At 41.5% G+C, this 576,716-nt stretch overlaps 2 protein-coding genes and 1 pseudogene across 2 annotated transcripts; 2 read left to right on the top strand and 1 right to left on the bottom strand.

Annotated features, from left to right (window-relative positions):
* Positions 1-26,971: 26,971 nt before the first annotated feature.
* On the bottom strand, positions 26,972-27,520 carry LOC102940973 (annotated as a pseudogene).
* A 213,752-nt stretch (positions 27,521-241,272) lies between these two features.
* Positions 241,273-243,764, top strand: LOC122461923 (SCAN domain-containing protein 3-like). Its single transcript, XM_043523600.1, is given in 3 exon segments — positions 241,273-241,331; positions 241,607-242,069; positions 242,072-243,764. Coding segments are annotated over 2 exon segments (1,872 nt in total). The 5' UTR covers positions 241,273-241,331; the 3' UTR covers positions 243,481-243,764.
* Positions 243,765-259,108: 15,344 nt separating this feature from the next.
* Positions 259,109-569,258, top strand: XYLT1 (xylosyltransferase 1). Its single transcript, XM_007064382.4, has 12 exons — positions 259,109-259,563; positions 339,817-339,855; positions 422,740-423,262; positions 468,084-468,256; positions 468,917-469,119; positions 510,047-510,127; positions 526,696-526,912; positions 529,240-529,416; positions 535,642-535,904; positions 541,664-541,859; positions 551,670-552,003; positions 564,670-569,258. Exons 1-12 carry the CDS (start codon positions 259,321-259,323, stop codon positions 564,990-564,992), a joined length of 2,772 nt encoding a protein of 923 aa, XP_007064444.2. The 5' UTR covers positions 259,109-259,320; the 3' UTR covers positions 564,993-569,258.
* The last annotated feature ends 7,458 nt before the right edge of the window (positions 569,259-576,716 follow it).

The following is a 576,716-nucleotide window of genomic DNA, read 5'->3' as shown; positions in this document are numbered from 1 at the left end:
GCCAATCATTTTTTAAAAATATGAATGGAGAGAGATTTTTTTAACCTCAGTGAATCTGGACTGTGGTTCCTTTCATGTGTTTTAGGTATTCAGTACTAATCTAGCAGTAAATTCCTTTCTTTCTTGACATTATTACTAGCTGATTTTGCTGGCTTGGAAAATGAAAAGTGGTGGAAGTAATAACTTTATGAGCACTTTTTGGCTCTGTCAGGGTTCCCTCCCCACTCTGAACTGTAGGGTACAGACGTGGGGACCCGCATGAAAGACCCCCTAAGCTTATTTCTATCAGCTTAGGTTTACAAACTCCCCGAGGCACAAATTCTCCCTTGTGCCTTGGATTAGGAAACGTTGCCACCACCAAGTGATTTAGACAAACTCAGGGAAAGAACCATTTGGAGTTCCTACTCCCCCCCCCACCCTTTAATATCCCCCAAAGCCCCCACACACCCTTTCCTGGGGTGGCTTGAGAATAAACAAGATGAGCACAGATCAAGCTTGGGGTTTTTTTTAGTACACTTAAAAAAAAACAACCCAATCAGATTCTAAAAGAACCAGAACTTTATTATAAAGGAAAAAAGGTAAAAGAAGCACCTCTGTAACATTAGAATGGAAGATAATCTTACAGGGCAATCAGATTCAAAAACACAGAGGATTTCCCTCTGGGCCAAACTTTAAAGTTACAAAAAGAAAACAAGGAATACACCTTCCTCTCAGCACAAAGAAAACCACAAGCCAAAAGAAAAATAAACTAATGCATTCCCTTGCTAGTACTTACTGATTCTAATGGAGTTGGATTGCTTGCTTCCTTGATCTGTGTCCGGCAAGCACAGAGAACAGACAGACCAAAACCTTCCCCCTCCCTCCAGATCTGAAACTATCTTGTCCCCTTATTGGTCTTTTTGGTCAGGTGCCAGCCAGGTTACCTGAGCTTCTTAACCCATTACAGGTAAAAGGATTTTGTGCCTCTGGCCAGGAGGGATTTTATAGTACTGTATACAGGAAGGTTGTTACCCTTCCCTTTATATTTATGACAGGCTCAGTTACAGTGAAATTCATCCCCGGACAGAGGACCAACACAAGGTCTATGCAGTGCATAGGGGTGAATTTCACCTTTTAAGAGGCAGTGGACACTGTTGAAACTGATCCTCCTTCTTTGTGGTCACCATAGCCCATAATAGAAGATACGAGACCAGATCATGCAAACCTTTCAAGAGTAAAGTAGCTGTATTAAGCAGTGGACCTACTTACATGAGTAATGATTACTCATGTAGCTAAAGCTTTGTGCAGCTGGACCCCACACATTCCTACATTGTACTTTACTAGTAGGAGAAAATTAAATTTTGCAAATAGTTAAGTTACACTGGTGACAACTAAACTCCAAATAAAAGTTGAAACAGGATTTTCTTTTACTGTTCATGGAACCAGTCACTGTGAATCCTTCTAGTACCTCAGCACAGGGACTATTGATATTTTGCCATATTTCATTATGATCAATGAACTCATTTGCCAACCTAGAATCCTAAATTCCTTCCAGCATAAAGGCAATATGTGCTGTGCCTTAGGAAAAGGAAGGATGCCAAATAACAGATGGACAAATATGATTTCTAGACGACTGCATCATGACACAAACAAATTACCCTCATATAGTGCCGTTCCCAGGTTTTTGTGCAGTTGAAGAATGAGACAGTCTGCAGGCTGGCCAACATTGTTTTCCTATTGGGTCAGCACACATTTGGAACGGGTATTCGTAAAACCATAAGTGATCATACTGTCTGTCCTATATCCTCATGTGTGCTGCTATAATGAAACACAACTGAAGGATTATAGAAATGTGGCTTTAATTCTGAAGCTCAGTTCCTTTGCCGGATCCAGCTATATTGCCTATTTATTTTAGAGAGATTTTTCTATTTATAGTTTCACCCTCCACCTCCCAGTTCCTTTTGAATAGTGTGACAGGTTCCATTACAAACTCAACCTTTGGCATTCTGCAGCAATTGTGGTGCAGCAGTATCAACCCCTGTCAATACAGGAAGATGTAAAGTATACTCATGTTTTAATGGTGCCCACTTCAGAATTACTTAGCGTGTGCATGTTTGTATTATGCTGGCTTCCGCAGAGACCCAAACCATGTTCGGGACCCTGTTGTCCTAGGCCGGGGTAGTCAATAGGCATTCTATGGATCAAATCCAGATGCTCTTGAATGGACCACAAAATCTTTTTGTTGTTGTTTGTTTTCTCTGGAGTCTGAATCTTGACTATATCTTGACCAAGAAATTTGGATCCTGGCCAAAAAAAAAATAAAAATTGATGACCCCTGTACAAAAACATAGTAAGAGAGAGCCCCCCCCCCCCCCGAGAAACTTCCAGTATAGGTAGATGAGATGGACAACTGTTAGGAGAAATGAAGTATTATCCCCATTTTAAAATGGGGAACTGAGGCCTGGGAATCAGACACAGATCTCCTGCATCCCGTTTTAGTGCCTCCAGCAAAGCAACATCTGTCCACGCTCTGCGTACTACGTACAGAAATGGAACGTTCCTTAGAAACCAGATTCTGCTTTCGTTTCTCTTTGTCCTTGACCACCTTACCAAAAAAAGTGAGTGGCCCAAGTAGAAGTGTTGGAACAGTGTTACAAAGGAGGCTGTTATCAAATTGCCTGGACAGACATATGACTTTCCATTCATATTCTTTTTCTTTTCATCTTGTTTTGCAGATATAATGTCTGGAGTTGATATTAAACATCATGGCTCAAGTTCTAGAAGGCTGCTGGGCATACTTAACAGGGCACCCTCATACAGATGGGGGAGCATACTGTCCTATATAGCTGATCTTCTCCAGTCTCTCCCCTTTGTAGATTATCCTACTATGGTCAGGAAAAAATGTGCCTTAAAGGTCGGGTGACCATATTTCCCGACCGTGAAAATGGTACACTGGGTCAGCACTGATGCCCAGTGGCTCAGGCCAGCCCCACCTGACATCACCGCTCGCCCAAGCCTCACTATGTGGGGCCACCCGCCAAAGCTGACATCACAACTATTTTGGCAAAACTGGGCATTTGTCCCATTTGCTCTTGCCCGAACGTTTCTCTGCAGCCCCTAAGGCAAGAGAAAATGTGATAAAAGCCCAAAAAGAATTGTGACGTTCGGGACAGAGCTTAAAAAGGGGACTGTCTGATGAAAACAGGACGTGTGGTCACCCTACTTAGAAGTAACTTCTCTTGAACTGCTATGAGCTGGACAGTCTTGAGACATAGCCCTCTTCTAGGTCCCCAATCTATGCTGAATGGCTGGGATTGGGGGGAAAAAAACAGCCCACCAATCTCTTGAAGCTGGTCACTTCAAGCTGGTGTTAGAGGGGCCATTCATTGTCTCTTGCTCTTCTTCGCTGCTGACTACAAGCCAGTGCACAGTGTCAGCGGATCTAGCTCTGTTCCTTGAGTGAGTGTAGCAAGGAGGCACTGGGTAAGTGAGTTTCAAAAAAATACCACAGGAGAGGGATAAGACCTCCACAGTGGGCACAGAAGAGGTGGTAGGCCTATGGGCTGCCCTCATTCACAGTAGGAGGCTACAACATTTTACTTCTAAGAAATAAGAGGTAGTGGGAGCCAGCTTGTGTTGAGAAGCAGAGCTGTTCCAGATGCAGGATCCCTGAGCCTGTCAGGAACTGGTGTAGAAATAAGCAAACCTCTAGATTTCAGCTTGTCTCTGAACGCCAAACCTCCAGTATTCTCTGCTTCCCCCCACACACATTGTATATTTGCTATTGGTTTTGCTGGGTCTTTCTGGCATTGCCTTATTGTGATGAAACATCACGTGGTGATGCTACCTAAGGGGCAAAGAAAGTACTGAGTGGACCTCTGGGCTGGTAAGAGGGCAGAACAGCCTGAAGATATCATAATTTTGAGTCTCTAATAAGAGATTCAAAAAATTCACTATCATGTGTGCACAACTTCCTTGTCATCTACAGAGTCTTAGCTTCTGTGGTCCCCTGAGAAAACTTCAAATATTGGCAACTGTGCCAGAAAGCCACATAAATCCCACTTCAGTTCCACTAACATGCACCTGTTTTGTGGCCAAATTACGGTAGTGTACCAAATTAAAGAAGTAACCCAACTGGTTTGACATAATGTTTCCTATAATAACCATGAGACACTCCCTGCTGACACAGAGAAAGTTGGACTATTTGGAACTTGCTGGAGTATTTCTACTGAAGTCAGTAAACCTACATTGATTTATACCAGCTGGACATCTGATCCCTTATGTGTCCACTTAAATGCATTAAATACATTTAAAGCACTTAGAAAAACCCAGATAGAGGAAAATATGCCCCACTATTCAATTTTAACTGTAAATATATATATATATATATATATGGGAGTGTATGATGATTACATTCTTTGTCATCATCACAAAGAAATACATTCTCACTAGCGTGTAACTGACATGGTCCCAGTGTATGAGAGCGGAAACAGGAAACTGAAATGAAATGAAAAATAAAAAGAGAGAAAGATGAAGGCTCAGGTCTGGCCTTTTCTTGCCCTGTTTTCAAGTTGATGATATCGTGGAATTGAATCAAATGATGACATTGGGCTCAGTTTCTTCAGGATCATCTTGCAAACTGTAGCTGGTGTCACTGAGTAAATGGACCGTTATTTTGCCAGAATCCCTCCCTGAGCATAAAATCAGACCGCCCATCTCCATTGCTCTGGCAGCGTAAAGGGGTCTTAATATAGGTGTGAATGTAATGGTCCTTAATGCTGCCAGATGGTGTCAATGTAAATCAGACTCTACACAAGGAAAAGGGTAAATCAGTATAAGCTTAAACAAACAAACTCAGATTTAGCCCAAAGTCAGGATGCTCTATTTAACATTCATTACTGATTTCTTCAGGATGTTGCTATTTTTATCTCACCTTGGCCTAGTAGTCAATGTCCTCCACTGCATGAATTTTGTTAATCTGTTCACACGAACGCTCATTTCATCATTGCTGCCTATGCTGGTTTGTGGTGCTTAGTACATACTTCTCTAGATCCTAAACCCAAATCCAGCAATTTCAGCCTGAGTTGTGTCTGAACGGCTGCATGATTTGGCCTGTTTGAAATTACTCAGCTGATGTTACTAGGCTGAGTGTAGTGCACACTCTCTTTAACCATGACTTAAATGCTTTCCACTTTTACACTCCCAAGTGTTGTAGACAATAATTGAGTACAATCAGTTTTTCTTCAATTCACACTCCTTTAAACCCTGTGGTGTTTTTTTTTTAAACTGTTCAAATTGCTTTCTTTGAAATAACACCCTCAGGAAAATATTACAGCTCACGTTATCTTGATCACTAAACCTTGGAAGTTTTCCATCTATCTTATTTATCATACCTGGCTTATTTCTGGTCACTAGGTCTACGCTGTGTGTGTTAAACTGGGTATGTCATTCCTTAATATAGACACAGCTTCCTCCTCCCTCTAAGTATCTAATCTTTATTCCCTAAAGTCCACTTTGTACCTACATGTTCCATCATAACTGCCTCTTTTCCTGTACAGCTCTGATTCCCTTCCCCCCCGCCCCCCAAGCATTTTAGAAGTAAATAGCTCTTTTATACATCCAGGCACCTTTCCTGAGTTGTTCATTTAGAGTAACTGGAATTGTCCTCTTCTGTCCACAGACCATTCATGATCTCTAATCTCAGTTTGATCATATCATCATGGACAGTTTCCTTTGCTATATTTGACCTTCTCTTATTTCAGTTCACTAAGTCACTTCTGTGACTGTAACTGTTTATAGGCCACAGCTTGTACTCCCAATGCATGTCAAACTCCTATTGGCTTCCCCAAAATTCCTTTTGCCTTCATGAGGAGGCCTCAAGTTCTTCCACATATTAAAAGGGTTTGATTTAAATAAATCCAACAAAACCAGATTTTTTTTCTCTTCATGGCTTTTTGTTTTACAGTCCTCTTTCAGTATGGGAGCTGGTCAAATGCTGTGAAAAATTTCCAGAAAGCACTTCAGAGTCAAACTTTTTAATGAATTTTGCTTCAGCTTTGTTCTCCCCTCTTTTATGTTCATTTGCTGCAAAGCTCCATTTATTAAATCATTGCAATAAGGTTATCCAAAGGTATCAAAGGGCATAATCTGAAGAAAATGAGGCTTGCACAGGCATCATAATAAGGTGAGTTGTCCCTTTCGAGTCAGGCATGGATCCAGGCAGTCTCTGCTCTAAATTCTGGCCCTTTACCCGAGACAATCTGAGACTTGTAATTCCCCCGAATGGGACCACAGCCTACAACAAGACCTCCTGGGAAAAGAGGCTGGACTATACAAGAAGTGCCTGCTCATTTCAAGGAGAGACCAGACTCATGGTGACCTGGGGAAATGAGCTGAAGATGGACTGGGTAAGGGCCAGGGAATGATCTAGGGAGAAGGATACTGAGATGGGTTGTCTGGAAAGAAGAAAACTGGCAAGCAAAGCTTTGGAGGAGGTGTCCCTGTGAAGCACAGAAGCAGGGCATCCTGGAGTTTGACAGCAGCCAGCTGTGCACAGAATAGAGTCCCCTGGCTAGAACCTTGAGTAGAGGCATGGCCTGAGCTCTCTAATGCTAACACTTAATGGTAGTGGAAAAACTCCTCCATCCGAGGGGAAGGCCTCAGACAGGAAATTGTCGTGGCCTGGAAAGGAGAGAATGACAGGCCTTCAAGAGAGTGCTGTGACCCAACAAAGAGGTGGGTGGAAGACTTGGGCTCTTTGCTGGACTTTGTTGTGCCCCTGGAGGGGAGGATTCATTGGTTTGACTAAAGGACTAAATCCCAAATCAACTACCCAGCCAAAGGGAGGCTGCTGACCTCTGAGGAGAAAGTGAGGCACTGATGGAGGGGAAACTGAGACTTGAACAACATGATGCTAGACCAGGTAAGCCACTCCATCACTGGAGGTATAATTTGGCTTGCTGAAGTCCTAATATTTGTCCCAATACATGAGAAGGAAAGAATCCAGTTTTCCTTCCCAGTCGGAAGGCTGCTGGAAATTGAGCACCTCTGATGGAGAAATTGCTGATGCAACAAACATGGAGTCCCACAATGCTATTTTTACAGAAATACTTCAGAGCAAAACAGCCCCTTAAGGGAATGGTTAAAAGATAGGAAACAAAGAATAGCAATACATGGTCAGTTTTCAGAATGGAGAGAGGTGTATATAGTAGTGTCTCCCAGGGGTCTGTACTGGAACCTGTCCTATCCAACATATTCATAAATGATCTTGGAAAAAAGGGGCAAACAGTGAGGTGGCAAAATTTGCAGATGATACAAAACTACTCAAGATTGTTATGTCCAAAGCAGACTGCAAGGAGTTACAAAGGAATCTCACAAAACTGGGTGACTGGGCAACAAAATGGCAGATGAAATTCAGTGTTGATAACGGCAAAGTAATACACATTGGAAAACATCATCCCTACTATACATATAACATTATGGTATCTAGATTAGCTGCTACCACTCAAAAAAATCTTGGAGTCTTATGGATAGTTCTCTGAAAACATCCACTCAATGTCCAGCGACAGTCGAAAAGCTAGCAATGTTAGGAACCATTAGGAAAGGGATAGACAGGCAGTAAATATCAAAATGCCGCTATATAAATCCATGGTATACCAACATCTTGAATACTGCATGCAGATATGGTCACCCCATCTCAAAAAAGATATATTGGAATTGGAAAAGGTACAGAAAAGGGTGACAAATGATTTAGGGGTATGGAAGAGCTTCCATCCGAGGAGAGATTAATAAGACTGGGATTTTTCAGCTTGGAAAAGAGACGACTAAGGGGGGGATATGATTAAGGTCTATAAAATCATGACTGGTGTGGAGAAAGTAAATAAGGAAGTGTTATTTACTCTTCATAGCACAAGAACTAGGGGGTCACCAAATGAAACTATTAAGCAGCCGGTTTAAAACAAACAAAAGGAAGTATTTCTTTACATATCCCACAGTCAACCTGTGGAACTCCTTGCCAGAAAATGTTGTGAAGCCCAAGACTATAACAGGGTTCAAAAAAGAACTTGATAAATTCATAGAGGATAGCTCCATCCATGGCTATTAGTCAGGATGGTCAATGGCTATTAGCCAGGATGTTTGCCAGAAGATTGGGAATGGCTCACTTGATGATTACCTGTTTGTTCCCTCTGAAGCACCTGGCATTGGCCACTGTCAGAAGACAGGACACTGGGCTAGATGGGCCTTTGGTCTGACCCAGTATGGCTGTTCTTATATTCCTAATCCATCACAGCTGTGTCCTGAGACTGAGTTGGGGGAACATCAAAAGTACTTTGACTAACCAGCCTATTCTCAGATCAGTGTCACCATCCCACTTCCAACTGAGTATCTTCAAGGATCCCCACATAATCTTTAGAAAATTAAATAAAAAGTGAAGGTGTGACATACTTCCTTTCATAATTACAAGCAATCACTTGATATTGCCTCATGTCTCTTGGAAACTTTATTTATTATTGGGTGTACCAGTGACACACTCTCTCTCTGTCTGCCTCTCTCTCTCTGTTGTTGCGGGCAATGAGATTCCTCTACAGATGTTCACCATACTAGCAAATTTGGAAATAGATCAGCAAGCTTCTAATGGAATGCTGAGGGCTATGACAGATGATTGTGGCTTCTGTAACCCCCAAGGGGCTGCAAATCAACATGACCTTGTAACTCCACACTGTTGTCAATATACCAGCAAGGAGGGGAGGTGACAGACTCTCCATTGTTTGGGAATAGAAATCAACCTGTCAATATCTCCCTGTTCCAGTTGCAGGCTGATTGTTTGGGGAATTGGGAGAAACGTAAATAAAGGTCAGAGATTAAATTTCTCCTGTTGCGACAAATGTTTTGTTTTAGAAACACCATGAGGTTGTGAATAGTTATACTGTTGTGTAAAAGGTCTGACTACTTCTAGATCAAAGCAGCATTAGGTTCAATGAATTTAGAGTTTGTTTGCAGGCCTTGAGGTAGGATGCTACAAGTTATTTCCCTACACACCCTCCTCCTGAGACAGTAGGTCCACCACACTAGCTGTTCATTAGTGGATGTTGGACTCCTGCTGGACTCTTCATCCCCTTTATGAATAAGTGCTACTTAACAGGAGTTAAGATGGTAGAATGAAGCTCTCTGAAAGTGGGTTTTCTTGTAATAATACATGATAGTTGGCACTGTTCTTCGGATATAGAGCTTTGAGGATGGTTTTATGAAAGCACTATGACCACCTGTCCTTCTAACCAGTTCAAAGTGCCCATCTGGTTAGTTTGGCTCATGCTGAATAATTATCTGCTCTGTCCAGTTGGCTATATTTGCTCATCTCTCTCCAAACCAGTCAGATGGCTAAATTAGATATTTACTGTATATCCTGTCTAAATACTTTTCATACTTTCTTGGGAGAATAACTATTTTGGGTGAGGAGAGATTTGTATTTTTCTAATGATGCTTTGTTTTTGGAAAACACTAACTCTAACAATGAAGAGAAATCCAATGTTATGTGGAAAAGCTGGTCTAGCATGCAATAAGTGATGCTCTCTGCCTCCTCTGGTTTCCTCTTAGCAATTTTACCAACTACACAAACTACATTGTGAATTTTAAGTTGGGTATAGATGAAACCAGAAGTTTTGTATCCAAGTTTGCTGAATTTTTAATAAGATTATTTTAATATATACTGATAACATTTTTCATTAATTTATGGAAATGTAGTTAAATGACTTTTTCCTTGACTTCTTACTGAACTTTATTCATTTGTTTAATTAGTGTCAGGACACTCATTGCCTAAGTACTTGAGCACGTGTACGATATGCTTTAAAACTTTGTATGTTACCTTTTGGGTGATTCACTAAAACTGCTCTGTCTTTGCTACACTAAGATTCACCTTGACATGACAACTTGTCGAGTGCCAGAAGTTACTCTGGATTGACATTGCAGCAGTTGAGGGCAGGATTTTGCTATCAGAAGTTAATAGATTTTTCTGAGGCCACTCACATTCTAGATAGAGCTGGAATCAGAACTCGGTAGTTTCTTGCTCCTCGTCCATTGCTCAAATCAAAGACAAAGCTGTCTTTCGTGAATTCACCACCTTAGCTTAACAGAGGGAGGCAACAACTAAAGAAGTAGAAAGGCAGGACTCATATGTCAAGAAGCCCGTACCAAACGAGAAGGGTTCTCTCATGTGGAACAACACTGAAGAAGGAAACACTAGAAATTTCATTCAGGACAGCAATATGTGTAGCCTGGTCATACTTTGCCACAATAGCAAGTATAAGCATCTGGGGAGACTAAACACTAGTCTTGTAAAACATAAGGAGATATCGGATATGTATCCGAGGGTTCAAACCAGGCTATAGAGTTATCTGTTACAAGAGACTAGAAACTAACTGTGGTAGAAAGTTGCTTTCCTGTGGGTTTTGCGAATCCTTCACTGCAAGAGACTACACTTTAATGGAGGTGCCATTGATTTTCTGTAGGATCCTTCAGCCCCTCTCGTACAGAGGAGCATTTTTCAGCTGGCTCCACTAGACAGCAAACCTCTAGTGACCTAGGAAGTGGCCTTGACCACTTTGACACCCACTGTTGTCTTATAGTCAAAATCTAGGAGATATGTTCTTCCATTTCCTAGTAGAAAGGCTTGGAGATGACAGCTATGGGGGTTAAAAAATCAAATTACAGAGGACTTATAGTTGAATTGAGTAGATGGTTATGAAAAGAAAATTCAACATTGCCAACCGCAAATATGCCTTCGATATTTTTATTTGCCCAATGGGTTTTGGGGTCTTTAAAGTATATGTTTTCAAGATCTGCTCCACACCCATGAGGGCTAGTGATTTCTTTTTTGAAAATGAAAGGTGAGATTCTCATGTGATTCCAGGGCCTGTGGCTTTAGGAAAAAAAACTGTAGTTTTGAAATTGAAATCATAGGTTGGCAAAATGGAAGTAGCTGGGTTCAGCTAATATAAATTAATCTGTGGAGAACTAACCTGCAGCCATGCAGCATAGGCCTCACTGTAACCTGTGCAAAATGACTAGCAGGCTCTGGGTCTTTCTACGCTTTCATTACTGTACATTATTCCCATTTAAAAAGTCCCTAATTCCACACCCGTCTTACTGGAATTACTGAGGATGCTGTTTATTATTATTAGCTGACTAGCCCACATAAATAAGAATGGATTGCACTTGTATAACCTGTCCTATCCAAGGATCTCAAGTTTTACAAATGAACTCTGCCTCCCAGCTCCCTTGAGAGAAATGTGTACTGTTACCCGCGCTTTACTAATGGAAAATCTTAGGTTAAGTGACTTGCCCAGGCCACATGGGAAGTCTGAGATAGAGTTGGAAGTAAGGATCCAGATCTCTAGGCTCCTTCCCCTCCCTGAAATTTGTGATTTATAATTGAGATCTCTTTCATGCAAAACTGGAGATTATATGAACATGACTCACTCTCTGAAAACTGTATATTCTGAGCCTCAAAGGGCATATTTAATACTTTATTCAGTTGACACTTGGACGTGGGGTTTTTAAGGTTTCATCCAAGACACACCTACAAAACAAATTCAGTTTATTTACATTGAACCAGTACCTTAACCAAGATACTTTTAATTAAAACAGTAACTGAATGCCTACTCCTTCTTCGCAAGTAAGAAACAGGCTATGTCTGATTACTGATCATCAGTGAGATCATTTGGAAGCTTATGTTTTGTTTAACTAACGCTCCACTGGTTGTACCATAGCTGCTTGTATTCAGTTTAATTGGGCAAAGAGTAATCGTTCTTTTCCTAAATATAGTATGTAACACAGATTAGTAAGTGAACCGTTCTGGCAAAATGTGAGTCATTGAGGAAAGAGGAGGGAGCTAAGTGCATTGGTAACCAAACTGTAGAACTTTCAGACTGAATGAGTTTCACCTGTTTGCAACTCATGTTGGTAGCACGACTGTGCAAAAGGGGTTGTATTTCCAGGAGTGACATTGAGATACTACCAGATGCTGATTATCTGTCACTCGATTATGTCTTCCCAAATAAGCTGTTATCTGGAGGTGGTATTTCCAAGAATATCAGCCTGGAGTGCCTTTAGGAGGTCAGGCACTTGGCAGATAATGGAGACACAAAGAACCCTTGGCTTTCTGGGCTCGCCCATCTTGGAGGTCTAGTTACTACACCTTTTTCTTGTTAGTTCATTTGGTTCCATAATAAAAACAAACCCTGACTCATGGCTATTTCAATAAATAATAGAAGTGAATTAAGTTTGCTATGGGTAACCATATTTGAAGAGTCCAGTGGGGATTCTGTGGAGTATATTAACATTAGTGTTATGTTGTTGTTACTGAACAATTATATTGTGGGAACTCCCAATGGCCTCGGTATTATGGGGGCTTCATTATACTGAGCACTGTACAAACAGAGACAATCCCCATCCCAAAGAGCGTATATGAAGGTCTGTTTTGTTTGTTAGTGTATTTGTAACAGATTGCCCAAGGCTCCCAAATGTTGGATATACATTCTTTTAATGTAGACTTTCTAGATTTTTTTTTTTCTCCCTTTCTCAAAAGACTTGGTTGTCAAATGCATCGTCAATGGTTTAGGAGCATAATACTTTTTTTAAATCTAATCTTCACCTACATTTTTTTTAACTAACTACACTAAAGGAACAAACATCCAACTTTATGGGATCCATTCACAAAAGTAATGTGAACTTGCGTACCACTCATAATCTAAAAATCCAAAGTATTTGGTCAATATTTACGAATAACGAATATGTCTGAAGAAAATGAGGATCAGTTTACAAACTCCTCACTGTTGGGTGGGGGAGGAAGAGAACGATCTGCAGTCATATGGGCAAATTGCGAATCCTTTACTCATTTACAGTCCCATTGAGTGAGTAACTAACTGCTCACGTGAGTAAGGTGCCACAGCCCATAAGGAATAGTTTGACCAGCTCTATTACTGTCACACTATCACTTGTGCTCCTTAATCCCTTAGGTGCTTTTGAAAATCTCCCTGTATCTTTTAAAAAAAAATGCAAGAGACCCTTTATGTTAACTTTCTGTAGTTGTTCCGGTGCCTGGTGGCATCTTGGACAGCAGTGTGCACTTTCCCACTTTTCCAGCCCAGTCTCCAATGGGATTAAAAAGGTGATTTTAAAAGAGTTTATGAAACAGTATGATCTTGGCCCTGATCAGATTTGCCCATCAGCTCATTCACTTCCTTGCTGCAATGTGCATCTTCATTATAGATGAGAAGCATCATTTACCATCCTGGGAAACAAAGAACAAATCGTTTCTTCTGCTTTGCAGCTGAAATGCCTGGCTTTCCCTTCCACAGACTGTCTAAATTGAAAACATCCTTAGCTGTTAGCTGGTAATTAGAACTGACTGAAGCAGGCTAAAGTCTGCAAACTCACTGTCCTTTACAGAGAATACAGAAGCATGAGTGGATGCAAAGAAGGGTGTGCCAGATATTGAAAGTGAGTAACGCACAGAATTTGAATTTCTTCACTTAAAAATGAGATATATATGACTCCCTTGTCTTTGAAAGTAAATGTAAGCCCATATGTAGTCAGTTCACTAGTTGCACAATGTTTTTTGGATTACAGGATAAGTCACCCAATGTCTCAGAAGTGCCCAAGGAGGGCAGAGTGGTAGACTGTGTTGAAATATGGTTTGTTCACACACTGGAGTCCCTTTGTGAAATTGCTATGGGATATCATATTAAAATTCCATCTGTTTAAAAATGCTCCCATATTGGTCTCTCCTCCTGTTGTTAGTATTGCTCATTCAGAATTCAAAAGCCACTGGTGTGGAACAATACACATTATAAATGGGCTGCGATATATATTTTTTCTAGTCTAAACATATCGCTAGGTACTGTAAATGAGATTTTAACCATTGGCAAACAATTCAATAGTTAATTGATTAGGGCAAAGATGGTTTTTTGGCTTTGACAAAGTATATAGAAATAATGGGAATACAAACTCTGTATATACAAAGAAGGTACAACTCAGGAAATACCCCACCTATAGGGATGCTAAATACCACTATTTATTTTCATCCTTATATTAGGCATCCTGGAAACATTGATGGCTAATAATGGATTTAATTCCCAGATTAGCTCCATATCCCCAAACTGTAATTTCACTTCCGTAAAGTCAGCTGCTTAAGAGAATGAAGGTGGAAAGTCCTGATGGGCTGGTGATATAATTTCAAGAATGAAATTACAGGAATGAGGAGAAGGCTCCTGAGAAAACCCCCAAAAACAAATAATTTCTCCTCCTCCTGACTCATAGGTGCCTCTGGGGCAGGTACGAGAACAGGCAGGAAACTATCCATCATACTTATGTATTTATTATGAAAGCATTCTCATGTACTAGGTCCTCATCACCATAGTAACCAAGCACCTATGTGCCTGGGTATGCACTTTTGATGCCTGAAGTTTGGTGCATTGGTTTAGCTTCTAACCAGTTATTGTAATCAAATCTTATCAATTATGACTGAACACAAATTTAATTGTTGTTCCTTAATGTAATATTTTGTTGTTTGTTCAAAGCGAATTAGCACAGTAGTCTTCGAATAGTTTGCACAACAATCCTGTCCCTTTAGAATTTCTCTCAGTCTGCAAAGTAAGTGCTGTTAAGTAACACACTGAGTTCCCTAAAAGAGGAATTTACAGTATACGAGAAATTATGAAGAACTAGGACTTTATTTCATTCCAAATCTATAAAAGACCATATTAATGGCCCCCCTGCTAGAGTATCCACTTTTCCACTACACCAATCTATGTCCCAGATCCTGCAAAGACAAAGATGTGCTTAACTTTGAGCATGCGAGTAGTCTCATTGTCTTCAAGCGGAGTAGCTCACAGTATGGAGATCAAGCATATGGCTTAAGTATTGGTAAAATAGGGATTTAAGGGGAGAGATTTTTCAGAGGTACAAATAGGAGTTAGGCACCCAATTTCCATTAAAAGTCCTGAAGAGCTTTCTGTAAGCTCCAAAGCTTGTCTCTCTCACCAACAGACACTGGTCCAATGAAAGATATTACCTCACCCACCTTGTCCCATTAAAAGTCTATGGCAGTTGAACACCTCTGTGCCTTTGAGGAAAGCTACATGACAAGACTTAAAAAAAAAAAAAAAAAAAAAAGTGTCTCCCCTCCCCCCTTATGTATTATGCAGATAGTTTGTACCTATAATCGAAATCAAAAGTGCAAGTTCCTAGATTTGCCTCTGCAATTCATAGGTTAGCTGGGCCTCAGACCTTCTGAAAGTTTATCCTGTAATCCAAAAAAACATTGTACAACTCGTGAACTACATATGGGTTTACATTTACTTTCAAAGACAAGGGAGTCATCTCTTTAGGGGTGTGTGTTTATGTATTAATATATACATAAACACACTCTCTCACTCACACACACACGCACACACATACTTATTTTTAAGTGAAGAAACAGGAAACTGAAATGAAGGGGAGACAGGTGTTCCCACATATAAACATACTAGTCACTTGGAAGGGAGGCATCTGGTCCAGGGCAGAGTAGGACTGAGGCCATGGCCTCCGAAAGACAAGAGTGGATGGAGGCATGGGTAGCTCTAACAGAAACCCCTCCCTGAAAACTAGCAGGGGAGGGACAAATACCAACCCCCCCAAGCGAACCTTTCACATAACCTCCATTCACATAACCCGCCTGAAACACACTGCAAGACTTGTGTTTTGGCTACTTCTGAGCCATCGCTTATTCTTTCTCGCTTCGTCAGTCTATTATGGAGTTAACTATAATTAACTCATTGAAGAAACCAATTGGATTTTTCTATTATTCAACTTATACCCTTGGGGCATCTCTTATAAACTGAATATCTGGTATTAAATGGAAAAAAATGGATGTTTCTCTGTTTATATCAAAGTGACTTTTATGGTCATTATCCTTCCTATTTAGAGGCACTGATGTATTTACCATAACAGTTTTGGATACTGAGGTGACCCCATGGCACTGCTAGGGAGGTAGGCTGGGGATGAATTATCCTACCTCTCTAATTCAGGAATGAGGGGAACAGAGCTGAGCTGGTATTAAGACAATAAGATAAGAAAAGCAGCTTAAAACTAACAGAGACTGACTGACAACCAGTGCAGCTGAGTCAAGCAAACTACATGCTTATTCCAGCTGACACTAGGCACTCAAGATCCTAGCAGCACTTTCTACCAAGCTGTAATCTCTTAATTGCACATTCAGGGATCTTATTAGGAAAAAAAAAAAGGTTCAGTAATCGAAAGAGTGGATGAAACAAAAGCATGAAGGAGGACCTGAACATCAGCAAGAATGAGACAAGGACATACATCTAGGAGATAGAAAGCCGATTTCAACACATCAGAGAGGAATGAGATTAAAATAACAGGAGAGAATGTGTCTAGGCCCCTAAGGTTTGTTGATCTGTTTAAATGGATTTAATGTTTGTCAATGGTACTGGATTGATGGCCCTAGGAACCAAATTTGTCTAATTTTATCCATTTATTTCTATGACAAAGATGCATCTATTCAGAGATGTCAGTTGTCTGCTATCACATACAATGTTACGATGGGGTCTTGCAGCTCCTCTGGGGAGGCCCTAGCAGCATGGTGGCACTTCTTCTTCATATCATATGCACAATGTTCCTCAGGTGGCACGTGACCAAGATGCATTTGGTTCGCTGGTTGAATCATTAGCTTCCCCAGTTTGGGCCAGGTACTGACGGGGAGTGCAATGTGAACGGTGATCCGTGTTCCTCCCATTGCTGGCACTAGTGCTCCTTGAATGCAAGGGTGAAGCGTCCCAGCCAGTAGGCCTGCAGCACTCTAAGAACAAGATGGTGCATACAGAAGGATTCGTCATCTAGACTACGCATCACCGACAAGGTCACTGGGAGCTCATGCTACATTCTTTCACCAATAGTGCTTAGAAGCACTGTATAATATGTTCCCTTCATGGCTTCCTGAGGCATTCTGCCTGCATCTGCCCTGGCAGAAAGAGTGTCCTAAACCCCCTTACTCAACCAGTACAACACTGAATCCAGGCTAGTGCTACTCAGATAGCTATTACAGCAATAATTTTAATCAGCGCTCCAGTGAAAGAGTTAATGAGAGAGACAACCATGAGCTACAAAGCTTGCAGGAAATATCTGGCATAGTCCCATACATATGCGGTAGAAGAAACGTTAAGACGAATTACTGGTTCTTCAGTGTATGAAGGAAATTTAAACCTGTGTGAATGAATCTATGAGGAAACCTTCACAGATTATGGAATCATGTTGTAAATACAGAGGCCTTTGTAACATTGGAGATAACAGATTTGCTGGAGTGAATCTGAAGCCATTTTACAAAGACATAACTTTACTGCTGTTGAGCCTCCAACCACTCTTGTCTTTAGGAGGCCATGGCCTCAGTCCTATTCTGTCCTGGGCCAGATGCTTCCCTTCCAAGGGACTAGTATGTTTATATGTGGGAACGTCTGTCTCTACTTCTCTCCTATCCAACTCTTCAGGGAGTTGTCAAGTATGGATATGACAAAGAAAAAACCATGTAATGTATTAAATTAGCAACCGGGGGGGGACACACCATATAATTTAAACCAGTGGTTCTCAACTAAGGGTACTCAGAGGTCTTCCCAGGGGTACATCAATTCATCTAGATATTTACCTAGTTTTACAACCAGCTACATAAATTTACCTAGTTTTACTATTTACCTAGTTTTACAACCAGCTACATACTAGTGAAGTCAGTTTGAATAAAAAATTTATACAGACAATAACTTGTTTATACTGCTCTGTAGTATAGTGTATATATACTGTACACTGATATGTAAGTACAATATTTATATTCCAATTGCTTTATTTTATAATTATATGGTAAAAATGAAAAAGCAAGGAGTTTGTCAGTAATAATGTGCTGAGGCACTTTTGTATTTGTATGTCTGAGTTTGTAAGCAAGTAGTTTTTAAGTGAGGTTAAACTTGGGGTACACAAGACACATCAGATTCCTGAAAGGGGTACAGGAGTCTGGAAAGGTTGAGCGCCACTGATTTAAACAAAGTATATTACATTAGTGATACCTTTTATACAAATCGGGGTAATTGCGTATTGCACTTGATCAACAAAAGTAAGGGAATGACAAAAGAGCAAACAGTGAAAATGTTTCTACTTGTAAGCTTGTACACAGTTCTGTTGCTGGTAGAGATGGGCAAAAAAATGCAGATTTGGTGACACCAACATGTTTTTTGTGAATTCATGTCAGTTTTGCTGAATAGTTTTAGTAAAAAAAAAAAAAAAAACAACTTTCAGAAAGTCAATATTTTATCTCAACATTTTAAAAAAGAAATGTTTTGATTCAAACAACTTTTTGTTTAGAAATCTCCAATCTTCTCTAAATTTAAAATGCTCAAAATCTGAACAAAACATTTTGTATCTAACAAAATGAAACTTTTTTAGAATTGCCAGCAAACCAAAAAACCAGATATTTGCACACCTGTACCTGCTAGGTCACCTATGAATTACTTTCCCATCGGAAAGGTTTGTAGAAAAGCAACATAAACATAAAGTCTGAAACTGGCATGACAATACTCCTCTAACCTGATCCTCTATAAACATTAATTCTCTCTCTCTCTCTTGCTCTCTCATATGTTACTAGTTACATGCTCTGACCTTTTAGGATGTGACAAAATCATATTAGAGACACAGAAGGAATGATTTATTCTTGCATATTTTTGAGGGAAGAGCATAAACTGAAAAAGAGAAATGTGTAATGTATGTTAAAAAACCAAAACAAGTGAAGTAGGAAAAATGTTGTCCCAATGAAATTCAGTAGTAAAGAAGCTGCTGTGCATGTTTATTGTGTAGAAATGCAGAGCTGGATATTTGTCAGTTGAATATGGGCCAGCTGTAGAGTGACTCTAGACTTATTTTGATTGAATACTGAGTTCATGCTCTACCCGATAGCCGATGACATTGGTTAATGTCAAACCAGCGCTTTCCTATCCACCTGGAGACTACCTACCATATTTATTTTCTAAATAAGTCTGGTCTAAGGATACTGAAGACGTTTGTATCTTTTGGAGAAGGCATTGGACAGAGGCGATGTCAGCATGTGGTCCTCATGCTCTGATGTAAATTAAGAGTGAAAGAGATCTGGCTCCCCATTGATTTCTTCTGGTGCAAGAGCTTTCTCCCAAAAACCCTAACCTCCCAAAGTAGTGACGTGAGTTTAGTGCTGATGAAAGATGACATGTTTACAGCCCTATACGACATGGTCTACTGGACAGGGAGTTGGGAGACCAAGTTTCTATTCCAGCTTATGTTGACATAATTATGTCAGTGTCTATACTATAGCTTTGCTCCCACCAGTGTAAGTGCCCTACTACAGCAACATAATAAGTCCACCTCCACAAGAGGCATAGGGCTTATATCAGTGTAGTTAGGGCAATACACTTACGTGGGCTGTGGACTGTCCTTTTTGTCAATTTTACAGCTCCCTGCTGCAGCCGTGAAATTGACAAGGAAGGCTGGTAGACTCCCTGCTGTGAACCATGTGCCAGGCTCACAGCACAGGTGGTCATCCTGGGCCAGGTGGGGGGGCTCCAGCTAGAGCCCTCATGGCTCCCAGCCGGGCTGCCATCCTGACTCCCTGGTTGCTGCCCGGGCTCCTCAGCTTCCAGCCAGGCTGCTGCCTGGGCTCCCAGTGGGGAGCAGGGAGCCAAGAGCCCAGGGAGCAGCTCCCCACATTGCCAATCTTAAGTCAGTAGAAACGCTTCTTCACAACACCGACAAAAGGAGGGTAGTGTGGATGTGAAAAAAACGCAGTAATTACTGCGGTGGCTGTAAATCAACCTAACATAGGTCGACTTAAATATATAGTGTGGACGTGCCCTTTTTCTAATCCAGTGTCTTTAAATTGAAGTGTTTTTGGGGAAACTCCATTTGTGGTGGCAAGTTGTGTGCATGTTATTTCTATTCAAGAATAATGGACTTGTCTTGTCCAGGAGAGGGCTGGGCAGTACAGGACCTACATTTCTGGGGGGAATCTAAGACTGGGAGTGTGTTGGGGTACCCTGCAGTATAATCAAGGCTGGTGAGAGCTAGAGTGTAACCGAGGTGTGGCTGGCAGGCTGCAGTTTCACACAAACATTCAGAGTGTGGCTTGCAAGCTAGAACCCTCTTGTGAGCGGCCCAGCTGGAAACTTTCAGCAAGATATCATAAGTCACCCAAGGTTGCAGGGCAAGAATGGCACAGCTGCTCATTAATCTAGATTGTATATAACAATATGGACAGTGCCTAATCAAGTGGGGCTCTGTTCTCCATTGGGGCCTCCAGGTGCTATTGCAATACACACAATAATAATAATAATAAAACCCCTGTTAATCTATAGAGTACATACAACATGGGCAGCAGAAGTACAAGTCTCCATATACCACCTTGCCGTATGTCTCAACTTCTGCCTAGAAAGGCAACCCCTATGAGTGAGAAAATGAATTAGTTCAGCCTTCGTTATCTCTGTGGAGGCTGCCCAAGTGCCAGCTGAGGCTGTTAAAATTCAACCAAGGGATGTATGGTGGTTAAGTCAATGGGAGTTTAGGCTGAGTAAGGCATGAAAAAGGATTGAGCCCATGGTCCAAGTGTGATTAGAAAGGCTAGCAGTGACGTCTTTGTCTTTCTGCCCATAGAGTTTTATTAGAAGGCCCAGGGTTTCAAACAATCACTTTAAAAGTATTTTAACTCTCTGAAAGATGTAGAAAAATGAGCCTAAAATGACTTTGCACTTTGCATTTTTATCAAATCAGTGCCAGTTTGAAGAGCTGCATGCATAGAGTTTCATTGCCATTACTTCCCAAACCCAGTTACCACCCCGCCTTTCCAGTTCTTGCCTGATGAAATTATTGTACTCTTTATTGGATAGAGTTATCAAAAACCTTAGGGGTAAAATTTGAAGAGGCTGTTACTGTGATAGGATTTGTATGGATTATTTCAAACTGCAAGAAATGTTTCTTTGTTATGTATACATATAAATTTATGACATTTTATATAAACTTACAAATATGAAGAGCAAAGTACAGCAATCTTATTAGGAGAATTCAATATCCACTTTACTCCAGGCTCCATGTCCCAAAATAGTCCATCTGCATCATGTTAGTGAGTTGACTAATATGACGCTAAAGGTGCTATTCTTCTCTTTCAGAATCATGCAAGTGTCTCTCCCTAATTTACGACACACTGGGGATTTTCCATAGGTATTGGTGCATAAACTGCACTTGTTCAGGGTATATAGCTTCCTCTGATGTCAGTAACAGTTCTGCATGCCAGATGACTACAAATTCTTATATAACAGGGTATTGAGCAGACATAAACATTTAGCTCTAAATGCTGATCAGATTCCATTTGGAACAATAACATATGCCCTGCTTAGAGAGAGTTCCAGTGGAAGGAGTTTAATGTAGGGTAGAGTTTATTGCCATAACCAAACGTGGGTACAAGTAACACCTAATTTTCCTCTCATATAATCAGGGAGAAGGGTATTTGGAGAGGGCTGAGATGGATGTGGGCAGTGGAGATTTTTTTTGCTGGGACCTGTTCCTGTAGGCTTAGTGTTTTACTTTACATTCTGTTGTTTGTCCCATTGAATCAACGGGGGTTACTTGCCGTGTGTGAAGTTAAGCATGTACTTATGTCTTCACAAGATTTGGATCTTGATTTGTTATATTGAGCTAGAAAAATGCACTGCTGTTTTCTAGGTAGGCTTTTAAATGACAAATGCCCATAACACCCATTTATCCTGTGCTCTGTAGCTTAAATCCAAATAAATAAGTTAGAATTACCTGGTGTATCTTGGATATTTGTTTGGTATCCATGAATAATTGTTTGTTTGTTTGTTTGTTTGTTTTCAATTGAAAGGCAACTAAGGTAGAACCTCACTACTAATAAATGGGAGCTGTAATGTAACATTAGTTTTTAAGCAGAACTCCCCTGATGGCACAATGCAGTGCTGGTGACCCAAGTTTGAGTTAAGGAGTTTTATGAATGATCAAAGAAGTGAAGAAGCACCGTCCTAAAAAGGGGAAATGATGCCTCACGTAAATGTACTCTGTTGATGTTTTTATAGTTTGTAGTTTAGTTTGTATAATTTATAATGTATGATGGACTAGGCTAGGTGTATTGTGCTGAGTGTGCATTGTAATAATGAGTTCTCAGTAATTGCATTAAATCGTAGCTGAGAGATGGGGGAAAATATCACCAGGTTGTTAGTGATGATTAGAACTCCGCAGATTAGCAAGGTTCTGCTACATCCCAGAAGGAAAAAGCCTGAATAAATGGCAGGATTTTCAAATGGAAAATGTTAAGCCCTAATCCTGCAAGTTGCTCTAGGTGGGCAGACACCTGCAGAGAGCTCCACTGAAGTCCTTGGGGGCCCAGGCTTGCATATGCATCAGTTTATGCAAAGCAGCTAGCAAGATTGGCAGCTAGGCTTTGTCTATAGCCAGAGTTGCAGCCGTTTAATTAAAGGTGTGTCTCTTTTTTTAAAAAAAAAGAACAGTTTAGTTACACCAGTGCACATTCCAGTATGGACACTCTTAATTGGGTATAAAGCTGTCTTATAAACACAGTTGATCAATGTAAAGCAGATTTGCACAGATTTAAGAGTGTCCACACTCAGGATTTTTCACAAGCTTAAATAAATGGGTTTAAAAATCACAGCTTTGATTATATTGATGCAACTTGGAACATAGACAGGGCTGTAGTCATTTATTTTTGTGCATGACAACAGAAGCAAAAGATGATTTAATCTATTGTCTGCCTCCTAAATAATTCTAATTTCCTAAGACCCGGGATTCATGTCTGCTGAAAAATGGAGACCTACTATAAATGTATTAGACTCTTTGCTTATATGACATGTACTGTGTCTGCTTTTCAACTAGCTATAGTTTGGAAATAAAACTGATACTGAAAAGTCTCCCAGAAAGCAGAGGTACAAAATTATACCTCCCCTGTCCCCACCCATTTGAAAAATGCACCTTTTTTCAGTACTGAAATAACCTTAAATCCTTCAGATTACATCATATGGAATAAACCATACAATACCTATATTTATCTAGCAGGACTAAAGTAGCATGGCTAAATAGCATTTACTGAGTCAATTAATTCTTTTAGCCAGATACATAAGCACCATATATTGCACTCTACCTTCCTTTTATTGATCCATCTTGGAGGGTTGTATGAAACACGCCAAAATGCCAACTACAGCACCTGGACTGGCTCCTGCAGAAAGATCAATCTATAGGTTACATTTAATTGACATGGCAGATTATTCTGAACGAGCCAACTTGACTCTGTGTTGCTGGAGTAGGGACACTCCATCTTTGTTCTCCTTGGACTGTTGCTATAAAAACTCAAGGCTACATCCCTAACTCAAATTTACTGTACACTTCTGATACTACAGTACTCTAAAATCATGCTGTATGTCACTGTCATCTCAGCTACCAGGCTCTAATGCTGGAATTCATCTTGGTTATGATGTTCTTATTTCCTTTGTACAAGGAAAAAAATATTTACCAGTGTAGAGATAGAAAGAGCAGTCGGTGGCCAATGTACATGAAAAATGATCTATAAATACAGACCCTGATTGACTGGGGATGAAAATACTGTGATAAAAATCCCATTTTGAATTGTGTGATTGTGCCAGGTAGTCCAATGCCAGGTCAGCTCCAGCATTTTACAGAGGTTGCACAGTTTAGGTTTTGTTTTATTTCTTATACTCCCTGGAACATTAGGAGAATGTACTAATGTGTTTTGGAAAACCAGTAAGCATGACAGTGCTGCCATGTAACACAGCTGGACTTGACTGTGCATGCTCCAGTGTTGAGTTTATTACACCACCCCAGACTACAGACCTACTTTCTTCCAAGGGGCGGAAAAATGACACACTGGAGATTGGAGGAAGTAAAAAAAAATAGCTGTCTGGATTTTGTCACTTCAAATTCACACTGTTTTACAGTGAAAGTTTTACTGCAGGTTTCTATCGGGGTCTACTCTTGCATATTTAGTCCTTCTTGCCATACATGGTCTTTATTCTGGGTTGGCAATGAAACCAGGTAGGTTTTGCCCACTTTGAATGGCTAGTTCAGTTTTTGGATATTAATATTGTTCCGCTGGAGGTTAGATGGCTCTCATCAAGCATTTCTTTGATCTATGGGCAGTCAGATCTTGTTGAAGCTGATGGGGCATACTAGCCGCCTTCCATTCAGACTAAGTGAGAGAACAATTAAATGTTCTTTCGTATAGCGATAGCTGAAGCAAGGGAAGCCACTGCCCAAAGACTAGTCTGAATATACAGCAGGAGTTGGGGATTGATTTAGTTGCAGCTGTTTATATATCAGACAGCTGCAGAAAGCAGGCAGAAGCAGACAGAAAGCAGTGTAGGAAAACCGAGAGAGCAGCCTGAAAGCAGGAGACCGCAAGAGAAGTGTTCGTAGTGTAGCCGTGAGAGAGAGCCAGGCAAGAGACTTTTCTGAGCAGAGAGCTGGCTGGAAAGGTAGGCTTAGAACTGTGAGCAAGGAAACTGCTTTGGGTTTTCTGTTCCTACTGTGTTCACGCAAATAGGACTCTTTGTACATTCTTTGTGCAAGAATAGGATTGCACCAACTAAATATCTTTCTCTCTGTTAGAAGAAGAAATTGATTATGAAACAACCCACCATTCCATGAATATTTGCCAACCACTTGAGCCAAAAGGGGTAACAATTTGTATAAGATGGGAGCATTTTTGTGGGTTTGGGTTACCCCAGCACGTCTTGCACTGTTCCACATGGTATCACAGATGGCCTCAAGTTCTGAAATAAGATGTTCATTGCCAAGATCCCAATGCCTGGAGTCTTCTACTTGATTTTTTGTCGCCAGGGCTCCCTGCCTTTCCTGCTTATACTTTTCCTTCACAGAGTAAGGAATAAGAAAAGGAGGACTTATGGCACCTTAGAGACTAACCAATTTATTTGAGCATTAGCATAAGGAATGTGAAGCCTGATTCACAGAACTACTGTGCACCTGAAGGAGCAGGACAGATTGGGCTTGATCCTGCTCCAACTGAAGTTAGTGGCAAAGCTTGCAATGACCTTAGTGGGTGGGACAGGATTTTGTTTTAGCTCAAACTCAGGCACTCATGCTTTCTCTTAGCTGAGAAAGCTTCAAAGTTGTATGGAGTCTGCTGAGTCAAACCACTGGGAATAATTTTTGAGTCTGAGTTTTGTGGTAAACTTTAGACACTTTACATTTGTAAACTCCACTTGTAAAGTGTTTGCAAAAGTGTAAGCATCACTGCAGGCAAAAAAGGGGGCCCTTATCTTTAGTCAACAAAAGGTGTCTGTGATGCAGGAATGCTTTGTGGGATTTCACCAGACCAGGGTGACTACCTCATTGTAGGACGACTGTGTGAGTGAGTTTGAGGGAGAGAGTAAGATAGAGCAGATTGAAAAGATGTGCACTTCAGATACATCAGCATGCCTTTTATTCCACACACAACTTAGAGAGAGCAGCAGGCCTTCAAGTTCCCGGCTTTTATCAGTTCTTGACATAACTTTAGTGCTACCGAAATACAGTAAAATTGTATGAACAAAGGCTCTGTATATAAGACCTTCTCATATAAATCATTGTCGTCCTGCTCCTTCAGTTCCAAGCCCCAACGTAATAGCCCAATCCAGTCAGGGAGAGCGTCACTGGAAAACAACCATACTTACTTCTGAGAAATAGTAGATACATTGAGAATGACCTTTCAGACCTGCAGCTATTTCATAAATGTGTTCTCCTAGGGTGCTCTTATTCAAGTACAGGCATCAAGACTTGTTCTGCAGTGTATTGTTCTTTGACAGGTTAGTGCAATTGACGCAGTTCCTAGTGGGCCACTACTTTATAAAGGCCATGAAAGCACTGAGAGAGCCTGTCACTTGGCTTTTAAGAACAGTAGGAATCAAATCTTATCAGTAACTAAAGCTACGTGAGATGTTTTACAGTTTAATATTCTATTACAGATTAGAGCTACTGGGGAAACTTGGAAGATTAAAAAATAAGAAAAAACCCAAACACCTTATTTAAGCACAAAATAAAAGTATTTAGCAGTCTGTTTTCTCAATAATAGGGTTGCCAACCCTCCAGGATTGTCCTAGAGTCTCCAGGAATAAAAATTAATCTTTAATTTAGATTGTCATGTGATGAAACCTCCAGGAATATGTCCAACCAAAACTGGCAACCCTATATTAGACTCTTATGGATCATGTCATGTTCTGCCAAAATACACTTTCTGAAATAAGTACTGGGAAACAATCAGGATTTCCCAAAAATCTATTTACAAAAAACAAAAAATTTACAGTAATCCCATAATAGTTTTCTTTTCAAAATTTATAGATCGCTTACAAAACAAAATTTCCTTGTGTGCTTACTGTAAATGTGGGTTTGCACCAAACCTCAGGATTCTAAATTCTCTGTTTACCATTTAAGCACTGTGCTGGAAACACAGTGTTGTATTTAGAAGCATTGGTTGGTAACACGTAAGTGATAGGAACATGAGCACTTATCCAGCGGTAAAGAGTTGTGTGGGATGGGGGAGAGGGGCAATAAAGAGGATGGGATGGGTCAAGGGAGGTGTCCTGTTGAGATCATTCATGTGCCATGGTTGGTAGTTTCTAAGGTAAATTTGAAGAGGAGCATAATTCTCTTTGGTAAGAACTTTGTAATTGTACATTTTAATTCAGTATGTTCGATTATTTGAAATCCCACAATACTGTACAATCCAAATGGGGGGAAAAAATGAAAAGTTTACCAGCAGTCCTTTTATCCCCAACTGTTGTTCTCTATGGGACACTTCTGTTCTTCACGGGCTTCCCAGGGTACAGCATTCATGATCAGAAAGTCCTCTTTCATTATGGTAATATATGTTTGTTTTGTTTTTGTATGTTTTTTTTTCTTTGAGAGATTTAATGATGAAACAAAAGCCAGCCATGGTTTACAGACGACGACCCCGGCGACCACCCTTTCTGTGAGTGCTGTCAGAGGGGATGGGGGTGACATCCTCAATGCGCCCAATCTTCATTCCAGAATGAGTGAGAGCTCTGAGGGCTGACTGGGCACCAGGTCCAGGAGTCTTGGTCCTATTTCCACCTGTAGCTCACAGCTTGAGGTGAAGGGCAGAGAGGCCCAGCTCCTTGCACCGCTGGGCAACATCCTGGGCTGCCAACATAGCAGCCATGGATGAAGACTTGTCTCTGTCGGCCTTCACCTTCATACCACCAATCACTCGGCAGATGGGTTCCTTGCCAGAGAGATTGGCTACAGGGACACAAGTGTCATTGAAGGAAGTGAAGATATGGTAGATGCCAAACACGTTTTCCCCTTCGGCAACCTGCGGTCCCAAGCTGATGACCTGCTCTTCCTTCTTCTCCTTACCCTTATGCGGTGCCATTTTTGTGCGTTTTCTCGGGCACCCAACACCGGAAATATTAATAGGCATTTATTACAAGCTTCTGTGGAATGAGAAAAATGCCAGGGACTAATTGTATGCCATATACATACTGTAAACCACAGGCATTTCATCCATAGATGGAAGTTTAGAAAACCAAAGATATAGCAAGAGGTATATACTAATTTAAAACCAGTGACAATTAGGCATATGTTTAAACGCACAAGTTATTTTGCTGGACCAAAACAACAACAACAAAAAATGCTAGAAACACATGAAGGTAAACTATGTGAAATTAGCATTTTGAATTTTCATTGGGATCACATGAGAGTAATTATGAATAAATGTTAGATGAATTAGACACATGCTTTAGCAATTGTTAGGTTGATTTGATTTGCTCAATTTAGGGCTTAAAAGTAAGAGTGCAGCTGGTATCGCAGAGAAAAATAATACTCTGCTCGTGGAGGTAGAGAAAAAGGCTTATGGAGGGTATTACTGTAACAAGATTAGTAATTAAGGGCTCTTCCTTTTTAGATTCAAAGACCAACCCCCAAAATAACTGAACTATTACTTCTGGTCTTTTATGAGGAGTCTAAAGGGGATTTAGAGCTGAGATGGAAGAGTACTACTTGATTCTTCATCAAGGAAAGCACATCCTTGCATCCATGTACAGAATCTATGAGGCATAATCCAGAACCATTGGTATCCTAGCAGAATTATGATCATGTTGCTCTGCCTACATTAAGGAATGGCAGCAGACCTATGCACTTGTGTTTGCTGGGCCAGTCCACTTTGTGGACGCAAATGCACAACCATATTTGGTAGATTCAAACAACAATATGCGCCTACTCTTTGCAATAAAATCTTGCTGTCAGACACAGATCTATAAACTATATATTGACTTGTGGCTAGATAAAAATCTAGTTCTAGGACTTCTGCAAAGGAGCAAAAAGTAGAATCCCATGGAAATTAAAAAGGAGAAAGTGGTGGGGGGAAAGCCCAATAATGAGTCCAGCGGGGTCAATAATTGTTAATGCAGAGTGCCCTCTTCAAATATCAGCGTGTAGAAGTTGATGGTTCTTGAGAACATTCAGAGGAGTTATGCATTATGAATTAGCTTACATGGCCACTGGATGATACTGTGGTTCCATTTGAAATACAGTTGTGAGAATGGTTTTCAGGCTGATAATGGGGCAGCGAGATTGTAGAAAGGAAGAAGTCTGGAACAGGAAGTCACAAGGTGAACAGATCTCCAAGAGACATATTTCAGAGAAGCATTGTTAGAGATAACAATATTTCACATACTGTTATGGTGAACTGGATAAGGCGTGTGCATCTGTGTCCGGGGTGGGAGTGGGGGTATGGCATTGCATTTCATTTGAAAGACTAATCCGTTAGTATGGTTCCCAGCAAGGTATCATCAAACCATTCTGGGGTAAATCCTGCAGACCTCAAGTAAATAGAGGGTTTTTTAAATGTGTAGAGATTGGGCGAGACAGGATTTGATTTTATGACCCAAAACTGCAGCCAAAAAACAAAAACAAAAAAACCCCTCAGGCTGGTATTTGCTGTGTTTCTTAAATCTCAAGGTCCTGAAGTCATAAGATTAATGTGAGACTCTCATTTTTAATGAAAAAAATTAGGTCTGGTCTATACAAAATATAGCTCTATGAGGGGTATGACTTATTATTATTTTTTACTGACGTAGTTATCCTGGTACAGACCCTTGTGTGGATGCAGTTCTACCAGGATAAAGATATTGTGTACCCCTTTCTGTACTGGTATGTCCCCAACCAGTATAAAGCACCTTTGGATACAATTATATAGGTATATTCTGGGGAAAGGAGTGGGGGGTGGTTGTGTGTGTAGACAAGCCTTAAGTTTCTAGCCCTCATGATAGCAGAGGAAACCTTGGAAATGTACATAAGTATATCTGAAAGGCTGAAACACAAAGAATCCAACATTTTATTTTTAAAAACTCATGATTCTGGGGCACGTGGCTCATGGTTTTTAAACACGTCGGTTGGTAATGCTGAAACTGAGTATCAAATCCCTGAACACTGGCCGTCCTATTTAGACACTTCAATAAGTAGACACTTTTTTCAAAGGTGCTGACTGGTGGCACATGTTGGGGCTCAGCATTTAGAAAATCACACTTAAAGTATGTTGGATTCAGAACCCCAAAACTGAAACTTTCAGAATTAGAGACTTTCCTCATTGTAAAATAAGGATAAAAATTACCCACCTCACAGGGTGAAATTGAGAGGAACTGGTGGGTGTTGGGGTGTGTACACCCCTCCCCACAAATATAGGGATTTGAGATCCTCTGTTAAAAGCTGCTACGTAAATGAAGATATTACAGTTAAAGTATTAAAATGGAGAGTGAGGATAAATCAGATTTATCCTCTCTCTCCATCTGCTTTTAATTTTGACCTGACTTGTGTTTTTTATGACCCAATGTACCTCTCTGCTTCTTTGGATCAGAGTTTGAAACACTACGATGGAGTGGTCTCTAGGTCACTATCTTTTAAACTTTTTAGTCTAGGGCAATAAAAAGGGTTGATAGCAATAATGAAGATTACCTACCTCTAAGGTCTACAAAGCTTTCTTGCATTACATATTCATTGTTTGCATTCTGTTAATCCACATTAGTTGTTAATTTTGCAGAGTAATGGCTATTATAATAATCAGCGTTTAAAACTGTGCAGAAAAATGAATGTGGCAATATAATATATATAATTATATATTATATAAATATAATATATCTAAAGTGGCTAAAACTGCATTCTTGAGAGGTATCATTCTGGGCTCTGTAACCGAACACCAGCAAAACCACTATAGGCTGTCTTTGTCACCATAGCAACACCAAACCAGGAGTAGCCGCTGTAAACTTAAAAATATGACTTCAGCCATTCGAGCTTCTCTCACAATACTGAAATCTTTTCCTGAATTTCAAGTGAGTGGGAGACTCTTCTCCCCCCACCCCACGCACCACGCCCCAGGCATAAGTCTGACTCTAAGTGCGATAGCAACCAAAATTAGGCTATAAATCATCTTAATGGTACTTTTCAAAGAATTCTTTACTGGACCCATTCGGATCATACAAGGTGGTACATTTTTGAGCCTAGTCACTAATAATCGTGTCATGGATGTATTTCAAGGATGAAAGGGATTTCTGTGGAAAAACACCAGGAAAAATATTCGGAGAAATAGTTCCCCTCAAAATTTCAGCTTTCAGTTTATATGATAGGCTTGGCTTCAAGTATCCAAGGACCTTCCTTCAGGCCTTGTTTCAGAATGGTATTCACTTTTTCCTTAATTGTCTCTTGCTACAGACAAATATTAGTATCTGAATATCTGTGACAAGAGTAACAACCTTTTGCAAACTTTATCCTACATTAAGGGGATAAGTGAGTGCCAGGTAAGAACACAGGAAGAATTTTATTGACTGTAGATGTAATGCCAAATTCTGATATCACTCACACAAGTATGTATTGCCACTATCATTTATGTTATGAAAATACTTCCTCTTTGATCACGGTTCAATCCCCTCAGTATTTGTATGGTTCTGCCATGGAAGATGAGTAGGAAAAAAATGGCCCCTTTTTACTCAACAGACCTGCTCTGTGGATGTATTATATCTGCTGACTTCAATGACAAAATAAGGGCCAGATTCGCCAGCATTGCAAAGCAGCCAGAGCATGCAAGTCAGTCTGGGTCTTCCCTTGTTACTACTGTTGAGCCAGTGCAGGTATAAAAGAGGTTGCTGGATTCTATTCAATCATGTGCGTCATCAACAGAATTATCTAATCTGTTTCAGTTACTCCTGTGCAAATTCACTGATAGTACAATAGTGCATTGGTCTCAGTGAGGAGCCAATTTAGCCTCCAGGGCTCTTGTTCCTAGTGTTGAAGTATGAAAAGGGAGGAATGCAGCTTGACTTGCACATCCTAGGTTGAGTTTGTGGGGCCGGTAGTTAAAGAGATGGAGAATCCACCACTTCCTTGGGTAGCTTGTTCCAAAAGTAATCACTCTTTGTTCTGAAAACCTGTCCCTTATTTCTAAAAACTTGACTTTGTCTGGCTGTAACTTCCTGCCACTGATGATGCTGCTGATTATTATCACTAGTAGTATGCTAGTGATGAGGAGCGCTCGTCATTGTTATGCTAGACGCTGTACAAACACAGAACAAAAAAATGTTCCCTGCCTCAAAGAGCCTATGGTTCTTGTTACGCCTTGCCTGCTTGATTAAGCAGCTCTTCGGGAGTTGGTAATTTCTCCCACAATCAAGTCACCACCTGATTTTCCTTTGCAGTAAGCCAAACAGATTGAGCTCCTTAAGTCTCTCACTGTAAGCTATTTTCATGTGAAAAGCTAGTAGGCAAAATTATTAGGAAACCTTACTTTGAGAAATGTTTACAATATAGAGTGGGAAGGGTTTTAATAAATCTGTCAGATTTATATGAACCGCACATCATGTTGCACATTCATTTAGATCTCATGCATTGTAAATCATCTTCTAAAGAGTAGGATACACTAGACCACTCATTTAACTGGCATATTTAATAGCAAACAAAACTGGAAACACTTATCAACAGAAACAAAATATTAGTTCAATGTGTGTTATGAGTAAATGAGCACTTACTTTGTTTATTCATGCATATGTATGACATGACTTTTCCCTCTATTGGCATGACAACTAGAATGACAAAGTCTTAATGAGGAGAGAGAGTTCAGTTCAAAAAGAATTATGGACTAGTAATGGATAAACACAGAAATATGCTGCTCTGAGTACATTTTAAAAAGGATATTCAAAATGATAAAACAGTGATTTAGGTCTCTGTGTACAGGACTATACTTTACTAGCCTTTTGCTATGGTCCTTTAAAACTGAAAGCACAAAGGTTACAGGAAACTCATTTTACTTGTTCAAACATAATTATAAAAGGCTAATCATATATTGTAGATAGATATGTTTAGTTTCCTTGAAATAAAATCACATTTACAGCATTTGATAAATACATATTTTTAGTGTTAGCACAGAGCACCTCATCGCTTCGAGTTTCTGAGGCTGAGCATGAGTGCTATGGTACCCCATATTTAGGTGAATTATTCACAGCACGTTAAAGGTAGTAAGCAGGTAAGAGTGTGAATAAACATATTTTCATTTTTCCTGCAAAAAGAAGTGGCCACTGAGTACTATGTTTTAAAATAGACCCATATATCTCTTTGTCTTCCAGTTTCCTTGAGAATTACTGCTAGGAAGACAAAGGGTAGGGATTTCTTTTTTAGTTCCTCTTTATTTGTGAAATCATTCTTGTCAAGAAGTGACTTACTGATTGTCCTTTATTTTAAGGGTCTGACTATTGTATAGATATTGGTGCTTATGAACAGGTATGCAAAAACCTCTTAAAAATTAAAACAAAAAAAAAAACAAAAAATGTGCTCTTGGGAAAAATGAAAGCAACATCCAGAGAGCCTCCTCCCCGTCTACTTTCTCTTTAGGATTCATTCAGGAGGTTTGGTCCATACACAAACCACAAAAAATGTCAACACCCAGTATTGAGAGGAATTACTTTAGTGTGGGTCATTGGACTAGAAATAGGAGCAATGAGATCAAATTAAGGACAAGAAAAACTTTGGCAGTGCTATTCTTATTTTAAGCTCAGAAGGGACAACTGTGATCATGTAATTTGACCTTAGAACCCCAGGGATATAGTTTTCACCCAATAATTCCAGTAGTAGAAGGAATTATTCTTGTCTATTACGTCAATAACTTGTTCCTAAACTAAAGCATATCTCTTAGAAAGGCATCCAGTCTTTGAAGACTTCAAGAGGAGAGGCTCTATTAGGCTGTCCATTTTTCTGTGTAGGAAAAGTCCCATATCTTTGGACTTTTAAAACCAGACTACATTTTCTAAACACTAGAAATTATCCCGTAGGGAACAATCCTACATTTGGCAGGGAATAGATTGGATGATCCAATAGCTCTTTAGAGAGACAAGTGAGTGAGGAAATATCTTTTGTTGGACCAACTTCTGTTTGTGAAAGAAAGAAAAGCTCTCGAGTTTACACATCTCTCGCACCAACAGAAGTTGGTGCAATAAAAGGTGTTACCTCACCCATCTTGTTTCTTTAATATCCTGGGACCGACAGGGCTGCAACAACACTGCACAGAGCAATAGCTCTTTTTTTCATTGATAACATCTGTAATTCATTGCTATCCCTAAATGACATTACTTTGTATTTAAACATCCAAACTGCATTAAAACAGAGCAGGTGTTTGGCTTGATGAAAAGGAGAATTTTACAGAATATAATATAATTTTTTCTCTTTTAAGTCAGACAAGCCACTTTGGGGGTGATCCTTCCATAAACTGCAAATTATCTTATTTCAAAATCAAGCCATCAGTAGTAGCAGAGGAAATTGACTTTCTGTCTCTTTCAATACTGAGCCAATCTTATTTTCTATGTTTTTTTATATCTTGTCTTTTGTATGTTCCTATCTATTATATTTCCTAATATACAAAGGAGTTCTTATGTGCTGGAATTGTGTGTACCTTAACAGTAGGAACCAAATTATCTTGTCTTTACTGAGACACCGCAGTCTCCACTTTAGCCCTGTCACAGTAACTCTAAATTGTTGTGGTTTTTGGTGAGTGCACTGGATCTGAGTGTACTCACCGGTGCATATGGAAAAATGACTGGTCTAAAAGCCTCTGGAGCAGAAGTTGTGACGCATAATATCTACAATTACAAGTCATTCAGTGCAGAGATTATTCTTTATCAGAACACATTCTGCATTTGTGGTACATGATTAAGGATCTGCGGGCCTTCATTTGCACCATTATATAAGTCTAGTATCCTTTTTTCACAGGAAGAAAAGCTTTTATGATTTGTGGTGAGCCTAAGCTGTTGAGGTAGATTGGGTGGAATTGGACATGGATTTGTAAGCGGGGAGCAGATGAGCCCATGAAATGCGAATCTGTGTGGAAGCTGTAAAAAGTCAGGGCCCTAAGCATATCTGTGCTTAAGGCTAACCCTGCGGACAGCTTATAGACAGTATATAAAAGCTGATGCAAGGCCTTTTTATTATCAAAGGGTGACTAAACTTTACACATGGGGCTCTTTCAGCTATGGTGAATGTGCCTAAACAGAAACAGATCTTCTGATGAATACCAAAGCTTATTTACATTTAAAATCTGTTGATGAAATGACACACACCAATTTGAAACAACCTTTTACTTTGTTTCCCACGGAGGCCTCTTCAGTTACTCTGTGCTACGTAACTACGTTGGGCTCCGATTCAGCAGCTTTAAGAATGCGTGTAATCTCACTGAAATCAACTGGACTAAGCATGAGCTTCAATTTAATGTGCTTGAAAGCTTTGCTGAATCAGGACTGAAGTCAAGACTCTGTACTCAGTTTGTTTCATTCTGCTATACAACAGTATTGGCAAGAAGAAAGCATAGTGTAACCCAAGCCAAAGAGCACCAACATTCATGCACTTCCCAGTATGAGACCACACTGAGGTGGGGGAGGGCAGAGAGCACCTCTATCTCTTTTGGTCCTATCCTGAGGCTACTATTTAATTGGAAGTTGTCTGTGACCTTGACTTGACTTTTTTCTCCAAATACAAGTAACCGTAAACATCAACAATTTCAATACTAAAATATCTAAAGCATCTGAAATCTAAACAAAGATATAGATAGATAGATAGACATAGAAGCGTAAGGATGAACAATCTTCATAATGCCATTGGAATTTGAACCATCACTATAGAATACTGGAGAGGTTTTTAATCAGGATAAGGAACAAGTATGTGAAATTGTCTTTATTTTATTTAACTGTTTCAGATCTTCACAAACCCTATAAGCAAGAACACAACTGAATGGAAATTGCTTATTCAAATGTGAGGTATTTGCTTCAAAATTCTGTGATGTGCCTCACCCCTGTAAGTGAATTGAAAGCATGTCCTTCTGGCTTGTCTGAGCATGTCCTTCTGTTAGGTTTTTGGCATGTCTTGGCTGTGACAATACACACTCTATTGATAAAGCTAAACAAATTGCTGACCTCTATATAAAATTGGTAGCTGCAAATACTGCAAATAGGATATAAGAAATATATATTTTGCCTTTGTTTATCTGTCTTGACCATTTAGATTGTATTATATTCAGGGTGGGTTGTCTTTCATTATATATTTGTACAGTGTCTAGCACAAGAAGGCCCTGATCCCAATTGGCGCCTCTAGGCAGTACTGTAATACAAATAGTAAAAGAGATGTTGGGAAATGTGTATATATTGTACGTCCTTCTGATGTATGTTGGCTAAGTTGTCTGTAGTCTGCAGTGCAGCCAAAGATTTGCATTGGCCATGTAATGTTGATTAAATGTGCAAAAACTTAATGTAGACTTAAGGTTTCCCAGAGCTGCCTTGTACCCTTTCGGAACATGGAATTCGGCTAAACTCAAACCTCTGAAAGCCAGGAAACACAAAGTTAAGGCATATGCCACCCCTACAATGCAACCATAATATTGCCTTTTTTGCAGGTGCCCCAATGTGCTGATAACATGCCTACTAGCGCTGTACCTATACAGATGCTACAAAATGCTTTGGGAACAGAACATGGGACCATTGTGGAACACAGTCTAACAACTTCTCTTTCCAAGGTAAAATGTGGGTTTAGATCAAGCATAGCAAACAAGAGCCATCTACACATGGCCTACACTCAAACTGAGTCTACTCCACCTCGTGCCCTGATGAGTCCCTCAGAGACATTTGCACTTCAGTTAGCCCAAGAAACCACTGTCATGTATGACACCAGACTGCTGACAATCCTCATGACTAGTCCCTGTGCACTGCTAGTCCTTCCTCACGTCCACTCCTTATGGCACCATCTTTACAGAACCATTCCCAGTGGCTTTTGCCAGCTCCAGATGCCTGAGTTAAGGTTGTGGTATAGGAATGTCATATTCATCAAAATTGTATTTCCTGGCTCTCAGTCTTTGAGTGTAGCAGAACTCTGTTCTGCAAGGTCACAAGACAACACTGAGAAACCTTAACTGTGCATTAATGAAGTTCTGGGGCATTTAATTTCCTTGGTTTTAAACATCACTTCTCAGCATCTCCATGTACAACAGTCCATTGTTTCTAGCAGTTGTTCCTTAGCCACAGAATGTACCGACTGCATATTGGTCCTTCACTGCCTCGCATCTTTTCCTGTTTCCCTACCTGTCCAGCACTGCCAATTTCTACCTCCTTCATCCTGCTCCCCATGGAGAAGTGGACATTGGCACGGGACCCACAGATTAAGGAGCTAGGGAGGGGATATAGGTGGTGTGGAGGAATGAAAGGCATGGGTATGGATTTTTTGGGGGATGGGACAGAGCTGAAATCCCCCCCACAAGACCCCCACTGCACAGATCTGACCCCTTCCTTTCCACCCTGCTCATCCCTGCTGCTTTGCTCTAATCTTGATCTCTATGAGAGTGTGGTATTTCTGCAAAAGCAATGGAGAAGAAAATTGTGCTTGATTGAACAGGAAAAATAAGGCATACGATAGGAATAATAAACCTGTGCACGAATGGCCTAGTCTCATACTTCTTACTCAGTAAAAGCTCACAGTTCTAATAATATTGATAAGTAATATGTATTTTTATGTAACTTCTAAAGGATGCTAGGTCTTTTCTAAACAAAAAGGAAAAAGTCTTTGCTTCTTTGACTTTATATGATCTCTGTAAACAGCAGCTAGATGGGGGGAGAGCTGTAAGTCTCTTGTACTCCCTTATGGGTTTGTTGAGGGCTTTTTAAAAATAGAATTTTTTTTTTAAGAGAGGATAGGAGTCGGGGGGGGGGGTTAGTAGGCTTGGTGGAAGAAGGGAATTTTGAGGAGCTGTTTGAAAAGAGAGTGAAGAAGAGCTATGGCAGACCAGGCTAGGGAGTGGGTTCCATAGATGGAGATGTGAAGATGAGTGGGAGAAGAAGACGAAGGGGGCGGGAGGGAGGTCATGAACTGAGGGGCGGTGCAGGGTGGAGGATCTGCACCAGGGAGGCAAAGAAGAGCTTGGTTGTGCATGTCTTTTAGGACAAGGACAAAGTGCTTATATTAACATATAGGGGAGTTTTGCCCTAGACGTGTGCACGCAATCCAATACCAAAAAAGAAATCCCTGTAGTCCTGATTCTGCAAGGTGCTTAGCACCACAGTTCCCTCTGACTTGGATGGCAGTAGGGAGTCAATGTGTTCAGCACCTGTAGAAGTGCACGTAGGTACAGAGTAAACACAGGCTGTGTTTGGGAAGATCCCATAAGTAGAAACTAGTGATGGATGAACCTCAGACAGTTTGGCTATGCACCCACGCTGTCTTGCTCTGCAAAACTGGGCTGGTAACCTCCATTAGAGCAAGTTTTCTTGAGAGATTTCTGGAACTTTGTCTTCAATTGCGCTGGAAATTCCACAAGAGCAATGCTTTTACAGTACAGCATTTCTCCTACAAGTCCCTGCCTGAAGTGGCAGAAAGGTTGAGGTCCATGAATATGAAGAATAAGAGGAAAACATATTATCCAAGTATTTCTGTACCTCCTATATGTTTGGTTCCCGAGCAGGTTGGGTCATTATTTTGTCTAAACCGTTTTGTCCACCTGTTATAGAAAAATAGCTCACAAACTGTGCTGCAGAAGAGGAACAGGCCAGTATATTGTCATATATATGTGTGGCTAATTTCCCCACTTACGGTTTTCAGATAAGTGCTGCTTTTTCCCTACTTAAGGCCTCCCTTGATGCCCAGTGAAGTCAATGGAAAGAACCCCTGCCTTGCTTTCTAAATGTGTTGGATTGGGCCTCAATTTCTTTTTTCTAAGGAAATCCAGAACCAATCTCATAATGTGGTTCTAATATATAAAACAAATTAACCTGCATTAATTATACTTAAGCAAACTGAGATAAGTCTTGCTGCCTTTGTCTCTAGCTTCCTGTTTCTTTAGACCTTAGGGGGAGGAACATGAGTATGAATAATGTATTACAATTTTGCTCTGATTGAACTTTCTATGATATTTACTCATGTACATTAACAGATCGCTTTAGGAGCTACTCTTTAGTAGCTACTTTAGCTACTTTTAGGAGCCACTATCTGTTGCAGTGAAGGCTTGAATAGAATAAACTGTTATTTCCTTATAGTCTTACCTGTATCCTGTGTAAATAATGAGAGGTAGACAGAGACTCCCAAAGCTATGTGCTAATGTATGTCTACTAATTTGCGATTGCCAATATCGGTGATACTCTTGTAGCTTTGTTTGCAGGCAAGAATTTTTTCGGAAGGGTTTTTTTCCCCCATAGAGATCTTTTTTGAATGTGCTAAAATCGGTAAAGTGTTTGTGTGTTTTTGTTTTGTTAATAATCTACCTCCTGTATTCTTGGATGCTCTCTTGTTAAGGATACCCCCCATGTTAGCTGACCAAAACATCTGTCTCTTTCAAGGTAAATAGTACACTAATGACAGTAATGAAATTCCCATGTGTGTCTCCCTTTTAATCGGGTTCAAGATTTCACAGAAAATCTGTCTCCCATGGCAACCAACCTTGATGTGGGTCAGGGGTGTATAGACGACTTGCATCATGCTGCTTTTTCTGTACAGCATGTCCATTTCTACTTTGTTTTTGTAATGTATCGCCCTCGATGTGATTAGGGGGGAAACTTCTTTGGATTGCAATAGTGTGAGCTTAAAGAAAAGGAAGAAAAGGTAGAGGAATAGCACTGTCTAGTTAAAATATTTCCAACACCAGTGATCTGTAATTTGACAAGAAAGAACTTGATGATAAAATTCCATAGGCAAGGAAAGATGCAGGCAGTGGAAAAACAAAAGATAAGGACTGTGGGCATTTGCTACAAATCAGTGGGACAAGAAGAGGGCAAGATAGAGAATCCTGACAATTTATCAAATAATTCTTCAAAACAGCAAGACACAGTTTTAATTGAGGAAACAAGTAACTACTCCAATTTCCCTTGAATGTCAAAAGATTGCTAAATATGCATTAAAGAGGTTACGGAGTTACAAGATCCAAAGCAGGAGCTCCAGCCAGAATCACCCTAGATCTACAGCAGGGAATCGAATGAGAACATGAAAGTTATAAGGAAGCCTGGAGCCAGTGACCATGTGAATAGTAAGAAATGGTCTTGTAGAACGTAGCAGTACAAAGGTATTAGATTTCAGGAAAGCAAATTTTAGGAAAATAAGAATCTAGTGAGTGAGGTGCAATCAGGTGAAGTATTAAAATCCAACCATGTGGAAGAAGGCTGAGGAATGCTTATAAAAAACAAAAAACAAACAAAAAAACCCCACCACAATGTGCAGCACAATGTGCAGCTGTCTCTGAAAAATGAAGAATGTAAGGGACAAAATGTTTTCAGTGTGAATTTAAAGGAAACTAGTTAAAGATCAGAGGGGTTTATGCATGGCTCTGCTGGCCCTCTGCCAGTGGTGAATTTCACCCCTCTGATTCTAAATTGGAAAGAGTTTGTAAATTGTTTAGGGACCTAGGGAGAGGGACAGAGAAACAGGGGCAGAAAGTAACTAAATGAGATTCAGGTTGGAAAATGTTAGAGAAGAGTAGTTCTCAATGAAATATAATTAATTCAATTGATTTAGCCCTTCTGCTCACCCATTATACACAAGTGGATTGTGTTTTCCTTGGCTTTGTTGTTTCAGTGCATCTTTCCAAATTTGCCAGTGCAAGATGCTGACCTGAGTGTTCCAGAGTTTGAGCTGTGTTCGTTTGCTGTAATTGGAGAGATCAGTTGTATGGAATAGTTTGTTTGTGACCTGGATGAGGGAATGAGCACCTCCAGGGCCAGATCATCGTGCTTTCTGTTGCACGTGAACTTGTCTTACTGGCCCCCATCGCAGTTGTGTCCACTCAGCCAGCAGTAGGATTGGACTTCCAGAGCAAACGTTGTGCGTGCACATTTTACATTCATTGTCTGCAAATAACCTTCCAGGAGGCTTTTAAATTTTGCTTTCTAGGAGCTTTACCAATAAAGCTCAACCATTCAGACATCAGAGGAAAATAAATATATAGGCACATAAATATTTAGTATTCCAAGACAGATCCACTGCCATGATTAATTTGGTCTTAACTTTGCATCTCACTCAGTCTTGCCTACCAGCTATTCGCTTAAAGGACCATTTCCAGAAAAACCTTATCAAATGCATTTAGAAGTCCTCCCTACAATGACAGCTCTTGGTGGGATATTTCTTCCCCACAGTGATAAACTCCAGTCATATCAGTTAACAAGATCCTGGAGTTTTTAAAGCCTGGCTGGTTTGCAGCCGTCTGATAACAGCTTTTTAAGCGATACTTTAAGATCTCTTCCTATCCTGTTCGATTCGCTTTAGAATAAATATGTACCAGCCTTTCAGGGAACTGGCTTAATTGAAAGCATTGATGAATCTGTCTTTCTTCCACCATATCAGCCCCATGCTGAATTAGGAGTTGAATTGCCATTGGCTCTCCCCACACACCTGCACAAACTCCTCTTCCCACCTTCAAGAGAGGTACAAACACAGAGTCCTTGACTCCTTTGTGGCTATCCACTGGACTTAGAGAAGCTTTGAAGACTAGCTTCTCCTCTTCCCCTCCCTATCCCAACTCCAAAACAGATTTTTGGCAGAGGAGATTGATAGCTAAAGGGGGAGGAGCCTTCTCTCCTCTACCACATTCTACAATCCACTTGTGAAACCCCAGTGCTGCCAGACCTCCCTTCCCGCACCCCCTCTCCATTCATACTAGTGGAAGGGACCATGTAAAAGACAGCTAATAGTTTTCAACATTTTCTGTCCAGGATCTCCTTTTCCATCTACCCATGAGCCAGAGACAAAGCATGTCTGCTGATAGTAGAGTGGGGGCAGCTTCCTTCTGTGTGAGCATGTTCAGTCCAAACAGAGCAACAAATCGGGGGAGGGAGACATGACCCTACTTGACCCCTTCCCCACGTGTCTCCTCTGCCATGAGCTAACCACAATACCCCTCCAATTTAGCAGTATTGGAAGGGCAGGGTGACTCACCTATTTTGACCCCCATGTTGAGAGCCCCGATACATGCCACAGAGAATAAGATTTAGCCACTTAGTAAATTAAACAACAATTGTTGTTGCTTTCTAAATGCTCCCACCCTTTGATTATTCATGATTTAGGTCATTTTCCCCCATGGGTGAATAATGCAAAATAACATTCATACAAATATTTGTTCAGGTGTTTAAATTAAGGAGGATATGCTCCTTTAAATGAATAGCTGGTAGGCAAGACTATGTGAGATACACAAATTAATTATGCCAGTAGACTTAGCTTAGAATACTAAATATTTATGGTCATCTTTAGCATGTGTAACTCATTCTGTGCCATTCACCAGAATATAAATATCAGAGTCTGACATAGCATTACTCACCATGTATAAATTGTCATAGCTCTTTACTGCTAATCACTCAGACCATTCCAACCTCATTAATTAATGAGTGAGTGAAATGAATTTTATTCCATTGTAAAGAGCAAATCTCTGTGTATTACTTAAAGAGTAACAGGTACAGCAAGGAAGCAACAGAGATGATTGGTCAGCTTTAAGGAGTGTATGTATACACAGTGATTGCTGTGGAAAGATTTATAATGGCTTAAGGAAGACTTTCAAAAACACCTTTGTAATGTTGCAGCACAAATCTCATTGTCAGTCAATGGAACTTGTGCTCCAAACACCTTAGGCACTTTAGAAAATCCCCTCATCAGTCAACAAATAACATTACTGCATTATTTGTCGTGTTGTTTAAGTATAGCTAATTACAAGTAGGGGCAATATAGGGAAATACTCTGGCAATGTTATTTCATTACCTACTCAAAATTGGAAAAGGTTTGACTGTGGGGTATGTGTGTGTGTGTGTGTGATATTTGAGGGTTATCGCCTCAGTTGGTGTAAATCATAATTCCACTGAAGTCTATGTACACCAGCTCACGATTTAGATATATACACACAAAAATCCATGATAGGTGCCATGGAAGTCTTATTATAGAATAATGTAGAGTAGCTGCAATTTTGGAATGCTTGTTGAAGGACTGATATGAAAGGAGAATGAGTAAAATAAAGATTATGTAGAGAGGAACAGCATAACCAGGCTTCCCCCATGGATCAGCCCTCAATTGTGGTTCTCTAATTCTTCTCCTTTTTCATCCTGTAACATCGTATCAAGTTAGTATGCATGGTCCTTCTCAGATGTCCTCTAGAGTCCTGTGTCCGACTCAATGGCAGTCCAAAGGAGGAGCCTTGAACTGTCCAATGCTTTATGATGTGTTTCCATTTTTTGAAGAGAACCAGATAGAAAACAATAAGCAAACCTGCTTCAGCAAAAGAGTGAAGAAAGGGAATGGGAGCTAACCATTGAATGGGGTTGGGGGGATAGAGAGCACAATTTGCAAGCTAAGAATCGAATCAAAAGCATTATGCACAGAACCGCTTAGCACTTTCAGCATTAACTTCCCTCTTCATCACAATACACAGAGACCCAACTGTGTGTGTCCTGTTCCCCTCCTTCAGGGGGATTAGGGGGCTTTGTATCCCTCGACTCCCTCTCCTCCAGCATGTACTCGCCCCCCTTCCCTTTGCTTCTTTGTTCTCTTCTGCATCATGTGGCTGGTGGGACCTAAGGAGCTTCAAAACTCCACGTTTGGTATCTCTGTGTGGTGCAGCCTCATATGGCTCAGGCTACAGCACTGAGAAATGTAGGTTCTTGTGCTATTAACTTATACCAGCTTTAAGGGAAATGTATAACTTTCCTGCTAAATACTCGACCGTGGTTCTCCAGGTTAAAGTAACTACTTTAAAATGTAAGCAGGTTATTTTCTACAGCACAGGTAACACGAGATTTCTCGAGAGGAATGTGCATGTTCTAGAACAGAAGCCCAGGAGAGGCATGATGTGCCTGATATTTAAGTGCCTGATATATACTCCTTCACTATCCCCCCCAAGTATTTTTCTGTGCATGAAACTGAAGTGCTGGTATAAAAGATTGTCAAACACTAGGATATCCTATCTAGTAATTCTACTATTGGAAGCGGGATCTTGCAGAACCAGTGACTGTTCTGGAGAAGCCAATTATTGGTGAACTATTGGCTATGGGAACGTCTGCCAGAAAAAAATGGCTTGAACTTCGACCACGTTATAATAGTAAGAGAAAAAGATTCTAAACCTCAGCCAAAGAAATACTCCTTGTTTGCTAAGGTACGTGATCTTTGCTTAAATCTGATTTTTTTTTTTTTTTTTGGCCAGGTTAAATTAGCTGCAAGAGTGTGTCCGTAGAATGCCATGATTATGTTGCAGTGGGATTTTTTTTAATGAAAAGGACAAGTAAGTGAGAGAGAGAGAGAGAGAGAGAGAGAGAGTGTGTGTGTTTTAGCAGAAAAGCTAAAAGACCTGATTCCCCCTCTCCACTAGTGTAAATCAGGAGTAGTCCATTGAACCCAGAAGAATTACCCCAGTAATTGAGAGTAAATTAGAGAAGAACCAGGCCCACAGAGGTCAAATGCAGGCTCTTCCTTTGTGAATACCAAGCTTTTCCTGTCTGTAAAATGTCAACTAAACTAACTCTGGGTTAGTGCCAGTGGTTAAAATGCTCTTGGGCAAATAAAATTCTACATTTTGAGTGCAGTTGCTAAGAGATGCACATTTCAGCCCGGCCTTGGGGAAAACCCCTTTGGCTGCTTTTCCTACTTCCCCATCTCCTGGGGTATAAGCAGCCAATCAGAGCTGCTGCAAGACGTAAGCAGAGCTCTTTCCCTCTGGATATGATGCTGATGGTGTTCTCAGAGGTGGGGAGGACGGAGCAGAAAGAAGGGAGCCCAGCAGCTCAGACCACCTCTCCTCTTGTAAGCAAGTGGATGGTTCCTCCCTGCAACACTTAGCCTAGGAAGGAGGAGAGGGGACTCTGCTGCTGCCACCCTCAGGCCTGGGAAGGGCAAAGAACCCCAGGAGCAGAGGTGAGGCAGGAGGGGGCAGAACAAAAGATGTGAGGACAGAACTGATGGAGGGGCAGAGGGAAAGGCAGACTGGATCTTGGTGTCATTTCTGGAGAAAATGGTAGTGCCCCTCCCCACCAACCCCCCCCCCCCCTTTTCAGACCACTTTCAGCACAGCTTAGTGCTTCTTTCTACAAGTTACTGAATACTCTGGTCTTGATCCAGCAAAACACTTATGCATGTGCTTAAATGGAAATACTTAAAACTAAGCACGTGCTTAAGTGCTTTGTTGGATCGGGGCCAGAATGCGTAGCATACTGCAGGATTGAGCCCCTTTCCAAAACTTTGGCTGCGTGGACAAGAATAGGATAAAAAAGGCAAAGGTTTCCCCCCACTTCTTGGTGAATTGTTTCTCCACAGCTACCACATATATCTTACATGGACCTAAGGCAGCTAGAGGCCACGTAAGTTCCTACATAGAGCCAGATTCCTGTTTTGTGAACAGTACTGAACTGCTAGAGTGTTTGTTTGAAATCCAAACTTGGATCCATAGGCACATTTTATAACTGGAACCTCTTTTTACAGTGAGTTGAAACCAAACCAAAACCCAAACAGCCTCAAGCATTTTAATGCAGCTGACGTCTGAATCCAGATTTGTATTTCACCACTTGTGCCCATCTGCATTATGCTGGAGGCACTGGAACCTGTACGTAGTAACCCAGCATGAATGAGACTCCACGCAAAATCTATTTGTCCATCTCGGACATCACCAAAAATGAGTGGAGGACAGGGCAGGAGCATGAAAAATCTGAGGGAGACCCATACAGTTATTTATAAAATGTGGCTGGCCAGGGTGGTGCAAATCCATCTGATTGTGAGAGCTGGGACCATGCTGGGAAGTTTAGATCTGCATTTGGAAGGGAAAGAAGAGGGACTTGTACATTCACAGATTCCAAGGCCAGGAGGGACCTCTGCGATCTAGTCTGGCCTCCTGTATAACAGAAGCCATAGAACTTCCCCCAAATAATTCCTAGAGTCTCTTACTGCAGGGCAGACATACCCTAAAGCCCTATGTGGGAATGCAGGGCTCTTGCATTGTCACTAAAATCTCAAGTGTGGTTAAGTTTCAGAGCAATTACAGGTGAGCCATTCTTGCAGGTGTGTCCCCTTAATACCAACTAGGATAGAAGGGTGGAAGTGAGGGGCACCTCTCTGGGGCAGAAGGAATTAGGGAGCTAAACCAGAGGAGGATTAGAACACTATCAACAGCCTAGCTCAGGGAAAGACATTTAGGATGAGGTTTTCCCTGTGTTTATTTTGAGTAACAAGTAAAGCTGAACCCAAAGAAGAGTTTGGACACGCAGGATCAGATTGTGACTTTAGCTATGGATCCACATAGGAGAGTAAGGGGATATCAGGTTCCCCCTTACTGCTTTGTGCTTTGTGATACTACATATCGTGGGTCACAGCGTGAGGAGAAAAATAGAATCCGTGGGGCTGCTACTTCCCCTTCTTTGCTGGTGGGGAAGCAGGGTCAAGAAGTGGGCAGAGCCAATGCGCGTGCCAGCACAGTTGAGCCGGTGTGCCAAGGGAAATAGAGGGATGGTCCAGATAATGTTCTTCCCCTCTTTTGTCCACCCCCTTCTCTGAGCAAGAGGAGAACCAGAAACCAGATTATGACCCATCACAGTTTGTCCCTGGTCTGGTCCTGGGGCTGTGTCTCTATGTACTGCCCCTTCTCAGGGGCAACACGGTCCTAAATTAGGATCTGTGTAGACTGTTGAAGATGGGGTAAGGAATCAGCCCATTCATATAGGTCAAAGTTGTTCACACTTTAAGCATAATCAGGTGCACTGCCTACTGACACTATAACCTGTGTGGAAATCCCTGGGAGCAAGCCGAACGTTACTTTGTAATGCTTTAAGGAGTCTGAAACTGATCGTTTTGCTTTGTTTCATTAGCTCTGATGTAATGTAGCAGAGCTAATGCAGTCATATCCCAGTTAAGGTATCAAGCAGCTTTAGCTGCTTATCTGCCATAGAAGGAACACTTTCACTTTTGTGATGAAAATTAAATGTGGAAATAATTCCCTGTTCCTTTTCTGGAATATTACTGTGCTATTAAATAGGCTTAAGACCATTAAAAAGTAATGACCTGAAGTTGCATGCATCATTATTTTAAAGAGATTGAATGAAATATACTGTCTATCTGTTCCACTCCTAGACTAATCCCAAGTTTATTAGAGATTTGTAGGGCCATGATGCACATATATTTTAATAACAAAGTTGTATCTTCAGTCTCTAAAAAAGGAATTTTAGTATCTACACTATAAACAAAGCAAGCATGAAAGACCATGAAGATTCTGTTTTCCACAACCATTAAATTAAGTTTCTTCTGTTAGATAGTGTACTTAAACCTACAGAAATTAAATACAAAATTGGGGGAAACCAACTTCTTGTTCCAATTACAGCTACTGTAGAAGGCCACCCACAAACAGCCTTGCCCTACAATTTTCTCTCTAGCTGTCATAGATACTTATGTAGCTCCCCACTGCCATGGCTGTGAGGCAGAGAAATAGCATTGTGTTATTCCCCTATAACAGATGGGGGAACTGAGGCACAGTGACTTGCCCACCGTTGCACAGCAAGTCTGGGGCAGAGTGAGTAACTGAATCCAGGTCTCCCAAGTCCCAGGCTTAACCCCAGGGCCATCCTTCTTCTCTGAAATAGTCACTCTGCTGCACCTGGGGGCTCACGCTGGGCCACTGCTCTTGTTCTGAAAATTAGTTGTTGCTCAAAATGTTGATGGCAAAATGTATATTTAGTGCGCGGTAACTGACAACATTAAAATGTGAACCTCCACCTTTGTATTGATCTATACTGTACTCATCACTGCGGTATTTCACCTTAATGAGGGAGTGTTATAAGTTGAGGTAAAAAAATAGAGTAAATTTCATATTCCATATGGTGTAAGCGCAAAGTGAATTGGACTCAGGTTCTTTAGTGAGCACATTAAGACCTTGGGGTGGCAACTCATCCCCTAGATGACTAATTTGTGATGCCATTCTGTAAGTGTACAGTGAAAAATCATAGAAGGGGTTACTTTCTTCTAGTACAGAACAAGGAACTTGGTTAGAGTAAAGAAAACCATGTAATATCTAAATTTACACACACTCTGTCTCTTTCTGCATTACTGTAGAACTTCTGCCTTAACCTTCCTCATTCTCCCCTGCATCTCACCTGGCTGCCTGCTAGAGTTTTAAAGAGAGAGAGTGTGCAGTGGACATGGTCTCTCAGTAAAATATACACGGTGGGGTGCCAGGTCTATTGACCACTCGTAATGGAAAAATGTCTTATGCTTCTCAAATATGGATGCCTCTGTTTTTGTGTTCTCTTCTTGAAACACCCTAAAGAGGCCTGTTTTTCATAAAGTACTCAGCTCCCAACCTCTGAAAATCAGGCCCTTTACAGTGCCTCAGGTTGGTCACTAGTCACAGTGAAGATCAAGGCCTTTATCTTTTTTTTTTAAATGGCCAACTGCTTAGTGGTGGGGATTTTTTCATGTGACAAGTACCTAGTGAATCCACTGATGCAGAGAAATACTCATGTGATAAACCGTTCAAACTACTGTGCACAAGAATGCCATGTAAGAATTCTCCAAAATAGATATCAGCTGGACTGGTGGTAGTTTTACAAGACATTAAAAGGCTATCCAGGCGCCGTGATTTACAATTAGGAGTGTATCCCTCAGGAAAATGCTATCAAGTGAGATATGAAGTTATACCCAATTTGCACAGGTAGTTTGAGTCTTTTAATTGTTTGAGATGTTTTGATTTATATTGGGTTCCTAAGTGTAAGATGAGGGTTGTAGCTTATCAGTGGGAAGTCCTCTTACTCGCCTTCTCTCTTAATACTGCGTGGATGGAAGGGAACAAAAATGAAGCTTGTGGGGAAAGTGCTAAATAAGAAGTCGAAATACATAGTCAGAATAAAATATTCATGCAGGGAGGAAATAGGCTCCATGTTTTATTCAAAGGAGATTGTACAGGATGATGATGGTTATATATCTTCACATTTTACATCAGCCTTCAAATCTTGGGTAGGAATCCTGAAATTAATGTTCATATCAATAATAGATTTCTAATTTTCAGCTACAAAAATATGGCTTTGGTTGTTTCTATAGGATAGTCATTTTAAGACACAAATCTTCTGTTTGTCACCAAGGTCTTATCACAAGAGGCAATAATTGGTTGAAATGGGTCATAAATTGACTGGATAACTTCTGTTGTGGGACTGTTCAAAGTATTTCATCTTTTTATAATCCCAATTTTGCTTTTTAAAAATTAATGTCCAAAAAGTTCAAGATGGCTGGTTGGCTCAGGGGCCCAGGGATGGGATGTAATTTTTTGGTTTTGGGTCACTGGTTCAAATCAGGGCAATAACAAAGCCATTCTTGTTTGATGGCTTGGATGGAATAAATTGGTGGGTTCAGGCTCATTTACAATAGACAGATGTCCATGTTATGAAAACTGTCCTCAGAGCTGACTAAACTGTTGCCTCTGTTAGCTGTCCCAGGTAGGCAAAGCATCAAATGTGTAAGGAGAGAGAATTCCTCTTTCACTCCTAAGGAATTATTCCAACTGCCCATTCGTTTCCTGATTTACACCGGTGCAATGAGAAGCAGATCCCAGGTCCTTTTTGAAGCACTGAGGAATCTTGCCCTGATGCCCTTGAAGATATCGATCAGACTCCATTGCCCAGGGAACATGCATGTGCCCACACATGCCATCATCACATTAGTTTTACTCTGGCATGCCTCCTTAGGATTCCATAGAATTACTCCTGATTTGTAGAAGTTTAAATGGGCAGAATATTGGGACCAATCCAGTTTATAACATAGAAGCCAAAAAAAGGAATTCTGGACTCTGGTACAAAGTAATCAAGGCACCAGTACAATCTCAGGTGGCTCTACTTTAGTTTTAAAATGTTTATATTATATCTTTACAAGCAGCTTTTGCATTAGGGTTGTATTACCATAACCTATCTGCTTTGAGAATTGAGACTGGATAGGATGGGAGTCCTGGCATGGGTCAATAAATTTTTCAGTTAAGAGGAGCATCCAAGTTGCTAAGAAAAGAGAGATTCACCTTTCCATCTTCCTTTCCTTTTCCTCCTTACCACTTTATATGACTATAAATTTGTAACACTGTTCTCCAAGGACTCTGCCACATTCCTACCACTGCAGGTTGTATGCCTGCTTGTCCCTTACATTGATCAATTGACACTTGTGGCAGTACCTCAGCCTGATAGTCAGTCACATGTGCTTATGCCTCAGAGCTCCCAAATGTGTGATTGTTGCCTGATGTTTCTGGAAACTCATCTTCACCATACTTAACACATCGGTTGCAGCCCTTATTCCACCTTGTAAAATGTCCTCACCTAGTCTCACTTCTCAGCCTATATATTTCTCATTGAATGGTTGGTTGGATTTTTCTTTTAAAAGGTTCACAATATCACCATTTCTGTGGAGGAGCGTGCAGTGAATCCAAGGGATCATCATGTATTTTTCATAGCCTTGCTGAACTGATATCCTCTTTAAAAAAAAAACAAAAAAAAAACAAACCAGTGGACACCTAATAATATTGCTGGTTGTTGTGACTTTGTTTGGATGCGCGTTATCCAGCAGTATATGCAGAACCAGAACCTGAAAAAGCAGGTGAGGAGGCGACGGCAGTGCGGTGACAAGAGTGATGAGGACATGGACACAGACTTCTCTCAAAGTACGTTCCCCGGCAGTTTGGACATCATGGTGATAATGGGGCAGGTTCATGCCATGGAATGCTGATTCTGGGCTCGGGAAACAAGCACAGACTGGTGGGACTGGATAGTGTTGAAGGTCTGGACCGATTCCCAGTGGCTGCGAAACTTTCACATGCGTAAGGGCACTTTCATGGAACTTTGTGACTTGCTTTCCCCTGCCCTGAAGCGCATGAATACCAAGATGAGAGCAGCCCTCACTGTTCACAAGCGAGTGGCGATAGCCCTTTGGAAGCTTGCAACGCCAGACAGCTACCGGTCAGTCGGGAATCAATTTGGAGTGGGCAAATCTACTGTGGGGGCTGCTGTGATCCAAGTAGCCAACGCAATCACTGAGCTGCTGCTATCAAGTGTAGTGACTCTGGGAAATGTGCAGGTCATAGTGGATGGCTTTGCAGCAATGGGATTCCCTAACTGTGTTGGGGCCATAGACGGAACGCATATCCCTATTTTGGCACCGGACCACCAAGGCAGCGAGTACATAAACCGCAAGGGGTACTTTTCAATGGTGCTGCAAGCACTGGTGAATCACAAGGGACATTTTACCAACATCAGCATGGGATGGCCGGGAAAGGTACATGATACTTGCATCTTCAGGAACTCTGGTCTGTTTCAACAGCTGCAGCAAGGGACTTTCTTCCCAGACCAGAAAATAACCGTTGGGGATGTTGAAATGCCTATAGTTATCCTTGGGAACACAGCCTACCCCTTGCTCCCATGGCTCATAAAGCCATACACAGGCAGCCTGAACAGTAGTCAGGAGCTGTTCAACTATAGGCTGAGCAAGTGCAGAATGGTGGTAGAATGTGCATTTGGACCTTTTAAAAGCACGCTGGTGCAGTTTACTGACTTGGTTAGACCTCAGCGAAAACAGTATTCCCATTGTTATAACTGCTTGCTGTGTGCTCCACAATATCTGAGAGTAAGAGGGAGAGTTTATGGCGGGGTGGGAGGTTGAGGCAAATTGCCTGGCCACTGGTTACGTGCAGCCTGACACCAGGGTGGTTAGAAGAGTACAGGAGGGTGCGATGCACATCAGAGAAGCTTTGAAAACCAGTTTCATGGCTGACCAGGCTACGGTGTGACAGTTCTGTTTGTTTCTCCTTGATGAAAACCCGCCCCCTTGGTTCACTCTACTTCCCTGTAAGCCAACTGCCCTCCCCTCTCCCCCTTCGATCACCGCTTGCAGAGGCAATAAAGTCATTGTCGTTTCAAATTCATGCATTCTTTATTAATTCATCACACAAATAGGGGGATAACTGCCAAGGTAGCCCGGGAGGGGTGGGTGAGGAGGGAAGCACCTGGTGGGGTGGGGGATGAGGGAAGGATAGGCCATACTGCACTTTAAAACTTACTGAATGCCAGCTTTCTGTTGCTTGGGCAGTCCTCTGGCGTGGAGTGCTTGGGTGCCCGGAGACCCACCCACCGCATTCTTGGGCATCTGGGTGAGGAGGCTATGGAACTTGGGGAGAGGGGTGGTTGGTTACACAGGGGCTGTAGCAGCAGTCTGTGCTCCTACCTTTCCTGCAGCTCAACCATATGCTGGAGCATATCATTTTGATCCTCCTGTAGCCTCAGCATTGCCTCCTGCCTTCTGTCAGAAAGCTGACGCCACCTATCCTCTTCAATTCACCACCCGTCCTCGCTTTCATATTGTGCTTTCCTGGACTCTGACATTGCTTGCCTCCATGCATTCTGCTGGGATCTTTCAGTGTGGGAGGACTGCATGAGCTCAGAGAACATTTCATCACGAGTGTGTTTTTTTCACCTTCTAATCTTCGCTAGCCTCTGGGACGGAGATGATAGTGTGAGCGTTGAAACATTTGCAGCTGCGGGAGGGGAAAAAAGGGAGAGTAGTAGTTAAAAAGACACATTTTAGAGAGCAACGGGTAGACTCTTTCACGGTGAACCTTGCTGTTAACATTACATAGCACATATGCTTTTGGTACAAGGTTGCATTTTGCCTCTTATATTGAGGGTCTGCCGGTTTGGTGTGAGAGATCACACACTCAGGGCCAGGCAACAGAATTCAGCTTGCAGGCAGCCATGTTAAGCCACGGTCTTTTGGTTTCTTTAACCTTCATAACATGTGGGAATGGTTTCAAACAGCAGCACCCTCCTTTCCCATACCAAGCACCCATTGGGTTGGCAATTTAAAAGGAGGGGCTGTGGTTTTTGGGTTAACGTGCAGCACAAACCCAACTAACCCTCCCACACACACACCCAATTCTCTGGGATGATCACTTCACCCCTCCCCCCACTGCATGGCTAACAGCGGGGAATATTTCTTTTCAGCCACAGTCACACAGCCCAGCAGGAACGGCCACCTCTGAATGTCCCCTTAATAAAATTACCCTATTTCAACCAGGTGACCATGAGGAGTGACCATCCAGGAGATCTTTATGGAGATGTCCCTGGAGGATTTCTGCTCCATCCCCAGACATGTTAACAGACTTTTTCAGTAGCTGTACTGGCCACGGATGCATCCCAAGTCTTCAGGGCAAATTAATCATTAAACACGCTTGCTTTTAAACCATGTATTATATTTACAAAGGTACGCTCACCAGAGGTCCCTTCTCCACCTGGCAGGTCCGGGAGCCCGCCTTGGGTGGGTTCGGGGGGTACTGGCTCCAGGTCCAGGATGAGAAACAGTTCCTTGCTGTCGGGGAAAACGGTTTCTCCGCTTGCTTGCTGTGCGCTATCTTCAATCTCCTCCTCCTCCTCCTCCTCCTCATCCCCAAAATGCACATCCCTGTTGCATGATAATCCATTGACGGAGTCAAAGCACAGGGGTGGGGTAGTGGTGGCTGCACCCCCTAGAATGGCATGTAGCTCATCATAGAAGCAGCATGTTTGGGGCTCTGACCCCGAGCGGCCGTTTGCCTCTCTGTTTTTTTTGGTAGGCTTGCTTGAGCTCCTTAAGTTTCACGCTCAGTTGCACTGCTGCTGGTCTCTGTTATAGCCTCTGTCCTTCATGTCCTTGGAGATTTTTTCAAATGTTTGGGCATTTCGTCTTTTGGAACGGAGTTCTGATAGCACGGATTCATCTCCCCATCCAGCAATCAGATCCCGTACCTCCCATTTGGTCCATGCTGGAGCTCTTTTGCAATTCTGGGACTCCATCATGGTCACCTCTCCTGATGAGATCTGCACTCACCTGCAGCTTGCCATGCTGGCCAAACAAGAAATGAGATTCAAAAGTTCACGGGCCTTTTCCTGTCTACCTGGCCAGTGCATCTGAGTTGAGAGCGTTGTCCAGAGCGGTCACAATGGAGCACTCTAGGAAGCTCCTGGAGGCCAATACCATCGAATTGCGACCACGCTACCCCAAATTTGACCTGGCAAGGTTGATTTCAGCACTAATCCTATTGTTGTGGGAGGAGTACAGAAATCGATTTTAAAAGCCCTTTAAGTTAAAAAATGGCTTCGTTGTGTGGACAGGTGCAGGGTTAAATCCATCTAATGCTGCTAAATTCGACCTAAACTCGTAGTTTAGACCAGGGCTGAGAGCATTTTGCCTAGTGGGCATTGCCCTGGAATAGATACATAGTCAATATTCCTAACTTCAGATACAAAAATGATACATGCCTACAAATAGGATAGTCCTATTCAGCAAATCCACCTTCCCTATGACATCTCACATGCCTTATCTTGCATAAAATACATCATAATTATGCCATACTGAATCTTAATATCACTGTGAAGAGTATGGGGTGCAGTGTCACGCCATCATTGGGATGGGAGGTAAAATCCAGGACCTGACTGGTTGTGGTTTCTGTTGTAGTTTTAATGAGAGACGGGTATGTGGATGATATAACAGTGAGTTAATATTCATTTGAATGTAAATAAGAATGATTTGAGATTACATCTGTATCCCTTTTGTATTCACTTTCCCCAACCATTCCTGCATTTGCTTTTACTCACGGAAGGTGAATTTCATGCTATCACGTTCAAACACTGTGTGAGCATTCACTCCGAAAACTGGACTGTAGGAGTTATTATCCTTCAGTGAAGAAGAGAGACAATACCGTTTTATGACTAAGCAACACAGCTTGAATGTTTAATTGCAGGCATCAAATTAGAAGTAATAGAGTAAACAAAACCTGTGAAAAATGCTTAACAGTCATTTCAAATAATGAATAAATTAAGAATCTCACTCTGGTCATGTGCATTGTATGAATAGGGAGAAAAGTGGCAAAACTCACTGAATAAATTCAGGAGGAATTACATGATCGGTTCTAATATAAACCCTGCTGCTCTGAACAAATTCTAAACCGGGCAATTAATTTGAACCAGCTAAATTGCCCTTGTCATTTAATGTTACATCTGAAATCTATTGTGTAGTTCTAGTGGACTCTATTAAATAGTTGCGATGCTTGATCCCAGGGTGGCTGCATGTCCATGGTGGTTGAAGTAATCTTTGCATATAATTTGTAAATCAGTTTGTTTGGTAAAGTGTTTTGCAATCATTCAGGAAAGCTTTCATCCAAATGTAAAATAAGTGTGATTCTAGCCAAAGCTAATTTCCTCCCTGGAACAGGAATTGGTCCCAACAACACCATTTATTGCTGCTTCCTGCTTTGGTGGTTTTTATGGTACAGCTCTGTGAAAGGAAAGTGACCATTCTATACAGTGTCAGCTTTATGAAGTGAGAGGGTGGTGAAGATGGGCTGAAAGACAGACAGATTAGAGAGTTGCACTGGCAGAATTAGCAGATTCTCTCACAGTTCAAATGCCCTTGTTGAAAAGAACTGGCTCTGTTCCTCCTAAAAGGAGGCAGGGTATGTGCCATTGGAGTTTTGCTTTGGATGTGTTTACTGACTGACCCCTGCAGCTACGTCTGGAAATACAGTTCTGCCACTCTAAATGAGTCTTGTCTAACCATGGCAGCTTCCATTGAAGCTGAATTCCCATTGATAACATAAGCCAGATGGTTTAGGAATGCTACATCTCCCAGCCCCTGCTGAAGTGGATTATCCCTAGTTTTCTGTGTTTCTTTTCTAGTATTTAAACAACTGCTCAGTACTGAAAATAATGCTTTGCATATGTGTTATATACACAGCCCCTGTCATTTAAGGGTCTCAGAGGACTTTCATAATAATAAACATCATAACATTCCTGTGAAATAGGTAAATATTTCCGTTTTGAAGAAGAGTAAATAAGGGAGATAGAGGTTAGGTGAGAGTATAGCAGAGCTGTTGTGGGTGCTTGGAGAAACCTATCAGGGTAAACAAAAACAGCTCTCCAAAGTGAAGAGTCTAAGCAGAGAGGAAGTTTCCTGTCTCATCACATAGTTTAGCTGTAATATGGCACCTACTGCCGTCTCCGCCTCTGGTGCGTCTGGGGCACCCACTTTTCTTGAGCCATTTATTTGGAAATTGAGGGAACCAACTGAGAGAGATGTAAATGCTGCAGAGTCAGGCTCAGCCCTCAAAATAGCAACTTCATTTCAAAACAGTCAAGGCTTTGTTTAGATATGGGCCTACGGGAGCAGAAATGGCTCTAAAGGCATGTTCAAAAGTGTCCCTGTGTTCATCAAACCATCGTTTATGAGGATTCAGCTCATCACTAACCAATTTTTCAAAATATATTTGAACAAGTGTCTCTCTGGAAAAATGAGAACTTCCCCATTGCTTTTTGTGTGTGTGTAAGTAAAAGCAAGCTAGAAAGAAACCGAAGGGTAAACCCAGTGAGGTTTTGTTCTCATGTTAACCTGCAAGAAACTTGTTTTCTGAGCTGAATAGCTAACAGTGGCTCCAATCAAAACTGTTCTGTCCACTAGGAAGATACAGAATACATAAAACCTACTCACTGTGTGGTGTTAATAAAAGGGAAGTGGAACTATTATTGGTATTATGGAGGCTCCAGCTGAGATCACAGTCCCATTGTGCTAGGCACTGTATGAACACTTAAGCTATGTCTGCACTTGGAGCTGGGGGTGTGATTCCCAGGGCGCACAGATATACTCACAGTAGCTCTCATCGAGCTGGTACGCTAAAAATAGTAGCATAGCCTGATAGCATAGGCCGCAACAGTTGCAACATGGGCTAGATACCCTGAGTACATACTCATGGGATCCAGGCCGGTTTATTTTCACGGCAGCTAGTGCCACTGCCCATGGTAGCACGGCTACACCACTGGTTTTAGCCGCTAGCTCAATGAGAGTTAGCAAAAGTATGCCTGCCCAAGCTGGGAATCTCACCCTTAGATGCAAGTGTAGACATAGCCTCAGTGAGAGACTGCTCATGCCCTGAAGAGCTTACAAATCAAATAGAGTAGATGGGAACCAAGCTGCTGAAAATATGTTCGAAGGAGTTAGCCATCTAAAAGCCAGTATACATACCAGATAGTCAAATACCCCCTATGTCACTCATTGATGATTAGTCATTCACAGTGGGCTCATGATGCCAAGCAAACACTTTAACACACTCCTTCATTTGAATTCATAGCCATGAGAATAGCTCGTGTACCAGCGAGATGTATGTGGGAGGAAGTATTGTGCGGCTGGAGGTTCCACTCTATCATTTCTAGTCAAGTGATTTCTAATGCTATATTATCATTACTATTTATTTCTATTATGGTAGCACCTACATGATCTCTTTAAGATCTGGGCCCCACTATGTTCAGGAAGACAGTCCAGTGTTTTAACCATGAGACCTTTCTTCCTCTTTGCAGTTCATTCCCTTGTTCAGAAAGTCCTACAGAACTTAATAGAGAGGAAACTGATCAGAAATATGAGTTCTATGCACCTTTGTATATCCCCTTTCCCATCCCTGAACTGTGTGGTGTGTAGTCCTGGGTAGACTCCAGCAGTTACATAAATGTAAAGTCAGTGTAAGTGAACGCAGGTTCAGGCTCAGAGAAGCTATATGCTGAATAGATGAAGAGAGGATATGGTATACAGACTCCACTCCACCTAGTGAAGGGGGAAAACAAGAAGGCTCGCATAGAATGATAACCATTGCCTTCCAAGGACAGATTTTTTGAGGCATGGTTGTTTCACCAGGCAAAGAATAATCTGACCATAGCTACTGTCTCTGATGAAAAGAGGAGGAAAAGTTGGAAGAAAACGAAAATGTTTGAAATAAATGAACATAGCTGCAGCACTCAAACTAAGAAGAGATGTAATATCTTCCTGAATCCCTCCCAACAGGACGTATGGAATTTTTTTGGGCGGGAGGGATATTTTATTTTTCATTTTGAATGTTCTACCTTTCTTTCAGAAATAATCTTTGCGATGAACTCAGTGCTACAAGATCAACAGGCAAAGGACTGAAACATGAAAAAGGATGAGAGATTTTAGGATAAGGTTGATGGTAGGGGAAGTGCAGCATTTGCTTATACACAGTGAGCCAGGTTCTTATTTACACTGCTTGGGCAGTGTAAAAGGACCTTAAGGTGGTCATAAATTTATACTCACTGTAGGGCCTCCACTGTTAAGGGGCCTTGATATAACTTTCATTTCACTGCTTCATCTCCTCCCGCAGTATCTCCTACAGATCAGTTAAGCTCCTCTCACTCCTTCAATTTTAAATAAATATGACAAACACTGTAAACTCCACTCGTTATAGCCGCCTCTGGGCGCATGTAATTCATTAAAAAAAAAACACCCCTGAGATAGGGTGAATAAATGTCACTCAAGCTGTAAACTAGCATGTAGCTTTCCTTCAAAACACTTAACAAATATAGACTTTTCAGCATTCCCTGAATTTTAACAGATTCAGGATCTACCTGATTATTAGAGGAATTCCTGTGATGAGAATATGCTGCCAGGAACTCCCAGATATTCAAATATAGGCAATGTCAATGGGAGCACATCAACCAGTCTGTGCTGTTGTGGTGGTTTAGCTGAAGAGAGGTGGCTTCTCCAGGGAGCAATCCAAATAGAGCTCAACATCATGAATTGCACCTCGACACTACTAGGATGTGCAGGCACTAGGACACTGAAGTACTTTGTCCTGTGGTCATCTAATTGGACCATTCAGCATTCTGCATCAGTTTTGGCTTCTAGGTCCTCTTCAAGGATGACTACATTTAGAGGGTTTTGCAGTCCAATACAGAAACTGTGGAAAGGTCCACATCAGAGGAAAAATGGGTGCAATTGTCATGCTCTGTTATGGAGATATTAGTCATGGCTGCCATGAAAATGGTGCAGTCGTGGTTCCAGCCTTACCCCTAAATTGTAGATCTCACTGACTAGGGCTGGGCAAGTACCATCAATCACAGGAGCAGACATTCTCCCCAGGAGAGGCTATAAATACTTCCTTGAACTAACCAGCATCACATCTGTCTTGCCCGTTTTGAGTGTCAGTTGTGTTGCAGTCGTTGGGATCCCTGAATCTAGAAGGCACTGGGAAAGCAAAGCAACCATACTGGCTTTCCTGTTCTTGCTTTGGATGTATGAGTTTCCCTTTGTTTACTGGTCTTCTGTTCATAATAGAGGCCCGATCATACAGTCCTTTCTTGGACAAAACTCCCACTGAAGTCAATAAGAATTTTGCCTGAATAGGGCCTGCAAGATGGGATCCTAAGGGGTCCTCATATTTCACATCTCAGAAATCCATGACATACCCTGGCGTTTCTGTTGTTGGTGTTATTTTTTACTGATTTCCTTAGTATAGTGGAGATTTTACAAGAGGCAGGTGGGAGGAAAGGATGAGAGGTATAAAAGGAGGCTCCAGTAAAGACAAACTATTTTGCAGAATGATACTAAATCTCTCATACTTTAGATAGGTCTATGAAGTCTGGTAGAATACTCTATATCTTGCACTTTGCATCTAACTCCGCTAACCCTTGGAAATGTGATGTAGCTGCAGAAACTTTTTCTATTGCTTAGTTAAAGTGACTTTATTCAAGAGGGTTAAGAACTGACCATGAATGACTGTGATTTTCAGTGTACTGAAATTGTAGTTAACCCCAGAGGTTCTGGTAACTGTTGCCAAGGCCCAGCCAAATTCTGGTACCAAAATAGCAAAACAGGGAAGATATTTCTTCAAAAAGGATGACTTCGGATATATTCTCAACCTGCCCTTCCTACAGCATCATCTTCTCAAGTTTTATGATCTGTTGAAAAAGGAGGCTCTCCCAGTAAGTTGATATTTGCCATATGGCCTAGCAGTCTTGTAATGAATTCCACCATCTTTGCCTAATGTGCACATCTGATTGTTTTAAAACAAGGGTCTAGGCTGCACTAAAGATGGACATATTCTGTCTATCTCCATGATGTTTTCAGCCTTTGTGCTTAGAGGAAAAAGGGTGAGCAGACATTAAGAGCTTAAGGACACCTAAATCTGTATGTGTAAGTGCTGGGTTACGAAGTACCCATTGTGCATGGGAGGTTTTAGCTGAATGGTGCCCATAGTTATAGCTGCTTTATATTGATCATGTATTGAACAAGCTCTGTGGATATTGAAACCTCCCTCTTTCATGATATCCTTCTTGCATACCGCTTAACACTTAGTACCTATAGAAGTTTGTTTGTCTGTTCACAATAAAACAATCTAAATCCATGACTTGAAAATATTCCTCTGTGGCAATCTTTAGCTTTCATTAACATTTCAAAATGAAAAGGAGTACTTGTGGCACCTTAGAGACTAACAAATTTATTTGAGCATAAGCTTTTGTGAGCTACAGCTCACTTCATCGGATGCATCTGATGAAGTGAGCTGTAGCTCACGAAAGCTTATGCTCAAATAAATTTGTTAGTCTCTAAGGTGCCACAAGTACTCCTTTTCTTTTTGCGAATACAGACTAACACGGCTGCTACTCTGAAACTTGTCATTAACATTTCATTAACACTTTCTCTAACTCTTCCAGAGCAGTAATCCAAGACCACCGCCCTCGTTACAAATGAATACGACCAATGTATGGTGAGGGCACATTCTGTCTAATAGGAGTATCTTGAACACCTGTGCAAGAACTGTGTGTGAGAGAGAGGGGAATGAGTAGAGGAAGGGGATAAAGAAAAGCACAGGGAAAGGGTGTTGTAATGAGAGTAGAGCGCAAAGAAGGGAGAGGTAGGAAAAGGCAAATCAAAGAAGCCCTCCGATGAAAGTACAGTTTGAGAGAAATAGAAAAGGAAAGAGAGAAGTAAAGGGACAAGGGGGAAGGAGGGGGCAGAGTAGAGAAGAGATGGGAATGGGAGGAGAGTAGAAAATAGATAAATGAAAGGGGAAAGGAGTTTAGTTGTGACGGAGATTTCATTGCCCCTTTCCCTCATGTTCAGGAACCTCAGTCTGTGTCCTCAAAAAGCTCACAAACATTGGCTGGGAACCCAAGACAGCCTTTTTCTTCTTCTGTAAAACCCCACCTACCAAGGCAGAGAATCGGCCTGGCCCTTATGTGTATGTAGAGTGTGGGGAGTGAGTATAAGGAGCCATAAGGTCCAGGTGATGGGGCTGTGGCTCCACCGCTCCCTCCCACATTTCTTCCTCTCCCCTCCCCCATATACCAGCCATTGGAAGTTGCTGGCCAACCTGGGCAAGTAAAGTGCACCCCACAAAAGGGTGTAGTAGCAGGTGTGCTGGCTTTGAGCACCCAGAAACTCTGGGAGGAGGAAAGCCATGCAGTGCTCGCATGTACAATGAGATTCTGCACCAGCCTTTACTAGGGGCTGTGTCAAAATGGGACAGTGCAGCCTCAAGTGAACGAGCAGGGATTGGTTCTCGCTAGCTCCTGTGAACTGAATCCGTGTTAGTTCACGAGTCTACCACAGACTGATACCTGCAGTTGCTGTACTCCTGCCTCTAAAAAAAGCTGTCTGTCTTCATAAATACTTCAGGCACTTGAAAGAAGCAAAACTTCTACTGTCAGTTATGAACTGCAACAGAGGACTTGTTAACCCCCTCCTTGGCTTTGTGGTGGTCTCTCGTCAGAGCTATATATTCACTGTGTGACTCTTTGCTACTTTCACTGGGAGGTCGGGTAATGCGACGTTCAGCGGCCAGTCAACGACATTGGTATGTTAGTGAATTTGCACCAAGTACGAAAAACACCAACACTTAACAGGAGCACCGACAAAGACAAGATTAAAATCCTGCAGCCCTCCATGGAACCGCATCAAGACCCTTAAGCTCCGCTTCAATGCTGAAGCTCAGTGCGGAGCCACATGGAGCATTTCAACCGCTCAAAACAAACCGCTTGTCGTTGACCCTGCTGAGGAGCCACCAGGTTTTGATTAATGTCAGAAAGACTGGTGCAGATTGAATGGCATCAGGACATATCATGGGAGATGTGGACACACCATCTTTAAATGAAGAATGAAGCAAACACCTGTATGCGACTGTGGTCCCTGGGCATAAACGATGGAACACATCATACCTGAGTGTCCCCTTAATTCTTTTGCCGGGGGCCTGAAAGACATTCACCAGCTCACTGCTGCAGCAATGTGCTGGCTATCAAATCTAGATATAAATTTGTAGTCGTTGCTACCTACCCACACCATACAAAAGAAGAAGAAGGCTGTGTGACTCAGCTGCCTTCTGAGTTAGTGTAACTGTTTGCCTTTAGAAACAAACTTAGTGATGCCATTCGTGTGTCATTTTTTTCTTTAGAATATTCATCCCTTCTGATATTCAGTGATGGAAGCTATATAAGCACCTACATAGATAATGCTGGAAAAAGAATACAGAACAGATGACTTTATTAATCACATCATTGTTTGAAGTTGTCATGGGTGGTTGTTTGGTTGGGGGGTTTTGTTTGTTTGGTTTGTGATTTTTTCACGCTTGTTTTATTCCCCATTCTAGTGACAAAAGGCCCTTTACAGCAGAAGAGTTAAAAGATAGTCTGGGAGTCTGTCACAGTCATGGGAGTCTTTCCCTGCCAGGCCTGATTGTCATCTTACTTCTGTAGAATTTATATGGTAACTCCATGGAATCACTCTTTGAGCTGCCACTTTCTTACAGTCTGTTATGAAACTCGCTTCTTTTTGTGTAAGGGGCAAGTACTGTATAATGAAATGCTTGTAGGCCTTTTGTTGTGACTATTTGATATGGAGGGTAGGTTTTTAGCTTTGAATAATAACTTTTGTTGTTCTTATCCGGACTTGGATCTATAAGCCTTTGTACTATGTTGTTTGATTTCAGGGTCTGTTTGGTTGTGCTTACACTTTCTTCCTTTTTAATGTGGGGTCCTTTTGCTGGTGGGTTTTGATTTGTATGCAATAATCTTTTTCCCAGAAGAGTATTCCTCTTCATATCCTGTGGTCTTCTTTATTCTGGGACATTCATTGGTTTGCATTTCCTCAAGGCACTGAGCCATTCCAGTGGTAATAGATAATCAGTTCTGTATAGCAAGTTGTATGCATGAAAAGGTGGGTGATGGTGGTGTTTTTGTTTTTTTGAATGTTCATTCATTTTGGTTTCTACTTTATTAATCTTTTGTTTGCAGGAACTTTTAAAGTTATTTTTACTGCATTCTGTGCAGTATCTTTGTAATATTTGTTTTGCTTTTGCTGGGAGATAGTTTTAGCCTTGCTGATGCTAGCTGTTTGTGTTTACTCTGAAATTAAGGTTTTTCTATACAATCAAAATCATCTTTATTCATATTGTGCTGGTTTTTTATTTAAAAACGCACAACCTTCAAAGTGTTTTGCAACCAAACTCCAGTCAGATAAAAGACTTGGTGTACTTTAAATTTATTACATTGATGCTAATATGTGCTCTGAAGGGGGTGGGGCACCAGTGCTACTCAGCCAGGTGGGGAGGGCTGGAGCGCTGCTGCTGCTCCGAGACCACTGCTCTGGGGATGCACCGGCCGCTGTAGCTGCAGAAGTCACAGAGGTCCTGAAAAGTCACGGAATCCATGACTTCCATGACGTCCGTGACAGACTCGGAGCCTTAATCATGATTATCTAGTCTGACCTCCTGCACATTGCAGAGCACAGAACCTCGCCTACCCATTCCTATAATAGACCCCTAACCGCTGGCTGAGTTACTGAAGACCTCAAATCATGATTTAAAAACTTCAAGTTACAGAGAATCCACCATTTACACTAGTTTAAACCGGTAAGTGACTTGTACCCCATGCTGGAGAGGAAGGTGAAAACCCCCCAGGGTCTCTGCCAATCTTACCGGGGGAAAATTCCTTCCCAACCCCAAATATGGCAATCCGTTACACTCTGAGCATGTGGGCGAGACCCACCTGCCATACATCTGGGAAAGAATTCTCTATAGTAACTCAGAGCCCTCCCCATCAAGTGTCCCATCACCAGCTGTTGGAGATATTTGCTCTTAGCAGTTGCCAATCAGCCAAATGCCATTGTAGGCCTTCTCCTCATACCATCCCTTCCATGAACTTATCAAGCTCAGGCTTGAAGCCAGTTAGATTTTTTTGCCCCCACTGCTCCCTTTTGAAGGTTGTTCCAGAACTTCACACCTCTGATGGTTGGAAACCTTTGCCTAATTTCAAGCCTAAACTTGTTGATGGCCAGTTTATATCCATTTGGTCTTGCGTCCACATTGGTGCTTAATTTAACTCCCCTCCCTCCTTGGTATTTATCCCTCTCGTGTTTATAGAGAGCAATCCTATTTCCCCTCAGCCTTCACTTGGTTGGGCTAAACAAGCCAAGCTCTTTGAGTCTCGTCTCATAAGATAGGTTTTCCATTCCTTGGATCATCCTAGTATCCCTTCTTTGCACCCGTTCCAGTTTGAATTCATCTTTCTTAAATATGGGAGACCAGAATTGCACACTGTATTCCAGATGAGGTCACACCAGTGCCTTGTATAATGATACTAATACTTCCCTGCTTCTACTGGAAATATCTCGCCTGAAGTATCCTAGGTTGTGCATTAGCCTTGTTTATGGCCGCATAACACTGGTGACTCATAATCATCAATCAGTACAACCAGGTCTTTTTTCTCCTCTGACATTTCTACCTGAAAAGGCCCCAGCTTATAGCAAAAACAAAAAAATTGTTGTTAATCACTAAGTGCATGACCTTGCACTTTGCACTATTAAACTTCACCGCATTTCTATTATTCCAGTTTACAAGGTCGTTCAGATCTTCTTGTATGATATTCCAGTCCTCCTCCATATTGGCAATACCTCCCCACTTTGTATCATCTACAGATTTTATTAGCACACTCCCATTTTTGTGCCATGGTCATTAATAAAAATGTTAGATAAGGTTGGTCCCAAGACTGATCCTGAGGAACTCCACTAGTAACCTCCCTCCAGCCTAACAGTTCACCTTTCAGTATGACCATTACAGGCAGATTAGATCATTTGCATTTCATTTGTCTAAAAAATCTGTTGTCTTATCAAAGAAGGAGATCAGGTTGGTCTGTCATGATCTACCTTTTGTAAAACCATGTTGTATTTTATCCCAGTTACCATTCACCCCTGTGTCCTTAACTACTTTCTATTTCAAAATTTTGTTCCAAGATCTCGCATACAGTTGAGGTCAAACTAACAGGCTTATAGTTTCCTGGATCACTTTGTTTTCCCTTTCTTAAAAATAGGAAGTATATTAGCAATTCTCCTGTCATAGGGTACAACTCCTGAGTTTACAGATTCATTAAAAATCCTTTCTATTGGGCTTGCAGCTTAATGTGTTAGTTCCTGTAATATTTTTGGATGGAGATTATCCAGGCCCCCAGATTTAGTCTCACTAAGATGTATGAATTTGACTTCCCCCTTGTTCCCATTAGCCATCCTGCCACTACCCGCATTAGCCTTATTAAAAACTGAGGAAAAGTATTTGTTTAGATGTTGGGCCATGCCTAGATTATCTTTAATCTCTACCCCATCCTCAGTGTTTAGCAATCTCACTTCTTCTTTCCTTGTTTTTGTTTTATTTGTATGGCTATAGAACCTAACCTTTCACTATAGTTTTAATTTCCTTTGCAAGGTCCAGCTCTGCTTGGCTTTTGGCAGTTCTCACTTTATCCCGACGCTTTCTGACCTCCAAGAGGTAGCTTTCCTTACTGATCCTCCCCATCTTCCATTACTTGTAGGCTTTCTGCTTTCTCTTAACCTGTTTGAGTTGCTTGCTCATCCAGTTTAGTCTGCAATCCTTCCCTAGGAGATCTTTCCCCCCTTGCATGGGATACAGGTTTCAGATAGTTTCTGCAACTTTGATTTTAAAGTAATTCCAAGCTTCTTCCACATTCAGATCCTTGAGTTCTTCAGTCCAGTCCACTTCCCTAACTAATTCCCTTGATTTTAAAAGGGCAAACTTAAAAAAATTAAGTACCCTCATTGCAGATCTATTTTTATTTATCCTTCCATTTAGTCTAAATTGAGTTAGTTGATCACTTGAACCAAGGTTGTCCCCTACAACTAGTTCTTCTATGAGGTCCTCATTACTCACTAGTACCAAATCTAAAATGGTTCATTGTTGGTTCAGCAACTATTTGGTGAAGAAATCTGTCAGCAGTCACAGCCAGCAAAATCTGGGCCGTATTATTTTTAGTAGCACTTTTCCTCCAATCTATATCTGGGAAGTTAAACTCTCCCATAATTACACAATTCTCAGTCATATTTATTTCATTAAAAACATTAAAGAGGTCTCTGTAGCATATCCCAAGCACTATTCCAGGGGAACCTCTGGTAGCTTTTCAAAGTGCCAATATCACCTACCTGACTGTTAGCTTCACTGGTATTGGCATTATCTTTTGTCTCAATATCCATTCTCCTACCCACTGCTGTATCCTCTCTTACTTGATTATCCTCCTATTCAATGTTAGAACCAGGTGTAGAGATTACACGAGCATCTCCAACCATCTCCCCCAAGTTCCTAGTTTAAACTTTAAAGCTCTTTTAATCAGTTGCACCAGACTCCACCCCAGAAGTCTATTTCCTTCTCTCAGAAGGTGGAGGCCATCCCATGAGAACAATCCTCTGTCTGTGAATGCCTCCCAGTGGTCAAACATCCCCAAACCCTCTTCATAGCACCACTGCATGAGCCATCTGTTGATCATTGTAATCTTGTCTCGCTTTTGTTCTCCTCCTCTAGGGACAGGTAGAATCCAGCTACCTGAGCTGCCATTTCTTTAAGCATCTTCTCCAGCCTGGCATAGTCTCCCTTGATGCGTTCCAGCAAGAATCTAACTGTATGATTTGTTCCCATGTGAAGGACAATAACAGTAGAGTTTGAGGAAAGATGTCACATTTTGGGGTTCAACCCAGACCAGTGAGGGATTGTCACTGCTTGTCCTGTATCCCTGAATACTTTAAAATGCACTGTTGCTGTAGCTCCCTGTATGGTTGCTCTCACCCAGCATACAAGCATGCACTGAGTGTCCGTGTGTTAAGTAGCTCTGGTTACAACACACCTGCATTCTGGTCTCCACCCAGTTTTTACATCCCTAGTCCCAAATTCCCCCAAAACCTTCTGCTCTGAAATGTCCAGCCCGCTCCTAGAATATTCAGAGAAGTAATAAGGTCCGTTGCTCCTTTAAAGAGACAAAAGCACAGTAGCTTGTTGCTTTAACTGGAGTGAATAATCACTTCAAGTCAAACACAGTACTGGGTTGATTTAGAATAAAAGAAAAACAAGTTTATTAACAGGAGAGAGGGTTTTTTTAGTTCAAGTATAAGGGATAAAATCAGAAATGGTTACAAACAAATAAAAGTAAAAAATGCTTTTAAAAGTCTAAAACTTAATCTAGCAACGCTAAGCTGTCATTATCTTAAACATGTTCTAGTAGTGTTCTGCAGTGGGACTTCATAACTTCGCATGTAAGGTTAGCACATGCATTTTACAATGATATTAATAGCCAGTGTGGTGTTAGCTTTCATATCTCATAAAGCATATTTTGTACAAGTATTAATGCAGTAATGTGTAGGATATTAACACAGGAGTGCAAATGGATATAGAAATGATGATGATGATGATGTGTTGGGATGGGGTAGGCAGGAGGGATACTGGGATAGCTACTTTTACCTTTGAATTAGATAACTTCACCAGTGCATGGAGAGTGTTTCTCTATACGCCATGGAAAGTCTTGAGAAATTGACATCTCTCTTCTTATTCCTCTTCACTTTAAGTTCCACATAACTACATCATGTGTTGCTGAGGAGGGCAGGAGAGAGACTTTTTTCAGAATGGTGGTAATGCTTCTAAATCAGGGATTGGGGTTCATGAGACAGAGTAGTGCAAAATTCACTATGCTGCTTCCTTGGTGCTTCTAACCTTCACCAACGTGGAGGAGGAGGAAGCACTGGGTCTAGTCTTCACCCCCATTGCTGTGTGCAGATGATCTAAAGCATGGACCAAATTAAACATTTTAACCTGGATGAACTTAAAAAGAGTAAGTTGGTCCAATTCTAAGGTTCTGACAGGTGGAAACCCACAAAACGTGTCAAGTCTAGAGCTCTGTGTGATTCAGTTACATGGGCACTAATGTCAAATAAGCAATTATACAGAAGTCAAACAACCCCTGTAAATTTGTCACGCAGCAGAAGAACATTATGTATAATTGTTACATCACTTTAAAGATGAGGCTCATATTCCAGACTCCATTAGCTTTCAGTGCCATTGTAATATATCCCTTACATGCATCTTAAAAAGTTTAGAGACAAGATTATTATTGATTTTTATTCACAGAAAGACAGATTTAGCTGACAGTTTTGATGCTGACATTTCAGACCTGCTTCTTTAAATACACATTGGCTTATACCTAGCTACCTGCATTTGTAAGATACTTGTACGATAGCTGCTCAGTTTCTGCATACATTTCTTTGACCTAGTTAGAATTGTTACAAGGAGACTGTTGCTAGTGAATAGGCTTTCAAATTCCACCCTATTTCCCCTTTTCTTTCTTCCACTTAAAGCCAAACCCTGAACTCCTAAATGTCCTTACATTGACTAAATTCCCATTGATTTCATTTTGGGTTTTGTATGAATGACTGACTGACCTTCAGGAATTTGCCCCAGAAGTGCAATCATTCCACAAGACCATTTTGAAGGGGTTGATTTTAATGGAGAGCCATTAAATACACATTTTTGTACAGTTTTAGTTGTGTTTAAACTTAAAAAGAAAACTTATATAAACTCAGATAATTAAAGTTTGTTGACCAAAACCTACATCTTACATAAGGAAATATACTTTTGACAGCAATATCGCCACAGGCTCAGTGAACGGCTCTATAACAAATACACCTGTACCTTAGTCCCGCTACAGCAGCTTTGGGCTGCTCTGAAACATAGGCCATGTCTACACTACAGACTTTGGCTGATGCTATTTACGTCGGCATTCAGCCACTGAAATTAACATAACTTTTGTGTGCATGCATACATGGCTGTTTGCATCAGCTTATATCAGTGCTGCACGTACTCATCAGGAGTGCTTGTGTGGATGCAAAGTGCTGTAGACCATAGGTAGGTACTGCAGTGTGCTATGCACCACTGCCTAGCACAATGACTTTTGGGAAATTTTTGCAATGTGTTGGGGGTAAAATGAGTCATGCAGGGCTCTCTGGGCGCTAAGGTTCAGGTTTTCAGTATGCAGTTTTCTCCATCCCATAAAGCCATCCATATCCCATAAACTTTGCACCTTTAAATTTTTTTAAATCCCACAAACCCATGCAGCACTTTTCAGTCTCTGCCATCTCTGACAGAAGAATGGAACCCGCAGAGCTCTGCACTTTCTTCACGAACATTGCAACTAAAGGATGCACAATCCTCTGGTATTTGCAGAGCTGAAGGAAGAACCGAATCAATGGGAAGATTTCTTCAAGGACAGGTTGCTGAAGGACATAGCGAAAACAAATTCAATTTTGTTGGTGGCGTTCACAGAGCAGCTGCAGAGAGTGGAGCTCCACTTCTGGGCCTGAGAAATGAGCACTTACTGGTGGCATGACATCATAATGGAGGTCGGAGATGATGAGCAGAAGCTGCAGAACTTTTGGATGCCAAAGTCCACATGCCTGAATCTGTGTGCCGAGCTTATCCCAGCCCTCCAGCTCAGGATCACCAGAATGAGAGCTGCACTGACAGTTGAGACGATAGCGCTCTGGAAGCTTTCAGTGCCAAATTGATACAGGTCAGCGGAAAATCATTTTGGAGTGGAAAATGCAAGTTTACAGGGCCATTAATCATCTCCTGCTATGCAGGACTGTGATGCTCAGCAATGTGCAGGACATAGTGGATGGATTTTCAGCAATGGGGTTTCCAAAGTGAATGGGGGCAGTAGACGGTGCACACATCCCTATTTTGGCTTCAGCCCACCTTGCCACAGAGTACCTCAATAGAAAACTGTTTTTCTATTGTTATGTAGGCCTTGGTAGATCACTGCGGATGCTTCACTAATACAAACATGGGCTTGGTAGGGAAGGTGAATGAGGTTCCCATCTTTAAGAACACAGGGCTGTTCAGAAAGCTGCAAGTAGAGACGTTCTTTCCTGCCCAGTGGATTACCATTGGCAATATTAAAATGCCAACAGTGATCCCGGAGACACCCAGCTTCCCTCTTGCTCTCCCTGGCTCATGAAGCCAAACACTGGCCATCTCAACAGCACCAAGAAAAGTTTCGACTACTAGCTCAGCAGGTGCAGAATAACAGTTGAATGTGCTTTCAGGAGATTGAAGGGGTGCTGGGATTGTTTACTCACAAGATTGGATCTCAATGAGAAAAATATCTCAACGCTTACAGCTTCCTGTTGTGTCCTGCATAACATCTGTGAGGCAAAGGGGGAAAAGTTGCCGCAAGGCGGGAGGGCAGAGGTGGAGTGGCTGTCTGCTGAGTTGGCGCAACCAGACACAAGGGCCTTACACGAGTTCAGTGTGAAGCTATGCAGCTTAGGGAGGCTTTGAAAGAGCACTTTAACAGTCAGTCACATTAATGTGCTGTGTAGGGCTGTGCTCTTGCCCGAAGGTCTGAGGCTGTTAGTAACTGTGTAGTGCATGATGTACATTTATAAATATTACCCTGTGTTTTTAACTGAATCTATGCAGTGCTTGCTGTACACTTACACAAATGACTTGGTGGTGTTTTTGAATCTCTGAGTTCTGTGGTGCTGTACACTTACAATTACGGGTGCTCTGAGTACTGCTATGTATTCTGCAATATGTGCTCTGAACCAACAAAGATGCAAGAGTCTCCATTGACTTCAGTGGGCCTAGACTCAGACTTGTCACTTCAGTTGTGTCCTTAAGACACTAGGTTAATAGTACAGGATTTTTACAAAGTGCTTAGCATTGGTCACCATTGTGGTCAGTGGGTTTGACCATGTACTTCAACAGAAACAAAATTAGGCCAATACTGAGCACTTTTGAAAATCTACACTATATTATGTGTCTAAATAGTCCAGTAATAGACAGAACAATCTTGTTTTGTCCTTGACGCAGAGATCTTGTGTCCTTATGTTTGTGATGAGCTCCTTCTCCATCTCAGTAAATCATCATAATAGCAGCTCTTCCTTCCAAGCAATGTTGGCCAAGAATATAGTCTTATCTGACCCCCACATCCAAAATATTCTCCTATTCCAAAGAAGAAAATAATTACGATCTATCTTGAGATTGTGTACACATTATTCAGCAGCTCATAAATCTTATTCATGCATTGATTTATTTTTTTTATCCTTGTGAATCAGTTCTTTAGGTTCCCATATATTATAAACTAGAATATTTCATCAGTGCATTTGTCAGGTTGTGCTGCATTTGATTTGATGCTATTGATCTCAGAAGCTACCAACGAAAGGAGCCTGATAGAATTTTAGTAACTCTTTAATTCCAAATGAAGAACATCAGTTACTGTTGGGTAACAAAATTCCTATATTTTGTTCAGTCTTCATACAATACCTCCCTGATTCCTGCTTTTAGGATGCTTGATGAAAGATCAGATATCTGTGCAATCTTACCAGTCTGAGACGCATCTGTATTATTTATGTATAAATTGTCTATTCCATAGTAATAAAGCACATGCATATGAAAGAGGATAAGTGGAACCAACTAGTGAGAGTCATCAACTATTCTCCTATAAATCAAGCTTTTGTGCTCTATAAGGATGTGTCATATAATAAGTTCAAATCTTTATTTATACCACTGGGTAGCTGATCTCAATAGATAGGTATTTACAGCATGGGGAGTCTCCAGGCCTTTGAGATGGTGACCAAAGTTCCATGTGTCCCAGCATGCACTATTCCTTAAAGAACAGTATCTCAATTAGCTGTGGCAGATCCTATACCAAGGAGCAGGGTTATTTCTGAACTAATAATAAATATATATACTGCTGGTTTGGATAAACAGAATTAATCAAATCACTTGCCAAATGTTTCCATCAGCACTTTAATTTTCAAAAGCTAAAGTTAATTGACATTGTTCCCCTTCTAGGCCTGTCCCTTGATCATGAGTAATGCAAAATTAGTTATCTTCCATCAGATTGGAAACTGGCCTAGAACAGTTAGAACAAATGAGTCATTTAGAACAAATAAGCCGACGGAAACATTCATAGAATCAGAGAAATAGATGTTCAAATTTCAGTGGAAAGCTGGCATTTTATTATTAATGGACACCACAGCAGTGTTATATAATGTTGTGACCTTAGACACTGCTGTATTCACACCCAAACACTGCTGCAATAATATTTGTACAAAATATGCCTTGTGAGGTATTGTATGACCGCTAATAACATGCCGGTTAGACATATTGTTAAACGCATGTATTAACGTTATATGTGAATATATGAATTCCCTCTGTACGATGTTACTAGAACTTGACAAGACAGCCTAGCCTAGGTAAAGGTGATAAATAGATCTACCCTAGGCAAAGGAATGTGGGTTTATCTTAGCAGTAAACAAAGCCATCTAGCTAAGCCAGTGGGGGTTATCCTGATCCTGAACTTGAGAGACCCAGAATTAACATGGCTCCTGCACCCCAGAGAGACACAGGAGACTGAATCCCCAGGAGGCCTTCCTGACTTGTAAGACAAAGACATCTCTTTGGGGATATAAGGAACAGAATGCGACTCCATCTTTACCTTTCACCTGAGAAGACAAAGAAACCCAGCGCTTTGATCCCTGTGATGGTCCTGCCCAGGCTGGCCAATAAAAAGCTGGAAAGAAGACTGTGGATGAGAGAAGCCATCTTGGACAAAGACTGTATCTTGCTAGATTAAGTTTTAGACTTTTAGATGCATGTGTTCACTTTTATTTGCTTGTAACCCACTCTATCTTTAACTTTTACATGGTATCACTTAATCCAGGCTCTCTTGTTGATAAATATATTTTGCTTTCATTATAATTCACCAGTGCTGTGGAAGTTCAGTAAAGTGTGTGCTTGTCAAAAGCTGACAGGCTGGAGTTTGACTGTCTCTGGAGAGGCAGTGAATCTATCACTCTCTCTGTGAGGGTCTAGTGAGAGGCACTGGTCTCTGCAGTAGGACGATTTGGGGGCTGGAATGGTACCATGGTCAGCCTACAAAGAATAACCGGGTTAGGCAAAGCCAGGGTGAGGCCTGTGGGCTGCTGGCAGGCTGTTGGGATCAGAGCTCTAGACCAAAGATTCACAGCCATATGATACCCAGGGTTACAAGGCAGACAGTGACCAAACCCCTTTCTGGCCTGGGGAATCCCAAAACATCAAGCAAATTGTTCATATGAAGAAATACTAGGATCCCTTTTACCATAATAGCGATATGTACACCTATTGTCACCCAAGAAAGCTATGTTAGTACACAGAGAGGCATGACATAGCTGGAATAATAGAATGCAAATTGTGTCATCTCCATGCTTGATCTTTTCAGTAATCTGACATGAAAAGATATTGACCTCTCTGTAATTATTATGATATAATTCAGCAGGTGGTAATGAGATATGAAAAAGAGTAACATGATAGCCTAGTTACATTTCATATTAATAACTTGTGTCATTGTAAGAGTGATTTTGTTGGACCATGCTGTGAGTACTGACTTGATTTTTCTTTCTCTCTGTTTCTCTCCCCCGTGTCTCATCCATAACATAAATGGTGAAATCACAGTAATTTGCAGGAATGGATATGATTCAGAAGCAGCAAAAGTACATTCTCAGTTTACTATGTGCTGAAAAAACTGTAACCTCTAGAGAAGGCTATGTACTGACCCTTATGAAACATCTTTACACCAATAAACTCATTATCAGCCACTGTCAAAGAAACTAACACTTTCTGACTTCTCCTAGGTAAAATACCCTGCATGGCAAACACAAGGGAAATGATACAGTGCTGAGCGGAAGTGCGAAAGGGAAAGCAGCAAAGAAAGGATAGGGTACCAACAGAGAATTTTTAGATCTCAGATTAATAGAGATGCTCTTCATTGTCCTCCTGCACTATAATTTTTTTAATGGGACTATAAAGTGTCCATTTATTGTATATCTGGCTTGCTGTTAAAATCAACATTTACCACTGCAATTTATCCACAACACTTTCATTTATTTCAAGTATTGGGAAATTCTATGGTATCTCAACAGTGAGTGTTGGTGAATGTTGTCTTTGAAATGGCACCCGCTTCATCTTACAGGTTAATACATGCTTTCCCTTTGCTTGCATTGTTTTTTGCAAAGGTATTCTATGTATTCTCTAATAGATTGGCTTGTCGTGCTATTTGCCTTTATGATTCTCCCATGAATATTTGGATGTACCCCAACATACTATATAGTGCTGTTAGCTGTGTCTTTGGAAAACTATCATGATTTTTACACCATTCTGAACACATGTTCTTTGGAAATTAATACTCATGGAATGATGGTCCTAGCCCTTAAGTCCTAGGAATCTGCTGCCCTCACCCCGTTGTTACGGAAAGTTCGGAAGAACTGTGTGCATTGCTCATAAAATCCTGGAACTTTGGAAGCAAGGATAGTTAGGCATGGTCCTGAGTGGGAATTACCCATCTTTTCCTAATCTCCTGGCCAGGCCTTTAGATTTATGGGAAAAGATGAGGAGCAGAGCTGAGCAAGTAACTGGTTTTTCAGTTCAGTAGCCAAACCAAAAAATCAGGGGGTGGGGGTGTGGGAAATCAGTTTATTTCAAACTAAAACTGTTTTTGTTCTTTACAAGAAAATGTAAAGCCAAAAAAATATTGTTTGGCTCAATTGAAACATTCTGAATCAACGTTTCATTGAAAAATGTCGAATGAACGAACCATTTCAGCATTTTCTGCAGCTTTTGTTTACAGGCTTAGTTTGGATTTTTTTTGCTGAAATATTTACCAAATTGGACCGAAATTTGTGAAATGCTCCAAAACTATATTTTTGGTGAACTTACTATTTTCAGGGGGTGTCCAGCTCTGTTGAGAAGGATTGAAGCCCCCAGTGCTCAACTTCTGCATTCACAGGATTAGGTGAATCTTGCACAAACAATTTTCTAACAAATGATGCCTGCTAAATCCTTCACAAGAGGGCAGCCACTTTCCCATCTGGGTCCTCAAACCCTCTTCTGCTCAAGATCCTGCCAATGTGGCCAGGGGGAAAAAAATTCTTTGCAACCACAAAATTCTGATTACATAAGAGCCTAGTGTGTCCTTCCTGAAATTGTGAAGACTTAATAGAAATGGACTCACCAGTTTCAGAAGGGTTCGGATTCATTAATGTTTGTGAAGCAATTAGATATTACAGCAATGAGCAACCTAGCTCTGACCATAAGGAAATGTCTGATTCTGTATTATTGCAAGCTTTAGAGGGCATGCAACAAATAAGGCAGAGTCCACTAAATGAATGATGAAGAGAAAAATATTGAAAAGTTCCCTCATTCCTTAAGTACATCCATCCTGTGCACTGAATGAGGTGGGGTCCTCTGGGAAGAATAGTATCTGATAATATAATTAACAACGGTGTCGTCGTGACACAGAGATCAAATTAAGTTTTTACAGACAACTCAATTTCTGGCATTTCCTAGCTTTCAAGAGCTTGAATTTGCAATCGAGTATTCTTTTGTAACTCTTCTGCCAGGCGGAGCCAGCAGCAACCAGGGCTGGGTTCAATATCTAGGGGGTCCTTTTCAACAATACAACACAGAACCAGCTCGAGTAACCTGGGAAAATTACATACCATCGCGGGGCGCCTCTGAGAGGCAATATTTCCCCTCTCACAAGCACAGAGTCTGAGTGTAGAAAATAAACTTTTAATGAAAAGAGGGAAGTCATCCGACGTTAATTAGGGAAAATGCCACAAGCAGGATTCATCATAATAAAACTGAGCAGGACACCCACCCCAGAGTGTGTGGGGCTGTGTCTTCTGCCTCATGTTCATGAGTTCTACAACCAAAAGTTCTTTTTCTGTGCCCACCCTCCCCGCTCCCTCACCATCCCCCATGCACAGTGGTTGTCCTTGGTCAGTGAGGAGCCAGGGTTCAGAGGTGCATCTGTGAGTTCACCTCCCACCTAGGGAAGAAGGTGCCTTGCTTGCTTCACCATCTGAGCACTTGTGCTGGCTGGCCACCCCACCAACCGCTCATTCGCCAGCCAACTGTCAGTCACCTTCTGCTGCCACCTGCTTCTCTGCTGTGACCTCTGCAGGTCAGCCTCTTAGTCGTTGTCAGCTCTTAGTGATTTTTAGCTCTTAGCAGGCTGGGCAGAAACATGATCCTACCACAAGTGATTTCAGCTCTGAGCACTTAAAATAACAAAAAGGCTTCTACTGAAGCCTATTTAGCTCTACCTTTGAACAGTGGGGAGGAACAGGTTAAACCAGACCGGGGACCCTTATGGAGAGTCCACACCTCCTGCCTGGGACACCTGTCCCCACCCCTCTTACTTTCGCAGGGATCTGGCATTCGAGCCCCAGCTTTACGAGGTCCTTTCAGCTGAGGGTGATCCTCTCATTTGGGATAAGCTAAGCACAGTTCTGCTCCCCCTTATTCATACAATAAAGACGACAACATTGCTGATAATATTTCACTACCCCTGCATTCAGTACTAAAGTGATTTGTAACCCAACACCAGCCAAAGTAGATCACTTTGAGCAACACAGCTCTATCTGCTGGATATCTTGGCAGGATAAGTGTGTTCATGTAAATACAGTTTGATCCTGAAGTCTCTCCCCCCTCCTAGCTAGCTGTCAGAGGAGAACTCATTCAGACTCTGCTTATACTTTGAACATAGCTTTTTCATACGTAATACACTATTTATATAATATTTACCCACCGTAAAAGGCTAAAACTAACAACTGGCAGATTCTTAAGCAGATGTGATTTTACATTTCTCAAAGTCTTTTTGATTATTGTATTCCACACTGAGGAGCAGTGAACAAATGGTACGGAAAGGAATTTCAGATAGCTTTGCTAATTGAGTTCCTAAAACTGTCCCCAGTGAAAATGAAAGATCAAAGACACAGTCAGGTTGAATTTGTGTTACTTCCTAGGACAAAGAATCAAGCAGGAAAACGTAAAGTTCTTTTTTTCTACTAAGTATTGTAGTGTGAATCTTCATATTGCTTCCCAGGACCTAGTCTAATTTTTAAAATATTAATGCCATAAACTACAGCAAAAATGAGTTTACATTGAACCTGTGAACTGTTGAGCCTATTTCTTATTGTGATTAGTAATTAATCTTATAGAAGACATAAGTCATTTGTCAACATATACTCTGTAAATCAGGTGTTGTCTGGGTGCCAAGGCATTTATTGGTCAGATGAAGGAGACTCCTGACAATCTTTCAGATGAATGGAAAAACTGGAGACATAACTCATATATTCTAGAAAATTTTAAACCATTGGATGCCTTTTGGTTTTCTTGAAGATGATGGATCTAGATAGCAAAGAGATCCTCTATCAGAATTGAAAATGAAAGTGGATAAGCATGAAAAGTGGGCTAGATCCTGAGTTGGTGTAAATTGGGGTTGCTGCATTGTGAAGCAATGTCAGTTTATAGCAGATGAGGCTCTGGTTCTTACAGCTCTAGTGTGTAGAGGATGGTTCAACATATGCAAAGTGATACACAGAAAACACTTTCCAAGGTGATCTGTTAGTTTGACACTAATGAGGCCAAAAAGAGTAAAAAAGTGAAGATTGGGGAAGCAAAGTATAAAAAGCAGGCATATGATTTAACAGCTGTAGCTTTAAATCCTCCACAGATTTCTTTCTGGTGGACCCTGACAAATCACAGGACATACCCATCAGAGAAATTCCTCTCTGGAGGAATTTGATGGAGACTAAATTCTAGACCTGCATTGTACAGAATTAATTTCAGACTTTTCACAAGGAGGAGACTGGGAGTTACCTCTGAGTCAAACTGAAAGAGATGTAATTTCTAACCTGGGAGCCCCTGCTATTTAAAAATGGGCAGACAGGTTACTACTCTACTAGGCCTGTTGTTTCTAATTAGCACTGTGGGAAACCTGCCAGCTTCAGCGTGCACAGGTAGTCCAGGTTTGTCCCTCCACTTGTAGCTTTTGGTTCTAATGTAAATGTAAGCAAATATTTCTCTCTATTTTTAAGGCTAGGATTTTCAAAGGAGCGTAAGGGAGTTAGGCATCCAACTCAGTTGAATTTCGGTGGTATTTAGGTACATAACTCATTAAGGCTCCTTTGAGAATCCCAGTTTTAGAGGCAGATTCTTCTTTGCCTTGCACTTATGCAAAGTGAATGTAAAAGGCTACTAAATCAGAATAGCAGTGTTTTACGTCCACTTTGTACTCCTGTTTATATAGGTGCAACTAGCGACACAGGATGCCAGGCAATGAAGAATCAGACCCATCATGTCCACACTTCCCAGACTTCTCATTTCATCTGCGATGGAGGGTACACCAGCCTACACTGGGCCAAAGGGGGTTAATGAGAGCCTGTGGGTTCAATCAGTCTTGCCCCACTACCCCTGCAGTGGATGTCAAGCCTACAGGGGGTAGTTAAAAGGGCTGAACCTGGCTCAGTTGGGGGCTGACTGGGAAGGAGGGCACATCTCTGGCTCCCCCTCAGTAGGAGAAGCCTGGCTGGAGTCAGGGAGCTGAGTGCGATCTCTGGCAGATAGCATCCCTGAAGGAAGGTAGGCCTGCAACAGGGAGCCCAAGGCTGATGGGAATGACTGGCAGGAAGTGAGGCCGCCCAGGATTCTGCATGCAGGTGCGGGGGAGCTTGCAGGAAGACTCCTGCTGAGTAAGGGATGCCCTACCAGGGAAACATAAAACTCACCTGCAGCAGAACCAGCTGGGTGGCAGATAGTGTTAAAAAGCTCTGCAGGGAGTCTGTAGAAGAAGCTTAGAGAGGTGGGAGAGCTGATACACTGGGAAGAAGCTGGGAAAGGTAGGAAGTGGTCCAGGAAGGCAGCAAGGGGTCTGTGTAGCTTGACTGCTTATTGAAAGGTCCCTGGACCAGAAATCATGGCGAGGGGAGGAGCTGGGTTCCTCTATGGTTCCATTGAGAAAGGTAGAATGGAAACTCCATGATAAGAGGTAATGACTATTGAAAACCCAATACCATGGTAGGGACTAGTGAGCCTGGAGTCCAACCAAAGGCCCAACATGAGGGCAATGGACTGTTTGTTGGAGTGTTGGTTTGCTCTGGAAGGGACAAGAAGACACCCCTTCATCCTGCACCGAGGAATTAAATGGGTAGTGCGTTTACATTCTTGAAAACGGGATATCAGCCAACCTGGGTTCAAAACGCTAAAAAAGACTTTGAGAAAACTTCTTTAGACAGGAATTACATGATAATTTAGTTTAGCCTCTAGATATCCTGTTATGATTTTGTTTTATATGTAACCAATTATTTCTACTATCCTTACTCACTATCTCCTGACTCTCTAGACTTCGATATTTATGCTGAAAATAAGAATAAGTTTATGATCTCAGTGCTGTCTTGTTAAGTAAAGTGCTGGTCCTGAGCTGACGCTTACAAGCTGGTGTGCGTACTGTTCCTTTGGGGACAACAGACCTGGCATTTCTGTGTGTAGCCAGTATCAGGAGCTGCATATCACAGAGGGACAATTCAAAGGGGATCAGGGACTGGGGTGCACTATTGTTAAGTGGCAAGACAAAGAAAGGGCTGTGTAGCGGGGTGGCTACCTGCTCCGGCCTTGACAGGGCTGAGGCCAGCCTGGGGAGAGGTCTGGGGCTGTGGGGAAAAGCGCTGGCTGATGAAGGGAGCAGCCGCAGCTGTGGCCAGCTCAATCAGGCCCAGCTGGCCCCTATAAGAGGCTGTGAGCCAGGAGCCCAGACTCTTCCTCTGCCTGTAGAGGGAGAAGGGCCTGGCTGCAGGGTGCCGAGTAGGACACCTAGATTGGAGCAGGGCTAGGGAAGGGCCAGAGGAGCTGGGAGCTCCGGCCTGGAAAGCCTCAGGCTGCAGGCCTGACTACAGGCCTAATAGGTGCAGGGTTGCAGAGGGGCAGCCCACGGGTAGGCGGAGGCAGCAGGTCTAAAAACCCCTTACCGGCGATGAGTGGTGTATACACTGCAGTCTGTCCCCGATATAAGGGGCTAAGTGGGGACTGGCAGTAGCCCAGATTGAGGCAAGGTGGGGTTAGAGGGTGGGGGTTCCCCTGGGTGAGGAGACCCAGAACCTGAGAGGGTAGGGGTTACTGCCAGGGGGGCAGCACCCCAGAGAAAGGGGCCGGTGGTAAGGCAGATCACCGGCCTGCAGAGGGCGCTCCGGTGGCTGAACGAGCTAATTCTCAATGACTACCTGCAGGGGTGAGTTCGAACCTTTACAGGCTGGTATTGCCCAGAGGAGAGTACTTGAGTGGCTGACAGGCAAGTGGTAATCGGGGGCTGACACCTAACTAAGCATGAGCGAGATTCCCTCTCACTAGAGGCAGAGCTGGGGAACAGTGCAGGAAGGTAACAAGGTGATTCGGGGTAACCCAAGAACCATCACAGTCACCAACTCGCCTCAGAATTTTGCGTAGAAGCACTTGCACTGTCAGAAGCACCAGAACTTAATAAATGTTGTAGTGAGTTATAGTATTTCCCCAGACCATCAGTTATGCTGCACGAGTTCCTAGTGATGCACCAAAGAGCTACTACAGATGTAATAAGGCAAAAATGGAAAAAGGACTGGCAATAAATATCTCACCCCCACAGTGGAATAGAACAATATAAGAGATCAAGGAAGCAAGCCTGGGCCTTCAATATCATCTCTTTCAACAAAGAAACCATCTTTAAGGTGTGCTGGTCACCCCAGAGGCTTAAAAAATTAAAGCTCCTCCAAAGATCAATGCTGGAGTGAGCAGTGAAGGAGCCCCACTTGCACATATGTGCTGGTTATGCCCTGTTGTTTCAAGCTCCTGAGATGGAATAAAATCAGAATTAACATGATCCTCCTTGCCTTCCCCTCTCAAGACACAAAGGATGATACAATGGACTGGCAGTGCTGCCTGAGAAGGAAAGGATCATATACAGTGATGAGCTGCCAAAATCTTAACAGCCGGTTCCCTCCTCACCCCACGAGGGGGTTGTGGCCTGCCCCCACCCCCGGGACTCCTGCCCCATCCAACCCCCTCCGTTCCTTGATGCCCCCCCCCCGGGACCTCTGCCCCATCCACCCTCCTCCTCTGTCCCCTGACTGCCACCAGAACCAGGCAGGAGGGTCTTGTGGGCCACCGTAGTGGGAGCCCACCGTGCCCCGCCCCTAAGAGCCAGAGGGACCTGCCGGGGGGCAAGGTGGGGAGTCCCGGTGGTGCTTACCTGGGGCGGCTCCCAGGAAGCATCCGGCAGGTCCCTCTTGCTCCTAGAGGTGGGGTAGCATAGCTAGTGGGGGAGCAGGGGGAGCGGTCGCTCCCCCCACCGATCACATCAAAAGTGGTGCCTTAGGCGCCGACTCTGTGGGTGCTCAGGGGCTGGAGCACCCCGAGGAAAATTTGGTGGGTGCAGAGCACCCACCAGCAGCTCTCCTCCATGTTCCACGCCTGGCCCCAGCTCACCTCCGCTCTGCCGCCTCCTCCCCTGAATGCACTGCCCCGCTCTGCTTCTCTACAGCCCCCCCCTCCCGCGGCTTCCCGCAAATCAGCTGTTTGCGCTGGAAGCCGGGGGAGGGGGGCTGAGAAGCAGGCAGCGGCTTTGCGCTCAGGCCCCCGGAGGCGAGCTGGGGCAGGGAGCAGTTCCCCTGCGCACCCCCCAAGTTACCTGCTGCGGAACGGGCAGCCCTCCTCGCACCCCCCCCCATCCCAGCTCACCTCCGCTCCGCCTCCCTGGGGCTGAGCGCAAAGCCACTACTTGCTTCTCAGCGCTCCCAGGCTTCCCACGCGAACAGCTGATTTGCAGGAAGCTGATGGGGCGGAGAAGCAGAGCAGGGCGGTGCGTTCAGGGGAGGGGAGGAGGCGGAGGCAGAGGTGAGGTGAGCTGGGGCCGGGTGGGAAGTTGCCAGTGGGTGCTCTGCACCCACCAAATTTTCCCTCTGGGTGCTCCAGCCCCGGAGCACCTATGGAGGCGGTGCCTAAGGTGCCACTTTTGGCCGGTTGTTAAATTTAGAAGCCCTTCTCGGGATAACCAGTTCTAAAAGGGCTTCTAAATTTATCAACCGGTTCCAGCGAACTGGCTCCAGCTCACCACTGATCGTATACAGTAGGTGGCACACTCCAGGAAAAATTCATTTGGGACAGTTTCCTAGAACTGGTCAACTAGTCCCCATGCTCCTTGCCACCACTTCCCTCTTGACTTTGATTTCCTTTTTATTTTCTCTTTTTTAACTTAGTATGTGCCATTAAATCTGTGTGCTGGAAATATTGTGGTTAATATGCAGGAATTCAAGCATTGTGTAAATATCTTGATTTTTTATCATTTCCCTGGATAGTATTTTGTGTGTGCGTTCTATAAGTTATCACCTAGAATTTGTTTGGTTTGTTATAAGAAAAAAGAATGGAAAGGTTTTTAACACATATATTTTTAAAATGTTTTTGGCATTATAATGAAACCAGAAACCATGCAGGTTTTACGTTGTTTTGGATTTCATCATGACACTAGTTATGACAGTAGAAGTCTGTGGATGGCGTGACGGGGATGGGACACCTATTTCCAGCTTGCTTCCTTAAAGAATAATCTAAGACAGGTTGGATTTCAATCTGAGAGATGGAATTTGATACATGAAATGGAACACTAGTTGATGACCAGGCAATAATGTTCTTTAGAGGCTGGTAGAATAGAAATAAAAATAGCACGATAACAAGAGGATTTGATCTCAGAAAATATTGGGAAATATTTTTATAATGCCAGAAGCTCTAAAGGAAAGTGAAAAGAAAAATTTACTAGGAGCCTAGCCATGTTATGATTTTCCTGGAAACTGATTGTAAATAAGAATTATGTTCTCCTCCTTAACTAAAGAACTTCAGCAAACTCTTGGGGACAGTATTCATTTGTAGCCTTGGTTACTCAACCAAGCTGAAGACACTGAGGCATATATTGATTGGAGATGCCATAATAGAAAGCAAGTTAATTGAGACCAAGGGACAATAGTCTTCCCTCCACACTAAAAATCTAGTCTTTCCCCACTATATATAATTTATAGCACACTTTCAAACAGTAATAGGAGAATAACAACTCCTTTTCCTCCATCCATCCCTGTTTCAGACAGAGATGTGCTAGTCAATAGTTCCTTCATTTATTGACAAGTTCTTCAGTTGTATGAAAATATTTTAGGCTGCTGTATCCCATTTCAATAACTGGAATGTGTCTGTTGGTTGAAGAATCTATATATGTCTGTGGGTAAAAGAGTGGCTACTTCAATTTAGGTTCAAATTATCTCCCACTGTATACAGATAGGTTTCAGAGTAGCAGCCATGTTAGTCTGTATCCGCAAAAAGAAAAGGAGTACTTGTGGCACCTTAGAGACTAACAAATTTATTTGAGCATAAGCTTTCGTGAGCTACAGCTCACTTCATCGGAGGCATGCATCAGATGAAGTGAGCTGTAGCTCACAAAAGCTTATGCTCAAATAAATTTGTGGCATGCATCCGATGAAGTGAGCTGTAGCTCACGAAAGCTTATGCTCAAATAAATGTGTTCGTCTCTAAGGTGCCACAAGTACTCCTGTTCTTTTTGTGTATACAGGTAGGTATTTTACATTCTTTTCCTAATATAGGCTACTTTGATTTCATTTGATTGACACTTTGGACTTCGATTGACACTTCTAGACTACTTGTGGCTACACTGCTCTTGCCCACAATAGTAAGCAGAACTCGCTGTTTTATTGTTTGTTGTATGTTTTATCCTAAGCATGGCAAGGGTCTGAATTAGCTTGATTCATTGAAATGAACCCCTGAATAACATAACAATTCAGAGAGCATGGCTGTGAACAAAAGACTGTTGTGAAGGGTCCGAGGCCATTCTGTAATAAAAACTGTCTTTGAAAAAATATATTTGTAATTTGATCTTGAATCCAGAAAACAACAAACTGCATACAAGAAATGAACATTTGGCACCTCTAAAACAATCCATTGCATGAATTACTGACTGTCCTTGTAATGCAGAACTGGATGATAATGAAATGTGATAAATCCAGAAGTAATGTAAATGGAGCAGTCAGTAAAGGATAGGTAATCTGCCATAAAGTAAGGGAGGGTAAGCGGGGTTTTATTATTACATGACTTTCTTCCTTGATAAGTCAGAAATAGTGTCTTTGGCATGTTGAAAGCTTCTGAAATGGCACTGGTCTCTTCCCTCCCCCCCCCCCCGCCCCCGGCATGTAAAACTGGCAGAAAGACAAAACTGGCCAATTTTGGATTTGCAGGAGAAGCTTTTCATACACATCTCAATATAATGTAAATCAGTGGTACCGATGAACAGGAATGAAGTAGTGGGATGTCCTTGGAAGACCTTGAGTCCCAGAGAGACTTGTCTTTTTCTGAAAGGTTTTCTCAAGAAATAATTTGTAAAAATTGGAGAATATCCTGATCTAGCTCTCTATTTCTGGATTTCTGTCCCAGTTCAATATCTGCAATCCAAATGTTAGAGAGGAATCAGGAAGCATCTGTTTATTTTAACCATCATTAAATAATATAGGTGAAGCAATGTAGGCATCTTTCCATACAGAAATATTGAGGTGGTGGATAGAATAATAAGATTTTGCAATTTTTTAAAGTTGTTTGACCTGAGCTTAGTGTTTGTGAAAGTTTCTGGATTGATAGCCCTGGATATTGAAGTCCTCTCTCTACTCTCAGAACAGGTGCAGGATTGAAAGGTAGTTCAAGCTCTGTGCCTCTTTCTATGCTTGGTTTATCAGCTAAGACTGACAGCAATTATGCCAATTAGTGCCAATTACGATGATGACTTTTTTGATGTGGACACCTGTCCACTGGGAGCTGGAATGTGATGACACTCATTTAGCATAGGCCATTGAACAGCCATTTCAGGCCAACAACTTTTAGTCACAGACCCTTCTATGTTTTTCAACCTGGTTGACTAACGGCACTTTCTCAATCTCAAGGCCAGGTTCGATTCAGAAGTTGTTTTGGTGTCTGTACTGGCTTTCAACTAGAGCTCAGTGTCCCATTTCTCCCTAGTTGATGAGAACTGTTCTTTCATAAACTTTATTCCATGCCTGTAATATCACCTTGATGAATCGATCCATCAGCCCTCACAGAGAGAGTGCCGATCACAACATGTCATTCATGTTGTTCTAGCCAGTCATTCAGCCATCCGCAGGCCAGGCTGTCAGTGACACAGGACACCCGACTGACATTGTGCACCGCAGCCCAGAACCCCTGAACGATCCACCAGCCTCAGCCTCCCAAGTAGCTGGGGTAACAGGTGAATGCCACAGCGCCTGGTGCCTGTAATAAATACAACCATATTGCAGCAGTACATGAGAATTTAAAAAAAATCTCTACTTATGATGTATTATGTGTAGTCCTATTCTTCAGTGTCTGGGTAGTATCACATTTTGATAGAGATTTTTTTGATTGTGTAAAAAATTAATTATTAAGGGCCAGATTTTTAAATTTTCTATTTCAGTGGGAGTTAGGTGCCTAAATACCTGTAAACATCTGCCCAAAGGCTTTTGCTGATAAAACTGATTAAAAAAAAAACAATAGGTGGGAAAAAAACTTTAAGCCATTTTTTATCAGCACCATGTAGGCATTGCAATGGACTCTATAGAATGTGCATGATCATACTGAAATATTTACAGTAGAATTGTTTCTGTATATATTAAGAAACAATGAAATGGCCCAGAGCATTCCCTACATTCAAACACCTGCTGGAGAGAGGAGATCCATATGGAATTTTCCTCATAGCATTGCTAGGGAGTGGGGTGTCAGGTGGGGAAAGGGTGTCAGGGTGAGGGAGAAGGGGCAGGGGGCTAGCACCCTCCCATAATGGAAATGTTGTAGGAGTCTCTGCTTCCACTTAAATTTGTGCATGCACAGGGGGGCAGTGGTGAGAGTGTCCACAGTGTCCAGGCTCAGGCTGGGGAGCAAGTAGGAACCTCTGGACTCCCCTTCCCAATCTGAGCGAGCTTGTCTCCCATCCCCCACATACACAATTCTCAGTAGCTCCCCTTACTCGCCTTCCTATCCCTCTTCCTCCCACCCCCCTCCCCTTCCCTTCCCTCTCCACCGCACCCTCAGGTGGGGTTTGTTCAGAATGGATCTTCCAAGGGTAAGAGACATCTAGGCTAAGGCCTTGAGCCACCACATTGGCTGCACATTCCTCCCTGGGTTGGAAGGGAACTTCAGCTGTTTTTTTCTTTTCTGTCCCTGTAGAACTCCTCAGCACCCAGCCTGTCCCAAACTAGGTTGGAACGAGGATTTGGCCCTAATGAAACTGAGAATTAATTCCTCCTGAACATAGGCACAGCTCAAGCTTGCCCTCTGCCCTCTCATATTTTTGTTTTCGCTGTAGACTCACTGTTTATTGCTCTTTGAAATATAAAGAGGGTTTGACATCAAAATAACTTAGAATCACAGGTTTTATCAGTCTCTACAAGAAGTTGAGATATTGGTTTATTTGGTGAACCCAGAATCCTTGGTGTCATATTGCTTGTCAGCAATTGATCCTTTCAAATTTCTTTGTCGATGAAATAAAATGGCAAAAATTGGGAATCCTGAAAGCTCTGCTTCCATAACTGTCTTCCTTCATTCAATTTTAAGAAAGACCAAAAGACACTGACTACTTGGGAGTGACATAAATGACAGATTCTAAATTTCTACTTAATCCTTATTGTGTCACTGTGCGAGTCAAGTGCTGTAGCTTTAATATTAGAAGGGAAAAAAGCAGACAGAAGACAGCAGAATCCTGTATCTCTGACATCGGTGCAGGTGGATAAATGAACTTTCTCTACAGAATGGCCATATGAGCTGTATTCATAGATAGAAGTATGTATGCAGTCTGAAAAGTGGGTGACACTGATACAGAGTTAGTAGTTATACAACCTAGTCCACAGTTTTGGAGAACTTGTATGGTATTGCCAGCACTGCGCTAAGCAAATGCATAGTAAACATGAACATCAGCATTACATATAGAATGCAGTGTCAGAAATGACTACAAACAAGTCATTCTTATAAATTAAAAAAAGTAGCAACCCAAAAATAGAGCTCTGCAGGAAATTCCACTCCACGCTTCCAAAGAATGAAATTATTGTCAGTGCCTTCACCAGCCTGCAAATGATTTGATAAATATTGTAAGAGCCAGTGTATTGTATCTCTCAGGAAGTTTGTTGGTTCAGAGGAAATGGAGTACTTCAGAAGGAGGTTTAATAGACACCATCTTCAGTCATGTAATGGCAGATTACATTTGTATATATTTTGCTGAAATCTGAATGTGGAGACTTTATCTTTTAATAATGCATCTCATTACTTGTCTGCCATTATTAGGGCTCCCCTTCAAATGAGGTATCTTTATTTCATTGATCGCCTCTCTGTCCAGCAATTTTGAATGCAGTTCAAAACGTGTATGTATATTGTTAAAGATCACAAACAAGGTGTCTGAGATAGGTATTGGGCTGAGAGAAAATATATAGTACTGGACTTTAAAGAATCTTCCAGTCCACACTTGGCCCTTTCTTGCCTGTGCTAATTAAGGGCTTAATTTTTATTTCTTTGCATCACTTTATAGGCAAAAAGTCCATTAACTTCAGCTGCCGTAAGCTCAGCCTGTTTTTCACCAGCACAATCAAAGAACCTACAAGTCTTCCAAGTTTATACTGAAGATGCTTCCTTAGCTTATATTTTCAAATTCATTTTAAAACTCCACAATAATAATAAAAACTAAAAAATCAGCTTCACAAAATAAACAATACTTTACACCATTTCAGCACTTTCTCATGCGAATATTTCCAACTTAAGGTACCTTACAGAAATGCATCAATTCTGTTCGTGAGACTCCAAATGGGGTAACTATTATTATCCCCCTTTTATAAGTGGGGAAATATGAAACACAAATTGGCAAATGCATTGCCTGAAGCCACAGAACTAGTCAGTGGCAGTAACAAGAATAGAGCCCAGGAGTCCTTACTCTCTGTTCTGACTGCTGGATTGAATTGTTTCTGTGTAGTTAAAGGTAGAGTGTGGCAAACCCAGAAATACAAAGAAATTGAAAATTAAGACCAAATTCTTCCATTGCCTGGCAATTGCCAGTGCTAAATTAAGCTAGCAACTTTTTGATAAAATCATAGCAGAGAGAGCAGAACAAGCAAATTAACTTTTCTTTTCCTTTAGTTCCCGTAGTGTCTCTACTTTTGGCTGCTGTTGCTATACCAGTTTAAGGTGCAGACTCTTGTTTGAATGTTATCCACACAAAGATTTTCTTTCCTTATATAAACCTACTTTTGGCAATACTGTTGCCCACATTATATTATTACACATACACCCTTTTCTATTTAAGTTATAAATATCATGTGACGGTGACATTTATTAGTTAAAGGCCTTGCCTACACTACAGAGCCTTGGCCAGTATAGCTATGCTAACACAGCCTCCTAGTCAAGAGCCCTTGTAAGTCGGCAGAAAGGGTTCTTAAGTCAGCTTACCTATACCAGCCCTCTGGATGACGTTAGAGAAGCACCCTTCTGTTGGCATAGTTGTGTCTACACTGGGGTGGGGGGGGTTTGCTGGCATAACTAGAGTGTGTGTGATATTTTTTTTCCTTTGGTCACACTCCTAGCCAACATAGCTATCCCAGCAAAATGTTCTAGGGTGGACCAATGCCAATGCATTGTATTTATTACACACTTTTGATCAGGTCACCTGCATTCTGCCCACTAATTCTTCTCTCCCAAGACTTCTAACATACTAGAGCTCTGAGGATCTGAAAATGGCTTGCAGTTTGCCAGATAAATGTTTTCTTTTCCTCCTAAAAATGTGGGATATCTCCCATCTGAGCTGAAATGCAGAATAGGCTGCCAGGTTCGGGCTCTGTGCATACCTAGAAATTAACAGGCAGGTGCGTAGACCAAAGTGGGACTTTACTTGAGTAACACTCTCATTGAAGTCAATGGGAGATCTGGCATCTATTCTTGTTCTCATAACACATGACTGTTGAAGTCAAAAGAAGTTATGTAAACATAAGAGCTGTAGGATTGGTCCCCATGAAAATACCTTCCAGGGATCATCGGGGAATAGAAAGTAGCCAAGAAGATGAAAAGGGTTTTTTCTTTGCCTTAATTTATGCAGGGTCCAATAGTAACTGCACCGGTTGTAAAAGAAGATTTTTATTGTGAAAGTGTTTGTTTGCAAAAACAAATTGAATCTAATCCCCAGTAGTGAACCTAGAATCACTACTTTCACCAGTAATAGGGATAAAAGATTTACAGTTCAGCACTGGAAATTCCCTAGGAAAATGTCCACACCACATGGTCAAACAGCAGCATGACTATAAAATATGATAGCAGTTTGGCAAACCTTTTAAACTTCCTAAATCTTGTAAGAATCCGCTGGTAAACTAGTCTAGCTCTACAAATATTTTCAGGAACTACTTTCACAACATTTACCAAACTATTGAAATAGAGTCCAAGGCCAATCCAAATATATTTTACAATATTGTACAAGGAAGATCACTGACGGGGTCAGTTGAGGACAACCCCAGGAGCCAAGAAGGATGGTTCCAGATTAAGTTACAGTGAACTAAACCTACTTTGCTTCTGAAGGAGAGCATCCATATGGAGATTAATGCAGTTTAATGTATGCTCATTAACTTCTCCACTTTAGTTGTTTCATTTTAACTTTCCTGAGTGTGCTGATGTAGACAAGTTCGGAAGCTCCCTTTGTTGTTCAGGGCCGCATTTTCAAGTGTGGCCTTTAATTTTGTTTACCTTAATTTTGAGGTGCCAAATTTTAGAAACATCAAACTAAAGGCAGCTAAAACTACAGGCTGCTTTTGCAATTACATTTTCAGACCTGTTATAAAAGGGCAATTGACGCTTCTGTATCTTACAGAAATGAGGTAAGGGTTAATGAGTTACAATTCGTAAAGCTCTTTGTAGATAAGGATCTCTGTATTGGTGTGATTATTACAAAGACTTTGTAATAATTTAGCATTATTACTATTGAATTCTTTGTTAGGTCTGCAAAAAGAAAAGGAGTACTTGTGGCACCTTAGAGACTAACAAATTTATTTGAGCATAAGCTTTCGTGAGCTACAGCTCACTTCATCGGATGCATTCAGTGGAAAATACAGTGGGGAGATTTATAAACACAGAGAACATGAAACAATGGGTGTTACCACACACACTGTAAGGAGAGTGATCACTTAAGGTGAGCTATTACCAGCAGGAGAGAAAAAAAACCTTTTGTAGTGGTAATCAAGGTGGGCCATTTCCAGCAGTTGACAAGAACGTCTGAGGAACAGTGTGTGTGGGCGGGATAAACATGGGGAAATAGTTTTACTTTGTGTAATGACCCATCCACTCCCAGTCTTTATTCAAGCCTAAGTTAATTGTATCCAGTTTGCAAATTAATTCCAATTCAGCAGTCTCTCGTTGGAGTTTGTTTTTGAAGTTTTTTTGTTGAAGAATTGCCACTTTTAGGTCTGTAATTGAGTGACCAAAGAGATTGAAGTTTTCTCCAACTGGTTTTTGAATGTTATAATTTTTGACGTCTGATTTGTGTCCATTTATTCTTTGGCCAAACTGAACAGTCTCTACGTAAAGTGAGCCGATGAAGTGAGCTGTAGCTCACAAAAGCTTATGCTCAAATAAATTTGTTAGTCTCTAAGGTGCCACAAGTACTCCATTCCTTTTTGCGGATACAGACTAACACGGCTGCTACTCTGAAACCTTTGTTAGGTCTATTATCTTTTTTAAAACTATCCTTCCTAGCCCTCAGTCTGCAATTTACAATCCCACTGGGTTCTCCCAATCGTTATGGAAATGAAAGATGTGTATTTCTTTCTGTTTATTTCAGATATAACCCTTTAAAACTACTGCACTCGAAAGCATGAGCATCTTTCATATGTAACCATTTAGAACTCCTATACTTTAAAATAAACCGGTTTTCTAATGAAGAGGTGCATTATATGATTATGATGATTTATAGACTTCTTTTAAGAGTGTTGTAAAAGATGTCGCTGTTTGTGATTTTTTATGCCTCCAGATCAGGCTGTGGGATATCATGTGGAAAATAGTAAAGTACATTTTAGAAAGATATTCAGGATATCAATTCCCAACATGCCTTGCTTGACTTGGGCTACTTGGTTATTTTATGGTGCACAGAATAATACTTTCTCCTTCTTTCAGATGTATTAGCATACCCCACAGTGAGGCACACAATGTGCGATGCAGAGCTCTTCATCCGCGGCCCACTAATGCTCCCATTGAAGGTAATGGAAGCTTTAGTGGTGGGAGCAGGATTGGACCCTTCTGTAAGTGCTTGTCCCTATATATGCCGCAGTTGGTGCAGATGTATTGAATGCACTCAAGTCTGGATTCTTTTGTCCAATAATTTCCACTGGGAGCTGCATCTGCACCCAAAGTGCCCCCTACCAAGAGCATAAAGAGTGGGGTGACCCCAACCATCCCTCAGTTCCTTCTCACCACCTGTGGCTATAAGTCAGAACTTGCAGCATCCCAGATTCTTCACTCACAGTGCAGTCTGTTCTTTCATGATTTGTTGTAGATAGTGCTTTAACTGCAAGATTGTAAGATGAAAGAAGGGAATCACCACCACCACCTCCTCTTACTCCTTTCTGAATGGCACCTAACCCCCCCTTGTGGATATAGCTCAAAACATTTTTTTTTTTTTTTTTTTTTGCCTGTAACTATTTGGCAAATTTGTGTTGAGTTTGTGAATAGTATTAGTAGATCCAAAACTGCATTTTTCTGCGAAGTACCTATTTGTTTGAAAATGTTCACCCATGTACGCCCTCTGTTTGGGAAGCCTTTATTTCATTTCTTTGTGGGGGCTGGCGCTCCATCACTACAGACCATTGGTTGTGGAAATCATAGAGATGGGCTGTTCCATCCAGTTTCAGACCCTCCCCAGCTTCCCTGTCTCTTTTCAGCCACCCCGTCACAAGAGCATGGTACATCAAAAGGTGTAGTTACTTCTAAGTCTCAGTACATTGGAGGAGGCACTTCAAAACCAAAGGGGAAAGGGGTTTACTCATTGTATTCTGATTCCCAAAAAGAAAAGGGCTTGATGCCCTATTCTGGACCTGAGACAAGTGAACATCTTTATCCACAAGCTTAAGTTCAGGATGTTGACTCTGGCATTAATAATTCCAACTTAAATCCACACGGTGGCATGCAGCTCTTGACTTCCAAGATGCTTATTTTTATATAGCCATTCACTCTACCCACAGAAGGTATCTGAGGTTTTAAGTTGGCAGTTACCGCTACCAGTGCAGTGTTACCATTCAGTTTACTAACAGACTCAAGAGTATTGACAAAATGCGTAGTGGTAGGGGTAGCTTACTTTGCAACCCAAGAAGTCCAAGTGTTCCTGTATTTAAACAACTGATTCACTCGTGGAAAGTCACACCAACACGTAACATACTTCTTTCAGTGGAATCTGCAGCTTTTTGCTTCCTTAAGTCTGAAGGTAAACAAAGTCAATACTGACTCCAGCTTAAGGGTTAGAATTTGTAGGACTCCAGGACAGCAATGACTTATCTACACTGGAAAGATTTCAAGCCAAACTAGACCTATCCCTCCACCTACATACTCACCTGAAGATACCAGTGAGAACTTTTCTCAGGCTGCAAGGTCAGGCGGCCTCCTGCACCTATGTAACTCAGCATGCCAGACTTCGCCTTTATTGCATGTCTGAGTGGTTGACGTCTGTATTTCAGCCAAGCATACATCACCTGGATATGTCAGTACAAGTTCACCAGAAAAACTGTCATTAAGTTGATGAAAAGACCTTCTGAAAGCCTGCAAGCGAGTGCTTCTCTTCTGTTCTCTGTCACCAAATGTTTGATGATATCTACATAATGGGTTGGGGAGCCTATTGACACAACCATCAAACACAAGGCACATGGATACCTCCAGGAACAAGCTTCACAAAAATGTCTTGGAGTTAAGAGACAGATGGTGGATGTGCATAACTTTTTCCTCCAGCTTTTAAAAGGACTGACCTTTCAAATCATGATGGACGATGTTTGATATAAACAAGCAAGGGGGAACAATATCCACTCCTCTATGTCATGAGGCTGTATGTCTGGAATTTTTGTATCCATCATGAAATTATTCTGAGAGCAATACACCTGCCACCAGCAGTACATAGAAGATGCTGGCAGATCACCTCAGCAGACACTTTTCAAGTGACCATAAATGGCTGATAAAGGACAACATAATCCAAGACAGATTTCTCAGCTGGAGAAAACAAGAAGTGTCAAAAGTTCGGTTCCGGAGGGGAGCAGAGTCAGGGATCCTATTTGATGCATTCCTGATTCCGTGGCCTGAGTCCCCAGGCCTGATATATGCTTACCCTCCAGTTGCATTAATCCCAAGTTTCTCAGGAAGCTCAGGCAGGACTCAGCCATAATGATCGTGGTAGCTTCAGCCTGGCTGAGACAATTCCAATATACAAATCTAAAGAATTTCTTCATTCAAGCTCTGATCCAGTTACCTCTCTAGCCAGATTTAGGATTGCAGAGATTGTCAGTTTCCCCCAACCAGATCCACATTCCGTGCACCTCACATCTTGAATACTGGCTAGCTGACTTCAGTGGAACGAATCTATTTCAATCGAAGTACGAAACGTCTTAATCCACAGTAGAAATCCCTCTCCAAGGTATACTTATGCTCTTAACTGAAATAGATTTACTACCTGGGCACAACACCACCATTTATGCCCATAACTGTCACAGTTCCCCGACTTACTGGACTACCTTCTGTCATTAAAGAACTCTAGCCTCTCAGTGAGCTCCCTCAGGGGTCACCCAGCAGCCATATCAGATTTCCATCCTCCCGTTCAGGGGTATTCTACATGTTCTCACCCTATGTTGACCAGATTTCTAAAGGGCCTTAAGAGGTTATATTTCCCAGTTAGGAAACCTACGTCTCATAGGGAGCTAACTGTTGTTTTCACAGAGTTAATAAGCCCGCCTGTTCGTTAGCTGCATGTTCCTGTTTCATCTTTCCATTAAAACAGCCTTTCTGGTAGCAACCACTTCGGCCAGAAGAATGGCAGGAGAGATACAAGCAGTGGTGGCAGGTCCCCCATATACAAGTTTTCATAAAGATAAGGTGTGTCCTTGAGACCTCACCCTAAGTTTTACCAAAAGTATTCTCTCTGGCTTTCATTTAGATCACATTATACATCTACCTGTATTTTTTTTGCCAAAACCCCAGTCAAATAAAGGTGACTTCATACGCTAGATGCTCTGAGGGCGCTCTCTATCTACATAGAACTAAGTTATTGAGGGTATCCCCCAGACCATTCATAGCCTGGAAGGACATGGTGAAAGGACAGGCCACTTAAACAGAAAAGCTTTCTGACTGGGTCTCTGCTTGCATAAAGCTATGTTATGAACTGGCAAACACAGACCCACCTATGAGATTGACTGCTCACTCTATTAGATCACAAGCAACCTCTGTTTCTTCTTTGAGAAATGTTTCCATACTGGAGATACGTAGGGCAGCTACTTGGGGTTCAGTGCATATGCTTACCCAGTATTACCACATAGTGGAAGCATCCAGATCTGATACTAATTTTGGAAGGGCAGCCCTACAATCACTGTTTAGGTAGACTCCTACCACCCTCTGCTGTTATCTAGGTCACCGCTTGTGAGTCACCAACGCTGGAAATATAGATGGACAAGCACTCAAAGAAGAAGACATTGTTACTTACTTTACACTACCTGTGGTGTTTTGAGATGTGTTGTTCATATAAATTTCACAATCCATCCCACTTTCCTACTACTATGAACTCTGAAAACACCTAGATTCAGTATTGCCCAAGAAACTGAGGGGCACTGGGGTTGCCCCACCACTTTAGCATTGGTTGGTGGCATGAGGATACTCAGGGCACAGGAATGGCCTCCAGTGGACATTGAAAGCCCAAAGAATCTGGACTCATTGGACACATACACATCAACAATGGAAATATATATGAACAATACAGGTTGAAGAACCACAGTTACTGTAAGGTAAGTAACCATTTTTGTTGGTGGTGCAACATTCAGAAAAGTGAAGGAGGCTCTTCAAGCCTAAGATTTGTAGTGAGGTTATGCAATGACTCCTGTTCTCCCTTTGTGATGTATATTACTTACATTCTTCTATGGATAGCTCAGACTTCTCCTTAAAGAGAACTCTGGGGCCAGAATCAAAGCATGTTGAAATTGAATACGTGGCCATGAGTTCCACAGGTTAATTATAAACTGTGTCAAAAAGCATTTCCTTTTAGGTTTTTTTGCAGGTCCTCCACTTGTAATATGAAGGTAAATAGGCATATCCTTTCTGTACTATCCAGCATTTTGTATATCTCTGAGGCCTTCTCATATTTGTCTCCTCTCTAAACTAAACAATCCCAGACTCTTCAATCTCTCCTTCTGTGGAAATCTCTCCACGCCTCTAATAGTTTCCATTGCCTGGCTTTGTACCCCTTCTGTTTCTACTATATCCTTTTTGAAGACATGTGAACAAAACTGAACACCATATCCCCAGTGACCATGTATCCTTGAGCTCCATAATAATTTAGTGCTGAAATATGGGGTGTATAAAGAATGGGATAGAATTTGTTTACTTTTTGACAGCTTCTGCACAATAAGCACAACTTTTCATTTAAGCCATCCCCAGTGATGACCTTGTCTCTTCCCGAGTAGTTACATTTCATGTAGAAGCCAACAACATATGTGAGTGCTTTAAATTATTAGTACCTATGTTGATTATCTTGCATTCATCAATGCTGAAATTCCTCTGCTACTATGCTGCCCATTCACCTAGCTTTGCTTGGTCCCTCTCAAGTTCTTTAGTGTTTTCTGGTCTTGATTACGGTGAATAATTTTGTGCCATCTACAAATTTGCCACCTTGCTCTGACCATTAATTAATGTATCAAATATTGGTTTTAGGAACAATAGGACAGCCCGAACAATTTTCCATGTTGAAAATTGGCATTTTATTCCTACTCTGTTTTTTATCTTACTTTAGTTTGCAGTTCTTGATTGAACCTTATGTATCTTCCCATAATTACCTTAGTTTCCTTAATAACATCCACTGAAGTTGAATGTCATCAAAAAGGTGGATAAAGGAGAACCAATTCATATAATTTATTGGAACTGTCAAAAGCCTTTTATGAAGAATTCTAGTATATCAGAGAGACATGACTTTCTTTGACAGAAGTCATCATGGATTGTTCCTATCATATCATGTTCACCCACATGTTTATGTTATGAAGCAAGGCTATCTGGTCTCTAACTCCCAGGACCACTTCTACTGCCTTTTAAAAATTGACAAGGATTAAATCAAGAGCAGAAGTTTCAGAATCAAGCCTGAAGCATGTTAATTCTGTTGATAATTTTGATTGCTTTGATCCAATGAAATTTTTCTAGGATTTGAAATTCTGATATCATGTTATCAATAGTTTGAGGCTCTATTCTGTGAGGTACTGAGCATCTTTTGAGTATGTCTACTCTGCACACTAAGCCTAGGCTCTCAGTCAGGTGTGAGCCCAAGCCCCCCTTGTATTCACACACAGATCAGTCTGACTCAGGACCCAGGTCCTAAGACCCTGCTAGGGGGTTGGAACAGAGCCCAAGTCCCTCTGACCTGAGTCCAAGCCCTGTCATTTTGCAGTGTGGTCGCAGCTTCAGATCCAAGTCAGAAATTCTACATAGTGCAGTATGAACGCATTAACATGGCTGTACAACACAGGTCCAACAACTCAGTTCGATGTACCCAGAGTGTTACCTGTGGTATATTGAACTTCAGGAATTTGAGTGACTCTGGATGAGTCCCCTAGAACATTCAGTTTAGCACCATTTAAAAAAACTTGTCATTTGGAAGCAGTTCCCGATGGGGACTGTTTGGAGACTAAACTAGGAATGGAGGAAGCCAGCTGCATTTGCTAACAATGACCCACTTGCTGGCTAGCTCTTAATCCATTTTTTGTTTTTGTTTTGTGGTTTGCTGTTCTTCTCATCCAATTAATGTTAGTACTGATCATTAAAAGGACATGACTGGCTTAACTGAATCTGGAGACCTAACATGTTCAACTTCTAATGAAGTCAGTTAGGTTGTTTGCACTAGACTTTTATTGGCAAAAATTCCCACTGTTGTTGCCACTGATTCAGCTCTGCCAGTAACAGCAACAGCACTAATATATACAGGGATCTATATGGCTGCTGACATTTTAAACACCGTATTGTCAATTCCTGCTTGGAGCAGGCCTAAATGACAAACTGATAAATACACAGGTGGCCATCAACGCTTGCACTATGTCTGGGCTAATAATGGTGAGAAATTTGGGACAAAGAAGTCAAGTGTAGACATCCCCACAGGGATTTGAGGGCACTTGGCATCTCACAGGAATTGCTTAAATCTTGCAGGATCAGATCGCATACTGTAATTAGCCTTCGATTTTCAAAGGTCTAGAGAGACATTCTACTCTGACAATAGTTGACCGACACCAGCACAGTGTTTAGGAAGAGCAACGTCTTTTTTGACAATTTTATTATTTCTCTCTGTGTCTGTGTCTCTTTTTGCTAATCCTACCTGTAGGCAATATTTTAAACGATCAAGGCTACTTCAGTCCCATGAGAAATTCACCACAAATTTCTGAATATCAGCCTTTGTGCTTACAAAGTTCTAACATGGCTGTGACCATGTTAGGATTAGAAATTAATCAAGGACATTTTAGCAGAGCACAATGATCCAGTATCAAGAGTCATGAAATATATTACAAATAAAACTAAATGGGACAAGACCAGAGGATTAAGGCTAGTTGTAGTTAAGATGTTTTATAGCCCTCAATGCAAACTCAACATAATACATCCAGTAACGCTGCAGAGTTGAGTGAGGGGCACCTCCAGTACATTTGGTCCTGGAGCCCCATCTCCGCCCCTTTCTAGGAGGAACTCTCTGAACCAGCAGGAGCAAGAGGCGAGCAATGGAGTAGTGGGTGAGTCAGAGCTTACAATGCTTTCTCCCTGCTCAGGGCTCATCTTCACTAAAGAGTTAGGTTGTTTAAGGAGTTATAATAACTAGGGGTATGTCTATAGGGCTATAAAAAAACCCGCAGTGCTGTGTCTTGGAACCCGGTCAGCTGACTAGGGTTCATGGGGCTTGGGCTGTGGGGCTAAAAATAGCAGTGTAGATGTCCGGGCTTGAGCTGGAGTCCAAGCTCCGAAACCCACCAATCTTGCGGTGTCTAAGCCCAAGCCCAAAAGTCTACACTGCAATTTTATAGCCCCCCAGCCCAAGCCCTGTGAACCCAATTCAAATGACCTGATCTAGCCGTTCCTTGCCATAAGTCTTTTACTGCAGGGTAGCTGTACCCTAAAGGCATGTCTACACTGCATTCTGGAGGTACAACTGTAGCATGTGTAGAATACCTGAGCTATCTCAATGCATAATGGCAGTGAAGCTGCCGCAGTAGAGACAATGGCACAGGCTTATCCAGGATCTGGGGTACATATTCAAGTGGCTGCAGCCCATGCTGCTGCAGCTTAGATCAAAAGCTAGGTCAAAGGTAGGTCAGGTATGTCTACTTATGCGACAATCCAGATTGCAGTGTATGCATACGCTACCCTGATCTTAAGCATGACTTTGCTTTCAATATAGGGAGGATCAAGTCATGGTGCTGATAGAGAGCAGTGGGGACAGATGCTGGAAAGAAGTCAGTTTCCTGCCTAGAATAGTGAGGAGTTCAGGGAGAACAGGAAAAATAGAAAGCTAACTATATATTTATTTTAATGTTTAATAAGATAATGCTAAAACAGTGAATAAATGGGTAAAGCTTAAGGAATCATAGAAGCATTGGAATTAGAAGGGACCGCAAGGGTGTCTACGGAAGAAAACAAAATTTTATATATATGTAAAACACAGACATACATTCCTGCCCAACCCTTAATATTCTTAGGCTTTTAACAGGGACCAATTGCTATACAAGTTACACGATACCCATAATAAAGGTATGCTCTCGATGCCCAGTGTATGATACTGTTGCCATTTTTCCTGTTCTATGGATCGTGGAAGAATTTACATTTCTGAGGGCCTGAGACACTTCACAGTGGAACTTTTTTGGTATAAAAGTTTTCTGGAGCTTTATAGTGACTGATTAAGAAAGGCAATGACTGTCTTTGCCATTGATTAGTAACTGACATTTTCGCACATTACAGTTATGCCTTAAAGCCATCAGATTAATATTCTGTATTGTGATGTGGCTGGTGACACTCCAGATTGGAGTTCTACACATGTATGCAGAGAATAATGTCAATGTCAGAGCAATCAAGAATATCGGAATAACAAAATATTGGAGTCTGGGGCCACCATGCAAATCTAAGAGCAGAAGTCTGGGGCCACCATGCAAATCTAAGAGCAGCGGTCTCTGGTTTAAAACCGTACTTAGGGCATTTTCTGCTTTGTATATTCATATCTGCACAAAATTATCATACAGAGTAGGAAACCAAACAATCTTCTAACAATGTTGTAAGGTTCAAGGTAAGAACATGAGGGTGGAATTCTCAAAGCCACTCATCATTGGCCTAATTCTGCTTTCAGTAAAATCAATGGTAAAATTCCCAATAACTTGAATGGTAAAGTTCCCAATAGAAGATTTAAGGCAATGCTGAATGTTTTTGACAACTCCACCATAGCAGGAAGAGGCTAGGAGTGTGAAATTTAGAGTTGGTAAGCACCCACAACTCCCATACACTTGAGAAGAAGAACCAGGTGCTCAGTACCTCTGAGGTGATGCACTCCTCTTTAAAACACATTGCTCTGTGCACATTTCTTGATGAGCAAGCACTTTTTCTCTGTAGGGTTTAGGAGTGGTTCCAATTGGTAACATACTTCATATAAAACTTATTCCGGAAACAAACATCATGTTAAAGGATGAAAACTTGCCTCACAAAGGCATGTTTAAAAGGAGACCAATCTGTTGATGTTTTGCTGGTAGCTTGAATTAATTTATCCTGACTTAATTTTGCTGCTGCATTCATTAACATGAAGCAAATATTTTGCTCCAAAGACCTCTTAAGCTCTGTAGTTTCCAAGTCAATGGAAAGTGGTTGATTAAGTGTTGGTGTTAAGATACTATTTTACCCAATAATTTTTTACCTAATTACCTAATTTTACCCAATAATTTTTATATGCAGACTGAAACGTAAACTAATTGACTGGTTCAAGTGAGATTTGTAAAACACATCTGGATGAGTTCCAAACATTAGAATAACTCTAAGGAAAGCTACCAACTTTGCAAATGAACTGATCTACTGAATATCATGAATATGTAGGGAGCATGCGAGGTCATGCTGTGCAGAGGATGGCATTTTGTTCGACAGGGCGTATTTGGGGCTGGATAGAATCATCCCGCAGGACAGCACTTGGACCACATTTTTTATTAATTCTGGGGGCATTGAATGCATGCCTTACATACATAGGCAGAATGCTACTGGTTCATATTGGGGTAGGGGGAGCAAAAAAAGTTTCAGATAAGTGTTGAAACAAAATGTTTACATTTTCAAAAAGAAACATTTTGATTTTTCAGTGCTAAATGATTTTTCATTTTGAAATTTTCTTCAGTTTTATTTTTAAAAGGTTAAATGTCTACATTTAAGAAAACATTTCATTTAATTTTGGATTGAATGAAACATTTGGTTGGACTCAAAATGACTTTTTTCCACTTTTCGGTTCACCACCATTTTTGGAATTTTTTTGTTTCAGGTTAATCTATTTTTTTCAAAACGGCTGTCAAACTGAATAATCTGTTTTCATTGCTCTGTTATGAATAATACGTTATACAGCAATTTGAAATTATAACTCACCTGCATAAACAGTAGCATTAACTAATTAACCTTCACAACAATAAGAAACTGACCAAGAGAGATTAAGGACAACACTTTCTAACTTTGGTACTTAAAGTTAGACACCTAGATCCATGTTTAAATACCTAAATAAGAGACCTGACTGTTAGAGGTCAGAACAATATTTATTCAGTTTCCTAAATTTAGGCACCAAGATTTGAAAATTGGCCTTAAATCCTGATTTTCATAGGTGCTAAATATCCATAAATTAATCTGAAATCAGTGGGTGACAAGAGCACACACCAAATCAAGATTAGACCCAGGATTAGAATCCAAGGAATCTAAACTCCCAGTACCATGTACAGCATGATCCAGAATGTCCTGGTGGATATGGCACCTGAGTTTTATACTTGGCTGCACCACTGACCTTCTGGGAGAGCACTTCTCCCTGCCTCTATTTCCCCAATAATCTAAATAAACAAGACTACAGTTGTTAAACTCTTCAGGGAAGAGTTTATCATTTCAAGACAGTTTCCAAAACAAAATTTGACATCAACACCTTTTATGCAAAATGTTTTGATTGTTTGAGTTGGTATTTTTCTGATAGAAAAACGTTCTGCCAGAAAATTACCAACCAGTGCTAGGTGCACAGGACAGGCCATGATCTGGACCATCGTGTTTACATTTTTATTTCATTTGCTCAGAATTCATAGAATCATAGAAATGGACCTTTATAGGTCAACTAGTCCAGTCCCCTGCACTGAGTCAGGACTAAAGTATTATCGAGACCATCCCTGTCTAGCCTGTTAACTTTCAGTGATGGAGATTCCACAACTTCCCTAAGTAATTTGTTCCAGTGCTTAACTACCCTGACAGTCAGGGGTGCTAATGTCTAATCTAATCTCCCTTGCTGTACTTTAAACCCAATACTTCCTTTCCTGTCCTCAGTGGATAAGGAGAGCAATTTATCACCCTCCTCTTTATAACAATCTTTTATGTATTGAAGACCATTATCCTGTTGCTGACTTAGCCTTCTCGTCTCCAGACTAAATAAACTAATTTTTTAAATCTTTCCTCATACGTCATGTTTTCTAGACCTTTTATTGTTTTTGTTGCTCTCCTCCTGACTTTCTCCAGTTTGTCCCACTGCGCATGCCCTTCCAGCTTGACTGTGAACCACTGACAACTACTCTGAGTACAGTTTTCCAGCCAGTTGGGGAAGAAAACTTTTTTTTAATCCTTCTCAGTTTCTAAGTAACCAGAATTTAATGATAACAGTGTATGAAGTGTATTATGGTGGAATGTTTGGCACCGTTTGGCATGCATGTGGGTTCCCCTGTTTGTACAGCCTGCGTGGCCATAAGTGCTCCAGTGGAGCTACTGTATCAGATTTAGGATTAAGAGTAGCTACTGCAATAGCGATTGCTATTAAGTGACTGCAGTCTTGGGGGTTATTGAGAGACTCCCATTTATTTTATTTTATTTTTTTGTCTGACTCAGCTCAATTTTTTAGTTGACTGTCTCTGTGTCGTGCAATGGGGAAGGATCACTTTTTGCACTTTTGTAAGTAGAATGTAATGAGTCACGAAGAATGCAATTTGTTAAGGAAAGGGATGTCTCAAAGTATGAAAGAGCTCTCAAAAACAGGCCGGTGATCGTTTGTGGGTAGAGACCCTAAAAGATAGAGAAATCATTCTGTACAGTAGAATATATCACTTAAACTAGGTTGGGAAGGAAGGTTTGGTTTAACTGGCTAATAAAGAGATGCAGATGTGATTAGATCAATAAAACTGCAAAGATTGGGTCTCATTATCCTATTCACTACTGCATACTGAGTAACGAAGTGTGTTAATTGAAAACCTTCCGGTATACGAAATGTGATTATAGAATGTTAAAGCCAACATAATACCAAGATTTATTTTAATGCTGACAACTGTACTAGAAATAAACATGAATTACTTTAGCTATATAGGGCAGTGGAGTACACTTATTAAATATATGATAAATAGGAGAAGCCAACAGTATAAAGCAGGTACAAAAACAGTTTTTAAAAGCTTTTACTGGAACTGTCTGGATGCTCCAAATCCACTGGGTTTTCTGATATTGGGAAGGAGTTTTAGGATATGGCATTTACAGATGGGCCCAAAGCACATAATTCACATATAGGCTTTGATCTGGATTTCAAACACCTCAAAACTTTGGGGGTGTTCAGAATTGGGATTCATGACCGGTAATAATAATCCTTTGTACTAAAATAGCAGCTTTAATCTGAGGATCACAAAGTGCTTTAGCAAGGATTATATAAATTCATTTTGTGATGAGTCTGAGAATCTGATATGTACTCCATCCTGACTGCTGAAACTATGTTTGGAGGTAATGGTCAGGGAAATTGGGATGGCAGGACCAGGGAACAGAATCTTAAAAAGGAAAGTCTGGTGTAATATGTGTCTAAGACTTCATGTTTGACTGTAGTTGTGATATTTGCTGTGTAGTAGGGGAAATTAACTAGTTTTTGGCAGTAAACCTTGCACTTTGAACAGGCACAAGCAGAATACCCATAATCAAAACAGCTTTTTCAGAGCAATGCCTTCATTAACTCTTTCATTTTCTTAAGAGATATTCCAGGTTCCCTTATGCTTAAAGGATCTACATTATTGCAACCTTACTTCCAAAGAGGAGGACCGGCACATTTCTCTATGGACACCATCAAAGCAATTCTTTGATGCTAAGCACAAGCTGTCTTCCTCTGATACTGGCTATGTTGGAGACAAGATAACAGAGAAGGTCAGCCATTGGTATGACCCAATTTAGCAAGATGTGTTTTGGAAGAAACCCACTTTCTGAAACTCATGTAAGAGACCAACACAACATCTACTTAAATTCTACTTCAGCTCACCGGACACCTCCAAATAGGGCTCCTGAGGTGTACATGTCTTGTGCTGACCCTTGTGCATAGGGGTGAATTTCACTCTGGTACTGAAAACCATTAGAAACCATTTCAGGTGGTTATTGGTATATTAGAAGAGAAGTTAACCATCTACATCATTTTAAAAATGACAACGTTATTCCACTGTGGTTTTGAAACAATATTTTTCCTCAGATAACTTTTCAGATTTTGACACATCACATGAGCCTGTACCACTCACTGTCACATTACACAGCATGATGAATTGCAATGTGATACATCACAGCACAGCTAATGAGGCATAAAAACCAACATCAGAACAAAGTCTGCCTCAGAACGTGCAGGCAGAGATTGCTTAGTGTGGCTCTGACAATTTATTTTTATTTTGTTTTTTTTAAACTACAAACAAATGGTCTATGTGCTTGTACTCACGGCCTGGAAATAATACTATAACAATAAAGAATGGTTATTTACCCTACAGTGACTGTGGTTCTTCGAGATGTTGTAGTCAGTGTGGATCCCGCTGAAGATGTGCATGTGCCTCATGTTCGAGAGATCAAAATCTTTTGAATAACAGCGTCCATTGGGGTCACGCATGCGCCCTGTGCCTCCTTTTGTTCCCATGCAAGAGCCTAAAGGGCCGAGTGGCCATGACCCTCCCTTAGTTTCCTCATCATTCAAAGCCTGTGATAGCTCAGGACTCGAAAGACTGGGGATGGAGGACGTTGTGACATCCACACTGACTACAACATCTTAAAGAACCTCAGTTACTGTAGGGGAGGTAACCGTTCGTTCTTCTTAGAGTATATGTGGCTCCCGCTGCAGGTGACTGGCAAGCAATATCCCTCAGGATGAAGAGTATCAATATATCAGTTAAACAGGTCGCTGAGGGACCCCACGCCATATGCCCTTCCAGCTTGACTGTGAATCATTGACAACTACTCTGAGTACAGTTTTCCAGCCAGTTGTGCACCCACCTTTATAGTAGATTCATCTCGATTATATTTCCTAGTTTACTTATGAGATGTTCATGTGAGAGAGTATCAAAAGCCTTACTAAAGTTGAGATATATCACAGCTACTGCTTCCCCACATCCACAAGGCTTGTTACCCTGTCAAAGAAGATATTAGTTGGTTTGACATGCTTTGTTCTTGACAAATGCATGTTGAGTGTTACTTATCACCTTATTATCTTCTAGGTGCTTACAAATTGAGTGATTGATTATGAAGTTAAGCTGACTGGTCTATAATTCCCTGGTTTGTCCTTATTCTCCTTTTTATAGATAGGTACTATATATGTCCTTTTCCAGTCCTCTGGGATCTCTCCTGTCCTCCAGGAGTTCTCAAACATAGTCGCTAATGGCTCAGAGAGCTCTTCAGCCAGTTCTAAAGTATGCTAGCATGTAGTTCATCAGATCCTGCTGATTTGAAGATGTCTAACTTGTCTAAGTAATTCTTAACTTGTTCTTTTTCTATTTTAGCTTAAGATCCTACCGCCTTTACATTGATGTTCACTATGTTAATCATCCAATTGCTGCTAACTGTTTTGGTGAAAACTGAAACAAAAAAGGCTTTTTACATTTTGGCCATTGCTGTGTTTTCTGTTGTCTTTCCCTCCTCATTGAGTAATGGGCCCACTCCGTGCTTGGCCTTCCTCTTGCTTCTAATGTATTGTAAAATGTTTTCTTATTATCCTTTGTGTCCCTAGCTAGTTTGATCTTGTTTTATGCCTTGGCCTTTCTAACTTTGTCCCTGCATGTTTGTGGGGTTTTTTTAATATTCATTCTTCATAACTTGACCTAGTTTCCACTTTTTGTAGACTCTTTTTTTGAGTTAGAGGTCATGAAGATCGCCTGGTAAAGCCAGGAGGGCCTCTTACAATAATTTCCTCTTTTCTACACATTAGGACAGTTTGCTCTTGTGCCCTTAATTATGTCTCTTTAAAAAAAAAACTGCCAACTCTCCTGAACATTTTTCCCCCTTAAACTTCCCTTTAACTTAAAATGGAATCTTACCTACCAATTCTCTGAGTCTGCTTAAGGCTGCCTTCTTAAAGTCTATTGTCTTTATTCTACTGTTTTCCCTCCTACTATTCCGTAGAATCATGAACTCTGTCATTTCATGACCACTTTCTCTCAAGCTGCCTTCCACCTCAACCAGTTCCTTGCTGTTTGTCAAAATCAAATCTACAACAGCCTTATGGTTTTCTCCATCATCTAAAATAAAAAGTTGTCTCAAATTCATTTCCAAGAACTTTTTGGATAATCCGTGCCGTGCTGTATTATTTTCCCACCAAATAGCTGAAGTCCCTATCACCACCAAGTCCTATGCTTTGGATGATTCTCTCTTTATATTTATTGTTAATTTGTATACTATTACGTCTTGTCTTGTCATTTTAACTCTTCACCAAGGTGAATATTTTATCTCATTCCGCTTTACCAACTTCTTCCATAATGTTGAATGTTTCTGTTGTGTCACCTTGACGTCACCTCTGAGAGTTTGCCTCTTCAACCTCTCCTCTTAACAATAGTTTATTAAAACTTGTCATTACAATGATTTGCCTTGGGTAGCATCCTCTCGAGGCCAGTTTTATGGCTATTCTCAAACTAAATATCCTATTCTATATCGTCTCTGCAGTGACACGATTGCATCTTTCCATTTATATTCTAGCCCTTCTGCTTGAAGTAAACAGTTCCTGTTAGTCTGTTTTACTACAGCAATATACAGAGTTGATGACTTCAAGGATTTTTTTTATGGTAACCCCTAAATGTCTTATATGGTCAGCATGGTTGTATTTCTGCATGGTTTTTCTTTTTAATATGTACTCTCTATTTTGGTTCGTTGGCTCTAACTTTCTTAGTTTACACATCTACAGTACACTGAATTTATCATTTTAGTGAACAAATCCAATATCCAAATGTTTCTGAATCCAGTTTCATTTCCCTCCTTTATTTGTTGTGTACTCCAATTTTGATACCGTGAGCAAACTTTTGTTATCTAACTTTGATGTCGTAATCAAAATAATTTTCCTACAATCTACTCCAGTGCCCTGAATCAAGAAAGTATTAAAATGCGTTCTTAACTTTAATGACATCAGGAGTCCCATTAAAGTCAGTGGGTGTATCTACACTCCAATTAAACACTCATGGCTGGCCCATGTCAGCTGATTCAGTCTCGCGGGGCTTGGGCTCTGGGGTTGTAAAATTGCAATATAGATGGGCTCCAGAACCCCTGAGCCCAAGCATCTATCCCGCAATTGTACAGCCCTGCAGCTGTGAGCCCTGTGAGCCTAAGTCAGCTGACATGGGCGAGCCGCAGGTATTTAATTGCAGTGTAGACATACCCAGTGGTACTACTCATGTAGTTTTCACTTGAGCATGTACTTAAAGTTATGCTGCATAGGGATGGACTCTTAGTCACAGGCTTGAAGTTTAGCATATGCTTCAGTGCTTTGCAGAATCAGGGCCTAGAGAAAGGCCAAAAAACAACACTCTTTTGTGGTTCCTCTTAGACATTATAAGGCACTGTGTCTCTCAGTTTTCTATCAGATCACTTGTGTTGCACTATGAACTGTGCTTGTCAAAGCTATGTATTTGTATAAGGTAGAGGGGGTGGGTAGCAGAATTTTGTTTTAGATGAAGTTTCAGGAAATTTAAAAATAATCTGACTCTTTTTTCATTTATTGAAATTGCTTGGATTTCTGATCTATGCAAGCTGCATGGACCTTATTCTGATCTTACTTACTGTGAGATCCTACCAGTTCCTACTGGTTTGAGAAATATTGCAGGTTCTGCCAGTATTCCCCATCTTAAGTACAGAGACTCTCTCAAACAGGAGACTTTCATACTCTAGAAGAAATGTTTTAATTGTGATGTCTGTACAGTGAGAATTGTACCTAACTTCAGTGGAGAAAGTAGGGTCACAATCAAGCCCCATGTTTTTAATGAATACACGGACATGAGTTAGACAACTAAGGTTTTCTTCCCACATTAATGAATGGTCATCAAATCCCCAAACGCCACAATTGAAACCTGTTCTTTGAAAGTCAGCTGAGAACTTAACACAGAGATGGCATGGAAAGAACAGGATTACAAGAGGAAGATCTGCCACAAAACTACCAAAGGTGTGTGTTCCATTTACAAGTGATGTGACAAGGTACTGACCAGGCTTTCCTTCACTGATATGGCTGCCCCATGCTGCTTGCAGAAATAAATCAGGTAAGAATTTGGCCAGGACATCAGAAAGTTACACAGTGGAGTCTTGTGCAAAGCATTTATCTTGTAAAAGTGGAACCGCGGGGTGTGTATGATCACACTACATGTGATCTTGCATTGGCTGGTATTAGCATAGGCAAATTAGTCCTGTGGATACTTTGGTAAAGCAATGTTCATGCAGTATAGGGTGTAATGGTGTCATCAAACTTTATTATTGCTGTCAAACCTCTTTGTTGTAATATGAACTTATGACAAATTGGCACCATATGCCCTTTTGGAACTGTGTGATCCAGGGCTGGATAACCCAATAGGCAGACTAAGCACGTGCTTAGGGCACCAGCAAAGCAGGGGGCACCAAAAAAAATTTTTTGAAAAAATTTGATATTTCAAAAAAAAGCATCGAAGTAGTCAACATGGGAAAAATCAGAACTTTCTTGACTTCCTTACACTCCACTACACACTCTTCCCCCATTTTTCTGTTCTCTTTTTATTAATTATCCCCGCCTAAACCAGGGAGGCGTCCTACTAACGTAGATCGAAATAATGCGAGGAAATCCAATCCTGTCATGTATTGCAATAAATGTTTTATTATTGTTATATTCTTCTGAGTTATACGTACTTGATTTGTTTTCTTTCTTATATGTGTGTATGTATAGATGTGTATGTGTGTATATACATAAAAATAGTGTATGTTGTGTAATTTCATGTATCTACTTACTACACTATAATTGATACACCTGAAGCTCATATGAAGAGGAGAGGTGAAGTGTACAAAAAAGCATCAAGTAGATTTTGTTTTCTAAATGATATGGACTTATCTGATGAACAGTATTCACAAGGTTCCCAAAAGCTAGTTGACTCAATCCCTGTTGACTTGAACATGAATCTTCTGTGGAGAAATACGGCAGTTCCATTGTTATATGCGCACAAAGTTTAATGAAACAGGAAAAATATGTCAGTCACATTGATCTTCATGACACAATATTGAAAGGCAGAATACAATGTGTATTTCCAAATGTAGAGATCACACTACCTATTTTTCTAACACTGATGATTACTAACTGCTCCGCAGAACGCTCTTTTTCTCAGCTGAAAAGAATAAAAAAGCCCTTAGAGAACACCCTCAGTGTCAGGACAGACTTGATTCACTTTCCCTATTGTGTATGGAAGAGGACATGCCTCGTCGAGTCAGCTTTGATTAACTTACCCTGAATTTTGCAATCAGAAAATCTAGAAAGAAGCTATTTTAATTTCAGCATACATATAAGTTTTGTGTCATTTCAAAAAATTTTATTTTACGGTATAGTATTGTAATTCAAAATAAAAACATATGGGGGGGCACCATAATCTTTTCAGTGCTTAGGGCCTCTAAAGGTCTTAATCCGGCCCGGGTGTGATCCCTGAGAGCTGATATGTCTTCAAACCACTCCTAAAACTCCTATTGATATTAATGGGAGTGGCACAAAAGGATTGCAAATACAGCTGTGTTCTGAACTCTATACTGTACCTCCCATTATGCTGCCAGTAATTTAAATGAATGCAAACACTTCCAAGCATGAATGGATGGGGTATTCTTGGCAGCAGGCCCTCATCTCTTGAATCTGCTACTTCCAGCCATGTGTCTAAACCTGAACCTGGAAGCATTAAAAAAGCACTGGAAGATGTACCTCTTCATTCAGGCTCTCTGCTAACCACTGGCTCCATTATCTCAAGCACTTAGTGTAGGGCCAGTTTTTGCCATCTCTGCCTGTTGAAGTTGTGGCACAGTAGGTGGCCATGGAGTATCTGCTTACTACCCAGGAGAATTGTTTTTCTCTTTAAATTAAGTCATGAACATTGCACTGGGCTGGGGGGATGAAGGTCATATACATTATTTTGCACTACATTCTCAGCTGACATTTATCAGCATAGCTCCACTTCCTTCAGAGGAACTACGCCAATTTACGGCAGCTGAGGACCTGACACAGGAGAATATAACTTATACAGTATTAAGAACATAACACAATTAACAGTCATGTGGTGGTAATGGGATAAATCTAACAAAAACGTATCCTTTTCATCTTTATTCCTTAGGTGGGAATAAATCTTTATAGAAAGATTAAATATGGAACATGGAAAAGCAAATCCCCAATGAAAAACCAATTGACATGAACAGCTGGCAAGTAAAAATATTACAGATGCTATTATCGCTAATAGAAATGCCCCTTTAAAATAAAACAGGTGGATCAGATCCTTACCTGCTCTGAATAGACATTACATCAGTGAAGTTATGATGATTTATACCTGCTGAAGATGTGGTCCATTACTTATACTGGCTTCTTTTGTGTTGCAAATTTGGATCCAAGTCCCATGAAGGGGGTTGTACCGTTTGGCTCACCATAACTCGGGAAATCAGGTGACCATTAAAGTGTCGGGCTCTGGTTTCAAATACTAGGCTTGCCCTTTGAGCAAATCTTTAAGAAGGGACACATAAGACATGCACTCTACTACCAGGAAAAATGAATTTGTCCAAGGAGTAGTTGTGAAAGAATCCTTTTTCTGTAACTGAGTATTCAAGCCAGAATTTTGTTGCTTTGGGTGGTTAAAATCTATTCAAGGCCATTCTGCGGGAATTGTCTATTTTGTAAATAAAAGTAGACTAGGATAATATATTAATCCTGAGTCTGCTGGCCATTCATTTTCTGTCCTAAAAAAATAGTCCACTTCTCAGGTGCCAATGTGCTAACCATGAAACATCATGACAGTATTCTACAGACTATTTTCCCTTCTGACAACACGGTACTGTAAAATGTGTGCTGTTTTACGCCTAGATAGAATAGAAATGGAAAATGCTGAGGTCTGACCCTTGAGGTCTCTTTACCCCATGCTATTCTCTGTGTAATGTGCAGGCACTGTTATCAGTGTCTCATGTGGCTTCTTCATTACAATGACAATTTTTAAGCTTTGTGGAGTGCTCATCTGCAGTATAAGCGCTTTAAGCAACTGAAGCCTCTAATTGATCATCTTTCAAACCCATTTGTCAAGGCATTTCTGGCTGATCAAAAACATTTTTGTGGACAAGTTGATCATGCTTTACAAGGAGCAAAGCAGACCTCAGCAATTCTAAAGCCAAATACACAGTGCAGTTAGCAGTGTTTCAGATGAGATACGGTAGCTGTGGGTGCTTTATAAATAAATCTTAGAATATTATAGTAGTAATACTGTGTTTGTTTAAATTCAGTGTTGATGCTGCTAGTTAAAATATGCATAATGAAAATGTTCTAGACAAGCAGTTATATCTTTACCTTTTACCTAAATTCCATAGAGGCACATGTTTTAAGCCACTCCCATAAAATTGAAGCATGACTTTTATATCTTTTTAGGACTATAGGTAGGTAAGATCTGATTCTGCTCTTACCTGCACTAACATTAGTGAGGGCAGAATCCAGCCCTTTTAGTGTATACTCTTTATTTGTCTCAGACCTCTTAAATATCAGACTTTTCCACACCACATACTTTACATTGAGTTTTATATTTCTGTCTTTTGACACTCTGATTATAGATTGATCTTTGAGGTAGTTTAAATGCAGCCATATCATCTTATGCTGTCATCACCTTCACTTGTGTGAGATCAGAGTGGATTTGGATGCAGTAAAAACCTTGATGGGAGACCTCCAAGGAACATGTAGGCACTGCAGCAAGTGTTGCAGAAGTGAATAAAGTGTTGTCCATTTGTTCCTTACCTGCCTCATAGGGTATAATCAGACTTAATTACTGGTAGCAAGGATTTTTATGAGAGGTGCTATAGAGGTACAAAGCTTTTTTAAAATCCTACCAAACCTTAGCAAAAGCATCAGGTACATATACAGTGTTTCTCAAGTTTTGGCCCATTGTGTGAAACAGCCACATAAAAATTCATCTAGAAGTACATGGGGCACGAGGAGGAGCCCCTCCCCTCTCCCATCATTCCCTCAGATGCGCTTATGATACATCAAGCATGAACAGCAGCTACAAGATTCTCTTTATATTGGGTCCAAATAGTTCTCCTTCAGAACTTCAGATGGGCCCCACCACAACATTTGAATCCAAGTCCAAATGAGCCTAGGTCCAGAGAGAGCAGAAGAGGATCAGAGCTAGTGTTCAACTTTGGACCCATTCTCATGCAAAACACTTCATTAATTTAAACCCAGCACGTAGAAGCACCAGGGTAAGAAGCACCAGAAAGGGATATCCGGTAATGGGGTGTTCATTCCACACTAGCTTAGAAGGAGTTAATAAGACTGAGAAGGGGCCAATTAACTGGATAGGGGAATTAGGTGGCCTAAGTAACCCCTGAATGATAATGGAGCCCAGATGAGAAGGAACAGGCAGAGCTAGTAAGCTGGCAGCAGAAGAGGGCTGCAGTGAGGGAGCCTGCAGCTACTCTCTGGATGTTAGAAAAGGAAGGAAACTTAAGGGAAGAGAGTGTAGGAAAAGACTCAGGGAAATAGCAGCAAGGTTTAAGGTTGAGCTGGAACCTGGAGTAAAAGGTGGGCCTGGGTTCCCCTGTTTGCCACTAGGTGGTGAATGGGGAGACTGTCTGAGACAGTTTGTATGGAGAGACTTTGATACCCCCAGAAGGGGAAAATGCACAGTGCTCTGGCCAGAGGGCTAAGCTACAAGGAGAGAGAGGCAGCAGAGCATATGAACAGGCAGCATGAGGAGGAGCCCTAATGGTGAGTGGATGCTGTTTCATATCTAATTAAAGAAACTTAACTTGTAGAGACTTTGGGTACAGTAACTCCTCACTTAACGTTGTAGTTTAGTTCCTGAAAAATGCTACTTTAAGCAAAACGATGTTAAGTGAATCCAATTTTCCCATAAGAATTAATGTAAATGGGGGGGGGCTAGGTTCCAGGGAAATTTTTGTTGCCAGACAAAAGACATTATATACCTACACAGTGTAAGTTTTAAATAATTTTAAACAAACTATTTAATATTGTACACCCCAATGATGATTGTGAAGCTTGGTTGAGGCAGCGGTGTATAGTGGGATTGGGGAGAGGGGGCTTGCCCCACTCCTCCCGCCTGGCATTCCTACCTGGGAGCGGAGTCAGGTCGCAGGGACTTGCCCTGCTCCACCTGTCCGGCGTTCCAGCCGGGGAGCGGGGTCGGGGCGTGGGAGCTTGCACCGTTCCACCCACCTGGTGCTCCTCATGGGGAGCGGGGTTGGGGGCTTGCCCACTCCCTGGCTGGAATGCCAGGTGGGTGGAGTGGGGTAAGCCCCCACGGCCTGACCCCGCTCCCCGGCAGAAGTGCCTGGCGGGCGGAATGGGCCAAGCCAAACAACCATATAACAGAACATTGCGCTACTCTAATCGAGTATGTTCTCTAAGAGATCAGCAACCCAATAACGAAACAATGTTAACCGGGACGACTTTAAGTGAGGAGTTACTGTATATATTCATATCATCCTTAGCGTCAATTTAGTTGCCAGGGTAGGAAGAAATAGGACTGCTAGGAACAGGAATAAAGAATCCTGTTTTGAAAATCCCAGACAAATGAAATTCAAACCAACTATGCTTTAGAAGGATCTAGAATTCTAGCATAGTACTACGCTTTTTGTTGTTGTTTGTGTGTTGGGGGATGTTTTTGTTTCATTCCTTTGAAAGACATGGACCATACTTACTGTATGATTCCATAACAACCCTGTGGAAGGCCACACACAGAAACATTCCAATGTTTGCTTGCCTGCTTGTCTCTAATGGAAATACAAATGAAGATTATGAACCATTAACCTTAAGTTCAGTTTGTCAAAGTATTGAACAGCATTTAAAAACAATTAATTACTTTGCTTCACTAGCATCACTCTTTAGACTGGAGCAATTTAGCAGCTACTGCAGACCAGATTTCATGCACAACTATGTTTGTTTCCTTGAGGAACTCAATGTGCATTACAAATATGAATTAAAAGGGCATTGTCAACTTGACTTTTTAAAATTAATTTAACAAAGAACCATTTCTGATTTTAATTTAAATAATATGCCCTGGATTTTTTAAAAAAAATCTTTATTCCTAATTGCATAAGGCGTTTGGTTTGTGTTTTTTTTCCTGCTCATCCATTGCTGTTTCTAAGGGTCTTTCCAGCAGGTTAGAAAGTAACCAATCAAAGCACAAAGGCCCTTATCCAATACACATTTAAGTCCACTGAAAGACTCCCATTTCCTTTGATAGGTTTTGAGTCAGGAAAATATCCACCCACCTTCTTTCATTTATAATCAGCTTAGAGTACTTTTAACTGTGGAATGGTCCAGATTTTCAGACAGAGTTGATTTCCAACTTGTCTGTGTCCCTCCAAAGCTCACATGACCCCATGAAGTAGGTAATTTAAACCCATTGTACAGATGAGCAATCTGAGGCAGAAAAGTGTTAGGTGTCTTGCTCAAGGGTGCACAGAGAGTCAGTGGGAGAGTCGGACAGAATGCTTGAGCCTTGATTTGCTTGTCACTGGTTTACAGACCACCTTTTCACAGCTGTCTGTCACTAAATTCCACCAACTTTTGGGTGGTATGGTGGCAGAGTTGGTTTGAATTCTGTTTGGATAAGACAGAAGTGGTGCTGATTTAAGAAGGGGAAGTCTTTTAAAGAGCGGACAAAGTCTATGACTGCTTCTGCAATTAAGCCTCATGAGACTATGATGCTGGGCCCCATCCGAAGGCATGAAACACTCAGGGCAGGTCTACACTACTGCTTAAGTCGATCCACTACTGCTTAAGTCGCTCAGGGTGTGAAAAAGACACCCCCATGAGCAACGCAAATTACAGCGACCTAAGCTTGTCCATACAAGGGCTATGTTCCACAAGCACTGTAGCTTCCGCTTCTCACAGAGGTGGAGTAATTATGCCAACATGAGAGCTCTCGCCCATTGGCATAGAGCATCTTCACCAGATATGCTACAGCGGCGCTTCTAGTGTAGACCTGCCTTTAAAGCTGTTCCAGAAAAAAACTGCAATACATCATTTATGGAACCACCAAAGTCTTGTCTTGTTTCCTTTGAGCCAGACAGTACTGACCTGACACTGAGTAATACCCTGCTCCGTGAATAGTCTCATTGAGGTCAGTGAAACTATTAGTGGAGTAAGGCACAACTCAGCGTGAGTAATGGTGACAGAATATGGCCCTTTGTGAAGACTAAGCTAGTAATTTGCAGAAAAGTTCCATGTCTGTGACGCAAACTTTCCAGAAAACACATTGCAATTCCTGACAGTCATGAGTTTGGCCAATTGATAAGTGTAAAGAAGGGGCTGAATGTTTTTTTGATATTCTTAATAAGGAGGTTCATATTTGTCTTTGAGCCTCAGCTGCCTCAGTTCACCAACAATGCACCCCCCACAAAAAAAGATGTGAAACTGAATAATAAATAGGACCTGACTAATTTATTCATGCAATAAAGTAGCAATAGCCTAAAGTTAACTGAGCAAAAACAAACTCAACTAAAATGCTAAATTATACTTCCCTTCTGCACAAAAGTCTGTTGCCTCGATGCATTTTCCAAAAGTTTAAACAGAAAACATTAAGTGTAAATGAGCTTTTAAAGATGATTGGAAGGTGCGCTTCTTATGGGTAATTCTGTTTTCTATTATTTTTAACATAAAATCTGAATATTTTAGAATAAATTGTATCGTATACTCATCCATTCCACTGCACTAACACAGCTTATTGTACACATTAAAAACCTGCCCAGCCCATATGCCTTTTTTTGTAGCTAGCCAACCGTGGAAAATTCTTCTTGATCATGTATTTATTACGCCCTCTCTTCTACCGTACTGTTCATAGTATTTTTATCCCCACCCTACAGCAATTCTCCTTGACACCACTGCAATAATTCCTGCTGGGAATTATAACAGGCGCAGGTCTTAAATTCCATTCTATTCCCCATCCCTTTGATGTAACTGTGCTTTGCAGTGCTAGGAAATGGAGAACTGTCTGCTCTTCTAATGCAGTATTTCCCCGATCTACAAAGTACCAGAATGGGTATCCCCTAGCCAACGCAATACATTGCTACAGTACAAGCTGCACAGAGCAAATTTATTGGGCAAATGGGTTTTTGTCCCTTTTTTGTATTTAAAAAGATTCATTTTCCCCGACAATAGTACTGTATCTTGTGAGTGAATGGTTTTCCTCTCCAAGGGCTAGATTCTGCCATGCTTATTTACAGTGAACACTCTTTATTCTGCAAGTTGCCCCCATTGAAATAAATGGAGCTGCCTGTAGAGTGTAGTGATACTCACTGAGGTTAGGGGCAGTAAAATCTGGCCCCGAGTGGGGGGTTTTCAGAAGAATGATCAAAGTAATCTTCAAGTTACAAAGCCCAGCGTTTCACTGTTGTACATTCACTGAGTTATCTCCTCCGGCATAGGAACATGGCCAAACAACACCCACTTCCCTTAGTCTAGCAACCAGTGAGAAAACTGCTTTTAAGATTTTTTTTTTTTTACATGTTGATTTGAGCACTTGCAAATGTAAATGTAAAGTATTCCACACGAATTCATTTGTGAGTTAATGAGGTGGAATAAAAGTCCTATTTCTCTTGAGGTGTGTGTGTGAGAGAGTATGAGTTGTATGTCAGAATGTGGAACCCTAGAGGCAAGATATGATTAATCAACATGTAATCAATAGCTGTCTGACTTTAAGTAAGTTAAAGCACCAGTGTAACTGGGTGGGTCCTAGGAGTACAGAAAGTGGAACCACAATTTCAGTTGAAGACACTGAGGCTATGTCTACACTACAGACCTTACAGAGGCACAGCTGTACCGCTGCACCTGCGCCACTGTAAGGTCTCCTGTGTAACTGCTCTGTGCCGACGGGAGAGAGCTCTCCCATCGGCATAACTAAACCACTCCCAATGAGCAGTGGTAGCTCTCCCGCCAACATAGCGTTGTCCACACTGGGACTTTTGTTGGTGAAACTTATGTTGGTCACGGTTTTGTTTTTTTCCACACCTCTGACTGACAAAAGTGCAAGTGTAGACATAGTCTGGGGAACAAACTCACCGACATCCGAGGGGCAGGATTTCGCACCAGGTTTCCACAGTTCACCAACTAACATAAGGATGGCCATAGTGGGTTAAATCAAAGATCCATCTAGCCCACTATCCTGTCTTCTAACAGTGGCCAATGCCAGATGCTTTAAAGCAGTGGTGGGCAACCTGCAGCCCATCAGGGTAATCTGCTGGCGGGCCGCGAGACAGTTTGTTTACATTGACTGTCCACAGGCATGGCCGCCCGCAGCTCCCAGTGGCTGCGGTTCGCCTGGCCACCATTTCCTGCAGCTCCCATTGGCCAGGAATGATGAACCGTGGCCCTGGGAGCTTCGGGTGGCCTTGCCTGTGGATGGTCAATGTAAACAAACTGTCTCGCGGCCCGCCAGCGGATTACCCTGAAGGGCCACAGGTTGCCCACCACTGCTTTAGAGGGAATGAACAGAACCAAGCAATCTTCAAGTGATCCATCTCCTGTCATCCAGTCCCAGCTTCTGGCAGTTAGAGGCTTAGGGATACCCAGAGCATGGGGTTACATCCCTGGCCACCGTGGGTAATAGCCATTGATGGACCTATCCTCCATGAACTTATCTAATTCTTTTTTGAACCTAGTTATATTTTTGGTCTTCACAACATCCCTTGGCAATGAGTTCCACAGGTTGACTGTACATTGTGTGAAGTACTTTTTTTTCTTTGTTTTTAAATCTTCTGCCTATTAGTTGCATTGGATGATCCCTGGTTCTTGTGCTATGGAAAAGGGATGCATGAGAACTGTGCAAAGAGGAAGGGATTCTCATTTCTATCCTCTAATCATAACATGTAACTAAATAGAGAAAAGTAAGAAGAGGTCTAATTGCCTGAGACCAGCAATAGAAGCTAGAAACTCTTGAGTACAGTCACAGGAATTCATCTCTCACAGGCCTTCTGAAAGCTTCTCACTCCCTTGCAAAATGGGAATACCTCAAATAGTCTAACAAAATATATAACCAAATAAATGAGAAGAAAACGGAAAGCAGGTAACTGCAATACCAGGAAAGTAAGTTACAGTTTATTGAACAATATACTTTATATCAGAGAAGAATACGGCCAATCCTTTCAATTGCATCAGGTTGATGGTAGGTGGAAGTGCACTTCTGCTGCTCTGAGCTTTCAGTTTGTATGGCCTCTCCAAAATGAAACAATTCTTTGTAGCCTTTTAAAACTTCTATGGCTTGCAACATTTGTTTTAGCAACAACAGCTAAGCATCCCTTTAAAAGTAAAATACTGACCCGTTATTGAGGGAAAACTACAATCCATAACGTTGTTTAGATGAAAAAGGATTACTTTGTTTTCCAGCTTCCCCCTCTCTAATGTGTTTTAGTGATGGATGATGTGGCAAAAGAATCCTACCCAATTCATAATGCTATATAATCTACAAACAGTCTGGCTGGAGTGTGATTGCATTCACCTTCAGCAGGACTGCTGTTTCTGCTGCTTCTCTGTGGCTTCCCCCTCCCACTTTCCTCAGTCAGGCTGCGGGTTTGTTCAACACAGAAACTCCGCTAGTAGAAGTAAGGAAAGGGCTCTGGTGTCCATTACAGGACATCTTTGTTAGAGATGAGCCTGAGCTATGAAGGTTGGTTTTGGATCCAGTATTCTAGTTTGGGCTCCTGCTCTAATCCTCATTGGAAAATCATTACATGTCCCTTTATTTATAAATTTTTGTGCCTTGTATCAGGTCATTGAAAAATTCCCCAGGAAATTAAGGTACTAGTTCAGTCTCCTTCAAATGCGTTCATACTTTCTCCTCTGCCACCTACTGTGCATAGCAGAAGCTCTCCTTAAGAAAGCCACTACATTGTCCTCCTTCAGATTGCTCCTCATAGCTCATCTCTGCCATGATGACTATAATACATTCAACAATGGCCATGCAGCTGGTGTGCAGTTATCCCCACTTACTACACTAAGCACAATCACCTCACTGTTACCCCGTGCTCCCTCTCCTGATTGTTGTAGCCGCCAGTTGTCTCTTCAGATCTGAAGGCCCCTAATCTTAACTAGAATAGTCAATAGTAGCCAATGAAACTACTCCCATGTGAAGTTAGTGTTTGGAGGATCAGGGATTTAAATTGTAAGCTCTTTGGAGCAGGGACTGTTTTTCACTATAATCCATGTAATGCACGAGGAGGCTTTAACCCAGGCATTGCCACAATACAAATATTAATAAAATACATACCGATTTTAAATAAATATCAGTAAATAAGTTGAGGGTGGGGTGGGTGTTTAACAAGTAATTATTGCTAAGTAAGTGCCAATTAAATAGTGACTAGTAAAGAACAAGTCATTTGTTTGGTAGCAGGAATGTTAAAAAATTACACAGTGTTTGGGTTTTTTTAAAATTATTATTATTAGCTTGGAGAGTCTCTCCCCTTTTGATCATGTGGGGATCTACAGGAAACACCCCAGTCTGCTGGTTTTTCACATACAGTAAGGTTTAAGCTTCCTGGAGATAGGCATGGAGGCAACTTTCCCCTGCCTCTGCTTGATTAAATTATTATCCAGTCTGGAGCTATGTGAGTCTAAGATTAATAATATTCAATTCTATATACTCACCAGTATGTGGCAATACCCTGCAACTACATACTGAAGTCTCTGTCCCTGGAATCACAAGGAATTTTAAGGGCTTTGCTTGTAGGGTGCCCTTCTTTCACCCTATCTTATCTTTCTACAGTATTTTTACTGCTGATTTTTCTCCAGTGCATTTTTTCTTAGTCCCCTTCCCCTACCTGGACCAGCCATGCTTCCATTCCTCTTGTCAGGCAGTGGTTGTCAAGTCATGCTGGAAATAGCACATGCTTAGCAGGTAAGGCTGTGTTGAACACACTCCTCTGGCGATCAAGTGCTGTGTGATACAAGTGAAGATAAATCAGTGTTGCATACTTACACCTCAGTCAACGCCTTAGATTTCCATGGAAAACAGTTTGGTCCAGTCGATAGGAGACTATACTGGAAATCTGGATTTTATACCCAGTTCTTCCACCGACCTGCTTTGTGACCTTGGGCAAGTCATTTCATCTCTCTGTAGTTTGTCTTCCCCATCTGTAAAATGGGTATTGTGTATTGATACATTTTTGAGACCTAGGGATGAACAAAGTGTATATAATACAATGTTATAGTTTACTAGTATTATTAGAGGACATGTGGTAGTGCAGAATTTTGTCCATCATCCCAAGGAAGGAGTTGTACCATGGTGAATCCCAGTTCTTCATGCACCGCAAAAAGATAGATTTATACACAGCCAGGACGGCAGATCAAACTATCATTTCTAAGGGTGTGCCTACACCAATACTTCCTGTCTGGCAAGCTGGTATAAATGTATGGTGCTCCAGCATTCTGCTCACTAACTGTCTGGGTGGACCCTGTTGTCGCACACTGAGTTCCCCAGTGTGCATTCCTGTGATTTGAAAAAGCAAGAGACTGAAATCCAGGATATCTGAATTCCATTCCAGAATCCTGCTACTAACTCAGTCTCTTTGCCTCAATTTCTCCATGTGTAAACTGGAAAGATTATAAACGTTCATCAATAAAATGCTTTCAGAGCTGCAGATGAAAGACACTGCTATGTAAAGTGCAAATACTTAATACTATGGGGCCTGCTCAAAATCCCATAGTCAATGAAAAGACTCCCCGTGACTTCCATGGACTTTGGACCGGGATCAGGCCTCAGACTTACAAAGTATTAGAAACAGTGAGTGTACCATTGAAGTTGTATCCTCCATTGAGCATCCTGTATCCAAAAAGAAAAAAAAAAAAAGAGAGAGTTCCCTTAGTATTGTGTATGTGAAGCACTTAACGGATCAATTTCAAAAGCTTGACAATGGCTCTACTGTACCTCTCAATATTTTTGCTTATAATTAAGTACATTCCCTGTAGTTGAAATGTAGACACTTTCTTTCCAATAGTGACTTACTGGATGGGGGAAAAAATGAAATAGAAACTTTTGGATTGCAGCCCAAAGGGTGGAAGTGAAAGATCACAATTCCAAAGACATTGTTCACTGTGCTGTCATCTTCTGTTGGAAAATTTGAGGCTTTAGGCAGCAGCTGTCCAGTGTGACAAATCATTTAAAAATGTATGTCTTACAGGTTCCCAGAAACTGACCCAGTAAATCTAATCAATTATAAAATCAATGTAATATATGAATTTGGGCTAATAATCTGAATTTATCCCACTTCAAAACAGACTAGCCATTGTCAAATCTGGGCATGTTCCAGATCTCTTCCTATCTTCATTTAAAAAACAAAGTTATTTCACTTATGAAAAGGAGTTAGAAGTATACTTATTCTAATTCACAATGCTGCAGTACCTAACTGTTCTACTAGAGCACCTCATGGGACTAAGATCCTGCCTCAGTGGCAGGAGAGCAGAAGACAGTTTTCTGGGAACAATTGCAATGGTTGTGAAATTCCAGTTAAACTAAATATTTCTCTCTTGCTCGCTTCTCTCTCTCTCTCTCTCATACACACAATGGGGGGCGGGGTGCAAAAACTAATGAAATCGGGGGAATTGTCTGAAAAGATTTGGAACTTCATTAGGTTTCACAAATTCACCATCATTTCAGGAATGGGAAACTGGTAAATACTATTCCAGTATTCCAATGGGACAGAATACCAACCAAATCTAGACGTGATCTTGTAAATGGTCTGAGGAGCTGTGGTGGTCCAAACTCATCCTGAGTGTACTGTTTAATTTTGTAGAATGGGTCACATCAAATAACCCACAGAGGATGCAACTGTACCAAAGAGAGAGTTAAACCAGTGAGCTTGTTTGAAGAGGTTGAGGAAGAGGTTCTGAGGTGACTTCACAGCAGTATTCAAAGTTATGGGGAAAAGGAACAATTGTAAAATTTTCCTACCAGTGAAGGATTTAATAATCAAGAGTATAAAAAAGTCAAGGCCGTTGAGGAGAACTGTTTCACTCAAAGCTTAGTAAATGCAAAGTTCACAGTATAAAATAAATCTTAGAAACTATAGATAGAGGGAAGTGGAGGATACAATAACAAAGCAGAGGAGTGGAGGTAAGATCAGCTTTAAAAGACAAGTGCCTTGAACAAAATGCCCTTTTCCTGCACGCTTCCTCCATCCTTTGTGAATTCTGCTGTCCGTTTAGCTAGAGATCAGGTGAACATGATGGCAACATTACTGTGAGGATCCTTGAGATACCATGAGCAGCTGTGTAGGAAAGCTATAGCTCAGAACCGAGAGTGAGAGACCTATGGCCAGATTCTGGTCTCCCCTGCACTGGTGTTTGTCCGAGATAACATCTGTACATCTACTCTGGATTTATAGTGGTATGAACAAGACCAAATCTAACCCCTAAATTGTATTCCTGGCTCTGCCACAACCCTCCTTTGTAAACCAAGTCACCTAAACACTCTGTACCTCAGAGTCCTTGTCTGTTAAATGTGGACAACATGTACCTATTCTGTAGGGGTGCTGTGAGGGTAAAGTGACTGTTAGTAAACTAATTTGAAATCTTCTCATGGAAGACACCTTATAAGTATGAAGTATCATCTCCAAGGACTTAGAGTGGCTAATGCACTCCACCTCCTTACCCCAAGGCAAGGTGTCCCAATGGCAAATAGGTGGGCATGGAGTTGCTCCCCCCAAAAGTGAAAGGGTGGACTCAGAAAAATGAAAGCAGGAACTGCTGAAGGTGAACCCAGGAAAAGATTTGAGTGTCACAATGTAATAAAAATGCCTTTTTAAAATAAATAATCAACTATTGAAAAATGACTCCAAACCTACATGACTGCTCTTGGGAAGTGAATATTAAGCTTGCTGGTATGAGTCTTCACACTAGAAACCTGATTAAAAGACCAATCCAAGGAATAGAAACAGTACAATGGGGCTTGTGTTACAAATCACAGCTGACCAATACCGTGGGAATTTTCAAAACCCATAGCAAATTGTTACCGATTGATCTACAGATTGAAGAAATGTCCATGTGTGCACGCGTGCACACAAAACATGGCTACATGTCAAATAAGTGACTGTTAATGATAAAGTGCTTTGCTCCAACTCTATTCCAGTAGTCATATAGTATTTATATATATTTTCAGCAAGCTAGTACTGAAAATCCAAATACTTGCTCCAAAATTGTCATTCCCTATTTCCAAGCACTACTGTAGACTTGGAAAAAAAAAAGTACTTAATATGTGAATCATCTTTGTTCAAAAGTCCCAAAATAAAAAAAGGTGGGTGGGTGATGGAGATGTTACGACATTGTGAGAGTACCTGATGCGGAAATACTGTAATATTCCTGACGCAGGAGGGGAATAATGTTATGTTTGGGTAATTACTGGGTCTCACTGCCAATGCCAAGATGTCAGTAACTAAGGGGGAACAATTGATTGAGTGGGTGGATGAGTAGTAAATGTGTCAGTGTGCAGGAGTGACATCTGGAACTCCAGCAGATCTGTCACTACAGGCTACAGTTGGCATATTAATGTTTATAATAAGACATGTAGCAAACTACCTGTAACTTGAGTCTCAAACTTAATTTCTTAACATGAACTGTTGAGACCACATAAATCAGCTTTCAGCGGGAGTGGTATAAATTAGCATGATTAATAAGTGGTGTATATCACTAATGAACATTCCCCGTACAGCTTTGGGAAAGGATTAGAAGAGACAATAAAGCAATGTTTTCAAGTGCAAATGCATATTTATGCATCTACTGGTGGTGTGGTGGTTTACAACAAACAGAAGTAGCCCTCTTTTGCCGTTGTCTAGTGTTCCTTTCTCGTGCAGGTGTGCATCATTCTCCCTTTTAGCTTGTAAGTGCTGCTAACGCCTGCTGTTTTTGCCTCAGGAGAAATATTCTCATGTGGGCCAATTTTCTATTTGTCTAATTATCTCTCTGTCAATGAATATAATGGTATTTTCTTGGATTATTGGTATTGTTAACTCCAAGCATTCAAAAATCAGAAGATTATCTTAAAATCAGGAGATTTTAAAACATATTTCTTTTAATTCCCTACTAGTTTTGAGCTTTTAAGGTCTGTTTTTTCAAACTTTTCTCCACAACTGTGAAACTTACTTTCATTGTCACATAATCACATGATTCCAGGACCTGGAGTAATAAGAAAAACACCAAATATCATGAGATTTTGGATAAAATTGCAGGAGTTGACAACGCTGAGTTAGTCATGACTAAGTATTACAATCTGGTACTCAAGGGAAGGATGTTTGTAGTTAAAGCACAGAATTGGGATTGTGGAGATCTAGGTTCAATTCCTACCTCTGCCACAGGCGTCCTATGTGAATTTTGGCAAGTCACTTATTTTTTCTGTGCCTCAGTTTCCCATCACAGAATTTGAGGATAAGGGGGCTACTAATATACTTCCTTATCTCCCAGGAGTATTCTGAAGATAAATCCAATCATGTTTGCAAGATCTTTTGATATTTTATAAGAATAGAAAAGTATGATGCCAATGCTATACAAAGACAGCATTTGGCTTGCCCCTACTCACAGGACCCAAACATAATGCATGGATTCCCCACAACTCAAGCAATCACTAGATTATCAGAGTGGTATTTCCTTCCCAAAGGCAGAAATTAATATATCTCGTTACCCCAATGGAGTCATTGGGTTCAGTTCTCTAATTAGCAAAGATTGGAGCTGTTTATGTACCCATTTGTCCTAAAAACATTCTCTCCATATGTAGTCTCCATTCAGGACCATATTTAACAAATATAATTTCTTTTTTAAACTAATATATATGTTATCAAGTGGTATGAGAACCTGCTTCTGTTTGAAATAAGATGAATATATTAAATGAAAGCAGCTGTGCGTATGAGCTTTTTTGTTTTAACTAGGAATCTATCCATTTCAATGGCATTGCTTTTGAGCAGAAGAAAATTAATCTTCAGTAAGGAGTCATTAAGACAAAATGCACACCAATATATCAAAACATTATTGCCTCACTGACTTCCATAGATAACTTTAGGAGCTCTTATTTCTTTAGTGCAGAAATCATGACCAGATATATGTGTTGAAAATGAGTTTTTGCAGCCTGTAATACATCTGCGGAAAAATAAATGTGTGCACTCTGTTCTGATATGAGATCATGTTTAATATTTCTTGGAGTAGATCAGTACTGTAGAGCTATTTGATTCATAACAATAACGCCACCCCCCAAAAAAAAAACTTTTTCTGAGGCCACTTCATCATCTCCTTTGTGTATTCATTGTACAGAAAGGCAATAAGAATGGTAAGAAACTGTGTAGGATAAAGTCTACTTCCTTTTTGTTTACTTTTTCTAAGAACATCCAATCTAGTTAGGTGTGTCACAAGTTAGGGCAACTGCACCTGTTTTCCCCTCTATGGTCCACCAAGAGCACCCACTCTAAGTTCCAGGTTCCTCAGCTATTGCCTCTATTGGGTGGAGACATGCATCTCTCTCCCCACTGACTGGGTTATTTCCAGGCGGCTTGGTTTCCTCACTATGCTGTGATATCACCAGCAAAAGACAGACTGCCTAAGCAGGCCCTTTTTGCCTTCCCTACAGTGATGCTACACCATGTAATTGTCACAGTTATACGTTAACGCATGGCCCTTTATAAGCAGCCACATTTATTCTTAAGGTGGAAGTATTACAAAGAAGGTATAAGAAAACAATAAAAGAACCTACACACATGCTCATAGCCTTACCAGAGATCACCCCTTTACTCCAGCAAGAGACCTGTTTGGCGATTAGTCCTTCAAAACCCAAGGGTTTTTCATGTGGTCACAAATTCATCACAGCCTCAGTTGAGAACCAGCATGCTCGTGAATATGAGACCCCTCCTTTATCCTCTTTGGGTCTTTGATGCAACCGTGACTAGCTAATTAGCCAGACAGTGGGTTTCTGTTCAAGGCACAGCTTCAGCTGGATCTGGAGGTGGGTTATTTGTATTCCCCTCCTCCCAAGTATTTTCTAGGAATCCCTGTAGGATTCATACAAGGTTCATGCGCTTGGCAACATTCAGGGCACACCCGGAGTGTTGTGCTGGACCTGTGCACACACAGCTCCTCTCAAGGGCATCAACCTTGGAATCTCGCCCAGATGACATGAACCATGGGAAGCCTCTCAGGACTGGGCTCAAGGCCCGAGAGCAAGGAATGCGGTAGATAGAAATTGGTAAATAAGAATGTTAAACAAAGCCAGTGTATTCCTTTTATCTGTTGGAGAATGTAATGCGCGGGGGGAGAGAGAGAATAAAGGGGAAGGTGGAAAGCTGACAGGCAGAAGCCTGTTAGCAGACCAGCCGCTTGCTTGCTAAAAGCTGTGTTCTGTCTTGTCATTGAACCGCCACAAATCCCCTACTTTGTCCAGCATATGGTTTCAAACAATCCTTTGAAGTGCATAACACATCCTAAGGTTTTATTAGCCATGGCTTCTCCTTAAAGAAGTTACATGCAATTCCACAATAGCACACAAACCTTTGCATTTTGAATACAGTGAACTCCTAAAACACTTAAACTTAATACAGTAAGATTTAACTAGGATATTGTCATATTTGGCACAAGGTGCACAAACTAAGCCTCAGATCTGGTGCTGCAAAAACACGTACTTGGAGAGAAATGCGGAATGACTGAAGTATACTGAGCAGTCATTGGTAAAATGGGTTTGAGTGATGGGTTTAGGATATGGATTAGAATCAGAGCTTCCCCATATTTGGAGTGGATGTTTAGAGCTGATCTTTCTCTTCAGGCCCATCTCTAGTACCATGCTTAGTCATTGGTTCAGTACTGTTGGAAAAGAAAGAATGTGCCACTTACTCTAACCCCACTTTCTGTAGAACTTTGATGTTCCTTCATTTCAAGACTCCTATCCAACTACTAATACTGACCTAGTGCAACCCTGATTAGGACCACAGCCTGACTGGCCTTTACATGGAAACTCAGGAGTATGAAGAGATTCCCCTCACCTTGCATTCAGCTGCATATGATCCAGTCACAGTTGCAGTACCTATTCCCAAGGGTTGCAGGGGGTGCTGCACTTTTGGGGCTTGCAATCTTGGGATGAGTGAGGAGGCAGAGCTCCAACCCTTGCTTCTGCTCATGGAGCAGGCCCAACATGCTGGAGTGGTGTAGCAGTGGATGGTCCAGCAGAAGAATTCTGAGGCAGAATTTGAAACAGAGTTCTTCCCAGGATGAAGATGCAGGTTGGGGGCCTGATGGGAGTCAAAGCATAAAATAGCATGGCTGTGGGCATACAATAATTTACGGTAACAGATCATGACCTCTAATTTACATTAGACATTGAATGCTCAGAGTACCTCTCTTTATAAACTAGGGAGCACATTTTTATAGAACTTTATAGCTGTTATACCCCTTTTTTAAAATAATGTGTAATACTCTGTTTCCATTGCTGTCAGGAAACACTGGAGCAACCCTCCTGTAGCTGATATATAATACCTCTGTAAATTCCATAGCTTATACAATGCATTAAACATACTGGGCATTGTAAAAGAAAATATTAATAAAAAGAGTATAAAAGCAATAAAGTTCAAACAAACTGTATTTCCTTGTTCATAACAAGCTTTATGTTCATATCCTTTTGGGGTGGTTTTTATTAAAACTTCTATTACTTCCCTCCATCATTCCAATTACATGTTCCTTAACCCTAAACACCATTCCAAATCCAAAATAATAAGAAAAAAATAACTTCAGATCCAAAATACCATATATCACTTCCCCAAAAAGACAGGAGAGAAAAACAAGAATTCAGCCTTAGGAAGATGTACAATTGGTTCATTTAAAGTTAATTCAAGACCTAGAGATATTCCTGAGTCTAACGGTTTTTGCCATTTTAAGTATAGGGAGTATCACAGTGGGTGCATTGATATTTCTTTCTGGTTGCAGGCCCTGATCCTGCAAGCACGTACTCATGTAGCTAACATTACTCACAAGGGTGGTCCCATTTGAAGTCAATGGACTTACTCTCATGAGTAAAGTTAAGCATGTGCATAAGTGTTTTCAGGGTTGGGGGGCCCACAGAGAGAACTTTTAATGCACCCACTGTACCAGCTCTCACAAGTTTTGTATGTCACAATCTGTAGTGTTACCTGATAACCAAGCAGCTATGGTGTAATTACCATTAAGTATCTCCTTACCACTCCCTTGCTTTTGTGCTTCTTGACTATTGCTTCTGTATACTGTAAAACAGACTTTGGGACAAACATAGTAAAAAGAATTAAGAATTAAGGGGCTCTCCCTACCTTCTCTCCTGTTTTCAGTTGTTTTGTTTGAGGGAAATCTAGTAGTAGGCCTTCTCCTATTAGACATTTTAATAGTCTATAAACTGAGTTTTAATATAACTGTTGGTGACATAATCATGTGACAGGCCATGTTCCCAATGTACCATGAGTCAATAGCACAATCAAGAGAACTCTGGTTTACTAACATTAACCACAGCTGAATGCACAGCGCTCCGACTCTGATTCAGCAAAGCACGTAAGCATGTGATTAAGTCCTTTTGAAATCGATGGAAATTAGGGCATACTGACAGAACGTGCTTACGTGTTTGCTGATTTGGGACCATAATAAATAAGTGTCTGCTTTGTTAAAATAAATATTTTTGAATGCTTTGTACTGTAATGGACCTCTGTGCTCTGAAAAATTAAGGTTATTTAGGGGTGAATATTAGATTCTTTTGAAACCCCCTGATTTATTTCTTCAAATGATGGAGCCTCAGGTGATCAAAGTTAGAAACCATAAGAAGCCTAAATCTGATCTCACTCTGTTCTAAATCAAGAATAATGCCTAATCCTGTGAGCTGGTAATGTGGAAGGGTAGGTACCATCGAAAGGACATCTCTACTGGTTTGATTAAGCTTCCCCACGGCTCCTTTTGGCAATGGAAAGATGCATAAATAGGAGGATGGGGGATATTGTAACGGAAGGAGCAGTTTGAAAGTGACTAGTTAACATATTTCAGATAGATTTGGAACTCTCCTCATTTCAGCAATGAAAATTTCTTGTTAATAGAAATGTTTATAACGTGGCCAGTGGTACTGTGTGTGTCTGTCCGTCCGTCCCTCAACCTACCTGGAATGCGCTACTGGTACTGGACTGTTATAGTCAAAATTTGATAGGTCAGATTTAGCAAAGCTAGTGCAAAATTACACCTCTGTGTGCCAGCGAAGTGTCTTAGAGCCATAGTCATAAAGTTTACAGCCAGAAGGGATCACCAGTGCCCAAGACTCTATTTTCCTCTGAGGAGAGCAGGGAATGTTTCTGCTGTTACCCTCCATGGGTTTCAGGCAAGTAAGGTGGCTTTAATTCCTGCTTGGGCTTTATATGTTCATTGAATCATAATCAAATGATGTATATCTTTGAATCCTTGACTGGTATTCTGAATGCCTGATATCCCTTATTTTAAATTACCTCAGACACCATTCTTTCCAACTACGTACACAGCAGTTATGATTCAAGGTGAAACATGTTAGTCACCAGAATTAGATATTTATTACTAGGGAAAAATACCTTTTCTCTCCCATGCATATCAGCAGTGTATGCTAGCATATATTTTGCAATATCCGTTTTACTAGGACAGTTTCTCACTTTTACGCATTTGAGAATTGAATTAGCTTTTGGTGCTGCTTCACTGGGTTCACAGAACATTTCTCTGCAATCATTTAACACGCTATTAAATTCTGGAGTATGTTGTCTGTACATCTGATATTTGATACTGAGTGATGTTTATGTCATTACTAAGCATTTTAGTCAGCAGCAATAATGTTAGTAATGTGTAACAAGGTTCTGTTAACAATGAACTCAAAAAGAGTTAGAGAAAACTCAATGTGAAGCTGGCAATGAAAAGAATATATTACTTTCACAGTCATCATATTCCAGGATAGATACTGGATTCAGTTCAGTTGAATCTGCTCCTTCTGTGCCCTCAATAGCTTTTTTAGTTTCTTCCATTTATTCAAAACTATGGAAAATTTGATCCATTAAAACAATTTTTGAACAGTTTGTTTCCAAGACTACAAGGCAGAAAGTTCTTTGGGGATTGTGATCACCTCCTTTTTATACATTATGTGAAGTCTACACCTGGATTATAAAAACTAAAAAAGGACACCTAGGGTAATATGATATTACCAAATCATTACCTAATCATCTTAATATGCAGGGCCTCATTCTCCTCGCCCACTAGAGCAAAGGTGGAGTTAATTTCCCTACAAACTGACAACTTTAGAGTTACACCAGTCTGAAACCCCTGCAAGTGCGCGAAGAATCAGAGCCAGAGCATCGTGAGTAAACTCAGCAGAGAAATGACATTTTCATTAGCAATTTATGGGGTGTGAAATTTCCACAATGATGAAAACTATTCATGGACAATGCAGGATGGTCTCTCTCCATAAATATCAACATGGCAAATTAATGGTGAAGTTTGTGTTAGACTAAGAGTGCTGTACTTAGTACAGGACTTGGGTAGAGCGGTAAGGAGTTAAGGCAACTTTACATGACATTTGCAGCTCCCCATTTCTGGGGCTGGAGAGGAACTGATTCCCTGCCAGCACAAGTAAAAGCAGCCTCGGGTCTGCTCTAATTTATTCACAATTTCTGATTGTCCCAAGGGCTTCTTATCTGCTAGAAATAGCTGGAGCATAAAGACATTTCATCTAACACCACCTGTTCGGAGGGCTTCGCAGGTTCTGACACTTGGAGATTCCACCTATGCATGGGAATTCCCAGCCTGTCAGATCTTCTCCAGGTTTCCCCCCCTTTCTGCTGGAATAGTGCAAATTTCATCCAATCACAACCCAGAAATCTGAATAGTTATTCCATACTTCTCACAGAAATTGTCTGCACTAGCATATTTCTTCCAGTTTCCCACCTCTGCACAACTAACCACTGCAGCTCCTCCAGTGATACCACAATGGCGGGGACGCTGGTGTAGAGTGGCCATCAGTGTCCATTGGCATTTTAACGGTCATGTTGTATAGATCTGCTGTGAGTCTTCCGTCAACTTCAATAGTCTTTGGATCTTTCCCCTACATGGCTCAGTGGTTTAAACTCCAACAGCCAGTCTAAATAGCACTCTAACTGCAGGTAAGGAATGGGAAGAAAAGGCTAGTCTGTACACAGCCTAAATAAGAACAGAATCTCCCCCACCCTTCCAAAAAATTTTTATCTACATCAGCTAGAAATAAAGGTGGAACATATGCAGCAGCATAAATAGACATTTATGTCTAAATGTGTTTCTTTAGTTAGACACAGGCATGAAGTGGAAGCCAGGTCTGGAAATGGAGAGATGAGAGAGACAAAATGCATACTGCTATAAACCATGTATGCCACAACATTTTTTTCTTTAGATTCCCCACTGTTGCACTTCCTGTGACTCAGCCCCAACCATGCAACAACAATGGGGGTATTACTCTACCAATGACTGTGGTATTTCAGTCTCCTTGTAGCTCAGGCCTGTTCTGAACAGGATTACATGACACACTGGGCTAAAAGGCTAGCAGTCGGTCTATGTTTATGCCAGGAGCTTACACTGGTGTGAGCACCAGTGGATGAATTTAAACTGGTGGCAGTGTGAGAATGGGAAACTCAAAGGAAACAGGTAGTATAGATGATATCCTATTGTCAGTAAAGACCATGCTGTTAATGTTTTTTTTTCCTGAGCAGTAATTGACTGAAATCCTCTTACTAAATTGTTTATTGGTTTTTGTTGTTTAATTTCTTTCTGAAAGATGCATCCCAGATAATTCTACCATGAATGCTCAAGTAACTTGGATTCTGGACATTAAATGCAACATGGGCTTCACCATTAATTAGCAACGTGGATGTTTATGGGGAGAGGTTAAACTGCATTGTTGATGAATAGTTCACCATGGTGGAAATTTCACACCCAGTAAATCACTAATGAAAATGTCATTTCCCTGCTGAACTTACCTGAGATGCTATTAATCTTGCCATTCCCATTGGAGACAGAATTACTGTCAGTTTTGCAACAAAGACGGAATGGATTTTTAATTAGCATCCCCACTACTGCAGATTAAAGATTATTAAAAAATGGTGGTTCATAGGTCCACTTCACAGACCTTGATCAGATTCATTGCCCATCAGCCAAGCTCTGGTATCTAGCATTATAAACAAGATTCACTTTTCATTAACCCTTACACCATTGCCTTTTTGTGGACTACCAACCAAACGGATGCTTTGAGGGGCTGTAATGAGTCCTGGTATCCAAGGAGAGAAAAGCAGCGATATGGGTAGAAGTAAACTTGAAAGCATGAGGTATCAGAGTCAGAGAGTGAAACTGGTTGTTTTCTAGTTGTATTAATAAGGGTCACTACTCACAGGTGCCAAGCTCCTTGCGTTTGGTCTCCCCAAAATGTCCCTGAATCAGATCAGCTAACCCCTTTATGACGTTGCTATAAAGGCAATTACTGGAAGATAGATTATGGTGTCCTGAAAGATCATACATTTATTTTACCTGATTGATGGTCTGTATCCTCACTTTTTTCATAATATAATTTATAATGTTGCCAACATACATGCAACCGGCCACCTCTAGCTTACATGATGATAGGATGATGTTGAGAAAAATAGTATCCCACCTCACTGGGTATATCAGTGCACAATTAACTCATTGCTGGAGGAAGAATGCATATTATAAATACCACAAAACATTAGAATATGATTTGTGACAGGGTCGGGCCAGATAGCTATAGGAGAGTAATAGAAGGCAGATATATTAGCCCCAGGCTAAGAAGGTCCCTTTTCCCTGGGTAAGGTAACAGGGAAGGTTCCAGAACAATCAGGAACCTTCTGGAGACAATTAAGACAGGCTGATTAGAACACCTGCAGCCAATCAAGAAGCTGCTAGAATCAATTAAGGAAGGCTAATCAGGGCACCTGGGTTATAAAAAGGAGCTCACTTCAGTTTATGGTGTGTGTGTGAGGAGCTGGGAGCAAGAGGCACTAGGAGCTGAGAGTGAGAACGCGGACTTGGAGGACTGAGGTGTACAAGCATTATCAGACACCAGGAGGAAGGTTCTATGGTGAGGATAAAGAAGGTGTTGGGAGGAGGCCATGGGGAAATAGCCCAGGGAGATGTAGCTGTTACACAGCTGTTCCAGGAGGCACTCTAGACAGCTGCATTCCACAGGGCCCTCCCTGGGCTGGAACCCGGAGTAGAGGGCGAGCCCGGGTTCCCCCCAAATCCTCCCAACTCCTGGTCAGACACAGGAGGAGTTGACCTGGACTGTGGGTTCAGAAAAATGGCCAAGCTGAGGGCTGCCGTGAAGCTCCAAGGCGAGCAAATCCGCCAATAAGCGCAAGACCCATCAAGGTAGAGCAGGAACTTTGTCACAGATTGTTATAAAAGATAACAGATCCACAGCAGTAGCTATAATGTATAGCGCACAAAATGGGGTAAAATACACCCTCCATAAAGTCATATTCTGTAGTTGATGGTTCTGAGTTTATCTGTTTGAAATCGTATGTAAATACAGAGGCTTACAGTTAATCAATTATATGGGACTTGACAAACTCTGTAAAGTCTTTGAATTTACATAGCTCAGGCTCCAATTCTCAACCTGTAGGGATGCACTCACAAGTAAATGCTTCTCAACCAGTTAGTAACTGCCTGAAACATAGCAGCAACTCTATTGTAAACTGTGCTGATTTGGACTATTATGAACGAGTAATGTAGGCTGTATTTCCCCCCAATTGCAAGCCTTTCAATAGGCTGAAATGTCAGAATTTGGATCTGAATTTCAAACACTACAAAGTTCAGGGATGTCCCGATTTGTTTTGATTAGGCCCATTATAGAGATCAGGGCCTTTTGCAAAATTTAAGTTTTGGTTGGGGTTTATCTTTTATACTCAGCTTTCATACATCATCGCATTGTCAGTGCAGGGAAAGTAACCTAGACAACCTTAGGCTAAATCTTGAGGCCCTTTATTCAGTTTTCACTCAGTACTTGGGCAAAACTCCCATTAACTCCAGTAGGAGATACAAGTGGTCAACACCTCTAAAAATGAAAGACCACTGTAGCAGGGGGTGGACTAGATGACCTCCTGAGGTCTCTTCCAACCTAAAGCCTTACTCCAAATCCCTCAGACAAATTCCTGCTGATTTCAATTGACTTCAGTGGGCTTTGGATTGCCCCCAAATTTCTAACTTTAAGCACCCATGTTTGAAAATGTTGTCCTTGGTGACTAGCTGCAGCCTACAATTTTGTGACTTGTCAAACAACCAGTTTTCCACCCAGACAGGGTGGGAAGAGGTTACATTGCCAACTGTGATGTTACTCGCTGCCTCAAGGTCACTTCTCCCTCAGGGAAACCTTCTCTGCAGCAACCAACTGTCATTCACATCAGGTTTACTGGCCTCCAGCAGAAAGACAGGGGTAATGTTATCTTTGAAAGGGGGAAGCTGGCACCTTTTCATAAAACAAATTGACCACAAATGGTCACTTTGGGCTTTCTTTTAACAAACTCGATTTTTAAAAGTGTATTAGCCTCAGAGGAAATACACTGAAAAGCAAAAGCAGATGAATCGCTGATGCCTGATGAAAAGAGTGGGTGATCTAGGACGCTAACCCTACAGTTCAATACACCGTACCTCTCCAGAGCACATATGAATTCTGCCTTCTCTCAGCCCACATGCTAGTTGTGTGTCACTCTCCTGGGAGGAACCCATCTCTCGTTCAGTGTCTGGGGAAGCCATGACCAAAATGTTTTGGCAGATTTTGAGACCACACAAAGGGTCAACCATAGATACATATGAGAGAGAGAGAGAGAATTTATTTAAACTGCATTCCTATCTAATTACACCATTTCTTAGGAATAGGCACCTAGTATATTTTTTGGATGCTAGAGAAATAAGATACAGGTTCCAGTCCTAATTTATACCTGTTTTGGTCATTAACAAAGTTCCAATCTGATCTCTCTTCGTAGGCTTGTATTTCTATTAGTTCCTAGGAACAGTTCTTTTTTAATAACTGTCCTCTCCCATGGTGACTGCCATCTGCATTTTAAAGATATGACACTCAGACTTTAAGGGGTTTTCTGAACTCGGCTTTTTTGCCAGAAACCTCCCTCCACTGCTACTAGCAGTCCAGCTCTACCAGTGTTAGCAGTTGGGAGCACTAATGTGAGAACTGCTCCAGGTGACTATCTTTCTTTTAAGAACTGTTGTTTACCTCTACTCAGATCGGTTTATACAACAGTGCTAACAATCTCATAGACCACTGGTCTGTACCCGTGTTTCCACCAGTGCAAACACTGGTGGAGTTGAACAGCTGGCAAGAACGGTTGGATATTTTTGGCAAAAGAACCTGCTTGTAAGTCAGGCCGGAGTAGAACTGGTTTAGCTAAATGTGGAAATATAGGCCTTCTTAACATACAGATAGGGCATTTAATTTTATTGTTGTATGTGATACATGTGGTACTCCTGGGGGAATTCTCCATCACTGTGCCTGTGCAGAATTCATGTTCCCCACAGATTTCTTTGCTTCCCTGCAGAAAAATGACTTCTGATGGGGAAGCTGCACGAGCAGTCATGCACCCCTCCCTTGCAGGATAGGCAGGTTGGTTCGGGCAACCAGTAGAGATGTAAATCATGGGGTAGGCTGGGCAGTTGTGCATGTGAGAGAGAGAGACACTCTGTCACGCTCGCTCGCTACTGCGACACACTTGGCATGGAGAGGCAGAGCTTTGGGGTGTTTCTGAGGAGGTAGGTGTGGGGCAGGATCTGTCCCCTGAGGCAGAGCAGAATATAGCAGCCTGCCTGCTTGGTGAATTGTTCCCATTGTCTTTGTGAATTCCCCCAGGGGTATAAAATAGGTGTAAAAGTTTTAAGGGTCCTTTACACTGCTAGAGTGGTTTAAAGGACCGTATGGCCTTATAAATGCTTATGGTGATTAGAATTGCTCTAAATTTTTGGACTGAAAAAGTTTCCTATCAAAATATGCTCCATGAACTGTTTGCTACTAACCTTTCTAGAGATGATCAGTAGCCAATACAAACTGTGAATTTGATTCACCAGCCTTCGTTGCCTCTGATATAACACTGACCATATTGGTGCATATATTTGTTGACTAATAACTAGAAATAAAGTGTCAAACCTAGCTACATTACTATTAGACATGGGGGTTCGGGTATTTCCTCCATTGCTTCCCACTCCCATTTTCCATCCATTCTATTGTAGTTTTAATAAATTACCTAAATAATTGAAACTGCATGATTATATTGCATTATTTTGACAAATATGCAGAATTTTGCAGAATTTTAAAATATTGTGCACAGAACTTTTAATTTTTTGGTGCCGAATTTTTGATTTTTTGCTGCAGAATTCCCCCAGGAGTAATGTGGGGTGGTATTGAAACTGTTAAAAATTGCAAGCTGTCATTTTAATTTGTAAGTGGTTTCCTCATCCTTGCAGGCTAATGAGTTCTATAGGGAGGCATGCAGTCAGAGGGGCCCTCTGTCCCCCCTGCTGGCAGGCAGCACGGGAGCTCTGGGGGAAGGGGCCCTCTGTCCCCCCTGCTGGCAGGCAGCACGGGAGCTCTGGGACCGAGGGAGAGGCCCATGGCAGCCCTGCAAGCCCCAGCTTGCTCCCCGCCCCCCCCCCACCTCTCTCCTCTCCAGGTCCCTGCTGCGTGGCCTTTTGGAGCTGCTGCGCGGCTATTTATAGCCTGCTGTGTGGCAGTGCAGCTTAGAGGGAGCTTAGGGAGATGCACTTAGGGTCGATAGGAGCCGCCACTGGCTTGCAGGCCTTGCAATGAAGAACACTGTGCTATATGTGGGCCTGGCAGACCAGTTCTTCAATGGGAAGGAAGGACTCTGTTTTGAAAAGTTATTTATATTCTAAGAAATCACTCTGGTTACTGAACAGGATATTTCCAATATAAACCAGATCTTGAAATAAACCCCATAGCCAGAATCAATGAAGAGCTACAGGTAAAAAGTTATTAACTTGTAAACTATACTCTACCCTGGAGATTCCTGCATGATTGTCTCGTCTAGCGGAATCTCCCAATCTCTTCTTGGGAGTTAGGAGTTTGATGTATTGTTAAATAAGGGAGTCAATCTTAACACTGAGTGTACGCAGCCTGCTCCATGAAGGGGCATCTTTGACAAGGCAGGACAAGAATGAGCCTGCTGAACAAAGTGGTAATAGAAGCATACAGGCCCATAAGACATTTTGAGGAGAATCTTTCCCTGGGAAGAACTAGCTTATTCTAGGTGTACCTTTAAAAATACTGTGGGCCAGGCAACGTGGTCACTGAGGGAGAAGAACGGGTCTCAGGGAAGCTGTCTGGGATTCATAGAGAAGACTGTGCTGCTGGTACCAGTTTTAGGGCCTGAGGCTGGAGTTCTATCAGTAGGATGGGCTGGAACTCCTTTCCTCTCCTCTCAGAGGTCAGACTGGCTCCCCCCCCCGCCCCATAACTTCAGCCAATGTCTTGCACTCTGTCTTGCTCTCTTGATATTGAGGGAGCAAGATACTGGCTGAAATTATGGGGAGCCAGTGTGACCACTGAGTGGCTAAGACTAGTTATGTGGCTTCTCTGAAGTCTTTTAAAGAAACCCCATTACTTGTCTTAGCTTGGGGCAAGTCATGCTGGGAAATATGGGGAATGTATAAGCCCCACCCTCTCCTCAGATGGAGAGACACCTGGCGGGAGACAGGTTGTGCTGATGGTCTCGCCTGGAAGATTCGGGGCAGGTGCAAATACTTTATTTGTGTTTTGTAAGCCTTTGTTGTGTAATGAATATTGCCTGATGTCTGAACAGGGCCAAGTCTGTTTGGGCAGGCTTAAATAAATACCCCAGGCAGGGGAAAGTATCCAAGAACATCCTTTTTTGTTGTTGTTTGGTCTGGCCTGCCATGTGGGGAAATGTCACGCTTCATATCCCACGTGTGCCACTTACTTCCTCATAATCCTACTGCTGCTAGGAGAAGAAAAAAAACAATATGATTTATTAGGAGGTGATGAAAAATGGTGAAGAGGTTTAATTATTATAAATCTTCACTGTTGTTTACACTGATGGCCTAAATGGAGCTCTGAGGTTGGGGTGGATTGGTGTGCATTTCAGGGGGTTGTAGTCTCTAAAAAGTTCTGGCATAAATTCATTAAGACTCATGTCCCTTTGTGACTATTGATGTTTTTTTATGTAAAGAAGAAAAGAAGCAAACCCACGTGCACAGAGCTGTAGGAAGTTTTTCGTTATCAGAGCTGACACATATAGTGTCATATTCCCAAAACTTTGAGGTTATTTGAATCCAGGATTTTAGCAGGGCCCATTGGATCAGCCTTAAAATTAAAGGTGTAGTTTACCTCTCAAGTTTTAGATAGCCTAATAAAATCAGCCGTAAGGAACAGGAGCAAAGAAGGAGACTGAAATCACTAAGCAGTGTTCAAATGAGGTCTCTGTATTAGGGTCTTGGTCAGAATTATGCAGGAGAAAAGGGGAAAGATGGTGAGTCAGCACTTGATCTTTGGAGGCATTGAGAGACAGGGAAAGGGTAACCATGGACCAAACCCTTTCCAGTCTCTTTTCTAGCTTATTGAAGAGTTTGAGGGGGGAGAGAAGGGCAGCATAGATTGGAGGAAAAAAATGCTCTCTTAGAATGCAGTGTTTTTCTTCATGAATATCAAAGATACTAAAAGAAAAAGGGCAGAGAAGCAAAGACTGGACTGACCCTCTCCACCCCCAATAAAAAATAAGCAAATAATTTTTTAAAAAATCATTCTTTTATCTCAGAGACTGAGGAAGAAATAAATGTGAGAGGGGAGGATGGAGAGACAAAAGCAGCTTTCTGTAAGTAAGGGCTGATCAAGGTTTTACAAAGTTTAGGGGGTCTCTGAACATGGAAATACTTTTCTAATTGCAGGTAATATGGGTATTTTAATATTACTCCTTCAGAGTCTGATCCAATTCCAATTGAAATCAATGCGAAGGTTCCCTATGACCTCAGTGAGAGTTGTATCAGACCCTTGAGGAGGAATGAGAGGATCTAAGAGGTCAATGAGATAGCATGTGTGCAAATGTAGCCCATTATTAAATAATGGAGTAAGGCTGTTACTAGTAGGGCTGTCAAGCGATTAAAAAAATTAATCATGATTAATTGTGTGATTAATTGCACTGTTAATAATAAAATACCGTCTATTTAAAATTTTTTTGATGTTTTCTACATTTTCACATACATTGATTTCAATGACAGCACAGAATACAAAGTGTACAGTCCTCACTTTATATTTATTTTTTATTAAAAATATTTGCACTGTAAAAAAACAAAAGAAATAGTATTTTTCAGTTCACCTAATACAAGTACTGTGGTGCAATCTCTTTATCATGAAAGTTGAACTTACAAATGTAGAATTATGAACAAAAAATAACTGAATTCAAAAATAAAACAATGTAAAACTTTAGAGCCTACAAATCCACTCAGTCCTATTTCTTGTTCAGCCAATCACTCAGACAAACAAGTTTATTTACATTTGCAGGAGATAATGCTGCTGCTTCTTGTTCACAATGTCACCTGAAAGTGAGAATAGGCGTTCGCATGGCACTGTTATAGGTGGCGTGGCAAGATATTTACATGCCAGATGCACTAAAGAGTCATATGTCCCTTCATGCTTCAACCACCATTCCAGAGGAGATATGTCCATGCTGATGATGTGTTCAGCTCGATAACCATCCAAAGCAGTGTGGACTGACATATGTTCATTTTCATCATCTGAGTCAGATGCCACAAGCAGAAGGTTGATTTTCTTTTTTGGTGGCTTGTGTTCTGTAGTTTCCGCATCGGAGTGTTGCTCTTTTAAGATTTCTGAAAGCATGCTCCACACCTCGTCCCTCTCAGATTTTGGAAGGCACTTCAGATTCGTAAACTTTGGGTCGAGTGCTGTAACTATCTTTGGAAATCTCACATTGGTACCTTCTTTGCGTTTTGTCAAATCTGCAGCGAAAGTGTTCTTAAAACAAGCATGTGCTGAGTCATCATCCAGGACTACTATAACATGAAATATATGGCAGAATGCAAATAAAACAGAGCTGGAGACATACAATTCTCCCTGTTCAGTCACAAATTTAATTAACACATTATTTTTTAACGAACGTCATCAGCATGGAAGTATGTCCTCTAGAATGGTGGCTGAAGCATGAAGGGACATATAATGTTTTGCATATCTGGCACGTAAATACCTTGCAATGCGAGCTACAAAAGTCCCATGCGAACCCCTGTTCTCACTTTATGGTGACATTGTAAATAAAAGAAGTGGGCAACATTATCTCCAGTAAATGTAAACAAACTTGTTTATCTTAGTGATTGGCTGAACAAGCAGTAGGACTGAGTGGACTTGTGGGCTCTAAAGTTTTACACTGTTTTGTTTTTGAGTGCAGTTATGTAACAAAGTCTATATTTGTAAATTGCACTTCCACGACAAAGAGATTGCACTACATTACTTGTACGAGGTGAATGGAAAAATACTATTTATCTTGTTTATCATTTTTACAGTGCAAATATTTATAATCAAAAATAATATAAAGTGAGCACTGTACACTTTGTATTCTGTGTTGTAATTGAAATCAATATATTTGAAAATGTAAAAAACATCCAAAATATTTAATAAATTTTCAGTTGGTATTCTATTGTGTAACAGTGCGATTAAAAGTGTGCTTAATCGCAATTAATTATTTTAATCGCGATTAATTTTTTTGAGTTATTAGTACATATAGTGACATTGAGACCCATAATGACTATCTTCTAATGGCAACCACTAAATTCTTCTCCCACTGACATGGGAAACAAAAATTAAGGAAGAAAGAATTAAAAATAAACGACCCATTTGCCATGTCTGATAGAAAAGAGAAGAAGGAGACATAGGTCCAGTTTTACAAAAATATATAGGTGTCTAGAGTTGCAGGTAGACAGCTAGGGGATTTCCAGAAGCACTGAACTCCCAATGAAAGTCGATGTGAGCTAGGCACCTAACTCAGGTGCTTTTGAAAACCCCAGTAGGCACCTGTCTGCATCTTTAGGTACCTAAATATCTTTGTGTATCTGGCCCTTGCAGATTGAGAGAGAGCATCATTTCAGAAGTGTTCTTCGTTAGAAGGGGATTTGGCAAAAAAACAAAGAAAAACCAAGGGGCAAATCAACCTGCACAGTTGTTCCAAAAATGCCCAGAAAGGATCAATCTGATTTTTTTCCCCAGTTCAGCAGCCCTGCCATTCAGTTCTGCAAAATGCTGCAATGCCAAAGGCTGTAGGAAACCTCCCTTATTTGTCTCCAGTTGTGCAAAGAAATGTTGTGAATCCAAGAGAGATCAAGGTTTGCTCTGGCTCTAACATTGAGCGTATGGTAAGGGAGTTAGTGATTGTGTGTGTGTGTACACTGTTAATGAATGAACCCTATAAAAACATGTCTGCTGCTGGCTAGCAAAATCAAACTCCTGTAAACTTAGATACCTCTAGCTACATACAGTGATCTGTGTGGAGAACAATCACAATTCAGGTGCTGTGCATAGGCTGATTGGATCCATTAGAGAAAAATCCCAAGTGTGTGTGGGTTTTTTTTCTCACTGCCATCTTTATTTTGTTCCTGCTGTTTTTCCTTATTCCTATTTGCCCCCAATTTTACTTCCATCTCTGCTTATTATTACTGTGGTTATGTTCCCTACAGGCAGAAGAGTCTGGTGCAGTCCTTAAAACAATCTCTCTCAAAGTGAGTTTCCAGTTTCCATAAGCTCCCCTGAGATAAGGCACACAGGCCCCCCTGAGAAAATCAAGATCATAGTAAATCTCTTTTCAGTGGCTCTTCTAGACTTCTTCTGGTGCAATTTAATGTTACACATCCAATTATAGGGTGATTATATGCTGTAGCTAAAGTGCACATTAGAAAATACAGCAGTCTTGTCCAATTCAATCTGATCTTGTCTTAAAAGAGAAAGCATTAATTATGAAACAAGGCATTTATATATTAGTAATTGACCAGGCAAGAGTTTACATTTATTCCCTCATAAGAAAATTGAAACTATAAATTCAGACAGCTGTTTCAAAAAACATATATTTTATTCATCATCATTAAACATGACTGTTCAGAAATCCCTATTTGACAGGCAAGGTGGTTTTATTACCCAAATATTGTATCTTACATACTTCATTTGCAGTTAAATGAGGGCCTGATCCACTGCCCATTGAAGTCAGTGGGAGCATTTCCATTGACTTTGCTAGGCATTAGCTCAGGCCCTTACTGAGCAGCTGACAAAGCAAACCATTTTCTTGATGCTAATACATTAAACTGCTTTTAATGGTATTTTTAACTTTCCTCTACTTGAGGAACAAATTTAGTTTATGGTGATAAAATCTCATTTGGGGCATGATTGTGAGCCTGCCTGTGCACCTGCACAGATGCCTAAGTCACTCCATACATCTCTGCATGAGCTATCCATAGTATGGATCTCAGTGCAGCTGACAGAGCAGCCTCTGCAGTGCTGCTATTGTCCCTTCTTCATAGGTCTGCGGCAAAGACTGGGCAGACCTTGACTCCACACCCCCACCCAAAATGTGCCACCAGCTAGGGCAGCTAAGCTGCTGCGGAGGCAGAAGTCATGTGCACCAGGTATAGGGCTGCTTCCCACCTGGAGCAAGAGAGAGAACCCAGGACTGCATTGACACACTCTGGCTTGTGGCACAAAGCCCTTTTTAAGTAGGTCTGAACAAAAATGGGGTGGTCCTTGGAAAAATGAAAGCTGATATTCAGCCACCTCTCACAGAACCAGGGAGTGGGGAGGAAGTAGTCAATGTTAGCAGAAAACTTCTCATTCTCACAAAGAAAGGTGGGGATACAGAATAAAATTGTTCTCTGTGAGCTCATATAGACCTCTTGAAGAGGGAGGGAGAGAGAGAAGGAGACAAGAGTGTATGGTGATCCCACAGACTGAGAGGAACTTCAACGAAGGAAGCTGACCTCTGCCAAACTCTCCTGATTTGTCTCTGCAATAATGAGAAATCATTTCAGTTCAAGTGACTCATCCCAACCCTTTACTCATCAAGGGGATAGACTCATTTCTCTTCTCCCATTGTGAATTGAAGGCTTGCAAAAATCAAGATCCCAGAGGGCAATAACGGAGAACCTGTCCTTCTACACTGATTGCTGTACATCTTTGGGGTTAGCAATGTCTTCTTACCTCATAATACATTCACTATCATTCAGTTCAAAGGACTCAGTTCTGATTTTGGTTACACAACAATGATTTACTTACTGTATCAGGGCTCTCAGCTCCTGGACTCCTCAATGTGGCAAAAGAAGAAGATGTTCGCGATCTGAGATCTTCAACCAGGGCAGAACTACAGGCTATTTAATGCTCAATACCTTCCTGAGCGGGGTGTACCTACCCCACACCAGCCCGGAGAGGGTTAACTCTGCTTTGCAGGCTGAGGAAGCACCGCCCCTCTGACCCTGCTGGGCATTCTCAGCCAGGAGGCAGCATATAAAAGGTAGCAGCCCAGCTCAGCCTGGGCAGGCTGCTGGAGGGGAAGTACACAGGCTGTGAGCTCTCTCCAGGGAGTTGCTGCAGGTCCCAACTGTGGGACCATGGCTCACAGAGTTCCAGACAGACTCCAGGCTGCCCGATGAGCCCCGAGAAGGGATCACATCAGTGGGAGCCTGGCCATTTGAGGACCCCAGAGGAACAGGGGAGCTTTGATGAGAGAGAAAGGGCAAGGAGCAGTCCAGGGGACTTAAGCTTTTTGCTGGTGAGTGAACCAGGGAACCAGTCAGTGGGTTCAGGGAGGATCCCTGCTAACTTGGTGATGAGTACCCCCAGTACCACCTGGGCTGGGACTTGGAGGAGCAGGGAGGACCCGAGTCCCCTTACCTGGGGTGCCACACACCCCTTAGTGGTGTCCCACTCCCCCAACAGGCCAGGCAATCCCACAGAGGTGGGCTACTTTATTTACTCTGGCCATTAGGCCATACTGCCCCATGTAGGAGAGTCATTGGGCCATGCTGCCCTGAGTGGAAAGGCTGCTTTATGGACTTTTATTGATGCAACCACTAGGCCCTACTACCACATTTATAGTAAAGTTCACCAACATAAGAACTAACTGGCTGCAGTACTGCTTTTTCCCTTCTTGTGGATCTTACATGACCCAACACCCCGTGGCGGAGTGTACCTATCCCGTGACACTTCCAAAATAAACTTTACTCCATTCTCTGGTAGCTCTTAAAACTTTCCAGTTTTACAAAGGAGAAGCTTATGAGATTACCTCAGTGCGTACAGTATTTTTCTCTTGCATTTCCCTAGGCTCACTATAAGGAATGCTCGCAAATGCTGAGGGAGTCTAACTGCGTATACTTGTTCAGGGTTTGATTGGCAAGGGCACAAAGGGCTGCAAGTCCATGGGAGTTGGATGCCTAACTCTATTTGTGCCTTTGAGAGTCTTACTGAAGGCCAGGTCTACACTAGATGTGTTCGCTGGTATAGTAGTGTCAGGTAGAGATGGGTTTTTTTAGTGGCAGTTCTATATCAGCAAAAGTTCTAGCGTAGATGCAGTTGTACCAGCATAGAAGTGCTTTTGCTTATTGCACTCCCTGAACTGGTGAAAGCACTTCTTTGCACGAGGAGGGTGCTGGTGGTACAGCTCTACCGGCAAATTTGTAAGTGTAGACAAGGCCTAAGGGAACTGGCAGTTTTGAAGAGTCACTCTGTAAGCAGTGCATACCCAATGTTTGGTTTTCATTTTCTCACTGATATTAACATAGTACATAGATGATTGAAGTAAACTGAGATTTTTTTTTTTCCAAAGCCAGCTACGGGATATACCCTCAGAAATCCCATTGAAATTAATGGGAATTGCCTAGGGAATTTAGCCAGACAGCTTAAAAGCTATCTCATCCATATGATCGATGCTCATTTTCAAGTCTTTTTTTTCCTGATCTATAGTCTGTGGTTTTGCTTTCTCATAAGCTGTGGCCTTTATAACTTTTTGTCCCTAATCTCATTAGCTCATTACATTGAGCAGCATGAGTCATGTTTGTTCCCCCTATTTTCTACTCTCTTATTTCAGATCCAAACTATGCTTTTAGAGGTCATTTCAAAAACACAAGATGGGGGTCAGATCCCAACTCCCACTGAACGTCAATAAGAGTTATAAGCTTAGCTCCCCTTTGGGCATTTGACAACCTCCCCCTTAGCACTCTAATATAATTTCATAACACACAGAAAACCAAACCTACTCTGATACTGACCTTTCTGTTGTTTCTTGTTACATTTTCTGTCTTCTAGAACATTTGCTTTTGCTAATATGCTGAGTCCCCTGTCCCTGTGCTAAATGTTAATCCCTCCCCATAATTCTTTCTTTACTGTGCTTTTACAATGTGAAAATTGATTTCTATCAATTTGGCAGACATGATCACTCTTCTGAGAATCCTCGTGGCTGACCCCTACTAAAATGTTTCCCTCTAACTGATTTGTAATCTTGTCCTTTGCTGATGGGTTTGCAAAATCCATATTGGTCTGTCTCCCCCCTTTTTCTTTCCTTAAACACAGTATAAGAGCTACTGCATTGTACAACTCTAATGAACAAATACTGATGGAGAACACAGGTAGACATTACTTGGGTCTTCTGCAGTTCTGAATCACCTAGCAGATAAGATAAAATCTAATTCTTCTGCCATAGATTCAATAAGAGATTGGATGCATGTGCAGCCCTCTAGTGAGATCACATCTCCTGAACACATTTTTGATTCAATATTATAGGCTGTACTGAAAAAAAATGTAAGCATTGTAGGTGTCGGTATAACTTGGGCAATGATGATGTGGCAACTCTTGCATGTTTTCCCATGCTGTATAATTAATTAGCCTGGCTCATCATAAAGTCCCCTGCAATGGAAAATGGAGCCAAAGCATGCCTAGGAATTATTAATACTGTAAATCATTGGGTAGAAAAATTAAAATTGTGGTTTGCACACAGGTTAAAGTGTGTTCCTCACACACTCTCTTTCAAACTTATTTTACTTTTGGGAGAAAGATAAACACCCCAAAGAGAAGACAGTGGACAGCTGGTGGTGGGAATAGTGCAGATGAGGAGACGGTTGCAAGGATTGTTTGGGGAAGTGGGTTTGAAAGAGGAATTTGACACAGGTGGGAGAAGGCACTTGGCAGATGGGTATGTTGTGCCTAGACACTGAAGTGATGGGCACATGAGAAATGCCTGAGACAAGAGAGCTGTGGGACACAGCATAATAGAAGGTGGGAGGAGAAAAAGGTCTGGGGAACACACTAGGGAAAAAAGGTGGCTTTTGCTATGTGTTAACATCCTAATGTGTAGGATTAACAGTTGTAGCAGTTACATAGTTTTAACATGTGCTGGTAGGTCAAGGTAAACACCAGGGAAAAGCCTAGTGCAATTGGGAATCCGCAGCATAGACTCACAGTTGAAACCGGGGGAGTAGGTGAGGTTGCCAAGAAAAGAGGAGGATCAAAAGGAGTTTCTGGGTTGCCCCATCCATCTTCCTGCATGAGTGAAGAATTGGCTAGAGGCATGCCACATCATCCACTGTGAAAGCACTGGGGTTTTAAAAGCACTGTGTCTTCCCATTAAAGCTGTGGAGAGCTTTCCAATTGGCATCAATAGAAGCAGAGTTAGGCCAATGTTGAGCACTCTTGAGAATCTCCCCCTGCTTGCCTAATCCCAGTTGCTGGTTTCAAAGTGCTTCTGCCAAATGTGCGTCCAGCCTCTTGCCAAAAAATGACACATGGATACAGCCCCAGCCCATTCATACTGACAGACTTGGCTGTCAGTCATACGCTGACTTCCTGTTCCTCTGGGTAAGCACAATTGTATCTAAGGGTGGTTTACATAGTGCCCAGGCACTACTCCAGTCAGCAGAGATTTGCCAATAAGTCTGTTCTTTTTTCCTGGAAGAGTGACAGTAATGACACAAGTTAACTTTTTGGTTTGTCTGTTATTTATTATTAATTTATATTACGATAGCATCCAAAGGCCCCCTTCTGCTGGGCTCTGGACAACCAATGATGAAGAGACAATCTTAGCCAGAACTGTTAGTGGCATGCTGTAATCAGACATCTTGACTCCATAATCATGTGGCAGTGTGAATGATTGGGCCTGCATCCTATTTTGAACACTGGGTTGTGCCCTAGTTCATGCACTGAGTGTCAAGATTTCAGCCAACGTCCCATGAGATCTGGTGCGTGATATACAATTCACAAAAGTCATCACTCTCTCAGGAGATCTTGCAAGAGGCAACCTGGAAGATAAAATGCATCTCCCCTCTGTCTGTGTCTCTGTCTAATGAAATCCATGAGATTACTGGTCGGTATAAATCTCTTGATTATTATATGCAGCAATTCACAGTGGTTTGTAGTCTGATACAGAAGCTGTGAATTTAGACTCTATTAGAATAGGGTATATTTAAAAGATTTTTTGGGGGACGGGAAGGGTTGGAGTCACCTGTCGTCTAACCCCCATGTGCAAGTACACAGATCTAAAGTCAGACTCCCCACACACACACTCACAGATGTGTGCTAGAGGTGGCGCACTCTCTGCTACTCACTAATAATCTCTGAAGTACGCAATGTCTTGTTCCTTCACGGGCCTGAACCCAATCCCTGTGGCTGATTGCTGCCTGTGAGCAGAGGGGAGGGCAAGGGAAAGCCATGGATCTGCATCCCAGGCCAGGTGCCAAAGAGAATGCACACCGCCCTATGCATGGATGGTAGCACTATTGTTATGATCTGGTTTCCCTGAGAGACCCTGAAGGAATTGTGGATTCTGACTTTAGTGAGATCCCTCTGGAATACCATTGCTGGCAAAACACAGAATCTAGCCTTTGCTTTCTTGTAAATTTGAGAATGAATTAAGTGCTCATTAAAGCATGGGACTAGAAGCCTTGGCTTGAGCCAGCCATAATACAAGTGTGGTGGCTGCCATCTTGACAAACTCCAGAGACTGAACAGGGGACTTCCATGGCTGAAAGCATGAGATTCTACAGCTCTCACTGAGAGCTGTAACCCATATCATCTCTCCAACGGGCACAGAGGGTGGCCACATGCTGACCAGTGGGTTACATAAGCTGATGTTACACCTGGGTCCTCAAGAAGCTCTGCCAGTACATGCAAATCCTGCCACCAACTGCTATCTTACCATTGCAGCCAGGGGCTTTTCCTGGCCCACGACAGAATAATGTGAGCTGTAAAAATATAGGCCAAACCGTTTGTGCCCGTAGCATGCGCTGTGAGTTGAAAAGCTGTAACCTATGACTGTATGCCCACATGTCTGGAGGATTATGAGAATGACATGGCTGTATTTAAAGCCCTGGCATCCCATGGAGTAATTCAGAAAGATGTCCCAGTATCCAGAGAGAAACACTTTGTTTTATGACAACTACATCTAATCCTGGTATGGAAAAATTCTATTTTATTCATTCCATGAAGCTTCACTGGAAAAGCTGCTACAGAAACTAATGCTACAGTTGAGCTAGTTATGTGGTAGCTCTTCCTCTGTCACTTACTAATTTCAGGTGAATTTTGAACTTTAGTGATGTGCAGATTGCTTTTTACCCAGCTGCCACATCTTCTGAGTGATCAGAAAAGAATAAAATTCCAGCTGCTGTTTTTCTTCAATGCAGAGAGATACTATTCATAGTCTACTGGCACAGCACTTGACCACCTCCCTGGCGTGTTTGTTCAGTAGGTGACCTGCCATGGTGTTTAGCTCTCCTGTAAAGAGGAAAACGCATCTGAAATACGATCTGTTTCTTTCAAAGTTCTTATTATTTTCATACCTCCTTTGCTACCAGGTCTTAACTACACAATTCTTTAAAAGTTTAAAGCTACAGGCTAAAACTTTGAGCCTTGCCAACATCTGAAAGGAAAAAACTGGTTGCAGCCACTTTATTATTATTATTTGATCAAGGTGATTCTAACTGAGGTTAATATGTCAGAGATAAAATAAGGGGAAATATAGTGTCTGATCAACATGAATGGAGCAAGAGAAAATACACATTGTTCTAACTGAAATCAGGATTGATCTCCCTAATGGGAAGCAGAGGGCCAAAATAAATGACAGAAATGGAGTTAATCAAGATAGAATAGCTAAAAGAGTAACTTTGTGCTAGTGAAACTGGTGTTGCTAATATTATGTAAGATAGCTAGTAGAATAATATACCTTTTGTAACAAAAGACACTAGACCATTTTATTCCTTTTATTTTATTCATCTTAGAGAGTTTGGGCCTTCCTGGATAAATAGGTTATTTCTAAGGTCATATGTTTAAAAATCATTGTTCCATTTTATCTTACACCAAAGGTTGAACAACTACCCAAAGCCTAAGGCTACCAAAATGTTTGTTGTATGTCTGATAGTCCACCTTTCCTTTTATTTAAGGAGTTTCTCCAGCTTGCAAGTTTAAATAACCTTTATTGACTGCAAGCTCCACAGGCTTGATACCAGTTCCCCAAGCTTTCAGAATGGTAGGGTAACAATACATGTGGGAAACAAGCGGGGAGGAGGGGGAAGCAATTTAAAGCCTTCTGACAGTTATCAGGTAGAGCAAGCAACATTTTAAATGCCTTTACTCCAAAAACTCTATAAGATGAATGTTTGCTTCCAAAGTCAGCAAACTTTGTTTAACCTGTAGTCCCAGCTGCTCTCACTCATCAGCTCAGAAATAAGTGCTGTAGTATCCTTAACTCAAGAGGAGAAAGCAAAAATAGCTACAGAAGGAAAACAATCTAGCAACAATGGCATGGCTGCCAGCAGTGGGTTTTCGAGCAGATTTTTCAAAATATATATTTTGGTAGCATCTCCTTCTAAATATGTATACAAGAGGCAACGCCGTCTTCGAACTAGAAGCGGCAAAGCTGACATCAGTAGTTCTTCACTCCCTGTTGAAAGCAACCTGAAATGAAAAGATTTTGCCTTACCCTTCCTTCATGTGGGGTAGTGGCAGGTCTTCTTTTTCTCATTTCCTCTACCTCTGCTCTGTTAGCCAGACCCTAGGGGGAGCTGGGGGCTGATCACCTCCTCTAATTACTAGGTGATAGGTGCCTCATGATTTATGACTGTGTCTACACAACCATTTTTCTTTGCATTTCCTACTGGCACAGCTCTTCTCGTGGAGGGAATGAGAGCATTGGTGCCGACTGGCCCACAAGCATTTTAATTGCCATCTATTTAAAACTGCTAATCTACACAGTGGTTAAAGTGCAGGTCACCTGTTTACACCAGTGTGTTCACTATTGCTACCCTAGGGTAATTGTGCAATGGTAATTGTGAAAGCTGTTTGCGTAGGAAATGATTCGAAATGAAGCTTCTCTTGTGGAGTTTGCTGGAGACTTTCAAGGCAGTCTAGGGAATTTTGACATATATTTCATTAATTTTAATTCAATTAAATTTTAATTGGAAGGTTTGTACGTAAATGCCCTAGACTCCACTGGAAATCTTTGCCACTGCTCTATTATTGTTTGTCATGAAATGTATTGCGGACTATGCAATAAGACTGAGCTGGCTGTTCTTGGAAACTTAAATTTAGCATTTTCCTGATTGTTTCTGATTTTAATCATACAAACTTAATGGTACATTAATACATGCTTGGATATTTAATATGCATTACAAAGTGACACAAATCTCTGCAGCATCAGGTTGTAAACGTCTCCAAATAAAACTTGAGAGAAAAGAAAAATTTATTTCACATGATTACAGGTGGATTCCATACAAAGTCTCCTGAAGGTTCAAGTGCGATATTTCCTGATGTGGTGCACAATTAAAAATATGTCATTCAAGAAAACTTGTGACAGTGAAGTTTTTAAAACCATCTTCATTCATGCGCCTTTGTAATAGGTGAAAACTTCACCCCAAATCAGGCAAAAAAATGTTTCTTGCTCATTAGACAAATCACTTTCTAAAGGAAAGACAAAGAAAAAATATACAGTACAGGTGTCTTAAAACACTAGCCCTGGAGACAGTTGTGTAAATTCAGAAGTAGACTATGCAAAAAAGGTATTTGTCAAGAGTCCGATGTCAGCAACAATTGAAGAGCATGTGTAAAGATTTGCTTACATCCCTTTGTTGCTTAAAAAGACAAATAGAATACACGAAAGTAGATTCCTCCAGTATTTTCAATACCTGCAAAATTGTTTTCTCCCCATCTGAAATCAGTGGGGAAGTTCCACAAAATATGCAATGGTAATATTGGCCTAAAGGTTTCGCAGATGAAAGTCTACCTTATCCATCTCTAGGATGGTTTCTGCCCTATCCTAGGGGTTAAAGTAATTAGTGCTTTCTTCAGTGCAGAAGTGGAGTGGGTTGGTTGCGGTTTAAAATAATCTTTAAAACAAGAGTGAATCTCTCTCAAATGTCAGAGGTTACACTTCCCAGACAGTTTTTTACTACAGCGGTAACACTTTGGATGGCTTGGTTACTTTGGATGAAATGTTACTTTATGAAGCTCTGATGGATTCGAATTCCCTCATTTTAACTGTGGCCCTTTCTTGATATGCAAAGATGAGGATTCAAAGAAACGGATATTTTAAATAAAGCTATTCCCTGCTGGTTAATACATGAGATGTCAACTCTTGATTGACCTGCGTTTTGCTGGAGGACTGGAAGACTAACGAGATGGGTTTCAGCCTATGTGCTGCCGCTAAATTGCACCTTTTCCAGCCTTCCGTTGAGGAGAAGAGGGTATGGTGAGCCCTTCTCAGCTTTTATCTCAGCTGTTCGTCAGCAGGAGTTTGAGTTAGAGGCTCTATAGAAAAAGTGGAATACACAGAATCTGATTTAATCTGACCCTCCCCTTTTGCTTGTGAGCATGGAAGGCTGAAGCTCAGGTTTCACCTAACAACAGGCTGTTGCTCTCCAGTAGATCTTCCATAGAGTTCTGCAGCAGAAACGAGGCAGTCAAGAGTTGATCATTCTCTCACATAAAACAAAGCAATGAACAAACAAAACTCAAAGCAAAGACCATAAGCAGAATAAAAAAATCATTTTAGGAAGCATGGAGGGAGTGGGCAATTGAGCACAATAAAAGACCAGTAAATGAGTGCTTTTCCCCCTCCTTTGTAGCTATAGCCAAACCATTCCTGATAACACATTTTTGGCTACGTTCCTTTTAAATGAGAGATTTATGCTACTCCACAGTGAAGAGAGGATTTCTTGTGCTTTAGGATGTGCTGGTATATGCTAGGGTGACACATTTAGACTTGAATGGCCAGGGAAAATAGGCCTGTCATTTGCCCCACCACAAAATGAGCGCAATATGCACTGGCCTTTAACACCCACTTTGTAAATGACTGCACAAGGGCCAAGGTGCTAGGGACTCAGGGCCAGCAAGTGTACACACAATTCTTACTGATATGGTCTCTATCACGGCAGTATCTGATTACCTCGAAAACGTGAATGAGTTTATCATCGCACCTCTGTGAGGTAGGGGAGGATTCTCATCCCCATTGCAGAGTCACTCAGTCTTGCCCATGGTCTCATAGCAAGTCTGTGGCAGAACCAGGAATAGAACTCAGATCTCCTGAATTCCAGGAAAGTGCTTTCCACAAGGCCAGGCTTTCTTTCCTAAGCATCCTGATTTGTGACAGCAAAAATAAGGTCAATGGGAGCACAGCACATTCATAGGGGGAATATTGAACACATTAATATCACAATATTGAACACACACAAAAACAGTTTCCAGGACTGGAAACTTAACTGAAACTTGTCTGCATGACTTGCACAATATGGTGTCCTGTAATTACTATTCATGTTAGAGCACAGAACAATGATCTGGAATAACACAGATCCAGATTTCTTTTGGCAACCATGTTTTATGCTGACTAGATTCCAAGGACAAGTTTCCTAATCTAGGAAATACAGCATGCAGGATTTATACGCATCACCTAACAATCTAACAAGAACCACATTGGGGTGGGGGAAATTCCTAAAAAACAGGTAAAACTCCTCTCTTCCATCCCCCAGCACATGCTGAAAAAGCCATTTAACCTAAAATCAACATGACAAGTATTTAAAACAGTTACATCAAATGATTTGATATCATGAATACTTTGAAAAGTTGGAGTTGTATTGCCAACAAGCTACACAGGATGTGATAGAAGTAGCTCCTCTAGCCTCAAATTTCCACAGATGTGCACTAGAATGTACTGAATTTCCATCAAAAGTAACTGGGTGGAGGGCGGTGAAATATGCTACCAAAGGGAAACAAATATTCAAAGTAAAGATGTACAAAAGGCATCAAAATTTCTCCTTATCCTGCAAACAGAAAAAGATTGATTTCCAGAGTGCTCCAAGTGATGAGGATTGAAATGTGTCTTTAGTTTCAGTGGCAGCGCCCTTGTTTTTGGAATAATATTTCCTGAGAAGCAGCAAACTTGTACAGGTAAAGATTAGATTTGCCTTTTGGCTGCTTTTAATTTCTATCCCTGTATTGTTTACTCAGATAATTTGCTGGTATGCATCAGTGTTTTGTTTGTGAGGCTGCCCTGGGAATACTGTGCAGTAGATGTTAATTAACATTCTAAAGGTCACTTTCTTCCTGGTTCACATCACTCACTATATTTGTACACCTCTAATATGGAGACGCATGTATTCCAGGCTGCAGCAAAGGCAGGACTCTTGCAGGCCAATATCTTCAGGTGTCTGCTAATTTCAGGTGGCTATTTTTGGGGTTTCCAACTTGAGACTCCTTGGTCCTGGTTTTCAGAGATGCAGTGCAGCCACAGCTCCCACTGACTTCTGTTGGAGTTATGGAAAGTGGTGTAGGCTAAGGAAAACCCCAATCTTGACTCACCATACAGTGGGCTGTGTGGGAGAAATGTTCCAAGCAGCCATGAACGTGCCTTAGAATGGAAAAACTGCATCCTGCCACTTTATCTGCTCCCCTCATTTTTCTTTAACTTACATCAGAAGCCCAGGTCACATCATCAGGCCATGGTCACAGAACAGCTTTCATCTGTACTTAGAGCTGTTTAAGTTTAATTTTTAAATATTTATAAGTATAAACAGACCAGCTACTAACCCAATGGCATGGTGCTGCAGCATCTGGGCTGAGCCAGATATGTGGGGGGAGCATGGCCTAGAAAGTGGGAGGCTGCCAGAGGACCAGAATGGAAGTGGCCAGTATGAAAGGGCAGAAATCTGAGAGAAGGTCTGAGGGGGAGGGGAACCAGAAAGAACTCAGGCTGGGGCACACCTAGAGCCAGGAGATAGAGGGTGGAGGTGGAAAGAACTGGAGAGCATAGATTAAGAATTTTAGAAGGGGCGGTAGTGGCCAGGGGTCAATGCCAGGATGGTGTTTGGAAGGGGAGACATGGATGGATCTACAGAGGCCTTGAAGAGGTCTGGAGTAAGGGTGGTGAGGATTAAGGTAAGCAAAGTGAAGGACAAGAAAAAAATCTTTCAGGATTGGGCCTGAGTTGAACAGCTCTAGTAATAAATACTATAAAAAAGTTTATAGTAAACTCTGAACGACTTGTATTTAAAACTGGGTTATAAATATAAATATCCTAGCAAAACTATATTCTCCTGGGGCCAATAAACTTTTCATTATCATCCTTGTATTGGTTGAAGGAAAGTATATTTTGGTAAATTTTCCTGAGTTTTTCGGGGCTGAAATGTAGTCACTCAGTAATTTGTACTAGAGCCATTCTTTACGTTCAGAATCAGTTAACAGGAATGGTGTTAACTCACTAAACTTCAGGAAACTAAAGAGCAAACACAAAAGAGATCAGCTTGCTGTCCCTTTAATGAAGCTCCTCTCTTTTACAGCAGAAAGCAGACAGGAAAGTGCAACACCTGGGATCTACATTATTGAAATAGGAAGTAAGTCTTACAACCTTAATTAAAGAAAATCAACAACCTGAACTCACGATTGATGGCCAGGGAAACAAAGCCAGAATCATGAACTTCAGAATTACCTAAGTTCCAAAAAGTCTGACTCAGGGAAGTGATGTGAGGTTTGTTTCTAACTGGTTAGCTGAATCACTTAGGTTTTTGGTACCTCCATTTTGGTATCTGGTTTCAACTAAAAAGCTCCCCTGGAAAAAATCACTTGCTCCTTGTTTTATGGGCCAGATTCCAGCATTCTGGTTTTCCTCTTAATCAGGAGTATAATAACGCTGCAAAAGCAGCATTAATTTTGCCCTCCTGTTCAGGCCACCATAGCTTCATGCAGATTATTGTTGCTGGGATGGAAGTGCATGAGGCTAAGGCCAAGTCAAGGTATATGGATGCGTTAAAAGGCATGGATCCTATTTGTAACCCTATGTCTTAGAACATTCCTCCAGGTCTCCATGTCAATCTTGGAAAATCTCATCCAGTGGTTACAGTACAGAAATTCAGCAAAATAAATTCTGTATTGACCATTCCTATATTGCTTTCCATAAAGTGCTCCTCAAAGCCACTGCTGGCAAAAGGAAAGATGACCTACTAGCTAAGCTGCAAGCCAGAGATTTGGAAGACCCAGGTTTAATTCCCTGTTCTGTCACAGACTTATTGTGTGATGTTGGGTAAGTCACTTGCTGTTCCTCTTCTATAAAATGGGTGTGATAACACACCTTTTTCTTGCAGGAGGGTTATGAGGGTCAGTACATTAAAAATTGAGAACCTCTGGACTAGATTCACAAAAGAGGCTTGAGTTAGGCACTGCAACAGCTGGGTGACCTGCTGTCCAGTGGAAATCACAGCCCCATATGAGACACCAAGACTCCCCATGTATTTTGTGAGAGAGTTAGGCACCTGAGGCCAGCAGAAGCCAGCAACCTGAGTGTGGAGATGTCTAAGCTAGGCAGTAGGAAATGCAGAGGAAAAGAGGTGTGGCTTTCAGCTCAGATTCACAAAGGGCTTTACGTACTTAACTGACAGGCCCTGGACACCTCCTGAGTTAAGGGTGCTGAGCAGCTTGGCAGCATCAGGATTTAGGTGTTTTGCACATGCCCACTATTGGAACCTTAGACACCGATCTAGGGACTTCAGGTGCCTACAGAGTTAAAGGTGTCAGCAGCACCGGGGGTTTGTGAATGGCAGTAGCCTCTAAATATTGGACTTGGACTTCTTCTAAGAGACAGCTAAACAATTAGTGGCCTACCTCCCTTTGTGAATCTAGCTCTCAGATGCTATGATGATGTGCGCCGTACAATTCCCTAAGGTTGATAGATAATTATGCCTCACAGCAGCCATGTGAGATACTTTAGGTAAGTGTAATACATGGGAAAACTGGAGCACAGAAGGAAGTTAAGGTTTCACTCCTATTACTCAGTGTAAAATTAAGCATGCGGGGAAGTGTTTGCAGGAAGATTATACATCAGCCTTGTATAAGGAGGAAGGACAACTTTTGCAAAAGTTATTGCAAAAAGTTAATTTTAAATCAAAATTGGCCTTTTACTCACGCCCTGTTGCAAGCTCATTTAAAAGAGCAGCAAGAGTAGATCATATTATTAATATATGTACATGCCCACACTTACTACAGTAGATAGATTACATTAGATACCATGTCTGAGTGTGAATCTATATGTATCTATGTCTATTTACATAACTATAATAAGAAGCCAAGGATTTTGCTTACATAAAAATGATAAAGTTGTAGTCTTATGTATGTACTGCTGCCCTCTGCTGATAACACTTACTATATAGCACTTATATAGCAATTTTCATCACAGGGTATGTCTACAGTATAAAATTATTTCTAAATTATTCTATTCGAATTTTCGGAAGCTATCGTATACATTTGGTCTTCTGTGTCCCCACTAAAGCGCATGAATTCAGCGGAGTGCGTCCACAGTATCAAGGCTAGCATCGAATGTTGGAGCGGTGCACTGTGGGTAGCTAACCCATAGTTCCTGCAGTCCCTGCTGCCCATTGGAATTCTGGGTTAAGCTCCAAGTGCATGATGGGGCAAAAACATTCTCGCAGGTGTTTCTGGGTGTGTCGTCAGTCACTCTTCCCTTCATGAAAGCTACAGCAGACAATCGTTTCGCACCTTTTTGGCATGCAGACGCCATACTGCTTTGTAATCATGTAACACTTTACACTACTCTGCAATTAGAAAAGGAGTACTTGTGGCACCTTAGAGACTAACCAATTTATTTGAGCATAAGCTTTCGTGAGCTAAAGCTCACTTCATCGGATGCATACTGTGGAAAGTGTAGAAGATCTTTTTATATAAACACAAAGCATAAAAAAATACCTCCCCCCACCCCACTCTCTCCTGCTGGTAATAGCTTATCTAAAGTGATCACTCTCCTTACAATGTGTATGATAATCAAGGTGGGCCATTTCCAGCACAAATCCAGGGGTTAACAAGAACGTTGGGGGGGGGTTGTAGGAAAAAACAAGGGGGAAATAGGTTACCTTGCATAATGACTTAGCCACTCCCAGTCTCTATTTGAAACTGAAACCTGTACTCTGCAATTGTTTGCCTCCATGCATTCAGCTGGGCTCTATCAGTGTGGGAGGACTGCATGAGCTCAGCAAACCTGTCGTCCGGAGTTTGTTTTTTTTCCGCCTTCTAAGCTGGACCAGCCTCTGGGACGGAGTAGATAGGGGCCGCGTTGAAACATTTGTACCTGCTGCCGGAGGAGAAAAACACATTTTAGAGAACAAAGGGGACACTCTTTCTCAGTGAAACAGGCAATTCATAGTACACAGAACATGTTCTTTCTGTACAAGGTCACATTTTGCCTCTTATACTGAAGTGCCTGCCACTTTGATGTGAGTAAGCCATCATGTGTGGCCGGGCAACAGAATTCAGCTTGCAGGCAGCCATGGTAAGCCCTAGGGGCATGCGGGGTTCTGCTTCTTCCGCATTCGTTTCAATGCTTTCAAACTGTTGGGCCCCCTTTCCCATAGCAAGCAATGCCTGGTGGGTTTGCCATATAAAAGGAGGGCCTGCAGGCTCTCTGGGATAATCCGTTCACACAACACCCTCCCCCCCCCCATACATACACCCACTGTGTGGCTCCGATGAGGTTCTGAGCAGGGATGAGCCCTTTAAACTAAATGAGAACAGCCCACCACGGCTGGGTTCCCCCCACCGCATGGCTCCGATCAAGCTCTGATTCACCAGAAGTGCCTTCTCCAGGGTCATGGTCCGGGAGCATGGCTTGGGAGTTGGGGGAGGCTATTGGCTCCAGTGTTAAGAATAGTTCCTGGCTAGGGGGGGAAACAGATTCCCCACTTGCTGCCTGTGCACTGTCCTCCTCCTCCTCCTCTTTGTCCTCCAAAAACTCATCCTCCTCGTTCCGTGCTACTCCCCCCTTGGAGGTGTCCATGGACAGTGGTGGGGTACTGGTGGTATCACCCCCATAATTGCATGCAGCTCACGGTAGAAGCGGCACGTATGGGGCTGTGACCCAGAGCACCTGTTTGCCTCTCTGGCTTTTTGGTACGCTTGCCTGAGCTCCTTGATTTTTTTGTACGACACTGCTCTGTGTCCCTGGAGTAGCTTCTTTCCGTCATGGCACTGGAGGCTTTAGCGTACCTATTTGCGTTTCTTTTTTTGGAACGTAGTTCTGCCATAACAGATTAGTCTCCCCAACATGCAATGAGATCCAGTACCTCCCATTCAGACAATGCTGGAGCTAGTCTGCAAATCTGGGACTGCGTGGTTGCCTCTGATGGTGGATTGTGATGATGGTCACCTGTGCTGATGGTGACCAAACAGGAAATTCAAAAGTTTCCCGGGGCTTTTACTGCCTACCTGGCTAGTGCATTGGAGTTCAGAGCGGTCACAAGGGAGCATTCTGGTATAGCTCCTGGAGGCCAATATCGTCAAATTGCATCCACAGTACCTGTAACCCAGGACTGCGATCGCGATTTTAGCGCTACTCCATTTGCCGGGGTGGAGTACAGAAATCTGATTAAAGAACCCTTTAAATCGAAAAAACTGGCTTGGTCACGTGGACGAAATCAGTTTTTATTTAGAAGTAACTCGGCTAATTCCGAAATAACCGCATACTGTAGACCAGGCAACAGAGTACTTACAGACATTATCCTCTCTGCACCCCTATCCAATAGGTAATTTCTATTGTTTCCATCTGACAATAGGGGAAACTGAGGTAGTCTGGTTGGACCATATAAAAGTCAGTGTTAGAATTAGAACTCAGGAGTTCCAGGCTTCCAGTCATCCATTAAGCTACTCGACCTACCCTTCTCATAATGGTTTAAATATGCCAGACTTAATCGTGCCCATAGATTCCTTCTGTTGACTGAGCAGGCAGGACTACTCCTTAAGGGTTTAACCAGAGGCATGTTTTTGGATCCAAATGTCACCTTTATGATGATGAAAACAGAATCCATAAGCAAGAATCAGACAGCTGAAATCTGTAAGTTGTGCCCTCTTTCACAAATGGCTGAATTTGGCCTTACTGTATGTACCTGACTGACTAGAATTCCTATAAGCCTCTGCCTCAACTGGAGGGACTGCACATGCATTAATGCCCAAGAGGTGTTGTCCTCCTTTTGGGGAGAAAATAAGCAATACTATATTTTCCAGTGTATGTGTATTGTAAATCCTGTTTAAACATAGGTCGAGCAAAATGGCTAAACTGTGAACAACAAGCTGAAACTCTAACATCCCATTTTGGAGTAGGATGCTGTTCTGTCAGAAAGTCACTTCCTTACAAAACATAGTGGCCATAAGTCTCATTCTAAAAAGGCAAGGGGAACACCGATGTACTGTGCCAGTAGGCTCATGCCATGTTAGTATTCCTAGCCCTTGCATGCAAACCGCAAACTCGGTGATGTGATGTAACCAAGAAAATGGTAGAGAGGTTTATATATAAAAAGCAACAGTGTCCTGATATTCTTCTCCAGTTCCTTTCCTGGCAGTAATTTATGAATGGAAAAGTGCATTTCCAGATCACCATCTATGTATCTATGGAAGAATAGCATTAACTATAAAAATAGTTGTTCTCTCAGGCTTTCCCACCCCCATCTCAGAATGAACGAATGTGGGCCTACTTCGTAGGCATTTGTCAAGGTTCCTTCCCCACTCTGAACTCTAGGGTACAGATGTGGGGACCTGCATGAAAACCTTCTAAGCTTACTTTTACCAGCTTAGGTTAAAACTTCCCCAAGGTACAAACTATTTTACCCTTGGACTTCCACTGCCACCACCAAACATTTATCTGGGTTTATTTTTATTAGGAAAGCATCGTTTGGAAACGTCTTTCCTCCCAAAATCCTCCCAACCCTTGCACCCTACTTCCTGGGGAAGATTTTGGTAAAAATCTTCACCAGTTTGCATAGGTGACCACAGACCCAAACCCTTGGATCTTAAGAACAATGAAAAAGCAATCAGTTTCCTTACAAGAAGACTTTTAATAGAAGTAAAAAAGAATCACCTCTGTAAAATCAGGATGGTAAATACCTTACAGGGTAATTAGATTCAAAACATGGAGAATCCCTCTAGCAAAACCTTTAAGTTACAAAAAGAGATACAGACAGGAATATTCATTCTATTCAGCACAGCTGTTTTCTCAGCCATTTAAAGAAATCATAGTCTAACGCATACCTAGCTAGATTACTTACTAAGTTCTAAGACTCCATTCCTGTTCTGTCCCCGGCAAAAGCATCACCCAGACAGACACAGACCCTTTGTTTTTCTCCCTCCTCTCAGCTTTTGAAAGTATCTTGTCTCCTCATTGGTCATTTTGGTCAGGTGCCAGCGAGGTTACCTTTAGCTTCTTAACCCTTTACAGGTGAAAGGATTTTTCCTCTGGCCAGGAGGGATTTTAAAGGTGAATACCCTTCCCTTTATATTTACGACAGCATTGTCACTAAATAGAACATTTATAGGGAAACTCCCAAGTGATAGAAATGCATGGCTCAGTCATGTTCTCAAGGAGCACATCACACAATATTTGTTAGAACTGTTCACAATTTTTCAGATTTTCAAAATTTCTCAAATTTTCTTGATTTTTTTTTTTCATAGGGGACTTTTATTTGTAATACAATTGTTCACAAATCCCACAGCCTGTATGGGGGCCGCTTTGGGCTAGGTACTGTACTGAAAAGTTTAAAATCAGCTGCTTCGCTTGCTTGCATTTGCTAAGCAAGACAAGCCTTATGGTACTGCAGTTTTGATTCTTGTGAAAATGAAGCGCTTTTCTCCTAACTGGAGATATAGTATAAAGTTCTTCCAAAACCATCCAGGCTTTGTATTAACCTGTACAATGCCCCATACTGACGGCACATCCTCCCATTTAACGGAATAGAATAACAAAGCCATTGTGCTGTTCTGCGTTGCTTCCCAAGGAGAGAGATGAGAAGGAAGCGCCAGGGTGCTGTTGGCCCCTCCCTCATTTTATCATCTAGCAATTTTATCAGAAGATGGTTCCATTTTCTCTTCTGCCTGGAGGCCACTCTGTCTTTCATCCCTCACTGGGTTTGATCTCGTTTGGGTACCCTCTCAACAACTGGCAGCATTCAGGCTTTCTGTTGCTAACTCCCCTGACTTCTCCTTTCCTACAACAATGATCAGCACAGCAGCTGCCTCATTATGGAAGCCAGCCTTCCTGCCTCTAGCAGCCACTGGCTGAAGACGAGTGAAAGGCAGTGACAATTTCAGGACTATAATGAGAATATTGTACCACTTCCTGGTTTTCTGATCTCCAAATGCTATGTGAAAAGTAATTTTTTATGCCGTTCTGCAGGCTCATTACAGAGCAATAATCCTGAGTTGGAGACCAAAGTAGTAATGTTTCCTCATGCCCTGTATGCCACTTAGCCAGTCCTGATGTGTATAATCAGTTGATCCTTCTCCCACACACAAACATCAAGACAAATAAGTGAATCAAATGTAAAAGCAGCTGCAAATGATATGCAGCTACAAAATTCCCATTGAATTCACCAGTCATTGCATGTAGCAAGAGGAGAATGTGGTAAATCTTAATAAACAGCATTTCTCTCTTTCCTATGCAGTAAAATATAATGAACCTACATGGGCAGAAAGAAAGGGCTCTTCTATTTCCTTGTGCTTTAGCAATGCTGTAACCCTCAGCAGAAGGATGGTGTTGTAGTTCAGACACCAACCTGAGATTCAAGATCTGGGTTATATTCCAGGCTATGTCAGACCAACTGGACATGACCTTGGTTGGGTCATTTAATCCTTCATGTGTAGAGGCCCATCTGTAAAATGGGGATATTACTTTCTTACCTTGTCAGAGGTGTGTTTAAGATACATGCCTCAACATTTGTGTGGTGCTCTGATACTACCACAATGAGTACCATGGAAAAACCTATAAACAAACACACTATTGAAAACCAGTCCTACCCTATGCCAAAAATCAATTAAGCTAAAAACAAAGAAGATTTATTTTAAAAACTTAAGCAGCTCCAAGTCATCTTCATCTTCCAATTAAAAATACATAGAATTATAGAATTGTAGGACTGGAAGGTACCTCGAGAGGTCATCTAGTCCAGTCCCCTGCACTCCAGGACTAAGTATTATCTAGACTATCCCTGACAGGCGTTTATCTAACCTGCTCTTAAAAACCTCCAATGATGGAAATTCTACAGCCTCCCTAGGCAATTTAATCCAATGCTTAACCACCCTGACAGGAAGTTTTTCCTAATGTCCAACCTAAACAGCTCCTACTGCAATTTAAGCCCATTGCTTCTTGTCCTGTCCTCAGAGATTAATGAGAATAATTTTTCTCCCATCTTGTAACAACCTTTTATGTACTTGAAAACTGTTATGTCCCCTCTGTCTTCTCTTCTTCAAACCAAACAAACCCAGTTTTTCCAATCTTTCCTCATAGGTCATGTTTTAATCATTTTTTGTTTCTCCAACTTGTCCACATCTGTCCTGAAATGTCGCGCCTGGAACTGGACACCGTACTTCAGTTGAGGCCTAATCAGTGTGGAGTAGAGCGGAAGAATTATTACTTGTCTTGCTTACAACACTCCTGCTAATACATCCCAAATGATGTTTGCTTCTTTTGCAACAGTGTTACACTGTTGACTGATCACATATTTAGTTTGTGATCCACTATGGCCCCCAGATCCCTTTCTGCAGTACTTCATCCTAGACAGTCATTTCCCATTTTGTATGTGTGCAACTGATTGTTCCTTCCTAAATGGAGTACTTTGCATTTGTCCTTATTGAATTTCATCCTATTTACTTCAGACCATTTCTCCAGACATGCCACCCTGGAACAAAATAATTTAAAAAAAAACCTCCCTAAAATCTACCTCAGTGCTCTCCCATGTTAGAGCAATTGTGAATTTGTTTCCTTGAAAAAGAAAACTTACTTTATTAAGTCAACTAACATGTAATGGGGATTCACTCAGCAAGTGCAATTTCACTGGCTTCAGTTGCACTAAAACAATTTTGGACTAGCTTTTGCCAGAGATGAAGTCGGCCTGATACTTTTTTAAAACATGTCTATTTAAAGGATACTCAAGAAAATTGAATAGAAAATCTCTCTAAATAGACACTGAACATTTAAATTAATTATATATATATATATATATAATTATGTGTGTGTACATATGCACATATGAATAAATGTGCTATTTATTGCCTTAAAGGCTGAATTTGATGAAAATAGTATTTTGTGCCAAGGTGGATATAATTATCATGTAATTCACAAAATATATGATCCATTAAAGCTCCTTCCCATGCTATGGATTGTAAGAGGGATTAATGTTACCAATAAATCCATTCCCTTAGGGAAAACTATAACAAAAATGGGAAATGGTACAAAATACAGCCCACCTGGTAGTTTTACAGCCCTGTTTGAATTCTGTAATCATTTTAAGGACCTGTTGATTAGTACCAGCAACAGGAGTTGAATTGGCAGCATCAGTAGCATCCATTTTGACAACAGCACAGGAGGTCCTTAAGCCTCCATTTTGTGACTCAGATGAAAATGATTCTACCAGTCAACAGGTGCTATTCACTCTGTATTATACACTATTGGTATGACAGAAAGAGGAAGGCAGAATTTGCACTTGCAGAAATAGCCAAGTGCCAGAACAATCACACAAATACCATCATTTGAGCAGAGCACTTTATTGTGGAAAGAGTGAATTAAAAATAGTCAGATTTTCGCTAGTGGAATGAGTATAGCTTCACTGAAGTCAATGGAGCTAGGCCAATTTATACCAGTTAAGGATCTAGCCCAGAGAGTACTTGTTCCGTCAGCTAGATCCTGGGTTGCTGCAGTTTTCTATGGCTGGACCTATTGGCTTCAGTCAAATCAGTACACGTCTTGGGGTGCCAGAAAGGAGGAGAGGATATATTGTAATGCATTCATTTCAATAGGGAAAATATGCCCCTCCATGGCCACTGATTGTGTTGGTTTTAACAATTTAGTAAACTATTTCAGCTACATTAATGAAATCATATCCCAGAACCTTACTAAGAGTCAGTGGTGACAGCTGGAATTATGCCATCATCACCAACTACTGATGGTTATTTATGGATTGCAACGACTCATGACTTTCTAGTCAGTGCCTTTCAGTGGGGATTGCAAGTGCTCAGCACCTTTCTGGATTTGGTCTTTGGCATTTAGATTTCTTTTCATACTCACTAAGTGGTAAAATGTCCTGAGAGTTGCTTATTCAATCAGGTAGTTAGAGGCATAAATATTCCAATCTGTTCAACTGCAGGTGAAAATCTGTATCCTTTTGAAAAATTGGCTCTAAATCTATATATAAAAGTTAACAAAAATATTAATACGAAATACACTTTGAGGCTGTCAGCCCCTGGGGGTCAGTACCATTACAAAAGAAAGAGGGGTTTTCTGCAGATCAGAGTTCCCAATTAGTGTTTATATTTTCACAGGCTTTCCTGGTACCTGGACCTAGCAAAGGTTTGACATCCTTATATACATGATGGCAAGGCATGAGCTTACACACACCATAGACAATCACTTGTTGGTGCCGATGGCACAATTCCCAGCTATCACCACTGACCTCTTAAGATTTGGCCCCAAAGATGAGAAATAAAAACATATCAAAGTGAAAAGCATCGTTATTTTCCCAATAAAACAAGGATTTGTGTTGTCACTTTCCCATCAGCAATAAATCACTGTGGGAGTCCACAAACAGGTATTCCATTAACATTCGGTTCATGTGCAGTATGTGCGACATCTAAGCTATCCATGAAGATTTCAGAATGTTTATCAGTTATAAAAAAAACATTTCTGAGAACTGAGTAGGACCATCCCTAAGACAAGACTCTGCACTTGTAGGCCTCGGTAATACTCTTGGCAACTTACAGCACAGTGCAGTCAACTACTAAGGGGCCAAAGCAACTCTCTGTCATATTTCTCCCTTTAGCTCCTCCCAGCAGCATGACTGAAAGAAGAGGTATCTCATCATAATAGGAAGTAAGGCCGATCTTCCAGTTAATGTATTAGATTGGGCCTCAGGAGATCTGGGTCCATTTCCTGGCTCTGCCCAAGACTTCCTGCATGATGTCAGGCAAGTCTCCCTGTGCCTCATTTTTGCATCTGTAAAATGGGTTTAATAACACTTCTCACCCTTCTTCTGTCTTGTCTGTTTATACTGTAAGCTCTTTGAGACAGGTACTGTCTGCTACACTGTTTTTGTGCCGTGCCTAGCACAATGCGGTCAGGCCTCTAGTTATGCTTATAGTAGCAACTTTTCTCCCCTCTGTCAGCTTGATAGCCCAGTCTAGCTTAATGGTCGAACATGACCCTTACTGTGTCTACTTCTCTGACCCTTCTTCCCCTTCTCCCCCCCCCCCCCCCCCCCGGCATGGAATCACTTACAGGAGAAGTTAATAATAATTTAGAAGAACACCATCAAAACCACGAGAGCTGCAGCCATTGATCTGGCAGGTAGCACATACACATTGGCTCCATAATTTATGGTAGTTCCATTTCGTTCTCTTTTTAAAATTCATTTCTATGTCCTTACCAAATAGAGGCCTGGGGGCAGGGGAATAAATCCCTAGTGTTGCTCATTACCCTTTTTTCTATATTTCTGCTAATTTCCTGATATTTTAATTTTTTCTTATTTTGATTCATTTTCCTTTAAGGCATTGTAATTAATGGACTGTCCTAATTTCCTTTGAGACAACATTCTTAATTGCTGTAATTCTCACTTATGTCTTTTAGGCATCCCTGCTGGCATTGATTCATTTCAGTTGGCATTCCTGCATACTTCAGTTATGAATACTCAGTCAATACATATAGACAGCTAGTAACCTGCCCTTAAAAAGGCTGCACATTGTTTTGGTGTATTTTGGTAAATGCTGACATGATGAGGTCCTATTTAAAATTGAACAGTGCCTTAAAAACTGGAGTATGTTTTGCCTTTGATATTTTGGATAGCTTTAAAAAATGACAAGGGTGTTTAAATGAAAACTGTATTTCACAGCAAAGAAGAGCATTGGCTTTAACTGACCCAGTGGATAATACTAATTAATATTAATGTTCATTTTAACCATCTATAGCAATTTAATGAAATGTTGAACCATATCATTGTTAGTCTGTTCTCTACCACTTCATACAGAGGTGGGGAAAAAAGAAGATAACCAGTTCAGATATTTTAAGTTCCTAAGTTTTCCTTCTCTCAGGGTAAAAGTCACAGAGTACGTCTACACTGAAGGAAGAAAAAAAACCTGCGGAAGTCAGTCTCAGAGCCCAGGTCAACTGACTCGAGCCCATGGGGGTTGTGTGAGGGGGCTAAAAATAGCAGTAGATTTCAGAGACCAGGCTCCAGCGTGAGTGTGTGTCTACATTGCTATTTTTAGCCCCCGAGCCCAAGCCCCCAGTCAGTTGACCTGGCTCTGAGACTTGCTGCCATGGCGTTTGTTTTGCAGTGTAGGTTTATCCTGACTGTTTTCACTCCACACAGCCTGAATAGTTGGGTCTTGTGAGGAGAACTCCATGGAGTTGTGAGGGAGGGAATCCACTATGCCATAAAGCATTTAGCTTCTGAAGGACATTTATATTTGCCCCACATCCTGCAGGGCCCTATGTGATGCCATGCTTCCTGTTCACTCCCACAGACTGAGGCAGGAACCAATTGCAGGGACTGGGATAGTCCGTACAGCCAGGCTAGAGGGCAGTAGCATCAGGCCTGTGTTTATTTTATAAATAATTTCTTGCTGTTAGTTAAGTTATCTTGCAGCTTGCCTTAAGCATTATTGAAATGCTATATCTGTTATGCCCCCACTCCCTCCACAAGGCTACAAAGCAGCTTCTCCACCTCTGATCCATGGAAATGTGGATCCTGGCCTCTTTCCTCCATCACCCCCATCTCATTACTAATATCCCCTTCACCTAACCTCTACAGGCTCAGTGCAGATGGATCCTAGTGTGACACCCAGTATATGGAGAGACTCTGCCCTGGATGGATTATCTGTCTGCCTTTCCCTGCACAGCCCCACTTGAGTGCAATTTAGTCTAAGGCCTTGTCCAAACTAGAAAAATGACAGTAGTAGCTGTATTGCCACATTGCTGTTGCAGTGGGAGGTAGCAAGGGCGTAAACACAAGCATAGAGGGGGCTCAGAGAGAGTTTGTATGACGTAGTGTTGGTAGAAATGCATGAGCGCACTCAAAACTGGTAGCCTGGACATCGCTGGAATGTGAGTGCTAATCTTTCTAGTATAAGTGTGTAACATGCTGCGGGGGTTACCCAGAGTTGTGAGCCACTGTGTTACTACTTTGCCTCAGCAAGAGTGAGCTTTGCTGGAGATTAGATTGTCAGCTCCCTCTCACACCACTCTGTTTTCCTCACCAGCAAAATCCTCCAGACTCTACCAGTCTTAATCTTGCCTAGCAGGTAACAATCAGAAAACTCCTGCCCCTGAACTCCTCAGAGATGTCTTTCTGCAGCACAGAAGATATCAAAGTTTGCTGATCTAGTAAAGTGCGAGTACATTACAGCTTATTAACTTAGCTGGGGTAAACACACCCTTCCCTTCAAATACAGCACTGAGTTGGTTTATAGTAAAAATAAAACAAGTTTATTTACAAAAGCCATGGGTTAAGTGATACCAAGTAGAAGTAAAGATAGAAATGGTTACAAACAAAAATAAATAATATGCTTTCCAATGGCTAAGACCTAACTTGACTTGTTAAATGTTTCCTCACCAATTTTCCTTTGTCAGCAATAGCTGGCTAAATGTTAGCCAGGATCCCTACTGAGGCACTGGTTTTCCTTGTCTCCTCAGCTGAAGGATGACTGAAAATGTTTGTGTCTGTTATGAGGCGAACGAGGCCTAGGGGGCCCCTGCTGGAGCAGTAGAGGAGTCCTCCGGATGCCTAGAGTGGCTGTAAGGGATGCAGCCAATCAGGGCCCAGCAGGGCCAAGTCAAAGGAGCTGCAGTAGCTGAACACAGTCAGTTGATACCTGGAGCTGGAGCTGTGACACCAGTGTTCCTGGCTGACTGAAGGAGCAGCAGGATCATGGACAGATCAGTTGCTGGCAGGGACTGGGGGGGCAAGAGAGAGAGCTCTGGGCTGGCTGCTGGGACTTAGTAAAAGATATCAGCCCTACGGTAAGGGTGAAGCATTTGTGAAGGTGCTAGGGCCTTGGTGAAGTGGCCCAGAGAACTGTAGCAGCATAGTGACTAGTTAAAGACGATGAAGCAGCATGTGGCAGCTATTCATAAGATCCCTGGGCTGGGACCTTGAGTTGTGGGCAGGCCTGGATCTCCCCACCACTGCCAGCCACTAGGGTAGTGGCTTAAACCTTAAGGAAGGGAGTTGAGAAGGGGCTGAATATTGACTTTGATACTCCTGGAAGGGGATTAGACTTTAGTGGCCCAGCTGGAGAGCTGGGGCCAGAAAGGCCCAGAGCAGGTGAAGACAGTGTCTCCAGGGAGGAAACCCTGTGAGTAGAACCTCATACCACGTCTGGGATTATGTAAAGCCTGAGCCCAGGGAGGGCTACATAGATACCAACGGAGGGGTACTGGAATAGGCCCCTGGTGGACTACAGACCCCAGAAGTGATCTGTTTTGTTTTACTGTGCATGTGTGTGTGAGACAGACTCGCCAGAGAGCTGAGTCATTGGAAACCCACCTGAGAAACCACCAACAGGTCACTGCAGGCTGAGTGGAGGCACCTGGCCAGGGGGTTCTCGCAAGAGGTGGGTGCCACCCTTTTACAGTGTCCTTGTATCTCAGTCTGCCTTTGTTTTCCGGGTCAAATTGATCCTCTGGGAATTCAGTCTCCTCCTCTCCGGGCGGAAGCTGACTCCATCTTCATTAAGGTGTTCTCAGGTGTGTTCTGATATGATGCTGTTTTACACTGTAAATGTTCTTTTCCTGCAACCTCTAATACAAATGAATAGCTCATTGAATCTGGCCACACCTGTCTGAGATGTTGGCCTCTTCCCTGTATTGTACTTCAGAGGAAAATAATAGAATATTCAAGATGTCTACAGTTAGGCTACCCAGAGACCCCACAGAAATCCTAATAGGTTACAATCCAAAAAAGTGTTGTTTACTCAGTGACCTTTGATAATATAAATACTACTAGCAGCTAGATGTGTGCTAGCTCATTTCTGGAAAAGGGCAGATCCCTCAGGATTAGTAACCTGCAGAAATAAGTGTGGGAAATCCTTCCAATGGAGGAGGGGGGAAATGACAGACTGGCCTTGTTTTAGGGTCAAATATATTTTATAATATAGGCTTATCATTTTTGGAATGGAACAGAATAAATACACAGATCTTGATAAGAGGTTGGCCAAATGGAGATGGGCCTTTTAAAGGTCACAAATACAAGTTATGATTAAAATTTGTTGATACTTGTATGGAAAGTTCACGTAGGTCATAATGTTTTTTAAAACACATAAAAGTGAGAGTGCCATTATTTGAAACTAACGTCTTCTATTTAAGCACATAAGAACGTTATGGGCAGCAGAGCTAGTTACCCCATCCTATCATTTTGTCTAATTCCCCTTTGGAAGGAACTACTTTGACACGTTGCTATTATTTATATTGCAGAAATACCTAGACGCCCTAGCCACATTGCGCTTACCACTGTATAAACACACAGCAAAAAGTTTCTGTATGAAAGAACTTACAATCTAAATATGTGGGGGAGAGCATAGTTGAAATTCTATGTCCATTCACTCACTGGCCTCTTCTGATGCTAACCCTCACAGTGTCCATTATATTGTAGACATTTGTACACTAGAAAGCAATCTGAGACCACCAAATCATTTCCAGTAGGCCATCTAAAAGCCATTGAGACAACCCCTTTCAGTCACTACTGTGACGTTGCACTCCATATGATTTTTATGAAAATATACTAATGAGTGTGAATATAAAGTAACTGGAATATGCGTCATGCAAAAGGTTTCTTGTAAGGTATCATTACAAAGCTTATAATCTACTGAGTGTGTCATCCTATTTGAATAAATGTATCACTCTTGTATCTGAAACTAAAAATATAACTGATGTCCTATTGTAGTTACGCGAAGTGTGGGCCATTAATGCTGGTTTGGAATCTTAATGGCTCCCATTAACCAGGACAATTACCTGTAGATGGCTCTGTTTTACTTGTAAGTCTTCCTGTATACCTGTGGCCTGGCCAGTGGGTAATGAAGTCTTACAGTGATGTAATCACGTCACCTGAACTGGAATCCATCTTTAACATGGTGCTTTTCCATTGAGAAGAGGGGTGGGAACCCAGAGGGACAAAGGATTCCTGCCTTATGCAAAAGATATATAAGTGTGTGGAACAGAACAAAGGGGGTGGCCATCATGAGAAATCCCCTAGCTGCCACCTGAGCTAGAACAAGGGCTGTACCAGGGGACAGGATTGTGCCCAGACTCGGAAGGCTTCCAGTCTGTGAAAGAAACTTATTGAAACATCTCTGAGATTGAGATTTTATCTGTATTCAGTTTCATTACTGTACTAGACTTAGACTTGCATGTTTTGTTTTATTTTGCTTGGTAATTCATTTTGTTCTGTCTGTTACTACTTGGAACCACTTAAATGCTACTTTCTGTATTTAATAATATCACTTTTTACTTATTAATTAACCGAGAGTATTATTAATACCTGGGGAGAGGGGCAAACAGCTGTGCATATCTCGCTATCAGTGTTATAGAGGGTGAACAATTTGCGTTTAACCTGTATAAACTTTATACAGGGTAAAACGGATTTATTTGTGGTTTGGACCCCTTTGGGAGTTGGGCATCTGAGTGTTAAAGACAGGAACACTTCTTAAATGGCTTTCAATTTAGCCTACAGCTGTTAGGGCACGTGGTTCAGACTTGGGTCTGGGTTTGCAGCAGGCTAGTGGGTCTGGCTCAAACCAGGCAGGGCACTGAAGTCCTAAGCTGCCAGGGCAGGAAAGCAGGAGCAGAAGCAGTCTTGGCACATCAGGTGGCAGCCCCCAGGGGGTTTCTGTGATCCAGCCCGTCACAACTACCATTGTAGATAAAGTGAGGTAGAGCCAAAGAGCTCCGTGTCCCATTACCAAGCTCCTGAGTTACCCAGTCCCCATGGTTACTTGTTTCTCTCTTTGCTTTTCATTCTCTTATCAACAGTTACTCCAGATGATTGCAAAGTTTTAAAATAAGATGAAAAACAATGCAATTATACCATAGGGTAAGTATATTGAAAATTGTTTGAAAGCCAAAAAACAAAACCACCCACCCCTACAAAGGAATTATCTTCAGAGAGCACACAGAAACACAACAAATATTGTCATGCTAAAGAAGTAATGTGCTACTTTTTTTTCTCTAGTAACCAACAGAAATGAAAAATCTCAAACCTTGTTTTGAGATTAGTAGTTACACAGTCACCTTTCCTGTACTGGTCAGGTGGAGCTGTAATGGGAGAAGAATACTGGGTTGCAGCAAGGTGGAAAAGGATTAACCAATTAAGATGATTAAACAACTAATTAGGAGAAGGCTTAAGGGCCCAATATGTTTTGAAATATTTACATTGGCAGCATAAACTGCTTTCACAGATTTCCTCTCTTCAAACCTGTGGTTATTGCATATGCAGTTTACAAATAAAAAGCAATGTCCAGCCTGTGCTAGAACAAACAGTGAACAGAATGGAGGAAAGTGCATGCTATAATGTGAAATTTTAATGTAGGGATCAAACACCCTCCTTTTCACACTATACTACTAAAATTCACCCCCTCAGTGTTTTTTATTCCCACAAGTTTACCCTGAAGATAGAATTGGGCTCTGTGTGTTAAATTCTCCAATAGTTCATATTAACATGTGGGCAAATGTAAAAGTTATCTGGGCTGCGGGTGAAATGTAGTACAGGTGTCATTATTAAGAGCGTTACTATTACTTTTCACAGACAATTAATGTTAGCGTGATATTCATGGTATATAGCAAAGGTTTCTGTGCATCCGACTGTCACATAAATTACAACTCTATAGTTAAAGGCAAAATCCATTGGTATAAAAGCTTCCCTGTTGAACATCATTACAGAGTCCAAATAATAAATATAAGAAGCTCTCTAGCTGAAGTAGTACAGTTGCTCCTTGAGCAATGCATTGAGAGCAGACCAAGCTGCCATTGCACCTTTCAGTGTTACATTCACTCTTATTCAATGTCCTTTTGTACTGATTGACTCCGATGCACACTGCCAGCACACTATACACGTACGTAAGGCAATGCCCTTGACTGCAGTGTGGAGACCCCATAGTTCACAGCTTAAACCTCCGGGGAGGGCAGGGACTGTCTCCTTGGTGTGCCCTCTGCAGTGCCCAAAGGCATAATTGGGGGCAGGTAGTATAGTGGCCCTTGGATGCATGTGTGCATGTCTCCTACTGAGTGTATGCATGTATCTGTGTGCAGAATGTGTCCGTTTTCTTTGAATGTTTCTTTGGCCTTTTTAGTACACTCTGCATGTTTTACTGGAGGCTTAGTGGGTTCTGGCAAGCATGGCTCTGATCTACAGGCAATCACAGACCTCGCTGAAGCTGATGGGTGTGCTGGACACCTTTCATTCAGGCTAAATGAGGAAATGATGAAATGCCCTTTTTGTTTAGATAGCTGAACTAATAGAAGCCACCATCCAAGGCATGGCTCAGCATGGCAAAGCCTGAGGTAGAAGCGGAGCCCCATGGCCTGAGGGGTTTCCTTGGGAATTGTTGAAAATGCAGTGGCTCGAGCATTGATTAGTGGAGCTGTATATGTTTTGGTGGGGGGGGATGTGGGGGAGGGGCGGGGGGTTGTTCTTTGTTTTGTTCCTTTCACGTCTGGAAGAAAATAAAGAGTGAGCAGATGGTGAGAGAAATGTTGGTAGAGTTGCCCTGGGTGGAAGCTGAGAGAGAGCGCTTCTTTCTAGCAGCCTACTGGTTAGAAAGATAGGCTTGGAAATTGTGAGCAAGGAAATTGCTCCTGTTTGTTCCTACTGCGTTAAGGCAAACAGGACTTTGTGTGTGTTCTTTGTAAATAAACAGGATTGCACCAAAAGAAATAGCTGATTCTATCATCCATTTCTCCTAATGGAAACAACCCAGAAAGGCCCTGAATATTGGCTAGCTGCTCAGGCCAAAGGGGAAATAATATTGTCACTGGGAATACCTGCTTTCATAAAAATAGCCATACTGGGACAGACCAATGGTCCATCTAGCGAAGAATTCTGTCTGCCAACAGTGGCCAATGCCAGGTGCTTCAGAGGGAGTAAACAGAACAGGGCAATCACTGAGTGATATGTCCCCTGTCATCAACTCCCAGCTTCTGGCAGTCAGAAGCTAGGAACGCCCAGAGCATGGTGTTACATCTCTGACCACCCTGGCTACTAGCCATTGATGGACCTATCCTCTATGAACTTACCTAGGTTTTGTTTTGTTTTTTAATCCAGTAACAGTTTTGGCTTTCTCAACATCCCCTGGCAATGATTTCCACAAGTTGACTGTGCATTGTGTGGAAAAAGTATTTCCTTTTGTTTTAAACCTGCTGCCTATTAATTTAATTGGGCAAGCCCTGGTTCTTGTGTTAGATGAAGGAGTAAATAACATTTCCTTATTCACTTTCTCCACACCATTCATGATTTTATAGCTCTCTACCACATTCTCTCTCCCTTTCCCCACCCCCTGTCGTCTTTTTTCCAAAATGAAAAGTCCAAGGCTTTTTAATCTCTTCTCATATGGAAGCTTTAATAATTTTTGTTGCCCTTTTCTGTAACTTTTCCAATTCTAATACATATGTTTTGTGGCGGGGCAACCAGAACTGCATGCAATATTTAAGGTGTGGGTATGCGTGGGTTTATATAGTGGCACTATGATATTTACTTTCTGTCTATTGCTTTCCTAATGGTTCCTAACATTGTTCGCTTTTTTGACTGTCACTGCACATTTAGCAGATGTTTTCAGAGAACTATCCACAATGACTCCAAGATCTTTTTTGAGTGTTAGCAACTAACTTAGATACCATTTTGTATATATAGTTAGGATTGTTTTGCATTTTTCAACAGTGAATTTCATCTGCCATGTTGTCCAGTCACCCAGTTTTGTGAGATTCCTTTGTAGCTTTTCGCAGTTTGCTTTGGACTTAACTACCTTGAGTAATTTAGTATCATCTGCAAATTTTGCCACATCACTGTTTACCCCTTTTTCCAGATCATTTATGAGTATGTTGAACAGCATTGGTCCCAGTACAGATCCCTGGGTGACACTGCAATTTACTTCTCTCCATTCTGAAAACTGACCATTTATTCCAACCCTTTGTTTTCTGTTTTATAAGCAGTTACTGATCTATGAGAGGACGTTCCCTTTTATCCCATCACTGTTTGCTTTGCTTTAGAGCCTTTGGTGAGGGATTTTGTCAAAGGCTTTCTGAAAGTCCAGGTACACTAGATCCACTGGATCACCCTTGTCCCCATGTTTGATGACCCTCCCCTCAGAGAATTCTAATGGATTAGTGAGGCATGATTTCCCTTCACACAAACCATGTTGACTCTTCCCCAACAAATCATGTTCATCTGTGTGTCTGATAATTCTATTCTTTACTATCATTTCAACCAATTTGCCTGGTACTGAAGTTAGGCTTACGGGCCTGTAATTGCCAGGATTGCCTCTGCAGCCTTTTGAAAAAATTGGTGTCCCATCATTTGGTACAGAAGCTAATTTAAATGATAGGTTACATACTACACTTAGCCCTGGTCTCCACTATGAGGTTTAGGTTGAATATAGCAGCGTTAAATTGATTTAACCCTGCACCTGTCCACACGACGAAGCCATTTTTGTCGACTTAAAGGGCTCTTAAAATCAATTTCGGTACTTCTCCCCGATGAGGGGATTAGCGCGGAAATCAACATCGCCGGGTCAAATTTGGGGTAGTGTGGATGCAGTTCGACAGTATTGGCCTCCGGGAGCTGTCCCAGAGTGCTCCATTGTGACTGCTCTGGACAGCACTTTCAACTCAGATGCACTAGCCATGTACAAAGGAAAAGCACTGGGAACTTTTGAATTTCATTTCCTGTTTGGCCAGCGTGGCGTGACCATGCAGAGCTCATCAGCAGAGGTAACCATGCAGTCCCAGAATCTCAAAAGAGCTCCAGCATGGACCGAATGGGAGGTACTGGATCAGATCACTGCATGGGGAGACGAATCCGTGCTATCAGAACTCCGTTCCAAAAGACAAAATGCCAAAATATTTGAAAAAATCTCCAAGGGCATGAAGGACAGAGGCTATAACAGGGACCCGCAACAGTGCCACATGAAAATTAAGGAGCTCAGGGAAGGCTACCAGAAAACCAAACAGGCAAACAGCCGCTCTGGGTCAGAACCTCAGACATGCTGCTTCTATGTTTAGGTGCATGCAATTCTAGGTGGTGCCCCTACCACTGCCCCACCTGGTATGTGGACTCCTGCAACGGGGGAGTCTCACGTAATGAGGAGGAGGAGGAAACCATTCTCCCTGACAGCCAGGAACTGTTTATCACCCTGGAGCCAACACCCTCCCAAGGCAGGCTCCTGGACCTTGAAGGCGGAGAAGGCACCTCTGGTGAGTGTACCTTTGTAAATGTAATACATGGTTTAAAAGGAAGTGTGTTTAATGATTAATTTTGTATGTATAGTTGGGATTGTAGACTTGGGATGCATTCACGGCCAGTACAGCTACTGGAAAAGTCTGTTAACGTGTCTGGGGATGGAGTGGAAATCTTCCAGGGACATCTCAGTGAAGCTCTCCCAGATGTACTCCCAAAGCCTTTGCAGAAGGCTTCTGGGAAGGGCAGCCTCATTTCATCCTCCATGGTAGGACACTTTACCATGCCAGGCCAGTAGCACGTAGTCTGGAATCATTGCATAACAAAGCATGGCAGCGTATGGTCCCAGTGTTTGCTGGCATTCAAGCAACATCCATTCTTTATCTCTCTGTGTTATTCTCAGGAGAGTGATATCATTCATGGTCACCTGGTTGAAATAGGGGAATTTTATTAAGGGGACATTCAGAGGTGGCTGTTCCTGCTGGGCTGTTTGCCTGTGGCTGAACAGAAATCATCCCCGCTGTTAGCCACGTGTGCAGGGGAGTGTTCACGCTGAGCTGTTAGCATTTGGTTGGCAGGGATCTTCCCTGATATTAGTCACGTGGTGGGAGGAGGGGTGAAGCGATCATCCCAGAGAATTGGGTGGTGGGGGGGGGGTTAGTTGGGTTTGTGCTGCACATTAACCGGAAAACTGCAGGGCCTCCTTTTAAATGGTCAACCCAATGGGTGCTTGATATGGGAAAGGAGGTCGCTACTGTTTGAAACCATTCACCGTTAAAGAGTCTACCCATTGTTCTCTAAAATGTCTTTTTAAATACTACTCTCCCTTTTTTTCCTCCTGCAGCTGCAAATGTTTCAACGCTCCCCGTTTCATCTCTGTCCCAGAGGCTAGGACAGATAAGAAGGTGAAAAAAACACACTCGCGATGAAATGTTCTCTGAGCTCATACAGTCCTCCTGCACTGAAAGAGCTCAGCAAAATGCATGGAGGCAGACAACTGCAGAGTCCAGGAAAGCAGAAAATGAACGCGAGGAGAGGTGGCGGGAGCAAGATGATAGGTGGCGGCAGCATGATGAGAGGAGGCAGGAGACAATGCTGAGGCTACTGGAGGATCAAACTGATATGCTACAGCATATGGTTGAGCTGCAGGAAAGGTAGCATGAGCACAGACCACTGCTACAGCTGCTGTGCAACCGCCCGCCCTCCTCCCCAAGTTCCATAGCCTCCTCACCCAGACGCCCAAGAACACAGGGGGGGCCCTCTGGACACCCAACCACTCCACCCCAGAGGACTGCCCAAACAACAGAAGGCTGGCATTCAATAAGTTTTGAAGTGCAATGTGGCCTTGTCCTTCCCTCACCTCCTCCTCCCCCACCCCTCCCAGGCTACCTTGGCGGTTATCACCCTATTTGTGTGACAAATTAATAAAGAATGCATGAATTTAAAACAACAATGACTTTATTGCCTCTGCAAGCAGTGATCAAAGTGGGGCGAGTGGTTTGTTTACAGGGAAGTAGAGTAAACCAAGGGGGCGGGTTTTCACCAAGGAGAAACAAAGAGAACTGTCACACCGTAGCCTGGCCAGTCATGAAACTGGTTTTCAAAGCTTCTCTGATGCGCAGCGTGCCCTGCTGTGCTCTAACTGCCCTGGTGTCTGGCTGTGTGTAAATCAGCAGCCAGGCGATTTGCATCAACCTCCCACCCTGCCATAAACTTCTCCCCCTTACTCTCACAGATATTGTGGAGCACACAGCAAGCAGTAATAACAATGGGAATATTGGTTTCGCTGAGGTCTAACCAATTCAGTAAACTGCGTCAGCGCACTTTTAAACATCCAAATGCACATTCTACCACCATTCTGCACTTGCTCAGCCTGTAGTTGAACAGCTCCTGACTAATGTCCAGGGTGCCTGTATATGGCTTCATGAGCCATGGGAGCAAGGGGTAGGCTGTGTTCCCAAGGATAACTATAGGCATTTCAACATCCCCAACGGTTATTTTCTGGTCTGGAAAGTAAGTCCCTTGCTGCAGCCTTTCCCACAGACCAGAGTTGCTGAAGATGCGAGCATCATGTACCTTTCCTGGCCATCCCACGTTGAAGTCAGTGAAACATCTCTTGTGATCTACCAGTGCTTGCAGCACCATTGAAAAGTACCCTTTCGGTTTATGTACTGGCTGCCAAGGTGGTCCAGTCCCAAGATAGGGATATGGGTTCCATCTATCGCCCCACCACAGTTAGGGAACCCCATTGCAGCAAAGTCATCCACTATGACCTGCACATTTCCCAGAGTCACTACCCTTGATAGCGGCAGGTCAGTGATCGCATTGGCTACTTGGATCACAGCAGCCCCCAGAGTAGATCTGCCTACTCCAAATTGATTCCCGACTGACTGGTAGCTGTCTGGCGTTGCAAGCTTCCAGAGGGCTATTGCCACTTGCTTGTGAATTGTGAGGGCTGCTCTCATCTTGGTATTCTTGCGCTTCAGGGCAGGGGAAAGCAAGTCACAAAGTTCCATGAAAGTGCCCTTACGCATGCAAAAGTTTTGCAGCCACTGGGAATCATCCCAGACCTGCAACACTATGCAGGTCCCACCAGTCTGTGCTTGTTTCCCAGGCCCAGAATCTGTGTTCCACTACATGAGCCTGCCCCATTGCCACCAGGATGCCCAAATTGCTTGGGCCCATACTTTGAGAGAAGTCTGTGTCCATGTCCTCATCAATCTCGTCACCACGCTGCTGTCGCCTCCTCACCTGGGTTTGCAGGTTGTGGTTCTGAACATACTGCAGGATAATGCACGAGGTGTTTACAATGCTCATAACTGCCACGGTGATCTGAGCGGGCTCCATGCTTGCAGTGGTCTGGTGTGTGTAGGAGAGCAGGAAAGCAGAGTTGCAGCGGAAGCGGTGGCTAACGACCTGTGAGGTGGATTCAGGAGAGCAGAGTTGAAGCGGGAAACCATGACAGCCAACATAGAGAAATTCGCTATCAAGACAAGAGCAGGAGAGCAGAGATGCAGCAGAAGCGGTGTTTCGATGACAACAGTTAACAGTCCTATTGCATGGTCTGCTGAAAGCAGTATGGCATCCACACAGGGGAAAAAAGGCGTGAAACGACTGTCTGCCGTTGCTTTCACGGAGGGAGGGGCAACTGACGACATGTACTCAAAACCACCTGCAACAATGTTTTTGCCCCATCAGGCATTGAGAGCTTAACCTAGAATTCCAATGGGCGCAAAGACTGCGGGAACTGTGGGATAGCTACCCACAGTGCAACGCTCCGAAAGTCGACGCTAGCCACAGTACCGTGGACACACTCTGCCAACTTAATGCCCTTAGTGGAGACCCACATAATTGACTGTATAACATCACTTCCTAAAAAATCGACTTCTATAAATTTGACCTAATTTCATAGTGTAGACATACCCTTAGTAGTTTTTGCAATTTCACATTTGAATTCCATCAGAACCCTAGAGCGAATATTGTCTGGGCCTGGTGACTTATTACTGCTTAGTTTATCAATTTGTTCCAAAACATCCTCTAATGACGCCTCAGTCAGGGACAGTTCCTCAGATTTGTCACCTAAAAAGAATGTGTCCGGTGTGGGAGTCTCCCACCTCTGCAGTGAAGACTGTTGCAAATAATTCATTTAGATTCTCTGTAGTGCTTGTGTCTTCCTTGAGTGCTCCTTTTGCACCTTGATCATCTAGTACAGGCTTCCTGCTTCTGGTGTACTTAAAAATTTTTTTTTGCTGTTAGGTTTTCAGGCTTTAACTAGCTGTTCTTCAAATTCTTTTTCGGCCTACCTAACTATACTTTAACACAGATATAATTTTCTCCAAATTACTGGGCTGAAGAGACTTGGTGAAGGAGGGAGAGGGGAAGACCAGAGGAGATGTAGGGAGAAAATGATCAAAGTAAATTCCAGGAAATATAGAAAGAAAAGGAGTACTTGTGGCACCTTAGAGACTAACCAATTTATTTGAGCATAAGCATCCGATGAAGTGAGCTTTAGCTCACGAAAGCTTATGCTCAAATAAATTGGTTAGTCTCTAAGGTGCCACAAGTACTCCTTTTCTTTTTGCGAATACAGACTAACATGGCTGCTACAGGGAAATATACAGTTTCTTTTATTGTTTTAAAGACTGCAGGGAAACGCTTTACCATGTACAGGGTAGTGGTACAGCTATTTTGTAGTGATGAGCTACTCCGGTGTGCTGAAGCCAAGGCCCTTGCATCCCTATGAGCCTCTACGCATCAATCAAATCGAAATGTCTCATCTGCTCTGTCTGTGACTCCATCCCATATTGCAAGGCACATTCTGATTCTCTGCCCACTCTGCACGGTCTAAAGGCGCAAGGCAGCGGAGAACCAGACTGGCTGCCCACAGTATGAGCAGACCGGCAGGTACCTGTGCTGGCAAGGTGCTGAGCACTCTCAACTCCTGCATCTCAGTGGGATTGGAGGGGGCTCAGCACCTTGCTGGATCAAGCCCTAATTACCATGCTATGCATTGAAGGTGGTTTAGATACTTTTGTTTTCTGTGCTGAAGTCTTATCTCAGGAATTTGTGGTGTCTGAGTGTGAGGAGAACAAAGGAAAAACCTGTCACATGCTTTTATGCTCAGTCACTTTCACACATTTCTCATTCTTATCAACTTGGCAGCTCTGCAGCGGGGGTGGGGAGGGGGGAGCAGGAAGTCCAACACAATCGTATTGAACAATAAAACACAACACTACCAAGTGCACAGGCTGTGAAGAAAGACATGGGAGAAGATGGATGAAGGGATAAAATTTACTTAGTCGTTGTTGATCCAAAGTAAATGCAGCCCAGAATTTTCTAGTATTCATTGGAAGTCGGAGTTCACTAGGACACATTGGGCTGGATCAGAGAAGCTTGTTTCCTGGAACTGATGCAATTAGGATGCCATTCACCATTAAAAACATAATTGACGGCCTGATTTTCCCTCTCCCCGCCCCACTTATACCAGTGTAAATGGAAAAACACCACTGAAGTCAATGAGTAGCACTAGTGTAAAGCTCGTGCACTTAAGAGAATTGGGCATGTTAAGGGTCACGCTGTGAAGAAGAGGATGGACCAGATGGCTGGAACAATATTAAATGTTGTGGGATTGGTAATGGGCCTTTCAAAACTTGAATCCAGCCCAGGGCAGTTGCAAGGGTTACATGTTCTATGACAAAATAATTGGTGGGTACCAGTTCACTTCCTATGACACTGCTGTCTTTTTTAGTGACTCCCATCAGAGAAGCTGAATAGCAAACAGGTTTACTAAAAGCAAATGACGCTCGCTGTGTGGTGAGGGGCAACTAAGCTTCATGGGCCAATACTCTAGACTGGTTGAAATAGTCTGTTCCTTTTTCAGCTGGGTGTGCATGTAAAGTGCTGCAATCTGCAAGACTGCTGTCTTGTATGCTAATGGTGGGAGGCTTGATTGCTGTGTAGTATACCGTTTTCTTTTTATTTTAACATCATCTTAATAAAATTCTTAAATCTGTTCTTACAAGTTTAACTGACAAGCAGTCCAAATCAGTGTCTGACCAGGTGATCACCTCTCTGACAACCAGGTTTATTTGGTATTTGCAGCATATATCAAAAGTGCATTATCAAGGCAACTACTACACAGTGAGTTTTCTGCCCTCCAGTTCACCAGCTGCATCCTTTAAAAGCAGAGTTTCACTGGGTGATTTCGCAAGCTACTGTATATGATGTGATGTGCAATCAGAGGACAAGACCAAGCCTGAATTGTAGATTAGTTTTGGTCTATATAAATACTCAATTGCCTCATTCTCCTTGTGACTTCGTTTTTAAAAAAAGAGAGAACTTAAAATTAGAGTGAATTAACATTCAAGATGTGTTTTGAGCTTAAAGTTGGCTGGCTTCCAGAATGTTTCACAAAGAGACAATGCCAGCAGGGGAGATAGCAAAAGCGGTGTGAGGGCCTCCCTCCCCCCCCAAAAAAGGGGGGGAAACTAACGAGTTGGAAGGGAAGCAGTGATTTCTGTCCTATGAAATGTTATTTAACTGACAGGGAAGGGTATGGGAAATAAAGAGTGGGTTCCTCTGCATGTGTTCGGGTTTAGGTGATTTTTTTTTTAAGTTAGGTGGTTGAAAAGCAGGGGGATTTATGAGGGGGAAATGCCATTTTTTCCCCTTGGTATTTTTTCTGAATTTGAAATTTCAACCTTTGAAATTTTTTCAAAATTTTGAAGTTTGAAAGAATTTGAATCGGCTCTGTAGTTGGTTGGAAAATGGAAAACTTCACAAAAAGTTGATCGCATTTTTCCTGATTTCAAACTCTGAATTTTGTAATTCCTTTGAAGTTTTGCCCAGATCCAGAAAACCACAAAAAAGAACAACGATAAAGGCTCTGTGTGAGCAAGCTTAGTGATTTGTTCGTATTCTGAAACCCAAGCATGGCAGCTGCCTGTAGAGTAGAGCTAGGCCAGGCAAATAATGGAATTTTTGGTTTGCTGGCAGTTCTGAAAAATCAGCAAGTTTTTTGTTTCAGGTCAAACCAAAAAGAAAATTCAATTTTTTATTTAATTTTGGTAAATTGAAAAGTCCACACACACAAAATTGAGTCAGGTTGAAACTGAACACTTCATTTTGACCCAACTCAAAATTTTTGTTTTGCTTTCAGGAAGTTTGACAAAAGCCAAAGATTAGTTTCACAAAATGGCCAAAGGAGGAGCTGATGGCAGCACCATTATAAGCTTTAGCCCAATGATTAGGGCACTTTCTTGGGATGGGAGAGTCTTAGGTTCAATTCCCTTCTGCCTGATGTGGAGAAGACTTGAACTTGGGTCTCCTACATTGCAACAGTGTGTACTACCCAGTGGGCAATGGGATACTCAGTATGGAGTTTTCTCAGTCTCTCTCATTAAAGCTGTTCTATTTTATTTAAATAAGTAGTTATTGGAGTAGAGACTTGAACTCAGGTCTCATACCTTCAAGATGAGTGGCCTAACTACCAGGCAATAGAGTCACTCTAACACACTTTCCCATGTCCAATAACTATTCATTATCATAAATTACTGTGAATTGCCACTATGTTTGAAGTCCCTGCTCTAACTTGTGAAATGTTAGTTGACCTTATCTGGACTTTTTGGCAAAAAATTCTATTCAAAATTTTTTTGCCCAGCTCTACTCTTTCCATCCATTGAGTTGGCTGTAATCTCACCACAGTTCGGGGGATGGGTATGATAACTTCTAGTGGCAGTGTACCCTGTTGTCTGGGGAGAGACTCTACATATTTTCCTGCCTCCTTGCTCCAGGAGGCAATACTGCCAACTCATGTGATTTGATTGGGAGTCTCATGGTATTTAGTGTTTTTCTTTGAAGACCCAGCTGCTGGAGACAAGTGACCTAATGGAATCTCAGCTTTCATTTAAATAAAAAGTAAGGTCCTAACCCTCCTGGCTGTGGCGAAAAGCTTGAAAATTTGCCCTACAGGTTCAAAATCCAGACGGTAAATAAAAGGACCCAAATGTGGGGTGGTTTTCTTAAATCTCATGATTTTAAATCCAGTTTCATTATTTTGGGGGACTGATTCCTGGGTTTGGTATGGTTGAGGTTGGCATTACTGAAACAGTGTCATGGGCCTCACTTGGGGCTGCAGCATAGTTAAAACCAGAGTCAATGAGAGGACTGGCTCTCTGGCAGGAACATGGGACTTCTGGAGTTGAGCCCAACATTGGAGATGAGGGCTCACCCCTGCGCATTGCTGTCTGGTAGAAGATACTGTAACAAGGATTTAGGGGTTTGGTCGACCCTCTCTGCTGATAGATATTGGAACCCTTTAGAGAGATGCTGATTGATTCCTGCTGATTCATTCTGCCCAGTCTGACTGGGTAACTCTGTAATGGATTTAAGAAAGATGGGAGTGGCAATTTGGGCAGAGGGAACAGGGTGATCTCTGTAGGGGAACCTAAAAATATCTCCGTTTAGGATGGACGCTTAGGCTTACATGTTTGTTGTTACCATTCACGCCACACCCGAGCAAGGGGTAAGTTTGGACTCTGTTCAGTGGCGGGGGAGATGGAGGGGCAGGCTGTCCAGACGGGCTGGGAGCACCACTTGCTTCCAAGGTGTAATGAAGATGAATTCATATTTGAGAAGCAGTTTGAAAATGGAAAGAGCTACGTGTTATTAAGAGAAACAAAATCTGACAAAAATAGCAGCACTCTGGTCTTTTCTTTGAAAGCTGACAAAGCATCGGCTGTCATGGTCAACTGACAATGACATAGAACTGCATCATATTACAGGTATTTGATCGGGTACATTTTGTAGCTGTAAATTCATTAAGATTGCTTTACTTTTCTTTTTACCCTGTCACTTCTAGTTAAAGCTCCTCTGTTTTCAGTGCAGAATTTTTAGGCATATTATGCTGGGGCTGTATCAAGAATCTCTGCCATCTGTCGGTTAAGTTGTGATTCATCAGCCCACGTAACCAATGAGGCTCTGTTTTCAGTGATAGGCTAATATTCTGTAATGCAGCAGTAACTGATTAATTGGACCCTATAGGAAATTTCATGCTTCATTCAAGTATTTTTCTGATAGAAAAATTAGCATTTGACAGTTTTCTTTTTTTTTTCCCTTGTCCTATGTTTTTAATTGGTTTTCATTCATCAAGTATTTCCTTGCAAAGAAAATGATGATTGGACAATAAGTCAACACAGCACTGTTTGCAAATGAACTTAACGGAGAACAGAATTACCCAGGGGCTGAATGTGCAGCCTTACTGTGTACTCAAATGTGTTGGGTTTTTTCCCCCTAATTACTAGCCAAAGGAATTTGTCCAATTTAGTTTTCAGGTAGATCCATAAATTAATAAGCATTCTGACTAAAAAGCATAATTAAACAAAGAGAAAATGCAGATAAGATGATGCAAGGTAGTATGACTGGAATACCATTTTGTAACTGAATGGCATACACAGGCAACACGAATTATTAAGGCATGGCTTTATTCTCTGGACTATCAAAGGAAATATGAAAACTTTGCTTTTATGATGCAGTAAGTGTCTGCTAGGAAAGTATGTGCAAATAACAGCAAGCTGCGCATCATAAGAATTGCTCCTTCCAGCACTTTTTTCTTGTGTGTAAAGTCAAAGAAACAATTCTACTACACTGTGCTGTTTAGAGTTAGAGGATATAGTTAAACCTTCCTTCTCTATACTGGACTTATTGGCTTGAGCCCAAACCAGTTTTCTAGTTTGTTATACAGAATAATCGACAGGAAGTAGTCTTAGCCAAATGTTACTAGTGGCTGGGAGTGATTACCCTGCAGCAGAGATTCAAAGAAGATAACCAAATAATAGTGGCTGGGGCTGTATAGCTATAGAAAGGAGTATCACAGCTCCTCTTCCATCCCTGTATTGAGCATATTCTTCTGAAGTTCTCCTTCCTGGAACTGTCGGAACCAACATATTTGAGGTAGGAGCCAGATTTCTTAATGGCTTTCCTAATCATGACTGCCATTCCTGGTGAGCATGTGCCTTAAAAATAATGACTAGCCCTTCTTGCATGATGGCGTTTGTGTATCAATGTTATCTACTACAAAAACACAAAATAAATCTAATTGTTCCATGTACAGTATTTTTAATGGTGGTGAAGCTGACGAATGAGTAGTTAATATGTATATTTTTTAACATCCTGGCCTCTGTTGAAATGTTACTGAAAGCTATTTAAAAATGTAATCTTTTTGTCAGTTGTATTTCAACAAACTCTAACTTGCTTTCCTATATATAGTACAATGGCTCTATATCTGAATTACAATAATAGTACATGGTAATATGGTGCAGTAGCAGTCTGACTTGCTCGCACTAAAGTCAATGGGAGATTTGCCACTGAGTTCAAGGGAAGCAGGACTGCGTCTTATATGGTAGTATTGTGCCCTAGGAAATAAAAATGAAAGCCACAAAGACCATCTTCAGAAGCACTTGTGATTACCACAGAGCAACATGAGGTGCAAAAAGTTGTAGGGACTTCTTTATGGTGGGGGGGTGGGGGAAAGGACATGGATGTGCTAGGAAGAAGGTTTGGCTTTTGGCAGGCCAAACAATGATAGAGCCCCCTAAATAAATGGAAGACCTTAAATGTTCTTAAGACTTAGAAACCAGACTAGGGTCTGGACAACACCTGCTTTTCCCAGTGATACATTATACCGTTCTCCAGACCAGCTCTTTGCCCTGGCAGTGGCACCATTAGTTCAGAGACAGTGTTCCCGTTTAAAGTTAGTAAGTCACTTGAATATTCTTCATAGTGCAGTGGCTTTATAGAAATTGTGATTTTTAAATTTGCACTGTGTGCTAGCTGCTCTGCCAATGGGCACTCTACAAATCTTTAAATAGTTGATCCATGTTTAAAGTGTTGCATCAGTATTACTATGATGTGCCATGCTTTGGATCAGATATTTATAATTTAAAGGCCGAGGTTCATCCCTTCTACCTTCCTATTCCTTTTCATTGATAGTACTCATTCCTCTGCACACATGTAAGGAGTCCTGAGAATCTGGGCTACAGAATACTTAATTCTTGTACTTTAAACAAGAGATGCACCTTGTGCAGCCTGTTTACAACTTATTCCTGCCAGGAGTTAAGCATCTGGAACTTCGGTGGTGCTCAGCTCATAAGAGGCACTCGGCACCTTGCAGGAATCATACTCTTTAATGCAGGGGAAGTTGTTTATTCCCACAAACAAAGAGCAGAAAAGAGGCTCAGATTCCAAGGTCAGTTCTCTCACTGATACACAAGGGGATTTGCATGCTGAACTCACGTTCTCATTAACAAAAGCTACCCACATATAGAGAAACGGACCTCTGTAAACCATGCATATTAAAACTCCCTAATGGCATTATTCTTTCCTTTAAAAAAAAAAAAAAAAAAAAAGGAAATTCACATACCAAACCCCCTATATTACACTGTCTTATTCACGTACCAAAAACTCCATTAAAAGAACATTAAGGTTCTAAGATGACCAGAGAAGAGGAAGAAAGAAAAATCACTGTGATAAAGGATGAAACAAATCATACCGTACTGTGTTCTCCATTACCTGGGCACTGAGGGGTGCCATTTTGACAGCTTTTTCTTGCACCCCATTGTGCGAGGGCATTCAATGAAATGTGGTTTGTTCCACCCCAACTGTGAATTTCTTTGGCTTTGTAGTTTCTCGTTACAACCTTAATGTTCTCTTACTGTAGTTTTTAGAGTGTGAATAAAAATAGTTGTAGGAAACATTACTCTTAAGGAAATGTTCTGTTTCTCCAGAGCTCCTGCTCGGGTAACTTTTTTGTTGTCTTCAGCTGTCTAATGCATAGCTATGGGAAACTTTTTAATCCGGTGCACATGTTGTGTATAATAAAGTAGGGGCAGTCTACAGTTTTCCAGGGATACTAGCAGACAAGACCTGATTTAATTCTACAGCGCTTCATACGGGGTGTGACTGGTGAAATAAGATATGATAACATCTGAAATGCATTAAAATTATTTTTGGCTATGAATCACTTGATATTGTGCCAGTAGAGAACCACTGACCCTGACAGTGGGCCTGATCGTGCACCAATTCAAGACCCCAGTCCTGTAATCTGATCCTTTTGAGCAGATCTATGCAGAACCCGAGTGTCTTCCAGGGATCAGATCTAAGAAAGTGGCAACATTTCCATTATCTTCACCAGCAGGGAGATTGGACGCAATAGCTGTCATATTTTTGTTTTAATTAAATCTTTATTGAAATGTTGAACAAACATTTATTCTTTAGCACTGACAATGTGCTAGTACAAGGTACACAGAACATGAAACAACCATAGAAGTGTAGGACTGGAAGGGACCTCAATAGATCATCTACTAGAGTCCCCTGCACTCAAGGCAGGATTAAGTAATGATTAGACCATCCTTGATAGTTGTTTGTGTAACGTGTTCTTAAAAACCTCTAATGAGGGAGATTCCACAACCTCCTTAGGCAATTTGTTCCAGTGCTTAACCACTCTGACAGTTAGGAAGTTTTTCCGAATGTCCCACCTAAACCTCCCTTGCTGCAATTTAAGCTCATTGCTTCTTGTCCTGTCCTCTTTAACAAGAATAATTTTTCACCCTCCTCCTTATAACAACCTTTTATGTACTTGAAAACTGTTTTCATGTACCCTCTGTTTTCTCTTCTCCAGACTAAACAAACCCTAGTTTTTAAATCTTTCCTCATAGATCATGTTTTCTAGACCTTTAATAATTTTTGTTGCTCTCCTCTGAACTGTCTCCAGTTTGTTCACATCTGAAATGTGGTGACCAGAACTGGACACCATACTCCAGTTGAGGCCTTATCAGCGTGGAGTAGAAAGAAAGAATTACTTCTTGTCTTGTTTACAACATTCCTCCTAATACATTGCAGAATGATGTTTGTTTGTTTTGCAACAGTGATACACTGTTGACTCATATTTAGCATGTCATTCCCTATAACCTCCAGATCCCTTTCCACAGTATTCCTTCCTAGGCAGTCATTTCCCATTTTGTATGTGTGCAACTGATTGTTCCTTCCTACATGAAGTATTTTGCATTTGTCCTTATTGAATTGCATCCTATTTACTTCAGACCATTTCTCCAGTTTGTCCAGATCATTTTGAATTTTAATTCTACCCTCCAAAGCACATCCAAATCCTCCCAGATTGATATCGCCACAAACTTTATACGTGTACTCTGTATGACATTATGTGAATCATTGATGAAGGTATTGAACAGAACCAAACCCAGAACTCATCCTCGCAGGTCCCCACTTCTTCCAGATTGACTGTGAACCACTGATAACTACTCTCTCTGAGAACGGTTTTCCAACTAGTTTTGCACCCATCTTATAGTAGCTTCACCTAGGTTGTATTGCCCTAGTTTGTTTTTGAAAAGGTCATGCAAGACTGTATCAAAAGTCTTACTAACATTCAGATATATTCCACTTCCCCTCCCCAACCATAAGGCTTGTTACCCTGTTACTGTTACTTATCTTCTAGGTGTTTGCAAATTGATTGATTATTTGCTCCGTTCTCTTTCTGGGTATTGAAGTGAAGCTGATTGGTCTGTAATTCCTTGGGTTGCCCTCATTCCCCTAGGATCAGCTGAGTCTGAGGGGACTTCATCTCATTGTTGAGTACATTGTTAAAAGAACCAAACACCTGGGACAGGGTGATGAGATTATACTTAGCAAAGTGTGAGCTGTGTTATGGTGTGGCACCTACCCTCCCTCCCCCCAATTGCCATTGTTGTGCACATTCTAAAGCCACCTTAAGTTGACCGTGAACAGCAAACATGTTTTTAAAGGCCTTAAACCCTGGTTAGTGTTTAAAAGCATATTGGTTAAAATGCGTTGGCTAATACTTCTTCAAATAAGAGCATAAGAATGGCCATACTGGGTCAGACCAAAGGTCCATCCAGCCCAGTATCCTGTCTACCGACAGTGGCCAATGCCAGGTGCCCCAGAGGGAGTGAACCTAACAGGTAATGATCAAGTGATCTCTCCTGCCATCCATCTCCACCCTCTGACAAACAGAGGCTAGGGACATCCTGGCTAATTAGCCATTAATGGACTTAAATGTGGTCTCCCTTCCTAGTCTGGCCAAGGAGATTACAGGACATAGGAAGGAACTCAAGTTTCCTGAGTCCCAGTCCAACCTCTTACCCACAAGTCCATCATTTCTTTCCGGTAAAACTTAGACCTAATTTACGCACAGTTCTTGTACTGCTATAACTTTCAGTCAAATCCTACAGTGGACACAGTTATGTCAGTATAAAGGTGCCTTATAATGGGGCTTCGTCTGGATGTATATGGGCACAGCTACATCAGTCAGGGGTGTGAGGAAGCCCACACCCCGATCAGCATAGCTATGCCAACAAAACGCCCAGGGTAGACCGCAAAGGCGACAGAAGAAGCCTTCTGCTGACATAGCTAACGTTGTTCAGGGACGTAGTGGCCCCACCTTCTGTCAGTATAGGCTGCATCTGTAGTAGGGAGTTCTGCTGGCATAGACTCCATAATTTAGATTTACCCTGGGATAGTTTATTCCCCTTCCATATGGGAATATCTATGCTGGTATAAAGCACCTTTTATACTGCCCACCTTACGGGGGAGGGGTTACTGCTTTAACTAAACCGACCCCAGTATAGTTAAAATGATACAATTTTTGTGTGTAGACAAGCCCTCAGCCTCAGCCTAAACTCCAGCAAAAACTCCTTCCATGGTTTGAGAGTCTTCCACTGGCAAAACTCTGCCCCAGCCGCTGTTGAGGGCTGCTGTGGTGCCAGGCACAGGAAATGAGAGCCTGAAGAGTGTCTCTCCTGTGCTCTCTGCTCCCACAGTTGGGCTCAGGCAGACTGGAGGAGGAAGCTGCATGACCTAACTGCCGAGGGGACAAGAGCCAGACCTGGTGGGGGCTCAGTGGGAGAAGATTGGAACAAGGAAGCTGGAAGGGGCAAGGAGATATAGGCGCATGGAGAGTGTAAGTGTGGAGGAGTCCTGGTTGGGTGGGAACACAGGAAGAGACTGAGATTGTCTGAGGAGCTAAGTTGTGGAAGACTGGCCTGGGAGCATGGGCGGGGGGAAGGAAAGAGAGTGAATAAGATGGTAGAGTGGGAAACTGGGTCTGACTGGGCAAGGAGACTGGGATAGAAGGTGAGTGGGTGACTGGGACTGGAAGCAGGCAGCGGTCAGATTGAGATTGACTAAGGAGTCCAGGAGTAGGGTTAACTAGGCCAAGGAGCTAGGATCGGGAGGGACAAGATTGGGAGAGGAATAGGCTGGAGGGGATGGGGCAGAAGGGGCCAGGCTTAAGGGGAATAGACAGGAGGGTTCCCCCCACAGCCTGGAATGGACCTTAGGATTGCTGGGTCTCAGCAGGAGTTCTGTGGCAACAATAGCGTGTTATCATGTAATTAAAGCCTGTATCCTTATGCGTGACATTCTCTTCTGTGTTATCCAGACTGGTGATCTGTTAGGTCACTCCAGTCCTTGACTCTGGGAGCCAGCCTTACCTTGCTCTTCTGTGAGAACCCCCACTCCTGGGCTATTCATGCACAGCCTCTGGCAAGTAAGCTGCTCCTTGGATTGTGCAACCGAATGACACTAGCCAATATCTCCAGTCCCAGACACAAACCTAGGAAGCTCCATCTTGCAGTGTCCAGTTATGCCCGCAGGACACTGCAAGCTTATATGAGTTTATCAGTTTAACAAAGAAATTTATATGCACCAGGCTTGTTATCCCAAGGGCAGACTCTGACATGCTTCAAACACGCTGCTTCAGGTAGAATAAACAAACAGATTTATTAACTATAAAGATAGATTTTAAGTGATTATAAGTCAAAGCATAACAAGTCAGGGTGGTTACCAAAATAAAATATAAGCACAAAGTCTAAACTCTCAACCCTATAAGACTGGGCAGCAACTAGATTAAGCAGTTTTTTCTCACTCCACTGGATATTGTAGTCCTTAATATATAGGTTTGTTCCTTAAACCTGGGCCAATCTCCTGTGTTGGAGTCTTGTCGTCTTCTCAGTGTTTTGGTTGCTTGCAGCATAGGTGGGGGCAGGAGAAGGGCCCAGTATGTGTCCACTCTGTCTGTTTTATACCCTCAGTCCATGTGCTTGGGGAGCACAAGTCCAGGCATGTATGGGGGGCATTGCTGAGTCTCTCCAAGCAAGGTTGAGCAATTCCCCTGATGTGGCCTCATGCAGGTGAGTCATTGCATTGTAGCTTCCTTGCTGGACAATGGCTGTCGATGCGTTGTTTGACACCTCGCCTGGGTGTTGGTTACTTTCCTTGCTGTTGCCTCTGGGGAGCTAATATCTGGCTGATTCCCCAATTTACAGCATGTTTTAGTGACTACCATACAGCACAATTCTCATAACTTCATATGTGTTAATGATACACATATATGGGTAGAGAAATGACTTTCAGAAGATCATAACCTTTCCCCAATACCTTACAAGGAATGCTTTAATGTAAAATCACAATTATATGAAAATGAGGAATATGGGGATTACAGTACGCTCCCCCGAGGTATAGAATGTCGCAGTATGCACCAGCGGGTTGAATTAGGGTTGCATAGGCAATCTTAACTCTGCCATTTCCTAAACTTTTGACTGCTTGACTTCGCTACCGTTACAAAGTAGGTTCTTTTAAGGTAGTGTGTGAGATCCATATAAAGGGTACATAATCTGCAGAGCTATACAATAAGCAGATGACTCTTAATTACTCATCCAGGCTCCTACCCTTCTGGGAGAAGAAACGGTGGCAGTAATAGTGGAATTTGGGAAATCATCAGGGTGTAAGGTCAATTGGACTAAATCAGAATTCTTGTAATTCTGCAGATTCTCTGTCACACTTTTAATATTATTATTTATTTAGTGTTATTTTTCTGTGTTTTTGCCTCAGCTGGCATAACTTCCATGGAATTATGCCCATTTGAATCAGCTGAGGGTCTAGCTCTCAGATATGAATGGAGCTATGTGGATTTATATCAGCTGAGGATCTGGCCCAGATGCCTAAAAGAAGAGTGGCTGCACAGAAAATTCTTTTCAGGTTACTGTAATATTTTTAATCAATTTTGAGGTCAGATTTATATTTTAGTTTTTCATTTTCTGCTTTTGTAGTTTGTCCCTTTCAGTCAACTGTGAAGTGTCTTGACATTTCAGGTTGTGTTTCCATGTTATAAAGATTAATATCACCTTTGTATGAATATACCATTATAATTACTTGTGAGCCATTATAAATGAATTGTGAGTATAATTTCTTCTGCTTTGGTGCTGCAAATTGACATTAATAGCTATTGTTTGGAAAATGTTATTTACGCTAAAGAAATTAGCATAACTATTCCATTATTTAGAGCTTTCTCTATTTTCCGTATGTCCTTTGTACTTAGCTCTTTGTCCCACATTTGGGGCATGGATGGTTGGGTGAGGCATTGCAGAACAGTGTGACATTGACAGTCGTTGGAAGCTTTATCTTGAAGTACTTACTCAAACAGCTTCCCAATGAACCCAAAGGGAGTTTTCTTTGAGCTAGTAACACAGGATCAGGGCCCTATTCTGTCAAATGAGTTGAAAAAATGCACAGAGAAGATCTAAGTGTCAGATCAGAGGCTATCATTGAGCTGGGCTTCTCTGGGTAAATATATTACAAACAGACAAATCTTAACCTTCTTTTATATCTAAGTGCTGTATTGGTCATCCCAGAGAGAGAGGAAGCATACACATGCTGAGGTTTTATACTGCTGGAGGGGTGCCCTCCTTAAAGATTTTTGCCTAAGGAGAGAGTTTGTTGTAAGAGCAGTCATTTTGAAGTTCACGGTCTCCTCCCTGTGAAGACAGTGTTCCCTTCAAAGAACATCGCACAACTGCTGTGGCAGCCATTTGACGCTTGTACCATCATTTGCCATTTTACAAACCTTTTTATGGTCAGGTATCCCACTGGTTTTCAAGGGAGATGTCATGCAGTAAAACTCATTAGTTTTTCTTTTTAGCATTTTTATCAGAACTTCTGATAAAAATGTTCCCAATTCAACAGAGACACACCAGAGATGAAGTCAGTGGCGGCATCCCAGTGACAGGCATGGCCCTCAAAATAGAAGAGATTTCTAAGCTTATAGATTGTTGTTCACCACAGTCCTGTTGCCCTGTTATAGCCTGCACTGCTTCAGATTACCATAATAGCAGAAAATCTGTTTTTTCCGCCTAGGGGGCCTCTCACATTTTTGTCCTGCTGGGATGGTAAATCTCCAGTGCTGTACAATATTTTAGCATTGTTGTTGTGTACAGTTCCTTCTTGTGCACTGGCTCACCTTAGCAAACAAAGAAATGCACATCCTTGATGTTCAAAAGCTTTGCAGCGATCCCTAGAGTCCTTTCTATGGAATAGTCTTCTTGCATACCCCAAGATGTTGGTATCATAGAATATCAGGGTTGGAAGGGACCTCAGGAGGTCATCTAGTCCAACCCCCTGCTCAAAGCAGGACCAATCCCCAATTTTTGCCCCAGATCCCAAAATGGCCCCCTCAAGGATTGAGCTCACAACCCTGGGTTTAGCAGGCCAATGCTCAAACCACTGCCCTAGCCCTCCTCCTGTTGTGTGACAATCCAAAATCTGAGCTGAGCCAGCACATGTCTGTCTGCCCGCGTTGGGAAGCACTCTCCCAGCCACAGGGTACATCTACCCTGCATGTAGTGTCCCTGAAGCAATGATCATGTGAAAGAAGTTCACATCCAGGAGGGTGATAATTCATTGATCATTGGTTTGGTTTTCAATTCTACCAATCACAGTCAGGCCTGAAACATTCAAACACATCGCTGTGCTGTATTTTGGCTGAGTTTCGAGTCAGTTACTGGAGTAACTTTTCCCTCGAGGTTCTAGAAGGGCTGTATGTTACACAGCATCATACAGAGTGCGCCACGACTTTGATGTGCTTAAGTGTGAAAACATTTTCCTTATTGCTGTTTGTTCCCACAAGTCCACTCAATTGTGAGGCTACAGGGTCTAATGGAGTGAGCAGAGGACTTGGAATCAAAGACCCCAGTCCTCTGCTGGGTTGGGGCTCTCTTGAGCAGGAAGACAACCTAGCATGGGGGATCTTTTAATGACATACAGCCAGCAGAGCAGCTCCAACCTCACTGCCTTGCCCTGTAGCCAGCGCAGAGGGTGTAGCTATGGCTCTGCTGTGCTCTGATGAGCCCTGGCTGCTGTGACTGCCACTTAGGGCCATAGGCAGTTGGCACAAGTTAGGGTAGCCCCAGGATTGGAGGAGTCTAAAGATAATTTAGAGCCATGTTCCCTAGAGCTGCACGATGCACGTTTGGGCTACAGCCAGAGACTGGGGCCAGAAACTCCTCAGTGCTAATCCCTGCTATACCAACAGCAAGATATGCAGTCTTGGGAAAATCACTTAAACTTGCTGCCGAAGTATCCCCATTTGTGAATCAGGGATAACCAGGGTCAGATGGTTAATGTTTATATAAAATGTACAGTGTTATATAAATGACAAGGATTAAACCCCAGGGACATCTGTGATGGTGTGTAAACAGTAAATAAAAATAAAATATTATTAAATTGGGCCGAAGTTCTTCTTAAATAGTCAGTTTTTGCAAGCTGCCTGTGGCACCTTCGTTAACTTACTGTCCTTCAGCAGCAGATTAGCCTGTACCAGGAGTGGATTTACCATGAAACAAACTGTGCGGTGGCACAGGGCCCCCAACGACAGGCAGGCCCCCAAAATGCAGGACAAATCTCAGCTGACAACCTGCCCCCAAGTCCCGGCCGGCAGCAAAACAGGGCTCAGGTAGGCTGCCTGCATGCCGTGGCCGGTGGCCCCACGCTGCCCCCGGAAGCGGCTGGCTGCTGGCACGTCTCTGTGCAATCCTGGCAGGGGGGAGGCGGCTCCGCATGCTGCTTCTGCCCCGGGCAGTGCACAGAGACCCGCTGTCCCCCTCTCCCCTCCCCCAAGGGTGCGCAGAGACATGCCAGCAGCAGAGCTAAGGTGGCTCCCTGCCTGCTCTGCCTCCCTCCCTCCACCCTGCTCCCGGAAGTGGCCAGCATGTCCCTGCAGCCCTTGAGGGGAGAGTGTCTCCGTGCACTGCCCCTACCTTGAGCGCCAACTCCGCAGTTCACATTGGCCAGGAACTGCGGCCAATAGGAGCTGCAGGGGTGGCACCTGTGGGCAGCAGCGCGTGGAGACTCCCTGGCCTCCCCCGCCTAGGAGCCGCCGCCAGAGAGGGCGGTGTGCCAGTCACTTTGGGAGCCACGCCGCCCAAGGTAAGCGCTGCTCCCCTGCCCCCCTCCCACAGCCCAGAGCCCACACCCCGCATCCAAACTTCCTCACAGAGCCTGACCCCTTACCCTTCCTGCACCCAACCCCCCTTCCCCAGCTCAGAGCCACACCCAGGATCCAAACTCCCTCCCAGTGCTCGACCCCTGCATCGCCTCCTGCACCCCAATCCCCTGCCCCAATCAAGGTACCTCACTTTATTTTCATTTACTTCCCTTACTTTAAAGCCGCCACTGGCCTGCACGTATCTTCACCTCTGTTAGCAGAGATTTTGCCATCTTGGTTTAAAAGTTAAACGATGCAAGACTGGACGTTAGAATGATTACTTCATCAGTGGAAATGAAAAATCAATTTAAAAAAATCCAAGGGATGTAGACTGCTTCTCATTTCCAAGCAAAACTACTTCAAGGACATCTAAAAAGAAAATCCCATCTAAGATCCTGGGCAAACTCTGAGGAATAGATTATTGAACACGGAAAGGATTCAGTTACAGGCCCTCTGGGAAACTGCATATCTTGTAACTTTTATTCCACATTATCTGACTTTGGTGTCTTACAAGGTCATGTGTGTTTTGTGTACAAGGACATGTAAAGTAATGAAATACTGGAGTAGGACATAACTGACAGTCCAGTTTTCAGGGAGACTGTTGAATTTCAAACAGGTCTTAAGTGGGAATTACTCCAGAGTAACTCCAGTAAAGCAAATAGGCTTAGCCTGGTGCAAGCAAGAGCAGAATCCGATCCACTGACTGGAGTTACAGAAGGTATTAATAGGTGTTCGAGGGAAGCAGTGTCGGTCCATGTACCATCCTCATCAGGGTGGTGTCTGGATATCTGTAATGTCCTTTTAGCGCAGCATTCACTCATTTCATTTGTTTGCCCTTCTCTTTAACTTCCTAGCCATACCTGCCTCTGAGCTGGGGATTACAGAGAAAAGCTAATGGAAAGGAGGGTAAAGGAGTGATTCATGGACAGATCACAGGAAGGTAGGTGTAGAAAGAGATGAGGGTGGAGTATTAGGCAAGAAATTTAACTATGTGGAGACACCTTCACTGAGTTGCTATATTATCTAAGCAAATGTACTTATAGGTCCACTCTGCCAGTGTGTTTGGGGAGCTATAGATACTCTGCAGCTTTCTTTTTAAAACTGTCATATTAATGTTACTAAACCCATCCTGCACTCCACACATGGTTCACACGTTGTTCACCATCTTCTCCTCCCATTGGTCTGTACATTACACTTTGCTCAGCTGGAAAACTTTTGTATAGACAGGAAAACAAATCTTTGAGGTTATGTCCTCCCATGTGCTTTGACTTCCCTCAAATCCCAAAAGAAGCCAGGCTTAAAGTTCAGAATGTGGGGTTGGAGTTTCCTCAGCTGTCGCTACAGCCAGCCTTGATACACCATTGGCTCAGACGCTGGATACTTACGAGTTGAGAATGCTAAATCCATGGAATAGAAAAATACGTGTCTGACGCTTATCCCTATGGGCGGAAAAAGTGTGTCCTGTGAGCCAAATCCTTACTCAGCCAATACTTCCACAACCTGATGGTGAAAGCTTTACTCACAGTGAGGAGCACTTACTCAAGTAGCTCTACCATATTATACGTGCTCGCCACTCTGAACAAGAGTGCCGCAGCTGGGTCATGGGAGTGGCTGTGTATATGCACGTTTGTTTGTGTGTTTTCATACAGACAACAACAGACTCAGGGCTTAATTCAAAGCTCACTGGAGTCAGATTTCAAAGGGATTTGAAAATCCCGTAGTGTAACCATGTCTGTACGCAGAAAACATCTTAGCTTGCTGCTTTCAGTTCTATTGCAATGAACCAGCTGAGCAGTCAGCTCAGACATATTCAAATTCACATGCAGACAGAGTTCAGATTCTGTATGTGATCTACCTACAGTCCTAAAAATTAGTGCATTATTAGACACATTAGCATATGTCTGATAATTACTGAAATGATGCTGTTGAATTCTTAATAGCAGAGTCACTGGGCAGTGTTATCATTCAAAGAGCAAAACAGCATCTTTAGCAGTCAAACGGGGGTTGTTTCATTGTTTGGCTGTGTCGGGTGTACAGCCATACAAATGTCATAAGTTTTAGCACTGGGAAAAGGCTGTCTAGCCCACCATGGAGTGAATTTGAGATTGAGATTGGTTTTTAACCCCACCCTCTCCTTCTCCAAAAACAAATCGGATTAAGTTAGCCTCCCTTAGCACTTACTTATAACTGTAGTCCTATGCTGTATCCTCTCCAATGATGTGGCTGTACCCACACTCACACCTTCCATTGGCTGAGAGCCGTGTTTGCGTGGCACCTGTTTAATATCCATGTATTTAAGTACTTAAATAGGGATTTAGGTGCCTGACTTTAGGTACCCAAGTGCCAAAATGTAGGTCTAGCAAGTGCTATATACAACAAACAGTGTTGCATTATGTATTCAAACCTTTTGCTAATGAAACTTAGCCCTCTTCTTTGCTTTCCATACAGATTTGCAGTGGGAGGATCAGTGTGTTTTCCCTTTTCCTGATCTGTTTGCTGAGGTGCATAGATACCATAGTGATGTTCACTATACAGTATAAAACCCTAAAATAGACTTATTTTCATATGTAGGTTTTATTGTTTGGTTCATGGTACCCAGATTGAGTAGCCGTTTTACTTTGTCTAAGTCAAAGTGAGGTTTCAACCTGCTGGCTCAATCATTCTAACAATCCAAGTTCTTTTCACTCTGGTGACATTCGTTCTCATTATTTTACTTCATCTGTGCTTTTGGAGTTATTTTCAATGTATGTTGGAAATAGTCGTGGTCCCAAAGCTGGCAATTGGAGAGATTTCATTCATAACTATTTCCCCACTTCAAATTCCCTTTGCAGTTTTTTCATGCCTGTTCCATACCTGGGACTCTTGGAGTCATGGGATCTTTGCCATTGACTTCAATGGAACGAAGATTTGTCCTTACTGTAAGTGCACTAAAAATAAGTATGTGAAAATACTCAGGAAGTTTGTCTCATCCTGCTTCTCTCTTTGTTACTTTCAGCATCAAGTGTTGGAAAACTCAGTGTGGGATCTGAAAGCCAAGCTGTCTTTTCTCACTCATGCATGAGTAGCCATAACCCTTGTCCCTGCTGCATGTTTGATGTTGATATGATACCACTAAGGTTTAACCCTTGGTACAGTGTCAGGTAAAGATTCTGTAATTAGAAATTAGTTAACAAGTCTGATGATGGGACTGTACATTATCTCACTTCTCTTCGAGTTCTGCTTTGCTAACAAGAATCAAAAGCAACACAAACTTACGTTTGCTACTACAGTATCTTAGTATCTACCAAGGAAGTATTTATATATATACTTACTTGGTAGATACTAAGATATTGTAGTGGCACATGTAAGTTTGTGTTGCTTTTGATTCTTGTTAGCAAAGCAGAACTCGAAGAGAAGTGAGATAATGTACAGTCCCATCATCAGACTTGTTAATATATATACACACACTGTGGAGTAATATATATACACACACACACTCACACACACTGTGGAGTAATAAGGTACCAATTTTATGTGGTCTCTTTTCAGATCACACTCCAAGCCTTTTGTTCTTCTGTGTATTCCCCTATATTTTGATGCTTTGCCTTAGCTATTAATCTATAGTGCAAAATTTTGTCAAATAGTTTTGGAAAATCTAAGGGCCTTGGGAATTACAGGGATTCAGCAAGGGATCAGCACATCACCGGACTTTTCATTTAGTATCAAGCATTCACTACTGTCCTTTGCCCTGTCAGTACTATACATTTGAAGATGAATGGTGCAGAGGAGATCTGCTCAGGCTTACACAAACCCCACAGAGATATTGATGATGGGCAGAAATTAAGAGCCATATTCTGCAACACTCAGTTATGCTGAAATCCTATTTGTGGAGTAGGATAGAACTTGTGAGTAAGTGTGGCAGAATCTAGCCCTAAATGAAGTTCATAATAAATGTAGCACCTATGTTCACTACATGCGTATGAATGCATTAACTACAGAATTCTTACTCCTTAGCACTCAGAATAAATCAGATTTCTGTTCCTCACTAAGGAGGGCCTCTATAGATTTGTTGTGCTTTGTAGACAATTTAACAAATTACTGGCTCATGTGGAAATGACTGTGAATTTAACCTGTAGCTGTGACATTAATGTATCTGAAACGTAAGCATCAGGATTGTCGAACTAGTTTAATTCATCCTTTGGTTCTGAGGCTAAATCGCTGCTTATTTACATGGAGAGAGACCATGCAGATTGCCAGTTCTCTGTGTGTGTTTGATGTATGTATAGGAAGAGAAATGTTATGAATAATACTGTATCCTTTGTGCCAGAAACTGTCTCTAGCATTTTAATGTTTTGGTTCACCAGCAATCATATGCTGCCTGCATGAGTGCTACTCTGAATTTGTGTAGGTGATGCAGCTAGAATGAAAAAAGATGAAATTGTATATCCAGCTATTCCGATGTGCTGGCTGATGCCTTAAAACCAAATAAAATAACAAAACAGGAACGTTTAGAAAACTTCTTGACTCTGGTTTTTAAATTATGGTGATCTAAAACAAACAAACAAACAAACTCTTGAATAGATCCAATTATACTGGCTTTATTCTTAATCAATGCTGTATTGAAATCTAGTGTAATATCCAAACAAAATTTGACATACAGCTAACACATCAGTCCCTGCTTTCAAACTATAGATCTATCATTTCCAGTGCTGAAAGGTATTTTAGTTTTTCATTGAGGTTGGGGAGGAGCTGCTTTCTTCTAGTCCTTTGTGTCTAGGGGAAACACAATTATCACTGGTGTGACCCTATTGAAGACAATGGACCTACATCAGGGATGACTTTGGCTCCTTATTTCTAATATCCTTGTTTTTTACTTAATTATATACATATTAATACAATATAGTAAATATAGTGCCTCCAGCTAACCCTGCCGGTGCAAAGAACATTTTTATTGTTTGTATTACTGTGTTGTCGAGGAGCCCTAGTCATGGCCCAGGACCCCATTGTGGTAGGCACTGTGCAAGCACGGAACAAAAAGATGGTCCAAGTACAGACAAGAGACAACAGATGGTTACAGGATGCGGGGGGCAGGGGAGGGGGGCAACAAGGAAACAATGAGATAGTATTGGTCAGCATGGTAGGCAGTGGTCTCAGCACACCAGCAGCTTCACCGTTCAAGTTTTTGCAGGCATTGTGGCAAAGAAGAGTATTAAGGAGGATCTGAAGGTGGAGAATGAGGTAGCTTTGCAGATGATTATGAGGAGCATCTCCCAAGTGTGAGGGCAACATGGGAGAAAGTACAAAGGTGCTTGTTGGGAAAATTTAACATGTGGTTGATGGAGGCTGGTGTCACGAGCTGACTGGAGGAGGAAGTTGACATTTCAATAGTGAATGAAAGACGATGTTTGGTAAGGTAGGCATAGACTGCAAAGGGCCTTGACGGGGGAGAGAAATAGATTGTTTGGTGCAATAAAGAAGGAGCCAGTGGAGGGGTGCATGGAGGAATGACGTGGCCAAAGCGATGGGCTTGGAGAATGATCTCAGATGCAGCATTCTGAATAGATAGGAGCGGGTCTCGATCACATTTGTCAAGGCCAGGATGCTGCAGTACATGTCACACAAGATGAGAGCCCAGACAAAAGGTTTAGTGGGATGGCTAGAAAAGGCTGTATCTTGGAGATGTTATGCAGAAAGAGTCAGCAATATTTCTATATAGCCTGGATGTGAGGACGTAGGACTTAATGCGCATCTTCCCTGCCCTGCCAACATAATTCTGACTATTAGAACCCATTAAAAGCTTTATAGCTGTATCTCTGTACACAGAGCCAAAGGGAATGGTTGTCAGGTTCTTTGGAGTTCTGCAGGAAGCAGTGGGCTCTGTGGAAGGACAGTGCCACAAATTCCATTTGTTTCTTTGATTCTTGGCATAGTTTACACAGACCCAAAGATTCATCATTCACACTCCTCACTGTAAATATTAGCAAAAAGAAAAGGAGTACTAGTGGCACCTTAGAGACTAACCAATTTATTGAGCTGTAGCTCACGAAAGCTTATGCTCAAATAAATTGGTTAGTCTCTAAGGTGCCACTAGTACTCCTTTTCTTTTTGTGGATACAGACTAACACGGCTGCTACTCTGAAACCTGTAAATATTAGGTTGCAGTTCCCTGCTTAGTCACGAGGTGGCATGTGGCTGTGGTGAGCTATAGTGAAGCAAAACTGGAGTAGTTGCCCTAGAGAAGTCTGCTATGGTGGGAACCAGTTTTATTCTGCCAACTCACTTAATCAGCTCCACAACGTTTCTAACCTTCCTTTTGCTCTCTTGTATATTAAAGTCAAGAATGTGATCCAAAAGTGTGAGCTTTCCTGTGTTAGCAATTAGAAACTGCTTACAGCTTTGAGATCTGTGTCTAGTCAGGCTGGGCAAACACACAGACATTCAAACCTGGGCTCAGGAGTGGGGGCCAGCACTACATTTAAGAGCCTGAATCCAAATCAGTCCTTCAACATTATCGCTTTGTGACATCAGCCCAGTAGAACTGACACGGTCCTTGGGAGGAAGCTGCAAGTCTCAAAAAAAAAAAAAAGGGGGGGGGGGGGAAGGGGGGGAAGCTCCATGGAACTGTGGACATCCTCCGTCTCCTCCTTTTTCTGGGCCTGGGCCCCTAGATTTCAGGAGTTCCTAAAGATTGGGCACCTGGAGTGTAGGTTCTTCTCAGCTGATAACTTCCAGCTGAGGATCTCAGAGTGCCCATGTGAGGTAGTGGTGTCACCCCGATTTTACAGATGGAAAAGCTGAAGCATAGCGAGCTTAATGTAACCTATCTAGACCCATGAAGGGAGTCTGCAGCTGAGCCAGGAATACAGGCCAAATCTCCTGACTCTCATGCCTTTGTCTTAGCAAGACCATCACTCTGCCATGAAAATAGCATGATGCAAATGTTACCACTCTGATAAACTCAAATGCACATTGTTTGTGTTCAGTTCAACTGACTCAAACAGACTTGTTTGAAAAGCTAGTCTGTCTTTTTGTTTTGCTTTTTTTAAAACCATGTGGCTAGCCCTAAATTAGATTTGCTTTTACCTCTGTATCCTGTTCTACTGTAATTATTCTTCCAGCGTAATAGACACGGTCTATTTCCTGCTGATGCTGGTTCATTTCCTAAGGAAGGGCTTCACAAGTGCCACATTGCTTAACACTCAGTAGCACTTCTGAATTTTTTTGTTTGCCCTGCTATTAAACAAATAATCTCTTGTTTCCTCCATTTTGTTTTTAAAACAAGCAGGGTAAGAGGCAGAGATAATTGGGAGACAGGATTTAGCCCTTGACTTTTTATCAAATAGATGTATATTTGCAACATAAATATGGAGTCGCCTGCTTAGAAACACCTTGATGTCCCCTCACGAATTAAAGGAAAAACATCACCCGAAACTTCCATTGACACTACCCTAAGTATCATCTTTGTCCTAACCACTAGTCAAATTAAAAAAAAAAAAAGTATTCATTTGGATTTTGTCAGCACATTTAATTTGCATACAAATCTCCATAAAGTTTCCTAAGATTTAATGGATGTATTAGCATTGTTCTAATAATTACAGATGACTCAATTTACTGAAGAAAAATTTGACTTTTCTTGTAACGAAATAAGATACATTTAGTGTTTGGTACTCTGTATACAAGATATGCACTTTCTGCAAGTGGCATGATGGGAAGGGATGAATTAATCTTTTCCATTTGAAACCTCTTTGATGCTAGTAATTTGAATGGGATTTGATGCATTTTTAATTAATAACTCTCCATATAGAAGCATGGTTTGGATGGTCCGTGGATGAGGTAGAATACTGTTTCTGGGCTTAGCATAAATCATTCTGCTCGTATTTCTTTTTGTCAGAGTTGAAACTTGAATATTTTCCTTCAAATTCTTCATGTCATTTCTTCCATAGCTACAGGGATGAAATAAAATAATTTCATGCATGGTAAGAAATCACTGAGTTCTGTTCTGTGAGAGACCTTTGTACTCATCTCACTCCTAAGCTTCCCTACAATGAAGTCATGTACTTCTCACTACTTATTTCAAAGACTTATTCTTCTACTTGATCTTCAAAAAGTCTTCCCTTGTCACAGCTGTGGTGATGACTTAGTTACAATCAGCAAATTCACCTACATTATGGTGTGTAGTGGTATCTGAATTCATCTGTAGGGATAACTACATAGATATTCCAAAGACTCTGCTATGTTTTCCCCTACCCCCTTATACAGGGTCCAATTCTGGACAGACAAAATCAATGGGAACTTTGGCATTAAATTCAATGGCATCAGGATTGCTGAACAATGGGGAATTTACTTACAAGGATCAGTTTGGAAGTTAATTTCTTTTACTTTATTTGGCATTTTCAAAGGCAGAAAGGAATTTCACATCTTTGAGTGCTACTTGTATGCCAGTGAAGAATGTGGGTTCTGTTTGATATTCCAATAGCTAGCCATGCACTTATTAGACCTGAAAGTGATTTTCTTCTGAGCCACCTTATGGTATGGTATTAACAAAAAACTGTTTTCCTCTTTCCATCAGGCCAGCCATTTGAGGTTTTCCTATATCTCTGAATCCCACACACACAGTAGTTCCTACACCAACCCCTTCCTGGGTTTTTGTGTACTGCTCATCTGATCCCTGGCTGCCTAAATGTCCCCTTGGAGCTCTGAGCAAGTAGCTATTGCAAAATAGCCTTTAGCTCTAGCTTTTGTGTAAGGGAGTGGACAGATGCCAAGTTGGGCCTAAAATCAGGGGATACGAAGGTGGGTAAAAGCCACCTTTCTTTGATCTTGCACTGAGCATACGTTGGCCATGCTGCAGAATCTAATGTGAAGTCAGACTCAGGCCCACAGTGTCTGAAACTAGGCAAAACACATTAACCCACACCCATGGATGAATGTAGATATGCTTTAATCAAACCATTTTTAAAAAAAGAGTAGAAATCTCACACACACACACATAAGCAAGCACACATACACACACACACGAGATGCAGGGTTGAAAAAGTGAATCTGTTCTGTCTGTCACTCAGTGTAACATCAGATCATCTCACTCTCTTCTTGTGAGAAGCAGAGAGGCTGCAATTCCTCATCAGAGAGACTGAGGAAAGCAAAAACCCACTGATAAAACCAATAGGACATTAATGTAGAAAAACATTACTTAGCACATGGGCAGCTCTCTTCTAGATCAGTGGCTGCACTGAAGGACTAAGTGCCTTTCATACAAAATGCTCCATAAAGTACCCCCATCCTTCAATTAATCTGCTTGTCTCCAAATCAACACCTTGCAAGGTCTTTACTCTGCAGTATGTGCTGCTTCAATCAATATTCAGCAACAAAGAATTGACAGTTGGTTCACACTTGATTCCAAAGCAGGGGCACTAGTCAACTCTTCCCTAGTCGTCTTCAGTTATTTGAAATCAAAGATTTCCCACCCTCGCTCCCAGCGCCCCCAAGGCTATGTGTGAAACGTGTCAGACATGAGCAGCATCCTACATTGTTGGAGTGACAGCAGTATAGAGAGTTTTAGCCCTCATTTGTTTGTGTGTATATAATTCTAGGTTAGGTATAAACCCTAGGGGGGGCTCTATATATCTTACTACTTATTTAAATATCTATTTAATACAAACCAAGTGTAAAAATACTTGCAAATGAGACTCTTCAAACAACACTACATTAACCTGTTTTGTGTGACCTCAGAACCGCCTTAATATGCACAAGGAACTGTGCATTTGCCGGGGGTTGGCGGTGGGCAGGGTTTTCAATAGCCTTTATCACTGGCCAAAATCTGCTCCCCCTTAACAATGGGAAGAGAATTAGGCCAATTGTGAGTGCTTTTGAAAATCCCACCCTTACTTTAAAATTATACCAGATTCAGAAAATTAGGCAATAATGTTACTTATCCAGTACTTACCCGAATCCCCTGGGGGTGGGGGTCTGAAACACATTATACCTAGATTATTAAAAGAAAACAATAGAATAGAGAAAAAGAGGCTCTCTAAGGGGCCAGCCACTCCAAGAGATACCAAATGCGCTCACTTCCCATCAGCTCCATTATAGAAGCTAATGGCTTGATTCTGATCTCACACCAGTCTTAGTTGTGATATATGCCATCATGTGCCAGCAATGCCCCTCTGCCATGTACATTGGCCAAACCAGACAGTCTCTATGTAAAAGAATACATGGACACAAATCAGACGTCAAGAATTATAACATTCACTTTTGTTCTTAATGAACCCAGAATAAGTGTTTAATATCTGGGGGAGCAAACAGCTGTGCATCTCTCTCTCTATCAGTGTTATGGAGGGCGGACAATTTATGAGTTTACCCTGTATAAGCTTTATACAGAGTAAAACAAATTTATTTGGGGTTTGGATCCCATTAGGAACTGGGTGTTGGGGTGCTGGAGGCAGGAAACCTGCAAAGCTGTTTTCACTTAAAGCCTGAAGCTTTGGGGTGTGGACCAGACCTGGGTCTGTGTTACAGCTGGCTAGCGTGTCTGGCTCAACAAGGCAGGGTTCTGGAAGTCCCAAGCTGGCAGGGAAAATGGGCTCAGAGGTAATTGCAACACCTCAGGTAACAGTCCCAAGGGGGTCTCGGTGACTGAACCCATCACATGGGCATTCTTTAAAAGTGAAGAGAGAGGGGAATTGGGTGGTTGAGGAATTCAATACCTTAGGGGCCATCACAGTGAAGGCGTGGCTGCTGGGAAATCAGGGGCTAATGATTTAATAGCATTCGTATGCCTGCAGCATCAGGCCCAAATAGCTACAGCCATATTGATATCAGCAAGCTTTGTGTGTGCCATGATATAGTTAGCTTAGATACCTTTTTGTCCACCTACTAGTGTCTTTTGTTCTAGTCCAAGAGCTTCATCCTCTTTGGTTGTCAACTTTGTTGTTCCATTGGTGGACAATGGCATTAGCACCAGAGTGTTGTCCTCTTTATTCTCCTACTACTCATGACTAAAACATGGAGTTTGAAATTATATGCTGTGGGTGAAATTTGCCAATTAAATCCATAGTTAATATGTAGGCTTGTGACAGTCTTTTGCATAAGAGCGTGTTTCTCCCGCCTTAGTGTTCTATTCTGATTGTTATCTTCCGCTGTACTCATCCTCTGGCAGTACAGAGAGAAGCTCAGTATGTTTTAAATGCCATTGTCTTTTGAACATATTGACAAGTTTCCACGTAGCTGAAATGAGGGAATGGCACAACTTGTAATTCATCCTGTCAATAAGTGGGTGGGTTAATCAAGGGGAAAATCTGTGCAATTGACTGATCTTGATTCCAATTAATTTCCCATTAACAGATTTACTAAATCATTAACAGAATGCCTAGTTACAGATGATGCCAATAATTCTTTGGCATGTATTCTCTTCCACCAATAGTGGAGGCGGGGTGTATCTGCACAGTCTGACAGGAGTTGTCTGAGCCGTGTGTGTCCCCCTGTTAGAGTAAGGTGGACATTCTATATAGGATTTTTCTCATGTGTCCTTTATCAAGGAAAACGTATGCTAGCAGACTCGGAGCCTCCATATTAAGACTTTTCTCATGGGTGTTTTTATGTATCAGAATTATGAAGTTGATTGCTCAAACATGTATTTAACAGGAAGCACACACCACAGGAACATATGTTGTAAATCATCACTCCTGTTTGAAGTGACTGCAGCCCTGAGTAAATAAGGAGATAACATGTTCTTTTTCTTTCTCCTTTCTTCGATGAAGGTTTTCCACCTCCCTACATTCCACCCTGAGCATACAATCCAACCAACCTCCTCTGTCCATTTCCAAACATTATGAACATGCTACAAGACCACTACTAAGGCCACATATAACCACTTCAGGGCAGTCAGAAATGGGCAGCACGGATTAGCTAGTGAGGAACACAAGATTTATAGGGACCTAGATTTTGGCAAGCATCTCACAGGACCAATGGCTGATCCAAATTCTGTATCTGATCTCTAACAATAAGCAATATCAGATGATTTCCCAAGAACAAGAAAATATCTTAATGCACCTAGCTATTTGCTCAAAGCTGTAGAGAGCACCTCAGATTCTCTTCTGTAACGGGGCTGCTTTGGGCTGTTCAAATGGTGCAAAGCAGCTCTTAAAAACAGATTAGCCAGCTGTGATGGGACTCCTTCAGTGTAGGGAGATCATCAGGTGGCATGGAGTGCCATACCAGCTCCTATGCCATCCCCTCTCCTGGCTTTCAGTGCAATGGCATAGAAAGGAAGGGAAATCAAATTGCACCCTACCTTCAAACAAGTTCCCTGTAAATACAGTAAGTATCATGTATAGAAAGAGCATAATTTATCCAATGGTTCTACTGAAGCCATTGGGAGTTTTGCCATTGATTTCAGTGGGGCTAAGATTTCACTCCAGGTGTTTGATTTACAGTGAACAAGGGCACTTATTAGAATTATCTGATTGTACTAAAGGGCCTAACTGAGAGCACTGTTGGCCTTGGACTGGTCCTGGAAAATTGAATAATGGCACTGGAACTGAAAAAATGAGTGGTCTCAGGATTATCCCAGCAGAGGAAGGATCTATCTGTATCTTTTATCATGGTTATTCATTGAAAATGTCGGTACCAAATACACCTCACCCTGACCTTGCTCACATCACTGATTTGTACTGGTTTTAAACTGATTCTGATTCAGCATATATCACATTTGGTAACAATACTTACAAATAGAGCTTTGCATGCAGCAAAACTCTGTGCACCCTGCTTAAAACAATAGGACCAGAAGATGTAGTTAAAGTAGGACCTCTGTATGTATTGCATAATTATGGAATTTCAAACAGTATCTTAGTGCAGAAAAAACCTGTGATGCAAATATTCTCCTTGAGGGAGAGGGAAACAAAATTCTAATTCTATAATTAAACCATCCAGCAGATGACAGACTTTGTAAACTGAGTCCTATTTCCCTTGGCAAGTCAATTTAATGTACGTTGGTTGGAATGATATGTGTTTAACCAGCAGCACAGAAAGCAATTCATTTCAAGTTAAGAAAATCGCATTTAAAGGCTTTCAACATGCGCAGTCAACTAGAGACAAAAAACAAATATATCTTAACAAGCTTTTAAAATTCATTTGAAGTAGTGAGGGCAAAATATTGGAATGCTTATAAACACACATGGAAGTCATTTCAGCAGTTATGGATTGTATAACATAGTGAAAAGATTTTAGTTACTAACAAGCAGTAAAGCTTGTTGACTATTTAATTTGCAGTTTTATATTATGGTGGTTTTAAAATTGCCCTTTAGCAGTGAGACAGAATAAGTTGTGACTTAGATCCCAGAAGACACAACTCATGTTAATATTAAGGTTGGAATGATCATGGACGTGTACCATTCTCTGAGTTCTTGGTATGCCAGCCACTAATGTGGGTAAACAAATGGTCATTCAGATATCCACAGTTAATGTAGTTTTCCTTCACGAACAGTCCTATTGTAGGTTTCAGAGTAGCAGCCATGTTAGTCTGTATTCACAAAAAGAAAAGGAGTACTTGTGGCACCTTAGAGACTAACCAATTTATTTGAGCATAAGCTTTGGTGAGCTACAGCTCACTTCATCGGATGCATTCAGTCCTATTGTAGACATCCAGTAAGGGCCTGATCCAATTCCAGCGGAAGTCATTGGAAAGACTCCTATCAATGAGCTTGGGATTGGACCCTTAGCAAGAAGATTTCTTTTGTCCAGATGGCTAGTAAGTAAATATAGCATTTATCAAAGCTCCATGGGGCAGAGACCATGTCTTGCCATGTATGTGTGCAGCTGCTAGTATGAGGAAGCCCTGAGGTTCTGGGAACTATTATCAAGTCAGTGTCTTGAGATGAATCTCAGTTCACATAATGCACCTAGATGGAGAGTATATTAATTCCATCCAGAGAGCAGCATGCACTAATCAGAAACTGCACCCTTGCGCACCCGGAGAGATCAGGAATTTGGGGGTCCAGCTCAAGCCCTGGGAGAGGTTAGTGCTGTCTAGTGTAGTAAGAAGAGTGGTTAGAGAAGATAACACATTTAGTCTGAAAGACTGTGTGGCTAAGATCTATGTCCGCCATTACTTTATTTGTAAAGTGGCAGAGGGAAGGGAATCTTGACTGCCTTTAGGATTGTGGGGTGAGGACTTGGTTAGTTGTAAGGGCATAGAAATATAAGTGGCAGTTAGAGGGGAGACCACAACTCACGAGCTAATAGTTCTGAGCTCAGCATACCTTCTCCTTGGCTGCAGAGTACTAGGATGGCAAATCTCTTCCCCACCCCGCTCCCAAACTCAATGGTGCAGTGGAATAGATAGCCTGACTCAGGTCTAAGACCTAATTTTCTGCAAAATCCAGAAACTTGGGAGCTCTGGGTGCTGTGTGAAAGCAACCTACTATTTTCAAAGATTAAGATTATTTTTTTTAAAGAGCCTATTTAAAGTAAGGGAATATTTATTCCTTCAGACTTCATACAATATGAAATGGAACCAATCATATTTATAATGGCACTGGCATCCAAGCCAGTCTGAGTCTCTGCTGCCATTTACAGGGCATCTTCATGTTGCACACAAACCATGCTGTGCTGCAGATTAATAAAAACCCACAACATTTCAGCTAGCAGCTCAAAGTTTCGCTCCTCCCTTGGTGGTTTCGTGCAGCAGCCTGTGAATTAGTGGTGCTTTTGGCTATTTCCATCCATTTTTGGTTTGCCAAGTCAAACGTGGAAGATGAGGAGCCTCACCCTCTTTGGGGAATATGGCCCACCAGCAGATCCTTCCTTGCTTGTGGAGTTGGCTGACTGCCCTTGCCTAAAGACATAAATAAAGCCAGTTTCCAGAGATCCACAATTCAGATGTCTAAAGTGTAAGATTAAAAAAACACATTTCCCATGTTCTGAGACCTGCCATTTCATACCAAAAGCAAAACAATGTTGGCTGGTATCCATCTAGCATTCCACATACCTCTTTTGATACAGTGGCAAAGCTTCAGCTGCACTTCCAAAGTTGCCACTCATCCTGCAACACCCACTCTGTAGTGTTAGTTGTGGCTGGAATCATTGGTTAGCTGGAATCACTGTTCGGGACACAGACCACGAGAGGGTCTTGTGGGAGAAGTAGCTATCAGGGAACAAAGTTCATTTGGTAGCTCACCCTCACCCTGGATGCTGCGCATTCAGTGCATCCTGGAGTTCCAGGCTTTCTGTCGTCTCTCACAAAAAGACAGGAACCAGCTTCAGAGACCGAGAGAGAGATTTCAGCCAGGCTAGATTACAGCAGCATTATTACTCTTTTTAGTTTGTATGTCACTTCTCCTTTGTTATTTGAGTTGTCGCCTTATTCTCTTTTTAGGTCCTGATCCAGCAAAGCACTTAAGTATGTGCTTAATTTTAAGCATGCGAGAAGTCACACTGAAGTTCATTATGGGAGTTTTTTCTATAGATAGGGTGTGGTGTGTGTAAAACCATCACAGTTTTGCTCACTAGAGGCACTCTGAGCCCCCTCTGTGGTTAAGCACATGCTTAAGTGTTTTCCAGGCTAAAGTCCATTCGTCGTCAACAAAGTACTTAAGCATGTGTTTAAATTCCATTGGTTTCACATTTGAATTTGAATGGACCTTATCATATGCTTAAAGGATTGCCGGCAAGAAGGCAGTCATAAATGGCTTGTTTATGGACTCATGTACAGTCAGACCCTTAATATAAACTGAAATAAAGAAAACAGATAGTGCTTCTATACAAGTTTGCATGATGGGTTCTCTTACTTCCAATGTGTTGCACTTATGTCTAAATTAAAACTCCTCATGCAAATTATCGCTGACTATATAACTCTGCTTAACTAATTGCCATGCAGATGTGCGAGATTAGTGATCTGCTATATTAACATTATTGACCTATAGTTTGGCTCTTAGCACTATCTGTTTTTCCCAGGTAATTGCAATTAGAGCATAATTAATTATCAAACAGCGATGTTCCTTTCATTCTGAACACCATAACAGTTACACACTTAGATCTGCACAAAATCCCGAATGTATAATTCAGTGCGTTCTGTGCTTTTCCCACATAATCCATGGAAGCTGGTCTAGAAAACAGATACAAGTAGTTGATGCATAATGTATTTTTTAAGATTTATAAAAGTTTAATTCCCCCAGAATCCAGCGGGACTAGGATAGCTTGAATTAACTTTTAAAATGTAGAGCTGCGAGATGAAAAATAGATAAAGGGATGAATACTGGCTCTGGCATTGTATCAAAATAAATGTACAAATACTGGCTCCAACCCTCCAAACCCTCAAACATATGAATGACTTTACTCAAATTAATAGTCGGCCACTGAATCCAATTGAGCTACCCAGGAGCATAAAGTGATTCAGGCAGATGAGTATTTGCAAGATCAGGCCCATTGCATGAACTGTTGTCGTCGTTAAATAGGGACCCATTCACCACAACCATAAGCAGGGCAACTCCCTTGACTTCAACGGTATTATCACTGCTTGCACAAGCAGAGAGTTAAGCTCCTTGTGCTCTAGTCTCTTCTGTATATACGCTCGCCAATTCCATTTGTGTTAGCAGCAGTTGTATGTGCATGTGTGGAGGAGAGGAAGTATTTGATGCCAGTGAGAGCTTTCCTCCTTTTCTGTAAACAGCAGTGCTTGGCTAATAACGGTGACTTCATGATATGCCAGACAGGGTTGTGATGGGGCCAAACAAAAAAAAAAGTCTACATCCCCACATGTTGAACAAGGTCTTTTGTAATAAAATTGCAACTTCAGAAGACGTGAGTCCTGCCTCTTTAAGGGCCAAATGTAAAGGCAAATTGGCTTCTTCAGCCAAAAAAAAAAAAAAAAAAGAGAGACGTGGTGGCTTGCTCCAGATAAGTCTCAAAAATATGTATTAAGTAAAGAGTGTGGTTCACCTCACCGAGGGAGGGAGCAAGCTCCCACACTCCCCAGCAGCTCCAGATGTCTGTGACTCCTGTGGCCAGACATCAGCCAGCCTTCTAGCTTCCCACACTTCCTCTCTCTTTTAGAGTGACCCGTTTATGGCCCACATCTGACCCAGCTCTGATACTCTGTAGACAGATCCCAGACTGAGGACGGGAAGCTGCAGTCCTCTTCAGAGACCATTAAACCCTTCCCTCCCAGCTCCTGGCACATCCCATCTCAGGTCATTACAGTGGTAGAGATTAGTGCAGCACTTTGGATAAAATGGATGGTAGGGATGGGTATGACTAATTTCAACCCCCCTTGGAAATAAAGGGATTGAAAATCGGACTCAAACCTCAAAGGTTACTGGGTTCATGCTCTTAGAGACTTTGAAAAGGAGCAGAGATGGGACATACAGATAAATCACAGTTTTTTAAAAACCACAGATTTTCAAAGGCACAAAGGGGGGTTAGGTGCCTAACATTCACGCAGAGAATGAACTAGGCTCCTAAATCACTTGGGCACCATTGACAATTTTATCTTAGAGGCCTTTCTTCACTGATCAAAATAAATGAGAACTGGGTACCTAATTACCCATCTGTGCATATGAAAATATCCCCCGCAGAATATATAGCTTCATTTATAGAGAGGCATGTGGCCTAGTGGTTAGAATACTAGACTGGGACTCAGGAGACCTGTGTTCTACTGGCTGTGCTACTGGGTAACCTTGATCAAGTCCCTTCCCCTTTTTGTGCCTCAGTTGTCCCATCTGTAAAACGTGGATAATGTTACTGGCCTCCTAAAGTGCTTTGAGATCTATTGATGAAAAGTGCTATACAAGATCTAAATATTTTATTATTATGACAGCTTGGAATTTACATGCAGGCATCCTCTACACTGTACATAACACAGACTTCCTGAAATTAAAATAATCTTTCCAAAAACTTGGTTTTAATTTACAGAAGGGAAAATGGGTTATGATTTTTAATTAGCTTTGCAAACCCCCAAATTAGAGAGGTTTATAAAACCTCAAACTCCAGAATACTTACACAGTACATTCTAACCCCCAAAGCAGATGAGACTGAACACAAATGTTTTTGGAGGTTCAAAAATATTGGGATAATTTTTCTTCCATTTTCTTTCATTTCTGCTAGCTCTGCCCTTTTTTGGTTCTGACTGGGACTGGAAGCAGAAATGGCAACTATCCCAGTAAAGGGTATTTTCATGATATATCTTTTAATTAGAAAGTACCAGAACTCATCTGAGAGCCTGATGACTTGTAGTTCTACAGAATCTAGCTTTAGATCTTTGCTGGGAAATAGAGGGATACCAAACTGTTAATTCTGATTGGCTGCTGAGCAGTTCTTTTTCAGGTTCTCTTTCTCAGTTCATGCTGTTTCTTTCACCCTGAGGCTAGAGAGGAAATTGTCTTTAATATAATTGTTTAAGCTTTACCAACTTTTAAACAAAAATAAAGATAAAATGACTAAAACCCAAAGCACTTTAACATAACTCTATCAAAAGGTTATGTTGTAAATATAAAAACTTCATCATTCCAAATAATGTCATGCCATCCAGTAAAGAGTAGAATTTATTCTGTTTGTTTAGGTTCTTATACGTCACCCATAATCATGGCATCCAAACCCCTAAGATTCCAGTGCTTTCATAGTAATTCTATTACATGATTATACATTGTCAAAGTTCAGAGTTAGAAGATACACATCTTATCTAGCAGGACCTCTGGCAAGACCCCTCCCTACTGGAAACATGCTCCTTGATGGGGGTCCCAGAAAGAAAACCCTGTCCAAACCATTCCAATGGAGCTATGCTAGTGAGGGTCCGAAGAGGGCAAAGGAGGTCTGTGGATTGCAGAATTGCTGTCTGTTCTTCAGAGGGAACCTCCACTCCTTCTGCAATACATGGGACCATCTATGGGAAAACTTCTCACAGAGAGAGAGAGAGAGAACGAGAGAGATCCTCATGGAATTTTCCATTCAGGTAAATTTTAAGTTATGGATGATGTTAGTCAAGGATGTGACGTTCAAAAAGCTATTTCAGTTTGATATGTACAAGAAGTTTCCATATCAGGGTCAGCTGTTTCTTTAGCACATTTAGAGATATCCTGTATAACCGATAAAGCAATATTTGTGTGCTGCTTTTTCTCATTCTCATTAAATGTCTGTCTCTGCCTACATTTGTTAGGCATTCTTTAGCGCCTCATGAATTTATAACCTTGCTACATGTATGAAATTAAGGACTCCACATACAAAAAGAAAATGTCTTTTTTCGCTATTTTAAGTGTTTTCCAGGAGGCTTTCCAAGTGTGCTGCTATAGCACAGCTGAGCTCAGCTTTCCATATCCGGTTTTACTGGTATGTTGTGGAATATAATTCTATTTAAAATGCCAGTGTGGAAAGAAGCAAAAAAAAAAACTCCAGCAGTGACGGGGTTAGAGTGGGTTTAGCAGAATTCTACCCATCTGGAAACCTTTTTCTGTAAAACTTCAGACATATCAGAAATATTGGGGGGGGAGGGATTAGAGGAGACTTCAGGAGATCTGAAAAATGTATCCCATTATGCATGTGCTTTACTTGGTGTTCATGAGTAAGCAGAGCTCCTTTTTAGCAATAAAACACATTGGTGAATTCTTCATATAATTCTATTCTCTCACTTTCTGGAAGGGTCTCTTTCTTTCTTTTTTTTTTTTTATTTTATTTTCCAGCATAAACATTCTTTTAATATGTGCTTCGCAGAACTAAAATATCTCCATATATTTGTGATGGATGTCTGACACAAATTAGGTCAGGGCAAATGGGATTTCAAGATGTTTCATTAAGTCACTGCTGCTGTTGCCAGTTTATACTGCAGAGCAAATGTGAACCATAAAATACAACTTTCTGATACCCATAAATGTGTTCCAGGATACAGAAAGTGATTGTTTCCAAATCTATAACCTGCATGTGCTTCCTCCATGATTCTACTGGCAATTTCCTCTTTGTCAGATACTGCATCAGGTTGAATAACTATCCAGTGTGTCTTCAGATTTCTCATTCTCATTATCAGAACTTTCAATGCACAAAGATAAATATCCTTCAGGTAAATCAAGAAGATCCACTTCCTGGCTCGGCTGTCATGGAAAAGTAATTCATGAAGGATCCTTCAAATATTAGAATTTCAGTTGATTCATCTAGAAACTGATCAATGGCTTAATCAGGATTATTTAGGACTGGATCCAAAGCCCACTGAAGTTAGTGGGAATCTTTCCACTGCTTTCAGGGGGGTTGGATTAGAAATTTAGAACAGATGACTGTCTCTACTATTATCTTATTTCACTTACCACCACACTACTCAGAATTTTTGTTTGCTTTTTGCAAGTCTGTTCAATGTAACGTGTTTTTTATTGGCTGAGGTTAGGCCATTTCCTTTGATCACTGCCTATGCCTAAATAGGCATTATAGCCCATACTAGGTAACAACAATAAATAACTTTGAGCTGCTGCACCTCTCCAAATGGGTTAGGTAGCTAGCAGAAGTATTAACAGAACGATTAATTATCAACCATAATTATTTAATATAATATAATTACAAACAGTAATTCAGAATTTGTACTCAGCAGTATAATGAAGTTATGCTGAACAGTTCTGCCGTATGTGAAATTTTTCAAAGTTTTCCAAAAGGCAACAGGGGCTATTTAAACAAGATGGGAACATATTCTGCTCTATTACACCAATGTAAATCTGGAGCCACTCCACTGGAGTCCACTCCATAAGGATTTAGTCCACTAACTCAATGGGGAATATGGGCCAAAATTCTGTTTTTCTTCCTTAAACTATTTTTTTTATTGCTAGCAAGAGTTTCATAACAAAATCCTGCATTTGCAGGGGAGCTCTTTTTTCTAGGCCCATGCATTGTCCAGTAGGCTAGGAATGCTCTCCTCTTGTATGAAGAGGAAACAAGATCTAGGAGTATAAACTACCCTGGACCCAGGCACAAAATTCCTATTGATATCAGTGTTGTTTCACTGTGGCTCAAAAAAATTGAAGGTCAGAGGTAATGAAGGTATTGGTGGGAACAGAGGAAAAGTTCAAACAGTCAATGGACTGCACAGGGTGTGAACCAGGGTAGAATTTGGCTCTGTGGTTAAATCATAAATTACAGCCCCATTAGGCAAGGTTAACTGTATGTCTGGAGGGGAAAGAACAAAGGACTAATTTCTTCTAGTCTTATGTATAGATGGGGTGAACTGGTTTCTATAATATAAGAATTGCTCCATCTTTCACCCAAAATTCAACCCATTCAAACCTTTTACTTTGGGGGGAGCGGGCATGGGAGAAAGGGGAACAGATCTGAAAAACTATCCCTCCCTCCCATTTTCATACACAATTGCACTTCCTGGCTTCAGCCTGCACTGGAAGCTGGCACAAGCTACCAGAGATATGTTGTCCTATTCTTGGCTGAGTGGAACAGGAAAATCCCATGAGAAAGTCTGCTTTCAGTTCAGTTTCTCGACTAGAGGTTGGGATAAGCTTTGGATAAGCATAAAACGTTTGTCACTTAACTAAACTGACCTCAGCTTCTGAATTTCTCTAATCTCTCAATCACTCGGCTACCAATACTAATCCCTCTTCCACTAATCTCTCCACCATTCCGTGTTTTCCTCTACTGCGCCTGTCTCCTCTCATTCCTAAAACTCTTTGTAATGGTCTCACTGAACCTTTTTATGTATACAGGAAACCTGATGGCAAAAAGTAGTGGACTGGATTTTAAGCAAGTAAACTGACTTAAGTCCACTGACTAGTGGTTAGACTAATGGTAGTCAGATCCTCAATTGGTGTAAATTGGTGTAGCTACATTGACTTCAGTTCAGCCATGTCTGTCTGTTTACACTAGCTGAGGATCTTGTCCATAACATTTGTTGCAATTATCATACAAAGAAGTTTTTGCTATTATTCAAAATTAAAATAAACATTTTTAGAATAACTGTTCGTTGGGATCTGGTCAGTCTTCAACTCCCAGGTGTAAATCCCATTAAAATGATCATTGAGAGAACTAGATGAATAGTTTTTTTAAAAAAATCTTTAAATAAGGCCACTAATTTGCTTTGAAGGAGATCTTGCCTTCTTATTTATTTTCTGCTTACATTTGTATGAGCAAATCCATATTCATAATCAAGTGTCATGATGCAAATATGTATACAGATTTGTATGTACACTGCAAGTGTTCACACAGCCATCTTGAAAGATCTTGTGGGTTTCAGGTTTTTGGGTAACCAACTGCAGAGCAGAAATAGCAAATGACAAAGAACAAATACTTTGAGCAAGAGTGGCAGTGAATGGCTTGCAAGCAACCCATAAATAAAGTCACATAATTGATTAATTCAATTTAAAATAATAAATCCATAACAATTGTAAACTGCTCCAAGAACTCATAAATGGAGAAAATGACGGGGGGGGGGGGGGGAGGACGGACAGCTCAGTGGTTTGAGCATTGGTCTGCTAAATCCAGGGTTGTAAGTTCAATCCTTGAGGGGGCCATTTAGGGATCTGGGGCAAAAATTGGCGATTGGTCCTGCTTTGAGCAGGGGGTTGGACTAGATGACCTCCTGAGGTCATCCCTGATATTCCAACCCTGATATTCTATGACTACATTTTTTGATTGAAGTGTTCGAAAATGTTAAGGTCTGTCTATAAAGAGGACGGTGATCAGTTGTTCTCCGTGTCCACTGAAAGTAGGACAAGAAGTATTGGGCTTAGTCCGCAGCATGGCAGATTCAGGTTAGATATTAGGAAAAACTTTCAAACTATAAGGGTAGTTAAGCTCTGGACTAGGCTTTCAAGGGAGATAGTGGAATACCTGTCGTTGGAAGTTCCCCAAAACAGGTTGGACAAACTTCTGCCTGGGATGGTTTAAACAGCCCTTAACTTATTTGCCGGCTGTTCTCAGGCCCTCCCTCTGTCTCCTTTTCTCAACACTAAACATGCCTCTTTGTTCGTTTGTGTTTAACCTTTTCTCATATTTGCTTCTCTCCAATTTTACACATCTTTCATCGAGTGTGGAGCCCAGAATTACACACAGTACACCACTGCTGAGTACAGCGGGGCAGTTACCTCCTGTGTCATACATACAACACTTCTGCGAAGGCACCCCAGAATATTAGCCTTTTTTGCAGCTGCATCACACTGTTTGCTCATATTCAGTTTGTAATCTGCTGTAACCCCTAGATCCTTTTCAGCAGTACTACCGCCTAGTTAGTTATTCCCCATTTTGTGTTGTGCATTTGATCTTTTCCTTCCTAAGTGACATACTTTGCACTGGTCTGTATTGAATTTCATTTTGTATATTTCAGACCAATTCTCCAATTTATCAAGGTCATTTTGAATCCTAATCCTGTCCCCCAAAGTGTTTGCAACTCTTCCCATCTTGGTGTCATCTGCAAATGTTATAAGCATACTTTCCACTCTGTTAGCCAAGGCATTAATGAAAATATTGACTAGTACTGGACCCAGGATTGACCCCTGTGGGACTTCACTAGATATATCTTACAGTGAACCATTGATAACTACTCTTTGAGTACTGTCTTTCAGCCAGTTGTGCACCCACTTTATAAGTAATTTCATCTAGACCACATTTTCTGTTTGTTTATGGGAATGTCATGTGTGTCAAAAGCCTTACTAAACTCAAGATATCAAGTCCACTGCTTCTCTTCTATGCATTAGACCAGTAACCCTGGCAAAGAAGGAAATCAGATTGGTTTGAAATGATTTGTTCTTGACAAATCTATTCTGGCTATTCCTTATAACTCCACTGTCCTCTACGTGTTTACAAATTGATAGTTTAATGATTTGTTCCAATATCTTTCCAGGTATCAAAGTTAGGTTGACTGGTCGATAATTCCCCGGATCCTCTTTGTTCCCTTTTTTAAAGATGGGTGCTATGTTTTCCCTTTTCCAGTTCTCTGGGACCTCATTCATCCTCCAGGAGTTTTTGAAGTAATTTTTAATGATGCCAAAATTTTCAGCTAGTTCCTGAAGTACCCTAGGATAAATTTCATCAGGCCCTGCTGACTTGAATACATCTAATTTCCCTAACTAGTCTTAAACTTTCTCTCTCCTATTTTGGCTTGCATTCCTGATTGCTGCTGTTAATATTAATTGTGTTGAGTATCTGGTCACTATTAACCTTTTTGTGAAAACTGAAGCAAAATAGTCATTAAACTTCTCAGGCTTCTTGATGTGATCATTTATTAGTTGTTCTTCCTCACTAAGTAGAGGACCTACACTTTCCTTCATCTTTCTCTTGCTCCTAATCTACATAAAGAATCTCTCCTTATTGCCTTTTATGTTCCTTGCTAGGTGCAATTCGTTTTGTGTCTTAGCCTTTCTGATTTTGTCCCTACATGCTTGTGCTATTCTTTTGTACTCATTCTTAACAATTTATCCATGTTCCTGCTTTTTGTAGGATTCCTTTTTGATTTTTCAGGTCATTAAACAGCTCCTGATGGAGTCAGATTGGCCTCTTACTGTTCTTCTTAACTTTCCTTTACATCAGAATAGTTTGCAGTGTTCCTTTAATACTGTCTCTTTGAGAAACTGCCGGCTCTCCTGAATTCCATTTTCCCTTAGATCAGTGGTTCTCAAACTTTTGTATTGGTGACCCCTTTCACACAGCAAGCCTCTGATTGTGACCCCTCCTTATAAATTAAACATACTTTTAATATTTAATACTATTATAAATGCTGGAGGCAAAGCAAGGTTTGGGGGGTAGAGGCTGACAGCTCATGACCCCCATGTAATAACCTCATGACCCTCGGAGGGGTCATGACCCCTAGTTTGCTTAGATTTTCTTCCCATGGGACTTTTCCTACTAGTTCTGAGTTTGTCAGCTTTTTTTAAATCCATTGTCTCTATTCTGTTTTGAAGTCCATTGTCCTTATTCTGCTGCCCTCCTTCCTTTCTCTCCTTTTCCTTCCAACTTCAGATTCACAACCAATTCCTCCCTCTTGGTCAGAATCAAGTCTAAAATGTGATATCTTTATTCTTTTTAAAATGAAGGCACAAATTTCTGATTCAACAAGGCTCTATGGATAAATGCCACTTTACTGACTATTAGTCCCCTAATTTCCAATCTATGTGGCAGTCTCTCCATTATGACACTCAAAAGCCTGGAGGATATTCTTCTGTTGCAAGAAATGTCCCACAGGAAAATAAATACTCTACACCCATGACATGTCTAAACTGCCTTAGTACCAGTACTCAAGTGTCATGCATGTTAGCCAGTCAAGGTATGCTGTAAGACTGATCCCTAGAGAGAGGCATTCTTTCAAGGACTTTTTCTGATAACTGCACAGCAGCAAGATTCTATAACTTGTTGGGTGATAAGAGTTCAGTGTCCTACATTAACTGGAGCAAGTATGGTATGTTCTCGTGGAGTCTGCTGCAAACATAATTTTATTTGCCTGAGCTATATTCCCAAGAAGCGAATCTCAGCTATTAGTCATGTATCTATTCTCCACTTTCCTTAGGAAGTAATCAAGGAATTACCCTTGCCTGAGATTTGCTCCCCAGTACAGTAATGACAGCAGTAACCTCTTATCGTTACCTGGAAGAAATCTGTTATCACCAAAAAAGATCCTTTTTCAATGCAGTCAGGATCACGTGCACTAAGAACAGCCTCCGTTTCTTGTCTTAAATAACATCCTTAAATATCCCTAAAATTTCTAGTAGTTTTTTTTTTAAAAGAACATCTCCATTAGCTGACCTGTTCTCAAACAGTTTCTCAATTAGTTGCTACAAATAATCTCATTGTATCTAAAAGTTCCTTCTTGGCAATAATTCCTGGATCTCTGGGGTTGACTATCTGTATACCAGTGAGTATTCCATTTCAATATTCATTTCTGAAGTCTCCCGTGAAAGGGCTCTCAACTTACCTCTCACCTTACTGAGATCATAACTTGATTGACTGATGACTCACGACAACTGAATGTTGAAAGGACTGAAGTGCTTGTATTAGCCACAAATTGTGACTAAATTGCTTTCACCCTCCCCCCACCAATCTCCTCTAAACTGCATTCGTTCCAGTGGAAGTAAAAGTTAAGTTTAAGTGTTCTCCTTAATTCAGACTTTTCAATTGATAAGCATGCTAAAATCAACATTAAGATTTCCTATAATAATCTTAAAAATGTCAGGGCTACAACCATGGCTTAGTCAGAACATGGACACATAGATCCTTGTTTTATTTCCTCCAGACAGCGTTACTGTAACACATTGCTGCCTGCTTTCCACCGCCCCACAACCCAGTTAGCTTATTAAATTGCCCCCATCTTCTGCAGCCAGGATTATAATGAGGAAACATCATTTTATCACAATCTGCTAGCCTCAGTAGATTGATTCCCAGGTTAACCACACATTGATATTTGAAATGCTCTCTATAGTGGGGAGCTCTACATCGCCTTTCACTTAGTGTTCTTAATGTCTTGTATCCTTGACAGATATTAGCCTTCAGTTGGAACTCTGGCCATATCTTTGCTGTGAACTTCATCTTTACAACTTGCAAGCCTGAAAAATGCCGATCTGAAAGATGACAGATTCACAAGTTTATTAGCAGCTGGAAAAGGTGGTTTAAAATGGAAAAAGTTAGGAACCTTATCAATGGCTGGATCAAGGGGTGCAACAGTACCTCCAAGCCCCTTCTGCTCAGGTGCTGCTACTCCTTACCATCCCACACCACCAGACCATTTCTGGGATTAACAGTCATGACTTGGATTTCAATGAAGCCCAGAAGACTAAGGGCATTTGCCTACAGATCCAGGCAGTATCAAGGGAACTAATATATTTTTGTTACTCGAAATTGGGCCAGCTAGTAAGCTTAGGGAGGAGTAATGACCCACCAGAGTTTGGCAGAAAGCTGCCCGTCTATTATACTGATAGCTAAGCTCAAATGAAAGGGGGGAAGGAGGGAGTGTCACACTCGCATACTCACACTCCCAGGACAGGCACGGCACTGGAGATGTCAGGATCCTTCAAGGTAAGTGTCCCAAAGTGCAGCGATAGATGGTGTGATGAAGGTAAGTCTTCCCGAGGCATGATGGAATGTAACGCGACGAACCACTGGCTAGGCAGTCCGGGCGAAGGGCCTTCATGGGAGGTACAAGCTTGTGAGTGCACTCCTGAGCACATGGCCCCTTCCCCTTTTATGGGCCTGCTCCTCATGGCCTGCAACTAGAGATGACTTGGCCATGTCTGGTTGGTCACACTCTAATTAGGCAGTGATCACACACCCAATGCATGGACACTGCCCAAGGTGGAGTCCCAGACAGCTTGTCTACCTGGTTGCTCTTCTGATCTTCCAGTTGTTCAACCAGCCCATTCATCCCACAAGCATTCCAGGAGGGAGGGGGAGGGGGAAAGCCACTTCACAGGTATTCAAAGAGGAAGAGGAGATAAAGAGGCGGGGGGAGTGTAACAGACCTTTTGAGCATACAGGTTATACATAGCATAGTCATACAGAGCATACAGGTCACTGCTGCTCCTACAACAATTTTATACCAAACGTAAAATGTTTTAAAGAGATGGTTAAAACTATTAATGTATAACACATAATTATTAATAGAACATTTGAGAATATAGAATCTAAACATTTTGGAAGTTCTTGATTATCATTTATTACAAAGTTGAAATCTATGCATACATATACTTGATATACACAGGGGAGAATTTAGTTTAAGTTGTGATGTTATATATAAATGTTATTCCTGTATTATTACTATTATTTATTAGTAAACATACTAATACTTATTTTGGGGTTTACTTAAAAGTTAATTCCAGTATTTAGAAATAGTATACATTTCATGTTATTTCCTGTCCTTAAAATAGGGAATATTAATAGATAATATGGTAGTGTGTCTCAGAATGGAATTACCTTCTGTCATAAATATAAAGGGAAGGGTAACCACCTTTCTGTATACAGAACTATAAAATCCCTCCTGGCCACAGGCAAAACCCTTTCACGTGTAAAGGGTTAAGAAGCTAAGATAACCTCGCTGGCACCTGACCAAAATGACCAATGAGGAGACAAGATACTTTCAAAGCTGGAGAGGGGCGGGGGGAACAAAGGGTCTGTCTGTCTGTGTGATGCTTTTGCCCGAAACAGATCAGGAATGCTCTTCATAACTCCTTAAGTTAGTAAGTAATCTAGCTAGAAATGTGTTAGATTTCCTTTTGTTTAATGGCTGGTAAAATAGCTGTGCTGAATGGAATGTATATTCCTGTTTTTGTGTCTTTTTGTAACTTAAGATTTTGCCTAGAGGAATTCTCTATGTTTTGAATCTGATTACCCTGTAAGGTATCTACCATCCTGATTTTACAGAGGTGATTCTTTTTCTTTAATTAAAATTCTTCTTTTAAGAACCTGATTGCCTTTTCATTGTTAAGATCCAAGAGTTTGGGTCTGTGTTCACCTATGCAAATTGGTGAGGATTTTTATCAAACCTTCCCCAGGAAAGGGGTGTAGGGCTTGGGGGGATATTTTGGGAGGAAGACGTCTCCAAGTGGGCTCTTTCCCTGTTCTTTGTTTAACACGCTTGATGGTGGCAGCATAGGGTTCAAGGACAAGGCAAAGTTTGTACCTTGAAGTTTTTAACCAAAGCTGGTAAGAATAAGCTTAGGGGGTCTTTCATGCAGGTCCCCACATCTGTACCCTAGAGTTCAGAGTGGGGGAGGAACCTTGACACCTTCATACACTGAGCACATTTAAAAAGTTAATACAAGACTGTCTTTATTTTTAGGTGTCACTATTTCGCATTCTTCTGAGTCTTCTGCAATTCCTATATGTAGTGTGTGCTTTCTGAGCTTACACTGTACCTCAAGTGCTTAGGATACATTTTCCTACACAGGAAGGATATATTACTGTACTTTATCCTTTTCTATGCTTGTGCTGGCTCTCAAGGGTAGTTTGCCCTTTTTAATATGCAGTTCACCTGCTGTCTGAAAAGGTGTCATGGTTTGGATAATAATTTTTCAAACAAATTTAATACACTAATTTCCTTGGGATGAAGATCAAGTAGTGTTCCATCCAGGATGCACCTAGAGGGCAACTTGTTTGAGTTACGGTTACTGAAACAGAAACGACAGAATGTCAATTTGCTTTCTAACTGCATGTCATATCTGAGAATCAAATAAGCAATTACATGAGGCTAAATTGAATGTATTTCAATATCAGATTTGTAGTCTACTTGTTGTTCTATTTGATTGAGATAAAATAGCCCTTCACCTATGCAGTAAACATGCTCAAATACTATATTTCTTGCTTAGCTTCTTTAGTTTGCAGTTTATCAGCCTTAAGTTTGAAAATTTTATGCATTGATACATGACCTCTAACCAACCTATCTACAACTAGAAGCCCTCACTGTATTAACATGATAAATAGCTACGAAGCATTTGTTCTGTACTGCAAAATAACGTGCAAATTGGCACTAATGTTTTTCAAACATAATAATTTTGCATTCACCAAAACCCCAAAGTTGAATGCGCAAATGGACCATCAGGAAGTGAGACATCTAAGCACTCAGTTACCATGTGCAACTGCTGTTTGCACATGCAAATCTGGGCTTTGATGTGCCCCCCAAAATAAGTGCAAATTTGACTTTTGGTATAAAAGTGACCTTGTAAATTTCCTCATAAAGTCATCCAAATGCTTGGAACTATAACTAGACACTACCAAATCCTTCACAAATTCACACTTGTAGGAGTCAGACTGTAGCTGCTCAGTCTTTTGTCTATGGTACTTATTAATATGCTTTACTGTATTTTGGTTTGTACATGACTTACACAAATGTTTCTGCTTCATTAACACTCTGTAAGGAGATTAGATGGCTCAGGGACTATTAAAGGGATAGAAAGGCTAGGCTTCTGGTCCAAATGTGGTCAAGGTTAATCATAATAATAGAGCTGTTACTAGAGATGGGCCAAATCTGCCTCCCCCACTTCCATCTTTTGCTAGGATGGGATTCAGGAAGCTGAGTGAGTTCTGAAGGTTTAGAGAAGCAAAGATTGTTTTGCTTTTGTCTTTAGGTCTTTGTCACTAAATCAAAACATAAGAAAACCTTTCCTATTACAAATTATTTCTGTATAAAAATCCCAAAATCTTTCTCTAAGATTATAGTAGCCCTCAAGGTCAAATGGAATTTTGGTGAAGTATGTAAAGCTCTTCACTAAATCCCTACTATGATTCATTCATTCTATTCCTTGCAAATAAAATTCCTGTCTTTAGAACAAACATGAAAATGAAACCCCAAACATGACAGCTGAGGTTTTACTAGCCTCAAAATTACAATCCAAAACATGGCAATTGAAGTTTTGATAACACTGAAACTAAAACTTGGCTGCCAGCAGCGATATTTAACTGTTAGCTTTTGATGGTTCTGTTCACCATGTTTTGTGAAGAGGATTAGTGGTCTCCGTCCAAAAGTAGTCAGTGTGCACATGTATTCAGTGGCCATGTCCATTTGCAAAATAAGAACTGCCACCTGAACTGACAACCTCAGATGATTACAGACTGAACTGGCATGATGAAAGAACTACCCCTAAAAGTGGTCCCTGCAGACCAAGTTTCAGGTTAAATAACAGTGCAATTCCTTTGACTGCCATTGCTATGTTGTACTTACTCTAAAGATGAACACTGCACTTCTTCAACCTGCACTGTCAATTTGGCACCTTTCAGAACACTAAATTCCCATAACCTGTTTGTATTAAAAAATGATTTTATTTAATAGCTGTCTCTATTATCACAAAAAGAAAAGGAGTACTTGTGGCACCTTAGAGACTAACAAATTTATTTGAGCATAAGCTTTCGTGAGCTACAGCTCACTTCATCGGATGCATTCAGTGGAAAATGCATCTGATGAAGTGAGCTGTAGCTCACAAAAGCTTATGCTCAAATAAATTTGTTAGTCTCTAAGGTGCCACAAGTACTCCTTTTCTTTTTGCGAATACAGACTAACACGGCTGCTGCTCTGAAATCTATTATCACAACTATTCCTTTATAATAGGTCCCTTCAGCACAATTGTGCTAGTTATTAACACATACGTTCTTTGAATGCAATTTCTTTGGGCTTGTCTGCACAAAAATTTTCTTCATGACAAACTGGAGAGTAAATCGACCCAACACTTCCCTACTGTGGTGTAACTGTCTATGCGAACTCAGCTGTCACACATTAACAGTTTGTTAGAGCACTTTGAGCCAGTCCCATTTCAAAGGGGACTAGATTGAAGAACTCTAATGAACTATTAACATGGGTACAAACGGACAGTTAGCCCACAGCAGACTAGTGCGGGATAGATTTGTACCCTTGCTTGCCACAAACTAAATTTTTTGCATAGACAAACCCTTAGTCATAGAAGTTGGAGATAGAAAAGATCTTAGTTCATTTAGTCCGTCTTCTCGATCAGGTAGGTGAGTTCCCCACAGTATGTTTACTAGTCAATGTTTTGACCAATATATGCAGTTTATATCTATACTTGCTCTTCTCAAGATACAAGGTAACATCACATTATCATTGTATAGTAGGATGTCTACCCCACACAAGACTGGAAGGGGTTAAGATGGCCAGGTAGGTCAATTAACTCCATAGGCTGCACCTGGAGGAGGAGCAAGGGATTGATTGGGACCAGGCTCAGCTGGGCAGGAACAGACAGGACTTCCCTAAAGCCAGAGAGCAGACAACAAAAGAGGGCTGCCCGGAAGTAGACTGCAGTCACTCCCAGGGAGGAGTGTTAGGGGCTAGAGGTTAGTCCACATTCCCTCCCTGATAGGAGGGAGTTGGGAGGCTGGTGAACCCAGACAGGGAAGCCTGGCAGGTAGGAGAAGGCTAAGGGAAAAGCAGTAAGGTAGGACAGTGCAGGAGTAGAGGGTGGGCCCGGGTCTCCCTACCAGCTGCTGATAAAAGGGCATTGGCAGGGTGGTGAGTAGAAAAACTGCCCAAGCTCATTTGCCAAGAGGGACTTTGATACCCCAGAAACAGTGAACACATATGATGGCCCGGCTGGAGTGCCAAGTCACAAAGAGGAGGTTGCAGTTCCTGGAGAGAGCAGGGCAGTGTGGAGAGAACAGATGATAGGTCGAGAGAGGGCCCAACCGCTAGCCAGAGCTATTCCCGAGGGCGGCCAGGAGAAGGCACCATTAGCAGTGAATGACCCGCATTGACACATAAGGTAAACTGTGCTATATCCTTTTCTGTTTTCTAGTTTTATGCCATTGTGAATAAAGGGCTAGATCAGTGATACTCGGACCTCATGGTTCAGGGGCCATATTAGCAATCAACATTATCCAAAAGAGCCACAGTAGCGTGAATTCATTGCTTCATTTACTACATATGTAAAATCACAGCAAAATGACTGACAGTATTATTATTTTATCAACTGGTTAATAGCAGAGTAAAAGCATCCTGATTAGTTAATTAAATCAAAAAGTGTTTTAATACCATGTGCTGCAAATAGCCACAGGAAACACATTAATGAGCCACTTGCAGCTCGTGAGCCTCAGTCTGAGTATCAGTGGGCTAGATAGAGAATTTACTCTTCGTGGTCCATATCTACACCGCTCTGGGAACAGGCCAGGGAGAAAGTTTGTTCTGATAGTCCCACTCTCTGAAAATCCCCTCCTGGTTCTCCCCTTGCTCCAATGGAGGAAGTAATCTGCTACTGGTTTATACCATTAGACTATTTCCCCTTCTATGCTGGCTTAGTTACACTGCTGTAGGGGAACAGAACCCATTCCCTGCCCATCTTTACCCACTCCTTGCCCACCTCTTGGTTGTGGGGAGGGGAAAGGTTAGTTGCCTCTCAGAGGCTGATCTTCCTTGCACTGTGACTTGCAGTGTGGTAGTCCAGGCATGTGAGTAAAAGATAACGTTACTATGGTGAGCAGGAACGTTGAACAAGTGACAATCTTGCCCTAAGGGTTTTGTCAATATATATTTTCACTGTGACTTTTCCTAGCTGGTACCTTAGCTGGCTTTGGAAATTGGTGCAGTTTTTCTTTAGTCTCTAATGCTGTCATATCACTCCAACCCGGATGGGGGAAATGGCCTAGTGATTCTCTCCGATCTCTGGTTTCTATGCGTCTGATGCCATAGCTGTCCACGGAACTCCTGCTGCATGTGGCATGGCTACAGAATTGAGCCTGTGATTCTACAGCCCAGTCCCTGTTTCCTTATTGCCTTAGTTTTCCAATCCTTTCAACCTTTCTTTTCTGATTTCTTGCCTTTTTTTAATCTTCAGTATTCCATCCAAATTCAATCGGTTAGAAAATTAATCTGAAAAATAGAAAAGTGATTTTTGAAATGCTCAAACCTATTTTGTCAACTGAAAATATTTTAAATGACTATTTGTTATATTTTGCAGTTCTGTGTGCTAATTATTTCTGACTTTTTCATGATATCATGTGTCTGTTTGCCTTTTCATCACTGCTAGAAGTGTCATCACTGGAGTCATCTGACAGTAAGTCATAATTCTGACACGTATTTACAGTGATGCAAACAGCAGTTTGTCTCACGGGTGAAGACGACCAGACTCCGACTCACATTAGACCAAATCTTACAATAGATGGACCAAATGTGGCAGCCTTGAGTAGCCACCCTCCATCTGTAAAATTAACAGCAACCAGGGAAAGGAGGAGTCCCATGTGAATGGGGTGAAATAGGATATGGCTCTTCATAGCTCTACACTCGCAGTTATTACCTTGTTGAATTCTTAAGCTCAGTCATTTTGGAGGTCTGGCCTGGAGCTATTCTTCCCCTGTCCACACTTGCTCCTCTAGGATAATAATAACTTCCACTGGTGGCATGTCTCTAATGACTTGTCTACGCGGGAAAGATTTTCACGCTGTGCAATGTGGATTCTCTTTATTCCAGAAAAAAGTGGCTTTCTTCAGGTTAGCTTAGCCCCCTCCCTAGTGACATAACCTAAACCACAAAAAGGCCACCTTCTACTTGAATAAGAGTGTCCACAAACAGGGTTATCCTGGTAGAGCTATAGCAGTTTAGATTCACACTAGCTTATACTGGTATAACTTTCCAGTGCAGAGAAACACTGAGTGGGGAGGTACCTCTCCATTCCCTTGGCAGTTCACCAGCTCCTAGCAATAGCGGCTGCAGGATTTCAGGCTTCCTCAGCAAAACATAAACACGTTTGCCAGCTGCTGAGTCAGTCTCTGAATGTCAGTGATATATGTGGAGCCCAAACATTTTAATTATTGGTTTAGTTTTTAAATGCCAACAATGTGCTTCACCCTGGACAGGACAAAAATACAAAGACAGTCCCTGCCCTGAGGAGCTTACAGATAAGACAAGATGTATCGGGAGATCCAGAGGAGAATGCAAGCTTAAGTGTGTCATGCACACTTCTTTGTGCCTGCGATTTCAGGGTACAAAAAGGAAGACTGAATACCTGGCCCTTATGCCCACATGTCATCAGTGAAAATCCAATAATGTGTACCAGGTTGGCTAAGGCAGGGTTGCCTTCTCCAAATGAATCATCATCTAATCTTTGCAAGGGGTTGAGTTTGTTGCTTGGACTGGAGTCCCTGTATTCTAACAAAGTGCCACACTATCTTTTTTTCTGAAAAACCATTTACATTTGCATTCAACATATACTTGTATTTTTATTAACACTTTAAAAATATGGGCCAGATCTTTAGCTGGTGGATCTAGAGAAGCTGATTCACACCAGCTGAGAATCTGGCAGTATTATACTTACTGTGATTTTTATTAGTCATCTCTTGTTCGGCACTTACAGACAGCCCCCCAACCTGAAGCAAATACTCTCCAGCAACCACACACCACTAACCCAGGAACCTATCCTTGCAACAAAGCCCGATGCCAACTCTGTCCACATATTTATTCAAGTGACACCATCATAGGCCCTAATCATATTAGCCACTCCATCAGGGGCTCGTTCACCTGCACATCTACCAATGTGATATACGCCATCGTGTGCCAGCAATGCCCCTCTGCCATGTACATTGGCCAAAACCGGACAGTCTCTACGCAAAAGAATAAATGGACACAAATCTGACATCAGGAATCATAACATTCAAAAACCGGTAGGAGAACACTTCAGCCTCTCTGGCCACTCAGTAAAAGATTTAAGGGTGGCAATTTTGCAACAGAAAAGCTTCAAAAACAGACTCCAACGAGAAACTGCTGAGCTTGAATTAGTATGCAAACTAGATACCATTAACTTGGGTTTGAATAGACTGGGAGTGGCTGGGTCATTACACATATTGAATCTATTTCCCCATGTTAAGTATCCTCACATCTTCTTATCAACTGTCTAAATGGGCCATCTTGATTATAACTACAAAAGTTTTTTTCTCCTGCTGATAATAGTTCATCTTAATTAATTAGCCTCTTACAGTTTTTATGGAAACTTCTACCTTCTCTTTATGTATGTTTTATATATCTTCTTACTATATGTTCCATTCTATGCATCCGATGAAGTGGGCTGTAGCCCATGAAAGCTTATGCTCTAATAAATTTGTTAGTCTCTAAGGTGCCACAAGTACTCCTGTTCATATTTTGAAAAAGGTGTCATTGTCAAAAAAGCAAAGGTGCATTTGAGTAGGCATCTCTAATGCTTTCAGACTCAAGTCTTAAGTAGTTGGAAGGGTCACATTTAGGCCTTGTCTACACTACCGGAGTAAGTCAACCTAAGTTACGCTACTCCAGCTACGTGAATAACCTAGCTGGAGCTGATGTAGCTTAGGTCAACTTACTGCGGTGTCTTTACTGAGTTGCGTCGACAGGAGACTCTCTCCGGTCAGCCTTATTTTCTAAATTGAGGTGAAGCTATGCAATACTATTTAATCCTCCCTCGATTCGACATCTAGTCTCTCAACTTTTCTCTTCCTCCTGGTTCTGTAGCGTGACATAGATTATACCAGTATCAAGTAGACTTCCAACCCCATTAATCTACCTAGCTTGTTTTCTGAGTATGAGCCTTTCAAGGAGCTCCTTTACATTTTGCTTGGAGTTCTCATTTTGAGCTCAACATTTTTGATGGAGTGGTGAGTCTATTACAATTTTGCCTTGCGGCACAGCCAGTTCATAAGGCAGTTGAGGCATGAAGAGCAATGAAATTATTTAATATATATTCAGCCAGAATCCATGTCTTTTTAGAGGAAAAATGGCTTTTCTCCACAGCATTAGTAAATTTACCAGTTCATTTTTTTTTTGTCTCTAACAAGCCACAGAAGAGATGAGAGGTGAACTGGACACAAGACCCTGAAATATTGATGGTTCAGGATTTGCCGCAGTAATTTTTGAGGAGGATGCCAAAGAGCAAAGGGACTGTGAGCAAGCAGCAGTCTGTTGTAAAAGAGCAAAGGTAGTAGTAAAGTGCCAATATAAAGTTAAGAAGCTGGACTCCCCCTAAAGAAGACCTGTTGACAGGCATACCTGCAAACCATGGGCTTGATGTAAATCAGGAGTAACTCCTGTGTAGTCCATAGATTTGCACCAGTGTCAGTGAGATGGGAAGTGGACACCTTCTCTATGTGCTGTGGGATTTATTTGCTGTTCAGGATTTATAATCAGCACTAAAAATCTCTTCTTGCTGCTACAAAAATCAAGAACATCTTATACTGGAGCACAGCAATAATATGATTTGAATGTTATTAGGCATTGCTCCTACACATCGTATATTAAAGCACCTAAGTGTTTAACCCATGAATAGAACTCATACTATCTTTGCTTTTGAAACCTCTGTATAGACCACTTAACTACTCAGCAAGAAATCCCATGAGAGACCACAACAGCAGAGAACAAAGTAAAGCAAAGAGGATTGTATCGGATAGGGCTCTTGAAACACATTTTGCACTTGAGTAGAGAGAGAGCCAACTTGCATATTGCTCCTAATATAGATCAGCTTAAGTCAGATTGCTGTACAGCACAATATTGAGAGTGTTTGGCCATCTAGTTTTGCAATTGAAAAGCTCCTCCAATCTGTGTGACCCAGTAGAAGGGCACACAAAGCAGAATATCTGTCACCCCTTTGATAACATGGGAGTCCACAAAACAGGTGATAGATCCAATTTGTTTGTCATCTGTGCACAGGTATGCCCATGTCTGATATGGGAATATGTTCATATAAAGATCACGCAGCAAAGTGCTGTTGTCAAGCAGTTATCAAATCAGATACTAAATGCCATACATCTGAGGCTGTAATGTGTGGCCATTTGAGAAGAATCAGCATTGTCTTGCATGTCATGGACCTGACTGTGATCTAGATAAATCAGGGTAACTCTGCTGAAGGAGTGAAACAGATATGAGATCAGAATGAGTCACATGAGGGCCACCTTCCCAGTACTGACATACCAGAGGGGACAGCTGGATGCTCTATAAAAGTCAGTCTGTTGGCAAAGTCCACATTCAATTCAGCAAGGTAAGTGGTGCGAAACTTTGGAATCCATATTTGGACCTGACTCTGACACCAGCAACTGAGAAATCAGAAGTAACTTAACTGAAGTCAGTGAGATTCTACCCAAAAACTGTTGAGAGGAGACTTCATCTGGGTGAGGAACAAGCCAAATTCTATTATATTTCCTAAATAAATAACGGATTAGCAACAAATGCATAATGCACTAGGGGTTTGTTTTGATTGTTAGTGCTTGCAAAAGATGCCAGCTTGACAGCCCTACAAGAAAAAATATACAGCAAGATCAGGGGAAGGATAAGCTTCCCTCCGTTGTCCCACTAACTTGAAAGGGCCATGGTGGAGAGGCCACTTCCAAAGCTCAGTCAGCTTCCCAGCCCATTTAATCCTCAACAGTTCTGGGATTGCAAACAAGTGTGCAAGTTTTGATGGTGGCAGCTATATGACCGGATTAAGATCACGAAACTCAATACAAACAGCCATAATCCATTGTTCCTATAAGTACATTTGCAAAAACATTTAACAATTAGTGTTACAAATTGAATATGAGGTCTTTGTTTACCCTGGCCTCCACCTGTGTTGCAGGTTTGCAGGTGCCACCACCTACATGCACACACAAAGCATGTGTCAAGTGTTAGAATTGTTCAAATGCATGCATAGGTCTTTACTAGGCAAAGTTCAGGCATATGCATGTGTATATGCAATCTTGCCCACACAAATAGATGCCAAACGCTGAAAATAAGGTCCTTAAACACAGATTAAATTTCAAATCCTAATTTATATTCTACTAGGCATATACGGCCCCCATAAGTGGCATCTATAGTTATATTTATGTTAAAACTTCCTGTAAAAACAAGATTTGGAAAAGAAAGTAAATATGCAGTGAAATGTAGAAGAGTAAATAAGTGTGCCCCCTGGTGATTATATTGTGCTCATAAAACAATTCCCACACATTGCTGTTGTCCCTAAGTCTTTAATACTAAATCATAGCATCCATTCTTCAGGAAAAACATTCATATTACAAATTATTTCTGTATAGAATAAACATGTTTACTGAAGAACATTATGCTCTTTAAGGTCAAACAAAATTTTGGTGAAATTTAAGTGCTGCACTAGGTCCTTAAGTTACTTTGATCTATTCTATTGCATAAAAATAAAATCCCTGCCTTTACAATGAACATGACAAATAGAAATAACACACACAGATTATAAACATTTAGCTTTCAGTTCTTCTCCCCCCTCCCCACCCCCAAGCAACAGAATTGAATGAGGCTGGATTTTATAGAAAATCCATGATTGCAGGTTTATTCTGGCTCTTGTCAAAAGTTATAACAACACATAACTAGTCTGACATGATACAATCCAGATATCTCAACAAGACGATTATTAGGTATATTGTTCTCCTTTGCTTTAGATCGGGAGTGGGCAATAATTTTCACAGGGAGGGGGGACGCTCCACGAATTTTGGTAAGTTGTCACGGGCCACACATTTCTACCATATTAATGGTGGCGGTGTGGGGTCTGAGAAGGAGTTTGGCTGCAGGAGGGAGCTCCAGGCTGGGGTAGAGTGTTGGGGTACAGGTGAGTGGTGTGGGCTCTGGAAGGGAGTTTGGTGCAGGAGGGGGCTCCGGGCTGGAGCAGGGTATTGGGGTGCAGGAGGGGGTTCTGACCTGGGGCAGGGGGTTGGGATGCAGGAGGGGGTGCAAGGTGCAGGCTCTGGCTGGGAGGTGCTTACTACAGGTGGCTCCTGGCCGGCAGTGCAGTGGGGTGCTCAACGCTGCTCCCAGAAGCGGCTGGCTGCTATCACACTGGCACAGCCCTTGGGGGAGGCGGGGCAGCAGGTCTCCGTGCACTGCCCGTGCCCACAAGCACCGGTTTCTGGAAACTGGCCAATGGGAGCTGTGAGGATGGGGATGGGTGCAGCGTGCAGAGCTGCCTCCCACTCCCCGCCAGGGGCACACAGAGACATGCCAGCAGCAGCCGGCCACTTCCGGGAGCAGCATGGAGCCACAGGAGGCAGGTAGGCAGCCTGACTAAGCACCTCACTGCACCGCGGGACTTTTAGCAGGCCAGAGATTGCGAGGGTGCAGCCAAAGAGCCTGGCAGGCCGGACAGAAATGTTAGACGAGCTGGATCCGGCCCGTGGGCTGTATTTTGCCCACCCCTGCTCTAGATTGACTTCCAGTATGCAGCTGCAATTTCATATACCCTGGAGATAAATCATATTCTTTGATCAATGAAAGCTAGCTTTTGGAAAGGGTTTTCTTGCAAAGTAATATTGAGATGAAATATTTTTGTCTTTTAAGATCCTGATGAGTATCTGGAATTCTAGTATGTAGCAGGGTCATAAAGGTTAGACCCCAATCCAGCAAGCACGTAAGCACAGATAGTCTCATTGAAGTCAGTGGCACTGAGCATGTCCTGCAAGTTAAGCATGTGCTTAAGTGCTCTGATGGGTTGAGGCCTTGAAGAGCAGCGCTATGCAAATTGGCTTAAAGTACTTAAAATGCTCAAAACCAAGCTTAGTTTGAGATTGAACTGTATCCCCTACGGTTCCTTAGTGATTCCTTAGGCCCTTTTTTGTATTTGTGAACTCTGTACAGGCTTTGTGAGAATGTGTTTACTTGTATTGGATACCCACAAACTGTTTCAGGTTGCTGTCCATGGGTGTATTTGGAGTTTGAGACTTGTTCATCACAGGACACATGGGACAAGTGGTGGGATACTTCTCCTGGTCTGTCTCATTGACTGACGCTTCTGAATAGCTGATCCAGGCAACTCAGTCCAGCTCATCAAAAGCTCAGCTGGTTAGAGAGAGAGACACACGCAGAGACTGGATTTCAGTTGTGCTTTCAGGTCCATCAAGAAAAATCTGAGATAAAAAAAGTTTCTCCTTAATCTATGCCCTGTCACTGACTGGAAGCCAGGTAGCCTTGTAGATCTATTAGCTCCTGTAATTCACTTGAAACACAATTCTTATTTTGTATTTGGCCTGTAGTAAGCATCTTCTAGTTTTATAAGGGAAATGTATTTATATTGGAGCTCTCTACTGTTAGCAGTAGTCTAGTCCACAATGGCAGCCTACAGAAAGTATTCGTAAAATAGTGTGACTGGCAGCAGGTCACCAGGCTGGAATGAGGAATGATGGTGGTGATTTTGGTCTTGTTCCCTGGCATCAGCTCTCTCCCATGATGCTCTGGGAGGCCCGTACTGCTCAGAAGGCAAAACAAAAGCTGGAGAAGTACCTTCAAGCATATCATTTGTCAAAGAGAGTCCAACAGCAGGGACTGCCACCAAGTGCATAACTCAACCAACTCAGTAGCAGGAGACCCACTCCTAGGGGGCTCTTGTTGAACGTATTCAGAGCTAAAATGCACTTATTGTCTCTTTCTGTGGGGCAGGAGATGGCATTTGGGAGCTGATAGATGTTGCAACTCCATGATAGCAAATACTGAATGTAGCAGAGCAAAGATTCAGGGGCGCGGCACCTCCTGCTGGTCGTCTCAGGAATTAGCTCTTTTCCAGCCTCGGAGTGCCCTTTGCAGGCTGGTGTCTCACCTGCTGCTGGCCCCATGTCCCTCCTGGACCCCGGTGCCTCCTCACTCTAGGGTGCCGCCCCCTGGTAGTGTCCCCACACTCTGGGTCTCCCCTCCCAGGGAACCCCCAACCCTCTAAACCCACCTTGCCTTAGTGGCTACTGCCAGTCATCATCTAGCCCCCATTCACTGGGGCCGACTGCAGTGTAATGGCCACTCATCACTGGCAAGGGATTAGGATCCACTGCCTTTGCCTATCCTCAGGCTGCACCTCTGCAGCCTCAGTATCTTTCTGGGCCTTGCACAAGGCCTGCAGCCTTGGGATTTACCAGGCTGGAGCTCCTCAGCTCCCTTTGCCCTTCCCCAACACTGCTCCACCTCAGGTACCTTGCTTCCAGGCAGCTAGCCCTTCCCACTCCAGGGCTAGAGTGAGACTCTCCCAGCTTCTTAAGGGCCAGCGGGGCCCTGTTTGAGCTGGCCACAGTGGCGGTCAGCTACTCACTCCGCTTCCCCCAGCTGTTCTCAGGCCGCTTCCTCCAGCTGCAGCCCTCTCCAGAGCTGCTTTTTCTATTGGCTCCCCAGGCAGCCCTCTCCCAGCACTGTTTTAACTCCTTCAGGGCTGGAGCGGGGTGACCACCCTGCTACCACTGAAGCATATCTTTTTTTTCCTTAGGGCTTTCCAGAGCAGTGCTGGCAGTAGTGTGGTGTAACTTGGGCAATTGTGGGAGTACATTATTCACACAACTACTACCAGCGGTCAAATCACTGATTACATGGATATAAGTGCCCACTGCTTCAACTTGGGCAGGTTTCAGAGTAACAGCCGTGTTAGTCTGTATTCGTAAAAAGAAAAGGAGTACTTGTGGCACCTTAGAGATCTTTAGATAAGCTGTTGCCAGCGGGGGAGTGGGGTGGGAGGAAGTTTTGTTTCATCGTCTCTGTGTGTATATAATGTCTTCTGCAGTTTTCACGATATGCTATGCATCCGATGAAGTGAGCTGTAGCTCACGAAAGCTCATGCTCAAATAAACTGGTTAGTCTCTAAGGTGCCACAAGTACTCCTTTTCTTTCAACTTGGGCAGCAGCTCTATCTAACATATCACGTTGTGCATCCATGGCTTTGATAAATCCCACATGGCCAATCACCTTTCAAAGAAGCAGGGTGTGGTTCCAGAAGACTGGTTGGCTCTCCTCTGCCATAAAGTAGGAGGCTGTGATGAGGCTGAAATCATAGTGATGGTGGGAGCTTATTTTTAAGATACCTCTTTTGTCTCTGCTATCACAGAACCACTGTTGCATTGGCAGCTCAAGAGAATTTTCTTCTAGATGCTCAGACTCCAGAGGGTTTATAGAGCCTGCCTGTCTCTCACAACTGCAAACTCTTTCCTAACAGGAAAGCATGCACCAGAATCTTAGTGAATCTTACACCTCGAGGAGTTTTTCTCCTCCTGAGTGAAGGTCTGAGGCATAAACAAAGCTAGTTGGTTGGACCGTTACAAAATAATTTTCTAAAATGATGAGGGGGGTCACACCCAGCCAAACTTTAGAAAACTATGCCCCATACACATTGAATCATAAATCTTTTACACTATGCTATCAAACCTACAAATGCCATAGTCACTACAATCAGAAATTACATAAAATCAGATTGGGCCATCCTAAACTCATATGGAGTAGTACTTTGCTCCACAATTAGCTCTAGAGAGCTAAATGACTTTAGGCAAGCCATATGCCAAGGGAGTGTATGTAAACTATCCAATTTATTTGAGCATGAGCTTTCGTGAGCTACAGCTCACTTCACTGGATGCATCCGATGAAGTGAGCTGTAGCTCACGAAAGCTCATGCTCAAATAAATTGGTTAGTCTCTAAGGTGCCACAAGTACTCCTTTTCTTTTTGCGAATACAGACTAACACGGCTGTTACTCTGAAACCTGTGTAAACGATATCACCTGAAGAGTAAAGAGGTGTTGTAACTCAGCCACATCTCTTAATCATAATTTCTCTCTTGCTTTCTCCTTTGTCCCTAAATTTGGTGGAAGGATGGAAGTGCTGGTGGACTGACTGGCCTACACGAGCAGTAAATTATGACACTTGCATGCTGGCTCATCTGCCAACAGCTAAATAGGAAATGGGGCAACGAAGTGCCTGCCTGTTCCCCATCCAGCTGCTCTGGGAAGTGCATTGCCCCACTTATTCCTCTGCATCCTGACCAAAATCTGGATAGTTCCCACAGAAGCTTAGTGGGCATTCTTAGTCCAAGTCTCAGCTAGCACACTGGTTTCAGTGGGGCTACTCTGGGTGACAGTCTCACCCACAGTGTGCAAATGTCCTTTCAATACAGCTGTTGGTACTGGCATTGCCACAATTTCATAAACAATGCTGAGGTAAAAGTTGTATTAGATCAATTGCCACAGAGTATCTGAGTTTTTTGAAGACTAGTATTGAATTCCTTGACTGAGTATTTTAAAGTAAGCTTACAAGCTGAGCAACCTGAACAGTACCAGAAACAAAACAAGAAAACCTAATTTATTTTTAAGACTGCATTTTTCAGTGTTTGACCAAAACAGGTAGTTTACTAGGATCATTTTATTTAAAAAGCACATTTCATTCCTAATTATAGCCTCCACAGCAAACGATGATATCACAAATGAAGAATTATTCACAAGCAAGAAAATGCAGGTGAGTAATGAAAAATCTTTTGTTCGCACATACTTAGCACTGATAATTCATCATAATTCACTCAGACTAAAAAAAAACTGGTGTTTTTAAACATTGACTAATCATGAAAATTAATGCAGTTTCTATCTTCCATCCTTTCTTCCCCTCCCTTTTTTTTTCTCTTTTCAGATACTACCTGTCCTTTTTCATTTACTGGGAGGACTATAAATACAAAAATAAAATAAACCATTTCCTTCTGCCTCAGACAACTGGTCCTAACTTAGACATTTCAAAGTAGGTCACCTTCATGAATCTTCCAGGCTTCTCAACCTACTAACTGAGAAGGATAATATGACTTTTAAATTAATGAGAGAACACCAGAAACAAGAGTTTCAGGAAGCTATGATCTATAATATCTCCTTACTTAACATACACTGCCACATGGCAAGAACAGATGGGTGATCCTTTTGTGATTATCCTGGACCACTGGCTGAAAGAAAAAGCTGTCACCACACTGCAGGCTGTAAATAAAGTGTATATACATGACCTTCTCCCTCTCTCCCCATTGGTAATAAAAGGTTGTGTATGATAAAAAGGTTTTAAGGAAGAAAGTGTTAATTTAGTGTGGTGGTAAAGGGAGTAAATCTTCAGTTTTTCCATGGTTTCCTAAAAAGGATCATATGCTAAGATCCTGAACTGAAGTTCTTTCTTAGAAGGAAAATACTAAATGGAACATTCCTTATTTTATACAAACTGAATATAGACAAGGATCTGCTTTAAAAATATTGGACTATAATGCCACAAAAATAGAATTTGGAAATATTTATGTAGCTACTTTATAGATATCATTACCAGAGTGAAAATTTACTTTTAAAGGCTTGTGAAGTCTGAGAGAGAACAACCTCAATATATAAAATGAAACTGAGGTGTATGAAGTGGTGTGTGTGTGTGTAAATTCTTGAGTAACACAGCAGACAATGATCAAAGATTATTGAAATCAGCAGTGTTATAGAGACATAATGAAAACGAGCTGTGGCATGTGCATATTAAGGACCAAATTCTCTGCTGGTGTAAATGGTCAGAACTCCATTGACATCAATGAAGCTCTGCCTATTTACACTACCAGAGAATTTGGCTCCATAACTCACTTTGAGAAGGGATATAAATGTAAGATTAATAAAATAGGCTTTTTGTTTTTTTGCTTATGAGAATAAAATACAGGATAGTAAAATCTTTGGTACTCTCTCTACCTGAATGGTGAAAACTACAGATATAACCCAAAAAATGATTGAACAAAGGATACGATGGCAGCTAATGATAGTGCTGTGGTTGGAATTAATTTGCAAACTGGACACCATTAAATTAGGCTTGAATAAAGACTGGGAGTGGATGTGTCATTTCACAAAGTAAAACTATTTCCCCATGTTTATTTTTCCCCCCTACTGTTCCTCACACGTTCTTGTCAACTGCTGGAAATGGCCCACCTTGATTATCACTACAAAAGTTTTTTTTTCTCTCCTGCTGGTAATAGCTCACCTTACTTGATCACTCTCGTTACAGTGTGTGTGGTAACACCCATTGTTTCATGTTCTCTGTGTATATAAAATCCCCCTACTGTATTTTCCACTGCATGCATCCGATGAAGTGAGCTGTAGCTCACAAAAGCTTATGCTCAAATAAATTTGTTAGTCTCTAAGGTGCCACAAGTACTCCTTTTCTTTTTGCGGATACAGACTAACATGGCTGCTACTCAGAAAGAAAAAGTGAGAGACTTGGAAAGACTAGGAGACAACCAGAAAACATCCATTGTATAGGATGCTAAACATGTTAGCAGCATTGACGACCTCACGGGTGAGACAGGCACCCCCAAAGGCGAGACAACAAATAGGAGATAATGATGGGAAGACTGACAATAACCATCAAATGATAACAGCAGAAAACCCCAAGATTAACACCACTTAAGGACTAATGATTACAGGATGACATTGCAAAATTCATGGACTCAAATGGGAATTTACAACTATAAAGCTGGGGTGTTTTGCCATGGAACTCTGGGTTGAGTCCTGCAAAGCCTCAGAGCATCGGATCGTGACCGACAGAGCCCAGCTCCTCACTCGTGCTCAATCTAACTGGCCATTAGATTGACTCGAGCTACAACAGACTGGTAACTATAAACAACAACTGGCAGGACTCTGTGTGTGTGTGTGTGTGTGTGTGTGTGTGTGTGACTGAAAAGCATGCTGTTGTATTTTCAATAAATGCAGCGTATTTGCCTTTTCCCCTGAAAAGATCCCATGTGTTCTGTATGAGCATAACATCCTTGCTTCCTCCATATCCATATATCGTTTCATACATGCTCTCATTGTTACTTATAGCCTTCCCCTCTTCTAGAATCAAACCTACGTTTTTCTGCCAGGAAGTTCTCGAAATTCCTCGCTTTCTCACTCCATATGTTTTAGACAGGTAAATCTTATTTTTGACATTCATTTTTCATTCTTTCCATATGTTCAAACCGTCTTAACTTTCCAATTATTGTCCTGTTTGCAATTTAATTTTAAAATTTTATATTATCTTCTTATCCTAACATTACTTACCCTATTAATCAATGTTCTCCTGCACATATTTCTCAATAAAAGCATTCCCACTGCATTTATTCGGCTTTCATCCTAATATCATAAATTAAGTATATACCCGGGGTAATGGAATTTATATTAATTATTTTTATGCCTAATTTACAGATGGCGAAGCGAGACCCAATCGACATATTTATCAAGCAGAGATATCCGGTTGCTGAACACGCAAGTAATTCTGAATCAGATAACGGCAATGTAAATGAAACCGAAGTATTGTCAACAAAAAGAATTCGTACTAGCTTTACTCGGAAATATGACTCCTCATACATTCAGTTCGGTTTTGTAGCCATGAATGATGGTGGAGTGCCAAAAGTGTAGTGCGTTATTTGTGGCAATGTGTTGGCTAACGACGCAATGAAGCCGTCAAAGCTCAAGAGGCATTTAAATACAAAACATAATGAAATTAGTTCAAAGCCGAAAGAGTTCTTCGAAAGAAAGCATGATGATTTAAAAGGCCATCAGAAACAGATCTTTGAAGCGTCACACATAAATACTTGTGCTTTGCGACCTTCTTATAAAGTAGCGCTTTGTGTTGCTAAGGCTAAAAAGCCATACACAATTGGTGAGACATAGTGATAGGCTGTATTAAAGATGTCTGCATGGAAATGCTGGAGGAGCCGGCGACAAAGAATGTGGCTCAGGTGCCACTTTCAAATGACACTATAGCTCGACAAATTCACAATCGGGCTCATGATATGGAAGATCAGCTCATAGGACAGATTAAATTAGCAAAGTACTTTTCTTTGCAGCTTGATGAATCTACAGACGTTGCTAATATGGCAATTTTGATGGTGTATGTGCGCTTTGAACATGAGGGTGATTTGAAGGAAGAGTTTTTGTTTTCTGCTTCATTACCAACAAAAACAACCAGTTCTGAAATGTTCAAGACTGTGAGCGACTATGTTAACAAATGTGGGTTGGATTTCAAGTTTTGTGTAGGCGTATGTTCTGACGGCACTGCCACAATGACAGGACAGTATTCTGGAGTGGTTACCCAGATTAAGGCGCTTGCACGCGAATGCAAGTCGACGCACTGCTTCCTTCACCGAGAAAGTCTTGCAACAAAAAAAATGTCAACAGAACTAAACAGTGTGCTCAGCGAGGTCATAAAAATTGTGAACCATGTAAAGGCGAATGCTTTAAATTCAAGACTGTTCACTGCATTATGTGATGATATGGGAGCTGATCATAAACAGCTCCTATTGCATGCTGATGTATGTTGGTTATCGAGGGGAAAAGTCCTGTCAAGAGTATTTGAGCTTCGAAATGAGCTTGCCGAGTTTCTTCAGGACAAAAAACCAAATTGGTCACAATTGTTCCGAGATGTGGATTGGATAGCCAAGCTGGCTTATTTGGCTGATATCTTTGCCATCTTTAATAATCTCAACACTTCCATGCAGGGAAGGATGGCTTCGTGTCTTACAATGGCAGACAAGATCAATGGACAGAAACGAAAGCTAAAAGCTTGGAAGAGTCGAGTGTTAAGAGATCGTTATAACATGTTTCACAACTTAGTGACAATCATCGCCGATGCAGGTGAAGACCTTGATGTTACATCTCTACGAAATGTCATCAGTGAACAGTTGACGAATTTGGCAGAACATTTTGAGTTTTACTTTCCAGCAGAAGAAGAACCACGGAAAGGGACTGGATGGATCCGAAATCCGTTTATTCCATTGAAAGATGACTTAACTGTCACTATGGAGGATAAATTGTTGAAGCTGGCTGCTGACGAAAGACTGAAGATGAGTTTCAAAACTACAACATCACTTGCTTCCTTTTGGATAAAAGTGAAAGCAGAATATCCTGAGCTTACTGAAATTGCTCTGAAAACTCTTCTCCGATTTCCTTCAACATACCTCTGCGAGACTGGCTTCTCAACCATGAGTGTCATTAAGACAAAGTACAGGAATAGTATGGATAGTCATTCTCCATTGCATGTGGCACTTTGTCAGTTTATCCAGTCGTGGTTCACTTGAGGAAAGAAGAAGCAGGCTCTCCTTTCACATTAGTAAAGGTTAAGGTTTTAACATGCCTATTATTGTGTTAATAATTTTTTTTATAACATCTTTGTTAGGAGACTTTGCTGGTTTGATTTTTTAAATATTTTTTATTTGTATTGTAATATTGTATTATTTGTTTACAAAATAAACATAAAATAAAAAAGTCTGCCAACTTTTATTTTATTCATTATATTGTTTCTGATATAAATATTACTTCGAATGTTCAAATAATATTTTCTTGGATCTTAAACGAATAATAGTCACTTTATACTATCCGCACAGCCTTTCAGTCAGTCTTCAATGTATTTAAATGGGAACATCTCCGCATGTATGCCACACTCCCATTCTAATTAATACAGTGAAGAATGTTAGTTTTTCTGATCTGATGCGCTACGTGCCTATGCGAAAACGATAATAATATGGCACAAATATGGTACCAGTCCCTGGCACATTGGGGAAAAAAAAAATTGCCGGTCCGCCACATCAGATAGTTTGAGAAGCACTGGTTTAAATGATTAGTTGTTTGGGAGCCCTTTTAGCTCTGATCCTGTAAGGATGATGCCAGAGATTTTTGGAACAGATTTAGGAGAAACAAAGGTATAGGACACTTTAATGCAGTGGTTCTCATACTATGGGATGGGCTTCCCAAGGGAGGCATGAGCTGGGTTTTTTGGTCTTTTTTTTTTTTTTTTTTTTTTTAGAAGAGCTTTGGCTGTCAGCCCTGGCTGGCTGGGGCTCATGCAGAAGGCAGGCAGGGATAAAGGGGACAGCTGGAGCCACACCACCTGGGCCCTCCTTCTTCCTCACCCCAATCCCTTGCTGGGACGCAGCATGGGCTCAGGATCTCCCCTACCCACCCAGGGCCGGCTCCAGGCACCAGCTTTCCAAGCAGGTGCTTGGGGTGGCATTCAGAATGGGGCAGCAGTCCATGTCCTGCGGTGGCAATTTGGCGGCAGCTCTGCTGCTCTTCCGGGCATGGTGGCAATTTGGTGGCAGCTCCGCTACTATTGTGGCGGCGGCAATTTGCCGGCGACTGCTTGGGGCGGCAAAATTGGTAGAGCCGCCCCTGCTCCCACCCACCCAAATCCCACAGTTGGAGGCGGTGGGATGGCAGCAGTGCAGAAGTAAGGGTGGCAATGGGGTGCTAAGTCTACTGTGAAAAGTGATACTGACTAATATCATTTTTCACATTGCCTCCCTTACTTCTGTGCTGCTGCTAGCACAGCCCTACCTTCAGAGCTGGGTGCCCAGCCAGCAGCCGCTGCTCTCTGCTCTGCCCTCAGAAGTGGGTGGCAGTATATGGACTGGGTGGGGGGAAGGGTTGTAAACAACTACAGACACAAAGAAGGGGGGCCTGATCATATAAGTTTGAGAACCACTGATCTAATGTACTTTCTTTTGCCAGGAAAACTTTTCTTTTGCAGAGAATAGTGATGTGTTGAAGAACTAACATTCATCACTGATGTTATAAGAACATCCAAACTGGGTCAGACCAATGGCCCATCTAGTCCAGTATCCTGTCTTCCGACAGAGGCCAGTGCCAGGTGCTTCAGAGAGAGTGAATGGAATTATCAAGTGATCCATTCCTGTTGCCCATTCCCAGCTTCTGGCAAACGGAGGCTAGGGACACTTCAGAGCATGGTTTTGCATCCCTGCCCATCCTGGCTAATAGCCTCCATGAACTTATCTAATTTTTTTTTTGGAACTCTCTTATAGTCTTGACCTTCACAACATCCTCTGGCAAATAGTTCCACAGGTTGACTGTGTGTTATGTGAAGAAATACTTCATTTTATTTGTTTTAAACCTGCTGCCTATTAATTTCATTTGGTGACCCCTAGTTCTTGTGTTATGAGGAGTAAATAACACTTCCTTGTTTACTTTCTCCACATCAGTCTTGATTTTATAGACCTCCATTATATCCCTCCTTAGTCATCTCTTTCCAAACTGAAGAGTGCCAGTCTTATTAATCTCTCCTGTTCCATACCCCTAATCATTTTTGTTGTCTTGTCTGTACCTTTTCCAATATATCTTTTTCAGATGAGGTGGCCAGATCTGCATGCAGTATTCAAGACATGAGCGTACCATGAATTTATAGAGGCAACATAATATTTTCTGCCTTACTATCTATGCCTTTCCTAATGATTCCCAACATTCTTTTAGCCTTTTTGACTGCTGCTGCACATTGAGTGGAAGTTTTCAGAGAATTATCCACAATGACATCAAGATCTCTTTTTTTGAGTGATAACAGCTAATTTAGACCCCATTATTTTTATTTTGCATTACAATAACGGTTAGAAACCTGGGTCCTCTGGTGCTAGGTGCTGTACATGAAAATAGTACAAGACAGTTTATCAACCAGAGTTTACAGTCTTATATAGATAAAGCAGACAAAAGAAGTACTATTATACCCATTTTACATATGGGGAACTGAGGCACTAGACAGATTTGCCCAAGACCACCACAAGAAGTCTGTAGCAGAGCTAGGAACTGAACCCAGATCATCATCTTCAAGTGCTTATTCATGTCAATTCCAACCAGGTGTGCGCATGCCGCATGCACAACAGGAGGAAGATTTTTCCCCTAGCAGTATCCGTAGGGATGGCCTGTGCACCCCTAGGAGTCATGCCTTCATGGCACCAAATATTGGGCCCTGCTGACCCGATCCCCCCTCAGTTCCTTCTTACTGCCTGTGAAGACTAGCTGGAACTCCCTGTTGCTCTTGTTTCGGTAAGCGTGTGTTAGCAGCCTTTGTGTGTATATAATTCGTGTTAGTGTAGTAGTTTTTTCTTTCGGGGCGGATCCCCCCTGCCCATTGTTTTTCCCCAGCACTGGGTTATGCCTCGGTCTCCGGGTTTTAAACCGTGCTCAGACGGTGGTGGGTTTATACTGAAAAGTAACCCGCACGCTTTGTGCTTGAAGCGTCTCGGCGAGGGGCATCTTAGAGACAGGTGCAAAATCTGTAGAGGTTTTCGCCCCAGGCCTCAAAGACAGGGAGCCGCACCTCTGAGTGTTGCTTATGGAGGCAGCACTTCGGCCTCAGTCAGAGCCGAGTGCAGCAGATCTGGCTTCAGGTGCCGCATCCTTGGTATGCAGCACTCCAGCACCGTCCATGCGCGAGCTGGTGCCAAGGAAGGACTCTGCTAGAGACTCTTGGCACTGCTACAGTTGCTCACAGGTCCCAGACATTGGTGAGGTACCAGTCACGTGCCCCGCTGCCCCACAAAAGGAAAAAGGCTGACAGAGGGCGCTCTCTGACGAGGTCTAAAGACCAGCTGGCCAAGAAGCCCCCATCGGGCACCCATTTGGTGGAGATTCTGTTGACTTTGGGCAGCCACATATGCCCTTTGCATCGGACCCATCCGCCGACATCAATGGTCTCCGCTCCGACGGCACCTTCGATGACCACGGCACCGATCATGCCACTGACAAGGGGGGCTCTGGTTGCCACGCTGCCCTTGGCATCAATTCCAACACAGATTGCGGTGCTTACAGTGACTTCGTCGGAGGCACCGGTCCCAACGCTGGCCATGTCTCTGGCCACGTTGCTGACCGTGGCTCTGGCCATGGCACCAACCAGTCTCTGGCCACAGCACCGATCCCGGTGCAGCTGCTCCTTGCCTCACGAGATACCAGGGGGTTGAGGGCAGGGAACAGGCCCCAGTACGAACCACCATCTCATCTTCCTCGTCGCCGGATGAGGCGGTGGTGGGTTCCTCAACTGCTCCAGCCTTAGAGGACACTAGGGTCCTTCAGCAGCTGCTGAGACAGGTGGTCCAGAACCTTAATATCAAAACTGAGGAGGTGGTGGAGGAGGCTGATCCGATGGTTGACATCCTCTCCCCTCCAGGCCATCCTGTATTGCACTGCTGCTCATTAAAACTATCAGTGATGCCACGAAGACTCCGTGGCAGACCCCGTCTTCGTCTCCGACCACGAAAAGGTACAAGTGGAGATACTTTGTTCCCTCTCAAGGATACGCGTATTTGTATACTCACCCCCCCCGCCAGACTCCCTGGTAGTGGATGCAGCTAACCAGCGAGAGTGCCAGGGCTACTGGGGCCCTCTCCCAAGAACCGCGAGGCCAAAAAACTGGATCTCTTTAGGAGGAAAATATACTCTACAGGGGTGGGGTTTCAGCTTCATGTCGCTAACCACCAGGTGGTGGTTAGCAGATACAACTAAAATACCTGTGGCACAATGGAAAAGTTCACAGAGCTCCTGCCTACAGACTCTCGTGCTGAGTTTTCTGCGCTTGTAGAGGAAGGCAAATTCATTTCCTGTGCTTCCCTGCAGGCAGCCTTGGACTCAGTGGATGCGGCTTCTCGCACTATTGCTTCAGGGGTGGCTATGAGAAGGAGTTTCTGGCTGCAGGTCTCGGGCCTACCATACGAGGTGCAGCAGACAATTCAGGATTTCCCCTTTGAGGGTCAGTCTCTGTTTTCCGAAAAGACTGATTCCCATCTGCACAGCCTCAAGGACTCTCGGGCCACCCTGAAGTCCTTGGTCCTACACATGCCTGCGACCCAGAGGAGGCACTTCAGGCCTCCCCCACCCCGAAGGAATTATCAGCCTCAGGGGAGACAGGAAGGGTCGCGTAGGAGGAACAGGAACTCAAGAAAGAGACCTCATCTCTCCTCTGGTCAGGGCTCTGGTCAGTCTAAGCCCTCTTTAGGCCGGAGGCGACACACCAGTGCAGAGACAGGATCCTCCCCACTTACCTTTTCGTCCTGTCTAGCCCCTTTCTACCCTGTGTGGGCCCGTATTACATTGGATTGTTGGGTGCTCCGCACGGTAGAAAGGGGATATTCACTCCAATCCTCGGCCCTCCTGCCCTTCCACCCCCCTCCTCCGTCCGTCTTCAGGGACCCTTCTCACAAGCAACTCCTTATCCAAGAGGTGCACTTGCTTCTCTCGCTAGGGGCAGTGGAAGTGGTTTTTCAAGAGCACAGGGACAGGGGTTTTTGTTCCCGGTATTTCCTAATACTGAAAGCCAAAGGCGGGTTAAGGCCCATTCAAGACCTGCAAGAACTCAATAAGTTCATGAAGAAACTCAAGTTCTGCATTGTCTCATTGGCCTTCATCATCCATTCCTTGGATCCAGGGGACTGGTATGCTGCCCTTGACTTGAAGGATGCGTATTTTCATATAGCAATCACTCCATCCCACAGAAAATACCTCAGGTTTGTGGTGAACAACAACCACTTCCATTTCACAGTTCTCCCATTCGGCCTGTTAACGGCGCCCTGTGTAGTCACCAAATGCATGGCAGTCATGGCTGCGTTTCTGCGCAGGCGCCAGGTACAGGTGTTCCTGTACCTCGACAACTGGCTGATCAAGGGATGCTCCAGGCCTCTTGAGGAGGCACATTCCCCTAGAATTCCAGTCAAATTCATCATAGTGACGTTAGACGAGCTGGACCTTCTCCTAAACCGGGGAAAGTTGACTCTATCCCCCCTTCAGTGGATAGAGTTCATAGGGATGGTTCTGGACTCGACCCAGGCGGGTGCGTACCTGCCAGAAACAAGGTTCTGGGTCATGGGTGACATTATTCCGAGTCTCAGGCAGCTTCCCACCACCACAGCCTAAGACTCCTCTGACAGATGGCCTATGTGGTGCCAGGTTCAGGCTTCGGCCGCTCCAGTCATGGCTAGCCTTGATGTATTGGCCGGTTCGAGACAGTTTGGACAGGGTAGTGACTCTGCCTCACCCAGTCCTCTACTCCCTTCTGTGGTGGCTCGACCCACAGGTGGTGTATGCCGGGATCCCCTTTGCCAGTCCCCAGCTAACTCTCTTGTTGGTGATGGATGCATCAGACTTGGGCTGGGGAGCGCATTTAGTAGTCCTCAGGACCTCAGGTCTCAGGCGGATCTGGCTCTCCACATCAATGTCAGAGAGCTGAGAGCGGTGCACCTGGCATCTCAGACTTTCTGAGCCCACCTAACAGGGAGTTGTGCATCTCAGACTTTCTGAGCCCACCTAACAGGGAGTTGTGTAGTTATGATAGACAACACCACGGCGATGTTTTATATCAATAAACGGGGGTGCACGCTCCTCTCCTCTGTGCCAGGAAGCCTTCATGCTGTGGGACTTCTGTGTAGAGCATTCGATTCACCTGCAAGCATCATACCTCCCTGGAGTGCAGAACGAGTTGGCGGACTACCACAGCAGGTCATTCCATGGCCACGAGAGGTCCCTATGCCCGGATGTCATGAAATTCATCTTCCAGTGGGGTTTCCCCAGACAGACCTGTTCGTCACATGACGCAACAGGAAGTGCCAGCAGTTTTGCTCCTTCCGCAACCACAGTCCGGGCTCCTTAGTGGACGTGTTCCTCTTCCCGTGGGGAGATCATCTCCTTTACGTGTTCCCACCCATTCACAAGGTACTACTCAAAATAAGGAGGGAACAAGCTTTGATGATACTGGTAGCTCCAGCCTGGCCCCACCAACACTGGTACACATTGCTCCTGGAAACATCCGTGGAAGCCCCAGTCACCTTGCTGCTTTTCCTGGACTTAATAACTCAGGACCACGGATGCCTTCAGCACCTGAACCTCGAGTTGTTGCACTTCACAGCGTGAAAGCTCCATAGCTGAACCCAACGGAGCTTGCTTGCTCAGACCAGGTTAAACAAGTCCTCCTTGGCAACAGGAAACCCTCCACCAGGGCAACCTACCTTGCCAAGTGGAAGCGATTTTCAATCTGGGCAACGCAGTATCATTCATCTCCGCCGCTTGCCACTATCCCCCTTATATTGGACTACCTCTTCCATCTCAAGTAGCAAGGTCTGTCCACGTCATCAATAAGGGTTCACCTGGCCACCATTTCAGCCTTCCATCCAGGTACAGAAAGCCAGTCGGTCTTCGTCAACCCTCTCGTCAGTCGTTTTCTGAACGGTGTCAACAATATCCCCAGGTCAAGCAACCCATCCCAGGTTGGGAGCTCAACCTGGTCCTTCCCAAACCGATGGGTCCAACTCTTTGAACCACTGGCGACGTGCTCTCTGCTCTATCTCTCACACAAGGTGGCGCTTCTGCTAGTGATAACCTCATCCAGGAGGGTGTCTGAGCTTAAGGCCTTAACATCAGAGCCTCCTTACACCATGTTCTATTAGGACAAGGAGCAGCTCAGACCTCATCCGGCTTTCCTCCTGAAGGTTGTCTCCCAATTTCACATTAACCAGGACATCTTCCTCACAATATTCTATCCTAAGCCGCATACGAATGGCAGGGAGCAGAGGCTTCACTCACTGGATGTCCGCAGAGCCCTAGCCTTCTACATTGAGAGAACAAAGCCTTTCTGAAAGTCTGTCCAGTTATTCATGGCAGTGGCGGCAGAATGAAAGGTCTGCCTGTCTTGTCTCTTAATGGATTTCTTCATGGATCACGTCCTGCATCCATGAGTGCTGCAACCTGGCAGGGTGCCCGTTCCTCTGATCATTGCACGCTCCACCAGGGCTCAGGCCTCTTCAACAGCATTCCTGGTGCAGGTTCCCACCCAGGAAATATGCAGAGCGGTGACCTGGTCCTCCATACACACTTTCACCATGCACTACATGATTGCCCAGCAGACCAGAGACGACGTGGCCTTTGGTAGAGCAGTGCTCCAATCAATAGACAATTCCGACCCTGCCTCCTGAACTTGGGCTTGGGAGTCACCTGATTGGAATTAACATGAACTAGCATTCAAAGAAAAAAATGGTTACTCAACTTCTCGTAACTGTTGTCCTTCGAGATGAGTTGTTCATGTCCATTCCAATACCCACCCTCCTACCCCGGTGTTGGAGTAGCTGGCAAGAAGGAACTGAGGGGGGTCGGGTCGACAGGGCCCTATATTGGGCACCATGAAGGCGTGACTCTAGGAATACTGCTAGGGGAAAAATCTTCCGGCTGTCGTGCACATGGTGCGTGTACAGCTGGTTGGAATGGACATGAACAACACATCTCGAAGAACAACAGTTACGAGAAGGCGAGTAACCATTTTTTCTGAGTCCCAGTCCAGGGCCTTAACCATAACATATAGAAAATCATCTTGATTCACCAGGCAATGGAAAGACGTAAAGGGAAGATTAGTGCTTTATCCCGCCAAACAGCAATCAGTCCCAAATAGTAGCTCACCAGTTAAAACAGAATTTCTCAAGGGAAATTGGTCTCTTTCAAGTCCTATCCATTCCTTTGTTAATAATAGTACTAAGATGTGCAAGTTTTCATGTAGCCACATGGGTATACAAACTTGCTAAGTGCCATAGATTAATCCAGGTTCAGATATAACTCCTTATACAGAACTTGCCATAATGTATCTGAAGTCTAAATCATCTGATCCGATGGGGGGGAGATTGTTCCTATGATACATGCAATTCTTTACTCTGAAATAATTTTGGTCTTTTACTAACTATGAAATGAACGTCAAAACCATCCATGAGTCATTCTGAGTTAGAGTTCAGCAAGTCCTCTAGTGCTTGTTCACCAGATGGGAAATAAGCTCTTCAAAGCAAAGGATATTATTTATTTCTCCTGTTCTAAATTTTCCATATTTCCTACGACAGAAACTGAATACCGGATTCAGTTTTAGGCTATGTCTGGACTGCTCCCAAGAAGTGTGTTTACAGCAAGAAAGCTAACTCGAGTTAGCTGTTATCTTGCTGTAGAAACCCACTTTTTTTGGCAATGCATAACTTTCAATCATTTGGCAAACCTAATAATACCTTGTGTATTCTGCACCAGATGTGAATAGTTTCATGTGAACATGAGCAACATCAGAAATCTTCAGTGAGGATGACACGCTTCTCCCAGACATCAGAAGTGTAGCCACATTAAACTTTTCTGTGATGCTCCAAAGCTCATTCCAAAACTGTCATAGCTAAGATGTATGCTGAAGAACAAAGTAGACTTGAAAAGGAGAATCTATTATGCCTTTCATAGCATGATTTTGAAATTTAGTTTGTTCCTCTCTGAGATTTTCAAAACCAATTCTTGTCCTTTTTCTTGTAGTGGTAGCTAATATATCCTTCCTCTTGTTTCTCAAGGAACACATCCCTGCCAAGTTTACTTCCTAGTTTATCAGTATCATTAATGTATCAGAAGAATTTTAGTTAGCTAAATTTTACTCCCTCAGATTGCTAGTTGGCTGTCTCTATAGCAACAGAACAAAAATATTAGCAGCTGTTAGTGGTTCAGTCACTGGTGACAGGGTGATGGGTTTTTAAAATTAGTACCTGACTAGGGTATGTCTACATTACAGCTGTGCCACTGTAGTGCTGTAATATAGACACTTCCCACATTGACAGAAGGGGTCTTTCTGCCAATGTAGTTAATTCACCTCTCTAAAAGGTGGTTGCTAGGTGGATGGAAGAATTCTTCCATTGACCTAATTGTGTCTACAGTGGTGGTTAGGTCAAACTAACTACATTGCACAGGGCATGAAATACACATAGATCAATATGGATCTGCAGAAGGCCAAAGACTTTGGTGCTGAGGTTCTGGGCTTCTGAGAAAGCTCTGGCCTTACTTCATAGTAGAGTTGATCCAGTGGAGCCGTACTATGCTGGACTCCCCCAGAAATCCCTGTTAAGTGAGGTATTCCTACTATGATGGGTTCCTCCTGGGGTGCCACCTGGAAGTGGGGTACCACTGAGCCCACCTGGGCTTCCTTTCCACTGTACTGCTGTGACCAGCCTGCTAAGCCCTCTCCCAGGCTCTAGCACACATACAAGTAGGGACACACCCAGCTGCAGTACATACAGATGCTGAGATGGGGAGGCTACAACTGAAGAACTGCCCAGCTACTCAAGTGCACATCCCCCTCTGGAGTGTAAACCCAAAATTAGACCATCTTGCGCTGCATAAAGATATGCATAGTGTACGCTCATGAAATTCACCTCCTCCCTATGAAACAGCTTTTTGCCCCAAGTTATGAGTCCTACACACTGGTTTTAGACACAGCAAAAATAAGTTTAACTACATAAGATAGATTTTAAGTGATTATAAGAGATAGCAAACAGATCACCTAGCAAACAAACAAAACATGCTAACTAAGATTAATATACTAAAGAAATGGGATATGAGTAGCAAATTCTCCCCCTTAATGATGATTCAAGCAGGCTGCAGTGATTAAGGGGCCACCTGCACTTGCTTACAGCTTAAAAACCCCAAATGTTCCTTTCACAGGCTAAAAATCTCTTTAGCCTGGGTCCAGCACTTCCCCCACAGTTCAGTCCGTGTTCCTCAGGTGTTTCCAAGAGTCTCTTTGGGGCGCGGAGTCAGTGAAGAACCACGATGATGTTGCTCCCCTGGCTTAAACAGCTTTTGCGTAGGGTGGGAACCCTTTGTCTCAAAACTTGGTTCCCACGCCAGTCAATGGAAAAGCATTGGTATTCCAAGATGGAGTCCAGTACCAAGTGACCTTGTTACATGTCCCTGTAGTGCCACAGTAGCCATTGCTCATAGGCCATTTGTAGCATCCTCAAGAAGACTTGAGGTGGGAGATAAACTTCTTCTAAGGCCTATTGTTTCCCCGAATGGTTCATTAACTTGAATGGGCCCTTCCCAGCCAGCCATCTAGACCGAGCATCTTTTGCCTAGTGGGCATTCCCCAGGTGTAAACACATTTGTAATACAGATATATAGTCTATATTCCTAACTTCAGATACATGTATACAAATAGGATAATCATTTTCAGTAAATACCTTTCCAGTCATATCTCACATGACTTATCTTCCATAAAATACATCAGAATTATGCCATAATCACACCATAATAATATCACACTGAAGAATATGGGGCGCAGCGTCACACCTACTATGGTAGGAGATTGTACATCTTCCCTGTGCTTCCTGGAGCTATTAGGAGGGATGATATGTATCTCATCGTTGGTCTATCTATGCCTACTGCCTTCTTGCTCCCTGGACTTGCAGAGAGCCTTCCATGGATGCAGAGGAAGGGGAGGATGTTGTCAGAGATGCAGCTGGACTCCACCTCCTCTGCCTCCTTCCTCATAGGAGGGAAGAGATACACATGCTGATGATCCCCTCTATGCATGGCTCTTCACTATGTGTTCTTGCATATGCACAACGTGCCTTCGGTGGCACGTGATCAGGATTCATCACCGAATTTGATCCGCTGATTGGATCATTAGCTTCCCCGGCCTTGGCCGGGTACTGACAGGGAGTGCGATGTGAACGCTGATTCCTGCCCCACACTGTGTGTTTAGACCCATTGATATCTATGGCACATGTCAGGGTTTCTCAAACTTCATTGCACTATTACCCCCTCCTGACAACAAAAATTACTACATGATCCCAAGCAGGGGGTCCCAAGCCCTGCCATGCTGAGGAATGGGACGCAAAGCTGAAGCTTGAGGGCTTCAGCTCTGGGCAGGAGAGGTGGGGAGGGCTGTAACCTGAGCCCCAGTGTCCAGGGCTGAAGTCTGGGCCCTGTTACCCAGGACTGAAGCCCTCAGGCTTTGGCTTCAGTCCTGGGCGGTGGGGCTCAGACTTTGGCTTCAGCCTCAGGCCCAGGCAAGTCTAACGCCAGTCCTGGCAACCCCATTAAAACAGGGTCGCAACCTACTTTGGGGTCCCAATCCATAGATGGAGAACCTCTGGCCTATGTTACGCATGAAATTACTGTGGGCCTACATGCAAATCTTATAACTATACACAAAAATGACCAGTGCGAATCATTACCAGATTTGCTCATGGAGTCAGAACAACTGTATGCACAAAATAGTCATGAAATATACATGGTTTCCCCACGATGCTTAGAAAATCAGCCCCTAAAATCTAGAGGACATTCTCCATTACGTATAACAATTTTAAGGTACCATGGATCAAATTTTGAGCATAATTACTTTGTAGTGTCCCTTTTATACAGAAGCAGCATCACACACTACTAAATGTTTTCTGGCTTTCCATGGTTGTATCATTGCGTATCATGACCTTCACTGGTGAGCTTGTCAGCCAGAGATTAACAAGAAGATATTTCCTTCTATGCAGTTGCATGCAGAGCTGTGGCAGGGTACTGGATAAAATAAAATTAAAATGAGTAGCATCTTTGGGAGCTGAAACGAAGAAGAAGAAAAAAAGGAAAATATCTTTAAGAGGCTATGTGAGACTTCTGGGGGGGCAGGGAAGCAGCTGAGCCACAGTTAATCTGAAGGGATTTATAAGACTGAGAGTAAAGGCGCTTCTGTTAAAAATCTCACTGGTAATATGGAGCTTCCAAGGAAGATCTTGAGGCAAGCAGCGAAGGCACAGAAAAATCCTGTTGCTATTAAATGAAGAGTCAGGAGATAATCCCTCTGAAACATATATGTGTACATGAACATATTAAATATCCTATTTTTAATTATTTTGCATTTTTTAAAGAGCAAATTACATAAATGTACACTGCATTTGAACACTGAATATCTGTGCACACAGAGTATCTAAATCTTGCTTCTTTCACAGCAATTTTACACCAGTGTGACAATAATGACTTCAATGGAATTATTCCCATTTTACGTAGGGGTACGTGAGATCAGAATCTGGCTCTTAGCTCTATAAACATTTCAGAAGTGATTAGTGATTTTGGGAGCCTCTGTGTTTGGGTGCCCATCAAGAGATGCATTAAAGAAATCTGTTCAGAAAGTACCCTCTGAAAACCAAACCACTTTAAAGACGTGTTAAGTTGGGCACCCAAAAATTGAGACCCTCAAAAACGTTAGTCACTCTTGAAAATTTAGACCTTAATATTTAGTGACCAACTGACATAACTGTATATTAGAGCTTGTTTAATAATTGTCAAATCTGTTAAAACATATCTTTAATCTGGACGCTTTTCCGATTAGGGACAATTGGCCTGATCCTCAGCTGCTGTAAACGGATGTAGCTCTATTAGGAACTATGTCTATTCACACCAGCTATTCTAATGTGGTCCAATAACATTTTGCCTTCAAACAAAGAAGCATGGAGCAAACCTTGAGAGCTATCTTACCTGGAGATGACATATTATGTACAAACTCTGCATTCTGAATAGCTGGTAAGCTTGAGTGCCATTTAAAATAAGCCAAACACACTTGGAACAATATCCTATTTGAAAGAGTCGGTGCCCGTTTTGGGGCCTGACTCTGATCTTTGTTAAAGGAGGACTACTTGCACTGAAGTCAGTAGTATAACACCAGTGTGAATTCAAATTCAGGCCCTTTTTTATGTTTATTCTATAGTACCAGAGCAAGGCCATCAGCTCTTTTTGTACGGAATTATTTCTTGTTTCTTTTTCTTCAGGCTATTGTTAGACACAGGAGACTCAAAACTATGTTGATCTGTGAAAAATAAGATTACTCATTCTTAGAACCTGTATTCCTCCACTTCTTTAGCCAGATGTTATGTACTTTTAGATATATCAAATCATTCCCATACTGAGATTGTGGATCTAAAGGAGAGTAATCAAAGATTTAAAAGCATTATATTTCTAGTTATTTACAACTTTGAGGGAAACAATGTATTTTACAAATCTTTGTCCTACTTACCCCTCTCCTACCCCGCCACTCTGCCCTCTTAACACCTCCTCCACACTACCTTTTTGAAAGTAAGTGTTCTTGGTGTCATTGAGCCATGCATTGTATTCCATTAACACAAAACATCACCCTTTGGATCATGATCCATAATTTGTGGTTTGTCAGGGAAAAAAGAAAATAAATAAATCAAAAAAAAAAGTGGCAAGATTGCTCAGGCTCTATTCAACTATTGTTTAAAAAAGACATTACAAGATGTGAAAAAGCCCTCATATATTTGGTTTATGGTTTGAAATGTGAATTTAGTTCCTACAGGCTGGGACTGGAATTAATATAGGAACATTGTGCAGATTAACAAAACTCTTTTCTACCATCATCAGAAGATCCTATTGTATGTTTAAGATTAGAAGACTGATAACCCTCTGGGGAAAAGCAGGAATTAAAGGAATTCACTAAGGAAACAGTGACACTTCATGAGAAGCTGGGAAGATGGTTCTACTCCCCTTGACCCTATCATGCAAAGTGCTGAGCCTCATCAACAGGCAGGGAGTTGAAGGGGTTCAGCAGTTTGCAGAAACAAATCCTTTAAGAGTCAAGAAGCTGGATCTGCTTTTACTCTTTAATCTCCCTTCTAATGCTTTTTTAAGAAGCCAAAACCCTGCTTGTTCTAGAAAAGTTTAAAAACATATTTGCTCCTGAGACCTAACCCTTTATACACGTATGCAGGTGTGTAGTCCCATTGAAAAGTTATGTATCTGGGTAAGTATTTGCAAGGTTGGAGCAATGAATCACTTCTTTAGAGAAGTTATCAGAGGTATGGAAATCAGAGTAGTTAGCAGGTGTCAGGACCTTACAGGTTAAAGCCTAGAACTGGGGCTATTTTGAAATCTATTTTTCTAAACTACAGTTAACACCTTTCCAAAAACTATGCTGTGCTTACCTGGTGGATAAGGTAAGGAGTGGATGAGGAGCTGCTCATTTTCCCTGGAAATCTGATTATAGGAATTCAGTCTCAGAGTTGGGACTATTTTGGGGGGAGCGTTAAATTCTCATGAGACCGCTTTCACTTTTACATATATTTCATATCTGTAGTCTCAGGTGCAGATGCCATTTTTAAAAAGGCTGGTTTTTTGTGTTTAGTTTCAACTGCAGCCCTATAAAAATAAAAGGGTCCAGTCAAGCCAGTGCCCAGGCCAACTGGCAGCGCTCAATGAGAGCTATCTAAAGTGCAGAGGCATTGCAAAGAAAAGCATCCAGCCATGCCCTAACGCCATGCTAATTCAGTGTGCATGGGCCATGCTGCACCTTAGCCAAGGGTTAAAATAATCCCTGAAGCACTGACACGGGGGGATGAGGGGGTGCATTTTTAACATACCTGATTCCAGCAGCACTAGCCCTGAGCCATATCCAACCAGCCACTGGCAGGGCCTCTAGCAAGACGTTTGGGGCCCCGCGTCAGACTAAAACTGCCCCACGGGTTAAGAATCCAGAGAGAGCAGCAGGGCGCGGGCCGGAAGGCCTCCAACCCCTGCCCATGACTTGATGTGTAGCAGCGGGGGGTAGTTCCTCAGACCCTGCACGAAGGAGGGGTGGGGACTGCGCTGCAAACACTGTAGCAGTCTTCAACCCTGCTGCCTTCTCCTTCCCCCTCCCTGCTGATCCTGGCCCTGGCCCTGGCCCTGACCCGGGCTCTGCCCTTCAGCTGCCCCCCGCAGCGCCCGCCCTGCACAAACAGGCACCTGCCCCACTCGCCTCGCCGGAGCCCGCCTCTGCTGCCCGCCACCTCCCGCCCAGCCGGGCTCCTGAGGGCCCGTCCCCGCCCTGCCCGCGCGGCCCCGCGGCAGCCCCCCGGCGGGGAAGCCGCAGCCGCCTTCCCTCGGCAGATGGCAGTCACGGCTCACTGCGCGGGCTGCCCGGCTCCGCGCCCCGCCGGGCTCGGCGCTGCCTACTGGCGGAGGGGCTGGTGCTCTGCGGCTGCCGGCGGACCCGCGGCAGGGTGGGGCGGAGGGGGGCGCGGAGCATTCCCCCGGGATGGAGCAGCCCGGTGCCAGCCGCGCTTGGCTGCCGACAGCCCCGGCTGCTCCTCCTCCGGCTCCCCCGCCCCCGCCCCCCTCCCCGCCCCAGACCCCTCGGCTGCTGCGGGCCAGGGGCTGCCACATCGCCCGGCCTCCCCACTTCCCTCGCCCGCCCCAGCCCACCTCCCCCCACCGGTCCGCCTTCTCCCTCCCCCCGCCACCCTCGCTGCTGACGTCTGGCTCTGCCCGTCTGAAAACTCCGCGCCGCGGCGGATGCGGCGGCTTTCAGGGGCTCGGCAGCCGCGGCGAAGATGGTGGCGGCGCCCTGCGCTCGCAGGCTGGCCCGGCGCTCGCACTCGGCGCTCATCGCGGCGCTCACCGTGCTGCTCCTGCAGACCCTGGTGGTGTGGAATTTCAGCAGCCTGGACTCCGGCGAGGAGCAGCGGGCCGGCGGCGGCCGGGAGAAGCGGGACCGGGGCGGCGGTGGCGAGAGCAGCGACCACCGGGCGCATCAGCACCGCAGAGGACCTGCTGCATTCCACAGCAAGGCGCTGGTAGGTGCTGCCGGCCCCCCCACCCCCCCCGTTCGCAGCCAGCCCTGGCACGGGGGGGACCCGAAGGCTGCAGCGCGCCCCGGTCTCCCCTTTGGACTTGGCCAGCTCGGCGGCGGTGTAATTAATCGACTCTTCTGAGCAGGGTCGGGTTGGCCCCTTGCAAGTCTGCAAGAGGCATTCGGGCAGCTTCTTGCCTCTGCGGCCAGCTGCCTTATCGGGGGGGGGGGGGGGGCTGGGGGAGGGAGGGGGGCGATATGAATTTCCAGAACCCCAGGGCTCCTTGGACCGGGGGTAGTAGAGGCGGGAGGGTGAGAGAGAAAATCTGCTGGAGGCTTTTAAAGTGCAGGCGGGAGAGAAAGGCAAGAAGTTCTGCGGATGGGCGCAGGGTGGTTTTCGTGATCCGTGCATGCGCTGTAAGGGCAGTCAGAAGGCACGGGCAGGTAACTGACTGAGAAGATCCAGCCTGGAGCCGCTCTGAAAACTTTAAAAGAGGCTGCTCCTCTGTCGCAGTCGTCGCTTGAACCTCGGCAATTGGGGTGGGAGGTGGGGAGGGGGAGTCCTGCAAAGTTAGAACGGGATGGGACCGATTTTGTTGTAATTTCTCCGCTGGCCAGTAAGGCTCCCACCCCCAACCTTTGGAAGTAGCCCTGCTTCAGATGGCACGATCTAGGCACAGAAAACCTCCTTGGCGCTGGACAGTGCTGGGGTTGTTCAGAACAGTCCGTGGGGGTGCATATTATTTATACATCATTACAGTGACGTATTTGTTTTAATCATTCCTTCCCTCCCCCCATCTACACCCTGCATGCCTGCAAATCTGCTTTCGAAGGATTTCAGTCGTGGGAATGGGACTGTGCTTGTTGATTGCGCATCGTTTCATGTTCATGAGGGTTCTTGCGCGCCGGCTGGGCGCTGCTGTGGGAATGGCTTGTTGTATTCATAGACTTGTCACTCACGTTTGCTGTGGTGTGAAAGTGACAAAGGAGCAGACAGCGCTGCAGTGGCGTTTTCTACTCCCTTGGCTGCTGGCAGCAGCAGATACAGACCTACTAGACTCCACTTTCCCATCATGTCACTCCTCTCTAGGAATGGAGACTGTAACATTGTTAACCCCCACCCCTTCTCCCCACAGGCTTGGTTCTCTCCACCTCAAATCTTGACTCTGCTCTTGCTCTTCACTCTAGAGCCCTTCACCTTGGAGTGCAGCTTTCCTATCCTATGGAAGAAAGTGATGTAGCTGTTGAGTGTCTCTCTCCTCTTAGGGACTGAACCAGGCTCACAAGAATTCTCCCAAAAGAAAGTGAACAAACAGCAGGGGACCTAGTTATAAAACAGCAACAAAGGAAAATGCTTTAATGGGATCTTCTATTATTAGAAGTCCTCCTCTGAGACTTAATTATATTTTGAAATGTATCATTTTCTGAATCTTCCAAACTTCAGTCTGGTGTAGTTATCTCACTGATACATTCTTATGGCCTTTATTATGCTGCTTTTTTGCATCTGAAAAACACACAGACACTATTCTTGATTGCACAACTGTATCAGGTACAGCAGGCAACCAGTGGTGAAATTTAATGCAATAATTTATTAGCCCACTAAGAAGTCAATTATTTCTTTTTTGCATACTCTCAAATGTTTATTTAAATTGCTTGAGTCTGAACCATTGTATTTTCACAAAAGTAATTAGAAATTAAAAAACCTATATTTCTGGATTGCAAACAGGCAAGTAATGGTATAGTATGGTATTTGCTATAATGGTATGGTATTAATTTCCAAAGAAATTAATATGAAGCCCAAAATGTATTTCACTATGTTTAAATGGTATTTAGCGTTCTGTAGTTCAAGACAAGCTTCCTTTGTTTATGAGCTTTGCTTTAATAGACTTCTATGTAAATCTGATTTAGGGAAATTTTGCGTTGTCCCTTTTCAGATATGCAATTCTCTCTATATTTATTTCTATCTCTGTATACATCCTAAGAGAGAAAGCAAGAGTCTAGGCTTAGATATGCCTTGTCTTCATAGATGACTGTGGTTGTCCCAACCACAAGTATGTTTTATGAAATCATCTCCTGTAATAAGAATAGATTAATGTTCTGTTGCTAAAATTCAAGGACGGTCTTCTGGAAGATTGCATACACTGTACCAGTGTGTGTGTGTGTGTGTGTGGAGCTTTTTCAGCTTCCAAATAAAATAATCTAAAATTCCTGCTTACTAAAATTAGCTTTTCTCTTGCTTTATTTTTACAGTCTTCTCACTTAATGACTTGTGTTCTGAAATTTTACATGTCAAACTTTGCCATCTTTCTCCTAGTATTCTGCCCTCTGCTCTCTTTTTCCATTGATGTCACTCTTTTCAGACCTCATTTTTTCTCAAGCTGTTTCTCCCATCCCCCCCAGTCTTATATTTAGTTGTTGTCACATAAGGATTTATTTATTAAAGCAAAGTCACAGCTCTGACTTCTTTCAGGCCCAGGAATCAACCTGAAACAAGTTTGCATCCCTCTGCCCCTAGTATAACCAAAGGAATGGGGCAGCTCTTCCTGAGGTCCTGTGGAGAAAATGTCTGTTATGAGCTCTGAACTGCAAGGGGCCATAAGACCATCATGTATTGGAACATGAAAGAATAAGGCTGTGAAGCCTACGGAAAAGCTCACAAGGTTTTCTTGAAAATACAGCATTATGAGCTGCCCATACAGCTTTTGCTGCTAAAAGTGAAGAAGATAATGTGCTGTCACTCAAAATGCTGAAGTCCTGAAATATTGGCTGTGTGATGCTCACAGTATTAAAACAGATATTTCAGTGCTTCTTACATCATTTGTGGATATGCGTATTTAGAATAATATTTTTATGCTGGCGATTAGCAGTCATTCCTTTATACGTTTGCTTTCACTAAGGACGTAAATACTGAGTCATCTGGCTCCTTTTGAATCAGTTTTAGATAACATGCTGTGTAAACACGTTTTATGAACTTATTGTCCTTACACTTGCTACAGCCTGGTCTACTCTTAAAAACTAGATCGATCTAAGTACATTGCAGGGCTGTGAAAAATTTTGCATCTTGAGCACCGTAGTTAGGTCAATTTAACCCCGAGTGTAGATGCAGCTAGGTTGATAGAAAAATTCTTCTGTCGACCTACTTACCACCTCTTGGAGAGGTGGATTAACTGCATCAATGGAAAAACCCCTTCTGTTGATGTAGGAGCTGTCCACATTACAGTGACACAGATGCCGCTGTGCTGGTGTAGCATAGACAAACCCTAAGTAACCAGTGGGTGTCACACTAAGCTATGCCACAGTATCTTAAATGTGTTCTGAACCAAACAATAATGTTGTTGTATATAAACAATTTACAGATGCTGTGTGTGGACAGATGATTTGGCAACACTTCTTAAGGATGATTTCACAACACTTGTGGCTTTGCTTAAACTGCACCCCTCAGAGTGGTGACCATCTTTACACTTACTTCATCGGACTACACACACCCACTAAGCATCCATTTGATGGAGCACAAATTGGATTTTTTGCAGATTTCTGGTAGAAATCAAACTAAGTATGAAAGCTAAAGAGCTCTACTTAATATTCTGTCAACCCCTTTGAAGTTCGTAGGCTAAATTCGCAAAATACTGACCTACAACTGTCTTTTCCACAGATACATTGTGCATCTCAGTGACATGCGCATGACTGTCTTTATATTTAGGGGGCTCTACATTTGCTTATGTCAGATACGAAATGTTAGCAAGAAAGTTTTAAGCAACATAGGGCCTGATTCTGATCCACACGGTATCTCAGCCCTATTAAGCTCTCTGGATCCCCAGAGACCACAAGCGACTGCTGGGCAGACTGAAAATGCGCTGGGCCGATTGCATGACAAAACTCTTTGGCCAGAAATAGAAAGAACGTGTTTGTAACAAAATAGAATGGTGTGGCGTCAACTTGCGTTTGTGGAGGGACAGACGAGGACAAGCCAGACAAGGGGGACAAAGGTGAAGGTCAATGGAGTTATACCAGTATAAAATCTGTGTGGGAGAAAACTCCATCCCATAATTTCTGGTGCTCAGTTTCTATGTTAAAACACAATTTATATACTGCCTGAGCTGGTTTAGGTTTTCCTTTTCAGCCTAAATTTCCCATAGTGTGCATTTATCAAATTTGTTATAGGATATTTTCAAAAGTTGGCTGGCCTGAGTACAGTAGCTCCATTATACCCAAACCCCAACTCTAGGGCTTAACCATTTCAAGAAGATTTTCACACAAAGTACTTTATTCAAAGTACTATATATCCTCTCTGTTTATTTTTTTTTCAGTTTAATCATAAGAGCACATAATGCAGTTTGTTCTAGAGTATTTTTAGTATTCATTCAGTCTGTTAACTGGGCGCTAGTGTTAAAATACTCATTGGTCTGCCCAAAGGGAAGAACTGAATGTCTCCATCTGTGTGAAATAGTGGATATGTTGATCACTTTTCCTTCCTCCAGGAGAGTCCATAATCATATTAAAAATATCTCTAGACTTTTTTTTAGCAAGGGCCACTTGTACTTTAGATCCATTTATTTTAACTAATATTTGATCATGTGGTCTGCAACCAACTTTATTTTCTAATGTTTGCATAGAAAATATTTTGGACATTTGCTGAAGGTGGAACTTCCAAAAGCTCTGTCCAAATATTGCCACATATGGCTAAAATCCTTATTTTTAATTTTCCCTCCTGTTTTTGCTCCTGATCCGTGTGCAGAAATATATACAAGTATTAAAGAACGGCATTTATTTTATTGTATTGAGTCAAACACTAAGAAGTAAATAGTGTGGGGTTTTGGTAATCTACTTCTGTAGGAAAAGAAACAATTTTTGAACCAAGTGTTTAAGGGGTATTTAGATTTATTCTAAATGCCATCAGATACATATAATAAGCAATTTCACTTGCAAAATGAAAAAAAAACTGCATTATAGTAAAAATGTTACCATTGTACCTGGTATAATTAAATGCAAGCTTCCAACTTGGCATAAAGAAATAATTTTGAATCGAGCTATTCTGCAAGTGAAAAAATTTACTGTGCTAGATCCCCTGGCCAGCTGCAGTTTTCATTACTCATAAGCCAGTTTCCTGCTGTTGTTCACGTTTAATTAAACTGTATTATGGATGTCTTTAAAGAAGTATGAATATCAGTAACATTGACTTAAGTGGGTACTTGTAACAATATCTCTCTTTTTTTTTTTTTTTAACATCCATTCAGGGCTATTTACAGAAGCTATATGCACTCAGCAAAAAAAAAAAAAAAAAAAAAGTATAGTAATTGATACCAAACAATAATTATGCTACTGTCTGAGAAAGTGTTGATTTTATTTAAAGGTATTATCTTTGAAAGGCACCGCAAAAGCTTTTGCAGGAACGGAGTAAGTGTAATGTTTTATTCAGAATTTTTACATTCAGCTTGGTACTGGTGGTGGCAGTGTCTTGTTGATGGGTATTCTGCATTATGAGCCTTAAGGAAGGAAAGGAGTGCAAATCTCAGCTTTAGGGCTGGTGCTGATGAGATGAATATGACAGGGAAACTTCTGCTATAATTTTAGCTCCCACTCAGTGTTGCAGTGACGTGCAGTTATGCATTGCAGTGGATGCACTCACATTACCCAGCTGTGGCCTCTTCCCCGGAACCAGTTATTGAAAGCAACTGATGTGGGCTGCATGACTGTCTTTAATGTCATGTGTCATACAGCCCCATTGGGTTTTCATTCTTGTGTAGAAAATAGTAAAGTAAAAATGCCAGCACTTTGTTAATATGTCAGTGCGGTGAAATGTAACTGTTGCCTGGCGGTGTGTTATACTGTAGGATCAAAGCATTTCTTGAACCATTAGTCTGAAATGCTGAATATCCATAGTTAAGAAATTGTATAAGAACACCCTGCTGGCAGCAGCCTTCTCCCTTATATACTGAGGGGGATGGTGTGGGATTTTGTTTTGAGCACCTTTGCTGATCACCTCTATAGTAGCATGTGAGATGAGAGGGCATTTCTTAGGTAGGTCGTTTCCAAGACATTTAGGCCTATATAAGTTAATACTAACACCTTAAATGCCACACAGAAACCAACAGGCAGCTGGTACAGATTACTATAGAGCACTGGTGCAATATGATTATGGTGAGATACCTTGCTTAACAAGTGAGTTGCTGCATTCTGCACCAACTGTAATTTCTAAATGGGTTTAAAGTGTCCCCCCAAGTAGGGTGCAATGGCAGCAAGGTCCTTATTTGAGAGAAAAGACCCCCCCACCCCATTTTTATCTGGAGATGGGTATCAAGATGCTGCTGAAAGATGATCAGACAACAATAACTGGGAATTTACCACAGTGCCAAGTTGCAAACATGGGTTAAAAAAGAAAGATAGAGATGTTTATTTGCACCATATCTTCTGGATTTTTCCCCAAACCTCAGTTGCTCTTTGGGTTTCTTTAATCAGAATTGAGCCTCAGGCAGCTCAGTATCATGCATGCCCCAAGCTTAGTCAGGTACTGGGGAAACTGCTTCACTGCATCACCTGAGTCTTAAGAGAGAGCGAGGCAAAGCTGGTGAGGACGGTGCTACCCATCTCTGTTCAGTAGCCCTTCTAGTGACCTCATGTACACGTTGAACTAGATGGAGGAGAAGTCGGAACCCCACTCAACTCCACATGAGAGATCGCAGTAGAGGAACAATCAGCCAACACTACACTTTGGGATTTCAGCCCATTTTACTTCCCCTAAAGTCTACAGGCTTGTCCACAACAGTGGTTCCGCAGGTAGTTAATAGGTGTAATAACATTGCTGCAGATTCTTGATCTTAATCTGTCACTAGGAGGCGACAGTCAGCCAATGGAACTAGCGCACAATTGTAATGTATGCTATAGAGTTAGACTAAAACTTTGACATATAATAATAATGAAGCTAGAATTAAAATACAATTTATTTAAATGAACAAAAAACAAGATTTCCAGTAATGACAGCTAAACCACTCTTATTCATCCCTTTGTGCCAAGGGTGTTAAAACAGAGTGAATTTACGTATAATATATGTTGCAATGTAGGGAGCTAGAATGTTCCCTTCTCCCTTTCGTCCCGGATGCTAATGCAGTAAAATAGCCATGTAGACATTGCTTTGCTGTAGTGACTTGAACTAGAGCTTGGAACTCATGCCTCTGGGATGAGTGGGCTTGAAGGCCTGACCCAGAACATCAAAGCAATGTTTACACAGCTATTTTTGCGCACTAGCACGAGCCCCACTGGCACAAGTGTGTGGACCTGGGCTGGGAGGCGCTATCCCAGATACAACATAGAAATATCCTCTGTGTGCTTTGCCTACGTAGGGATAATACGGCCCTGTGAATTCCAGTTCTGAAATGTGCCTTTCGATACAGCTGGGGGAGAAAAGCAAAAACTACCAAAGCAATGGTTTTTCTGACTACTTTAGGTCTAAAAAGCTTAAATGAGCTTGAATGTGACCTGCACATTTTTATGCTAAATTTCAGCCTGATGTAAGTTAAGCACCAGATCCTGTGACCCCTCACCCATGTGAGCACACCTGTTGATTCCAGTGGGACAGCTCACCTGAATAGGGGTTAGTAGGATCAGCTCTGTGTAAACAAGGGGGCCTCCCCCCAGGCACCTCCTCGGGGCAGCCCTGCAAATGGCCTCTTGCCTCAGTTTCCCTCTTCAGTTCACACAGTAAGTCTAATACAAGCATAGGATTATAGAACCATAGGATTGGAAAGGATCTCAAGAGGTCCTATAGTCCAGTCCCCTGCACTCATGGCATGTCCTCAAGTCTTACCATCCTGATGTCTTCAACCAGATCTGGACTCTTATCAGTAGTCCTTTGTCCCTCCACCAGGACAGCCAACCCAGCCCTTCCTTCTCAGGCACAAACCTGCTCTTCCTAGAGAGCATTCTCACAGCTTCTCTGCTGGGAGCCTCTCCTGGTTCTTCTAGGCCTAGATCCCCAGCAAGAGGACACTAGCAGGTAAGCCTCTCAGCTGCTCCCCTCCCTTCAGGTCTCTGGCTCTTGATTCTGGCTCAAAGCCAGCAAACATTTCCCTCTGTTGCTATTTCCTGCCTTCAGTCAGTCCTGGCTGTCTGGCTGGAGGACATCAATCATTCTTTCTGACTGAAGCAGTCTGCTCCTGCCGCTCTTAACTCAGTCGCAGGCTTCTGATACCTTCCCAGATGCCTCCCTGCCCTCTCAATTGGCCACTTGGCCTGGAACAGGAGCACTCAGCCCAGTTTCTTTTAGTGGGCCTGCTCCCCTATTGCCCCGACATGGCAGAATTATAAATTTCCTAAAGAATGGGTCCATAATGAAAATACTGACTTGGCCATTAACTACAGCTTCACTAGTTATCACAAGGATAATAGCACCAAAGTACAACTTTAATAACAATTCAAAAGGGCAGTGGAGACAACTAATCATTTTATAATGAGAAAGGAGGAAAACAATACATTTAGAGGCAGAGAACTGCATAATCATTTTACAAAGCTTTAGCACTTAACAAGGCACATGTTAATAAAACAAACACATCTTTTCAGTAACAGGGAACTAATGTATGCATTATTTAAGAACAGTATTAGAGCCAGATTAAATTGATGGACTCTTGTAGTAGTGATCTCATTAAGCATCTTTTCTGTAGGGATCTGCGAAATGGATTTTTATTAATTGGGGTTGTCAGGGGAATTCTTTTTCAGGCCATTGATTATTTTGATTATTTTTTATTATGTGATAGGTCTTTGCAGATGTTCCCTTTGAAATAAAAGCCTCTTTGTGTTCTTGTTTTACCAGGGAGAACCAGTTGTTGTAAAGGAGACATATACAAATCCCATTTACTTGTCATCAGGTATTGCAAATGGCTACTTTACAGTACAGTATAAAATACCCTCATTACCTATCATTTTTGGGGGCTATATTGAGAAATATTTTTCAAAATGTTTTTCCCTTTCTGTTTTGAAAGTGCAGATTTCAGATCCATCTTAATAGTGCTATTTATTGAAACAGGAGCTGTTAGATAAGATTAGATAAAAGCAAGAACTAAGCATAATTTGCAGGTATAGTCACACACTGATCTTGAGGATGAATTTGAATCAGAATTGCTTCTGATTTTCTTTCTGTAGTTAGAGTTCGATCCTGCAGACATCAGAGTCCAGGGGAATTTTGTCTTAATTTCAGTCTTGGCAGGAGGATCAAGTCTTTACTTGTGTATTTTTCCCCCCAGTTTTTCTTACTGTTTGTCTAACTTGCTTAGTCATAGCTCACTGGAGATTGGTGGTATGAGATGTAAACGTGACACCCATGAAAAGTTATTTACAAGATACATTAGTTAGTAGTTCCACACTTAACCAATGTAGATGAACTCACTGGTTCTGAGAGAGCCCTTCTTTGTGCCCCTGTTTCTTTTCCTGCTTGAAAATAATCTGTAATGGAAATCCTTCAGATCTAAACCTCATTACTTAAACTGTTAAAATACTGCGAACGCCAAATAACAAGCAACCTAATTTTTGCCAAAACAGAGAATACTTACAATGGGTAAAATTTTCAAAAGTGCCTGCATCTCATTCACAGGCACTTAGACTCTTAAGTCCCTTTTAGGCTTTGACACTGCACCACAGAATGCTGTAGTGAAAAGAAGAGTGTTAGAGCATGGGACGAGGAGTTAGAGCCCTGGATTCTGTCTACCAGTCTACCAGTAAATTTTGGTCTCGTCTTCAGCAAAGCATTTACAGCCTCATTTTCAAAAGAGGACCCTATTTTTGGATATTTCAATTTTTGAGTGCTCAGCTTTAGACACTTTGTGTCTGATTTTTCAAAGGAGCTGAGTACTTGCGATTCCCATGGTTTAGTTGTTGGAGTTCTGAGTGCTCAGGCTCAAAGTGTCTCAGGTGGGCCACCCAAAAACAATGGTCACACTTGGAAATTTTAGCTTTAACTTTCTGTGCATCAGTTTTCCCACCTGTAAAACGAGTAGACTCAAGCTTACTGACCTCACAGAAGCGTTGTGGGTCTCAACTAATTACTACTTGTAAAATGCTTAGAAATCTTCAGATAAGTCTGAGCCAGCTTCTTAGCTGGTGTGCATCGGCATAGCTCCATTGAAGTCAACAGAGCTATGCTAATTCATAGCAGCTGAGGATTTTGGCCTTGCAAATGTAATGATTGTTATAATAATAGTATCAAACAAGTAATTATTATTTTTCTCTTTCTTTTCATTGAAAAATGAGAATACGATTTTCTCTTGGATCAGTGCAAGTAATTCACATTAATGGCCCACATGGAAGAAATATTCATTTGTTCAGTGCCATCTGTGTGCTAGAAACTTTACAGTTGTGTAGAAAGACAGGTCCCTGCCTTGAAGAGCTTACAGTCTGAATAGAAAATGTAGCAAGTATACATGAAATAAAATCTACTCCCCAAACTGCTTTGAAATATTACACTTACACATTGATTCAACAAGGGATTTAAGCACATGACTAACTTTAAGCACAAGGGTAGTTTCACTGATCTCCATGGGACTAACACACCTCTCTGGAACTATTCTTGTGTTTTGTTAGGCAGGTGCTTAGGTGCCCTGCTCATAGACTTGAAGGCTACCATGATCATGATCATCTAGTCTGACCTTCTGCACATTGCAGGCCAAAGAACCTCACCCATCCTGTAATAGATCGATAACCTCTGGCTGAGTCACTGAAGTTCTCAAATCTTGGTTTAAAGACTTCAAGTTACAGAGAATCCACCATTTACTTTAGATCAAACCAAGTGACCTGTGCCCCATACTGAACAGGAAGGCAAAAAACTCCCAGAATGTCTGCTAGTCTGACCTGGGAGAATGCCTTCCTGACCCCAAATATGGCCATCAGTTAGACCTTGAGCATGGGGGCAAGACCCACCAGCCAGACATGTGAGAAGGAAGTCTCTGTAGCAACATAGAGCCCTCTCCATCTAGTGCCCCATCTCTGGCTGTTGGAAATATTTGCTAATAGCCATCGCGGATGGGCCACATAGCATTGTAGGCAACTTCATCCTACCATTCCCACTATAAACTTAGGAAGCACAGTCTTGAAAGAAGTTCGGTTTTTTGCCTCCACTACTCCACTTGGAAGGCTGTTCCAGAACTTTACTCCCTGCTGAACTGGGGCCTTAATTTGTGAGTGAAGGGAGTAGCCCTTCCCACTCAGCAACCATAAAAACTGAGGGCCACATAATGCTGCTATGATTTGCACATTGTGTAACTGTTCGATTCATCCTTTTGTGTCAAGTACCGAAAGGGTCACTACAGGACACTTATCATGTGACTCTTTATTTTTAGAGCAGATTAGTGGATTCCTCTGAGGGACAAACTATTTATGGCCCTATTTATAGCATGTGTAAATTGGCTTTTTTGGTAGTGGAATTAGAGTAAATAAGTGTTGTTTCTATAAAGTAGATAACCATGTTCTATTTTTCTGGTTGTCACTGAGGTCAAATCTTGAATGCTTCCCTCAGTGTGGTCAATTTTCACATTCCTGTTGTTTCTGTATTCTGTTATATTAGTAGAGAGAATTAGTGAAGGAAGCCTTTATTTTGTAAAAGTAATTTCTAAGTAGAAGGATGACACTGTCCAGTTTTAGTTTAACCAAGATTTGTTTCTGTGGGTCATGGACAATCAGACTTCAAACTGCAGCCTTCGATTGGTTGATCCTTCAGATGAACTTTTTTGGTTTGTGTGGTTGCAGTTGGAGAATTTTTTTTGCATACTTCTGACTTTTTGGTTTTACTTTTCCTAATGTTGTATTTTGAATTTTGTGCTTTCTGAATTTCTCTGAGGTTCTTGTTGTTTTGTGCTTGGAAGAAACCCTAAGATATTTCCAGGGTCTCTGGTCCTCTTGTAGTCCCCCTTGGTGTTTAATGTTTCCCCTATACCTGGATCAGAAACTAGCTAAATAACAATCCATTCCGCTGTAGGCCCTTAAATTGAGTCTCCCTGCAAGAACTGCTTGCCACTGGGGACATCTTAATGTTGGAAATTTATGTGCAAAAATATCCTGTCATCAAAGTAATATATATCCAATGGCAAAAATACTCAGTGTTAGATTAAAAATAGCAAATAATTTTTACACACAAAAGTTAAAATTTTCAAATGTTGGTAGTTATAGGTGTGGACTTACATCCATATTTAGGCCTCTAATTACATTGATTTAGATGCCTGAATGCTGATTTCACCCTTAGATCTCTGTTTAGATGCCTGAAACGGACATTTAAATACGTAAATGTGGATCCAGGTGTGAGACTTTAGGCATCCAAGTTTGAAAATGTGGCCTAAAGTATAAAGCAAGCACAAACAAGCAGAAGAAATGTAAATGGAGTGAACAAAGCTGTTAGTGTGGACACCAGGAGAATAATAATATTTTACACTGCTGTGATATCTCAAGTTAGGCATTCGCTTAATTGAGTTTAGTAGTGTGGTTGCATAAATAGAATCTTTGAGATGCTATCAGCACATACTGTAAGAGCAATAGTACATCTGCAGTGAAGAATCCGTTACCTTTTTGGCAGTCTCACAGGAGAGAAGTACAAATCTTGACTGTAATATTTTGATAAGTCACTAGTTCTTATTAAAATAATAATTAGGGTGATAATTATAACTCTAGTTTGCTCTCAGACTGAGCTGCTAACTGTACTGAGGAAAAAACCCTACTGTATATTCTGTTAAAATAGTTAGAGCCCTAGCTCTGCCCTTTTCATTTCACATGTGCGTATCTTGGGAGTCTCATTTGTTTGTCCCCCACATATTTTGCCAGTGTGCTGCTGCTTCAGTTTGTAGAATAAAAGGCTGCATAACTCCCCCATAGGAGGAAGCTTTAAATTCCTGCACATACCAAAGGACCTGCTCCTGCTCCAAACTGGAGTTTTTTTTTGTTGACGGCAATGTGATCAAAATCAGTGGTGCTGCAGTGGTAAAATACTGTGACGAGCCCACAGTCCCTTGGTTCCTCGTGGTTGTTGCCATGCTGCACAGTGCAAACAGTGACAGTAGAACTCAGTGCTCCTCCTGCAAGGCCCAGGTTCCTATAATATTTGAATTAAAGGAAACTCTCCATCAGTACATAGGAACGGCCACACTGGGTCAGACCAAAGGTCCATCTAGCCCAGTATCCTGTCTTCTGACAGTGGCCAGTGCCAGGTGCCCCAGAGGGAATGAACAGAACAGGTAATCACCAAGTGATCCTCTCCCTGTCTCCCGTTCCCAGCTTCTGGCAAGGTAGCAGTATAGGTTCCATGGCGCCAGCTGAGAAGTTATGATGCTACTTAGTAGAGAAAAATACGAGGTATGCACACTAGCCAGCTTGTTACAATGTTCTGTTGGGCTCCGTTTAATAAATGAATGAACTTGATTAAAGGCCTATGCATTCATTAAATAGGATTTCAAATATGATCATTCTATAAAAAACTAGTTTTGTGGTTATACCACCTCTTCCCTCCCCTACTAATAGGAATGGTGGTACTATACTTCATTTCTTTTCAGATTAATTTTTCTGAACTAGACCTGCAGCAGTTTAGCTTAGCAGAGGCAAAGCAGAAGGCACTGCTCCTTACTTTAGGGTAGCAAGACATAGGGTTGTCACAGTAACTCCAGGATGGGGTGAGGGGAATTGGAGTCTGAAGTTGCTTCCCTCCCCTAACTGTTCATCTCACCAGCTGACCAGCCAAGAAACTGAGCAAGGGGCAGAGCTAGGGCCCTGAGTTGCAGAGCAAGGTTTTCTTGCCTGGGAAGAGTAGTAATTCCAGGGCAGCAATACAATTGTATGAGCTCTGTGATTGTACAACCAATGTAAAACTTGAATAAATCTGACCCTTGCGGTGTTTGACTTTTATACCATTCTTACCGGAGCAGTTCTCCAGATACACATCTCATTATATATCATTAAATGTGATCACCATTTTTGAGGGGTAATTTGCAGAGAGATGGGGTAAGATTTCATTTGCTTGTTGTGCAGACTTACGGTATAATCCTTTTGAGCAAGTGGCACCTCTGTTGCAGAGCCCTTGTGGAACTGTGTTTATGCACATTCCCCATTGCAGAATTTGACTGAAAGATAGTTTTCATGTCCAAATGGTTTGAGCTTTTTTTTTTTTTTTTTTAATATCTTTGGATCTATAAGAACAGATGATAAAAAGCACCAGGCTCAAGCACCGTTGGGATAGTGATTTAGAAACACAATACTACAGCTGTGTACAGGTTATTCACATGGCTTATATCTGAGAGCCGAATTGGGCTCTTCAGGCTAAAATGACCCATCAACCCAGTAGTAGTTAGATTTTTTTTTTTTTTAACATTGAAAATCTTAATCAATAATATTGGATTATTTTATTTGCCCTTTTTGGTGCGATTACTGTCGGACAGAAAAACTCATGCTGTAAAAGTGCCATCATTAGGATATTTCATTTTGTGGTTTTTTAAAAAGACCTTTAGGGTAATTTTCCCTCAGTTATACTCGTGTAAATCTGGGGTAATTCTATGACATCGGTGTCTTCAACTCATCCATAGTTATTTTGCACCAGCCTAACCAAGAGGAGAATTTTGGTCTTAAAGTTAAAGTGGTCCTTGAAAAGACTATGTACTGAAATAGTGCGGAGATAAGATATGCACCAGTGATAGAGCATTTGGGTGCTTTTTGAACTATCACTACAATTTCATAATGAGTCATAATCAGTCAGATAACATCCTATAGAGATTTTCTGGTTGGTCTATTTCTGGAGTGTGCAGAAAAAAATAAAATAAAGGGTTTTTGGAATTTCGTGGGGCCTGGAATTATCTGAATCGCTATATTCCATGTCCAGTTTAGCCTAAAGGATGTGGACATCTTCCTTTTCCAGATAGGTTAATTTCAATCAGACTTTAAGCTAAACTCCACTCTCATCAAGAACCTGACCCACAATCCCATTGGCTTCAGTTGGCTTTGGATCAAGCCATATCAGGTATTGTCTATTGAGCTTATTAACAATTGTTTGTTTTCAAGTGTTTGGGTTTATTTAATCTAAGTGCGAGTCTACACTGGCAACACTAAAGCGCTGCCGTGACAGCGCTTTAACATGCCTTGTGTGGTTGTGGCAAGAGCTCTCCCAGTGCTCTAAAAAACCCACCTCAATGAGGGGCGTAGCTGCCAGAACTGGGGGCGTAGCTGCCAGAACTGGGGGCGTAGCTGCCAGCACTGGGGCGCTGTTTATACTGGTGCGTCACAGTGCTGCAACTTGCTGTGCTCAGGGGGGTGTTTTTTCACACCCCTGAGTGAGAAAATTGCAGTGCTGTTAATTGCCAGTGTAGACAAGTCCTAATTGTGTTTATTTTCCTCCTTACTGTTGAATTGATTTGTGTTTGCTGGTGTTAGTTTTACTGGCTAGTCATAGAACCCAAAACTACTCTGGTTGAAGTCAACCAGAGTTGTGACATTGACTCTTAGGGAAGGATTGGGCCAATATATTGGTAACACAATTGCCCAGCAAGTTAGATGGAAGGTGGATTAATACACCTCTACCCCGATATAACGCAGTCCTCGGGAGCCAAAAAATCTTACCGCGTTATAGGTGAAACTGCATTATATCGAACTTGCTTTGGCCTCGAGCATTTCCGTTAATAATAGTCACTTCCCGCCCCCTGACTGACCCCTCAGAACCCCTGATCCATCCAACCCATCCTGCTCCCTGTCCCCTGACTGCCCCGACCCCATCCACACCTCTGCCCCCTGACAGGCCCCCCTGGACTCCCACGCCCTATCCACCATCCCATCCGCTGACTGCCCCGCCCCCAGAACCTCCAAGCCATCCAATCCCTCACCCCCACTCCCTGTCCCCTGACCACCCCCTGAGACCCTCTGCCCCTTATCCAACCCCTCAGCCCTGGCCTGGCACCCTTAACATGCTGCTCAGAGCAGCGTTTCGGAGCCAGACACGCTGATGTGCTGATCCACTGGAGTGCGCAGCCACGCCCCCAAGAGCTCTGCTTTACCGTGTTATATCCAAATTCATGTTCTATCGGGTTGCGTTATATCGGGGTAGAGGTGTATAATTGAAAAGCTAACTCTGTTTTGATTCTCTGTCAGATAGTAAATATTAATGATCCTTTATGAATCAGTGTTTCTCTTTTGTAGGATGAATGATTGTTAAATGAACTTGTGCAGTTTTATTTTCTTTCCTTTCATTATTGATTATGAACTTGCCTCAATAAATAATGAGGCACAAAGGATTTGACTTTGCTGTCATTTGTAGGGTGCTTTGTTATTGTCTCGAAGTTGCATGGCTTGCAAGTGTATTTCCTGTTTTGTGAAAAAATATTTTTTTTTTTCTACAGCTGTTGTGCTTTATGCGTCTGCAATCTTGGGGTGCATGGGATCTGAGTTACAGCAGAATTTATGTATTTAAAGTCCACTGCCACCATTTATGTTGCAACTTAACTGTTATGTGTGGGTACCGTGGGGTTTTTAGTTCCTCTTGAGTAAAGCATCGTGGGTGAATGTTTGGTGTCTTTACGAAGGTGACGCATGTTCAGGGCATAGTTTTGCAATCCTTAAATTGGTGAGCCTTTACTCCCCTAGTAGTCCCAATGAAGTCAACTACTATCAGGAGTAAGCATTCACCTGTGTAAGTAGGAGTTATACAGTTGGGTCTTAGGCCAAGATTTTCAAGAGTGTTTAGTGATTTTGGGGGCCTAATGTCACGCTGCCTGGACTGGCTCACAACCATGAGTACCAACCTCAGGGCAGACTGTCAAGAAGCTGGGCAGAGACCACAAATTGCTTGTATGTTCTATATTTAAATTTCACCAACTCAGTAACAAATGTGGGCTCCTAATGCACTATAGCAGTCTTGCCATGGAGTCGCAGACAGTCCCCTTGGGCATTCGAGTCTATCTTTTCCCCAGGTAAGCTCGACTCAGTGGTAGATGCTTGCTATAGACCAAAGATCACAAAATATTCAGGTTACTCCCAGTCCCCAAGGACCAGTCACTTATCCCAGGTCAGTTTGTATCTTAGATTAGTACCAAAGACACCTGCTTGTAGCCAATCCTATAGTAAAGTCTCTTAGGATTTATTAACTAAGAAAAGAGAGAGTTATTAAAGCAGGCAAACATATACACACAAAAGAGTTACACTCTGTGGTTTCAAAAGGTGACAGAGTAGCAATCTGTCGGCTCTGAATTCTTTCAGGGCTAAACCAAGTTGATCCTGGGGATCTCTCCTTCTGTTTCATAGCTCGGGCCCTCTGAGAGTCCAAACAGCAAAAGAAAGGACAGATTTTCATGTCAGCTATTTTTATTTCCTTCTTCCAGAATTCAAGCTGATGGCATGAGCTGTTTTGTATGTAGCCTCTTCATGGGTGCAAGGAAGCAATTAGCAAAGTCTTTGTATTGTGATGTCCCACAATGGCCCATTTAGTATTGATAGGCCTTCCTGATAGGCTTCCTGACTGGATTCATAATTTCAGAGCAAACATTTTTTTACAGTTACAAAGCAAAAACGTAAATAGTACCTTATTGCAGGTGATAAAGATAGAAGTGAGATTAATGTATGCAGCAACTTAAAAGCATTTCATAAAGTCTATACACTCAGCACATTGTGATAAGTCCAATACCCATCTTAACCATACTAACAGACAGATAAAACAAACTGGTTTCCAGCAATGAATTTTTCCGTGCTTGGCTAAAGCCCTAAACCTTTGCAAGAGCTAGCACCTGTCTACCAGCATCGCACCTAATTTAAAGGGGCCTTGAATTTGGAGAGTGTGTGATCATTGCTTTCTGAAAATCATGCTCTTTTAAACTGAAGCATGCAAAATAACTAGTCACTTTCTAAAATCTTGGCTTCGCTATTTAATATTGACCCACATGTTGATCATTAATCTATATAAACATGGTTATGGGGGTCAGTATGAAATATTACTTTTAGTGACATTTATACAAAATGAAGGCCTCAGCCCTGCACTGTGATGTACATACATGGGGCTCACTGCACGACTGAGGTGTAAGGAGTGTTAAGAGCCTGTCCCTGAAAGATGCTGACCATCCTCAGTAAAGCTGTTGGAGTTGAGGGTGGTTGGTCTCTGGCAAGATCAGGTACAAAACAAGGCAGAAATATGCTTAAAGAAATATTGCCAGGTTAAAAATCATGTATTTAAGAACACAATGTCATTCCCATTAATTAAAACTGAAAAGATTTTTAAAAACTGATTTAACTTGCATTGGTTTTGCTGTTTGTATTTTTGCTTTAGTCAGTGAAAGTTGACTGATTTTAGTGTGTCCATTGTTTGTTTGTTTGTTTGTTTGTTTGTTTATCTTGAATTTCTAATCAGTTTCACTTTGAGGTCCTCCTGAAAAAGCACCAGGAAGGAATGTTTTGTTTACAAACAGTGCAGAGGAAAATACAGTGCAAAACCTATAATTTGGGTAAATCTCATATGATAGTTTCCCTTTATAAATAAGTGTAAAAATTATATAAAATTCCCATAACTTGGTTTTTGGTTTTTTACTTGCTCTGCATTCTCAAATGGAGATTGTTTTTGTGGGCAAATAAATAGTGTCTGTTTAACAATAATCACCACAGAGAATTGCTACATTTTTTTGTTGAACCCTGCAGTCATTCTCCAACAATGACACTGCATTTTTATGATTTTGAAAAATATAATTTTATAATGTAGAAGATTTTTCTTAGGTGAATGAGCATGTTGCTAATTATTCTGCTGACCTTGTCAAACATCTTTCTAAAAAGTTGTGTTAATGGTTTCATCATATTGCATTACTAACGATTCTCATGCAGAAAGCAATACACATTGAATTTTGTGCTGTGATTGATTTAATGGAAGTTTTCATTTCAGCTTAAAGGTATGTTAAGTGCATTTATATTTTGGTGGGTTTTTTTTAGATAGGACCAGTTCATATCTAACAATTGCTTAATTTGAATTCAGTGAGGTGGTCACCAGCTGAACCCTTCACAGCTTTGATCAAAGCGAAGTGGAGTGTGGTTTCAGACAGCCATTGTGGTTGAGGCATCTGCATCTTTAAGGGACTAACTGTGGTTCTCAACCTGCGGCCCATGGGCTGCTTGCGGCCCAGTCAGCACCCAGATACAGCTAGGTGACATCCTCGGGGTCATACAGGTAGTACTGGATGCGGCCCACGTAACACATATGCGGCCCACAATGGTAAATAGATTGAGAACCACTAGGCTAGTCTATACTAGCATTTAACTCAAGGTTATTGATTGCCAGTTAACTTGAATTAGCTACCAGCACATTGGTCTCTGCTGGTCTGGCCAGGGCTCAGCCAGTGTTAAGGTAAACTGTGAACACTGGTGTCCTGAAGCTGGGTAGTGTTCAGACTAGTACATACAGCACATTAGCTAATGTGAGTTAATTGCCAGTCAGTTAATTCCTGTTTGAAGAAAACTCTCTAGTGGGACAAATCATAGAATCATAGAATATCAGGGTTGGAAGGGACCTCAGGAGGTCATCTAGTCCAACCCCCTGCTCAAAGCAGGACCAATCCCCAATTAAATCATCCCAGCCAGGGCTTTGTCAAGCCTGACCTTAAAAACTTCTAAGGAAGGAGATTCTACCACCTCCCTAGGTAACGCATTCCAGTGTTTCACCACCCTCCTAGTGAAAAAGTTTTTCCTAATATCCAACCTAAACCTCCCCCACTGCAACTTGAGACCATTACTCCTTGTCCTGTCCTCTTCTACCACTGAGAATAGTCTAGAACCATCCTCTCTGGAACCACCTCTCAGGTAGTTGAAAGCAGCTATCAAATCCCCCCTCATTCTTCTGTTCTGCAGACTAATCAAATCCCCCCTCATTCTTCTCTTCTCTTCTGCAGACTAAATCCTGAGAGAAAGGATGGTCTTGTGGTTCAGGCACTGCCCTAGTACTCAGGAGATACAGGTTCACTTCCCCAGCTTTGCTACAGATTTCCTGTGTGATCACAGGCAAGTCATGTGCTGAGCTCTCTCTTGGTTCCCGTTCTGTAGAATGGGAATTATAGTGCTTTCTTTCTCTAACGCCTCTTCAGGGCATGATTTGTCTCTTATCATGTGTCTGTACAACACCTATTTCAGTGGGACCCCAAGTTTGGGTCCATGGGCGTATTGTAATACAAATAATAACAATGATATGGTCCTTTGGTCTGAAATGGTGTCCCCATGACAGCTCAGGTCCTGGCACGGTCTGACAGCATGGTTGGTTGTCATAGTCCTTTCTGCTTCTGCTCCTTTCCAGTCTAGGGGACTGGCTGGGCAACTGCTACCAGCCTGCCCTTTGAAGATGCTGCTCTCCGTTCTGTCAGACTTTCAGCTCCCTCTGCCAGGAGGTAGCAAGAGCTTGTCCTGTCAGTGATACTAAGGAAGAATTGATTTGTGTCCTATCTGCAGGGTCACTTACATGTTGATGAAGTACTGGTGAATTAGTGCTTGCACAAGTGATGTGTACCAGAACCTGCTTAGAGTGAGCTCTGATCTAGAGAAATTCCTGTCTTAGTGAAGTAGAATAAACATCTCTAATTATCTCAGTGCGTTTCAGTAGGCAAACTATAATATAGGTTTACAGCAAACGTCTGCTGCCTAGGGATGGGGCAAATCCAACCCATCCCATTCTATTGCAGTAAAAGTTTCCTCTGGCAGTGGAATGAGGTGTGTTTTAGCATTTGTCACCCATGAAGCACAGAAATACGTATTTTTAGCATTTGGTACCCATGGAGCATAGCAATATATATATATATTAAAGTTACTGTATTGGAGGTACAACCTCTGCAGAACATCCCTGTCTGTTTCTTTAGAGGACTAGGCTGATGTGGATTGATCAGTTAGTTTAGAGATGGGTTGGATGGTGTAAGGAGTGTTTAATTGCTTGACGTTTGCACGTCTGGGGATACGTAGAAGTTTGTGTGCTGAGAGCACTGTAAAAAGGCTGGCTAATGTAGCTAAAATACATTACGGAGATTTGTCTAGACCAGTGAGATTTGCACTGGTATAACTACGTTAATGTAAAAAGAAAAGGAGTACTTGTGGCACCTTAGAGACTAACCAATTTATTTGAGCATAAGCTTTCGTGAGCTACAGCTCACTTCATCGGATGCACGTTAATGTAGTTACACCGAAACGAACCTTTAGTGCAGCAATACTGCATTGATGCACAAGCTCCATTTTTTGCTGGTTCAGTGTGTCTACATTAGGGGTTTGTACCAATGTAACAATATTGCTGAAGTTAACCTGGTGAAAATCTCCCTAATCTGGTATTTGGGAAGCATTGGCCTGAGCAAGCGCAGAGAGAGAGAATAAAATGTGCGGGGGGGGGGGGGGGGGGGAAACCTGTTGAGAAGAGAGAGCACTGCCTGGGCTTACACTGCGCAGGCAAGGCTGTGCTAGTGTGTTGTGTGCTGCTCGGTTGACAGCATCACGTCGGAATGTGCACAGATATGAATTCATCATAAAACAATATGTCTCGGTAACCAGAACTCTAGTGCGGCACTCAAGTGCAAATTATTGCACCGTCTACACTGAAATATACGGCTGTATGACTTTTGTTTTGTGGGCTGGATGGCCCAAATCAGGAGAGCAAATTACGAATAGTAGCTAGTTACTAGTGCCAGCGGCAATAATTGTGCCTGGCTGGCCCAGCAGCAGCTGTTTCTATTTCCCTTCTGTTTCAGAGTGGTGAGTAGAAGGGGACCTATTTTATCTTCTTTCTGATAGTTTTGTAATCAGCATAATTTTTCAGTGGACTGCACACATCTGTGGCCTAAAATCTGTGCTCAGGCTTCATGTAATCAGTGGAAACTGACATTTCTCATATCCCAAGGTTAGCTTGCCATTTGTGAAAGGCACACGCTACTCTACTCTCCTCTTTTCCTTTTATTTTCATGATTTTATGTTATTTTCTATCAAGTCCTTCTGTTTCTACATGCAAACCTGAACGTCATGACCTCTTGTTCATCCCCACCATATGCAAGGGTTTTGTTGCCTTTCTTAACTGAAATCTCTTTAACCCCCATTTTATTGTGTTCAAAAATTTTAAATTTTTAGTCACTTCAGCTGTTGAATTCACTAAGCCCTTGAGAAGAAGCAATTGTATTTTCACTTATGCGCTAAAATGAGCTGACTAAACAAAATGTAAACAGATGTCTCCTTGCTTCAGAAAAAATACCTTCTAAAGGCATTAGCCAGCTACATGTTGGAAGGCAAGTTAAACTGCTGCGTATATATGAAGCAATCCATTGGCCCAATCTTTACTCAAAATTCCCACTAAGTGAATCGGACTGCAGAATGGGACAGTTTCCTTAATGTTTTTAAATGACAGAATCACAATATTATGTTAGCCAAGAAGCTGCTGATTTTCCTGTAAACACATTGGGCCCAATTCTGCTCTTAAACTGGTTTACTGCTGTAATGTCAGTGACTTGCATTGAATTACTCCTGTTAGATGAGAGTAGTATCAGGCTCAGGGTTGTACAGTTGCCGGATGAAGGTGATTGTAAACTTTCATTAAACACTTGCTATGATGTTATCTAAACAATTCTGTAAATAATGCATATCAACAAACATTTGCAAACAAAAGATTAGTGGCTAGAAAACAAACTTTTTGCTTGTGTTTCTTTTTTTTTGCTAACCTGTTAAATCTGCATCCCGGCCTCCTGCCTGTGGCACTTTTCTTTCTCTGGGTGCAAATAACTTGCATTTTTCATCATTTGGGCTATTTATTGTGAGATTATGATTTTTGGGTCAGTATAAGGTCTGTAGATGTATGTTGGATGATCAGAGTGGAAATCAGATGAAATCCTGTTCTAAATTAATTTGGGACCTTATTATGCCCATGTAACTTGTGTACCCAAGACTGTACCATCTTGTATGGCTGTCTTGGCTAAATTTAAGATGAAGGGAGGATTAATATGGTATAGAAGCTGTAAACTAAGGAATGGATACTAAAAAGTTTGAAGATCCCTTTAGTACATTTGGCACTTTCAAGGCTAGTTGTAAAGAATTTGAATGGACTATTTTTGTGGGATGTTTTGTCTAGTCCTTTTCACCATGCTTGTCCCAATGGAATCTAAGTCCCTGCTTTTGTCAAGATGATTTCTCTGGACTTTCATGTGAGTTGGTGCGTGTTAAGTGGGTTAGTGTTTAAATAGTGATTATTTCAGGCTGTGTTGGTGTCTTTCAGAGACATAAGGTGGGATTGGGGGAGGGGGATTTAAGGCATGTGGTTCGTGCAGTAATTACAAATAGAATTTTAGAGGTGTCACTGTCTCAGACCAGCTGCTGCTCTCTGCTTTCAACCCATTGCCTGCTTACCATTTGCAAACTCTGCCCAATGTAGTTTTCATCCCAGATTCCTTTTTGGTGCAAAACTTCCCTTTATTTCCACTTTGTGCTGAGCTCAGCTCGCTGCTGCTACTGTTTCTAATAACCTGAGGAGAAAACACATGGAAACATTTGACTGAATGCTCAGCTGCTATACTGTGGGATGGCTGCTGCACAGAGGGCCACATAAGTGAACAATTGTACTGCTGTGTTGAGCACTTTGCCAGAATTGTGTTAAGAGCACTGCAGGGCTGAACTTAGGCCACCCGTCATGCAGCAGAACACGCCCTACTTGCCTGCACAAGGACTGGTCACGTGTTCAGAGGTTAAACTTTTGTATGGGGTCTTCAGTAAACATCAGAAATTTTGTGTTGTTCTCACGCCTCTAAAAGAACAATAATAGTGGTGGCACAAAAGAGAACTGTTATCACAGACTGGTATCCTCGTCACTTCTCTCCAAATTATAATTTTCCACAGGTCATATTTTCATGGAGTCCTTGTAATTATTTTTCTTTCCCCCCTGAATAGAGGATGTTTGTATTAAGCTTTGAGCATTACCTAACATTATGTTCCCTGTATGCACATAATGAACAATTTTGTTCAAGAGGAAAAGCAGACAATTTTTAAAATCTTTGGTGCACTGTGCACTTTTTGCAGACTCTGCAAAATACCTATGTAAACAATGCATAGCATATTCCAACTGGAAGTACGCTTCCGGCATGCAGCTTTTATCTGTGCAACCAGAAACCTTCACAAATGCTACACATTTAATATAAAACCACAGTACTTTTAGATCTTGAGTATTGCAAATAAGTGGCTTGACCAAAGATCTTGGCTCTTTGGAACATTCATTATTTCACATAATGAATAAATAAGGAAAATATACCAAGAAAAGATTTAATATTCATCTTATTAGACTTCAAACATAGCGTTTACATACTGCTTGCAAACATTAACTAATTGTATATTCCTTTATAAAAACCTTTTAAAACTAGTATTTTTATCAGCTTTCATATATCTATAAAAAACGAAGCAGGACTCTGTCCCTTGCGTTACCATGATTTTATCTTTAGATGACAACCAAAGGGCCCATAAACTGAAGTAGTAAGTATTCTTGTTGGTAGAATGAATGAATACCTGGGCAGACTTCATGGTTTGTTTTATAAGCATACAGTTCTTTTTGATGGCTTTGTCTTTAACACAGCTTTCTCTGATGGTCTGATCTATAATATCTGACTTCTTCCCCTCAAATGCCATTTTGATTTAGTATGGAGGGGTGCTGGAACAATTTGTATAGTGAGGTTGCTGGGAGCCGATGAACCCAACTGTAAACCCTGGATATGATGGAAACCACTTCAAACCATGGAGTGCGGCAGCACCCCTAGTTCTGGCACCATTGTTAGTGTACGTTTGATTTAATGACATTTTTGCATTGTGGGCAAATAGAAAATTTTAAATTGAATATTTGTGTAATAGTCCAAGATGGCTAACACAAGAGACCATGTTGGAAGAAGGTACAATTAGAATCTCATCTTCAGACAAAATCCCATGTGTTTGAGGAAATATAGCTGATGACTTTATTTTTATTACTCCAGATAAATCAGAAAATCAGCTTAGCAATGACTGGTCACACTGCCACTGTTAAATGTCCAAAGGGAATCTTCTGTCTTAAGAAGCAGGATCTGTTAACAATTACTTACAAAATAAGCATTTTACTTTTGGTTTTCCATGAAAGTGGCTAATTAATTTTAAAACATTTTTCATACTTATTCTACTGTGCACTCTTTATGAAACTAAATGTTTTATGACAAGTATCTATTCATCTGTTTATCACAATAATTGAAGACTAAGGCTGCCATTTGTTATATGGACATTAAAATGAATGTATGGAAACAAAATATGGCATATCTATTAAACTGTGTTGGTAGGGCTGTGTTAGAGAATTGATCCCTGCTTGTGGTATGTGTGTGTAGAATATAGTGATTCATATCCTGAAAGCAGAGTTTTGTATAAATATAGCTAAAATGGAAGCTGTAGTTCCAAACTGGACTAGAAATAGGGAATACACTTTTAACAGTAAGAGCACTTACCACTGGAACAATTTTCCAGGAGGCGTGGTGGATTCTCCATTACGTTAACTCTTTAAATAAAGAGAGGTTTCAGAGTAACAGCCGTGTTAGTCTGTATTCGCAAAAAGAAAAGGAGTACTTGTAAGTACAAGTACTCCTTTTTCTTCTTTAAATAAAGAGTGGATGCTCTTGCTCAGCCAGAAATTATGGTCTTGATACTAGAATTACTGAGTGAAATTCTGTGGTTTATATCATGCAGGAGGTCAGAACAGATATTCATAATGGCTCATTCTGATCTTAAAATCTATATATTCAGGGAACATGATATGATAGAACATTAAATCTGAGATTGAAATAGTGTAGCCCAGGGCTGTAGGTGAAAATCTGTCCTCAGATACACTTGGGAAGTTCTCACTAAAGTCATAGAGCAGGATTTGGCCCTTTATCCAGTATTACCAATTCTATTAGCTGAGCCCAAGGACGTGTTATCCCTTGATAGTCCTAATCTTGAACTAACTACGTTTCTAATATGTTTGAATGAGTTGAATGTTAACATTAAAAAAGTTCTATTTTCCACTAGTGTGTGATGTCCATGTGTGAATTTCTGGCCCCATTAAAGTCAATGGAAAGCTCCCATTGACTTCAGTGGGGCCAAGATTTCACCTAATGCCTTCAGACAATTGCCCCTTCCTTAATCACAAACTCCCACTCTAAGCTGTAAGCAATGCTAAATACTGAGTGATTGTAGTCTGTCAGCTGGAGCATTTTGCCATGGAGTCGTCATTTTCTTTTTAGCATAGGATGATGTTTCCTCTAACATACCATATTCTGAAATAATCAGTCATTTTTGTATCAAAAGTTGCTAAGGAAGTACTAAAAATTCTGCCCTTATTTAAAGCAGTTTGGTGAGACATGACATATATACTGTGGTAGGCTGTGAAGAAAGCACTGTGATCCAAGTTTTAGGTTTCTCTCTCAACATCCTCTTACAACTGTCTGAAGTATGTATTTATTTCAACTTATAAAATACACCTGTTCTAGGCCCCAGACAAAGCAGAATATATAAATAAATTCAGAAATTACAGAATAAACTTACATCTATTATAATTCTTTTCTCTCCAGCCTCTCAACCTGTCCAGCCTAACAGTTCTATTACACCTTCACCTACCTGTACCTTCCTCAATCTGTTCTTCCTCAAAAGTCTGGGAGAAGAAAGAGTCCTTGCAGGGTGCCCTGAAAATCAGAGACTTGACATATGTTGAGCCAAGAGCAAACCAGTTCTAGAGCTAAGGTCCCTTCTAAAACTTTGCTGCCAACCCTGTCCCATTTAGACCACAGAGTTGTTAGCTGGAGGGTCCCAGATCTCAGCTGCTGTGGTATCCTATGAGGTGAAAGGTGGCCTTTCATTCCATGCCTTACAGAATCCAGTTACTTCAGTGCTTTGGTGGTATCATGGAAAACAGGAATTCTAAAAATGACTTGTAAGTACAGGTCAAGTAAAGGTCAGTTTAAGCAGTTTACAGAGTAACAGCCATGTTAGTCTGTATTCGCAAAAACAAAAGGAGTACTTGTGGCACCTTAGAGACTAATCAATTTATTTGAGCATAAGCTTTCGTGAGCTACAGCTCACTTCATCGGATGCATACTGTGGAAAGTATAGAAGATCTTTTTATACACACAAAGCATGAAAAAATGGATGTTTACCACTACAAAAGGTTTTCTCTCCCTCCACCCTGCTCTCCTGCTGGTAATAGCTTATCTAAAGTGATCACTCTCCTTACAATGTGTATGATAATCAAGGTGGGCCATTTCCAGCACAAATCCAGGGTTTAACAAGAACGTGTGGGGGGGGGGGGGAACAAGGGGAAATAGGTTACCTTGCATAATGACTTAGCCACTCCCAGTCTCTATTCAAGCCTAAGTTAATTGTATCCAATTTGCAAATGAATTCCAATTCAACAGTCTCTCGCTGGAGTCTGGATTTGAAGTTTTTTTGTTGTAATATCGCAACTTTCATGTCTGTAATCGCGTGACCAGAGAGATTGAAGCGTTCTCCGACTGGTTTATGAATGTTATAATTCTTGACATCTGATTTGTGTCCATTTATTCTTTTATGTAGAGACTGTCCAGTTTGACCAATGTACAGATGTCATATTCTTTTTCTGGAAGCAAAAATAGCATCTGAAAATTAGAAAGCACAGTTTACAATTTTTTAAAATTTGGGCTTCTTTTTAGATGCCTGTAAATTAATAATTGCCAAACAATTTGTATTTAATGTCTATAACATGACAAAGCATCTCCTTGTTACAGATTTTTATGGCTGAGTTATAAAGCCCTATAAATGGGAACTTAGTAAGGAAACTAACCAGTCTTTATCTAAGACAGGTGCTGATAAAATAATGCTCAGTTCAAGAGTAAGGAGGCTTGTTGCACAGTATTCTCAGGGGTTTCCCACCTCTCTGGCATGTTAACAGTACCTAACCCTCCAGATCTCTCTTTCTGTATATATTTTTAATAAATACCTAGATGAAATTTCTTTTCATTTGCTCCCTGCAGCTGATTGTCATGAGAAGTTCTGGGTCTAATCAGTGTGGTAGCTGCAACAGAAAATAATGCCTTACTAATCTACTAGAATTTTTTTGAACATGTTAGTGAAGCAAGTGAATAATTGAGAATGCATTAACACAATTTTTTTGTCTTTGGAAAGGCCTTTGACAAAATTTCTCACAAGAGACTACAAAAAAATTTAGCCTGTGAGTGAGGGGCAAAATATTGCCATGATCAAAAACTGGTTGAGAGGGGAAACAAATAATAGGAATAAATAATCACTTTTCATCATGGCAAAAGGTTAGCAGAGTGCCTTGAGGTTCTTCTGTATGAGGTCCAGTGTTGTTTTAATATATTTATTAATTTGGAAAGAAAGTTAAGCCCTGAGTTTGTTATATATGACAGCTGAACTGGGTGGGGTGAAAGATTCCTCTCCTGGGAAAGGCAGGGCATTCTGCAGCTGCAGGAGTGCAGACAGTTCCCTATCAGAATGAGTAGCCTTTTAGAAATTGATAAAGCCGGAGCCAGCAGATAATTTTTTGGTTGGCTCACAGCCATTCTGTTATGATCAGATTTAAGTTAATGGTATTAAATGACAAGAGACTAGTACTTATCTACATGTCAGAAATGAACAAACTTTTGCACTCAGCTGTGTGGTGTTGTACTGCTTTTTATTGTTGCACCGTATCACCTCATCCTGTGATTCTGTTAAATTGCACTAGCTGTGAACAAGGTTACAAGGTTGAGTCTGCACTTGGATGGCTCCTAAGGAGCACTGGGTCTAAATGGCACTATTCCCTTTAAGTCTGTACTAAACAGATGCTGCAGTGGTGGAACTATGTTAATGGATGTACCATCTTTCTAATAAGATGCAAAACTGAAGTCCAGTTCACTTGTTGTCATTAAAGATTTCATGCCATCACTATTCAAAAAATAGGTATGTTAATACTGGAGTCATGGCCAGAATCTGATCTGGCAAACTACCGTCTTTCTACCTAAATTCCCTATTAAGTTGGAAAAGATTTTCTTCACTCCCTGGTTTATACTGTTGTGCAATGTGCTGCTTTGTGCCGTTAAACAGTTTGCCACATTTCATCACAGAGTTGGCTGCATTTTAGTGGTGGATGAAGTAACAGCCTGTGTATAGTTGCAGTTTGAGACCTCCATCCTGTAAGTTATTTCTCTGCAGGCAAATGACTGAGCGCACAGAGAACCTCACAGACTTCAGTAGAACACAACTCATGCAGATCTACTTGCACAGTCGTGGCCTATGTTTCTAACAGTGCTATAGGATGTATGGCCGTTATATTGGCACAAAGCAGTGTTTGAAGCTGTACTGGGTGAACTATTTTGGTGACAGACAAAAATCTTTTAAAGGTTCTCTAATTATGATCTGTCTTGCAGATGCTGTCTATAAATGGAATCCATATTTTGGACTTCATCCTAGTTGGAAGTCTGCTTTTATTTTATAAGTAGGAGTTTACATATTACTATATTTGCTGTGTAAGCAACATTTTAATTAATGCAAAAAAACTTCTTTTGTAGGACTTCTGGAATAAAGTTGGCGGTTTGTAACATACATACTGTTCCTCAGCGTGACTTAGTGTGAAGTGTCTAAGATATTCACGTAACCATCAGAGTGACTTTGTAAATGCTCAAAATACAATAACTGTGTTGTAGACAAAGCTGTTTACACCTGGAAAATTTAAGTCCACTGACAACATGTGTTTTGTGACTTTTGTACACCTGAACTGCTAACTCCTGATGCAAGTTCAGTGAAATATAGGATTTGACTTCGGAAGTTATGGCCTAAATTCCCTTCATTGTGAGGGACTCCTTTTGGCCCACACACCTCACAGGAAGAGGGCAGAACATCTGGAGAAGATTCCAAAGCGGGTTTGTGGGAGGTAAGGGCAGCTAACTGGTATGCTGCACTCCACCCATGTCCACACACAAGCTCTCATATCTGCACATGATGTTCTTGGTGGTGGTCTGTCTAACCTAGTAGCTCGGTTTTTAAGAAGGTGCCGCAGTCATTTTGGAGCTGATGATTTATTGATAGCGGATAGTGTGAGGAGTTGGGAGGAAAAACTAAGCAAAAATGCCATAATGAAAACAAAGGAGTGTGTAAGATTTTAAACTTGTCAACATTGCCAGTTTTCTTCATGTAACTTTGCTGTCTTTGAAGTGGCTGTTCACAGAAATGAGTGCTACAGAGCACTTGCCTCATTGCATAAATATGAGGGTCCATGCTTTGCTTTGTCCTGCAGGTAGAATTTCAAGTCCCAAATAGATTTTTTTTTTTTTTAAAAAGGCTCATAGGCTGTTGTAGTTAGTCTGCGCCTGTTACGTTTGTTCATATCTGCCACTGCGGTTTTACTGTATTGTGTAGAATCCAAGCTTTTGTTTCAGAAAAAGAAAAAAGGGGGGATCAAACCATTAGCACTTAAGGTTGTGGAGGTAGCTTTTGTAATACAAGTCCACGTGATATTTTGTCAAGCCAGCAGCTAAGTTTGCTGAAACAAACGGGCATAAAGTCACTGTCCAGTTCAACCTGACATCAGAACCTGCCAGCGACTAGTACTAATGCACAGACATCCAACTTGGATCACTAAAATGTAATTAGGAGAGGAAAATGAGCTTGGTTTTTGTTTGATATCTTGAATTCTTGTGTAGAACTTTTCTCCCAAAATAAAGCTGGATCTTACCAGTCTCACTGGTGTAACCAAAGCAAAAATAACACCTGTAGCTTTTTTAAAAACTGTTGCTTCTAACTTTTTTTTTTTGTTAAATATCTTTATTTCCAAGGGCATTTTACTTCAATTGATGTGCAGGTTAGCTAGCTTGCATCAAAGGAATACCTCTTACAAGTGGCAGAAAGTCTTATCTTTTGTTCCTGGTGTATTTTTTTTCCCCCATAGGAAACTGAAAGATATCTCTTCAGAAATTCCCCCCCCCCCCTTTTTTTTTTTTTTGGCCTTCCTATTTGCACTGCACCTAGCTATCAGATGGGAGCATCATCTTCAGGAAGTGATCTCTGAATGTCATCTCTGAAGAGGTATCTGAAACATTTACAGATCTGCCTGTAGAGTATGTAACATATGATAGAATGGATTTTTCTCTCTTTAATGAAGGTAGCAAACTTCATACCCACAACTCAAGTAGCAATGTCAAAGATTTAATCTCAGATATGATAATAAAGAGACACTTGCAAGTCACACCATGCACAGGAAGTGATACACAGAGTAACTGCTTTCTATTGTTGTATGTGTGCACTGCTGTTTTCTTGATGTGTGTTGCATGTTTTAAAACGCTGACATTTGGAGTGTTCCTATAGCCTGGTATTCCTCAAAACCTTTCCTTAGAAAACTAAACAAGTATTTGAAGTTAAGAAAATACATTGTTTGCATTATCCAAAGTAGTTCTTGTAGTAATTTTCAAGAAGTACAAGCAAATACTACAGATGCAGTTGTGACCTTGCCAGTTACCCAAAATGAATTGACAAGTTTTTAAGAGCTACCACTGTATGTGATGTATATTTTAATTGCTGTTGCTGCCACTTTGCAATCAGCAGCATCTTACAGATTATTTAATATTTTTTAAAAATCACATATTAGAGTAAAGATGTATCATGAAGCAATTAGCATTCTGGGTAAGCGGGGCAGATTTGCTGAAGACTCCGATCAGTTCAATGTGATCTCTGTAGTATATAACTCATACTCCAAAGGCTTTTAAGTGGATAATAACACTTTGAAAATGTATGTCTTTAATGCTCTTATTAAGAATTCAGGGTGAAATTCAACCCCATGCCAAGCAGTGGGACAATGCCAATGCAGCACCTGTGCCCTGGTTTTGGGATATAAGTGGTGAATTGATCCTGCCTGGCCCTCTGCAAGTAGGTAAATATAATTATCGGTACTTGTGAAGAGCCCAATAGAGTGGAAGTCCTCCATTTTTGCACAATGGTATTGCTTATCTCACGGCCTTGCCAGAATGCCTTGGCCCTGACCTTGGAGATATTACTACCTATTATCTCTAGAGGTGGGAGGGTATTTCAGAGCATGCTGGGAGGCAGCATGATCTTCTAGTGGATGAGTGTGTTGAACTTGAAATCTGGAGACCTGACTCCTCCTATTCCTGGGTCTGCCACTAACCTGCTGCATCGCAGTGGGTAGTCACTGTCTGTTTTCCCTTCTATCCTTGGTCTGTCTTCTCTACATAGATTGTAACCTTTTTGGAGCAGGACCCCAGTTTCTTACGATGTGTTTGTACAGTATCTAGCACAATGAGGCCCTAATCTTGTTTGGCGCCCCTAGGAGCTACATCTACTATAAGTAATAATCAGTCCAATAATCAGACATTAAAAAACAGCTTCACTGGTGTATGCTGATGTTTTGGAGAGAACTGAGCCAGTGGAATCCTGTGAAGTTTTGTATGCATCTCACAGTTCACCAACAGAGAACAGCAGTGTGTTGGAAAAGAATACTATGGGGATCTAATTTTCCATCTGTTTTACCTTTAATCCAGTGCTGGAACTGTCCAGTGAATGCATCTCCCAGGTTGTTCTTTAGCTTCTCCCAGACAATGTTAAGATAAAATGTATGTGTGAGGCTTGGCTGCAGGAATCTCATCCGAAAAACCATGATGGGCTGAAATAATTTGTTTCATATTTTATCATAACACCCTTTCATCACATTCTTTTCAGAGCTCCATTTCATTCTGTTTGGATCTATTTTGATGGGGATATTTTACTGTCGACTGTTGCTAATTTCCTTTTTTGGGCAGTGTGATTTATCTAGCACTTGTCTTCAAATGGATTCATTTACCAAAATTGATTGGTATGTGCTGCTGTTTGTTGCTATCAAAAATGCACAGTGGTGCTTAAAAACTGCATAGCATTTTGCTGCCTAACTATGGTAGTTAAATCAATCCTTTATCTTCAATGACATGGTAAACCTTTTAAAGATGGAATCATATCTCATAGGTCTATTACTCTGTGATGAGAAAATAAATTACTTTTCTATAACATTTTCTGCTAAGATGTTCTTGAATTGTGGCCTTTAGCTCTTTGATTATGCATTAGATTGTCAAACTTTTCATATTACCACTTATTCTTTCTTTTACATTTCTCATAAATTTGGATATATTTGCTTATAATCTTCTTAGTTTAGAGGAGAAAAACTCCTTTGAATCTGTTGTTAAAATACACATTTCCAAGAGCTGCACTATTTTGGAATAGTAATTCAAAGAAGAAATGGGCAGGATTATTACTACTTTTCTCACTGAATAATCTTAGATTTAAATCTCACATAAACATTTGAAACTCCTATCCAGTTAGAGGAGGCTTGACATTAATATTTTGGATGTGGATAGATATTAGAGGTGTTTTTGAAATGAACCTTTAAGACATTGGAAAGTTACTCCACCAGCATCAGTGAATTTACCCCAGAGATGAATCTGGCCTTGTATGACAAGGACATAGAATAAGTAAGTGCACATAGTGTCAGACTCTTGAGGCTACAAAGAACAGAATGGATCCAAACAAAAGTTCCTATTTTAACTCTCTGGACAACGTAAAGCTTGAACTGGACTGTGCCAAAGGAAATGTTTCTTGTTCACTTAATTTCGAGAAGAATGTCAAATGGTTTCATGGGATGGATAGGTGTTGGATCATATTAAAGAAGTTCTGTATTAAAATCACAAATGAGTTTGATTCCCCATAGTTTAAATTCCAGGGTATTACTAATTAAGAGGTCTCTTGGTTTTTGATACTGTGTCTCTCCCTCTATGTGTGAAACTTGCAAGCTGCTAATTGTGTTAGTACATTCTAAGACAGAGTCTGTTCTCAAAGCAATACTCTGTAACAACAGAAACAGCACCCAGAGACTCCCTGCCCTTTTGTTGTATTCATCTCGCTTTGTTAACAATTGTGATTAAAATAGAGATAGAGGATGCATGTGGATGGATGCTTGGTGTGGATAATAACTGAATGATCAGGGAGGTGCCAGCCTAAGAATGCAATGTCCATCGGCTGAAGAAGGCGTCAAGTGGAAATAACCAGAGGACCCCCGGAGGGCAGACTGGAATCCACCCAACAGCCTCAAGAATGGGAGAACCAAAGAACAAGATAACATCTGGCAGCACGGAGCCGTCAGGAATGTGACATCTGCTGACTGATTCAGCAACAGCATGATGAAGCTATTCCCATAGACTGGCATAGGAAGAAATTCCTATAAAAATGGACTCTAGAAAGTGAGAACTTTGGGGTCTGATTCTGCAAACCAACTTCCAGGAGCATCAGATGTGCATCTGACGAGGCCCTGCTCCCTCCTCATGTCCAGGCCACCTGGCCAGTGGCTTGACATGAGCAACTCTGAGGCTGGTAACTATGATAACAACCTTGCAGAACCTGTGTGTGTGTGTGTGTGTGTGTGTGTGTGTATGAATGAATGTGTGAATAAATATGAGACTGAATGGAATGTTATAGCTATAACTAACTGCTTACTATGATTTTTCTGTATTCACAATAAATGTGGTATTTTGCCTTTTCCCCTTTAATAAGATCCTGCTGGTTTTTATTTTGTTGGTATAACATAGGCACTGGGAAGGTTTGCTAGGAAAGGCAAGAGCACATAGTCTGCCTTTGACAGGTGCACCACATTTCTTCTTCAGAGACCCCTAGTGCTTCAGATTGTTCTGCATTCTACCAGTTTTGCATTTGTGTCGGTTGTATGAGTGCACATTGTTAAGAAATTCTGAGCTGCTTTTTCTGAATGCCACACTATACCTTTGTCATCTTGTAAAATAGCAATAATAAATATTGACTCATTCACAATGGCTCAAAAAACAACATGTCAAAACTGTATCATTACAAAGCCCAGCGGTTAAGAAGAATGACGGCAATCAGACACCTTCATTGTGTTAGAGTGCCCATTAGTATTCTGTCCACATGGACTTTCCTTGAAAAAATCATCTTAATGGGCTCTGAATGAGCCCAACTGCCAGGCATTGTTGGATGACGAGAGGCTGCAAACTCTGCTACTTGTGAGTTATAGCAATGACTGCCTAATACCAAGCTAGATCAGGGTCAGGAGGCAGCTTAACATGACATCAATCAACAGCAGCTACACAGAGGAGACCTGCTGAGGCAGGATAGTATTCCCAGAGCATACTCAACAGGGGGAAGAACAGCGTTAAACACTGTCCATAGTGTCTGCATTGGAGCCAGAATAACAGATTATTTAAAATACATAACAATTTGGATGTTGTCTGCCAAAATATTATATAAATAGCTGATGGAAAAAATCCAGTTAACTGTACTTTTGTAAGTGCACATACTGCTGTGCAGAGAGGGGGTATCTTCGTATCTATAAACTACCTTGAAATCTTGCTAGCTTTACCTAAAATAAATAGATAAACTTTCCTCAGTACCTGCAGTTTTTTCTTGTATTTCCCTAAATTTACCACATACCTTGATTACTACAGTGAAGTTATTCAAGTCAATTGAAGGTTTTTAAGGGTCACCATTGCATGTGTATATAGTTGCAAAGATTATATGTCAAAAGAGACTGCTCAGAGTCCAAACTGAGGATCTTCTGAACTTCTTCCTGGACACACTGCTTGGAAACTCTTGTTACATTTTTGGCTTGCTGAGGATCCTGGCAGCTTGTATTATTTCAAATAACACAAACAAATAGCTGATGGGGTCTAGTGGGGTCCTTCAGGGCTCGTTCTGGGCCCTATGCTATTTAACATTTTTTTATTGATGACCTGAAAGGAAACACACAATCATCACTGATAAAGTTTGCAGATGACACATAAATTGGGAGTGTGGTAAATAATGAAGAGGACAGGCCACTGATACAGAGCAGTCTAGTTTGCTTGGTAAGCTGGGAGCAAGCAAACATAGGTGTTTTAATATGGCTAAATGTAAATGTATACATCTAGGAACAAAGAACACAGACCATACTTACACGATGGGGGAACTCTATCCTGGGAAACATTGACTCTGAAAAAAATTTGCGGATTTTGGTAGCTAATCAGCTGAACGTGGCTTCCAGTGCAACACTGTGCTGAAAGGGTTAATGTGATCCTTGGGCACATAATCAGGGGAATCTTAAGTAGGAGTAGAGAGATTACTTTACCTCTGTATTTGGCACTGGTGTGACTGCTGCTGGAATACTGTGTCCAGTTCTGGTGTCCACGAGTCAGGAAGGATGTTGACAAATTGGAAGAGCCATGAGACTATTAAAGGATCAGAAAACATGGTTTATAGTGATAGATTCAAGGAGCACAATCTATTTAGCTTAACAAAGAAAAGGTTAAGGGTGACTTATTGCAGTCTATAAGTATCTATCTGAGGAACAAATATTTAATAATGAGCTTTTCAGTCTAACAGAGAGAGAAAGGTATAACACAATCCAATGGCTGGAAGTTGAAACTAGACAAATTCAGACTGGAAATAAGGTGTAAATTTTTAACAGTGACATTAATTAAGAACTGGAACAACTTATCAAAGGTCGTGGTGGATTTCCATCACTGACAATTTTTAAATCAAGATTGAATGTTTTTCTAAAAGATCTGCTCTAGGAATTATTTTGGGGAAATTCTATGGTCTGTGTATACAGAAGGTTAGACAAGACAATCACTGTGGTTCCTTCTGGCCTTGGAATCTCTTAATCTAATCTAAAATGATCAAAGTATAAGAGATCTTTTATTTTATTTCAAAATACATATTTAAACTTCTTTCATGTAAAGGTAGGTGAGAGGACAAGAGCTTTATTGGGCACAGTCTTGGAGTCTTATGTTTCCACCTGTTGGGAAAGAAAAGAGCATCTTTCTTTTACAGGAATTCAGTATTATTCATTGGAATTCACCATGCAGGGCAGGAAAATCTACTACAAGGGAGGTGATGATTTAACGCTCTTGGACTGTAGTATAGAAGATACTTTGAAAAAAGATTCCCACTTTTAATTGCGGGAAAATAAAGGGTCACTGAATGTGTTCCTTATGTGTATGTTTTTAATGGGAATTTCAAGAGGACATTGGAGATCTAGAAAATTCCTGACTCCAAGCGTCTGGATGAACTAGCAGTTTTTGTAGGCATTCCTATATTGGAAAATACCTTTGGTCCATCTAATGTGGAATCCCATTTCTGTCATTGGCCAATACTGGATGGTTCAGAAAGTGCATGTGGTCAGTTTTGAAACGTGCTTTTTCTTCCTGATTCTGAGAATGAGTTTGCATCCTGAACCATGAGACTGTATCAGAGCTTGAAAAAATGTATCTGACACATGCTAGCCAAAGGCCTGCACCTGCTGCCCAGTGCCTGAAATGAATGATGGAGCAGGAAGGGTGGGGCAAACAAGTTCAAAGGTTATGCGCTGGTGAGAAATGTTAGTTGCTGGGAATGGGTAGGTGTTGGGATCCCTACTAGGGACCTCATCCTCTTCATGGAGTTGGCTTGGGTGCTCCATATTTTGTACTAGCCTCTTGATAGTAGGTAGCTGATAAAATAATGTTCCTAGCCCTGTTCCCTTCTGGCGACTGAAAGGAACTTCCTTTCTCATTCTGTCGCCTCAGAACCTGCTGACCTGTGAGCCGTTTTGGCTAATCTACCTCTCCCCAGTTTTGTAGATGCTGCTGGAGTGTTTTTCTCCCCCACACATTTCCTCCCCCATCTCCCTAAATAATCCAGAGGAGTGGGTTTTTTGCTCAGCCCCTACTACAGCCCCCCCATTTAGGTGCCTATGACTAGCCACAATCCTGCCTTTGCTGATCTTCTTCATGTCTTCCAGACTGAAGTATAGTGACACCTGATACACTTCAGATTTGCCTATATGGTTCTTCATAGTAGCCACAAAACTGCAGAGATCTGAAACAGCTGAGTATTATAAGTTTCACTCTGATAATGCTTGGGGGAACTCGGCATCAGAGACACTAGTCCTGCCATCACTGCAGCATTTCACATCAGAAAAGTTAGCGTCACAAACTTAAGGGCTAGAAAATTAACTTTTTCAGAATTCTGCAGAAATTGATGGCTTGTGCCTCCCTGTTCTCTGAGGAAAGTTTCCTACATACCTCTGGCAAATAGGAGGCTGAATTTTTCAAGCCCTCAGTTTGATTGTTTGTTCCAGATTTAGCTTGCATACAATAATAAATACCCAAGTTATTAAAAGTAATAAAATGAGCCTGCCACAATGTGTGTCTTTGTAACTAGGGCCCTACCAAATTCACAGTTCATTTTGGTCTATTTCACGGTCATAGTATTTTAAAAATCATAAATTTTATGATTTCAGCTATTTCAATCTGAAATTTCACGGTGTTGTAATTATAGGAGTCCTGACCCAAAAAGGAGTGGTGGGTGGGTCACAAGGTAATTGTAGGGGGGTGCTGCGGTATTGCTACCCTTACTTCTGTGCTGGCGATGGCACTGCCTTCAGAGCTGGGCAGCTGGAGAGTGGTGGCGGCTGGGCGGGGTCCCAGCTCTGAAGGTACAGCCACCGCCAGCAGCAGTGCAGAAGTAAGGTATTGCCACCCTAAATCTGTGCTGCTGCCCGCAGAGCTGGGCCCTCGATCAGCAGCTGCCACTCTCCGGCCGCCCAGCTCTGAAGGCAGCAGTGCAGAAGTAAGGGTGGCATGGTATGGTACTTCCACCTTACTTCTGCACTGCTGGTAGTGATGCGTTGCCTTCAGAGCTGGGCACCGGGCCAACAGCTGCCGCTTTCCAGCCGCTCAGCTCTGAAGGCAGACACACAAGTGAGGGTGGCAATACTGCAACCCCCCTAAAATAAACTGGCGATCCCCCTGCAACTCCCTTTTGGATCAGGGCCCCCAATTTGAGAAACGCTGGTTTTCCCCTGTGAAATCTGTATAGTATAGGGTAAAAGCACACAAAAAGCCAGATTTCATGGGGGGAGACAAGATTTCACGGTCTGTGACATGATTTTCATGGCCGTGAATTTGGTAGGGCCCTATTTATAACCTTCTGTTATGTTGAATTTCACGGGCTGACTGGACACTGCATACAAATAGAGCTGGTTGAAAAATTTTTGACAGAAATGTTTACCATCTGAAAATGCCGTTTTGTCAAAATAAAAACATTTTGTGGGAAGTATCAATTTTGATGAAATTTCAGAATGTTTGGAATCAAAATGGAGTATTTTGTTTTGGCTTTTTCATTTTGTTTTGTTTTCAGTGTTGTTGTAGCCATGTTGGTCCCAGCAGAGTAGAGAGACAAGATGGGTGAGGTAATATCTTTTATTAGATCAACTTCTGTTGGTTAAAGAGAGAAGCTTTTGACCTATGCAGAACAACACAAGTTCACCCACCTTGTCTCTCTCATTTCATTTTGACGTTCTGGTCTATGCCTAGTTTCATTTAATCTTTATCGTTGTTTGAACTTATTTTTAACTGTTTATTATTTTCAGAGATATTTAAAATTTATATATTGAATATATTATACATATGTAGAGTGTGACTGGGTTTGTGTGTGTGTGTGTGTGTGTGTGTTCATTTTGATGTCTCTGAAATTAAATCCTTGGCAATTTTTGTTCTACAGCAAACTTTGACATTTTAAATTTTTGTTCTTATTTGGAGTCAAAAGGAATTCCAGAATGTCAGAATTTCCCATGGGATGGAAATTCTGTTATGCAGCCAGCCTTACATACAAATAGTTTTGTTTTTTTGGGGGGGGGTGGGAGGCTTACATTTTCTTTAGCTTTCCATGTTATATGAATCCCTTTTTTATTATTTTGTTCAGGGGAAAAGGTATAACACAATATCTGTGTTCTTACCAAATGAAAAGAATTTCAGCGGGAAGTATCTCCACTGCAAATATGTACACATTTTCTTTACTGCAGTCAGTTCTATTTTTCATGGATTTCTGCTCTCAGTTCACTCATGGCTATATTTAACATATGTCATAGTACTTGGCTGCATTGTTTTAAAGACTCCTTTTATTGTTGTACAGATGTGTGTTGCAATGAGAGCAGTGTTGTATACAGCCACTGAACGTGCCATATAAATCTGTCTCCTACTCTTGTAAATGTGAACAGAACTGCTACATGGTGACTGGCTTAGTTGTTAATTGTTGATGTCTTTTTAAATTCCTGCTGAGGCTAACTCAGCAGATCACCTTGGTGTGTTCTCATCAGCCTTGTAGCTTTGCAAAAATAATTGCTCAGATTGTCCTTATAGTTTTATATGGAGCTGAAGAATAATTTGCATTAGCTGATGATGAGACCTACAGCATCGTTGTGAGGACGTGTCCTCCATTGGCTGAACATTTTTCTAGGAACTTTGGTTCTGAAATGAACTAATAATTTAATCTTCAATAACTAGTTCATTTTAAAGGTCACTGGTTATATAAATACAATGATCAGCATCTGTTACTATTTTAATTGACAGGAATGAGCTAATATGGTACAGTATTTGACTTTTTTTAATGTTGTTCTTACAGTCTCTTCACTGTTGCCCCTTTGTGCCTTTCCACTGAATGAGGATGCCAGGGGTCAAGTTAAAGAGATCCAAAGCCTGTGCTGATTCTAGGCCAGGCATTGTTTTTTTGCAGTAGAAATGTGGAGCCCAATTCCGCAACGTGCTGAGTACCCTCAACTCCTATCCAAGTCGGTGGGAGCTGCTGGCACTTAAGCACCATTCAGAAGGTGTTCAGAACCTTTCAGGGTCAGGTCCGGGTTACCTATTGATGTAGGCTGGGATTTTCAAAAAGCCCTAAGGGAGTTAGGCACCCAAATCCCATTTACTTTCAATTGAGTTGGTGCCTAACTCATCTAGACCCTTGTGAAAATTCCAGCCATTGGTCCTTGTTTAGATCTTCTATGTTAAAAATGAGATTGAGTAGTCACTCCTCTGCAACATCATGGCAGGGATCCCTGGTGTGTTGCATTCAGTTTCTCCGTGCTTTAGTTGCTAGCATTATCTGTCTGGCGTTTCATTATTCCACATCTGTTAAGAGGCTCATCAAGTACCTGTACTACAAAGGGTTGAATTACAAACTGCATCTGATGTGGCACATAACTCAAGACCATGTATTTCCTCCAAAAATGCCAGGGGCACAAGACTAGGAGCGAAAGTAGAAATAGTTAGGTATGACATTGAATAGTAAACCACAAGCATGGTTATGTAGTGTGCATTATCCAATTGACAGAACTATTACTAGTGTATTGAGTATGACAATTAATCTGCAACATTTTGGTGCCTCTGAGCCACTCTGCTGTAGTGCCTTACAGATGTCATGAGAAGTCACAAACACATTTGTGGTTTTTCAGACAGGCATGCAACATTTCATGGTTTTATATTTAGAAAGAATATAGATGACAGGAAGACCGTGTTGATAAGCATATGTCACATGACAATGATAAAGCTCATTTGCCTCCCATATTCTGTTCTAATCAGATGGGCAATTTATCAAGGTAAAAAGCTTGGGCTGGCTACAAGCCAACACTGTAATAACATGTCGTTTCCACCCAGTTGTAACTGAACAATGAAGGATTTTTTTTTTATTAACTTTTCATTCCCTTAGAAGTTTTTTTGGAAATTCCCCAGAAGCTCTGAACTAATGGTAGCTGCTGCCATGGAGCTACATTTCTGGTGGTTTTAAACTGTATTCCTTGAGGGTAAAGTCACATCTTGTCTTCTGAAAAAGATGATAAATGCACACTTCTGAGATATTTATTGCACAAATAATTTTTGTGAGCTCAGCTGCTCCATAGCATACGTTAACTTGACTACAACTCAAGGAAAAGACAGGGCCTACCCAAGCTGTCTAGAGACACTAGTTAAGCTCTGCTGTTGCATATTTGGTCTTACTCCAGCTATGGATCGAGCAGCAGGATTTTAATACTCAATAGGAGAGGGCTGTAGCTGAAGATCCCATTGTAAGTCTTATATTCCTAGGAAATACATGATGGGCTGTCCAGCTTTTCCCCCATGAGCTTTGAATACGTTCTGAAAATGATGTGTAATTAGAATCTATAGCTATATCTACAATTATAGATAAAGATATCTGTGTGTATTATTGAGTGGGGGAAGCTGGTAGCGACCCCTGTTTGTAGGTTGCCTAATATTTTCCATTATAAAAGATTCTTGCAACCTTTTTTTTGAGCTGCTCTTATACTACCATTGTTTGCAGTAGGCCTTTAAAATTTGGCGGAGAGAAAGCTCTTGGGCTATGGAAGTGTCTGTTTGTTTTTTTTTGTTTGTTTGTTTGTTTTTTGTCCCATGAAATTCCATTCAGGCGTAGCTGAGCTGTAATCTTTTGAAAATCTCCGTTTCACTTGTGTTCCTCAGAAACATTGTGGCAGCATGGTAAAAGAACTGGTGGTGAACATTCTAATCTAAGGCTGTGTCCATCCCACTGCCGTAAGTAGCAGCAGACACTGCAGGAGCCCCTGAGCAAACACCCTCTCTTCGCTGCACACCATTCAAAGCCTGCAATAAATATAGAATTATTCATTCCCTTTACGGTCTTTTCTAAGGCTTGCCACAGTACCTGAGTGCCTCACAAACACTGTCACCACATCAAGATGATAAAAGTATAATCTCCATTCTACAGATCTGGAAACTAAGACAAAGAGACTTGCCTGAGTTTTCACAGTGGACTGGTGGCAGAGCCAGAATTAGGGGTCAGGACTTTGACTCTCAGCACAGTTCTCCCCCATGCCACACTGCCTTACTGCCAGTGGAGCTGAGCTGCCATAGCTCCCATTGACATCAGTTGTGGCTATGAGTGCTCAGTACTGCTGCAGATGAGTTCCCAGGTGGTCAGGTTGGGCCCCAAGAGGTGCAGTTGCTGGCCACTTGCCAGAATTGTGGTTTCAGTGGCTTGCACAGTGCTACATACGAAGACTGTGGCACAGGTAGGGATCAAACTGAATTTTCCTATGTAACATTGATCTGCCTTAACAACCAAAGCATCCTTTCTCTTCCTGCAGTCGCTTGCCTTGTTCTCTACACACCTTCTAAGTTGGAGAGAAATACAGCAGTGATCCTATGAACAGCCTCATTCAATACGAAGCCCTGATTCATTGTCCTTCCTGTGCACTGAAGGAGGCAGGGATCCCCTGAATGTATAGTATGTGTGATCATGTAATTAAAGGCTCTATGATAATGTACATGCAGAAGGGGACTAAATTAAGGTTATAGATTCATAGATACTAAGGTCAGAAGGGACCATTATGATCATCTAGTCCGACCTCCTGCTCAACGCAGGCCACAGAATCTTACCCACCCACTCCTGTGAAAAACCTCTCACCTACGTCTGAGCTATTGAAGTCCTCAAATTGTGGTTTAAAGACTTCAAGGAGCAAAGAATCCTCCAGCAAGTGAACCGTGCCCCATGCTACAGAGGAAGGCGAAAAACCTCCAGGGCCTCTTCCAATCTGCCCTGGAGGAAAATTCCTTCCCGACCTCAAATATGGCGATCAGCTAAACCCTGAGCATATGGGCAAGATTCACCAGCCAGATACTACAGAAAATTCTTTCCTGGGTAACTCAGATCCCACCCCATCTAACATCCCATCACAGGCCATTAGGTCTATTTACCATGAATATTTAAAGATCAATTAATTACCAAAATCACGTTATCCCATCGTACCATCTCCTCCATAAACTTATCAAGTTTAATCTTAAAGCCAGATAGATCTTTTGCCCCCACTGCTTCCCTTGGAAGACTATTCCAAAACTTCACTCCTCTGATGGTTAGAAACCTTCGTCTAATTTCAAGTCTAAACTTCCCAATGACCAGTTTATAGCCATTTGTTCTTGTGTCCACATTGGTACTGAGCTTAAATAATTCCTCTCCCTCTCCGGTATTTATCCCTCTGATATATTTATAGAGATCAATCATATCTCCCCATAATCTTCTTTTAGTTAGGCTAAACAAGCCAAGCTCCTGGAGTCTCCTTTCATAAGACAAGTTTTCCATTCCTCGGATCATCCTAGTAGCCCTTCTCTGTACCTGTTCCAGTTTGAATTCATCCTTCTTAAACATGGGAGACCAGAACTGCACACAGTATTCCAGGTGAGGTCTCACCAGTGCCTTGTATAACGGTACTAAAACCTCCTTATCTCTACTGGAAATACCTCTCCTGATGCATCCCAAGACCTCATTAGCTTTTTTTCACGGCCATGTCACATTGGCGGCTCATAGTCATCCTATGATCAACCAATATTCCAAGGTCCTTCTCCTCCTCCGTTACTTCTAATTGATGCGTCCCCAGCTTGTAACTAAAATTCTTGTTATTAATCCCTAAATGCATAACCTTACACTTCTCACTATTAAATTTCATCCTATTACTATTACTCCAGTTTACAAGGTCATCCAGATCCTCCTGTATGATATCCCGGTCCTTCTCTAAATTGGCAATACCTCCCAGCTTTGTATCATCCGCAAACTTTATTAGCGCACTCCCACTTCTTGTGCCGAGGTCAGTAATAAAAAGATTAAATAAGATTGGTCCCAAAACTGATCTTTGAGGAACTCCACTGGTAACCTCCCTCCAGCCTGACAGTTCACCTTTCAGTAGGACCCATTGTAGTCTCCCCTTTAACCAATTCCTTATCCACCTTTCAATTTTCCGTGAGCAGCCTAAATTCTGGCATTCCCTAACTTTGAAGGGTTTGACTTTGCAACATAAATAATGTCCCTTTAACACAGCTTTTTATGCGCGCAGCAACATGGACAATATTAGAAGCAAATTTTAAATAGTTGAGACAGCACAACTGGAAATAGCTATTGCAAGGGCACCAGAATTATACCTGGCCCTGGGTTCCATACTGAGGATAGTCCCACCTTCCTGGGCAGTGCTGAGGCACCTGCCAGCCAATGGCAGCACACTCTTGTTTGGAAGGCTGCTGTGGGTCAGTCTGTGACTTGAAGAAATGCCACCCATGAAAGGTGTCAGCAGACAGAGATGGACTTCTGCTTGCTACCCCACACTGCGCAGGATATCGCTTCTCTGTTCCACGGCGGCCAGGAAAGGCTGCCTTTCAGTGTTGCCCAGTTGATTTAAGTTATGGATCAAGTTGTTTTTACTTTTCTGTAACTTTTATGCACCTAGGAGGCTGTTTCAGTCCGTAGGTCGAAGGGGTATGGACTCTTCGTAGCCGTAATTTTTTTTTTAGTTGCCGTCTGTAAAGGTTTAAGAACCAGGCAAGGAGAAAATCAGTGAGACCTTTTGCCAATGAGCTGGATTAATGGGTAGCACTGGCAGGCTGGATAACAGTGCAATGTGTTTGAGCTGCTACAAGTGATACAGTGAAATTCAAGCCATTTGGTTTGGGTGGGCAGGGTGAGAATGTGTTGCATTAATTTATAGACTCTGAATAATCAGTTGCAATACCATGAATTTTTCAGAATGCTGGCCTGGGCAAGCTTACAGCATTACATCTAAGTGGGAGGTGTGCTGCTTACTGTGAAGTGAAGACAGTTTTACTGCTTTCAGAAAGTGTCCGGTGGCGTACCTTATGGCTTAGAGCTTTCCTTGTGTTGTGGCATACTCATGCCTGACACTTAAAAAGACTTGTAAATTCTTTGGAATAGCTTGCTAAAACCGGTATTGTTTCCCTTGTGGCATGTAAGTGAAGCATTTAACTCTTAGGCCCTGAAGGAAGGGAAGTATGTTTCTAAAGAGATGTACTGAGTTTATTATCTGTCTGTCTAGACATTTATACTGTGCTCATCACTGTAGTATTTCAGGGTGACTATACTGGTTCTTGGGTCCCCAGCAGATGGCCTGCACTCTATTCCAGCACAGATCTCTTCTCCTTCTTCCCCCATCTCTCTAGCCTTCTCTTAGGGCCAACTGTGGCTATTTTAAGAGGCTCCTCCTGATTGGATGACACGATGACCAGACTCACTACTACTTGTTCTCAGCAGTCAGCCTGTTTCCAGGTGTGAAGCCGCTCTGGGCTCTATGCCAAAAAGTCCCCATTCCCAGGCTCGACTGTAGGCATATACTGTCTTTACTCTTCTAATTCCTGGCCTCATGGAGAGGTATGGAACCCAGTGTCTAAGTCAGCAGCTTGCAGTTGGAAAGTCAGCTGGGAGAATGAAGCTGATTCCTGTTGTTTGTTTGTTTTTTGTTTGTTTGTTAAAGGGGGGGCATCAGTGACCCCTTCCCCCACACACAGTTCTTCCGTTAGTCACAGACTCTCAGCCCTCCTAGTACAGCATCTCATAATGATATTACCCAAATGATTAAAGTTAGCTAATCCCTACTTTACAAGTGTCTATATAGACTCCTGGCTAGTTTTCTAGGGGTTAAATACTGCTATGTCAATGCCTTTTATATTACAATAGAAGGCTTGGTGCAAAATCTCCCATAAAGCAAATGCTTTCACATATTTCAGTTCTGTCCTGCTGTGGGATATTTGTAACTAGATTATTTCATTGCAACTGAAAAGATCAATCAGGAAAGCAATCTTGTAAAAAAACACCAACCAAGTCAAACCAACACAATGCACATACATTTGCCAAATTAATCTGGTATTTACTAATCACTATCAGTTACAGTGATGAGATTATAGCTAGATTAGTAATGTCTGAGCTCAAAGTCTGAAAATGTGCATAGATGCATTGCCATGTTGGGGAATTTGAGTGAAGTTTGATGTGCCTCTCAAATTTACATCAGTGTTGTCTTCACTAAAGTCCATATGGCTGGGCATTTGTTTCTGTGTTTTCATTTTTCCTATAATTGGTGCTGAATACTTGAAAGAACATTGGGCACATATTAGAGTTCAGATGTAAGAGACAGCTAATGTATATGCTAGAACTGTGTATGATAGCTTGAAAAATCATGGGTAAAAATACAAACTTGGGTAGATGTGTTGTATGAAACACACAAAAAAATGTAAATTTGTGGGTCCCTTTTCTTAGGGTATCTGAACAGCATTTTTTGAAAGTTTTCAAAGATTATGGGCCGAATCTTCAACTGGTATCAGTCATGTAGTTCTGTTGGCTACATTGGTTCCATTTACAGCAACTGAGGATCTGGCTCATCTGTATCAGTAATTTGGAGAGAAAGGTCCTTTCTTCATTTACGCTTATGGTACTCTACAGATTTCATTGAAGTTATTTACACTGGTTTATGTGAATGAAGAATCAGGCCCTATTGCTTTCCTAATTGCTCTATTTAAAGTTTCATGGTCATTATTTACAAGCCTTTTTTTGGCCAACAAGTTTGTTGTTTTTATAATCTCATAGTGTCAACGTGTCACACTGGGCTCTACCAGTTGAGCACAGTTTTATAAGAATCCTGCTCTGTCTACATCATGCCTCCCTGAGAGGCTGCATGTTTGTAGTTTGCAGTGATTGGCAAGCATACTAAATGGGTGTCTTTTATCAGAAGTGTAAAACTTGGCTGTAAGGTAGGTTTGGAGAGGCACACTGCCTTGCTGTTGCACAAAGAAAACTTTTGCTCCTGGGGGAAATGGCCAACTTAGAGCTGTGATGCCAAATGTTAGAGGATGTTGTCGTAGGTAATGCTAGCCTTCTGAGAGATCTCAGACCTACTGGAAACAAGGTCTCATTGTACAGCAGGGAAACTTCTGCATCACCCTCACGATCTGTGCATTCATGAGTAGAATTGTCATTAAAGTGTATTCATTGCCTGATTTTCCTTAGACATGATCAACCAATATGCCCTGCTCTGTTGTTCAACGCAGAAGGAAGCAGTTTGTAATAGATTGCTATAAAATGATATGATGATCCTCCTGTGCAGCAAAAGTGTGCTTTAAGTGGCATTTTTTTCATCCCAAGATATCCATATGAAAGTAAGGAGCATGCTAATCCTTCCCAGATCCCATGCAATGAGGAAATTGGGCTGGGAGGAGTTAAGGATAGAAGCAGAGATGCTGTTTGGTCTAAGGCATTTATATGGATTTATATGGTGTGTGTTGTCTCGCAAAATATTCTTTCTAGTCCCTTAGGTAGTTGCTTAAATCACGTTTTACTGCACTTGGAGCATTTTTCTTGCAATATCTACCTAATGCACAGTATGCATCACTGTGGTAACTAGGCACTATTCTAACCCCTCAGAAACAAAACCAAACCAAATCTGCCCCATAAGGAACAGTTGGAAAAGCATCACAGTACATCTCCAGGCAGCACTAGTCTAAGATTTGAAGGGCTATTAGAACCTGTTAATTGTCAACAACTATATTATAGTGCCATGAAATGCTCTAAAATTGAGATTGCCATACCTGTGTATGTGTATGGGGCAAAATAGTAGGATTCCAGTTGTCTGTTAATAAATATAGTAGGCATTTAGGGTCTGCGGGAATATGGCTGTTAAGTATCAAGTATTTTAAGGAGGCTGTGTGTTGGACAATGTTTAGCAGAACTGATGCTGCCTTTCCCATCTAGCGTATTCCTTCATGTCTCTTTTAAAGCATCTTCGTTTGGACCACTCGTGTGACATAGTTACTCTCTCAAACTTGCACTTAACAAGTTTTCCTCTCGTGTTGTATCCGCTATTGTGGCTCATCTCGGCCAGTTAACTGCAGAATTATACCCCTAATATGCAAGCAGAGTATTCTAATTTTTGCTTGAATTTCTTTAGCAAACTAAGTATTTGCAGCCCAACTAATTCCTGGTGCAAATCATTGGAATTACACCAGGGATGAATATGGATTCTTAACTCTGCAGGTTTTCTAACCTCAGTATCTTAGTTTTAGACAACAACAGAAATAGTGAAGAGTGTTTACTATCCTTTTTTTTTTTTTTTTTTTTGGGCAAAATCAGTGGAGAGAGAGCGCCAGATTCAACCCTGGTATATGCAGGTGAAAGTGCATTGTCTGCAGTGGAATTATACCTGTTTACTTCAAGGCTAAATTTGGCTGAAAATCTTTACAACATACCAGTGTTACAAACTACAGTGCAAGGTCTTCACATTGTGGTGCTCATCACTCTGCTTGAGTGATCTTCACTGAATCCTAGTCACTTAGTGGTGGCTCTTCTATAGATTACATGTTTACATTTAGTATCCCTGCAGGGGTCTTCTGTGTGGTAAATTCTTATCTGCGTACTTGAAAGGCCATACCAAGTACTCTCGCTGAGAATTTCCAGGAATAGAATGAGAGCTCTGTTTCTTGACACAGTTCCCTTTTTTTTGGACTCTCATGACTCTTCTGGAACTTGATTTCACTTTAATTTTTTCTTTCAGCAGCTATTACAACATCTCCTGTATGCACATCTTTGACTTCAGCAAGGCATCTCCCCTTTTGTGTTCTCAAAACTCTGCGCCTATTGCTGATGAGAAAAGTGAAAGAAAAAGACTCAAGCTTGATTTCTGATTTAAAACAATCATGACATATTTCTGTTGTGCATGTGATAGTACTGAAGGACAGCCCAATGACTCTTCGAACCAGACTCTGCAGGAGCCTAAATCCAGTGAGAGCACACCCTTTCCCCATTCTCTCCCATTAGGGCTCTGAGTTCGCTGGCGTAATTCAACAAAGCACATGGGCCTGAGTTTGATTTTCGGCCTGCAAGTAGTTCCTGTTGACTATAGTTGATTTTCAAGGGACCATTCATACTTAAAGTTAAGCACACGCTGAAGTGCTTTGCTGGATCAGGCCAGACGGCTCCGCACCATGTGGGATTGAGTCCACGCTGAGTAGGTACTCCAAACCCATGCTGTAGGCTCTGTTAAAGTAGGAAGGTTTGGTACTAGCTCCCAGAAACCTGTAGATATGTTTGAAGTATGCCATACTGGTTTGGCTATTTTTCTTTTTCTTTTTCTTTTTTTCTTTAATAGGATCTGCTTGCTTTTATGGCTTATGGTTATAAATGCCGTAGACATGTCACTAAAGCTAAAATTTATAACCTCTCCATTTTGGGGTTTTATGTGTTGCTCTTATTTTGCCAGGTCCATGAAGGGAAAATCAGTTCCCCCTCCAGACTCCTCCTCGGATACTCATTTCCTTGTTTCATTTTTAGGAAGTGAGTCTTTTCTTCCCTCTAGCTGAGTTTGGGAATAAGCTCCATGAGCAACTATTTAAGTGTATTTTCCACTGAATGCATCCGATGAAGTTAGCTGTAGCTCACGAAAGCTTATGCTCAAATAAATTTGTTAGTCTCTAAGGTGCCACAAGTACTCCTTTTTCTTTTTGCGAATATAGACTAACACGACTGCTACTCTGAAACCTGTGTTTAAGGAAGAAAATCTTTGCTACATATTAAAGATAATGGAACTTCTTAACCTTCAGCCCTTTCCAAACAATGACTTTTCATCTATAAAGAATTGTGGATTACTTATACTTCTGCCTCCACTGAGCTTAGTACAATGGCATTTTTAGCTTAATGGCAAATCCCTGACATCAAATACTGTGGACCCCAGTTCTGGTGCCAGAGGCAACTTCTCTCTGTCATTGAATGAATGTTGAGTATGTATTTTATAGCCTTCAAAAGCATCAGATCTGAGTATTTGATGACTTCTGTATTTATGTTACTGATCTCTTAAAAGCATAACAATGATATCAGATTTGATGACCTATATACCTTTGTGTCCAGTCAGATACATAACCATTTCAGCCACTCAAGCTATTGGCCAATTTGGCACCCCACGCAGCATAGAATGTGCATTTGAAAGTAGATTTTTAGCTCTTATTTCCACTGAAGTACTTGGGCTCAATTTTAGCAAAGTAGCAGGAAAGTTAAGAAAAAATATAGTGTGAAAAATCATATTTAAAAAGTTGTTAAAGAAGCTCTGTATAAATAGTTTTAAAAAATAATAATTCCCTCCAGAGGAAGAATTGGAGAGTACTGATTAAAATGCTGTGCATTTGCTCTGGGAATGATATTTTATCTTCAGAGTAGTTCAGTGGAAAGAAAAGCTGAATTGACATATTTATAAACAAGTTGTTACTTCAGCTGTGAGATAATTGGTTGAGAAAACTGTATTACTATTCAAATATAGGGTCCTTTGTATTTGTACTTTAAAGAGGGCCTGATACATTGTCTTTACATATAGAAAATATTGTAGGTGCAAATTGCTAATAATAGAATGAACTTCAATTTCAGGCCTGTTTGTTCTTAGATAAACTGAGTTTCCTATTTGTAACACTGAAATTCCCTTTCAGACACAAAATATTTATCACCTTCTTGTTTGTTCAGTTGTTTGAACAATTACTAATAAGGAACAGCTGTTAGGAAGATAACACTTGGAATTTTCTGTTTTTGTCAGAAAAGCTGGAGATGTTTACCATATACTTAGTATATTATTTAGATTTTCATTAGTATTATTTAAGGAAGGTGAAGTTGCATATTACTGTGGGGAGGTGGTTCAGTTTGACTCCTCGCTAAGCTTGGGTGACTAGTTTGTCGGAAAACTTTGTCCCTTCCATCTAGACAAGGACCTGGCCACAGTGATCCATGCAATTCGTCACATACAGGCTGGATTACTGTAACTCACTGTATATGAAAACGAATGTGAAGACAATGCACAGGTACCAGCTGGTACAGAATATAGCTATACACCTTCTCCATAGCTCAGGCTGCTGCCAACTCACAATGCCAGTACTCAGATCTCTCCACTGGCTTCCAGACAGTTTCCAGTGACAGTTTAATTTTTGAAGCAATTTCAATGTCCATTTGAAAGCGCCTGAGTTGGTGTTTGATGATGTTACTCCATTCAAGTTGAGGTGTCTACACTGATGTGCACCAAGTCATGATGTGGTCCAACATGATTGTTTTTATTTCATTACTCTCAGTCATTGTACCAACTCATCAGCAACATGTTCTACTCACAGAATGCTTATAGCATTCTTTGCCCCAAATGTGTCTTGACTACTCAAAAAACTGGGGGCCATTTGATTGAGAGACAAGAGGAACTGTTCAGCCAAATCAATTATAATTATTATTTATTACTGGTATTATCTTAGTGCTTAGGAACCCCAGTCATGGACCAGGATCCCATTGTACTAGGTCAGGAGTAGGCAACCTATGGCATGCGTGCCAAAGGCAGCACGCGAGCTGATTTTCAGTGGCACTCACGCTGCCCAGGTCCTGGCCACCGGTCCGGGGGGGCTCTGCATTTTAATTTAATTTTAAATGAAGCTTCTTAAACATTTTAAAAGCCTTATTTACTTTACATACAACAATAGTTTAGTTATATCTTATAGACTTATAGAAAGAGACCTTCTAAAAATGTTAAACTGTATTACTGGCACACAAAACCTTAAATTAGAGTGAATAAATGAAGACTCGGCACACCACTTCTGAAAGGTTGCCAACCCCTGTACTAGGTGCTCTACAAACACAGAGCAAAAAGATAGTCCCTGTCCCAAAGATCTTACAATCTAAGTAGTAATACCAGTTCCTGCATCTCAGCAGATTCCTTGCTTATGAATGATCCCATTCTGAAACAATGATGTGGTATCTGTATGCACTCAGCTTGGTCATGTGCTGATGTGAACACCATATGTTGTTTTGTGCCGGATTAAGAGGAAGACCTAGCTGCAGGAGGCACTGATGATTGTCTTTCATACTATCAGGGAGAAGAGGGGACTGGCATCTTGCTGCTGTTCTCTGCTAGGTCAGCAGTTCAGATCTCTAAGGGATATGGTTATGTGGAGATTAGACGTACTAGCTAAAAGGTTGATCAGAGTATTATAGCAGTGAATTTGTACTACTAGTGTTAGGTGGTCTTGGCAGTCAGGCAGTATTTTGTAACTCTCTGCTGAAAATATTTGCTCCATATACATGACAAAAGGGCCAAATTCTTAAAGGTGGATAGAACAGGTGAATTTGCAACAAAAGCCTGGGCACCCATCATGCCTCCAAAAGCCCATATTTTTTCACTGAAAATGCAGTGTGCCTCTGCAAATTGGATAAATGAACATGCACTGAGGTTGCTGTTAAAATCTTTACAATTTTGCCTTTGCAAGCAGGTGTTCCCACAGTCTTCATGAGAACTGGTTGGAAATTTTCTGACAACATTTTTTTTGTTAGAAAATGCCAGGTTTTAGAAACCAGAACTGTTCGTGGGAAAGGGTTGGCTTTGACAAATCTCCTGATTTTAAAATTTGATTGAAAAAATGTTTTGAAATTGTCTCAGTGTTCTGTTTCTACATACTCAGTTTAAGTTTTCCATTCGAAATGACTTTTCAGTTCAATTTATTCTAAAAAGTCAATGAAATCAAAACTTCTTAAAATGATCTAAACAAAACATTTTGATTGATCTGAGCCTAAATCTTTTTGAATTATCAGTTTGAAAACTGGAGATTTTGACTTGCCCTGAGAATGATGGATGAGAAGAGTTTTTGAAATCACAAAAACTTTTGTGGAACAGGAAAATCATTTCCTATGCATCTTTAGTCCTCATAATATGAGGAATATGGTTCCAAGGCTTCCCCAGCTATATTTTTATGCCATAAAAGTGAAATTCATTTAAAGAAAGGATGTAAAATCAGCAAGAGAACCCAGAAATCCACAGTCAAAATTTAAACTCTCTCATTAGTGTGTTGCTTCTACTTCCTTGTCTTGTTCTCTGCCGAAGCATATATATGTAGGCCTTCAAGGGCTCTGCGTCATGAACTGTGTGTGCTTTGTTTGGAGTGGAAGGAGAATTGAAGAGAATAATCCAGAGATTAACCCATTAAGGCTAAATGAGATGTCCTATTTCCTAGGGTGCTCATGATATTATCAAGCTGGGGAATTTTTCTTCACAAAATCCCTTACTGTGGACAACTGTTATCCAGCATTTACTCAAATAAGTTCATCAGTGCTCAGTCACTTGAAACTTCAACTTAAGGGCTCCCTCTGACGAGGCAGCTGCTCTTAATAATTAGTTCTTTTGTCTGATTTCCTGAAATGTGGAAAGCCACTTACTCCACAGCTTCAATTCCAAGCTAGTGCCAGGAATCAAACTGGTCTGCTGGGTACAGCAACTTCTCTGTGTACTTCCGGTGTAGTAAACTGAGCCACCCCACTGGCTAAAAACACAAGAGGTAATTTTTTCTCATAGGTGGTCAAACTATCACTGCAACTATAGTAACAAAACAGTTGTCAGTTCTGTGAAATGAACAGTTGCAGGTCGGGCAGGTAATGTCAAATGAATTACCAAAAAGACATTGGAGCCATTTTAACTGGAGCATTAAAATGTCTTTAAAATCCAGATGTTGCACGTGCCTATGCATAAAAGGGCATCAGGGTCTATGGAAATACAAGTTAATCAGGATTGTCATATGGGTTTTACATAGGTAGATGGGATTGAACAAGTATTCCTCCAAATATTCAACTTGAAAATATAATTGTCTGTTTAGATCTTATTTTTTTTAAGAAACCTAATGGGCCTGATTCTCCTCTCATCTATGCTGGTGTAAATGATGAGTAACACCACTGAGGTCAGTGGAGTTGCACTGATGATTAAGCATAAATGCAAAGATTATCACACTATCTATTTATGTATGTAAGTTCTTTTAGAGGCATCCATCACCATAGCATCTGAACTCAAGTACAAATCAGAGATGTGATATATAGACTGGCGTGTGCACTCCTGTCCCTCTTATTTTAAATGGAAACCGGTGTTACCAACTGGTAAGATTTTGAAGTATTAACACAAATTGCCTATCTTGATACCCTGAAAATGCAGGTTTTAAATTTCCCCCATCATGGCTGCTGTAGTATCCATCCAGTGCTGTGTTGAACCCACATTTCAGGAGAGGGGGACCCTGTGCCTTTTTTTTAGGAGTTGCACTGGATTGCTTACTGCACTAGCACCTGGGTTAAACATTCTGTCCTTGATGTAACTTGGGACCCATCTCTCTGCTTCTGCCATGCTAATAAAACATGTGCTGTGCAATAAGGGTTTGATCCAAAGGTCATTGTAGTCAATGGGATCAGAACCTACTAAGAATGCCTTTTCTATACTGTGTATTTTTGCACTGGTATTGCTCTGCTGATATAGATGTAGTGGAACAAATATCTAATGTGGATGTGCTGAACATTTGTATAAAAATATTATGTGTATCCCAGTTTCAAATTGAGTTAAGCTGCTCAAGTGCAAGTAATGTTTTACACTAGTGTAGCGCGCACACACACACACACACACACGCAGTGTGTACCGGGACAGCTATGCCTTTGATGTTTTTAAATTGTTACACACACCCAGGATGCAATGGGTGCATCTTTTTCTATGTGCTGAAAAATATAAAAATGAAAATGTTACTGGGTGTTGAAAATCAGGTAAGATGTCAGGGTTAGAAATACACCTGTGGGAGATTACATCAAAGAATTCTGATATTTAGTAATGCAGCATTTCTATAGTACACAAACACTGGGCCAGATCATCAGCTGGTATAAATCTGCAATGCAGATGTACTGATCCATCATAGTAACTGTCCATAGAGCAAGTGTTCTGATATCCAGCTTAGTGTCTGTATCTGTTTAACAGATGGTTACAAGGGAAACGAAGTGTGACTATTTTGCCATTTGGCTGTCGTTTGCACACAGTATAGTGGTCTGTGACTCAGCCTGGAAGCTTGTTGTGGCTGGAGACTGTTTATTTTGGTTGCTCACTGATGTATGGTTTATTTTTTCTGTAAGGTTTTCTCTATTGTAAGGTTTTCCATTTTTACAGTAACATATTGTGTGGAAACTTTAGATGATTTTGCTTATTGAAATTGGTCATGTCTTTCCCCAGTGATTTTTTTTTTTCCCGCACACTATGTCCTGTTTCAGAATTTAGCAGATTGCATTCAAGAGTAGTAGTTCAGAATTGTTTTCATAGGAGACCGAGGCAATTGCTAGCTTGGAACACTATGGTATTTTTAAAATGCAATGGTTATTTATTAAACTAGCTTTTAAAATAACATTATGGTTACTCAGTAAATCTAGGAGCCCTTTTCTAAAGTTTTAATTAGAAACTTGTTACTTGAGGGCCAGTTTCTGCTCTGTTACTCCATTGTTAATCTGAAATTACTCATGATTTACATCTGTGTAACTGATTGTAAAATTGCCCTGAGTTAGCTGTTCATTCTTGTGTGACATAAAGGAAGAATCACTCACAAAGTGTCTCTTCTTAAGAAAATGGAAATGAAACTGCATTTCATCAAATGGTTGAGAAGGATGAGTGTTTTTTGGAGAACAATTGGGGGATGGGGAGAGGAACATCTTTTCTAGTGTACTGTATTTTATACCTTCAGTAATCAACTCCCCAGAGACTGATCACAACATTATTAGATGATATTATAATTCTTCTCATACACTCATCTGTGCAGTGCATGCTCAAGCTGAAAGTTATTTACTATGCAACACAGAGAAATAGACTCTTGTTTGCTAGGAGCAACAGCTCATAATAGTAATACTTCTCCCTGGGCTAATTCTTAATAACAAGACTTTGAGGAATGCAAAACCGTTCTGATCCTTGCTGTGAATCAATGGGATGTTGTGCTGTCATTCTTAAGTATAGCTTTGAAAATGTGGTGCCACGGTAGCTGTAGTATATTGTGCGTCCGTGCTGGAAGAGAAGCCTGCCCTTCGGTTAATCTTCTCATCTATTGTTTTTTTTCTGCCTTTAACAGTTAGCCAACATGTCTGACCTATGTTGCTAACAAGTTCAAAATGTCAAACTGATGCATGTGTAATACCTTCTACTTGGGCAGACATCTTTTACAGGCGTCTGGAGGATCCTTTCCCTAATGCTATGTACATGCTGCTGACTGAATTCGGTAATCCGCGCTGAGCTGGTAGCAGCTGATATTTGTAGGCGGTACCACACACTGAAGATACGGATTGTGCAAACCACATATTTAACCAGAATTTCAAGATTCAACAAACATCAGGTTCTGCCAGTGGCTGAAATGTTCAATAAGACAGCACAGATTTCTTTTATCATGGTATTTGAGAGTTCTCCTCTATTTCTGAGCGCTGGCTATTATGGAAGACTGGCAGTGGTTGCCTGTGACTCAAAGGTTTATTGCAGTCCAAGTTTTGTAAGTGGCTAAAGGCTTCTGTAAAACTCCAGCAAGCAAGCATCCAGTTTGTCTCTGCTGAAAGGCAGGGAACAGAAGCTTTTAGATTCAACTCGAAACCCCTTCCCCCTTTCCTCTGGGGCTTCTTGATGAGCATGCAGGTGCTCATTTGGCACTAACATTGTTTGTTCTGGGTCATATCAGGGAACATACCTGACTCCTAGATGACCAAGACCAAACTGGATTTGGAAATTGGAGTATTTGATATCCGGTGTTAGGAACTTAATCTTCTTGGGTCAGTTCTTTCCTCCATTTCCACAGGCAGAGGAGGACTCACTTGGGTGTACCTGGGGACAGACAGGGTGAAACGCCACTTCTGAAGTATCAGTCCCCATCCTACTATAAGCCATTCTTCACGTGCTCCACAGGAACTGAGCTCTGTGGGTGGGATGCTGGCTAGGGAACATCCACATCTACCTGAAAGGGGGTTCCAAAGAGGATGGATCTAGACTGTTCTCAGTGGTAGCAGATGACAGAACAAGGAGTAATGGTCTCAAGTTGCAGTGGGGGAGGTTTAGGTTGGATATTAGGAAAAACTTTTTCACTAGGAGGGTGGTGAAACACTGGAATGCGTTACCTAGGGAGGTGGTGGAATCTCCTTCCTTAGAAGTTTTTAAGGTCAGGCTTGACAAAGCCCTGGCTGGGATGATTTAGTTAGGGATTGGCCCTGCTTTGAGCAAGGGGTTGGACTAGATGACCTCCTGAGGTCCCTTCCAACCCTGATATTCTATGATTCTATGATAGCATTATCATCCCTGGAGAATGGACATTGACCCAGTCACCATTACATAAGAATGGCCATACTGAGTCAGACCAAAGGTCCATCTAGCCCAGTATCCTGTCCTCCGACAGTAGCCAATGCAGGTGCCCCAGAGGGAATGAACAGAACAGGTAATCATCAAGTGATGCATCCCCTGTCGCCCATTCCAGCTTCTGGCATTACTTCAGTTGCTTTCTCCCTCTGAGGGAGGTGGCAGGACAATGAATGGGTACATGGTATCCATGGGAAATATACTGCTGGGCAGATAGGGGTGGGCTGGAAGCACCACTGTACACTCAGCAATTTTGATATGAGCTCGGGATTTTTAATTCATTTTTCTTAATGTGTGTGCTTAATTTAAGAGCACAATGTGGGCTCTCAACGTAGTGCATAGTTTCGTACCTTACACAAACACACAGAGCCAGAGCACAGAGACCAAAGGGAGCCATTTTGTGCCTCCCTTTCTCTGGCCATTAAGGCCTATGTTACTGTAGCCTCCTCTCTCAGGTTAGGACAGTCCTGAAAGCTGACCTGAACTGAGCCTAAATATGAGTCAACAGTGTAACCCTGTTGCAAAAAAAAAAAAAAAGCAAACATTATTCTGGGATGTATCAGCAGGAGTGTTGTAAGCAAGACAAAAGAAGTAATTCTTGTGTTCTACTCCATGCTAATAAGGCCTCAACTGGAGTTTTGTGTCCAGTTCTGGGCATCACATTTCAAGAAAAATGTGGACAAACTGGAGAAAAACCAGAGGAGAGCAATAAAAGTGATTAAATGTCTAGAAAACATGACCTATGGGGAAAGATTGAAAAAATTGGGTTTGGTTAGTCCTGGAGAAGAGAAGGCTGAGGAGGGACATGACAACAGATTTCAACTAAGTAAAACCTCAGAATTACAAACACTCGGGAATGGAGGTTGTTCATAACTCTGAACAAAACGTTATGGTTGTTCTTTCAAAAGTTTGCAACTAAACATTGACTTAATACAGCTTTGAATCTGTACTATGCAGAAGAAAAATGCTGGTTTTACCCATCTTAATTCAAATGAAACAAGCACAGAAACAGTTTCCTGACCTTGTCAAATCTTTTTAAACTTTTCCTTTATTTTTTAAGAGTTTACATTTAACACAGTACTGTACAGTATTTGCTTTTTGTTTTGTTTCTGTTGCCTGATTTCTACTTACTTTCCAAATGAAATGTGTGGTCGACTAGTCAGTTCATAACTCCGGTGTTCGTAACTCTGAGGTTCTGCTGTACATAAAAGATTGTTATAAGGAGGAGGGTGAAAAATTGTTGTCAACCTCTGAATGGGACAAGCAGCAATGGGCTTAAGTTGCAGCAAGGGAAGTTTAGGGTGGACATTAGGGAAAACTTCCTAACAGTCAGAGTAGTTAAGCACTGGAACAAATTACCTAAGGAAATCGTGGAATCTCCATTATTGGAGATTTTTAAGAATCCATTAGACAAACACCTGTCAGGAATGGTCTCGTTGTTATTTAGTCTTGCCTTGCAGGGGACTGAACTACATAACCTATTGAGGTCCCTTCAAATCCTACACTTTTTAAGATTCTGTGACCACTACTGACGGAGCCATGATACTTTTAGTGTGATCATTTAGGATGGGATTTTCAAGAACACGTAAGTGATTTAGGAGCACAAATCAGTGAGACTTTTGCTCTGAAATCATTTAATAGCTTTTGAAAATCCCACTGTACTCATCTCATCCTACTCATCCCATTTAAATGTCTGAATGTTTTTTCTTTCTTAGGTTTTATTTCGTAGATGAAGTTTTTCTTAGAGTGTAATATACTGCAGTAAACTTAGGGCTAGTCTACACTGGCAACGCTAAAGTGCGGCGGGAGCAGTGCTCTAACGTACCTTGTGTGGTCGTGGTGCAGTGCTGGGAGAGAGCCCTCCCAGCGCTCTAAAAAAACTCACCTCAATGAGGGGCATGGTTCCCAGAGCACTGTTTACACTGGCACTTTACAGCGCTGAAACTTGCTGCACTCAGGGGGGTCTTTTTTCACACCCCTGAGCAAGAAAGTTGCAATGCTGTTAATTGCCAGTGTAGACAAGCCCTTACTCTCATCCGCTCAACGTCTGCTACGTGGACTGAATGGTTGTTAGGTTTTTAGTGGATAACCACTATGTTGTGGCTTTTCTTGTGTCGGATGTGTCTATGAGCCCTAGCCAGTGGAAATGACTTGCGACTTATTTTTAAAAAATCCTTTAAGTATAGGTTTCAGAAGTTGTTGTTGTTTTCAGCATTGTTTGTTTTCTGAAGTGTGCTAGATTTTACTTACGTAAAATATTGTAAATAACTCGTATCTGTATCAAAAGCAGAGCAACTTTCCATTATCTCACTGGATATATAGTTACTCTGTCCATGGATGTGCTTACTCCTATACTGTGCTGGAGCATATATTGGAACAGAGCTTCAGTTCACTGACTTCAGTGGAGCTACACTGATTTACTACCCCAGCTGAGGATTTAACCCATTGTTACTGAACCAGTAACTGTAGAAGAGGTTTTAATTTGTTTCTGTAGGTGAGATATCAGACAGCTGTAAAAACATCTGTTTCATCACCAGTCCACTTGTCTTTATAACAGGAGTCAGCTGGAACATTTGTTTCTCAGCCAAAATTTTCACACTATACTAGTTACCTGGTATACGTACATCTATAGCACATGATCGAACAGCTGCATGCTGGGCTCAGATACAGGGGTGATCCTGTTTTGAGCAGGGGTTTGAACTAGATGACCTCCTGAGGTCTCTTCTAACCTAATCTTCTATAATTCTATGATTCCTACCAGCTCTTACAAATTACAAAAACTTCACCAAACTTTTTTAAAGCTACTCATGTTCAAGAAAGCAATTCAGTGCTACTCAAACATATCTCAAGCCTCTGCTGTCTTATTTCATAGCAGTTTTGATTTTTGGTATAAATGAACTGTAGTTAAATAAACATAACCTGACGGCTCAGGCCTCTTCACCTTTGTAATACTGTTATCACAGGCTTAATACTTAAATTATTCCAGTGTCTATTTTTTTTTTTCCTTGTGGAAGTGCCTTACGTGTTTGTCACAAAAAGAATACAGTATTTGCGAATACAGACTAACACGGCTGTTACTCTGAAACCTGTGTTATCACAGACTTTGCCACATTCTCAAATGTTACTGTTGGTGAAACTATCTATCCAAAGGGAAAAATTTCACTTTTTGTATTCTCTTTTGAATCAAATCTGATTTTGAGTAGAAAAATCTTGCAAATTTTTGCAGACTGTTCATAAACTTGGAAAACTTTTGAAACTTTATTTATCAAGATTTTTGGTGTTTCATTTTGAATTTTTTGCACACCTTAAATGGCCACTATTAATTGCATATTTACAAGTTTGTATTTTACCTCTATGCAGAGGTGACAGTAAGCCAGTATGGGCCGTTATGGCGTACCGGCAAGAGCCAGTGCTCTGTGCCGGACCAGACTGGCTTCCCCAGGCCGGTGATTTAAAGGGCCCAGGGCTCCGGCTGCTGTGGGGAGCCCTGGGCCCTTTAAATCACTGCCCGAGCCCCGCTGCTTGAGCCCTGACTGTTTTATTACCTGAGGAATCTCCAAAGCTCTGCCTGTAGTTTGGAGACTGTCTTTGAACCCTTGTGAGGTTTCCAAATACACATTGATAGGGTTTGTCCTGCCCACCGAAGTCAATGGGAATGTTGCAATTGACTTAAATGTATTGGCACCTTAAATGCCTACAGATAAATTCTGTGTTGTGCTTCTAAGAAGCGCAGGAGAGAACTCCAGAGCAAGGGTCGGAGAGGCTCATTGGCTTTCATTCAGCTATTTTAGTACCCTTTTGATTCTGGGCTGCTCCAGGGGATGGAACTGCCCCTGCAGGCTGCCAGATTTACAGCATCTGGTTACCAGCTGCATACAGGCAGTAGCATTGCCCAGAATTTTCACAGTGCAGTGTGGTGTGTGGTCCCACGCCCACTGTGCCAGTGCTTGTGAGGGCGTCCTCGGAAAACAGTCTGTGGCTCTCCCTCAGTTCCTGTGCTGAGGGAACTCTCCCCGGCTGGATCTAGGATTATTAGAGCCCTTTTAGACCTCTTCAGCCCTTTTATGCTGAGAAAAGCAGGTGAGTGGGGGTGAGAATCTCACCCTTACTCTCCATTGTTCTGTTCATCTTACATCTTACTTCAGACTTGCTCTGCTGTGTTAAAACTTGCACAGAGCCTGTTGCAATGGCTGAAACTAGTGTCTTCAATAAGTCATAATTTTCCAAATGCTGCAGATGTAAACCATGTTGGGAGGATTAGTACACTAGTAAAGTACTTGCCCCTGAGAAATGCTGTTAGCATGTAAACAATGCTAGAGAGTGAAACTGGGACAAGTGTCCCAGTCTTGGTATCCAAAGATCACCTTTCACTGACTAATTCCACTAACTATACAATAGGGAGAGTTTCCTGTAGTCTCTTTTCTTTTTCTCAATCACTTGCTGGAGAAGAAAAAACTGTTAGATAATGGCTTTTACAGCTGTGTACCAAAGCTTCCTGGAGGTTTGTTAAGATGTCCAGAAGAAATAATAAAATTATATTTGACATGGCCTGTGATAACCGGCTGAGAAGCCCTGCTGAGTTTTTTATGGAATCAGTATCTTTGCTTGAATGCATCCTTTGCAGGCCAGTTATTCTGAAGTCGCTGTGTAGATTAGCAAGGTCTTTATTTCCTTTCTCCTATAAGTGAACACTCATAGAAAACTAGTGAAGTGAAGCAAGACAAAAGAAATGCAGCCTGCTACTCTGCAGGCTAAGCTGATAATGGCTAGTCTTTTCTAATTATTGTCCCATTGTGTTGACTCAAGCCTTTAAAACAGTGGGCAGTGTGCAAAAAAAAAAAAAAAAAAAAAAAAAGCATCATGAGCCATTTCAAGCTTTGATTTCTGGTGCTGTAGTTACTAAAATGTTGCAGGTTGTCACATCTCTAGACTTGGGGCCAGAGCTTGGCTAATCCCTCCCAGTGGGGATGGTGGTCCTTGGAATGGCAACTCTGCCTGTTGCTTTGAAAGGGGGCAGCCCCTCCCATCCCTCTGCCAGGCCAGCCGCATTGGCCAGTGTAAGAGAGGCTGGGTTATGGCACTGTGCTTACTCCTCCCAGCATACCCCACTAATCACTCTGCTCTTGGTTAGTGTGCACCAAATAAAGCAAGAGGCTGAACAATGAGGATAAAACTAAATATTAAAAAGATGCTCATTAAGTGAGCTCATAGATTCATGAATTCATAGATTCTGACGCCAGAGAGGACCATGCTGATCATCTAGTCTGACCTCCTGTACAACACAGGCCATAGAACTTCCCCAAAATAATTCCTAGAGCAGATCTTTTTAGAAAAACATCCAGTTTTGATTTAAAAATTGTCACCGATGAGATTTACTGCTATCCTTGGTAAATTGCTCCAATGGTTAATTACTCTATTAAAAATTTACACCTTATTTCCATTCTGAATTTATCTAGCTTCAGCTTCCAACCACTGGTTCATGTTATATCTCTCTCTGCTAGATTGAAGAGCCTATTATCAAATATTTATTCCCTATGTAGGTATTTAGACTGTAATCAAGTTGCCCCTTAACCTTCTCTTTGTTAAGATAAATAGATTGAGCTCCTTGAGTCTGTCACTATAAGGCATGCTTCCTAATCCTTTTTAATCATTCTTTGTGGCTTCTCTCTCAACCCTCTCCAATTTATCAACATCCTTCTTAAATTGTTGACACCAGAATTAGACACAGTATTCCAGCAGAGGTTGCACCAATGCCTAATACAGAGATAAAATAACTTCTGTGCTACTACTTGAGATTCCCTCTATTTATGCATCCAAGGATAATCATGCTTCCCAGGGTAGAGTCCCCCATCTTGTAAGAATGGCCTACGTTCTTTGGTCCCAGATGTATACATTTACCCACGTTAAAACACATATTGTTTGCTTGTGCACAGCTTGCCACGTGATCCAGATCACTCTGTATTAGAGGCTTGTCCTCCTCATTATTTAGCGGTTCTCCAATTTTTGTGTCATCTGCAGACTTTATCAGTGGTGATTTTATGTTTTCTTCCAGGTCATTCATAAAAATATTAAATAGCATAGGGCCAAGAACGGGTCCCTGTGGGATCCCACTAGAAATATATATGTTCAATGATTATGCCCCATTTACAATTGCATTTTAGACCTACAAGCAAGCTTTTAATCCATTTAACGTGTACCATCTTAGTTTTATATCCTTCTAGTTTTTTCATCAAAATGTCATGCGCTGCCAAGTCCAATGCCTCACAGAAGTCTATGTATATTATATCAACACTATTATCTTTATCAACCAAACTCGTAATCTCATCAGAAAAATATATCAAGTTAGTGTAACGGGACCTATTTTCGTTAAACTCATGTTGATTGGCATTAATTATGTTACCTTCCTTAAATTCTTTATTAATTGAGTCCTGTATCTGCCATTCCAGTCTTCTGGTGCTTCCCTAATGTGCCAAGACTTATTGAAAATCACCATTAATAGTGTAGGAAGCTTCTCATCCAGCTCTTTTAGAACTCTTGGATGCAAGTTTTATGTACCTGCTGCTTTAAAAATTTCTAACTTTAATAGATGCTGTTGAACATCCCCCTGAAATAGTAGTGGAATGGAAAGAGTATAGTTATATAATATGATTACATCATCTGTTTCCCCCTCCTGCCCCCCCCAAATACAGAACAGAAATTTATTGAACACTTCTTCTTTTTCTGCATTATTATAGATAATTCTACCACTTCCATCTAATGGACCAATACCTTTGCTAGGATTCTTTTTGTTCCTAAAATACTTAAACAACTCCTCCTTGTTGTCCTTAACTCTGCTGGCCATAGATATCGCCTTGGGTTCGTTTGCATCCCGTATAGATTTTCTAGAATTTCTAGCTTCTGATTTATATTCATTATTATCTACTTCTCCTTTCTTCCTTTTGTTATATATCTTTTTTTTTTTTTAGCTGCCATCACTTCCCCTCTAAATGAAGTCATTTTTTTGAATCAGTATAGCCTTCTTCCTCAAATATGGCTTTTTGGACATCTAGTAAGGTCTTCTTAGATTCCCAGTTATCATTCACATTTTTCTGATTACATTCTTCCTCCCAGCTGATTTGGCTCATAAATGTCAGCTTTGTGAAACTGGCCCTTTCAAAGCACCAAGTATAAATATCACTAATCTGGACTTTATTCTGTTTGAATATTATAAATATGATCACATCATGATTGCTAGTACCTAAGTTACCATTAATTTTTAGTTCTGTGATCAATTCCTGTTTATCTGTCAAGACAAGATCTAAAATACAATTCCTCTGTGTCGGAGGCAACGCTTTTTGAATTAGGAAATTGTCATGTATAGTCAGGTTTGATATTCTCATAGAGTATTTTGCAGAGGCGACTAGTGGGAGGGACACAAAGGGGGCACCAGCTAAAGGGGACATTTGACCCCCTCATGTGACCTGCCCTTGTGACTCCTCCCTGCCCCCCCATGTGACCTTCCTCACGTGACTACGTGGCCCCCCACATGACTCGTTGCTGCCCAGCCCGGGGACCCTGCGCTCTCCCCGTCCCCTCCCCATCCCACGTTACCTGAGGGGGTCGGGGAGCTCTGCAACAGCTCCCCTGGCATGTGTGGAGCCACTAATGCTCTCTCCCAGGCAGTCTCCAGCCATGCTGCCTGCCTGGGCTGTCCCAGGCAAGCGGCGTGGTCGGAGGCTGTCTGGGAGAGTGCAGCCGCTGCATGTTGCACCAGGGAGTGTGGCCGGAGGAGGAGGCTGGAAGAGGACAGACTTCTGGCCCTGCCCCTTCATCTCCCTGGCTGCCGGCCTTGCTACCCCTCTCCCCCAGGCTTTTTGGGGAGGGTCATGTAACCCCCCTGCCCCCCACCACGGGTTGCCATTGCCTGGGGCACTGGGGTTTCTGCCCCAGGGGTATGAAAATATTTACCGAAGCTCCGTTCCAGACAGCTCCAGCTGAATTCAAGCCTTGCCCATAATATTTGGAAATTCAAAGAATGTTTTTATACTGGCAGCATGAGACTTCCAGAAGATGTTGCTCGAATTGAAGTCCCCCATGATCACCCAGCTTTTTTCCCTACCCATTACAGACCGCTGAATAAGAAGGTGGTCATCCTATTCCCTAGTGTGATTTGGTGATCTATAGCAGACACCAACTAATATCCTATCTTTTGCATTATGTGTTAGGACATTGATCCATAAGTATTTAAGATCATTTTCTTCCAAGTTACCAAGTGACTCGAAAACTGGTGATGCCATTTTTGATGTAGTGTAATTCCCCTTCCCTTTTGCCCACTCAATCCTTCCTAACTTTCTGCCCATGGGAATCATCCCACCAGGATTCAGAAATACCAACCACATCAAACGTATGCTCATAAATCAGCAATTCCAATTCTTGTTTGTTACCCAGGCTCCTAGCGTTGGTGTACAGGCAATTCAAGAATTTGTTCTGTATGTGTCCTTTGGTTCCCTGATTAATTTTGTTTTCAAATCTCAATTTTGTGCTGAGTGCTCATATCTTCCCTCTTTTTACCCTCCACTTTTGTTGTTCGTTTAACACTTTCCTGACTACTTTAGTCAGCTTATCCCTGGGAAGGTTGGTCTCCCTTCTACTGCAGAGGAGGCCATTCAAACTATACAGCCCCTTCTTCCCAAGGAGGGTGGACCCCAATGTTCCACAAAACCAAAACCCTCCACCCAACACCATTTACCTAGCCCTCGGTTCACTTCCAGAATCTTCTGTCATCTGTCTTCCTTTGCTCATGGGAAATGAAGAATCTCAGAGAAGATCACTTGGACTGTCTTCTTTTTCAGCACGCTTCCAAGTTCCCTGAAGTCCTATTTACTTGTGTTGCTTCTGGTTAATAGAAACAGGAGTGAAGCACTCAGAGAGGAAATAGCAGAGGTTTTTGTGCCAAAATGGAACATGGGATGAGAACCATAAGCTCAAAGGCCTGAGGTTTGTAAAAGAGACAAAGCCACAGTGCCCTGGGACGGTTGTGTCCCTACGCTTCAGTCTGTCAAGTCAATTCTACCCACATGCCAAGATATTTATTATTTGGATCCCCTTTTCCCTGGCAGTAGATAGGGCTGTAAGGCCTAATGTTTTAAATTGTATTATAAAGAGATTTTTCTCTATTATCTGAGACACCATCATGGAAAAGTACAACAAAACAGAAACCAATTTACAGTCTGGGACTGAGATTTGCGATAGTAAACATATGTAAATTAAGTGAAAATGGCCATGTCAAGATGAGACCTTTTCCCTTGTTTACTACACTTCAACCCAAGAGGAACTGAATTTCAGGGTAATCAAAAATTTTAAACTCAAAGTATTTAGAAACTGACAAAGAGGATATAGGAGGCCTTCACATTACTCTTCTCTCTGCTGCCTTAGACATTTTGTGGAATGCACAGCAACAGAAAATGATACTGCCCGCTGCCCCCCAGACCTCATCTGGGACGGACTTGCCATAATCAATCCTGGACCAGTGTCAACAATGCATCTGACCAGATTGAGGGGCCAGTTGCTGTTTTAAAGTCCAATATTTCTAGTGCTAGAAAAATGTGTTTTGTAAAACAGGAGAGCAAAGGTGGTCTTGTGGTTAAGGTGCTTTATCTTGGGAGATTTGGATTTGATACTTGGTACTGTCACAGATTTCCTCTATGACCTTGGACAAGTCACTTAATCTTTCCATACCTTGGTTCCTCCCCTATAAAACGGAGAAAATAATACTCCCTTTCTCCCACCCTTTGTCTGTCTTGCCTTTTTCAAAATGAAAGTTCTCTACCACATGTTTGTACAGCACCCCGAGGCTCTGACCTGGCTCGAGTATAATAAAAATAATGAACACTATTGGTAAACTAGAGATCTTAGCATTTCAGTAGTAAAGTATTCTTGCCCTGATCTGCCCTCAAATATCAGATATTAACCTCATGCCATTCAGATGATCTTTTTATTTGTTTAGTTCTCACTCAAATTCCAACAATTATTTCTACCATTTGTAAAATGGCAGTCTGAAAATTGAGAGGTGATTATTGTTTAAGTCACTGGTTGCTGTTCTAACATTTCTCAAGATACTCTCGCAAGCAGCTAAAACTTTGTGGAATTTAAGTGGAACACACACAAGCAGAGCAAGATTTAACTCAAGTAATGTCAGTTATTTCATGACCTGAAACTAGCATTGGTCTTGGTCCAGTGATCAGGAAGAAAAAACATTTCTGTCTGATACAGAGGGTTTTCATTAACTGCTGGTGATAATCAAATAAAACAGGTGTGTTAAATAAGCTAATGAAACTTGAACTGAGGTATGGTGGCAACATACAGTGTGGCACTTCTGGAGCACCCATTCCAAAGAGGAAATGCAGCTTGTGGTAAGTCATGCTGTTCTTTGGTGGGTGAGGGGAAGTTATTGTCTCATGGCAATTCTTTTTTTACTGTTTACTTTATTGGAGTGATAACCTATAAACTGGTATCATAAGAACCATATGTCACATCAAGTTTTGCTGGGGGTACAAACAAACAAGTCATTTATACTGATATATTTTGTAATAACAATGGTGTGTCTGCGCGCGTGCGCACGTGTGTGTGTGTGTGTATATAATTTGTTATATTTACCATAAGCTATAACTTAAACTGTTTCAGCTCTGCTTTGTTCTCTTATCTTTGTTTGATGGAGTTTCTATCACAGTGTATGAAAATAATTTGTATGGTCAACAGTTTTATTTACCTTTACTAAAAATTAGTAGCCAACTCATTTTCATGTATTGTGACTGCAGTGGCTGCTTTGTAAAAGAATTAGATGTACTAATATGATGTGATGATATGAGGAGATTGTGTTGCTTACTGTTTAGGGCAGGGCAATTCAAAATGAGCGGTGTTGGTTTCTCTTCCTAATATATGTTTTGATTCTCCAAGTCATTGCGTGCTATTGTGCTTGTGTGGAACAATTTGCTGGATCTGGGCTTCAGTCTCTTATTTGTTATGTAACACAAATAACTTCAGCCAAAGTTTCCAAAAGGGTCCTTGAGTTTGAGTGTCTTGTTTGTTTGTTTTTGCATGTCCAAAGTGAGTCATTTTTGAGCCTTATTTCAAGAAGTGCAGAGCAATCCCAACTCCAGCTGGAGTCAATAGGAACTGCTGGTGCTCAGTGACTCTGAAGAATCAAGCTATAAATGTTTCAAGTTAGCCAAAGTGAGGCAAGTTTGAATTAATGAACAGTTTAGTAAACTTGGCCTTAAACTCTGGGCCAGTGCACTTACAGCTTGATTTTCAGAGTTGATGGGCAACAGTGGCTCCCACTGACATTTTGAGGTTGTTGTGGGTGCTCAGCACTTGTGGAAATCAGACTGCTAGACCTATGAATAGATATTCTATACATTGAAGCAAATAAACAAATCTGCATCTATTCCTGAGCCTTCCACAACTCACCTCTCCCCGCCCCCCCCCGATCCCCGGCCTCAGTTTTACCTGTTTGTGAATCAGCTGTCATAACACCTACTTCACAAAGAGCACTGTGAGAGTCACCTTGAAATAAATGGAGAAAAAACGTTAGTCAATTACTAATATGATGTTCACTTTCAACTTTCTTTTTAAAATGCCATCATTAAATCTCTGTGCTAAGCATTTGCTTTTTTTCCCTCTTATCAGGCAGCTGATTTTCTAAAACAATTGTGCATGTAAAGCTATCCAGAGAGCACAAACTGGAGGATGGCTTGTCACACATGTTCTGTTATTACCAGCATGGCTGTTGCTCTAGTCTAGCAAAAAGAAAAGGAGTACTTGTAGCACCTTAGAGACTAACAAATTCATTTGAGCATAAGCTTTCGTGAGCTACAGCTCAATTCATCGGATGCATGCAGTGGAAAATACAGTGGGGAGATTTTATATACACAGCGAACATGAAACAATGGGTGTTACCAAACAGACTGTAACAAGAGTGATCAGGTAAGGTGAGCTATTACCAGCAGGAGAATGGAGGGGCGGGGGTGGGGAGAAACCTTTTGTAGTGATAATCAAGGTGGGCCATTTCCAGCAGTTGACAAGAATGTCTGAGGAACGCGGGGGGGGGGGGGGGGGGGGGGGGATAGTTTTACTGTGTGTATTGACCCATCCACTCCCAGTCTCTATTTGAAGCCTAAGTTAATTGTATCCAGTTTGCAAATTAATTCCAATTCATCAGTCTCTCATTGGAGTCTGTTTCTGAAGTTTCTAGAAATCTCTCATAACCTTGGCAATGGGTTCAGAGAGCTTAGCCCTCCTGACACCAAATTCTCACCTCTCAGAAACAAAAACAATTGAAGTACAGTAAGGGCAAAAATGTGCTAAGTGTTAATGAAAGGAGTTCATTATTATATAATAAATGTGCTTTTCCATCAATGTCTGCTTCACAATAATGTTACAGGATGCTATATTCTGAAATGCTTTTATTTTACTCTTCCTGACTGCAATAGGAATGAGGCCTCTTTGTTTAGATTAAATGGAACATTCTTAGCAGCGGAGCAGAGTGGTTAACTCTTGGCTGTTTCATTTTGGCACAATGATGTGATAACTTCCTATTTGACAGGCACACAAATGACTATACAATAAGCTTGCAGCACGCTGAGTTTTGTGCACTAGACAGGAAGTGTGCTGTTGCTGCCAAGAGTATTTGTAGTACCTTCACCACAAACGGCAAATTCAAGGAGTGCTTCAGTCCATAAAGTGAAGGGAAATTTTCTATTCTTGCTCTGCTTATTTTCTGTCTTTCTGCTATTATTTATTTAATGTCCAATTGAAAGTCAATTTAGTGACAGACTGGCCCGGTGTAAGGTGCCAGATTTACAGCCCTGTATGGTGAATATCACTATTTATCTGAAGAAGAGGTGCAACCCAAGTAGCAGCCAGGCAAATACGCCACTTTGCCATTATTTCTGAACCCTATTTAGAATGACCACTGTTATGAATTAGAAGCCGTAATGTGACATTTAAAAGAGCATTATGAGATCATGTGTCTATATAGTTTAAGTGGAAAGGAGGAGGTGATCATAAAAAATTAAATGTAACTTGAATAGTGAAAACTGTGTGATTGCATTTTGACAGTAATAGTCCGAGATATGATGAACTTAAGAATTATGGACCTGATTTTTATATTCTCTTTCACTTTATGCAGTCATTAACACTAGGGCAAAGACTTTGTACCTTTGTAGAGGTGCAAGGAAGTGAAGAACTAGTCTTTATATCTTGTAAACGAGAGAGCTGGTTGGATTATAGGAAACATTCATTGCAAAATATTTTGCAACATTTCTTTTCCAGTATTGTTATGTAGAGAGAAAAAGGCAGAAATTTTCCAACCACAGACACACACATTCATTTAGCGATGTTATTTTAAACACTTTGCATTATTAAGATGGAAAGAATTTTTTAAATGAACTATGCTTTTCATACGTACTGATTGTTTACTTTCTAATTTTTTTCAACTTAGTGAAAATCAGTGAAGTTACTTGTTTGTTGTAAATTTCACAAATTAGATTCTCAGTCCTGCAGTGTGTGGGTTGCACACACCACAGGTTTATTTGTTTAAATGCAACAGTTACCTTAGAATATGTGTTTAAGTATCCATTATTCTTTTGTAATGTAAAAGCTTAATTTCACAAAATCTAAACTTAAGGCCAAATTGTAAAAGCATTCTTTTAAATTGCATGCCTGTTGTAATTTCTGTTGACTAATGTATGTTTGCCTGACTGATTTATCTACTTCTATTGCCTAATTATTGTGAACCAAATCCTCCACTGGTTGAAATTATCAGTGGAACTTGCCAGTTTATAACAGCTGAAGATCGAACCCTGTTCCTATATATGGCACCAATCATCATAGCTTCTAGGCACCAGAAAAGGCAACCGGTATTAGCTCAGCAGAGGCAGATGAAAGAAAAACTTATTTAGAAGTGTTCTGTTTTTATTTCAGTCTTTCCTCCAACAAGTGTAGGGCCTGTCCTGTTCTTCTTAAACCTTCATAAGATCAGTGAGTTTTGCCATTGACTTCAGTGGGAACTGGATCAGGTCCATGGCCATTCCTTGAGCAAAGAGGTCTTTACTGTATAATTCAGTGTTAGGGGGTTCCATTTTGTTCCCTGTGCTGAATCCGTGGAAACTTTATTCCATCACTGTTTGAGTCAGCAGTTCTGTGAGGAACTGGCCAGACTTCAAGCCTCACCAGGGTTTCCAGTCTTCTGGCAGCCAATTCACACATTGCATTTACCTATTTTGAGTCCTACTGCCTGGCATCCAGTTACCTTACAGCACGTTTAACTAACAGTTTTTTTTTTTTTATCACATCAGGGTGATAATGGTGAGACCCTAGCAAGGAAAAGAACACACAATGTGCAAAAGGCATCAAAATGTTTATATATGCTCTTTCTGGATTTGCATGAAATGGGTTAGAACCACAAAGTTCTTTCAGAGTTTATTAAAATATTCTTTGTTAAACAGAGCAGAACCACAGCAGAGATTCAAGAGTCAAAGTAAATAAGTAGTTGCCCTTTGAACAGAGGGGTCCTTCCATGTGACAGTGTTCATGTAGGGAGTGACTTTATGCAGTTTATCAACTTTCCTTTCCACAAAGAGTGATACAACTAGCAGTGGTAATGATGCTGTCTATCTGCAGTACATGAAGCAAAGCAGAAAAATCAGAGGTCTGAACAAGTGGGGGGAAGGGCGCGGGCATTAGGTAATACAGAATTCTGTTTGTGGACCAAACACGTTGTATGTCTTTTCAAGGTCTCAAAACAATATGGAAGCCTACGCAGTATTGTCTTCAAAGGCTCTATAAACTTACGCAATTCAGTTTACAGAGTCATTACTTTAGTTATACCAGGGACCAGTGGAAGTCGGTGGGGGTACATGTAACCTACTTTAACAGTTCAGAATTGGTTCATATTTCATAGTCCTTGACAGACTTCTAATAATAGGCAAATCATTCAGTGAGCCAGTTATCTCAGTTAAATTACTGCTCCCTTGATGTGTGTGAACTTGATCATACCGGAAGTGAAGGTTTTTTCCCCCAGATGGTAATGTTTTGCTGCTATCCTATCCAATTTGTTTGTTCCAATTTTCACATATTGCCTGAGACATCTGTGAATGTGGCCTATGTAATTGTGGTGTGGGATAAAACAACTTTGTGTTGTAGCATTTACTGTAATGCTCTTTCCCAAGACTTTCAGCTGCAAACAGTTGTATTCATCTTTTGGGTGTCCAGAGACATTCTTAAAAGCAAAAGCGGGAGTGTCCAGTTTTAAATCCAGTACACAAAAAGTGGGAAAGCAGCATTGTGTTGTCACAACGATGTAAGAAAAGGAGAGTAAGTGTTCACAGATTGAAGTAAATGGCTACGTGGGCAAGACGGATGTTTCACATGTGAGGCTGTGGACTGATTAGTGTTGTTCTTGCTGCTGACGTTGTCCTCGCTGAACAGATCTCTCTCTGTCTCTCTCTTTTTGTGTTTCCTTTGTTTTTCATGAGCAAGTTGCTTTCAATAACCAAATCAAGCAGAATATGGACCAAATTCTCCTCCCTGCCCCATGTGCACCAGTGTAAAAGTTTGCTAAAGTCAAACTTACTTCGGTGTAAAGTGGAAGCAGGATAGGGCCCTGAGAGACGAAACGGGGTTTCTCTTACAGATCTCAGTATTGTTAGACCAATTGCCGACCTGGGTACTAGACTGTTTCAGTGAAGAGGAGTTGGTCGTGTATAGGAGGAGAGCAGCTGAACTATGAAGCCTTCTGTGTTCATTCCTGGTAGCCTTCAGGGCAGGGTTTGTGGTCCATTTGAGCAGGCCTTTTCCCATCTACAGCCCTTATCTCGTACAGGCCCATGTAAGTCAGTTGGCTCTGGATTTAGAAGGCAAGTGCTGAGGGATTTTTCTAGTAGATGGATCCAGCTGTCAAGCTGAGTGCTAATAGTTTGCTAGGGTACCAAAGCAGTTTGGTTGCCTGCATACCTGCGCAATTGTTTGATTTTAGTTTCTGTTGGGTGCTAGATGCTCTGGTGATAAGCACTGAATGTATTTTTAAACAGATACATTTTTGAAATGTGTATGAATTCAGCTGTATGAGGAAGGATTTGGCTGTTCCAGGAATTTTCTCCCTCCAAAACATGTACCTGGTACCTACTGGAAGTGACCTGCTGTGTTGCAGGAGGTGCAAATCAGATCAGCAGGGTTGGCACAGTGAGGGCATATTGAGGTTTATGAGCCAGCTAACAATTATTTTTTTTCTTCCAGTTATCACTGTTTAAAAATGTTCATGTTTTGTTTCCATGATCATTCAGTTCTAGTGGGCAGGGCAACTAGCAAATACTATCCTCAGAGCTGAAACTCTCTAGCATGTCCTCAAGGTGGTTATGCAGTAAGCTCTGTGGTAACAGGATCTGTTTGAAACTTGTTTAATCTCAAATAATATTTATTTTATATATCTTGCATCGTGGCAGCTAGGCACATTGAAAACATACAAAGATTTTAAAATACTTAAGACAAGTCCCCTGCAAACACTGGCAATTAAACTGCCAGCATCCTTTAGGATACTCAGTGTGCCTAACCAGACAATATTGTATTCCCAAATTAACTCAAGTTGACCTTTGCATTCACCGAACCTACCTGAGCATTTTAGGGAAGGCTGTCTTTGGGAAATACTCTAAAATTAACTAACTCACTTTGAATGAAAAGTAAGTGTGTGTGTATCTATGGAAGTGGAACCCAGTGGTCTTTTTTGTTAAACTCTGGCAATTGATTCACATCTTAAAGATACCATTGCAAGGAAAAGGACAAGAAACTTCTTTTTATTCTAAATATTTTTGCCCCCTTTAAATGAAAGCTAAGTTTCTACTTTTACATTTCTCATATAAGGGTGTGCTCAAGGTGCTGAGCTTTTTGGGACCCAAAGATCCAGCTCTGGAATTTTCAATCAATAGAGAAACTAAAGCAAAACAACACAAAACTGAAAGTGAACCAAGCACTAAGCAATATAAATGATCTTCTTAAATGAAGCACACAATGCTCACAAAATTTGGGGCTAGGGTGCGGGCTCTGGGGTGGGGCCAGAAATGAGGAGTTCAGGGTGCGGGAGGGGGCTCCAAGCTTGGGCAGGGGGTTGGGGTTGCGGGGGAGGTGGGGATAGGGCTCCAGATGGGGATGCAGGCTCTGAGGTGGGGCTGGGGATGAGGGGCTGGGGGTGCAGGAAGGGGTCGGGGTGGAAGCTCCGGGCAGCACTTACCTCAAGCAGCTCCCAGAAGCAGCGGCATGTCCCCTGTCCAGCTCCTATGCAGAAGCGCAGCCAGGCGGCTCTGTGTGTTGCCCTGTCCGCAGGCACCGCCCCTGCATCTCCCATTGGCTGCGGTTCCTGGCCAATGGGAGCTGCGGGGGTGGTGGCAGTGTGTGGAGCCCCTTGGCTGCCCCTACGCATAGGAGCCGGAGTGGGGACATGCCACAGCTTCCGGGAGCCTCGTGGAATGAGGCAAGCCCTGGACCCTCGTCCCTGGTGGGAGCTCGAGGGCTGGATTAAAATGTCTGGAGGGCCGGATGCAGCCCCCAGGCCGTAGTTTGCCCAGCCCTGATCTATGAGGTTAATACTTTCTTTTCAGTAGTTGTTGGGCTTTTATTCTAAGAATTCCCTGGACCCTTTCAGGATGCTGTGGTTCTAACTGAAGAACCAACAACGCATTTTGAAAAAGCTATTGTCTGCAATGTAGCTGGCAGTGACTAAGAAAATCCAGATGATATCCCCAAGGGAAATCTGTACAGCTGGGCCATTATATTGGAAAAGTAATAATTTGCTGTTACTACCTTAGAAAGTTATTTTTGGATTCTCTCTCACACACACATACACAGTATTCAATATTGTTGGTGTCTCTGATTTGGAGTAGATCTCACAGGGGAGAAAAATTCAGAACAATCGAGACCCATTCTAACCAAATTAACAATTGATCCCTTCACTTGAGAGAGGAGAGGTACTTTATAGTGTCTGAGCTTGTTTTCTTTGCTGGGATCACTTCCTTAGAATCCAGTCACACAAGGAATTTAATCTCCTGAGTCCGTAACAGATGAGCATGATAAATGCATGTATTCAGTGTCTGTACCTGGATCATTTCCTTTTGAGAAAATAGGGGAGCCAATCTTCACAAGAGCTTTTTTCACTAAATAAGATCCTTTTCTAGTTTAGCTGAGTGAAATCATTCATGGATACATCCATGTTTCTGCACATCCTACAACTCTTAGTATTATTTGATCTGTGGTCAGATAACATCCATGTGTGAGCAGTAGCTGTACTCCAGTGTTTGAATATGTTGATAAAATCACTAGATGTTGGATTAGAGGTAAGACTTTGGTACTTCTCAGCTGTGCATAAACTGCTGGCAGATTTCACATAACTTATTTATGGCTTGGGGGGAAAAGACTGGCAGTTATCTAAAAGGCATCTCTGTATTTGACTGGTAGTCTTCATTCTGGGCTTTAGTACAGTTATAAAAAATGTATTAAACCAAAAACTATGCAAATGTTAACTGCATTTGGTGTAGTCTTTAAAGGGAAAGGAAGGAAGCTAGCTAATTGTTACACATTGTGGCTCTGCAGGAACAAAACAGAATCACATCTAGCTGAAGTATCCTGGGATTTTAAAACTCTTATTCCCAGGGGCTTTATAATCTGACAGGCCAGAATTTACCCTACTCTCAACTGAAGTTGTCTAATTTTGACAGACGTGATGGATTAAAGAGAAAGCATCATTGACCTGGTTCCACTTCGTTAGCTTTTCCAGTTAAACAGGATGCTATAGAAAGTGAGACTCCCGCAGTAATAGCTTGGGCCAGCAGGACTGAAGCTTTAAAAGTGTACCTGTGTACTTTAAAAGATGATTCTTTAAATATTTTGTTTGAGAGCTAGTCCCAGAACACTAATGATTAGGTTTGAAAGGATTAGGTTTTTTAAAAAAATCAGTAAATATTGGTAAACCTATTTTTCGCTGCACATACAGAAACCAACGAAGAAAAATTTCCAATGATGATGATTGAAATTAACAAATAGGCAAAGTAAGGAGAGAACTTAGTTTGATTTAGAGATATTTACTTTGTATACTTTGACGTGGTGTTGACAATTTGTGTTTTAACAGCTATAAAGTTTTAAATTTTTGAATTTCAAAACCTACTCTAATTGTTATTTCATGATCTCCCCATAATTTTTCACAACTATGAAAATATAAAATTTTGGAGAAAATGCTTCAAAATAAGTGGATAAAATGCTTACCCCATAATTTTGCTCAACTGTGAACATTTAAATTGATAATAATCAAAGCAAATGCTTAAAAATCAACATAAATACTATCTACCAAAATTATATAAAAAACCCACATTTAATTCTGCAAAGCCTACTCCTGATGTAGCTTCTTGCAAGGATATTATCTTTTTTTGAGGACATGTTCATTAACTGGCCACATGGACAGTTTTTATGCTTTAGTATTTAGGAGTACTTTAATGAGCTTTGGACCCCTAGCCAAGTTGCAATAAGGGTTCTTACTTTGTGCACAAAAGAAGATATACACTTCAAAGATAGAATTGTTTACTTAAATCTAATGACACATTATTAAAGCTAGTTGGATCATCAGAATGAAATTTTGATGAAAAATGGGAATAATCACAAATATATTCAGTTCTCCAACCAGCTCTACACATTGCCAAAGTCTCCAGTTAACTTTCTGAAAGAGCTCAAAAATTTTAAAGCTGCACAGATCAGTTGTATTGCAATGTAAAAATAGAACAGAGCAGGAAAAATATGAAAACCAAAATAGGAGATCAATGATATGAGTGCCTCATATGACCCTGAGTCTATTCTGAAACCTATGTGGTCTCCCTAATATTCTTCTAATATTACTTTTATCCCATGCAACCAAATATTGTGGCTGGCAAATGCTTTGTATGGAAGTGGAAGAGAGGTGTATATGAAAGGAACTCTATCTTAAGAAGAGAACATTTGAGAAGCCTGGGCTAGAGTAAACACTTGTTTCTTTGGTGTCATCTTGCCTAGTCAATAACAGCTCAAAAAAGTCCCATCTTCTCAGTATTCTGAAGACTAATGTCTATTTCTGTGACATTCTCCAGGGATGCTACTGAACAGCTGTGTCCCCTTTGCTGTCCAGCCTGGGATGCCTTTTACATTGCTTTGCTATAAGAGCCACCACTCCTGATGCTGCTCACGCACAGCCTCCAGCAAAATAACTCACAGCTTTGTTACATGAATGCTCTGCCAGCCACTCGTGAATTGTATTGCAGAGTGACACCAAGAAATCCCCAGTCCCAGCCTACTCCCTCCAGAAATGTGTATCTTGTACTGCCCAGCACTCTACTGGACAATAAAAACTCATAGAAAGTCCATCCTTTCCTCAAAGGAAAATGATATGCACAGACCCTGTTATCTCAAGTGGTGATTTCCAAACACTTCAGTCCAAACACACTGGTTTAGATAAAGTAATAAAACAAATTTATTAACTACAGAAAGATAGATTTTAAGTGACTACAAGTAATGAGTCAAAGTCAGAATTGGTTACAAAGAAAATAAAAAGATAAATCGCAAACGAATACCTAATTTAGCAAGCTAAATGGATTCAAAGCAAAGGTTTTATCTCACTATATGCTTATAGCAGTCTATACTGTCCGAAAAGCCTTCCAGCCAGCACCTCTACACCAGTTCAATGATGCTTCCTTTGTCTTTCAAGAGTTTTGTAGCTGCCATGAGTGGAGGTATTGTCAATTTAGAGAAGGACTGGGATATCGTACAGGAGGATCTGGATGACCTTGTAAACTGGAGTAATAGTAATAGGATGAAATTTAATAGTGAGAAGTGTAAGGTCATGCATTTAGGGATTAATAACGAGAATTTTAGTTATAAACTGGGGATGCATCAATTAGAAGTAATGGAGGAGAAGGACCTTGGAATATTGGTTGATCATAGGATGACTATGAGCCGCCAATGTGACATGGCCGTGAAAAAAGCTAATGCGGTCTTGGGATGCATCAGGCAAGGTATTTCCAGTAGAGACAAGGAAGTGTTAGTACCGTTATACAAGGCACTGGTAAGACCTCACCTGGAATACTGTGTGCAGTTCTGGTCTCCCATGTTTAAGAAGGATGAATTCAAACTTGAACACGTACAGAGAAGGGCTACTGGGAAGATCCGAGGAATGGATAACCTGTCTTATGAAAGGAGACTCCAGGAGCTTGGCTTGTTTAGCCTAACCAAAAGAAGGTTGAGGGGAGATATGATTGCTCTCTATAAATATATCAGAGGAATAAATACTGGAGAGGGAGAGGAATTATTTAAGCTCAGTACCAATGTGGACACAAGAACAAATGGATATAAACTGGTCATTGGGAAGTTTAGACTTGAAATTAGATGAAGGTTTCTAACCATCAGAGGAGTGAAGTTTTGGAATAGTCTTCCAAGGGAAGCAGTGGGGGCAAAAGACCTATCTGGCTTCAAGATTAAACTTGATAAGTTTATGGAGGAGATAGTATGATGGGATAACATGATTTTGGCAATTAATTGATCTTTATTCATGGTAAATAGACCTAATGGCCTGTGATGGGATGTTAGATGGGGTGGGATCTGAGTTACTACAGAGAATTCTTTCCTGGGTATCTGGCTGGTGAATCTTGCCCACATCTCAGGGTTTCAGCTGATCGCCGTATTTGGGGTCGGGAAGGAATTTTCCTCCAGGGCAGATTGGAAGAGGCCCTGGGGGTTTTTCATCTTCCTCTGTAGCATGGGGCTGGGTCACTTGCTGGAGGATTCTCTGCACCTTGAAGTCTTTTTAAACCATGATTTGAGGACTTAAATAGCTAAGACATAGGTGAGAGGTTTATTGCAGGAGTGGGTGGGTGAGATTCTGTGGCCTGCATTGTGCAGGAGGTCAGACTAGATGATCATAATGGTCCCTTCTGGCCTTAATAGCTATGAGTCTATGAGATGCGAAGAGAGAGGTGAGGTTATGTGTGCGTGTCCTCTTGTCATGCCATTCTCCACTCTTTGAGGATTATCTCCAGCTGGGGTTCAGGCAACAGCCAGTCTGTTTACACTGCAGCTGTTTTCCATTGCTAATACGTAAAGTTCTTGCTTGCACCCTTCTTCCTGCCAAAGAATGGTGGCTAAACTTGATGATAACCCATCATAATCCATTTGATTATGCTGATATCTGGCTGGGGTGCCAGAGTTTCTTTAGTCTCTAAAAGATTGGTTTGTGCCTGCTTTTCTAAACTTGGAACATGTTATACAGTAGAACATTTTATACATGAGATTTTATACATGTATATATAATTTACCAGGACAATAATGTTCAGCAGATTATCAGTTTTCAAGTGATACCTCACAAGGAATACTCTGTACAAAATTTATTATAGTCTTGTAAAAGTGGTGAACATAATGGTATAGACTGTGTCACAATTTCCTTCTGCTTTCTTTTTACAGGACCAGCCTCCCCGTCCCTACACCGGCTTGGAGACCCAGGTTAGTACTGTTTTCCCCCCGTCTATTTGTTTAACTTGTAGGATGTTCTGGAGGGTACCTGCTTCCAGAGTGACAAGGCTGTGCCATCACCTCAAATCTTGACTGAACTTAATTGAAATCTGTACCACATTGTCAGAGCAGAGGACATAAATTTAAAGCCAAAACAACTGTCAGTACATGAGTCTCCCCTCTTCCATTTGCCAAGCTCAGCTTCCCAGACAGTACAGGTAAAGGTGTTGGCTGCCAGTTTGTTACTTTTTAAAAATACAGTTGTATTGGAGATTTTTTTCTAAAACATAACAATGCACAGTAATGAATCCGTGGAGATGCTTGGCACCAAAAGGTCAAAGTGACAGAGGGGTTTTTACAAAGTCACCAAATCTTTGATTTGTGTTTCCTAATAAGGCAGCAGCATTGATTTCCATTCGCCTTGATCTTTGGGAGACAGCTAAGGCAATAGCACTGACATACTGAAGATGAGTCATATACATTTCCAATTTCTCCAAATAGAGATAACATTTTCTAACCTGGGCTTCCATTGGACTTTCCCAGGGGAGAATTGTTAACTATTTTACAGTATATTGGTGGCTGCACCAAGCTCATTCCATCCGTTTTCATACCCCATTCTCTGGGAACCAACCCTATAAGGTGTGATTGATAGGGTTGGGGTAGCACAATTGTTATTATATGGGGTCGGAGGGCCTCGGTAGAGCTGTATCAAAAGACAAAGTAGTTAAGACAGACCAAGTCTCTTCATATTAGCGAGCCATAAATTGCAGGGAATTGAACAAATACGGTAATTATCAAGGCCAGTTCATTACTGATTTGAAGGGAAGTTACCTAGAAATAGCTTCTGAGACCTGAAGTCCTACTTTGAAGGGATCTGTCACCTGCCATTGACTAGATTTAAAAATCTTACTCAGTAGAATAAACAATGCAGTGTCTGTGTGTTCGTGAGTATGTGTGCAGAATAAACAGCACTACAGATTGAGGTCTTCCATTTAGCCACAGAACAAGTACAAATTTTCTCATGCTGCTCTGCCAAATTGCATCTTCCCTGATCTGAGTGTAGTTCATTTTTCATGCCTATTAATTCCTTGCTAAGACTACCAATGAGAGTGCCAAGTGGCTCCTAACATCACTGTGTTTTTAGTGGGCTTTAACATTTTCAGGAAAGAAAAAAAGAAAAAAATTGTTTAATAATGAAGACAAATTAAATGTATTTTTACGCATTGATATTTCTACCAATATCACTAGAAAGCTATATCCATTTCTGAATCTAGATAGTTGGTATCAATTCACATAAAAAAACCACCTGTCTTCTTGTCTTGAAATTAATTGTAAGGGCTGAGAATAACTCTTTTTGTGTGATACCTTTATTTCCCATAGCATTCTGAGCTGGTAGAGGTGGCTCAAACATGACTGCTGAGATCTAGTGGGGCATGGCAAGGAGAGGGAATCAAGTGATCGTATCTCTCACAGTAAGAGAGAACTAAACCTGTGTGCCACAACTGTGATAGCTTAAGGTCAAAGGATATGTTCTGTTTGCTGCAGCATATTTCTTTCTGCCACATTTTGGAAAATGATCAGAAGGGTTCAGATTCTCAAAGACAAGAGCTAGTCCATACTGTATCCACAGCTCCCACTGAGTTCATTAGCCATTGTATATATACAGCAATTGCAAGATTGGGCCCTAATTCGAGCAGGAGGGAGCTCTGTTTCGTTTGCTATGAAAAGCATCATGTTAAAAATAAATGATCAGCAACTTTGTCATTTTTGCAAATTCAAATAAAAAGTTAATTTATTTAGTTAATGAGGGGTTTTGTTCTAGTATGATGATTTTACAATCCCTCCCTAGTTATTTCTCTTATTTCTTTTTTTTTTTTTTTGCTGGGGGATTGAAAATAAGGCTGCTGCTGTGGATGCTAAGTTGGCCTCCTCAATAATGGTGGGATGAATCAGTTGGTTTGACAGCACCCTCTCCACCATCCTAGGATTCCATCCTCAGTTCTAGTCTGATTGGCATTTGGAACCCTACCCCGACCCCTTAAAAACTGTGTTGTGGGCTTTTGATGAATTTTAATTGAATATTTTCCCCCTGTTTTTGGACCAGCTGCAGGCTATTGGAAATTTTACAAATGTTGGTGAACACTTCTATTTTAAAAAAATCAATATTGCAAAACTTCAACCAGCTGTGCTTGGTCTACTCTCATTTTAAATTTCTCTAATTAAGATGGACTTTGCAGATTAAGGGCTAAAGGAAATGGGAGGTGAGTTAGTGTGTGCATGAAGAGTGCTTGCAAGAATATATCTTGGTTTTTGCAGTTTTAATACAGAATAGTTAAGATGCTAAAGTAACCTAACATGTGGTTGGTTAGTCACTTGTTTATCAAATTAATGAAGATTTCAATAATTTAAAATGATTTTTATATGCTGCTTCTATACTGCCTTTTTGCTTTATTTTTTAATGTTATTTTGTGACGATGAAGCGAGAAGGTACAGTTGGAAAAAGTTTGTGTAGCGAGACTAATGATAGAAATTAATAAGTACACATTTTGTTGATTTATCTGTTGGGAGGGTAAAAATTAGGGCTGTCGATTAATCGCAGTAAACTCATGCGATTAACTCAAAAAATGAACTGCGATTAAAAAAAATTAATCACACATAATTGCACTGTTAAACAATACAATACCAATTGAAATTTATTAAATATTTTTGGATTTTTTTACATTTTCAAATATATTGATTTCTATTACAACACAGAATACAAAGTGTACCGTGCTCACTTTATATTATTTTTATTACAAATATTTGCACTGTAAAAATGATAAAAGAAATAGTATTTTTCAATGCACTACAGTACTTGTATGAGGTGAAATCTCTTTTTTCATGAAAGTGTAACTTACAAATGTAAATTTTCTTTGTTTGTTACATAACTGCACTCAAAAACAAAACAATGTAAAACTTTAGCGCCTACAAGTCCACTCAGTCCTAATTCTTGTTCAGCCAATTGCTAAGACAAACAAGTTTGTTTGCATTTATGGGAGATATTGCTGTCTGGTTATTTACAATGTCACCTGAAAGTGAGAATAGGCATTCACATGGCACTTTTGTAGCCGGCGTTGCAAGGTATTTACATGCCAGATATGCTAAACATTCATATGCCCCTTCATGCTTTGGCCACCATTCCAGAGGACATGCTTCCATGCTGATGATGCTCATTAAAAAAATAATGCATTAATTAAATTTGTGACTGAACTCCTTGGGGGAGAATTGTATGTCTCTTGTTCTGTTTTACCCACATTCTGCCATATATTTCATGTTATAGCAGTCTCGGATGATGACCCAGCACATGTTCGTTTTAAGAACAATTTCACAGCAGATTTGACAAAATGCAAAGAAGGTACCAATGTGAGATTTCTAAGGATAGATACAACACTCGACCCCAGGTTTAAGAATCTGAAGTGCCTTCCAAAATCTGAGAGGGATGAGTTGTGGAATATGCTTTCAGATGCTTTCAAAAGAGCAACACTCCGATGCGGAAACTACAGAACCCGAACCACCAAAAAAGAAAATCAACCTTCTGCTGGTGGCATCTGACTCAGATGATGAAAATGAACATGCGTCGGTCTCATTTGGATCATTATTGAGCAGAAGCTGTCATCAGCATGGTTGCATGTCTTCTGGAATGGTGGCTGACGCATGAAGGGACATATGGATCTTTAGCACATCTGGCACGTAAATATCTTCCGATGCTGGCTACAACAGTGCCATGCAAACACCTGTTCTCACTTTCAGGTGACACTGTAAACAAGAAGCAGCCAGAATTATTTCCTGCAAATTGTAACCAAACTTGTTTGTCTGAGCGATTGGCAGAAGTAGGACTAAATGTACTTGTAGGTTCTAAAGTTTTATATTGTTTTGTTTTTGAATGCAGTTATTTTTGTACATAATTCTACATTTGTAAGTTCAACCTTCATTATAAAGAGATTGTACTACAGTACTTGTATTAGGTGAATTGAAATATATATTTTTTTATCATTTTTACTGTGCAAATATTTGTAATCAAAAATAAAGTGAGCACTGTACACTTGGTATTCTGTGTTGTAATTGAAATCAATATATTTGAAAATGTAGAAAACATCCAAAAATATTTAAATAAATGGAATTCTATTATTGTTTAACAGTGCGATTAATTGTGATTACCTTTTTTTAATCATGCGATTAATCGCAATTACTTTTTTTAATCGCTTGACAGCCCTAGTAAAAATATAGGGCTATATTCTGCCCTCAGTTATACACCTATAGAACTCAGTGAAGTTTCCCACATTTGTAAAGAGTGTACATTCAGGAGATCAAGAATTATCTGCTGAGATGTTTTTTCAGAGGAAAATATATTTTTTCTTAAGTTGAATTTTTTTTAATGGAAATTTGCCAAAAATGTTCAAGTTTCCATTGGAAAAAATCTAAATGAAATATTTTGTTTTAGGTTGGGCTGACCAAAATCAAAACATTTTCAGTTTATTTGAACTGAATCAAAATATCACATTTTTGTCAGTTTGACATTAATCTGTGTCTACCTATGCTGCTGCAGTGCCTCATCGGAGTTGTAGTTCAAGTACCTTCTGCCCCTACTCTTCTCCTATAGGTCAGGCTCCCTGGCTAAACTCCATCACATGAATAAAGATTTCGGATCTCAGAATTTCTGTCAGTGATACATAATCAGTGCAACTTGTCAAGGGTATTGACTTGGTGTCAAAGATTAATAAAGTACTATTAATCAGTTGTCTTCATGGGGAATCCAGAAGTGGCAGATTTACCTCCATTGTGTGGCAAAATGATGTTCACATAGGGTGAAATCCAGATGTTTTGTAACGAGTGAAGTTGTCATGGACACTAATAGGCAAACATTTAGGATGGCATGAATGATGGCGGAGGTTGCGTTGATTTTTTTCAGTACCCACTGTATGGCAATTTGTTGCAGGGATACTATTTTACTACTTAAACCTGAATTTTATACCTAATGTAGCCCTGCTATGTTAATTACACCACTATTTAATATCATATTTGATTTCTGTATTAAATGCGTACATTTTTAAAACCAGTTTCATGCATTTTAGTGTTTTAGAAAAAAAGGGCCAAATTCATACCTCAGTTAACTGAAACGGAATTACAACAGGTACACTGTGTTAACTTACTTAATAATAAAGACAGGAAACAGACTGTTTTAAAATCTTTCTATGATCTTAAACTGAACCAGATGGCATGAAACAATCTCTAGTCAGTTGGGATAACCAGGATTGGCAGAATTCTTTGAGAGAGAGAAAGAGTCAGGTGGCTTTATTTTTGACATCATGTAAGAACTTGCTCACATAAGGAAGACCTACAGAACCAGTGTAATTCTCAGCCATTGAGACAGTCAGACCTTACATCTGAAACAGATGTGTCCTGAGAATGACACCATTATTTAAGGGCCATGTTTCTCATGTTAGCCTGACCTTATTTACATCAAGGAGGAGTGCTGTTCAATTTCACCCCCCTCATATCTTTCCATCTACAGAAAAACAAGTGGCCAAATGTACTGTCATAAGAACAGCCATACCGGGTCAGACCAACAGTCCATTTCGCCCAGTATTCTGTTTTCTGCCAGTGGCCGGTGCAAGATGTTTCAAAGGGAATGAACAGGACAATCGCTGAGTGATCCATCTCCTGTCATCCAGTCCCAGCTTCTGGCAATCAGAGGATTAGGGACACCCAGAGCATAGGGTTGCATACTGGACCATTTTGGCTAATAGCCATTAATGGACCTATTCTCCATGAACATATCTAATTCTTTTTTGAACCCAGTTATAGTTTTGGCCTTCACAATATCTCCTGGTAACAAGTGCCACAGGTTGACCATGTGTTCTGTGAAGAAATTTTTCCTTATGTTTGTTTTACATTTGCTGCCTATTAATGTCATTGGGTGACCCTGGTTCTTGTGGTATGGTGAAGGGGTAAATAACACTTCCTTATTCACTTTCTCCACACCATTCTTAATTTTATAGATCTCTGTCATATCCCCCCTCAATCATCTTTTCCAAGATTAACAGTCCCAGTCTTTTTAATCTCTCCTCAGATGGAAGCCCTAATCATTTTTGTTCCCCTTCTCTGTACTTTTTCCAGTTCTAATACACGTTTTTTGAGATGGGGTGACCAGAACTGCACACAGTATTCAAGGTTTGGGCATACCATGGATTTATATAGTGGCATTATGATATTTTCTGTCTTATTATCTATCCCTTTACTAATAGTTCCTAACATTGTTAGCCTTTTTGACTGCCGCTGCACACTGAGCAGATGTTTTCAAAGAACTAATCATGATGACTCCAAAATCTTTCTTGAGTGGAAACAGCTAATTTAGACCCCATGATTTTGTATGTGTAGTTGGCATTATGTTTTCCAGTGTACACTACTTTGCATTTATCATCATTGAATTTCATCTGCTGTTTTGTGAGATCCCTTTATAACTCTTTGGGGTCAGCTTTGGACTTAACTATCTTGAGTAATTTTGTGTCCTCAGTAGGATTTAAAATGTTTTAATTGCCTGAAGAATTTGAGACTATGCAAAAACATCAGGCAAGAAGAATGAGATTTTATTTCCCTCTCTATTACAGAAAACATTATTGATTGTTTTGTAAATTGTATATTTGCAGCTGTTCCAAGCTGTGCTATAGATGGATTGATCAGATGCTGAGGATTTCTCTATTCTTAGTATCATTAGAACTGTGGAGTACTGCAGCTGGCAGGGTTGGCAGAACTCTGTTTAACAGAATAATGAAACAAATAAGCAGTGTTCACATTTAGCTACTGCAGTTCTTACCTGTGTGTGCTGCCCAAAGGAGGCAGCTTTTGGGTTTATGTGTGGAAAATCTTCTTAGTCTCATAAGCACCTTTTGGCTTTAAAAGTCATTTCCTGAGTGGTAGGCAGTGCAGCAGGCTGATGTATTCACCACCTCAGGAGACCTACATTTTTTAACTTGGTTTTAAGTTAAAGGAGTAACCAAAACTTCAGATCAAAAGGCCTCTGCACGCTGGGGAAATTTGGATAGAGATCTGGATACAAACTTCACACAGCCCTTATGTTCATAATAGGCCACAGCAAAACTTGGTATCCCAACTTTGTGCTTTTGTAAGTGTCTTTACGTACAAATGAAATTAGTTTTAGGGTCTCCACCTGGTCCCTGCACGGCTGTGTTTGACTTTTCAAGAGAGGTTTATGACTAAGACTTGGGCAAACAGGCATAATATGTAATACAATGTTTATACTGTGATCAAATGCCTTTCCACAACTCTGAAGTCAGCAATGTCTATTCATATATAACCACCGCTAACACCCGCCCTCCTGAAAAAAATAAAGCAAAAATCAGAACCAAAAAGAAAATATAATGCCCATTTTCCTTTGTTGTATAAAGTCAGCGTAGACTATGAACTTGTTTTCTAACTTTTTCAGAAATCAGTGTTGTCTGATTGGTCTGTATTGATAAGTGCAGTTGATAACTTGCATCTGTATTGAAACGACAACAGTGATGTGAATTGCAGATACAGTTCCTGAACATTAGAAAGTAATTGAAGTTGAAAAATGTTAAGTTCTGAAATAAATTATACAGCTAGAATATAGGATGTGGGAGGTGAATATATCAGATGCCACATTTGGGGTGAAAGGAGGAAATATTTTTGTGGAAGTTTGTTTTAATTAAAAGAAAAAAATCCAGCTGCTTGAAGTGTTCAGAGAGTTCAGATTGTGGAGCAAGCGTCAGTGATGAAGAAGGGTCACACTGAGAGATGTTGTAGAAATCTCTCTCTGAGAAACAGGAATGTTCTCTGTTTTGTGAATCAAATTCTGGTGCTGAAATCTATGAGGCTATATGCTTGCCACAGTACTGTGGAGACATATCCCCTTTGTATAACCTTCTGTAGCAGTGGCATTTCCCACTTTCAACTCTTAGCAGTTAAATGCTGCTTTGAGAGAAATAAGACATTTTTTCCCTCAGTTTAAATTATCATGGAAAACAGGCCAGACAGTGATAATTTCCTGACAAATGTATAGCTTAATAGTAGAGCACTGAAAACCGCTGTGGTGGCGTTTGGTTCTGTGAGGAGGCCAGGGGACGTCTTTCGGACTGACAGGATTCAGAAACGGGCTGACACCGTTAATAGCCTGATTTACCTTCCAGCCTCCAGAGCAGCAGTCTTCTATCAGAACGTACTTTTCCTTCTAGTGCTGCTGGCATTTTAAAATAGATCATTCTGAGGTGGGAGCTCTGAAGTAGAGTGCTTGCCGTCAGTAATAACTCTGTATTGTGGCTGGGCAGGGGGTTAACACGGATCTCAGTAGGGCCAAGATCAGTGTAGCTCAGAACAAATCTTACCTGAAGATCCAGCCAGTTAGCCATTGTAGAGTCTCTGATAGCTTTTAAAGGGACACCGGGAGAGAATTGCGTATTATAACCCTGTCTGCTTTTGTTCTCCTTTAAGAGGGAGCTAGTTTTAGAACTAAGCTATGCTGCCCTGTAGAAAATTGTGTAGGAAAATAAATGTCCTATAAAAGGCTATTTGTTTTCCCATAATCCCTTTCTCTGGAACTGATTGTTGGTTTAATGCAATAAAAACTTAAAGTTGAAGCTTCTCACTGTGTCATTGTTTTGTAGACGTCTGCCTTCACAGTGAATGTTTGTCCTTCAGTGTTAAGTGGTCTTTTTGAACAGTGGAAATATCCTCATGTAGCATTTCTAACAAGAACACAGCCAGTCTCCCTTGAAATCATTTCTGAATCCAATAGCTTTTTTGTCCATGTTAGACTATAAATAATTGCCTCGTCCTTAGCCATTTTTGTTAAACCCAGAAATAAGAACACTTAACCCCCATCTATGCGTAAAAAGAAGATAATGAGGCACAGATTCTGTAGAGAGCACTCTGTGGGCTATACACACAGGTGTCATTACAGGACTTAAAGACCTGTGTGTATTTAATATGTCTGAACAATGCCATATTGACAACCCTGGAGACTGAATTTCTCTGCTTGTCCCTAGAACAGGTAGAACATCAGTCAGCAGCAGTACAAGTTTCCCCATGCTGTCGTGCCTGAAAAATTACTTGGAAAGAACCTCTTGTAGGGGTGGGAGCATTCTACTGGCCACAGTCCTCTGTTATGGCTGCCAACAGCTGTTAGTTGGTGCCAGTTGTGGTGATGGTGGTTTTTGTGTACTGGTAACTAAACTGAAACTATCTGACTGATTTCACACATGGTGCCAGATGGCCATCAGATATCGACTACTTACAGTCACTTCTGACTTGGGCAGGATTAACTTCTCAGCCTGGAAGTGAAGGGCTCAGCATCACGTTACTAATCTCTTGAGAAATGAAGACATTTTACATGGTAAAGCCTCAGTATTGTCAACCCCGACCATTCAGAAATATTGAGATTGGCTTAAAAATCATGTTTTTGTTTTTTTTAAAATAATCATTGGGTTTGGATTCTTTTTCTTTGCCTTCTGTTTTTTTGAGTCTTTCGGGTTCATGTTTTCAGGCTTTTCTCTACATTCATGAGGGCTAGATTCTTACTTTCATTGGATGGGGCGGACAGCAAAAAAACTGATCTTCTCAAGTAGCAACATAGATCCAGGAGATTGGACTTGAAGAAAAACACCCAATCTTGCAAATTCCATAATAAAGTGGTGAGAGTTGGCAATATTAAATGAGATTTAAAAAAAAAAAGATGGTAACATAGTGGGATCTGTGCTTTCCATGGTGCAGAGAATTTTTTCTTCTTTTAACTCAAACTCTTTTGAAGGGGAAATTTACAGGGCATATAAGTGAACAAAAATGTAAAATGCCAGTGGGATATATGCCCACTGGGAGAAATATGAAATTCCTTGAAAGGAACGTGTTTGCTTTTGATTAAGAATCCTTCATTCTGCAGCCAAAGGGAAGAGAAAACTGCATGTGCTACCAGCTGCAAAACGTGAAGCTACTAATAGATTTGGATTGACTTACCATTGACGTCTTAAGAGCGCAGTCCCCATAAAAAACATTCAATCTAATCAAATTGCTATGATATTGTCTCCTAATCAGATATAGTGAGTCAGGAAAAGCAATGCTCTGGAATGCAACAGCTAGAGTGTCTCATGAGATGCATGTAAGAGTGAAGTAGGAAACCCAAGATTAGATGTGGATTTGGCTCTTGCAAAAGGCTGAATGTTGGAAATATATCTGCTTGTTCTCCAAAGGGAAGATGTGTAGGTCCTGTAGTACTACAGTGCAGTCTCAACAGGTGAGATGGACATTTCAGTTTATAGCAGTAGTTGCTCTCCATCCCTAAAAAGTGTTTTGTGCCATTCCTCCTCTTACATTTACTACAGAATTGGTAAATAAAAAGGAGAACATTCTGTTGATCTGGGGCAGGAAAAATCCCTTGCTGCTTACATAATGTGACAAGAAAATCCTGCACTGGAGAAGGAATGAGTGAGTAAACAGCCCATGCTGGTAAATAGTGGGTGGGAGCTATTACAGAGTTGTTCCTGGTTAGGTCTACTGTGAATTAGGATACTGATTCCCCCCTCCCCCCCCAATAAATTAAAGACTTCCGGTGGAATTCTGCTTATAAATCCTTTAGGTGCGACTGAAAATAATCCTCCTGGCACAGTAACCTAAGAGGAAACTGGACTTCATTTATCTTGTTTTACAACAGTTATTGAGTTAAAATTTATTTTTTATCTTATTTTTGGTAACTGCTATGAAAACTGCTGTCTATTTCCATGGGTAAGACTGTGCAGTAGTCACAAGACCCTGCCCTGAGAGAATGAGATTGTAGCCTGATTCAGTCAGGTGACTGTGCGCAGGTATCATTGTGACTATCCCAATAAACTGCAAAAGCATAAAAGAAGAAAAAGCTCCTGTAATCTTCAGATTTCACATTCCCTCCACAATTTTTCATCAGGCTCCAATAATCCCAAGATACAGTGGTTCTTATTTTTACTTTATATTAGACACTAAAAGACTCTCTCTCTACAGGTGTAGTCTTGGCATATTTCCCAGGACTATGTTTAGCCCTTTACTGGAGGGACCATCTCTGTAGGGTGCAAGAGAAGTTCAAACTTAGAGTCCATTAAGGTCCTTATCCAAAGCTCATTGAAGTCGATGGAAATCTTTCCACTGATTTCAGTAGGTTTTGGATCAGGCCCTAAATCCTTGATGTTTGCTGAGACAACCAACTAGAATGGCAACTGTAGCTATATCCCTTTTATCTTTCATATATGTCATCAGCTCTTTTAACACTGATGGGAGAAAATAAACTTGTCCTATCAACAGATCTGTTTCTTTCAATAAAAAGTTGGTAACCAAAGCCCTGATTCACTAGGGTACTTAGACATGTGAGTTCAAAAATATGAGTGGACCTGAGTCATATTTCTGAGGTTATGCACATGCTTTCAGACCTTGATTCAGCAGGGTACTTAACTAGTTCTGAATGCATTCCTGGGTTAAACTTTTACAGGGAAAAAGATAATTAAGGCATTTCTCTGCTGAAAGTGATAATCAAAACAGTTTTCAGAGTGGTAGCCGTGTTAGTCTGTATCAGCAGAGAAAATAGTGGTGGTGGATCCATACAGCGTTGACAATACTGTGACATACACTGTATGCCAGCAAGAGTTAATTTTTGTGAATCATTTAACCTCCCATAGAAAGTGAATTGTAAAATTAGTCTGTGTTCAACCTTTTTTATTATATCGGGTATGTTGACAGAACGAGAGATATGTAAATAATGCTAATTTATAATCAACTTCCTTCAGTACCAAGCTGTTAATATAACCCTGTCCCTGACATTCAGTGAAGCTACCATACCCGGATGTGCACCTCCATGTAACTTCACCCTGAACATTTTCTCATAAACTAGACAAATTCTTGGTTATTGAGGTAACTTGGCTTAAGTTTAAAAAAATAAAGTTTTTATTGGCGTTGGATTTGGCTGATTGTTGAAATTACACCCTGGGTTAGGACAATTCTGTGAACAAATGCAGAATTACACCAAAGAAATCTTTCCACTTATGAAGAAAGATAAACAAAGATAAAATGTACATTTAAACAGAATGTACTTAAACCAACTAGATGTTCTGGGTACACAGTAACTATTCTTTAAAGAGACCTCTGGTGAATTTTACTCAGAATTTCTGACAGTAAATACAGATTTTCTTAAAAACAAACCAAAAAAAACCCCTCATAAAAGTCCTCAGACTGTAAATATTTTGTGATATATCTATTGCAGTTTCAATACTTGTTTAGCAGTCAGTGACTATAAATTTTTTGCAATTTGTTTTTTGTCCTGCTCTGTGTCCTCTCTTTTCAAAGTGGCAACCTTCATGTTCTTCTGTATGTTGTATGTAATTTTTTAAGTGCTTTCCTGAATCAGGGCTGTCATTACTTATCAAAGACTGAATTCTGTCTGGAGAGTTTATACTCAGCTGGTGGTAAATTAGCAGAGCCCCGTTGTCTTCAGTGGAGCAGTGCCAGTTTGCATGACCTGAGGATCTGGCCCATTGTATAATTTCACACAGTGTAAATAAAATAAATGGAGACCTATCAGCCTGGCAAGTTGCCAGGATGAATTCTGTTCCGCAGCAGAGGGAGGTACAACACTTGAAAGAAAAACTACATAATCTACTGGTGTCTGATTTTACAACTTGTGCTACATACCGCATGCAACGGTGTCTCTCAAACATCTGGAAGGCATTCTGCTTTGGGGATTTGTTTAAAATGGTATGAGGACCTTGGATCTATGTCTTGTCTTATTTCATTCTCTGTGATCATTACAGGTAAGCAGTGCTGTGAAGGTGTTTGGTATGTTCCTGCCGTCTGCTTAGGCTTTGTGTTAGACTGATTTCTCTGAGATTAGGCTACTATTCTTTGGTCCTCTATTTGCATAAATCTGCAGAATAGACTTGAGTAGTTACTGTAGTTTTTTAGTTCCATTTGTGTTTACAGTATTGTTTGAAATATACCATAGAAAATCTGAATACACTAGTAATTTATCAAATTTGAGTAAAATCAGTTTGGCCATTTTTATTTCATCAGAAGAGGAAAATATCATGGGAGAGCAAAAGAGCAACTGAAACTATAATTTAAATTTAAAAAGTGTTTTTTACAAGCCACTAGTTGATTATAAAGATGTTCTGTATATGGGGGCGCGCACACACACACAATACTGTATTTAAAGTATTGTAGATAAATTTGTATAAAAGAGTATAAGGGGTGACTTTTGCTGAGTATTTTTGTGTGGCTGCCCTTGAGAAAAAGAAAAGGAGTACTTGTGGCACCTTAGAGACTAACAAATTTATTTGAGCATAAGCTTTCATGAGCTACAGCTCACTTCATCGGATGCATATAGTGGAAAATACAGTGGGGAGATTTTATATACACAGAGAACATGAAACAATGGGCCCTACTACAGGACAGTCCCAACAAAGAAAATAACAGAACGCCACTAGCCATCACCTTCAGCCCCCAACTAAAACCTCTCCAACGCATCATCAAGGATCTACAACCTATCCTGAAGGACGACCCATCACTCTCACAAATCTTGGGAGACAGGCCAGTCCTTGCCTACAGACAGCCCCCCAACCTGAAGCAAATACTCACAAGCAACCACACAACAAAAACACTAACCCGGGAACCTATCCTTGCAACAAAGCCCGTTGCCAACTGTGTCCACATATCTATTCAGGGGACACCATCATAGGGCCTAATCCCATCAGCCACACTATCAGAGGCTTGTTCACCTGCACATCTTACCAATGTGATATATGCCATCATGTGCCAGCAATGCCCCTCTGCCATGTACATTGGTCAAACTGGACAGTCTCTACGTAAAAGAATAAATGGACACAAATCAGACGTCAAGAATTATAACATTCAAAAACCAGTCAGAGAACACTTCCATCTCTTTGGTCACTCGATTACAGACCTAAAAGTGGCAATTCTTCAACAAAGAAACTTCAAAAACAGACTTCAACGAGAGACTGCTGAATTGGAATTAATTTGCAAACTGGATGCAATTAATTTAGGCTTGAATAAAGACTGGGAGTGGATGTGTCATTACACAAAGTAAAACTATTTCCCCATGTTTATTCCCCCCCCCCCCCCCCCCCCACTGTTCTTGTCAACTGCTGGAAATGGCCCACCTTGATTATCACTACGAAAGGTTCCCCCCCCCACCCCCCCGCTCTCCTGCTGGTAATAGCTCACGTTTCCTGATCACTCTTGTTACAGTATGTATGGTAACACCCATTGTTTCATGTTCTGTGTGTATATAAAATCTCCTCACTGTATTTTCCACTGTATGCATCCGATGAAGTAAGCTGTAGCTCACAAAAGCTTATGCTCAAATAAATTGGTTAGTCTCTAAGGTGCCACGAGTACTCCTTTTCTTTTTGCAGACACAAACTAACATGGCTGCTACTCTGAAACCTGCCCTTGACAAGTACAGTGTAATATCTGGATTAATGATATTTTTCTAAATGTGCACATTAGCATTTCTACAATATCCCCACACAATCATTGCCTATAATCCTTGGGATCAGGATGAACGGCAGTTGGCATTGGCATTTACCACTTCATTAGTCCTGTTAGAGTTCACAGTATAAATAACATACTGTTTATAGCTCACCCGTGTGCATGTATATTTTCTTTAGAACAAAAATTAAACAAAAGTCTAATTTGAAACAATAGTAAGGGTTAAATTCTACCCTCGCACGAAGTCGGTAGAGATGCAGAGCAGCAACTGAGGACAGATTCTGATGTTATGACTTGAACCTACAAAATCCTGAAAGTTCCGAAGGCATTTCTCCTTTGTGCTGTTGTCTCCAGTGTTAGGTGAATCTGAGATTAGGCCCAGCCCTCCTCAGTCTGAAGCCACTGTCAAGACTCCCGTTGGCTTCCATGAAGGTGGGATTGGGTCCATTATGTGATGCACTTGGTACTGTAATTCATTATAATGACATTCAGTAAGAAGATTGGACTCTGAAATTGCTGTGTGTAAATCAGAGCTTTATACAGCTGGTCTTTCTCCCTCTAATGGCTAGTAGGAACAGCTAAATATTTCTTTGGGCTGGACTGCGTGGGAAAGCTGAAGTTCCTTCTGCGTCCCTCCCTTACATGCCCTGATTCAAGTTTATCCTCCTTTCCACCAAGGGCTCCCTATTTTTGAACTCCACTGATGCTTTATAATCAACATATTCCGTACCTTATATTCAATAGTTCTCCTTATGTGTGTGCAAGAATAATTCGCAGTGGCCTAGGCAGGAACTAATGGATTGTAGATTTTCTGTTATCCCTGGAAGGTCAAGCCTTACATTTAATGCACTGATGTTACTCATTTAGTATTATTTATATCATGCCCTCACAGAACAGATAGGTAGATATGCTCTCCGCCCCATATGGTTTAGTCTTTGGACAAGACACAAACAGCAAATGAAGGAGTTGGTGCGGTTGGGTGGAGTTACATTAACAGAATCTTATGATGACTCCATTTGTTAAAGTACTAACAGTTTTTAAAGCTAAATGTTTGTCGCCTTCACAGTAGAGGTGAGATTCTTAGGAGGGATTTGGATAAAGGGAAGGTGATTATTTGAATAAGTAAAGGCCTTCACATGAAATCCTGCCTTTATTGGGACACAGCTTAAAAATCACTTTTCTCCCTGAAGTGTTTTTCTATTATTGTTGTGAGTAATATCAACATTGTGGAAATCAGAAAAGATTAGAGGGGAAAAAATTGTGTTTCCAGTTTTACTTTGTTCACTTAATTGCACTTTGTGTATATTTGGTTTTACTGCTTCCCCTGTATAGTCAGTCTGTGGGTTTCCGTTGTTGTGTTTGTGGGTCTTTCACAGAGCAACTGGGAGAAAGAACCTAAAAATAGAATAGTAAAATATGATTTGTAAAACTGCAGGGTGGATAAAAATCAGTGATTGATTTAAAAAAAATCCGATTTTTTTTTAAATCTGATTTTTTTTTTTTTTATTAAAATGGTTTTTGAGGAAAAAACCTATCTAAAGACACATTATAGCTCAAAGATATCTCATCATGGAATAGGGATTATAAATTCTAATTCTGTAGTATGAGACAATATATTCATGTAATGTTAAAGAAAAGTTTTGTAAATGACTTCCAATAGTTCATGGATTAGGGACCCAATCTCATGGGGTTCCAGGGGCTTCTGTATACATTATTTAGGTTAATCTTTCTGGCTACCCAATGGGACTCAGTGCTAAGTCTAGAAGATACCATCAGAAATGCTTAGTTTTGCAGTTCTCAAACTGTGGATTTGTGTCTCCAGAGATGACATGCTTGTTAACAGCAAAAATGTTTTAAAATAAATGAATTAATTAATATATAGAGATGAGAAATAACAGACGTCAACCCTATTGTTGCTCTGCAAATTTGTGTGCACAGAGTCAATCCCTTACCACTCTCTAAAAGTGCAAAGTTTCAAAAGTTCAATGAATAGAAGATTGTTCGGGGAGGAATAGATCTGGACAAGGAGAAGAAGTCTGGAGATAAATGTGAGAAGGGAGGGACAGGCAGTAGAAACAAAAGTGAAACTAAAGGAGTACTTGTGGTACCTTAGAGACTAACAAATTTATTAGAGCATGAGCTTTCGTGAGCTACAGCTCACTTCATCGGATGCATACAGTGGAAAATAAATAGCTCACGAAAGCTTATGCTCTAATAAATTTGTTAGCCTCTAAGGAGCCACAAGTACTCCTTTTCTTTTTACGGATACAGACTAACATGGCTGCTACTCTGAAAAGTGAAACTGTTTGAACTGCATATTCCAGAAGTCTTGAGGTCTTTCTGAGTGTAGCCTTCACTGATTTGAGATCTAGCATACCATTCTCTCACTAGAAGGGAAAACCTGTAATGGCAGCAGGCTGTAAAAGAGACCCTGTTTGGGTCTCATCTATCTCTGAGTTGTGAAGAATATGTATTAAGGTTACAACAACCAACAAGAATGCACTTTTATGTAGAAATCCATGATTAAATCGAGTCTTCCTGACTAGTGATTTAAATCTACCCTGTAAAACTGTGACATTGGCAGGGGACATGGTCAAGTGTAGTACCTGTAACTGCTTTAAATGCTAGATAAATTACCTAACTGTCAAATTGACAGTGTCCCTTTTAACAATATCTGGCTTCTCTACAAACTGAGAACATGCAGAATTTGATGGCTATCTGACAAGCTCTTTTATTGGGACCTAACTATTGAACTTTTAATTGTTCACATCTTTCTTGTGATGTACAGTAGCTAGATATAAAGCGCCTTATAAATTTGAGAAAGTTCAGCGTAACTAACAGAAAAAGGCAAAAATCAATTAAAAGAACAAATCAATGAAGCTTTATCAGTAAGTACCAGATCAGATTCATGGTAACCTTTCTAAGCATGCTGTCTATTCGTTTGACTTTGAAAATTCAGAAACATGGTACTTCTGAGCTGGAATAATTGGAGGTCATTGACTTTTATTTCTGGCATCAGTTAGACAACTGACATCATTTCCTCAGTTCATTTATTCCAATCAAATAGATTGGGCATATACCTGTATATTTCATAACTTGACCTTTTAAAAGTGGAATAGAGATAGTAAACTGTTAACATTCTTATCTTATTTAACTTCTAAGAGGGTATGCAGTTCAAAATAGAGTGAAAACTCTGCCACAGATTTGTGTCTCCTTGGTGAAGTCACTTAATTCCTGCCCCACCATCCTCATTTCCCCCATCTCTGTTAGGATTATAGAACTTCCCTACTTCAATTGTAGAGCAGTTTGAGTGCATGGGCAGAGAACTGCTGAAGATGTACGAAGTATTATTATCAAGGCCTTTTTACCTGGAAGCTCCAGCACATTTATAACCTAATCTGGCTATTTATCAAAAGGAATTCATTAACATCAATGTGCTGTATTTAGGAAGGCTCAGTCAGATTTATGTAGATTGCTAACTGTGTCACTGAGGAAGATCAGGCAAGAGAGAAAATACACAACAGTAGTCACTCGTAAGATGAAAAATACTGAGGTAACTTTGTTGATGTAAGGCAAGCTAGTAGGTCCTTAAAGGGTGACCTCTGTAGGTGGTAATGTTAGAAAAGATCAGAGCAACACGCTCCTATTTAGCAGACAAATCAGAACTCTTCTTGTTTAGTGTCACATTTTGCTTCAGATTGAACTTTAATTTCAGATGGAGCACAAAGAGGGTGTAGCAGCTGATCAATATTAAACTATTATTGTGTCATGTTAAGAGGTAGCAAGGCCAAGGCCTTATTTATATAACATGGAAGTTGGACAGAGGAGCATTAATCACCATTATTACACCAGGAGGATGTGCAGAATAATTACGGCTGACCTCATAGGAAGGGGAGTCCTCTCTTTCTGGGGAAAAATCTTACTAAGAGGGTAGATTGAAAAATATCTAACTGTAAGGTGACTTCATTGCTCTCTCCCTTCATCCCTCCAATTAAAATCAAGTTTTGTGCAGCATGTGTCATTACATATGGTGCCTCATTTTGTCTCCCTGTTAGTCCCTCTTCCTGCTATTTTCTGGCAGTGTGTAACTAATTCGTTACTTTAATTTACCTAGGTCAGTTGTGGGAAATGTTTGTGTATTTATAAGAGCCAGATTTTGGCAAGTTCTATTCCAGCATAACTGCCTGAACATTTTAGTCCCTCACTGTTGACCATGTTGCTGGTGCAGCCACATGCTCAGGTGCCAAATGTCCCCAGCATTCAAAAATGTATCTGTTTTTTGCACTAAGGTTTTTTCACATCAAGCAGTGGAAACGGCATGGGAGCAGAGATCCAAGGGCCACCAGCAGGCAAGCTTGGCTCTGCAAAAAATCAATCAAGAAGTTGGCAAACCTCACCTGACAATTTTAAGCTTTATAGGGATCATCAAAAATGATGGTGCTGCCAGTCATGCAAAGATGGTGTTAGCAAGCTTCTGGAGTTCGCTCTTGGAAATTCAGTGCATGGTGGGTCATCAAGGATTGCCATCTGGCTGAGCTGGAGGCTTGCTGGCTGGTGCTGATACGCTCCACCTGGAAGAATATTTTAGCAATGCTGAGGTTTGCTAATTTTTAAATTATCCTGACCTCCCCCTTCCCCAGTTTAAATGATGCAGCCCTGAAAGCCTGTGTTTTTTCTTCTAATGTTAGCCATTGAGGTCTGGTCCACACTGTAGAGCTAGGTTGACGCAAGGCAGCTTACGTCAACCTAACTATGGAAGTATCTACACAAAAATTTTGGTCCGGCCGACATAAGTGCCCCACTACGCTGACTTAATAACTCTACCTCCACGAGTGGCATAGAGTCAATGCTGATGTAGTGAGGTCAACGGAGTGTCATTGTAGATGCTGCGTTGCTTATGTCGAGTGTTACTGGCTTTCAGAAGCCGTCCCACAATGCCTTACCCTGACAGTACAATCAGTACAAGCACTCCTGGTGAGGAAGCGCACTGCTGACCCAAGGAGTGAAGTGTAGACATGCACAAGTAACGAATTACTGTGATGAATGTATGCTGATGGAAGTTACATTGATTTTAATTTTGTAGTGTAGACATGCCCTAAGTTTCCCCTTGTGACGCTTGCAGACCACATGCCTGCGCATGCCAAAGCCCTAGGCCTCATTGAACACTTACCAATGCATAGGTGGAAGCCAGACCAATTCACTTGTATATTAGTATAGATCAAAGTGATTGTTAAATGCATAAGAATATATTTGGTGTTTAAACTTCATAGAAACTGATGGGATGCTGCATGCATTGTTTTCACTTATCTGTATCCTGTTCTAATGTAATAGCAAACATTTTATGTTGTATATACGCCTGTAACTAAATAACCCATCAAACAAGAAAGAAGCCTTGTGTAATTCAAATTAAAGGAAAAGTAAAAGGAAAGTGCTAATTTTTGTGACTTTGAAGGCAAGTGGTCGTTGTGTGTGATGATTAGAGATCAAAGACTCTCTAAATGTATTCCTCTCTCTGTAATCAAAGAAAGAGCCCATGTGGATAGTGACCCTGTCAGCTTGTTTTCTGTGAGAAGAAGCTATAAGTATGGACGCAAGGAAGAAATTTTCATCTCTGGATTTTTTGGATTCTAACAGGGCAGAATAACTGAATGAAAAGATGGAGATCCCCGAGTTATTCTAAATAGCCCTGAGAGCCTTTTGGGAAACTGGCAGATTTTTACTACATCACTGCTACCATTTGGATTTATAGATTGTGACTCACCCATACATATATTTTACCTGCTTTAACTTCTCAATAACTCTCATTCCTTTTTCTCAGCTAATAGTTAGTTTACTATAGAATTGACTTCCAGCATTGTCTTTGGTGTGAGATCTAGGATGAAAATCGACCTGGATGAGTGCCTGATCTCTTGGGATCGGGTGTAACCTGAAATATTTGTGATTTTTGGTGTAAGTGACCATTTATCACATAGTCTAGCTTGTTTGGATGGCAAGATAGACTGTCTGTGTGACTCAATTATAAGATTATTGCAGTACTTTAGGAGTTCACATTTCTACTGGCTTGATGAACTCTAATAATAGAACATAACTCCAGTTTGGGTGTCTGCCCTGCTTTTAACAGGCTGCCTTGTAGTAGGCACTCATGTTTGTGAGCCTCCGCCCCCAGCCCCCATCTCTCTTCATTTGTTTTTAACATTGTTTGATATTTGTCATTATTAACTCTGATTTCTTTCTTTCTTTCTTTCTTTTTTTTTTTTTAGTAATGACTCAGGTCTCTTCTGCTTAAAAAAAATGTGGTAATTCATTTTGGTCTCTAGGACATTTCTGCATGGCTTTATTTTCACTACTGTCTTTCTTTGCAATAACAGGAGTATCAGAATTAGTCTTAGGTGCATGAAACACATTTCAGGGTACATTCTGTTTGTGCTGCTTTGCTTCGAGGATCACTGTGATTTTTCTGTTCACAAACACGGTCACCAGCCTTGTGCTGAAATTAGACCTGTGCTTTGTCTTGCTATTTGAGAGGAAATTATTGCCATTGCATAACTTTATTACTGCTTGAAAAAATTGTGAGGTATATTTCTTAATTAAGGGGCAAATTGGCTCCAACTCAGCTAAGCACTTAGCATGTGAGTAGTTCTATTGATCAGGGTTGGATGACTCCAGCTCAGCCTGATGGCAATCCTTGATGACCCACCATGCACTGAATTCCCCAGAACGAACTCCAGAAACTTGCTAACATCATCTTTGCTCAAAAGCTATGCACGTACTTAAGTACTTTCTGCATGAAAGCCCTAATTCAGCAAACATTTTCCACAAATATTTGTTCACAGTTTTAAATGAATTTGTTTCCATTGTATTCCATTTGTGTTTGATTTCTTACTGGCAGTAGTGCTCAAGGAAGGTGAATTTAAAATTTGTACATGAAATGTTTGTTCTTTGAGTGCTTGCTCATATTAATTTCAAGGAGGTGTGTGCTAGCCGTGTGCAAAGTCACCGGAAGGTTTTTTCTCTAGCAGTACCCGTCGGGTCTGCCCAGGCACCCTCTGGAGTTGCACCTTCATGGCACCACATATAGGCCCCTGCCGAGCTGCCGCCTCTTCAGTTCCTTCTTACCACCAGTGATGGTCATTGGAGCGTTCTCTCTCGCTCATTCTTGACTTATCCACTAGTGCACTTTCATTTTTATCTGTAAATAGTTTAAATAGTGGTTAGTTCTTAGCAATAGTGTAGTTTTCAGTTAACCCCCTTCTTTAACCTGGGTTCCCTTCCCTGTTCCCTTCCCCTCCTGGGACCGGGGCATGCCTCGGTCCCAAGGGTTTAAGGTGTGTGGGGTCTGCCAGAAGCCTATGCCAAAGGGCGATGTGCACACATCCTGCTTTAAAGTGCTTGAGGGAATCCTACTAGATTGATCGGTGTAAAATCTGCAGGGGATTCTGTCCCAGGACCAAGAAAGAAAGGGACCATAAATTGAAACTTTTATTGATGGAGGCAGCCCTTCATGCACAATCAGAGTCGAGCTTTATGGATCTGGCACCGTGTACTTTGGCATTAGTGCACAGGGCACCGGCCTTGATCAGGGAGGTTCTGGCACCGAGGAAGGATTCTGGGGTCATGGACCCTCAGCACCGTCACTCCCCAGCACCGAAGAGTTCTGCGCGTGCCGAGACTTGGCACTGCTCGGAATTGCTGCTGCCTCGCAAAAAGCACAGGAAGACTGACAGAAGGCGCTCACCCACTCATATGACTGAGCGTGAGCCTGTATGCGGAATGCGACCCGTGCCGGGCCGCTCCGCCTCTTCCATGCCTGAGCCGGTGCCATTGAATCTGGGCCCACAGAGGGGTCCGTTGAGTCTGGTGCCAGTAGAACTGGGCCAAGTGGAGGACTTAGATCTCCCCTCCACATTGGAGACCTTTGAGGCAGCCAGGGACCTCATAGCTCTAACGACTCTGCACTCGCCTGATAGACACGAGAGGGCACTGGCCCTTAAGCCTCCGGCACCGCAAAGACCTATGGTGCCACCCAGAGGCAAGCCAGAGATAACATGGCACCTCTCTTCTTCACCCTGGCGCCGTCTGGCACCACCTCGCCATGGTCTCCGCACTCGGAGTAATCAGTGTCAGACTCGAAGAGGAGTCAGGTCTCTAAGAGGAGCCGGCACCAGTTAGAGCGGCACCCCCAGAGACCGGAGATGGGACAGTCCTTCCCACCCGTGCTGTGGCCAGCGCAGTGGAAAATGCCAGTACAGTGGCCCTTTTGGACCCCGTGGACGTACCATCAATCCTGGGGGTCCTTTTCACGTAGAACCCTCTTGGTCACTTCCGAAGGACGAGCCCCTCTGCCCTCACCTGATGAGGCAGTAGCAGGAACATCCTCAGCACCAGTCCCAGCTGAGAACAGAGCCCACCAGGAGCTTTTAAGACAGGTGGCTCAAAATCTGGGGCTCCAGGTGCAAGAGGTCACTTAGCTGTCAGACCCTATGGTGGACCTTTTGACATCTGCTGGCCCCACGAGGATAGTGCTACCTCTCATAAAGCTATACAAGAGACCACTAAGACCCTGTGGCAGACGTTGGCCTCTCTGACCTCCTCAGTGAAGGGGGTGGAAAGGAAGTACTTTGTGCCATCAAAAGGGTTACAAGTACCTTTTCACCCTCCTACCCCCACTGGACTTGGTGGTGGTGGCGGTGGCGGCTGTAAATGTGCGGGAGAGGCAGGGGCAACAAGTGCCCACTCCCTAGGCAAAGGACACAGAGAAGCTGGATTTCTTCATCAGGAAGGTGTATTCCACTGGGGGGCTCCAGCTTCGCATTGCTAACCAGCAGGTGATCCTCCACTGGTACAATTTTAATTCCTGGGATGCAATGACAAAATTCAAGGAGTTTGTATCAGCAGACTCCACGGCAGAGTTCTCAGCCTGAGTGGATGAGGGTAAGGCAGTGGCGAGGGCCTCATTGCAGGCCTTGCTGGACTCTGCGGACTCAACAATCTGCACCGTGTCCTTGGTGATAGCCATGCGTCGTTGTTCCCTGGCTTCAGAACTCGGGCCTCCCGGGTGAGGTCCAACAGACAATTCAGGACCTCCCGTTCAAGGGTTTGACTCTATTTTCAGAAAAGACTAACTTGAAACTACATAGCTTAAAGGATTCCCAAGCCACATTAAAGTCTTACTCCTTCACATAACACAAGAACTAGGGGCCACCAAATGAAATTAATAGACACTAGGTTTAAAATAAACAAAAGGAAGTATTTTTTCACAGAACCCACAGTTAACCTGTGGAATTCCTTGCCAGAGGATGTTGTGAAGGCCAAGACTATAACAGGGTTCAAAAAAGAACTAGATAAATTTATGGAGGATAGATCCATCAGTGGCTGTTAGCCAGGATGGGCAGGGATAGTGTCCCTAGCCTCTGTTTGCCAGAAGCTGGGAATGGGTGACAGGGGATGGATCTCTTGATGATTACCTGTTCTGTTCATTCCCTCTGAGGTACCTGGCATTGGCCATTGTCGGAAGACAGGATACTGGGTTAGGTGGACCTTTGGTTTGGCCCAGTATGGCTGTTCTTATGTTCTTTAGGGCCGCATACATCTGCTACACAGCAGAAACACTTTAAGCCCCAGTCTACGCTGTGCCCTTATCAGGGACAACCTAGGCAGGACTTTAACAGAAGACAGGGCAGAAATCACAGGTGTTGATCATCTCAACCCCCTTCCAACCAGGGGTTGGGGTCAATGAGACAGCCCCCCCCCCCCCCGGTCCTAAGCAGGCCTTTTGAAGATGTGTCCAGGGGTGACACACCAACCCAAATCCTGGATCCACCACCACCTTCCTCAGCCCATTTATCCTATTTCTACTGTGTGTGGTCCCAAATTACCTCAGGCCTCTGGGTACTACATACAATAGAACTGGGATATCCCCCCCTCTTCCGATCCACTTTCCCCGTCCCTGTTCAGGGACCCTACTCATGAGCAACTCCTAATGCAGGTGGTGCAAAAACTCCTAATAGCAGGAGCAGTAGAGGAGGTTCCACAGGAACTAAGGGGTAAAGGGATTTACTCCTGGTACTTCCTCATCCTGAAAGCCAAAGAGGGTATCAGACCCATTCTCAACCTGCACAACCTCAACTGGGTCATGAAGAAATTAAAATTTCAGATGGTCTCTTTGGCCGCCATTATCCCTTCCCTGGATCCAGGGGATTGATATGCTGCCCTTGACTTGAAGGACGCATCCTTCCACATTTTGATAGTCATGTCCCAAAGGAGGTTCCTCAGATTCATAGTGGGCTGCACTCACTACCAATTTACAGTCCTCCCTTTCGGCCTGTCAGCAGCCCCTCAAGTGTTCACCAAGTGCATGACAGTCATAGCCGCCTTCCTGAGAAAAAGGCAGGTGCAGGTATCCCCATACCTCGATGACTGGTTGGTCAAGGGCCGCACCAAGACACAAGTGAAACAACATGTAAGCATGATAAGGTCTACCTTTGACAGGCTAGGTCTCCTGCTGAACATGCAAAAGTCAACTCTACCCCCGACTCAGAAAATAGAGTCTATAGGGGTAGTGTTAGATTTCCATCCAGAATCTTGTTTTCAGACAATTCATGACGTTATAGAGGGCTTCAGGCAATACCACCACAGTAAGGAATTGCTTGAAGCTCCTCAGACACATGGTGTTTTGTACGTATGTAGTACAACAAATGAGGTTGAGGCTCAGACCTCTCCAGGGCTGGCTGGCATCGGCATATCGACCAGGCTGAGATAGTGTGGTCAAGGTAGTCATGCTCACACCACAGGCTCTTGAATCTCTCCAATGGTGACTTGATCCACAAGTGGTGTGCACGGGGGTGCCCTTCTCCAAACCACATTCCTCCTTGTCTCTGGTCACCGATGCGCCAGCGATAGGGTGGGGAGTGCATCTGGGAGAGCTCAGGAGTCAGAGCCTCTGGTCCCAAGCAGAGCTCTCATTTCACATCAACATCAGGGAGCTGAGGGCAGTTCGTCTGGCATGCCAGACCTTCCAAGCTCACTTGGAAGGGAGATGTATGTCAGTCAGGACAGACAATACAACAACGTTTTATATAAATAGACAGGGTGGAGCACACTCCTCTCCCCTATGTCAGGAAGCTGTCAAGTTCTGAGACTTCTGCATAGCCTCCTCAGTACATGTGGAGGCATCGTATGTCCCTGGATCTCAAAATGAGCTGGTAGATCATCTCTGCAGATCCTTCCACAACCGCAAGTGGTCCATTCACCCAAATGTGATGAACATTTTCCAATAGTGGGGAGTTCTCCAGATCCACTTGTTTGCGATGAGAAGCAACAAGAAGTGCCTGCAGTTCTGGTCCTTCCTGAATCACAGTCTGGGCTCACTTGCAGACGTGTTCCTCCTCCCCTGGAAAGACCACCCATTCTTCGCCTTCCCACCTATTCTGCTTGTCCACAAGTTTCTGCTCAAGGTCAGGAGGGATGGAGCCTCAGTGATACAGATAGCACTAGCCTGGGCCCACCAACACTGGTGCACCATGCTTCTGGAGCTGTCCCATTCATCCTGCCCTTTGTTCTGGACCTGATCACCCAGGACCATGGCTGGCTCCAGCATCCCAATCTTGAATCTCTCCACCTCACGACTTGGAAGCTTCATGGTTGAACCCGTTAGAGCTGACATGCTCGGAACCTGTTAGGGAGTTTCTCCTTTGCAGGAGGAAACCATCTACCAGGGACACCCACCTGGCTAAGCAGAAGAGATTCTCAATCTGGTATTCGTGGAGTCATACCTCTCTGATGCAGTCATCAGTACACTTCATCTTGGATTATCTGCTACATTTAAAGTAGCAGGGCATGTCGGTCTCATCGATATAGGATCACCTAGCCGCCATTTCAGCATTACTCCCAGGGGTGGCAGGCCGATCAGTCTTCACTAACCCAATGCTCGGTCTTGACAGGTTATGCCCTCAAGTTTGGCAACCGATCGCTGTTTGGGACCTCAATCTGGTGCTTTCAAGTCAGGTAAAACTGCTTCAGAAGATTTAAAATTCTGAACATTAAAAGCTCAATAGCTTAGAGTTAGAGATGGTCCAAAAAACTTTGGAACGTTTCTGACTAATATACCTCTTTGAGAAAGTTATAAATAACTGAAAAAAGAGGATATGTTGGAAGTCTGATTTCAACTTAACTATAATGATCACTACTTGGATATCTTCTAAATTTGCAAGAAACATGCATGCAAACCTTATTTCTTAGGCTTCACCTGTTACGATAGTATAGAAATTTGCAGCTGCAAATTTTAACACAAGAAGTTAGAAAATGCAAGATGCAGCATTTCCGCATTCCACAAACTCTGTAATTTAAAATTAGACATTTAATAATCTAACTAGTATTAGAAAACACTACATTTGTACAGTGCAGCTGAGTAAAGGTCATAGGAACAACCATCAGAATTGCTGTTTTGTTGATATTCTCAGCAGAGAAGTCAAGACGGAATGAGCTTTAAGAATGAATTCTCTTCTCACCCTAAGTACTCAGACATGGGAGGGATGGGCATTGAATAAACATCTAGACACAAAGAGCCAAATCTTTCTTTGGATCGGTCTACTTGACAGGTCAAGTGTTTGACAAATTAATTTAATACAAGGGAAAGATGCTGCATTGGTAACTAGTGGAGGATCTGCCCCACTGATTAGGATTGAGGCTCAGTGGTGGGACAGCCAGGGTGCTGTGGATAAATACAGAGGAATTCCCATTTCCATGCTTGCCAAAGCAGCATCTTTCATTAATACTAAATTCACTACTCAAGTCCTCGCAAGGGGAGATCTTCTCAGAGTGCGGCACAAAGGCGTGGCTGTTTTTGAAATTGATTTTTTGGCTTTGAAAACATTCTTTATTACTGCATAACATAAAAGAAACCTTAGCCCAGGAAAGCAACAGGCACTGCAAGTCAGTGTAGCATACGTAGCAAACACAGACTCCTACTGCAGTTCACCCCCGTGCAGGGCACCACGCCAGACATTACTGTTGGCTTTCAGCCTCAAATTGCTCCCTCAAGGCATTTCTAATCCTTGCAGCCCTGCGCTGGGCCCCTCTAATAGCCCTGCTATTTGGCTGTTCAAATTCATCCTCCAGGTGTTGAACCTCCGAGTTCCATGCCTGAGTGAATCTTTCACCCTTCCCTTCACAAATGTTATGCAGGGTACAGCATGCGGATATAACTGCGGGGATGCTGTTATCGACCAGGTCCAGCTTCCCATACAGAGAGCGCCAGCAACCCTTTAAACGGCCAAAAGCACACTCCACAGTCATTCTGCACCACCTCAGCCTGTTGTAACCACTCCTTGCTGCCGTCAAGGCTCCCTGTGGAGGCTTTCATGAGTCACGGCATCAAAGGGTAAGCGGGGTCTCCAAGGATCAGAATGGGCATTTCGATTTCCCCTACAGTGATCTTCTGGTCTGGGAAAAAAGTCCCAGCTTGCAGCTTCCTGAACAGGCCAGTGTTACGAAAGATGCGTGCGCCATGCACCTTTCAGGACCAGCCTGTGTTAACGTCAATGAAACACCCACGGTGATCCACAAGCACCTGGAGAACCATAGAGAAATAGCCCTTCCTATTAACATACACAGAGGCTAGGTGGGCTGGTACCAGAATTGGAATATACATCCCATCTATTGCCCCTCCGCAGTTAGGGAAACCCATTTGTGAAAAGCCAGCCACAATGTCATGCACATTACCTGGAGTCACGGTTCTTCTGAGCAGGATACGATTAATGGCCCTGCAAACTTGCATCAACATGATTCCAACGGTCGACTTTCCCACTCCAAACTGGTTAGCGACTGATCAGTAGCTGTCTGGAGTTGCCAGCTTCCAGATTACAATAGCCACCCGCTTCTCCACCATCAGGGTAGCTCTCAATCTCGTGTCCTTGTGCCGCAGGGTGGGGGCGAGCTCATCACACAGTCCCATGAAAGTGGCTTTTCTCATCCGAAAGTTCTGCAGCCACTGCTCATCATCCCAGACTTGCATGACAATGTGATCCCACCACTCAGTGCTTGTTACCCGAGCCCAAAAGCGGCTTTCCATGGTGGTGAAAGTGTCCGTGAATGCCACAAGCAGACTCGTGTCGTTTGCGTTACTCGAGTCAATATCATCGTCGGAGTTCTCACTGTTTGGTTCTTAAGGAATAACTCGACTGCCAAACGTGATGCGCTGGCGAGACTCGTCAGCATATTCCTCAGCAGTTCAGGCTCCATTCCCGCAGTCCGAAAGGGAAGACAGAGCGCGCAGTACAAAAACCATTGAAAGATGGCACCAAATGTGGACGGAAGCAAAGGGAATGCTGGGATGCGAACCGATGCCTCCCGGGGCGTTGGGACAGGACCCAGAATGTCCCGCACTCCCCGCCCCTTCCCACAAGCCACAGAGCCAGACTGGGAAGAGGTGCTCTGTGGGATAGCTGCCCACAATGCACCGCTTCCAATGCGGCTGCAAGTGCCGCAAATGTGGCCACTCCAGTGTGCTTGCAGCTGTCAGTGTGGACAGACTGCAGTGCTTTCTCTACTGCGCTGTATGAAGGCGGGTTTAACTCACAGTGCTCTACATCTGCAAGTGTAGCCATGCCCTAGGAAGACAGGAGGCTCTGTAGACAGTGGGGGAGATTTTCAAAGCTGACTGGGAGATTTAGCCCCATGAAATCCTCCCATCGGCTAGGAAAATCTCATCCAGAGTTCAGAAATCTAAATGGAGGTATATATTTGTAAAAAAAGAACCAAACCTTCTGATGAGACTTTAATGAATGACTTGGCAAAAATACCATTCTATCATCCTAGCATTTTTGTTGCTGGAAGTACTAAGGGTAGCATCTCTTTCTTTTGTGGCTGACCCATAATGATAGTAGTTAAAAAACCTTTGTCATTCGGCTGTCAGTGATCTCTTATTATGAGAATATTTTCCATAGGAAATATAAGCGAATCCAGAGTTTGGAACACCTCTATACCTGGGCACAAAGCAGCCAATTGCCTTCTAAACACAGTTGTGCTAACCTTGGGGTTGATTCTTCACAGGGGCCATAATTTATACCCTTCCGACTCTTCCTCTAATCAACTTGAGTCAACAATCCAAATTGTGACCTTGATACCTTGCCACAGCTCTGTGGCTTGAAAATACAGGTGAATGCTCTGTATTTCCCCTTTCTTTGGTCTCTGTGCTGATTTTTCACTGATAGATTTGCTGCTTAGACCACCCTTTCAAGAGTGCATTCTGCACAGAAGCTGAAATGCAGGCCCAGCCTTAGAAAACTTTTTTCCTTGATGGCATACCTGGTATAATATCAGGAACTCCTATTACCCATACACATTTCCTTAACAAAACACCTGCGGTGATAAGGGGATGATGCAGACCTCTTCTCTCAACTGTTTGTCTTTGGATCTCTGGTATTAAAAGAAATAATTCTACTATGGGGAAAATGTGATGAACACCTTTTCTTTAAGCATCTTGATACAGCCTTGTTATTTCAGTATCATCCTGACATGAAGGAAGAGCAATTATTAGAATCTTGTGAAAGTGAATTAATGTTGCTATTCTCCACTATATAACTATATGAAGTATAAGATTTCTCAGTATGAGCTTGAAGATTCTACCTCGATCTCCTGGTTATTTGACCGAGCATTAAACCTCAGGCCCTGGGAGTGTGAGTGGTAACAACCTTCAGGCAGATTGCTAAACACTAAGCAAACATAATGCAAGTAATTGGATATTTTTGCATAACCCTTCACACCTCACCTGACATGTTTGTGCATTCTACAGTTGGTGTGTATTGACCTAAGCACTAGCAAATCCCCAGTTCTTTTAAATCATGCTCCGAGAGCCTTGCCAGCATTTGAAGAATTGAGTGGCTTAGATTTCAAGAAATGCTTGATTGCTGTGACTGAAACGGAATGGAGATGGCAATATCTAGGGATCATCATTATGGTGTTAGCTTGGAAAGAGAGTACCTTAACTATAAATGTAAATAATATAATTGTGTATCTGCTGGATTATATATAGCTGTCTGTAAACAGCTGTGTGGTTTTAGTACATTGTTTCTAAAAATAATAAGAAATAGGTTTGCTTGGTTTTTCTTTTGTCTGTGCCTATGCACAAAATGGCCAAGATTCTCTCCTTCCGTTCGGATGACTTTGCCCTACTCAGGCAGGGCAAAATGGTGGGTAGAATCAGCTCCAAACTAGCCAGCTGAGAATTCCTCTGACATAGAAGAGCTCTTAGTTGGCATAAAATGGTGTAGCTGCCTCCTGTCCTCCCCCTCTGCGCCCGGATGAAAGAGGTGTGAGAAGGTGGAGTGGAGCACATCTGTGTTACACCAGCAACAACTGACATAAGGTCCTCTAGTTGGTGTAAATTAGAGTAGCCCCATAGCTGCTCTGACACCAATGATCCAGAGGTGGTGGTGATGCACCAAAGAATCAGGAGATGATGCCCTCTTCCCACCATGTGCCCAGAAGAGTTCAGTTCAGGAGGGACTTGGGGCCTATATCTGTCTAATGATCATTTGTATTTCTAGCACACCTTGCATCTAAGGCTCTCAAAATGTTTTACAAACCATAAGTAACGTGCTGGAAAAGCATGGTCATGCCCATGTTATAGAAGAGGTGTCTGGAGCCAAGAGATGTTGAGACCCATATTTTAAAGAGTGGCGTCTAATTCTGGTGCCTTTATTTTTGGTTGCGTAGTTTGAGACACTCACAGGAGTTACAAGGGGCTTGGCACATATGACACGCAAGTTGTAGGTATGTTGAGCTGAACACCCAAAAACTGAGGCACACAAAAATGCTTTTGAGTCCGTGGGCCTAAGTGACTTGGCGAACCTCACACTAGAAGCCTGACACAGAGCCAAAAGTAACCATCCAGTCTCATGACTTCCAGTGTCATACTTTAACCACAATACTATCTATCCAGTATGTGTACCTGCCTGCTATCAACAGAGATTAACTGGATGCAGAGTAGTGTCTTAAGAGATCTGAACTTCATGTACTACTACTGCATGATATGTTTCAGAGTGGTAGCTGTGTTAGTCTGTATCAGCAAAAACAACGAGGAGTACTTGTGGCACCTTTGTTAGTCTGTAAGGTGCCACAAGTACTCCTTGTCATTTTTACTGTATGATATGCACGCTCTCACCCTAAGTATAATTCCATTAAAGTCAGTGCAGAAGGCGGCCTTAAGTTTCTATTTTTCATTGTCTGTGTTTTCTCTTTGGTGCCTCACAGCTCCTTACCCTGTCCCACAACGGTCCTTCATGAGCAGAACTTGAAACTATTACCCATCTTTTCATGTGCTGTAATATATATACTGCTTACTGTATTTTTCACTCCATGCATCTGATGAAGTGGGTTTTAGCCCACGAAAGCTTATGCCCAAATAAATTAGTTAGTCTGTAAGGTGCCACAAGGACTCCTTGTTGTTTTTGCTGATACAGGCTAACACGACTACTACTCTGAACCCTATTAATATTAAGAGTCTCCATCAAACTTTCCAACCCACTGCTTTGGAGTAGCTTTATAACAAGTGAATAACGTTAACCACTTGAGTGTTGCTTTGTTTTTATTAAAGTTGCTGTATTTACAGTGCTGCTTTAACTCTATCATTAACAAAAGCTTACCTTGTTCAGCAGTCGTAGCCTACAATGATGTCATAACTCTGTTGTCTTCTAGCATTGTAACCCATTATTATAGAATACTGCACCTTCCACAAAGGCAATTTCCAGTTTTTATGTCATAATGGTTATGAAAATCTTGGTCAAGTTGCAGCGAGGTTTTACAAGATCTCTCCCTATTGAACAAAAATGTCTTTCTGAAGGAACTTGAACAATTTGAATGGTTCATCAGGCCCTGTAACACCTAGTGCCCCACATACTGCACAAAAAGGTAGTACTGGTAAGCTATGAAGCAAATGCAGTGAAGACTGCATACCCGGCTTTAGTTAAATAATTTGCTGTTTACTATTTCTCTGTTTATGAATCAGTAAACAGCCTTTTTAAGTGAAATTGAATAGACTACAAAGTGTTGGTTTCATGTGTTTTATTTGCAGTTTAATCGGCGTGATCCAGCTGCCAGTGCAGGGGAAACCAGAGCTTGATTTTTAATTATCCCTGCTTTGCCTGAGTTAGGAATTCCCAATAGTGCTGTCTGAGAAAAGATGCCAAAAACCGCATTGTTCTTTAATTAGCTGTTGTAATTGTTTCAGCCTAATCTCCATGATTAGCGGCAGTATTAAATACAGCCGTAAGAATAGGCCTGCCCTCTTTGTGCTGCCCTAGTAAACACGATATTCTCACTTCTGGTAAGGGACATAATATAAAATCAATTAGATACCAACCAGTGTTGATTGGAAAATGGTAAAGACCGGCTACCATGAAGCGTAGATAGCTTTGTAAATCTGGTGTATAAATATGCTCCTGTAGTGGCTTTATTTCTCCAGTTTTGGGAGAGAGCATTAGAATAATGACCTGTTACACAGAAGTATTTGAAGATCGCAACAAGACTGCCTCCCTCATCAGGGCTGAAAGGGTGACAAAAAAGAAGTGGAAGCAGGTTTTACTGTTACTGAGATCAGTGTATGTGCAGTTCTAAAATGAGATCATTCATGCCATCCAAACAGCTGTTTTGCTAAATACAAACAATTGCAGAACTGTTCAAACCAAATTAGTTGCTTATTGTTCTGAGTATAGCTTTTTTTAAAAAGATATTTCTGGAGAAATTAATAGACAAGACATGAGATGGTGTGGGGTTGTGTGTTGAAATCTTTTTCTAAAAGATATGCCCTAGGAGTTGTTTTGAGGAAGATCTATGGCCTGTGTTATATAGGAGGTTATACTAGAGGATCACAATGGTCCCTTGTGGCTTTGGAATCTATGAATCTTTGAAAATCCATGCTGCTGCTGGAAGGTGTAAATCCTAGCACAAACGAATAGGTTAACATCGCACCATAGGTTATTTTTGGTTACTTGGAGCCATATTTACAGTTAAATGCCTGAAGATGCAGATAGACACCTTGAGAGTTATGCATCTAACTCCCATCGACTTTCATGGAAGTTAAGTACCGAACCTACTTTAGGCACTTTGATTTTGCCAGAAGCTGGGAATGGGCGACAGGGGATGGATCACTTGATGATTACCTGTTCTGTTCATTGCCTCTGGGGCACCTGGTGTTGGCCGCTGTCGGAAGACAGGATACTGGGCTAGATGGACCTTCAGTGTAATCCATTATGGCCATTCTTATGTTCACTTTTGAAAATCCCACTAGGCCCATCTGCATCTTTAGGTACCTAAATACCTTTGTAAATCCATATTCCCCCGCCCCCCTAGTGTATAGTATCAGCGACAATTAAAAATACAACTCCTATTGGAGAAATACTGACTGAAGAACGGTCATGCAGTTCAGTTGTGATCACAGTATCAATGATGGTAAAGTATCAGCCTGTTTATGCAAATGTGAATTTTTTAATTTTTTTTTTGCTGATGTTATGTAATGGTTGCATAAATTTTGATCATGACTGTCAGAACCAATTTGAAAGCTGGTAAAGTTCTTGACCTTCTTTGTGTTCAAATGCTCCAAGATGCGATGGCAGCCTAGAATCAGGTTGGATGCTACTTACACTAGAACATAGCTATGAAGTGGAGCAATGGAGTATTTTCTACGCGCATATCAAGGGCAATTCAGAGTTCGGTGCGCCTCAGTTAGGGCTCTAGAATGATGTAATACTTTTCCAGGGGTCAATGGCAACACTGAGGCCAGCATCAGTTCTTCTGAATAGCTTTGCAATGTCAGTCAGGGCTTTTTCTCAAAAGCTACAGTTCCATTGTGTTGATGCTACCACGCTTGGAGAGTGAGAGTTAGAATGCTGGCATCGAAGCGCAGGGTGAAATTTTATAATTACTTGAGGAGCAGCAGCTGCAGGTTTCCAAGTCTCTGCACAAGGCTGGAGTGCTGATTGAGGTTATCATAATGGTCTTGCCCATGTGAATTTTTCTAATTTGTAACAGAAAAACCAGAGGGAGAATTGGAGATGGATTTCTTTTCAGATGATCTTGCCAAAACCAATATAGTTATGTCTGGTCTTGGCAGCAGACAGCTCTGAGGAAGCAAAGATATATTCTCTGCCACTATTACTATACAATTGGTATGAAAAGGGTTTGATAAAAAGAACGGTAAGGTGAGGAGAGAGATAGGGTGGATCAGATATTAACTATGTAAGTGAGAGCAGTACATGTGAGCCAACAATTTCAGTTAACTGGCACTTTGGGAAAAATTTACTGCAGTGCAAATCTGAGCTTCATTGATTTGAATGGATTCTAAATTTGTGTTAGAGGAAATAAAATATGGCCAGTTGCAAAGTCCTGTTTTAGTTCTCAGTTGTCCTCAGGTGTGTGTATGCATGCTTGAGCAGATCAGTTTTCATGTGATTACTGCAACTGAATGATAGAACAGATATCCGTGTATCTGGCCCTCATCACTGTAAGCTTTACATAAGCCTTCTGATGCAGAGAAGTATTATTTACATTTTGCAGATGGGGAGCTGACGCAAAGAGGTAAGTAGCTTGCCCAAGGTAACGTGGAGTCTGTTGCAGAGCCATAAATTGAAATGAGATCTCATGAGTCCCAATCTAGTGCTATGAACTAAATTTAGATTTATTTACACTAAATTGATGATGAATTAAAGTTAGACTAGAAATGAACTCAGATCTGTTTAATGGGCGCTTTAGTTCATTTGATGAGCCAAAAGATTTTAGTACTAACCAGTTTCATACCATTAATTTTTTGTACAATGTATTCAGTGCTTGAAATAATTTATCCAACTATTTGAAGGATCTTAATCTTTTAGGGCCAGATTCTGCTTACTTTGAATAGCCTCTGACTCGCTGTGAGTAGTCCCATTGATATCAGAATCTGCTGTGAGAATCTGGCCCTCATATTTCATAGAAATATATTTACCAGTGTAAACTGACTCCAATAGAGTTGATCTGGTTTTACTCCTTTGTAACAGAAACCTCACCCCATTGTTTAAAAATCAGGCTTCTACAGCTGTAACATATGGAACAAGATAACGCAGTATTTCAAAATATATTTATCATCTGGCTTAACTTTAAAATGTATTCTTACAAAGCATAAAATATTAAAAGTGTCCATAGATTTAAATAAATCCTTTGAGATTACTGAATGCTCTGTGCAAATACCCCATGGTATAAAACTGGTTATTACTGAAATCTTTTTGGCTGGCCAAATGAACTAAAGCACCAATTAAATAAATCTGGGTTTATATCCATTCTAACTCTGTGTTCTCCTCTCTGGCTGGAACATGGGTGGAAGGAAGGGAGAAAGATGCCATTTTCATCAGCTGTTAATCTATACTGGTTCGGCTTTTAGAAGTAGCTAAAAATAGACAATTAATTCCAAGGAAGTAACTGTATATAATCCTAGTGGCCATGAAAACACATGTAAATACACTTGCTCTATCAAAACGTTGCAGTCAATAAATCTAATTGACTGCAGATTTTATCATTCAGTTTTCAGTAACTATGTAAAAATTGATCAGCTAAAGTACGCCTGAATACTGATCAGAATTGAAAACTAAATACTATGCTGTAACATTATTTCCTCTAATACATATTTACCATCCAGGAGTTTGTTTGATCAAATTCTTCTTTTTGCACTGGAGCAAAGTGTGATGTCATTACCAGTGCTGGGTTTTTTGGCTAAAAATGTCATTTTGGCAAAATTATTCATGAAACAGGATACATTTTCTGACTTGAAAAATGTTTGGAAAAAAGTTTTGAAATTGGAAAGTTTCAGTGTTGTGAAATGTTAGCAGATATAGACTAAAATGAGTTTTTTAGAAAATGAAAAGGTCAAAATCAAAATGCAACATTTTTGAAATTACTTAAGGAAATTCCGAAGGAGATTGTGGAATCCCTGTCATTGGAAGCTTTTAAGAACACATGTGCTAGGGTGGTCCACTCACTGCTAAGATGGAACCTCCTTCTGGTCACTTTGGGGAATAGCTTGTGAGGTCAACACCCCTTCCTGCGATTGCATGCTGTCTCTCCACCTCTCTCGCTGGGTTTGCAGCCCCTTTCTTGCTCCACAGGCTGCTGCCACCTCTTCGTGACTGAGCCCCACTATCTGTGTTTTTCCCCTTCCACGATATCAGTCTTTCATTGACAGTCTTCCCATTCACTGCCTCGTAGGGAGTGACTACAGACTTCCCCGACAGTCCCTCTGCTGCCAATTTCCTGCCTTTATAATTCCTGGCCAGCTCTTCCTCCTCAGCTGGGCTTCCTCGTTCAATCAGGGGATTGCTTAGCCACCTGATTCCTCTCAGCTGTGGCCTGTTGGGTTAATTGGCCCCCTTCTCAGTCTGCATTAACCCTTTCAGGGCGAGTGTGGGGTGAATACCTCACAACAGATTAGACAAAACTGGCTAGGGGTGGTAGGTATACTTGGTCCTGTCTTAGCGCATGGGGGCTGGACTTGATGACTTCTCAAGGTCCCCTTCCAGCCCTACATTCCCATGATTCTATGACTCTACTTTGATGGAGCTACACTGATTTGCACCAGCTGGAGATCAGACTCTGAGAGTAGAACGCCTTCAGGCATGTCACTTTTACCTCCATGTGCCGGCTAATGCTCACATATCACATTGATAGACACTCTTGAAATATCTTGGATGGATGTATGGATGGACTGATGCTTTTGTTGCAGCTCTGTAAAGTTAAGTAATTCCAACCTCTGTCATGTCAGAAAATTGCCATGGCTACTGAAGCATCATACAGCAGGATTTTAAAATATAGTTTTATCCTTGACATAAAATTACCTGTAACTTTGTCACACTTACAGAATCCAACCCCATAGTCAGCATTAAAGGAACTATGTCTTTCAATGCTTACTTTAAATACCTAATAGTCCTCCAATTACTGCTTTCAGAGACACTATAAAGCTCTTCCCAATGCCCCCAGAGGTGAACTGGAACAGAAAGCTAATTTTGAACTGGGGCAAGGGGATGACAAGTCTTGTAATAAAAAGTTCTGAAATTTGGGCAGCAGCGCAAGGGAATTCTTATGGCCTAATCATGCATCTAGAAACAAATAGTATACAATAATTGGCTGTCTAAACTTTTGGTAAATATGTGATGTGAAGATTTTGAATCAGCAAAAAAAAAAAAAGACATGACGTTTTCTTTTCTGTTCTTTGCTTCTTTGGCTGCAGTGCAATTATAGTGCTGACATGCACATTATAATTTGTTTTGGGTAGTGCTTGGGATTCAGGAATAGGTTCCATTAAACTCTTAAATTCAGGCTGTTTTGACTGTGTCGACTTGCAGAATATCTGCTCAGAGATACAGTAAAATCAGATCAAGTTTCTTTGAGTCACACACACTGCAATGTGACTTTCTGTGAAACTGGTTAGGAAAGGAATGTTATGCTTTCCTCTTTTAAACTAAGTTATTTACTTTTATTCCTTGTTTTCACTTGTTACCTGCATGAGTTTCTTGCAGTTTTCTGAGCACAGTGACCTTCCCAAGTAAATGAATAAAATTAGACCTAAAATTGCTGTAGCTTCAGCAGGATCCTTACAGCCAAAGTGCTGCATAGCGATTGCATTTAGTGAAATATCTAAAAAGATCTGGCATGTCACAGGGTACGTAACTGCCTCAAGGGGGTTAAACAGATCATTTGCAACTGCATAGGTTCAGAAAACTCCTAAATTATTTCCAGTTCCAGATTAAAATAATACTGAATCCCATAATGCCAAATGAAAGGGTTTGGGGATGAATAAAATTGTGACTCTTCCTTCCCTTTGCTCCATAAATGGGTTCCAGTAAAATGCTGCATTTGGAATTAACTGAAAGGAAATCAAGAGACTTTGGGTCAGATGTTCTGCTTGTGTAAACTGACAAAACTCTGCAGACTTCAGTGGAGCTACTCTGATTTACACCAGGATCTGCCCCTGAAGGTTTTTTTTTTTCATATGTACTTAATCTTGCATCCTAAATTATTACAGAAATAACTAGTGGTATCTAGGAATGTAATAGAAAACAGTTAGCAAATCACATTTTCTAGAGGCATAAATTGAGATATTATATTGAAATGGTTCATAGTCTGATTGCTTTCCTGCAATTATGAGGATAGTAATAAGACTAAGACCAGTAGTTCTGAGACCTTACTTCATTTTACAGAGCAGCTTTTTCCCCCCAACAATGCGTGATTTGTCCATGGGAGACTGGCAGTAAACTACATTTGGGGAGCTAACTATTCATGCTTCCTGTGGATCACAAGCAGAGCTCTGTCCTGCTGCTAACCACACACAGGGTGCTGAAAGCTGTAGTGTGCTGTTTCACAGGGCCCTTTTGTCTATATTTTGTCTTGAAACATCCATGGCTTGTACAGTAGTACCTTTGCAAGGATATGTTTGGAGACTGAATATTACTACACGTGACTACATAAAGTGAATTGCATCTGCAAACAGGGACTTCTTTCTGCATGGAGTTTGAAAGTTACCTTATCCCTTCAGCAAAGCAGAATTCACAGCAAAATCTCTAAACCATGTTTATAAAAGGATGCTATTTTAACATTAATCAATTTAGCACTGAACATCATTTCCTACACTAGACTGAAAATATCTTAGAGAGAGAGTAAACCTTTCTGATCTGTAGTCCAGCACTGGGGCAGGGAAAAGTTTTCTAACTCTTAAAGCATTTATACTGGACTGATAAAGCATTTCTAACTTGAGTATATTGGTCCTTTTAAAATTACATCATTCTGATTGCCAGCTTCTTTTCCCACCCAGTTTGATCTGAATATGATTTTAGTGGCTGATACCTCATAAATGGCTTAAGTTAGACATCACTGCTTTATATATTTGGAAAGTAGAGATTCCACGCTTATTTCAGATGGTAGAAAGCCTTGGTTTGTAGATTCTGCAGTTTTAAGATATCAACTGCTAAAATAATCTTGGAATGAAAGGGGGAGCGGGGGAAATAAGCAAAATGGATAATTCAGTGATGTAAGATTCTAGTCCTATCACGTGACCTGCCAGAGCTAGGTCTGAAGGATAAGACCCCCTGCAATCCACTGGCATAAAGAATTCATTTCCAGCTCTCCTTGTTCACAGGATATTAGCCATGGTAATGCATCACTTGGCCCCCAGGATAGCAGTCTCTTACTTGGCCTCTCTTTTTTGGTACTAGTGCAAGGCTGAATATGGCAAATCCTTAACCTCAGAGCAATGTCATTGTCATAAATATAAAGGGAAGGGTAAACACCTTTAAAATCCCTCCTGGCTAGAGGAAAAACCCTTTCACCTGTAAAGGGGTAAGAAGCTAGGATAACCTCGCTGGCACCTGACCAAAATGACCAATGAGGAGACAAGATACTTTCAAAAGCTGGAGGGAGGGAAACAAAGGGTCTGTCTGTGTGATGCTTTTGCCGGAGACAGAACAGGAATGGAGTCTTAGAATTTAGTAAGTAATCTAGCTAGATATGCATTAGATTATGATTTCTTTAAATGGCTGAGAAAATAAGCTGTGCTGAATAGAATGGATATTCCTGTCTTTGTGTCTTTTTGTAACTTAAGGTTTTGCCTAGAGGGATTCTCCATGTTTTGAATCTAATTACCCTGTAAGGTATTTACCATCCTGATTTTACAGAGGTGATTCTTTTTACTGTTTCTTCTATTAAAATTCTTCTTGTAAGAAACTGAATGCTTTTTTCATTGTTCTTAAGATCCAAGGGTTTGGGTCTGTGTTCACCTATGCAAATTGGTGAGGATTTTTATCAAACCTTCCCCAGGAAGGGGGGTGCAAGGTTTTGGTGAGAATTTTGGGGGGGAAAGACGTTTCCAAACAACGCTTTCTCAAAAATAAACCCGGTTAGACATTTGGTGGTGGCAGTGGAAGTCCAAGGGTAAAAGGTAAAATAATTTGTATCTTGGGGAAGTTTTAACCTAAGCTGGTAAAAGTAAGCTTAGGAGGTTTTCATGCAGGTCCCCACATCTGTACCCTAGAGTTCAGAGTGGGGAAGGAACCTTAACAGTCATTGTTTCATTTTTTTTCTTATTTCTGTCCTTTACACAAAGTCTAACAAAAGTGGATTTTGACTTGACTTTACTGACATTGAGGTTTCTTATTAAACATCACTATGTGGTTTTTATTATTCGATTCATGTAACTGTTGATTTGTAAAATGCACTCCTCAGAAAAACCCAGCATATGCACACTATTAAAAACTCTTCGCACCTCCTGAGTCTTCCATATTACTTCCACCTGAAGGAATAACTTTTGGCACTGTCAAACTGCCCTTGTCCCTCCCTCCCACTTTCTCCACTTGCAGATTTCTCCCTTGTGCATTTATCTCCCTTGTGCATTTATTTCCCTTGTGCATTTATTTATGACCGACATTCTTTGTTATACATGCAAGTAGGGCTCTTGTCAAGTTGGCAGTATGGGTGTCAGTGTTTGTAGTGGTAGCAGACCACTATCACAGCTGAATTCTTAGGGCTATCTGAAAAGCAAGCAGGTGCAGCATAAAGATGTAGATTTTGTGAAGGTTAGATATTTATAAATGTTGCCATAGGTGTCTAAAGCAGAGGTAATATAGTGTTTGAAATGAAATGTATTAGCTTGAATGCAATAATGAAGTAGAATATTGATAAGGAGGCTTTGGAAGCAGACTATCCTGTAGACCAACGGTTCTCAAACTGTGAGTCGCAAGTTTGTTTTAATGGAGTCACTAGGGCCAGCGATAGACTCGCTGGGGCTGAGGGCAGAAAGCTGTAGCCTGAGCTCCACCATGTAGGGCTTAAGCAGAAGCCCGAAGGCTTCAGTCCTGGGTGGCGGGGCTCATTAGCTGCCTGCTTACCTTTTTGCCAAAACAGAGATTTTAATTTCATTTTTGTGTATGTGTGTTTTGATTTTCAATTCTTCAAATCAGCCTGAGCAGCAATGCAGACTACACTATTTTAGTGATGTGGGTGACCTGTTGAAAAGCTATTAGGTCCTGATTTATATATCATTGAATAATCAATCTGGTTCACTTGACAAATCATTCCTTGCTGTAGACGAACAATCGGGACAGCATGGAGTGCCAGGCTCCATTCAGTAGTTTCTAAATTGTTAGTGTCATCTCAGTACAGCCTTTGCCTCCGCTGTACCAACACATATTTGCTTTACTACTGGATAAAACCAGCTGTGGACCATATGGGTACTTCTAAGCTCTTTTGGCTTTGCTAAAGTATGATTGAATGATCATGTACTCAGATGTCTGGCATTATGATGACTATTCATTGACCTATAAAATGAGGGAAATAGAAGCAATCATCTGTCAGTATTCTATCAGAAACACTTTATGACCTTATCTAAATGTAATGCTGTTACAGATTCTCACTTCTCTTTATATGCACTTCCATGAGGTGTTTATGGAGTATCCTTTACGTAGAATGGAGTTCAAGTCCAAATACACTGCTGTTTTGTTTAGAATGTCCCCAACTTGAATGTTGGATAGGAGATTTCCACTGTAATGCCTAAATAGTTTTCGTCTATTTTGCAGAAGAATTTCTTCTATTCTAGATTGTGGAGGTGCTGCCTTGTTCTCTGTGGGCCAGATTCTGACACCCTTGTGGAGTAATACCCTTGCTCACATTGGGCTTTATCAGAATCTATTCAATAATTTTTTAATTTCCATCCATGTCCCTCATACTTTCTGTTTGTGTAACATCTACAGATTCTAAGACAGGTTGCCTCCAGTGTCACCAAACAAATCTTTGGGGAATAACAATAATATTTTCATTACTTGTATTGTTATCGTTAAGCATTTAAACACTGTAAATACCATGCTACTCGCTTGGTCTGCCCATTGCTGAATAGGTTTACAAAGCACAAAAGATGGCAAAATGCTTTATAATATAGAAATATGCTGTAAATATTCATGTCACTTTATAAAACCTGGAATAAAACAAAAGTCCCTGCTCCAAGTTGTGGTGGTGTTTATTTAGAGCCGGATTCTGATACCCCTATTCGTACCGTAGACCACAGGGAGTCCCAATGAAATCATAATCCGGACCATATTCAGTACAGTTGGTGTATTGCTAGCCCCATATTTGTACTCAGTCTTGCCCCATATTTGTACTCAGTCTTACCTCAAGTAATACACTGAGTTTGCTAGATCTTTCAAGGAGGTAAGGTATGATTATCATGGCAGAATTTGGCCCTCTAAGAGGAGATAAGGTCCTTTTCCCATGGGTGTTTACTATTTAAGTGAGATACAGACAATACAGTTTGGATATTTGGCATAGGTTGAAGATCCAGACTTCAGCTTCTGGAGGGTTCCTATTAATGAAAATTATTTCCAGATTTGTGGTAATGTTAAAATGCCTGGTGTTTCAATGGCAATGTGTGTTTCTGAAGCATTTAGAGCATTCAGAATGAAAGATACTACTATATAAACTTTAGGCTATTATTACATTTTGATTTATTAAGTGACTGGGAAATAACATTATTTTCTGAACTTCATCCTCAAATTGTGGCAAGAATTCCAAGAGAGTTATGTCTCCTATCTTCCCATTTCCCCCTTTTTGTCTTCTCTATGTTGTAAATCATTTTGCCTTTTTCTGTTCTTTGAGTGGGCCAAGAAACGTTTATGGTATTGACACTCTATTTCCCTTACAGGCTTTTGGTTCGCGATCTCTGGGTGTCACACTGATTCTCCATATTGGACACAGAGATGGAAACACAGACTTCACTGTGCAGATCTTTCTCACTTTTTTGGTGCCAGGGTACCTTTCTCTTGCCATAGAGGTGTCTAGTTGTGATCCTTTGCCTTGGTGGGGGGAGGGATAGCTCAGTGGTTTGAGCATTGGCCTGCTAAACCCAGAGTTGTGAGCTCAATCCTTGAGGGGTCCATTTAGGAATGTGGGGCAAAAATTGGGGATTGGCCTTGCTTTGAGCAGGGGGTTGGACTAGTTGACCTCCTGAGATCCCTTCCAACCCTGATTTTCTATGATTCTATGTGCTAGTTTATGCCTGTTGGTGCTAGTTTTTCATTGATACAGTGGTGCATTACAAAATACACATTCAACATGCCTCTGTACAGATGGGCTTATGTTCATGACTCTGACTGAAGAAAACACACTTGCTATGCTCACCCTTTTCATCTTGCGCCTCTTGCTGCTGCTGCTGCACATGAATGCAGATCATATGGAGTCTGACCTGTCACTATTATCTAGCCCTAATTCTTTTGGATTTATTTGCTGTTGATTGCACTCATTTGTACTAATGGAATGAGTGGCTTCAGTATGATGATTTCAGCAAGAAAGGATAACAGCTTGGCTTTTCCAGGAACTCATAACTTCCAGGAGGAATGAGTCACCTGCTGCTGCTGGCTTCTTTTGTTCCTCTAACTTTTTCAGAATTGGTAGCAGGGATCATCCCTCTGCACCTTAGCACCTCGGATAAAATAAAAATAATTGGAATATAAAAAGTTTTCAATATCTGTCATAAATATAGAAGGAAGGGTAACCACCTTTCTGTATACAGTGCTATAAAATCCCTCCTGGCCAGAGGCAAAACCCTTTCACCTGTAAAGGGTTAAGAACCTAAGGTAACCTCACTGGCACCTGACCCAAAATGAACAATGAGGGGACAAGATACTTTCAAATCTGGAGGGAGGGGTGGGAACAAAGGGTTCTGTCTGTCTGTGTGATGCTTTTGCTGGGAACAGATCAGAAACGCAAGCCTTCCAACTCCTGTTAAGTTAGTAAGTAATCTAGCTAGAAATGCGTTAGATTTCTTTTTGTTTAATGGCTGGTAAAAAAAGCTGTGTTGGACGGAATGTATATTCCTGTTTTTGTGTCTTTTTGTAACTTAAGGTTTTGCCTAGAGGGATTCTCTGTGTTTTGAATCTGATTACCCTGTAAGATATTTACCATCCTGATTTTACAGAGGTGATTCTTTTATCTTTTCTTTTATTTAAAATTCTTCTTTTAAGAACTTGATTGCTTTTTCATTGTTCTTAAGATCCAAGGGTTTGGGTCTGTGTTCACCTGTACCAATTGGTGAGGATTATTATCAAGCCTTTCCCAGGAAAGGGGGTGTAGGGCTTGGGGGGGGTATTTTGGGGGAAGACGTCTCCAAGTGGGCTCTTTCCCTGTTCTTTGTTTAAAAAGCTTGGTGGTGGCAGCATACTGTTCAAGGGCAAGACAAAGTTTGTACCTTGGGGAAGTTTTTAACCTAAGCTGGTAAGAATAAGCTTAGGGGGTCTTTCATGCAGGTCCCCACATCTGTACCCTAGAGTTCAGAGTGAGGAAGGAACCTTGACAATATCAGATTTTGCAATTTTCAGGCACTGTCGTCGAATACTAGAGAAGAGTAGTATTAGAAGCTTTATCTATTGCCATTACGAAAGGGAGTTACATTTTCACTTGTAGACATTTTTGAAGATATGACTCCCTTTAACTAAGTCTGCAAAGTAGACACCTAGGAAAGAGGGTTTTTTTCCCCCCCAACCCTATCCGAACTGATTTGGTTCTAAGATTTGCTTTTCAAGAATGGGTAAAAACTTGAGAGAGCATGCAGTCAGTCAAGGCAAACAAGTATTTTTTTTTTCCTCCCAGAACCAGTTAAAAGCTATCTGATACACAGCTTATGCATGTGTGAGAGATCTTATCAGGAAAGAATTGTTATGAGCTTTGCAAAATATGTATAATCTAAGTTGTTTTTTTTTTTTAATTTATCTTAAATGTATACCAAATATTTCTGTTTCTGAGGTCTATAAATGTGGCCCTTTTGTGTTTTTTTCTTAATTGGGTGTACAGTACAGACCCGTTTATGCATGGATGTCGGGAGTCAAGCCGTCATGACCGCGGATTAACGGACTGTGGGTTAAGAGGTCCATGCTGAAAAAAGTGTCTATGATTCACTTAGAAAAAAACGCCGTTATTTTCTGCTCTTTCTGGCTCACATTTTTTTTCTTTCTTATGAAGTCTGTCATTCGCCACAGATGAATCGCCTTCGCGGCCGATTCATCGGCTGATCGGCTTTCTCCAGAAATGGATACGTGCGCCATGCCATGATGCTTTTTAAAATGACATATAAACCCTTTGCTGGCTTGGAATAATTCATCCCCCGTTAAATTTCCAAATTTTGTCGCTTGGGCTTGAAGAATTGGCCCACTTAGCTGCATTCCTTTCAGTCTTTCCTGAGCAAACCACGTGCTCATGTTTTTGTCTATTGTGGGTTTTGCTGAATAGTGCGCACGTTCTCGCTTAAGCCCCGTGGCAGAATCGATATTTTGTACAAAGCCATTCAGTTTAGATTCATTTTTTAGCCATCCTTGGAGAGTAGATTCGGCAATCTCAGTACCTTTTGAAACTTTGGCTTGGGTTTCTCCTCTATTTACTCAATCTATTGCAGCTAGCTTTTCTTCTACAGTGTAGGAACGCTGATGCTTGCCATCTGCCATTATATTAGGCCTATGGTTAAAATTTTCTAATGTAGTATATGTATTACTATATAACTACTATATATTTTATCTCTCTCTAGCGTGACAGTGACTAAGCGTGCGTGATACGTCTTTACCAATATCGGTAAAGACGTACAACATGTTTCCGCTCCGCACTTCCTGTCGATTTCTATGTCAGTGAGTTAGTGAGCAAATCTGTAGCGCTACATAGCAAGTTCCTGTACCGCGTATAACGAGTCTCATGTGTTAAATAGGTAGCACTGGGAGGCATGGCACTACCGCTCGTTAAGCGGATTCATGCGTAAACGGGTCTGTACTGTACTAGCACTTTAAAGCTAGTAAGAGAACTCTCTGAGGCCACACTGACTCATTGCAGGGTTTCTGGAAGAACTGTATCTGTGGGACTGGCACCGCAGTTGCTAAGGAAGAGGAAATGGTCTCTGTAACGCTGTTTTGGTTCGGGGTGGGGGGGCGGGAAACCTAGATTGCTATCTCTGGGTTGCATGATGGGATGAAACTCCCGTCTGCTCTTAGTAATTGGGGATTGAAGTAGGGCATTGAGCTAGGAGAGCAGGGCAGTCTGAGTGCTGCAGTTCCTAGAGTAGCTGTGACCTGAGAGCCGGAGTTCTAGCAAGGCCTGCTGGGAGAGGGGCTGAATATATATACACACACACAACATCCTTCCCTCAGAACAAAAAGAGACCTGGAGGGACTCAAAAGGGCTTAGAAGTCCCTCTAAACAGCAGGGACAAGTAGCCCATTATTTTATTGGCTGTTGTGTTTACATGCGCTGGACTTTTGATATGGAAATAGCTTTTGGATTAGAATGACCTTGGAGCAGACCTCTCTGACAAGGAGGAAGGTGTTAACTTCAGAATTTAATTTGAAGAGGTCTTTTAAGGGAGCTCCTGCTGGGAAAGGGCTATGCTCTCTGCAAAAAGACTGGGGAAAGAAGAGGTAGAGCCTTTGTGATTTTGACAAATTCAACAGGAGCAGCCTGTGGTTTGGTTATTTTTCTTTGTATATTTGTATGGATGTAATCTGGTATCAAACTATGTAGCAAAGGGTTCATAATTTTTCAGAATGGATTATTTTAGTAAAATATTCATAATTTTTCAGAAGCAGACAAATTCTACCTCACATTTAAATACATCCAGTATCTCCTTTGTTTGGTGTTTTTTTGGTATCACTTGTTAGGAGATTTATTTTTATTAGCGAATCCAAAATCTTCATGTTCTTCATTTTTGCTTCTGTCTTTTCTATACAATTTTGTCAATTAGTTTCATTGCTTGCGAAAGAGAGAGAGATGAATAGCCCTTGCTAGAGCCATACATAGTAAAGGAAAACACTGTGCATGCTTCCCCATACCTTGTTGCCAATACACATCGCATTTCTGACCTGCAGCATTTCTGCTGCTCCAGTCTTGGGTCTCTTCTGAACCAAAAATTGACAATGATGACAAACTGCATAGTTTCATGAGAAAACTATGATGACTAGAAGGAGACCATCAAAGTGGCTTTCATGTGTGAACTGAAGTGGAATATAAATTCAGGTCAAAAAACTGAATACCGTATCATGTTGTTATGCAAACTTGTTACATGCTTGTGATCCTGAAACAGCTTCCCAAGTCTTGAAAAGTTATGTTTGCTTTGCAGTATCCAGATAACTCTCTCCATTGCAGTCACATTTAACACGTATGAATGGTTTTGCTCTGTTAAATAATACATGCCTTTACATCCGCTTTTGAAGGTAGCTGTATCAAACACCTGCTTCTCATCTTTCCAAGGCAGACATCATAGAAGTGTGAAGGGAGATTGATAATACAACTTTAATAAGGACCCTCTTTGTAAATGTCCAGCAAGATGGATGATGTTACCATGGCAGGAATGTAACCTGAGTGTTTTACTCTGAATAAAGAAAATGATTACTTAGAACTCTTCGGTCTGCCATGTTTAGGGATTCCTTCTGCTAGTGAGATGATTAATGACTATCAGATTTATTGAATCATTTATTACTTTAGTTCTCTAGTCTTGTTGATTGAATTTGGCTTAGGAAATTCGTTAGTCTTCCATTGACTTCAGCGGGCTATGGATCAGGCTGTTTGTACCCACATACCATTGTGATGGGTGTGGTATAAACAACAGGATAGCAACTCTTTAGATCAGCGTTTCTTTAAACTCTGGATCATGTAATCTTGGAGCCTGACTGAAGACAATGAAAAGACTTAATGGAAGTTTCAGTTTATTGCAGTACTGTGAAGCTCACTTTATCATAGTTATTACAGTTTATATGCCAGTTCCAAGCAGTGTCTCTCAGTCTGAGGATAAGAACAATTGAACTCTTTGTAAAAAAGCATTCTCTCTCTAAAATAGTTTGAAAATCATTTTGTTCTGACCCATGAGAAGTACAGGAAGGGAATGAGCAAGGCTTGTTGTCCAGAAGGGAGTAGGCTGGTTACTTCAAAGAAGAAGAAAGCTGGATATTGGCTTTTGAAAACAAGGTTACTAGAGATTTATCATGGATTATGGACAGGTGAGCATTTTGAAAGAAAACTGGAAAATACTTTAGGTTGTTTTAGTGTCCCAAAATACAAGTTGATCATTCATTTTAAAGAATCCTTTGTTAAGGCAAAAAGAAAAGGAGGACTTGTGGCACCTTAGAGACTAACCAATTTATTTGAGCATGAGCTTTCGTGAGCTACAGCTCACTTCATCGGATGCATACTGTGGAAATTGCAGAAGACATTATATACACAGACACCATGAAACAATACCTCCTCCCACCCCACTCTCCTGCTGGTAATAGCTTATCTAAAGTGATCATCAAGTTGGGCCATTTCCAGCACAAATCCAGGTTTTCTCACCCTCCGCCCCCCCACAGACAAACTCACTCTCTTGTTGGTAATAGCCCATCCAAAGTGACCACTGTCTTCACAATGTGTATGATAATCAAGGTGGGCCATTTCCTGTAGAAATCCAGGTTCTCTCACCCCCTCACCCCCCTCCAAAAACCACACACACAAACTCACTCTCCTGCTGGTAATAGCCTATCCAAATAAATTGGTTAGTCTCTAAGGTGCCACAAGTCCTCCTTTTCTTTTTGCGAATACAGACTAACACGGCTGTTACTCTGAAACCTGTTCTTAAGGCAAGTTTCTCTTCTCAGTTGTACCCATATAAAACTTCCTCTGAAGTCAACAGAGTCAAGGGCAGATTCTAGCACCCATGAAGGCCCCTTTAAGTCACTCTGATAGGTTAAAGAGGCCTTAAAGGCAGTATAAATAGCCCACACTGAATAGCACAGGGCTGGTATAGGCAGTTCTTTTCCAGCAGCCTCTGGAAGTCCCTGACAACTCACTGGGGAGCTCTGCGCTTTGCTTATTCTGGACTCCGGAGCAGCACACTTGCAGCTGTGGTGAAGTTGCTGTAAATTTGAGTCACTCCTGGGGCTACTCTAGCTTTCACCAGGGACCACAGCCCCTAGGGGAGTCCAGCATCCTGGAAGTGCAGCACACAGAATCTGGCCCACTGGCTGTACACTTGTGCAAGCAAGAGCAGAATTTGACCCTCCGTTATTTTTACCTTTCTTTATCCACTTAGAAAAAAAGTCTTTTGTTCCCAGCTTGACAGCTCTTCAAATCCACACAGATTGGAACCAGAGGAGGAGCAGCCGATCAGACAATAGGTGAACTGTCCAGCACCAAAGCAGAAACTGAGAGATGTAACAAGATTAAAGGAAAAACACACAAAGGTTATTGTACCAGCCATGCAAGGCATCTGACTGTGAAGATTCCTAACAGTGACAGGCTCAAGATTAGGTCAGAAATTAGAGTCTGAAAGAAACTCCAAGGCTCAATAGGGGTGAGGCACATTTAATCTTGGATTCATTTCTTTAAACTATGTTTATCCATTTTGTCTAGAAAAGAGATCTTAATAATTTCCCTTGAAGCTTCTGGTCCTTTTTCAATGTTTATGCTACACATATCTTCATAGCAATTCCCTTCTGATTAATGTATTTATTTGTTACATAGACGTCAATGTTTTCATTCCATTTCCTTTCACTCCTGAGAGCGATGCCTGATCCTGTAAGGTGCTCAGCTTTCTCCTGCAAGGTGCTGAGCACTCTGCATGCCTCTTGGCATTAATGGTGCTTAGCATCACACAGAACTGAGCCGTTAATAGGGATAAAAGAAAAGGAGTACATGTGGCACCTTAGAGACTAACAAATTTATTTGAGCATAAGCTTTCGTGAGCTACAGCTCACTTCGTCGCATGCATTCAGTGGAAAATACAGTGGGGAGATTTATATACATAGAGAACATGAAACAATGGGTGTTACCATACACACTGTAACCAGAGTGATCACTTAAGGAGAGCTATTACCAGCAGGAGAGCGGGGGGGAGGGGGAGACTTTGTAGTGATAATCAAGGTGGGCCATTTCCAGCAGTTGACAAGAATGTCTGAGGAACAGTGGGGGGTGGGGTGGGGGGAAAAAACAAGAGGAAATAGTTTTACTTTGTGTAATGACACATCCACTCCCAGTCTCTATTCAAGCCTAAGTTAATTGTAACCAGTTTGCAAATTAATTCCAATTTAGCCGTCTCTCGTTGGAGTCTGTTTTTGAAGTTTTTTTGTTGAAGAATTGCAACTTTTAGGTCAGTAATCGAGTGACCAAAGAGATTGAAGTGTTCTCCAACTGCTTTTTGAATGTTATGATTCTTGACGCCTGATTTGTGTCCATTTATTCTTTTACATAGAGACTGTCCAGTTTGACCAATGTACATGGCAGAGGGGCATTGCTGGCATATGATGGCATATATCATATTGGTAGATGTGCAGGTGAACAAGCCTCTGATAGTGTGGCTGATGTGATTAGGCCCTATGATGGTGTCCCCTGAATAGATATGTGGACACAGTTGGCAACGGGCTTTGTTACAAAGATAGGTTCCTGGGTTAGTGGTTCTGTTGTGTGGTGTGTGGTTGCTGGTGAGTATTTGCTTCAGGTTGGGGGGCTGTCTGTAAGCAAGCACTGGCCTGTCTCCCAAGATCTGTGAGAGTGATGGGTCGTCCTTCAGGATAGGTTGTAGATCCTTGATGATGCGTTGGAGAGGTTTTAGTTGGGGGCTGAAGGTGATGGCTAGTGGCGTTCTGTTATTTTCTTTGTTGAGCCTGTCCTGTAGTAGGTGACTTCTGGGTACTCTTCTGGCTCTTTTAATCTGTTTCTTCACTTCAGCAGGTGGGTATTGTAGTTGTAAGAATGCTTGATAGAGATCTTGTAGGTGTTTGTCTCTGTCTGAGGGGTTGGAGCAAATGCGGTTGTATCGTAGAGCTTGGCTGTAGACAATGGATCGTGTGGTGTGGGTCTGGGTGAAAGCTGGAGGCATGTAGGTAGGAATAGCGGTCAGTAGGTTTCCGGTATAGGGTGGTGTTTATGTGACCATCGCTTATTAGCACCATAGTGGAGTCCAGGAAGTGGATCTCTTGTGTGAACTGATCCAGTCTGAGGTTGATGGTGGGATGGAACCTATCCTTGCAAGAAAGCCCGTTGCCAACTGTGTCCACATATCTAAGAAGGAAGTGTGAATTCTTACGATTATAAGATTGAGTCTGTAAAGTGCTGAGAAACTCCTGGAGTTGCTGAGCTCCTTCATATGACAGTGTCTTAAGTGTGATGCTCAGCACCCTGCAGGATTGAGCCATGTATCCTGATCCCATTGTAGCCAGCATCAAAACTCCCATTGACTTCAGTGGGGACAGGACTTTACAAATAAGTAATCATTTAAATTCTTTTCCCTCTGACCTTCCTTTTCTTTATGTATTTTATCATTACATTTGCCTGACCTTTTCTGCATTGTCCAGAATTAAGATAATTAGCTTCTGGCAATTGCACTAATCTTCAATTTTCCATTAAAAAAATCAAAAAACCAAAACCCCTGCACATTATGGCTAAATTGGATAATCTAATGTTGCTTTACATGTGGACTCTGAAATACATTCTGAATAAAGGGGCTTTACACCTTCTTTTCAAAATTTCTAGGGAAGACTAACCCTGGAAGAAAGTTCTGTTAAACAAAGTGTAGCAGGGAATCTTCTAAATCTAGTCCAATCCTGCTGTTTGTGTTCCCTTTGTTTCATCTTCTTTGTAATGAAAAGTGACAGTTCTTTAACATACTGGAAAATCTTGCATGATTGTTCTCAGTTCAATATCTTCAGGGGGAAATTAAGATTGCACTACCCACACATTAATGATGAAGTTCCCATGGCTTTTTAATGACATAATTCTACTATAAATGCAGATGTGCTGTGGTGGTGAACTTCAGAATGGGAGCCTTACAGTAAAATTCTAAAGAATATGATCAGCTCATATTTGCAGTAATATAATCAGTAATTAGAAGCTACTGCTCTGTAATAACAATTAAAATAATGTGTGAGTAATTAAATGCTGCTCTATTAAGACTTCTTTTGTATTTATATTTAAAGAGTATCAAATTGTGTAATCAAGAGAACAGGATTTAAACAACTGTATTTTGTGCAAATAATTGTCAACCATTTTCATGTTGTTAAATTATAATCTCCTGGGTTTTTTCTGCCTTGTTCCCCACTCCATATTCTGCACGTGTAGGCTTCTGCACTAAAGCAGATACTTAAACTACATCCTTGTTTACATTGATTTGGATTTTGTTGAGTTTCATCTAATTTGATACTGGATTTTTATCTCCCTTTGGAATTGAATTGGGATTGTCATTTTGCGATTTTATATGTGTCTCATAAATGTCCAGGCTAGATGGGCGTCAATAGAGATATCATTTTTTATTTCTATTTTTAACTGACTTAGGAAATCTGTACTGTTTTTCTTTTACCTAGAAGTGGTCCAGCAGCTTCTTTCTGTGTAACATATTTTGACCCAAATCATCACCTTCTCTTGTTCAGATGGAGGGGACAGAATTCTTGAGGTGCTGGGCAGATTAACCATAGATGTGTGAATGCCACCTTGGGGACGTCATTTCTTTCTCATCATCAGACCACTTCCACAAGGTCGCCACAGGTGGCTAGGGAGATGGTGGGCAAGTCTGGGGTTTGGTTGCTGTTCTTGCTTTGTCCCTTGTCTAACCCTATGGGGATGCGCTGAGGTAGCTTTAGATCATTAACTTAGGTGCCTTCTCCTTCAATGCTAATGCCTTAAAATGTCTTTTTGATACACTCTGTGGAGGTTGGAGTCCCTGGAAGCAGGCCACAGGGGGCAGAAAGCCTGAGCAGAGGCACAAGGCCTTTGCCCTGCAGTTGCTGGTGTCCATGGTTTTCAGGGATCCAGTGGTTTTGTGGACCCTGTTTCTTTCTGATTCCATGGTGGGCAACATCCTGTCCCAGAGAGCCAGTGCCAGAAAGTCTCTTTCTGGTGGAAACTTTGCTGAGTTCCCAGCCTCCTATTGAGGCTATTCCAGGAATCATCTGGCTCCTGGAAATTATATCCTTGTAAATTAGCAAAAGGACATGAAAGAGCAGCACACCAAGATTAAAAATCGTGGAGAACAATTGGCTCTTTAGTTCATAAGATATGTGTCACCTGGATATCAAAGCTAAATAAGCGTGTGACTGACAGGGTTCCCAGGTGACACTTATATAGATATCAAAGGTGCTCAACTAATCTTTATGGGAGACCTTGGGCTAAATTAGAAAATGTACTACTTCCTGGAACAGGCAAAAGAAGCCCATGGCATTGTTTCAAAGGTTATGCTCCAGCATCAAGGAGTAGTGATACAGGGGATTAGTCATCAGCTTTTCACCTCAGGAAATCGGGGCGGGTTTTAGGGGCTCTGAGAACATGCAGCCTCATGGGGCTTCATGGTTGAAGGGGCATTTGCAGTTGCCCATGTGCTGTGGGCTTGTTTGTCCCCCGCTGAAGTCATTAGTCACTTGCGTCCCTCTGCATTTAAACCAGATGCCACCTTCTGGCATTGTCTAAGGGCGTGGTTACACTGGAAACTTCAAAGCGCTGCCGTGGGAGCGCTCCCGCAGCAGCGCTTTGAAGTGCGAGTGTGGTGGGAGAGAGCTCTCCCAGCGCTCCTGGTAATCCACCTCCACAATGGGATTAGCTCCGAGCACTGGGAGCGCGGCTCCCAGCGCTCGGAGTCTGTCTACACTAGCGCTTTAAAGCGCTCAGACTTGCTGTGCTCAGGGGGGTGATTTTTCACACCCCTGAGCCAGCATGTTAGAGCGCTATAAAATGTATGTGTAGCCAAGCCCGAAGTGCCTACATTTCTAATTCCAGAGAAGTAGTGTCATAGGCATACAGTTACCTGTGCGGGCAGACGGCTGATAGTAATGCCTGGTGATGGGCAGCCCTCCAGAGGCTGGGCATTTGGGATTTGGTTCAGATAATTCAGAATACCTGCTCTGGCACAGCTTCTTCCGGCACCAAACACACTTTTGCTTGCATCAAGACGTTATGATTAAGGGGAATAGTCCAGAAAAGGTCCTGTTTCTTCTTCCTCCCAAACACACACACAACCTGTAGAGCTGAATAGCTCCTGGATATCATCTCCCCCGTCCCCGCCCCCCCCCCCTTCCACAGACTGGGTGTGTAGGGGATTGTGGCCTGAATAACTGGTCATTGTATTACAGTACAATAGTCTCTCTAAAAAGAAAGTACCTTAATCACTACCGGCAACTGCTGCGAATTTAATTTTGCATGGTTGGCAGTCTTGGACCGTCCAAGGATTGAATAAGACTATATTGCCCTGTCACACAGAGAAGTGTGGTACCTACTGACAAGCAATCAGCAGACATTTACATTATCTCTAGCTAAATGGTTGTTTCTCCCTCTATTGACTAGTCCATACAAAGGATCAGAGCCTACTACTACTGCTGCCTGTTGTAGGAGTTATTCATTTAGATCATGTGGTACAGGCTTGATACTGATGGTGCCAATCGCAGAGCAGATGGTGAAGGTCATTTTGCATGCTTTCCAGAGGATAGACAATATCACTCTATCTAGTACTTTTGTGTAGAAGTCTTGGATCTTCAAGGGTGAAATTCTAACCCCATTGAAATTAATGGCAAAACTTGCGTCGACTTTAGCTGAGCGAGATTTTCACCCTAAATCTATCAATCTAACATTTCTCACCAGTACTGAATTATTTCAATACCCTTAAATATTAGAAAAATCTGTTTACAGATAAATAATCTTGAAGAGCTGCTGGACTCTGCAGAGCAGAGATTTGTGATTTTAGCTGTTATATCACGTTGTAATTTTCATTTCTCAGTCTCTCTGGACAGTTATTTTTATTTTCAGCCAGAACACCTTGTGTATGTCGTACTGCAGTTTCCATTTTCCGTGGGGACTTTTGGCTAATTAGAATACATTTATTCACAAACAGGCAAACAAACAAAAAAATTCAAGCGACTTGTTTTCTGAATCACTTATATACAATTACTGCAAAACCATGTGTTTACTGGAAGTAGCACGGCTAGTGCATTTCAATCAGAGAGGTAAGAATAATAATTATCTCCTCATCCTTATCAGAGCATGCATTATCTCAGAACTTTCAGGATTTGGAGAAAATACTAACATCTTAATGTTCCCTAATAAGCTCCAATGAGTACTCTCTTTGTATTTTCTTGTGGAGCCTTGGGAGCCAGTTGGAACCTATGTGAAAGTTAATAGAGTCCTTCAAGCAGCTTTTACTATGATCAGAGGACCACAAAAATCTTTTTAGAATATATATGTGAATCTGGGCATTCAGCAGGTCCAAACATCATTTCTGCTTGTTAAATGCTCTAACCAAATTGCTGCTATAAAGGACAACATGTTAGTCTAAATAAATAAGAGAGACAGCCAGCTTTCAGCTTTCATCATGTGCATTAACATATCTTTTCCCAATAATAATATTTACTGCATGGATGCTAAGATCAGATTTGTTCAAATCTGTTTGAGAAACAACATAATTTGATGCTAATAATAATAATAATAATAATAAAGGCCAGCAATTTCAGATCTGCTGACAATAATAAGCAGTGCTGGCTTTATAAATGATAGCAAGCTACAGCTCGTTTTCTGAGAGGAAGCTTTATTATCACAAGTGCCGATCACTGATATTACCATGCTCAGAATTGCAGTGGGGTACCTGCAGGGAAAGCTGATCTCTGGCTGTTTGTTTTCTTCATGGCAGAGGTTCCCCCCCCTCCCACAAATGCTGTTAAGCATCGCTGCTCAACTACATTGGTATTCCAGCCGACATGCTCTTGAGCAAACATCTCCAACATCGTCCTCACATAGCGGCTTTAGCCCATGGCATTCAGTCGGAGGGAGAGAGATTTTGACAGAGAGTTATAATAAAAAGAGTAATGAGACTCTGCTCATTCCTTTTTTTTTTTTTTTTTACTCTACAGCAATAACAGGTGGTTCAAAGACTCTTGAATAAATATTTCATGAGCTCAGAGGTCAGAAAGCAGGTGGTTCTGGGCAGAGGGGTCCAGAAAATGGACTCGACTACTTCCACAGCTTGGCTCCCTCTCTTCCGTTGGCCCTGCAGAAACCCTTGTGTGGGAGAAGTCTCTTCCTGTGTGTAGATCAGGCACAGTGCTGTGGGGGGGGTGGGATTGGGATGGCTGCACGCTGTGACATTGTTATCCCACCTTCTCCTCTCCAAACCCACCAGAGTTTAGAGGGTGAGGTAACGTGGAACCCGTGGGCATTAACTTGCCTGTTTTCCATGGTATGGAACAACCCCTGATGAGAGTAGGTGGTTAGGAAGCAATTAGTGGGGGAGCTTCTAGCCCTCTGCCTCCTGCAGGAGCTGAGCTAGCAATGGGCCAAAGGGGCTGAGAGAAACTCAAAGCCCACACGAGAGGCTGCTGTGTGAATAGCTCTGTTCTCTGCACAGCCTGGGGTATCCACAGGTTTTATAGGCTGCTTCTATGGGAAGCTACCTACTCCCTGACTATTGTATGCAAAAGAAGCACAGTGAATTTCCCTTTTCTGACATGGGAATAGCCATCATAGAGCACGACATGGCGGAAAGTTACTGTCCTGCCAGATTTCAAATATGGTGAAGAAGTTTAACATCTGAGGGCTAATGGCCCTCATTGTGTGGATTCATTAAAGGCACCACTAGGTAAGAACCTTTAACCAATCAGAGAGTTGAAGTAAAGAAGCTAAGGTGAGAATTACTTGAACTCTAAATATATGGTATTAAGTGCAAAAATGTGCATTTTGTTTTCACTAGTCACAAGCACTTGTTCGGTTGTGAGGCTTTGACAGAACCATCTTTACAAAACTTTGGATTAGCATCAATTTTGTAATCTTCTAGCTCCATTAGGATAATTCCTGACAGTTTCCTCACCTTGACAGTTTCTGTACCCAAGTAGAGCTTTCAAAAGGAGACTTTCTTCATCTCAGATCTTTAAAGAGACTAGTATCTTGGAGCATTATTATTATGTTGGTAAATATAAACCATTATATTTACAGGTGTCACTTTCCCTGATGGCTGGGCTGGAATATTGCAGTAAAAATGCGATGGAGAATACACAGGCTTTTTGAAGAAGGGCATGTTCCATACTATGAATATTCGTATACTCTCTGACTGTGGAGTAGAATTGCATTCCTCCCATCAGAAAACTTCCAATAAGCATTTATTTTTTTAAGAAGAGAATTACAGTAGCAGGGCAGTTTGGGATTATCACGTAGGTTTAGGAAAAGACTTCTGTATAAAATGACCAAATCCTGGCCCAACTGCCAAGCTTGAAAATAAAGGCACATGAGAATTTCTGCACATGGGGCAGGTGAGGAGGGATCCCTCCCCCTTTGCCATGCCATTGCACAGGGAGGCAATGCTGGTGAATCCGTGTAGTCCAGAGGTGAGCAAACTACAGCCCGCGGGCCACATCCGGCCCGCGGGAGGTCCTGCCCAGCCCCTGAGCTCCTGGCTCAGGAGACTAGTCCCCGGCCCCTCCCCTGCTGTTCCCCCTCTCCAAGAGGACAGGGGGAGGTTGGGTGGGGCGGAGGTTCTATGGTGGTGGTGGGGGGGGCGGTCAGGGGATGGGGAACAGGGGCCGGTTGGATAGGGCAGAGGTGCGGGGGGGGGCAGTCAGGGGTCGGCGGGGTTAGATAGGCATTGGAGACCCAGGGGGCCTGTCAGGAGGTGGGGGTGTGGATAGGGGTCGGGGCAGTCAGGGGACAGGGAGCAGAGGGGTTGGATAGGGGATGGAGTCCCAGGGGGCGGTTGGGGCGGGGGTCCTGGGAGGAGGTGGTTAGGGGACACAGAGCGGGGGGGTTGGATGGGTATGGGGTTCTGAGGGGGGCAGTCAGGGGGCAGGAAGTGGGAGGGGGCAGATGGGGGTGGGGGGCAGGCTGTTTGGGGAGGCACAGCCTTCACTACCCGGCCCTCCATACAGTTTCACACCCTAATGTGGCCCTCGTGCCAAAAAGTTTGCCTACCCTTGGTGTAGTCACTACTGACATTTCACCATTACCACCCATTTCCTGTGCTTGGTGCAAGAAATCTTTGTGTGTGATTTAGTAAAGTATACTGTTAGGAATTGGGGCCTGGCTGAGATGTTGTCAGAAAGATCCAGTTGGCTGAAAAAAATGGTTCTCTAGACAATCCAGGCTTGATTCTTCATTGTCCTGCACTTATGTAGCCATTTTATATCAATGCAAAGTGGATACAAAACTCTACCATTCTCACTCTACTATTTGGTAGTGCTTCACACCCACTGTGCATTTGCTTTGCACTAGTGTGAAGGGATGCCCAAGGGGCCTTATCCAAAGCCCCTTGTAGTCAATGGAACCTTTCCATTGACTGTCTTCAACGGACTTTGAATTAGGTCCAGTGTGCAGGGCGCACAGTTCACTGAACCCTCTGTACCTACAGCCTGACTTTAATGGCATCTTTTAAAACTTTCCATTGCTGATGTGAAGCACAATCCTCTGCTCGCTCACTCTTAGCTCTGTTGTTTGTGCAAAGCAATCAATTAGTAAAATCTTAACTTTTCAGTAGAATGACACAATTTTATGATGGTCAAACTTAATTTTGTTTTACTGCTACAGAATAGTGGGGAAATGAGGAAGAGTTGGAACAAGAATTTCCCCACATATACAGTCTGATTCTCATGTGCCTGAAGGCCCCTTTACACTGTTAGAGTGGTGAAAGGAACCTTTTTTGTAAATGAGGATCAGGCTTATAGGCTGTAAAGGCCCAGTCCATCAAACTATTATGCATAGGAGTCAGCGGAGGTTACTCAAATGAGGATGGATTAAAGATTTCTCACATAAGAAGAAGTTTACTGTGGTCCTGCTCTTCTCTGTAGGGAACTCCTTTTAAAGGATTGTTCATATGTGATGCTCAAGTGAAAGTTTGTGTAAAAACACTAAGAACAATATATTCACTTCTGTTACTGGGCAAAGAGATGAGGGGATAGGTGTGAATTACCACCAAAAGCACATGGGAAAACTGCGGAAGAGAAATGTGATGTTATACTGTGGCAGCACATAGCTGCCACTGGATGGATGCATCACCTACATGTGTCTGATGTATTGCATGAAAAATTGGAAGTTGTAGCCAGATAGGCGTGGGGGGGGGGGGCAAATTGTAAATTGGCATATCTCCATCGTTCAAGACTTCAGTGGGTAATTTCTAACAGCTGCAGATCTGCCCCTTTGACTCTACATGGCATGTTGCTCTCCATGAACAGGGATTGTCATCAAAAGACTTTGGGGATAATTTTGGTCCTGGAGTCACTGTTGCAAGTGGGGACTTCCTTTACGTGAGTCCCCTGCTCAGCAGGGAGAGATTGGCAGGGCTCTTCATGAAAGGTAAATACCTGAGGAGGGCGTTACATTAGTAAAATATTGTTAACTTAAAGCTACAATACTAGAAGAAAATGAAGGAATTATTTTAATACCCTGGGCCAAATGCATCTCCCCTGTAAGTACACTGACTTCACTGGGCTAACACCAGGGATTAATTTGATCCCATAAAGCAGAATAAAGTAATGAAATCTGTGATTGAGCACTAAGTGCTGATTGTAAATAGTGACAGCTTCTTCAGGCAGACAGTTTACTGAATGTTCCTAGGAGATAGGGAGCCGTAACCCATTTTGGAGTCAGAAGCAGTGATAGGTTATTATTTATGCTAATATGTTCTGCTTTTGTGAGATATTCCATACCTGCGTCTCCGTCTCTGCAGAGACATCAGGCAGAGCACTATTGAAGTGTGAATAGCTGTAATGCAAATCAAGACGCAGCAGTGAATGCTTCAGATGTGAGAAGTCATTGAACACTAACTACAGTGGCCATTAATGCAGTAAAATTTTATCACTTTAATTTCCCCCATTCTTTGTGAAGCAGATGATAAATTTCACCCTATGGATGTTGAGGAAGCATATTTTAGGTAACCTGAAATACTGTTGATTACAAATAAACCTTTTGGGATAAGTGCATGGCAAATGATTGCCCTTGCCTATGAAGTAAATTTGTTACAAGTTAGCATAATGACATTGCTTAAGACAGCTAGGTTTATTGTGCTTTGGGATTGTTAATAGCTTCCTAAATGACATGACATAAGTAGCGTCCTACTGAATTTATATTATGCTATATCCTTGCTCCAGCTCTGAAGTTAGTGTGCATATGTGTGTGTGAGAGGGAGACTGTAGCATGAGTGTTTTTTTAGGCCAGCTAGTATGTGATGTCTTGGAGATGTAATCATAGTTAAATTGCAATGTGATTACAAATGACTATTAAAACTGCAGTATAGTTAGAGCATGAGTGAGGGGCAGTTGTCTCGTTTAAAAAAGGAGGGAGTTGTATAGTAAATATAGTTTCAGACTAAGCATAGCCCAGGGTGAATTGATTTAAATAATTGATTTTAATTGTGTTTTACATTTGTTACTTTTAGTTATTTTCCTAAAGAAAGGTTGATTATTTGTTGGTAACCATTAAAACACGTTGATTTACAATTAAAAATAATCTTTATGCTAAATTTGGTGCTTCTTTTTGTTAGCCAAGGGGATACACTATATCTATACACATTTATTTAAGCAATTATATAGCTTAACTTACATTTATTCAGTTTCTTAATTTTTACATTTTTTTATTATATTAGAAAATGGTGATTAATTTATTTCTTATTTACTAGATGATTTTTTTTAGTTGTTTGTTTCAAGCTTTATTTGGATGCAAATTCAAATGAATTAAAATGCATTCAAACTTCATTTTAATATTTTCAATAAATAAAACTATCTTAAATGTGTGAGGTACATAAGAAAATTTTAAATCGAAAATGTTTTTAGTTGAAAACTGATTTATTAAGCAAAGAAAGGATTATCTGTAATTGATGAATTGAGCTAAATGTTTTTGGTCCTTTAAGATTTTAGAAATAGTAGATCTCATCATCTCGTGCCTAGTTTTTATTCATAGATTGGCAGAGGAACACAAGCTTTCTTTCTTTTTCAACTCCTAGTTGGTTTCTTAACTTTGAATGAATGAGCCATTGACCTGAGCTAGCTGAATAAACTTGAAATAATCTAAATATTTTCTCTGCACCTACAGAGGAGGCTACTACTGTCAAAAGCTGGTTTATGCAGTGTTGTAGTAGTCATGTCAGTCTCCGTATATTAGAGAGACAAAGTGGGTGAGGTAATATCTTTTATTGGACCAAATTCTGTTGGTAACCGAGACCAACTTTTAAGCTACACTGAGCTCTTCTTCAGGGCTGGGAAAGGTACTAAGAGCATCACCGCTGAATACAGGATTGAACAGATAGTTTAGCATAAGTAGTTAGCGCATATTCTAAGGGACCATTCAAGGTGAAAAGAAACGGCGTACTTGTGGCACCTTAGAGACTAACAAATTTATTTGAGCATAAGCTTTCGTGAGCTTCAAGGTGAAGTGGCTTGTTAACATCCCTGTTTAGTGCACTGACAGAACAACAGATGGAAAACGTGCACACACATCTCCACTGCTACAATGATGAATACCCCTCACAACACATCTTTCAAGATCCATGGGTTCAACGCATGCCCATCACAGCATGAGGTGTTCCTCATCCGGTGCACTAAATGCCCGAGTAACAACGTTGTGGTTGATACCAGACAATCACTACACTCTCAAATGAACTCACACAAATTCATAACTTTTCTATACACTAAAATCATGATTTTAATAAAGACACTGGATTTATGGCTTCTTACAAAAATCTGTAGCCCACTAACCTCCTTTTTGTTCAAGGATTACATAACTATGTATGCTAAAAGAAAAGGAGTACTTGTGGCACCTTAGAGACCAACAAATTTATTTGAGCATAAGCTTTCGTGACCTACAGCTCACTTCACGGAAGCTTATGTTCAAATAAATTTGTTAGTCTCTAAGGTGCCACAAGTACTCCTTTTCTTTTTGCAGATACAGACGAACACGGCTGCTACTCTGAAACCTGTCATTATGTATGCTAAATTATCTGTTTGATCTTCTATTTAGCTTTGACACTCTTACCTTTCCCAGACCTGAAGAAGAGCTCTGTGTGGCTTTAAAGCTTGTCTTTCCTACCTACATGCCTCCAGCTTTCACCCAGACCACACCACACAATCCATTGTCTACAGCCAAGCTCTACGATACAACCGCATTTGCTCCAACCCCTCAAACAGAGACAAACACCTACAAGATCTCTATCAAGCATTCTTACAACTACAATACCCACCTGCTGAAGTGAAGAAACAGATTAAAAGAGCCAGAAGAGTACCCAGAAGTCACCTACTACAGGACAGGCTCAACAAAGAAAATAACAGAACGCCACTAGCCATCACCTTCAGCCCCCAACTAAAACCTCTCCAATGCATCATCAAGGATCTACAACCTATCCTGAAGGACGACCCATCACTCTCACAGATCTTGGGAGACAGGCCAGTGCTTGCTTACAGACAGCCCCCCAACCTGAAGCAAATACTTACCGGCAACCACACAACAGAACCACTAACCCAGGAACCTATCCTTGTAACAAAGCCCGTTGCCAACTGTGTCCACATATCTATTCAGGGGACACCATCATAGGGACTAATCACATCAGCCACACTATCAGAGGCTTGTTCACCTGCACATCTACCAATATGATATATGCCATCATGTGCCAGCAATGCCCCTCTGCCATGTACATTGGTCAAACTGGACAGTCTCTACGTAAAAGAATAAATGGACACAAATCAGACGTCAAGAATTATAACATTCAAAAACCAGTCGGAGAACACTTCAATCTCTTTGGTCACTCGATTACAGACCTAAAAGTTGCAATTCTTCAACAAAAAAACTTCAAAAACAGACTCCAACGAGAGACTGCTGAATTGGAATTAATTTGCAAACTGGATACAATTAACTTAGGCTTGAATAGAGACTGGGAGTGGATGTGTCATTACACAAAGTAAAACTGTTTCCCCATGTTTATTTCCTCCCCCCCCCCCACCCCCCGCTGTTCCTCAGACGTTCTTGTCAACTGCTGGAAATGGCCCACCTCGATTATCACTACAAAAGGTTTTCTTCCCGCCCCTTCCCCCCCCCCCCGCTCTCCTGCTGGTAATAGCTCATCTTAAGTGATCACTCTGGTTACAGTGTGTATGGTAACACCCATTGTTTCATGTTCTCTATGTATATACATCTCCCCAATGTATTTTTCACTGAATGCATCTGATGAAGTGAGCTGTAGCTCACGAAAGCTTATGCTCAAATAAATTTGTTAGTCTCTAATGTGCCACAAGTACTCCTTTTTGCGAATACAAACTAACGGCTGCTACTCTGAAACCTTTAATGATTATAGTTACCAAAGCTGATAGTATGAGACTATTAAATAAGCTCTAATTGCTTCCTATTTATTTGCGCTGTTTCCCCCCATGAGAAACAAAATGTAATTTAGAGGTTGACTATGATTCTTTGCATTGTATTTTGTCTAAATAGATTTTTCTACCTAATTAAGACTGAATGTATTTGTATTAAACTGCTCCTGCTTTATGAGGGGTTGGTGGGTGTGTGGGTGTGTGTGTGTGTGTGTGTGTAAAGCGTGTTTTGGTTTCCACTATCCATATTTTAACTGTTTAATTTCCATGGCTGTTCCCCTAATACGTATCACAGCAACTGAGCCCATGTTTCTCAGAATTGTTTAGATACAGGCTTGAATAGTCTTCCAGTTGACTGTAGTTGGAATCTAGTTACTAACAACTCACCAGGAAGTAAAAAACTGAAAGAAAAGAATCAATGAAGGTGCTAGTCAAGGAATTGGAATTCCAGTAGCCAGTCAGATTAGTCACATTATTTAGTGAAAAGCAGGAAAAAATACCAGAAACCATACAGTGAATAAACAAATGAATGCCCTCTGATTGGCTGATAATGGTTGTCAGCCAATCAAATGGCTAGGGTTTGCATTATTGCATTATTGTGCTCACTTTCCAAAAATATTCAAATGATCAAGCTTTGATCACGTACATGCTCCAATAAGGTGAATTTATTTTTATATTTATTTTTTGTGTGGGCTTTATATACAGTTATATAAAAGAGTCTTTTCTCCTGGGCTCAATTAATTAAATAATACAGCACGGTAATACTTACAAATCCAAAACAGCGGCAAATGTTCCCTTTCACCCACATAACCACCACTGCTCAGCACAAATATGGGAATCTAACTCTTCCCCCCCAACAAAGTCTCACTCTCAGCCCTTCACAACTACCCGTCAAACACATGGGCTTTGATTCAGAAGGGCAACACATTCACGGTAATTCAGACCAAGAAGAGGAGTGAATTGTAAATCCAAGGACCCTGCTAGCAGCTCCCTCTTGGATACTGGGGGCCTCTGGCTGAAGAGCCTCTCTTGATGTCAGCTGCAGCATGAGGAGATAGGCAGTCTTTTAGGATGGTTGGTCTCAGACTATTTACGGCTCTTGGGGTGCTGCCACAAAACAAATAGTAAATAAGATAGATAGCTTATGACTAACCTTTTCAACTCTTCCATAGACCACTGCATATTCATTGTGGTGTCATGAGCCCATGATGCAACACAGTGTTTAACAAGCACGAGTGGTTTGCACTTTCAGTCATGTTTTATGTGGGACTGGGCACTGATTTAAACAGCAGGGAGACAAAGGTTCCTTCAGCTTTTCCCTAGAGCAGCACACAGTGGCAATTAAATGAACTCAGTGAGGATCTTGGTACTAGGCCTGTAGATACAGTTCCGTTGTTTGCATTTGATGAGGGAAACTTTGCATTCAGCCAGTGAGTAGGACAGTAGCCTAATTTTTGTAGGGATGATGCCACAGTTACTTAAAATATTTCTAAAATTTCCTAATCCTGTTTGCTTCCTCCCTTTGAACTGGAACCTGCTTAAGCTTGAAAGAGTCAAAACCCCAGAGGCTTATTCAAGTCCACCTCCTGATTATAAGAAATATGCGTGTCCATCCAGAGACCAGAGTCAAAACTCTGTGTCTGATGTGCCCAATCACAACTAATCAAATGTAGCTTGTATTCCAAAACAGCCATCATCAAACATTAAATTATTCCTGATGAATCCATAAAGTTAGACAGCTATTTGGGGGCGGTGAACATTGAGTAATTGGGATAAGGACCTATCTGACAGGTTTCAGAGTAGCAGCCATGTTAGTCTGTGTTCGCAAAAAGAAAAGGAGTACTTGTGGCACCTTAGAGACTAACAAATTTATTTGAGCATAAGCTTTTGTGAGCTACAGCTCACTTCATCGGATGAAGTGAGCTGTAGCTCACGAAAGCTTAGACCTATCTGAGAAAATTGAGATCTGCTTATGGACTTCCTACAAGCAGGAAAAATAAGAGGTTAAATTCATCAGCTAAATTATTCCATGGGAATTATTTGCTTAGCTCTAGTGATTATTTAAATTACTCAAAGAACCAATTAGAATACAGGTAACTGCTTAAGATGCAGGGGGTGGGGGATATATGGGTATGGTTCAGTAACTGTGCAGCATCCATGCATAGTGACTGGCTGAGACAGTTCCATTGCAGTATAAGATATTCTTCTTTGTGTGAAGACTGGAGCCATCTCAATTGTCAGTCAAATAATACAAGTAGCCGAATGCCTGTTAAAAAGCTACAGGGTATTAGTAACTATTGTTTTTGTGGCAAAGCTATAAATGGTTATGTGGGGGTTGATTAATAGGTGAGGTCTTCAGAGCTTTTATGAGCAAACCACAAAGCAATAGACATTCCTATACTATAACAAACCATAATATAAAAGAGTAAATTACTGTTCTCCCGGTGAGTTACTGACTGCCTTCTTGTGAGGGGAAGCTGTTGGTGTTTCAAAGTTCCCTCATTTTTAATCTCTCAGCTCTTCTTTTCAGAGTGATCTGATGAATCTTCTTCTAATGGAGAGGCATAGGACGCTTGAGAGCTTTGTTGCATTTGTTCAGAGGAGGTGGTGTTTGGTGCCAAGGGGCTGGTTCACCCCCCATCCCTCTTTTCAGGCCTTACAGTGAAATCAATTCAGAGATGTGGTTAGGTTGAAATAATTGAGTGGAATAGGATTAAAAAAGCTAGTAAGTGCTCCAAGGCAATTCTTCAAAGTGAGTGATGGTTTGAGGGAGCTGTCTTTCTGGAAATGGAGTGATATGTCTAGACACACAAAGATAAATCCTGCTGTTCTTACAGAAGTAAAACTTCAATTGACTTCATGTCAGAGATGGGAATCAGGGATAAAATCCATGGGCCCAATTCCATGCTGATGAGGTCAACTGGGGTTACATAGATGTAACTCCAGAAAATGTTGACCCAGTGGGTGGTTTACCTGAGTAAAGGCTGCAGTGATTGACCAATACTGTCGGTGATGTTTCTGTGTCATTTGTGAGGGGATAATGTCAACATTTTATGGTCAGTTATTGGTTGAAATTCTATTCTTGTTGTATGACATTGAGTAAACTTTACTAGTTTATAGTGTCTTTCAAAATTTTCATCAAAGTTGCTTTAAATTTCCTATAAAGGTCTGAATTAGCCAAAAAAAGTAGATTAAAAAAAAACCACTGAAAGCGTATGCTTTCATTATTCCGCCTAGGAGCAGTACTCTGCATTGTTGATAAACATGAACCCTATAGAATGACCCGTTATCATTCTGACTTACCTCGTTCAATGAAAATATAGCTAAATTGGTGGAAATAAGACAATGTAACTGGTTTCTAGAGAGCCCCAATATTGTTTTACTTTTAATGTGATTGAGATTAGAGCGTAAGGTCCAGCTGTCCTTGTCAGAGAATGAAAAACCTATTTTTGTGAAAAAAATTCTTAATTTCAAAGTTGTTTTCCTTCTAAAATGAGCATACACACCTAATATGGTGCACCTAAAATATGAGCACATACACCTAACATGGAATGGACATGAGCAACACGTCTCAAAAAACACCAGTTATGGAAAAGGTAACTGTCTTTTCCTCTCTGTGAGATCCCAGGCATGGTTGTTGTTTCAGAGCTTTCAAAACTTTACAGATTCTGACAAAAACTATTTTGAGTAGTCAGTTATTTGTTAGCACTAGCTATTGAAAGGTGCTGTACAGTTCAAACTTTTCAATATGTGAGAATCATCCTTTAACAGCCAAATTAGCATCTATTCCCTGTGCTCTTTTTACATAGCAGAAAGGACTATTTTTGACACAGTGGATGCATGCACCTTTCATCTTTACAAACTTTTAGGTTCAAATTCTGTGTATTTATATTTTTTGCCTTTTATATTTTCTTCTTTTATGTGAGACACAAGATTATGTTTCTTTGTGTAGTTTTCAGTGGCTGTCACAAACCTTAGAGGTTTAAGCTACTGACAGTTATTAAAGTACAATTTACTTATTACAGTCAAACAGAAAAGCATATGGAAAAGGCAAACTGCATTAACATCTGCTGTCTCTTCTCCATCTGCTCCCTTGGCTTTGCTCTTGTCCAAATCTGCCAGAACTGCTAGTTTCCAAGGATCTTATGGCATGTGAACCATTTCTTCCACTAAAATAAATAATTTGTTCATTCTGATTGAACTGCAGAATATTTGCATTCTTTCTGATGCAAAACGGGCCCATACAAAAGTTTTGTTGTTGGTTTTTTTGAAGTTTGAAATGTTTGGATGCGATAGGACAGGGGAAAATATGAAGGCTGCTATATCCAGGATGGATTTTCTAATGGCAGCATCCAAGCCTTAAATGGTGAGATCTCCTCCTTCATTTAGTGCCTTTTCCTTTTTTCCTCCTGAGCATGTGTAATCAATATTTGAAGAATGTCAAAAAATAGTTACAACCAACACAGAAGATTTTTCATATCCATTACATTCCGCTTCCATGGACTCTAGCAGGTCTCTGGTATACAGGTGTGATGCCTGAAGCTTCTAAAGAACGAGTACAGGATGTCAACTCTGAGCGCTCTAGCTGACAGGTTAGATCACTAAGGAGAATGGAGTCACTTATTTTGACAAGAAGGAAGGAAAGAATCTGAAGCATTGTTTCTCTCTAATACATTCTCGCTGTGACTTGACTTCTTGTAATTTTGTTTTTCATTTATTAGTGTTGTCATTCTCATTATCATGATGATGATCTTCCTTTTCTATGTATCATAACACGAGAATGCAGAGAGTGCCTGGATGGCTCTAACTAAATATCTTTTGAGTTTTACTCCATGCTGAAACAGAACATGCTTTTCGTGTTCTTGGCTGCTTGTGTATTCTGAAGGAGTATGGACCCAAGTTGTATCTCCAGGATGATATTACTAAGAAATGGCCACCAGTTCTTCTCTGCGTTTGTGGTGATCTTTGTTTGGCAATCATTCCTACAGGACACGGATGTGAAGAAGTAGCAAGTTTCTTAGGACAAGGAGAATTTTATTTCTGACATGATATTAGCAAATTCGAAGATATGTTATCTTAGGCTGGATTAATCCAATATGTGCATATCATTTGGAAGGGATAATGAGGGCCGCTGTGACTGTAGATGATATTTAGAGAATCATCAAATTAGGTTCTCTTGGAAAAATCGCAGTAATAGTCAGCAGCTCTTGTAGTGACTGTTACGCAAGGAACTGGTACAGACAGTGGAGTCTTGACAGCTGCATTGTAGTTTTGATGAAACTGATCTGATCATGCATAAATGCATGTAGTAAAAGCATTGAAAAGTGGTGATAACCAAGCTCGAGTGCTTCTGCTAACATACTGGATTCTTAATTGGGCTTCAAACCATCAGGCCACAACATGGAGGCAGTCCTGGGGCATTGCTGAATTGTGCCAAAGTAAACTGATCCCTTCAGTTCACTGTTGATGTTTACTGCGCCCCAATCAATTATCCTGGCTCGGAGGTGGACACTGCACTGAAACAAAGATAGTCATTAGGGAAATGCCTTCACAATAACATTTGCTACACTTGCGTTTACCAGTTACAGTGGTTTAGAGAATCTGATTTGAAATAAGGCACTATCCACAACCTTTTCCTTCCTCTTTTGAAACATCCCTCTGTGGTGCTAGAGTCTCATTAGAGCCATATGGCTTTAAGGATGTTAATCATTGAACAGAAGAGCAAAACACATAACTTCTGTAGTTCGGTGCATGAGAGAGGTTTTGATCTAAACAAAGAAATAGCCCACTCGAAGGTGAGAGTACAAAAAGAAGGATTTGATGTAGTAGTTCCTGTTTGCAAAGGTGTTATCCTCTGACTTTTCTGGCAACAAGAAGGTATTATTATTGAATAATTACTGGCATTACCAAATAATATGTCTCAGAGATATAATTAATATTAAGCAGAGGGGAAGCTTTTTAATTATCCTCCTTTTGTAGTTCAGTTTAAATCCTTCTTGGACATAGGATAACGATAAAATAAAAATGATTGTGCAAACAGACCAGTTCTTTGTTGGGCATTTCATAAAATCATAGGACTGGGAGGGACCTCGAGAGATCATCTAGTCCAGTCCACTGCATTCAAGGCAGGATTAAGTATTATCTAGACCCACCCCTGACAGGTGTTTGTCTAACCTACTCTTAACAACCTCCAATGATCGAAATTCTACAACCTCCCTAGACAATTTATTCCAGTGGTTAAACACCTTGATAGTTAGGAAGTTTTTCCTAATGTCCAACCTAAACCTCCCTTGCTGCAATTTAAGCCCATTGCTTCTTGTCCTATCCTCAGAGGTTAAGAAGAGCAATTTTTCTTCGTCCTCTTTGAAACAACCTTTAATGTACTTGAAAACTGTCTTCTCTTTTCCAGATTAAACAAACCCAGTTTTTTCAGTCTTCCCTCATAGGTCATGTTTTCTAGACCTTTCATCATTTTTGTTGCTCTTCTCTGGACTTTTTCTGTTTTTTCCAGAGATGTGGCACCCAGAACTGGACACAATACTCCAGCTGAGGCCTAATCAGCATGGAGTAGAGCGGAAGAATTACTTCTTGCATCTTGCTTACAACACTCCTACTCATACATCCCAGAATGAAGTTCAGTTTTTTTGCAACGATGTTACGCTGTTGTCTCATATTTAGCTTGTGCTCCACTGTGACCCCCAGATCCCTTTCTGCAGTACTCCTTCCTAGGTAATCATTTCCCATTTTGTATGTGTGCACCTGATTGTTCCTTCCTAAGTGGAATACTTTGCATTTTTCCTTGTTGAATTTCATCCTATTTACTTCAGACCATTTCTCCAGTTTGTCCAGATCATTTTGAATTATAATCCTATCCTCAAAAGCACTTGCAGCCCCTCCCAGCTTCGTGTCGTCCATAAACTTTATAAAAGTATTCTCTATGCCATTATCTAAATCATTGATGAAGATACTGAACAGTACTGGACCCAGAACTGATCTCTGCGGGACCATACTCATTATGCCCTTCCAGCATGACTGTGAGCCACTGATAACTACTCTCTGGGAATGATTTTCCAACCAGTTATGCACCCACCTTACATAGTTCCATCTAGGTTGTATTTCCCTAGTTTGTTTATGAGAAGGTCATGCGAGACAGTATCAAAAGCCTTACTAAAGTCAAGATATACCACATCTACTGCTTCCCCCCCCACCCCCATCCACAAGCCTTGTTACCCTGTCAAAAAAAGCTATTAGGTTGGTTTGACATGATTTGTTCTTGACAAATCCATGATGACTGTTACTTATCGCCTTATTATCTTCTAGAGGTTTGCAAATTGATTGCTTAATTATTTGCTCCATTATCTTTCTGGGTACAGAAGTTAAGTTGACCAGTCTGTAATTCCCCAGGTTGTCCTTATGTCCCTTTTTATAGATTGGCACTATATTTGCCCTTTTCCAGTCTTCTGGATCTCACCCATCTTCCATGACTTTTCAAAGATAAACGCTAATGGCTCCGATATCTCCTCAGTCAGCTCCTTGCGTATTCTAGGGTGCATTTCATCAGGCCCTGGTGACTTGAAGACATGTAATATATTCAGTATGTTTTAAAACTAGTTAGTGCTTCGCATAGCTGGTAGCAGCATGTGAAGTATACATCTGTCCAGAGTTAACAACTTGACTGTAACAGTGTCATTGGGGCAAAAGTGACAAGCATTGTGATTGGAACTTTGGGCTTCCATTTTATCTCATAGACATGTGCTATCCTGCATGACTTCACAGTAGTTGCAAGTGTTCAGATATATGATCAGCAATTGCTGGCATATGCTTTACTGTGTGAATAGAAAAATGGCAGTTCTCCACACCAGAGAGTTTCATTTTACTTCTAGGTCCTGGGCCCAGCCCTGTAATATAATGTATGGCTTGTGGGGAAGGGCAGTTGTATGTGGTGGCGGTCATGGGGTGAGGGGTTTGTTTTTTGTTTTGTTTTTTGCCATGAGACAATGCCACATTTTACCAAGGGAAAAAATCACAAAAATGTGCTGTCAGTGTAAAACGACAGCAAATTTTGCACGTGCTGCAGGGAAAATCAATCATGTCACAGAAATAGACCATGAACATTTGCCATTCAGGATTTGATTGAATACAGTCTGTGCATCTTTGTAGTATTTATAGGACTTTCCTGATACAGGAAACAGCAGCAAGAAACTTATTTTTCCTGACAGAGTAGCATTTTTTTTGTTTGGAAGAAAAGCACTGCACAAAGAAATGCACACCTTACCGAAATAAAAACAGCTCCTATTATGTGCTTTTGTAAAATTATTAGGATGTTCTTTAACTTACCTTCTGAAGTCTATAAAAGGAGCCATCTTGTGGTGCTGCATTTCCACTAAATTGCAAGATCATGGAACATTTTTAACTGCATAAATTATATACATTGTTGATTAAAAAGAGGAGGTGAAGGGGTGAAGGAGGGAGTGAAAATATAAGGCTAGATCTTCAATTAGATTAAATCTGCATAGCTTCACTGGATTCAGTTTTGATTTACACCATCTGGGGTTCTGGACCATGGTATTCATATCTCTGTTAGTGTATATAGGTTAGGCTGCATCTCCAATGGCAGGTTGCTTTGCAGTGCTTTAGAATGTAAAGCTATGATAAAGTAGTGGTTCTTGCATACTACAGGAATTAATATTCCCACTGCCTAATTCTGGAAGGTGGTTAGCAATGGAGCTTTCTGAACAGAGACCCTTAACCCTGCTGCTGAAAGACACAAATTAATTCTTAAGAGCTTTGTATCATTTGCTGTTTTTTCAACAGCTGGAAATCTTACTAAGAACACAACTCTCTTTGATACTTTCTTTTAGTCAAAATGTTTGTAGTCATAATCTTCTCCCTCTTGTCTATTGTTGACTGATTGGGTACATGCTGTAGAGACATAGTTGAAAGATGAGCTCATAATTTATATGGGCTAGATTTTCAAAGTTAAGCATGCAAGTGCACATATACATTTGAGTATGCTTAAGTTGTGTGTGAAAATATATAATGGAGGCCAACAAAGATATCTGAAGAAATGCGTAGTCAATTAGTCAGCCAGCTGTCTATGCATGTAATTAAGTATTTGATTCGGATGTACTTATCAGATATTGTATTCATAAACAAGAGCCATGATAGTGGTAACAGGGTGCTGTTAAAAAGTCGACATTTGGCATTAGAGACTGTTACAAAGTTACTCCCCGTTCTACGTACGGGGGGGAAACTATTTCTCTCACGCCATTGTATGTTACGGTTGGCAACTGCTGATTTTTTTTTTTAATGCTATTTAGTTTCATCATGGATTTTAATAACCTATCAGATTATGACTCTCGCAGAGTATGAATATTTTGCATCTGTACTCATACACAGAATCCCAAATGATTTACTTTCTCTCCTGAGACAGATGATGCGCACTCTCTCTCTCTGGGTATGTCTTCACTAGCAGCGTTAAAGCACTGCCACAGTGCTGTAAACTAGCTCTCTCTCTCTCTCTCTCTCTCTCTCTCTCTGATGAAGGTGATGGGGGATTGTACAGTGAAATCCATGAATGTAGCAGTGAATATATATTTGCAGCAGAGTTCAGACAAAACTGCTTTGAGGCACAAAAATTTTTGTGATAATTTTTTATTGTTTAGTATTAACACAAATCAGCATTCTAATGAGCAATAATTCCATGCACTGCCCTGTGTACAGAATGTTCTTTCCCAGAGTAGGAATAATTTGCACAAAAAGGTGTTTTCTTGCTGTATCACGGTGTCTTCACACAAATATGGGGGCCTCACCCCTCCTTGTCTCTTTCCACCAAATGCTTGCCAATTGGCTTCTCCATGAGTGTTTCGCAGGGGAGACAAAATTGGTGTGGAAGACTTCCACTCAAGGCTCCTCCTGTTGGGCATGGTTCTATGGTATATGCGCATGGATATTTAATTCAGAATTTAGTCCTTAGATTTGAAATGTAGAGGCCCATTTTGATGCTTGGAATAGGGAGGAAAAAACCTACAAAAACTTCTTTATAGAAGTACACCATTGGTAGAGTTTACTCTTGATGCTTTTAAAGTATAAATGGGATACTTTGGGCCTGATCCTGCTTTTCTATATTTAATGGCAAAGCTTCCATTGACTTAATTGGGGGCAAGATGAGGCGTTTTATCTACTAAGCTACGAACGCTAGCACCTGTCTGCCTTCAGGTGTTAAGTCTTCCTTCTGGTGATGAATTTATCATTTATGGTTGCAAGAAAGGTATGTGCAGAATCTCACGAAGAAATGAATGTTTTAAATGCAATATAAAGGTTACAGAGTTCAAGTTTATAAGTTGAAATTTTCAGTGCAAGGCTTAATTTACGGTGTGTGTGTGTGTGTTGCATCTTCAAGCAATAATAATAATGGAGAAGGAAAAAGAAGACAAGTTTCTCCATGTCTGATAGTAGGAATGGAGCAGAAGGATCTACTGGGCCAATGACTAGCTGATCTATATACGGTAACTTTATAAGAGAGTGGGAGTTGAGAACAGCTTCCCAAGGTCTACCCTTGAAAGAGAAAATTATTCTACTTTCAATGCTAGAGATAGGGCTCACTTATAACAATATTTTTGCATGTAGTCTGAATGTGATTAGGTCTCTACAACAACAAAGAATAGCACATTTTGCTATTGGCAGGAAAATATCCCACTGTCTCCTTCAATTAGGATCCTGTATTGTTAACATCAGTAGTGCTCTCTCTATTTATAAGGTTGCTTCAAGACCCTGGTATAACTCTCCATCTGTTGAGTGTTTCAGTTGATTTGCAAGTGCAAAGAGAGACAAAGAAGGAGCTGCCAAGAAACAGACAGATGTGCAAGAGATGAGAAAAATGGATTTTCAAACAGAGAGCCCACTAAAACATACATTGTGGTATCATCTTAATGGGAAATGACTGGTTTTCGAGAGGATGGTTCTCTGGGATGACTTTTTGTGCTGATGTGAAAAATTAAAGAGATCCCTGGGAAATAAAGTGTGCAGTTGGTCCAACATTATCAACATTATGGGCCAAGAAAACCCTTCTTCGTACAGATGGCTTAAGACCAGGTTGGGTTGCATTCATTTATACTTTAGCATATTACCAGTGAATACCATTTGTAGTCAACAGCTTCTTGAAGCCTTACTCTTCAGTTACAGAGCCTGATTTTCCACTGCCTGGCCACTTGGCATAGAGCGCCACCGTCATGTATTGGTCTGAGCCTGCAGCCACTGGCCAGCCAAAATCACTAGTGACCTCTGTGAGAGCTGTGAGTGAGTAGGGACTTCAGGATTAAATGGAGTGGAGATTAGGTAGCATTTTACAATCAAATTGCACAGATGTGAAGTGACCGCATGAAGGGCTGGAATTTGGAGGATCATGCCCATTGTCTGCCATCTGTCATGTATTATTTTATTTTCCAGCATTTCAAGTTTTCAGGTAGCACTGTTAATTGTTTTATTTATAGAATTTTTGCTTTAGTTAGAGTCTTTGCCCCTCAAGAATTTGTATTTCTGCAGACACACTAAGTCCTATGTTGTAATGAGCTTACAGTATATCACTTGTTAGCTCATGTTGAAGAGTTAATGCAAGCCGTAGTTTTTTATATATGTCTTTGATGCATGTAAGGCAAATTTCTCTCTTCAAATTCCAGGGGGAGAGCACACTTGGGGGGGGAGGGGGAATAATTAAAGAAGTGAAAGACACAAGAATAAATCTTCTGTTTGTCTTCCTTTTTCTCTTGAGGTTTCATCACACCTGCCTACCAGCAGTATCTGTGTGCTAACACCCACTAGCTGCGAAAGAGCTTTTTTATTTAAACACTCAGGGCCAGAACCTCAACTGGTGTAAATCAACACAGCTCTGTTAAGATCAGTGGAGCTATGCTGATTTACACCACCTGAGGGCTTGGTCCTCAGAGTTGTATTTGTGGTACGGTTCAAATCTGTACTTGAAATACAGATGGGCCCAAGCTACAAAATTTAGCTCCTGATCCAACATTATGAAAATCCAGAGATATTTAGGTCTGAGCTTAGAGTCAGTCCTTTATAGACCATGGGATAGTTGAAAAATTCAGAAACAGAAATACATTTCCCTAGTCTCAGGATGGGAAGGGGGTATTCATCCAGGGGTTTTGTTCAGGCTGATTTGTAATCTTCAAAAAAAAATTGTCCCACACAGAAATTCCCAAGACAAATGGTATTGGCGATCCCATCCCTCTGTCCTTTCTTCCTTACCCACTTGCTATTTGCTGTACAGATTAGGGCTTTTTAATGTAGAGCATTCAGTGGGTTTTTTAATTTAGAGACAATCATTTAGAAATAATCAAACTGTAAGATGGGATGTTGCCAAGATATACAGAAATACCTTATCCTGGAGTTGCCTTAAGAGACCTTTGAAAGACTTTAATGAAAAAGACAGATTTTTTTTTCTCATCACTGGAACTAGGTATTTTGGCCCCAAGTGTTGAATGATGGAATGTTCCAATTATAGGCAAAAAGTGCTTTAAAATGTATTTAAAATGAAAACTTACCTCAGGGATACTTTTGATTGCTGTAAAGTGGCTTCCCTGTAGGTTTACCTTCTGCACGCTGGTATTGTTGAAACTCAACAAATAAAGTTCTTGTTTGTTCTTTCACATCCATCTCCCCCCCCCCCCCCCCCCCGTAGTCCTCGTTCTTAACTCCCTAAAGTTTAAGAGCTACATATAGAGAATAAATTGGTGTGCATAGGGGGAGGGATGGTGAGGATTTATTTTGTTGGAATAATTAGTATCATGTGTTGTATTGTTAAGGGATAAAACTAACAGGTCATGAGTGATGAAAATCCCACTGTTTACTTTCACAAATGTGTGCAACCAGTTCTGCTGCCAACTGGGTATTTTCTGCAAATGCTAGTTTAGTAATTAGTGAATTTTCAAAGAGTTTTAACTAGCAGTTTCAAAATGGATGGATGGTCTTGCAGGTAACGAATAGGGCTATGGGTCATCTGTCCCCAGCTCAGCCACAGGCTTGTGTGATCATAAGCAAGTCATTTAACTGCCCTAAAATTCACTTTACTCATTTGTAAAATGGAGCTAATAAGCCTAGATCCTTAGCTCTGCCTGGAGGCTACCTGGTACTGCTGAGAAGTGAGGGCAAAGTTGGCTTTAACCTACCTATCTAATTCCTTATCTAATTCCTACACCTTCTGATAGCTGGCCTGGGCTGGCCTTCTGCATAATTTAGAAGAGCCTCAAAATGGTTAGTTCCTCATTTAGGCCACCTATAAGTCTGTTGAACTAGGTGGCCCCAATGCTATAGGTCTTGCCTATGCCCAGGAGTAACACTGACTCCTCCATATCACATCTACTTACTTGTGCGATACCCACAAGTGCCTCTCTGTGTTCCCACTTGCACCAGAACATGCCATTTGCCTTATTTAAGGCATGCAACAAGCACACTATATTTTGAATATGTAATCTGTAATGTGTAATATCTAACTCAGTGTTCATTCTCCAGATCTTTGTAACCTGGATAATTTAAACCACCCATGTAACTAATGTTTCACTGATGATAACCTGATTTAACTGAGCGTTAAAAGTTAAAATGTACATGCAACTGTCTTTGTGCTTTTTTGTCTAAGCAGATAAATGTAGTAGCCATTCCTGCCATTTAAATTCTAGACTAGAGGCAGTGGAAAATCCTCTGATAAGACTGGGAATAGTGAGTGACATTTTCTAAAATGGGTTTGGTTTTTTTAAAATTCAGATCCCACTACAGTGCGATCCATATCACAGAACAATTATTGCAGTTTTCCTATTTGTGCCTGATCTGGAATTTGCTCTAAACATGCCTAAGGTCGAATGAGAATGGAGGACATTATTGTATTTAATTATTTCATGAGAATAAATAAGGATTCCAGCAACAGCTTAGAGGTAATGTAACAGTAGAACAATTAGAGTTTCTGAGCTACTGCACAAACATACAAATGCAAGATCATTACAATAAGTACATTGAATATTTTGACTTATTTTATTTTAATGAGCATAACTATCCTAAGGTTATAGCGATTGGTAAGAATAAAGGAAACATGACAACTATCAAACATATGAAATAATAGCCAATTTGTCAAAGCAGTATCAGTTCAATAGAGATGTCTTTTTGGTATAATGTTAATGAGCTTTATATTTTTTACATTTCTCTTGTTCTATTTGCTGCTTGCTTCTTTTCTTGTTGGGTCATGTGCTGGAGGCATGGTCTGAACACAGGTTGGGAGCCGGTTACCGCTGAGGTCTAAGCCTGGCTTTGCTTTGATATTGAATCACTGTATGTCCTTGGGCAAGTTGTTATCTCATTCCTCCTTCTACACCCCCACTCTGTAAAACAGGAATAATAATCTGCTTCCTCAGGGAGGAGGTGTGAGAAATAATTAGCTAACATTTGTAAAGTGCTTTGACTATGAAATGTGATTATTACCACCAAGAATTATTACCATCATTCATTATTGTTAGTGGATGTCATCACTGGACAAACTGACTCTGTTTTATTAGACCTACCAGAAGTGACAAGAAAATTTGGAGAAGCCTACACAAAAGTCAGTATGTATTCCTGAAGTTAGTTTCATACCAGTTTTCCACCACGTCCTCTGGCTGTTGGTAGCATTAATAAAGGGAGACATTGTCTGTTCTTGGGGCCTAAAAAATGTATTCCTCATCTACTAGCTTGAGGGCCAGTACTTATTATGGTGAGAAATATCTACTCAGCCACACCCCCTGCACGCTAAAGGAATAAAGCAGTTGTTCTGTGTGTTTAACTGAAGTATTGTCAATCAATTTCCCATTTAATCAGTTTATTAAACATGTAAGTAAGTCCTGTGGTTCCCTCACTATTGTCCTAGCTTTTTCTCCATTCACTCCCCTTTTTCTTGTTTTTCTTTCAAGGAATAGATCATCTTTTCTCTCAGGTGTTTGTTTCCACTCGTTTCTTAACCCTTTTATACCCCACCTTCCCTCATTACCCCCATAGTCTTTCTCTGACATGCACAGTCCTCCCCTCTCTCATATGAATATATATATCCTGTTTCTTAATCAAAATACCGTGCTTCCTGGGAGAGATTTTCAAAGAAACACAGGGGAGTTAGGTACCTAACTGCCATTGACTTTTCATGGGAGTTGGGCACCTCACTTCTTTATGCCTTTGAAAATTCTCTCACCCCCATCCATACAATATCTCTCCCTTATGCCCATTCCACGCACACCCTCACCTACTCAGTGTCTCCTCTATCCATCTCTGACACAGGGCTTGAAAAATGTAACATAGCTAGCAGCCAGAGGGCTAAACTGTGATAAGAGGCCCCACTGAGTAGGTAGCCATGTGCATAGGCACTGACTCCAGGGGTGCTCTGGGGTTCAAGTACCAACTACAAAAAAAAAAAAAAAAAAAGTGGGAGCTCAGCACTCACCAGCCACAGCTATTTGGAGGATGAGGGAGGCGCTTGGGGGAGGGAGGAGAGCAGCAAGCAGCAGGCGAGGGCTTTGGCGGAAGGGTTGGAGTGGGGCAGGAAGAGGCCAAGTGAGGGCAGGGGCCGTGAGGGAAGGAGCAGAGCTGGGATGGGGCCTCAGGACAGAGCAGGCGTGGAGCACCCCCAGGGAAAAATAAAACTCTGGGCCTATGGCCACATGTCCCCTCTGCATTTCCTCTCACTGCTACTCATGCAGTAGCTTGCATAAATGTCAGCGGTGGAGCTGTGCAGAATTTGGCAGCTGTGTTTTACTAACCAGCTTGATGAGAAAAAAAATGGATATCTGAATGTAAATTCATTTTTGCTACCTACAACACTTATTCACTTCTGGAGAATGTTTGTATGAATGTTGCAATAGAACATTAGGAGGAAGAAGAGAAACTTGCTGTCTCATGCCAATTGTGAGGGGGAAACGCCCATCATACATTGTAGAATTTCACTGAATTTGCTTAGTGTATCAGTCACACTTTGAGCTCTAAGGGACTGGATAATTTTATGACTAACAATTGAAGTCAGTCACAGATTTAGATAAGGACTGGTTTATTGGCAGGTTTGCATATTCATATGGAGTAATTAAAGATCAATACATGGGTTGTAAGCTGATTTCTGCACACGTTATGATGGAAGTGGTTCCCCCATGTATCCCATTGTACAGCCAGCCAAGTTTGTTGTGTTTTCCAACCCCCTTTTCTGTGAATCATCAAGTATTGGCCAGAACTGGAGGTGGAAACTGAACTTGTTAACCAAATATGCTGATTTGGTGTGACAAATCTTTTGTTTCTCTTTCTAGAGATACTTGCAATATGGAACAGCAAAAGATGGGTTTTTCTGGGTAGATCGCATAAATGTGCCCCATTTACACATGGCAGCACTTACCTGATGTATATTTCCCACTCCCAAAGTTCTTTTCTGATGCTATTCCACTTCCTCTCCCAGCAGTTCTTAATGAGATTAATAAATACGTTTTGGAGACTATTGAGTCATCTGGGAGAGGAAGTGGAATAGCATCAGAAAAGAACTTTGGGAGTGGGAAATACACATCTTGTGAGTGCTGCCATGAGGCTGGTTCCTGAGCTTTGCACTCTAAGCTGCCACAAGCGACTAAACTTTATTTTTCCTGTGACCCAGTCACTAAGGCTTGTAACAATCTGAGATGACAAAAAGGATGTGGTCTGCCTTGAGATTCTTCCTGCTGACCCCTATCACCGTCACCAAGACCTGTCAGGAGCAGAACATTGAGCCTGATAACAAAACAAAATGTAACCTACGAATCTTCATTGGTAATCGCTGCTATGCTAAAATGAGTTTCTATAGCAATGGGGGGGGTGAAATTATGAAGCAAATTGTTATTCTATGCCTGATTAGGAGAGCTAATAATTGATTACATCAAAAAGGCTGGGGTGTTTAATGCCTGTTTTGCTTTAGTCTTCACTAAAAAGGTTAATGGTCACAAGATACTCAACACAGTATGAACAAGGGGAAAAGAATGCAGGTAAAGTTAGGGAAAGAACAAGTTAAAGAATATGTGGCCTGGTGAAATTCACCTTAGGGCACTTAAGGAATTAGTTGAAACAATCTCAGAACTGTTAGCAATTATCTTCGAGAACTCCTGGAGGACGGGTGAGGTCCCGGAGGACAGGAGAAAGGCAAACATAGTATCTGCTTTTAAAAAGGAGAACAAAGAGGATGCAGGGAATTATAGACTAGTCAGCCTAACTTAGATATCTGGAAAGATACTGGAACAAATTATTTAACAATCAGTTTGTAAGTACCAAGAGGATAATAGGGTTATAAGGAATAGATTTGTCAAGAACAACTCATGCCAAACCTACCTAAGTTCTTTGTTAGGGTTACTGACCTAGTAGATGGGGAGAAACAGTAGACGTGATATATCTTGATTTTTTAGTAAGGATTTTGACACAGTCTCACATGACATTCTCATAAGCAAACTAGGGAAATGTGATCTAGATTAAATTATTGTAAAGTGGGTGATAAGTTGGTTGAAAGACATACTCAAAGAGTCAAAAAGAAAAGGAGTACTTGTGGCACCTTAGAGACTAAACCAATGTATTTGAGCATAAGCTTTCATAAGCTACAGCTCACTTCATCGGATTCATCTGTAGCTCACGAAAGCTTATGCTCAAATAAATTGGTTAGTCTCTAAGGTGCCACAAGTACTCCTTTTCTTTTTGTGAATACAGACTAACACGGCTGCTACTCAAAGAGTCGTTATCAATGGTTCACTGCCAAACTGGGAGGGTGTATCTAATGAGGTCCTGCACTGGGCATGTTTAATCTTGAGAAAAGAAGAGTGAGGAGGGCCTGAAAACAGTCTTCAAATATGTTAAGGGCTATTATAAAGAGGATCGGGATCAAATGTTCTCCATGACCATCGCAGGTAGGACAAAAAGTAATGGGTTTAATCTGCAGTAAAGGAGATTTAGATATTAGGAAAAACCTTCTAACTGTAAGGATAAATAGGTTCTGGAATAAGCTTCCCAGGGAGGTTATGGTATCAACATCACTGGAGGTTTTTAAGAACAGGTTGGACAAATACCTGACAGTGGTGGTCTAGATATACTTGGTCTTGCCTCAGCACAGAGGGATGGATTTGACGACTTCTCAAGGTCCCTTCCAGCTCTACATTTCTATGACTCTGTACGTGTTTCCTTGGGTGCATTGCCTTTCCTGGATAAAACATTTTTTTAAGTTACAGCAGTGGTGATATGTATAACTGGCAATATGATCTTTTTAGGGAGGAGGAATATTAAAGAGAAAATCAGTTCTTAGACAGGTTTCCTTTTTGAACTATATAATTCATCAGGCTGTTGGAAAACGAACTACATTCCTGTGCAGGGATGAGGGGTGTAATCTGAACATCACTGACCACCATTCACTCCACTCGTACACGTTGTTTATTGATTATATATAACCTTTACTTATTGGCTGCACTGCTGTGATGCTGTGAAGCATCAGTCAGTAGCAACTTTCAAATCAAGTATAATTTTAAAAATGAAAAGTTTTATAATTGCCACGTAGCATCATATGAACACAGGAGGGGAGGGGCTGGACTGTAGCATCTTTACTCACATTGAGTAGTACTTTAGTCCATGAAGCCAATGGGACTACTCAAAGAGGAAATCACTGAGTGGTCTAGATTCTGAAGCACTTACTCATGCAAGTAGTCCCATTGAAGTGATTTGAAGCTACTCAAGGGCTTAACTCTGCTCCTTTTGAAGTCAGAGTTTCGATACTGACTTTAATGGGAGCAGAATCAAGCCCCACGGGAATCAATGCTCACAAACATGAGCCTCCCTATTCTGGCCCAGTGAGAATATGGGATCTGAGTGTGGGGATCGCAGCCTGATGTATACTTATTTGGTGTATTTTAATGTGTGTGCCTTTTTTTCTTTTTTTTAAATTGACTTTACTCTTTAATGTAGAAGTTGTATGTAATGGGATTTAAAAAGTGTAGTAACATGCATATAACTTTCCCCCTCCCTTTTTTAGGATGGTTATTTTTCCCACCGGCCAAAAGAGAAAATGCGAACAGACAGCAATAATGAAAACTCTGTACCCAAGGACTTTGAAAATATTGATAACAGTAACTTTGCTCCCAGGACTCAGCGGCAAAAATACCAGCCTGAACTGGTGAAGAAGCCTCTTAGCAAGCAGAAGGAGCACTTGAAAAAGAAACTAGAGCAAGAAGGAAAGCTGAAGGAGAACTCACTCCTGGGGAAGAACTCCAATGAAGTGCTTCAGTTCAGGCATCATGCTCAAAAGAACAGCAGCAGCAATTTGAAGGAGATTCACAAGTCTCCCCGACAGCCTCATTTAAAAAGGAGTGGGAACAACTCCCCTGAAATAAGATATGACCAGCCACCAAAATGTGAAATATCGGGCAAGGAGGCAATCTCAGCTCTGTCTCGGTCCAAATCCAAGCACTGTCGGCGGGAGATTGCAGAGATATACTGTCAACACAAGCAAGGAAAGCTGATGCCTGAGAAGGTGATGCGTTTGTGTCCCCTGGATGGTAAGTCAATAGATGCGAGAGTGGAATACGCTACAACACCACATGGGGAGGGGGGAACTTTATGCAATAATAGCCGCTTGACTCTGGTCCAGTACAATAAAAATCAACATTATGCAGTAAAGTATAATGTTACTTTTCTGGTTTGTGCCAAACAGCGAGTATCTAAAGATGTCTTTAACAGAGAACTGTGCAGAGAACACAAAATTCTTGTTAAGCTTATACTGAATGTTCTGCTTCAGTTTTCTTCCATTAGATTTTTCCCATGCAATTTTAACCAGTTTTCAAATGACGATGCTGATTCTTTTAGGCAGTAGCAGTTGCAGTGTTTCCCTCTAAAGTTAAAGAGGCATATTCGAGAGTGGATGTTCATTCATTCCATCCCATTATTCAGCAAAGGAGATGTATGTATGTTGGAAACATGGAGCCAACCACAGTGAACACTGGCACCTTGTGCCAGCCAACAAATGGGCAGCATTGCTGTCTCCTGCCAGGGGACAGAGAGCTGTTGGATGGAAGCTGTTAATCTGGAGGCAGGAAAAGTAGGGTAAATAGGATAGTAAAGTAATTTGTGGCTCAGTTCTGTTTTTAGTGAAGTGTTGGTGCAACAAATGTGGTTTTCAAAGCTTATTAGTTCCGAGTTTCAAATCCGAACCCGTAGCCAAAGACAAGGCTGTTTTATTGAGTTTTTTAAATGTGGGATCAGATTTGTGGCTTATTGCACAAGGCTTTCTTTTGGTGTGTGTGTGCTGACCTTCTTACACCCTTCAGGAAGAGCTCTCATTTCACCATTTATTTAACTATGAACTATCCATAGCTTAAAATGCATTCCTTTACTGCTGAATAGCTTGGGAGTGTGAAAGATTACTATTTGTGGTATTTCTACAGCACCGCTAAGGCTCCAGTCCCGCAATCAGCACTTCCGTGCTTGCGCAGGTTTAAGCATATGCTTAAGTTCTTTGCTGGATCAGAGCCTAAAGTGTACTTCGTGTTTTATAAACAAATAAGGAAAGGCCTGAAGAGGTACAAAGGGAGGGGTGCAACTAAATCAAGTCTGGTGAATGAGATCTTTCATTGTGTGAATTTATAATTTATAATTACTCTCTCATGTTTGGAGTCTCCATCATGCTCACACTAACACTCAGCATCACTTCTCTGAGTGGCAGAGAATAGGAAAACAGGAGACGGGTTAACAGACCTTGTGGAAGAATCAGATTTTAAGGAGGTATTTGGAGGAAAGAGTGGAGGCATGGCAGACCGGGTGAGAGAGGAAGGTAAAATCAAAAGATAAAGAGAGAAGAAGATCAAGCAGAACTCGACTTCAGTGGCAGGCTGAGTTATATTGAGCTCTCTCCCAAAATAGTTCAAGAAAGTGTCGGTAACGTATTCAGACTAAGGAATCTCTCAGCACACTGGTTACTGGTACTGTGTACCTGAGCCCTTTCCTGATAAATCATACCAAAAAATAAAATCTCAGATTCAGAAATTGTGGATTTACAGCAGATAGGGCTTGTCTACATGGACGTTTAGTTTGTGGCAAGCTGGGATATGGCTCTACCCAACGATAACTTGCTGATGCACATTAGCAGTTTGTTCATGCACTTTGTTGTAGTTCTGTTTCAAAGAGGTCTAGATCAAAATGCATTAATGCACTGTTAGTGTGCGTCAGCAGGGTCCACCCAGATAGTTAGTCCCCAGCAGCCTAGTGCAGGGTAGATTCACACCTCAGCTTGCCACAAACTAAATGTTCGTGTAGACAAGCCCTTAGAAATGTACATGATCACCAATATAATGTGTCTCTGGGCATCTTTATCACAGTCAGCAATAAAGTGTTAGGGTTACTCTGTTTGATGTATCTTCTGTTTGCTGGCCTAACTGTACCTGGGCACCTGGGGCTGTTTTATGTAAAATAACAACAGTGAGATTGGTCATTGCAAATGTCTGTTGTTATCATTTCCTCCTTTTTGTCCTTTAAGATACACAATTTGGGTCTGGCCTTGTGAGATAGTTGAGGGGGTCCAGCACCTTGCAACACACCCCTGTGGCTGCATCACTTGCCTGCTAATCTTTTCTCCTGGGACTTATTGTAACATGCCAAATCCCACCACAACTTTAAACAGCCACCATTCTTAACATCAGCCTTCCCCAGAAATATTTCCTGATTCTGTCTTTAAATATGGAATTTCCCACAAGTACCTCTGTCCAAGGGTGTGGACAAGCACCTTTCAGTCCTGGGCCAAAAATAATATTCGATACTCAATTGTCTCACAAATGGCAGCATATGACATAAAATTAAACCTTTTATTTATTATACAGTATAGTAAATGATAGAGGCAAATTGACAGGTAAGTGAGGAGACTAGGAAATAAGTCACTAAGATTATGTCAGTTGGTAAGTCATTTGATCAGTTTTTATTTTAAAAATGTGTGTGAATTTAGTAACAGCTGAGGCATGTTCCTGGACATCTACCTAAAGAGATAACCCCCCCACCCCCCAAATAAAAAACCCCAACAACCAACAGTTCCATAAATGAGGTGTGCAGGATGTATGTTAAAATATAAGGAGTAGACAGGCCATTGCTAGGAGTCTTCAGATTAGCAGGAATGTCCCTGGAGCTCCGTAAGATTTTTATTGTCAGCAGAGAGGCCCCTTTTTTGAGAATGCCTTTACTTAGGCAGATGGATCCTAGTAGAAAATGTTGACTTTTCTTTGTCTCAAGGTTATTCCATCCTGCCACACTGACAGCTGAAGTTAACCGTTTCAAACACTGCCAAATTCTCCTTCAGGTAGTGTTCCGTGTCGTCTCCCGTAGACACAGGGGTAGAAAGAGCAGGCTTGGCAGTTTTGCAGGGGGGAAGTGACAGAGCAGCAGCATAACCGATGAAACGCCAGATGCTAATGCAGAAGGTACAAGCGTACTGTGATGTAAGAGCCTTCTTAGGAATGGCAGAATTCCTAGGCAGCTTCTCAGCTGGGAAGTCCCACCCCTTTCCGAAGAGGAATTTTAGGGGTCAAGGAAAGACTTTAGGAGTCAACAGCGTGGCCTCTCGATGCCCTACAGGAGGCTCTCAAAACACCTTGTAGGGAGTAGGTCCGACTTAGATGTTCAACCCTTTCTCGTTAAAAAATGAGCCTGATTTTTAAAAAAAAAAAAAGTTGTAGTCCCTTGTATTTTACAGCTACATTTCTAAGATATTTATCCACAAAAACCTAACTGTGCTGTGATTTAGTAGGCCAGTTGGATCAGACGTTTCCTCCTTTTTATCCTAAACTGTATGTATTGTGCCCTGATAAACAACTGCGCCGTCCCTCAGAGGAGGTGGCTACATGAACCCAATATGTTCCTTAAAGGGGTGTTAAGCTTAATTAGGTAACATCTGTAGAGCACTAGCCTTGAGCGCTTGGAATGAAAGCACTATAGTGCTGGTATTCCTGATTCCTTGTGCATAGCTCTTAACGTTCTAAACATCAAGAAAGCTCTGCGCTGTGTGTCAGCACAAGTCAGACATTCTGGGGATCGATCTTAAGTGTTCAGCGTTCCAAGTGATGTATCCTTATGTTTGCATATGAAAAAGATTTGTTATCTGTTTACAAGACAGCTGTGAACTTTAAATATTTATGCATTGGTCCTACTCATTCATTCGTTATCTCAATGTATAAACTTGTTTAAGAGCTATGGGTTCCATTGAGATGTCATCTGGAGTGCAATTCCCTAGGATCCATTCATAGATGCATAGCTGTTCAAAGCTGCAGAATAGTTAAATGTGTTCATCAATCGTGGTATATGACTCCACTGAGCCAGACTGTCATAAATTCTAAGCAATACATTTACATCGGGGTTTGTCAAGAGGAGCAGTATTTTACAAACTTTTTTTTTCTTTGAAGTATTTTATTATGTTGAAAGGCAAGAGGTGTAGAAACTCAAATGGATTATGGAAAGGACTGTTTAAACCTACAGTGTCATCCATTGCAACTTCTCTGAAATGAATATGTTTGCTCCATGAGAACCAGAAGAGAGAAGCTCCTTTCCAGCTGCGTACTGCACACTGAGAGTATGATTGAAGCAGCAAAATAGAATATGAGACTTTACATGTCACCTGAATTGTTTAGCACTGTTAATATGCGTAGTTCTTTACAAATAGACACTGTCCCTCGCTCAAAGAGTACAAGGAATGATGACAAACCTGGGGTGGGGAGGGGGATGTCAGAGGCTTCAGCTATAATATTATGCTGTTGTGGAGGTCAGCATAGCAGGCAGCTTGAGGGGCACACTGCTTTGGTTTCTATGCACTTTACTTTGAGGGGAATGTTTAGAATTTATAGGAGTGTGTTTTGAACAGGAACTTGAAGGAGGAGAGGGTGGAAGTGTAGCAGGTGAAGTCTGGAAAGATGGATGAAGATACAAGGGGTGACATGGATGAATGGGCAAGTCTAGCGCTGTACTGATTACAAAAGGGAAGCAGGAAAATTGCCTTTTTGGTAACCAGGAAGATTGTCTTTTTGGTGGGGCTGGCATGACAGTTTAGTTTACTCTTTAGTAGGGGCAAGATGCAGAAGACTGCCTCCTCGCTGTGGCCACCCGTACCTCTGTGCTGTGTGCCACCGCAGGCTACCACTCCACTACCATTAGTTGTTCAAAGCCTTGTTTCTGGTTATCAAAACCATTGCTGGGTCAGGGTCCAGCTATGTCACTGAGTGTACCTCCATCTGTAACCCACCAAGACAGCTGCACGTCTCTGAGACAGCACATCGAAAGCCTGGATGAAGCCAGTGAAAGTTGGAGATGGAGAGCTCCTGGCTGTGGAACAAGTTTGGAGAGGAGGCCAGACTGAGAGATTGTACACTGTAAAACTCTCCTTTTTGACAAAGCTAGTCAAAGAGAGCTTACAGCGGCACAGCTGTACCGAGGTAGCTGCGCTACTGTAAGATTGCTTGTGTAGCCACTCGATGCTGATGGGAAACCTCTCCCATCAGCATAATAAAACCACCTCCACGAGCGGCAGTAGCTATGTCAGTGGGAGAAGCTTCTCCCACCAGTACAGCGCTGTCCACGCTGGTGCTTTTGTCAGTGTAACTTATGTCACCCAGGGTGTTTTTTCACACCCCTGAGTAACATAAGTTGTACCAACAAAAGTGGTAGTGTAGACATGGTCTTAATCTGTATTATAGACTCCCCAAGCAGGACGCCCTGTAAGCAGGGAAGAGAAAAGAAAAGTCCACTATTGGCTTCACTGTGCAGACTGAATTTATCCCTGTAACTCTTCAGATAATTAGGCTTGACAAAATTCAATTTTTTTTTTTTATAATTTCAACAGATAATATCTCTGCTGATTTTAAGCATTTTAAAAAGGTTTTTATCAATTTAAATTTTCACAGTTGTGCAGAATTATGGTTTTTTAAAATAATTTCCCCCCTGTTGATTTAAATTTTCCAGTTGTGGAAAATTATTGGGGAGAGGGTCCAAAAATTACTCAATGGCAATGGGCATTGAGATTCAAAAAGTTAAAGCTTTTATAAACCATTAAAACACACTGTCAACATCACATTTCATAATATACAAAGTAAATATCCTTAAATCCACAAATCGCAAGTGTTTTCACTATTCATTCATTAGTCCATTTGTAAGAAGCCTAATTGAAAAGTCTAAATCACTGGATTTTTACTCTAATAAGTTCTCAAGCAGCATTTTTCTTTCTTTGCCTGTCTGTGAATTTTGATGATTATTGATGAAAATATTTTTTCATTAGTTTGTGTATGTATGATGAAATTGACATTTACCAATAAAAATCTAATCTTTCCAAGCCCACACACAGATAATGCAGTTATGGGCACTATAAAAAGGATAGCTGAATAGAGCTTAAAACTGTGATTTTTTTTTCTTTCCCCTGATATTCCTTTCAGATTTGTTGGATTCTGGTCTGTTTTTCACACTTACTATGTAGCTCTCAGTATTTTAAATCTCTGATTCCTCGAGACCTGAGTGTCAGTTTGAAAGTTTGCCGGATAGATGGCAGACCAGTCCCTGCATGACTGACACCAACTCTGAGTCATCAATAAAGGAGTGTTGTCACATGGTATCTAAATCATTTCTTTGATCCAGGTCATCAGACTCCCACATCGATCTCAAATCTACCCTTGGTCATTGGTGGCTGCAGATTAGTACTCCTTGATCTAGATCTTTGGTGCTTGAGTTCAGATGGACACATATGTTTCCAGTTCCCTTTTGGATTTTTTGTAACATGCACTTTTTAATTAAAGAAAAGTCCCTGTTAAGAATGGAGAGCCTGGAGAGAAGTTGGTTTATTTCCCTTTGGCTCCTATGTCATCTTTGCTCAGTTTATAAGTCAGAACAGGTTTTCTTCTACCTTCAGCCCTAGGGCAACCTGGCTCATGAATAAAATAGAAAAAAAATCAGACTGACCTTTTTCTGTGTCATACATCAGCACTGAGGGAGTTCTTCCCAGATCAGGGTGTTTTCTCACCTACTTCTACTGATGCTGCTGCTCTGTCACACAGAAATGAAACATTCTGATTTTTAAGCAGCTGCTAAGGAATAAAATATTCTGGTGCACAAGAGTAACTGAGATCTTATCATGCTCTCAAATTTTGTCTAAGAAAGGCAGACCAGGTACTGTAGATTAATGGAGCTCTTTCTGTTGAATAATGTACAGGTATATTTTGTGCTTCTATAATTCCTTTTGTCTGAGGACTTCAAAGTGCTATATAGAAAGAGGTAGGCTACATTATGGTCACTTCACTTGCCCCTAAAATTCAGCCACTTCTGGGGTAGAATACAGCAGCAGTTCAACAATGTATGAGCAAGACTACACAACTGTTAGACAGGAAGTGAAATAGAATTCCATATACAATTTAAACTGGAGGGGAAATGTAAATAAGCAGGACATAGGTAGCTTAGCTATAATTTGACCCTTTGACCATAAAAATGATTCTGTTAAAATGCTAAATAGTTATCCTTAGGTTATATATGTATATTGACAGCTGAAGAGACAGCTTTGTTTAGTTTTCAGAAATTTCACAGTATGTTTTTTGACTCATTTGGTTTGATCCAAAATTTAAAGAGTGTGGGACCAATTCCATAAAGATTATTGGATCTATCTCTGTTTCTTTTGGTTTAGCCATTGCAAACCACAGTCATTGCTGAGACTTCTCTTCACGCCTTAAATCTATTCGGCAACATGGTAAAAATTCTATGATGAGTATAAGCTCTTTGAGACTGGCATTGAAGAGCCGGTGCATATGCAGACCCAACAAAACTTAATTTGCTGCTCCACAGATGACTCCTGTTGCAATAAATTTACTGTGAATAGACTAATTGCAAAATAACCTTAATTGAGTAGTTATCAATGAACAACATCCCGTGGAACAAAACTGCTTACAATTAATAGCATTTAAGCTATAAACTATTCCTCTGTAGAAAGCTAAGGATGTAATTACATCACATATGGAGATTGTGTTCACCTCTGGAAATCATTATGCCAGTGTTTCCTTCATTATGAAGGGTAGTTTTGGCTTTGACTTCGAACAACAGCTCTTGTATTTTATGCTAAATGAATTTATGAAAATATAAAGGGTCTGAGTCTCTTTTCTTACAGCAGTAGGAATAAGGTGCTACTCCAGTGAGGTCAGTGGAGTGGCACCAGTGTAAATCTGGGGTCAGTGGAGAAGAATCAGACCCCACAGGATATGTACTAGACCATTACATATGATAAAGCAAACCTGTTAAAACCATCTGTCTCTCTGTATGATGGAAGAAGAATATAACCATGTAAATATTCTTTATAGGATCAGGATTTAAAGGCCTCTTGCAGAGGGGAAGGGAAATAAGAGTTCTCTCAGCTTGCAGAATGGGGCAGTGTTGTCTCTGCATCTTCCTGTTGACTGTCCTGAGAGATTTCAGTAGCTCTTCTGAGAGACCTTGGCATTTTGAACTCAGCATATCTGAAGGAAGTCAGCTTGTGGCAAGATAGAATTGGCAGTCTCATCCCAAAACACCAGAAAAATACCGCCATGCCCAAATGTTGATCATGTCAGCACAATCTTGTGTGGGTTTCCCCTTTCCCTGAAGGAAAACACCCTGTGAAAGGGGGTTAGGGCAGCTGTAACTGGCCAACCAATGGTAGTATGGGATTTGTAGGACCTGGACCACCCTGGTGCTGGGAATCAGTGCAGGGCTACACGGTCTCTGTACAGATGGTCCTTTTCTCCTTCAGGTGTTCTGAAGTACATGCAGCTCACAGGACATTGACAAGTTTAAGAGGCAGGGCCATGCTCGCATTTCGAGAGAGCAAATGTCAACCCTCCTTCGCCACTAAACAACAGCCCCCTTCCCCCAGTCCAACTGAATGATGATTTTAAGGTTTTAAGTGGCATGGAAGTTTTGGCTTGAAGTGATATGACATCAAACACCAGGAAATAGATTTTCAAAATTTGTCACTTTTAAGGAAATGCTAAGAACAAGCGAAATACATTTCTAGCAACAAAAGCAGAGGGTGGAAATAGGCTTGAAACTTTCAGCCACTCAAAATCTTGTAGTAAAATGTCAACTTCATATAGCACCTTGAAATGGGAGGGATGGTGGTAAATGTAGAAGGAAAGTAATGACCAAATATGTCCCAGGAATAAACCTTCTGAGATAAGAGCAGAGGGGTGGGGGTCGCTTAGTGAAAGCTTTGGTTAAGAATTACTGCGCACAGAAGACACGATGAGGAAAGAAGAGATGCTTGAGTGTCTAATGCCTCTCTGTGATATTGAAATGCACATGTAGACAGAGAAAAATCAGTCAGATGGGCCATAGCTACAGAAAATTGTTGGTGTGATGTGAAGGCAAGAGCTGGGCAGATTAGGGGGAAAGGCTGTCAAGCAGAAGGAAAGATACACATACACACACATACACATGTTGACATAAAATATTTTTTCAGTCTCTTGACTATATTTATTACATTGATGTCACTGGTGAAATCTCCAAGGCAAAATAGAAGGGACTGAACTGTGCTATTTTTGTTCTGGGCTGACCAAGTCTCTCTCTCTGTCTTCCTGACCCGATGAGACCCTCAGGTTAGACAAATAACTGAATAAAGTGGAAAACTGCTCAGTGCAGGCCCTCTGTAAATTCTGATTTTTTTTCTTGAGTTGTGAAGAAGCAGTAGGTTTCCAGGATTCGGTTGACAGAGTCCATACTTTAAAATCTGCTGTGCATCTATCATTCTGAAGACATAAATACATTAATTTCCACATACAGTGCAATGTGATTTATCCAAATGTAAAACCATTGGCTAAACAAAGATTTGGATGGAAGGGAGAACTCTTTGGCCAATTATCTGCAGTCTGTGCTCAAAGCTTCTACCACTGAGGCACAATAAAGTGATGATGGCAGGCATGCCAGCCAGCTGTACAGAGTTTTTCTAGGTTTCCAGCCCTGTAGTGTATTGAAGAATGAAGTCTGACTTTTCCAGCTGGCTTTAAGAGGGTGGCCTCCCTGAAGATATCAGTAGTTGTGCAGACCCAAGGGACATACTGTAACCAAACTTTGTTTTGCTTAAACAGTATTGGGCAGTATTTGTTCAAAAGTGGTGGCAAAATAAAGCCTTAAAATATGTAAACTTTGACGTCTCTTCCTAAAAATAGATTAACTTTTTGAATTCTGGGGGACAGGTTTTTCATTTGTTGTGGCTTCAAGAGCCAGACACTTTTCATGCAGATTGTCCAAACCCAGGCTGCCCTATTGTAGAAGAAACCAAACACCCACAATATTTGGAATATATAGTTACAGAGAATGTAAACAACCTAGCCCTCCTCCCAAAAAGTGTTTTAGAAATTGTACGATTATTTTAGGACTCCCTAGGCTTTATGTGGCAAGTGTTTGTTTATTTTGTAATTGTTTCACTTGGAAGTGAGAAAGAAAAGGTTTAGGGAACTCATCTCAGTTGAAATGCCAACACTGTAGACATGAAGCCAGTGTTAAAAGGAATTAATGCCATTTTAAGACTCCAGGCCATAATTTGGCCATTTCCATTGCAAGTGAGTATTTCTTAAATAGAATATACTTTTAACACAGCAGACTCTTTTTCTTCTTCTTCAAGTAATCATGGTTTCTGTAGAAAAAGAGAGTGACAAGAAGTCTGTAGCTCAGCAGCCGTGGAAAAGATTTTGAAGTTACTCAATATAAATTTAGTCTGATGAACAAACACTCATCATTTGATGATAGTTTGAGGGCTTGTTAAAAGTGAATAGGGCTTGATTCTCCTCTCACACAGTTTTAGCATCCATGAAATGCCATTGATCAACTATCCAATGATGTCAAAAGACTCCTGATTCATTCCAGCATAAGCAAGAGCAGAATAAGGCCCAACATCTGTCTTCTGTTCATGCCAGGAAGCTTTGTGGACGAATGGACGTGCACAATAAGCTCTGAAGTATACTACATACAGTTTTACAAACACTTTATTTCTGGCAAGGTCATGGTGAAATCCTGGCCCTAGAGAAGTCAATGGCAAAAGTCCCATTGAGTTCAGTAAAGACAGGATTTAACCCCTCATTCTCTCATCATCCATTCAGGCAGAAGTGTCATTCCCTTATTACATATGGTACTTGCTGAAGCCAGATCATCATAACACATTTTATTTATTGGGTACTTATCCATCAGGGCTGTTCCGTCTCTTACAGTGAAATGCAATAGAATTTAATAGAGAATTGTATCCTTTCTGTAGAATTCAAACCAGCTAATAGAATTTTATTGCAGGAATATATCATTTTCTATTGAGTCCAATCGTATGGCTTGTTTACAGTAATTTCTATTGATACCTATTAAATTACAGTGGATTTTTCCATAGGCATAAGGCACTAGGCACTCTGAAATAAAAAGTTCTCCAAATGGCTAACCGCACAATCTTCCTCAAAGCTTGGGCTTAAAACGTATAAAGATTATCTATTCTGCCTTCTAAAGACTCATGCCGAATAATCTAAAAAGGCAAAAGGGTACGTACATTTAGAGGATGCCAGGAGCTCAGTGTTATGAAAAGCTTTAAATGTTAAAACCAAAGTCTCGATCTCCTTGTACTCACTAACAGATGGCCATGGTGGAAAGGAACCATATGGTAGGGAGAATCCTCTCTCCCCATCTCTGACATCCACCACGCTGCTGGATTTCTGAACCAGCTTTTGGGAGTTTGAAAAGTTCCTCATCTTGAATTCTGAAGACAACTATCCTCCTACCCCCAAACAATCTCTCTTTAGATTTCCAAGATGGCGAGTGAATGATCTTCTCTGCAATACATGTATTCCATGGATCAGCTATTGGGAGAAGCTTACATGTAGAGAATTTGTCACCATTCTCCTCACTCCGAATTACACCAGAATACAATTTTCACTATTATGATCAATTAGCCTTCAAACATACTGTTCTTAAGAGACATTGGTCTTACCACATTGCAATATCAAAGAGGCTGGCTATCACAGTGCTGCTTTTTTTCTATAAATCTTCCTAATTGTATTAGTGGACTGCAATTGAAGGCCTATCTTTATGTAACTAGAATATAATTACCTGCATTGTTCTTTTTGTTGTATAGTGCATGCTTTTTTCTAGAGCATTTCATTCCCCAAGGAACCGTGAGGTATTTTGTTCTACTCTTGGTTCATTTGTGTAGCTGGTAAAAACTAGTAAGAGTACAGTTATCAAATGAGCATACACCCTTGTTTGTGACTAGATTTCAGCTCTCTGTTCTGTGTTTCTTAATTGGAAATGGTTTCCATCCAGCCAAGGGATATTATGGTGCAGAAGAATATTTTAAATCATACTACTTTTAGATTGAAAGCTTGTGTGTGTGCAGCATAATATTACTGAGGTTGACATTAATATGACTAAATAGAACTATACATTTCCACATTCACCATCTGCTTGTGCGCTGTGAGTCATTTTGTTTTTTAATTTACCAAATAGAATAGCTGGCAAGGACAGGTTTTTAACTTACCAAATAGCATGGAGGGGAAGGAAAGTTTAAGAGAAAAGTTTACTAAGATCTTGTTTTACCCATTATAGTTTTTACAATGGGCCAGAGTTTCAAAGATATTTAGGTGTTTAAAGATGCAGATTGACCCCAGTGGGACTGCCAAAATGCCTAAGTGAGCCCTACCTCTCATTGATTTCAAGCTGCTTAGGCACTTCTGAAAATTCCACTAGGCCCAGATCTTCTTAAGGCCTGGTCTACACTACGAGTTTGTCGGATTTAGCAGCGTTAAATCCGAATTAACCCTGCACCCGTCCACACAACGAAGCCATTTTTTCGACATAAAGGGCTCTTAAAACCGATTTCTGTACTCCCCAACGAAGGGATTAGGGCTGAAATCGACATCGCCATTTCGAATTAGGGTTAGTGTGGACGCAATTCGAAGGTATTGGCCTCTGGGAGCTATCCCACAGTGCACCATTGTGACCGCTCTGGACAGCACTCTGAACTCGGATGCACTGGCCAGGTGTACAGGAAAAGTCCTGGGAACTTTTGAATCTCATTTCCTGTTTGGCCAGGCAAGCTCATCAGCACAGGTGACCATGCAGTCCCAGAATTGAAAAAGAGCTCCAGCATGGAATGAACGGGAGGTACTGGATCTGATCGCTGTATGGGGAGACGAATCCATGCTATCAGAACTACGTTCCAAAAGACGAAATGCCAAAACATTTCAAAAAATCTCAGAGGCCACGAGGGACAGAGGCTACAGCAGGGACGCAACACAGTGCCGCGTGAAACTTAAGGAGCTCAGACAAGCGTACCAGAAAACCAAAGAATCAAACGGACGCTCCGGGACAGAACCCCAGACATGGCGCTTCTACGCTGAGCTGCATGCAGTTCTAGGGGGGCCGCCACCACAACCCCACCCCTGTCCATGGACTCCGATGATGGGGTACTCTCTGCCATGGCTGAGGATTTTGCAGATGGGGAAGATGAGGAGGAGGAGGAGGACGAGCTTGGGGAGACTGTTCTCCCCGACAGCCAGGATCTTTTTATCACCCTGACTGAAATACCCTCCCAACCCAGCGAAGCCAGAGAAGGGACCTCTGGTGAGTGTACCTTTTTTAATACAATGCATGTTATAAAAGCAAGCGTTTTTTAATGATTAAGTAGCCCTGAGGACTTGGGATGCATTCGTGGCCAGTACTGCTACTGGAAAAGTCTGTTAACGTGTCTGGGGATGGAGCAGAAATCCTCCGGGGACATCTCCATGAAGCTCTCCTGGAGGTACTCTAAAAGCCTTTGCAGAAGGTTTCTGGGGAGAGCAGCCTTATTCCGTCCTCCATCGTAGGACACTTTACCACGCCATGCTAGTAGCAAGTAATCTGGTATCACTGCATGACACAGCCTGGCAGCGTATGGTCCCAGTGTTTGCTGCCATTCAAGGAACATCCATTATTTATCTCTCTGTGTTATCCTCAGGAGAGTGATATCGTTCACAGTAACCTGGTTGAAATAGGGGAATTTGATTAAGGGGACATTCAGAGGTGACCGTTCCTACTGGGCTGTTTGCCTGTGGCTGAAAAGAAATCCTCCCCGCAGTTAGCCACGCGGTGGGAGAGGGGGCCATTGGCACTGAGCTGTTCGTATTTGGCTAGCAGAGATCTTCCCTGATACCAGCCAGACAGTGCGGGGAGGGGAAAAGTGATCATCCCAGAGAATTGGATGGGAGGAGAGGGTTAGTTTGGTTTCCTTTGCTGCACGTTAACAGGAAAACTGCAGCACTAAATGGCCAACTCAACGGGCTTTGCTTGGTATGGGAAAGGAGGGGGCTGCTGTTATGAATTTTGCAGAAGCCGAAAGACTATGGCTTATCATGGCCACCTGCAAGCCGAATTCTGTTGCCCCACCCTGCGTGTGTGATCTCTAACACCAAAGCGGCAGGCACTCAATATAAGATGCAAAATGCGACCTTCTACCAAAATCACATGTGCTGTGTAATGTGAATAGTGTTGTTCACCATTGTTCTGTAAAATGTATCTTTTAAAATACTTCACTCCCTTTTTTTCCTCCAGCAGCTGCAAATGTTTCAAGCCTCCCTCCTCTGTCTCAAAGGCTATCTCAGATAAAGCGGCGAAAAAACCCCACGCGCGATGAAATGTTCTTTGAGCTCATGCAGTCGTCCGGCACTGACAGAGCTCAGCAGAATGTGTGGAGGGACACAATAGCAGAGTACAGGAAAACGGCCAATGAACTTGAGGAGAGGTGGCGGCAGGAAGATCAGAGGAGGCATGGGGAAACGCTGGGGCTACTGCGGGATCAAATGGACATGCTCCGGCGTCTGGTGGAGGTTCATGAACGGCAGCAGGATCACAGACTGCCGCTGCAGCTCCTGCTTAACTGCCCTCCGTCCTCCCCAGGTTCCATACCCTCCTCACCCAGACGTGCAAGAACGTGGGCGGGGGTGGGGGGGAGGCTCCGGGCACCCAACCACTCCACCCCAGTGGACAGCCCAAGCAACAGAAGGCTGGCATTCAACAAGTTTTAAAGTGGCCTTTTCCTTCCCTCCTACCCTCCTCCCACACCCCATCCAGGATACCTTGTGAGTTATCTCCCTATTTTTATAATCATTTCATAAAGAATACATGTTTTTTAAATGATAGTGACTTTATTTCCTTTGCAAGCAAGCTGTGATCGAAGACGGGAGGGCGGGTGGCTTACAGGGAATTAGAGTCAACCAACGGGGCGGGTTTTCATCAAGGAGAAACAAACAGAAGTGTCACACAGTACCCTGGCCAGTCATGAAACTGGTTTTCAAAGCTTCTCTGATGCGCACCGCTTCCTGCTGTGCTCTTTTAACTGCCCTGGTGTCTGGCTGCACGTATTCAGCAGCCAGGCGATTTGCATCAACCTCCCACCCCCCCATAAACGTCTCCCCCTTAGTCTCACAGAGATTGTGGAGCACACAACAAGCAGCAATAACAAAGGGAATATTGGTTTCAGTGAGGTCTGAGCGAGTCAGTAAACTGCACCAGCAACCCTTTAAATGTCCAAATGCACACTCTACCACCATTCTGCACTTGCTCAGCCCATAGTTGAACAGCTCCTGACTGCTGTCCTAGGTGCCTGTGCACGGCTTCATGAGCCAGGGCATTAAGGGGTAGGCTCGGTCCCCAACGATAACTATAGGCATTTCAACATCTCCAACAGTTATTTTCTGGTCTGGGAAGTAAATCCCTTCCTGCAGCCGTTTAAACAGACCAGAGTTCCTGAAGATGCGAGCATCATGAACCTTTCCCGACCATCCCACATCGATGTTGGTGAAACGTCCCTTGCGGCAGCACCATTGAAAAGTACCCTTTGCGGTTTATGTACTGGCTGCCCTGGTGGTCCGGTCCCAAGACAGGGATATGCGTTCCGTCTATTGCCCCACCACAGTTAGGGAATCCCATTGCAGCAAAGCCATCCACTATGACCTGCACATTTCCCAGAGTCACTTTGATAGCAGCAGCTCAATGATTGCGTTGGCTACTTGGATCACAGCAACCACCACAGTAGATTTGCCCACTCCAAATTGATTCCCAACTGATCAGTAGCTGTCTGGCGTTGCAAGCTTCCACAGGGCTGTTGCCACTCGCTTGTGAACCATGAGGGCTGCTCTCATCTTGGTATTCTTGCGCTTCAGAGCAGGGGAAAGAAAGTCACAAAGTTCCATGAAAGTGCCCTTACACATGCGAAAGTTTTGGAGCCACTGGGAATCATCCCAGACCCACCAGTCTGTGCTTGTTTCCTGGGCCCAGAATCAACGTTCCACAGCATGAGCCTGCCCCATTAACACCATGATCTCCAAATTGCGGGGGAACGTGGTTTTAGAGAAAAGTGTGTTCATGTCGTCGTCACCATGCTGCTGTCGCCTCCTCGCCTGGTTTTTCAGGTGCTGGTTCTGCATACACTGCACGATAATGCGCGAGGTGTTTACAATGGTCATAACTGCTGTGGTGAGCTGAACGGGCTCCACGCTTGCTGTGCTATGGCGCCTGCTTCTGCTCAAGTATTTTCAAGTAAATCTTACAATCCCTATAAGACTCAGGCATTCACTATTTTAACTTAAGATCATACCAGAAGAAAGTAAGGAGGATGTTCTGGTCACCCAGGAATGAATGGAAATTGAGACTAGTGTCAGTGTCCAGGGCTGGAAGCATTCTTGTGGCACCACTCAGTGGAAAAACTTGACCCTAGGCAAAGCACACCTACCAGTGTTCTGGGCCCAGGAATAGCTTTCCTGGTACTTCACTGATTTTGAAAGCGTGTCATCGACACAGAAATGAAAGACAAATGAGCCAGTAATTTAGACCAAGTTCCAGAGAAGTCCTTGCAGCAGGCTTCAAATATCAGAGGCATGAATATTGCTCTGCCTTCCGAAGAGGAAACTATTAAAGTTATCCACTTGGTAGAGCTCCTAAATCCAGTTAAAAGAAAAGGAGTACTTGTGGCACCTTAGAGACTAACCAATTTATTTGAGCATAAGCTTTCGTGAGCTACAGCTCACTTCATCCGATGAAGTGAGCTGTAGCTCACGAAAGCTTATGCTCAAATAAATTGGTTAGTCTCTAAGGTGCCACAAGTACTCCTTTTCTTTTTGTGAATACAGACTAACACGGCTGTTACTCTAAATCCAGTTAGATATAGCACCATTTGTTGCCCCCAAGAGAGTGAGGCCTGCCTGGGATCAGCACCAAGGTCCACACCTTATATTTGTTGTTGTTTTGTTTACCGCAGTGTGTGGATGTCCTTGCCAGAGTTGGAAAAAGTATCTTGCTTGTGTTTTTCTTTTATAGCCTATAATTACTGTAGGCTGTAAAACTTTGGATGAGACAGGAACAAATTGAGTTGGGGGTTTCAGCGTAGACCAGACAGGGCTGAGAATATTATACACAGAGCTGGTCCAGACAGAAATCTTATTTGAGGAAATAAAACATTTGTGTATGTTGACTCTCTCTCTCTCTCTCTATATGTAGATATAGATATATAGATAGATAAAATTTATTTTTTAAATAAATAAATAAATCTCTATATATAAAATTTATTTTTAAAATATATGTATTGGACCAGCTCCTGCCATACCTCACAGAAATCAATAGGAAGTTCTTGAATCAAGAGTGATGGTTCTTTCTGTTGCATCATAAAAACTAATAGTGCACGGGGCTGGGACTTGGGAAATTTGGGTTCTGTCCCTGGAGCTGCTGCTGGCCTGTTAGATGACCTTCAGCAAGTTACTTCACCTCTGTGTGCCTCATTTTCCTCCTTTGTAAAGATTTATACACAGAAGCTCCATAGAGTAGCTAGGTAGCACTTCTCTTTTAATCTTTTAAAATCAGTTTCAGGGCCTGCTTATCGTAAGCTTGACAAAAGTTTACAGTTTTGTTTTGACTGTTTTTTGACTCTGTCTTTTATAGGAGGTAGACATCTCAGCATGAGAGTACAGTGTTTTAAAGAAATAAGGTGATGATTCTGTCTCTGAAGATATGTAATGTTTCTGAAGGGGAACATATGGAATCCTACCACCATAAAAAGCTTAATGTCTTGTTCTCTAGCCTACCATCATTCTCTCCACATTAGTTCTATAAAGTGAAAGACTGACTTATTGTGCCTGCTGCTGTTAATTTATTAGCAGGTCGCTGTTGTGGATTCTTTAGCTTTAGGTTGAAGCAGGGTGTACGGGTGTGAACTTAGTGTGTCAGTTTTCTACTGTATATTATCCCAACTGCATCTGTAAAATTCAGTAGCTTTGGCCTGTTACATGAACTGACCTGCTAGTCGCAGCTGTCACTTGTGTGCATGTTTATGAAATATCCAGGGTTTCACTTAATTAATTTTGCAGTAGAGGCCTGATAAAGCAGGGGTTCTCAACCTTTTTCTTTCTGAGATCCCCTCCCCCCACATGCTATAAAAACTCCAGGGCCCAGTGGGGGAGGTTCGGGGCTCTGCGGGGGAACCCCCTTGGACATAAGCGTAGTTTGACTTATATTTTGGGGGAGGGAGAGAAGGCAGTGGGGGTGTGTGGAACTGCCCCCAGGACTGCCTGGCTCTGGGTAAGGAACTGCCGTGTGGGGGTGCAATGGCCCCCGGACCTTCAAACTCCGTCCATGGGCTCAGAGCTTCTGCCCCCTGGAGAGCATCAGGGCTCGAGGCTCTGGGATTCAGCCCTGGAGTTCCTGGCTTTAGCCCCATGTGGGGAGCTGTGGCTCGGGGCTTCAGCCCCGTGGCTCCCAGCTTCAGCCCCGTGGTGAGCATCAGAGCTTGAGCCCCATGGGGGCACCAGGGTTCTGGGATTCAGCCCCATGGGGGACGCTGGGCTTGGGTCTTCAGCCCTGTCGGGGACCAGGGCTCCACAGCCCTCCTAAAAGAGCTTGTGGCCTCCCAGGCGGTCGCGGACCCCACTTGAGAACCACTGTGGTACAGCACAGTAATAACTTTCCATCTTGATTCCGTAACTATTAACTTATCTGGTATTTAAGCACCAAAACGAATCCTTTGCCTGAGAATGGCTAGGCCTGGTTACAGTACACAGCAGTCTTAGAAATGTATTTGGTTCCCAGGGTAAATTTCCTTTAGGTAAAATGACAAAGCAGTATTTTTTCATTATCTATCAGCTACCCATGAGAGATTGGATTTAGGTCACAATTTATTACCCTGTGGAATTGAATCCAATATTTAATACAATGCCAGCTATTCTGATATGAGAGTATTTTAATGGCTGTGAAATGTATACAATGATAAAGTAATTTCAGAGATTTGTAGAATACATCTGAGGCAATTTGATGTGTACAAACCCTGGGGTTGAAAATTGGATATAGGCTAAACATGGAAAATGGGGATTGATTGGTAGAAAGTTGCAATAATGTCTGCCTTGGTATACCCTTTAAAGTTTAAATTATTAATCTAATACAGTCTTCTAAACTTTTAGAAGCCTCTAAGTTGGCATTAAATCAATGTTAAATCTTCAAACACAGAAAGATTCCATAATTCAAACCAATAGATAGAGTAAAACATATCAGAGGGAATAATGATTCATCTTAATATTTTAAAGTGGAAAAGATATTATTCTACATTTATTAGATTACTTACTGGGAATCCCCGTAAGGGGACTGAGCCATAAACCAGAGGAACAAAGATCAGGAGACCAAGATAAATACCTAGAAAGAAAGGTAAAGCTCTGCATTGGTTTGGAAGTTGGGAGCAAATTCTGGCTGCCTGCATGTGTAACCCCTATGTGTGTGAAAATGAACACCATAAAGCAGTGTTATTTTACGTTCATATCCTGGCTGTTCCAGGGTAACACAATCCCTACAAAGATCGCTGCGTAGATTGCTCATCCCAGAAGGCGTGTAAGGGCCACAGGTATATTGCTGAGTACTGTATGTGCTAAAATTCATGAATCATACCCTCTGATTCCTAAGACCACCTTTCTGTGACTCAGAATGTGGAAAACAAATGGAGAATCCATGGACCGTAAGCGCCACAGGAGCCAGGATGAAGGTGCAACTGTAGCAGCCTGTTTTCCCTTGTGGAAGTGACTATGTGGGTAAAATTCACCCCTGTGCAGAGAGCCAGCACAAAGCGTGGGTGCCACTTAAGCTCTCAATATAGTCTCATTTTCTCTTACAGATTCCACCCACCGATTTTATCTGATTTAGAGAGACTCTCATGTGTGCCTCACAGCAGACCTGCGGACTTTGAATTTCACTGTACAGGATACAGTATATAATGAAAAACATCCCCATTCAGCAACTCTTCTATAGCAAAGGCAGGGATTGGTTATATCAGGATATAGGACAGGATCAGCAAGCATGGCTTGAAGGAACTCTTCTGGTGTCTATATGCTAACTTAATCATGCCAAAGAGGAATCCAACATACTCAATCAAGGAAAAAGAAAATCCTGCTTCAGGCAGTCACTAAACCTGGTGAAAATTCAGAGTCAGTTTAGGATGTGTAGTAACCTGGTATTAAGAGAATGAAGTGCACTGTTTTGACAAGTGACCCGTGGGAAAGTGGAGGAAATACATTCCTACTATACTATGCACACATTTAGCAAGACTGTCTGGTATGTGGAAAGTGCTTTTTCCCTTCTGATTTACTGTCGATGAAAAGATTCTGATCCTACAGCCATAGACCTTAAAATAAGGACATTTAGTGGGTGAAGAGCACCTCTTAAACATTAATGTGAAATTCTCTTTGAATATTATAAAGTTTATTTTCTGAGGTGGAGATGGGAAGAAGGACCAGATGGTGAAACTGAAGCTCCAAACAAGTTTTGATCTTCCAGAAGAGAAGAACCTCCTACATCTAAAATAATCAGATAACTACAGTGGCACAAAATTTTCACAGGCAGAACTTACTTGGTCTTTAGTTTTCATTACAAATTCAAAATTAGGCAGGGCGTGTATAGCTGCCATCAAACCTGGGTCAGCATTGAGTGATTCAGCTCTGCACATAGACCCCTCAGCAGAAATAACTGAGATTTAACATCTCCATTTATTATTTTGACTGAGAATTTTAGGTAAAAGATTCTCAGCTGGAATACGCCAGTATCGCTCCATAGGGTTAAACCAGGCCCCCAACTGACAGTGCATCTTCTTTGAAATATCATCTTGTGTTTTAACTACACAAAGGAGAAATGCAGAAAGTCTTGTGTTTCTTCAAATTAACTTGATTAAGATGGATTGGAGATTGCATAATTTGACTCAGTGGGCACTTTTACATCCCTAGAACTTCAGGCTTCAAAGAACAGTTACTGCTGCAGCTGAGACACCCTACCTGGACTTGTTTATTGCTTTGAACAGGGAAACACACTTTTACCATTCATAATCGCCTATAAAGAAATTTAACGGTTATTTAAAATGCTCTGTTTGGAAGGGTAGGTAGTTATTCATTAATAATGTATCAGTGCAGCAACAAAAAAAGAGACAGTAACGGGGATTGGCAAGGCCTATGCGTGTCTCAAGACTTTTTTTAAGTGCCTGATATCCCCAGGGTTAGCTCATCAATGTGCAGCTACTCTGAGGATCTTCTGATTGTCCACAGATGGGGCAGTGTCTTTATAAAATACTGAATTAGTCATGAATGTATCTTTTAATTAAAAGTAAATCTAATAGTGACTCTTGCAAAAACCATCTCACCACATTGGGTGGTTAAGGGTATCAACAAACTGGTTCTTGAAATGGATTCAATGGAAAATTCTATCATAGGCTAGTGAAAAGGAAACACAAACTGAAAAGTCAATAACATCCTTGAGGGGGAGAGGTTTTAAGGTGAAGAACCGTGAAAGAAAGAAAAAACCCAATACTTTGAGCCACTGCTTATTAAAATGTTGCTAAAAGGAATAAGTAATTAAAGTATAAACTTTTGCAAACTAATGATGTTTGCATACAGCGGGCTTCTTCAAGTAATGACAGTGTAAATGAGGATTATTTCTACCTGGTGTAAATGAAATCAGAATTTGGCCAGCTGAGCATTGTTTCAGTATGCCAATAAAATTGATGTGAAACAGTATGCCGATAAAATTGGAAATTTGTCGTAGTAACTGCCGACTATCAGAGCCACACCGTTGTCTCACTGGTGCTAAGGAATAGCATGGATGAAGGATGAGATGTGTCTCTATGCCTCAGAGATGTTCTGTTCTTAGTATTATTTGTTACCGTTTTACTTTCATGCTAAGGGATTACTAGATTTCCAATTTGTACTATTTTTGCATGATAATTGGTAGTCAAGAGAATTACTTGGGGTGCAAGATTTAATATTAATTCCTGTTGTCATGCAGATAGTGAATTAGCTTTTCTAGACTCCATCATATGTTCTCAGCAGGCACATATGTAATTAAAATGAACACGCATTGGGTTTCATATTAGCACTCAGAGTTTGCCTATGGCAAAAGGTCTCTAAATTCCTTTGGGATTGGATACCCAGACAATGTAATTATAGTATCAGTAATAATTTGTAGATTTTATATTCAGTATTTTATTATTCTTGAGTAATGTTAACTCTTTCCAAACCATGTGGCTTTCAGGTTTAGGCCACATCTTTGAAGAATAATCTCATTAATCCATAGAGTTTCTGGCAAAATGGGTATCCTAATAAATTGGAGCCAGTGAGTATATATATATGCAGTATATCATTAAACATCTAAAGAGTTAAGAAGGTTATTTATTGTATTGAATCAATATATGTGAATCATTTACTTCAGAATTGAAACTTTTTTTTTATTAAAAAGCACTTTATTTACTATAACAGTGAAGTCAAGATTGGAGACCAGTTTCTTTTATAATCTTGTTTTCACACACACATAACTTTCTAAAACATTTACTTTTAAGGATGAAAATTTTGATACTTCCCTCTGTCCTTGATATATATATATATTTTTTAAAAGTTTAATTTTTTGATGAAACTCCCTTCAGTTGTTTTTGATTTACAATTAAGTGGAAAAAGTACTCTTTTTTTTCTGATTGTAGAATAAACTTACAACTACACTTTTAAAAACCCAGATTACAACAAAAACAGCTCAGAGTTGAAACTTGGAATAGATAGAATCTTCTCTGAGGAATAGTGACTTTTCCTGGGGGAAAAATAAGAAAGCTATATATCATTGAAAAACTTCTGAAAGCATGTGCAGTAGGCCTCCCATCATCATAATTTGTACGTTACCTTAATTAAATCCCACCATGTGTGTTGTATTGCTGCACATTCTCCCTCTTTTGCTTCACTATGGGGCTAAAGATGCTGTTCTGGGAAGAGTTTGCATGAGGGAGATTGTGTATCACTGAACCACAAGCAATACAATCTTCTAAAATTAGTTACTTTTAGTATTGACTCATCTCACTGTTGTGTGATTTGTCAGTCTTGTCTGCCTGTGAAGAAAGGGATCTATGTATTAAATATAGAAACAGTTCAGCATTTCACATTTCAGCTGTGAATATATCAGAAATTAAGTTGGACAAATTGTTTGTAATCTTCCCAAATGTTAAAATAAAGATAGCCATTTGGTTGATTTTGATTGCTTTTTCTAAGCTACGATGACAGATCCTCAAGGAAACTCAAAGTTATTAATATGGAGCCAAAATCAATAAAAGCTATACATGAATAAGGTGAACAGGATTTGGCTCTGACATCCAATTCTCATTTCACACTGGTTTTACACTGATGTCATTCCACTGACTTCAGTCGAGTCACTCCTTATTTACAGAAGTGTAAATTAGAGGAGAGTTGGGCCCATATAGTTCATGAACAAATTCCTTGGCTAATGTAATAAGTAACAGCGAGATAGATAACTCGGTCCTTATATATAGTTAATACTTTGACAAAGTTCCTCCTCTACCTTGGTCGGTCTTACGCTTATTGGCAGATTTGGAGCTTCATGGCAGCCCTTAGTTTGGCCGTTTTTGTGAACCCACAGTCCAGGTCGACTCCTCCTGTGTCTGACCAGGAGTTGGGAGGTTTGGGGGGAACCCGGGCCCGCCCTCTACTCCGGGTTCCAGCCCAGGGCCTGTGGAATGCAACTGTCTAGAGTGCCTCCTGGAACAGCTGTGCGACAGCTACAACTCCCTGGGCTACTTCCCCATGGCCTCCTCCCAACACCTTCTTTATCCTCACCATAGGACCTTCCTGCTGGTGTCTGATAATGCCTGTACTCCTCAGTCCCCCAACAGTATGCTTTCTCACTCTCAGCTCCTAGCGCCTCTTGCTCCCAGCTCCTCACACGCACACCACAAACTGAAGTGAGCTCCTTTTTAAACCCAGGTGCCCTGATTAGCCTTCCTTAATTGATTCTAGCAGCTTCTTGATTGGCTGCAGGTGTTCTAATCAGCCTGTCTTAATTGTCTCCAGAAGGTTCCTGATTGTTCTGGAACCTTCCCTGTTACTTTACTCAGGGAAAAGGGACCTACTTAGCCTGGGGCTAATATATCTGCCTTCTATTACTCTCCTGTAGCCATCTGGCCCGACCCTGTCACAATACGCTTTTCAAGTCTGAAGTGTAGGGTTCTTATTTTTTTCAGCCTTGAAATCTATGAGAATAAAAAGTTAATTACAATATAGCTAGGCTGAACACTGCCAGGTTTGATCCATTAACGTGTTCTGAGAAGCCAGACAGTTTTCTTGGGAGTTTAAAATGACCATAGTCCCTTTGGTTCTCAGTATGAAGTGAAAAGATGAGGTAGGATAAGATTTCATCAAGGTTTGTATGAAGATGCCAGATACAACAGGTGTGCCTTGACTTGTGCTAATGCCTTAGGCCCCAATTCAGCAGAGCGCTTGTACACATACTTCAGTTTAAGCATGTAAGTTGTCCAACCCTGCTTAAATCAAAACCTGCGACTAGTCCCATTGAACATGTTAAGTGGTCTGCTGAATTAGGGCTGTATTTGCTGAATCTCAGAGAACTCAGGATGTGAAAACTATGGGACTTCAAATATCTGAAGTTTTGGCCAAGCTAAATGATGGGGTTTTTTTTTTATATTCTACTTCCTGACCCATCAGACGTGGCAGTGTGATGCAGTAGTGGGTGGATTGAGGCATTCCAAGATTATGGTGCAGTGATAGAGGCCAAAAGGTATGATGTGGCAACTATTCCTTAAAATGTTTTTAATGAACAACAAATTTAAAACTTCAAAGGATTAAATAGCAGCATAAGTCTCTCAGGGATCCATGCACATGGGTAGCTCCCAGTAGTTTAACAGGAGCTAGCTGCATGGACTTGGAGAGAACAGCTATGGACTCGTACATGTAAAACAGTATCAAACACTTAATTTTTTTGAAGGCCTTGATAGCTCCATATCTTCCCTAGAGTCTTAGCTTTGTGAAGATTTTTCCACTTTCCAGCACCTTCCTTTGGACCCAGATCCTTTAGTTCCCTGTATCAGAAGGGTAGCCGTGTTAGTCTGTATCCACAAAAACAACGAGGAGTCCGGCGGCACCTTAAAGACTAACAGGTTTATTTGGGCATAAGCTTTCTTGGGTAAAAACCCCCCACTTCTTCAGATGCATCTAGTTCCCTGTTCTCTGTATATATGGAAGATGGAGGCATGATAAAGCCCCATCATATCCAAACCTTTGACCATCTCTGCAATGATCCTTTTATGGTGCTTTGTCACTCAGTCAGCTGTCAATGTTCATAGCATTATCTCCCAAAAGGGTGGCATTACTTATCCTTGTGTGCTGCTTCACCTCCTGTTTCATCTTGGGACCCTGCAGCTCTTAACCCTCAGCAGTCTAACCTACAGCTAATGTCAGACTTTAACCTGCAGGCTGTTGGTTGTCTCTCCGTTGTCACCATTACACTTTGGCATTCTTTGTTTTCTCTGGTTTCTTTTCTAAACAAACAAGTACATTTTAGAAACTCTGAGATGCTTCTTGTGTTTCAGACTTTTTCATCTCTTGAATTCGTTTTTGCTTAGCATGAGGTGCTGCCAGTCAAAGATTTTTAGTCCTGATTGTCAATAAAAGCCATGCTCTAAATGCAGGGCCGGCTCCAGGCACCAGCGTTCCAAGCAGGTGCTTGGGGCAGCAGTTAGAAAGGGGTGGCAGAGTTTCCGCCACGGCGACAAGTCGGCAGCAGCCCCTCTGTCCCGGCAGCGGTGGCGGCAATTCGGCGGCAGTTTCTCTGTTCCGATGGCCGCAGGGGCAAATCGGCAGCAGCTTCTCCCTTTTGCCATCCGCGGGAGCAGTTTTTTTTCACTGCTTGGGGTGGCAAAAACTGTAGAGCCGGCCCTGTCTAAATGGAATGTTTATTTTGTACTCCTTATTTGGAGCTCCATTCTTCTGGGGAGAAGAAACTGTCAGCAACAACATGCAGAGTTTCTTTCTAATTCTTCCTCTCTGGGTAGGGCTGGCAAGTGGGGTTGTGTGCATGCATGTATGTTGACGGCAGAAAAAAATAGGAATATATTGACAACTGAATTGTTGTTTGAGCCTCAGAGCTGCAATTTTTGTTGTTTGATTTGAATAAGTAGCTACTAGGTCATGTGCCTCACTTCAGGATATTTGTGCTGATTTTGAAGTCAGTCATAGATATTCACACTATTATGTCATGCTTACCCTTGCAGAGTTCTCAGTCCTTCCTTGGAAACCAACTGTATGGGCTAAGGGCCCAGTTCTGCAGTCCATGCATTCCCTGTGACCGAATGCACCCTTGTATTCACACTAATGTGATAATCTGTACAATATATGCCTTATGAGGTATCATCTGAAAACTAATAACTTGCTGGTCAATAATATCATGGTGAAATGTCTGTAGCAACATCATATGTAAAGTTATGAATTTCTCCTGTATAATGATGTTAGCACACGTTCAAACCCACACAGCCCTGATTAAGCAAAAGTTGTTAAACAGGTCTGTCCTAAACAAAGGAGTGTGTGTGTGTGTACCTGTGTTTTACATATAAATAGTAAACAGGGTTTTGAGATAGTAAGTGCGGGAAATCTACATTTCAGCATGCACATAAAGCCACCTTCCCCACCAGACTCCATGTCAACATCTTTGCTGTTTGAATAAACTTTGCTTTAAGGGGTAATCGGAAAAGAATCTACTTCAAAGTGGTACTGGACTGTAAAAGTGAGGGACAAAAACACCCCCAGACATCTCTCCCTATTTATACCTCTCTCTCTTTCACCAAAGAAGACAAAGAAACCAGCCCTTTGACTATGGGGGGAGATCCTGACCTGAGAATTTGGTCAGTCCTGTTGCTGGGATCATGTGGTAAGGATTTTACCTTGAATGAAGTCTAGCTTATTAAGTTTTAGCTACTAGAAAGCATTTTATCTTTATTTCTCTTGTAACCATTTATGACTTTAGTGCCTCATACTTGTACTCACTTAAAATCTCTCTGGAGTTGAATACACTTGTTTTATTTTTTAATCGAAACTAATCCAGTGTTGTGTTTAAACTGAACTGTTTGGTAACTTCAGTTAAAGTAGCAGAATTTTTACCCATTTCAGGGGCAACAGACTTCTAATATCTTAACTGCCCAGTAGAGGGCTGGACAGTGCAGAAAACATGTTTTGAGGAAAATTAAGGACTGGGAGTGTGTTGGGGTCACTCTGCAGGTAGTAACCAAGGCTTCTGGAAGCCAGAGTGTGGCTGGTGTGCTGCTGGTGGGTCAGAGTTGCTGGACCAGGGCTCTAGCTATACACTGACACCCAGGGTGCGACCCGCATGCTGCTAGGCTATTTGTGAGCTGCGTATGTTGGAAACTGCAATAGCAAAGCATTGTGAGGCTCCCATGCTTGCAGGGCTGGTAGTGAACAACTCCTTATTGGTCTGGATTGCACACCAGATGTGACACACCTGTACTGAAATAAAGGTGTTCCCAACACTTCCATTTTGTGTGTATGTGTGCACGCACGCACACAAAGAATGTAGGGTCAGGCCCATAATATGTAAATGTGCTTATGAATCACCTGGCGCTGTGTCCTGTTGATTTGGGATTCAAACACGCCGACGTCTATTAACTTCAACCTGGGATTGTGAAGGGGAGGACGCACCTGATAGCATACGTTGTGGTACACAGTTGAAACAGTTTTGGAAATAACACTGATCACATTTGCCCCTTAGCCAGGTCCTGGTTTTTCACTTTGTATGTTGTGTTTTGTACACCTCTTTTTATGTTAAAAATGGAATCTGAGTAATTTATAAATGTCTGTGTTTTTTCATTCATGCAGCTTCTCAGAACCCCGGGAAATCTTGGTCCTATTTAAGTCTATGAGAGAACTCCCTTTGACTTCAGTAGATTCAGTATTTCATCCTCAGTTTATAAAGTATGAAATCATTATGCATTCATATGTTCCCAAGAGGCTTGGGCTTGTAACAGCAGGCTGTGGCTTACAAAATTTTTCTTTTTGAAAAAGGCTGAAAAAAAGTTTAGTAAGGCATAGGAAACATTATTTTATATTGTCTTTGAACATTTTCTTGTTGTGGTATTGTTTTACTATTGCAGTGTATTCATGTGATATACTTCTATGGTATAATTGAGAGTAAAAGTTTTGTGTTGCACTACAATAGCAATGTGCTTCTCCTCTCGGTTCCAGTGTGTCTACAAACCTGCATATGAATATAATGGAGAGCATATTTGCTTAGGGCAAAATGCTCCATTCGCAATTTTCAGGGAAACATTTAAAATGTCATGCTAGGGTGAAATGGGCTACATACCAAAGTTAAAACTAATGGTCTTCCTAACACTTGCACAAATTTATGTTCAGGACGAATTCTCTGCTGGAGTAAATGGAAAAAATGCCACTAACATTAATGGAGCTACATTTATGTGGACCTGCTAAAAATCTGGCCCTTGATCTCTTATAAGCTGATTTTCCTTCGCGTTAGATATAAAATGTAGTGTTAATGCTATGTCCATCTTCTGTTCTGCATGCTTGTTTAATTACATATCTATAAATCTGAAGTAGGTTCTAAAATATAAAAACCTTCTTTTAATGGTGTAAAATTACCATGACTCCTCATCACGCATGATGTGACGCTGCACATGGGTTCACTGGCAACTTGAACATAATGTGTACAATTTGAATCAACGGATTGTATGGGGAGCTTTTTGTTTGTTTTCAAGGGAGGGTGGAGAACAGTCAGCTCAGACAACAGGAATGACAGTCATGAAGACATTTAAGAACCATCTTATTAATGAATGTTTGGTTAATACAGAACAAATCACAATAAAGCAGGGAATCTAAGATACGATTTCCACTGCATACAAATTGAATTAAAGGGATTGTATTAAAGATGGATTGACTATGAAATGTTTAGAGGATTATTTAGCAATGATTTTCTTCTTATACTGCCTGGGTCCCCTCACAGCAGATGGTGCCTCCTCCTGGCCACTCTGGAGATTAGCTCCTTCCAAGTTCAGGGCAAGCGCCATTGCCACTTTCTCTCTGTCTCTGCAACTCCAGGTCCTCCTTCTCCATGACCTGGCCCTCCGGCTGGGTCACTGTACGTATTTCCCCCTTCTAGGCTGTCAGTCTTTCCTCACTAGTAATCTGTGATGGTCTTCCCATTCACTGCCCTGTGGTGTCACTGCCTCAGTGACTGGTAGGGGAACCTCTAGTCTGGGTTCCAGCTCAGGGACCGTCTAATCAGAAGGCAAGGTTTGTTGCCTCCTGGACCTTACTGCCTTTCCCCGAGCCTGTCCTTACCTTCTGGCTCTCTCCACTTCTCTGGGTTTGCCTGCCTCAGAACGCCCTCTTCCCAGGGAGTAACTGTAGGCTACCTGCCTCGATAGCCCCAAATATACCTCCCTTCTCCCAGGGAGTGACTGCAAACTACTTCCCTGCAGCCCTTTTCTCCTATCAGCTCCCTGGCTTTATAGAACCCTCGCCTGTTCCCCTACCGGTGAGTTTCCCCTAATTAGGGGTTTCCTCTCAGCCTTAATTTTCCCAGCTTGTAGCCTAATAGGTTAATTGACCCATCTGGCCTTCAGGGTGAGTGTGGGTGAATATCTTTTTACACATCTTCACTAATCCTCTTGGTCAAAAATAGCTTTAGAAAAGGACTCCAGTCAGGAGGTAGGACATATAAGTACCATTCCCATCTACCTAAAGAATATCTCTGTTTACAGTGCAGAGGGGGTAGGCTGAATTCTGTGTCCTATGATAAGTACTTTTTTTGATGGCTTTAAAAGTTTTCTTTAAGTAGTTCTGGGATGACTGCTATCACCAGTATTAGGAAGTAGAATTGAGACTTTTGATTCACAAGGATTAGTCTTTTTTTTAAAAGATACACACATTTTCCCATTTGAGCATACCATTTCGCCAAAGGAACACTCAGCTTTGTAGTGTTGAACCAGCCAGTGATGGATTAACATCCATCTAATACATTTTGATCATGAGTCTTGAGCAGTGGGGATAAAATGTAATCTAGCTCAAGTAGCATAGTGATATTTATTATTCATGTGTTATTGTAACTCAGCATACCATATGAGTAATCTTTTAAAGCTTGCCAAAAGAACCAATGTTAATTGCGTACAATAGAATGTATTTGCTGCTGGAAGTATCACACCATAATTATATTCCATTTCTGTCTGACAAGTAATATAATACTAAAAGAAAATTAGTCCTGGGTTTTTTTTCTGATATGTAAAATTATTCATAGTACTTTTCAAGTAGTGTACATGGCAGTAAGTTTTTGAACTACAGGAATTAATCAATGATAAAAATAATTCCTATGTTATTAAACAAACAAAAGGTACTAAACCTAGATAGCACAAATGAAATAAACAGTGCAAAGTTATGTACTTCCTTAAGTATTTAAATTGCACAAAACAAGTTGATTTAATACACCTAATCCAATGAAAATAAAGTGATTTGTACAGTCGGTGGCTAAATCCAAAGTCTTTTTTAGCCCTTATTATCAGTCAATGGGAATTTTGGCTGAGTAAGGCACTGCATGATTAAGCTGTAGGTTGTCAATAATAATAGTTACAATGGAAATGAAGTAACAACCCTGCGTAGGCCTGCTGAACTGAATTCTGGGACGTAAAGAGCTAGAAGCAGAATCCTAACCTATCCACTAGAGATAAAGGAGTAACTCCACTAGCTGGTAGCTATAGTAGACTGCTATCCTCTTATGTGGATACAACTAGAAGAGGCCAAAGACCCAGGCTTTGCTAGTGTGGGTTTCAACGACTACTAACAAAAAAACCATATATAATGCAAACTAAATATCTACAGAAGTTTAATGGTTTCACTTTTGAACCTTTCTTGCTTGTGTAATGTTTCTTTGGGTTACTCAAAGGTAATGTCAGTTTCCCAGAAACTCTTGACACCATGCCAAAATTCCTTGTCATAAGAAATATTCAAAAATAATTATTTATAAGTCTCCACTCCTAAAAATGTACACTCCTCCATGTAGCAAACTAGAATTTATTTTATTTATTTTCTTGGAAAACCCTTCAAATATTGGCTTTAGCTTAAACCAACTCATATTGTAGTACTTATCCATAGCCAACTGATGTCTCTAGCATACCAGTTCACTGCTACATAAGAATTAAGGGTGGGATTTTCAAAACTGCTTATCAATGGTATAACTATGCCGCTGTTGAAGGCATTGGCAAAACTCCAGTTTAACTTAAATAGGAGCAGAGATAGGCCAACACTGAGAGATTTTGAAAATCCCATCCTATGTCTCATATTTTGTTTATTGTCATCACAGGTCCCCTGCAGAGATGCTCATTCTGTGAATCTCTTGAGACAGCAGAGTATGCAAAACAATAAAGGGAACAATCACCCATCCGTAAGCACAGGTGCTTCTTATATGAGACATCCTCTCACTGCCCAGCCAGTGAGACAGTCTAGTCCCCTGCAGGGAGTTAAGTACTGACCGCATTCAGCAAAGTGCTGAGCACCCTAAACTTTCATGCATGTTAACTGAAATAGGTGACTGATGGGACTTCCCACAGGGTGCTCAGTACTTCACAAGGGCTAAGCCTCAATTCTTCACAGTAGCTAACATGCTGAAGATGTGCACGTAATTTCCATTGTGGTTTCCATCATTAATTTTCTTTACAAAGTTCTTCTCTCCTGTGCTGAAAACTTTTTGTTATTCACAGTTTAGGACTGTCAACAGAGGCATCCAGAGCAGCAATTGCTGATTAAACTGGTTTAGGTTAGTTACAATTTCTTAACTATTACCAAATCTTCACCCTGTTAAATTCTTTTCCCTCTCTTCCCCAACTCCCCATGAGGCTCTGAGACTTCTTTCCAGTAACTGCCCCCCTCACCCTATATTGAAGCCAGCAGTGGAAGCTTGGTACCATGCAGATCATATTAGAAGCAGGCAAAGCACTACTCAGAGGTGTCTCAACCTAGATTGTAGTCAATTGGACTTGAAGGTACTCAGCATATTTCAGGAGGAGGTCCACACTTTACAGCATCAGGCCTTAAGAGAAAATTCTCTTTTATCTTCACTGACCCTGTCAAAGAAATGACAGATCTAGTCATAAGAACAGCCATACTGGGTCTACTCCTGAGGGCATTCTGCACCCAAAAAATTCTGTGCACAATATTTTAAAATTCCGTAAAATTCTGCAAATTTTATTTGTCAAATAAATATGGAGGCTCCAGCATGGTACTGGGGAGCACATACCACTGGCTGCACAGAGGTGGGAGATCACTGTGTCTCCCCTCCCTGGGACATGGACTCAGCAGTGAGACTGCACCCAACCCTGACACAGCGCAAAGACCGGACCTGTCCCAGAAACATCCCAGGGCCCTGCCCCTCCATGCCAGGTGCACCAAGTGTGGCAGACAGGCTCAGCAAGGCAGGATCCAAATATGGAGGGGCTTATTCGGGGTGGGAGGATCCAGGTGTGATGTGAGAGGGTTCTGTGGAGGCCAATCTGGGTGTGGGCGGCTCAGTGGGGCATCTGGGTGCACAGGGGATCTGGATGCACAGGGGCTTGTTTGGGGGTTCAGGGTGCAATGGTAATGGGACTCTGCAAGGGGGCCCAGGTGAAGGTGGTGGAGGATCTGGATGTGGAGCATTCAGGGGGGGCAGATGCTGGAGAACTGGAGCTCAGTGAGGTAGGTATCCACGTGCAGCTGGTTGGGGCTCGGTGGGGTGGAGATCTGGGTGTGGGTGGCTCGTCGGCATGGTCCAGGTGCAGGGGGAGAGGGGCTTATCGAGGGGGGTTCTCAGTCCAGGGGAGTAAGGCTCAGCGGGAGGCTCTGGGTATGAGGGGTTCTGGATGCCTGGCGGTTGGGCGGATGGAGGAGCAGCTCCCTGTAAAGGGATCCCTCCCCCTGCAGCTGAGAAGCAATGGATGCAGGAAGCCTGGGGGACTGGGGAGTTTGTAGAGCTTCCTGCAGCCGGGGGAGAAATCTGGAGGTGGGTTTGACCTGGCCCTGGATAATGTGCAGGGGAAGAAGAAGTCCCGTCTTCCCCAGCCCAACCTAGCCTAGCCTAGCCTAACCGCTGAGCTCAGCGCAGGGTAAGAACCACCAGCCGGGTTTTCCCCAGTGCCACCTCCTGTCCCACAGTGATTTACCTCTCTGCCAGCTGCTCCGGGCACACGAAACGTACTGCTGCGGAGGGTCGCATGATCACTCTTGTGACTTCCCTTTGCTTCCCTGTCAGAAAATCATTTTTCTGTGCGGAAGCAAAGAAATCTGTGGGGAACATAAATTCTGTGCATGCGCCGTGGCGCAGAATTCCCCGAGGAGTATGGGTCAGACCAAAGGTCCATCTAGCCCAGTATCCTGTCTTCCGACAGTGGCCAATGCCTGGTGCCCCAGAGGGAATAAACAGAACAGGTAATCATCAAGTGATTCCTTCCCTGTCACCCATTCCCAGCTTCTGGCAAGCAGAGGCTAGGGACAGCATCCCGGCCCATCCTGGCTAATAGCAACTGATGGACCTATCCTTCATGAACATATCTAGTTCTTTTTTTTTCTTCTTCTTCTTCTTCTTCTTCTTTTTAAGAACCCTGTTGTAGTCACATATTGCCTTTCCTGCTTCTCCCCTGGAATGAGAGTTTCTTCATCAGGGCTGTATTTAACAGTTCAGGTAACTGGTTTGACTTCGTTGGGTGAACAGCAGGGTGACCATATGTCCCGTTTTGGCTGGGACAGTCCCTTTTTGTTAAGCCCTGATCATCAGTTGGCAAGAGAAAACTGGACAAATGCAGGTTTTCAAAAAAAGTAGGGTGTGACCCCTAGCAGGTTGTGGAGGAACATGAGGGAGGGAGAGTGGCTCGGGCCAGGCCAGCCCCGTGTGGGCAGGTGGCAGAGGGTTTTGGTCCGGCTCTGCATGCAGCGGATGGAAGCGGGGCCTTGGGCTGGCCCTGCATGGGCGGGCAGCAGGGTGAGTCTCGTGGTGATCCCACATGTGGGGGAGATGGAGGGATCTCAGGCTGGCCCTGCGTGGGAAGGAGGCCGGGAGACCTCCTGCCAGCCCCGTGCATTGTGCCATTTTCCCTTTGGGAAAATGTGGTCACTCTAGTGAACAGTGTTCTGCCATTCTTTACCTGCCTTGACGCAATTGTCAGAACTGAAAATCTTCACTTAGAACAAATGTAGTCAGGACCGGAAGGCCAAGGATACAAAATGTAGTATGACGGGATAAGAGGTGAACAGAAAGGGTGCTGTATCCCAAATATTTTTAATGTTGGCACAGAGGAATAAGATACTGTAAGGAATGTCCCCAGCATTTTGCATCCATTGTTAGACCCGCTTGATATAATCTCTCTGGCGTCTGGTAATGTCACTGGGTATTGCTTTAAATGAACGGATGATCATTTTAAAGTAATTTGGTATTCACTGTAATAATGTTCATGATGAACTAAATGGTTGTTAATTGGTATGGTCGTATTAATAGGAAATTCATTCTAATTCAGCATTAATTAATATATTGTTACTTTAAACTGTTTCTCATTTATTTATGAGTCACCGAGAAAGGGGGGAAGAATGCTTCACTAAACACGCTCCACCAAAACAAGTAAATAATTGAGATTCATTTCCCAGGAATGATACTATTTTCATAATTAGAATTGTCAGAAATGCAAGTTTGTTTTTAAGATTATTGGCCTGGCTAGACATTTATCATAGTAAATTAGATTCAGTATCTGTGTCTATCTCTATGTGCACCAGTGTCCTGATAATTAGGCAGTGATTTGTAAAACATGCAAATGGTTTCAATAATTGCTTGAGACTGACTCTAAGACTCCAAAATAATAAGGTTGTTTTTTAAAATATTACTCAGACCACTCCTCCACCAAATGCTACACAATCCCATACACATTGTGAGTAAACTAGAAACAAAACTACATCATAGTCATAGTCAAGATGTACAGAGTCATATTACAGTATATCCATTTTCCTTTCTTTTTTTAGTTTTCTGTCATGGAAAATTGATTTGTTTCTGCAGAATGAGAGAGAGAAGAGAGAAATAAATCCTGATCTTCTTTTCAAATCTCATGTGCCAACTTTGAACCTGGAACAAATTTTTCCCTTTTTCTCTTTTATAGGTAGGATAGAAATCCGAGGTTATAATGGAACTGCAGTCAGAGCCAGACCCATAACTGTGGTGGCTTTCTCTGGTGGTATTGTAAACCTGAAGGAATAACAGGAACTTACAAGTAATGCCAGGAAATGAATTGTCCTGCTGGAAGGCAGTAACTCAGGCTCCCATGCTGCCATAAGTTTATTCCATCACTCTCTAAAGTGATTAAAGCAGACTTAAAATGTTAGCATCAGCAGCACCTTTACCACAAGTAAAGGCTTCCACTCAGGAAGGAGGAATTTGACTGAGATCTCTCTCCTTAAGGTTAAATTGACTAGTCACAGAGTTTTTGTAAATTATATCCTGCTGCTTCCCACCCACAGGGCATTAATTTTTGTTTATAGGTTACTTAATCATATGAAGTTGCAGAAAATTGTTTATGGAAGAGTCTGAGAGTAAAGTATATTGAAGCAGTGTTACTGAGATACTTTATAAGAATGGAACATCCATTTGTCAATAGCAGTATACTCTCAAACTTTATCCTCACTCAGCACCAGTGCAGAGAAGAAAAGCCTAGGAGGCATCAACTTTAAAGTAAAATCTGAGGAGGTTGGGTTGTAGGAGGGGGCTCTGGGCTGGGGCTGAGGGGTTCGGAGTGCGGGAGGGGGTGCAGGTTCCGGCTCGGGGTGTGGACTCTGGGGTGGAACCAGGGATGAGGGATTTGGGGCGAAGGAGGGGGCTCCAGGCTGGGGCAGGAGGTTGGGTGCAAGGGCGGGGGGGGTGCAGGTTCTAGGAGGTAATTTGCGTGTGGGAGGGGACTCCAGGCTGGACCAGGGCGTAGGGGTGTGGGAGGGGGTTTGGGGTGCAGCATCCCGGCGGCGCTTACCAAGGCTCCCAGGAAGCAGCCACTAGGTCCCTGCAGCCCCTAGATGCATGGGTGGGCAGGAAAGTGCCACACATTGCCCTCCCGCTGGCAGGCGCTCCCCCCGCAGATCCCATTGGTCATGGTTCCCGGCCAATGGGAGCTGCGGAGCCAGCCATCAGGGCAGGGGCAGCACATGAAGCCTTCCTAGCTGTCAAACTTTTGTACTGGTGACCCCTTTCACATAGCAAGCCTCTGAGTGTGACCCCCCCTTATAAATTAAAAACACTTTAAAATACATTTAACACCATTATAAAAGCAGGGTTTGGGGTGGAGGCTGACAATGCATGACCCCCCGCCCCATGTAATAACCTCACGACCCCCTGAGGATCCCGACCCCAGTTTGAGAACCCCTGGTTTAGGGGCTGCAGGACCTGGTGGCCACTTCTGGCAGCCGCTTCTGGGAGCCACGCGGAGCTAGGGCAGGCAGGGAGCCTTCCTTAGCCCCGGGCTGCCGCTGCGCCGCCGACTGGACTTCTAACAGCTCAGTTGGTAGTGCCGACCGGAGCTGCCAGGGTCCCTTTCTGACTAGGCGTTTCAGTCGATAACTGGATGCCTGGCAACCCTATCTCCCAAGAGGCGCTCCGCAGGGTTAGGATCAGCACCAGTAGGAGCAGAGCTCTGTTCAGAGTCACAGGCAGAGAAAAGTCCATGTGTTCGTGCTGTTAGCTGTGAAGGTTAAGAGCTGCTAGTCGGGACCATAGAACAAGGAGTCGAGAATCTGTACAAACAGGAAGTAAAGTCAGTCTTGCATTCACTGCAGCTGGGTTTTTGTCATCTGTTACACCAGTTCAGGGTGCTCTCCGTTCCCTGGGAGCCATGCATGGGCCTAGCTCTGCTCCAAAATGAGGAGTAGCGGGTGGGATAGGAGGAAGGGCCGCGGATACACAGATTCTGTAGATGCCCACTTTGAGGGGGCTCTGTGCCAGTTGTGCTGGGTGTTTCTATAGTTTTCCTTCACTTAGGTCGTTGGTGAAAACAGCTACAAATATTGTAGCCAAAGAAGTGTACAGAGTGTTCAGAGATGTGATTACACTGTGTACTTCAGGCTGCTTGCAGCTTGGGGCAGGAAAAGACCTGTCAGTCACTGGCAGCAGGGCAGTCCCTGGCTCCCAGAAGTTCCCTTGTTTTTTCTGCCTCCATGCCAGGAAGCAGGCATTTTGGCCAGTCCTCCCGGTTCCAGAGCTTTTCTGAGGAAAAGTCCAAACTTTATTTCACATTTATGAGTGACTAACAATCTGGTTCAAGAACGTGTCCATCCAATTCCCAGCTGTGTCCTAGGGCTGCATTGGCCTTTTGTGGAGATTGACCTGCTCAGCTCCTTTTCCCCTTTCTGAGGCATTTGCCATACCCTTGCGGACGTTGCGGGGAGAGCTAGGCCAAGAAAAGCTAGGGGCAAAAGGGAGGGGCTGTCTCCTGCTTCACCCCCTTTTTGAATGTCTCACTGGGGAGCCTGGCTGGCTCTGTGAGGACAATGCGGCTTCCCTTCTCACAGCCCAGTCTGGATAGGGTTGATCAGCTCCCTTTCCCCAGGCAGGAAGGCAGCCAGGCGGGACTGGAAAAGCTGGCTCCCCAGGACCGCACAAAAGATAGCAAGGAGAGAGCTGCAGTGACACTGCTTTTTTCTTTCTGTTTGATGAGACTGTGGCGCTTGGGCAGGAGCAGTGCCAATCTCAGGGCAGAGAAGTCTTGTCTCCTGCATTCAGATCTACTAGGCAGCCATGTGGCCATTAATACATACATTCTGCATACTGGCCATCCAGTCTTTAGCTAGCGCCATTTTTTGGCAGAATTCTTCTCCACGATTTAGTGCCCAAGGGAAGATGGAGGCTATATGGTATCCTTCTTTTTTAATTCTTCGGATGATACTGCTTCCCACGCTGGAGAAACTGCTATGAAAATGCCATTGAACAGATCTGTGGACCTTAGCACAAAGAAGAATATGCAAATGTGCTCACATGAAGGTGGAGGGTTTTTTTGTTTTGTTTTTTGGAGTAATAAAGTCCACACATCCTACCCGCCCTGGAGACAAACAAATCATCCAGAATAGAGATGGCATTCAAAGATTTGGATGTGTCAACCTGTGGAACTCCTTGCCTGAAGAAGTTGTGAAGGCTATCACAGGGTTTAAAAGAGAACTGGAGGTTAAGCCCATTAATGGCTGTTAGCCAGGATGGTAAGGGATGGTGTCCCGAGCCTCTGTTTGTCAGAGGGTGGAGATGGATGGCAGGAGAGAGATCACTTGATCATTACCTGTTAGGTTCACTCCCTCTGGGGCACCTGGCATTGGCCACTGTCGGTAGACAGGATACTGGGCTGGATGGACCTTTGGTCTAACCCAGTATGGCCATTCTTATGTTCTTATGTTTCAGTAGAAAGAATTTCCTATTCTCTGTAGTAGGAGAAATTGTGTTTTTTCCCTAAAAGTATGGTTAATGCCTCTGTACTTAGGAAAATAGGTTTGATTTAACTTGGCTGAGGAAGCCTTCTCAAAGAGGGGCACTTCAGAGAGCCGGACATTTCCCTGCTGTTAGTGACTGACAGGTCTGGTTTTGCCCCCAAGCTGCAAACAGGCTGATGTACCTGCTTAATGGATCTGTGGACCTTATTAATCAAAGAAAGGAAATTTTCATGTAAGTACAGATACACTTTTGTATTATCAATCCTCCATAACTCAGCTACTTCTCATCAGAAAAACTTCTCACCAGAAAACTCTTAAGATACTTCTCCTGGAGGCCTATTTCTCTGCCAACTTTTTTTTTTCTTTTATCTCCAAGCATTTGAATATTAGAGCTGTTTTTAAAAGCAATTTTGTTTTTAAACAAAGGAAGGTATATTTTTTTCACTCTTCTATCATTTGAAAAAGGGTAAATTGTTTTTGCTGTACTGCACCAAAAGTAGAAAATCATCTTTAGGCAAAGACCAGACCTGAAAAATTTCAACCCACTAGGTGAAAGGTTGTGTAAATTATGAGAAACTGAAAATGGGGAGTTATAGTGGAAAGCCTAAGTAGGGTTTGCAGAATCTGTCCATTCAGCGGAGTTATAACTAGCATTCTAGCTGTAATAAGAAATCCAACTATTCATTTAATGGAGCAGTAACAGTAAACAGCCTCTAGATCTGCATAGAAATATCTCTTCTACGATCTGTGGTATCAATACACATGTGCAGCTGTGCACAGGAGAAGTAGGCAGCAGCAGATATATTTACACAGACATAATGTACTGTATAAATAGTAAAATCCAAATATAGGAGTATAAAGTGATGGATTGATTTACAAAATCGGTTCCTTGAAATAGTCTGGATTGTAAAATCCTGTACCAACAGTTTGTGTTTCTAGCTCTTACAAAAATCTGAAAACATCAGTAATTAGCAGCTGAAGTAAAAGATTAGAGGTAAAGGATGTGCGTTACATTGATGAGTTCTATATTGAGTCCTATTCACTCTACAAATGAGATGCTAAAATTATAGCTCTATATTAAGTATTGTGGCACTTGTTGATGCCGCTGTTGTTAAGGGTCAGACTTTCCATTAGGAGAGCTGATTTTTCTGGGATTTATAAAGGCCATTTGACATTCCATTGGGGCTGACATTTTGTGTGTAACTTGCCAAACCAGGTATGTATTTTCCTAAAAACAAATGTTGTAGATGGAGCCAAAACATGCAGATAGGAAACTTCAAGTGCTGTTAACGGTTTCATTTTAAAAGGCCAGTTGTTGGCAGTCACTTGGTCTTCGTGCTAAATTTAGCTATCTGTTTTAAATTTAAAACGGCAAAATAAAATCATTTTGATTAGCAGCTAATACGTTGGTAAGTATGGGTTTTATTAAGAGTGTGAACACCACCACTTTAGGTGAAATCTTGGCCGCACTGCAGTCATGTGGAGGTGCTCCAGGAGGTAAATGTTACAAGGAGCCTCTCCCCCAACCTCTGTGCACAGCACATAATGAAACTGTGAAGTTATGAGAAGTTTAAGAACCCTCCGCGGCTAGAGCCACTCCTTTCACCGTGTAGGGGGTAGAACCATAACCTAGCTCTCGTTCCCCACTCACCAGCTGAACTGGCCTGGCATGGATGAGACTGTTTGCTGAATCTCTCCAAGAGTGCATGACTATGGCTTATAACTCTACCCCTTTGGCTTATAACCCAGTCCTGGTAACATTAACATTGTAGGGTCTATTATTACTGTTTATAGAGTGTTGGTATACATGGCACATAGAGGAAATGATTATAAATCCATGAGAGCATGAAGTCTACAGGTGGGAAGAGACTAAACCAGGATAATGCAATACTCAGAATTGGGTATGCTCATTGAAACCAAACTGCTTCATAAAGGTTTCTTGTAGGACAGGGGGATGGAGCTCGATACCCATTAATTGGGAGGCTACTATAAGCATCAAGGGGGTGGCACGAAAGAAGGTAGGAAATCTCCTGTGTCAGCTTGGCCCATTGCACCCCAGGTATAGGTAGGCGGAAGATAAGAAGCAGAGATGTGAAAAGTGCTGGGGGGTGGTAGGATAGAGGAGGACATAAGGGAAGTGATGTAGACAGTGTTGAGTTATTGCTTCACACATAAGGAGGCCCACTGAACAGAATGGGAAAGTGAGTGTAGAGATTTAAAAAATGAGATGACTTTGTCTGGACAGTGGAGAGGAAACTCATCTTGGCAGCTGCATGTTAGTTTGACTCAAGGATGGCCAGGTGACAAAGGCCAGTTGCCCCGGCTTACTCTGTGATCTCTAATGCATGTGGGCATGCAGAAATATAATTATAGTATTGAAGGAGCTATGAAATGCAAGTGCCACTTTAAAATCCTTTTAGATTTTTTTTTATTGCCACCATATGGCATGTTGTTAATTGAAAAGCAGCTGATGTCTCTCTTGCATTGTTGTTGGCATCCTAACACCCCAAAAGAGGACGCACTTCTGTGTGATAGGCAAAATGACTAATATAGAGACAGTAAAATGTGTAAATTAGTTTGGAATAAATTTGGATGAAGGGTTCTATAAAAATGCAACAGTTTTTGAGATAGTGGGGCCATCCTAATATTGATATGCTTTACAGAACACTGCCTATTCACGCTTGATTTTCAAGTCCGACTGCATCTTTAGAGTCTTATAATCAGAAGAAAATACTCAATTTTACCTGTCTTCCCAATTTTATCTTATTTGAAAACCAGACTGGGTCTGTGTCAGTGGGCAGACTGCTAAATAGAAGGTGCTAATCAACCACAAACTAAAAATAGGCATATGATAGGCTACACCACAAGTAGCTGGTATTATGACATATGGAAAAATTTAACATACTTAGTTTTATGATACTCTAGGCAGCCAAGAAAAAGATTAGACTAAAGAAGCTATAATAGTATGCAGGTGGAAAATGAGACTATAAAGAACTGAACCAAAATGAAAAAAACAAAATGTAAAAAGATAAAATAGGAAAATTGCAGGAGAGGAAAATAAGACATTGAAGGAATTCAGTAGGAGAAACCTGATGAAAAGGGGGCTAAATTCAGATTAATATTCTGGAGGATTTTGTGTTCAGTATCTGCCAAAAACACTGTGGTGTTTTCTCTGAAAGCAAATTTATTAAAGAAGAAAACAACAAAAACACAACACCATCATGTGGCTAACTCTAAAGTGCTTTAAAATAATATTGTCAAGAAGAAGCCCCACATTGGAAAAAAAAGCCCAGGTCACTGAAAAAATTTCCTCTCCTTTTACTTGAGAAGCCACTAATGTAGAAAAATAGATTCCAAAAATGAAATGAAAATATTGTCAAAAGATTTGAATCCACCACAGGAACATTTAAAGGGACACTATCAACTTGAAGTTCAGTTGTTTAAAAGAAAACCGAATCAAATTGTTTTATCAATTGCAATTGTCCCTGATTCCCCAGGCAGTTTTTCTGGTTTACAATCACGTTTTCCTATTTTCCTCTTTTAAAATCATTTTCTTTCCCATCTTGTTTTGCTAAAGACCGAAACAAACAAGAGGGGGAACTGATTAGCTATGTGGGGGAAACAGTGAAACTGACTATGCACAAATATCCAAGATAAACAAACTGGAAAAGAGAGAATTTTTTTTTCTATTTTTGCTCTAGTCATGAAGTTATTGTTTTATTCAGTCTTTCTTACTATTAGTGGTGGAAGTGCAATTTTAAGTTGATAGTGTCCCTTTTAAAATTAAGGGGGGTCAGAATTTTAGTGCTGGCTTTTTTTAAAGGGGTGCACTTTCAAGCCAGCATATAATTGCATCCACATTTTTGCAAAAGCAGTGAATTGTGGGCACTGATATTACCAGTTAAACATCTTCTCAGGAGGCCACGTTGAGGATGTGTCCATTTTCCCATTCTATTAAGCCTTTTGTGACTGTGCTTTAAATGCAGGAAACAGCATAGTGTCTATTTAATATGTGCTGTATACAGTATTTGTGTTTTGAAAGCCCCAATTGAAGTCTTTGGGAATCTAGTTAGAGAGAATTACTAATTCTAATACGTATGACTTCCATGATCCCATCAGGATAGTGAGAGCAAATCCTTTGGTGATACTGGTCTGCTCCTGATACTGAGAGGGGAAAAATATTCCCTCTGGGGGTTGTTTGTATAGGCACTTCCCTCAGGTGTGCTACTGCGCTCCATTTGGGATAGTTATTGGCATTCATTAGATAAGAAGTGCTGCAACAAGATATTACAAAATTAACATTTCAGCACAGCCGAGGGTACCAAATTGTTTAGAGGACCTGCAGTAACACCATATGTCTGTGCATGCAGTCAGTTTGTCATTTTAAGGGGGACAAATTAAAAATAAATATCAAGCAAAGAAATGTAATTTGTCTGCACATTCCTTTAATAAATTAACAAGCTTTTAAAAATCATCACAAGTCGGATGGCTCATATTGACCATTGTTTACTTTATTGTTAACTCTATTGTATATCTTAAAACTTGAATATAAAGTGTCTTTTCCTGTCAGTTTTCTTTTTTTTGATTTGACAGTCATCAATTCCCCTGCCTCTTGCATTGAATCAAATTTAAATCAACATGACTGGACTTTATTTTAATAATTACTTTGACAGATATTTTAAAAATGAAATGGACACTACAGTGTTTGCAAGACTCTATACTGTAAATCTGTAAAATGGGTATAACAATTACCTGTCTCTAAAGGTGGAGGTGGTAGGCTTAGTTAACTAATCTTTGTAAAGTAGTAGCATGTTGATGTAGTTTTTATCGTGCTCCAACTACTTCTGTCTGAATTTTTATTGACCTTATACACATGCTCTGAGCATAAAGCGCTTTAAATTATTTGGCTGAAAGGTTATGTATAAATATAAAGTAACGATAGAAGTATTATCACACTAGATTGCACCACAATTTTTTGCTTCCAAAGTTTTAAAAGCTTTACTTTTAACAGGAAGTACACATTTGAGCATGTTTTGTGCATGTTGAAGTGCATTGCCCATAATTAAATGTGCATTTTCAATCAAAATCAAAACTTTTAGACCTTTAAAGACAGCTAAATGGATTCGCTTCTCAGAGGACACAATCCAAAATGGCAGCTACGATTTCATAGACCTGGAAAACCCTGATGTTTTTCTTTATGGGGCTGAGGCACTTTTAAGATACTGATACTGCATGTAATGCTCTTTGATATTAAAGGCAACATAGATAGTGGAAAAAATGGTGTGGTACCTTTTTTAGTTTATTTAAGGTGTATAAAGAAGGTCTGAAAAGTAGTGTGGGCTTTTTTTGTTGTTTTTAACGTAGAAATATCAGGCTCTACCTGTCTTGTTTGCTGGAGGTTTCCCTAAGGGAGCAGGGAAATAGAGAGAGAATTTTATTGAAGGCAAGGGTGTTGACTCTTTAACAAAGATATTTTTCTTCCAAACTGTATATGCAGTTTTTGAGTGGAATAGAGGTTAACAAAAAAACCCAAACACAGAACAAAGCATTTGAAAAGTTCTGAACAAGCAATTACCTTTGGCTCTTCAATTACTCAGTACTTCTTGTCATAATCTTACTAGTTTTCCAGTTCTCCATAGAGTATTGTTGGGGGAAAAAACAGGCAAGGCAAAACCAGAAATTCTCATATAAAAACAAGCAGGAAAAAAAAATTTCATTTAAAAAAAAAAAAAATATTGTCAGGCCCACTTCTACATCAGAAAGAAGCAAAGAGCAATTCAAACCCCAATTTTATTTTCTCATATTTTGCAGGTCACCCTTTAAACATTTTGATTTATGCCTGCTATTATAGATGGCATTACAGCAGTGCACATGCTATAGTTGTTTGATATTTTGGTCATACCAGTGGAATACAAGAACATAATTAGGCCATTGCTTGTGCAAACTGGCACGGTTCCTCCAACTTCAACGGAACTGCGCTGATTTACTCCAAGCAAGGGCATGGCCCATTAGTTGGGGAGCTTATGCCACATAAGTAGTAGCTGTGCTTTAATATTGATTTCTAGCAACAAAGGCTAAATAATATTACAAATATAATCAATTCCCTAGTACTTTTCTGTCTTTGTCACTGTTGTGTTGCCCTGGATACAGATTAGCAAACTTTAAAAGATTTTGCAACAGATCCTCAGCTGATGCAAATCTGCATAGCTTCCCTGAAGTCAATGGAGCTTGGTTTGATTCAGTTAGATTCAGTTAAGGGTCGAAAACATTTGAATATTTCCTCCTGGCCCTGGCTGAGGCACATAAGCAGGGCAGCATGAGGAAAGCTTGCATTGCTGCTGCTCATGCTTTCTGAAACCTGTTCTGTGACTGAAGAGAGGAGTTTGATCCCTAGGGCAGTCAACCTGGCACCTCTTACGAGTTCTCAGTTCCCCTTAAAAATTGTTTAAAAGAAAAAAAGAGCCAAAATTTAATACAAGCTGCTCTCTGTGTCCCCACTCTGCAGATGCACTCAGAGATGTCCTTACTATGTTTTGTTTTCAAACAGGAAAAGCCAACAACAATGTACAATGGGACGAGGACTCCGTAGAATACATGCCTGCCAACCCAGTCAGGATCGCATTTGTCTTGGTTGTTCATGGCAGAGCTTCTCGGCAGCTCCAACGCATGTTTAAGGCTATTTACCATAAAGACCATTTCTATTACATTCATGTTGACAAGGTAATATATCACTGGTTATAAATTGCCTGTCTCACCATTTGTCAATCTGTCCATCTTTGTCACCTTCTCCAACATTCTTTTTATCTCTGCTGCGTACGGTATGTATCACTTTTTGTTTTTCCATCTATTTTATGTTTTATGCCCGACTGTATTTTTTGTTTTTAAATCTTTCCATTTGTGACTGCCTTCATTTCTCCTTGTGTCTACGGTATCTGTTCATGTCTGACTGTCCTATGTTTTGTAGCGATAACTGATAAATCACTGTAGGCTCTGATGCACATTTAAAGTGGAATCAGTACTGCCTGGGGGAGATCAAAGAGAATAAAACAAAGGGGGCTCCTGACACTTTGAAATTAGCTTGCACTGAAGGTAGGGATGTGTTCTTCAGTACCTCTTAGTGGGGAAATGGCTAGCAATTGTTGAGTTTTGTTGGGAGTATATTTGCTAGATAAATTACCAGATCCCAGATACCATTCACAGTTCTTAATGTATTTTAATCAGTTTTACTTACCATTAAACTGACTGCAGGCCAAAATCAACTGATCTGAAAAAGCTTGGGTTTTAAGCCGTTCAGTTGGTTAGAGAAGACGAGCGGGAGGAGCCTTTCATAGTATTTTTTTTCCTAGTCTGCTGAACATTTTACTTTCTTTCCCTGTAAAGCGATCCAATTACCTACACCGGAAAGTGCTCCAGTTTGCTAGCCAGTATCCGAATGTGAGAGTCACCCCTTGGCGAATGGCAACTATCTGGGGAGGAGCGAGTCTTCTGTCCACCTATCTACAGAGTATGAGGGATTTAATTGAGATGAATGACTGGCCCTGGGATTTCTTCATTAATCTTAGTGCTGCCGACTATCCTATCAGGTATGGTGACCCCTTTTTAAAATGTGTATTTTTCCCTCATAAATGAACAATGGACTTTTAATGAGACATAGGCCAAAATTTCTGTACTCTGATGCAAGAAGCAGAGGAACATTCAATCGGGCAGTTTCATCAGTCCCTAGCAGTAAGCTCAGTGCTGTAGCTTCTCCCTATCTCAAAAAGAAAAACGTACTTCATTGTCACTGGGTCCAGCATCAGCACTTTTGCTACCGAGGCAATGGCATCACAAGCACAAAAACACTGTGTGCGCACATTGGTTTCATGCTTGGGACTGCCTGTAGCTAGGTGGCTCAGTAGTGTTGATTCTTCAATTTGTGAACCTCAAACTTGAAGAGAATTATCCCACCCAGAGCTCTGGAAAGCAGTTTGCTACAGCTGAACTTCGTGTTTCAAGAAATTTGGAAGATATGCATATAGATAGATTCCATCAGAGAAATGTTGTGGTATTTCTTTTTTGGTGCTTTTACTGCGCAGGATAATGATAACAGAAGTGACAAATAAGTTGCTGGATCTCATATATATCTTCAGCACTAACTGTTGCTTGAATAACTTCATTCAGATGGGTTTCAGAATAGCAGCCGTGTTAGTCTGTATCCGCAAAAAGAAAAGGAGGACTTGTGACACCTTAGAGACTAACAAATTTATTTGAGCATAAGCTTTCGTGAGCTACAGCTCACTTCATCGGATGCATTCAGTGGAAAATACAGCGGGGAGAGTTATATACACAGAGAACATGAAACAATGGGTGTTACCATACACACTGTAACGAGAGTGGTCACTTAAGGTGAGCTATTACCAGCAGGAGAGAAAAAAAACCTTTTGTAGTGATAATCAAGGTGGGCCATTTCCAGCAGTTGACAAGAATGTGTGAGGAACAGTGGGGGGGGGGGGGAATAAACATGAGGAAATAGTTTTACTTTGTGTAATGACCCATCCACTCCCAGTCTTTATTCAAGCCTAAATTAATTGTATCCAGTTTGCAAATTAATTCCAATTCAGCTGTCTCTCATTGGAGTCTGTTTTTGAAGTGTTTTTGTTGAAGAATTGCCACTTTTAGGTCTGTAATCGAGTGACCAAAGAGATTGAAGTGTTCTCCGACTGGTTTTTGAATGTTATAATTCTTGATGTCTGGTTTGTGTCCATTTATTCTTTTACGTAGAGACTGTCCAGTTTGGCCAATGTACATGGCAGAGGGGCATTGCTAGCACATGATGGCATATATCACATTGGTAGGTGTGCAGGTGAACGAGCCTCTGATAGTGTGTTTGATGTGATTAGGCCCTATGATGGTGTCCCCTGAATAGATATGTGGACACAGTTGGCAGCGGGCTTTGTTGCAAGGATAGGTTCCTGGGTTAGTGGTTCTGCTGTGTGGTGTGTGGTTGCTGGTGAGTATTTGCTTCAGGTTGGGGGGCTGTCTGTACACAGAAGTTCACGGATCACCACATGACCAGGCTTGTGATTATTCTAAGTGAAACTATAGTCTCTCTGGAGTTACGGAACTCGTGCCCCAAAGCTGCATTCAATAAGGTTTGCTAAACTGTGCATAAGTACATTCTCAGTTTAAAAAAAAAATCATCTAAATGTGCTTAAACAGTTATTTTTAGGCTGCAAAAATTATGAAGAACAGAAAATTCTCCTTTTGACTTTTACTCCCTACCATGTCGAAAGGAATTAAGAAAGGGGAAGTGGCTTTGTTGGGTCATTTTTCTAACATGTGATTATGCCGTAAAGCGTTCCTGAGAATACTAGCATCTCATATTCCATTTGCTCTGTCATAGTCTTTCATCTCAAAAGCTTCCACAGCACCTCACAAATTATGAGCCAAACCCTGAATTCCTTACTCAAAAACTCTCCTTCAAGTTATGTTTGAAGTTGGTGGAAGTTTTTGCCTAAGTAAAGATATAGTAAAAACTGAATAAGGGCTTCAGGATTTGGGTACCATACATATCCATTACCAGTGAAATGCAGCCAGCTCTGTGGACGTGTACAGCAGCCAGGAAAATAACTTGAAAGAGTAAGAACATTAGAGAGTGTGTCTGTGGTCTGAATGCAGGAATTTGAAATAGGAGCTCCAGATTTTTAATATTGGATGATTGAGACCCTTTCTGTAGCCTTGGGAAAGTCTCTTAAGAAATATGACTCATCATTCCAGCTGTCAAGTGGAGACAGTAATGATCACCTACCTGCATCCCTCACTTAGTCGTTTGGGAGGACTAAATTGTTTCTTCGTCTAGAGTACTTTCAAGACAAGGAGAGCTATACTGATCCCAAGCAGTAGTGTAATGGAATGCACAACACACCAATGGTGAGCGGAGATGGTAGGAGAAATATGGTCCAAGGACACTCTTTACAGGGTGGCAGATTCTAGGCACCAGGATAGGGATTGGTCTGATACTAGGTGCTAGAGCTCTGAAAGTACAGTGTAACTAGTCCAGAGTTATTCTAATAGCTGCATCTTGTTAGCTCTAAGCATGATATATGAAGGAATGGGCAGAGGAACTAAACTAGAATTTTACGGTGACATCATGTCTCAAAAGTCTGCACTGGGGCATCTATTGTGAGACTGAGGCCATGATCGGTAACGTTCTGTACTATAATTAGTGCCCTCTGGGGTAAGTTAAAATAGAGAGCCAAACTTGGCTGGTAATTTATAAACATGGCCATAAATTGTCCCATAATGTATAGCTGAGACTTTGGCCAGCCCTATCTTAATAGAGTCACAATTATAATACAGTGTTTAACGTTTTTTTCAATAAAAAGAAAAGGAGTACTTGTGGCACCTTAGAGACTAACCAATTTATTTGAGTATAAGCTTTCGTGAGCTACAGCTCACTTCATCGGATGCATGAAGTGAGCTGTAGCTCACGAAAGCTTATACTCAAATAAATTGGTTAGTCTCTAAGGTGCCACAAGTACTCCTTTTCTTTTTGTGAATACAGACTAACACGGCTGTTACTCTGAAACCTGTTTTTTTCAATAGCCCTAAAGAAGTGCAGTTAGAGCGTAGACATTACAACACATTTTTCTTCCCAGCCATGGAAATGATCCTTAAGTTCCACTTCTCTGTTGTTTTGAAATTGCATCTGGGTTCCCAACTGTCGGTCATTGGTCGGAAGTGCACACTTCCCATTTCTGTCAAAATACTCTAATTTCAGAATTTATGCAAACATGTCAATCATCTAGAAGCTGCACTTCAAAGAACACTTTTTATTTTTAAATGCTGTTTCTTTAATAACGGAGATATCGGTGCAGTTAAAAGAAATTCAAATACATACTTTTATCATTATAAACCCTGTAAAATGTTATCCCATCAAAAATGTATGCAAATATACGAATATGCAATATTCATTTTCAAAGTGGAGATGAATTGGTGTTCTTCACAATCTTTAGGAAGACATTTCTTCCATGGTTGTGTACCATGTAGGAAGCTGCTTATTATTCCAAGCAATAACAAGGAAAGGATTCGTTTTTGGGGTTTTTTTTCTTTCCTTCAGATGCCATACTGTGATTTGCCAGCTAATAGACTAAAAGCAGTTTACACTTGTTACTCTGGTTAGTTATATTGAAATTGTTTTGTTAGGTTTCCCAGCATAAGAACATATGAATTTTGTGGATTAATATATTTTATCCAGGCAGCTTCATATTAAGCTTTCACTTCCCATCTGTCATCCCATCTGTTACACTGAAACCCTTACTCCTTCTCTTCTGATTGATGACACTAAGCCAACCTTGTGAGACAGCACAACACATGCCATAGAGCAGGGTCAGCACTAATCTATATTGTGAAGCCCAAATCTCTCTGACGAGTTGCCTGGTGTGTTCATGGGTTACATTACAGTTGCAAACATCTCTGTCTCATTTATCCTCACAAGAATCATCCAGATGTGGGTATTGAAAATTATTAGAGGCATGAGAAGATACCGCAGGAGAGGTCAATGAGAAGACTGGGACTGTTCAATTTAGAGAAGTGACAAGTAATAGGGAACATAATATATATGTGTACAATAATGAATGGGCTAGAGAAGGTAAACCAGGTGTTCCTACTAACCCTTTCTCACATGCTAATCCTTAGACCAGTGGTTCCCAAACTTGTTCCGCCGCTTGTGCAGGGAAAGCCCCTGGCGGGCCAGGCTGGTTTGTTTACCTGCCGCATCCGCAGGTTCGGCCAATTGTGGCTCCAGGCCAATGGGAGCTGCTGGAAGTGGCGTGGGCCAAGGGTCGTACTGGCTGCCGCTTCCAGCAGCTCCCATTGGCCTGGAGCAGCGAACCGCGGCCACTTGGAGCCGCGATCGGCCGAACCTGCGGACGCAGCAGGTAAACAAACCGTCCCGGCCCGCCAGGGGCTTTCCCTGCACAAGCGGTGGAACAAGTTTGGGAACCACTGGCTTAGACTATAAGCTCTTGGGGCAGGGACTGTCTTTGTACAATACCCAGCACAACAGGATCCTGGACCATGACTGGGACTCCTGAATGCTATCGCAGTGCAAGTCATAATAATGAATACAGTACAACAAAGAAACATTTAGCCAAATTCATAAGCAAAACACTTTCCTTTAATCACTAGGCAATTGACAATTTTAGGTCCTACATGAAATGATTGGTTAGTGTCCGATTCTCAGCAGCATGGACCAGCATTATAACTGGCTCCCTTGTTAACATCTTAAGTGCCAAACTCAGAGATTAATTGCCAGGAAACTGTACTACACACTCACCCATAGAAGTGGTCCTTTCAGGGAAGGAGGGGTCAGTGTGGGGAACCTGTAATTGCCTCTCCTTGCAATGCAGGTTTTGTATGAGTAGAGGACATCAGTCTTCAGAGAGATCCCTTTCAAAACAACTTCGTTCACTCAGAAATAAAAGAAACCAACACACACACACAATCAGGGGCAAGAAATGCCACCCTTCTATTTAAAAAAAAAATTATGTGTATAGTGCTTGTCACAATATGACCACGGTCCCTGTTTGGGCCCCCTATCACCACTGTAATACAAAAAGTAAATAATACTATGTGAATATCTGCATTTAGTGTAAGGACATTGCCATATCTTGCATGAGGAGACCATATCTGCCTTTGGGAAAGCAATTAGGGTTATTGATTCTATTCAGGAGTTCAGCTCAGACTTCTACCATGTGGAATAGTCTCCAGAGTGGAGTGATAGGATCCCAGTGCATTTTAAAAGTTGCCTGGGAGAAAATATAGAGAGTGATCCTGATACAATAGATGCTGAAGTCAATGGAATTTATTAGATTACCAATACTCCCCGAATCCGACTCATAAAGTAGGGACCAATCCTGCACTGGCTGGGGATGGTCTAGTGTATGCCCTCTTTTATTCTCAATATCTTTAATTCTATGGTATGTTGTCCTCATTCCTTTGTGCGCTACTCATATTCATGTCAAGGGGTAAGGCCCAATGTTATCAAGAAATGTAACCAAGCACTTAATAAAAAAAATCTAAGAATGTTGCTTAAAATTATTTAGTATTTTGATATATTGTTCATAATTAACAAGTATTTGCAACTTTTATCCAAGGATATAAAGCGCTTTACAAACATTAATGAAGCTTCCACAAAACTGTATAGTACGAAAACCTACATCATAGATGGGTAAACATACACAGAAGTTAAATGGTTCTCCCAAGTGCAAACAACTACTTAGCATGAAATAAGGAGTCCTGGTTCTCCTTAAATGAAACTTAAAACAACATGGCTTTGAGAAAAGTCATTATTTAGAATTCTTCTCATTTCTGAGCAACCAGTTGAAGTAACCTTTTGGGAACGATATACAAAACACACTGGTTGACAAATAAGGTCCTTGAAAACTGAGCAGAAAAGTGTTTGCTGGGGTGGAGAAGTCTGGGCAGTCTTTTGATTTTCAGGTCTGTTGGCAGTTGGAAATAATTTTAACCCAAGAGAAATTCAGCCTTTAGGGAAGCATTGCATCATTCTTTCCAGTTATCTTTCAGGTGAGAGAACAGTCAGAGTGAATAGTAGGATCCTTGTTTCGGCCATTCGGCCAGATTCATCCCACGTGGAAACACCAGTGACTTCAATTTTATTGAAATGACATCAGAGATTATTTTTGTTCATTCTGCCCAACTAGCCATCATGTGCTGAGATATCTGAAAGTTTCAGCCATTTGGGTTGTAAACAGTTTCTCCTGGGCATTTGACCAAATGACAGAAACGTTCAGGTATTTGACCAAATGACTAAAAATGAGAACTAGGTTTTAAACAGGTCGATTAAATCACTAAAGGCACAAACCAGACTCCAAGCTGCCAGAGTTGCTTCAAGGAAAGCTCTAAAATCTTCAGGGTGTTCAGCATGCAGGACTTAAACTAACAGAAGATTGGTCCAAATCAGAAATAAAATAAAAAACAGAGAGGGCCTACTCACAGGGTATGCTGGCTCTTTAAGGGAGGTTCCCAGTCCAGCCCTGCCCTGTTTGTGGTTCACCCCCAAAACAAGATACTCTACGACTAGTAGTTCCTGGTGCTGATAGGAACTGTAGGTTTTGCAGCATGGAATGCTGGGAAGGGAAGCTGTGTGTAAAAACTACCTTTTATGCATTGTGAACAGAGACTTGAGGGGCATAGGCCCTGGTGGTTTGGTTTCTCCAGTCAAAGGGCCCATTAGGAACTTTGGAAGAGCCTGGGAAGAGGTCTAGAGGTATAGCCATAGAGCTGTGTAAAGTATCCCAAGGAACGGGAGGTGTGTGGCTAGAAATCCAGGGTCCCAAGAGGGAAATTAAAGGTCTCTAATAGAACATAATAGAACAGGACGTAGCCCTGTGGGGTAATAAAGTGGGACTAGTTTTTGGATGAAGCAGACAGTTGTTCTGTTATTTAGGGCTCCACAGATGTAGATCATGGAAGAGAATGTGAGACCCACAATGTCTCTGAAAGGGCACCAAAGACAGTGTTATGCCCCAGTAGGGGAAGAGACTGACAGATCCTTGAGGGAGGGCTCTGACCATGGGAAGAGACTGAGTGAAGGGTTTGGCCTTTTGGTTTTGTTTTGCATTTTCATTTCACTGGAAGTGGGCAGGAGGGGCTGAACTTCCAGTGTGATTGTTCAACTACCTAGCCAAGGAGAGAAAATGAGGTATTGCCACATCTCCACCATGAGGTAAACCCACTGTTACTGGAGCAACTGTGGCCCAAGTGCCATTAGCTGTTATATTTCAGCTTCTCTCTGAAGCATTTACATCTTTTGGTTTTGCACTTCTTGGGCACCGTGCAGTTTGGAGATGGATGGCTGTCAAACAGAACTTTTCTCTAAGATTCAGCCCCTGCTGCTGGCACACTGGACCAAGTGCAGGCAATGTTTTGGTATTCTCCAAACCCTTCTTTAGAACAATATCCTTAAATGAAACACTGATAGGTAATATCAATACATCTAGATGGAAGTATAGAACTGGTAGCATTGCAATAGACCAATGGTTTTCAACCTGTGGTCCCCGGATCCCTGGGGATCTGCAGACTATTATCTAAGGGGTCCACGAAAGGTTGTCGTTACCATAGAACAGTGGTTTTCAACCAGGGTTTCGCAGACTATATCTAAGATTTAAAAAGGGGTCCACACCTCCATTCAACATTTTTTAGGGGTCCGCAGATGAAAAAAGGTTAAAAACCACTGCAATAGAACATTTGTTTAGATGCTAGTGCCTAAGGTTTTTTTTATCTCTACATAGCTGCTGACACTGTTTGCTCAGAATATCTTTATCAGACAAGCCAGACATCAACCACTCTTAATTCTTCACAGGGAAGCTTTTATTTTATGTCCAAAAAGAACTTTATCTGTATTTTTTTTCTTAAACCTGCATTCTGTTAGAATTTCAAATGTGTGCTTCTTTCTTAAACCTCTGAAACAGCCTCCTCACCTCCCCCCAGTTCAACAGCTATGTACTTTTGTTTGTACGTGTTTTTTGTTTTGTTTTTAAACTGTCTTCTGGCTCCACGTGCCCTAATCTGTCAGAGCAAACAATGAGGCATTTAACATTCTGAAATGCTTGTTTTCGCACATACTGTTCACAAGGGTTTGGAAGATGCGTTGACAGGAGTATGGCTTTACCAGTTTTGCTTGTGTCTGGTGCTAAAGTAAACTTTCTTCAGCTTTGTATCTTTTCAAAGCTGAAAGGATACAGCAGCCGTAGCCAGGGTTTTGTTTTCTCTCCCTTCACCCTCTGCCCCCTTGGGTTGAAGGTTGTAAGACCGTTTCTGTTTTCAGAGGAGTGCAGCACCTGCAGCTCCTATCAGGACTTGGTGGGTGCTCAGCAACTCTGAAAACCAAACCTCAGGAACCTAAAGTTCAGCATCAGAAAACTGATGCACCCTAAATTAGAGGCCGTTTTTGGAAATCTGACCTTGATGGCTTTAGGGATATATTGATAAAGCACATTTTTAAAATAGCAGCACTACTCAAAGCACCCTTGTAATTGCAGTACTTCCTTGGCAGTACATCATCTTGTTGATTGCGGTGCTAAATGCTCAGCCCTTCATCCTCTTCCTCTATCAATTCCATCATCCAAGCCAGCGTCTGAGACCACTCATCTGGCAAGCTTGGCAGAGGAAGGTCCCAGATGCCAAGCTTTACAGTTTAATGGGCACTGCAGCATCTGAGTACTTGGTTGGCTTCCTGATGGGCTGCTATCTTTTCTCTCCTCTTGCTTGGCTCCGTGGCTGTTTACCTGGGGGGGGTTCCCCATTGAAATGCCGAAGGGCTGTCATCTGGGTACTATTTGCCTTTTGGATGCCTTTTATTTATGACTGAGAAAAAATCAGATTTATAAAGAAGTATAAAATACTAGTCTTCACTGGATCCTTACCAAAAATCCAGTTTTGTATACATAAAAAAGTAATAATTCTGCAGTGATTGACAGTAATGGACCCTAAACACTACCGTAACATTTTTTTTTTTTAGGCTTTAGTATTTTGGACCCCTTCATAGAATACATTAGTATTTTTGTAAGGATAGTTCATTCTTCTAGGCTAAAAAAGGATGAGTGGGATTTCACAGGCTGTATTTCCTTCAGAGCTTTAGGGCTTTTTATTAAACCCACGCCTTTACTTACTGTGGCACCCAAATTCTCCTTTCTTTCCATGAAAGTAGCTTCAGTGAGGTTTCCTGAGTGTAACTGGTAACAGGACTTGGCCCTTATTCTTCATACTCACTGATCATGCAGAGAGGTCCACAGGCACTGACTCTTATTCCCATGTGGGATCCCAGGGAAGCCTTGATTGTAAAACTGTCTGTGTGAATCTTCCTTTGTTTCACTTCTTTAAATTAAAGCGGTCCTCAGAGGGAGCTACCAACAAATGGGCATACAGAGCTTACTGTATTTTTGTGAACAGGACTTTGTCTGTATTTGAAATTACTCTTTAGGAAGTTCAATAAAATCATTAATGAATTAAAAAAATGACATTGAAGAAGAAAATGATCTTATTGTGGTATTACGTAAATGTTCTCCCCCTCTATAGCCCTTCTAACTCCTCTACAGAGTTCTCTTAAGAAATTAACAATCTTGAAATTACCGTAAGGGTGTTTTTGTTTGGACTTCAGGATGCCACTTACAATAAAGCAACTACAAAATAATATCTGGTAGTAAGTCAAAGTGGCGATGAAATAATAACCTGCAGTTTATTGAGTCATTTTTTAATATCAGTTGAAGTGTTGTTAATGGGTAAGCAGAATTTATTTCTGATTCAGTACTGTTCAGCAGTGATTTTTCAGCAGGGAATGCATACTGAACAGTTAAGCAAGGATTAGATGAACTAGCTTTGGCAAAATAATTTACCTTTCAACTCTAATGTTTTTCCACAATCAGATTGTAAAGATTTGTCCGTCAGTTTACAAATATAAATTCTGATCTTGTTTTAAATGCGCTACAAATTAAATTGTGCAGGCTGATATTTTTTAATACCAGATCACTGTGTGTGAATGAGCTGAAGCACTGAATCTGATTGCCTTATAAAGGACACTAGACTTCATTGGAACATGAGACCTCTTTTAAAAAGAAAAAGTCATTCTTTGAATAAATAAAATGGAAAAGAAGTAGTAACTAGAACTGGTTGGAAAATCATAGAATATCAGGGTTGGAAGGGACCTCAGGAGGTCATCTAGTCCAACCCCCTGCTCAAAGCAGGACCGATCTCCGACTAAATCATCCCAGCCAGGGCTTTGTCAAGCCTGACCTTAAAAACTTCTAGGGAAGGAGATTCCACCACCTCCCTAGGTAACGCATTCCAGTGTTTCACCACCCTCATAGTGAAAAAGTTTTTCCTAATATCCAACCTAAATCTCCCCCACTGCAACTTGAGACCATTACTCCTTGTTCTGTCATCTGCTACCACTGAGAACAGTCTAGAGCCATCCTCTTTGGAACCCCCTCTCAGGTAGTTGAAAGCAGCTATCAAATCCCCCCTCATTCTTCTCTTCTGAAGATTAAACATCCCCAGTTCCCTCAGCCTGTCCTCATAAGTCATGTGTTCCAGTCCCCTAATCGTTTTTGTTGCCCTCCGCTGGACTCTTTCCAATTCTTCCACATCCTTCTTGTAGTGTGGGGCCCAAAACTGGACACAGTACTCCAGATGAGGCCTCACCAATGTCGAATAGAGGGGAACGATCACGTCCCTCGATCTGCTGGCAATGCCCCTACTTATACATCCCAAAATGCCATTGGCCTTCTTGGCAATAAGGGCACACTGTTGACTCATATCCAACTTCTTGTCCACTGTAACCCCTAGGTCCTTCTCTGCAGAACTGCTGCCGAGCCATTCGGTCATTGGCTGTAGCGGTGCATTGGATTCTTCCGTCCTAAGTGCAGGACTCTGCACTTGTCCTTGTTGAACCTCATCAGATTTCTTTTGGCCCAATCCTCCAATTTGTCTAGGTCCCTCTGTATCCTATCCCTCCCCTCCAGCGTATCTACCACTCCTCCCAGTTTAGTGTCATCTGCAAACTTGCTGAGGGTGCTATCCACACCATCCTCCAGATCATTTATGAAGATATTGAACAAAACCGGCCCCAGGACCGACCCCTGGGGCACTCCACTTGATACCAGCTGCCAACTAGACATGGAGCCATTGATCACTACCCGTTGAACCCGACAATCTAGCCAGCTTTCTATCCACCTTATAGTCCATTCATCCAGCCCATACTTCTTTAACTTGCTGGCAAGAATACTGTGGGAGACCGTGTCAAAAGCTTTGCTAAAGTCAAGGAATAACACGTCCACTGCTTTCCCTTCATCCACAGAGCCAGTTATCTCGTCATAGAAGGCAATTAGATTAGTCAGGCATGACTTGCCCTTGGTGAATCCATGCTGACTGTTCCTGATCACTTTCCTCTCGTCTAAGTGCTTCAGAATTGATTCCTTGAGGACCTGCTCCATGACTTTTCCAGGGACTGAGGTGAGGCTGACTGGCCTGTAGTTCCCAGGATCCTCCTTCTTCCCTTTTTTAAAGATTGGCACTACATTAGCCTTTTTCCAGTCATCTGGGACCTCCCCCGATCGCCATGAGTTTTCAAAGATAATGGCCAATGGCTCTGCAATCACATCCGCCAACTCCTTTAGCACTCTCGGATGCAACGCATTCGGCCCCATGGACTTGTGCTCATCCAGCTTTTCTAAATAGTCCCGAACCACTTCTTTCTCCACAGAGGGCTGGTCACCTCCTCCCCATGCTGTGCTGCCCAGTGCAGCAGTCTGGGAGCTGACCTTGTTCGTGAAGACAGAGGCAAAAAAAGCATTGAGTACATTAGCTTTTTCCACATCCTCTGTCACTAGGTTGCCTCCCTCATTCAGTAAGGGGCCCACACTTTCCTTGACTTTCTTCTTGTTGCTAACATACCTGAAGAAACCCTTCTTGTTACTCTTAACATCTCTTGCTAGCTGCAACTCCAGGTGTGATTTGGCCTTCCTGATTTCACTCCTGCATGCCCAAGCAATATTTTTATACTCTTCCCTGGTCATTTGTCCAATCTTCCACTTCTTGTAAGCTTCTTTTTTGTATTGAAGATCAGCAAGGATTTCACTGTTAAGCCAAGCTGGTCACCTGCCATATTTACTATTCTTTCTACACATCGGGATGGTTTGTCTCTGTAACCTCAATAAGGATTCTTTAAAATACAGCCAGCTCTCCTGGACTCCTTTCCCCCTCATGTTATTCTCCCAGGGGATCTTGCCCATCAGTTCCCTGAGGGAGTCAAAGTCTGCTTTTCTGAAGTCCAGTGTCTGTATTCTGCTGCTCTCCTTTCTTCCTTGTGTTAGGATCCTGAACTCGACCATTTCATGGTGACTGCCTCCCAGGTTCCCATCCACTTTTGCTTCCCCTACTAATTCTTCCTGGTTTGTAAGCAGCAGGTCAAGAAGAGCTCTGCCCCTAGTTGGTTCCTCCAGCACTTGCACCAGGAAATTGTCCCCTACATTTTCCAAAAACTTCCTGGATTGCCTGTGCACCGCTGTATTGCTCTCCCAGTGGATATCAGGGTGATTGAAGTCTTCCATGAGAACCAGGGCATGCAATCTAGTAACTTCTGCGAGTTGCCGGAAGAAAGCCTCGTCCACCTCATCCTCCTGGTCTGGTGGTCTATCGTAGACTCCCACCACGACATCACCCTTGTTGCTCACACTTCTAAACTTAATCCAGAGACTCTCAGGTTTTTCTGCAGTTTCATACTTGAGCTCTGAGCAGTCATACTGCTCTCTTACATACAGTGCAACTCCCCCACCTTTTCTGCCCTTCCTGTCCTTCCTGAACAGCTTATATCCATCCATGACAGTACTCCAGTCATGCGAGTTATCCCACCAAGTCTCTGTTATTCCAGTCACACCATAATTCCTTGAGTGTGCCAGGACTTCCAGTTCTCCCTGCTTGTTTCCCAGGCTTCGTGCATTTGTATATAGGCACTTGAGGTAACCTGCTGATCGCCCCTCTTTCTCAGTATGAGGCAGGAGCCTTCCCCTCTCACACGCCCCTGCTCGTGCCTCCTCCCGGTATCCCACTTCCCCACTTACCTCAGGGCTTTGGTCTCCTTCCCCCGGTGAACCTAGTTTACAGCCCTCCTCACTAGGTTAGACAGCCTGCTTGCGAAGATGCTCTTCCCTCTCTTCATTAGGTGGAGCCCATCTCTGCCTAGCACTCCTTCTTGGAACACCATCCCATGGTCAAAGAACCCAAAGCCTTCTCTCCGACACCACCTGCATAGCCATTCATTGACTTCCACGATTCGACGGTCTCTACCCAGGCCTTTTCCTTCCACGGGGAGGATGGACGAGAACACCACTTGCACCTCAAACTCCTTTATCCTTCTTCCCAGAGCCACGAAGTCCACAGTGATCCGCTCAAGGTCATTCTTGGCAGCATCATTGGTGCCCACGTGAAGAAGCAGGAAGGGGTAGCGATCTGAGGGCTTGATGAGTCTCGGCAGTCTCTCCGTCACATCGCGAATCTTAGCTCCTGGCAAGCAGCAGACTTCTCAGTTTTCCCAGTCGGGGCGGCAGATAGATGACTCAGTCCCCCTGAGGAGAGAGTCCCCAACCACTACCACCCGCCTCCTTCTCTTGGGAGCGGTGGTCATGGAACCCCCAACCCTAGGACAGTGCATCCCATGCCTTCCAATCAGCAGAGTCTCCTTCTGCTCCCTTCCCTCAGATGTATCATCTGGTCCACTCTCCGCATTAGTACCTGTGGAGAGAACATGAAAACGGTTACTTACTTGTATCTGCCCTGCTGGTACATGGACATTCCCCTTTTTTCTTCTGGAGGTCACATGGTGCCAAATTTCTTCACCATCCTTCTGTCCCCGATGTGCAGCCTGCTCTGAATCTTCAGAACCTTGTGCCCAAAGAAGCCTATCCTGACATCCGTCCAGGAAATCTTCAGTTTCTCTTATGCAACGCAGGGTCGATACCTGTTGCTCCGGACCTTGAACCTTCTCTTCCAGTATGGAGACCAGCTTGCACTTTGTACAGACAAAGTCGCATCTGTCCTGTGGAAGAAAGACAAACATAGCACATCCAGTGCAGGTCACAACAGCTGAACAGCCCCCATCCATATTACCTTCCTTCTACGAGCTTCCTCAGGAGTTGTAGTAATTACTCAGAGAATCCGGCAAGATGTAAGCCTCAGTGGGCTCTCCCCAGGCGAACTCCCAGGCAAACTCCTTTTGTTAGCTGCTCAGCTGGTTCGCAACTGACTGGCTTTTTATGCAGTCAGGCCCACTTAAGGCTCACCTGGAACAAAGCACCGATGAAATGGCCGATGAAATGTGGTTTTTGGTGGTTCTTTTTTTTTTCCAGCAAAACTGGAACTTTTCAATTAAACTTTCATCGGGAAAGGCTTTTCCAGGCTAGGAGGGAATTTCTGTTCAGAGAGCAAGAGAGAGAGAAACACACACACACCTTCCCACCACAGAATAGCCAGTAGCTAAGGGGTTAGGGTGTTCACCTAGGATGTGAGACTGGGGAAACTCATGTGAATTACTTCATGCAGTATATGTAGTAACTGCCTGTTCCTCTCTCAGCTGTCTGGAACCTTCACTTTGGGTGATAATCAGATGCCCATCACCTCCCAGCAGGTTGAGAGGGATGTTGAAGTTACAAGCATCCGTTCTTGTGTTTTCAATATCTTGTATGCCATTGACGAGAACAAGATAAAATGCAGTGGGGACAAGGAATAGGTCAAATTCAGAACTTTTTATGCTCCCTTAGAGACAACTACACAGTGTGTAAAAGCAAATATTATTAGGAAAACAGACCTCATTTTCATAAATAGAACAGCACCTATGAAAACAATTGAGCAGACAAGAGCATTCAAGCTATTACAGCCAACCAAACTGTTCCCTGGTATAGTGACCAGATATGTCCACTTTACTCTTGCTCAGTTTGTGATAATTGATTTTCCTGCTCAGTGCATTTGATATGCTACTAGATGAAAGTGGCATGTGCTGATGTATTCATTTTGTGAGGCAAACCTACTTTTGCTCTATCGTGCCATTTTGCGAACTTTGGGCTCAATCCTGTGAGGTGCAGAGCATTTAAATGGTTGGCTTTTTACAGATCCTAGGATTGGGCAACACCTTTGTAGTTTTATGTGCATTATTCATAATGTCTCTACATATGCACCTGTACCATATGACACTATCACTTGTGGTCACATAGTACCACAGAATGATACATTTCCTCTGGCATGCATATCACATAACTGAGTGTAGAATTTGGATATTGAGAATTTGGGGAGAGATTTAAAATCTCATGGTATGGTGTGAAGCATGTGTTTAGAGGCCTTCAGTAATTTAATATTCAAAGACGCGTGGAGAGATTTTTGATAAGGAAAATTTGATAAGGAAAAATTTGTGAGAAGAAAAGTATATTTGTGGTGATTGGAGGCAGAGTTTTGTGCCTCTCTTTCTTTGTCCTGTCCCATATCACTGGTATCTGAACAACTTTAACGTGAATCAAAATGTATAATACGTAGGGTGACCAGAGGTCCCGATTTTATAGGGACAGTCCCGATATTGGGAGTTGTTTCTTATATAGGCACCTATTACCCCCCACCCCATGTCCCAATTTTTCACACTTGCTATCTGGTCACCCTAATAATAGATACCATGATTGCTAAGCCCAGTTCACCCAGGCTCCATTGCATTCGCCTTTTTGCTTCTCAAGTTGCCAGGTAAAGGGTCTTATTGGCTGCAGCTCCAGATAAAAAGCATTCCTGGCTGCTCCTGCTGTTGCTCTCATCTGCACCTGACCAGAAGGATGAGATGTTTTTCTTGACGAGATGGATCTCACCAGAGTAGTTCATGAGTTTTGCAATGCACTCTTCATGGAGTTACATATACACTTGGGACCACACCACACACTACAGATAGTGAATGCAGCTACCCATTTGAACTTCTTCCTGAGAGGATATTGCACTGGTGATGGACACTGGCTTATGATAACTTTCTGGGTGTAATTTAAGATGCTAATTTTAATTTCTAAATCCTCTACATAGCTTGTGTTCTGTGCAACTCGGAAGCAATCCTTCTGTGGTACTGTAGCAGCTGGGATCAGTTGAGGTGCTCAAGCTAACAATCTCTTGACATAAACTTGCTGGGGTTGGAAATAGGACATTTCCCATAACGGGGTCCTTTGCTCTGAAAATTGCTTCCCTCCCTTTGTGTGTCAGAGCCAGAATTTATTAACACTCAGGTAACATTGCAGAGCCCATTTTTATTTCTCCCAGGTTGCACTGTGAATCATCTTCAGTCCTCTGGAAATCTGCAAAAATTTCAGGGTGCAAAATCGTGTGAACCAAACTGGCAAGAAATTTCACATGAATTTCCATTAAAAATGTCTTGTCTGGTTCTTAGTAGACCTTGCTGCCAAGTTTTTTCCTCCCAATATTCAAGCTAACTTTTCTTCTCTTAATTTTTCACTTCTCTTAATCTCAAATCTCCCCAAAGGTTGTACTGTATCTTGATAATTTATACTTGTATCCATTTGACATTATGCATCTACCCCTAGAACTGTCCAGTAATATGATTTGTATGGGCAGGTACTTACCCCCTTGTGTAGTCCCATTGAAGTCAGTGGGTTCCACACAGATGCCAGAGTCTTCCAGTTGCATGCTCTAACAAAGAACATGATGCCATGAAGCCTTAGCACAGCGAGTAAACTAGAATGAGTAATGTTGATTCTGCTGCAGACTGGCAATTTATTTTACATAAAATATTCCCAATCTTCCCACCACCACTTTCTTCTCTTTTCCTTTGAAGGAAATGGGTGCTTTTTTATTATAATTACTCAACTTAACGAGGAAAGCATCTTCCTTACTCTTTTGTGTAAAAAAATCTCAGACAAATGAAAGGAATGTATAAATCAGAGGGGAAAGAGAATCGTTGTCTTTAATCTGGCTTGTATTTAATTTTACTTTCTGCTCTTTCATTCCAAACACTAGTGAATTTAATTTGGAAGATAGTGACAAGAAATTGCTGAAAGTCGCACACATTTTTATTTGTTTGCTTATTTATTTATTAAATCCTCAGTTCAAAATCTGGATTGATTTATATATGTATGTATTTATTTATTTATTTATTTATTTAACCAGTGTCCCTAATCTGAGTAATGGACTTGTTGATCATTTTCTCAGCTCTTTCGACTTGCTCATTTAATCAGTGATTATTGTTTTCATCAAAATGGGATGTAAAATGGGAAGATGATGTTCTGTGTGAATATGCAACAGCTACCAAACATGGAAAAACACAGAATAGGCAGCATCTTTCTCTACTATATAAATTCCCAGTGTTTAGATAAACCTAAAAATCCATAATGTTTTGATTTTAATAATTAAATATCCTTGGGTATTCACAGCTGTTTAGAAAAATACTTTCATTTTTATTGAGATTTTTGTAGCAAGTATAATAAGTGGGATGGACCCCTTTTGTGAATTAAACATGCAATTGTAATTTCACTATTAACTCCTTCTCCAGTTGCCACACACTTCTGACCAAGCATATCATGGCTTCCTTAGGTCATACCTTATGTTTGTCTTCTGGATGAAGATCACCACTCCATCCTTTAAACGTGATGGATCCATATTAGATGCTGTTGGAACCCCAAGGTGTGCACGCATTTCTTGAGCCCTTGATCAGAGATTTGCTGTTAGAAATGTCAGTTCGGCCTGCACATGTGCTCTGTACAACCTCACACTGCACTCGAAGGGTACGTAGGGCTGTGCAGGCACACCATCCTCAGTTCCTTCTCTGCTGCCTTGGCCCGAGACTGAGCTCAAGTGTGCCTCAGCGTGTTCTGTAGTTGTTTAGTTAGTTTAGAATATCTAGTTAATGTTGTTGTTAGTATAGAATTATTAGATTGTTATGAGAGGTTTCCGTTTTTCCCCCTCACTTTTTTTTTTCCTCCCCATTTTTTCTGGGGAGCTTATTTGGCCTGGCTGGCCATATCTGGCTAGCAAGGTTTCAAATGCTGCCTCTCTTGTCAGGAGGCTATCCTGATCAGCGATGGCCACTCTGAGTGTTTCCATTGCTTGGGAGAGTCCCATGTCTCCCAGAAGTGTAACTTTTGCCTGGCTCTAAAATCTAGAGCTAGGAAGAATCAGGAGACTAAACTGAAGCTGCTGCTTATGGAGCACTCCCTTTGAATGGCTTCTGAGTCAGGTCAGTAGACCCTCTCTCTGGTACATCAGTCTCCAGGCTGATCCAGTGCCCCTTTGGCTTTGGCCTAAGAAGGGAAAGATCTCAGAGGATTTAGGGAGGGCTCTGAAGAAGAGGAGCTTGGTCTCCCACCACAAAGAGCCAGCTTCCAAGAAGGCCTAATCAGCTAATCTACGGTGTCAGAGCCCTTGACCTCCCAGCCCGGTATCATGGAGGCAAAAGACTCTTCCTCTTGCACCAGCAGAGCAGGGAGATCCTGGAGCGCTTCAGAGGAACACATCAGGGCCCTGGTGCTGTCCACCTCCAGATCACCACCATCTATTTCAGACTTAACAACAATGCCTTCCCACTCAGCTCCATCGGTACTGACAGAATGGAAGCACACGCCTTTGGCCTTGGTGCTTACTCACTCCAAACCCACCACTCAAGTCAGTTGCTGTGTCAAAACTTACCCACCTGGTATAACAGGAACTCTGTTACTGCAGGGACTTGTCAGTGTTAGTCGAACTGGAGTCCCCATGGCTTATGGGTACAGAATGACGCTTGGTACCAAGACCCCGGTCTCTGGATTACCAGTGATTCCTAGTACCATGGTATTCTCAACAAATAAGGAGGAGTGAGATCTTGCTCCCTATGTGCCAAAGCTATAAAGTTATGGAATTGGTATACAGCCCATGAGATTCAGATCTCAGCCATTTACCTTCCTGAGTCCAGAATGTCACAGCTGATATGCTCAGGAGGCACTTCTCCCAGTTCCTTCATGGGATATTCCAGAGAAGGGGATTTCCAGAGGTGGACCTATTCCCCACATCCAGCAACAGGAAGTTCTGCTCAAGTGGAGACCTAGATCACCTCTCTTTGGGAGATGACTTTCTCCTTCCTTGGACAAAGGGCCTGTTCTATGCTTTCCCTCCAACACTACTAATTCTAAGAGTGAGGAATAAGATCAGGGTTATCCTCATAGTACTGACTTGGCTAAGGCAAGTTTGGTATACATACCTGCTTCACCTGTATGTCCAACCTGCATTCAAGCTTTCAACTGTCCCTCGTCTTCTCTTCCACAGTGCTAGTCATGTGTTTAACCCCAACCTAGGTGTCCTCCATCTCCATGTGTGGCTCCTATATGGTTTGCAGGATTAGAATCCACCTGCTTGACAGGGGTACAACAAGTATTGCTAAACAGTACAGGGGAGTCAGCTCAAATTACTGACATTCAGAAATGAAAGAGGTTCAACCACTGATCACCACCTTGTTCCTGAACTTTTTCTGTTCTCGGTCATCTTAGAATATTTGCTGGATTTTAAAAAAATGGGTTTATCATCTCGCTGGGATATCAGCATTTCATTCCCCAGTAGAGGGGCTTTCTGTTTTTGCACACCCTATGTTCTCAAGATTTATTAAGGGTCTGTGGAACCTGTACTCCCAGGTTAAGGATGCTACTCTGACTTGGGATCTCAACTGGTACTTACAAACGTTATGGGTCCTCTGTGTGAACCTATGGCAACCTGCTCCTTGCTTCACTTATTGATAAAGACAGCCTTTCTAGTAGCTATCACATCAGCCCACAGGGCTGGGGGAAAAAAAGTGTCTTGATGGAAGACCCCCCATTTACAATATTTTTCAAGGGCAGGGTCTCCCTATGACCTCACACAAAATTCTTACCGAAGGTGCTGTCAGATTTCCATCCTAACCAGCCTATTCATCTACCAGTATTTTTTTCCTAAAGGACATAAATCTCAGCAGGAGACATTCCTTTGAACGTTAGATGTATGATGGGCATATGCCTTTTATCTGTATAGGACCAAGCAATTTTCGAAATCACTTAGATTCTTTGTCTCCATTGCAGAAAAATCAAAGGGGTCCACGATCTCTTCACAGAGATTGTGAGGATGGATCTCTGGCTGTATTACTTATTCCCATGATGCAGCTGGTGCTTTGCCTCCAGAAAGGATTATAGCACGCTCTACCAGATCACTAGCAACTTCCACAGCATTACTCAAAAACATTCCAGTGTCTGAAATGTGCAGAGCTGCTACATGGGCTTCATTCCGTCTCTTTTGTAAACGCTAGGCCTTGGACCGTGCCATCAGATGTGATGCAGCACTTGGTTCTGCTGTACTGTCTTCAGTCTTGGACTTGATTCCTAAGCTCCCTCCTCCCTCTGAGGATGGATAAAGCTCAAGAGTCACCTGAAGTGGAACACCCATAGGGACAGTTCTCGAAGAAAAGGTTACTCACTTTGTGCAATCAATAACTCTGGTTCTTCTAGACTTATGTCTCCCTATGGGTGCTCCACTACCTGCCCTCCTTCCACTCTGCTTCGGATTGTTCTTGTTGGACGTTCAAACAGAGAAGTAACGTAGGGCGGTTTGCCTGTGCAGCCCTGTGTACCCACAGAGCGTGGTAGGAGGTTGTATAGAGCGCATGCGCAAGCTGAACGGAAACTGCTAATGGAAAATCTCCAATCAATGGCTCGAGAGGTGCATGTGCACCTGAATTTGAGCACCCACAGCAACACACATCTCGAAGAACCAGTTACTGCACAAAGTGCATAACCTTTTCTTCTTGTGATGGATGTACCACAAGTAAAAGGAGCTTGCTGCACAATAGTTATCTTGACAAATGTATTTCAACAAGTGTTACGATGGTGCATACGAGATAGATTGAACACCATCTGTCAGGAATCCTATTTTATATCCCCTGGACACATCAACGCATTGTGACCATGGAGGAAAATATGAGACCTCTAAGTCTCTCCCTGACAGACTATGATCTATTCTGTGTAATACATAAGCAAGGAAATATAATAACGCCCTGGGGGTGGTCTGGGGGGAAGCTAATTTTAGGCTGTTTACATGTGTTAGCTAACATGTTATCATACCTTCAAATCCTAGTCTAGACAAGGTCTGAGAAGACATTTCTTATGGTTTCTAAGGGCCTACACTGGGAATATAGAGCCCAGTTCTGTTCTCACATAGTTGTAATCAAGAGAAACTCTTTTGAAGTCAATAGACTTAGAGTAGTGTAAACAGAATGAATCTCACAGTCTTACCAATAAGAGGGTTATGATTTATGGAATGAAAATGTTGGGCTAAATAACAGGAGGAGCGTTTTCTTCCACAGAAGTGATTGGAAGAGAGAACGATATGCCATTATACCATTGTGAAAGCTGAGAGTATAAATAAGTTAATGGCCAAGATGCTGTACACTTGCAGCTAACTAGTATAGTCAGGTCCTTTTGCTGTATCTCAAGAGATATCTCCTATAGAACAGGGATAGACTACATCTCTCAGTCCACAAGTTTTCTCTTTCTGTGGATAAAGTCTTTAAGTCAGGAAAGCTAAGAAATGTGCAAGTGCTAGGAGGAAAAATACATACTTTTTAACAATGTCCCTTGAAGCAATTTTTTCCTTGGAAGGTTAAAATTAGCTAAACAACATGGTTAACTTGAGCAGCCCTGGGCACTGATCCCCTTTCACAATTACTGTAAATAGAAATAGGTGGTTTTAAATTGTACATCTAATATCTCCGGGCACAACGTTATTCTCTTTTCTTCAGTAAGGTTTCATCTGTCAAACTGATCCTTGTTTCATGTGTTACACACAGAAGATGAAAAATCCAACTTCCATACAAAGGGAATTTTTAAAATCACAAATGCTGAACTGTAGAATGTTAAAATATCATTTCTACATTGAAAACTCCACAAACAGCTTGTGCACATTAGCTTCAAAATCTTCACTAAATCATTTTATACAATCTTAATAGAAAAAGTTAATAACTTTCATACCTGGACTCAATGATTTCATTAACCTGCCTAGCTCAGTGTTATCACAAAAAAGCATAACTCTTCTCATTATCTTCACCACAACTTTCTTTGAAAATTGCTGACTAAAGCTTTAATGCCACCTCATACTTAAAGGTTAGCTAAAGTGCTTCGAAAGGCAGGACCTGTTGTGCTTCCTATAAATCTACTTGTCTACGTGAGGCTAGTTTTCCATTATGTTCTTCACAGATATGCACACGTTCACCTACCATTTTAGTTTTGATTGTGACATTAATTTGGACTGAAGAATTGATTTTTTTTATTTTTTTTTTTTTTTTGGCCACAGCTGTGGCCATTATTAGCTTGGTCTCTGACACTTTGCTCATGACTCACAGCAAAAATGGAAAAGGATAATTGCTCTCTTTGTGCCTTGCTTGGGGAAAAAGGAAAGGAAGAGCTAAGTTTAAACACAATATCACTTTTTTTGCCCCCTATATATCCTGGGACAGATCCTCAGGTGTAGTACATGATGACAGGGCCTCCATTGGACATATAAGGCACATTTATCCCTCGTTTATACCGACAGAGGATATGGCAAGACATAATGGCCCACAAGTATGTGCTTAACCGTGTACATGTGTGGTGGGAAACTGAAGCATGAGTTCACCCAGTTAGGCTTTATCAGTTTTCACCTTTATACATTTTCAGACAGAATCATTGTCACTTACAGATTCTGATCACGTATTTATGATAGATAACGTTATTTAACATTACACATACCCAGTTATACATTTATCCAAACTTTCAGAATTTGTTTTTCATTCTCCATTCTATGTTGTTATAAATCATTAACACTACATCAATATTACATCAACACAACTCAACATTAAACTAATGAAACGTAACCCTTATTTTCTACCATTGAGCAATTTTTGTCTTCTTCTCATGTGATATTTCAGTATACGTGGATCGTCCTAAATTATTCATTAATATAACCTTATTTTTTTATTTGAGGAGGAAAGTTATGGGGAACAACACTGCCTTAATGTCAGCATATTCTTAACTTTTCCAAATGTGGGTTTTCAGGCGACTTTTTGCTCAAAGTTTAGCATCACTCTTGTAAATCATTAAAAAGCCTTGTAAGTAATTTTGCTGGTTGCATTTTGAGGTGCTGTATTCAGTTTAGGGCCTCACACCTCACAGCATCTCAGAACTCAGGCTCCAGCCCAAGCCCAAACATCTACACTGCAATTTTGCATCTGGAGTCCTGGAATTCCCCTCATTGACTGCATCAGAGGAAATTGCTGCCGTTCTGTTTCTTATTCAGTTGTTGTCTTTTTGGTCTGTAAATGACACTATTCATGAAAAATATCCTATTGTGAGAATTCCCATTATCTCTTTTCTACTGCTTCTGCACCTGCATTTGACAATGACTCTTTCAACCAGTGCAGCCTCCATGTTTAAAAGTACTCTACTTCTCTAGTGGAAGTCTGGAATTATGTGGACCAGAACTTAAATGTTCAGAGAGTATTTTCCAGGGCTTGGGGTTTCAGCACAGTGGGGGCCACCAGGGCTCAGGGTTTCTGCCCTGCTAGTTTGAAAATATTTACCAGAGCTCCACTCCGGATAACTCCGGCTGAATTTAAGCTCTGTTGTGGATTCTCCTGCCGTTGTTGTCTGCTCATATTGTATTGGTGTGTAGACATTATCACAGCAGTGGGGGAATCCGTTCAGATTTTTTTTTTAAAAAATAAAGAGCCACTCCAAACTTTCTCCAGTACCTCAAATCAAAACCTTAATGATTCAAAACTGTTCAGTGAGCTTTCAAAATTATATTGACAATTCCTCTGTATCTCTCAGCTTTTCTGTGTCTGTAAGAGGAAGTGTCTGATCAGAAACAGGAAATACACAAGTATACCAATACATAAGGCAGTCTATTCTCCTGAGATTTACCACCCAGGTTAGCAGATGGTGGCTCAGCTAGGCTGAATAAGCTCTGGAACTTTGGGGTGCTGATCTGGGAATAATAATTAGTAGCAGCTAAGCCCCATGTTCTAACCTTTTTCTCTTCACAAAGATGCCATGTCAATTTCACCTTTCAAGTGTGAATATTAAGAATGCAGCTGTGGGTGAATCAACCATCTTTCCCCTCAATGGGGAGAAAATGCTTGGTTGAGCTTCCTGTCTACATGGAGAGTTTAACCAAAGTGGCAGCCCGTCTGTGACTGTGGAGGGAAACACATTTTATTTTTATAATTAACATGCACTTTGTACAGACGAGAGGGTTTCCCCAGCCCTTATCTAAATTAGACGCGGCTGTGCATTTGCCTAAAAGTTCCTGTTGCAAATGTGCAATTACAGACATTTTTTGTTTGTGAAGGTTCTAGACCATGCACTCCAGCCCTGTGATAGTACGGTGCACAGACAAAATACTAAAGTTTTAATGTACCTGATTATTTATTAAAAAAACAACTACTACTACTTAAGGCTTCTTTTGTGACAGAAGAGAATGGACCAATTTTCATCAATTACCAGTGAAAAGCCATTGAATGTAATGGTGCTGCACCAGTTAACTCAGAGGCTATAGTCTGTGCTCTCTTTACCTGGTAGAGAGGGGTGCTTCAGTGTAATGGAGTATATGGAAAGAATATTAGAAACTTTTATTACTCAAGCTTTTTAACAATTACATTATTTTTAATAATAAACAAACATGCTGTAGCTCACGAAAGCTTATGCTCAAATAAATTTGTTAGCCTCTAAGGTGCCACAAGTACTCCTTTTCTTTTTGCGAATACAGACTAACACGGCTGCTACTCTGATAACCCAAGGAAGAAATTACTGTTGAGCATTACACTTCTCAGTTTTACTTTGAACACATAGGTTGCTTAAAAATTGGGGGGGGAATAGTAGTAATTTGCACTAATTTGCAGTAGAAAGCGCTTAAACATAAATTATTTCCTTTAGTCAAGATTAGCAGAGGGCTTTAGAAAGATATTTCAAACTGATGGCTTTCTAAGCTCAGTTCAGTTTTCAAGCCTCATGAAACGGAATTGAATCTCCCAGTTCTTTGTAAATGTCAATAAATTAAATCTCACAACATAGCTGAGTGAGATATAATATTATTACATACATTTTACAGATAGGTAAATTGAGGGACAAAGAGAAAAGAGACTTCCCAACTATGGGAAAGTCTCCTGCACACACTTATGCATATGAAATAAATTTATTCAAGCACATAAGTGACTCTAAGATTAGTCTCTGGGTCACAAGAAGTCAGTTACTAGAACTCAAGATTCGTAGCTCTTAATCCTTTGCTGTAGCCACTATACACAGTGCTGCCTGAAATATGAGCATACATGCCCCATATCTATCCAAGTATGTAGGGCTATGCTTAACTTCAGACATGTGAGTAGTCTCATTGACTTCAATAGAATTATTCCCTTGCTTAAAGTTCAGCACATGTTTGAATGCTTTGCTGGACTGGGATCGCAGTTGCTACACTACAGAGTTGTATGTTCAGTGCAATAATACATTAAACACTTCAGTTGAAACTGCACTGCAAAAAAAAAACAATTGGAAACTGAATATATTATTTTCTATCTAGTGGATAGCTAAAGAAAGTCAAAAGCAGCAATAAGATAAAAAGAAGTTTTAATGAGTATATTTGGTGAGGGTTTTTTTATTATTTTAAAAGCCCCAGTGCTTATTAGCTGATAAAGGTTAGCATTTTTCATTAGCCAAAGGCATTTCAAGGTTTCATGGGATATAACTGCAAAACATTCCAAACAAATGAATATTCTGTTTTAAAAGAATGAGACATTGAGGGTTTTTATAAATTACAAAGTTTGCTAAACCAATAGCTCTAATTAGACGAAGAAACCCTCTATAGAGGATTTGCATCAGTGGCTGTGCACACGGCAAGTTTTTAAGCATTTACATATCAAATACTGCTGGCAGTATTTTGGCTGCAGTCCAGAAGAGTAGATAGTTTTAATCACATTTGTTCACTTATCCTTGGTGGAATTCTCTTTTAGGGTCTGTTTAGGATTTTCACTTAAACTTGTGCTATTTCTTGTCAGCCGTGGTTTGTTTTATTTATTTATTTTAAATTTGACATCTGAGGCATTGAAATCTCAGAAACTAGATTATGGAGTGTCTTCTTTTCCTCTCAGTAGTTTCCTTGGGTTACCTAAGCCTTTATATACATTTACTAGAAAGATAACTTTATTCAGCAATGTGACATTATTAGAAAAGAAGCCTTTCACTCTTCCATGGATGTGGTAGCTTAGCTCTTGTTTTTTTTAAAAAAAAAGGGAAACAGACAGCAGTTGAATGGGAAGCAGTCACTGAAAGTACAGCCAGGTTGATCACCTTGCTGATAAAACATCTTGAGAGTCATATAACACGGTCATTGTTGCAGTGAGCGTTAGCTGCATCTCTTATGATGACTGATCACTGCCTGGAGCATCAAAACGTAAAAAGCTAATGCTTTGAAATCTGTGCGTATGACTTCCCAGTGCAGACGGCAGTGCTGTTCCTAGAACAGAACTCTGATCTCTCAAGAACACTAGTGTGTGAGCTGCCGAAACAATTGTTTTCTTCCATTGTCTTGTTCCTGCACTAAACTTGACTTGAAAGATAAAAACCAAATTTAAAACAACAATGCTGTAGAGGCCGATAGGGTTCCAATCACCTGGGGTCTTTGGCATAAAGGTGGCCTCTGTAATAGCATCTATCTTTCTGGTTTTTATAGCATGCCAGTTTTATGAATGACTGCCCTTGTGTGACCTGAAGAAGAGCTCTGTGTAGGCTCAAAAGCTTCTCTCTCACCAACAGATGTTGGTCCAATAAAAGATACTGTCTTTTGTTGTCTCTCTTGTGGAAATCATCATCATCTCAGAAATGTGTCCCATTCTAGTGTCTGTTCTCCTATAGATGGTGAGAGCCCCCAGGTATCTATATATGGCCTTTCCCAGCCCTTGCTTTTCCAGGCTGAAGAGTGCTTTTCATGCTTTGACCTGGTCGTTGGTGAATAAGGGGTTAACCTCACTTGCACATGTAAAGGACTCTAAACTGGCTGCTTGATACAGCAGGCAGAGAAAGCCTTTGGGAAGGTCAGACTCCACACTCAACGTCAGTGGGCTGAACCCCATACAGGGAAGTTTTCTGCTTACATTCGCTTGTCCCACTGTCTTGCTGTAAACACTGTCCTTCAGGAAAAGACATTGAAAGCCTCTGCATTTTTTCTGCTGGATCATCAGCTTCCACTTACCTAATTCTAGCCTGCATATATACCATGGCAGCCTCAATCTTCTACCCCCCCACCCCAACCTGGGAGAGAATCATTCACCATGTTTTTTTCCCCCCAATATGTGTAGAAAGATCACACCCAGTCTCACATACAGAGAGCTGCCAATTTCCAGAGAGAGGCTGTAGGGGAAGTTTCACAGTACTGGCTGGACATTGTACAGGATGGGGGGAGATTTTTAATATTTATTTTCTCACCATCTTCAATTACTGCCCATACCCCCTATTTGTCATTTCCTGTAGTCCTCATTGTGGTCTGACACTGACCTCCAAAAACTCAAGAACTAGTCCAAACACCAGGTCCTTGCTCTGTCTGCAATACATGGTCAGGGAGCCAACCCCACAACCTACATGTGTGTTGAGCAAAGCAAAGAATGCTCCTGGATCAGTGCTTGGCTTCCCAGTCTGGCCATGTACTTTAGGAGTGAGTGGGGGGAGGGGAAGAGAGTGCCAGAGAATAGCCTATGCAAATAGTGAGATCCCCTCGAACTGCAGGAAAGTTAGAGGAACAACAGCTCTTCCTTACCCTAGGCCATTGGCAGGCCTGAAGCATAGCCTTCTCAAATACCATCAGACATATCTCTTGTAAACCTTTCCCATCTCCTAGTCTCTCTAGCTCTGGGTGTGTGTGCGTGTGCGCAAATGGGTCAATATCATTCTCCCCCCTGGAGGACTAGTGCCCATTCCTGTCACAGGTTCTACGTTCCGCAGGCTTTTTCTTTTCTTTTCTTTTTTCCCCTGGGGTGAAGGTGGGAGGATTCTGGAGTTAATCGATTTTAAACATTTCACTTCCTTCCCTGTGCTCAAGACAATTGACTCACTGCTAAGTCCCACAATAATGAGGACATACTGTCTCTTCCGTGACTATAGTGTTTCTCTATACCAGTCACCAGGAGGTTATCTGATTTCTGCAGGAGGCGCCCTCATTCCGTGACCCTAGAAATTTGGAGCACTACATCTGTGATGCTCAGACACCTGCTGGTCCATTTTTAAAATTCCTGTGGCTAGCCTCAAACCCAGCATTCCAGCATAGTAGCACAGCGTGCTATCTACAGAGTCATTGCAACATGGCAGTTTCAGGTCAGTGCTTCAGTTTAGTTCTCGTAGGAACCCCTCTTTTTGTCTTTGTGAAATATGATAAATATATGAAAGAAAACTCAGAACCAGTATTACAGAAACATTATCAGCAAACCCAACAATCTTCAGTGTGTGAAGAATATTAGCTTTGGCTTGGAGAATTCAGTTGCATCTCCTACATAAATGACTTTCAGGTATCATGATTACTACTCACATCAACTAAGAACCCTTAGCAGATAGCTGAATGCTAACGTATGTTAAAAAGAGGAAGAATTGTGCAGCTGTAAAAACAGAAAGCCCTGCAGTTCCACCCCTTTTAATAATAAGAAAAAATGTGATTAGCACAGGAATTAATTTGATTAAATCACTGAAATCGATTACTTTTAAGAAAAACAACATGGGAATCCACAGAACTAATGATCCATTTTTGTTTTAGGGGGCAAATCTTATATCCTCCCATCCCAACACATTCTCTCTCTCTCTCTCTCTCTCTTTGAGAGACGCAAAGAGTCCTGTGGCACCTTATAGACTAACAGACGTATTGGAGCATAAGCTTTCGTGGGTGAATACCCACTTCGTCTTTGAGTGTTCGTATCTGCCTCAACTCCAGGAGGAAGGAGCCGCTCTGTGGCCAATAATGTTCTTCCTCTGAAATCAGGGTCTTCTCCCGGCAGCTTTCAGGGTAGCACAACTTTGACATTGACCCTCTAAATGAAATGATAAAATATATACATTCTCTGTTGCCTTGTGTAGTAATTGACACCAGTCTAAAGTGGGGTGTAAATTACCATTCTGATCTAGTGTTGACTTTTTATTCACTTTGCATTGGTATGTGTGATGCCTGTGTCCAGGGCAACAGATAATTTGTCCTAGGGTTTAAATATAGCAATAATAAAAATGCATTAATATATTTGTACTTGTCCAATTGGAAAGTCTCTCAGATAAAGACTCCAGAAAATGCTCTTCATTTACATTTTCACAGCGACAAAACAATAAATAAATACAAAAATTACAGTCAAAGTAAATTATGGGTTGGAGACAGAAACTTCCAACAGACAAAGAAATTGTCAATTGTTGCAGGCATTATCTTTCATTTCAATGAAACAGTAAAGACTGGGTGCTATGGATGGAGCAGCAGACAAAAATTTAGGGAGTTTTTCACAACCTTAAGGCCAGATTGTGATACTCTTACTCCAGTTTGTTAGCACCTTTTACACCACAATTTATCCCATTACTCAGGGAATAAGATACAACTGCTTGTAAGGGTAACAGAATCTGGCTCTTAATGTTGGAGTTTGTATTTAGCTTGGCAGCTTACCGTAGGCAGTGCTTGTCAATGTAATTCGGGATAAATTACAATTCTGTGTCATGAAAATATGAACATTCCCAGTGGATGAACAAGCATAGGACTCCCCAGTGTGAGATTTAGTGTAGTATTCAGATCTTGTAAAATGCCACCTTTTCATTGGCACTCTCAAGGAATGTAAGTGGCAGTGAGGAAGCTATCCTAAAGGGCCTGATCTGAAGCCTGTTGAGATCAAGGGAGAGATGCCCATTGTCTTCATTGAATTTGGCCCTTAGAGAATAACAAAAGGATTATCTAATTACTATGAGGAATAGATTCAAACCAGAAGTCTTGTGTTAAAAAGAGATCAAGAATCTTTAAAAATGTGTAAATCACTTTTGTTAAAATGTTCGTTTAGCCTTGATATCTCTGGTATATCAGAAGCAGGATAACTGTGATTGATGGACTGATTCTCATACCTCTGCTCTCACTGAGTACAAACAGAATGTAAACAATAAAGTACAGACCATCAGGATAGATATAGATATCTCTCCATTTGCTGGATCAGAAAGAAGTCCCTGAGTCAATTTAAACTCAGACTATTTATCTAGAACTCCTTTCTTTGTCAGTTGGTCCCTGGAAGATCAGTTGGAACCGTTATATGCAAGCCTCTTCAGATGGTGGGAGTTCTCTGAAGATGTTACAACCTGAGTGAATTTACGTAATCACCCCTTATTGTTCTTAGTTCCTGGAGGCCCCTGGCCACACTCCCCCATGGAATTACATACAATTCCTGCCCTACAATGATACATAAAGAGATAGATATAAAGGGTAACAAGAAAACATTCTACAAATACATTAGAAGCAAGAGGAAGACCAAGGACAGGGTAAGGCCCGTTAGTCAATGGGGGGGCGGGGGAATAACAGAAAATGTGGAAATGGCAGAAGTGCTAAATGACTTTATTTCTTCAGTTTTCACCAAAAAGTTTAGTAGCAATTGGACATCTAACTTAATGAATGCCAGTGAAAACGAGGTAGGATCAGAGGCTAAAATAGGGAAAAGAACAAGTAAAAATTACTTAGACAAGTTAAATGTTTTCAAGTCACCAGGCCCAGATGAAATACATCCTAGAATACTTAAGGAGCTGACTGAGGAGATATCTGAGCCATTAGCGATTTTCTTCAAAAAGTCATGGAAGATGGCTGAGAATCCAGAGGACTGGAAAAGGGTAAATATAGTGCCAATCTATAAAAAGGGGAATAAGGACAACTCAGGGAATTACAGACCAGTCAGTTGAACTTCAATACCTGGAAAGCTAATGAAGCAAATAATTAAGCAATCAATTTGCAGACACCTAGAAGATAATAAGGGTGATAAGTAATGGTCAGCATGGATTTGTCAAGAATAAATCATGTCAAACCAACCTAATAGCTTTCTTTGACAGGGTAACAAGCCTTGTGGATGGGGGAAAGCTGTAGATGTGGTATATCTTGACATTAGTAAGGCTTTTGATACTGTCTCACATGACCTTTATGTAAACAACCTAGATGGAGCTACTAAAAGGTGGGTGCATAACTGGTTGGAAAACCGTTCCCAGAGAGTAGTTATGGGAGATTCACAGTCAAGCTGGAAGCGCATATCAAGTGGGGTCCTGCAGGGATCTGGTCTGGTTCTGTTCAATATCTTCATCAGTGATTTAGATAATGGCATAGAGAGTACACTTATAAAGTTTACGGACGATACCAAGGTGGGAGGGGTTGCAAGTGCTTTTGGAGGATAGGTTTAAAATTCGAAATGATCTGGACAAACTGGAGAAATGGTCTGAAGTAAATAGAATGAAATTCAATAAGGACAAATGTAAAATACTTCATTTAGGAAGGAACAATCAGTGGCATACATACAAAATGGGAAATGACTGCCTGGGAAGGAGTACTGCGGAAAGGGATCTGGGGGTCATAGTGGATCACAAGTGAAATGAGTCAACAGTGTAACGCTGTTGCAAAAAAAGCAAACATCATTTTGGGATGTATTAGCAGGAGTGTTGTAAGCAAGACACAAGAAGTAACTCTTCCACTCTACTCCATGCTGATTAGGCCTCAACTGGAGTATTGTGTCCAGTTCTGGGTGCCACATTTCCGGAAAGATGTGGACAAATTGGAGAAAGTCTAGAAGAGAGAAACAAAAATGATTAGAGGTCTAGAAAACTTGACCTATGAGGGAAGATTGAAAAAAGTGGGGAGTTGTTCTGGAGAAGAAAAGCCTGAGAGGGGATATGATAACAGATTTAAAGTACATAAAAGGTTGTTGCAAGGAGGAGAGAAAAAAATTGTTCTCTTTAACCTGTGAGGATAGGACAAGAAGCAATGGGCTTAAATTGCAGCAAGGGAGGTTTAGATTGGACATTAGGAGGACTGTCAGGGTAGTTAAGCATAGATTGGACTGTCAGGGTAGTTAAGCACTCGAATAAATTGCCTAGGGAGGTTGTGGAATTTCGATCATTGGAGGCCTTTAAGCGTAGGTTAGACAAACACCTGTCAGGGTGGTCTAGATAATACTTAGTCGTGCCTTGAATGCCGGGGACTGGACTAGAAGATCTCTTGAGGCCCCTTCTAGTCCTACAATTCTATGATAAACTTAATTCAGTAGGATCTCCCAAAGATATTGTAGGAAATTGCCACATCTGTCACAGGGATGACCTAGGTAATTATGGGCTTGGCAGTCTGATATTGATCCCCGGCAAGATAATGGAGATCCTGATATGGGACTCAATTAATAAACAAAATTAAAGTGGAGGGTAATATAATTAATACCAATCAGCATGGGTTTATGGAAAATAAATCCTGTCAAATTAACTTGATATTTTTGATGATATTACAAGTTTGGTTCAAAGAGGTAATAGTATTGAAGTAACATTCTTAGAGTTCTGTAAGGCATTTGACTTGGTATCACATGACATGTGGATTAAAAAACTAGAAAGATATAAATTTGACATGGCACACTTAAGTGGATTAAAAGCTGTCTGTCTGATAGGTCTCAAAATGTAATTGTAAATTGGGAACCATCATTGGATGTTTCTAGTGGGGTCCCACAGGGATCAGTTTTAGGCCTACACTATTTAACATTTTTATTAGCGACCTGGAAGAAAACATGCAGTCATCATTGATAAAGTTTGCAGATTACAAAAAGTTGAGAGAATTGTAACTAATGAAGAGGACAGGTCGCTGATACAGAGTGATCTGGATCACTTGGTAAACTGGGCACAAGCAAACAATATGTGTCATAATATGGCAAAATGTATATGTATACATCTAAGAACAAAGAATGTTGCCATACTTACATGATGGGAGACTCTATCCTGGGAAGCAGGGACTCTGAAAAAGATTTGGGGGTCAGCCAAGAAAAATTTGGATAATCAGCTGAATATGAGCTCCCAGTGCAATGCTATGGCCAAAAGAGCTAATGCAACTCTTGGATGCATAAACATGGAAATCTTCAGCAGGAGTAGAGAGCTTATTTTACCTCTGTGTTTGGCACTGGTCTGACCTCTGCTGGAATACTGTGTCCATTCTGATGCCCATTCTGATTTATCAGGATGTTGATAAATTTGAGAGGGTTTAGACGAGCCACAAGAAAATATTAAAGGACTAAAAACATATCTTATAGTGATAGAGTGAAAGAGCTCAATCTATTTAACTTAACAAATAGAAGGTTAAAGGGTGACTTGATAACTGTTCCCCAGGTAACTACTTGTAGACTATCTAGCAGAGAAAGGTATAACACGACCCACTGGCTGGAAGTTGAAGGTAGCCTAATTGAGACTGGAAATAAGACATAAATTTTAATAGGGAGAGTGTTCCAATGGTTAATTAGTGTGCCAAAGGTCATGATGGACTCTCCATCACTGTCCATTTTTAAAACAAGATTGGATGTTTTTCTAAGAGATCTATCTGCTCTAGGAATTATTTTGGGAAAGTTCTATGACAGCATGCATCCGATGAAGTGAGCTGTAGCTCACGAAAACTTATGCTCAAATAAATTTTAGTCTCTAAGGTGCCACAAGTACTCCTTTTCTTTTTGCGGATACAGACTAATACATCTGCTACTCTGAAATCTATGACCTGTGTTATACAGGTCAAGTCAGATTATCACAATGATCCCTTCTGGCCTTAGAGTCTGTGAAATGAATAGATCCTTGTTCCATGTGTAGTCCCGTGAAATCAATAGCACTACTCCCAGAGTAAGGTGTGAGGAAGAATGGCAGAATCTGACTCTCAATGAAGAAAATGAAGTTTTGAGCCAAAAACAGAGGTGCCTGAAATAAAGGGATGCTTTTTGACTACAACACACTGTTTAGTCTTACACTGATTTTTCAAAAGTGCCCAACGTTGGAACTTCTGTTCCCATTGAACTTGATGGTAAAACTCAGCTGATTTCAGTGGGAGCAGTTAGGCCAGTGCTGAGTGCATTTGAAAAGCCTGCCCTAAAAGCACAAAGAAACCACTCACAGAGCAAGGAACTGCTCATTGTGTGCAAAGGAGGCAAGATCTAGCCCTTAGATAGTTGCCTATAATAATTATTCTGGCTTACTTAGTAACTACAGCTTCTTTCTATTTCTGTGTGAATGAGATGTAATTATATCTATTTCAAGCACTTGAAGTGGGAAACTTCCTTCCACATCTTCTGCATCTTTGTGTTGTGGTGGGGAGGAGCAGACTCCAACCAAGAACTGCTGAATTTTTAACTATATCTGCAGCTTTGCTTCCTTCTTTCTACCCCTACTCCACACCACAATTCAGAGATTGCTAACTTCATCGGTTTTGACTATATCATATTTTCTTACGTCTTCCCTAGCTTGCAAAAGTAAGCAAGGCCAGGAATTAAAGCTGTGGGGGGTGGGGGGACAGAAAAAACTTCTATAAATGTGTTTTTAAAAAAAAAACAGTTGTGAAAAGAATCTGTACTCAGAATTCTAAAACCAAAAATCACAGATTTCCATGTATTGGAAAAAAGAGGACTTTCATTCCAATTAATTTTTGAAAGTATTTTGTCATTTTGCCACAGAAAATATGTGCAAAGCAAACATGTAGAGCTTGAACAAGAAAAAACTAGAACATTTTTCCCCAAGAGATTTTTGTTTTAGTCTTGGGTCAGCAATGAAAAAACTGTTTGTTTCTCTCTCTATGTCGGTAGGTAATATTCCTGTGTGCACAACAGCTGCTTTCTATTGGAGTAGATAATGCCTGTAATATGTATGTATCAAAGGTATTTCTGTGCTTCTAATCACGATAGTGTCTGTGTACCTTGTATACTTTAATGAGTCAAGCCTCAGAACTACCTGGTTTGAAGTAGGAAAGGGGTATGCACAGGCAGGAAAATAGACATAGAGAGGTTAATGCAAAAATTTTCAAACTTGATTTCTGAAATATAGACTCCGAAATCCATACCCAGGCCCCTCAGTAAAAGTGGCTTGATATTCATAAAAAGAAAAGGAGTACTTGTGGCACCTTAGAGACTAACCAATTTATTTGAGCTGATGAAGTGAGCTGTAGCTCACGAAAGCTTATGCTCAAATAAATTGGTTAGTCTCTAAGGTGCCACAAGTACTCTTTTTCTTTTTGCGAATACAGACTAACATGGCTGTTACTCTGAAACTTGATATTCATAGGTGCTGAGCATTCGCAGTTCACCAGTAACTTCAACTGGAGCTGTGAGTGCTCAGCAACTCTAAAAACCAGGCTGCTTTTATTTTGAGGCAGAGTTTAGACACCCAACCTTCAAAACATTCAAATAAGTGACTTGCCCAAGTCACAGAAGAAGTCTGTGGTAGAGCCAAGAATAAAACCCAGATCCCCTAGCTCCCAGTCACGTGTTGGCCAAAAGACCATCTTCCTTCAAGGTGCAAAAATTGCAGATCAGTCCAATCAATGTGCTATTCCTCTTTGTTAACAGTAATTTCCCCAGGACAATAAAGCAGATTGTTAGCAGTAGGCAGGTGCCTAACATATTCATCCTAACAAGAGTAGTATTCAGAAGACCTGTGGGGCAGTCAGGGAACCCATACCCAATGTTGTTACAAATATTCCTTTAATCATTAATGAAACCCTACACCAAGATGTCAGGAATTTAGTACTCCTGAATGTAATCTAAGAAGCCATTTGGTCTTATTGTTGTAACCCATATTCTCTTTTCACCTCCCACTCCTTTTGTTTTTCTTATGTCTGTTTGTTATATCACAGCTTTATGTAGATTGTAAGCTCTGTAACTCAGGAATAGGTTCTTCTGTATGTTCTGCAAAGTACAACTAAACTCTGGGGCACTGCAAGTAGTGGTCGTGGTAACAAGGGATAATCATTCTTCTGGTGCTTCTGAAAAGGCCCTGGCATGACCAGTTGCTTTATGCTTAATAATTCCAACCATTCCTCCTCAAGAGTTAGCGTAAAACTTCCAATTATCTTCAGACCAATCTGAAAATATCAGTTCCAGTGAGAGACCAGATGGGTGAGATAATATCTCTTATTGGACTAACTTCTGTTGGTGAGAGAGACAAGCTTTCTTTACACAAAACCGTGTCACTTGAAAGCTTGTCTCTCTCACCAACAGAAGATGGGTCCAATAAACGTTATTACCTCACCCACCTTGTCTCTCTAATGGACCAACATGGCTTCAGCAACACTGCATAGTTTCAGTCACAGACAAGTGGATACCATTTAAACAGAAGTGCCCTAAGGCATTGGATAATGTATGATATTGATTTGTCACACTAGTCCCCTTCACTAGTTTAGAGGTAATAGGTGTGCGGCTCTTACTAGTTTCTGGATACTGTTGGCCCTGGCCCAGCTTGCATGCTTCCTTACTGCTATGAAAAGGATCGGTATGTAGACCACTGTCACTTGGTTGAAGACATTATTCAGATTAAGGTCATGATTCCCAGTTCAGCCAAAGAGGGCAAGATGCAAACCCAAGGAAGGTGACTTGCCTTTGTGCCCCTGACCCCGAGGCTGTGAAAATCTAATCTACCTCTGCCATTAATGGCTCCCAGGGGCTGTTACAGCAGCCAAAGATCAGGCAGGCCTCGCCCTTTCTTTTCTGGCTACTTCCCCTGCACCACCAGCTGGTGGAAGGGTAGCCAGGTGCCACAATAGCAGCTCTAAGCCATTAAAGATACCTTCTACCCAGGGGGAAGCCTCTGGGGTCCAGTTGTAAATGGGAGTAAGAGCAGCTTTGTGCTGCCAGAGTGGTGCAATGTGTCCTAACCAGGTATTAAATCTTTCTTAATACAAAGTCGGCCAAGTGAGGCAGTCTGATATAATTTTCATCCATGTTTTCTGCCATTATGTCCAAAGCTGGCAATCTCTTTTGTGAGTTCCGAATCAGCAAGATACTTACACACATGTATAACTTTAACCATGTGAGTAGTCCCAGTGAAGTCAGTAGAAACTACACATATGCTTAAATACCTGGATGAATTATGGCCACATACCCTCGCCCCCACATCTTGTGAAATAACATTTTCCTTTGTCCCTTATCGAAATGTTCTGCAGTGCACTCTTGTTTCTGGTCAGGTTTACAGAGCTAACTGAACCTTTGACCCCTTTCTGGTTTCTCAGATCCAGGGATGAATTCGAAAGAATAGGACTGCTCCTGCTCCTACTGATAACTCTGGCAAAACTCACATTGACTTCACTGGGAGAAGAATTAGACCAAATGGTTTTAGCAACCATTGCCAGAGACATTAGCAAGAGCTAATGCTAGAGGCATCGCATGGTGCTAGCGGCATTACTGCTAGAGAGCACTAGGCAATGCTGTAGTGATTATGGCCAGAGGCATCTGAAAATACACCACTAAAGGCACGTTCCTCTATGTGCTGCCTAGGACTTTAGCTGCTCTATTTAGCCACAATGCTTTTAAAAATATAGGAACCTATGAGATGCTGAGCACTTTCAGCTCCCTGAAAGTGTGGAAGGTAATAATGAGGAGATGGTGCTCAACACCATTGCAAGTTCAGACTCAGAGGAAGTGGCTCACAGGAAAGGAAATTAAAAGTTCTGTAATATTTGTGCTGCTAGAGCAAGCGTAAGCTTGAATTGGTTGAGCACATAGATCTAAATGTCAAATATCTAGAATATTTTCCAAATTGAAAGTGGGATGTCAAAACTTGAGAAGAGTGATATTTATTTTAAAAAACAAACAAAATGTGTATAGGTTAATTCTTACAAAATATTTGATCAGAAACAGAACCAAAATGCCACTAACTTATTCAAGAGATGGAGAAAATGTCAACAGATTTGAGGCTGTTCATTATCGTGAGAGCTAAAAATTAGACAGGGAATTACAGACAGTAATCTAAAAAGCAACAACAGCTGAAAACTTTGTGTGGCAGGTCTGGTTTCAGATACGTTTTGAAAAGCACAATTGAAAAGTGAAACATAGATTGGTGGGAAGTTTGTTAAGAAAACAATAGAGGAGTATTGACCAGTGTGGGGTGTTAATTTGTTTGATTTGATTTTATCCTCCAAGCAAATTAAAGTCCAAGCACCTCTAAACTTTGTTATACTTTTGTACATCATCCTTGCATGCCAGCGTTTGCCTAGAAACTCACCCTAAGATGTCAGTCATTGAAACTATTTCATGTGGAAGCATTGCTAAGTAAATTCACTAAATGCCTATTCATCCCAGTAAGATGGAGAACTACTGAAGCAGCAAATGTGAAAATCTGCACAGCTTACTATACAGAAAGCAGTTTTCTGAGGATGCCAAATTGAGACACAGAGTCTGACCCTGGGAGGCATTAAAGCTCACATGAGTGAACATGGAAGGAGGGTCTCAGGCTCCTACAATCTAGCCATTTAGGTTGGTTGATAGACAGATACTCCAATTGGTCTAGACTCAATCAATAGTTAACTTGGTCTTTATTCATCCGTTCGGTAATGAACTGTTACCTATGATGATGTGAGAGTTTGTAAATATAAGGTACTTAGATGCTTTACTAGTTCGATAAAGTCCCCAAGTTATTACTACAGATTGCATAATTTTAAAGCATTTTATAGAGGGAACTTGTTTAACTTGGTTTGATATGGCTTATAAAAGTGGAATGTTTCCAAGATGCTGTACCAGCTACAACTGTTTTATCTCTGACTTGACCTGGTATCAGTTGCATTATAGACCATTGCCAAAAAGGGTCACATATCTCTTATTTTTAATGTTATGTTTTTGAATGTGAGTCAGTAGCTGAAGATCTATATATTCGTTAGAATTTTCTCAGTTTTCGTAAATATGTTGAAGTAGATAAATAAAGGAGGAAATGTGTTTGTACCTTTGTTGAAGTAATAGTGAGCCACCGGAGCAGACTCAAATACATAAATTCTTGTACATTTAGGCTCAAAATTTGAAATCTACTTAGGATTTGAATGCCAAATAACTGATAAACGGAAGTTAGCCATCCAAATTCCTTTGTTCCCATTAATTTTATTGGGAATTTGGCATCCAAATTCTAGGTAGTTTCAAATTTTCACATTAAGTCAAGTTAAATAAGTTCCCTGTATAAAAAGCTTTAAAATTGGCATTGAAAATCTCAGTCTTAACCTTTTTATTTATGGGAGAATACTGTGCAAGTGCAAAATTAATGTCTCCCCATAGATTTTACTTTTTCCCCCACACAAAAATTGATCAATGCACCCCTTGCAGGCAGTGGCGGGGGGCGGAGAGGGTTACGTCTGGTTCAGGAGTCAGGAGCAGCTGGGGGAGATGTAAATCACCACCTTCGGGGTGGGGCTGGGCTCTCTTTGTCCCTCTCACTCATTATCGCAGTGTGCCTGGAGCCAGGGAGGGGCGAGGCTGGGGACGCCCCTGCTGGTGGCTTCTACCGTGCGCTGGGCTCCAGCTGCTAATCTCAGCTGAAGTGGGGGGAGTTCCCTGCCCCCGCACAAAGCGGCCAGGGCTGGGTCAGACCCACCCCCAGGAACCTCCTCCAGCTCCAGGAAGCTCTGCAACCCCCACATTTCCTGCCCCCATCGCTGCCCATCTGCAGTGAGAGGAGTCACTGCATAGGGAGCTGTCCCCTGTCTGCCCAACCTCCATGAATCTGACCACCCCACACCCAGAACTCCCCTGCTGAGCCCCACTCCCTGCTGAGCCCCCTGCACTTGAACCCCCACCCCACTGGTCCCCCACCTCCTGCACCTGGATCCCCACTCCACTGAGCCCCAACCAGTTGCACCCAGACACCAAGCCTACCAAACCCCACTCCCACAGCACCCGGTCTTCCCCGCTGAGCCCCCTGCACCCAGACCCCCTTGCCAAGCTCCATACCCCCACACTCAGACCACCCCCACTGAGCTCCAACCACCTTCACCTGGATTTCCCCCCCCCACCCCGAGTCCCATTCTTCCTGCACCTGGAGCCCCCCCCCCCCCCCCCCCCCAAAAGCCCCTGTGCATCCAGATACCCGCCCCCACCCCCGGATCCCGCACTAAGCTGTCCACACCCAGATTGCCCCACACAGAACCCTCTCACCCTACAGCTGGATCCCCACACACTAAGCCCGTCCACACTTGGATCCTGCTAAGCAAAGCCTGCTTGCCTCACACCTGGATCGGGGGTGAGGTGGGGCTGGACATGCATGCAAGACTCTGTGGGGCCTTGGTGAAGGGATGGCATGGGGTGGGGGCGGGAAGAGGCGGGGTGGGGGCTTAGCGGAAGGGATGGAATGTGCGCGGGGTCCGGGGCTGAGCAACCCCTGGGGAAAATTAGGCATGGGCACCTGTGTACAGATCTGATCTGATTGTGTGTGTTCAGAGCCTGATCTACTGACTTGGTGACAAAAATCATTGTTACCAACCACGTTTTACTCCTGTGAGTATCACTGAGCTATGATTGTGTGAGTGTGATTGTGATTGTGCTGTGAGTGTGAGCCCAATTCTGTTCCTCTTTATGTGCATCAGCAAAACTGCTTGCTAAATTGACTCTCAGATCCCACATTAAATTTTCAAGACTTGCAGTTTTTAAAAAACAGCATTTTTGGCTCATAAACTGAGCACATTTGAAATAGAAATCACTGAAAGATAATAAGCATGCCTTTCTTTCTATCCAGTAGAACCAGTCTGTAAAGTTCAGCAAAACCAACAAAACACTTTCAGCAACAGTGTCCTTTGTAGAGGAAAGGTCTGCATTAAAAATAGTGTTACCATAATAGTATCTTAAAACTGTGCCTTGAAGAGTCCAAAGGGTCTCAAAATAAGAAACAATAAACATAAATAACTCCGTAGAAGACAGATTTCTCTATCTGATTTGCACGTTTTTTGTTGTTTCTTTCACAGGACAAATGATCAGCTAGTGGCGTTCCTGTCCAGGTATCGCGGTATGAACTTCTTGAAGTCGCATGGGAGGGACAATGCAAGGTAACATGACTTCTCTTAAGTTTGTTTTGGACGTGACAAAAAAGTTAGACAGCATGGTTACTCCCAGTATGTCTGGATGAAGGAGTCCTGAGTTCAGGAGACTCGCACCATGAAAATGAAACTGTGTCTTGGGAATAGTTGTCTCTCACTCTTGCATGGCTGCTCCTGCATGTTATCTACAGCTTTAGTGTAGAGAAAGGCTTAGAATAGATTGATGCTTACTCCACACTCCTAGGTAGAGGTGGGTTGCTGAATCAGAAGGTGGGGAGCTGAACACAAGAGATTTTCTTTTGTTCTCAGTTTTCTCAAACAGCCTAAGCAGTTTTACAAGTGCAAATGAGCATTTTCTAACTCATTTCTGTGTGCAGCAAAAATTCTGTGTGGTGGTGTTCTATCTGTGTTGGTCCCACGATATTAGAGAGACAGGGTGGGTGACATTAAGAGCTCTGTGGAAGCTCAAAAACTTGTCTCTTACCAACTGCAGTTAGTCCAATAAAAGACCCTCATCCACCTTATTTCTGTAGCAAAAATTGGTAGAAGTAGCGTAGAAGTCACACACCATGTGAAATTCCATGGCAGGGTCCTATTAGGTTCTATAATGGATTCTTTAATAGAGTTTTATACTGGATCAATCACAAGTTACTGGTCTTGATGCCAGAATTACTGAAAATCTATAATGTGTAGAAGGTCAGACTAGATGGCCCTGGCCTTAAAATCTGTTAATCTATGGATTCCTTAACAGGGCTCTATCATTACAATGGAGCTCAAGACAAAGAAGAATATACTTTTCCCTTTATTATGTTTACAAAATCAAGCCTTAATCTTAGAGTAGGACTTTAAGAAACAATAATAAAACTTTGCATTTATGAGATGTCTTTTCCTCAAAGGTCTCAAAATACTGTGTAAAGATGGATAATATTATTTCCATGTCATAGATTATTGAATCCCTTCAATCCTTATGTTTATAATTACCCCCATCTGTATGTTGTATCTTAATTTAGACCCCAATCTTGCAACGGGTTCCGTTAGCACAGACCCCAGAGACTGTGTGAAGATTCATTAACTTCATTCTTGTAGATTTGCTTGCAGGTTTAGCAAGCTAAATCACCAGGTCTGGGTCTTCCTCTGTGTCCTGTAAGATGCCTGCCACATCTTTGGTTACGGTACAGAAAATAAATAATAAGAGAGCAAGCAATACATCCAGGGTCACAGAGCCAGCCAGTGGGCGAGTCAGGAATATAAACCAATCCCTTGACTGCCAACTTGCTATTGCTGTAGACTGACAGCCTCCCTTTTGTCCTTATTTAGATGAATTCTTCACAGCGTTATCATTCTAGTAGTGTTGTGTATGCAGGGCTTGTATTGCATTTGGTACCAAAATATATTTGAGAGGGAGTTATATAAAAACAAGTCAAAAATATAAATAGCTTTCAGATCATATTCTCGGGTTTAGAAATACAGCTCTTCAGTGTGATTGACAGGCTTGGCTCTAGCTGGCAGTACAGTTAAATTGGAAAAGCATTGGAAAAGGTTAGGGAGATGCATTCCGTTGCTTTAGCTTTTCTTCTATTCTGGTGCACCTGATTATCTCCAAACATTGCAGCTAGCTAACTAAAATAACTAATGAATTATGACATTCATGCATAAAGCTGGGATTAAGATGCCAACCTCAGCTGGGACTAGAACAATTTAGATCAATTAAATGCACTAATTTGTTATTAATTTAATAATAAAATGTGCTAATGTGCCACTCGTCCTCTCAGAAGAATAATATCCCATTTTATTAGTTCAGCTGTTTTCTTTTGAATGTGTAAATATGTAAATGCCTATTTTACTCCTGACATGGTCGTATTAATGTTGCAGTTCATCGCTAGACATGGAAGGTCTTTGACTGCGCAATCTCACCTGCACAGAGGAAATAAGTATAGGCAATGCTTGAGTTCCTTTTGCCTTCTGATGGAACAGCTGAAAACAACATATAACAGGAGCAGGTGTAGCATTGGCACCTGGACATTTGCATTATGAGCTTCAGGCTGACTCAGATGTAGCATCAAAACATAATCTCAGAAAATGAAAACTAGTTCCCCGCTCTATTGGGCTGGGCACTGGGCAAATGCACAGTGAGAGGAATCCTCCCGCATCAGACATCAGTGTGGAGGACTGGAAGATCTTTGCTGCCGCAAAACACTGGCCCTTGTTTGGCTCTGTCCATACCAACCCCTGCATGCTGAGATCATGCATCCCCCAAACAGCCCTCATTCTGGCCCCACTCCTTGGGTACCAGAATCCCACTAGTTCCATTACAGTGAAACCTCTATGGGTGTGGGAAAGATTTGCCCCTATGGTATGTGAATTATGACAGTCTTTGGGCCTGATTCTTTGTTGTCTTGTACCTTGTGTTGTCATTGTAGCCCATATAGGGGGTGATATGACCATGAGGTTAGTGGGATTCAAAAAGAGGATTAGACCTTACATGAATAACAAGGATAGGCAGAGTTATAATAGTAAATATTTAAAACAATAAAGAAGAGCTTTGGAAAGGCTATAAACTTTCCAGCTTCAGGGGGTAAGTCAAACTCATAACTATTGGGGGTTGGAAGAAACTTCCCTTTGTGACCTTATCCCATAACTAGCTACTGCAGGGTTTTTTCCTCTGAAGCAGCTGATGTTGGTCATTGTACGAGCCAGGATACTGCACTGAATGGGCCACTGGTCTGATCTACAGTGGCAATTCCTATGGTCCTAGGTGTTTTCGTCAAAATATGAAGAACCATTAATACAAGAGTGCAGTATTTAAAACACAATTAGAGCAAAGTATAATCCCTAAGACTACCTTTTTGAATTCATGGGTGAATAACTGCTTCTAAACAATAAGTTTTTCAACTGCCTAAATCTTCTTTGTAAACAATTACCTACACTCTGAATTTAAAGTTACCATAGTCTGGTTTGTACAATGGAGAAGAGGGAGAGAGAGATTAAAAAATACATCTTAAAACTGAAATGCTTATACCTCTCAATTGCAACGTAGTTTGTATTCAAGCCATGTAGACAATCAGTACATGTTTTACTGCCAAATATGGATAGAAACCAGGCTTCCTTTTATAGAATGAAGTTTTCTTTTAGTTATGCCAAAGTCATTAAAAAGTACATCACTCTGATTTTCCTTTAGTGACTTCAGAAAAGAAATGAAGGTGGAAATGTCTCCTGAACTCAGCAGGAGAAGCATTATTTTCTTAGAGCACTGGATGTATGAAATGAAATTACATACATTGGCTAGAGTTATTACATCGCACTTAGTGGGCAACACTTACCTTTTCTTCTCTTTTCAGCATCTTATACTATTAAAAGCAGAAGAATAACTCCATAGTTCTATAAGCTATTACAACTTGGCTCACCCAGAAGATATTTTTGACAGGAGCGGCACCTGGCTGGTGTATTATAAAATACAAAGACAGTCAAATGTGACATCTTCACTGACAGTCAGGAAAAGACATTTTTTTAGAAACCCTGCCACAATAGTCATTTGGGGAACAGTGTAAACATGCTGTGATTGTTGGATGCTGTTAAATCTTAAGGGAATGGAATGGAAACAGTTCAGAAAAGTTCCATTAATTTTTTTCTGTATTGTTTTATCATTTTCTTTTTGTTTTGGATGTTTCCCCTCCCTCTTGTGTCACATAACCCCATCTATGGTCTTGAGTTCTAGAAAACAGATAGACATCCACTCTAGAGCCGCTTAGTAGACATGTCCTTATGGTTTTCAGCATCCAGCAGTAGGAGCCAATCTTATTCTCACTGGCAACCTTAACGCACCATGGTTCAGGATTGGTTCCCAAAATCCTCCAAACCTTTACATCAGATGTTTAGTGAGGTAGGTGCCATTTTCCAACATAGCACATGCTACTCCGGGTACTGTATATTGTGTTAGGTAAACGGTTGTGTTAGGTAAATGGACAATATTACCTTTGTTATCTATTTCTAAGCAGCTAGCCTGAATACTGGAGAATAGAACATCCAGTAATTGCTGCTGTATTACTGTTCTTATGAATCATCCATGTAATACCCGGCACTACTAAGTACTATACATAAAGTGCAATTTACTGTGCCTGATGCCAAAATGTTTTTAACCACTTAGCTGCCAGAAGCCTGTACATTCTTAATAGTTCTGAGCTACGAAAGTATTTGTTCAATGGCTTACTTAGCTGAAATTTCACACCGCACACATTTCAGTACTGTATCATCCTGAAATACCTTGACGAGAAAGGTCTATTCATTGCCAGTTGGAAACATAGTCCAGTATTTGTGGACGCAGTATATCAGCGGAAGTAGTAACACTCTTCTTGGTATGCAAAGCAAGTGCATTTACAATTTTTATACCTTACAGCTAACTTTCAGATACTCCCCATTGCTTCCTAATCAGTGCTAGAGGTGACATAAAAACTGCTTGTACTTGGCAATTTGCCTTCTCCTAGCTTTTTCATTTTACTCTGTTTAGAAGATGGTGATCAGAAGAGCCCAGCACTAAGGAAAACAAAATAGGCTGAAAGTGTGGGAAAAAATAAAGTAAGATCAGCTCAGATGGCCTCATAGGAAAATAGCCTGGGATTGTTTTTAGCAATGTGTTTGAATGAATTTGGCTTGTGAGTACAGGAACAGTATCAGTCACCAGCCCAGATAGGTGACGTGATTTTAAGTCCTCCTAGAAAATATTTTGTTGTGCACAGAGAAGAAGGGAAAAGAAGAATTATTGGTTGAGAGAAAGCAAAAAGATTACATGAAATCTTTTGTGCCTACTACTTAACAACTAGCTGCTGATTTCATTTTTAATTGTATAAACAAATAATATTTTTTGTTTCCATAGTGTCTTTTCACTCAGCAACCTGAAAGCACTGTATAAAATAGCTGAGTTCAGCAAATATCATTATCCCCATTTTACCCACAGGTGAACCAAGAGCTTGGTGCATGGTGAGTTTGTGTGTGACAAGCTAGAGTGTGAATCTACATCAAAGAGCATAGTAGAACTTCTAGTGCACTATAGCCATAAGTGCCGACTCCGTGGTGCACCCACGGGCAAAAACAGTGGGTGCACCACTGGCAGTTCCACGGATTAGTGCCTTCCCCCACCCCCAGCACCTCCCGCCGCACCTCCCACCCACCAGAGGCCCCACCGATCAGCTTTTCCCCCTCCCTCCCAGCACCTCCCACCCGCTGATCCACGGCATGCAGGAGGTCCTGGGAGGAGGGGGAGGAGCGGGGGCAGGAAGAGGCGGGGCAGGGGTGAGGGTTTGGAGGAACGGGTGGAGTGGGGGTGCGGCCTGGGGCAGAGTGGAGGTTGAGCACCCCCCAGTAATTAGGTAAGTCGGTGCCTATGAAAAAAGCAGAGTCCACATAGCAAGTTAGTTCGTGGTGAGCTGATGCTATGGATTCAGACCCTGGCTTGCCGTGTACTAATTCACCGTGTAGACAAGTCCTACGTCACAGGAAGGTTAATAGCCTGATTTTGGAGCTCTGGGTGCTCAACATCTCTGAAAATCAGTGAAGAAGTGACTTGCCCAGAGTCTCACATTGAGTCATTTGGAGAGCTGTGAATGTCGCCCACATGTCCTCATTCCCTTTCCTCTGTTCCAGTCATTTGCTGTGCAGATACCAAGATGATGAGCACAATATAAATACCTAGATAAACATGAAAAATAGTCTGGCGCTGGGTGGACGTATGAATACTGTCTACACAACGCTTTTTTCTTCAAATTTTCTATCAGAGCAACCACCAGTTGTGCTCCATCAGTGGAGCTAGTGTAGACTGGGCTGTCTATGTTGCATAGCTAGATGACACGGTGCCTAAAACTGCCCTCTCTGTAATCTAACGCTCCCAACTTGGCTACTGCTCGTGGCGCTGCACTGCTGAGAAAGGTTGTAGGGTGGGGGAGAACACTAATATAGAGAAGGCCATGTAGTGGCGATTAGGTACATAACAACCATTCGTATTTGATGTTATTTGACCTGTCTCTGTGGTAAAGTCACACTGCACTACATACGCTTCATTAATAGCTGATTTTGTCCTTTCAGTGTTGTTTATTTTGGGGGACAGAATGCTAAACATTCACATTGTGTGCTCTTTAAGATTGAGAGCGAGTTCTTACATTTTTATTCTTGTAACCTCTGCTGTTGTGTTTTTGAAAACATCTCATTAGTGAAGAATGGTGGAGAAAAGGCCACAAGACAAGAAAGACTTGGAATGTTCCTCTACGGCCATGTATACAGAAGGGAATTTTAAGAATCCATGCTCCTACTAGTCCAGCTGCATCAGTGCAAGCTCTGGTAGAAGCCATCGTACAAAAAAAGTTCTGGCAGTTCCCAGTGTTTAAAAACATGCCTCTGAGGATTCTTTTCTTTGAGTGAGGGAAGACTCTGTTCCCTGACCTGCAACCCTAAAATGTTGAGGAGCTGTGAGAACTTCCAAGAACTTCTTGCCTTTGAAAGTTTAATTGCAAGAAAATGGAAAATAAGATCTTTCAAAAATAGTGCAAGCTAAATCATTAGAAAAGGTGGAGAAGGAGGAGACTTTAGAAGACTTTCTCCTAGCCAATATTTAAGGATGGGATGTGAGAAAAGAATTAGGGTTTTATATATATATATATATATATATATAGGGTGAATATATTGGGCAAATTCTAAGTGTATAAAAGAGGCAGGAAAAAGAAAGTAAGACTTTTACTGTACAGTTGGACAAATTCAAATAAAACCACACAGATCCCTTATAAGGAATGGACTAAAGGTGTGTCTTGGTGAACCCTCGATAACATTCATTACAGGGTATTCTAAGCTCTGTGGATATTTTATTACAGTAAAGATGTCATTAATTGAGATGGGTCATGTGGATCATATTATTTTCACGAGTAGGGAATATGTTTGGTACTTTGAAGAAACAAATCAAAAACTGTGCATTACCTTGCAGTTTTTGCCTTTAATTAATGAAAATGAGCTAAACCTTAGGTGTCCTGACTTTTGTAGCACTGGACCAAATGTCTGCCCAAAACCTGTTTGCTCAATAAACATGGAACCATTTGGCATGAACCATGGCAAACATGTGGTTAGAAAATACTCCCAAAAATCTGTTAGTTTTCTTTTCTTTTAATTATGAGTGCCAACCTGTTTAATTTGAGAAGTGCTTCGTACTTGGATGCCATGCATTATTATGATTGATGTCAGGACATAATTAATATTTAATCTCTAATCATTAAAGCAGATTTCATTTTCTCTCGTGTTGTTTTAAACTTGCATATTTATCATTGTTTGATTTTTCCCTTTACTTAATCCAATTATAGCAGCTGTGTCAAAATGATAATTAACATCACAGTTGGTATTACCCTCTTTGTCAAGTTTGAGTAGAATGTTTTCAGGAGGAGGCTATCTTTGCTTTTTTATTTTGTTTGGTTCTAATTTTTCTTCAAACTTGTATTTAAAGTCTCATCAAAATTAGCGGGTAAAGCAAAATTAGGTTTTTCTAAATGTCTGTTAATTGCAGAAATAATTAATTTCCTGTCAGTGCACCCCCCACCCAAAAGAGGTGTCAAGGAGACATATTGATATTTTGAAAAAAACTTTCTCACTGGAGAAACTTTTAACTGTATCTCATTTAAAACATAAATCCATGAGCCTTTCACATATTTTCCATAAATATTTTTATGTTTCTTAATTCCCTAACTCTGCCCTGGCAGCATCAAACACTATATATTGTTCCCTTACTTCGCTAAGATTCTATTTTTCTGAACTATTACCCAATCACTTTTCTCTTATACAAATCCCCATTTCTAATTTATTCCTTTGAGAAATCAGAGCTGTAGTATAATAACTTTGAGTGGTGTGCAGGGCTGGATATTTCCAATAGGCACAGTAGGTGCGGGGGAAATCTGTGTGTGTTGGGCACTGGGCAGTTGTGGTGATGGAGCTGTGCCGCGGGGTGCCTAAAAGTAAAAGTGGCAGGATCCCTGTGCTGCCCGTGGCAGTTTGGAGTGCCAAGCCGCATTTACAGCACCCATTTGGCAGATTCTCTGTTTGTTTGGGCCCTGCGTAATCGATATGCAGATTTTAAAGTGCTTTGGGGCTTTTTTTCACTCTTCCAGAGTATCCCAGGAATTGGATCTCAAAGAGTATTTTCAACATGTTTCTCATGCATAAAACACTGGTTGCTCACCTACATGAAATGTTCTTCTGGGAAAAAATTCCCAGCACATGAAAAATCAATAGGAATTGCGGCAACAGGTGTTTATTGCTACATCCCTAGTTATCAGGCTCCTTTTGTGTATGCGTGATCAGTATTCTTAAAATTGAAGGGTGAAATCCTGGCCCCACTGAAAACAATGTCAAAGTTCCAATTGACTTCAGTGGAGCCAGGACTTCATCCTAAAAGTTATTCATGGCATGGACTATGTAGATGGGGGTCTAGCACATTGAGGAAGCTACTGGAAAACAAATAATAAATAATAATAATTTTAAAAAGAGATTTTTTTTCCTGTGTTCGTATTTGTCTTCCAAGCGTTATCACAATTCACAATTCTACCAGAAATAGTTTTTGTTTGTTCGCTTATTTTTAGTTTTGAGTTTGCATATGAAATATCCCCAATCTCACTATCAAAAATTCATGGGAGAGATAAATTCTATACCAGCTATATAATTTTGTTTGATGTTTGTGCTATTGTCATTAAGGCACAAGGGACTGAGATGGCTAGGATTGTACTGTGTTTGTAATATCTCCTTCAGACCAAAGGAATTAAAGCAAGATAAGAAATAATTTCATTTTGCCCTTGCAAGGACTGTCATCAAGATGTTTCAGTTTTAACACAGTGTAAAATGGGTTACATTTTGATGTTTTTCCCCCATCTTTTTTTATCTGTACTCAGAATTTTTTCATGTTCTTTTGAAACAGCAGGGTATTCTGAATTCTGTACTTTTTTCACACCCAGTTGCCTATCATACCAGGAGGAACTCTGCCTAATCTTGACAGACTAAGTAGGTGCTATTTCTTTTTACACTGTTCCCCTCTCTACCTTGTACTCCATTTATTGTGAAATAATAGGGGGGGAAAAGCTAAGTCTAAAGGCTTTCAATACTACAAAAAAAGCATCTTGGGGAGTGTATTGCAAGATTGTGTATATGAAAGCAGGTGTGATTCTTCGAGTATATGTCCCTATGGGTGCTCCACCATAGAATATGCGCGCACCTGTGCACTCTTGACTGAAGACTGTAAAACAGAGTCCGTGGGCCTGGGCCTGCTCAGAGCAGCTCCTCAGGCTCCTGTACAAGAACATATAGAGAGTTACGGACCTGCCGCCACTCAGTTCCTTCTCAGTTGCCAGCAGCTTGAGATGGAGCACTTGGTGTCAACTGTTCTACAGCTTACTACCGATTCTCACTTACTGTGAATTTTTCTTTTTCAGAGTTTGTCAATGAGCTCAGTCAGATTACACCTGGCAGCTCTCATGGCCTTCCGCTCACTCATTGAGGGCTTCTCAGTTTTTGTCCATCTACCATGACCCGATTCATCAAGGGTTTACATAACGTTTCCCCCTGTACAGAACCCTGCTCCTGCATGCAACCTTAATTTCATTCTCAGTGCCTTAAAGAAACCTCCATTGAAGCAGTGGCTTACCTGTTCTCTCCTCCACCTCTCCCTCAGGACCTCATTCTTTATAAAGCTATCACTTCAGCTAGATAAATGGCAGAATTAGGTGTGCTCATGGCAGACTCATTGTTCACTACCTTCTACAGGGATATGGTCACATTATGTCCCCAGCGTCATTTCCTGTCTAAGGTTTTTTCAGAATACCACATTAAATCAGGAAATCCATCCATCAATGTTCTGTCCAGTGCTTCATGCCTCCAGAGAGGAATCTAGCCTACACACACCTACATGTCCGAAGGGCTCTTGACCTCTATTTAAACAGAGTCACGCCCTTCAGTATCTCTCCCAAACTCTTTGTATCCTTTGCTGAAAGGGTGAAAGGCAGCCCATTTCCACACAAAGACTATCACAGTGGGTCTTGGGTTTCATCTTAAAATGCTACGAGACTGCAAAAATATAGCCTCCTCATAGAGTAACAGCATGCACCACTAGGGCTTAGTCCACATCTATAGCCTTTCCAAAAGATGTTCCTATAGCAGTAATCTGCAGCCCTGCAACTTGGTTTTCTATCTGTACGTTTGCCAGGCATTACACTATCTCACCTGCTTTCAGAGCTGACATGACATTTGGTGACTTAGTCCTCCGATCTGCCTCGGATTTGCCTCCTCTGTACCTACCTCCACATTGAGTTAGTGCTTGGGAGTCTCCTATCCTGGAGCATCCATAGGGACGTAAAACCAAAGAAGGAGAGGTTACTTACCTATACAGTAACTTGAGTTCTTCCAGTTTTGCCCCTACGAGTGCTCCACCTCCCTCCCTCCTATCCATCTGCTGCAGAGTCTCTGGCTTTGCAGCTGATCAGGAACTGAGTGGTGGCAGGTCCATGCCTCCCTATGTGCCCTTGTCTGGGAGCACGGAGAGCTGCTCTGGGCAGGCATGGGCCCGCAGACACTGCTTTACAGTCTCCGTTTGGGAGTGCACAGGCATGCGCCCGTCTTGTGTGGAGCACCCGTAGGGACAAAACATCTCAAAGAACCCAAGGTACTAAACAGGGAAATAACTCCTCCTTTTATTTGACATCATTTGGCACAAAGAGGAAACTAAAATTGAATGAATTATTGGCAATTTCAGATTTTCAAAACACATATAATCCATGTTAGAGCTGCACTATTTGTAGGAAACAATGGATGAAATCGCAGCCCCATTGAAGACCATGGGAGTGTTGCCATTGACTTCAAGAGAGCCAGCTTTTCACTCGGTATTCAGTGTGTGCAGCCTCTCTTTCTGCACGTATTTAGATTTTTATACACTTGCATATTGTACTAGATTACTCAATGAATGGTTTATTCAGATATATTTCAACCTAGAGATTTCTCGCAAACTCTTTGCTGTACCAGTTGCATGAGTATTTGCAATTTGCTATGTGTGCTCTGCAATTGGTGAGCTACACAACAAGGTATTATTTTTGCTTCCTCCCTGGACGATTCCCACCAAGAGTTTTCAAGATGGCTGCATAAATATTTCTGGCGGACAGACTCATGCGCATACCTGTTCATACAAATATTTGCGACACTTTCTCACCAAAATTAGGTGGCATCTACAGGTGTTAGTCAAAAGTAAATAGCGGGCTGTGGATATAGTCAAAGCAGATATGTGGGTTTTGTTCAAACAGATGTTCACAAATACTTTTTTGTGGTATTATCTTAGCTCCTAGCACTCCAGGTTTGACACTGGCTTTTTGCTTGTGATGAGTTGTTTCTCCAATGCATCTTTAAATTTTTGTTCACAGTGGTCAGTGTCATGTAGTAAATAATGGTAACAAGGGGTCAGTAGGTGTTCAACACATCTGAATAACTGTGAAGTCTCAGCAGCAAGCCTTTTAGGCAAGAAGCCAGAAACAGGAAATATTTACGAAAAGGAAACTGGCTCTCAGCTTAAAAAATATACCTCTCTGAGCCAAGGACCTTTTTGTGATAAAACCTACTGGTCAAGTTTTAATATCTGACAACTTCCTATGTCAGCAGAAAAGCTTTGTTCATAGACTTTGAAAATATGTAAAATAGGAACCTTCTTTATTTAATATATTGCAAAAACTGTCAGGAATATGCATCTTTCTGCTGTAGAGATAGGAATAAAAATAATTGAGAATAAAATATAAACTTTTTGTGAATTACAAAATCACTGGCCTTGACTTTCAATTGAATATCTTCATATATAAAATAATACATGGAAAGCGTGTTATAATAATCATGAACAATTGTTCACATGACAATGAAGTTTTGGTTAACAGATAACACTTTAAAAGAGCTATTTAAAAATTGAGTTAAAAGTGCTTTCAAGTACTACATCCGTTTGTGAGTCCCTCGGCCATTTTTGTGTCTTTTCAATCACATTTTCCTATTTTAAAAATTGTTTTTCTCTCCCTATGATGAGTCACACAAACAATGGAAAGTAACTGCCTAGTATGGAAGAACAGTAAAACTTTCTCTTCACAAAGTGCTGTCAAATGCACAAAGTAAAAAGACTGGGAAAAATAGGGGGAAATAATTTTCTTCTCTAGTTTCTTTCAGGTATAGGTGTCACTTGCAACAATATTACACTTCAGACAAAAGTATGATTTTTAAATTGACTGTGTTTCTTTAAAGTCCAAATATACATTTAATAGAGCAGTTCCTTGTGTTAAATAATGTTTAATATCAGTAAATGTAATATAAAACAACTGAATAGGAATTAGTGTGAGTAGTTCACTTTAATAAATATATTTAAAGCTGATTCTTTTTAGTTGTGGTTGATGGTGTACGTTCAATGTAGAATATCTGTCTTTATAAATGCAAATTTAGCAGGGCAAATGTAGCCTTGGTGTAAATAGGTCAAACTCTGAAATCAATGTGTTTTTTCAGTGCAGTCTGACACGAGGGCAGAAGTTGGCCCAGCATGTATTTGAGAACTATAACTTTGGGTTATTATATTTGGGGATGAGTTAGTATCTGTTGCAAAACCCACTGAAGTCTGTCAGTCTTCCCTTTGGGTCAGACCCCTAATGAGGTTTGGAGCAATGCAAGTGGTTTTGCTTGTCTTAGTAGGTGACAGAAAGGTTTTCTCTTATCATATGAGCATTAATAGACATATTACATTTGATTTCAGAAGAGCAACAGGAGCTGGAGGTGGGAGGGAAGCATGAAAAAGTACCAAAGAGAAAAGAGATTTGCAGTGAGCTTTAGGGTTTTTATTTTATAATTCCATAAGCCTATCTGAAATGAATCTGTAAATATTGTCAAATGTTGCAAAGTGAGAGCAGGGTCTTGAGACACATGTTGTACCCCTGAACTGTCAAGACCAGGGGTTCTCAAACTGAGGGTCGTGACCCCTCAGGGGGTCACAAAGTTATTAAATGGGGGGTCGCGAGCTGTCAGCCTCCACCCCCAGGAGGACTGGGGTGAGTATCTTCATCTGATATTGTTCCCAATTCCATCAAGTTCCAACCCTTATACTCCACCAGCCCTGAAACATGCTTGAAGAAAGTGGTTTGTTATCTACTCTGACAACTGTACATCATCGCCGTTGCAAGTTAATTTGTGATTACCTGAGCTCTGGAGACCTTTGTGTGTAGGGGCCTTGGCACCCTTACTTCCAGTTCAAAATGCTGGAAAGCCGCTGAAGTTGTCCACTTTGGCTAATGTTAGAGAAATCTTGATGCTAAATCCATTTTTTCTTTAATCTGGGAATTATCATGTAGCTCTCCGATTGTGTAAAACCCCAAGAAGGACCAAGGAGATGGGAAATATACTATTGTCTGTGCATTAACCACTCTCCTTCTGAAGTTTAGCATGGGATGAGGTTGGTGCAGTATTACAATTTGTAGGAGCTTAACCAAACAAGACTAAAGAAATAGACATTTAAATTTAAAGACTAAGAGTGAAATCTTGGCCTCTTTGAAATAAGTGGGACAGCTCCCATTGAATTCAGTGGAGTCAGAATTTCATCCTTATATATACATGTATTTGCGCGACTTGTTCTCTGCACATAGTTTGTTTGAATGCTGGCTACGTCTCCTTGTGGGCAAGTTTAAGTGTACTGTGATTTTGTCCGATCTGGAAATCATTGCAGCACAGGCAAACGGAGAGGATTTGCCACGGAAGCTTGTTAGCAGATTGTTGTTGCACCCATATGTTATAATGTCAGGTATGTCAAGTAAAAAAATAGGGAATATAAATGTATATACACCAAACAGGCAATCATCCTGCTGAAAATTATTTTCTTCTTTTGTCTTAATATTGTATCTCATCCTATTTTGAAGCTGTTATATTATTTTAGGTAAAGTTTACACACACAGACAGCAGTTAGCAAAGGAATTGTCCTATTAGGTAATCCAGGCCATTCCCCCTGCCAGCGTAGTTCCCCGATAGAGTAGTATCAGTCAAATACTATAATCAGTTTGCTTCTGATAGTCTTGTTCTATAGGATTTTAGGATTGGGGTTTACCATGCAAATATTGCATGCTCCCAACAATTTTATAATTCTCTGTATGTGCTGTTACACAGAGAGAGAGAGAGAGAGAGAGAGAGAGTTGATTATCTGGGAAAACATTATGTTATAAATAAAGCTGTAAGGCCAGATTCACTGAGACATCCCAGCCATGAAACTGGACATATTCTTTCAGAGCCAGCTTTAGCCAGGTTTTGCTTCTGGGCAGAGGGCAGACCCATCTAATATTAATGTAATTTTAGTGCTTGCAATTCTATTTGTTTATTATCTGTTTATTTTGAGGGTAGTGTGGGGGGGTGCTGTTCACAACTAAGGAAGCTTCTTTTTAGTAACAATAGGACAAAAGTCAGGAAGTTCATGCAGACAGCAATTGAGAGAAACTAATAGGAAAGGACTCTACATCCCTCTTAAATATGATCAATAACATCCCCTGTTTGGTTAAAATAATTAATCTGAATGGTCATTTCCAGCTGCTTATTTTTTGAGAAAAGTAAATAAATGACCAAACTTTCAGACACGTTAATATTTGATTTGCAGATAACTGCATAAATATTGAATTTGAAGATTACTTTCCAGAGGACTGCATTAAAATTGCAAGACTTTTTCCATTATCCCTCATAATGGAACATGAAATTAGAAACTTGTTAATGGAAAGAAAAAATTCTCAACTCGTGTCTGAAAGTTCACGTAAATTTCACTTTACGTTAACAGTGTAGCTTTTCTTTTCTAAGTTCCAGGACTGGAAAAGTAGACATTAGACTCCAAAATTAGTGGGATTTAGACTCCTTTTACCAAGCATTTTGTCATTAGATACAAGAAACAATCAAGTTATAATTCTGTCTTGGTTTCTTCATTAATTCTAGAAGGAAGCCCTAATCAAGGAGTTAGCTTGCTAATGGGCAAAATATCAAGGTTCTAGGAGATCTGGTAGTTCACAAAGGTTTTTGTTTTGACTGTTGATTCTTTTTTTCCTTGGGGTTGTGTATCTGTGAGGGGGACGGGGTGCAGAAATGTTTTCTTTGTGTCTTAATGAAAAAAACCAGAGAAAAAATTTTACTCATAAAAAAAATACTAGTAGAGTCACTTCTGTGCAGCATCACAACACTCAGCTCTTTCAGAGCACCTCACTCCTGACCTGAAATAGCATTTTGTTCCACGTCTTGGTCGGTCTTGGTTTCCAAAATGTAGTGAACTGGCTTTCCCGTGTAACCATTGGGACTGCCATCAGACAGCACCACACAAATGCTGGCTTCCTTTACCATTTTTTTTTCAGTTTCTGAATACGGTCGCAAATGTTCTTTCTTTTAAATGTTTCTTTGTAAAAAGTAATAGATAATTACAGTGTTCTACAAAACCAAGGGTTTGGAGTTTTTTTTGACAAATAAAACACAGGTCTTTTGCTACTGGCAACACAACTCAAGTTTGCCTGCAGCTCCTAAATCCAATGGGTTTTATGGTCTCTGACTAATACCTGATGGACATTTGTTGAGTATAGATGAGCCAGATGGCGAATATTTGTTACTTCTCAAAATACACAGGCAGTCTTCAGAACTGAAAGTAGAGATCTGCATTATCACTAGAAGGCAATATCCTTCCTGACATTACATTACTGGATCAGCTAATTTATGTTTCTCATTATTCTGCTTTCTAGATGGTATCACTTTCTGGGAAGTAACTCTGAAAATGGTAAAACAAATGGAAACCTACATCAGGCAGTCACAAAGCCACCTGTGAGCGAGCAACCCATCCTGCTTTCAAACATACCTTGATTTTCCAAGTCTATTTCTCTTGCTGTATTGGACTCAAATAATCAGTGTCCATAACATTTCAATTCTATCATTGCTTCTTTTGTCTGTGGGTCAGCAACAAACAAAAAAGATGCCCAGTGTTATTTACTCTAGATGTGAAAGTGAGGATGGGAAACATACTTGTTTTATAACAAAAAGTAATAAAATTTTACTTCTGATTTTATGTGCCTTTGATAGAAATGTACGTGGAACAATAATTCAGCAAGAAAATAATTTCCATTTTCTGAAAAGTTATTAGTTATCTTTCAAAAGCAATTATTTGACTTCTTTAAAAGCAGAAATCAATTAAATCTTAAATATAAATACCTAGATTTTCTCAGTGATTTTTTTATATTGCAGTTCTGTTTGTAACGGGTTAATGAATGTTATAAACATATTACAGACATGCGGCGCATGTGTAGTGGATATTTATAAGGACATCAGCAGAAAACATATATGTGTTTATAAGCAATTGATTGACCTTTGGACTCTAACAATGTATAACAACTGATTCATTATTTATTAAAGTATTTATTAATCTTTTATAAACAATTTATAAATGGAACACTCATATAAACCATAACCATTTATTTCATTTGTCTGTAGTAGCTTCTTTATTTTGATGTTAAGAAAACACCAATTAACTTTTCATGGCTCCCTTTTCTTTTTCCTAGGTTTATTAGAAAACAAGGTCTGGACAGGCTTTTCCTAGAATGTGATACACACATGTGGCGCCTTGGAGACCGGAAAATCCCAGAAGGAATAACTCTGGATGGAGGGTCAGACTGGTTCCTATTGAACAGGAACTTTGTGGAGTATGTCATCTTTTCCAGTGATGATCTGGTGACAAAGATGAAGAGGTTCTATTCGTATACTTTGCTTCCCGCTGAGGTGTGTGGATTTACAGAAGCCTCACTCTTCAAAGCTGTCGCTAGGCCTGATGCAAAGATCACTAAAGTCATTGGGATTCTCTGTGTTGATTTCAGTGGGCTTTGGATTGGGCCCCATGTATGCTTAATGGAAAGTAATTTTACGATGATTAAGCCTTTTAATATTTCAACTACTTTTTTTTCTTTGGTTGGTTATTTACATTTTGAACCAGTTAAACTATTACAGAGTAACCAAAACTTCAAGTTTCCTTTCCTTACAAATGTCCTTCTATAAAGACTTCTAAAAACTAATAGGGATGGAGACCCATATCCATAAGTAGCTTTCCTCATCGCATCCATCCCTTTTATTTAAAAAAAAAAATAAGTACGTTAAAATGAAAGGTCTGCAAACAAAGATTTATTGTTCAATTCAAAACTCAGCTGGAAGGCACAGTCACAAATAATCTAGATCACTCAGAAATCACTCCAGCTCTAAGTAATGCAGAAGGGAGTGCAGACTAGAATTTGTTTCAGTCTAACATGTAGCAGTTTGTCAGGAAGGGTGTGCATTATCTTCAAATAGTGTACACAGTCTGACATTTTCACAGGTTGTTCTTTCACGAGAAAGAATAATTGATTTCCTTCATAGATTATCAATATTTAGGACCGATTCACAGAATTTCTGTGGAGTTTTTGCACTGATCCCTCTTGTATCTCTAAATGTATTTGAGAGCATCACCTCCATAATCATTCAGCTGTGGGATTTCCCAGGATGGATGAAATAAACAAACAAAAGTAGATGTTCCATTCTGAATGTGATCCAAAAGTGTGATTTAGATGTAAAGATGATTCATTGCTCCCATGGGTTGTCAGACTCTTTCTCCAAGGTATTAACGCGCTGTATGTGTTCCTGAGTATCTGTGAGGAAGGCTAACTTAATGACTGTCTTTTAATGATATCAGCCTTTCTCGGTGGTGGCACCTGAGTCTTTGGTGGATTGATGAGACCAATCTTGCAAATAGAGACCTTTTGTCATTCAGTTGAGCACAGTGGTTCTCATAATTTGATGGGGTTTATTATTTCACACACGTTAAATAATCTCCCTTTAATCCTATTTCTTCTAAAATTCACTTCTCTCAACTCTGATAACCTTTTCATCCATTATCTTGCAGAGAATTTCTGTATCATTATGAAAGGACACAGGGCAATGAAAAATTGGGTAGTAGGGTTTTTTTTTTTCCCTCGCTTGACTGGGAATGTATGCCTTTATGGGTTTAACCAGACAATTCAAGCGTAAAATCTATATTCACTGGGCTGTCATTTAACATTAAAAAAGGGTAGGGGGATTATTTGGGGGTCAGCCATGCTAATGCTATGCCATTTATTTATAGATCATGCTATAGCAGTTTTTAAAGACAAGACACTGCTCCTAAAAATCATCTTTCGCAGAGCTAAATTTGATCATGTTGCACTGCTGCCCTCCACAAGGTTTTCTTACGCTAGGTCCATAAGTAACTTCTAAAAATCATTCTGCCTTTCCTGACCTGTTAACCTGTTACATCGGTCCCCATTACACAGGATTTATGTAATAGTGAAATTATGATGAGATAATTAGGAGAACCCAATAGGAATTCCTTGCTGCCTTGAGTCAGCAAATAAAGACTTACAGTTTCAGAAGTAATTGCAGGAGACAGAATGTCTTTCTGGTAGCTGGGGTTAGTGTTATTTTTCTGTATGAGGTCACTCAGCTAGCAGCACATTACAAGTAATCCTTGGTCTCTGAGGTAGACAGATGAACAGAAGAATTGATTATGAGGCTGTTTATTTTTCCATCAGTAACGATGGTGGAAGAGACAGGCTGAGAGTTGTTATAGAAAACGCTTTGAAATTTATCATCAACGTGTCTCCAAGGAAAACAGTTCTAAGCGTAGTAGGCCACAGAGTAACTTCGAAGACAAAATAATGGGGATCCCTTGGAGCAGGAATTTCTCGGACAGCTGAAATAAATACAGCACAGTAATGAGAATGGTGCCTTTCAGTCTCAGGATCACAAAGCCAGTCATTCCAGAGGTCTAAAGAGCTAGAATGCCTGCGGCCAATCAGCCTTTTGTAGCATGGCTTTGCCCCAGACTTTATTATTGTTTGGCTGTGTCCGCACTCTGCTATGCTCTCTATCCTATAGAGAAGGGACCAAGGCAAAGCTACAAGGGAAGGTAAGTCTCTTACTTCTAGATAGGATAGTCCAGGTCGGTCAAGGTTCAGGACTGTAGGCTGGTTTTCTGAGCTGAAAGTGAAGATGAAAACCGAAGTCTGAGGAGCTGAATGTACTGAACTGTTATTTTCTTGCAGTCCTTCTTTCATACTGTCCTGGAAAATAGCCCTCACTGTGACTCCATGGTGGACAACAATTTGCGCATCACTAACTGGAACCGTAAACTGGGCTGCAAATGTCAGTACAAGCACATTGTTGATTGGTGTGGCTGCTCGCCTAATGATTTCAAACCACCAGACTTCCACAGATTTCAGGTGAGTCAAGTCTCTGTTTGCCATGTGTCAGGGGGGCTGGTTTTTCACCTCTCTATCTCTTTGATGTTGGGAAGCAGTCTAATTTCATAGCTATGGATTCAGGTAATAACGTAAGAATCTGTTTTCACTTTTTAAAAAGGAAGATTCTGACCCTCATGTTTGAAGGGGAAAAGCTTGAAAATGTGACCCGAGTGAACCCTGAAGGCTCAAAAGGCAAATTAAAGGACTCCAACATTTGTAATTATAATTTTTAAAGTCATGATTTGCAAGGCAATCTTATGATTTTTGGGGTCTGACTTATGGTTTTTGACACTTGGAGTTGGCAAAACTGCAGTATAGGAACCTTAAGACGTTTGATTTCCCCCTTATGCTACACTATCTAGGGACGCGTACGAGAGCAACATTGGATGGGCAGTGGGTGGGATTGGGCTCTGGGCTGTAATAGGCCTGAGTGCTTGGTACTAACAGTAAATTACGGTGTGTTGCATAAAGCAAGGTGTTACAGTTTGTATCTTTTCAAGCATTTCCCAATGCAAGGGGGCAGTGAACCACACATGAGAGAAGCTGCTCTTCGACTACGGACCAAGTTACTGGATCTGCAGTTCCATTGCCCAATCCCTGCAAGTTTCCCTGCGCAAAGCCTGTTTACTCAGGCTTTGTGTGGGGCAGGTTGCAATACCTCATGAAGCATAAATGACAGCCAGTCCGAACCAGAGACCTTATTTCTGTTGAAATATACTATATACCAAGCATGGCTAATGTCAGTGACAGAGGCACTCTCAAAAATGCTAAACAAGACATTTACCCTAAAAGAGCTTCTCTGACACACCCAGGCATCCCAAACTCTGATCCAGTAGAGAGTCCAGCGAAGAATAAGTAAAAAGCCTTTATAAACTAGAGAGAATCAGCAGCGTCTGACCCATCTCCAAGATACGAAAACATGCATTAGCCACATTTCAGGGAATAATCAGGCAAACGGTGCAGTAAAAGCTCAGAAATCACAAGTTGAAATAAGCGGAAAAGGCGACTTCTGACATATACCTGATGAGAAAGTCCCTGAAATACACACATTTCACCAAAAATATGACTCAATTTCCAAAGGAATATAAAGTGTGCTACAGAGGGAGGGAATATCAGAGGGGCGAGCACATGATCTGAGCAGTCGTAGAGTGAAAAATAATTCCTTATAATAAGATCTGTAGCACCTTTGAACTCTACCACTCCCCAAAGCTGGCACACAAAACCTGAACAAGATAAAATAAAGCCAGTTTAAAAGCTAACTAAGTAAAATTAAGAAGTGTATAACTACTAATACATCCAAGATTCTGTATAGTACAAAGCAGGAAATTTAAAAGGGACTGATCAAAAAGTAAGAGCCTCTGCCATAGATGGCACCTTTCCCAGAACCCTGTTAACATTTTGAAACAGCAAATCTATACATATAAACTATACAGCTAAATGATTGTTTTTCAGCCCTTTGATAGCCAATCTCCCTGTCCTTCTCAAAGCCCTTCCAGGAATTGTGAAATGTATAACCTAAAAGAAGCTATGTTCAGCTGACACTGTTTAAAATTCTGTTCTTGCTCCTCTTCTGGGCTTCTGCACTTCTGCATCTGCATATTCTTTGCTCCCTACTTGACCTCTTATAAATTGTTCTAGTGCTGCAGGGGCTCCAGGTCTCATGCTGACTGCTCATCATGAAAAGTTTGCTCCATCTCCCCAGCACATGGTGAGTCATCACATGAAGGAGAGGTGGAACTGGCTCTCAGTATGGGAACTGGTGCGAGTGAAGGGAAATTTCAGCTTCTGTCCCCAGTGCTCTTCACAACTGCTTTGTACAGATTGACTGTACTGCATTGTGCTTAATTGGTCTCCATGTAAGTTAACATGGCAAAATCACTCCTCGCCCATCCCTCTCTAACTTTTATCTGTATCTAGTGACCTAATTATATATAATAGGCCATGTTCTGTTTTCACTCACAGCAGTTTTATACCTGGGGAGCATCCATTGATTTGGATGAAATTAATCCTGATTTACAGAAGTGTCAGTGAAGTGGATAATCAGGCTATATATATGTGTGTGTCCATTCATATATATATATAAACTAGCTTGATTTGCCACACAAGAAATATGTTTGTAAAGCTCCTCAAAGAGTTCATTATCTGGGTTGATTCACTGAAGAAAAAAATTAAAGGCACATGTTTAAAGAAGGAAGAAACGCAGAAAAGGGAAACAGACTCCCAACAGCTCATTGTCTTATGTTCTCCCACTGAGGTTCTCTTTACACCCTCTCTGGCTGGGTGTGGCACCCTTACTACACTTTGTGACAGATATGATTAATTTTTCTGATGTTGTCCTTGTTTCCTGCCAATTGGGCAGACGTGGATAACAAGAACTTGGTGTTCTCTGCATCCAGGCCTTTTCATTCCCTCACCACTGCAATCGAACAATAGGGTTCTCTGGCAGGGGAGAGAGGAGAGTTCTCCCACTCTGTAGGGAGTGGCTGTTTTTTTTCAGGACTTTGCAACAGCCCATTCCAGGAAAGCCAGTGCAGCTGGGCAAAAGTCATACTCTCTAATAAAAAAAGAAACCCCTCAAATGAACACTTGCTAGTGCAGAAGCCATTGTCTTTGGAAATACAGAGGGTAGAGACTTCAGGAAAGGAATCAGTAAACATTGGTTATGTATCTTTGGTTCCTCTCATTTATTGACCAGGGAGGATGAATCATCCTGAAGGAAACCACTATTTATAATCTCTCTCTAACACTCTATCTTCTTTGTGTTGATCTAGTGAGCTAGATTTGTACTGTTCTTCTCAGGAAGGGTGGCTTTAAGGCATTTATGTGCCTCCAGGATTCTGCCTGCTCTGGGGGCTTGTCAAGCACCTGCAGTAAGCTTGGTGAGTCCCAGGGGCTGCTCTAACTTACAGCAGCTTCCCCATTGACTGCTGGGCAACCCTCATTAGACAAAGGGCATAGTTCTTCTGCCAGTCCCTCTCCCACATCTTCCTTTTTATCCATCCATCACAGCCCTATGCTGGGGTGGGGGGCTGAGTATCCGAACCTTATTCGGTTGTGGAACATCATATAAAGGCCAGAACATGTTTCTGAATGCAACCAGTATTAACTATATCCTGTCACAGCACAAAACTCTTGCCCCATTTGTGGAAGAAGATAACAGCAATGGGATATAAATCTGTAGCTTCCAGACATCTCCTGCTCTCTTTTGCAAGCCCATCTCTCTCTCTCCACCCCCCTCCTTCCCCTTCCCCGCCTTTTCCACAGACCCATCTCTTTCGTGTAGACTTTATCTTTGTGACCACTAATCACCATACCTCTTTGCCCCACTGACCTGCCCTGTATGGGCAGTACTAGCTTATTACTTCACATTCCAAAACGTTTAAACCCGCTTGGGACATTTAATTAATTAGCTGAGGCAAGTGATGGAAAACCTGTGCTTTTCCCAGTACGGGTTATTTTGCTTGGGGGGGGGGGGGTCCTACAGTGAACTATACCAGCAAAAGTGCAGTTTTGCTGGCATAAACGTTTGTCCACACTACTAGCTCTCTGCCAGTTACAGTACACTAGTATAGCTATACTGGCAAAAGGCTGCTTGTGTAGACCTGGCCTCACTCTGTCTTCTCCTGAATGAGATACAAAAGGACAGGATTAAACAGAATGAGAACCAAAAAAGCAAGAGCTATGTTGAGGAACATTGAACTTATAGTGTTATAAAGGAGTTGTAATTTTCCAAAGTAAATTCTTCCATCATCTTCTAAAATGATTTCAAGCTAACTGACTAGCCATCCATGCACAGTACTCTAAAATCCAAAGAGATCCTGGAAATAGCCTCTTCTGTTACAAGAAAGATTAAAGAGCAATCCATGATTTTTCCCTTAAACTTTCTGTTTTTCCTTTAATTTGATTAGCTTTCAGACACCATATATTAATAACAAGCATTGACTCTAACTTGCTTGCATTTTAATCCCCTAAACTGATTTAGCATATTCCTCTCATTTAAATGTGATGAAATTCAGGAAGAGAAGGTTGTTTATAATGGCAATATGTTGAGAATAAAATATAGATGGAATGCTGTGAAGGCTGCAGTAATCCTGTTCATTTAGGGTTTCATGCAATGGTAACATGTTCCCTAAACTTTCTGTGTATGCTCTACTAAACTTTAGTGTGATGCTGATAGAAAGCCTTTCAGTAAGTGCACTTGAAACATATTATCTTGGTCTGGAAACCATTATGGAGCTTTTTCTTTAGTCTAATATCATACTGCATCCTTGTTGGTCATTACCCTCTTATTTCTGATGGCAAAGAACCTTGTTCTGAAAGGGTGCAATCCTCTCTTGTAAAGAGGGTCAGCACAAAGCCTATGCACCACTTAAGACCCACTTAATTTTGAGGGCTTAAATGGAACTTAAAAGTGGCATATAGATCTTGTACTAGCTCTGTGCACAGGGATGAGTTTGAACAAAAGAGAACTAAGGAATGGTTGCAAACAAAGAGTTTCTATATATTTGTATTACTGTGCATAATACTGGTCTTCCTGAGTGAAATCACTCCCCTGGTACCCTCAATGACAAGTGCAAAACTTCATGATACCAGTTATGTCTTGCAAACAACTGGTAGTGAATTGGTCTTTAGCATTGTCATTATAATAGCCAAATTCATCCTGGAAGTCAGTGGAGTTACACCAGGGATGAATCTGGCCCAATGAGTCCTACAATCCTGTTGAAAAATTTCCCACATACTGTGATAAGAAGGAATTACTCAAAAATGCAAAATCTTTGGACACAACAGCTTGTTTTTATAGATCAAAGCAACAGTGAGCTATTCATCGCCACTCTTCATTTCTCTATACCTGGCTCATATCTGAGTACCTGTGAGAGAACAGTATACTTTGTCCGTATGGGTAAGGGTCACTAGCTTTGACCGCCTTAGGATTTTTTTTTTATGTAGAACTCCCCAACTGAATCAAGATGACCCCTCTGATATCCTTTGCCCATCTTTGACCACTGATCTGATAGACGTTATTCTCAGCCTGAGTTATCTGTTGCTCTGAGACTGACCACTATAAGACAGTGATTTAAGCAAAAGGAAATAGTCTCCTCTCCCATTTTTTTTTCTGCATTAGTATTATTATTTAAATGTTTGCATTGCAGGACTGTGTAGAGGCCCTAGCCATGATCAGACCGTGGTGCTAGGCATTGTACATATCCTTTGGGAAAGGGACAGTTATCTCATCAAGAGTTTATGGTCTAAGTAGACAAGATAGACAAAGAATGAGAGAAGAAACAAAGGCTCACAGAGGTGATGTGACTGACCCAAGGTCACACAGCAGTTTAGCAGCCGAGATGCTATTCACCAGGTCACACTGCTCCTTTTCTGTACCCCGCTAATACTGCTATACTTGTTTGCCTGCATCTCACAGATGACATTTTGGTTCACTTAACAAAGTTACCTACCAGATCCTAAGGGAATGATATATCCAATATGTTCACCTTTCTCTGTATAAAAGAAACACATTGTCTAGATCTTGGAGTTGACAAACCTATTTCTTATAATTATTGGTGGTAGATTTCTATTTCACTGTTTTCGCTCTCTAGAGTGTATTCACACTTTGTATCTATCTGCTATCTCCTATCTTAGAGGAAACAAATTTAAATAGTCTCTGCAAAGGGAAAGCCTAAACCCAAGTAAGCAGCAGACTCTTGATTTTTAGGTCTTCCACACCACTACTCCTTTCCCCTGATAGACTTCAAATCCTTTTGTTATGCAACGGCCATAGTCTTGTTGTAATTTTTATCCTTCTCTCTTCCTGCTGTTTGTCATGCCCTGTCTTTATTTAGATTATGAGCTCTTCAGGACAGGAATCATGTCTTCTATAGATTCTTTAAAGTGTACTTCTGTGCTGTAAAACCAAATATTTAGAATAAAATTCTGTCTGGCCCTGGACAGGTAAACAGAAGGCTCAAGGATGGGGCAAGAAGTTTCTCCTTTTGTGCACTAGCATAGGGACCTTCTGCAATATGGTTGGAGGAAAGCACAGCTTTTTATATAATACTTACTCCATCTCCAGCATTACTGCTTAACTCGTCTGTGGCCATGAGTAAATGCTGCTTACATCCTTAACTCCAGCCTATTGCTTAGAACGAGAGGTTTGTGACTGGAAACGGGAACTAACTCTAAGATATTTTTTCTTTCGTATCAACACAGCAAACCGCCAGGCCAACGTTCTTTGCCCGCAAATTTGAAGCCGTGGTGAATCAAGAAATCATTGGTCAGTTGGACTATTATTTGTATGGTAACTACCCATCTGGCACGCCAGGCCTCAGGTCGTATTGGGAGAATATATATGATGAGCCCGATGGCATCCATAGCCTCAGTGATGTCATTCTGACCATGTATCACTCATTTTCCCGCTTGGGCCTAAGGAGAGCTGAGACGTCATTGCACACTGATGGAGACAACAGCTGCCGGTTAGTTTTAAACTTTTCTTTTTCCCTGTGAAAGCAGGAGTCTTAGAGGTACAGGGCCTGATCCAAAGACCAGTGAGGATCCCCACTGACTTCAGTGAGCTTTGTATCAGATCTGAATATTGGGGTGTGATGTACAGTACAGAGTGGCTGTGCTGGATTAGAATGGAGTGAACGATTCTCCCACGCAGGGCATTTCACCCATTTTGTTGTATAGGCTGACGTACGTACAGGGCTTGTCAGCTCTGGTTTTGATAAACTGTGCATATTTTCAAAGGTGTTTATAGTTACTGTTATATATCAGTTGTCCAGGGTTGACATTATGTATATGATTTATTTGATAGACTTTTAAAGAGCACTTCTTAGGCCTAGTCAGTAGTGACAGGTTCCATTTGGGTAGTGGGTTTTATTTATTAATTTACTGAGTATCTGTTTACATTCACAGCTCCTAGGTTCTTAGTCTCATTTCAGTAGAGGTCATGCTGACATTTGTACTTGCCAGGAAGCAGAAGACAGGATTTCAGTCCCTCAAAAATGAGGGTTAATGATCTTTCCTGCTTGCCCCTCTGTGAGCAGATTTTCATGTGTGGTGTTCACAAGAAGTAATCACACAAGTTAAGTTAAGTTTTCTTGAACAGTTGCAGTAGCCTTGTGCTGAAAATGCAGCCAGTGATGTTTTCAAAAGCAACAGGCAATTATTCCATTAATATGAATAAAGTAATAATTTTAAAAAAAAAATTAAAGATGTTAAAGACACACTTTTATTAAAGGCTTCCAGCTATAAATCAAGTGAAGAAAAATTCATTTTAAAAAATGCTTATAGTTAAACAGGCTTACTTTCATTCATTTCAAAGCAAAGCTAAGTCTTGTGGTAGGTGTTTATTGCCTGCACTCACGTGTTAAAGCTCTTTATTTTCAACCCAAGGATATTGCATCTTTTAAAGTCTCCCTTATATTGTATGGTTCCCTTTCTGCTCTAAAATGTAATTACTTATACATTGTTTATCGGGACTCATGTACACTTCTAGTTTTTACCCTAACAGAAAATTCACTTAATCTAGCTCTGCAAGTGCTAAAGCCATTCCTTGCAGTTTGAGAAATGGAGTTGGTCTGTCACGTGTTCTTGAGTAGGAACCTAATTCTCTGTGGTGTTCTTAGTCCGTCACCAAAGTGCTGAGTACTGTCCCACTTGAGAAGCTCTGGCAATATGTGATCTAGATCAGTGGTTCTCAAAGCTGGTCCGCCGCTTGTTCAGGGAAAGCCCCTGGTGGGCCGGACCAGTTTGTTTACATGCCGCAGCTCCTGGCCAATGGGGGCTGTGGGAAGGGCAGCCAGCACGTCCCTTGGCCCACGCCGCTTCCCACAGCCCCCATTGGCCTGGAGCGGCGAACCGCGGCCAGTGGGAGCCGCGATCGGCTGAACCTGCGGACGCGGCAGGTAAACAAACTGGTCCGGCCCGCCAGTGGCTTTCCCTGAACAAGCGGCGGACCAGCTTTGAGAACCACTGATCTAGATGTCTATTACAGCCCTACCACTAAAGGCTCTTGCTACAAAGCAATAAAAGATCAACAACAACTAGATATAAATAATAACTGGGAGCATACCATCCCTGATTCGAAATAGAGACAGATCTGGTGAATGCCAAAGTCACTTGTCTTGTAGCAATTTAACCAGGACAGGAGATGAGAGCTACATGTGACTGATAAAAAAAAATCATATTACAATTACTTTATGTTCTTATTCCTTTTGCCAACATTGTGATGATTATTTATATTAATAATCTTACTGCATTTATATCGAGCCTTTCATCTCAAAGGATCACAAAGTGCTTTTCAAGCTTAAACTGATAGACTGTATACGAGACAGTACCTTCATCCACCATTGAAATGCAATCACCTCTGGGGTGAAATATAGCTGTTTAACCCTGCACAGCAAAACTATGAAACAGTTCAGGGCAGGAAGTGAGGACTGTCGTATCCAATTGAAACTGCACTTGGATACTTGGGCTAAACCTCTAGAAACATTCAAAGCAGGTTGTTAATTTCTGATTATGTAGCAACAAGTACAGTTTAACGTACCATCCAATTTACATTTTATAGGAATGGCTAGTCCTTACTTTACAAAACACAACTCTTCCCTTTTTGGCGTCTCCTCCCCTGTGTGTCTGTGCTTTCTTTTCTTTCCTGCCTCTCTCTCTTTCTCTTTCATAAGTTTGGGTTTCTTCGAGGTAATAGACTTGGGTTGGGTTCCTTGGCTGTATCACTTTTGCTGTAGGGCTGGCAGCCACGCGACATCAGATGATATTGCAGTCACCACCCCAGTTTATTTCACACTGCTGTAGGCACCACAAGGAAAGCTGTACAGCTCAAGATCACATTCAGAGTCAATCCCATGCTGCAACCAGTGCCTATGAGAAATTGTTGCTGCCCAAAAGATTGCTATAAAAGAAATTGTCTGACAGACTTCACCCAAAAAGGAGTAGACCACTGCCTCAAAAAAAATGCACCCCCGGCAGTCTGTTCTTGAACTAGATGATATTACATGTCGACATATTCAGTGCAAGCCATATTAGAGGGTGCTGGGACTTAATTTATTTCTTTTCACCTCTAGACATTTTTGCCAACTGCTGACATGAGACAATTTACTCAGACTGTTTCATGGATACTGTAAATATTTGCTGCAACATATACATAAAACAGGAGGTCTTAGTATTCAGAACAGAAGTTAGTTTGTTGCCTGTACTGGCTGCAGTGATCTGTTTGCGGTGTTTTAGCAGAGTCCATCAGTGTCAGCCTTGTTTGTATTCTGTCTTCCTATGTTTATTTCTCATGCTCTAGATATTTCAGCCTTGGTGGTACTGGTTTCTTATAATGCAGCATTGTTCCTGGCTGGCTGTCTTCATTGCTAGCTCCCTGTGGTATTATATTGTGGGGAGTCTAGTTTTTGTGGGTAGATGTGACACCAGCAGGCTTTCAATGGGTCTGTCACATATCTGTTTCTGAGTACTTACAGTAGACTAACAGTTAATTACAGGATTGTAAAAATTGCAAGTGATATTGATGCCAAAGCCATAAATTATACCTTTTTCTATATTGTTAAGAAAATCTTTTTCTGGATGAAAGAACCAGTGAGCCATAAGTTTAAGTCATTTAAATCTGTGGCCATGGTGTCTTTTATTTCAAGAGCTTAATGAAAAGCTACTAAATCTCCTGGTTAGTCTTTCTAAAGGCATACTGACATAGCAAGTTACTGTACAGCAAACCAGGTGCCAATCTGCAGCGCACCAGCTTGCCATGCACTAACTCGCTGTGCGGACAGTACGGCAGTGCAGTGAAAGTCCTGGAATGCGGCTCAGTGTACTGCAGTATAGTCCACTACGCTGCATGCTGGGATTTTCACTGCACTGCTGTGGGCAAGCTGGTGCGCTATAGATTCGCACCCTGGCTTTCTGCACGAGATCTCGCTGTGTAGACCAGGCCTAAGAAGTAAAAATGATGATGATCCTGGGCACAAGCAATCCCAACCTTCCACTAGTTCTGTTATAAAAAGTTTGGGCCAGCTCCTTCTTTCCATTTCACCCATGCAGCCCTGCAGAACTCAATGGGTAGAACACGTCCCTTTGTGAATGAATCCAGTACTCATGAGAGCAAGATTTAGTTGCATTGACTTGAATTGGGCACTAGCTCAGCCAGTGCATCTCCTGTGCCCTGACTTGCAGTGCCCTCTACTGTCCCCGTTGTGTGACTCTCTTGAAGAAAGCATACCCATCACTGCATACAAGATGTGGTGGTTTTGTGACGTGAGTCTCACGGTCAGTATGATGATTTAATTTAAGACTGGTTGGAGTTGGAAGAAAGCAGCAGGAAAAGAGCTCTGTGGTGCATCCAGTCTTTGGCCATTGGAAGACAGAAAGGCTCTCCTTGACTTTGTATTTTTCATTTGTATGTGGCAAATATAATATTGAGAACTGGTTCAAGATGACCACCTTAGAATTTTAATGTAATTCATGTAAAAGAGGCATCCGTTTTTACTGTAGCAGTGAGGGGAACTTGGATGAGATGTGATGGGGGCCATAAAAACAGAGAGACAGATAATGAGAGATGATAGAACGTATACATAATAAACAGACCTTCTGCTTTAGTGTCCAGTACTTTTTCAAATATTCACAGGTTGGTAGGGCTGTTTGCTACAGTTACTTTATGGACTACTCTTTACATCTGTACATTGGTATCAAAGGCTTTCTGAAATCACAAGGGTAAGGAATATTATAACAATAATTATGTAAACAGTGGACATTTATTAATGTCATAGAACTGTCACCAGAAAATCTAGAAACTGGCCAAGCTGCATTTCTCTCCTTTTGCTTGGAAAGTTTTTCTCTTTGGCGCACATCCTATAAATTTATTTTTTCTTTTATTTTGGCTTCTCAGCCATGAGGCAGAAAGGCCCCAATCCTGCAAAGACTTACATACTTAGCTTTACACACTGTAAATAGTCCACTGCGAATTGAAGGCATCAGAGCTACTTATAGTGTATAAGATTAAGCACATGCAGAAACAGGGCCAAAGAAGGAGTGGATTCTCCCTGAAATTCAGTGCAGTCATATCTTAGAATGGAAGGCCCTTCTCGTTGATACTTAAGGGTTGTTAGAAACGTATCAAGTCTGTAGACTCCAATGCTATGTAACTGTATTTAAAGTAATGCTTCTCTGTTATCACATTATTCAGAACCAACTGGTATAAACACAATTCACAGTTTCTTCTCAGCAGAGTTCCCTTGCTGGAATTTTGTAAAACAGAATAGGGAGCATTGGCAGAGCTCTGTGTATGAGAGAGGGAGTAAGAGGCTGCTTGACTTTGCCCCACTCTAGCCCGTGCTATTAGGGTTTCTTTCATGAAATCCAGGGTATGTCTAGACTGAAATACAGAACCTACCGTACCAAGCCTCAAAGTCCAGCTCAGCTGACTGGAGCTCACAGGGCTGCAGGACTAAACATAGCACTGTAAACATTCAGGCTCGGGCTGGAGCCCGGGCTCTGAAACCCACCCCCTCGTGGGGTCTGAGAGCCCAGGCTCTAGCCCAAGCCCACATGTCTACATTGCAATTATAAAGCCCTGCAGCCTGAGCACAACAAGCCTGAGTCAGCTGACCCAAGCCAGTCATGGCCATGCCGGGGGTCTTTTACTGCAGTGTAGACATATCCCCACTATCCACCCCCTCCCTTATAAAATGAAATCAGAGAAGGACTTGAACATGGCTTGAAATTGGATATCCCCCTCTTTAAGGAAAGTTTGGATTTGGTTTTGACATGGACTTCACTTTGGACTGGAACCCCTAATCTGAACACCCCTAAATCTGGGAAAACTTTGGATCTGAACTTTGTAGCTTGGTCTCCCCACCACTCAGTAAAATAATATCTTCAGAGTTCAAACTGTCCACCTTTGTGCAGGACCTTTTTAGCAGAAAGGATTAGTAAGTAAATGGAATTTTCGGGCCCAAAGAGACAGCTTAAAAGTTTAGCTGTGAATGCCTTTTAAATGAATGCATGTTCTTACTAACAGTTTTTTGTTTGAGTAATCAGAAAAGCCTAAGAATATCTGATACCGAGTAATGAACAAATTTAAAATCTCTTAATGTTAAAGCAGCATATGTCGTAGTTGAAACGAATGTCCTTTTAAACCATTAGCCCAAAGTAAATGGTGATTTCATGTGTCTGATTTTTCATAATCCTTGTCCGTGTGCATATACTGTGTGTTTTACAGGTACTATCCCATGGGCCATCCAGTTTCAGTCCAACTCTACTTCCTCGCTGATCGTTTTCAGGGCTTCTTAATCAAACATCATGCAACAAATCTGGCTGTCAGTAAACTAGAGACTTTGGAAACTTGGGTGATGCCAAAGAAAATGTTTAAGATTGTTAGTCCACCAAGTGATTTTGGAAGGCTGCAGTTTTCAGAGGTAAGCATTCCTAGCTAGAGCAGTCCTCGCCATTTTGCCAGCCAGGGCGCATTTTTGGTACTAGCCCCCCTTGTGCAGCCAAGCCAAAACCAAAAAATGCCCACAGCCTGCCAATTAGTGGAGCAAAAAAACCCAACCAATCAGCCACATCTTTTACAAACAACTGGTGAATTTGCATGTCAATTCATCAACTTTTTCAAATGCAGAGTGGCTCAGTGCGTTAGTGCACAAGTCCTTCATCGCAGGAAATATTGATGCAAAAATCATGATTTATGGCCCAACCGTGTAACATGCTGAGCACTTCCTGCAATGTTCTAAATGCCCTCAGATCTCCTGGAGTTAAGTGGCAGATGAGGACAGCTATCTCACAACAGGTGGTCAGTGCCTTACAGGAATTATCATCTGTGTCAATTTCCCCTTCCAGAGAGACTCCGGGATGGGGGAAAAGGTCACTGCAGCTCCAAATTGAGATGGACTGTGTGATGAAGCCAGCTCTTTTCTCTAGCCCATGCTATTAGATCCTCCCTCTCGTGAACCCACTGAAAAAAATTAAAATTAGGAAAAATGAAACTACGTATGGATAGAATGTTGATGTAGGAACATCAAAGAGAAAATTACCACAGTAATGGTTGAGATTTACCCACAGATTCCGTTATTTCCTCATTGGATTTGTCCCATTATCTGACACACACTGTAAAAAATGTACCCCTAAAATGCATCATGAGAAATATACCAATAATAGAATCGGACATCTATATTGTATTTTAAACATATAACTGTCTAAACAGTTAATTTCATGATGTTTCTTGTTAGGCCACAATTTTCAATTAAAGCATAAAATTGATTGAACAAATTTGTTCCCAGTCATTATGGCCAAGTCCATAAATTATCGTCTTCTTGGGCAATTAAGAAAGGCCTAGGTAGGATTCAGTGTTTTGGTGTGCGTGGCAAATCCGAGACATTAATGTCCCATTAAGAAGATGAATGTGGGATGCATTCTGTTTATCAATGTGTCTGGTGGTTGACTTGCCATTTCGTGCAGTGATAAATTGTCATACAAGCTGTATTTCTTGTGATTTGTAGCACTTCTGTTGTTTGTTTGGTTCTTAATTCTACTTTAGCATGATTCCTGATTTAAGTGCTTCTAAGTTTGAAAACACGTGGGTGAGCAACAGAAACAGTTCATCTAGCTGAGTGACAAAATGTGTTTAAAGTACTCGGGTGTCTATTTTAAATACAGTGTTAATAAGAAAAAAGAAAAAATCTTGATTTGTATCAGTTCCTGGAAAAGGCCCAAAATCTGTCCTAAGATTGATGCCTGTGTCCCCATTGACCTCAGTGGGAATCATGTAAATGTAAGCAAGGGAAGAATTTGACACTTGGTGAGTTTCCCTCACTTCAGAAGGAAATTTTTCTTCCATTGGAAACAGTCATCCAGATACGCTTGAAAAGAGTTTTGTTTGCTGTGTCTCAGATTGTTCTCTCCTTTCGCAGTTGATTCATATTAAGACAGACTAGGAAGCACAAAGCCAATCATTTTAATCATCATTTAATCATTTACTTTATTTTCTGACTACCCTTGGAAAACAGATCTCTCTGCCTTTGGACCCAGCTTTGCTCCCTAGTGTACGTACAGAATAACTCCATTGGCTTCAGTCAAGGCTGACAAGCCCCACAACTGATCCACCGTCATTCTAAATGACATTTCTTGTTTCTGAAAGATCTCATGGCTGTAAAATAAATCAGTCCGTGCTCCTACTATGAGGATTACCACAGTCTTAGGATCAAAGGCTGTGAGCTAAGCAACCAGATAGAAAACTCAGGATGATGGTTATGCTCGTCATGTCATATCTGTGCTGCCTTTCCCAATAACTTTCTTCTTGCGATCAGACAGTGAATTAGAATTGGCAAGGTGGTTATTGGCTGGGCACTGCAGTCCTGTTGCTGGCTCACAGAAATGAGGCCAGCAGGAAGAGCACAGGGAGGCTGCTTCAAAATGTGCTGCAGGTAGGACTTAAAGTTTACAGTGGTCATTGTGGTCCATGCATACAACCAATAGGATAGCACGGGTGATAGGATCACTACAGTTCAGATTAGGCTTATGCTGCTTTTACTACTATTATGGCTACCACTCCCCCATTTTGCTCCTCAAACTCCGCTTCCTGACCAGCGGGTTTTCCACAACACCAATACAAGGGTGAGACAGAAAGGTGTGTGTGATAGACGTTATAAGGGTGCTAGTGTTGAGGTACCAAAGTGTTGGCAAAGTTTACGGCAGAGTTGCAGTTGCACAGTAGATTCTGAGCACACTTTATTGTGTTGAATTTTATGATTAGAGGAAATATCAGAGTGAAAAATTGCTAGGGTTCCCCCCTCCATCCTCATCAGATGACAGCCCCAGACCCCTCAAAAATGATTTGTACATAACATGCATACTGTGTGGGTGTCCTTGTCATCTACTACAAACCTGGATTCATGTTATATGTTAGGAAACCTGAAATTTAATGCACTGGAGGGGAAAAGATTGATTTAATTTAAAGTATTAAATGACTTCAGCTCTAACTGTACCACAGGAACACTAAGTTCATTTATGGCCTTGTTAAAAGTTGTGATTCATCACAGAAAATAAAATAAACTAGGTGGCAAGCAATTAGTGTGCATTGTGTGAACCTAATGGTCCTACTTATGAAGAGCAATGAGAGACAAACCCATAATCAAGGCATAATTTATTTTGGGCAGATTTTATCTTGGGATTGAACAGGGATGGAAACAGGAGCTTTATACCAATGAGACAAGGGAGAATTCCAGCTTCCCAAGTATACCCAGCACTCACACCTTGTTCTGGGATCCCAGAATAATCTACCTTGAGAGAGGTCTGTAGTATGTCTGTCTCTATAGAAAACTATCATGCGATGTGATGTGGTACAAAAATTTTTCCACTGTGGATTTGGAATAGACGATTTACTCTTGGATGTCAGAGTCACACAAGAGCTCTGCAGCTTGTCCCAAATGACTGTTAATGAAGCCTTGATACCGGCCCACGTTGTCATGCTCTCTGTGTGTTCCACATATGGTATCCAAAACTTATTTTAAGAATGTTTTAGGGCAGGGCTCAGAGGGAGGGATAAAAAGTTCTCAAAATTGCTTAAAATCACCTTCACTATAAAATGCTACAACTTGAAAGCCTCAGCCTCTCTCCTGCACTGAAATCTGCTCAGCACAACAGAGTGTGTGTCTGGGAAGGACATGAAGAAGCTGGTTGTGATTTCCTGATTCTGTGGACTGATCTGCACTGGCCCTGGCCCCAGTGTAGATTAAAGCAGTGCCTGGTCTGCTGTAATATACTTCATCTAGCTGAGGTCCCCAAAGGAACGTACCACAGCTGGAGACTGCCAGAGCACACTGCGCTCCAGCCGTGCTACCTCTCTGTGTCCAACATACCCCTCACTCCTTCAGCTAGGGACTCCTTCATGCTACGTCTAGGCTGAGGCATGGGCTTTGAGTCTGTCTGAGAGTTTTATGCTTTGGCCTATCATTGTAGTATCTGACCAACTTCCACATAACATCAATAACGAAGTCCCTACTGGATTTTATAGAGTCTCTGGCATGTCTCCCTTTTTGGAGTAAAATCTCTGCTTGACGTAGGATCTTTGTGTGGTTTTTTTTTCCCCCCATTGGCAGGGGTTTATTTGGTAGAAAGGGATGTCAGTGTTGCGTGTGTGTGTGTGTGTGTGTCATTTTTATGGTGGAAAGGCTTGGTCGAAGAGGAAGGTTTTGCAGCATTTCCTAAAGACAATCAGACTCTGGATTCCTCTGATCCCTTCTGGAAAATTGTTCTGTAGCCAGATCCCCTTGTCCAAGATGGGTTTATGCGCAGCTCTCACATGCTTCATCTTGGGCTTTGTGATGTGCGTTGCCTTAGAGCGGAGCTGTCAATTGTTCATAGATCGAAATGTGGTCTGTAATGTTGCTGGGGCTTGATCCAGTAATTGCTTTGAAAATTCGGACAAAAGCCTTAAACTGGCATCAAAAGCCGACTGTGAGCCAGAGGAGGGACGTCAGTATGGGTTTGATGTGCTCCCAGTGGCCTAAACCATGGAGAAGGCAGGCAACTGCATTCTGTACCAGCTGGCACCTGTGCATCACCTTCACTTTCAACTTCCATCTGGTGAATTACAGTAATCCAGCCTAGAGGTGACGAAGGCATAGATCACTGCAGCCAGGTCCTTGTCCGGAAGGAAGGGACAAAGCAGGCATTTTTAGATACTGATGCTAACCTGGTCATCCAAGCTTAGTGAGGAGTCAAAGAGCATCCCAAGGTGTCACACCATTCTGACAAATTGGAACTGTGTGCCTTCAGTGGAAGGTGGAGACAGTGACTCTGCTGCTACTTCAGAGCATTTCCCCTTTCTGAGCAGCATCATGTCAGTCTTTCCTGGATTCAGCTTGAGCCAGCTGCTTTTCATTTAAGAACTCATTTCTGGAAGGCATGCTGATATTTGAGAATGAGATCTATACAGCAGAACACCAGAGTTACAAACTGACCCGTCAACCACACACCTCATTTGGAACCGGACATATGCAATCAGGCAGCAGCAGAGACCCAAAAAAGGGCGGGGGGGGGACAGCAAATACAGTATAGTACTGTGTTAAATGTAAACTACTAAAAAAGGGGAAAGTTTAAAAAAAAAAAAGATTTGACAAGGTAAGGAAATGGTTTCTGTGCTTGTTTCATTTATATTAAGGTGGTTAAAAGCAGCATTTTTGTTCTGCATAGTAAAGTTTCAAAGCTGTATTAAGTCAATGTTAAGTTGTAAACTTTTGTAAGAACAACCATAAAGTTTTGCTCAGAGTTACAAATATTTCAGAGTTAGAAACAACCTCCATTCCCAAGGTGTTCATAACTCTGAGGTTCTACTTTAGTTAGCAGCACACTGTTGGCCACTGAGTCCATGGCATCTCCCGGTCTCTCTCTGCTCTCAGGTAGAGAAGAGAGGTTAGTATGGATCCCTGGAGAACTGCAGAGGTGAGGGTAGCTACTAATTGCCAGTCTAAGCTCTGCTGGAGAGGAACAGTTAGCTCCACTGTAGTGCTGGGTGACGTATCCTTCTGTATCAGGCAGGTGGGCTAGTAGTCTCTTGTGGTCCACGGTTGTCAAGGCTGCAAAGAGGTCCAGCAATATGGGCATGGAGCTCTTGTCTGTATGAATGGCTAAGGGCCGTTTTTAGTCTCACCAGCGCTGTCTCTATGGCATATCCTGGTCTGAATCCTGGTTATGAGACATCTAGGATGTTAGCTGATATCACATGTTGGAGGTTACTACATAGAAGGAGACAGAACAGGAGTTGAGAGGTCTTCAGGGTTTAAGGGTAGGCTTCTTTGAGGATTGGGCGAGCTATTGCATTTTTAAAGGAGTTAGGTTGGTGTGCTTCTCTGAAAGAGACATTGGTCATTCCTGTTAGTAGTGGGCAAAGTTGTTTGCTGGCTTTTACCAGCCAGGAGGGTCATGGATCCATTCCATAGGCTGTGTCTGTATTATTTTTCAGGGCTTTTTGATCTTCAGCAAGTGTGACAGGGCCACACTCAGGTGGATAATACAATCTGATCAGGGAATTTTCTTTCCCATTTAGCCCCATAGTTATGCAATTGATCTTATCGGAGAAGTGGATGCTTGGGTCTGGGCTATGCAGTCTGGGTTAGCCAGCTCACTATATGAAATAGCTCTGCTGGCCATGATTCTGCTGCGTTAATTGTGGAGAATTAGCAAGCTTATTTTGCCTCCTTTGCTACAGTGATATAGTCCTGTAAGAAGAAAAGGAGTACTTGTGGCACCTTAGAGACTAACTAATTTATTTGAGCATAAGCTTTCGTGAGCTACAGCTCACTTCATCGGATGTAAGTCCTGTAAGAGGCGTTTCTGCTGCTGGCAGATGAATTCAGAATGTTTTTGCACTGCTGGCATTTTAGTGTTCTGCCTGTGCCCTTCATCTGCAGGAGTTCACCTATAAACTGTGCTGATCGCCTCAGTCAGTGTGGGTGGAGTGGGTGGCTTTGGGGCCTACGTATCGATGGTAGTGCATATCCAGAGATCGTACGGCTGTACCTCATCAGCACCTAGGCATTGTGTTTGGGTGGCTAGTTCTCCTAAGATGAGATGAGAACTTAGAGAATACAAGAGTCTAGTAGCAGGCCAGCTTTGGGTGTTCACTACCCTCATGGGAAGGAAAAACATAAACATAGGAACGGCCATACTGGGTCAGACTAATCAGCCTCTAGCTCTGAATCTTGTCTCTGACAGCATAAAGTACCAGATACTTCTGGCACTTGGAGGTTTAGTGACAGCCGGAGTGTGGCTGTGCATCCCCGACCATCTTGGCTAATAGTCACTGACGGACCTTTCTCCTTGGCAACAAGTTTCACAGGTTGACTGTGCGCAGTGTGAAGTACATCCTTTTGTTTGTTTTAAACCTGCTGCCTATTAATTTCATGGGGTGACCCCTGGGTTATGTGAAGGGATAAATAATACTTTTTCTTCACGCCATTCATGATTTTATAGATCTTTCTCATATCTCCCCTGAGTCATCTCTTTTCCAAACTGAAAAGTCCAAGTCTTTTTCATCTCCCCTCATGTGAAAGCTGTTCCATACCCCTAATTATTTTCATTGCCTTTCTCTGCACCTTTTCCAGTTCTAATATATCTTTTTTTGAGATGGGGCGACCAGAATTTTACACAATATTAAAGTTGTGGGCTTATGACATTTTCGGTTTCATTATCTATCCCTTTCCTAATGGTTCCTAACATTGTTAGTTTTTTTGACAGCCTCTTCACACTGATCAGGTTTTCAAAGAACTATCCACAATGACTCTAAAATCTCTTTCTTGAGTGGTAGCAGCTAATGTAGAACCCATCATTTTGTATAGTTGGGATTATGTTTTTCCAGTAAGCATTACTTTGCACTTATCAGCATTGAATTTCATCTGCCCTTTTGTCTCCCAGTCACCCAATTTTGTGAGATACCTTTGTAGCCCCTCGCAGTCAGCTTTGGACTTAACTATCTTGAGTAATTTGTATCATCTGCAAATGTTGCCACCTCACTATTCACCTCCTTTTCCATATTCATATTCATGGTAAATAGGCCTAATGGCCTGTGATGGGATGTTAGATGGGGTGGGATCTGAGTTACTACAGAAAATTCTTTCCTGGGTATCTGGCTGGTGAATCTTGCCCATATGCTCAGGGTTTAGCTGATCGCCATATTTGGGGTCGGGAAGGAATTTTCCTCCAGTGCAGATTGAAAGAGACCCTGGAGGTTTTTTGCCTTCCTCTGTAGCATGGGGCACAGGTCACTTGCTGGAGGATTCTCTGCTCCTTGAAGTCTTTAAACCGCAATTTGAGGACTTAAATAGCTCAGACATAGGTGAGAGGTTTTTCGCAGGAGTGGGTGGGTGAGATTCTGTGGCCTGCATTGTGCAGGAGGTCGGACTAGATGATCATAATCGTCCCTTCCTACCTTAGTATCTATGAACACTTGTCCCAGTACAGATCCTGGGGGGGATCCCGCTATTTACCTCTCTGCATTCTGAAAACTGACCATTTAGTCCTACTCTGTTTCCTATCTTTTAACCAGTTATTGATCCATGAGAGGACCTTCCCTTTTACTCCATGACTGCTTACTTTGCTTAAGAGCCTTTGGTGAGAGAACTTGTCAAAGGCTTTCTGAAAGTCCAGGTATGTGGTATCCAGTGGGACACCTTGTCCACAAGCTTGTTGACTCCCTCAGAGATTTCCAATAGATTGGTGAGGCATGTTTTCCTTTTACGAAAACGACATTGACTCTTCCCCAACATTCCATATTTATCTGTGTATCTGATAATTTTGTTCTTTACTATCATTTCAACCAGTTTGCTTGCTACTGAAGTTAGGCTCCCCAGCCTGTAATTGCCGGGATCGCCTCTGAAACTGTTTTCTAAATAGAGGTGGTACATTAGCTATCTGCGGCTCTCCTGGCATAGAGGCTGATTTATGTGATAGGTTACATTCCACAGTTACTATATTTCATATTTGAGTTCCTCGAGAACTCTTGGGTGAATACCATCTGGTCCTGATGACTTGTTACTGTTTAATTCATCAGTTTGTTCCAAAACCTCCTCTATTGACATCTCAATCTGGGACAATTTCTCAGGTTTGCCACCTAAAAAGAATGGCTCGGGTGTCAGGATCTCCCCTCATATCCTCTACAGTGAAGAGTGATGCAAAGGATTCATTTAGCTTCTCCGCAATGGCCTTGTCTTCCTTGAGTGCTCCTTTAGCACCTCAGTCATCCAGGAAGGAGGGCTCCTGCGTGTGTGTGTGTGTGGCGGGGGGCTATCCACAGTTAGATAGTTATACACAAACATATGCTATAATAGGCGGTTTGGGTGAAAAAAATGCCTTTTGGAAAGGACTGACTATTATGTATGCCTTCATGCTATCTGTTTACAGATATTTCTCTCTTTAATGTATAAGCAAAGGCTGATAAGTTCACATTATCTGTGGGTTACAGGTGAGCCATTAAATCCCATATTAAGTGCACTGAAATATGAAAGCTACTAGGAAAATGAAAGGTCTATTAAATATTTACTGTGGGATGTGAATCAGCTACTTTACTGCTAGTAAATAAAAAAAGAACATCAATGCTGTGACAGTAAGAATAGGGCTTACCAGTAATAACCCCCGCTACCAATCAGGAAGGGAGTGTTGTGACTGCTGAGGAGGTGGGGGGAAGCGTCTGATCTGTAAATTAAGTAGGGCCTGAGTCAAGTTCCATTGAAGCCATTGACTTTGAAGCAACTGGATCGGGCCCAAACTACATGATTCTGCCGATCAAGGTTCAGTATACTATGTTTGGTTAAAAACGGTGCTGGGCAAAAGGGTGGCATGGGAATCCAGTCTGAGTCTGCGGTTTCCTTACCTTTGTCTGACTATAGATTTTTCCAAATTAATTTTCCTCTTTCAACAACAAAAGCAAAGCAAAATAGAGAGAAAACCTCTCCCATTCACACAGTGTCAAGTCAAAGGCTCGCTTAAACCCATATCAGGTCATTGGATTCATTGCCATTCTTGCTTTAACTTTTGAAACATGGGCATCTCAAGAGACCATCTAGCTGCCCAAATCAGCAATTATGTACCTAAAACAGGCATTTACATGTCTACATGCTCTTTTGAGCATCCAACTCAGGATTGAGGATTTCCTGCTAATGTGTCCATGTGTAAAAACTAAGCTCCCCTGTCAAGCTAATTTGTGCTTATTTCTTACAATACATTAAAAAGCTCTGATCTCTCATTACAAAGTGTCTGTACTGTGCAATGCACATGGATTAAAGACAAAAGCTACTGCAGTGAATATTCAGTAGCTACATTTGGACCATAAATTAATCTTTTTTTATTTATTGCTTAAATACTAAATGTTCTAAGTTCTCATTCTGGATCAATAATCTGCAAACTTTAATATTTGCAAATGGGCTTTTTTTTATTTTTAAAAATCTTGCTACAAAATTTTAAGTTTGTATGTTGAATTTTCATTCAAAGCATGTTTTAATGCCAGTATTATAACACTGACAGATCCTGATTCATGTCATTGTGCAGAGGTACCGTGTGTGTTTCTGTAAATAACATAGATTTATGCCCTGATCCTAGAAGCACATACACACATTTTTAGTTTTAAGCATGTGAATAGTCCTGTCAATGAGAGTGGGATAGAATTTGCAGGATCAGGACCTTCAGTCTGTTTACAGAGACAACAGTAGTGGTAATATTGTCTTTAATTTCAGATTGGCACTGACTGGGATGCAAAGGAAAGGATATTTCGGAACTTTGGAGGACTTATTGGGCCGATGGATGAACCAGTTGGCATGCAGAAGTGGGGAAAAGGCCCTAATGTCACAGTCACTGTGATCTGGGTGGACCCTATCAATGTAATCGCAGCTACATATGATATCCTTATTGAATCTAGTGCAGAATTTACTCACTACAAACCACCTTTGAATTTGCCACTGCGGCCTGGAGTTTGGACCATTAAAATTCTGCACCACTGGGTACCTGTAGCTGAAACCAAATTCCTTGTTACTCCTCTTACATTCTCCAACAGGCAACCTATCAAACAAGGTAAGTGGTTTTTGTAGGTATAGTAGGTATTAAAGTTTTCAGAATAGATGTAAAGTACTAGTATCAAAGAGTATTTCATTCACTGTCAATGCTATGATTAAAAATCACAGTACCACTACACAGGAAAAGTACCAAAAAAAGGAATAGTTTAGATATTAAATATGAAGAAAGCTTGTGTTTTGAAGATGAGTGCAAGTAGCTGAATCCATTCTGTAAAACATAGGAACTTTGGACAAAAGACTATTCATTTCTATAAAATAAAGGATTTAAAATATACACAACCCAGAACCTAAAGAACTTTTAGACATTTCATAATCAAAGAGCAACTATGCAAACCATAATTTAAGAATACAAGCAAACAGGAATAGGCCATTTCCTTTCTTTGCTGCTTCTTTCACTTATTTGCTCAAAGAGGTTTACACTGTTCATATTGTGTGCTTGACAAAGTCCTTATGTATTAATGGTAAGAATATTAGTTTATTAAATGTTGGATTCATCAAAATTACCTATGATATGTGCTATAACCCCATCTCCTTCCCAAACAACTGTTCCAACCTTTCCCCATAGCTGTCTAGACCTTCCCTGTAACCTCAAGATGAGATCCTGTGCATCTGAAATTGTACCTAATTGTGCATTGTGACCCCAAAATGCTTAAGACCAAACCAAAGCTTATTCTCTTAAAAGAAAGGTACTTCTTTTCCTACCACAGTATCATCTAGCTGTCTGAACCATCTATTCCTCTCTAATACTGTTAGAATGTGCTATTAGAAACCTTGACTGCAGCTTCCATTAGAAAATCCATTCATTTGAATATTCTTTAGCATGTATCAAATTTACTGGTGGTGAAAGCACTTCCAAGTCACACCTGTGAGATCAGAGCAAGTTTGTTGCTGTGAATATCTTTGCCATATTTTTTTACACTGCGAAATGTCATTAATATTCATAGCATCAGCCATTGTAAAGTGGCCAAATATATAAATCTATCCTATTTAGTTTTCAGAAATTCTTTGTCTTTCTGACAGAGGAGCAAATAAACTGAGTCAGGCATTTACCTTACAGTGTAACATGCTGCTTCAGTAATGCAAACATCACCAGGCAACTGCTGAGAGCAAATACAATCCTAATCTTCCTGACCAGGAGCTTGATTCCACACATTTTTTACCAGAACAGCTAAATTACTGATTTTTTCCTTCTCACATGTTTGGATGGAGTACATTTTTGGGATTTGAGTCAACCAGCTCCTAACTGTGGGTGTTACTGATTTGTCTCTTTTAAATTAATTTATTCTATGTTCTTTGCTAATTTAACTGTCTGAATAGGTTGAATAGAAGATGTAGTACATACCTAGGCTGTGGCAGCAGTTACAAACTTGCTTCTTTTCGCTACATTGCTTTGAGTCCCAGTGGACAGTCCAGCATTTCCCAGACTTTAGTCAGGAGGCTTCTCTCTGTGAAGTCAAAGACAAAACTCACATTGGTTCAAATTCTAAATCCAGAATGATTCCATTGATTTCAGTGGAGTTACTCCAGATTTACACTGATGTAACAGACAAAAAAATTGACCCATTGACTTCAGTGGGAGAAGACAAGGCCCATATACTTTTTGTTAAACAGCCAAGGTTACTGCGGTAATTGTAGTTTACTAGAGGTGTTAGATATAAAGCTTGGAAGCAATATTGTTTGCTAAAAGCAAACAAAGAAAAAAGCAGCAGGAGTGCTTTGCTAGTGACGTATTATCTCAGAAATTCGATGTGAAAATGAAAGAGAAATTTAATTGCAGGGGCAGATAGAGAGACACCACTGTAATTAAGGTTATATCAGCATTCACAATGAAAATCTCTGTTGTTTTCTCACTCAGGCACAATATTGTGCTCCAGGCGGAAAATTGTCATTTAGATTTGATTTCCCAGCTTTTGTCAGTTTGTCACCATTTTAATATTTAAACAGTTTTCTATGCCAAATAAGGGCATTGTGCAACTATGGCAGAAAAATTAGAACTTCTAAAGGAACAATTTCTGTTACAGTTACAAACAATACAAAGGCTGCCAAAAAGGCTTATAGAATCAAGGAACAATGCTATCAGTCTTGTTTTAAGATTGAAAAAAAAAATTACACATCAGCATTACGTTCAGGGATTGTCAACAGATGAGAGCAATTCATTTTTATTAAGAGATTTTCTAAATAATTCTGGCAAAGCTACCAGGCACATTTCGTTTACTTCAACATCTAAATGAAGAATGCCTTTTTACATTTCCAACTAATTAGTCCATGTGCACTGATGAGGACATAGGAGAGTTGCTAAGGGCAACCAGAATGCCACAAAGATTAAACCTCTGTGCAGAGTTTGGGAGGTGACAAAAAAGGATGAAGATGGTTACAGAGCTATTAGAGACGATGAGATGACACAGAACACAAGGATCTGGGAGGCAGAAAACCTACAACCCCCCCACCCCGCAACTCACAGAGAAAATATGGACATTGATTTTACTTTTAAATACTCACCAGTTATAAGTATATCCATCAGAATTATGTTATATGGCTTGGAAGTATCTTGAAGTTCTGGTTTTAATCCCAATTTTGAATGGGAACCAGGCAGTACTGCTAATTCATGCACACTTTGTATCTGCTGAAGGCACTCAACATCACTTCCTATCTTGCTATGCACCCAGCCTCCTACGGTCTGTTGTCTTACTGCTTACTAGGACTGATACTCTGTTTGTTTTAAGTACCATTTGATTGTTAAAACCCCTTTTTGAGAATAAGCAATTTACAACACATTGTTGTCACACCATTTTTTTTTTTTTTTTGCGGTGAATGTTAGAGCTGAGAAAATAATTCACAGAATAAACTCAGGCACCAGTATTCCTGTATGGTCCAGCTGCTTTGTGCCACTCCAGCAAAGCTCCCCTGGCTACCTTGGGAATCCCTTTGTAAACAGCTCTAGTCCACCCCCTACTGGATCTGGTATAGAATATGCCACTAAGGAGGAGGAAATAGGAACAAGTGCCAATGCCCTTTTGTGATCCCCAGGTACTGGAACATTCCCAAGACAGCCAGGAATAACTTGAGGTGTGGGAGTGAAGCCGGCCCCTTGCCAACTCCAGGACTAGGGAGCCACACAGGCAGCCGCCCTTTCAGCTCTGCTTTGTCCTTAGGCGAGACCAGGCATCAGCCACCAGTGCTTTTATTTTTATTATTTTATTTTGTTCGCTGATCTGGAACAGTCTTATGTGGTTACTGGATATGCACCATTCAGCATTTGAGCCGGCTGTTGCAAAGGGTCTCTTAAGTCACATGATGCTAGTTCTTTTCCCTGGTTGGATGAATTGCCTTATAACCATGGGAGCTTTGACTCTCTCTGGGAGAGGTGGTAAAGTCACTGACAAAAAAATCATTTGAGCGCTGAGTTATATAACATGTCAACAGCAATTGAAGGGGTCATCTTACTATGGAGATTGTCAGCAAGGAGGTGGGATATAGGGGTGGTGTACGGGTGTTATGTTATGTAGGTAAAAGTGTTGTGTTATAGGGAATCCTGCATGTAAGAATTAAGGGGTTGTAAAAAGTAGTCGTTAGGACTGTTTCTGTGAAGAAGGCTCGGTGCTTGAGGGCAGAGCAGGGGTAGATTGCTCCTGTTCAACACAGCTCACCTAAACACAAGTTTTGCCTTAGCAAAGAGAAGGCATCTGACTCTGTGCTACAGTGATCATGTGCCCTATTCCCTGAGTGTGCTCCACCACATGCAAAGGCAGAGGGCAAGTGTGATGGTTCTTGGGGTGCCCAGGACTGCGAGTTGCCTTGTTACCCGCTGCCTCCAGCAACTGAGAGAGAGAATTGCAGTGGTTAAATGACACCAGCCTGTTAGTCACCCAACCACCCTCCTCAGGGCAATGCCATCCTCACTTTGTTCTGCGGGTCAACAGTAGGTGCACCCCAGTCGCTGGGCATTCCCCTGTGATATCAAGCCCTTGTCACTGGTTACTCACAGAAATACCAGGTTTTCTATCCCCAAGGGGATGTTGAATCAAATCAGGTGGTGTGTACAACTGAGGATCAGCTCCTGGGTAACGTCACAGCACTGAGATACATTTATAGTGGAAACAATCATATGTTTATAATCAAAGGTTAAAAGAAAGTGAGTGAGGATAATAGAAACGGAAGGTTACATATAAAACAACATCAGTGCACGCTATTTAGAGACTAAATTTAACTTTACCAGGCTAGTAGTCTGTCGAAAGAGCAATTTCATCTCACCCAAAGTTTACTTGCAGCATTTCCATCCTATGCTGCTTGGGATCCCATTTTCATGAATGTAGTTGTACTGCTCAGTTACTTCCTCAGGTGCAGGATAAAGAGGTGTCCTTTTACTTTCTCCTTATATCCTCCAAAATTCATTGTTTTGTCCTCAGAGTCAGGATTCCTCCCCCTGGGCTTATTCCCCGCTGCGCTGACTCTGCGTTGCCATTACATCCTTATGTTGACTTCATATACAAACCTGGCCTCTGTTGTGTTGTCTCACAGTGCTTAATTTACACGTCAACCAAGGCATCCTTCATCTTGCAAAAACCTGTTTGTCAATTCTGCCTTGATTCAGACTTTAGGATCATATTTTCATTTTGCATATATCACTTTTTCCATAATATCAGCACATGCATTTTACAACAATATTAATGGTCAGCGTGATCCTGGCTTTCACTTAAGATCTTACAGGACATCATTTATGGATAAGTACCGCGAAAGCATTGTGCTAGCTGTAGTGAGTTTTTCAGGCCTGTTAGGAATCACTGTCACGAAGCAGTGAACCCTTTGCTGGTGGAGTTGGGGAGCTGACCTCTGGCACGCACAGACATGGCTTCCTCCCACTAAAGCCAGGAGGTACCTCATAACCCTGGGAAACATCAGGTGTAGCTAAGGCATTGAGGGTTTCTTAAGGTCACAGCGAGTATATGTGTTATGAACTTATTTGGTCATTGCCCTAGAGGGCAGAGTTAAGGTTATATTTTGTGTATCTTAACTCTTTATTTCCTGATTTTCAGAGGTTTGAGTTTTGCTGAACTTCACATTCTGGAAAGGCACAAAATACTACTGGGCAATCTTAACTCTGCATTAACAAAGGGTTTCTTTCAGTGAATTTCCTAGGTTGTTTTAACAAAAAGAAAAATGTTTTGTGTAGGAGTTAGTGTTCATTTAGGCAATTGTAGTTATCACATAGATTTGCGGTTAAAGTTCTACGGTGGCTACTTAAATGTAAAGAACGTGATGTGATTCTGAAGAGCATAGCACTTTGTTATAGTGGAATTATCAAAATGCTCGTGCTTTGATATGTTTGGAGGGTGGAGTTCCTGACAGGGCAGGAAGAGAAATCCCAGACATGGTCTGCGTTCCACAACCTTGACAGTTTTTTACCCTATGTTGGTTACAGTAACTTTGAGAAGAGTGGTGTGTCTTCCTCCTCCTTCAGCTCTCTCTCCAATCATCCCATCATCCTCCACACATACCACCATTTCCAGCTACCCATCCCTTTTCCATCTCATGAGGCCATTAGCACTTCAGGAGCCATTAGCATGTAAAAAATGGCTCCTTGCTGTCTGGCATTCTGTGCTGCTGCATATACATATCACAGGCAGCAGCTTACTAGGTCTCACCCTTGGTTACATAGGCTGAGTTGTACACCGAGCTGGACCCTATGCCCATACCACACCCCTCCCCCCAGGCAGGCCTCCCCACCCAATCCACACACCCCTCCAAACCAGCTTCCTCTTCCCCACACTCCATCCAGCCCCCCACCCCAGGCAGGAGTGGTATGTGCTTAGAGTTGTATTTCCTGGTTTTCAGACGTTTAGATTTGCGTTACCTTAAATCTTCATTTCCTGGTGTTCAGAGCCTTAAGTTTACCACTCTCTGAAAGGCCACTGGGCACCACTGCACAACTTTAACTGTGTGTTAACTAAGTTTGGGGGCATTAAATGTCCTTGTTTTTTAAAACTATTCTCTTCAACCCCATTTACTAGCTCTCCCCCTTCTTGCCTCAGGCTCCTTGGCAATTCTCACGCAGGACACAGAACGCACTGGCTGCATTTTGATCCTTTCAGTGCCCTGCATCATCTCCTTATTTCCCCTCACACTGCCTGCCAGCACAACTGGTTCTCCATCTCCACAGAGAGACAGGTGTCAGCATGGGACCCAGAGTTAAGAAGCTTGGGAGAGGACATCGGAACAGTGCAAGGACTAGAATACAATCAGTGACGATATTTGTTGGGGGCGGGGAGAGAGCTATGGGGAGGAGTATGAGAGGAAGGATGGTCCAGTGGTTAGGACCTGGGACTTGGGAGACGTGGGTCCAGTTCCCTGCTCCACAAAAGACTTGTGGAGTGACCTTAGGCATGTCACTTGTACGTCTACACTTCGAGCTGGAGGTGCAATTTCCAGCTCAAAGAGACATACCTGTGCTAGCTTGATCAGAGCTAAAAAGAGAAATGTCACCATGGCAGCGGGAGGGGCTGGTTGCCTCAAGTACGTACATATCATCTCAGACAGGATCAGACTCACAGCAGCTAGCTCCTCATGCTGCTGCGGCTACATTTCTGTTTTAGCTTGCTAGATCGGCCAGAGCTAGCGTGGGTCTGCCTGCTCAAGCTGGAAATTACACTTCCAAAGTGTAGACATACCCAAAGTCTCAGGGTCCATCTGCACTGGAGCTGGAGGTGTAATTTCCAGCGCAGGTAGGTGTACTTGTGCTAGCTTTGATCAAGCTAGCATGCTAAAAATAGCTGTGTAGCCACAGCTGCATAAATGGAGGAGTGGGCTAGCCACCCCAAGCACAGTCCTGTCTGAAACCCAGTGCGTGTACTCAGGGCGGCTAGCCCACTCTGTCGCTCGCATCCTGCAGTTCTTCTGCAACCACATCATCCCCTCTGTGCTGTGTTAAGTTCTCCATTACATATGAAATATCCCAGGGGAGGATACATAAATCCCCTCTGGGAAAGCCCTTTCTTGGCTTCTGTGGAGAGACACCACATCTGTCATTTCTCAAGCCAGCGTCTCAACTGTTTGCTGCTCCTGCTAGGAGGCAGAAATCTTTATATCGAGTTTCCTGTAGGTCATATGCTTCCTCCTAATCATATGCCCTGCAACCACAACTCCCTTTTGATGGGACCCAAGGGTCATAACAGTGTTCTGAGTACATACCTCAGTGCCCTGTAACTATTACTTGATGTTAGTGAGTTAATAATCCATATTTATAGATCATTCCGTTTAATGTATACTGGGAAGCTTTCATTTTGCCAGTTCTTTTGGGAGGAAATCCATGGTTACTCGCAGTTGCTCAATCAATATGAATTGCACCAATAAGGATTATAACGATGGTGAAAGCTAGTGCCACAACTGCTGTGAATTCAGGTGTCTGATGAGAAACCAGAGGTAATGTGACAGATAAACATAACAGCAGCAGCAGGCAAACACATTGCTTCAAAGGAACAGTTATTCACTAGGCTCTCATTCAGAGAAAAACCCTACAGGCAAAAGGATTTGCTTAGAAATTTAGTTCATATCCAGTTGACAAGAAGCCCATTAGTTTCACAATGAGCAAATGCAACACTGTCTTGTTTGCAGCAAGAAAAGACAAACAAAATGTCAATAAAAAATTACCTCCTTGCCTGAGGGGTTCAGTGGAATTCAAGAAAAACTCCAATCTGTATTGTTTTAAAAAATTACAAACACAGTGTTGTTATGCACCAAGCTAGCCACACTTTCCACTCCTCTGTCCAGCTCTCTAACTTCTTTTTCCGCACATTGAAGAACCCAAAAAAAGAGTGCTGAAGTTTTAATCTTTGCAACAGACTATGGGACGCGCAGCCATTAGAGAGAGAGAAATTATACTAGGAAAAGCTACTGAGGAGTCAAGTGTGTACCCAGTGTGGAGAATCAACAAAAATTGAAGCAAAATTTTTATCCTAAGAATGTAATTTACAGTGAATAAGCTATATTTTGCACTGATGTACATCTCATGCCCCCACTAAAATCAGAGAGGTTTCACTGGGATATACTCTGACAAAGAATTTGGCTTAGTGACTGCAGAGTAATTAATTATCAATAATATGTTATGACCATGACTGTTTTTACTATAAAATGTATTTTATTTGTATGGGGCCTGATCTTACACCCCTTCCTTTTTTCTGTGAGAGGAGTGCAAGGTCAGAGCCAAATATACCAATTTAATATACAGTATCAATGCTTTAGCTACATATGTGATGCTTCCCAGAAGTACCCAGGGTTGTGAGGCACCTCGCTACCACCTGGCTTTAGTGTGAGGAAGCCTTTTTCTGTGCCTGCCGATGGTCAGCTCCCCATCTCTACCAGCCATGGGCAACACAAGTACTCCCCTCTCAGCTTACACAGGCCCTGCTGTCTCTCTCTCCAGGAAAGTGATGGGCACACTCCAACCTCTGAGCATCCCCATGGTGTGTCCAGTCCCTCTTCCACTGGCTGCTCACAGAATTCACAGGTCCCACAAGAGTAATACACCCCAGTTTGCCAGTTGCATCTCAGGATCACCGCTCTCCTTAACACACAGCACTTAGATATGTTTACAGTGGAAAGAAATAAGTTTATTTAACAAATAGAGATTTGAGAAGAAGCAAGTAGATGGAATGGAAACAAATGGCTACATATTAAATAAAATCATAACAGGCATTATAGAGCGTAGCCTTATCTAACCAGGTCCTGTAGAGTTTAGCTTACCCCCAAAGTCTTTCTCCTAGCATTTTACAGCCTGGCTGGCTGTGACCCTCTGTTCATAAGACATGTAGACTGGCAACTTGTGCCCTAGGCGAAGTATCCTGGGTTCGCCCCTGTATTCCTAGATGTATTCCAACAATCCATTGTCTTTACTCGTAAACAGGACAGCCTCCTCCGTACTTGTTGTTTTTTCCTGTAGGCTTCTTTCCTGTTAATTTTTGCAAACTGTGCTGGTGGCTCTGTATGCAGATAGACTCACATTGTAAGTTACACAAGGGTCATCCAGGAAGAGAACTGTCTTCTATCTCTGGCTTGAACTTTCTGTTGAGCTGTCTTAACTTACATACCTTAAGAACATAGTTTTCAGTATAGACACATAAGTCCTTAAATATCATGTGTACGTACATCCTGCAATGATTAGGATGACCAGTGCTTTTACTGGCTGTTCGTAGAGGCCTCACATGCCATGCTTTGGTGCACTATTATGTAGACGTTAGAGTCAGGACATGCCTATAAACCACTATGCACCCTTTATGCCCTCTGCCAGTTGGCATCAAGGGGTCCCTGGGTCACAGCATAATGCGCCTTTTACAAAAGCTGCTTATGAGAGGCAGTGTGATCCTATCAATGAGGAGTCCGGAAATCTGAGTTCTGTTCTCACTTCTGCCAGTGACCTGCTGCATGACACTGGGCAAGTTGCTTTGCCTCTTTGTGCCTCAGTTTCCCTATGTCTTAAATGAGGATAAAGATGCCCAACTTGGTAAAACTGTTTTAAGATCAGTGGATGAAAAGTGCCAGATCTAAGTAGTGCAATTATTGAATTCCACAACCTGTCTTTTAAACCAAAGAAAAAGCTTTCCACTTTGTGCCACAACAGGACTTCTATCAAATGGGAAATATTGTTTTGTTCTCTTAAGCAGAGTATTCTGTTAAGCAATCTTCTCTTGCATAGCTATATACTACTAATAATATTTTGTGAATACCTTTCATATAAGTCCATCTAAAAAGGTACTATAAACTTACAGATGGTATGCCAACGTTGTATTGCTCACCATTGAAATGCAGCCAGCTCCGTGACTCAACACATTAACTCCTCAATAGTGCAGAACAACATAACAATTTAATGATGAACATGCAAAATAGCATGCAACTACAAGGAGGAGTTATGAAGTCAAAATATAATTGCTCAAATTCAAATCTGGCAAGGCCCCAGAGATTAATACCCTTATTCCAGCAAAAAATGCTCCGGGATCTTTTAACAAGTGGCCAGTTCCTTGGTTTTGTGTTTGAGTTGAAAGTCAGTATCTCTGTCAGTGCAGTGTTACAGTACTCTATTTGTTTTACCATTTTGCTTAGGCATTCCCTTTTAATTAATAGGTTTACAAACAATCTTGCATATTTAGTTGCTTCCAAAGCAGGAAATTGAATTATGTGTCCTTGTTTTGTTTCCTTCTACAGTCCTCTGTCAGACACGCGTTTCTGATAGAGCTGCATGGCACAAGCCTGTTTTGTCTAATGGGTTTGGGGATAGGCAAAATCTTAGCTAAAATAGGGTTTCAGATGAATAAAGGAGCATCATGGACATGAGACAGGAATTGTAGACACTAGCATGTGATTTCTGGCCTGTAAATGATATCTGAACATAGTGTGACTTTCCTAGCCCTGGAGGGACTTGAATGAGCCCATTTTGTGTTCTAGACAATGTGTATCTTGGCAAAGTTAAGCAAATCCTTTATGCAACACTGAGTGCTGATGTTACAAGAAGTGAACTGAGAACTGAAAGAAATAAGTGTGTAAACTGAGAATTCACACCTGTAAGGCGTTTTAGCAAAAGGTACATAGTGAATATTTTCATAGGGCCAGATTCTGCTTCCATGTACCCAAGGCCAGCTCTAGGATTTTTGCCGCCCCAAGCAAAAAAAATTTTGGCCTCCCTCCCTTTTTTTTCGTGCCCCTCCTCCCCAACGCCGCCCCTTCCCCAAATCCCCGGCCCCATCTCCTCCCCCGGGCATGCTGCCTCACCCCCCCCCCCATTGCTTCCTGTGGCCTCCCCTCTTCGCAACCCCCACCCTAGCTCACCTCCGCTCCGCCTGCTCCCCTGAACATGCCGCCGCTCCGCTTCTCCCCCCTCCCTCTCAGGCGAGGGAGAAGCTGCACATTCAGGGGAGAGGCTGAGCGGGGGAGGGAGCGCAGGAAGTAACGGGAGGGGGTAGAGGAAGCGCTCCCCACCCCAGCTCACCTCCGCTCCACCATTGCCACCTCCCTCGAGCGCGTCGCCGCTTGGCTTCTCCTCCCTCCCTCCCTCACAGGCTTGCCGCGTGAAACAAGCCTGGGAGGGAGGGGGGAGAAGCGAAGCGGCGGCTGCGCACTCAGGGAAGCAGGCAGAGGCGAGCTGCGGCGGCGGGGGGCACATTTCTAGGGGCGGCATGGCCGGCGCCAGAATGCCACCCCTAGAAATGTGCCACCCCAAGCACCTGCTTGTTTTGCTGGTGCCTAGAGCCAGCCCTGCATGTACCTTACTCTACAAATAGTCCCACTGAAGTCAATGAGGCATATCTGTTGTTCAGGGGTGTGAAAAATCCACACGCGAGAGATGTCGCTGTGCTGACCTAACTCCTGGTGTGGACTGGGCCAGGCCTTGCTGTTGCCTCTTGGGGAGGTGGATTAACTACAGTGACAGGAGAACCCAGCCCATCACAGTAGTGAGTGTCGACACTGAAGCAGCAGCTGTGCCGCTGTAGCATTTTAAGTGTAGACATAGCCTTAGTATTTGCCTTAAGTAGGTTTATTTTTCTTTTTGTTTCTGTTTTGTTTCTTTTTGTAATTTCATAGATATGACTGAATATTAAGATTTTGGGCAATATGCCACATTTTAGTGAGTTAGAAGAATTGCAGCAAGGAAAAAAACCACAGTGCACTAAAGGGTATTATTAGGCATTACTCACACAAGAGCTTGAAATGTGATTGCTATTAAAAATATGTTTCCAATAAAAATGGTTCAACCTGAAGTGCTTCCAGGAACCACATTGGGGTCATTCATTACATCAACCCCATCTACACTGTCCAACACAAACATCTTTTCAAGTTCTGGGAATGATACCACCCAGTTTTTGGAGGTAGGTCAAGCTAATAAATGTATGGTGACATATCCACAGTCTTTCAAAGATAGGGAGGAGTGAATCTGTTCAGAAAAAACAGCCCCAAGTCTCAGCCATTTCCCCAAACCAAACACTTTAAGATAACACTTTAAGTCTGAAAAAGTTTGGCAGCCTTTTTTGTACCAAATATTATTTAACTGTTTTCTCCTTTGAAATACAGTTCCTTGATCCTCTAGCTTTGATGTGATGATCACAGTGGTTTTCTAGGTCTCCCTTTCATTTCTCTGTCCTCATTTCACCATTTGAGGGTTAAGTCAGTCAGCCCATCTATGTTTGCTGTTGGGATAGAACCCAGTTGGAAAGTGTGGAGTTTAGGCTTAGAGCAGAACTGAGCATTGTTTACGTTCCAGTTCTGAACTTCTCCTGTAATCGGGGCAAGCTCTTTGGGAACTGGATTGTTGTTTTGTTCCATGTTTGTACAGCACCTAAGTTTAATAAGGTCTTGGCTCATGACTAGGGCTCTTCAGTGCTATGGTAATACAAAGAATTAATGATAATAATAATACTTTCAAACCAATCTCCTCATTATTTTGATAATGTAGCCGTCTCATGATTTGGGATTTTGTTTGAGTATGGGAAAACCTAGAACATGTGAGATCTAAAAGCCTGGGCCCAACAGACCACACATCCTGCTTACACAGGACAATCTCAACACTGGTCAATGCTATGGAAATGAAGTTTGATGAACCGGTAACCTTTGCATTTTGTTTAGGTCCTAGAGTTACATCCCAAATGCCTTATTTGTTACAGGGCTCTATTTTTTGTATTTTCAGAAGAATCCATGAGGTTGCACAGTGGGCCTCCTAAGAACGCGTACATGGAGCAGAGCTTCCAAGGCTTGAATCCGGTTTTAAATATCCCTATCAAGGCAGCTCAAGTGGACCAGGCAAAAAAGAATGCAGCGCTCATAGGTACCGAGCTGGAGAACTGGGTGGACACCTTGGTCAGCGGCATATGGTCAGCAGTGGATGTCTGTAGCACAGGTCCAACTTCCTGTCCAGTCATGCAGGCTTGCAGTCAAACAGCCTGGAGTTCCCTGAGCCCAGACCCTAAGTCAGAGCTGGGTCCCATTAAACCTGATGGGCGTTTGAGGTAGCATCTGGTATACCCTTCTTTGGCACAGGTTTTAAAAGAGAATTTAACCTTTCTTATATATGAACCTGACTACAGATTTCAAAACCTCGATGAAACTTTTTGTTGTCTATTTTTAAAAATCTGGCAAAATCTTTGGCATTGTTTCTCCTTCAGATCCATCAGTCTAAGCTTCAGCAGCACTGTGCATTTCCTCTGTATCTTTTATAGAGTCACAGTCCTTCTTCATTCACTTCATATCTAAAAGGCTCCAACATTTTCTTGCTCTGATTATGAAATGGTAACATAGCACATCTGGTATGTTCAGAGGGTAAAAAAGAAGCAGTTGCTAAAAATATCTTCTGTCAAAAACACCTATGCATATTTTGAATATTTACATTTTAATTATTTTGCTACCATAAATAACCAGAAACTCCAATATATCTTTACCGGGAAGAATGATCTATAAAATATGGTTAAAATGTTTTACAAGATGTAAAAAAATTGGGACCCACCCTGACTATTTTTATAATGTTAAGAATTTCTAGGCTTGATTCATCATTGTGTTAACTCCAGTTTCAGACCAGCGTGCATCACACTGGCATAGAAACCAGGCTAACAGAGTGGTGCATTAGGCTTCCTCTCTCTTTTTAGAGGTCAGACATTCTCATCTATTTGATGATCTCTGAACAAAATGAGTGTTATAAAATGATATTTTTTATTCCTCCTATGAATAGTCATCAGTCACCACAAGGTCTGGGCACCACTTGCAGTATTAAAAACAAGTATTCTCATTACCCAAAGTCCAGATTCTTTGAAATCTGCATTTTAAAAAAAATCCACACAGAACACCCTCTGCATATAAGCAGGTGTGCAAATTCCACATATATCAGCAGGTTTGTGCATGCAGCTTATATGTATGGACGCTCAGGCCCAGGCTGTGATACTCCTGCTCACATGGCAGCATACCCTTTTCCATGAGTAGCCTGATTGGGTTCAATGGGCCAACTCACAGTGTAAGATTCTACTCTGAGTTAGTCAAAGTGGCAGAATCTGGCCCTTAATGATGTAGGTTTGGAACCTTTTCCATTGATTTCAGTGGGCGAAAGACTGGGACCTAATTATGCAGTGAGCTGATTCTGCACTATTTTAAGTAGCGGCTAACTAGTCTAACACTAATTGTCTCTGTTGGTCCCAGACCTGCCAGTATTCATGAAGAAGGATAGTTTTGAGATTGCATGGTACATCTGGAAGGTTGTGGAGAGTGGCACCTTGAGTGTAATGGAGATTCCTGACTGAAGCCATGAATTGAATAAAGGAGAGCAAATGCCCTTCTTCAGAGTGCTTTTATTTTATTTTATTTATTTTTGTCAACAAGCTCTAATCTTGCTTGTATTGACTCTTTTGACTCTTGGGCAGGCTGCATCCTGTTTAAATACAGATGTGGTACATCATTTGAACCTGAGCTTTCAACACTGAAAAAAATCCAATTTTAAATTCTGAGGACTTCTTAAAATATTTTTCTTATATGCAAATTCATCTCTAGCTGAAGCATTTTGCATGTAATGTGCACTTTTATTTTGTGGTCCGTTGAGTACAATGTACCCAGAAACTTCAAGGAACCTTAATGAGATTAATTATAAAATGCCCTATTAATTTAATAAAGTAAGGTGTCTGTTTTCCCTTCTGTGGCATGTATAACTTTCATTACCGCTAATGAGAGTTAAGCTCACGCATCTGGGAGGAAATAGACCCTTAAATCTTTTCATAACCACATATCACAAAAAAGGTTGAATTCTCTTTTAAATAATGGTTGCAAAATGACCATAAAACAGAGATCCCAATGGCTTGTTATATTTTTCTCCATTTAGTTTAAAGCTCCTGCAGTTTGCTTTGGACTTGAAATTTCAATGTCAGCTGTGCTGGCATTAAGGCAGAACATTTAAATGTTTATCTGGAACAAAGGTGGATGCATAGGAGGAACAGTTTAGATATTTATTTTTTATGTTTTTAGTCAATGACTAATTCGTAGGTGCTGCTTTTGCAGCTTGAAGATTTTATCTTACTAACTAAAGCTGCCTTTATTAAGAAAAGGCCTTTTCCTCCTCAGACCTCCATTTCTTTCTACCTTCTTGATTTTGACAGTCTGGCAGCTGTAGTTCTAGAAAAGCTTGTAGTTATTAGAGCTGGTTGGAAAGTTTCTGTCTAAACAATGTTCCTGTTTTTCAGCTGGCTCTAGCGGTGAGTGTGTTCAGACCAACATTGCCAACAGGTTTATATAATAGAAACACTTCTCTTTCAGTGCTTTTTAAAAAATAATACTTTTTATCTAACATTCCATCAGAAATGTCAAATCTCCAGGGGACCACTAATCTTCACTATGAATTTAGGGTTTTAGCCACATTGACCCAATGGGAATTGCAATGGCTAAAGTAAAAGCCCTGCAGATCAAGTGGAGATTATCACATTCAGTCATGGATTAGGGTATAAATAATAAGATTCATCCACTCTCCTAGTCTTTAGATCATTCCAGTTAAATCTGCTGATGAATTCATGAGATCTGGACTCTTGCACGCGCGTGCACACACACACACACACACACACACAGAGATAACCAGGTTTTTAAATTTGATACCTTTTTTATTATTGAGGAGTGTTTTTTTAATGCTTTGCTGGGAAGTTCTCATTATTAAATTTCTCAAACAGAAGTTGGAAACAATCCAGTCTCTCTTTTATGGATAGAACAGTAGCCACCACTTGTATCATTTAAAATATAAGAGATTCAAAGGACTTTGTTTTAGTTCCTATTTCACAATTTTTAAAAATCCCAAATTGTTGGTGACACAAAAATTTTATGCTATGTTGTAAACATCTCAAAAGAAATATTTTATAGTATTTTATTTTCTAAATAACAAAAAGAGTCTATAAGTACTGTAGCAAGCCGGCAATGCCAGTGCTGCTATTAAAATACTAGAAGTAAAAATAAAGGGTCAAATCCTGCAGTCCTTCTTAGGCAAACTTCTATGGATGGATGATTCTGAGTACAGTCTTTAGACTCAAGCCCAGCATAAGTGAAAGTATGACACTGGGCTATGAATAAAGTCTGTATGTGTTTAAAAGCAGCAGAGAATGAGACTCTTCGAGAGCTTCTCAGTTCACAGCATTATTTGAGGTAGGTGTCAAGCTTTCGACCGAAATGATCATGTTCTACCATAGCTGCTATTCTGCAGATACAGAAGAATACAAAATATAATGGACAGTGTGTCATAAAGTTCTATAAATTATGAAGTGAAAAATCATGGCAAGCAAGACTGTTTCTATTTGCGAACAGAGCCTGCCCCAAAATTATTACTAAGACAGTACTGCTAAGGTCTAGATTCTGCTCAGTGTCTTTTCCAGTTCTAAAATACCGGGCACTTGATACCTATGATGAACATTATGTCTTGTTAGAAGAGAATAACTTTCACAGATCTTACATTTGGTAAAAAGGAGAATTCGAAGCAGGGAGCCACTGTTTATATGAAACAAACAAGTTATACATGTGTTCATTTGAAAGTTCTAATAGTATTTTCAGAGCATGCTGGCTAGTGATATTTTATAAGATTCCATTTGAAAGCCAGCTGTGACCATATGCCTTCCATGGGAGAAGCGTGTATTTCCATATGCACTGTGTGGAGTGATGTGCTCATTTAAACACCATGCCCCTGCCGCTAGACAGACATGTGGCACTTGTACAATCAACCAGCCTGATTCAGGCCAGAAGGATATGTGGCAAAATGCAGAACATCTGCATACCTTTTTTTATGAATTAAATCCAAAGTGAATCCTAGTGATATGCAGACCTGCTTCTGTGGTGATATTATACCTTGAGGCGAACAGAAATTAGTTCAAATGAGTTTATTTTCTAGATGTGGACCAGTTTTTTTATTTATAAAGTTTGACTGGATATGGAGTAATAATATTTATATATTAGGTTTCTGATGTGTGACATTTTTAGTATTAAAATCATGTCCTCATTTTTGTTCTATATGCAGGGCTGAAGGGACAGAGTATACTAACAATTTTCTCATTGGCAAGTACTGCTACAAGCTATATCTCTATAGCTAAATGTGGAGAGCTAGGTGTATACAGTAGGGTGTAACAGATTAACTTTCCTAGATACTGGCTTCAACGCAAAAAATCTTGCACATACCGTTGCTTTAATGATGATCCTACAGCACCTTCCAAAGGATCAGCTAATGGGTATTCAGCCTCTGGCCATCCTTTACAAATCTAATGGTACCGGTAACATCACAATCCCTTTTATTCACTAGTATAGGGAAGAGGGCGCTAGAGTCAGTGATTCAAACAAAGAACTGAGAAAATCCAAAGCCTTCGAAAGGAGGTAATGCAGGGTAAAGGAAGCACCAACCTTAGAAAGTATTTCTATATTGCAACAAAGGGGAAGCTAAACTCCTTCTTATCTATTTCACTCTAAGGCTCAGGAGCACTGGGATTATGGGATCTTGGTTTTGACTTTTCTGATTAAAAACAAAACCCAGCTTTTTATTTTGTTTGGACTCTATGGGGCAACTCTCCGTTGATTTCAATGGCAGCTACAGCCCTTACACCAAGGTTGAATCAGGTCCCGCAGCTGAGAACGGGCTTCCCAGCACAGGTAGGCAGACACACACTAGCTCTGCAGTGTGGCTGTAGCAGCTCATGTTCATACCCAGGGGGTTGGGCAGGTTTGTACTCGGGTTGCTGGCCCGAGCTGCCACCTCGGCTACCGTGCTATTTTTAGTGCACTAGCTCGAGCACACCCACTCTGGGAAGCAAGCTCCCAGCTGCTCTGTAGACATGCTCTTAGTTTGAAACAGAACTGTCAACTTGCCCATAGCTATAATGCCGTGCTCCCTAGCTTCCACAGATTGCCTCTTACTCTCTGCTTGGAAGTAGCCAGGAGAATGCCTCTGTCTTTCCCAGAACTCCAAAGCTTAAACCAACTGGCCAGACTAAGCCTTGGGCTAAATCCTTTATCTTCAGCTGACTTGAACTTCCTTATACGAAGGCTGAATTTGAATTCCTGCGAATCATAAAGTAGCATTTACCATCTTGTACAAGTAGGTTATACTATGCTGTATATCTGTATTGTCAGGAGAAGTCATGAAAACAACGATATTTCTGCCATTAACCTTTTGATTGTTACAACATGGAGCTGCATCAGAGTGCCAGTTTTTAAAAACTGGAACAGACGTCTTTCTGGACCCTCCCCCTTTTTTTATCTAAGACTTACAGCATGACTGTTTTGATGTACTACTTAGCTCTCAAAACAAAACCCTTTATGAGTTTAAATTGTTTGAGTTCTAAGACCCCTATTCGTCCCCTCAACCCACAAAGGCGAGAGGGGAGAATGCTCGCCTCAGAATGAAAGCAGGCCACTATACCATGAAGCCACAGAACAGCTTTTGTGGCTGTAATGTAGATCAAAAGGAGAACACATCCACTTGTGGTCACAGGGTAGAACTGCCCTGCCACAGGCTCAGTTGTTTTCAGTGCTTTTAGATTTATTATTACACAAATGCTGGCTGTAGATCAGAGAGTAATTCACGCATCCATACATGTTCGTATGTTATTTCTGATCATATAGACTGGAATTTTCATAACTCCTAAGGGAGTTATGCACCCATCCCGTGTGGCCCAACTCCCCCAGACTGCATTGAAACCCCAGATATAAATGAGAAAAGTTTGCTTTTGAAAGCAAATCAGTTTGCTCAGTGCAAAGATATATAGAAGGATGCTCTGAAGGTGCTGGTAATCAACAGGGACTATCTTTCCCCCATTCTCAGAGGTGGTGATATGTAACGTATCCAGTAATAACTTATTTCAGCGTAGCAGCCGTGTTAGTCTGTATCCGCAAAAAGAAAAGGAGTACTTGCGGCACCTTAGAGACTAACAAATTTATTAGCTCACAAAAGCTTATGCTCAAATAAATTTGTTAGTCTCTAAGGTGCCGCAAGTACTCCTTTTCTTTTTTTAGTAATAACTTAGTTTATTTTAACAGAAAAATACACACATCAGGTGGTGGTTAGCAGCATCTCCTAAGGTTCCTTACTCCAGTTTGCTAATGGGAAGTAACATTTTAATGCATTATTTTATTTCTTCTATACTAAAGCGTGATCCTAGGCCCCAAACATAGGGTGCTTAGGATATTACCTCATATGAACACTTCAAGCATCAGAAGTAAAGTAGATTTCACAGCATTGTCCCCTGTTCTCAGGATCCTGAAAAGAGTGCTGTCTGGGGGTTGGAATCCATGCGGGGTGGGGGCTAGGGTTAGGGAATAGGTGACCCAGTATTAGGAAACAATAGGGTCGGGGGATTTGCATTGTTCCCCGGCTGGCTCTGCAGGAATTACCTGAGATCACAGCCTCTCGCTCTGTTACCTTTCTGGAAGAGCTTCCTCCACAATGGGTCTCCTTTGCTAAAGAGGTCACCAGAACAGCCACAGATACCCCTAACCACAGTGGGGCCACACTACAATGCAGCAGCGGCAGGAGATCTGGGGCTCTATAGCCAATACATGGCTTCCATGTGGATCCCAGGGGATCAGTGTGATTTGTGTGAGGGGGATCTCTCTCTCCTTTCATTGGGCAGAGAGGACAATGTGGGGAAAATTCTGCAAAGGGATCCTCCTGGAATATTCCTGCCCTCCAGCCCTCTCCTGCAGGTTTTGCATGGGAGGGGTTGATCTGGCCTCGGGTATGGAAATCTTGTGTTAAATAGTCTCTTTCATTGTGCAGCTTGAGCATTCACAAACATCTCATTACTGTTGAGTGGTGGAAATAATAATTATATTGCATAGCAGTCTGTTAGAAGGTGCAGAGTACAAAGGGAGATTTGAATGGTTAATTGCACAATTCCACGTTGCAGGAGTACAACACAATGGTCCTGATTCTCCTCGCACACCACTTACCACTGGTTTAACTCCATTGACTTCACCGGAGTGACTCTTGATTCACAACTGGTGTGAATGAGAGGAGTATCAAGCCCAAAATATTTTTAACTGAAACAACGAGATTTTCATGTTAGCTGACACGAGGGCCACGGTAGCATTTAGGCTATTTTCAGTTACATGAGCTGTTTTCTGTGATGAATTGTGATGCGGTAATACTGCAGATGCCCTGTTTATTTGGTTCTCTTATACCAACAATAGTGTATAGATCACTCTTTGCTGTTTGCTTCAACCTTGGTTACCTTCTTTTGCCCATGGGTGCTCTCACAGCTGCTACCTCACTATGTCTGCAAACAAGTTTACCTGACAACAACAACAAAAAAGGTACCAGAAATCTCCTTGAGCTGAATGTACACTCTATGCAAATTCTCTCGCTATTTTGTTACAACTTGGAAGTATTACTTGTAACCTTGCCAAATAAACAGCAAGATATTGTACAGGTGCCTCTGATAACAGAGTAACAATTTTCTGCACGGATCATTGCGCTGCATTTGTACATTGTAATGACTTACTTGTCTTTGGTTCTGTTGTAATTACCACCCTTCACTGAGAAGACAGTCATTCCTCTTGTAAGAAGGGCAACTTCAGTTTGCTGGGAATATTCTGGAGGAGAAAGTCGACTGCAATTTTTTTCATTTTTCAAGTTTACCTACAAAAAAGGCCCAAGCCTAAAGGTCAGAAATTGGATCTTGGTTTAGATTTCCTGGAGCAGATCATATCATTTTGAATTTCTAAGTGTATGTTCACATTGTGACGTTCTGTGAATTGCCCGATTAAAAAAGCCTTACTTTCTTTCTTTCTTTTTAATTGTGGCCTTAAACTGTAGTGGAAAGTTAGATGTTGTCTCTTTCTCTCTGTCTGTTGTCAACCTAATTAATAAAAGGCACCTTGAGATTTCTGTTGCAACTCAGAGCTGTGTAGCTGTCAGCAGACACTTCACAAATACAACTGGAATTGCTTACAAATGCAGTCTTCAAGAAAAAAAATGACCTTCCCTTTGGGCAAAAGGAAGGCTTGAATGCACCTATAATCCTTAGCAAATTATGAGAATTCTCTTCTGCAACATATTATAGCTAAACTGGGTGGTCTAATTACCTACAAAATGCTAACATCATGACTTTCTGTATAGCCGTACAGATTTGGTCTCAGTTACACCAGCATGATCCTAGAGTAACTCTGCTCGCTCCAGTGTGACTTGATTGGAGTTCCTCTCTGATTTACAGTAGTGTAACTGAGAAAGAATCTGTCCTGGTGACTTTATGTAATTCAATGAAGATTAAAAATCAGAAGAACTTCTGACATTTAGGGCTAGATTTTTAAAGGTATTTAGGCTCTAAAGATGTAGATAGATGACTAACTCCCATGGCTTTTAAAATTCCCATATGCACCAATTCACATCTTTAGATGCCTAACTACTATTAAAAGTATGGCCCAGTCTGGTCTTTGGATCAGGTTCAGACACTTTTCCTTTTAACTCTTTGCTTCATTGGCACTGAGAACAGTAGAGTTTCAATAGTCCCAGTATTCCCAGCAGGCTGGCAGTGCTTTTAAGGACCCAGAATGTGGTTCTCAACCTATTTACCATTGCGGGCTGCATCCAATACTACCTGTATGGCCCTGAGGATGTCACATGGGCAGCAGCTGGATGCTGATTGGGCTTCAAGTGGTCCATTCGCTGCAGGTTGAGAATCATCTTTTTTTTCTTCTGATAGTGGTACAACCCAAAGACCCCAGAAAAGGGTTTACACAGAAAATATAGTGTATGACACACACACATTAATTTGAGCTAATGAAATTTTCTAACTTTGTCTCTTCATTTTTGTTCCATTGATTTGGATTTTTTGTATTGGTTAATGTACTCCATAATAAGTTATTAATGTTCCCTCAGAGACTGGTAGTGATATAGTTTTCAGAAATAACTATTTTGTTATATATCATAATAAGCATAAAACTGTACAGAAATATTTTGTAATCTATTGATTAAGAAAAAACCATGTATATACAGTAAAGTTTAAAAAAAATTGGAAATTCAAATGGCACACACTGAAAGATGTAGATATTTTGCTATTTATTTAAAGGAGTATTTTATGAGATATTAAAATGTCTTAAATTGACCGGTAATCAAAGTTCAGAAGTCAGAATGCTTTTCTTGTAGTAGAATGTGATTTTCAGCAATTATTGCACTACCCATTTTTGCACCCTTTTGTCTTTCATTTAGCAGAAAAACAATGTGCCTTAGCGGTATTCTTTGTCTATGGGAGTTTGGTTTTTTGTCTGACAAAGCAAATTTTTTTGCAGAAAAAGAAATGGATGTATTAAATACTGTATTATACCAAAAACACTGCGGTTGTATATAAATGCTTTCTGTCATACTGTGTTTTCAGATGCAGAATTTTAAAATTAAAAAAAAAAGGCAGTCTTTAGGAATAATTGTCTGATTTACTCTCTTCATCTCAATCTAATTTAAACATTTTTTTTAGAGAGAGACACAGTCTGGTGATGTTTATCAAAGGACTTGAAAACAGGAACCCTTGAATTCTAATCCCAGTGCTGACAATTTCCTCTCCTGGGTTCAGCTTCCCAATTTCCCAAAATGGGGTAAGGCATAATAAGGATATAGGGGTGTTTTGGGAACTAGGTAGTATTTGTAAAGGACTCTGAAGATGTAAATGTTGTGGCTCCATTTCTGCAACCCTCACACACATGAACATTCCCTACTCAAGTAAGCAGACCCATTGACATTAAGAATTAGTCACAAAGGTGTTTGTAAAACTGGTTAACCACACCCCATAGCACAAATTCCAGCCTGTCATGGAAATCCACCAAGGCTCTCAATATTTAGAGAAAGGGGGAAAGGACTCTACCTACACTCAAAATATGATTTCCCCCTCTTGGATTCTAAAGACACTGCAATGTGTCCTGACTTTAGCTCTCCCATAGCTCCCTGATCTGCTGGGCCAGATTATCCCTAGCTTTTACACGGGTGCATGAGGATTGGGGAGGAGTGCAAAGAGCCTTCCGACCCACTTTGTGCTCCATTTCCATCGCCCATGGACAAATTTGGAGGAGTGTGGGAACTGCTTCCTCTGTACACTCCTGAGGCACAAATCACCCCAAAAAGAGTAGGGAGAATAAGAGTCCTTAATTGTGACACTGAGCGGTCTGTATGCAGAGATGGGAGTTGGTACAACCAGCAGCTGGTATTATGCAGCTGACTGGCTGCAGAGATGGTGAAGTGGGTATGCCCCACCTACATTGAAGAAATGTTTCCCCTGGGCTGGGTCAAATCCCAAAGGGTCTAATGCCTAAATCGCATCCAATAGGTGCACTTAGCCATTGTTATGCTCCACACAACGTCTGTCTTTCGCAGAACAGAAATGAACAATGTTGGTATTTGTCAATAGGCTATTCCACAGAGCCCAGCTCCACCAGATCCGAGAAGTTCCCAAACATCAGTGAACGTCTCCCGCGGAGGGAGGTCACTTGGTTGTGACTAAGGAGAGATATTGTCATGCTGTCTGGCATGGTTCACAACTGGGAGTGCCAAACTCCTGGCAGACTGTCAAAAAACAGGACAAACACCCTACACTGGCGGTGTGTTCTATAGTTAGATTTCACCAACCCAGTAACAAATGTGAACTCCTAGATCACTGTGACAGTTCTACAATGGCATCACAGACACTCCCCTTGGGCACTCCAGTCTGTCTTGCTACCCAGGCAAGCTGGACTTAGCAATAAATGGTCACTTACACCAAAGATCACAAAATGTTCAGGTTGCAAAATGTTTCTGTCGCTTACCTGAGGTCAATTTGTACCTTAGAATCTCATACCAGAGACAATGTTTGTAGCCAGTCCTGTAATAAACTATCTAAAGGTTTATGAACTAGGAAAAAGAAATGTTATTTACAGGTTAAAGCAAGCATACATACACAAATGAGTCTGTAATTCAAAAGGTGACAGCAGTGTAGTAAACTGTTAATTCAAAATGTCTTCAAGGATAACCCATGCCAAGCAGCATGGAGATAGATCTCTTTGCTCATGTTTAGGAATCTTTGCCCCTGAGGGTATGTCTACACTGCAGTTAAAAACCTGCCGCTGGCCCATGCCAGATGACTCGGGCTCAGTGTAAGCATCTGGGCTTGGACTGGAGCCCCGGCTGTAGCACCTTGTAAGGTGGGAGGGTCCCAGAGCTCAAGCTGCAGCCCAAGCCAGAACATCTACATCGCAATTTACAAGCCCCTGCAGTCCAATCCCTTTGAGCTCTAGTCAGCTGGCATGGGCCAGACGCAGGAGTCTAACTGCAGTGTAGACACACCCTCAGAATACAGACAGCATAAAAGAGATTAGAGTGGAGGAACTAAAAATACCTCACAAGGAGAAACAGAGTCCAAACTGATGGCATAAGTCCACGCATAGGTTTCTCCTTTGATAATACACAGTACCCTTTTTGCCACCAATGGGCCAACTTGTATGCAGGGCAAGACCTTTACCTTAATTAATATGACTTTTCCTGTTTGGTGAGTTACACAATTAGTGTTTTACAATGCTCAATATAACTTACACCATGGGCGATAAAGGTTACAAGTGAGATCAATACATGCAGCATCCTACAAGCATTTTTAAAGTCTAAACAGTAAACACATTCTTAGATGTTAAGTGGATAATATCTATTTTGAGCATGCTAACACACAGGTAAGCAAGACTGGCTTCCAGCTGTGCATTTGTAAGTGTTCAGTGAGGCTTGGGGCCTTGGCA

Source organism: Chelonia mydas, chromosome 10 (assembly GCF_015237465.2).
Source record: "Chelonia mydas isolate rCheMyd1 chromosome 10, rCheMyd1.pri.v2, whole genome shotgun sequence".
NCBI classification, from domain to species: Eukaryota; Metazoa; Chordata; order Testudines; family Cheloniidae; genus Chelonia; species Chelonia mydas.
The sequence above is the reverse complement of the archived record's forward strand: the minus strand, read 5'-3'. Positions and strand labels throughout refer to the sequence as shown.

What these genes read in the sequence shown, in the direction of transcription:
- XYLT1 (XM_007064382.4), top strand. Translation starts at nt 259,321, where the DNA reads ATGGTGGCGGCGCCCTGCGCTCGCAGGCTGGCCCGGCGCTCGCACTCG. An exon ending in CATGGGAGGGACAATGCAAG is followed by an intron (nt 510,128 to 526,695) that starts GTAACATGACTT and finishes TCTTTTTCCTAG; the next exon opens with GTTTATTAGAAAACAAGGTC. An exon ending in CAGACTTCCACAGATTTCAG is followed by an intron (nt 529,417 to 535,641) that starts GTGAGTCAAGTC and finishes GTATCAACACAG; the next exon opens with CAAACCGCCAGGCCAACGTT.